Here is a 576,716-nt window from a genome sequence, read left to right as displayed (position 1 = left end):
CTTCTCCCTTTGCTAAATTAATTGTTTTTCAAAGATAGGTTCACATATCTTAAAATTTACCATTTTACTTAGCTACAATTCCCTTTGCCTCTGGTGTTCCTCCTAATAGTAAATTCATCCATAGACCTCCCCTCTGCTGTTTGACTGTAAATTCCCATTCTTCCCTGTTATTTTCAGAGCAGACAAAGCTCTCCTGACTATAAAATGCCTTTATTCTATATTCCTTACATCTATCATGATGAACCTGAACAAAGTCTCCCTTAACTTGCTTTATTTTTTTCTCTGATTTTAAAAAATTTTTTCACCTTTGTTAGTGCATATTATTTATATTTACGTTGCTTTAAGATTTTTAACTATTCCTGAGAATTGGCCATGCTGAGACTGGGAGGGTCCAACCAGAAGCCAGCTAGCCAGCCTCTCTGGTAAGCCGCACAAGCTGCGCAGGTTCCAGGAGGAGGAAAGTTAGATAGCACCTCCTGTGAGTCTATCAGCATGTGAGCTGAGACTCAAACACACCCCTGTGCCACCCCCAGCCACCCCCACCCCTTAAGCAACTGGTCGGTTTGGAGGACAGGCTGAATTGATAGCTACTACGGTACATAAAACAACTAAATGTTTGTATTGTTTGGTTGATTTTCCAGACCTGGGGTCAGCAGTCTGAGCATCTTTTGGGATGATGACAGTATGCAATATAGCAAATATGAGGGATTTCCTTCTATCTTGTCTTTGAAATCCAATATTGTTCTGTTTTGCTTTGTTCTGATTAATTGTTTTGCTTTACTTAATATTCTGTTTTGATTGGTTTTATTCTGTTTTGTTTTTGATTTGATTTTGCTATACTTGATGGAATAGACAACTATTGTGAAGATAGCAAGATATAGACTATGTTAGCTATTATTGTTTTCTTAGTATCTTGCTTTGACGCTCTGTACCAATTTAGCTGCTTTGTTTTGCTTTTATTTGTACTGTTTTGTTTTTGTTTTTTTTTTTTTTTTTTGGATTTTACTATCTTTAAAATAAAAATAAATAAATAAATAACTATTTTAAGATGAACAACTCACCAGGTATTAGAAGTCACAGTGTTATGTAACTGCTATGGTTTGTGTCTCAGTGTTCTCCCCCAAAGCCTTATATAGTCATGGGGAGGGGCAGGCTTTTGGAAAGAGCTGAATCTAAAGTTTGTGATTGATTCATGATCTAGTGGTGGGACTGGAGGCATGAGTGCTGAGTGCCACACCTGACCTAGGGCAGGTAGACTGCACACACTGAATGGGACAGAAAAAGGTTTGTTCTCTCTCTCTCTCTCTCTCTCTCTCTCTCTCTCTTTCTCTCTCTCTCACTCTACGTTCCTTCCTCCTTCCCATCTCATTGCTTCTGCTGTCTTCACCTCCATGAATGTTTGCCCCTCTGCCATGCCACCCTGCCTTAGAGCCAGACAGTTATGGATGGACTGAAACCTCTACAAACTGTGAGCTAAATAACTTAGCTCCTTTCACTTTGCGTGTTGGATATTTTGTCCCAGAAACAAGAGAACTAAGAAAGTAATTATTATCATTTTTTAATTCAGTACATAGAATTATACGTGTTTGTATGTATGGATATGAAGATACAATGTGTATGCCTATACATGTAATATTTCTATATCTAACTCTGTATATTGAAAACTCTACATTTCCATCAAAACTTCTAATTTAATCCTATAATACATAATTCATTCTAGGTATTTTGTTTTCTATATTCTTTTTGTCTCCTGGCTCACACACCTCATGACACCAATTTATGTTCTCAACGCTCCTGTCCACTGCTGTTAATCTGCCTTTCAAGCTCAGTGAGTTGTCACCCTCTTTTGGCTACCTTCCTTAAGTGACCAGAGTCCCACCAGGCCAATAATCTATTTCAAACTATTTGATTATAATTATATTTAATTACAATGATAAAAACATAGATTGTTCTTTAATAACCTAGACACTTGTTTCCTTTGCAGAGAATACTATGAACATAATGATACAGCAGACTCTGAAGGTGTGTTTTCCAACAAATTTAAAGGATTAACTAGGGTAAGTCTTGTCTGCCAAACAGTGTTTTCTCTAAGAAAAGCTAACTTTATGGGTTTAAATTCATGACTTGTACAATCATGAAGTGACAGGAGCAAACACACACTGTTCAATAGTTCCTGGAGTGACACAAAAGAGAAAGGTGGCAGATATTTTCTTTTGGATTTGTGCTTTATAGAAATAATAAAAACTGATCTTTCTAAGAATTATGTTTTCCCAAGGCTCAGAATTAGAATGGGCAAGACAGTGAATGGCCTCATAGGCCACTTAGCCTTAAAACTCAAGAATTTAAAAGTATGTAGGAATTTTTATTTACTGTTTTGCTTTCCCTTGATAGAGAAGACACCTGAATGGAATGACTTATGGGAGATCATCTTGGCTCTCGGATATCACTCCTTTCTCTCTTCTCTAGATGTATTCTGGCCTGAGTACGAGATGGTGCTTTAGATGGAATCCTTGCTGAGCTCATAGGTGTTTAACGTCAGCTTTCTATGAGATTGCTCTGGTTTGTATGCTGAATGTCTGCCAGAGGCTCATGTATTAAAGACTTGGTCCTCAGGGTGATAAAATTTAGAGATTTGGTCTAGAGTACAAGTATGTGTTTCCTTTATCTATAAAGGAATGCTTTTCTGGAAACAAATGGATTGGAAGAGTCCAAGTGAAGGACCGTATGAAACTTATTTCATACGGTTTTGAAGACACACTGTTTTGAAGACAAAATGGGCCTTTATAATAAAGTATATGTAATAGACCACTCCTCTGCTTGTGGGATTCTTCTCTCCCTGAAGAAAATTTGGGAGTTTCGCCGATTTCTTTTAGGAGTTAAAGGTGCCAAGCCAATGCTTGGCCTGGAGCCTCTCTGAAACATGGAGCACCTCTGACCCCCACTGGCTGCTGGCAGTACTATGTCTCTAGAACTGCCAGAACTCTGAGCGGCCTTTCCTGGGCTACCCTGACTGCTTTATTTTGGACCAGAGTGCACTACTGGCCAGCATTTTTAATTTTAATTTTTTCCCCACTGTTTCTTCCCTGGTGTAGTAGATATCCTTCCATCATGATATAGCATACAGAGTTCATTTTATTTGTGTTTGATTTTAAAAAAATGAGCCAAGAGACGATCTAGGGTTGTTTCATGTGTTGTTAGTTTTCATTTCTCTTTTTGTGGATCTCTTGGCAACAAACGCCCTTCTTCTGTGTTTGTAAGAAGTCATTCTGCTGCCTATTCTGTGTTGTCCCGTGTAGCACATACTGTCCAGCAGTCCCTGCTGTGCAGCAGAAGCACCAACCACAGCAGCAAAACAGACACAGGCCAACCCTTAAACTTCCACAGGAAGCCAGCATGGTTGATAAAACCTGGTCTACATCCCCTCACTTCTGATTCCATATATTCACTCTGTTGTTTCTATGCCACGTCTCACCGTGGTACCTTGATAAGCCGCATCATAAATTAAGACACAAGTAACACAAGCTTGGGGAGGCATTGTTTGGGGTGAGGAGAGGCCTGCTGGTGGGTTTCCTTTAGCTTATTTAGCAATGCTTACTAACTTCTGACCCTGCTCTAAAAACAAAATAATAATTTCATGTACAGCTATTCCCCAAAGGAATGTGTGTGTGTGTACATGTGCTGTATTTAGTACCCTATGTTAAATTAATTTCAATTTTATACTGAATTAAATCCAACTGCTAATCCTCTCTCTAAACGGAGATTTGTGTTGTTATTGCTAAGTTGGTCTTCTCTTTTTGTTTTTTTCTTTTTATTTTTGTTAGTCAATGTACACAGTACCAAATGCTTACATGCTTGGTAAGGATTCAGACCGTGTACATAATGCCTCTTGATTCTTTTTCCTTCTGGTTCTCTCCATTCCCTCCATCCTTGGTTCTCTTTCTTTTTGGAAAATATCTGTCTCCTTGTTTCTCATTATCTATCTTTTAACTTATATTTTGGCTTTCTCATATAAGAAAAATCATGTGCTATTTAAGCTTGTGTGTCTATTTATTTCACTTAGACTTAATAGTGGGTGCATTTTTCTCCAGATGACTTGTAGATTCTTCTTTATGGTCTTTTGCTACTTTATATCATAACCTGAAACTGACCTCTCTTTCCTCAGTAGAAATCTGCTTGCCTGCCTATACATGTCACTTTTGGATACAAAATTCAGAGTGCCTTCTCTAAACAGTTTTCTGTTTTCCTTTCTCATGACCAGCAGGGGGACCCCAGGGCGCTGCCCACACAGTGTGGGATCAGGCTACAATGTGGGTTGAAAGACTCCTCCCTCTAGAGAAGTGACATTTAACTCTTGGGTTTCCCAGCACACATACAAAGCCCTGGGGAGACGGAGCCCCCTCTGCTGAGACCACAGGTAAGACCGTTTTTATTTGACACTGATAAGAGCTTTGCAACCACATCCAGCCCTGGTAGGGAGAGACAAAGCACTTTAGTGCTCTTTTTGAGAATCATGAAAACCGAAGGAGAAAAGCACCAGAAATTCTGGCCCTGGGCCATTATTCATCCCTGACATCAGGAAACGCCAGAACTGCCAGAGGAACAGGAGAGAGCTGGGAGAGAAGGGCCGGCTCCAGCTCATTCTATTCTCTGGGGTGATAAACTTTACAAATGTCCTGTTCTTCAATACTGTTTTATCCTTCGTCATGTTTTTCTCCTGTTTTTCTTCCTGATTCTACAGATAATACCTAAGTCATAGAAAATAAACTTTTTGTCTTAATAAAATGTGTATTATAGTTATACAGATCATTCTGTGAGTTTAAATTGAGCACTGTCTATGATTAGAAAATTTCAGTTTCATAGTTTTTCACCATGTGACCATGACATTCTCCATCAATGTCTATGTGACTTTGCTAAACATTATCTTGAGGATCAGATTTATTTTTCAAGATTAGGAAAGACTGATCAAGCAGTGAAAACTGTTGGTATACCTGTCACCATCAGAGAATCATGTGCCACATAACCCAAGGTCTACAAAGAAATAAAAACACAGCCCCTGATACAAGAAATTGACTATCTACCTAGGAAGATGAGGCAGAATCCAAAACAAGCAATAAATAATATCAAGTGCTTTCTTTAATGATAGTTATGAGAATGACTACTGCGTATTGGGTACTTACTCTGTTCTAAGCATTTTAAGCTTTTTACATACTTCATTTTACTAAATTCCCACAATAACTTCATGAAGTTAAAACCATTGTTACTGTCTTGAAGATAAGAAAATTAACACAAAATTTAATTAATCTTCCAGGATTTGATTCCCAACTGTCTGTCGCCAAGACCTTCCCCTACATACCCAGTGATCTATGTAGCTTCCAAAGAGCACAAGGAGTTCCCACGTGGGCCATTTGCATGGTCAGAGGGCAGCCCTCATGGATAGGGATCTTGGATTGGGATGTGGTTCAGGCATGCAGAGACAAAGGTGAAAATGTTTTAGCTTTTCAGGCAGCACACAGCTGAGAGTAAACACGCACAGAGCAGCCGGGTTCCAGGATCAAACCTGTGGTCTGCTGCAGACTCCATGCAAATAGATAAGAGTGTGGGTCTGACAGAGGTCAGGTGAGAAAATTAGGTTAAAGTCAGATTATGGAAGGACTTCCTTGAAAAGCACCTTTAGAGACTGATGTCCAAGAAGGTGACCTCATCTTTGAGCCAGGATAAATGGTAAGTACATTACTTCAAGAATTCTGCCTGTGAGGTGACAATGTACATATTTGATCTGTGAGCAGGAAGTACCAACTAGAGATGAATTGTCACCCATGGAACCTGGCTGAACTCTACACCCTGGAATTTCACAGTATATTCCCTATTAGGATGTATTAGACACTAATGCACTTTGACCTAGTCATCTACCTCCAAAAAAATACTATATTAAGTCCTTTTCATATACCTTTTATCTTCACAAGTGAGCTTAGTAATCATCATCATCACTGTGTTATAGATGAGGCAACTGAGGCCCAGAGGCCAAATAAATTACTTAAGGATAGGGAAAGTAGAGGATTGAACTCGGGGCCTCACAAATGCTAAGCACATGCTTTAAGAATGAGATACTCCCAACACCCACGAAGGGCTTATTAAAAGAATTTTAAATGAGCCAATCAAAGCTCAAATTCAGATCAGGGTACCTACATTATTTACTAAAATATTTTGCAAACATCTACTGAGCCAGTTACATACACCAAGCACCATGCTAGATGTTGAATGCACAAAAATAAGTAACCTATACTCACAACTCCAGGGAGTTTGTGGTAACTATTCAGAAAAACTTAATGTAGATGGTAACTATATATGCCAATAATACCTTTTTCTCTAAATGCTTCAACATTTGTGGTTGGGATGAATCTTTACAAAATACTCATGACCACTTTTCAAAAGTAAAAAGCCAGTTCAAATGTAACATATTTCATCTCTCACTTTTTGCTTGAGGGTAGCTGAAAAAAGGCCAGCTTCTGCAAAGTGAGACCAAAAAGTGATGAGTGATGATTTCTACGGATTACTCAGGAGTGCTTCGTCACACTTTGCAAGCCCTGACTGATGCAAGCCTGCCACCTGCTGGAGCCCAGCGGGACTAACCCCAAATTCCAAGGGAGTAGCAGGTCATCTACATGAACTGTTTTGTCCTTCAACGGTTAAAGCATGTGATGACACACAGCAACTGCTTCTGGCCTCCCCCAGGTTTAATTGGAAAATCTTCATGAAATAGGACACTGAGGAAGTTTTCAAGAAAGGAAGTTACAAAAGGTTTACATGCAATGGAGCCAAATAGACCAGAGCATAAATCAGAACCTGGCCATCTATCTGAGATGTCCTTTGATCACATTACTCAACTCCTCTAAACTTATTTCCTTGTCTGTGAAATGAAAGGACAAGAAATAGAATAAATAAATAAATACATAAATAAAAAGAATACATGGATATATTTTTGTTGGTCAGGTCAGAAAAAATGTAAAGCACTTGCTGTACTTCACAGTACACAAAATATAAAAAGTTTGTTTAGATCATTTCATTTATTTCTGTAACAAACATCCTGAAGTCTTCCAAGCTAATATATGTGTATTGCACAACTATTTTGGTAGGGAGAACAACACATAACTTGTCCAAACCTCTGTCTCAGATTTATATAAGCCAAGACCTGTCTCATCATTTACTCAAGATCCAAGGTTAAAAAGAAAAAAAGTAAGTGTTACCTATGGGATATTATCAATAAAAAAGAGAAGCTATTCTACCTGTAGGGTGCATTGTAGGAGTTGTTTCCCATTTGTATATATATTTAAAATAATCTAAGATTTCAGAAACAAGGTTTTGGAAGATTACTTCCCAAGAATAATCTGATTACTTTCCGTGAGCCTAATAACAATGCTAAGAGTGACAACAGCCAAGACACACATGCCAGCTACCTTCCTTGCACTATTGTGTTTAATCTTTGTAACAACCATTAGGATAAATTTTTATTATTGTAGTAGTATTGAATATTAGTATTGCTCTACTTTGCAGGTAAAGCAAATAAGGCTTAACAAACTTACATGCAGCAGACACCAATGTTTGTGTACCCCATAGCCTCCTCCTCATTGGCCAAACTAAAATCTTCTCCAAGTGCTTGCTCATTCCTCCCTATGCGGCTCTGGCTTGCACACAGACCAGGGAAGTCCATCACAGAAACCCTCTTCTCCTAGCTGCATATTCACTTAAGCTGGAGCAAGTCACTAGTTGCTAGAGAAGATGGCTAGGAGCCTTCTGGGGAAGGATCACTAATAAAAGAGTCATAAAGGAAGAAAGTTTTCTTTGTCTCCCATCAGAGCAGCGACTCATGGGACTGAGGAACTGATGGTGATATAATATGTTGAAAATGGCAATGTAAAAATTTGGAAAGAACTTGAGTTTTATCCACTAAATTATCAAGATTAAATTTTTAAATATAATTTTCATCATATTTTCAAAGGTTAGAAAGTCATTTATGCATTGTTAAAAGCTCTGGCACCATATTCCCTGAATGATTAATAACTGGTCTCATCCTACAATACTTGTAAGTGAAATATATCAGACTTGCACATGTAAACATTGTATTGTCCCTCTAGTGTAAAAACTGAAAGAGTAAGTAAGATCTAAAATGTACAATAGATATTGTAAGAGCGATAGGGGAGAAGACTGCTGGGAAGGAAAAAGAAGAAAGAAAAGAATACATATATATGTGTGTATGCAGGTGTGTGTATAAGATAGATAATTACATACAAGTCTCTGTTGGTTTATCAAAAAGAATGTTTATTATTTCATTGTTTGATCATTTTTTCATACCTAAGCCTTGTAATCTTAGCAACTACTTTGACAATAACAATACGCAATATATTAACCTTTGTTAATCTCCCATTATTCTGCTTTAAAATTCTGTATCTTCATTTTTATTCTTTTTTCATTTTAAAAAAAGAACTGACCTATTCTTGTTTTCTTATTTTTTGAAGGTTTCCCTGACCTCATATGCTGGCTAAGTTGGTGTCATCTATGAAAAATAGACAAAATTTTGAGTTTTTCCACACAAAATATGTTCCTCACTACATACACATCAGCTGAAAAGATTGCAGGGTGCTCTGGGATGAAAAAAGACTAGATTAATGAGATAGATTATTTGGTATCCATAAAGGTACAATACTATGGAGACAGCAAGAAGAAAATTCTTTGTGGATTGACGTAGTACTCTAACATATATAGAAAAGAGAAAAAAATCTAAGCAGAACTGGAGACACGGTATTTTTATTGCTCAGAATAGGTCAGGTTATGCTGCAGTAACGCATTACCCACAAAATCTTAGTGGCACAACACAGCAAAAAACATTTATTTCTAGATCATGTTTTATGTTCAAAAGGCCGCTCCTAATTACTCATGGGTAACAGAGGCTCCAATGACTTATGCCTCTGTCATTTGTTTACACATGGTTTTCAGGGTCTTCTGCTGTGTCAGGAAAAGAGAATTATAGACTACCTTATGCTGGAAATGACAATATGTATCCCACCTGCTCACAACTGTTGTCCAGAATTTCCTACGTGGACCTCTCTAAAAGTGGGGTAAGGATTGTTCTCTAAGCCCATAAAGGAGATGAGAACCAGAGCAGTAGTTACTTCTGTCACAACTTCCATTTGAGTTTTCCAAAAGGCAGAGAAGGAAAGAATACCTCTCTCTCTCTCTCTCTCTCTCTCTCTCTCTCTCTCTCTCTCTCTCTCTCTCTTCTCTCTCTCTCTCTTTCTCTCTCTCTTTCTCTCTCTCTCTCTCTCTCTCTCTCTCTCTCTCTCTCTCTCTCTCTCTCTCTCTCTCTCTCTCGTAGAAAAACAAAGCCCAATACATGGGATATAGAGTGGGCCTACTTTATAACAACCCACTCTCAAAAACTCATGCCTTGAAACCAGCATTAACTTCTTCCAAGAGTGGAGCCTCTATAATCTAACCACCTTGCACTGGGCCCTTCTTACGGTTCAGTCACTTCAGTACTGCCTGGCTGGGGACCAAGCTTCTCACAAATGAACCTTTTAGAGACACACTCAAATATTACCAAACCATAGCACTCACTCTCATTTTCTAAGGTGTGCACTTATTTCTTCAGAGGTTAAATGTTAAGAAACTGAGTGCAAAAATAGATATGAGAATCCAAATGTCTTTTTTTTCTTAAATTTTATTTAAAGACAAAACAGAAAATGGGGAGAAAAACACATACATTCAGAGAAAAAAATAAACAGTAAGAAATCACTAGTTAATGTTTATATATGTCCTTTTACAAATAGTTGTTCAAGATACAAAAGTGGAACATATAAAGTGGGAATTCAAACAGTGAGACTGCAAACAGTCCTGTTCAACTATCCAACAAAAACTTAGAAATATGGTTATCAATCTATACATTTAAACATACATGCAGTTATCCATATCTTCAATTATGTTGAGACTGAATAAACACAAGCAGGCTAATATCACTCTGAACAAAGAATAATACCATTGCTGGGTTTCACATTATGACACTCCAGGATCAGCCCTGGTTATTTTAGTGTCTCTTTTTCTTCAAAATATCTGTTCATTTAATCATGTGTCATAAGATCAGTTCTCATAAACTGTTTATAGATTCTACACATGCATGAGTCTTAACATATATTTCTATCCTTTCTATATTAGAGGGAGAAACAAAACAAAGCAAGACAAAACAAAATGTATTCCTATAAACACATGAAATGAAAAAAACATATAAGACCATTGTACAAAGAGTTCTACCATGGTTCCTGTGTTGTCTCTTGTTATCTACAATAGAATTGTCTGTATCATCAGACATAGTATAATCGAATATATCAGTACATAGCAGTATTAATAAAAACACAACTTTGTATACAGTATAGAACATCAAAAATCAGCAGTTATCAAACCAGAATGTATATCCTAGAGTCTTGTCATCAGTCATATCAGTTTTGAATAAAATCTCTGCCTCATTTCTGTTATGCTCTTTTTTTTTGCCATCAGTTGTCTGCTTATCTTCTTCAATTTTCTGCTCCATTCATTGAGGCCTCTCTGCCACTGTTTCTGGAATCCTAGTACTTTTCTCTCTCTAGAATGCCCTGCAGTATTCTCTGTAGAGTTGGATTGGTGGTTGCGAATTTCCCAAGTTCCTCCTTGTCTTGGAAACATCTTGTTTCTCCATTAATTTCTAGAGACAGTTTAGCAGGTTATATCAATCTGGGATGGAGGTTATCTTCTTTCAGTGCTTGGAATATTTCACTCCAGGCTCTTCTTGACTTGATGGTTTGTGTTGAGAAGTCTGCTGTTATTCTGATGGGCCTACCTTTATAGGTGATCTGTTTCTTGTCTCTAACAGCTTTTAATATTCTGTTCTTTATTGAATTTCTGGGATCTTGATTATTATATGCCTGGGTGTAGCTCTGTTTTGGTTGTAGGTGGCTGGAGTTCTGTATGCCTCATATATCAGAATATCACTTCCTTTTCCTATGTTTGGGAAGTTTTCCTTAATTATTTCTGTGAATAACCTTTGTAGTTCCTTTGTTTGTACCCCAGCTTCTTCATTCACATTCTTTATTCTCAAGGTATAGATCCTCTTGTCATCTTCTAGCCTTTGTATTGCTACTGCTTGTTTCCTTGTTATTTTTTAAAAAGTTTTCCCTTTCATAATCCCACATTGCAAAACTATCCTCCAGTTTGGATAATCTATCCTTAGTTTCCTTCAAGCTGATTTGCCATCTTTCTACAGAGTTTTTAATTTCCTGGTGATCTCTTTGAATTTGCTTCGTGTATTCTATATTTTTTTATATTCTACATCAAATGGTTCTCTTCTTTGTTTGAGTTCCTCCCTTCTTCTGTCTGTGTCTGCTTGAGGGGTGCTTAGTATCTGTTTTGTTAATCTTCTTATATCTTGCTTTACTTGGCTAAATATTTCACTTTTGAATTCATCTATGAGGTCCCGAATATATCTCTTTATGTCCACTGGCACCGTGTCTGATACTGCATGTTTGCTGTTCTCATTCTCCTTTGTATTTACTTGTCCTGGGTCAATGTTCTCAGGGTTAGAACCTGGGAACTTTTTGCTGTTGTTTCCACTTCCCATATTTTTTGCTTCTTCCAGGAGGCCCCAGTTTCTTTCTTTGTTCGTTACAATTCTTCTGAGGCACGCTGGCTAGATGGCCCTTTCCACTGCCATGTGCTAGTGAGTTGCAGGCAGGGACAGCATATGTGGGTTCCTCCCCTCTGGATCAGTCAAGCTACTGTGACCTGCATTGTATTACTTTAAGTCACCTCCCCTCTGCGTCAGTCAACTGCGTCTACTGTGGCCTGTACTGTATTACTATGCGCCACCTCCCATCCATGTCAGTCAAACTTCTGATGCTTTACTGGGTTCGTGTGTGCCACAGCCTATGGATTTGATTTCAGATATCATATTGGGTCTCAGCCAGGTTGTGTGACCCAGTTCTAGCTCGCTCTACCAATCCTGTTCGGGAAGGGAAAAACTGATTGAAGTCACTGCTGCCCCTTGTACTTGCCAGTCCTGCCCAGTCCGAGAATGTCATCCACTGGAACCCCCCTTTCTATGGAATGGCTCCACTCCCATCACTCACCACAGGTCAATGTAGGCACCCTGCCAACTCAGCTCTCCATTCGGCTCGCTGACCCCCGAACTCAGTGTAACTGCGCATCCAGTGAGTCGAAGCGGCAGAACCTTGGGCAGCTCAGCAAGTCGTGGCAGGACCTCAGATGGTTGGCAAATTGCCCACTGCAGCGGGAACATTGAACCTTTAGCTATTCCAATAATAGCTCTGGGATTGTATGTTTGGTTGGTTCTTCTCACCTTAATTTCTTCTTGTGAAGAGAGAATTTATCTCCCTCTGTTTGGGGCTCCCCACTTTGTATTATATTGAATTCTAAGTTGGTTATCTCAGGGAGCCTCTGTAGCCAGTTGTTATCTATCCACCATCTTTGCTTCTCCCCCAATGAAAAACTTTATCATTCTGTTTTTATTTCAAGTGCAGTATATTAGTTTTCCTTTACTATAACAAAGTTCCTGAGACAGCCTAATTTTATAAAGAAAATAAAGTTTGTTTACTTCACAATTCTGGGAGTCCAAGCATGTGGTTCAGGTTCTGGTGGAGAACTCTCTTGCCTGCACTACCTCATAGTGGGTCACAATACTCAGAGTGCATGTGAGAAATGATCTTTCAAACAAGGAAACCAGAGAGAAGGTGAATGGTACCCAAGAATCCCTTCTGAAGCTACCAACCACATTCATGCTAAAGTTCTTGCACATCAATTTCTCAAAAGATCTCTAAAGCTTACAAAACAGGCACAAGTTTTCCAAACTCACTTTTATGTCTTGCTACCCTAAACTTACTCTAATCCACCTAACCTGGCTAGCACTCCCTTGCAATAGCTTTGCATGCTAGAATTTCATCAATTTGTGCAGACAGATCATCACTAACAGCATTCCTCCTACAGCTTCCATAGTGAGTCTGGAGTGGGAAGATATGGTCACAGGACTCTCTACATGAGTCAGCAATACTAATCTTCAGCCAATGGGAGAGGTGGTGATTCACCTAGACAGGGAAGGCTGGGCCTATAGCATATAGCATATTCATGCAATAGGGCTTCTCGCATTATGCACCCAAACAGGACAGTAGGATGGGTGACTTTCTGAAAGGTTAATTACTCAGGGAGCTCTGTTTTTACCAAGGCATCAGACAGTGTTTGAGTGAAAGATTTCTTACCATTACTTCTTTGCTTTGGGAAGATGAGGAGAAAGACCAGGAAGAGAAAAAGATCCATGGAAGCTCTTCAAGACACAGAAAGGAATGGGAAGATTAAAATCCCTTGCAACTATAAGATTCTGCAATTTTATAATTTTGATCTTCATGTTCCATGTTATTTAAATTCCTTTGGGTCCAAACTCCAACCCAAGCATATATCCCAAATCATATATCCAGTGGCTAAATTAGCCAAGTTGAGGAATACTGAAGGAAGCCCTGACTTCAAAGTATTTCCACTGCTGGTTTCTCATGGAGCTGGGAGCTCTTGCTTTTAGAATCCCATTACTGGGGAAATGAGTCACATATCCTGTTCTCATATGAATTCCGCTCATATGAATGGTCCACATACTCCAAGATAACACTACCAAATCGTATAATATTAAAATACCTCAAGTCTCTATATTGAATATATGATTTACATTTTTTTTCAGAGCCCCTATTGCATTCCTTCTTGGTGCTTCATTCCCAGAGTTGCAGATAAAAATGGGGCAGTACTGTGGGTATGGTAACTGACACCCTGAGCACCTGGAGAAGGAATAGGTTATGTCATCTAAAAGTGCAAGGCTACTTAGTTTCCGTGTAATCAATGAGAAACAGGAACTATGAAGAATGAGCAGACAATTGTCCCTCCTTCTGCCCTTCATCATGCTATTTTTTCCTGAAACCATCTGCAAAAATCAAACTTGCCCAGTGAAGATACATTGCTCTATATTCCTGTATAGTTCATTTGGCAAGCTGGAATCAACATAGTACATCATGCCACAGAACTTCACATCCTTCCTGAGCTCTCTTCAATCTGTCTTCATCATTCTTACCATCCTAGGCATGTACCTCCAAAACCAAGTACTATCATTGTAGTATTTCTCTTGGGCTTTCTAGAAAGTCCAAGCTAAAAATGGTTCCTCTAAGAATCTTTTAAAATATTTCCAAAAATACCATTCTTATTTCTGTCTAGATTTTAAACAAGTTGAAGAAAATAAAAACAAATACACACACATATGCCACTACCACATTTTTGTTGGTTTTGTTTTTACAAATAAAAGTGAGATTCTAAGTAATCTAAGTTTTAAAAAAAATCGTACATGCCTGCCTATTGAAGCCAAGGCTTCTATTCCCTATCTCAGTGTTAGATTGCAGACTTCACCATGTGCAAAGGAGCTTCAAAGATGAGATGAATAGAGTAAGGGGGAGAAGGCCATGTTTCATGAGGACAGAGTTGAACCGAATGTGAACCATTCTCCCTAAATTCCCTAGTTAGCAAAATCATTCCACTCTGTAGAGACTGAGTAAAGGGGCAGAGTAGTCTAGAGTTTTATCACAAAAGGGATCCCTGAAGAAGGAAGAATCCCTACTGAAAAGCTTTCATTCGCTGACCATTGGCAATGCTCCAACTCCTGCTAATCTGTGCATTTCTTGTAGGTATGTCTTGCTCTGATTTGCTGTTTTGCTACATTTTTTATCTCCTCATCTTCTATGACTAATTTCTTTATCCACCTCATGCCAACCAAACAAGAAACAGTCATTTTTCTTTAAATTCCCCAAAGAAACTACGAATACAAGGCCATTGAGTGTAGAAGACTTGCTAAAGCTGTTAATAGGCAGCTCAACCTAGGCAAATAAGGCTGAATAGAGAGAAGATTTAGGATTCCAACTGTGGTGGAAGATCATGCATTGCGCTAATCCTTTCTTTAAAATACAATTAGAAATGTTGGGGAAAAAGTATCAAATATCTATATAAAGGCACTGGGGACACATACAGGCCAAATTTAAAGGGAAAATAGCCAGGTCATGTATTCTGCAGTCATCCAAAATGTTTACAAATTGAAGAATGGGAAATACTGAATATTTTAAGTGGGCTGAAAAGCAGAGGTCAGGATTTGAAGCAACATTCAGAAGAATGGGGAATAACAGAGAAAAAGCCTAAAATTCTGAAGACATATTTTCCTATAGTTGTTAGATATCCTAAACTGCACAAAGTAAAACTTAAAAAAAAAAAAAAAAAAAAAAAAAGCCCAGCTAGAGCAATTTAATGACAATGAAAACTTATCTCAATGCAAAAAAATAAAAAGACCTGGGGGATGGAGCTCAGTGTGAGGAATCTACCTACTGGAAAAATAACACTCTGAATATTATATTTTACTTTGTGTCTAAGAAAACAGCAACTAGCAATTGCAAAACCTCAGCTCTGAATACCAGAGAGTGAACTAGAATAAATGTGAGCACTGGTAGAGAGCTTTCATTCAAAGAGTGTGGTTTCTGTTAAAGTTTTTCATCTAGCAATGAAGTGAATCTTAATTTCCCATTGAATTGCTGTTATGGCTGATACACTATGTCAACTTGAGAAGTTTAGTAGTTAAACTGAGAGTCTCAGCAGAGAGCCAGGATCCTTACTTTGTAAATATCTTCATCCTGAATAAAAGCAGGGCACAGAGATTTTTGTGAGCGCTACATCCGCCCTGGAGAGGGGGTGTGGCCTGTATACAATATAAGGGGGGGGGGCTGCTCTTCTCCCTTTTTATTCTGGCTGTTGCCATGAAGTGTTGCCCCAGTGCCGTGCAACCCTGCCTTGCAGCCAGCTGATTATGGACTGAAACCTCCAAAAACTCTAAGTTAAATAAACCTTTTCTTTCCTAATTTTGGTCATCAGGTATTTTGTATCAGCAATTAGAGAAAAGTAACCAACAATTACCTATATTCTTCTTGCCAATCTGATACCGAGTGAAAATTGTAACCATTTATGGTTGTTCTAATCTCCACTTGAGCAACCTGTAGTTGTTCAGAGTTATTGAAATCTGCCTTAATTCATTTCATTATATTCAAAGTTTTGATTTTGCAACTAGTTCTCTATGAAGAAACACTGGAAAAACAAGGCTGCTTAAATTTTCAAAATAATCACAAGACGTGAGAATTTAGTTCTGTAATATGTGATAATATTACAAAACATGCATCTAATGAGTCTTCATTATGGTGATATGAGGAAAAATAGTACATGGAAATTCATAACAAAAAAGTGTGTACACTTTACACTCTCTGAGCATGAGATGTTAGCTTGAGTAAGTTATAAACACAAGCAGCAGTCTGGCCCTATTTGAGCTTGGTTTCCTCCAGCTTAGACCCTTCCATGCCTTCTGTTTTCTCCCTATTTCTGGTGCTCACAATGGTGATCTATGTGGTGTCTTATGACCTGATCATTTCAAAAAGAGACTTTTCCTATTACTAATAATTGAATGCTACTTTCCAAGCTCATTAATTGTACAAGGAAACATACATGGAACTGAAAAACTAAAGAACCAGTTGAACCCATATCCACATTATGGGCAAATGAATTGTGTGTCCTTTAGAAAACAATTGATCTCTCTACCTTTATGTAGAATAGCTTAATGATGTATCTTCTCCAGTTTGTCATGCGCTACAACATGGAAGGCTTATATGACATGAGCTCAGCCAGTTAGAAAGAGATAATTACTGTGTGATTCCACCTATATAAGGAATTTAAAATGGTCTGATTCACAGAAATATCACTGAAGCTCTGCTCTAACCACAGGACCAGAATACTCAGAAAGTTCAAGTCTTATTCAGCCTCAGACTGGAAACAGTCTTTCTGTGGGTCTCTTGACACAGAAACCAACACCCTGAGAACACTGTGAACACGCCGATCCCTGAGGAGGCCCCTCTGTGCTGCTTGCCTGCAGCCTAATGCGTTCTCCACCCATGCATGCCCACATTACTGGCTGCTGCCCACATTATACCTTCCTGCCCTTGCACTTTGAAAGTTGCCTCCTTTTTGCCCATCAAATGGTGGCCATCAGTTTGAACAAAGCAATGAGTTTCTCTGTGATCCAACCTTTCTCTGTTGAACCTCTTCCAAGTTTGTCCTTCTTTGATCAGTCTCCTTCAGCTCTGGGACATTATCAAGCTTTCCCTATTTTATAGTTTCTTGTAGTTACTCTCTTATGACTGAATAATTTTGTGTGTTGAACTTTACTATGTTGTGCACTATTAGGGTTTCTTTTCTTTCTTTTCTTTTATTTCAGTGTTGGGAATTAAATCCAGGGTTTCACGTATGCAAGGCTAACACTACCACTGATCTACACCCCCAGACCCTTTCTTTTCCTTTTCTTTCCTCTTTTCTTTTCTTCTTCTCTTTTCTTTTTGAGACAGATGTCAGTAAATCCTCCAGACTGGTCTGGAATTTGCATTCTCTTACCTCAAATTCCCTAGTAGCTATGATTACAGGCATGCAAAAACACCCAGCCTGCTTTTATATAGGTTACTCTGATGGGAAAATATCATTATTGTTTAAATTTTAAATTTTTATTTCTAATTGATATTAAACTTTTTCTCCACTAATTAGTTTCTTCATTTATTCAATAAATATTTATTAAGTAGCTACAGTTGGCCACACTAAAGAGAAAATGCCATTTTTCTCACTTTCTCATTAGTGCCATTTTTCTTTCTGTACAAACTTTTTTGTTTTTACCTGTTTTTCTATTGGGTTGTTGATGTTTTTCTCATTAAAATATATTCTCATTAAATGTTAAGGATATTAATCTTTCAGCATACTTGCAGCAAATATCCTCCCAAAGTACACAGTACTTTGTGTTTATCTTATTCTTAGTATACAGAGTTTTAAAAATTCTTTGGCCTTATCCGTTGACACATACAATTTGAAAAATGAGAACTGTACCACATTCGGCCATTTCTATCAGGGGAAAGGGGCAATTCTGCATCTTGGGCATTTTGTGCCAGCCAAGATTTGGCCACACATTTAGAGAGTTGGGGTAAATTTGACCTAAGAACAGAAGCTCATTTACGAAATATGTCGAGCTCTCAAGCTCTGCCTCAGCGCATATCCTGTCTATACTTTTGAATCAATAGCCAATATATGATCACCTCTAATTCACCATTGTAACTCAGCATTGGGTTTTTCACTAAAAAAAAAAATTCTAATTCATATTCCTATTTTTACCTGGTAACATAGAATTTAATACACAGAATTATATGAACATTTGTTCATATATAGAATTTAATAAACTGAATTATATGAACATTTGTTCAAGCATTTACACAGGCTTGTTTTCCCCTGCAGAGTCTGTCTCTGCCAAAAGAGAACCCAAGGATCACCATGATGTTCTTCATTTTCATCAGTATTATTACTAGCTTAATATTAAACATCATTCTCTTATATCTTATCTAACAAACTGTGTATTTCCTAATGTGTGGCTTGTATCTCAAATTATAAGATTATAATTTATGTATTATAAAAGAATATTATAATAAAATGACTATTATCACTTGTCTATAGAAGTCAATTTCTATGTTGATTCATCTAACTGGGTAAAAGAAAGATTAAAATTGTTATTTAATTCACAGATTAATTCAAAGTTAGCTCTTGAAAACTATTTCTTTTTCTCTACACCTAGTAATGCAGAAAATTTCATGCATTGAGATCTCAGTTTCTTTTTCCCATTTCTCAATTTGAATTTCAGTGGAGTTTCCTTCCTTTGGGAAAAGAAGGGAAATGTCAGAATATGAGCTCCTGGAAACTCAAATGCTAAGAATTCCATCAAGCTAAATTTGCCCAATGGCTGATAGATTGCCTCATGTAAAACTCAGATATCACATATCTCACAAACAAATAGGACATAATACGCCAGAGACAGTCACCAATTCACTAACAGACACATAGTCTGTTTAGATGTGATATCAAAAAGATGGTCACTTCAGAGACCCTACATCAATCAAACCAGTTGTTAACATAGTATAAACCAAATAGTATATTCCATGAATTGACTAAAATGTTAATATTCTACTTTGAAAGCTTAAAATAAGATAAATCTGCTTGATCTATTTCCAGGGGAAAGAAAATACAAATCAAGAAAATTAAAAACATGGTGAAATCAAACAGAAAGGAAATTGCTGATATCACTCAGCATTTCGAAACTCTTAACTGGTACGCCCACATATGAAAAACATCTTTTTGGACAATGTGTGAAGAAAATCTCCAATCTTTTGACATCATTAAATTATTGGTATTATAATTGTACAGTGGGAATGCTGCCTCAACTAACTAAGCAAACTTTATTATTTTTTCTTATGAATAAATAAAATTATTTTCTCTCAGGATTGTTGGTTTAATTGTCAAATCTCTGAGCCCATTTGTAAAATGAGGAAGATTAGACAGACTCTTGCACAACATAGTTTATGAGTCTCTGAAAGTCTGGAACTTTTTTCAAAATATGTGACAAGAGGAATTCAGCGGTTAAAATTCTTCTGTAGGAGTCGGGGAGCACCCAAGGAGATGTAGCAAGAGAGACAACAGAAAGATTAAGATTGTTATTTAATTCACAGATTAATTCAGAGTTAGTGCTTGAAAACTATTTCTTTGCCTCTCTAGACATAGTCATGCAGAAAATTTCATGCTGCAATTTGAGATCTCACTTTCTTTTTTCCATTTCTCAATTTGAATTGTCTTACAAGAAGTAAGAGAAGCCTCAAGGAGCCTTATAGTGTTCTCATTCATTCATTAAGTGGAATGGTTTTATTCTGGGTTGTTTGATTTTATTGTCTGTGATGATATGAACAGCTATTTTGAAGAAAACAAGACATTATAATAGCTAGTGCTGCTTAATATCATCTTGCTTTGAAGTTTCACCAAGCTTTTGTTCTTCTGTCTCCATCGGTTTTATCATGTTGTATCTTATTGGATTTTATTATATGTGATAGTATAAACAAAATTTTTTACAGACAAGGAGATAATATAGTAACCATTGTTCATTCTCTGTTAGTTGGTTCTGAATACCCTGCAGTACTTTCATTCTCTTGAATGGTTTTATACTGTCTTTTTATGTTTGATACTATAGTATATCAAGGTATACTCAAATATTTCAAAGAAAGAAACACTATGGTAACTACTGGTATGTCAGATTGTCTTATGGTGAAACACTATGTTGCTTAAACTGTTCTGTTCTGACCTGTGTTGTTATATCTTCTTTTATCTTAATCTTTTTTTAAAAAATAAAATAAAAAAAGAGAAGCTTCAAGGAAGAGAAGATTTCAGTCAAGCCCCATGTCTCTATCTAAAGAATCAGGGTTGTGCTAAGTAGCAACTTCATTGACCCTTCAACTTCCTGCCTTGTATAGATTAGGGTTCTTTAGAAGAACAGAACCAGTGGCATATGTTGAATAGATAGAGATGTTTTATACAAGGAATTTTATTAGGAAGGCTTACAGGATGAAAGACAGGAGAGTCCATAGTGGACTGCATAATGAATCTAGTAGCTGCTCACCCTAAAAGCTAGAGCCTCAGTAAAAGAGGAATCAAGGAGACAGACCAAAGTCCTGGAAGCTCCCTGGAGAGTCACTTGTGTAAATCTGCTTTTCTAATACATTTGAATTTCCTTCTTCTCTCTCTTTTGTCTCATCCAGAATGCAAGCCTATTTGTTAGTGCTATCTACAACCAGAATGGGTCTTCCCCCTTCATCGTGCCAGTCTATGTGTTAATCATTCCTGGAACTGGCCTCCCCCATTCCAACTGCGCTCGGAGAACTGTGGAGTTTCCAGCAAGCAGGCGGGCACACACTATCCCCGGAGCCCAGCCTATTTGGGACTCTTGCACCATCTGGGTGCAGAGTAAGGGCTGGGTGGATCTGGGGTGCCTGCATCCGCCTCCCCGTGTGTCTGGAGGACTGTGGATTTCTCAGCAAGCGGGCAAGCATCACCAGTTCCAGAGGCCACGCGGCCTGCGGTAAGTGTCCAGTACACTCTGCCCCAAGCCCAGACTATTGGGGACCCTCGAGCCTTCCGGGTGCAGTGAAGTGGCTAAGTGGGCCCCAGGCACCTACATCCGCCACCCCATTCCAGCTGCACTCAGAGAACTGTGGAGTTTCCAGCAAGCAGGCAGGCGCACAGTGTCTCTGGAGCCCAGCTTATCTGGAACTACAGAGTTTTAAACAGGCAGAAGATGGCCACTGGTTCCAGAGGCCCAGTGGCCTGGAGGAACTGGGTGCTGGAGTCCCAGGAGCTGCGAACATAAAAGTGGATTTCTAACGGACCCTGAGGAAGCTTTCGAATAACACTTGACACACAGAAATATAGGAAAATGACAAAATGAAAGACCAAATTACAACCTCAAACCTCTAGCCCATCTCAAGAAACCCTAGGAGCAATGTATAATAAAAGAAAATATATGCCATACACCTCAAATATCGGACATAATAGCTACTGAAATAAACAAGCAACTCTAGGAAGCTTTAAAGGAATTCAAACTCAAAATAATCTCTGAGGTAAAAGAAGAAATGATAAAAGAAATGAAAGAGATTCTGAATATATCTAAAGAAAACAGTTTAAAAATTGGCGGAACTAAACAAAAGATAGAATCCCCAGATGAGCAATATAAGAAACAAACAGAATACATAAAGCAGATGCACAGAGATATACAGGAAATCAAAAACTCCACTGAAAGCTGTACAAACCACCTCAATGAAAGTGAAGATAGAATTTCAGACCTTGAAGACAGGATTGCAGCTAGTGAACAGGAAAGGAAAGATCTTTTAAAAATAACAAGGAATGAGGAAATAACAATTCAACAACTGCAAGATGATGCAAAGAAAAACAACATAAGATTGATAGGGATTAATGAAAAAGAAGAGGACAACATAAAGGATGTCAAGAGGATATTTAGAGAAGTAATAGCTGAAAATTTCCCAAGCATGAGATCAGAAACTGACATCAGGAAACCTATAGAACTCCAAATAGTCATAACCAAAATAAAACTACACCCAGACATATAATAATCACCATCCCAGAAATCCAACACAAGAATAGATTATTAAAAACTGTCAGAGAGAAAAGACAGATCACTCATAAAGGAAAACCTATCAGAATCACAGCAGACTTCTCAGCACAAACAATAAAGTCAAGAAGAGCATGGAGTGAAGTATTCCAGATCCTAAAGCAAAATGATTTCCAACCTAGACTGATGTACCCTGCAAAACTATCATTCAAAATCGATGGTGAAATACGATACTTCCATGACAAAGAACAGCTGAAGAACTTCATGAACACCAAGTCAACCCTGCAAAAAATATTGAGAGACAGTTTAGATACACAAAGGAAAAAACCACTAAGCAAATCAGATAATTAAACAGAACAGAAAGATAAGGATGCAACAGCAGAGAGATAACATGTCAACAATAAACCAGCATATAACAGTTATAACCATTAATGTAAATGGTCTCAATGCACCAATCAAAAGAAAGACTAGCAGAATGGATCAAGAAACAAAATCCAACCATATGCTGTTTACAGGAAACCCGTCTAACTCAAAGGATACTCACAGACTGAAAGTCAAAGGATGGAAAACAATACTTCACTCAACAAGAATCAAAAAAAATGCAGGAGTAGCCATTCTGTTTGCAGACAATGTGAACTTTAAACCAACAATGATCATAAAGGACAAAGAAGGTCACTACATACTCATTAGGGGAAAACTCCAAGAGAAAGAGATAACTATCTTAAATATATACGCACCAAACTCCAGAGTACCCAGTTATATAAAACAACTATTAACAGACATGAAAACTAAAATTATCAGTAACACAATTGTAACAGGAGACCTTAACATGCCATTGACACCAAGGGACAGATCAACCACAGAAAATGAGCAAAGAAATAACAGAACTGAATCACACCTGTAAACAAATGGACTTGATAGACGTATACAGAATGTTCCACCCAACAACATCAGAATGCACATTCTTCTCAGCAGTACACGGGTCATTTTCTAAAATAGACCATATATTAGCTCACAGAACATATTTAAACAAATGCAAAAGAGTTGAAATCATCCCTTGCATGTTATCAGATCATAGTGCTTTGAAATTAGAAATTAATGATAAAAGATACTGCAAAAATCCCACAAACACATGGAAACTGAATAACACACTATTGAGTAATCAGTGGTTCACAGAGGAAATTAAAGAAGAAATTAAATAATAACTACAAGAAAATGAAAATACAAATACAACTTACCGGAATCTGTGGGATACAATGAAAGCCATCCTTAGAGGAAAATTTATTGCACTGAGTTCCCACATCAGGAAAACAGAACGAATACAAATAAATAACCTGATGCTACACCTCAAACAGCTAGAAAAAGAAGAGCAAGTCAAGCCAAAGCCAAAAGAAGGGAGGAAATTATAAAAATCAGAGCAGAAATCAATGCAATGGAGACTAAGAAAACAATCCAAAGAATCAATGAATCAAAGAGTTGGTTCTTTGAAAGAATAAATAAAAGCGATAAGCCCCTATCCAACCTTATTTTAAAAAGGGAAGAAAAAGCTCAAATTCATGCAATAAGAAATGAAAAAGGTGAAATCACTACAGACTCTACAGAAATACAGAAGATCATCAACACCTATTTCAAAAACCTCTACTCTCAAAGGTTTGATAACACAGAAGAAATAGACAGATTCCTAGAAACATATGAAATACCAAAGCTAGATCAAGAGGATGTAAAACTGCTGAATAACCCAATCTCTATTAATGAAATTGAAAATGTAATTTAGTCCTTACCTACAAAGAAGAGCCCAGGCCCAGATGGATTCACTGCAGAATTCTACAAGAAATACAAAGACCTAATGCCGACACTCCTCAAACTATTCAATGATATTGAAAGGGAAGCAATCCTTCCTAAGTCAGTCCTGGAAGCAAATATTACTCTAGTACCAAATCCTGAGAAAGACCCAACTAAAAAAGAGAACTATAGACCAATCTCCCTAATGAACACAGATGCAAAAATCCTCAATAAAATATTGGCAAATAGGATGCAGCAAATCATCAAGAAGATTATACACCATGACCAAGTGGGATTCATCCCAGGAATGCAGGGATGGTTCAACATACATAAATCAATAAATGTAATCCACCATATCAATAAAGCCAAAAGTAAGAATTACATGATCATTTCTATAGATGCAGAAAAAGCCTTCAATACGGTCCAACATTCATTCATGATAAGAACTTTACAGAAAATTGGAATAGATGGTCTTTACCTCAATATAATAAAGGCTATTTATGACAAACCAACAGCCAGCATCATACTGAATGGCCAAAAATTGAAAGCCTTTACTTTAAAATCAGGCACAAGACAAGGATATCCTTTATCACCACTCCTATTTAATATAGTACTGGAAGTACTAGCCGAGCAATTAGACAAGAGAGAGAAATAAAAGGGGTAAAGATAGGAAAAGAAGAAGTTAAATTATTATTGTTTGCAGATGACATGATACTCTACATAGAAGACCCCCTAAACTCCATTGAAAGACTCTTAGATATAATAAATAAATTCAGTAATGTAGCTGAATACAATATCAATACTCAGAAATCAATAGCATTCCTATACACTAACAACAAAATCACAAAGAGGGAAATAAGAGAAACCACACTGTTCACACTAGTAAGCAAAAAAAAAAAAATGAAATATTTAGGAATTACTCTTACGAAAGAAGTGAAAGACCTATACAGGGAAAATAATAATACACTGAAAAAAGAAATTGAAGATGATCTCAGAAAATGGAAAGACATCCCTTGCTCATGGATAGGAAGAACAAACATTGTGAAGATGGCCATTCTCCCAAAACTCTTATACAGATTCAATGCAATCCCAATAAAAATACCATCAACATACCTTATAAATCTAGAGAAATCACTCCTAAAATTCATCTGGAACCAGAAGAGACTTAGAATAGCAAAGGCAATTTTAAGCAGCAAAGGCAAGACAGGAGGCATCACAATCCCTGACTTGAAGTTATACTACAAAGCAACAGTAGTAAAATCAACATGGTACTGGAATCAAAACAGAGCTGAAGATCAATGGAATGGATTAGAAAATACAACCACATTCAACCACCTTATCTTTGATAAAGGAGCCAAGCAGATTCACTGGAAGAATGACAGTCTCTTTAATAAATGGTGTTGGAAAAACTGGCTTTCCATTTGCCGAAAACTAAAGCTAGACCCATATCACTATGTACTAAATTAAAATCTAAATGGATCAAAGATTATTATTAAAACAGAAACAGGTGTGTGAATATTAAAACAAAAACACTAAATCTGTTGGAAGACAAATTGGATAGAAACCTTGAAGACATAGTGGTAGGTAGAGAATTCATGAACAGGACTCAAATCGCACGGGAAATACTTCCCAGAATCAATAACTGGGAACACCTCTTTTTAAAAAGTTTCTACATGTCAAAGGAAATCTCCAGCATAGTGAAAAGAAAACCCACAAACTGGGAAAAGATCTTAGGGAACTCCCCTTCCGTCAAGGGACTTTTGTCTAAAACATATAAAGAATTAAAAAAACTCAGACCCCCATAATTCAAAGATCCAATCCAAAAATGGGCATCTGAGATGAATATGCACTTCTCAGATGAAGAAATACAAATGGCAAATAAATACATGAAAAAATGTTCATCATCATTGGTCATTAGAGAAATGCAAATTAAAACAACACTGAGATTCCATCTCACTCTTGAAAGAATGGCCAGGATCAAGAAAACCAGCAACAACAAATGCTGGAGAGGCTGTGGGGAAAAAGGAACTCTCCTGCACTGTTGGTGGGAGTGTAGACTGGTACAACCTTTGTGGAGGTCAGTCTGGAGATTTCTCAAAAAGCAGGGATTGGAAGTCCCATTTGTTCCAGCTATTCCACTTCTAGGCGTATTCCCAGAAGAACTGAAAGCATCACACCACAGAGATATATGTGCACCTATGTTTATAGCAGCACAATTTGTAATCACCAGATCTTGGAAACAACCCAAGTGTCCATCAACTGAGGAATGGATAAAAAAGTTGTAGTATTTCTATACAATGGAATATTGCTCAGCTATAAAGAAGGATCACATTGAGATATTTATCAGTAAATGGGTGCAGCTTGAGACCATACTCATAAGTGAAATAAATCAATCTCACATGTGTGAATACCAAATAGTTTCCCTAATGTAAGTAATGATTCAAATGTATAAAAGTATGTGGTAATCATGATTCCCCATTATGTGGCCTTGAAGCCTTGTAAAGTTTTCACTTACTAATTGGAATGGCTTTATTCTGGGCTGCTTGATATGGAAATATTTGAAGCTATAGTATATGAAGTTATATTCAAATATTTCAAGGAAAAGGACAGACACTATAGTAACTACTATTAAGTCAGGTTATTTGGTGGTAAAGCACGAAGTTGCTGAAACTGTCATGCTTTGACCTGTATCGTTATGTTGTTATATCCTCTTTTATCTCAATCTCTTCCTTATTCATTAAAAAAATTATTTAGTTATTTTTTATGATTTTTAATTAAGGGGAAAATTAAAAAATAGCAGGATATATTATAGTAACTTTTTTTATTTCCTATTAACTTGATTTGAAGTCCTGTAATACTCCCACTATCTTGTTTTGACTGATTAGACTCTGTTCCGTTCCGTATGATAGTATCAAGTTTGAGGGTATAGGCAACTACTTTGAAGGCAATAAGATTCACTATGATGCCCATTCTGGTTTGACTATTATCTTCTTTGGAAGTCCTGTAATGTTTACAAGGTTTGGTTTCATTGGTCTTGTTCTCTACTGTTTTGTTCAACTTTATCATACCTAATGAGATAGACAGTTCTTTTTAAGGAAGCAAGAGGCATTATGCTAACCATTGTTGATAACCTTGTATTCTGTTTTTACATCATGTGCTATGTCTATCCTTGGTTTTGACTGACAGCTTTGTTTGACCATATTTGACTTTATTCTTTTCCAAAAAAAAGTAATAAGAACTAAGGAGTAATAAAACCCAAAATGTGTAAATTTTGTTGTAAAAAAGAGAGGAAAAAATAGTGCTCTAAAGGATACAACTGCAAGTGTGTTTAGGGGTGTTAAGTAGATGACCATATTAATGTTTTTGGTTGGATCATTGAACACAACTGTTTGCAGTCTCACTGTTTGAATGTCCACTTTCTATGCTTTGATACTGTGACTTGAGCAACTATCTCTAAGATGAAAATGTGTAATCTATTAACTGGTGATTTCTTACTTTTTTTTTTTTTAGTTCTGTATTACTTGTACCCTTACACCGCTTTGTTTTGTTTTGTTTTTTCTCTTTTTCCTTTTAAATAAAATTTTTTAAAAAAAACATTCCTGGAACTACCCCACAAACACACCCAGAAATATACTTTACTAATCTGCTAGTCATTTCTTAGTCTTATTAATTTGAAATATGACAATAAAAAATCAAGTCTACCCGCTTGTCAATTTACAACCAGATACATTATCTTATACCATATTTAATCTCCAGGTACAACAGCAAGTTCATAATTACACCTAACATGATACAACTATCTGGTGTATAAATGAACATGCAATTCTCTTCAGAATGGAAGGTCAAGTTTTTCTTTGAGTAATGCTTATCCTCCCAACAATCAATAGCTTCACTATAATGTAGTTGTATGCTGATACTAATCAGTGTTATCTTGAAACAGAATAACTGTTTTATATATGTTTATACATGCACAAAAATATTAATAATATAGGAAAGAAATAATTATTACAATTACCATCCTTAGTTCTATAACTGGTCATGTGCTTATAGCTGACATTCTATATTCTTTTGACTTTCAGTACCTGTCAGGATGACTCATATTTTAATTCCTAATGGTCTGAGTTATTTGTCATCCTTCCCAGATAGGGCTGTTGTAGTTTCCCATTGACCTTAATAATAGGGCATGGTAATACTAGGAGACACCCTAGGGATCTCCTATCCCCAGACATATTTCTCCTTACCTCCCTTCTGGGGTAACAACCAATTCCCCCTTGGTAATCTAGGTCAATCCTCTCTGCCAACATTATAACTCTCTTTTAAGCACGTTGACTCAGAGGCAAGAGGAGTTCGGAATGACCAGGACAAACACTAACTTCCAGTAGAATATAATTATTGTTATATTTCCTGGAAGAAGCCTTCCCCCTCCAGCACTAAGATTTCTAGGTTAACAGAGGATAAGGTTAAGGGAACAGGAAGCAAAATGTTGCTAGTTGATCACAAGAGGTAATGGAGGGCCAGGGATTTGGTTTAGCGATGTAAACACCTGCCTGGCAAGCACAAGGTTATAGGTTCAATCCCCAGTACCACAAAAAAAGAAAAAAAAAGCGGGGGAGGTAATGGAATGGTACCATTTCCATTTCTACCACATTGTGTCTTTGTCACTTTCTAGTTGCTAGGACAAAATACACTACACTCACAACCTAAAGCAGGAGAAGTTTATTTTGATTCAGAGTTTCAGCCAATGATTAGCCAACTCCAGGGCACAAATAGCCCAGTAGAACATAGTGGAGGAAAGCTGCTCATGTCATGGTGGCAGGGAAGCACAGTGAGCAAAGGAGGAGCCAGGGACAAGAATATATTCTTTCAGGTGGTGCCTGCATAACCATCTGTAAACTATGCCCTCGTCTTCTCTTCCTGTCAACTGATCACAGTGTATACTGTGTGAGGTCATAGGTACATGCTGGGGTAAAGAAGGCAGCACAGCAGGAATAGAAACCAGGAGCATTTGCACCACTTCTGCATGTAACATACTGTGCTTCCAGGACCTGCTCAGGCCCAATCCTGTATACACCACTTTGATTTGATTATTGTTGCTACGTGTGTCCAATTTCGTCACTGACTCAGTGCGTCAGATAGCACCCAGTTCATGATGGACATCTCAGATCACATGGCAACCTGGTGTCCATGAGCAAGTATTCAGCTCCCATTGAAGTTCAGTAGCAGTTTCTCAAAAGGATATATTGGCCTCTAAATGATGGCAGAGCCTTTCTCCAAAGCCCTAAAGGTCTTCACGGTATTTCACTTATGGGAGCTTTCCAGAGTCTCCAAACAGCAAACTTACCTGCCACCAACATCTCAAGTTCCATTGGATCTGTTGGATCACATGACTCAAGAGCCTGAATAGCAATTTGGACCTGTCACAGAGCCTTCTCTCATTGGCTCTTCTCTTGTTGAACTCCATTAAAAACTAGCTGCTTTCTGAATCAATGTGCTGGAAGAACATGCCCCAGTGGGTAGTATGTTGCCTCCAAAAAAGTAGACCCATTCTTCACCTTAGAAAGGATATTTCTGCATCTACCATGCTACTAAACTTTTAGAAATTTTACCAAGGTAGAGAACCATTAAATTTTAGTTGGATTTATTTCCCATCCTCTGATAATACTTTACCAACAAGTCTTGAGTAGTTGCTATATTTTGTTCACTTGGGTTAATCAACACAATGTAATAGACCACCATCCATGAAATGGACTAGTTCAGCAGAGAATGATGGTCAAGATCCCTGCACACTAAATTATGACACAGGGCTGGAGCGATAACATAACCCTGAAGTAGGACAGTGAAGGCATATTGCTGGCCTTACCAGCTGAAAGCAAATTTCTTCTTGTGGGCCTTATAGATACCCATGGAGCAAAAAGCATTTGCAAATCCACAACTACAGATAAGATAGCAAGAGATGTAACCATCTACTGAGCTCTTTTAGGCACCACATCCTTTATATGCAGTGATGTACCAGTAACTCAGAGAAAGAGGAAGCGAGAAAGACAGAAAAGGGAGGGAGAGAGGGAAAAGAAGAAAAAACAAAAGAAAAAGAATGGAACATACACTGGCTTGTAGCAATTTCCGTGGTGAATGCTCCCACACAGCCAATTCTAAGCTACCAAACCTGAGTTGGAACTGGCTTCTGCATGTCACCATTCTGTTACCTCCTTTCACCCTTCTAAGAGCTTTGGGGGAAGTATCATTCTTACCTGCTATATGCACCTCAGAAGGTATATTTAGAGAGAGTTAATAACTTGCCCATGTAGGCAGAGTAAAAATGGGGCAGAGCTCTATGAGAAGCAACAATATCTATGGCCCTAAAAACATTTAGCTATAATCTAACTCCATTTTTACCTTGAAAAGAGCTTTAAAAAAATTCAAGGTGGTAATAGCTATCAGCCATTATCCAATTTCCACCTCTGGCTAATTTCTGTTATAGATTCATTTTCCAAGGCCTTTTGAAGGCTTAGTTTAGACTTTTGAGTTTTCACTACTCAGTAGTAAAATTCTGTGTAAACTTCCATAAGGGCATTTTTCACATATTTGAAAAGATATTCTAGCCCCCTCACGCACAAAGGATAGGCTACCTCAATCAGGAACCTGAAAATCCATTATCTGAGAATCCAAACTTTCTGATTCCTGTCGAGATCTATTAAATCAAAACATGCCTCTTAAATTGATCCCCAGGTGATACGTGTGCCCATTAACATTTTGGAATCATTGATTTAGCTCACAATGATCAAACTGGGGCTCTCATCCAAGAATACCTCACACTATAAGTTGATCTTGCAGTTGGCAGAGTTTGGCACTGAAGCAACAACACATTTAGTGTTGTCATGCCTCCCTTTGTGATCACAAAACAACAATTCTACAAAGGGAGGCTTTTTGCTTCATTGGCAACTACTCTGTACAGTCGAATAGCCACGGGCTTCTCCTCCATTAACTCTCTTAGTAACCTCACATTTTACTTTTCTAACGGTGTAGGGAACTTTAGAGAGCCAAGTTCTGTTATACTCCTCTTAATGAGCTCTTCTCAAAAAAATAATTCAAAGAAAAGTATTCTTCTAAACACTCCAGAGATTTTCAAGCAGGGATGGGGCAGTGGGAAGGACTGAGATTCAAGGCTTGAGACCTCTGTGATGTGATCATTTAATTCAAACCACAGGACATCGTTTGAACTTGTCCCATCACTCAGAAGTTAAAAAGAGAAGCAGAAGCTATGTGATCATAGAACTTAAAAAAAAAACACTTTAAAATGTTCAGCAAATTTGCCATCTACATAGACATTTAAAAGCATATTGTGGTCTTATATGTTTTATCCATTGCATGTTTTTCTAGGAAATTGTTTTGCTGTCTTGCTATGACTTGGTATTCCCTATAACACAGAGAGGATAGATATATATGTAGAAATTCACACATGGTTTTTTTTTTTCTTTTTAATTATTTACGGGAACAGATTATATAATGTAAGATGTAATGAACAGATACTCTGAGGAAGAGACGCTAAGAAACCCGAGGCTAATTTAGTAGCATTATGATAGAAATTCTAGCAATACTAATGTTTGCTGATTAGAATGACATTGGACTGGTTTCTTGAGTTCAATTTCAGCATATGTAGAGATGGGGACAGCTATCACAAAGAGAATGAGAGATGCGATGGTAGTTACTATTGTCTTCCCTAATTTGGTACTTGAGGACCTAAAAAGTCTCCAATGATTTGATTAGTTCTATAATATACAATAAGTATATAAGGTGGGTGAAGATGGGGACAACTATTTGTAAGAAACTAGAGACAGTTAGATAGACAATGAAGATCTCCAGTGGGTTTGCTACGAAATCTGTATTTCTTTAAATTGTTTTTTAACTGCTATGTTCTGTTTTGATATGTTTAATCTTACCCTCTTTGAGAAGTAAAACAAATGTGTAGGACTGATAACCATATTACTGAGCTCTTGTTCGATCATAGAGCAGAACGGTTTGTAGTGTCACTATGAATGTCATTCTAAATGCTTTAATTCTATAACATGAACAGCTATTTCTAAGATGACAATGTGTAACTTATCAACCAGCAATTTCTTACCGTTTGTTTTTCTGTAAGTTTGTATTATTTCTACCCTTTTTTAAAATCTCCATGTATTCTTTTGTTTCCTTTTCTTTAAATAAAAAAAAAAGCATTGTGGGTTGGGCTTCTATTTTTGCTGAGGAAATTATCACAGTCTGGATGCAATGTGATACAAATCACTAAGGTTTACAGTTCAGATGGAAATGCATTTCAGAGAGAGAAAAAAATAAAAGATATCTATTTAGGATTTTAAACAGAATCGCCAAGATCATTCTGAGTTATGGATAGTCACGTTAATAGCAAAGCTCACCAGCAATTATGAACCTAAATACATCTAAGTATGATAACAGGATGAGAAACCCTATTACATATTTCCTCTATACAAGATAGGAGAGCAAACTTGCCTATTAGCAGCAAAAGCAGCATTTTTCAACAGAATAAAAGGATAAAATGAAGAGTATCTTGTTGGCCTAGGAATACAGTAGGCTTACTATGTTCCTATAGAAAACAGTCTTTCAGAGCCATTTCTTCAGGTTTCTGGTAAACAAGAATAGTATCTAAGGACTTGGAGATGCCAGAGGCCACCAGAGACAGCTCTCCTAGCCACCTGCAAAGTGAAAAGTCCTTGTGAATGGGGACCACCTGCCTATTCTGGTCATCACTATGTTCCCAGTGCAAAAACTGTTTCACACGTACTTACTAAATGTATCATACAATTGAATAAATAAAATTATAGCTTCATATTATCTTCAGCATGCTGGAAATACCTCATCAATATTCACCCAAATTTCTTCATGAAAATCAAATTATATAGTAGCCCCAAGACTAAAATAGAAAGAAAATACCCAGCAAAGAAAGGGGAATGTCTACACTAACTAGAAAGGGAATTGCTGAGGGTGGGAAGGAGAGGGAAAGGATAGCTGTAGAGCCAGAAAGTTTCCCTCATTAGTTCTCCATTCTGCCAAAAGTCTGATTTGTCCATTTGGGCCCATAGCATTTATCACTTTACAAAACTGACTGTTTCTGGCTACTGACTGTGCACACTGTTTTGGCACTATGAACATCAGATCTCTAATTGTTGATCTCTAATTCAACTCTTGCCTTCTGGAAAATTCAGAATTTAGTGTTGAATGTGATTAACAAAACAGTGCAAAATATTAGGAAGAGAGGTATCCAAATGCAGTTTATGATTAAGTGCCAAATAGGTTCATGACTGCTGAAATTGTCAAAGAAATCTTTATAAAGAAGACTGACTTTTTTGGCTAAGAGTTCTTAACACAAAGTAAGCGCTAAATATTTGCAAAGGTGAATGTTAAAAGATAGAATTTGTAAGGCTAAAGCAATATCAAAATGTCTTATGAATAGTGAATAGATGATTGATTGATAGATAATAGCATATGGCACATATTGTAGGGAAAGAATCCATGTTACCCTTTCAAGAAATAAAGAGTGGGTATAGTACAAATAAATAACTGAAAATTTGGAGTAACAAATGCATCAATATTCAGTTATGTTTTTCTAGGATTTTACACATTACTATAGCTCTCAGTAAAACAATATATAAATGCTTACATATACAAGCTATCCTTAGGAAAGGTCCAAAGATAAATTGTGTTAAATATAATAACAGTACAAATTTATTAATATAAGAATTATTTAGATGATATTTTACATCTTTTTTCACAATAAATCTGTATCTACCATGTATTTTATACCTCCAACACATAGCAAATTGGATATATGTCAAGCAGCTATTGTATTGGCCAGTGCAGAAGCTTTTAAATGACCACTAAAACAGATCCAATTAAAGTCTTAGGCCAACTTCATTCTCTTCCCTGTCTATAGGACATGGTGGAAGGACAGAAAAGGAAACTTGGGTATTTTAGTTACAATTAACACAAGCTACTATGCATTCCTGGTTGACTGGAGAATAGATTCTGTGCTTACATATTGTGGGAATAATTATGAAAAGGCCTAAATTATTTAATGCAATGCTATCATTTGTATCTAAAATGTTCCCAAAGGCTCATGTGTTAAATACCCATTCACCAGCCTATGGCACTACTGGGAGATGGCGACACCTAGTAAAAGAAAGAAAGAAGGGTCCCTATCCTGCACGAGATGAGCAGCTCTGTGTCATTATCTTCCTCTGTGCCACAATGTTTTGTGTCACTATGGTCTCCAAACCAACAGTGCTAATTAACAGTTATCTCTGAAACTGTTAACCAAAATAAACCTTTCCTCCTTATAGTTGTTTATCTTGAGCATTTTGTCATCATAATGGAAAGCCAATTCTGTCAATATTGATTAAAATTTTAATTGGAAATACATGTCATCAATCTCAACAGAAAGTTTTAAATGAAACAACTGTTCACCAAGTATTTTGAGTTCAAAAAGTACCAGTTAGCTATTAGCCTTAGTTTGACTCGATTTTAAAATTAAAAATTAGATTCACATGTAGTGCCACACACCTGTAATCCCAACACTTGAGAGACTGAGGCGAAAGAATAGCTGTGAGTTTAAGGTCAGCCTGGACTACGCTGTGAGACCTTGTCTCCAATAAACACAGAAAACAAAGAAATTCAAAAGTAAACAACATTAATTTCTAAAACTTATAGAGTCACTAATAATTTATAGAGGTAAGATTTGTGTTTGTTTTTTGATGTCTATCGAGGTATGACATACATACAGTAACATTCACCCTTTTGAGGCGTTTAGTATTGTTGGGAGCCATTGAAGCTGGAAATTGATCACATGTGCAAGGCTAAAGCATGACCATCCCAAAAACAGAGAGCAAGCACCCGGGGCAAGCCACATGAAGAAGCTGCTTCAGCCCAGAGAACACCAAGCCCCAAGACAATATGAACTGTGGGTTGCTAGGACAACAGGGTGTCATGTGGCATTAAGTTGCTAAAAGGTATAAATAACCGCCCCTGAAGTTAGGAGTCAGTAAATTTCCTCCCATCAGGAGAACAAAGGCTCCACCTGATCCCAGCTTTGTCTCTTCTTTATTTTCTCATCCTCTCTCACTGCTTTACCCCAAGAACCTCAAGGGCTGCTTGGGTTGCAGCACATTACCATGACAGTGACAAATGATTACAAGGCATATATCCATCACCTCAATCAAGCTGTAGATTTCTATCACTCCAAAATTTTTCGCATGTCCCCTGGCAGTCCATCTCTTCTCTCTAGAAAGCACTCATCTATTAGATCTTGATATTTTTTGTTAAGGATGTCTTGTAAATATACAGATTTTATGTCTGGTTTCTTTAACTTAATGTGTTAAAAATCGTGCATTAAAAAATTAAATAAAAATCATGCATTGATTGTATATATGTCAGTAGTTTGCTCCTTATTATTGCTAAGTAGTATTTCATCATAAATATTTGTTCCAGTTTGGTTTTTTTAAGAGAATAAAACAAAACAGAACAGAACAGAGCAAAGCAGATCAGAACAAAATGATGCAGGCAACACAGGATTTCAAAATAAGACAACAGGAAATCGATAGTGGCTACAATAATGTCTCTTGTTTTCTTCAGAACAGTTGTCTATATCTTCACACACAATGATTTCAAACAAAACAAAATGCTATAAAACCAATCAAAACAAAAGAATGAAATCATTATAGGCCTTTAAAACCAGACAATATGAAAATCAACAGTGGCTACCATAATGTCTCTTGTTCTCTTCAAAATATCTGTCCATAAGTTCACCCATATTGAAATCAAATAATAAAGAAAAGACTAAAACCAATCAAAACAAAGAATAAAAACATTATTGGGCTTCAAAACAAGATGATAGGGAATTGGCAATGACTACCATAATGTCTCAATTTTCTAAGTAGCTGTTGATACCACCACATGTAATAAAATCAATTCTTGTAAACTCTTCAGGAGAAGATCTAGGCATATATAAGCCTATACATGTACATCTATCCTTTCTGTATTAGAGGAAAAAACAAAACCAAATAAAATACAAGAAAAACAAGAAACAAAAGAGACAAATAAATAACAATAACAAAGAGACCAAAACAATAACAATATAGGCATTCAAAACAAGGTGATAGGAACATAACTAAGGTTGTTATTTTTCATAGTTATCTTCAAAAGAATTACTCACATTACCAGACATGAAGGTAAAAAAAATTGATCTAATCCTATGAATGCTATCTGTTTTCTTCCAATAACTAATAGAATTAGCAGTACAATCACCTTAGTTATCTTAAGTGTATACACACAAATTTATCTTTTTTCTTTTTCCTTCCTTCTTTTCTCCTTTTCCCTGAGTTGTTTTTGTCCTATGAGTAGTTGCTTACCCTTTCACATTATTTATTGAAGACTTTGTATCTTATTTATTCTTTCAGTTTCTTACACTAGGGAGACAATACAGTATTTACTCATGTGAGTTTGATTTATTTCACTTATAAGTATGATCTCAAGTCCCATCCACTTACCTATAAAAGCTTCAATGTGATCATTCTTTATAGCTGAGTATTGTATAAAAATACCATATCTTTTTTATCCATTCCTCAGTTGATGGGATTCAAGTTGTTTCCAAGAATTGGCTATTACAAATTGTGCTGCTATAAATATGGGTGCACATTTATCACTGTGCTATGATGTTTCCAATTCTTCTGGGAATACGCCAGAAGTGGAATAGCTGAGTCAAATGAGACTTTTAATCCCAGCTTTTTGAGGGACAATGGTTGCACCGTCTACACTCACACCAACAATGCAGAAGAGTTCCTTTTTCCCCACAGCCTCTGCAGCATTTGTTATTGGTGCTTTTTTTGATCCTGGCCATTCTTTCTGGAGTGAAATGGAATCTCAATGCTGTTTTAATTTGCATTTCTCTAATGACAAATGATGTTGAACCTTTTTCATGTATTTATTTGTCATTTACATTTCTTCAGCTGGATTTTTGGACTGGGTCTTTGAATTTTTTTTTTAATTCATTGTATGTTCTAGATTGAAGTCTAGATTTTGTCTGAGAAACAGTTGACTAAGACTTTTTCCCAATTTGTCAATTTTCTTTTCGCTGTGTTAGAGATTTCTTTTGACATGCAAAAGCTTTTTAATAAGACGAGATCCCAATTTTTGATTCTGGGAAATATTTCCTGTGCAGTTAGATTTTTGTTCACAAAATCTCTGCCTTCCACTATGTCTTCAAGATTTCTACCTACTTTGTTTTCCAGCATATTTAGTGTTTGTGTTTCAATATTTAGATATTTGATCCATTTTGACTTTAGTTTAGTACGTTGGTGATAAGCATGGATCTAGTTTTAGTTTTTGGCATACAGAGAGTCAGTTTTTCCAGCACCATTTATTAAAGAGGATATCTTTCTTCCAGTGAACTTTGTCAAATATAATGTGACTGAGTGTTTTTGAAGTTGTGATCTTATCTTCTAATCTATTCCATTGATCGTCAGGTCTGTTTTTATTCCAGTACCATACTGATTTTATCACAGTAGCTTTGTAGTATAACTTCAAGTAAGAGGTTGTGATGCCTCTTGTCTTGCCTTTGTTGCTCAGAATTCCCTTTGCTATTCTAGGTCTCTTCTGGTTTCAGATGAATTTTAGGAATGATTTCTCTAGATCTGTGAAGTACGTTAATGGTATTTTGATAGGAATTGCATTAAATTTGTAGAACAACTTTGGGAGAATGGCCATTTTCACAATGTGTGTTCTTCCTATCCATGAGCAAGGAATGTCTTTCCATTTTCTGAGATCCTCTTCTATTTCTTTTTTCAGAATATTGTAATTTTCACTGAATAGATCTTTTATTTTCTTCATTAGATTGATTCCTAAGTATTTCATTTTGGGGGGATGCTATTGTGAAGCGTGTGGTTTCTCTTACTTCTCTCTCAGTGAGTCTGTGGTTTGTATACAGGGTTACTATTGATTTTTATTTTTATATTTAATTATTTATTTTAGTTTTTGGTACTGGGGATCAAACTCATGACTTCATGTTTGCCAGGCAAACAGAAACTTATGCCACTGAGCTAAATCCCCATCCCCACTATTGATTTTTGAGCATTGACTTTGTATCCAGCTACATTACTGTATTTAGTTATTACATCTAGAAGTCTTTCAATGGAGTTTTGGGGGTCTTCCATGTAGAGTATCATGTCATCTGCAGGTAATGATAATTTAATTTCTTCCTTTCCTATCCTTATTCTTTTTATTTTGTTCTCTTGTCTAATTTCTCTGGCTAAAGTTTCCAGCACTATATTGAATAGGAGTGGTGATAACAGACATTCTTGTTCCTGATTTTAGAGTGAAAATTCTCAGGTTTTGACCATTTAATATGATGCTGGCTATTGGTTTTTCATAGGTGGCTTTTATCAAATTGAGGTAAAGAACATCTATTTCAATTTTCTGTAGGGTTCTTATCATGAATGAGTGTTGTACTTTATCAAAAGCTTTTTTGGCATCTATAGAAATGATCATGTGACTCTTATTTTTGGCTCTATTGATATGGTGAATTATGCTTATTGATTTGATATGCTGAAACATCCCTGCATTCCTGGGATGAATACCACTTGGTCGTAGTGTATAACCTTCTTGATGACTTGGGGAATTCTATTCACCAGTATGTTATTGGGGATTTCCGCATCTATGTTCATTAGGGAGATTGTTTGTCTTCTTTTTTGGTTGGGTCTTTCTCTGGTTTTGGTATTAGGGTAATACTTGCTTCCAGGCATGAGTTAGGGAGAACTGCTTCCCTTTCATATTCACTGGAGAGTTTGAGGAGAGTCAGCATTAAGTCTCTTTTAAATTTCTTGTAGAATTCAGCAGTGAATCCATCAGGACCTGGGCTTTTCTTTGTTGGTAAGGTTTTAATTACATTTTTCAACTTCATTAACTGAAATTGTGTTATTCAGCAGTTTTACATCTTCTTGACCCAGCTTTGGTAATTCATACATCTGTTCACTTTTTCTGTGTTATCAAACCTATGACAGTAAGTTTTTGAAGTAGATATTCATGATCTTCTGTATTACTACAGGGTCCATAGGGATTTTGCTCTTTTGATTCCTATTGCATGAATTTGAGATTTTTCTTTCTTTTTTTAAATAAGGTTGGCCTAGGGGCTTATCAATTTTATTATTTTTTTAAAGAACCAACTCTTTGATTCATTAATTCTTTATATTGTTTTCATGGTTTATTGTATTAATTTCTGCTCAGATTTTTATCATTTCCTCCCTTCTTTTGGATTTGGGTTTGCCTTGCTCTTCTTTTTCTAGTTGTTTGAAGTGTAGCAGGTTGTTTATTTGTGTTCATTCTATTTTCCTGATATGAGTATTCACTGCAATGAATTTCCCTCTGAAGACTACTTTCATTGTATCTCACAGGTTCCAATACGTTGTATTTGTATTTTTATTGGCTTGTAGATATTGCTTAATTTCTTCTTTTATTTTCTCTGTGACTCACTGATTGTTCAGAATTATATTACTTAATTCCTATCTATTTTTGGAATTTTTGCAGTTTCTTTTGTCACTAATTTATTGTTTCATTATCTATGATCATATATTAAGCATGGGATAATTTCAGTTGTTTTGCATTTACTTAAGACTATTCTGTGAACTAGTTTATGATGTATTTTAGAGAATATCCCATGTGAAGCTGAGAAGAATGTATATTCTGATGTTATTAGATACAACACTTTGTACACATCTATTCAAGTCCATTTGTTCACACATTTGATTCAGTTCTGTTATTTCTTTGCTGATTTCCTGACTAGTTGATCTATCTTTTTGTGTCAATAGGGTATTAAGATCTCCCATTATAATTGTGTTATTGTTTATTTGATTTTTCATTTCTGTTAATATTTGTTTTGTATAGCTCGCATATATATATTTAGGATTGTTATCTCTTCTTCTTGAAGTTTTCCCCTAAGTAGTGTATAATGACCTTCTGATCATTCTTGGTTTAAAGTTCATGTTGTCTGCAAAGAGAATAGCTATCCCTGCTTTTTTTTTTATTCTGTTGCATAAAGTATTATTTCCATCCTTTGACTTTCAGTCTATGAGTTTCCTTTTGGGTTAGATGGGTTTCTTGTATACAGCATATGGTTGGATAGTGTTTCTTGATCCATTCTGCCAGTCTGTTTCTTTTAATTATTGAATTGAGGCCATTTACATTAATAGTCATAACTGATATATATTGACTCAGTTTTGTCATGTTATTTTTCTGCTGTTGGTTCTTTACCTTTCCTATTTCTTTAATTGTTTGTCTTGCTTACTGGTTTTCCTGTTGGTTTTCTTGGAGTCAAAGTTATTCTTATGTCTATCTAGAATATTTTACAGTATTCTTTGCAGGGTTGGTTTGATAGTCATAAAGGTATTTAGCTATTCTTTGCCATGGAAGTATCTTATTTCTTCAATTTTGAAGAACAGTTTTGCAGGGTACATCAATCTGGTTGAAAGTCATGTTCCTTTAGGATTTGAAATACTTCACTCCATGCTCCTCTTGACTTGATTATGTTGAGATATTTGCTGTGATTCTGATGGGCTTCCTTTATAGGTAATCTGTCTCTTTTCTCTAACAGCTTTTAATATTCTGTTCTTATGTTGAATTTCTGGAATGTTGATTATTATATGACTGGGTGTAGATTTATTTTGATTATGGCTAAGTGCAGTGCTCTGTGCTTCACTTTCTGTATGTCAGTTTCCTTTCACATGTTTGGGAAATTTTCAGCTATTACTTCTGTGAATAGTCTTTTTATATCATTTGTGTCGTCACCTTTTTTGTTTACACCTATCTATCTTATATTGTCTTTCTTAGCATCATCTTGCAACTGCTGAATTGTTATTTCCTGATTTCATGTTATTTTTAAAAGACTTTTCCTTTCTTGTTTATTAGTTGCAGTCCTGTCTTCAAGATCTGAAAGTCTACCTTCACAGTCATTCAGGTGGTTTGGCCAGCTTTTGATGGAATTTTTGATTTTCTGGATATCTCATTGCATCTATTTCATGTATTCTATTGTTTTCTTATATTGTTTATTCAAGGTTTCCATCTTTTTGCAATGCTTTTCAACTGTTTTAACTATGTCTTTTTTAGATGAGTTTGGTGTTTCATTTCTTCTTTTACCTGGGAGATTATTTGTGATCTGAGTTACTTTTCAGCTTCATGGAGTTGTTTCTTTACTTCGTTTCAGAAGTTTCAGGTGTATGGTTTACACTTTTTCTATGTCTATGTCTTCTAAGCTTGTTTGGGATGGGCTGGAAGTTTGAGATTGCATTTTTCTCTTTTGTTTTGTTATTTTCCTGTATTCCCCTGGGGAAGCCAAATGCAAAGTCTCAGTTGCTTCCTGGGTTGTGGATGTCTATCCATACTACAGGGAGTTTCCCCAGTTGAGTGGGGGTCTTTAGACAGAACTTACCAGGTCCCTAGTGGCACTTAAAATCTCCTCAAATTGGGGAGTACACTGGGTACACCCCACATGGCACTCCAAGCTCCCCAGCTAGCTGAGGTTGCTGGGCAGAACACTACCAGGTTGTAAGTAATGTGCCATGGCTGAACAGTTAGATGGAGTATGCTGTGCAGGTCTACAGCACATGCCACATGGCACACCAAGCTCTCCCAGCTATTTCGGGATGCTGGGTGGGGCCCTACTGGGTTCTGAGTGAAGTCCCGAAGCTGCACAGCTATATGGAGTTCTGTGCAGGCCTTTGGCTCACGCCACTCAGCACAGGAGGTTCCCCTGCCATTCAGGGTGACTGGGTGGGACCCAACAAGAGCCCCAGTAACCTACTATAGGCCCCAGCTGTTTGAGAGTGCTCCGTGGGACCCTACTAGGTACTGAGCAAAGTATCAAGCTTGCATGGCTAGGTGAGTTGGCTGTGCAGGCCTTTGGCTAATGGCACTCAGCTTAAGCCATATTCGTTTCAACTTGTTAATCCACTCACCTGTTAATGAACATCTGAATTGTTTCCAATTTGGGATGATAATAAAGCTGCTGTAAACATTCATATACAATGAGTAGCATTTTGGTCTTTTTTACATCATATTCTGAGAGTGCATTGGTCCATAATGACTTGGAAATGTAAAATCCTGATGCAGACATGCATGATGGCGTATCTCTGTAATCCCAGAACTCAGGAGGCTGAAGCAGGAGGATCTCTGTGAGTCTGAGGCCAGCCTGTGCTACATAACTGAGTTCAAGGCCAGTTGCAGTATAAAGTGAGATCCTGTCTCAAATAAATAAATAATCTTTAACCAGAGATAGTCTTAAGCACTAGCCTAGGCAAATGTCACAACATAGGCAAAAATATCATCTTTCTGGCAGGAACATTTATTTCTCATTATAAATTCACAACATAGCATTCTAGAAAGGGAGTGGCTAATGGAGTATAGAAATGGAAGAGTATTCTAGGTAACTTGGGAAAAACAGCCGCAAGTTTGGCATTTCATCTGGAGAGAGGCACAACAGGTAGGGGGCAGAACTGCCAAATCTATGTGGCATAGGCAAAGGTGTGACTGGTTCAAGGAAACCAATGCAGCTGACTGTTGAGCAGAAGGACAGAGTAGTAAGAAATAAAATGGAGAGGAGGGAATGGGCCAGATTTTGCATGACTATACAGACTTAGTGCCCTTTATCCTCCTTCTTGGTCTTAGATAAAATTAATGTACCACAGGCCCTGAATATGGATGTGTGCTTTCCAGGGGGAGAGGGCGGACTGCAAGGGGCATGAAAGAGCTTTCAAAGTGATAGCAATATTCTACATTATGACTGTGGTGCTGGACACACACCCTATTTACAAAATCCTCTAGAAGATATAACCCAGTATTTTACACTGAACTTTGTTTGTATGGAAGCGTATCAATGTTTGCAGCCCAGGAAGTAGACTGAATGATAATAACTGTAAACTCTCACAAGAGTGTAGGAGGTGGAGTTCTCACACGGTAGATTAAGATGCTGAGGCTCAAAAAGTTTCATTGTTTGCTTGAAATCACACAGGAGACAAAAAACAAACTTACTTTCTGTCCTTTCCTTCTATTTTATTGCCTTTCTTAAACAAGAATCCAAGGCACTCCTTTTACAAACATGAAAATATGTACACATTCTAATTTGGCTTGGATAATGATGAATGCCACCAAAATGTAATAGTTTTGGAAAATTTGCATTTAAGAGATCCTCTTCTGTATTAATATTTGGATGTTTCTGTAACAGATTATTGCAAACTTGGTGGCTTCAAACAACAGGAATTTATTATTTCATAATTCTGAAGATCAAAAATTCAAAGTCACGGTTTGGGCAAAAATTCAAAGTCACAGAGTCTCATCGTCTCCAGAGATTTTAGGGATGATGAGTTTTTTTTTTTTTAATTTCTTCCTGCTTCTAAAGGCCACAGGTATTCACTGGTTGGTGACTGTGTCATTCCAACTTCTACATCCACATCCATATACCTCCCTCTTCTGCTGATTGTGTGTGTCTTGTAAGAACATTTGTCAGTGAATTCAGACCCAGTTGGATAACCCAAAATGATTTCAATTTAGCTTACTTTTTTCTGCCAAAACCCCTTTTCCAGGTAAAATCACATTCACAGGTACTGAGGATTAGAATGCCAGCATATCTTTTTGTGGATCATTCAACAAACCATTTAGGTTACTCCACATACTTCCCCAGGCAGTGAGCTGAGAGTGGTTGGTCAGCCTGACCTCAACTGTTCATCTTTCCCCATGATCCCTGTCCTGCACTGCCATCATTTCCATACTGCTATTCCGTCTTCTATTTGTTTAAGTCAGGGAGGGTAAATGCAGACTCTGTCATTCCAGCATGGCCAAGAGCAGAAGCCAAGCATCTAAGAATGTAAGCTCATTGAGTGTCAAGACGTCTCCTGTCTTGCTCACACCTACATGGTTAGTGCCTGCAGAAATGACTGGACAGTAATACTTCCAAAGCAACTGATGAATTCTTGACAAGATGAACAGAAGGGAAATTTGTCCGAACACTTTGTTCTTCACTTGTTTGGGGTTGAGTAGCAACAACTCCTTTTCCCAATGTCAGCTGGATGAATTTATCCATCTCTTTAACTGAGAAACTGCTACTATACTTAACAATTTCCTTTCCAACCTTTCAGCCCCTTAGTTTGAGTCTCATGGTTAATGTAAGAAAATGGTGCTAAGAAATTTAAGAGATTTACCTATGGAATCTATTTTGGATAATGCTTGATAAGATGCAAGTTCTGCTTGTGTTTTTAAATAAAAAGAAAACAGGGCATTTTTAAGGAAGAGGCTGATGCAGAAAGAAACGGGAGTACTGTCGGGTAAGAGAGTTATTAAGCAGTAGTATTGTTGAGTAAATGATAGTGTTATCCAGGGAGTGGTAGCATTGTCACAGAGAAGTGACAATTGAATTGAAGGTCCCCAATTTATTAATGGAAAATAAGTGATAGGAACTGACAAAATATGAAATAAGAGAAAAGAAACATCCACTACACTCCTGGTTATTGTACTATGTCTAGAATATAGAATTCAGTGTTTTGAATTTATTGTATCAGATTTTTATTACAAATGTATAATAAGATACTTTTTAATAGGCAAAAAACCCCACAGAGATTGATTTAAAAAAATTTAGAAACCCCCTACTCTAATTGTAATATTAACAATTTAGTATGTGTCTTTCTCAGAGTTCCTGTGAACTTATAGAAACATATTTATGTATATGGTAAGTGGTCATTGGTTTATGAATATGAAACAAATGAAATATATAACACATTTGCTTCATTTAATTGTAGATTAGTGACATCGCCCCCGGATGAACGTATGTGGATTTATTTAACTCAAAGCTTTTAGTCTAGAACATGAATTTATCTCCATTTACTCAGCTGCTCTTCAAATGATGTACATTTGGGTGATTTTTCAGGTTTCATCACACATAATGCTGCAATAAACATCGTTATGACTGCAGACTTTTAATTTTGTCATTACAAATACTTGAGCTTTGAAACATAACCTTTCAAATGCCATTTCTCTCCCCATCCTCCCTGTCAGTCCGAGATCAGAGCTGACGGGAGTCTGAAAATAGACACAAAGTGGGTAATTATTCCGCACAGCACATGGCCAGCAGCCTCCTGCTCCAATATTTACGTCCTATTCCATTGAGGTGGCACTCTCAGCTCACGTGACCCAAATGCAGTGCTTGCTCCACCGAGAGCACAGCTGAACGCAGTCTGCATTGGCAGCTCTGCACATGCTCCGTATGTCTCACTCACTCATTGAGATTTGTTGGTTTAAAGCGACATTCCAACTGCTGCAGCTCCGTGACTTGCAGCATTTTCCGGGCCCTGATCCAAAGCAGGTGATTCCCATGAGTACTTTTGGGGGGCGAGATGGGGGAGGTGGAAGTTTAGGATGTTTTGTTTATCTGTTTGGGAGTGGAGGCTGCATCATACTTATACACAAGTTCAGCTTATGAATGAGGCTGTTAAAGTAACTCTTTCCCTAGCAGGAAAAGTATTCACCTATTTTCATCATCTCCCTTGACAAGAACCTGCACCTCTAATGCGCTTATCATTCTCAAGCAGGGGGCTTAGAAGCAAGGCTGTATCTGACTGTTGTGTTGATTGCAACCTGTGAAAGGATGTTTTTCTTCTCTCTAGAGACCTGGATACTTCTTGTCATTCTCATGGTAAATGATGAGACAAGCTACCATGGATTTCAGCACCTCTTCTGTGTTTGATCAGCAGAAAGGTAAAAACATTGTTTTATTACATTGTTTGGCTCTTAGCATCATTAGTCCAACAGCAGGGATTTATACTTACAAGGAGAAGGAGGTGTGTGTGTGTGTGTGTGTGTGTGTGTGTGATGTGAAAAGAGGATTCCACCTAGAAAACAAATCTGTTCTGAATGTTCATTTTTGTCTATGGGCATATTACCCTGAATGCACCCAAGCTCATCTGAATACTTATTTCGTATTTGATAAACATCTGGATAAGAAAAACAAGCTTATGGTTTTCTGTCTTATTGAAGCTTGAGGCATTACTACCCACAAATTTTTAAAATCAGGTTTTTAAAAATTTCTGATGGTTCATTTTTATTCTTCTTTTTTGAAATATTTCAAAATATATTAGAGAAAGAAATATCAAAAGAATACATAATGTATCTCTTTTCAGGCTGTTAAACCAATATTTCACTGCGCTAGCTTCATAAGCATTTCTTGAGTCCCTTCAAAAATAGATGTTGTCTATGTATATGTTGGACAGATAATGTAGCTCGTCTGAGATTGTACATTGACTTATCACTATGTTGTTATTTGCAGTGACAGGGTACATCTTCCTTACCTACACTTTCCAGAATGAAGGGAGTTTTCTATATGGAAAGTCACTGTGAAATTAACTCATCTATAACAAGCGTGTATATAGATACACAGTCTATGCATATATACTTTTAGATGAAACTATGTCTTTTTTACGTGTGTACAGGAAATTTCCATTGTTTAAATGTAGTAAATATTTTAGGATTTTTAAAGTAGCTGATCTCTACACCTCTTTCTATAATCTCTGAATATTCTTCAAGACCCTCAGTTCCTTTGCTGATTTCACTTATTTTGGCTACAAAATGAAACGGTGCTTTGAGAAAGCCTCATCTTAAAAAATGCATGTCTTCTTCCTTTTTCCTTTTTGCTGCTCTAATCCATTGTGTTTACTACCCCTCAATCTATATCTTGTTTCATGGATGAATTATTTTAACTCAGTGAGTTTCTCAAATAATAGTTTATATAGTTAACAAATGTATTTTAGTATATAATGTCCTCCCTAGGTCTTAACTCATTTTGAATGGTGTGGCATGTCTCTGTGTGTGTGTGTGTGTCTGTGTGTGTGTGTGTGTGTGTGTGTGTGTGTGTGTGTGTGTGTGTGTATATACCTTCAGAACATGCTGGTTCACACTGCATTTAGACACAATCATCATAGAAAAAAGGATTATTACAGCTCTGCCCACCACTTCTCTTTCCTCTTTTGTACATTTTGTACCGTTGATGGCAATCAGCACAAGTAAAAATCTGCTTAGAAGCAAAGCACTTGTGCTGGCTAAAAAGTGACGTTATTGAGCCATGCAATCCACAGAGAAACACAATAGGTTTATTTTTGAAGACTAATTTGAGGGAGCTGGGACTGACTGCAGATGAACAAGCCCTTCATAATGATTTCCTCTGTTTCAGCATGAGAACTTGTAGCAGAAATAAGCTCAAAACATAGCTAAAATATCAATTTACAGCATTTTATTTTCTTACTATATTTTTCATATGAGCAATTTCCCCACTTATTAGGCCTGATTCTCCCCCGTAAAAATTAACCTCCTCACCATCTCTGTCTCTACTTCTCAATCTTTTCTATCTTTCTAGAGAGCTTACCCCACAGTAGAAGTGGCAGGGATTTCTAAATCTTACAAGCAGAGGTTCAGAACGGCAAGCTGTGTGACCTTGGTAAAAGACATAACCTCTCTAGGCCTTAGTTTCCTCAGAAATAAAATGAAGACAGTGATGCTTACGCAGCAGGGTTGTGAGAATCTAAATAATAGATGTCTCATTGCCTGACACAAAGTATCTTCAGATCATTGTTGCTGCAGCTGCTGTTGCTGATATGATTACTACTGTGTTAGTCACCTTTCTGTGGCTGGGACAAAACACTTGACACACACGATTTAATGGAGGAAAGGTTCGTTTTTGTTCACAGATTCACGGGTTTCTGTCTACTGTCAGTTGGCTGCATCACATTAATGTGAGGCAGAACATCATAGCAGAAGGGCCTGGTGGAGCAAAACTGCTTACCTCATGGCAGCTGGGAAGCAGATGGGAGGGAAAGAGCCGTGGAGGAAGGGCTGGGAACCACATACAGCCCCACAGTCATTCTCTGGTGACTCATTCCCTTCAGCTAGTGTCCACTGAGCTACAAACTCCTCAGTGGATTATTTCATTGAACAATGACCTCATGAGCCATCCACCTCTGCAGCCCCACCCCAGAACATTGCTGCACTCAGAATCAAGCTCTCACTACGTGAGTCTTCCAGGAGACTGCAAGTTTAAACTATAATAGCCAAGCTGAGTATGGTGCCACACACCTGTAATCTCAGCACTGGTGAGGCTGAAGGCAGGAGGATTGCTTCAACTATGAGACCAGTCTGGGCTACATAGTGAGTTCAGGGACAGACTGCCTCAAATAACCAAAAAGAAAAAAAACTGTATTATCCAACTGGAAGCTCCTCAGGCCAAAATAACTATTCACCTCTTAATTTCCAGCTTGAATATAGCAGTTTTCAGATCAAATGAGGGTTTATTTAGTACTGGGCAACTAGATTACATTAATTTTCTTTAGAACTCCAGGGTACCATTCCAAGCAAGCTCTAGAGTAGTAATTAACACTGTGATACATGAATAGTTCCATTACGCCATTCTTTCTCTTCCTTAAAATCAGGAAAGATCATTTTATGTTTAGATCATCAAATAGATTTCAAAGATTTAATTATCAAGTAAACTGCAGTGAAGTACTTTGGAAACGTTGAGTGTGGACCTTTATGGATGGTTTTCAATGCATTCTTACTGTTTGTGTTGGGTAAATTGGGAAGACCCAGTAAAGAACACAGCCAGACTGAATTTGGGGACTCTAAGGAGGGCTCGTGGAGTCAACCCAAAGGAGAGTCTGAGCAGAGTCCTTTATGACTAGGGAAGAGAGATCTAGGACTATGAACTTAGATGAGGTGATGCAAGGAGAGGGCGCTTGACACTGAAGGAACATGAATGGCTGACTGAGCAAGGCATGTTGTATCTTAGCAGAAAAGACAGTGTGTCTGGGCTCAGGTGGGGTGGGGCTGCAGGCTGTAGAACTAGGCTGTTGTTCTAGGAGCTCAGGAACTGATGGGGGGGGGGCTGAGGCACAAGGTCAGGCTATCAGCCTGGCAAATCAAAACCCTAGAGACATGTTCAGGTGCCGATGTTGACAGAAGAATATATAACATCTGGAAGAACCTTAGAAGTCAATTAATCCCCTGTTCTCAAGCTTAACTGTACACAGGAATCATCTGAAGAGATTTTAAAATGCAGATGCCTGGATCTTACCCATGGAAATTTCAATGTAATTGGTGTAAGACATGATCTGACAAATGCTGCCTACGATGTCCTGAAGTACAACAGCAAAGACTGAGAGTCAGTCATCCAATTCATCCTCCTAACATTGCAGATGGAAGAACTGAAGCATGGAGACATTTAAAGATGGGTCCCTTGTAATAAGGATCGCCCCCCACTCATAGTTAGCACAGAGCACTGGCTCTCCCTGGGTACTCTCTATCCAGACAAGACCACAGGAAAATTCCTGGTAATCGTAGGGTAACTGTGTACCAGCACTAGGTTCATGGTTGACCAGAGAACGGTGGAGCAGTATAATGCAGAGTGACCTTTAGGACTCCACCAAGATGAGTTTAGTAAGCTAGAATTCCTCCAACTGCATTTTCCTTATTTCTCTGTGGCTGAAGGTCAAGCTACTCATACACCAGGGTTGGGAAGACACACAGACATTTGTACCGGTCTTCTCTCAGCCCTCTTCCATTTGCATGGACTTCAATAAACTGATTGATCTCCTGAAACTTCCATCTCTTGTTCTGTGAAATGTGAATGCTACTGCATTGCTAAGGGCTTGAAGGTCAGGTTATCTGATAGACCCAAGGCTTTAGGGCCCTGCTTTTTAAATGAAGGAGGAGGAAGGTGGGTCTTCAGAACTCTCTGCTTCTATCTTGTGCATTTTGCTTTCTCCATGGCAACAGCTCTCTGATCTCCTGCCCTCTTCCTGGCTGTCTTCCTTCTCAAAGCCCACAGCAGGGAAAAGACCCATAGTAAAATCACTTACTACAGAACACAGAGGTTCCTGCTGAAGTTGATACATTACATAACTGGAGATATTTGCATTTTGAGCTTTGCTACTACTTGTGGGAAAAGATTTGCTGTACATGGAAGAGTCTCAGGCTACAGAAAAAAAAAAAAAAAAAAAAAAAAAAAAAAAAACAGGAGAAATAAGGGAGGGCCCTGGGGCCTTGCCCAGCCCTCCGTGTGGCTGAAAGCAAGAAGGACAGACTCTGCTCCAATTCTGGGAGAAAATGGTTTTGATGAGGCTGAACAGAGAATTTGCAGGCACTAGGGAAATTGTGTCCCTGTCACATTGTTTCTCTAAACCTGTTCAGCTTCAAAATCATGTTCTTTCTGCCACAGTATATATATATATATATATATATATATATATTTTTTTTTTTTTTTTTTTTTTGGCCAGTTATACAGTTTAATGAAAAAAATAAGACATCAGCAAAAACTGAAGTTAATGAAGCATTTCTTTTCATAAGCAAGCTGTTATACTGTACCATTGTATTTTATACTTTTAAAGCTCCCACACACAGATGTGCTAGTTTTAAATCCCAACTTCTCATCTAAAATGGGAACGCTAAACCAAAAGATTTGTATTTTGCTGAAAAAGCAGTTTAAATCACAATGTGACAACCAGATGCTTCCAAAGGAAGAATAAGCAGATTTTGAAAGGGATTTTGGGCAAAGATCAAAGGAAAGGTAGGAACAGGAGAAAGGAAGGAGACAGGACTGACAGGGGTTAGTTGATGATTCTAGGATCCAAAACTTGAAGTAGAGGCCTGGAATGAAATGCAGGAGTAGTGAGAATTCTGTGATTGGTTTTCAGATTCAGAGTTGAGATAGAGAGAGACTAGCTGCCAAATCACCAACCCACTGGTGTAGAATCAAATTGCCTATTGCTTCTGAGAAGATATTTAGACTCCCCTCCCTCATCCCGATTAAGAAAAAAAGAGAAGAAGGAAAAGAGATGAGGAACAAATCTTTTTCGAAGTTCTTACTCAAGCCTGCTAGAAGCCTGCCCCACCTTTTGGCCTCTTTCTTCGTTCTGCAACCTTTTTCTCCCATCAAGCAACTGAAAGAGATTGTGACCATTCAGTCCATTTTGCAGCTCCGCTGAGGTCCCCATTCCTGCCCACCTTAGACAGACACTGTCTCTAATAACCCGAGCATTGCAGTCCTGCCACTGACCCCAGCTCCTTGTACAAACATGTAGAGAAGGAAGTTCCTGAAAGATCTTATCCAAATAGTGACCAGTCATGGCTTTAAAGAGCCATGAAACTGCAAGTGATTTAGTAGGAGGGACTAGCAGGTGGTGTCAATGGTGACATTCCTTTGCATGTGTCCCAGGGGAGTATGCATCAAGAGGGAAGAGTGAGGAGTGGTATCCACTGGGAAAGAAGGGCTCACGTGGGCAACCACATCTTTTCAACCTATCCTGATATTGTTTCTTACATCGTCACCATATCAATTTCTGCAGGGTAACCCTCACCCCAGCCCTTGACACACAAGTCAGCTGGAGTACCAAATTGAACTTTTTCTACATCTGTATTCATTACATTTTCAGAATGAAACAACTGTGTTTGGTACATAATATACAAAATTTTTCCCTTTGATACAATCATTTTGGCACAAGAATGTTCTAATGGTGCCTAAAAGAAAACCATAAACTTACAGCTGTTTCTATTACGTGACAGATATGAAACAAATATCTCACCCATCCTCAAATGTAAGATAGGGTGAGAAAGTAAATCTAGACCTGGATTCAGCAAGGTCTACAGTTGATGTAAAAGGTAGGATGTGGAGGGGCTAGACACCATCTCACTGAAAGACCACTTCCAACAAGGAGTCACAGGCTGAGCTTACTTGTTCTCAGAAGCCACCTGGATGTTCGACACAGTGCCTACTGGTTCCAAGAATTCTCTTATACCATGAGTGATCTTTGTGTTAGATTTTCTGGTTCACCTTTCAAATTCACAATTGTTTTTCCCTAATACCAATAGAAGATAATAGTGAAAGGTAATTAATAAAACAAGTTTGTGTGCTTAATAAGAACTCTTCATTTGTTTTCTCTTTGTGAAAATTGAGAACTGATGAGGCTATTTTTATTTTATTAAATATAATGGGGGAGGACGTAATGAGAAGACGCTCCATTCTGCATAGGAAACATTTCCATTTCCATTGGACCCTCCAAACATTAACATTGCACCTGACATGTAATAGTATTCTAATTCTTTCTTAACTTTTTATTTGAAAACAACTCTAAACTTACGTAAATGTAAAACTGAGAATACTCTAGAGACTACTTGAATATCTTCTACCTACATTCATCTAATGTTAACATTTTGTTTTCTTTGCTTTATCACTTGCTGTTTCTGTTTCTGTCAGTCTCTGTTTCTTTGTTTCTGTGTGTGAATCTTTGTATGTGTGTGAATCTTTATCCAATGTACTGTCTGCATTCTAATTTTACCTTTTGACCCAATAATATCTTTTATAGCATTATCCCCAGTATGGAATCCAGTGTAAGATTATGTATTACATTTAATCATCATGTCTCTTTTGTCTTCTTTAGTCTGGAACATTTTCTACAGATTTTTCTACAGATTTTTATGATATTGACATTTTTAAAAATAATCATCTCTGTCTTTCATTAAGTACTGTGTTTTTCTTTTTTTAATTTATCTGATACTGGCTCCCAATTCAGTTTATATTATGTATCCCAGCCAGAGCACTCCATAGGTGGTGTTGTATCTGTCTCAAGTTATCTTAATGTTATTTAAAGCCTATATAATGACCCTCTGGGGATAGAAGTATTACAGTTAGATGTCAACTGGCTCTAACAGAATTACAGCTTTTTTCTAATTGTGAAATTGACATCACCTTCTTCAAAAAACCTCAAGAAATATAAGAATCAGTACAGTATAGAAAATGTTGCATTTCCTCACTCTGCAAAGGGTTATGAACTTCAAAGTCTCAGCCTCAGCCTGTTGCCAGCTCCTCAGCACCATGGTGGATCCGTGGAAACTCCTCCACACTGGTGCTGGGGAGTAGCTTCTTAAGATAAGCAGGAGATCAGACCAAGAACATTAAAAATTACTTATGAGTAAAAGAAGAGCAATCACTCTAGTTTATTAAGCAAGGCACTGTGCCAAACCCTTTATTTCTATTGCCATATTTAACCCTTGCCACACTCTGAGATAGATTCCATTTTGGTCCATCTGGGGTTACATGACTTGCCCAAGCCACATGGGATCAAGGACAAAGCTGCTATGTCAATTCAAGCTTCTCACCCTAGTCTCTTCTTACTCTCTACTCACAACAAAGTACACCTTCTGGGTTCTGACAGCCCATACCCTAAACCCCTTCTTGACATTTAGCAATAGAAGGAGAAGAGACGTGAGGCAGCTAAAGTCCTTAGCCTAATTCCTGTTCTCATGTGCTCAAGCTGGACCAACCATGGCTCCTTTTGGCTGGGCTTTCCTTTGCAAGGTGCTCTGTCAAGAGGCCTCAGCTCACTGTAGCAGTCCAACAGTTTTCAAGGTGGGGGTGAATCTGGTCTTCATGGCAGCCTGCCTTCGGAACAAAGAATGGCCTCAGCATCTAAGGAGGAGGAGGAAGAAGAGGCAAGATAAAAGTGAGATGCACTAGTGGGACTGGTGTGGGGATTTCAAGGTCTGGATTTAGCTTCCATTGCAGAAGCGTCTGAGAACAGCTTCCTTATCATCCTCCTATTCAGTTTATTTGTTCTGGTCAGCAACACACTGACGTTTCTCCACAAGAGAGTTCAGAGAGCTCTGATGCTGTAACAAGGACACATGAAAACAGCACTTGATAAAAAAGAAAAAAATATTTCAGCCTTGGCATCCTGCTCTTCCATTGTGACTCCATCAGCTTTACCCTGGAGACCACAGCTTTGATCTTTACTTTGCCACAACAAACAGGCACATCCTACTGAGCTTTAAAAGCTCACTTTTAAAAACTGTGATAAAAACATGAATTAACACTTTTATCCTTCTGACTATCTAGAATTATTTTAAAACATTGTCCTTGAGTTTGAACTCAATGAGGTTAACTTGACAAGGACCACTGAGCACAAAGAGAAACTGAAATGGGTTCATGAGTACCTAGGTGACCGCAGCAGAAACCAGTTTAAAGATGGGTCTTGGAAGTGCTTTGTCTTACCAGAGTAGTACTTATAGAATTGAAAGGAATCTTAGGAAATGTATAACTCAGTCTCCTCCATAGATGCAGAAATTGAAACATAAAGGACTCACACTGGTACAGTGCCATGGCCACTTTAAATTGAACGCTCAAATTCCATTGCTGCCTCTTAGCCACATTACTCAGTTGCTTAACATCTCTGCTCCTCTGTGTCTTCACCTTGTAAGTTAAGATGATGATATTACAAAGGATTGTTACAGAAAGCACCTGGAACCGTGCCTGATCTGCAGTAATTGTTCTATGAGTGCTGGTGTAGGTTACTGGGCGGTTATAAAGATTGTTAGGACAATACTCAGAGAATTGTTAACAAAGATTCAATGAAATAATACATGCAAAACCTTTAGGAAGGTGCCTGGTGCATGGTAATGACTTGGTAAATGCTAGTGATTCATATAAGTGACTTACCTAAGGTCATATAGACAACCCATCTTCTCAAGCCAGAAGTCCCCCACCCTTCAGGCTGTCTTCTCTTCAACAGTGAATGCACAACAAAGCATTTGTTTTCACTTGGAAGGGGCAGAATTTGTCCAAGCAGAAAAACCACACCAGAATCAAATTAGTTCCCCAGAGAATCTCAGAGACCTTGGAATGCTATTTCTTTTCCTTTCCTCTGTTCTTGATATTCTACCCTCTGAGTCTACATCTTTTAGATAAAAACTCTTCCCTTTGCTCAAAACCCTTCCCTTTGCCCCAGCTTAGCTGTTGGCTTCCACCTTCCTCATGGGTGCCACAGTTTCTAGGCTTTATACCACTGTAGTCATCTCTCTAGTGTGGAAGTCAAGCTTCTTTATTTTAATTATTATAGTTGCGTAATGTTGTACTATTTAGTAAAGAAAATCTCCTTTTAATTAGGTTTGATATTCTTTTTTTTTTTTTTTTTTGTCTTTTTCCTTTTTTATCAGTACCAGGGATCGAACTCACGACTGCCTGCTTGCAAGGCAGGCGCTTATGCCGCTGAGCTAAATCTCCAGCCCCCAGGTTTGAGATTCTTACTCTTTCTTTGTGTCTTCCTGCTATTTTTGCTTTTAGAATAAAAACACAATTACGTGCTTTCAAGGTATTAAAAAAATGTGCAGTGAATAAGCCAGTCACTCCCCTATCTCCAGTCATCCAAGCCCCTTTCCAGGATCAAAACAATATAACCAGCTCCCAAAGCATCCTTCTAAGGAGATTTTAAATATTAATAAGCAAATACTTAAAAATAGATTCATTTCTTTTTTGAAACCTACAGCTGACCATTTATTCTAATAAGAATTAATACTTTTCTGATTCCTCTGCCTCCAAAACTTTGACTGAAATGATATTAAACTTAGCTGAATCTAGCAATAATTAAAATTTGTTTAAACTAGGCTATAATTCCAGCACTCAAAGAGGCTGAGACAGGAGGATCACATGTTTGAGTCCTACCTGGGTAGCATAATGAAAAATTTTAAAATTCCCTAGTACAGCCAAAACAAATGCTTATACTATTTAGTCTTTCTGTCTAGGAACATGGTGTATACTTGCACAAATTCAACTTTTCTGTTATATTTCACAGGAAAGTACTGCAGTTCTCCTCACTTGCATTTATGAATACTTGGTGAAGTGAATTCCACATGTTGTACATGTTCATTGTAATGAGTTATTTTCTTCTTCATAGTATTTGATATAGATTATTTTTAAATTCTGATTAGCTTAATCTATTAATTCTACTAGTTCTATGGTTATTTTTCTTGTGCTGCCCAGTGGCCAGTGACTGTAAGTTCCCCTTATCCTCAGGTGATTTATCCTAAGACTCCAAATGAATGCCTGGAATTATGGATATTTTGAACCCTTTTTATACTATTTCTTTCTATCAATACCCATAATACAGTTTAATGTATAGATTAAGCATACCAACCGATTACCAATAGTAAACATGGGACAATTATAACAATATACTATAATAGAATTATATGCATCTGGTCTCCCTCTTCTATTCAAAATATTGCTATGCCTTCACCTTTAATATAAAGGTAGTACTTTGAAGCTTCTGTTTGGCATATCTGAGTTACCAGCATCAGTACTCTTGCTCTCTGGGGCTATTACTCAGTCAAGAAGTGGTCACTAGAACACAAGTGCTGTGATGCAGTGGCAATTGGCCTGATAACCAAGATGGTTACTAGGTTACTACTGGGAAGGTGGCATATATAACCTGGATACAGTAGACAAAGGGAAAGTCACATCCCTTATGGGACAAAATGGGACTACAAAAGATTTCATAATGTTACTTATAATGAAGTGCAATTTTAAAATTTATGAAGTGTTCATTTCTGGACTTTTCCATTTAGTATTTTCAGATAGTATTTGACCATATATGACTGAAACTGAAGACCAGGGGAATATATTTATTCTAGTTAGAGTGGAAGTACCATATAGTGGTTGAAAATCCTGACTGCAGGTCAGAAGAATTGGTTTTAAATCCTGCTCTTCCCCTTAATAGTTGTGGAACTTTGGGAAGACTTATTAAACCTTTCTGTGCTTCAGTTTCCTTGTACTATTTCATAAATTTAATGAAACAAAGAAAGGGTTTAATTAAGATGAAACTGTTAGGACAGTGCCTAGAACAAAAGTCACCTACTATATCAAAGTTAGCTATTTCTAAATTATGATTATTTTGCTCTTCCTTGTGATAAGTATATCCCATGTCTTTTTGCTTTTTGTCTTACCATATTAGTTTGATTTTTTGTTATTTCTTTCCTTCTCTATTGTTTCACTGTTAGCTGTGATGTTTTCAATTGGTCAGAAGTAATTACACTTAGTCACATCAAGAATGTAAAGTCAAGCATGATGGCGCATGCCTGTAATCCCACCACTTGACAGGCTGGTACAGAACGATTGCTGGAAGTTCAAATGCAGCCCAGACGACATAGTGAGTTCAAGGCCAGCCAGAAAAGATGTTATCTTCCTGTACTTGTACTTTCATGTTTAAGAAACATATATCAAATTTTATCAAATGCTCTCCTGTCTTTGGTCATCTAATCAACTATTTCCCGTTTGTTCTACTGATGTGACATATTTTATTAATTGATGACTTTACCAGTGTAGGCTAACCTTAGAAAATAAATGAGAAAATTTTCACTTTTTCTGTGCTTCAGTGTAAGAATATATGTTCCTTAGTTGTGTAACTTTCATCCCAACATTTTTTAATCCACTCATACCCCTAGTAGAATTTGTATGCCATTCTCACCCAGCTCTAACCCCACCCCAGCATGCCACCAGCTCATCACAGGTTTGCCTCCAACTTTGGGTAAATGTGTGAAGTTTTTCTTTCTGCAGTGAGTAGGAACTGTAGGATGAGAATGTCTGTCGGGTAGAACGCAGGGCAGCACGGTTTGTACAGCAGAGTAAAAGGACAGGGTGCAGGCTGCTGTAAGAGCGAGTGTAGAAATGTAAGATGTCCATCCAGCATGAAAGAAGGTTCACAGGTTCACTGGAATCTACAGGGACTTTGTCTGGAAGTGAACAGTGATTATAGACAACAGAGCCTGTGGGTCAGAAAGTAGCAGCCGGGACCTGACAGCCTGGAGTTTGTCTGGATTTCACCATTTACTAACTGAGGGCAAGTCACACACTCTATAGCTCTGTTTCCTCTCCATGAAATTGGATCACTATAGTCCCTACTTCATATGGTGAAAATTAAGAGAGCTGATTTATAGAAAGTGCCTAGTACAGTATCTGGCACATGGTGAGCACTAAGGGAGTGCTAGCTGCCATTATGACTGATATTCAGTGACATCATTAGGACTGTTATTCAGGCAGAGATTTTCAAGAGTATGACAATAACAACTGATGCTTTGATAGTGACTGGGATATGCTGTTCTGCAGATGTGATTGTATAGCTGTTTTTACTAGTTTTAGATTTCTTTGAGTCTACCAAGAATTCTAAAATTCAAAACTATGCAAAAAACATAAAAAGCTTTTTTTTTTAAAAAAAAAAACTTGAATGTGGATTGATCTGAGGATTCAACAAATAATATTACTGTATCCCCAAGATCATGCAAGAGCCACTGCAGAGAGAATGGTTGGGGGACCCCTGCTTCCCAACTCACAGTTTCAGTGAAAGGACTGTAGGTGGAGCCTCTTGTGAAGTATTAATAATGATTTAGTACATAAGTTCATCAATACAAATTAGCAAGGAAAGGGAGAATTATCCACCGATTGACTACATGGGTAAGAGGAAGAGCCTCAGCAAGAAACAAAACCATGTCTTCCTGTGAGCCAGGCTCCACCACGGGTATCAGGAAGAACCTCAGCAAGAAGCAGAACTACACCTTCCCATGAGCCAGCCAGTGCACAGACTGGGAAACCAGAAGAGCATTCCAAACTTCCCCTGCACTAAGCTCCTGGCTGACTTGGAAGACTTAGCAGGAGATGACAGCAACTGAGGTGAAAGGAATAACTAGATGCTTGTACTGTTTGGTTGACTTTGCAAGCCTGGGGCTGTGGTCTGGGCATCTGCTTGGAGGACGGCAGTGTGCACTGTGGCAACTGTGGGGGATTTCCTTCTGTCTTGTTTTTGAAATCCAATGTTTTGTTCCATTTCACTATTTTGTTTTATTCCTGTGTCTGGTAACCTGAGCAACTATTCTGAAGATAACAATATGCAATATCATAACCATTGTTAACTTCCTGTCATTTTATTTTAGATACCCATATAGCCGTTGTTGTTTCTTTCGTTGTCATTGTTGTTGTCATTTTGCTTTTGTTGTTGTTGTTTTTTTAGGTTTGTTTGCTTCTTGATTTATTTTTTTTCATTTTCTCTTTAAAATTAGATAAATAAATAAATATAAATTTCCACCAGGATATGTTTTTAATCATAAAAGCAATGAGATAAGTTTTAAAATGCAGTATCCATAAATTTTGACTAAATCTAAATGCTGAAAATGTATAAAAAAGTAACAAAATCAAACAATACATTTAAGTGGGAAATAGGTACAGGTAACTGGAGCACCTGTAACTGATTAAAAATGTTGGTGTTACTGCATGCTAAATTTGTAAATGAATTGATAAATACTTTGAGGTGATAAGATGTAAAGAACATCAGTAGATAATTCATACAATGGTCAAAAACATATGAGTAAACCTTTCTCTGGAACAGTAAATGAATTGGCTGATGAAAATAATACATTATTATCTCCTTTTACATAAATTTATAAATCAAAGCATCATTGAGAATAAGGTGAAATATGCATTCTCAAGCACTGTTGAGGACATGTGCTGGTCTAATCTTTCAATTTGGTAGAGTCAAATCCAGACTCCTTGATTCACTTCTGGGACTATATTTCAGTTCTTGGAAAGGAAATTATCAAAGATACTGTTATGCCTTGTATCTAGATGTTCCCCTAAAGCCTCATGCAGCCATAGGTGGGGCTTTTCAGAGGTGTTTGATTCTAGATGCTGGGATCAAGGATATGTGATTACTAAATTAGTCCACTGAGTGGTATGGCATAGTTCTGATCCTAATCACTAAGGGTGCCCTGCTCTGGATGTGAGAGCTTATCCTCCTTAAGAGTGGGTAACCTAGATAAAATATAAGGAACAGAAAAAGGACCTTCACACCAGAAAGCAACTATTTAATGCCTGACAATAAGTGAATAATTCAACCAGTTGTGCTTAGTCTAATTAATGAGATTTTTAAAAATTTTATTTAAAGAACAGAAAATGAGTAGAAATAATACATACTTTCAAAGAAAAAATAAACAGTAAGAAATCACTAGTTGATGATTACATATTGTCCTCTTACAAATAGTTGTTCAAGATACAAAAGTGAAACATATAAAGTGGGGATTCAAACAGTGAGACTGCAAACAGTTCTGTTCAACTATCCAACAAAAACTTAGTAATATGGTTATCAATCCTACACATTTAAACATACATGCAATTATCCATATTTGTTCATTTCATCATGCATTAGAAGATCAGTTCTCATAAATTGTGGATAGGTTCTATGCATGCATGAGTCTTAACACGTAATTCTATCCTTTCTATATTAGAGGGAAAAACAAAACAAAGCAAGACAAAATAAAATATATTCCTATAAACACATGAAACGAAAAAGACATATAAAACCACTGTACAAGGAGTTTCTACCATAGTTGCTGTGTTGTCTCTTGTTATCTTCAATAGAATTGGCTATATCATTAGACATAGTGTATTTGAATATAGAACTACATAACAATATTTAAAAAACACAACTTTGTAGGTAATGTAAAACTTCAAAAACAGGTAGTAATCAAACCAGAATGGGTATCATAGTGAATCTTGTCATCTTCAGTGTTGATACTATTAATCATAACAGTTTTGAGTAAAATATGTCAATACCAAACAGCAATCAAACAAACCAGATTTAACTAAGATCAGTCATGATAGAATAGTATAAATTATACAGGGTTCCAGATTAAGTTAATAGGAAATTAAAAATGATTACTGTAGTATATCCTGATAATTTTGGGATAGCTATCTGTGTCCTCAGATCTAGTGCAAGTAGACAAACTAGGACAGAATAAAATCTATCTAAGCAGAGCAGTGCAAGTAATATGGGTTTTAAATCCTGATACACTACTAACAATATCTTCTGCCATCTTTCTTAAGACTATTCCTCCCCTTTCACTTCCCCAGGATGCACTGAGCATTTTTAGGTCCCACCAGCACCTTCGGTTTTCAGTTTCAGGGGGCAACCTGCTATTTACCTAAGTGGTTCCGAACCTTCTCCCTCATGGATTTGATCTCTAGTTGTATTCCTTTACCTATTAAAGCCTGTCTTTCCAGTCTATCCACAAATACTGGTCTAGTTGCCCCTATTACTCTCTGCTTCCCTGTCACATAGAGCATTGTTTTCACATATTTGATTTTCGGTCCATATACACTTTTTCAGGTTAATTATATTTCCTATAAAGAGCATCTCAGTGGACCCTACCTCCTGATCTACTCTGCCTGTGTTTCTCCTTTTTTTTTTAGTGTATCAAGGCCATCTATATTAGAGATTATAACCAACCTTCTCTGCCTCATTTCTGTCATGCTCTTTTTCTGCCATTAGTTGTCTGCTTTTCTTCTTCATTCCACTTTCTGCTCCATTCATTGAGGCCTCTTTGCCACTGTTCCTGGCATCCTGGTACTTTTCTTTCTCTCTCTAGAATGTCCTCCAGAATTCTCTCTAGAGTTAGATTGGTGGTCACAAATTCCCCCAGTTCCTCTTTGTCGTGGAAGCATCTTGTTTCCCCATTACTTTCTAGAGACAGTTTTGCAAGGTACATCAATCTGGGCTGGAGATTATTTTCTTTCAGGACTTGGAATACTTTACTTCAAGCTCTTCTTGATTTGATGGTCTGTGTTGAGAAGTCTGCCATTTTGATGGGCTTTCCTTTATAGCTAATCTGTTTCTTGTCTCTGCTGGCTTTTAATGTTCTGTTCTTATATTGAATTTCTGGGATCTTGATTATTATATGCCCAGATATAGCTCTGTTTTGATTATAGGTGGCTGGAGTTCTGTATGCCTCATACATCTGAATATCTTTTCCTTTTCCTATGTTTGGGAAGTTTTCCTTAATTATTTCTGTGAATAGCCTTTGTAGTTCCTTTGTTTGTACCCCTGCTTCTTCATTCCTCCTTCATTTTCTTTATTCTTAAGTTATAGGTCCTCTTGTCATCTTTTAGCCTTTGTATTGTTACTGCCTGTTTCCTCATTTTTAAGAAATTTTTCCTTTCATGATCACACATTGCAAGCCTGTCTTACAGTTTGGATAATCTATCCTTAGTTTCTTTCAAGCAGTTTTGCCAGCTTTCAATGGAGTTTTTTGTTTCCTGGTAATCTCTTTGAACCTGCTTCATGTATTCTATGTTTTCTTTATATTCTTCATCAAACAATTCTCTTCTTTTTTTGTGCTTCTCCATTCTTCCATCTGTGTCTTCTTGAGAGGTACTTAGCATTTCTTTGATTACTCTACTTATATCTTGCTTTACTGAGTTAAATGTTTCACTTTTGAACTCATCTATGAGGTCCCGAATATATCTCTTTATGTCCACTGATGCCATGTCTGATATTGCATGTTTGCTGTCCTCAGTCTCTGTTGTATTTACCTCTCCTGGATCAATGTTCTCAGGGAGAGGTTGGGGACTGGGGACTTTTTCTTGTTACTTCCTCTTTTCATATTTTTTGTTTCTTCCATACAGGTGTATAGAGGAGGTCCCAGTCCTTTTCCTTATTGGTTGTGGTTCTTCTGAAGCACACTGGCTAGGTGATCCTGCCCACTCCAGTGTGCTATTGAGATGCAAACAGAGGCGGGGTATGCTGGCCCTTCCCCTCTGGGTCAGTCAACCTGCTGAGGCCTTCACTGCGTTAGTGTGTGCCGCTTGTAGGGAGCTGCTTTGGGGCAACTTACTGGGTTTGAGCCAGGGGCACGACCCAAGCCAAGCATACCCTACCAATCTTGTCTAAGAAGGGAACAACTGACTGAAGTCACTGCTGTTTCTTGCTCTTGCCAGACCTGCCCCCCAATTCCAAAATGTCGTCCCTTTGAAACGACAGCCTTTTCTGTGGAAGGGTTTTATTCCCAGCACTCACTGCAGGTTAATGCAGGTCCCTTGCCAGCTCCGTTCTCCACTAGGCTCGCCAACCTCTGACTTCAGTGCAACTGTGATTCCAGTGAGTCTAAGTGGTGGGAATTTGGACAGGTTGATGAGTTGCAGTCATGTAAGTTCAGGCACTGCAGCGAGAGCACCGAATCTTAGTTGTTCACCGGGACTGCATGTTTGACTGGTACTTTTACTTTAGTTTCTTCCTACATCAAGAGGATTCATCTCCCTCTGTCCGGGACTTCCCATGCTGTGTTATTTCAGCATCTAAGTTGACTGTCTCAGGGAGCCTTTGTGATCTGCTCTTATCTATCTGCCATCTTTACAGAAGCCTCCTATTAATGAGATTTTATGCCACATTTGACAACTAACATTTTCAAATCATGACCTGGGAAAACTTTTTATGATATAATATGAAGTGGAAAAGAGTAAGCTGGGCAAAGAAACATGTACCTTTTATCTCAGTACTCTGAGAGGCTGAGACAAGAGGATAACAAGTTCTAGGCTAGACCCAGAAAACTAGCAATTTAGAAAGAACCTGGCCCCCCTCCAAAAAAAAATAAAAAGTAAAATTGACTGGAAATGTAGATTGGTGTGAAGGTCCCGGGTTCAATCTTCAGTTGAAGAAAAAGAAAAACAAGAAGGCAGAGGCACAAAGACACACTACCCATATCCAGTAAATAAAAAGTTACTGACCCTGCTGGCTATCTGGTCACCTCCATTCTGAATGAGCCTCTTGCAAAGCCAGTTGTCACATACTCTTGTTGTCACCTTTTATCTGATCTCTTGTTGTAGAAGATGAATTACAGAGGAAGAAACAGGAAGAGAGCAAGAAAAGTAGGGATAGATTTGCCTAATAAGTGAGGAACACAATGATCTTAGTTTTAACTAAACTTACACAGGCTCTCAGATCATTTCAGATCTTTTCTTCAGGTTCGAATGATATAGAGGAATGAAATTCCCAACCTACTATATGTCCGGTATGAGTTCGTGTTCTCTAAAATCAAAGAACGAATTTTAGGAACAATAGAGCTTAAGAACAGGATATATGTATTGAGAGAAAGAAAGCTTCTGCCTGAGAGACACAGAAAGGGTCCCAAGAGGGTTGCCAAATATTCGTCTTTTTAGGGATTTTATTATAAAGTAAAATCAAGGGATGAGAGAAGTTTAAGGTGGGGAAAATTGGGAATTCACAAGCAGACGGACATAAGGTGTAACAGAACTATGGCTAACCAAGAAGATTAATTGGTCAGGTAAAATTGAGTAAATCAGGGACAAATGGAAAAGCAAGTCATGTACAAAGCAGGCGTTGTTGAGAGCAGCGACTCTTCCCATGGGGGTTAGGATGGTGATGCCTGACTTCCTCAGAGTGACAGAGAACTATTTAGAATATCAGTCCTTAGGATATGGGTGCATTTGTTTGATCCTTTGTCTTGAGGCCTAGCCCACAGTAGGAGGTGTCTGTCTCCCCCACAGTTGCAAGGTATGTAGACTTCTGCACTGGCTCCTTCAAGGACCTAGTCCTATCTCATTGTCTACAATATTTCTAACTAACTCAGATGCCTAATACTAACATTGCATTTCAATCTACAGAATTATTAATAAATGTAGGAAATTTGGGATTTTCATGACTATCCTGATCAACTAGCCCTGCTGTCATGGAACAACACTACCCCCAAGTGTGAGCCTCATCTATGAGGCAAATGTCCTAATCTTTCAGGATCCCATCTACTATAGGCAACAGCACCTTCCAAAACTTTCTGCTTCCTCTTCTCTGCCTCTTGACCTCCAAGCTATAGGGTGGTATAAGCCCTTTGTTTGCTCTCAGGAACTTGCTTCATCTATTCTACCACCTTTTAATTGAGTTGGTGTTCATTCTCAGCCATCTCCATCTTGGGTGCAGGATGAGGGTGGGGCCAGAGACAAGTCACATTCTCAGAGAGAAGGACAGAAAGAACAGAGACTGGTGGCAGACTACAGAGTCTGAAGCAACCACATACTTTGGACTTCCAAGCTCCCCTTCCTGCCAGCACTTCTCCCCCACTCCTACATTACATTATGCAAGCATTAGAGGTACAGGGGTTCCAGGAATGGAGAGCAGTGGGATAAAAATCCTTCCTGCCATGTAAGTCAAGTATATACCAGGCACCCACATATTTTAACAGTGATTATCTTTGAGTATATTCTTTCTTCTTATTTGTGTTTTGATTATTTCAGTAATATAAAAAAGTTATTATGAACAACATAAAATGACAGGTCAATTAAATCAAAATATCTAGAAATAGGACTCAGGCATTTAAAGAGTTTTTGGTGCAATAAAAGAGAGAATATAAAGTAAAAATAGCCTTTATTCCAAGGACATGTAAAGGAGTCCATGATCAAAGATGGTCTAGCCACTTCTGATTGGAATGTGGGGTATGGGATATACATATAACTTCTGACCAGGGGTGGCACTTAGGGTGGGCATTGATGACATGTGAGGAGCTGATTGGAGTTTTCTTCATGTGCAAACAGGAAGGGGAGTTGCAGTTAAGGCTGAGGAAGAGGCAGGAAGTGGTAGGCATTTCTACTTTGGCCTTCCGCCACGTTACACCACCACCATAACCATATAGTAATTTATACTAGGACAAGAACCTTTCATTCCTGTCTTTGTATTGTTAGGAAATGGGCAAAGTCTCTCTCTTATTAATTCCTGCTGAAAGGTGTGCCATATTGGGGTTCAGGAAGGTTGACAAGATGATGGTTGATACCCATGCAGACATGATGCCCATGCAGAAGCTGGTACCAGGTGGTTTAGCCAGGACAACGTTATCATTGGTGAATGCCCACATCTTAGGCCATAAAAACAAAGAGACAAGGTGCCATGAAGAGGCAGGCCACTATCATATTTAAGGATCCAGGAGAAATAGAAGGAAAGGTGTTTTTGATTTAAATATGCTGTTCCATCAGGGCCATAGTGAGGTAGAATTCTGAAAATAGGTGTGGGGTTAGGAGGAGTGAAGTTATAAGAGGTGATTATTCCCCCATCTGAAAGGGTGAAAGTTGAAAGTGTAGGTAGGTAGAGCTTGTCTCTGGTCCAGGAGTTGAGCTAGGAAGAATAAGAGGGGTGAGAAATTTAAGGCCTGATTGAATCATATTTGGGAAATTACAGAGTGGAGAAAGGGAGGGCCATGGCTATGTCACTATAAGGGAGATAAGAGCTTGGGCCCACAGGAATCTCATGTTTGACTAAACAGCTGAGGGTAGAGAGAACTAAGACAGTTGTCACATGGAACAACATGAAGATGATTTTATGCATCATCATTTTATGCATCAGTCTTTAGGAAAGACTGTCAAGAGTCCTGCTGTTAAAAAAAAAGATAATTAATAGAAAGTAAGGAGTTAGGAACCAAACTGGATAACAAAACATAACTTAGCCTTAGAATTGTGGCTGTGAGGACTTGGTGAGACAGAAATGAGTGGGTGATAGAAGGTGAGATGACCACTCAGAAGGTGAAGGGTCAGGGGAGTTAGAGTTAGGAAGGTACCACTTAGATTAAATGATGTGAAATCAGGATGGCAGTCCAGCAACCTTGACCACTGTTGGGGTTGCCAAGAAGACCAGGTAGGGACCACTCCACCTTTGTTGTAGTCCTTGGGATGATTTTCTGTACCAGGACCTTAGTAACATCATCAGCAGTCTCCCTGGCTGTGGGAAAGAATTTTATCTATCCTGAAAAGTATAAACAAAAGTGAGAGATATTTGAGAGGTTTGTGGCAGGGTATGTGTGTAAAATCTACCTACCAGTCCTGACCAGGGTTGTGTCTGCGAAATTGATGACTAGGAAAGGAAGGATAGTAGGAAAGGAAGGGTAGAATGTAAGGAATTAGGACCCAAACTGGATAACAAAACATTAATTAGCCTGAGAGTTGTGGCTGTGAGCCCTACTATGTGTCCCTGAGGAGAGGTTTTACTATAGAGACGATAGATGTAAGTTGCTGAGACCTTAGAGTGTCTGGGTCAGTCTGAATAAACATAAAGGAATGAAAGACACATTTTTAAGATCTATGACTGTAAAGTGAGTGGTAGAGGGAGAGATGTGAGAGATTATGGTATAAAGGTTTGGCACCACTGGGTGGGTTGGGGTAATGGCATTATTGATTACCCCAAGGTCTTGCACTAGACAATAAGACCCATCAGGCTTGAATACCAAGAGAATGGGAATATTATAAACTGAATGGGTAATTTTAAGAAAACTACTGTCTACAAGGCACTTAATTATAGGTTTAACTCCCTGTAAATGTTTGGGAGCTATGGGATATTGGGGAATGCAAGGAAAAATTGAAGGATCCCTGAGACAAATTAAAATAGGCATGGCATGGGTAGTGCAAGTTGGATTAGTGGTATCTCAAACTATGAGACTGACCAGAGAAGAAGGGAGGGGAAGGAGTGGTTTTGTGGCACACTGTGAGGGTGGTTGGAGGACAGAGGGCTGTGGGAAGAGAGAAAGTAAAGGAGAAGTTAAGCTTTTGAAGAAGATCTCTACCTAAAAGGGATGTGGGACATGTTGGAACTATCAGGAAACTATGGGTAGCAAAGAATCTGGAACTTGCACGGAATAGGCCCTGTCTGCAAAGGCTGCATAGGTTGACTGTCAACACCCACTACAGAAACTGTGGACTTAATACAATGGCTTAACAACTCAGGAAGAACACTATATATGGCCTCTATGTCCACAAGTACAGAGAATATTTTACCTGAGACCTCCAGTGGAACTAGGGTCTCTGAGAAGGATACCTTAATGGAGGGCTGTGGGCCCCAAACCCCATCAATCTTCAGCAGCAAGACTGAGTAGATCAGTCAGTGATGAATCCAGTGGTGATGACATCACCTATGAGGGCAAGGAGGTAGATAATGACTTACCCACTCTCTGGCAGCTAGGACAGTCACTCTTCCAATGGCCCTTGAAATTGCAATAGGGGCAAGGCCCCAAAGGAATGCCAGGGTTGGGACACTCTCTTGCCCAATATTCTCCTTTGTTATACTTGAAGCATGGTCCAGGAGGAGCTCAGGCATCTCTACCTTGTGTCAATTTACCTGTCTCAGAGCTCCAAGTGTCACTGCTAAAAGATTAGATGGATTTTCTTCCTTTGATTTTTTATCTGTTATTGAAAATATGAAAAACCATATTAAGAAGGTCTCCCCATGGGATTGAGGGCCAAATTTAGCTTTTTGTCTTGGGATCTGGCCCACAGTGGAAGGTATCTGTCTCTTCCACAGTCACAAGACATCTGGTTTTTATCTTGGGTAAGTGTACAGCTTTGAGGAGACATAGGCAAAGAATCAATTAAGTATGCAGGAGTCAAATAATACAATCAACAGGATATTTATGATTATAATTTTAGTAATGACTTCCCACAAGGAAGATAAGGATAAGGTCCAGGGAATTTTAGAAATTGATGTGTCATTCATTTGTCATACACGTATTTAGGTTTTACAATTGTATAAATATCTCCTGTGCTGTTAGAATGCCTAATGTCATCTGATTTTTGAAGGAAGGCCTGTTTTATTAATTTTACCTTTTAATTTAGGAGAAAGATCAGCTGTGGTGTCATTTAATGCCAGTTGAATGTAGTAATTATGGCCCCAATATACATCATATAACCTTTTTTGGAAAAGATCTGATGGATCCCAGCAAAAGGAATCTAAAAGGTTATAATTATCTCTTTATTTTAGTTGTTGCACACCCAGAAGATTGATAACAGTACAGTGCAATAGAGGCAGTAAGCTTAACATAGAACATTAAAGGGAAATATTATTTTTTATTAACCATGGGTATTTTAACATTTAAGCATTAAAGAAATTTGTGACATTGTTTGGACTGCTCACAATTTAAGCATCTCTAAGTATAACATATACATTACATAAATTTTTGTTTAAAAATTATCATTGGACTGCTGACCTCATGTTGGTCTGACCTGAATCTCCTGGCTGGAGCCCAAGAAAAAGGCAGATGTCTGGATCTGAAAGAAAACACTTGTCATCATAAACAATCCAAATTTTATATTTGAAGGCATGACTATACCATCAGATCAGCAAAAATAAATTGTCTTAGTCATATGAACTTTAGTTGAGGTCCCTTCCATAAGGCTATGGAGATTATTGGGGCCGCAGATTAATGAACAAGAGCTGGTTAAAGTTACCAGGTGGCCACTTTTTCATTCATTAATTGAAGTCCTGTTCAATGTCTCCTCACCCCAAGGGATTTTGTTTAACCAATTCTAGCATAACTTTGATTAGCTGGCAGCCTAGGTGGAAGCACTTTTTAAAAATCTGTAACCCAAATAAACCTTGATTAAATAATCTGGAAATGTAAAAGAGGAGGAAAAAATTGTTGAGCTCAAATAAAAAGAAACGGGTGTTTGCAGAGCAGGCAAATGGACAAGCAGACAAAAAATATGTAGACTGACAATCATCATAAAATCAGAGTGCACTCAAATATATTTGGCCAATTTGAACTATAATTAATAGATTAGTGTAAACCTTTTTGTAGATCAATTAATAGAGATCTCTTGAAATAAGAATACCAGAAAAGGAACCTAATTTATGGCTAATCTGAGATAGGTCAGAGGAGAAAAAAGGGATGTGGTTATTACCTAATCCCTCAGGGCCAGCCTGTTCCCAAAGCAGAAGTAGAGATCAAGCTGAAAAATCTGTGAAGTAGATGGCCACTGAGCAGCCTGCTGTCCTCAGGGGTGTGTGGGCAATTACCTGATGATTGGCTAGAAAACAGCAGCTCGTCACCATGCGGCAAGGAAACACAGGCTGTTGGTGGGTTACCGTGTGACCTGCAGCAGCCTAGCTGCTGCGGTAACACAGTGAGGGAGCCCAAGATGGTGACTGGTCATCATGTGACCCACAGCAGAATGGCTGCTGCTGATCACAGGAGGGGCCATAAGCGGCAGCCATTGACCTTGAGAACTGTCATAAAATGGCGGTGCCCTGTCATGAGAGCCACAAGATGGCAGCTGTCCTCAATGCGAGCTGCAGCATGTGGCCTGCTGGAAGGCTGGAACACCAGAGCACCAGAGACCATGTATGGTGAGCCAGTAGAGAAAATGGCTATGCCGGGAAAGCGCACAAAGAACCATCCAGCAGAACAGATGGCTCAGGTGTAGGGAATGAGAAGTTGGAGACTGGGGAGAGAAACTAAGGGAAGGATTAGAGGCCCCTGTGGGTGAGGAATGGGGAGAGGATGGTGCAGTGAACAAAGAAACCTCTGGCTGAGAAAGCTGTAGGATTTGGTATGAGGAATACAAGGGAGGAGCCCTAAAGACAGGAAATGCATCATCTAAGGAGTCTGGTGGGGAGAGAGGGAAAGTTCCTGGTGGAACAGAGTGAGCCACGAGTATTTAGGCCATTATATACGACAGAGTGAAAGGACACATCCTCAAAGTGAAAAAGGCCAAAAATGAAGGGTTTCTGCCAATTTGCCGCCATTGTAACAAAAGCATAAATGAAAGATCAGCTTTTTGGTTTTATAGCCTTTTAGAGGCCAAGAGCACCAAGGTTATGAACCAGGTACCCCTGAGGTGTGTTTTTCAGGGGACAGTGGTCCTCATGACTGAATTACAAGTGAGCTGAGAGAATAACTTCACCTCGGGACATAAGAGCTTTAGCTCCCAACCCCAAGGAACCTGGAAGCTGTCCTGGATTACACCTATCAAAAAAGGTCATCACCAGTTTTGAAAGTGTGACACAGAAAGTCCCAACACCCACTCTCTTCCGGCAGTCACTGAAGAGTGCAGGGAAGAGTCCCAGGGAACAAAAATAACAGTTTTGCCTCCTCAAGCTGTGCAGCCTAAGGAGCATGAAAACTGGTATCCCTGTTCTGGACAGCAGGATGGGTTCTCTGATGCAAACTTGCAAATTAGGAATGGAAACAGAAAACCTCAGATGGTAGCTCACCTGTGGGGAGTGAGGAAGGTTGCTGTTGCATGCAGATTAGCGGCAGAGGAAGAAAAAGGTGGTTTTTAGGCAGGGGAGCTGAAACTGGGAGGGATTCCCAGGAGCCATGCGAATCACGACACCATTATGAAAGAGTTTTCGGCATGATAAAAGAGAGACTATAAAGTAAAAATAGCCTTTATTCCAAGGTTGTGGAGAAGAGTCCATGAACAGAGATGGTATAGCACCTCTGATTGGAACATGGGGTATGAGATATACATATAATCTCTGACCAAGGGTGGCACTTAGAGCAGGCATTGATGATGCACGAGGAGCTGATTGGAGTTTTCTTCATGTGCAAACAGAAAAGGGAGTTGCAGTTAAGGCTGAGGAAGAATCAGGAAGTGGTAGGCATTTCCTCTTTGGCCTTCCGCCATGTTAGACCACATTTATACAAAGGCAAGAACCTTTCAGGCATCAATTATTGTTTTGTTTTTGCTTCAGTCTTAAGTTCGCAAGGGGATCCTAATGCACACTCGATCTTGAGATCTAGGAGTATAATCAACCCTCTCATTTTACAAAATACTCATCTAAACCCAGAGTCACTTGCAGTAACTAGACTGATATGTTTTGGTTTTCAAAAAAAGACTCATTTACATGAGACATTATTTCTGTTGTTACTTTTTTTAGATCTTGCAAAATTACATGCTCACAGCTCTAATGGTATGATTGAAACACACTTTATTTAAACCATATATTCAAAATACGGGAGGATTGAAGGGAGCTGCTCACTTATTTATATCAGCTCTCCTTATAGTGCTAGTGATATATCTTATAAAAAATTCTTTTTCCATTACTGTCCCTGAGTTTGTGTCCAAGTGTTAGGAAAAATTAGCTTTCTCTTTATTTTTCTCTACAGCCCCAAGTCGTTAAGTTGTCCAGGCTGAACTACAACATACAATTCTCCAGCCTCAGTTTCCTAGAATGCTGGCATTACAGGTGTATGCCACCAAACCTGGCTCCCTTTATTTCTCCATTTCTTATATCCACTCTCTTCAATTTTCCAACTGGGAGAGAATGCACTAATAAAATCAATAAGAACATATTTATTGGTTATCTACAATACACTACTCTCATTTATACTATCTAAAACTTAGTCTTGGTTTGGTGTTGTTCTATAATAAAAGCAAAACCATACAATGAAAGTAATTGTGAATTCTAGTGAAATCCCCTGAAGGATAATCATTTACAGTTGAATCTTACTTTATACTTTTTTAAAGCAACAAATCAAATGGGTACCCAAGAATAGCCCCAGTATCTGAATGGGGTATATGAGAAGCTATTTCATTTCAATTTTTAAAGCATTTTAGGAATCCATGATACAATAATCAAGGAACAACTGTCTATCTGTAATCATAGTCTGAAAGTATACTTCACTGGGTCAATGAGATTGTAGAGAACACTTAAAAAAGAGAGTATGCCCAATCTAGAAATGTATCACTGGTTAAAGTGAGTGAATCCACACAGTGGGCACAGCCATGGAAGGCCAACTGACAGAATGGAGCCACAGCAGGTCGCTAGGAACATGTAAAGCTCAAGGAGCACACAGTGATAGCCTTAGTCAATATCAGACACTTAGGCCAGACACATAAATTAAACTGTTTTCTTAAGACTATTTTTAGGAGCAGAAGTTACTAAGCATAGTTTTACAAGTGGGCACAGGACAGGATCACCAAGAAAATGCCTTTCAGTAGAGCCAAGAAAGAACTCCTTCTCCCAGTCTTTCTGATATAGGGAATGGAACTCCCAACCTACTATGTCTGCAAGCTCATATACTCTAAAATTGAAGAATGAATTTTAGGAACAATGGAGGTTAAAAGTAGAATATATTTATTGAGAGAAAGAAAGCTTCTGTCCGAGAGAGAGACAGAAGGGGTCCCGAGCAGGTTGCCAAGTACTCTATCTTTCCCAGGGACTTTTATAGAGCAAAATCATGGGGTGAGATGGGTTCAAGTTGGGGGAAAACTGGGAACTCACAAGGCAAATGGGCATAATGTGGGACATAACTATAGTTAGCCAGTAAGATTAATAGTTCAGGTAAAATTGATTAAATTGAGGACAAATGGGGAAGTGAGTCACGTAGAAAGCGGGCATTCTTAGAAAGCAGTGACTCTTCCTCTTAGGGGGTTGGAATGGTGAGTCCAGACTTCCTCAGGGTGATAAGGAGCTATTTAGAATATCAGTTCATAGGGTATGGATGCATTTTTTTGATCTTTTGCCTTAAGGCCTAGCCCACAACCAGAAGTGTCTATCTCCTCCATAGTTGTGAGGTATCTGGACTTCTGCACTGGCTCCAACAAGGACCCAGCCCTGTCTCAGTGCCTATAACATTTCAAAGTAACTCAACTGCCTGCAACATTTCCCATCCCAGTAGTCACTGCTCACAGAGTGACTAGTGATTCATTATTTCATTCTCCACAGATATTAGGTGCACACATAGAACATCATCCATGAAAAGAAACTTACAGGTCAGCCAACTCAGTATATGCATCACCCCACAAACATTCTGTGATATGTTTGCAGAACCTGCTGAAACCTGGGTAGTGATGTGAAGCACACAGTTCACAAGGTAATCCCTATTACTTTTGAACATCTCTGCTTATTCAAAAGCCTTCTTTATTCCAGTTTGCGCCCAGTAGAATTAGCCCTAGATCTACAGAAAATAATCCTAAACTATTGTTGCAACTTTTCCAACATCTGAAAGCAGGTTCATGTTTAACTGAATCTACCCTTCTCCAATTAGACAATTCCTTCTCTATTTTACTCACTTCTTACTCTTGAGAGTCCTCAACTAAAATGGTAAATACCTTACTCCAACACTTGCCAGTTCTAGAAAGTGACAGAAGTAGGTAGAGTCAGATAGTTGATTCAGAAAAAGTAAGAGAGATTGGAGGAAGGATGGCTGAGAGTAACACTTGATGTTCAAGTTCCAAAAGCCAACTAGGCTAGCGCCGTCTTTCATCAATAAGTGTAAGATTTATGCCTGATGATTTAACAAAGAAGTTTCAGGCACACTGTTTTAACATCAAAAATATTTCCACAAAAATTCAGTGGATAAGAAAACTTATTGAGTACAGCCTATATATTGAATCAGTTAATAAATACAATTACCACATTCCAAAAGTTGTACATATTTAAAAGCATTTTTAAGAATAATATTAAAATGAAAATGCATTCTTTGAGAGTCATATTTATTTAAGATCAACACAGTCATGCTTCCTGAAACAGAAAATTGAATTTCCAGGGCCTCCTCTATCGAAGAGATTTGGTAATCATGTCTTAGCATCCCCAGCTGAGAAGAGCATGCCAAAGAACACAGTGGGCTGGGGATGATGAGATTCAAGGACATACTGTGCAGCATGACAAATCTAGTTGTGAAGGAATGTCTGATTCTGTCCACATTTTTCCCTTGAAATAATAATTTTTCAAGACTTCCTCCCCAGAGGACAAAAATATCTTCTTTGTATCTCCACGACATGAAGGTTACTCTGACTGTTCATTCCCTCATTTGGCACATGGAGAAAGTCCGGAGCTGGGTTTTTTTTGTTGTTGTTTTTTTTTTAAATGTAGGACAGAAACTCTTTATCTTCTTCCCACATGACTAGCATTTCGTAAAACATGATTAAAGTCTTAGGCAATACTTCCTGAGAGCCAGAAGGAGAAAACATGAGACAGCAAAATGTTTCCGCTCACAAAATCACTACAGTGTGCTGCAGAAGGTCTCATTAAGGGAAAGAAGACAGAAGTGCCTATCTCTGTCAAAGCAGAAGTGTGTATAATGATATTAATTTGCACACTTGGAAAGTATACTTGATTCCAGGCACTGCTCTGAGAATTTCATGTGAATTAACTCACTTTGCTCCCAGAGCAGCCCTAGGTAGACAATATTCTTATCCTTCTTGACACAAGAAGAGAGAAGAATGAATAGAGAGATTGAAAATTTTGCCTAAGATTCATGTGGCTTAGCAGGCAAGTGATAGTGCCAGGACTCCAACTCTTGAGTGTTGGGTTCCAAAGTCTGTGGTCCTACCTTGTTTCTATATTGCCTCTATGTATGTATGTCATGTGTCACATGCTATATATGATAACAGTCACATGAGACTCACTTTATTTCAATGCCAGCCAACTGTATCCATGGTTGTAAATTTGTTCCCGAATTGGTAGACAGTTCCAGACTGGCTCTTAATTCTACCCAGCAAAATAGCCCCATTCTCCCTCAAGGCTCAGGTCAATGACCAGCGACTCTTTATCACCAGTGGGTGGCAATGTTGTCTGTCACTTGGAGTCATATGAGGGTGTGGTGAAAGCCTAGCATCTACTTTTGCCCCCTTGGGGATAGGTTATTATGTGTGGCCCCAAGAACAGAACTTTTTTGCTGTCCCCCGGGCATCCAGGATAATTCTGCAGGAAGAAAAGATTTAAATCAGAATGCCTAGTAACCTATTCAAATAAGCCATTCCACCCTGCATTGCCATGATATCTCTAGGTGTTCAATCATAGATTAAAAATTTGCCTGCTCACTGGGGTATGTTATGTGATTATTAGAGCAGGAATTGTACCACCTTTGTATCCATACCCTTATTAATTTCTGGTGGATACCAGAAAAAATGGTTGAATGAGGAAAGTTAAGCTCTTCCATTGCAAGGAACAATCCAAAACAGATCTTCAGAGTCCTTTGCAGTTACTCACAATCCAGATTTTGTGGGTCACCCTAGAGAGGGCTCAGTCAAGCAAAGATCCTCACAATACAATAAACCATAGGAACTCTCTCAAACACCTAGTTTGCACTCTTGAAACTGCAGCAAAGATCCTCACAATACAATAAACCATAGGAACTCTCTCAAACACCTAGTTTGCACTCTTGAAACTGCAGCACCCAATCTGTCCTGACACTGACCTGGCCATTCCACGAATGGTCACAGCTAAAGCAGAATAACCTTTAGGTAATCTCAATCAAATGGGCCAAGTAATCAAGGTAGTCAAGTACTTTCCCAAAAGAATACAGGGCAGAGGCACAATATGAAGCTCTGGAAAATGGGCCCATATTGGTGTAGAATCTAAGAAGCTCAGAGGACTCCAAATATTTCTGATAACCTCTCTTATATCTTAAAATTCCATTGCTAACACTAGGCCCTAGGAGTTATGTAGATAATTTATGACATATCAAGAAACTACTTTCTGGATAAACCATCAAAAGAGATGATTTCAAGAATGTCTGTACTTCTAATTTTCAGATAAAAAAATTAATGATCATTTAAAGTATGTATATACAAATTCATTATAGACAATTTGGAAAACAGAAATTTCAGAGAAAAAGAAACAAAAAAATTGTCTCTATTTACTTTTCTTTTTTTCCCCAGTACTATAGATTAAACCCAAGACTTTACGTATGTAAGGCAAACACTCTACCACTGAGCTACAACCTCAGTCCTTGATACTTATTGTTGCAACAAGGTACCACTTAGTCACCCAGGCTGGCTTTGAATTTGTCAAATGCCCCACTTGAGTAGCTGGGATTACAGGCATGTACTACCACTCCTGGGTTTTTGCTGTATATGTTCTTCTAATCATTTATGTTTCTGATATGTATATGTATATGTATTTCATACATAGATATATGCATTTATAACTTTTCAAAGAATATAATCTAGATCTTTTTACATTCCAATTTCTCCATCTTTTTCTTCTCTCTCTGTTTCTCTTTGTTTCTGTCTGTTTCTCTCTGTCTGTCTGTCTCTCTCTCTGTATCTGTTAAGTTTATTTGTATAGCTTTTATCAGAGAAGTGAGAGTCATTCAAAATAGGCTCCAAGGAAGAAAGATAAACCTATGGCAAATAAGTAATGGCTAGATGGCTAGACAGCTAGATATGAAGGAGAGAAGATGGAATTGAAGTGTTGTGTGTTTATGTAAAGACCTTTCAGATATACTGGCTTTGTGACCTCCAGTACAAAAATACTTTCCTGCCCCCATTTTAGATTCCATAAGTCATTCTTCTGTTTTTTTCTACATCACTCTGTGTATTTCTGAAGAAATTCTTTGTACTGTTTCCAAGGTTAGATGGAATTATTTGCATTGGCCACAGTTTAGGTGGGCTATTTCCAGAGAAACTCCTGCATTTCCTCTTTATTAATCAAGTTGGTTTGGTAGCATATCTCAGGCCAGCAGGATTTGTGAAGTCCATTCTGTTCTGCTTCCCAGACCTTCCTTCCCCCCGTACCTGACTCTGTCTCTGAGTTCCTTCTAAACATGATTCTGTGGTGATCTTCTAGACAAGAGTAGCCATCTTCAATAACAGAAAGATCATTACCACCCATGGTGATTTGAAACATTCACAAAGGTCTAGCCACATACTTGTCTGTCTGTCACTCTCACTCACTGCTATTTTTAACTGCTGAGGTCTCACAAAAAAAATTTAATCACAAAATGTCTGCCAAAAAGCCCTTTGAAAATCAATCCTGGGTACAACTTCAAAACTAATAAAATACTTAGAAAAAACTTAGCCAAGGGGATAATAATGTACATATAAACTAATAAATGGAAGTCTGTGTAACTTGAATTAGAAGACTTAATATTCTTAAGATGTCAGCACTACCCTGTAGATTCAATATACTCTTTACTAAGATCCCAATGCTTCTACAGAAATTTAAAAAATCATCCTAACCTTCATATGTTATCACAAGAGACTCAAATAGCCTAAAGAATTTCATAAAAGAAAAACAAATTTGGAAGGTCTCACTGATTTCAAAGCTTTCTACAGTAATCAAAACATGTAATACTGACATAAGGATAGACATAAAATATAAATAAATGGAATAGAACTCAGAGTTAGCACTTATGGTTAACTGACTTCCAACAAAGTCAAGACCATTCTGTGGGAAAGTGATTTTTTTCAGCTTATAATATTTAAGCAATTAGAGTCATATAGTAAAGAATGTAACTGGACTCTTACCTTATACTACATTTTTAAATTAACTAAAATGGATCAAAGGTCCAACTGTAGGATCTAAAACTATGAAGTTCTTAGATAAAGGCATAGGGGAAATCTTCATGACATTAGATTTGACAGTGATTTCCTAAATATGAGGCCAAAACCATGAACAACAAAAGAGAAAGAGGCTTTATAGATTGTATAAAGACACTGACTTTTGTGCATCAGAAAGAAGCAATCAAGACCACAGAAGTGAGAGAAAATATTTGCAATCATATATCTGATAAGGAATTAATATCCAAAATATATTAAGCATTACAATTCAACAAAAATCCTATTGAAATGGGAGCAAAAAAATTGAACATTTCTCCAAAGATACATACAGGGAAAGCTCAGCATCATTAATCATTAGGGAAATACAATTCAAAACCACAATTAGTTGCCAGTTCACACTCATTAGAATGGCTATCATTGAAAAACAAGACCCTGACACACACAATACGTAAGAGTTGATAAGGATGTGGAGAAACTGGAACTTTCATGCTTTCATGTTGATATGACTATAAAGTAGTACGGTTACCATGAAAAACAGTGTGATGGATCCTAAAAAAATATACAATTATCTCATAATTGATCAATTCGACTTCTGAGAATATACCTACCTGACAATTGAAAACAGAATCTCAAAAAGATTTGGATAACCATTTTCATGGCTGCATTATTCACAAAAGTTAAAAGGCAAAAACAGCACAAATGTCTCTCAACAGATGAAAAGATTAGTAAAAATTGGTGTATGCATACAATAGAGTATTATTCAACACTTTTGAAAGAAATATCTGACACATACTACAACATGAAACCTTTGAACATTCTGCTAAATGAAATATGCTAGTCATAAAAAGACACTTGCTGATTCCACATATATACAATATAGAGATAATCAAATTCACAGAAAGTAGATTGGTGCTAGAAAGAATGGTTATAAATTTTTGACAATAAAAAGAGTTCGAGAGCTCTTAAATTTTTGACAATAAAAAGAGTTTGAGATTGTCCAATAATATGAATGTACAAAATGCCATTGAACTATATGCTCAATGTTTAAAATGGGAAATTCCATGGTTTGTGTATTTTAACATAGTTTATTTTTAACTTTTCATTTATCTAAAGGCTACCATCATGACCTTACTGAGTAGTCTCTAGAGTAAACGTATCTGTTTCCTTCAACTATTTCTCATATGAGATGAGAAAATCCATTCATACTCTTCTCTGAATGTTCTTCATCTACCTGTAGCCCCATTTAATCCACGGCCCATAGACCGCAATAGACTACAAATTCAAAGGAACTATCACCTCTCTCAGTATGATTACCAGACTATCAATAATTCAGTGAGAGTTCTTACTATTTTATTAAAACATTGTTAATTCCTTGGAGCTATCTAAAACCCTAAATTCTTTTCTAATGTGCCACTGTTAAAACCATGTATTGATTAGAACTCTTTCAGTGACTGAAAAGAAAACCAAAGCATACATACATGATCATGCTAACTTGCTTAAGAAAAAAGGAAATTTCTTGGCACATGTAAATGTCCTAGAGATGGTGCTGGCAATATAGATATAGATAGATACAGATATAGATATTAATATAGATAGATAGATAGATAGATAGATAGATAAAGATGATAGATAGACAGAGATAGATGATAGATAGATTGATTGTTAGATACATAGATACATAGAGCTTGATTCAAAGTTTGGATGATGTAACAGTCCTCAACCATTTCCTTTTCTTAACCGAGCTCTCTTCCTCTCCTTGCTTGGTCTTTCTTCTTAGACAGGCCCTCCACACATATGGCATCACCAGGCTGAATGATGCAACAAAGTGAGAGCACTGTTCTGAGGAATTCCAGTGAAAGTGTGGACTCCACAGTTGGGTTACATCCCTAAATCAGTCTCTGTAGGAAGGATAATACAAAAGCTGAGTAGCTCTGTTCTAGGCCACAGCTTCTCGCCACTGACCATGACTTAGTCAATTCCACTGAATCAGATTATGGGTTGAAAAAGAAGCAAAGGTATTCACCCAATAACCAGGTTAAGTTTAACATCAAAGAGAGGGGAGAATTTGGTTGTCAAAAAGTTTTATGTTTCAACTTTCTTCAGTTAGTTCAACTTGGTATTTCATGGACTAAGATATCTTACCGTCTGCTTATTCTTATCAAGTGTGATCTTACTTGAATTCTTCTGGTAAGGTACCTTGAGTTTCCTTATTCTATCAGGTAATACAACTCCACAGTATGATGCATGTGCACTACGTATTTTATTGCATTCGGTCATGAACAGTTTATAGATATATATGTTATACAAGCACATTATATAACACAGAGATTAAAAACCTTTTAGTTTTATTGTCACTTTTGGCAGTTCCTTGATCCATCACAATTTCCCTTTCAAGAAAATATCACCAGGACCTTTGGATGTGCTCACATAACCAGATACCAAACCCATCTTTGTTCTTAGATCTGGGCCCTATTTCTTGTACCCAAAGGCATTGTGGGCTATTAACACAATGTCTAAGTCCTGAAAAGTTTTTGATAGAAAGTTAATATTCTATGCAGTGTTTCAGTTCTTTATTAGCCATTATCAGTAGGTGTATTAGTCAGGGTTTTATTAGAGAGAACAGATACAACACGAGATATACAAAAACAATATTGGCTTACGATGGTCAACAAGAGTCCGATGAGGAAGCGTGCAGAGGGTATCTATGCACTGGAGGCCGAAGGATTCAATCCAAGATCTGGAGTTCACCCTAGTGTCTTGTGCAAGTCTACACCAGTAGGCTAATGGATCTGTGACAGAAGGCTGAAGGCTCTGTGATGAAAGGCTGGAGAGTCTATTCTGGAAATCTGAAGAGTCTACATTGGAAGCCAGGAGATGAGGTCCAAACAAAGCTGAAGACTGGAGCTTCTCCCAAGAATGGAACGCATTCATCCTTCCTCCTTCCCTTTTATACCTCCAGATGATGACCCAACCTATAGTGGGTCTTCTTCTACATCCTTGGGTGTAGAATTGCTAAACCCATTTAGTTAAGCTTGTAAATGTCTCAAGTTGACATAATCAATCAACCACTACAGTGGGAGACCATTTTCTACACATGTCCCAGATTCCTAATGTTGTTGAGGTAAACCAAAAAGATTTTTTATAAAGGATCGGCAGGAGTAGCAAAATATATACAGTGCTTACTATGTGCTAAGCTTTGTTCTAAAAGCATATACAATTAAATACTAATTCTTTTCTCACAACAACCTCATTATTGTAGGTAGTTGTTATCATCATCATTGTCATCATCAGCATCATCTCCATCTCAAAGGCAAGGAAATTAATGCACAGAAAGGGAAACTGACCCATAATCACATAGCTGGTTAGTAAAGACAGGAATTGTACCCAGGTTATCTGGCTACTCCAGACAAATTAGGGAGCCTCAATCACATTACAAAACAGTGTGGCTGTGAACAAATCATTTGCAATAAGAAGTTCTTCCTTGTACGGGTTAACCAGCTAAAAATCATTAATGGTTTCTCAGAAATACTGCAATGGAGAAAACAAATCAAAGGATTAGCATCCTTGCCAACTAAAAATCAATTAGAGCTGAAAGGCTCTGTATAAGGTCAGCAGAAAAATACATCTTTTAAAAATTTTTCTACACAAATATTGTTTCTCCAACAATGACTATGCATGGAGGTGGGGGGTCCCACCTGGGAGAAGTTGGATAAGCAGAGGAGCTCAGCACAGCATCACACCAGTGTTTCCCCATGAGGAAAAGTTTGCTTGCCTGACCTTGCCTGACCTTCCCTAAACACACACCTAAAGTCATTTGACCACAGTTCTGACACCTTTGGCAGTACTATTCATTGGTTCAATAATGTTCCTAACTCGAGGAGCTGCATACAGCACTGTCTCTTCTGGAAATATTATCTCTTAAAATGCCAAGCAGTTGAAATGAAGGCTTTTTTTAAGGGACAATATACAGCAGTGACACAGAGTTCCAAAGACAAGCACCATTACTAAGTGGGAAGCCATTACTTAGCTTATCACTGATGAAGAATTGGGATAGGGGAACAATTATCAGAGAGACCTGTGAGGGCTGATTCTGCAGAGGAAGAACTGGTGGGGGAGAGACGACTTATACTAAACACTGTGTAGAAAGATTGCCCCATCTCCCTCTCTCTTCTGTCTCCCAATTTCCTGCCTGTGGCTCCCACGGAAAAGGCAGAAGACAACAGAAAGTGGGGATACAGTGAGCAAGGGCCAGCTTTTAGGATAGAAGCTCAGGAAAGGGTTCTCATTTCATCTGGAGGACAGAGAAAGAGGAGCACATGACCTCTCTCAAAAGTGGGTAAAGTTAAACTGAGTCAAGCTTCAGACAAAAAAGGGAAACCCAGAACCGAGATGAGGGCTTTATTTCTGTCTTTGATCTCACTGATTTTGAGAAATATGAAGGCCTAGAAAGAGAATCATAACATCAAAGAACACCTAGCTTCTCAGTCTCCTTTTGCACATACATTGGTGTCTCATTTGCCCACAATGGCCCATCTTTGTGCAGAAATGGTGAGGGAGCGTGTGATTGGGATAACACAGCCTTTTGCCTGGTTCACTAGAAAAGTTTAATGAATCACTGTTATGGATAAAGATTAGCTGTTATTCTTGGAGTGAATTCACTCAATAAACTAACAGTGTATCTCTTTGATTAATGAAGGGGACACATCTGAAGAAGTTGACCTGACCATGGTTTATCAGGCTGCATCTAACGGGGATGTCAATGCTTTGACTGCAGTGATTCGAGAGGACCCTTCCATCCTAGAATGCTGTGACAGTGAAGGTGACATATTTATGCATTTTTAACCCAAATTGTAATACTTTATCCCTTTAGGGACATGTTCTTTAAAATAATCAATACTAATACAATTATCTTTGCCTACTTTGATACTGGAGAGAAAGAGTAGCTTGCCTGTGGCTATGTATAGATACTTGCAGTGTTTCTTTACATGAAGGTGTTAGAGTAAACACATAATGCTTTCCCAATTTTCAACAGGTTTAATGCAATTTCTTAAAAGAGCAGCTTGGCATAGGGTAGAGACCATAATTTCTATCAAAGCCCTAGCAAGTCTATGGGGCAGGTGTAGAAAATACAAGATTATCCAAAATTTATATACAAATGCAAAAAAAAAAAGGTAGGAGAGTTAAAACAAATTTGAAAAAGAAGAATAAAGCAGAAGAAATTTGCGTAACAAATTTCAAGACTCATTACGTAGCTACAGAAGTCAAGACTATTTGGTTTTGACTAAATGGTAGATAACGGAAAGGAACAAAGAACCCAGTAAAAGACCCACACAAATATACCCAATTGACTTTGACAAAAGGGTAGATATAACTCAGTGAGTGAAGGGCAGTCTCTTCAAAAAGTGTTGCTGGGAGTGATAAGGTAGAGAGAGGGCAAAGAGGAAGAAGAGGAAGGAGAAAGTAAAGAAGAAAAATGACAAGAAACAAAGAAAACACACAACGCAAGTCTAACACATAACACAAAAATTACCTTCATGTCAATGGTACACTTAAATGTAAAACATAAAACTTTTACATTAAAACAGAAATAAACCTTTAGGATGTTAGGGTACACAAGCAATTCTTGGACTTAACATCAAAAGTGTTGTATATAAAAGGTAAATTTTATAAATCTAAATTCATCAAAAATTAAAACTACTGTCTTACTGTTGAGAGAATAGAAATAAGAGACTCAGAAGGGAGAAAATATTTGCAAAGCACATATTCTACAGAGACATATTCTTTTCAGTGTCCTTGCTCCATAGGCACAGAGAGATATGCTACTTCACCCTACTTACTAGCAGAATAAAATTCAATAGATTATTTAATTACTGTGCCTCGATTTCCTTGTCCATACAACAAGAATGATAATAACTCAAAGGATTTGGGATTTTTTAAATGAGAATTTGATGGATTAACCCATCTGGATTTATGCCTGAAGCTAACAGGCACTCAATAAGTATTAGCTATTTTTTGAAAAATATTACATATAGATAATAGCTACTGTTTGGTATTGTAATCTGAATATTGAATATTGTAATCCAAGTATTGTAATCCCTTCTTTGATCTTCCTAACAATTCAAAAACTTATATTTGTAATCCCATTGAAATGTTATTGGAATCCCGGCAAACAAATTCCAATCTACCACCTCCAATGCAACCCACAGAGAGAGTAAATACACCAAGACATATTCAAAGCTAAGGGCAGCCAAAGGGTCCTAAACCCAATCCAAGTGAAGATATATGGACAAAGGCCTTGATCCAAGACCTCTCCCAGAATTTATTAACTTGTGAAGAAGGGAGTGGCTGCGGATGAGTGACAGGGGAGATGGCAGGAACTACATGAGTAACTTGAGCTGGCTAGTCAGGTGGGAAGAAAAGCATCTTTGTAATATGCAAGGAGATATGCAGAAAGACCAGTCTCATAACTTGACTGGGATAACATATGAATGAAGGTAGGAAGCTGTTGCTTCAGTTTCTGATAGGTAAACTTTTCATAGCTTCTTACTTTGAGGCTCAAACCAGCTGACATTCCTGGAGCTATGTGGCTTTGCCATCGCACTATACTTCAATCTTTTACAGACAGCACTATGCAAGTAAACAGGATACTGTCAGGTTGGCCTCCAGGATCACATAACAGTACCTTGGCAGGCCTTATTTGCATAATCTAGAACTAAGTGAGGGGAGAAGGTAATAGCATGGCCCACTCTGTACATATCAGTATATGAAAATAAGCCTCAATTTAACTAATTTTGCAGCAATTGTTCTGCATTCAAGGGTATTCACTCAATTGTCTCCTACTCCTGTTTAGACTTTCATAACCATATTGTAATTACTTGAAACCATCCAGGACAAGACAATTAGTCTCAGAGTGACTCAGTTTCTTAGGCAAAGTCCACAGCTACTAAAAAAAAGGTGGCATTAGAAGTCAAAGATCCTGTTCTCTCAGCCAGAGTTCTTTCTGCTCTTTATCTCTAGGGGAGAGGTAGTAAATCTCTTAAACATTTCATTACATGAAAAGGTGAATCATTTAAGAACGCAAATGTTAATGCCATACCTGACCTAGTTGCTTTATTCTTTATTTTGTGTATTTAATTTATTTCAAGTAAAAAAATTCAAACATAAATTGCAGAAAACAACACATTAAAACTACTATAAATTCGCCATTCAGAATTAACAATTTTGACAACATGGATTTTTTTTTTCTTTTTTTTTAAGGAAAAAAGTTACAAAATAGTTGGGGGCCCTTTTTTTTTTTTTCTTTTCTGATTCTAATCTCTTTACATTTATTCCTCTAAAATAACTGGCCACTGTTTTAAAATGAATGTGTATCTTTCCTTTTCCCTGTTTTCTGCTCTAACATTACATGGGTTTATAATGATCCATTCTGTTATTTTTATTCATAAAATTTACATAAATATTATTGCTTTTTTCACTCAAAATTATGTTTTCAAGATTTATTCAAGTGAATACAAATTAATTTCCTTAATGCATTTTAAACTGATCTATGATATTTCCTGGTATCTTGAACAACTATTTGTAAAACGACAATATGTCAACATCAACTAGTGATTTCTTACTGTTCATTTTTTTCTCTCAACATATGTATTATTTCTACCTATTTTCTGTTTTGTTTAGTCTTTCTTTAAATAAAATTTTTTTAAAAATTTTAAAAAGATATTTCCTGGTGTAAATACAACATAATTTATGCATTTTCCTACTAGTGTTCATTTATGTCAATGTTATGGTTTGTTTCCAGATGTTCCCACAAAGCCTCATGCAGTCACAGGGTTTTTCTCTGTAGGTGGCTGAATCTAGCATGTGTGATTGATTCATGGTTCAATGCTGGGATTAAGGGTCCTGGAATTAAGGATGGGTGATTCTAGAGCAGTCCACTGGACTGGCACCACCCTGATCCCTATACCATATCAAGGACAGAAAGAGGTTTGTCTCCCACTCTCCCTTGTTACTTTGCTGTTTTCTTTTGCCATGAACTGTTGCCCCTCTACCATGTGCCACTCTGCCTTGGAGCCAGCCAATTATGGACTCAAACCTCTACAAGCTATATAAACTGTATAAACTAAGTAAACCTTTCCCCTTTAACTTTGAGTGTAGGCTATTTTGTCTCAGCAATGAAAAAAGTAACTAAGACATCCAGCTTGTTAGTGAATTTAATTCTTCACTGATTATTCTTGATTATATCTCTGTTCATCAATGTGAAAGTTTCTTTATGAAATATACTTAGAAATAGAATTTCTTGATCATAAGTTATGAACACCTTCAATTTTGTTAAATTTGTCAAGTTTACCTCCAAAATAGTTGTCTAATTTAAACTTAAGGGAACAGTAAGAGTTTCCAAATATTTGACAACACATGGCACTTTAAATTTTAATAATTACTAACTCAAAATGTATAAAGCAGTATGAAATGTCATATTAATATATAACTCCTACTTGTGAGATCATCTTTTATGTTTTTTGTGTGTATGCTTTCTCTTTTGTGGATTACTTGTATATACACATGATTTTTTTTTTCTCTTACATTATTTCTTTCTAGTTGGATCAGTCTTTAGTTTAGCTAATAGTTCTTTATTATATAAATTAAAATAATTTCTCCCACTATCTGGCCTTTTTATTTTGTTTTTATAGTAAAGAAACTTTAAATCTGAATATAAATTAATGTAATAAGGCATTTTTTTCAGTTTGTAGTCTTTACATATTTTGCCATAAGGCCTTACTAACCTTAAGGTTAAAAGGATATGCTTCTATATTTCTTTCTAAAATTATTAAATTTTGCCATTCATATTCTACCAGAACTTTGTTTGTGATGTGAAGTCTGAATCTAACATTGGCTTATCCTTTTGTTAGACCCAGTTGACCAACATCATTTATTAAATATCTTTTTTTCCCTGTATGTCACTATAGTAACATATGAATTCCTATACAGGTTCAACTATTTTGTGCTCTCTGTTCTGTTGATCTATTTATTGTTTTAATTTGCATAATTTTATAATAAATCTTATTGATGAATAATACAATTTCCCTCCCCTTTGTCTACTTTAAAATTATCTTGAAATGTCTTTGGCACCTATGAATAAACTTTAAGATTTTCCTTTTAATTTTACAAAAGCTTTATTTAAATTTTATTGGAATTGCACTGAATTTATTGATTCATTTTCAGGAAATTAATAGCCCTACTATACTGAGTCTAACTTTCATAAATACCCTAGATTTTTATATGTTTATATGTTTAATTCTTCTTTTATATGTTTAATTCTTCTTTTTTAATTCTTCTTTTATATGCTTTCCCTACATGTCTTGCTTTTCTTCTGCTAGGTTGATTCTTAAATATATTTCATTGCTATTTTTGTTACTTTTCCAAATAGCATTTCTCAGATCTTCTTATTCTCAGGAATCTCTCAGAGTGATAGCTTCCAGAGAAGGAGTAGAGTCAATGTGACTCTCAAATCAAAAGACTTAAACAAGTCTCAGCCAGCAAGAAGTTGTGTCTGATGTTTGGTTTCTCCACCCTAAGGAATGCAAAACACCTACATTCTACTTCGCTAGGTTGGCTTGTTCCAACAGCCCTGCAAAGTTAATCAAAATGTGTCACTTCATCATTATTTTTATTCAGGAAGAAAACCATTTAGAAAGCCAAATACTTTTGCCTATATTGATTCTAAAACAGAGAAATTTTAGTATCAATTATTACAAGGGCTCCTTTAGCAAGAATTTTTACAACCCAAGGTCATGCTACCACATAGCTTTCCTATCCACAACCCCCAATAAAAGCATGTTGGACCTGTTTGCCTGGCTGGAGTTGCTTTCCAGAGGTACTTCCGGATTCTGGATTTTTCAAGCCAAGTCAGAAGAAAACTTGTTAAGTACCAAGTTATGCTGACCCCATATGATATTTATCATCTGCCTAAAATGCTTTAATCAAATTGTTGCAAAATTGCAGAAGACTGAAAAAGTGCCATAAAAAATAGTTTATATATAAATGAGCAAAATCATCTTCATCTTTCTTCAATCTCATACAGCAGTTCAACAGCTGGATTTATTCTGCAAAAAAAAAAAAACAATAAATGAATAGACAAATAAAGTCTGCTCATAAATTTTATAAGTCAAATATTTTTAAAGGCTGCTGACATTTCTCATTCCAGGATGTACGCCCTTGATGCATGCAGTTTCTGGACGTCAAGTGGACACAGTGAAGCTGCTTCTGAAGATGGGCGCCAACATTAACATGCAGGATGCTTGTGGCCGCACGAGTTTATGCCTGGCAACCTACCTGGTACCAACTGGTGTCTGTTAAAAGGATAAAGAAGCAGGGGTGCTAAAGATGTTGTTCTGGAGGGGGCTCCCTCTTGAAGAAAGTGATCTTAATGGAGCTGGCGACTGGAAATAGAACCCAAGTGTTACAGCAATCATCGTCAACATTTATGTCAACACTTACATGATTTTATGAATTTAAATACTGGATCCTCCCAATGTTAACAGACAGGAGATATCACCTTTAGAGAAACATTCTTTTTTATCTTACCAACATCAAAATTTGGGACATTTCAGGTCCCTCCATAAAAGAACACCCTCCATAAATAACACAGCAGGAATGTTCTCCTTTTGAGATACAGTTAACATCTGAGGGGGAAGAGTAGTGAAAAGGATGCTCCAGGCTGCACAATGTGAGATACAGTGCGATCTAGGAAAGGGAAGGAGAGATTGAAGTACAGGAGGTACCAAGACTTAGTTCCAAGTCTGTATTCAAGTTAGAAACTATAGGATGCCAGACCCTACAAGGAATATGTCAGTTTGATGTTTCTTTAACCCTAGAGCAAACTTGGTTAAGACTCACTGAAAATCTCTGAGCCCTCTCTTCTCAAATGCTCCCCATGATACTTCTGGGAGGCTCTAGGCTGCCTTGAGTCCATGTCAAGCAAGTCCTAACTGCCATGTGGGAGATATCATTCTCCTTTCTCCCCAGGAAGGTACTCAGAAATCTTCATCGTGGCCCCCATATCCCTGTCATTGCTGACTCATGCATTTGTTATTGCTGTCACTGAGATGATAGATTCATCTTGTACCAGCCCCAGTGAGATGCTCTGCTAAAGCAAAAACCATCCCCTCTCTAAACTCACTACCCTTCCCTGCCACCATCCAGCAGAAAATGCAATGATATATTGCCCAATCCTCACAGAGATGTCTTTAGAGTTTAATTTTTCATTATGTATTTGTATGAACTCTTTCTCTAAGACTCAAAAATGTATATGAAAGGAGTTTTTCAAAGTGTGATGAACAGATTTCTTGTGTCAATATCCCTTAAGTCACTTGTTTCAAATGCATGTTCCTGGGATAAACCCAAGATCTCCTATTCAGACATTTAGAGAACAGAGGACAAAGGATGGAGGAGGTCTGTGGGTTAAACAAATTTCACTGACAATTTTTATGCTCTCTGGAGTTTGAAAACCACTGTTCTGTTGGTGCTAGCTGAGGTCCCGTATCTCAGACAGATGTGTGACTGTCTTCCCAGTCATCTCCTTTATAGTATATGCCCTGATAACTGCTCTTGTTGCAGACTTTTTTGATATCTAAGCTTAGGAAAAGAGAACATTTAGACCAATTTGTTAAGTAGATAGAAGCAGTTTCTCAAGTTCACTGCCATTAGCCTGTAGTATGTGGTGAGAATAAACTATTGCTTTCAAATTCCTAAAATTCTAAGTTTCAGATTTCTTTAGCTGGATCCATGCAAGGGATTTAGAAGAAGTGCTCTTCTACACCAAAGTGAATCACAAAGGACATTCTTGAACCCAAAAAGGTGACACCTTTACAGGCAGCTCTTTATGGGCAGGCATTCCAAGGAGCAGTGTATGGGAAGTAGCCGAGTGATACCATTTGGTGCTATAATAGTATTAGAGAGGCAGGAGTTAAGATTCTATTGGGCAGTAAGGCCAGTGGCCCCCAAATGGAGTCAGGAAACCCAGAATGGCATCTTCTGAGTCACAGCCCTACAGGAATCTTACAAAACTATCTTCGAGGTGTCCCTGGCTGTCTGAGACCTCCCAGAGCATGATCAGGCAGGCCCTTGGCTAAAGGGCATATGGACCCTACATGAATACTGCATAGATTGAACCCCCAAATATGTAGTCTCCTATAGGGTAGAGATTATATTGCTTAATACAACAGGCTGAACTCTCTTCCAAATCTCTTAAAAACTCCTACACAAAGAGCTCTCAGGGGTATCCTTCTCAGAAACCACTTCCAGGCTACTGGGAACTTTATTTCCTCACCTTTATACATTTTAAATAAAATTGCTTGCACCCTACCTCCTCCATCCTACAGATTCATTCTTGGTCACTGTGGGACAATACCCCACTACTTCATAACAGTGCCACATCCTTAACTATGACCAGCCTCTATGTGACCCGCTTCTGTTCAACTCTGCTGAGGCTCATGGGAAGGAGGTGTCCTGGAGACTGTACTGCAGAGTCCACCACTTCTTCCCAGCAGTGTTTGCATTCAAGCATTCAATCATAGCTGTAAATACAGTGTAGATTATGTGTGACCTTGGGCAAATGCTTCACTTCTTTGTGCTTCTTTCATTTGAAAAGTGTAGGAAAAACAATAACCTAAGTTGATCACAATAGAAGGAGAAATGCATCTGGAGTCAGCCAGCATGTAGTTAGTTTTGAAGAGCAACAAAAATTTAAAATATCTTCATTAGCTTCCTGATTTTTTTTCTGAAAAAAAGGAGAGAAACAGAGACATACACATGCAGACTCAGGAAATGTTGCAAAATTATTACTTTTTCAGTGTTTCAAATCTTTGCCCACCAAAAATCTGCTTTTCAAAAACTGTACATTTTGGGCAACTCTAAGATTTGTTCATTGTTCTTTTCTTTAGGGTCTTCTGTCTATTTTTCCTCCTTTTAATCTGAGAATATGATGACTTCAACATTAGGAACTAAAAACATGCTATATTAGTAAACTATGAATCAACACTGACAATTCCAGGAAAACATTTATGCCTACTTAACACTTAGATGTAATTAGTCAATTCTACAGAACCATACTCAATTTTATAGCCTATGATTTTTGATGTTGACAGATCTTTTCCAGACTTCAAAACTGAAAGGTTAGTTTTTCATTCTGTTCCTTCTTCTTCCTGTATTTATTAACATTTTTTTATTTTTAATGCTTCTGACATTATGTTGGGGGGAAATCTTTAGTCATCTTTTTCATCTTACTAGGAAATTTTGAGGCTTAATTATACATGAATAGAGAAAGGCAGGAAGCCTATTTCTGAACAGAAGAGAGAGTTCACACATTATTCATTATAATAACTGTTTCATTTATTGTTAGGCTATGTGTAATTTGGTTGAGTAACCCCAGAAGTTCTGGATAAATGTAGGAGGCTTCCTCCAAAGCTTGAGAATCAAATGTGAAAGCAGTATGAGGCAGAGAAGGAGGGCTAGGTAAAGATCACTTCTGACCTTTGAAATGGGAAAGATAGCAAGAAAGTGACCCAGCTACAAACATGGCCAGGGAAGGGACAATTGCAGGCTACAGTAATATCATGTCTCAATGTGACCAATGAATGGACAGCAGGTAGTAAGGGAATTCATAGGTAAGTAAAACACACCAATGAGGAGCCCTTGGAAGATGTTCACAAAACCTCCATGTTTATGGTGTCAGGTTGTTAACATCACACCCCTGCCATTGGAGTGAGGCTCAGGTTAGGCCTCTAGGCACTAAGATGGGAACTGACTAGAATAAGCAAGATGCTATCTTATGGCTGCTAGTAAAAGCACTTGGAAGTGAGGACCCAGGTAAAGCATCAGACACAGATAAACTGAGGTAAAGAATGGACGCTGAAACTCAGAGATGGTATAGGTGTCCACTTTTTAAGAATTTGATATTGACATCCAAGTCAAGCCAAGGACAGGCATGAGTTTAAGATAAGCCCATAGAATGAGGGGCTAAATCAGATTAGTCATCCCCTGTGGCTCTGGGAACTGTTACAAACTGAGCTTATCAAGGGAGTAAGAATGCTTCTGAAAAGAAGAAGTAGGAGGCAAAAGAGAGAGAGTCTGGGGTTTGTCTTCCAGAAAAGTTGAAAAATCTACACCTCAAGATTTTTATCCTGTCTTGAGGTGTCTCATTGGAATTGTGGTTAATTCCTTCAGGTCAAGTAACACATGCTTTTAGCCAAACCAAAGAAGGGGAACAGGACTAGGAAAAGTTTGTTGAGCTGTGTTATAGGAGTTTGTGTTCTATAATCATGGGGTTGCTCCTGCCTTTCAGGGTTGGCTTGAAGGCTGTGTGAGTCTGCTCAGAAATGGTGCCAAGCACAATATCCCAGATAAAAATGGCCGCCTTCCACTTCATGCTGCCACTGCCGAGCCCGATGTGAGGTAAGCAGCCAGGTCCTTACAACACACAAGTTGGGAGAGATCCAACTTATGTTAGGAAATCATCTAATATCCATTCCTCTGTAGCTGATAGAAACAAAAATCTATCCTTTTTTAAAAAATTTTTTTGAAGTTGTGGCAGACAGAGAAGAATACTTAAACTTTAATCTCATTCCTCTTCTGTTTAAATAAGACCTTGTTCTCTTAGAATTTGGTTTAAGAAAAAATGCTTTGGAATTCATGTACTCATTCAATTAGTCAATTAGTCAAAAACTAGTGAATTGGTTGAATTAGATATTTATTATTATTGAATTAGTATTTATTAAACTCTTATTATGGACCAACTTAGGTTCTAGTCCCAGAGAAGGGTTAAGTGACCCACTGGTAAAGCAAGAAATGAGATTTCTAATAATTATATGCACTTTGAAGAATATCAAATACAATTTAAAAAAAAAAAAAAACAATGACTGGGCAGAGAAGTTGCTGCCTAAACACAGAATCTACACAGCTAAGAACTGGGAGTAAGAAGTTAGAAGGAAAACCAGCCTGGGCTCCTGGAAGCCGTGTGAGAGGAGATACTCAAAGAAAGTAGTTGTATGAGGAGACTGAATTTTTGTAAGACAATTGAACAACCAAGAAAAAGGTTTTCTCAGACCAAGGGAAATTGCTTTGCATCTGTTTGACCTCTGTCTCCATTCTTTTGAAAGCCCCTCTCAGCCACTGGTAACAATTCCTACTATGAAATGGTAATATTGGGGCTCTTCCTTTGCTTCTGCTTGTACTGCATGTACCTTTGGCAGGAATGTGGTATTTCCCAGCACTACAGGGAGTTTTCTATGTGCCTTGCCCTCTACAACCATGTACAAAACTAAAACCTAGAGTTCTGCAGGGTTGTGGAAAAAAAGGACACAATCAGAATGAGAGATAACAAGATTTCTTCATTTCAGTCACTTTTACAGAAAAGTAAAAGGGCCTGGGAAATTTCAGGACTGTTCCCAAGGCTTGCCTCTTACTACCTTGGACTATTTCCAGAAATAACAGAAAACTAGAATTTACCCAAAACTCAACAAAGCAAGGAAATTTAGAGAAGCCCAGACAGTTAACAATCAATAAACATTGCGTATAAGGGAATGACTCCATCGTGATGAATTTTAAGTAAAAAGGGCAAAGAAAAAAGAAACAACAATGACTTTTCTAGACAACCATACAACTATTTAACCACAAAATTATATGCTGTTTTCCAAGAGTGGTCTTTAGAAAATAAGTTTAAAACTTACCTTTTAAGATAATTCTGCCTTGAGAGGTCGTGAGTTCAATCCCCAGTACCAAAATAAAGAGATTATTCTGCCTTGATTTACTGTATTTAACTGCCTTTCTCTGCCTCATTCAAAGAAGCCCATTTAACATCTGCTAGCTGATTCCAGAAGACAAAGTCCTAAATTATGGTAATAAAGGCCACTGTAACCAATAAAACCCAAAGCTTCGGTGTTTTAACAAAATGAAAATTTTCTTCTCAGACATATAACAATCCAATATGGCAAAGTGGCCCCTCCATTTGGCAATTCAGGGACATGAGCTTCTCCCATCTGTGGCTCCATTGTCCCCCAGGATCATAGAGGACCCTGCATTCATCCTGCAGATGAGGAAAGAAGAGTATCAAGGAACATCACTTATTTCTTAAAACCTTAACCTGCAAATGACACCATCACTTCTGGTCACATTCCACCAAAAACTAGTCATTGGAACATTGTAGTTCAGGTAATATAGTCATTCACAAGGAATCTAAGTCTCCCTTCCATGAAAGGGAGACATGGATTTTGATGAAAAGTTGGCTATCTCTGCCATCAGATACTCATGGCACCTGAGAAGTGAACTAAGCCTTATGGTCAAAATTATATTCAGGGTCAGTTAGGTCAGTCAATTAGATTCATGCTCTAAAATCATTGCAATAATAAATTGAAAACCAATCCACATTGTGTTTTATAATCATGGGGTTGCTCCATGATTTGTGGGCTTGAATACCTTCTTTTTATTATGCCCAGCAGTACCCCCTGGACACTCTAGGATCTCTGTTACATTGTAGTAATTGGGAGAAGAGCAGAGAGCAGGGGCCTCACCTTCTCTTAAAATTTTACCTAATGATGTAGCCATCACCTTTGGATGAATTGAAGCCAGAAAAATAAAAATCTGTCTGTGTGTGCTGATGATATGGTTATATTGTCCTGAATGGACATTTGATTCTAAAAGATAAAATCCTGCTTTAGTCAGTGATAATACTTGCTGCTTTAACTAACAAAACCCAAAAGTTGAAATTACTCCAAAACCAAAATTACTATTTCTAATAAATGTCCTGCAAATCAACTGAGTTAAACTCTAACAAGTCATGCAGCAAATCAATTAGCTTAATTACCTAAAGAACATCTAGAACTCAGATTGCCTTAAACAATTTCCTGTGAAATTAATAACTAAAAATTAAATATTTTATAGTTTTATTAAGAAATTTTACAGTCATGGCAGAGACTGCATTAAATAACGTCTGAATTAAATATTTAAAGCAGAAGGCAGGTGTGGAGGCACATACCTGTAATCCCAGCACTAGAGAGGCTGAGACAAGAGGATCATCAGGAGTTTAAGGCCAGTCTGGGCTACATAGTGAGACCTTGTCTCAAAAAAAAAAAAGTTGTTTTAAAGCAAAAACTAAGCAAGCCACATTCTGTCACAGAGCAGGACTTTAGTCATCCATTTGTTTGTGTATTAGCATAAACTTTGAATTGTTTTCTAAAAAACTAAAAAAGAACTGGTCTGGTTTATAGGTATTTCTTAACCCCATCACCATGGTGGGGAAGGCAGAGATCTTCTATTAGAATACTGGGATCCTATTTGACCACTCAGTTTTCCTAAGGCCTACAGTGACGATGGTGCCATTGAGTGACATCATGTCCTACCAAAATTCTAATTGTCTTCTATGTTCTTCCTCATTTAATCTTTACCACTGCTTTGTGCAATAAGTTAATTCTTAATATCAGTCTCATATCATCAACAACACTTCCTGAACATGGCCAATATATGGAGTGCTGTGTTCCTTATTTTATATATATATTTCTATCCTTACTTAACAAGTGAGAAAACTGAGGCACAAGATAACTAAGTAACTGCCTACTAACATCTGAACATAACCTGTCCAATGAGATTGCTGTGTTCTCAGATCCACTATTGTCAGTTTGGTCATATTTTATTAATAAGCCATTGACCTAGGTTGAGAGACCTTACAAGAAACAGCCTTACAAAATTTACTGGCTCATTGTCAGTAAGTTTTTTACTCATTATAGCATCTGAAATATCCGATACAAGCAACCACAGGAAAATTTTCTCCTCAAAGAGGAATTTCTGGGCTCCCAAAAAATTATTTTGCATTTACACGGACTCTGTGATTTATGATCACATTTGTCTCTTTATAATTTTAGAAAACTCAAAACCCAACTGAAATCCCAGCTCTGGCACGCATGTAGTGCTATCACATCTTTTTTATTCTACCCTTTTTTTCCCTTGTCTAGTTTCTTCACTTATTTTATCTTCTTCCATGTAACTAAAATCCTTCTTAGGTTAAGGTCAAGAATAACCAGAAGTCAGACTGACCTGGCCTCATCTTTTGCCAACTAGAAAGCAGGGAGAACGAAAGCCCTTACATTATAGGAATACAGACAGAAGGAAGCAAATATATATGTATAATAAGGAACACAGCTCCCCACATATTGACCGTGTTCAGGAAGTGTTGTTGATGATATGAGACTGATATTAACAATAATGATAATGGTGTGATAGAAAATAAATAGAAAGACATATGATAGATCAGTACTAAAGAATGAAATCCTGTTACTGCCACATCATCATCTTCCGTCTTGGCCTTCACCTTGGTGCACACAGATCCACATATGCAGGTCTTAGTGGCTGGCACACACATTCACTGCAAAGGATGTCAGGATGTGAGCAGTGCTCCTACTTGTGTTGCTGCAGGGAAATGAACTGCTGCCAGACTTCAGAACCCTAGGAACATTAAAATCAACCACTGTGCCCTCCATAAACTTCTTTGCCACCTTCATTTATGCTGATACATCCAAATTTTTGTCCTCATAATAAGCAGAAGGTACAGACCACAAGGTGTTTATATGGGTGTTAAAAATCTCTGAGCAAGCTCCCTTCCACTTAATGCTTACTGAAGATTATTCAGAGGGGAGCCTCAAATTCAAGCTGCTTATAAACAATCCAAGGAGACACTCTGGTTAGCCTTTGACCTTTGAGGAATTCTGATTCCTCCTGGAAACAACTCCCTACCAAGCTGATCAGTGCCAGTCTACTTTTGTAGCCAAACCCCAGTGCAGTGGGGATCGGAGCAGATGCAGGAATTAAATGGTTTATAATTATGAATATGAAGATGTGTTGAACTAACAAAAGCAAAGGAACACAGGTCTCATCTCACAGACCCCCCCACCTTTCCTGCTTTGAATGCTCTACTTCTCAGCAGGTCCAAGTTTTTTTCTTTTCAGATCCTCTGAGGTTTTTTTTTTTTTTTTTTTTGTTTTTTTTTTTTTTTTTTTTCCTCCCTTGGCTGAGACATTCAGAGGGCTCTTGTGTAAAAAGGGGCATGATCATTAAGACAAAGCTCCAAAGAGAACAGAGTTGTTTGTACAACACTGCACATGCTAGTGTTGGAAGGCAGGGAGCAATTTCCTCTGAAAGCAGCCCCAGGGCTCTCTGAAGGCCTTTTTCATGGTCTCCATAGTGACTGGCAGATTCCCTACCACCACCACAGTGCCAGAAGCTTTGGCTGTTTTCATCACTCGTCACTACAGCTAGAAGGAGGAAGGAAATCATTTCCTTGGGGTCCTGTTCTATAGTCGGTACCCCCGTCACCTGGCTGTTTCTCTAAGCATACTCGTATAGACAGCCAACTGTAGGAAGGGGAAACAGAGGGCTTGGAAACCATTTTCTCCACCCTTGATTGAGCTTTAGATGAACAAGGGAGATTCAAAAAAAAAAAAAAGAAGGCAGGCGCTTTTAAATATATTCATTATCATATAATAGCTATTGTAAGTACATTGTATACATTGACTCATATCAAGTCATAGCAAATCTTTAAGAATTGGGAATTAGAATTCTTTTCAATTTACAGATAAAAGAATACAAGCGTAATGTGTTTCATAGCTTGCCCAAGGTCCTGGCTGGTTGGCAGGGAATGGAGAATTTAATAAGCAGATTGGGCTGGCCCTGCCCTGTGCTCATAGACTTTTCCATGTCTGGACAGGTTCCTGCTGGGCATCCAGACTTGCTGTTCTGGTAGATGGCTGAGGTGGGCCTCATGGTGCTGCCCGTGAGACTCAAGAACAGGAGGGAGTTGAAATTGGTGCTAGTGGGGGTTGTGGACAGAAATACCCCTGACCACTAAAGCACAAAATGTGAGCTCTGAGAAAACAAGATGAAAATGACTGCAGGTTGCCTGGTAATGGTGACAGATGTGGACAAGCATCTTGCTTGTGCAACACAAAACAGCAAAAAAGGGCCAGACTGAAACCTCATCTGCTTCTAGGACATGCTGGATCCTTAGCCATTATGATATGACAGCATTAGCAAGCAATATAGGTCTATGGTTTGTTCTGTCATGAAACAAGAGAAACAGATAAACACAGAGACAGAAAGACAGAAACAGAGATTTCATCTATAAATCTGTGTCTAGTTTTGAAGGCTTACAGATAGGAATTAAATGGAATATAGCAACACAGATTGGCATAATTAGTCATGACAAGGAAGACACAATATCACAAGAATGCAACTGAAGAAATTCTAGTGAAAGACTATTTAGTACTAACCAACAACAGATGATAATTTAACTCTCTACTCCACATCTATGTTTCCCTAAAGAGCAAGAAAATGTCACCACTCGGTAGCCCAAATAGGGCATGGAAGGGAGCTGTTTTGGATCCTCTGAGAATTGTGGTGGTTGATGTGGCTATAAGAGAAGGGCCTAAGAGGAATGGGGGCCATAGGCAGAGGAAGGCAGTCACTGCCAGAAAGGAAGTTGCCTTTCTCACCTCCTCTCGCCTATACTCCAACTAGCCAAATCCAATACAAAGTCAAGGAATACAAGGGAGCCTGGTGGATGCCGCACTCAGAAGTCAGCCTCAGACCATGATACTGCAGAGCAGAGACTGTATTTGAGAGCAAATGGAGTAGCATCCAGGGTTAGGTTCAACCACAACCTTCAGAGACCTACGTAGCATGTGACAAGAGCCCTTGTTCTGCCCACCTCCATTTAATCTTATCAGAGGCCCAGTTCTCTCAGTGAGAACACTCTGCACTAGAGTTTGGTCTGTTCAGGGCTGTCAGAAAATCTAACTTTGCTGGACCCAGCTCACTGCCAGCCTTCCTCTCTCACTGTGCCCCACTAAAAGTGGCCTGGGATTTAGACACTGACCACTAATAACGGTGTGGGGACGAAACCCTGCCTGTATCCATAAAGCAGCCACGGGTAAAATATATGGGAAAATATATCCCATGGTGAAATAATTATAAAAAAACCAACAGCATTGTCTAAATTCAGTTGTTGTTATAATGCATTCCTACCAGACAGAATTGAGAAAGTATAAAAGAGATGTACTGCTTTCAGTTATGGAATCTGGTCCTTCTAAGTTTGTGTGCCAGAAACTTTCACCTGTTGTGCCTTCTGTCTTCCACACCACTGATGCTTGTCATTCCCTCTATCGTACACTTGAGGATACATAAGCTCAAAAAGATCCCATGGCAGTGAGGTCAGAATTACATCTCTGTAGCAGCCTAGATCCCCAAAAGTCAGTGCCTAGATTTAAATCACTGGCTTCCTTGCTATTTCAGCCTCACAGCTATGACCAGGATTCATCCTTACTTAAGTTCTTTGTGTCACTTGTACTAGTAAGGCAATGATTAATCTAGCTTTCTTTTCTTCTAATATAAGTACTAATTTAAAACAGTGCTTTAAGAGTGAAGTAAGCATAAAAATGGATTGGAGAAGTGACTAAACAATTTTTTCAAAGAATTCTTCCAAAAATTTTGAATTTCATTCACTACCTGCCCTGCATTATTTTTTTTTATCCTCTGGATGGATGTCCATTGAGTAACTCATCCATTATCTTTTTTAATGGTTGGAAACAATGTGGCTATTTACCAGAATCTCCTAAACAACTTCTCTAAACCAAAAAAGTAGGCTTCTCCAAGACCTATGTTAGAAACCTTGAATTTAGAGTCCAGATGTTTGCTGTTTTACAAATCTTTCCCAGTGATCTGAGATTGGGTCTGTGCTCAAACTGCTAAAGTTAAGAGTTCTAGAAATAAAATTTTCTGTGTTGCAGGCATGCTAAAGTACTCTGTGCAAATTAACTCATTTAACCTTCAACACTGGGCTATAAGAAGGGTATTTATTGTCTCCATGTCATAGATAAAGAAGCTTACGCACAGAGGGTTTCAGTAACTTGCCTCAGGTTACAAAGTTAAGTCAGTGGCAAGGCTGGAATGTGAACCTAGGTAGTTCAGCTACAGAGTCTGGGGCCTGACCATTGTGTCCAACTATCTCTCTCTCTCTCTGACAGAAACAGTACTGACGTCAGTCAACCAAGTGATGGACCCAAATAGAGTAACAGCCTATGACTGAGAATCGTTGATCACTGTTCCGCATCATCTTTTGCTCTTAAAGTTTTATAGTTTACAAAGAATGAGCAAAATTGTAAATGCAGACTATCTGCCAGTACTATCTATATTTAAAAAGCGTGAGATAGGTACTTGGAGAGAAGCAATCTGAAAATATTAAGATCACATGAAATGAATAAATAAGAAGCAAAGAATTATTTTGGTTCTTGAAGTATATGCACAAGATGAGCTGATGAATAAATTGAGCCTAAAGACTCTTTTTCTATCCCCTGACCACCTCAAGAAACATCAAAATGGTGAAGAGGCAAGACAAGACAAAGGAATTTTTCATTGGCACCTTCTTAATCATTATATTGATCTTTCTCTCAGGCACATGGAAAAGGCCCTCATCTTCACTTGGAGACCTTCAACTGACTATATTTCTTTTCTTTTTTAATTTTATTTAAGGAGAAAAAGAAAAAAATAGAAAAAGGGTACAAGTTATACAGAATTTCAGAAAAAATAAGCAGTAGGAAATCACTAGTTAATAAATTACATATTGTCATCTTAGAAATCATTGTTCAAGTTACAAAATTAATGCATATAAAGTGGACATCCAAACAGTGAGACCGCAAACAGTTCTGTTCAATAATCCAACAAAACTCAGTAATATGGTTATCTATCTTACACACTTAAATATACATGCAGTTATATCCTTTAGAGAACTTTCTTTTCCTCTCTTTTGTACAATGATAATTATACATTTTGGGCTTTATTACTCCCACAGTTCTTATTACTTTTTTTGAAGAGAGTAAAACCAAATGTGACATAGCAGAACAGGGTCAGTCAAGTCAAAAGGATGGACATATTGCATAATGTAAAAACAAAATATAAGGTGATCAACAATGGTTACCATATTGCCTCTTGCTATCTTAAAAAGAATTGCCTATATCATCAGTTATAATAAAATTGAACAAAACAGTAAAGAACAAAACCAATAAAACCAAAACATTGGAGACATTACAGGATTTCATAAGAAGATAATATTCAAACCAGAATGGGTATCATATTGAATCTTATTGTCTTCACAGTTGTTGCCTATACTTTCAAACTTGGTACTATCAAGCAAAACAGAATAGAGGAAAATCAGTCAAAACAAGATGATGAGAGCAATACAGGGTTTCAAATCAAGTTAATAGGAAATCAAAGTGGGTTACTATAATATATCCTGCTATATTTTATTTATTTTTCCCTTAATTAAAAAGATAAAAAACTAAATAATAAAAAAATGAGATAAAAGAGGGCATAACAACAAAACAGCACAGGTCAAAACATAACTATTTAAGTAAAACAGTGTTTCACCTCAAGATATCCCGACATAAAAGTAGTTGCCATAGTGTCTCTTTCCTTGAAATCTTTGAATATAACTTCGTATACTCTAGCATCAAATATATCAAGACAAGGTAAAACCATTCAAGAGAATGACAGAATTACAGGGTATTTAGAATCAACTAACATAAAATGAACAATGGTTTCTGTATAATCTCCTTGTCTATAGAAGTTTTTGTTTATATTATCACATATAATAAAACCCAATAAGATACAACATGTTAAGACCGATGGAGACAGAAGAACAAAAGCTTGATGGGACTTCAAAACAAGATGATATTAAATCAACACTAGCTATTATGATGTCTTGTTTTCTCCAAAATAGCTGCTATCCAGCCTTCTCTGCCTCATTTCTGTTGAGCTCTTTTTCTGTCATTAGTTGTCAGTTTGTCTTCTTCATTTCGCTTTCTGCTCCATTCATTGTGGCCTCTCTGCCACTGTTTTTGGAATCTTGGTATTTTTCTTTTAACTGACTATATTTCTAGTGTTGTGTTTTTATACCTAATATCAGGCCCCATGACTGTCCCGCTGAGCCATTTCTGTTTTTCCTTCCAGGCTCCTGACAGTCCTGCTGCAGCAGTCCAACCTCAGTGAAATTAATCACCAGGACAATGAGGTGAGTCTACCCTCTTGGCCATAAGCAGTCATTTTGCATAGGAGTGGTGGGGTTTGGGGGCCTCTCTGAACCATAGGGCTTCCTCTGAAAAGGAAGAAAGGGAGTACATTTTTTTGTGTTCCTTCCATGGAAGCGAAATCTGTGTCTCCACTGCTTATCTAGAGGCAGAAATGTATCCTCATTATGGGTGTGGGTAGCTTTTAATAGGAAGGACTTTGTTGCATTAAACTCTTAAGCATTAGTCATATGACTAAAATTTTGTAATTTCCCTCTGGACATTGAGAAATACATATTGCCTTCTCTTGTCTTCTTAAGTCCCCAAAACTTAAATGGCAAGTAATAGCTCCAGATGTATTCTCTCCAAGCAAAAGAGAACAGAAAATAAATAATTCTAGACTAACTGTTCCAAAGGCCACATTATTAATCCTGGTTATCAAAACTGCTGTGTCATTTGTGTTACAAAGGCAATATTGTGGATGCTTTCAAAAAAAGCTTGAGTTAGAACTCAAGCAAAGTTCTTACAGGACTGCCCAGGAGTAGCTTAGGTTCTGGCTATATCTATACAACTCTTTTAAAAAGCAGCTCTGGTTTTCATTAGCTCGTCTGATTTCTTTAACAAGCTTCTTAAAACCAACTTGAATACCGGGATTTTGATGGAATTTCTTTATAAATATGTGTTTGGTTTGGCTGTATGTTATCAAGAAGGACTGGTAATAGTAAAACAGTCTAGTAATACTGAAAACACATATATACAAGATACCGTACTACATTATCTTTGAGGAGGCCTGCTAGCCACAGCTAATCCGACAGAGATAAGCCCCTTAATAGCTTCCTTTTGGTCTGAATCACCACCACCACCCCCCTTCTGTTTTGAGCTTTTTGCTTGAAGGGCTCCTTCGGATAACAGTGACCACACAAAAAAGCCCCTATTTGCAGGCTGGGTCTGAGGTTGCACGCCTCCCCAGCTCAAGTCACACGCTGCTTTCACTCCCCTAATTTTCAGTGGTTTGAAGCCATACCCCAAAGGATAGAGGACTGCTCTGTTTTAAACTTCTGCTTTAAAAACAAGAACCAGCGATGAGACAGGCACGCTGATCACTGTCTGCCCATGGTATGAAAGCAGGGTGTTTATGTCAGCCAATTGCTAAGAAAGGTTCTGACCACTTCCCCCACCTCCAGTCCCTGCCTTCACCTCCTAAGTGAGTCTTATTTAGGAAAGTAGTAATTCAGTCATTCATACACTAATGCCAGATTACACTGTTAGACCTCCCACTCTGTCCACCCAGGTGAACCAACACCTCCCTAAAAGACCAGGGTCTCCTTCTTTTCTCCAGACTGAGAAGCCTCAGGTTGATAGAAACAATGAAATTAGACATCGATCTAAGAGTGGCAAATGCAACATCTTGCAGATAATGTGTGGCAAATATTTTAAAGCTCCTTTGGTTCTCCTCATGCAAAATAACCTCTGTGGAGGTTATTACATCAGTTTGTTATTACATCAGTTTTGTCGTTACATCAGTATTTGGGTCCATGGAATTTTACGTGCAAAAAGTAGTGGCTTCAAAAGGGGCACTTTCTATGCAGCGTCACAGTTCCTCTATGGCCAGCATCACAGCAGGTCTGAAATCCACCTGAAACTAACTGATAGTGCTTGCCCGTGTTGTCATACTACATTGGAGTTGTCATATATATTTAATATATAGTCATCCCTTGGTATACATGGGGCATGGGTACCAAGTCTCGCTTGAGATATCAAAAATCTAAAGATGCTCAAGTTTCTTATATAAAATGGCATAGTATTTCATGTAACCTAAGCATATCCTCCTAAGCACTTTAAATTAACTATGAATTACTTATAAAAATTAATGCAATGTGAGTGCTATGTAACTAGTTGTTATTGTTTAGGGAATACTGACAAGAAATGTCTGTACAACTTTAGTATCAACATAATTTTTCCCCTTAATATTTTCTATCAGCTACTGGTTGAATCTATAGGTGAAACCTATAGATATAGAAATCCCTGTATATGTGTGTATGTATTTTGTCACTGTTAATGTGCCCCAATCAGTATATATTTGCAAGGGCAACAGCTCTTTGCCATTGAAAGATAAGGACAATTGAAAGGACTAGAGGCGCAGTCAGTGGTGGAGTGCTTGCCTAAAACTAAGCCCTACATTTGATCCCCAGCACCAAAAATAATAATCATGACGATTCTAAAATGGAAAGAATTCAGGCCAAGCTTGTATGTTACTAGAGACTGCTCTCAGGGCCTTTGGACAGAGTTACATCTCTAATTCCTCCCCTCTCTTTTAAAAGTTTTGATGTAAGGTTTCACTAAGTTACTAAATTCCCTAGACTGGGCCTCAGACTTGCAGGTCTCCAGCCTTGACCTCCAAAGCACCAGGACTATTTATAGGTGTAGACCACCAAGCCCAATTCCAAGCTTCCATTTTCATTCATTACTTGGGTAGAATTTCTTTATTTAGCTTCTCTACCCCCGCTCACCTCTCAACCATTTTTAATGAGCTCCCAATTGTATATGAGGGGATGGCCTACATGTCCTTTAGCACATAAGTGGGTAAAGAAAATATGATACTTATGTACAACAGACCACTACTCAGCCATAAAGAAGGATTATCTTGAGGCATTCTTAGGTGTGTATGCACCTTGAGATCATAATGTTAAGTGAAATAAGTCAAGACACACAACTTTAAATATTTCGTGGTTTCTCTTATATGAGAAACCCCAATAAAAGTGAAGAGCAAAATGAAAGATAGATAAAAGAAAATAGGGAAATATTTTTCAAATGAGAAGGGGAACAAGATATGGAAGGAAGAAGAAGGGGAAAGAAGTGAAAAAGAGAACTAATGAAAAATGGAGGGCCAGGGGCATAGTTTAGCAGCACAGCACCTGCCTGACAGCTCAAGGTCCTGAATTCGATTCCTAGTACAAAAAAAAGACAGGTTAAGCGTTGGAGGGTGCAGGGAGGTCTGTAAGGGGTAGGAGATAAAAAAATAATTCATATGTGCCATGTACATGTACAAACCCCCACAATAAACATAATCATTACGCACTGAAAATTTGTATAAACAAAAAAATTTTAAATATCTTTAACACTGAATACTGTTGGCACTTCTTGATGGAGTCAATGGCTCTCAAACAAATGGAACTGAGAACTGGGAAAAGAGTGGTCTATGCACAATTTTAAAAAATAAAACCCCTTTGGGTTTAGATTTCTAATCCCACAGGCCCAGTTGAAAATGAAGAGGGCTCTTTAAAGTACATTGAAGTACTCAAAAGTAAAAATCCAGCTATTTAAGTAGAAGCAAAGCATTCCACTCTTTTTAGACCAGCATTCTCTTCTATATGGAACCAATTTTTTGAAATAGCCTCAAGAACATCCATGGAATGTTATATGACACTTGAAACCTGAAAACACACCATAATTTAAAAATTAAAATAGGGGACTGCTTGAGGGGATTTAACATTCACATTCCAATGCCCCACAAACTTCAATCCCTAGATTTAGCTCCATGTTCAGTGGGCCTTGGGAACTCCTTTAGAGCTCAGTTTCCTCTGCTATAAAATGAGAGGGACAGTTGCACTCCTCCTTGCCCTGAAGTGGGGCTTTGAATTCTACCACGACTCTATTCTCAGTGACCTTGCTTGAACATACTCTGTCTCTGTGACGTGATTTTGGATATCCTCTTCCCCTGCTTCTTCTTGCAGAGTCCATTTAACAATAGGTTGTACCTCTTGGTTACTCTCTAACACAACACTCTTTGTGTACTTAATCTAGAAAATCCTCCTACAACCTTGTGAACATGCATTATCTACCTTCTTTTACCAACAAGCAACTCCTATCAGAGCAAGGATCTTATTTATCTTACTTTTGGATTCTTAATAGCTGTTTGCCTGACGAAAGCAGAAGCTTAACAAATGCCTATTAAATGAATGTTTTAGCAAATGAGTGATCTAGTTAGCAGCAACTAGCCCATTTGGTGATGGTCCCCAGACCTGGAGAGAAATTGTGCCTTCTGGTTTCCTTCCAGGAGCCTATGCTCATTTCCACCCTCTCTGATTGTTTTGTAGGGAATGACACCACTCCACTGGGCAGCTTTCCACAACCAGCCTCAGCACACCCAGATGTTGTTGAAGAAGGGGGCAGATCCCACCCTTGTGGATAAGGACTTTAAAACAGCTCTCCACTGGGCAGTCCAGGTGAGATTAGCCAGTGGGCCTGACTCAGGTTTAAATGATGTAAAGCAGTATCAGTGATTGTCTGGACAGATCAAACAGGAAAGAGAGAATTCTTGCAAGTGCAAGTCCTGGTATTGAGGAAATTTCTATGTATAATGGAAGTGGTAAGATGCCTCCTTCCCTTCTCCCTTCCTTCCCTATCCAAGGGGCAACAACAAATCCATCACTTTGGAGCCACTATCTGCGTGTGTGTGTGTGTGTGTGTGTGTGTGTGTGTGTGTGTGTATCACACATACTTCTCTCTGTCTCAATGCTTGCTACTGTCTTACAATAACCTTCAAAGGATTACTAGAAAAATCCCTTTGAAATCTTTGGACCGCAACACTCTGATTTTCTTCTGTCCAAATCCTCAGCAGTGTCACTGCAAGTGATCTTGAAATCTATACTGGTATCAGGGACAGTGGCGTGGGCACCTGCCTCACAGGGAGCTGCTATCAGTACACAGGACCGAGACGTCAGAATAGGCCTGTGAAATCTAGACAGAGTCAAGAGAAGATGGAGTTGAGAATAAAGTGAAAGAATGGTGATAGTTAATGTGTACAGAAACACTTTCTGTTTTAAAGGGGAATGACTAACTAGAGTAACAGTTTAACAAAAGAGATGTGCAGCCCCTTGTTCAGATAGCAGGACTGTGCTTCCTTCTTTGCCGGCTCCGTCTTCGGATGGCTAAGCACAGGCAGCCCTGCTGTTTATTTCCATTGACCCAGAAAGGGTCCCTTTTGGGGCTGCCACTGGTGTCCTCACGAAACAAGTTTCTGCTGCCCACTATAGTTTCAGTCTACATTGTCATGTGCCAGGCACAGCAGAAGTAGGCACCTGGGACTTTTAGGATTGACATGTGCCTGAGGAAAGGGGAAACAGAAGTGTCTGGAAACTGCTCTGTTTTTGTCCCTTCCTGCTTGACTTCAGTTACTCTGCACCAGAGCTGGCCCTGGACAAAACTACAAGGAGAGTAAAACTTGTTTTTGTCATTTCCACCTGCCCGAGCACCCTGCTTGTACTTCCCGTATCCAATCACCTGCCCTGCTCCCCCTGACAATCTGTGTATATGTCCTACAGAGCAGGCCTTTGGCCAGTCAGAGGTCACCACTGTCACAGTGGTCCCAGAAGAGCCTGACCCAGCTCCCAAGAAGGACCCTATGTGTATTCTTCCTCAGCTAAGGTGAAGTGGCACCAGCCCAGCATCTTTTACACATTTACTTTTCACACCCTTACAGTCTGGCTGCCTCGTTCTGGGATGAGCCCTTTGAAAGGTTCTCCCAGGTAACTGTGACTGATGTGGCTTCTCTGCTCCCCTTTCCTTCACACTGCCCCAACTTAGAGCCTCTGCCTTAGATCTGGTGCTGCAGTGGAATCACCAGCGGGTTGTAAAGTGGCAGGCGCCCAGACCTCACTACGGTCCCCTGGAATCTGGCTCTTGAGGGATGGGACTGATGTTCTTATCCTCTAGAAGCAATTTTGCTCAAGCAGAAGAACAATGTGCTCAACTCAGAAGATCGAGTTTGTGCTGACAGATGTGAGTTTGATCTGAGGAGAATGCCAACACATTTTGTTCACCTTATCTCTCCATAAACCTTTGGGGGTTATGAATGAGATCATGTATATGACAGTGATTTAAAATGTGATGTGGAGTTGGAAGAGATAATCATTGTGTTGTGGCCCCTGACCCCCCATAAAAGCTTGTTTCACATACCGCGCCTTCATTTCAGTCTCACTACTAAATGATACAGCTTTTAACCTGCTAAGTTCATTAGATTCATCTAAAGAACGTGTAAGCTGTACTGATGCTTAAGACCCAACTCTTAGATTCTCATCAAGCTCCTTGCCTTGTGGTTAGCAGTGAAATTCAGAAATTCTGGGTTCTGACTGTTACAGTGGAAAGACTAAGGGTTAATTCCAAATATTGAAATCATTATTAAACTTGTCTTCTTTATCCTTCTTGTTCATGTATAACACATGACCAGCTTTATGTCCCTTTTAAAGTTTTTCCACATGAATGAATTTATTTCCCTTTGTCACTTACTCCTTTTGCTGAACTTCCTGCTTTTCTCTGAATCATACAATGAGATTCCACTTAAAGCTATAGTGCTCTGAAATAAGTAAGTCTTTGTATTCAAAACAGTAAAGATTTGAAACATCAGTTTCAGATTTAGTTTAATGTCTACTCTCACATCTCAGATTTCTTGATGGCTGGTGATCCCCTACAGTGGGTCCATTTCCGTCTTTCTCAGTCTTCCATGGAGAAGATAACTCTGCTCCCTGTGAGGTCAGATATAGCCAAGCAGTGTGGCTCACAAGGAGCAGAGTTATCTTCTCCACATGGCCATCTCCCACAATGGCATCCCGGGTCTTAAGGGGCCTGTTCTTACCTATTCATGAGGGCACCAGATTTTTAGGAATTTATACAGATATATCCCTACCTCATCTCTCTTTCACTAAATTGGGCAGAAGTTAGGTCCTGAATTATTCTCTTACTCTTCTTCAGCTCCCATGACTTAAATTGCCATCAAATTCATAAGTCTTAGATCAGTAACTTCAGCTCTGACCTCTCTTGCTCAAAACTTACATTTCCGGCTCTATTGAGCACCTCTCCACAATTTCTCACTGGTAAGTACTTTGAACTCAACATGGTCAAACTGAATCTATAGCCTTACCTTCTGATCATATCTCCAATCCTCCCAGTAAATCAAGCTGAAGACTTCTGAACAGACTGTGGGTATCCCTTCCTTTTATCATTCTGCACATCCGGTTGGTTACTAAGAACCTTCAGTTCTACTGTCTCAGTCTCTCTCATCCCTCCCTTCCTCTGTATCCCTATGCTCAGTAAGGGACCCATAAGAAAAGATGCAGTATACTCAGATGGAAATAACTGAAGATAGAATCATGTAGAGACTGTCTACACACAACCCAAGGGTTAGCAAGAACAGATTCCATTAGGCTATATAGGCCTAAAAAGGCACCAGAAGGAGAAATTGATTACTTTTAGTCTATTTCGTGTTGCCATAACAAAATACCAGAGACTGGATAATTTATAAAGAGAAGAGATTTTTTTCTTATAATTCTGGAGGCCCAGAAGCTCAAGGTTGAGAAGAACCTGCTTCTTTTTTTTTTTTTTTTTTTTTTTTTTTTTTGTCTTTTTCGGTACCAGGGATCGAACTCATGACTGCCTGCTTGCAAGGCAGGCACTTATGCCGCTGAGCTAAATCCCCAGATCCCGAAGAACCTGCTTCTAATGAGGGCCTTCAGGCTGTATGACCCCATAAAAGAAGGCCAAGAAAGCACACGAGAGGAAAGGGTACTGAACACATGCTTCTTAAGAATGCCACTACCATCATGACCAAACCATTCCTGGGATAAAAGACATTAATCTATTTATGAAGGCAGATCCCCTCATGAACCAGTCAACAAAAGTTCTACCACTCAACATGGTGACCCTGAGAATTAAGTTTCCAACACCTAAAGTGTGAGGGACACATTCAAACTGTAGCACTAAGACCAGCAAATCTATAGTATAGCTATAGGAGTACACCTGGACAGAAACTGCAGCCTTTGGTGGAATAACACTGTTTTTAGGTCTATAGATTGAACCCAGGACTTAGTACATGCTAGGCAAGTACTCTAGCATTAAGGTACATTCCCAAACCTCTTTAAAATTTTTATTTTGAATAGTGTCGCACTAAGTTGCCTAGGCTGGCCTCAAACTCACAATCCTCCTGCTTCAGGTTTTCCAAAAGCTAGGACTACAGGTATATAGCACCATATCGAGCTAGGTATTTATCCTTGGTTTTTGATAGTCTTTGGATTTTGACAAATGTATAATGATATATACCCACCACTATAGTATCATATGGCGCACTTTCACTGTCTTACGTACCCTCTGTGCTCACCTTGCTCTTCTTACTCTTCCTAACCTCCTTACCACGCCCGGGGACCACTGATCTTTTCATTGTTCCCTTAGGTTTCCTTTTTCAGAATGCCGTACATCTGAAATCTTAAAGGACCCTTTTCAAAGGGCTTCTTTCACTTAGTACAATATACATTTGTATTTTCTCTACATCTTTTCATGCTTAAAAGCTCATTTCTCTTTAGTGTTAAATAATATCCCATTATTTAAATGTACCACACATTTCATTTACCCACTTATCTACTGAAGGGCTTCTAGACTGCTTCTATGTTGTAATGATTATGAATAATGTTGCTGTAAACATCAATGTAGTGGTTTCTGTGTACGCATAAATTTTCAACTCCTTTGGGTAAGTACTAAGGTGCACAACTTCTGGACTTCATGGTAAGGACGTGCTTAATGTTCTTTTTCTTTTCTTTTTTTGGGGGGAGGGGGAGTACCTGAGATCAAACTCAAGGGAATTGAACTCACGACCTCGCTTTTGCAAGGCAAGCACTTATGCCACTGAACTAAATCCCCAGCCCCAGGATGTGTTTGATTTTGTAGGAAACTGACAAAATGTCTTCTGAAGTGGCTATACCCATTTTGTGTTCCCACTAGCAATGAATGAGAGTTCCTGTTATACTACATCCTTGCCCACTTTTGGTGTTGTCAGTGTTCTGGACTTTTCCCACTTTTACTGGTATGTAGAGGCAATTCATTGTTGTCTAATTTGCATTTCAGTAATGAGATATGATATGGAATTTTTTTCATATTTTTATTATGAAAAATATGTTAATCCATATGTTTATTATGTACCTTTTGTACATCTTCCTTAGTGAGGTGAATATCAAGATTTTTAGTCAAGTCTTGTTTTTTGTTTTATGGGAGAGGTTGTCTTTTTGAGACAGTGTTTCACTATGCAGTTCAGGCTGACCTTGGACTCACTTTGTAGCCTTGGCTGGCCTGGAACTCATGGCAACCCTCCTGCCTCAGCCTCCCAAATGCTGGGGTTATAGATGTATACCACCATGCCTGACTTTAGCCAGGTTTTAATTGCATTTTTTATTAGTAAGCTTTAAGATTTCTTTGCATGTTTTGAATAATATTTCTTTATATGTCTTTGTAAATATTTCTTTCCAATTTATGTTTTGCTTTTCATTTTTTTATACTGTCACACAGCAGAAGTTTTTAGTTTTAATGAAATGCAGCTTCTCGATTCTTTCTTTCATGGATCATGATTTTGGTGTAATATTTAAAGAGTCATCACCAAACCCAAGGTCATCTAGATTTTATTGTATGTAGTCTGGAAATTTTATAGTTTTGTGTGTTACATTTGGGTCTGTAATCTATTTTGATTCAACATTTATAAGAGTGATCTGTGTTTAGGTTCATTTGTTTGCATGCAGATTTCCACTTGTTCCAGCATCAGTCATTTCTTGAAATGACTGTCTTTTCTATATTCTACTGCCTTCACTCCTTTGTCAAAGATTACTCAACTTTCTCTGAGAGTCTGTTTCTGAACTATTTTTCTCATTGATCTATTTGCTTATTCTTTTACCAATATCATACTGTCTTGATGAGTGTAGTTTTATTTTTTTTTCAAATCCATTTAACTCAAAGATAAATAGAAAGAAAAAAAGAAGAAAAAAACTGTAACGAAATTTCAAAGCACATCAATCAAGGAATGTCTGTAGTTTTATAGTAAGTCATGAAGTCAAGTGTGTCAGTCCTCCAAATTTGTTCTTCTCTTTCAATTATTGTGTTAGTTACACTGTGATTTTTGCCTCTCCATGTAAATTTTAGAGTCAGTTTTTAAAGGCTCATAGAACAATTTCCTGGTATTTTTATTGGAAATATGTTGAATCTATAGACTAAATTTGGAAAAATTAACATTTGACAGTGTTGAATTTTCCTATATAAATGTGGAATATCTGTCCATTGGCTGAGTTTTTTTATTTCTTTCTATAGATCTGGTACATATTTTGTTAGACTTCTACTTAATATTTCATCTTTGGTAGTGCTAATATAAATGGTATTGTATTTTTGTTTTAGCCCATTTTCTATTACTATAGCAAAATATCTAACACTTAGTACTTTCTAAAGAAAAAAAATGGTTATTTAGCTCATAGTCTCGAAATCTAGCAGCATAGTACTAGCATCTGCTAAGCTTCTGGTGAGGGTCTCCTATTGCTTTGTAAGGACAGAAAACTAGAAAGCGAGTGACCATAATCAAAGAGAGAGGGAGGAGACAATAAAGTTGATCTACTGTACAACAATCCACTTTTAAAATAACTCACCCAGGACACACACAAAGATGGAGGATCAATAAGTAGCAGGGTAGAGAGCCTCTCTGAGAGAAACACCTCAGACAGTACAATTTAATGCCATGGAGAAGACCAGAGGAAGGGAGAGGGATTCTCACAACCCAGGAAGTAACTAAGGAAAAAGAAAAAGAAAAACATGGGCAAAAGCCTGGAGTCAGATGCACTCTCACCAGAGCCAGTCCCATAAGTGTGTGAGGCACAACTGCTGGAATCTAACGACTTGCAATCACACTGAAGTTGGGGATTGGTGAGTACGAGAAACTCAGAAGGAGGATGCACACACATCACAACAGAGAACAGAGCCAGTGTGGAGATCTGCACTGGCCCATAGTGAGTGCTTGGAATTTGGTCCTCCTGCAGGAGGGAGTGACCAGCAGGGTGATGTATTGGAATTGGGCAGGATGGGCTTGAACCCAGAACCATAGCAGCTTCAGTTGGCTGCTTCTGGCCCAGAGCAGATTTGTGGGAACTCCTTGGACTGGGTCCCACCGCTGGGTGGAATCCAATAACCAGGGAAGAAGTTATCCCTGAAGCTGTCCCAAACCAGTTCCATCCATGGGGCACCCACCAAATGTGGTGAAGGCACTAATGTGGTGAAGGCCCCTGGTGGTTGACTGGCTCAGAGGGGAGGGGCCAGCCTGCACTGCCCCTGTTTGTACCTCGATGACCAACAGCAAATTGGAGAGGGCAGCAATCCCTAGCCAGCATGCTTCAGAATAATCGTAACCAATACAGAAAGAGCCTGGGACCTCCACTATACACTTGTCTGGCAAAAACCAGAAACATGATAAGAGAAAGAAACAAAAACAAGTCTCCAACTGCCAACTCAAAAAGTATGGGACCAGGAGAGGTAAACACAGAAGAGATCGAGACAGCAGAACTGCAGTATTGGAAACAGCATCAGCTGACATGAAGAAATATGTTCATGACATTATAGAAGAACTCAAAACAGAAATACTAGTACAAGTAAAGCAAGATATAAGAAGATTAATAAAAGAAATGCTAAGTACCTCTCAAGAAGACACAGATGGAAGAATTGAGAAGTACAGAAAAAGGAGGGAAACTTCCAGTAAAGGATATTTTAAAAATTCAGAATACATGAATCAGATTCAAAGAGATTACCAAGAAATTAAAAATTCCATTGAAAGCTGGAATTTCAAGCCATTTCAAAATGGCTTGAAAGAATCTAAAAACAGACTGTCAAAACTTGAAGACAGGTTTGTAATGTGTGATCATAAAAGGATATATCTCCTAAAAATAACAAGGTACCAGGAAATAATAATACAAAAGCTAGAAATTACAAAAGGATCTATAACTTAAGAATAAAAAATGTTAGTGAAACAAATGTTAGTGAAATACAAAGTCTATTCACAGAAATAATTAAGGAAAACTTCCCAAGCATAAGAAAAGGAAATGATATTCTAATACATGAGGCATACAGAACTCCAGCCAGCTCTAAAACAGATCTACACCCAGACATATAATAATCAAGATCCCAGAAATTCATCATAAGAACAGAATATTAAAAGCTGTCAGAGAAAATAAACAGGTCATCTATCAAGGAAAACCCATCAAAATCACAACAGACTTCTTGACACAAATCATCAAATCAAGAAGAGCTTGGAGTGAAGTATTCCAAGCCCTGAAAGAAAATAATCTTCAACCCAGACTGATGTACCCTGTAAAACTATCTCTCAAAATTAATGGAGACACAAGATACTTCCACGACACAGAGGAACTGGGGAAGTCTGTGACCACCAATCCAGTCCTACAAAAAACACTGAAGGACATTCTAGAGAGAGAGAAAAAAACACCAGGGTTTAAGGAACAGTGGCAGAGAGGCCTCAATGAATAGGGCAGGCAGGGGAAAAGTAGACAACCAACCACAGAAAAATAGCATGACAAAGATGAAGCAGAGAAGGTTGCTATAATCTCTAACATAGAAGGCCTTGACACACTAACAAAAACAAGCACAGGCAGAGTGGATCAGGAGATAGGGTCCATCACGATGCTCTGTATAGGAAATGTGATCAACCTGAAAGAGGGTTTATAGACTGAAAGTCAAAGATGAGAAAATAATGCTCTATGTTACAGGGAACCAGAAAGAAATAGGGGTAGCTCGTTCAGCAGCTGCAGATAGGTTGGAAAAACATGACATTTTTGTGTGGTAGAGAACTACTCAGCTATAAGAAGGGAAAACCTTGATGCTTTTGTAGGTAAAGGAATACAACCTAAGATCAAGCTCAGGGGTGAAGAGGGTCAGAACCTCTTAGGTAAATTGCAGGTTGCCTCCCTAATCTAAAAACTAAAGGAGTTAGTGGGACCCAAAATGTACAATGCACCTTGTGAAAGTGAACTGTCTGAAAAAGGAAGGTGGAGGACATTGTTAATAGCATATCATGATTTTTTTTTTTTTTGTCTTTTTCCTTTTTATCGGTACCGGGATTGAACTCATGACTGCCTGCTTGCAAGGCAGGTGCTTATGCCACTGAGATAAACCTCCAGCCCTGTATATCATGATTTAAAATTCACATTGATCTCATTCCTCTGTTTAGTTTGGTTATATTCTGGTCTAGTCTGTCTACTTGTACTAGATTTGAGGGCACAGACAGCTATTCCAAAAGTAGCAGGATATACAATGGTAACTATCCTTAATTTCCTATTAACTTAAACTGAACCCTGTATTACTTACACTGTCTTATTGTGACTGATCTTATTTGAATCTGGTTTGTTGGATTACTGGCATGTCTTGACTGACTTTATTCAAGTCTGTTATGTTTGATAGTATCAAGTCTGAGAGTATAGGCAACTACTCTGAAGACAATAAGATTCACTAGGATAGCCATTCTGGTTTGACTGTTACCTGCCTTTGAAGTCCTATAATGTCTCCAATGTTTTGTTTTTATTGATATTGTTATGTACTGTTATGTTCAATTTTACTATACCAGATGATATAGACAATTCTATTGAAGATAACAAGAGACATCATAGTAACCATTGTAGATCACCTTATATTGCAGTTTTAATCATGTGCTATGCCCATCCTTTAGTTTTGAATGACCCCATTTTTTTTTCTCATTTGGTTTTGTTCTTTCCAAAATAAAATAAAAATAAATAAAATAACTCACTCATTCTTATGAAGACTACATAAATCCCTTCATAAATGTGGACCTCCCATGACCTCATTTCCATTACCTCTTTAAGGTTCCACTTCTCAGTATGATTGCATTTACACTATATTGAAAGTTAAACTCAACAATTGTTTAACAGAAACAAATCTCACCCAAGCCTTAGCAGTTTTTAATTTCAAGTTCTACTTATTTATTGCTGAGATATGGGAAAATCATTGACGTTAGTGTATCAATCCATGCCCTGTACACTTGCTGTAGTTGCTTCTTAGTTTTAAGGGTTTGAGAATTTCTTCTTGATGTCTTCTGTCTTTACACATATGCTACATGGACAACCATATTATCTACAAAAACTGTTATAGTTTTTCCTTCCCAGTCAGGATAATTTTTATTTCCTTTTCTTGTCTAATAGCATTAAGTAACACTTTGAGTACAATGTTGAAAAAGAATGCTAAAGGAGAATATCTCTGTCTTCTTCCTGTTTTAATTGGAAAGCTTCTAATTTTCATTTTTAAGTTTGATATTAACTGAAGATTTGCTATGAATGTTCTTTATCAATTTGAAGAAGTTCCTCTGTTCCTATTTTGCAAAGAAATTTTATCATGAATATGTGTTTTGTTAAATGATTCTTCTGTATCTGTTGTTATCATCATGTGATTGTTTTCTTCTTTAACTTGTTGATATGATGGATTATATTGATCTATTTTCAAATTTAGAAACAACCTTGCATCCCTGGATAAATCCTACTTGAGCATGTTGTATAATTCTTTTCATATATTTCTAGATTTTATTTTCTAATTTTTGTTGAGTATTTTTGCAGCTGTGTTTGTATAAGTTATTTTTCTGTAGTTTTCTCATAATTTCCTTATCGAGTATTAGTATTATGATGATATTAGTTCACAGAATGAATTAGAATATACTCCTTATGCTTCTATACTCTGAAAAATACTATAACAAGTAGTACAATTTCTTCTTCAAATGTTTGGTATGATTTACCAGGGGATCCATCTGGTCTTGATGCTTTTTGTTTTGGAGGGATATTAACTCAATTTGTTTAACAGATGTGAGTCTATTGCTATTTTCTGTTTCTTCTTGAGCATGAATTTTGGCAGATTGTGCGTTTCAAGAGGCTGGTCTGTTATAATTAGGTTATCAAACTGTGGTCATAGAGTACTTTGTATTTTTTCTTTAGTATCCTATTCATATTTTAGGGATCTAAAGTGATATTCCTTCCTCCATTTATGATATTAGTAATTTGTGTTTTCTTCCCTCTACCTCCATCTCTTTAATTTGTTAAACTAGAGGCTTATCATTTGTATTGATCTTTTAAGAAACCACTCGTTGGTTTCACCATTGTCCTCTATTGATTTATTTTCAATTTCATTGATTTCGAATTTTCATTTTTCTTTTCTCCTGCTTACTTTGGATTTCATTTGCTCTTCTTTTTGGAGTTTCAAAAATTCAGGAGCTTCAAGGACTGATTTTACTTCTTTCTCCTTTTCTAATAGATACATTCAGCATTAAAAATTTCCTTTAATAATTTATTTATAGTATCCCACAAATTTTGGTGTGTTTACATTTTTATTAAACTCAAAGTCTTTTCGAATTTTTCTTTATGTGTTGTTATGGCTTTTGACTGGTTGTACACCACCCCCTCCTCCTCCCCCTGCCAAAGCTTCAAGCAGTCATACTTGTAGCTTTTTCAGCGGTGGCTGGATCTAGAATGTGTGATACTGGGATTGACTAATGGTGCGATGCTAGGATCAAGGGCACCAGGATTAAGGGGGTGGATGCTACCTGAACTAAGTGCACTGGGTAAAATACAAGGGATAGAAAGAGCTGTGATCATCTCTTGTTGCTTTGCTACCTTCTGTCTGCCATGAACTGTCCTCTACAATTCCTGTCTGCTCTGTCACCCTGCCTTAGAGCCAGGCAATGATGGACTGAAAGGTCTACAAACTGTGAGCAGATTAAACCTTTCCTCCTTTAACTTTGGGTGTCAGGTATTTTGCCTCAGCAACAAGAAAAATAACTAAGATGTGTGTCTTCTTTAATATGTGTTACTACAAGTATACTGTTTAGCATTTACATATTTATGATTTTCTAATTATCTTTCATTTATTGATTTATAGTTTGATTCTACTGTGCCTTGAGAGCATATCTTATATAATGTCTATTTTATTGAATTTATTAAGGTGTGTTTTATGGCCTGAAATATGGTCTATCTTGAATGTTTCATGAGAATGTGTTAAGAGTGTGAATTTGGAAATGAAGATATAATTCAGAGGTGGTAGAGAATTTGCTTAGCATAAGCAGAATTTCCAGCACTGGGAAAAAAAAGAACGTATATTTGTGGAGCTGGGTTAATGGCATATGACTATAATCTCATTAACTCAGAAGACTAAGACAGGAGTGTCACAAATTTGAGGCTAGTCTGGGTAATTTACCAAAACCCTATCTCAAAAAAAAGGGGGGGCTAGTAAAGTTCTGTGGTAGAACACTTGCCTCACATGCCTGTTATTGTTTATATCTAAAATCTTCCCCAAATTTTTCACATGTGTGAAAGGTTGATTGGATCTTTAAGGTCCTATACTCAACAGTGGATTAATTATTTTCACTTAGTCTTTCTTTAGTGCTCTTCTTTATGTAGATCAGAATTTATGACCAATATGATTTTCCTTCTTTATAAGGCATTTCTTTTAACATTTATTACTGGGTACATTTACTAAAAGCAAAGTCTTATTGTTTGTGTGAGAAAGTATTTCTCTTTCACTCTTGAAGGATGATTTCATACAGTACAGACTTCTAGGTCAGTAAGGGATTTTTTTGTCTCATAACTGTAAGTATTACACTTCACTCTTTTCAACTCGCATGATTTCTGAAAACTCATGTAGTTCTTCGTTTTGCTCTTCATAGGAAGAGTTTTTTCTTGTTTGGCATCTTTTAAGTTTCTTTCTTTACCTTTGATATGCTGCAGTTTGAAAGTTACATGGCTGGATGTAGGTTTTTGACACTATCTTTATTAGTGTTTTCTAAGCTTTGATATCTAATATTAATTGAGGAAATTTCTCATTATTGTTACTTTAATACTTCTTCTATAGTGATTCCTGTCTTTCTTCTTCTGATAGCCTAAGTGCCTGAACATTAAACCTTTTGCAGTTGACCCACAGTGCTTCATCATTCTAATATGCTTTTTTCAGCCTTTTAATTTTGGAAATTTCTATATAGATATTCTTATGTTCAGAGAGGCTTTCTTCAACTATGTCTAGTGTACCACTCTATCAAAGGCAGTGTTTTCAATCTGTAGCATTTCTTTTTGATGTTTTCTTAGATTTTCTATCAATTTACTTAATTACCTACATGTGTTTGTGTGTTTTCTATTTTATCCATTAGAGTCCTTAGCAAATTAATTATAGTTAAATTCTCAACTTGATAATTCAAACAGCCCTGTCATATTGGTTCTGATGCTCTCTCTTCAAATTATGTGGACTTTTTAGCTTATGTTGTTTAGTTTATGTTACGTTGGGGGTTTGAGATCCTTTTAGTATGTCTTATCTTTTCTTATATGCCAGACATGATGTATTGAATAAAAGAAACTGATATAAAGAGGCTTTGGCAATATGATGGTAAGGTTGGGGACAAAGCAACATTTTAAATAATACCATTGTTGTCTGGGGATTTAGCTCAGCAGCATAAATGTCTGCCTTGCAAGTGCATGCTTGTGAGTTCAATCTCTGTTACCAAAAAAATTTTTTTAAAATATCATTGTTACCAGAAGGATGATGTAGTGTTGTTATACATTCTTTACTGAGTGGAACAACCAGTGAACAGGTAAAGGTAAGTTTGTTTGTTTGTTTTTTGGTACCAAGGATCAAACTCACAATCTCATGCTTACCAGGCAGGCGCTTATACCACTGACCTAAATCCCCAGCCCTGTAACTTTAATTTTAAATGAAGGAAGAAAAAGAAAGAGTTTAAAAAACAGAGCATAAAGAGATACGTCCTTCAAGCAGGATGATCGACTACAGAAATAAGAGGACAGCAGAACCGGAAGATGATAGTAGCAATGAATTCAATGGCCCTCATTTTTTGTATTCTCTCAGATCTGGTTGATCTGAGTTGCTCTGCATGTGCATCCTGGCCATGATTGACAGATCATACCGTGTTTCTCAGTCTCCATTCTGGATCTTCATTATTGGCAGGTTACATCCTGTTTTCTAGCTATCCTGCCATACTCTAATGACTAGGTCTAAGTCTTTATTAAGCATGTGCCCCTGGCAATGAACTTTACAAAAGATTCTCAGGGCTTTTTTCCCCTCTCCTTAGCTGAGACAGGATGACTACCTCTAGCAGAGTACTGGATTACAGTTGGTTATTTTCCTTTTCTAAGGTAGCTCAGGCTGTGATGAATCTTCAGATTAAGCTGTGGTTACCTAGTTTCTCTTGAATGTTCTAGTGTACTTCACAGTGGTTCCTCTTCCTTCCCCCTATCAAAAACACGTGAAAATCTTTTTCTGACATTTGTTGTAAAAACCCGATTAAGTTCATAGAGGCAAAACTCTGTCAATTATGAGCTCAAACAGACACAATCACACACACTATGTGTGGATCCCTCTAAAATTGTAACTCTCAGACTCCTCCATGTGATACCTTCTGCATTTTACCAACTACAGTGATTTATCTGTCCCAGCATGGGTCCCTAGAGAGGTTTCTGTTCTGAGATACATGATTTTTTATATCTTCCTGTCTCTCTCTAATCTTGGATTCAGCATTTTTTATTATAATCTCATTTATTTTATGGATCTAAAAAGAGTTGTAGGCATAATATTTTCAGCTTAACCAAGCCTTCCTTAATACTATGGAATTCTTATAACAATAAAAATTCTAGGCATCACTGCTGATCAGTAAAGAAAGAAAGCATCACTGTCCTCACATTTCACCAACACACACTCTTACTAGAAAATGAGTTTGTTTTGGATATTCCTCAGTAACACAGTTCTTTCAGCATACTCCCCAAGTGAAGAAAGAAAGAAAAAACTGCACTAAATATAAAATAGTCATTTCATTTTTGTTTATTAAGTAAAAGGAACACACACAGAGTTGATCTCTGTTAATTTTTAAACTGTGTCAAAATATAGTAGATATATTTTAACTCAAAATACAATCAGAATGTGAAGAGAATTATGAAGCTATATACCAGTGAACCTACCTTGTAAAGTGAAAGAATCTTTGAACTGGAAAGGACTGCATTGGTCATTTAGTCTAAAATTTGAGTTTCTAGGTGGGAAAATAGGGCTCAAGGAAGTTATCCTTTGCCCAGGTTTACCCAGCACTCACACAGGATATCAGGCCAAGGAACTCTCTGTGCTTGATAAGAGAATGACTCAAAACTACAAGTCCAGAGCAAACAGAGAGAGAAAATCAAGTTTACAAAACCAATCCCATTACTTTGAGAGCAGAGACACTGACCTGCTGTGTTAGTCAACTTTCTGTCTTTGTGGCAAAAACATATGAGACAGAGATAAACACACTGAATGGAGATTTAAAGATTTATTTTGGCTCACTTTCTCAGAGGCCTTTCTCAGGCCACAGCTGGCTGACTGCATTGTTTTCAGGCCTGTGGCCAAGCAGGAGCATGTGTCTGAGCAATGCTGGTCACTTAAAAATAGCCAGGGAGGAAAAAAGGAGAAGGGAAAGGGGCCCAAAAATCCCCCTAAGAAACTCCCTTCCTCATTACCTAATTTTCTTCTGCTGGGCTGCACCTCCTGAAGTTTCCACCACTTCCCAGTGATGCCACAGGATGGTGACCACGCCTTTGACACGTGACTTTGGGGGTCACTGCAGATCTAAACCATAACACCTGTTTGGGAAAATGGAGCCTTCAAAGGCTAAGTTAAAGCAGCCTTCATATGTCAGCTCCCTCTGCTCAGTTGTGGAGAGGAAGAGAATAAGCAAGAAAAGGAGAAAACAAGAGTCAGCCTAGAGCTAATATAATGAAAGAAAGAGAAAATATGATGAAAGGACAGCCATGAGGAGAAGAAAGAAAAGCCAAAAAGGTCAGGTAAAGTTTAATTCGGTTTGGTTTTGCCCATAGATTATAAAGGCTTGTTCTACACATGTTTTTTCATTGTTCAGCAAATAAAATACTTAGTGAGAGTTATTTTTTACTAGGCCGCATGTCAGCAGAAAGTTCCCAGTCATAATTTTAGCAAGAACTACACAATCTCCAACCATAGAGATTTCATCTTGCCAAACAACTAGAAGCAGAAGCCAGGCCTTCTATTCACACTGAGACAGCGAGTAGAGTTTATCCATATTAAGCACCAATAACTCCATGAAATAAAATATTTAAACAACATGCTCACCCCCTCCCACCAATTCTGTCTTCCACTTTCCCTCAGGAAGAGTGACCCCCACCCTTAAGCCTCTGAGATCCAGGCCAAGCAAAAAGCTTGGATCCAAAAGGAACCCTTGTCCCTCTTGTTAGCCCCAAACTTTCAATTCTCAAATGTTCACAGACTCATATATCCCCATCACAGTCTAACATGCCTAGCTCCGATCTCTTCAAGTCATAAACTATCCAGGTCTTCAAGAAAGATGTGTGACTAAAATACTAGTCTTTATTTTCTATAGTCACCATCACAGGACAAGCAATGCAAACATATCTTATCATTCAGGACAGGAAGGAAGACTGGGAATCCCATCAAAAGAAGCCACTATAACCCTCAAACATATTAATAAGTAAACAACTAGGGAGTACTACTCAGCCATAAATAAGGATAAACTTGAGACTTTTATAGGTAACTGGATGCAACTAGAAACCATACTCATAAATGAAATAATATGTGTAAACATTTATTGTCTCCCTAATGTGATAAGCTGAAAGAAATAATATATGTATATATATTTTTTCATAAATATATATATGAAACATAGTTAAATAGTTATACTACTAATTTCTTTTAGTTCATTGAAAAGAAAGATTTGTGCTAATATTGTTTGGACAATTAAATGCAGATATCTTGTATTCTGAGTACCTAATTTAAAGATAACAATATGCAATCTATTAGTCATTGTCACCCCCAATGATCTTGTTTTGAAATTTTATTTTTCTCTTTAAAAACAAAGTAAAATAAATTTTAAAAAATAAAAAACTATTAGTTGTAAGCCTCCCACTAGGCTCTCCTCATCTAGAATAAAGAGGGTGCACAATAACAATATTAGAATCTTCTTGTTTTTAAAATCATTCGGCGAATAACAAACTTATCATTGTTGTCATTCAGTCTTCTCCTTGGCAAGTCTTCTTCTGAGTCAGGCTTTCCCAACCATTCTCCTCCCCCATGAAGTATAAAGAAAAAACAACTAGAAGAGCGCAGACAGTTTCCAGCAGTTTCAAGAGCACATAAAGACATGGCCCATGGACAAAAATGAAGCACATAAAATACTATCAAAACAATTCCACATTCCTGAACTGACTGTTTAATGTAGAATTCTAGATCTCAGCAAGAACAGGATGTGTGCAATACTGTTGTTTCCCTATTCAATAACATTGCCACCAAATGTAAATGCATTCTCTATTTTTCCTTTAGGCCCATGTGGGCAGCATTTCCATTTCTTCCTTCCTGGTCTCTGTGACTCTCGCTGGTCTCCTACATCTGAGACTTCTCTTGGCTGACACCCAGTCCAGATTGGTAAGAGGAGGATACAGTTGCCAAGAGACCGTCATCCAGGCCCCTGGTTTACAATCCAGTGCTCTCTAGGGCTGAGCTACCTTAAACTCTCGTGAGGGTGCACCATGGCAACTTTCCTAGAAGAAGCTTTTAAAGTACCCTCTGTTTAACTCTGAAGAAGGTCCCAGATGATAAGGCACACGTCATGGCTACTGATGTTGCAGTTCTAAGCAGCCATTTTCTCTTTCGCTCCTCTGGTGTGAACAGGCCGGATTGAATAACCAGAGCAGATTATTGCTTTTATCAGCGATAGAAAGATGCGTGGTAAAACACAAGGCTCTGCAGAAACAGTCCTAGCTTGGCGGCTACTTAGCCCTGACACTGGGAAAGTTACCTAATTTTTCTTTGTCTTCATTCTCTATATTCTGCCATTTAGAGGTAATAACAGCACCTGCCTCCTGGGATTGCTGTCAGGGTTTAGTAAGCTGATGTTAAGAAAACTTTCAAAAGCTGCCAAGCACAGAGTATTCACTCAGTAGATAGAGCTATCACCATTATTATTTCTAGGAGGATCTCAAAAGAAAGAGAAAATATAAGGGATAGTATTAAAAGTGAAATCTGGGTTTAGAGGCAAAGGAATTGTCTGGAAAATTCAGAAGAAAAGACATTTTGAGTGAAAAGGGTAAAACAAAGCAGGGACGGGGTCTGTTTCCCTTATGCAGAGAAGCAGTCTAAGTATTCCAGCTCCCAAGACACCTGCTGCCTGGGACTAGCTGCTCAGCATCCCAGGAGAGGCAAACACAGGGGGCCTTTGTTCAGTTTACCACTTTGGAGCAGCTTCTTCCAAGGATCAGACAAGGGAGAAGAATAGAAGAGAGGAGGAAGAGGGGAGGAGAGAGGAGGGGTGTGATTTTGTTTTTTTCCAACTGTGCTTAGTGTTCCCTGGTCCTCAAAGAGAGGAAACTGTGACAGGGTGCTTTGCCCTTTGCATTACCCTAGCAACCTGAATTCCTTTACTCTTCCAGGAAATTGTAAACAAAATAAATCCACCGAGTTGGCGTTATTTTCTGTTTTCTTTCTCCAGTGTCTAGTGCTTTCAAAGAAAAGTGTCCCTTGCCCGTTTGAAATACGTTTCAGATTCCTTCAAAATATATTTAATAATATCAAGAGTGCGAATTGTAGAAAAGTTGCTAAAATGAACTGGATGTCCCAGTGTGCTGAGTAGCAGATGCCATAGAATATAAATGGCTGATCCAAGGTATTTTTAAATCCCTGTTAGATAAAGAAAGGATGAAGAAGGAAGGAGGTGTAAGAAGGAAGGTTAGAGGAAGAGATGTAAAATGTCTTTAGACAAGGACCAAAGTATGGACATGTGACAAGTGTCAGCATAGGAAACCAGGTGCTCAGAAGAAAGCCCTGTGCTTGGAGTAGACAGTGCCCTGTGGGCACCATCTGGAAGTTCTCTATTTGTTTTTTAAGTAAAGTCTGACAGGACAGTGGAGACCTCAGTCACACAGTTCTGCCTCCAAACTTCCCTGGACAGATTTTCAGCCCTCAGCTCCTTGACTCCTGCCCAGCCACCACTGCTGTCCTCTGTCCCTGGCAAGGCCTGGCACAGACATACTCTGAGAGAGTGAAGCTTGCATGTGTGTCCAGGTGCAAAGCAAGTCAGTCGGTCAGAATTCATGGTAAGAATCCTCATGGTTAGAGTGCCACTAATTAGTAAATAAAAATCACCATGACAGATCTAAAGAGACATGATAATGCATCATTGTGCCACTAGTCAGTATTTTAACCATAATGATTTTCTTACTGCTTTTTTTAAAATTTGTTTTTCTTTTTGCCGTAGTATGAATTGAACCCAGGGACTTCACACTCCCTAAGTTGCCCAGACTGGCTTTGAACTTAATATCCTCCTGCCTCAGCATCCCAGAATGCTTGAATTAAAAGTATATACCACCATGCCCAGCTAACTATAATCTCATGGGACTTTCTTAGCTTTAATATTATAGCCAGACATGGTGGTGCACACCTGTAGTCCCAATTACTTATAAAACAGAGACAAGAAGATCACTTGATCCCAAGGGTTCCTTACTTGCCTGGGTAACGTGGAAAGATTCTGCCTCAAAAAGTGAATAAATAAAAGTAACAATGCCAGTTTTCAACCTTCATAGGGAAAGATGAACAGACCTAATGAACAGGTTGCTGTCTAGATGTCTGTTCATCAAGCTACTAATTATAGAAGACAGTGTATCTCAGAACACTGAGATAAGTGGAAATTTGTTGGTAATATTAAATGAAACTTATGAGTGGACATTGATTTGAACTACTTTTCCATACTAGGGCCCAACAGATACTATAAATCAGAACAGAGTTACCTGGCCTTGAGTTCCAGCTACCCCAATCAAAATTCATTTGTTACTTGACCTTCAGAAAGATCAGGAGAGAGAAAGATAATAGCTAAATTTCCCAAACACCAGTGGGCTTTAATTCTTACATCGTTTCATTCTTACAAAAAAACTAACTTGAAGTAATCTGATGTCAGCCAGCCAGTTATTTTCTGTCATTCTGTGTCCTTGCCTTAAAAGAGAAGTAGCTTCAAAATGATCAATCTTGTTTTTGTTGTTTCTGCTTTTTTTCAGTCATTCTCTGCCTATACAACCAAACTCTTTTTGTCAGCCCATTGAAACACTTACTCGATTTTATAGAATGAAATCTGGCCTGATTTTAGAATAAAAAATAAAGCCAATCAATATCTTACCTAAATTGTTGCAATTTTGTCCTTTCAGAAATCATTTGTATGGAATATATTTTCTATTTTTTCTTTCCTTTTCCTCTCTCTCTGTCTCTCTCTTTTTATTTCATATATTTATCTTAACAGGAAGGAACATGGGATTGGTCATCATGGGCTTTCTCTGACTCTGTTTTTCAGAGTGGAAACAGAATTTTGTGTTCCATCATTCTGAGCCACCATCAGGGGCCGTCTATAATCAACTATGACGACGAGAGTGGAAAGACGTGTGCACACATCGCCGCAGCCGCGGGTTTCAGCAGCATTATTAATGAACTGGCAAGAGTCCCTGAGTGTAACCTGCAGGCTCTGGATGTGGATGACAGGTATCCATGGCAACTCAGAAAATTCTGGAAACTACCAAACATCTTCTCCAAATGTCAATCGTAAAATAAAGAGGCTGAAGGACTATATCCTTCTTACCGGAAATACATGTGTGTTGGTGGCAGTAAAAATCGCTGTATTCTAGTAAGAGGAGGGAAAATCATTGTTATGGAGAGAAACGCTGTGACTACTGTTCTGTCACATTTTCCACTTTTTTGCTAAATGTTTTCAGTGTTCTCTGAAGGCTTTCTGTAGATCAGCTTCCTGCTGCTCGCTCTTTCTGATCTTAATGGTAGGTTTTATTTTCTTCTTCATTCCTGGATTATGTCATGAGTCAACAAGTTCTTGTTATTCAGAGAGCATAAGTCAGGTTTTAGATTCAAAACAAAATGGGCTCGTAGAATTGCATGGGATCTTATCAGGTTTCTTTCAATCATTGAAAGTATATTGGCTGGAAAAAGAAGATGGGTCCTGAAGGGTGAAAAGATTTATCTCAGTGCCAGTTAGCAACTCAGTGGAGGTTTGCACCTGTGACTTTCAAATTTAGAATTTTTCACCTACAATGTCCTGCTTGCCTAACCTTTGTTTTTGTTAGGCACTGAGTCAAGGGAATTACAAGAAAAATATAAAAAGGCTATTGAAAATGAGTACAAGGTTTACATATTATGTTTAGTTTTGTACCCTCTTAAAGTGCAAAATTAGCCACTTGTTTATCATGATTTTAGATGTCCCAAGAAAGCATCTCCCCAAATATCTGGAATTATTTTAACACACACACAAAAATTAGGGATGCTACATGGGTATTAGAAGCTACAGGTGATTAGCATGGTGATTTTAATTACAACAAAGCTTTAAATCACTGAAATTACACTTTTTCCTAGGAGCAAATACTGATTCTAAGCAGGTCAGAAAGAAATATGTTAATACGAAAAGGAATACTTATACAGAAAAGAAAGGAACAAATTTCAGAAAGAAGGGCAGAAGGGAAATTTGCCTACTTCAAAATACCCCTAAAACCAGCTCTGAACAGAACAGTTTCCATGTTATACTAATGCATGTTTAGTAAAGACAATCCAGTTCCCTAGGCCTTAGCAAAGAAAGAAAAAAGAAGGGAAGGAAAGCGTACAAAGGAGCAGGTCCTGTGAGAGCTGAAAGTATAACCTCAAGGAGAGCCCAGTTCTCAGCCGGATGTGGCACCACATGCCTGTAACTCCAGCTACTGGGAGGCTGAAGCAAGAGGATCTGTAAATTTGAGGACAGCCTGGGCAACTTAGTGAGACCTTGTCTCAAAGTAAAATATGAGGTGGGATATGCATGTAGCTCGGTGGTAGAGCTCTTACCTGGCATCTTGTATGAGACCCTGAGTTCAATCCCTACTGAGGAGAAGAAGAGAAAGAAAAACAGAGTCCAGGTCTTGCTTGAAAGCTCAATTCAAGTGACCAGTAGGTCAGTCCTTTTGATGCCTCCATTTTGTTTCATGCTGAACACACAACCATGTCTCCACACTGAATCCAGAACTTCCTGTTGGTCATGTAATTTTTGAAAATTTTCATAGGCTTATGCATTTACAACCATTGTGACTCCACTTTCCTATTGAGAGATTTTCCTACAAAAGTGTTTACAGAAAGGAAAGAAAAAATATTTAAAAGATACAGGCAGAAAAATGGAGAAGTAGTCTTTCTACACATAAAAGCACGTCGTAAAGCTGTGATATTAAAAACATGGCGATACTTAGCTAAGATTAATGGCACAGAATACATGAGAAACAGCACGTATATTTTAAATGAGCCAAAATTCATCAGCCTATGAGGTCACAATTCATTCTTCTAAGCAACTCATCTATCTTCAGGGAGGACACTCGTTTATCAAGTTCTCCTCCCTATGTATTTCTGGGAATGCTCTGGAGAATGTTTACATGTTTCAAAATGCGTTCTTGGCTACTGACTTCACCCAGTGCTGCCTCTCTTGACGTCCAGAGATCATCACCTCAGCCCGCTGCTTGTCCCTGCTCAGTTTCTTCCAAATCCCTGAACTTCAGCTTCCTGTCTGAAGGCTAAGGTCAGTCTGCTATGTTTCCAGGACTATCCTGAAGCCTAGCAATAAGAAAGGAACTATAGAAACTTGAAATCGAGGGCTACAAATTTGTCACCAAAGTCTTCAGTGTATTAATCAGATGTCATCTATATGCTTCCCTCAATCCTCAAAGAAACAATTTAAGTCCTCCCACTCCAACTACTTCTAGGCTTCTTCCATGGTGATGGTAAGAGGAATTAAAACAATCACTCTTAGCAAGTCCTATAAGCAGAGGATTTCACACAGCTTCAAATTAGATTGCTGTGTGCTGGTAAGCCTGACCAGATCAATGTTCAGCTCTCCACTATTGACTTTATTGATAGTATTTCTCTAAATGAGAGGGCATAATCTACTGGTACCTCATATTGTAGAATAAATAAGATTGTCTGGAAACCTTTCTTGCATAAAATGAAACAAATCATGCCTGCTACCTTCAAACAGGGAGTATGATAGATTACAGAATAAAAATAACATATGGCTCTATTAGGTGTCATAAAATGGCTACCGATAGCATAATATAAAGAGCAGAAGGATGTCTGAATGGCAGAGGACATGATCTATGCATGGAGACTAGAGGAACACACTGTATACATTTATGCTGCCCAATTACTCAGCCCAAGACCCTTCATAAAAGTTCTCAACTGAGTTTTCTCAGTTTGCCCCAGCCTGCCTCCACACCTGCAGTTTCCTGGGTCTCTCCAGAGCACCCTTCTGCCCAGGGTTCAGGTCTTAGCAACAGGCTGAGGAGAGGCCTTCCCTGCCCTCCTTTACAGAAGAGAAGCCATTTTTTTCATGGAAAGCCCCGTTCACAGGAGTGTCGCCTTGCCCTTTGCCCCTCCCACCCCACCTTGCCCACCCTCCTAAAAAGTAACTGAGGGACACACTAGTGTGACCCATAGTACATTATCCAAAACACAGAAACCACACAATTAAAAGTGAACAGCTCCCAAAATTAATAATATGTAGCCACAGAGCAGCAGCAGTCTGAAAAGATTTCTTTGGAGTAAATGTCATCTGCAGAGATACAATTCTGTCTCCGCAGGGTGACGTTCTGTATGCTTCATCTAAGTCATAGCTTCTAAATTCCGTTTTAGATAAAAGTACATTGGAAACACTTCAAAACTCACTGGGACCCTCTGCTGAAATGCATACTCCAAATTTTCATTTCTACTCACAGAATTTTTGGACAAATCTAATATCACCCTAAATCATTTTTTTCATTGGTATAATTAAGAAAATTATATCACAAAAATATCCCTTTATTAACTTTTACTAAATCCCTAAAAGTGTGAGGCATTGTGCTAAGTGCTGGGGATGTTGTGGTAAAATGCTCCCCTTTCCTTCCCGCATAGAACATGTTACATATATCAGGGAAAGGGTAGATTGTTTATTATATTGAGTATTAGCATTATGTTACAACCCACATTTTAAAATCCTAGTGATTTTTATTGTCCATAATTTAATCTAATTTCTGGGTTTGGCTCCCCTCAGTAGACTGGTGGGAAATACCTTCTTCAGGCCACCCTACTTTTCCTCATTATGCTGTGCTTATGGAATTTTCTTTAAAAAACACTACAGCACTACAGTGAGAAGCACACAGAAGATGGCTCCTTCATCTTCTGTACTTGTCCCTTGAGGTCTGATGATACCCAACTGTTTCCATGTTTTAGTTGGGACATCATGACTTTGGGCTGCTGAGGTCTCCTTGCCTGGATACACAGCTGCCTCTTCTGCCAAGGAAGAAAAGTTCTGGTCTGCTGCTCTTGAATCTAGTCATGTTTATGCCCTTATTACCCTCATTGAACATCTACTTTGACTGCTGCAGGGGTCGGGGGAGTCTTAGGATTAGGCAAGCAATAACCCTCTGTGGGCTTAGTTCAATGTTTTTCCCTTGCCCTAGCACTGCTCTTAGTTTGGGATTTGGCTTTTAGAAATAGGAAGATTTTTTTTCTCATTTACCCTGTCACATTCTGTTCCCTGATATTTAGTGCAAAATCTACTATCCCATTTAATGAAGAAAAGAGGAAGAATATATATAATATATATATCATGTCACATATTATGCTATATATATAACATATATATGATATTATATAACATATATATTCTTTTCTTCATTAAATAATATAATATATAATATATTTTATATAATATATTATATAATACATAACATAGCATATTAAATATGACATATTATATATAACACATTACATATATGTTATATATATTATCTATATGTGTTATAGCCTGATTTACTGTTACATTAATAAGTGGCATTTTAAAAAGTTAGCCATGTATTGGGAAGATAGTTTGGTTTCATGCCTCAATGTACATAGCAAAACACACAGAGAGACACAAGCATGATTTTTCTTCAAATTTTTAATCCATGCAAATATGGAATAAAATATTAGTTTTTTATTTACATACAGTAAATTTTACTTCTTTGGTGTACAGGCCTGTGAGTTTTAGTACATGTGCTTCCGAGGCAAGCACAAGCCTGAGTTTTAACATGTAATCACCACAAAACAACTACTCCACTATCAACTCAGGTTGTCCCGCAGTCCAAGTCTCTCACATCCTAGGGACTGACAACCACTGACTGGCTCTCTCTATATAATTTTGCCTTTTCCAGAATGTTACATATATAGAAATAGAAAGACAGATTGAATACCCTGTAGCAAAAATGTTTAGGCTTTTTGATTTCTGAAACTTTTGGTGTTTGGAATTTTTTTTTCTTTTTTTTCTTGAGACAGAGTCTCACTGTATAGTTCAGGCTCCTCAAACTCACAGCAATCCTCCTGCTTCTGCCTCTCAAAACCATATATGTAATATGAAGTATTGAGATGAAACTCAAGTATAAATATAGAATTTGTTTATACTTATACACATGACCTAACAGTAATTTTATACTGTATTTCTAGTGTGTCTGAGTTTTGATGACAGCCTATCGTATGGGGTCAGATTAGGGATTTTCTATTGGTGGTGTTATGCTAGTGCTCAGAAAGTGTCAGATTTTAGAACATTTCCAATTTTACATTTCAGATTAGAAAAGCCTGACCTGTATACACGATGTAAACTTTGAAGACTGATTTATGTCACCTAACAGAATCCATTTGAACACTATCTATATTGTCACATACATCAGCAGTCTGTTCCTTTTCATCACTGAGTAGCATCCTACTGTATGGGTGAACCAAATTTTATTCATTTCCCCACTGAAGAACATTGGGATGTTTCCAGTTTGGGACAGTTGCGATAGTGCTGTATAAACACTTTAAGAATAGGTTTTTGTGTGAATGTAAGTTTTATTTCTTTAGTTACATATCTAGAAGTGGGATATCTGGGTCATATAGATAATATATATTTTTGAAAGGATCACCAAACCGTTTTCCAGAGAAGCCATTACCATTTTACATTCCCACTAGGAATGTGCAAAAGTTCCAGTTGCTAATGTCTTTACCAGCACCTCATATTATATACCTTTCCTTTGTTTTAATTTCATTAATAGGCATGTAGTGGTATATCCTTGTGGTTTTAATTTGAATTTCCCAAAGAACAAGCGATACTAAACAGCTCTTTACATGCTTATTTACCACAAATGCATCTTCTTTAATAATAGGTCTATTCTAATCTTTTGCTAAGTTTTAAAATGGGATTGTTTGGATATATGACTTATTAACATTTTCTTCTATTTTCTAGCTTTTCTTTTTATTGTCTTCAGGAAATATTGATTTTGTAATTGAATAAAAATTTGATAACATTGAGTATTTATTTACCTTCTCACTAATAAAGAATTTTCAGAGCATAACATTATGAAAGACAAAGATACAGAAAAATAATGATGATTTTTTAAAATTTTGTGTAAATTACTCAAATATTATAGATCAAGCAATAAATCGGAGAAAATATTTGCATAAGAATAACAATTATATATTTATATATAATTATAGGTTTGTATTTATATATTTTAATATATATCAATTTATATATTTTAATATATAAAAAATCCCACAAAATTACTAAGAAAACTGGACCAAGGGCATTACAGTCATTTCTCTTTTCTTTCTTTTTTTTGCAGGACTAGAGATTGAATGACCCAGAGCCTTAACACTGAGCTACATATCCAGCCCTATTTTATTTTTTATTTTGAGACAGAATCTCACTAAGTTCTTAGGCTGCCTCAGGCTCCCAGAGTTCTAGGTCTACAAGAATACACCATCATATCCAGCTAAGAGTTATTTCAGTGAAAAAATCCAAATGACTAAATAAGCATATTTTCAATGTATAGAATTGCAAAAGGAAACAACAGTAAAATATCATTTTACCTGCCAAATTGGCATCTTTTTAAAATTGGTGATGATGCTTGACAAAGGGAAGGAGTAAGGACTTAACTATCAGAAGTTGAGTCAGTCTTCCTGGAAGGCAGTTGGGTGCTATGTGTAAAGAACCTTAATACTGTTCATACTTTTGACCCGCCCCTTCCTCTTCTAGGAAATTCTCAGAGAGGCCAATGAAAGCGGAAAGCCAGAGAATACTTAGAGCTGGAGGAGAGGCTCCACTACGTACTCATCTTCATCCTTATGCTCTGTTTCATACATACTTTTTCCATACTATAAATAGCAACAAGATTTTCCTACTTCACCCCAGCTCTGTGTGGGAGCGCTTGCCAGCTAAGCACCTGTCCTGTTTATGTGCTTTCCCTGTGTGGTTCCTGCAGGACACCCCTGCACTGGGCTGCGGCTGCAGGGAAGGCAGAATGTGTCCAGTCACTGCTGGCGCTGGGCATGGACAGCAACCTGAGGGACATCAACGAGAGCACGCCTTTGGCCTATGCCCTGTACTGTGGGCACACAGCCTGCGTCAAACTCCTCTCCCAAGAGAGCAGGTGAGGATGCTGTGAGGCTTTCTGTGTTTCTTCCTCTTAAATGTGTGTAAAATTGGACAAATTTTCTAAATCACTGGTGTGTGAAACCGGAAAAAATATAATGTATTTACATAAGTAAATAATTATATAATTAATTATATGTGCTTACTTCTAACGTAGAGTGACATATGGAACAAAGTGATAACAAAAGCCTAAATCCTTCAGCTTCACATTCACTAGACTTGAACCTTTTCTTTGCTTCTTCTTGCTGTCCATGGTCTCTTCATCCTCTTTTGCCTGAATTGGCAGTTCTGAAACTTTTCATTCTAGGGAAACTTTTATACTCTCAAAAAATGTAAAAGACCCCAAAATTATTTTGGGAGTTACCTCATCAATACCTATGGCATTAAAAATTAAAACAGAACACAAGTGGTTCAGCTCAGTGGCACAAGCACCTGCCTGGCAAGCACAACATCATGAGTTTGATCCCTGGTACAAAAAAAAAAATTAACACAAAGAAATGATTAATAGAGTATTTAGTTACTCATTTAGAGTAATAATAAACCCATGAAATTTCCGTGTTACATAAATTCTATATTTTAATTAAAAATATAAATATTTTATTTAGTATTTCTACTTTACAAAACAAGAAATTTTTAATAAGAGCAGCATCGTGTAACATTTTTGGCAGATCTCTTTTCTATCTTATTAGGAGCTTGGTAGAAGGCAGTAGGATTCCCACATCAGCTTCTATATTCAATCTGATGTGATACAATGTTCAGTTGAAGGATATGATGACAGTCTGGTTCACCCAGATAGATAGTTAGAAAAGGGAGAAGTCTTTCAGGTAATTTTTTTCCTATAATGTGCCACAACCTAACGATTAATAGTTTCTTAGAGGTTAAATATAATGTGGTCTTTGTAACCATATTAGTGGATTCATTTATACTTTGTTCCATTATACTTTGTTCTATTATTATATCTTACATTTTAAATGGATCTTATACCTATGCATGATTTTATTCTTTGCACTGGTCAGTTGGAAAATACTAGTACTCTTAAGTTATATCTTTCAAATCACTCAGTTCAGGATACAATAGCAAAAAGTCATATTTGTTAACACCAGCACTGATCTCATCAGAAAAGCCTTTATGTATTGATATGCTATCAAGTGTACAGTATGAATATAAATTTTCCTAAAACCTAATTTTGCTTGAAAGTTCAGTTTTTGTCATTGGTAGCAATAACTGTCAGTTGTTTACATTGAAATGGCAGGCTCATTTTTTTCACTTTTAAAATATATTTTTGTACATATTTAAGACATATAACATGATGCTTTAATATACATATTCATAGTGAAATAACCCAGCCAAGTCACTTAATATATCCTTCACTTCACAGTTATTGCTTTTTGTGTATACTAAGAACACCTAAAGTCTATTTCTTAACATATTTGCATTACAAAATACAAAACATAATAATTTGGATCTTCACTGTTCCCCAAAGGCCCATATGATAAGGGTTTGGTCAGCTCCTGATGCTATGAGAAAGTGGCAGAACTTTTCGGAAATGGGCCTGGCCAAAGGAAGTTAGGTCACGGAGAGTTTTCACAAAGAGAATCCAGGGACTCCAGCCCCACCTCTTTCTCTTTGCTTCCCAGCTGTCCACAGGTGAAGTTTCCTCTGTCATGCACTCTTGCTGCAGGAGGCTCTGTGCTGTCACAGTTCCAAAGTGACAGGGCCATGGGGGCCAGGGATTTAGTCAGCACAAGCGCTTGCGTGGCAAGCACAAGGTTGTAAGTTGATCCCTGGTACCCACCGACCCCCCAAAAATGAGCAGCCAAAGTGACAGGGCCAAAAGGGACAATGGATGGAACCATGAGCCAAAATATATTTTCTTTTCTTATAAATTGTTTATCCTAGGTTTTCTTTCTATGAAAGAAAAATTACTAATGCAAATATTGTTATCCATAGACCTCATACTGTACTTTTGATCTCTAGATTTACTAATGCTACATAGTTGGAGTTTTGCACCCTGTGGCCTGCATCTCCCATTCCTCCTACTCTACCCTCACCTCTAGTAACCACAGTTGTCCTCTGCATTTCACAAAGTGTCTGCAAATACCCACCGCTGCATCACTGTTGTTAGACAGTAAGTCACAAAAATGGCATTCCATGAACAAAAGTACCTAGTGCAGCTGGCAACCCAACATGGTCAAGTGCTTTACTCAGGACAACCATCAAACCTCCATGTACAGTAGAATTGCTTATGAGTGTTTCTTATTTCATTACAAGATACACACTCAAGGGTCAGCACTTACCAAATTAATAACTTTTACTAGCTCTATAGGAAAATATTAAGTCAAATGCCTTTTTTAACTGCACATGTATTGATACACTGGTCCTAATTGGTGTTGAGGCTCTTGCAACTAACTGTATTCACCGCCTCTGTTACATCATCAGTGCAAAGGAAACACAGATAAGACAGATGACTTCTTGGTATTATTATGAATGTACTATTAACCCCATGAAACTCCTAGAAGAGCCGTGGGGATGCCTTCCTGAGGATTCAGTGAGCCACAATTTGAGAACCATTGACCTAAACCATACCCTGAAACAGGAGGAGAAAAATGTAGAAGATTCTGTAATAATAATAAGCATAGCCACATATTTTCATGAGAAAACTTGAAAGAATGTCAGAGATCCCCTACAGTTCTCTCTGGTAGTAATAAAACTCCAGAAGCTGGGTTAAATATTTCAAAAAGTTTACTGAAAGGTGAAAGAATAAACATAAAAATACGTTATGGGAACAAAGATTCAATTATGCACTGTGTGAACTGTCCAGAACACATTTGTTATATGCGTCCAAAATATGTGGTGATGTTTGTCAACAGATTATAATGTCGCTGTCTCAAGAATAATACTGCAGTAGACTCTTAACAGCATGCATATGGGTCAGCTTGCATCATTCATTCATACTGCAGAAAGACTGACTCAATTGTAACCTCAAAAATTAAAAATTAAAAAAAAAAAAAAACAGAATTGTCTAAGGAAGAAAAACAGAATAGTGCCAGGATCAGTGCCACAATCCCATAATACCAGCACTCGAGAGGCAGGAAGATCACTGCAAGTTTGAGGCCAGCCTGTGCTACCTAGTGATTCCAGGCCACCCTGAACACAGCAAAACTCTGTCAAAAAAAGGCAAAAAAGAATACTGCTTCAAGAAAGCTCTTGCCGTAAGTAGAGACAGCCAAACAGCTGAGTCTTTCAATTTTGCGTGTGTTGGCATTGTTCACTTGCCTTCTGCTACCACGCCCAACTTCTAGCATGCACATTTCTTTGGCTGGAACTCACACCAAGACTTCTGTCTCTGCTTTGTTTTGTATACTTTTTTTAAAAAGCATTTTTCAGCAGAAAATTTAGTACAAAGTGAAAGAGTAGACAAGACACAAACAGCATAAAATGAGCAAGGTTTCTGGCACGGATAAGGTCTGGACTCTGGCCTTCTGTCCAAATTTCCTGGAATCTCCACCGCCTCCTCCCCATGTCTGTAGCTGCTACCCTCTTTCTGTTAGGTGCAACCTGAACTCAAGCCCTTGCCCTTCTCTTTACTTAGAGCTCATATTCCTTTTGACTGCCATCAAGAAGAGAGCACAAAAACACTTTAATGTCAGCTTTTCTGTTAGTTAAAATAGGTTATGTGGGTCATACTTTAAAAGGATGGCTCCTGAAGGAGCAAGAAGAATCTGAAAAGCAACTGCCAAGTGAGCAGGGAACTACCCACTTTTGAAAGAGGACGATAAATGGTGCAAGTTCCCACATAGTAACTTTGACTTGCAGGACTTTGAGTAATCTATGGATAAGCCCAGACAACCCAACCAAGCAGATGAATGGGGGTTTGGTTCCTTGGTACTGATGTTTTCTCTACTTTCTGTCCTCACAGTCCATTCTTGTTCTTTATATTTCTGTAGAACAGAACCTGCTCCACCTCTTCCTCCCCAAAACAGTCGACCCCAGAAGAAGGAGGGACGGTTCAGTATGCTCAACCAAATCTTCTGCAAAAATAAGAAGGAAGAGCAGAAATCCCATCAGAAGGATCACAGCAAGGACCAACCCAGTGGGGAAGACACCTCAGAAGTTGATGACATCATCACCACCTTTGACAGCATCATGGATACCAACTGCCAGGGACAGCCTTGTGACCAGGTGGCTATGGTTGACCTTAAGAAGAGGACCTCAGAGAATTCAAAGTATCTCTTGCCAGAAAAGAAACTTCTGGCCTGTAAGGGGCTTCCACCCATCAGAACACAGAGCCTCCCACCCATTACAATGGGCAATAATTTCCTGACTGCTTCCCATGGCAGCATTTCCCAAGCTGCCCTAAGCCCAGGCACTCAGCATATGGCCCAGCGATCTCAGAAGAGTCGAAGTGAGCAAGATTTATTAAATAACAGGACTGGCTGCCAGATGTTGCTAGATAACCCCTGGAAGGGCGATTCTAATCAGGTGTTCTCCTACAAAGCTTGGACTATGCCTTCTTCTGAGAAGCTGCTAGACAGGCTTCTCACTGGCCGCCCAGGGCACCAGGAGCACGCTGGGCCACCACATCTTCCTCATCTGCACAATCCTCCACCCGGTAAAGTCTTCACTTTCCTCCTCTTCATTCCTGACAGTGTCTGTACGGGAGGTGTCACATGAACTTCTAGGTTAGAGACTGGAAGGCCAGTAACCTAGAGAGCAGGGCATGAATAAGACGTGTGATTAGGGCCACTTTTTTGTTGTGCTTCCTGGACTATCACTGAGCTTCAGTTTTCCAGGCCATGAAAACATTCTGTCTTTCCACTCAGAGTAAACAAGGTGAATGTGTGTTGAGGTACTTTTTCATCTTCCCAGCAAAGGTGTATGGTGTCTGCCAGCTTGAAAGAGAAATGCTATTTCCACTAAAAAGAATTGGTAACCAGGGACAAGGTAGCAAAATCACCTTCAAGGAATTGATTTGCTTGTGTGATTGTTTTAAAATCAGGCATTCAAGCCCTGCCCCTGACCTCCTGAACCAAAATCTTGGTGAGGGAGAAGGGAAAATGGCAATCCCTCTTTTGTGCATATAGGTAACACATGTGCTTATTTATGGTTTAGGGCTCAACACACACCAAAGGGTTACATGGCAATTTTCTTTCCCTGCTTCTTCTCATAGTACCAACTACCCCACATACAAAGCTACCAATGTCTTTTTTTATATCTTTCCAGAGATATTTCACATGTACATCTACATTTATGCATATTGAATATGTACACACCCCTTTTAAATAAATATATCACAATGAAGAATTTATATTTTACATACATATATATATACATACATTCTCTTCCTTATAAATACATGCATCACAATAAATATTTCTTTCAGTACTGGGAATTGAACTCAGGACCTACACATGCTAGGTAAGCACTCTATCACTGAGCTGTATACCCAGCCTACAATAAATAATTTGTTTGGATTTTTAAAAAATGATTCATATGTGATTCAGATGAATGCCAAAGACTAGGAACATCTGGGGCTGCAAAACAGCTTCTAAAACTGTCTGTCGCATAGTACCATGGCTTGCTTTTTAAATGAATTAATCACCAACGTCTAAAATACGACATTTGATAAAAATCTAGACATTCTAGCTTCTCTTGAGAAAGTTAAAAATCTGACAGCAATGAACCCACATTCTCACATGGCAATAATGGGCTGAAATGAGTAATCACTGTGCCCTTGAACGCCAGCTCTCCCACATCACTCTCTCACACACCAACTCAGTCCACACCACTCACTCTGCATCAAGCACTTCCATTGTTTTTCCTATAGGAAGGTAAAGAGAAAACACAATCTATTTCCTAGACCCATTCTGTCAAAATTAAAAAATGAAAGTCCAAGAGAGTAAAATCATTATTTCTTTTTGGTACTGGGGATTGAACTCATGACCTCACACTTGCCAGCAGGCACCTGTGCTGCTGAGCTAAATCCCTGGCCCAATACTTTTTTATTTTTAAAGTAGAAGAGGGGGCATGTGTCTTTCAGAATGAGGAGCGTCCTTCTTGTCCAATATGCAGGGTGGGGACTCTCTTCTCTCACTGATGTATTCTGATCCGTAAAGGCCAGGAGGTAGAATATGGTCCCCTCATTTTTACATATTTAAGCACGGGATAAATACAGATAAACACATTAAGTCCATTTCTAATCTGAGGGCGAACTCTACTCAAGGTTTACTTCTTCCTCAAAACACTGAAGGGTTTGACTGGTGGCTGGTAGTGTTTTGCACTTTTCCTGCACAAGGATAAAAAAGCAAACACATGGTTCTGCAAACTTCTGACACTTTAGTGCCCTAAAGACGTCCACCAGCCCTCTTTCTGAAGTTAGTATTGTCCAGGCCAATCTAATGCCTTCTTTATTCGAAAATTTGAAAGTCTTCCTCTGTTCTGTACACAGACTTGAGATGCCTCTTTTATATGAGTTAGGGTTGGGTTCAGCTACCTGTAGCGGAAACCCAAAGTCACAACTGATTAAACCACAGAAGTTTGCTATATTTAGTACAGAACCAGGCCCATTTTTGCCCACTGCATAGTACATCAATCATTGAAATAAGTTTTTCAATAGAAAGAGGCACAAGGCAGCTAATCATGGTGGAGGTGAAAGACCCAAATTTCCAATCTGTCTCACCAGGGATAGACAGTGTTTCGAGTATTTATGAGCTAAAGAAATACGCTAGTTTAGGGAATGGGGTGCTTTCCAGTTATAGGTTATGTAACCTAGAAAAATTCAGTGATTTTCTTAGTCTTATAGCCTGTTACAGATACCCAGAAAGTAAACTCAAAGTTCCTGGATGGAAGGTATCACCAAGGCAATGTGTTTGTGTCCCTAAACCTTGAAGTCTAATTTTTTGCTTTACCAATTATCTAGTGTGTAATTTTCTTATCCATTACATTATCCTTCCCAAAAATGAAAAGATTTCTCTGCCATATGAACTTTATTTTTACTCAATTTGATGCTTTGGTTTTAGAACTACTGGGGCTTCTGCACTGAGGCTTGCAAAGGCCCTATGAAGTTTTTGTTTGTCTAAGCAGGTGGAAACTTAACAGATTTCTACACTGAGCTTCCCTATTCCATGGAAATCTTAAGGTAGTAATGCAATTGGTCATTGTTAATCATACCACTGTGCCAATGATTTTAACTTGGAGAGTCCCACCCTACTCCAGAATCTTTGAGGTTTCTCCTTTCCTATTCCAGATTCAGTAGAAATAAAAGGGACTAACAGGGCTACCATGTGAATTGTGGGTGGCTGCTATCCAGTGCTTACATCAGCAACCCTGAATCTTTAGCTGTGATCATGATCACTGAACATCTATTGAGATCTGTTAGTGAGCTAGATGTAGAGCGATGGGGGATGAGGCACTTGCCCTAATGAGATGGAATTTGGAACACCTCAGCTTAATTCATTGCAATCAGCTTTCAGAGAAAATGGAACAGAAGTCGTCCTACTGGAATGGTTACTTTTCTGCTTGCTGTTGTTTCCTGCTAGCCTGTTTATTTTCAGACCATCACAAGAAAAGTAAGAAAGTGCACACTTCCCTTCTAAAAGGGAGAACGTCTTTATCCATAACTCTCTGGACATAGCTCTCTGTCCCAGCTAACAGTGTACTCTTCTGGTTGGATAAATCGGCATTTGTGGCCTCTTTGTTTAAAGCCACCAGTAGCTTTTCATCTTTCCAAGAAAAAAGCCAGATCTGCAAACTTAGCAAAGGTCTCATGGCACGGTCTAGCCTGCTTCCCCTTCTCAGCCTCTGTCCCCACCTTCTCAAGCCCCTTCCACAGTTCCACGAATAACTCAGTTCCTTGAAATCTGCCACCTTTCCCCTGTATGACATCTTTGTCTATGTTTTTGGTTTTTGTCTGCTGTGTGAACAACAGATTCCTACAATCTTTAAAAGCCAGCTGAAAACTCTCTTTCTACATAAGGGATACCCTAATCCCTACCGAGGTATGGCTTTTTCTTATTATTCCTAATATAACTCATTCTGCCTTCGTGAGCACATTCCTTTCAGCTGCACTACCAGAGGATTTGTAATCCACATTTTATGGTTAAAGCCCTTACCCATAAAAAAGGTCACAGATCTATCTAAGAAATAGCAAAGCAAACATACAAACAAGGTCTATGTGATACAAGAACATCTTTACCCTGGCGGGCCCTCCATTCCCCTGTGATGCCCTAATATACTTTATCACACCTGTATTGGTTAGTGTGAAGGAGGAGAAATTTAATTGGTCTCATGATTTCAGGAGATTCAGTCCATAGTCATCTGGTTCCAAGGCAGAACACTAGTACAGCACGGAAACAGCGCCAGCGAGAAAAGGGTGAAGGACCATATATGGACCCCAAAGTCACACCTCCACGGCCTGTGAAAACACATCCAAGATGCACCCTAGGTAGCTCCCAAACCAATCAAGTTGACAATCCACTTTAATCATCACAAGGGCACTACTCACAGGGCTTCAAAATTACAAGTTTACCATCATTTATTTCAGTAAATTGTAAGGCTCTGCAAGCCCTTTCCCATATCCTCCTCTTTGTACCTTCTAGGGCCTGAAATTCAATAAGTTATCAATAGATAATCACTAATTTTATTAATTTACTATATTAATCCTTTATTCACTTTTGCTTCCTTCATGTAACTGTGAAAACCTTTCCTGCCCTTTATTGCAGAACAGTGATCTTCAGTTCTGTCCCCACAGGCTGGACTTTTCCTAGAAGTACCTGCAGCACCAGGAAGAGAGCTTTGGGCTATACCTGGCTCCATATGGTTTTTTAAAATGGGCAAAACACCAGCATGGAATAAGGTTGAATTCTCTTCCCTTCCCCTGAATCCCTGACCGGGCTCTTCTCTGACAATTTCTCTCATTCTAATAATATTGCTTTAACCCCTAGAGAGGCTCAAGATTTTAGGATCAGATTTTAGGACCGTATAGGATTTTAGGATTGTGTAGATTTCAGGATCAGACTGATCTTGCCTAGGTCTAAGCTGTGTCACTTCCCATCATGTTACCTTGAGTACATTTTAGAAGATTTTCAAATTGCAGAGTCCTATCTTGAAAGATGTGCCTGCATCAGTTGGCCCAGTTCCCCACAATAGTACATGCTCAATAAACATTATCCATAATTAACAGTATCTCAATTCTAAGTCTTACAAATTTCTGCTGTCCGTTAATGTATATAATTAAGGCCTGAGCTGATCTGAATTCTAATGTGATTCAATCCAAGAGTATTTTATTAGTAATGAATAATGAAGTTATTTGATTTTCAAAATTAAAGCAATAAAATATGACATATTCAGAACCAGACATTTAGTTTGATCTCCATCAAATGACACTGCTTAGGTGGCTAATTATGTACAGTCTACCATTGGGATTACAAAATGGAAGAGAGATTTTGGTTGATACTTTTGCCACCGTATGCTAATAACTGCTTTTCCCAAAACTCTACAACCACTGTGTCAGGTTTCTTCTTACTAGATCACTAGGGAAAAGATCAGCTTTGTTTGTTGTTTTGTTTTGCTTCACTTTACTTTGTTTTTGTGTAGGCTTTGCTTGTTTGTTTGTTTGTTTGTTTGGGGAGTGCTAATGTTGACTGAGTCCTTTACTTCGCAAGCTAAATGTTTTACATTTGTCCTCCAATTTAATCTTCAGGACAAGTGGAAAAGACAATTATTTTCATCACTTAATATAAAGGAAATGGAGATTTAAAGATGTTATGTCACTTGCCCTCAGTCATGTAGTTAAAACATAGGGAAGCAGGGAACTGATTTTAATCCTGTCTGATCTCAGAGCTCATTATGTTACTTTGTCGACTTTTAAAATATCTAACTTTTTGTACTCCTATTTTCAGATATCTAGAATATCCATTTCTTGTTATCAGTAATGTGCTAGATGTTTAATACTGACTTCAAAGAGAAAAATCAGTGTTTATTTCTATGGTATAAATACGTCCATCATGGTGAAGTTCAAAACCTCAATGTGGGCTGGAGATGTAGTTCAGTAGTAGAGTGCTCACCTAGCATGTAACAGATCCCAGGTTCAAACTTCAGTCCCAGAAATTTTTTAAAGGTTAAAAAAAAAATGATAAAAGGTAACCATTAGCTCTGCAGAGTAGGTTCAAATGTTTACACACAGCTCTAACACACCATTGCCTACCACCAAAGTTAAAGAAGAGCAATTTCCCTAGTGGTTAATTCAGCAGTCTTCTAGTCAGTGATTCACAATCCAACTGCACATTTGAGTTATCTGGAAGCTGATAATACTCTCACACCTCACCTCCAGAGATAGTCCGATTTAATTGTGGTGTACCCAGGACAGCAATAATTTCATTTAATTATTGAAATTTTATTTCATTTAAATTCAGATCATTCCTATACTTGGAGACCAAGTAGTCAGCACTGAGAAACACTGCTCTAGGAAAAGGATAGTCCTGCTCATCATTCAGTCATCAAAGATGGGATAAACTATGCCAAATCTATGTTACTATTAATCTTTCCAACTTTTAAGTTTTATAGAGTGACCAACTTTTCTCATTTATAAATTTTTATTTCAACTTCTACATTTAAGAAGTGATTTCTGGGGCCATTCCATTTAAACAGAGTAGCATGTAATAAAAATGCACTAATGTGTGGCTATTGTTATTCTTTTCATTGTTCTTAACACCTTAAATTTAGTGATCTCTAACAACTTTATTATTCTCTTGTCCTTTGAACTTTATAATTTGCACTTGGATGAATCTTCAATGATTGATGCAAACATGTTTGTTCCCAGGACAAAATCTTCAGCATCTCTCTCCAAATAGATCCAAAATCAGAGACCTTCCTTTCACACGGAACAACCTTGCTCCCCTCCCAGACCAAAAATGTAAGTAGTATGACTCTTCCCGAGCTTCCTCTGCAACTAATAACATGCCTGGACACAACTAAGTCTTTTCATTTTATTACCATTTTTAAAAGAACATTAAGTGCCGACAATTGCAGGAAAATAGAGGCAATCTTTAAAACTCCATTAAACTTAGTAATGCTTTTTTTTAATTACAAAAAGAATAATCATTTCACTTAAGAATGTTGGTGTTTGAAGTATAAAAACTAACAAGTTTGTTTTGCTACATATTACTTATCGTCTTTAAGAAGTTTTATAAATATTCATAAGATGGGCTTCTTGACATTGGTGTATACTACTGTGTTGGACATACAGAAATGTGTAACATCTCTGTAGTGTAGTCTATGCATTCCTAAACAGATGGGATGCTGTCCATCAGGATTACTGGATTTATTTGGTATTATTAGTTTATTTTATATTCTATGCCTAAAAGACATGACAACCTTCAGAATATAAAACATATTCTATTAGGTCAGTGATGTTCAAACTTGAATTGCCTAAAAACTCACCTGGAATGCTTCCTATAAAGTAGATTCCTAGGCCCAACATCCAGAGATTGTAAGTTTATATATCCTAAATATTATACTCTGAGACAAGTTTATTATTCTCATTGTACAGATGGAAAAAAACTGACTTCAGAAAGTATACATGGCTTCCCCAGTATCTCTAGGTGATAAGTAGCAGAACCAGGACCAAAACTATAAGATACAAATCAACTGTCATGAAGTGTTGAAAGCAACACTTTCCAGTTTTCCTTCCTTCTCTTCCTATTCCACCCTGCTTATCACACACACACACACACACACACACAGAGCACCCCTCTACATCCTAATTCTAATTGTAGGCTAGATTACTTAAATTCCTTAACCTCATGGTGGTCATATCATAGTGTCAGTCCGATAAACTGTTGGGAAGGTTCAGTAGCACATCTACATATGTAAAACACTTGACTCACTGTTTGCACAGAACAAATATCTACTATGACTTTTCTCCCCCAGACTAGCGTTTAGAGGGGACCAACTAAAAATCCTAGAACTCTAGGCAAAACAGTGAACTATGGGGTCTTTGTGCAACCACGTCTTTTTATAGATGAGTAAACTACAAATGGAATAATTCTTTCCAAGACACAGAGGTAAAAAGAGAACCTCTACCCTTCCTTGATGGAAGATGCTTTTTGCCTTTACTGACTTGTGCAAAATGAGCATTTGGGATGGCATCTATTTTTAGCACTGCGTGAAACTCAGGTCTCAAACCATCTCTAAGTAAAACTTGTAGCTACAAAACCATCTAATTAAGGAGAGAGTCCTCAGACTTGAAGGGGCAGCTTCGAGAAGCAAAATAGAGGTTTTCTTTGGCGAAGCCCAGACATGTTGCTTTTCACAATATTCAGGAGAGAAGACAAAAATATCTGGTTACCTTGGAGAAAAAGAATGCTTAACTCTTCTTAAAAGAACCTGAGAACCTTTGAAGGTGCACATAAAGGCCCTGTACAAATGTCTTAGGGTAGGTTTGGAGCCGTGCACTGACTTAACCATCCGCAGCTGCTCCACCAGGCATACAGAACCCCATCACAGCATGAGCCAAATTGGCTTAGTCTTGTATTTGTGCACATTTAAAATCTCTGACCACATGTCGTGAGTTGAATACATCCACATACACAGCTTTCTTTACTCTGTGGTCCTGCTCTCAGCAACATAAGCTTTGTCCTTAAAAAAGAACTCTGTTTTTCTACACAGTTCCTCAGGCGCTCCAGAGACAACAAGCTCTTGAACTTATCCATTTTGTTCTTTCTCCCCAGTTCTATCTGGAGAGCCTCTACGAACAAACCGAGTGCTTCCTGCGATTCCCAGTCAACGGGGACACAGCACAGCAGCCGAGGATAGTGTGCTCTCCACTGATCCCACCAGTAATGTGAATTATCTGCGCGCTGCTAACTGCAGAAATATGGGTGTCGTCTATGTTCAGGTCTCAGAGGGCGAGCCTGCTCTGGTTTGTAAGAACAAAAACTAATTTAGAAAGCTGCATCCTATAAGCCATTCACAATTTTATAATTCAAAATTCTTTATTCCAAATAAAGATACTGCCTCATAAGCACTTAGGATACAGTATTTTAGTGTGCATATATTGTAAATCTATGATTTTATGTGACCTCTACATGCTAAAATGTTCAAGAATATATGTATTATTATCTGGGAAACATGTTTGGTTGGCTTTGTGGCATGTTTACTGTTTTATCTGTTTGCTGAATTATTTTATTTTTTTAATGTATGCTTTGATGAATAAAAAGGTTTTTAAAAGGACATTCCAGACTTGTTCTTCACATGTAGTGTAATTCTACCTTGGATGACAACACTTAATCAACACTAAAGTAATGAATTCTTATAATCAGTGTATGTTTTATAAAAGTACAATCCTCAGCAAAATATTTTCTAACATTGTCAATTCCTGGCAACAGTGCAAACCCCTTGACCAAGCTTATGTCTCTGCTTTGTTATTTGATCATTTCCACCAACTGTTATTTTCAGATATGATTGACTATTTCAATAGTGTGCGGGTCATATAAGTTGGCAATGTCTACATCCTGACCTAACAGAATTAAATAGGCATTTCTCACATGTCTCTCAAATTATGTATTTAATAAGTGGTTTTTTCTTCTGTTTCAAAATAATGGTTTCTGCCTACTTGAGATTTTTCCAAACCTAAGATTGAGCAAAGTTTTGAAAGACTCCTACTAAGACGTTGCATGCATGCTGTGTGGATTGATTGGAGCTATAGGTCTATCTGCGTAAAGATTCCGGCTCTGCCACACAAGGTGATAGTCACTCCTTGGGCACTCATCACATAAGATGATGGTCACTCACTGGGCCTACTGGGAAACACCTGGACTTCCAGTACTCTGGGAGGAGGCAGGATCACAAGTCTGAGCTCTTGGCAACTCAGCAACTAAGCAATTTAGTGAGACCCTGTCTAAAACTTTAAAAAACAAACAACCAAAAAAAAAAAAAAAAAAAGCCTTTTAAAACCAGGTTACTTTTCTCTGGTTGCTGGGACAAAATACCCAGCATCCAAAATTAAGGAAGAAAAGGTTTTCTTTGCTTACAGTATTTGGAAATTTTAGTCCATAATCAGTGACTGCAAGGCAGAGTTTCATGGCCCTGGGACAACACTTTACGGCAGCAGCCAGAGCAAAAAGGATGGAAGAGCAAGCCTCCTTTCCTCCCTTAGAGTGTACACCTGCCGCCACCTCCCCTTCAGGACAGGTGTAGTAGCACTAAAAAATCTCTGTGTCCTCCTCTTGCACAGGATGAGAATACTTACAAAGTAAAGATCTTGTCTCCTGCTGAGTCTCTCAGTCAAACTTTTTCTTTTATTTAGAGAAAAAAAGCAAAACAAAAAAAAAGGGTAGAAATACAGAATTTCAAAAAATAACAGTAAGAAATCACTAGTTAATAAATTACATATTGTTATCTTAGAAATAGTTGTTCAAGTTACAAAATCAAACAGCAGCAGCACAAATCAGTTAAACTTTTAAATTTCTCAAACTGACACAATATATTAACCATGACACCAGGAATGTAGTTCAATGCAGAAGCACTGAATTCAATCTCCAAGACTTCAAAGGAAAAACACAAAAAAGTATGGCGGTCATTTCATGTTAGTTCTATGTTTGCATATTATTTTGTAAGTATCTTAAGTATAATAATATTTACTTATATTAGTATTATCTGTTTAGAGAAATAAGACTGAAATAAACTAAGCAGAAGCACCTCTGGAGCCAACATACCAGAGAGTCAATCGTTTTAAAAAATATTTAAGGCAGTGTCCCTGTGTAGTAGAGGCTGGCTTTGAACTCAGGATCCTCTTGACTCATCCTCTCAAGTACTGGGATGACACATATATACCACATGACTTCAGTAACTTCAGTTTTTTCCAAAAGGAGGGAAGAAGGTAGAAAGAGTTTGAAATAGAGGAAGAGTAGGAAGCATAGAGGTTATAACTCTATTTTGACAATGGTAGTTTTTTGAATCAGAGATTGTAAAAGAGAAAGCCAGCTGACCAATCTCCCTGTTATACTGAGCAGTAGGTAAAAAGAGGGCAACTCCTGACACAAATGTAAGAGCTCTCAGGACAGCTTCTGAAGGGTTCTCTTTTTGTTATGTTTGTGGGCTCTTTTTGTTTTTTAAGAATCGTTCTTTATAGCCATCAAACTGTTAAGGTGTTCAGTGTGTCACTAGGCTGTCTCTGAATCCATGTTTATTTAGATGCCTTCCCCTAAACCACCTAGATTCATCAGGATAAGTTACCTCTATCTTGGTGTGAACTCCAAAATCTCATAATTTGCTTCTCAGCTATAATATAGGCTCCACACTAGCTGTCAGAATTGGCTAAGGTAGATTCCATCTTGACACATGCTTTCTTGATGACCAAAGCAGTGGAAATGAGATATGAGTCTTATCCTTTTCTCTCATATTTAATTCGCAAAATCAAATCATGTGGACACGGCTAACTTCAAAGCAAGACTGGGGTAGAGAAATGTAATCCTTCTAAGTGTCCAGAAAGGAGAAAATTAGAATATTTATGAGTTACCAGAGATTACCAAACTAACAAAATTCTGACTGATCACTGAAGGACACTGATATGCACCTTCACTAAATGAATAACCACTTAGCAAAATATTCAATATTTTTTTTAAAAAATTATACAGTTTTGGAAAATGTTACCGTTATGTAAAAATACCTGTACTTTTTTATATACACACAGACAAACAAAGAATCGTCCAATCTTGGGCTTTGACATCAAACTTTGTTGTATTTTCTTAACTATGAAGAAATAACATGCTACTCAATATGACTTCTTTAATAGAATAGCTGCCCTTTCATCATCAGGCAAGGTTATACATTGGGCAAATCCATTCTTGGACAATATTTTGCTGATCAAATCAGATATTAATCACTATAATTTGGATTTGAAATGGTCCTAAAGGCAGACATGTTGAAGTATTAGCCCATAACTTCATGCTTTGGGGACATGGTAGAACTTTTAAGAGGTGAGGCCTTATGAGGGTCTTCTACCCAATGGGTGTGCCCTTTAATGGATAGTGAACCCCGATCCTTCCTCTCTCTCTCTCTAACATCCTGGTCATGACATGAGTGGCTTTATTTACTTTGCACTCCTTGCCATAATTCACTGCCTCGCCATAGAACCAAAAGCAATGGGGTCAGCTGGCCATGGACTGGCCAAACCTCCAAAACTGCGAGTTAAAATGAACTTCTTCATAAATTATCTCAATATTGTGTTACACCAGGTAGCGCCTAACTTCAAAGAATATCAAAGTCTTTTCTTGTAAAGTGGCTTTTTTGTTTACTCATGTATCTTCCTTCCCAGATAAGAATATATCAATTTGTTTACACCTAAAAATCATAACTTTACATTCATTATTTTGAGTTATGTTAATTTACAAAATAAGCCTCTTCACCCTCTTCCATTTACAGGCAAGTAATTCAAAGGAGAAAGAGAAATAATTTGCCCAAAATCATTCAGCAAGCAGTACAGTTCAAATTAGATTAGAAGTACAGTTGTTCTAATCCCATAATCTACATTCAGAATGCCCATCAATCTTCCACTCCAGAAAATTCACTTGCATTTCATAGTATGGTATACCTTCAGCAATGCCACTTTTCTGTTTATATTATTACACATCTGTACAGGCAAAATACAGCTGCTATTACTATTTGTGAGAAGTACCTGCAAATCCAGTACTTTGTCAAAACCATTTAGAGTTCTTAGAAGTGAAAATTATTTTTCCCCATTTTTCCTCGTTCCCTTTGGTTATCACCTGGTTTAAGGTGTTCTTTCTTCCAGTAAGTGCAAATTCAATATTCTCTTATTCCTAGAACTAAGCCAGTAATTTCTATAACTCCATTTATTATCCCTTCCAACTATACCAGAGGATATAGCTTGACACTTTGCATGACTTTAGAAAACCCCATCAAGGGACTGATTAGAAATATAGTGCCTTCCAGAAAGACAAATATAACCATTAATTTCACTTTTGCCTCTACCCTTTGAAATTGACCGGTGCATGTATCTAATAAAAGGTTTCCTGGCACTTAAAAGACAACCTTTCAAAAGACAACTCTTTGAAATACACCGTATGTTTAGGCTAGGTAACTAAGAAAAAACATATTGGATCTTAGCGTAAATATAGTATCCAAGTCAAAAATCTCAATTAATAAAGCAACATGATAGCAGCTCTCAAAGGTAGCAGGTAGACTCTTATCATCTCCAAAGGAGAATGATAGATTAATAGGAAGACATTCTATCAGAACTACATATTTCCTAGACATTAACATAGAGATATTAATACTGGTAAATAAAGACTGTCAAAACTATAATTGTTCAAAGTAAATGGCTTTCATTCTAATCTTTGTCCTCACCTAACCCTGTTTTTGTAGATTGACTGAGTTCCTCAGAAATCCAATCCAGGAAGTCAGTAAGTAAACTGTGTGAAAAGCTGAAGAGTTTCCAGTCAGGATGTTACACTAGCACAATTGTCACTAGAACAATAAAGATAATGTTCACATTGATACATGAAAAACAGGAAATAATGTGTTGATCATTAAATTTCTAGTAAAAATTTTATCAGCAATAAATCACCTTTTGCAAGTTGCTAGTGGTCTATAGACTAGAAACAATATGCACAAAAGAAAGATATCCAGTTCCCCTAGGAAAATGAAGTCGACTCTACCTCGTTGACATAAAGACAGAAAGTTGAATTTTTGGGCCTTGAGGTCTGCTGTAAAAAGAGAAGATAAGGTGAAGGACAAGATAGATTATCACTGGTTCTACATGGGCAGTAAGTCCAAGAACAACTGAACCCAGGTACAAAACATAAACATGTTTGATCCACTAAAAATGAACCTGGACTAGAGATACAATAAAATGATATTTTAAAAATGAAGGAAGCAGACTATAGTCTTTGCTTCTTCTCCATGTGGCTTAAAAATACTTCAAAAAGGTTCTTATGGAAGGCAATTACACTTATCGAATGCTTAGATTCTGATAATAAAAGACAGTTTATTAGGAAGCAAAGCCACATCTCAGAGTCCAGAGAACCATAATGCATAAGCTAAGGCTGGGCCTCACCCTCAGGAGAAGGGTCTCCATGTCCCTTGATCAGTACTTTGGACGCTGCCCACAGATGGGGACATGGCCACTGAGTCTTCTCCACTTCACTTTTGCTCAGGAGGTAGATTCAGTCATATCTATCATTGAGATAGCCAGTTCCAAGTATTTTACTTCTCCATTAGGTTAAAAAAAAAAACAGAAGTTCAAGATCCAAACGGTAGCCTTTGGATCCATTACTGCTGAACCAGTTTTTTAAAGTAGTTGAAAACAGTTTTTCAAGCTGCTAAACTAGCTGAGAAAAGCAGAGATTCTGAAAGCACATAAGAGAAAAACAAAAAGGCAGAGATAAATCCAAAGAGCATTATACTTTACACTTAAAAGGAAGCCACTAGATTTTTCTCAGAGACACATGATGCATAAATTCAAGAAAATCAAAATACTAAGGCAATACTCTGTGTGTCTTAAGTGGTTCACTCTATCTAGGATATCTCAGTGTTCTCTGAGTAAATGATTTTGGAAATAGATGAAGAAAAATAAGAGTAAAGCAAATTGAAAAGATCTAAGGCATCTCTTCTCCCTAGAATCCTTCTCCCTTCAGTCTTCATTATAGGGCATGCAGTGAGTATGTTTCTGTAAAAACACTTGAAGTTTTCCTGTAGTCTGACAGCCTGAACAAAGATGCAAACTTCCATTAAGCCCCTGGTATTAATCTAATAAAAGCTTGTGAAAAGTACAAGGTTTTATTGTGGGGAGTGTACTGTTAAACACAATATTCAAAATTTTATGAACTTGTTTAATCATTGGTTTCTTCAAAACAGCTAGGCATTTTTCCACTTTTCCTTTTTGTCTGTTTAGAACCAGGATATTAAGTGGACATAAGTTTTTTTAAAAATCTGTCAGAATTGTAAGGTTTTTAAGTTAAATAATATTTTTACTGTTTTTTTTTTTTTTTTTTTTTTTTTTTTTGGTACCAGAAATAAAACTTAGGACCTCATACTTGCCAGGCAGGCACTGTGCCACTGAGCTATACCCCTAAATAGTAGTTTTAAGAGCTACCCCTTTAACCAGGTATGATGGCACACCCTTGTAATGGCAACACTCCAAAGGCTAAGGCAGGAGGATCACTATGAGTTCAGGACTTTAAGCTACATAGTGAGTTCAAGATCAGCCTGAACTATATAATTAGTGAGACCCTGTCTCAAAACAAAAAGACAAAAGCAAAAAACATAATATTTGATAACACTATCACTAGAGAACATATTCTTGAGGGGAACACAACAGGTTTAGGTTGTATCAAATTAAATTGTAACATTTCATAGTACATAATTTAATCCAAGTAATAATCAAACCTGTGTAATATAAGCATGTATTACTCAGTGCTGAGCCCAAAATGGGATTTCCCCTGAGAGCTCATCATGAACCAAACATACCTTAATGAGTGTTCATAAATGACTACTATTTTTTCTGGTTATCTTCAGAACAGCAGTTTTAACAGCAACAGATCAGTTTAATCAGTTTTTCTGTTCAAGATAAGACACCTGATCTTAATTCAGGTTTTAGTGGCTTCATGTCTCATCTTGTTACCAGTTCCACATCCTATTAACACTCAGGAAATGAAAGCCTGCCCTTCCCCCAAGCTCCCCTTGCAGCTAAGAAATAAACACAGAAGCCCATAGAGTCCAACTCAAGCAGGAAATGAATATGACACTATCTTTCCTGTAGCAAGCTCTTCCAGAATTTAAGGTTTGAGAAGATCCCCAAAGGCTCAGTGTTCAAATTTCACCCCCATTGTGAGCTAGTAAGAGGGTGGAAACTTCATCACACTGTGATGTTTACAGGGCCAGTGGAGGCGTTTAGAATTCAAATCACTAGGGCGGAGGCTTCATATTGAATACAGGTGGCTTTTTAAGAAAAGGAAGATAGAGCAAAGGGGAAGCAGACACAAGTGCACGCACATGCACATCCCTGTCCCTTGCCATGTGATGCCACATGCTGCCCCAGGACTCTGCCTCTGAGGCTATCCCCAGATGGCCCTATCCCTTTGGATTTGACTGCCAAAACCAACCACTTTTCTTTAAAACTTACTCTATGGCATTGTATAATTGCCAATATAAAAAGGATTAAGGGGGATAAACAAGAACTATATGATCAGACAAAATACAGATTTTTGTGTGTGCATGTGAGTATGTATGTGTGTGTACAGAAATGGATGCACATGGGTCTGAATTACTGGGTTAGTTCTAGAACCATCACTACTTATTAGAAAGGAGGAAATTTGTTTCCTCCTTACTAAAACTCAGACATTACTCAATAGGCAGGATGGCCTCACAGGAGTTTAATTCTAATGTGGTTTTTTTGAATTTTTGTTTTTCAATTTTTTTATTTTATGGAAAAAAGTAAAACAATATTTCATAACAAAATAATAGAAGAAGAAGAAAAATAGTTAATACATTACATGCCGTTATCGTTAAAGTAGTTGCTCACAGTACAACATGGGCATAAAAATTCAATTGATATTAGCACAAACCTGTGACCATCTGGAAATTATCTGTTTCTTCTATTTATTCTTTGGACTTGGCTTAGCTTGTTCTGGACCCTCTGCCCCCAAAATGATTGTAATGTATTCATTCACTTATTTATTTTTCAACAAATATATATTGACTGTCTGCACTATGGCAGTTTCTGTAGGAATAAGAATACACATATTAGAAAGAACATAAAAAACTTATGAAGTTAAACTGATGTGGATTTTCCTAAGTGTACTATAGAAAAAATCATTTCACTGTATGTTCCCTTTTTAGGCTCTTCATTTTTTTTTTTTTTTAATTATTATTTGAGGCCAGTAAATTACCTTAAAGGCAAAAATATTAAGTCTCAAAATTATTTCTCTGCTTTCATTCTTCCATTTGCAGTTATGGAGTACCAGAATTACAATCTCAGAGACTTAAAGAAGTAAAAACTACTGTAGACAGGCACAAACACAAATAAAAATAAAAATGACAATCCAAAATGTTAACATTGTACCTCTTCAAGACTCTGAAGTTCAGAACAAGATTATTTTGTAGTCAGAGAATGAGAAAATCTGCATTGGTTTTTTCAATGGTACCTTATTGGGAAAAAAGAAATCTTAGTATATTGACAAAGCTGCTCCAGATTTGTGTTTACATCAGTACTGTTTTTGTTTTTTAAAATGATACTTCATGTAGAACTGACCTTTCCTTCAACAGTTAGTCTACAGGAAAAATTTCATTCTTATGGATGCAGGAGCAGAGCATAAGGCCCTGGTGCTCCAGAGCCTCTGTTTTGATGGATTACTCATTACTTTCTCTTCAAGCCTTCCAACGAAACAGCTTCCCAAATGCAAAACACACTGATTCTCTTGTTCTCAAATTACTTAACCCCTTATCGGTCATGTGGCTGTGCTCTGAACTCCAGAAGGGGGCAAAAGAAGGACCCAGGCCTGCAAGAGTGTCAGCTTTCAACACAGTCCCTTGGGATGGAAAACTGACGGATCCAGGTATATGCAGACATGAAGACCTGGGGAACAGGATGAGAACAGTATTTTTTTTACTGTGATTTGGTCATTTGTGAAGTTGATACCTAGTCAAGAAGCACAAAACATCACAGAGAAGCTTCTCTGGTCGCTATCTTCAACATTTGAAAGTTGACTTTACAGACCACATTACAACCAGAATTGATTCAATAGAAGCAATACCTGGCTATGATTTTGTTGTTATTATTACTTTAAAATATCACCCACATAAGCATATGAATAATTGCCTTTTTTTTCAATTAAACTTAATCTGAATAATTTGTCTTCTTGAAAACTTTGTAAGAGAAAAATGAATATAGCAGAAAAATGGCCATTTAGACCCAGAAGACACACATTTTTAGAAACTGCCAGCATTGCTAGTGTCCTTTTGATGCAAAGGGAAATACTTCTCACTTTAAAACACCATAAAAAGTGGAGTGATGGGGCTGGGGTACAGCCCAGGGTTAGAGCATTTGCCTAGCATGTGCAAGACTTTGGACACAATTCCCAGCATCATGAGGAAAAACAAACGAAGTGGCAAACCTCAAAAGAAACATTAGTCTTTAATGAATGTTCTCCCTTGTTCTCATTTACAGTTGCTATCAGTTGCTAATTCTTCTTTCTCTAATTAAAGATCCATTAAGCAAAACATATGAAGTATGCACACTTACAAATAAAACAAGGGAAGCCTGCTCTCATAAAGCTCCTCATTGAAATGCCAACTGCAGTTCTTCAGATTGCATTTAAACAAATAAGACAATTACAAAAACTGTCAATTAGGTTTTTTTTTTTTTTTTACTTTGTTTCACACAATCTCAGAGATTTCCTAAATCTTGATTTCCAATTACTAGGATTGCTGCTACATATCAGTAACCCTGACTCCTATGAGCTGTATTTTCTATGACAATGATAAAATGTAAGGGAAGAACTAGGAAACCAAAAGAAATGCTTTACTTAATTTACTTAATGTGAACAAAGAGATTTCATTAAGAGGAACTTTTCAGAAGGCATTTGATGGAGGAAAGGAACTGGAGGCCACAGGGTGGGACTTAATGAAAGGGACTTTTACAGCCAGAGGGTGTGTGATGGAGGAAAGAAAAGTACAAATCAGGAACAGAAACAGACATCTGAACCTGCAGCAAAGAAGAGAACAGGAAAGAAAAAGAGAAACAGATGGAAATGGGTGGAGGGTCTTGAACATTCGGAAATAATATTTTTAGTTGAAGTCATACATAAGGGAAAGCAATAACAATAGCAGCTGTTATATAAAATTTTATAGGAGGACTTTGGCTTGGGCAGAACTCTAAACCCAAGAGATCAAACCAAAATGGAACCACACTAACCTTCCACACTATCAAGCCCAAAAGCAAGTCGTTTATATGACTTTTCAAGAAATCAGCAGAGAGGAGTATTAGCCAGTTTTAGCTGACATGATAAGGCTGCTTTAACCTTTACAAGGAAAGTAACCAATCTGCTTTTGGTTTTCAGTTTCAGTTTTCCTCATCCCTTTTCTGCCTAAGAAATCAACTCATCTGCTTGGCTCATCAGAACACTCATTCTATACTGTGATTAAAACTGCAGAACTACATTGTGCAAATACAGAATCACAAATAAGAGCCAGTTAAGATCCTTCAACGGGTTTTGTATTAATTTTATTTTTTGACACAGCAGATTTGTGTGTGTGTGCTAGACATGGCCAAAGCATTTCACATTCATTACAAATAGTTAATGTTTCTCAGATCTGGGAGCTATTACAATAGTTATTACTTACCCTGGTTCCCCAATTATCATCATGGCTGAGGTCAATAATGATTCTATTAAAAGATTATTTTTATCAGTTTGCATTAAAAGCAAAATATTAGGAATAAGCTTTAAGACTTTTTGTCATCTAGAAGTGTGAAGGACAATCTCAACAGGACAACAGAGTGGCTATTGGTTTTGCCTATAGAACTTGCTGACAAGCATCCTGAACTAATGAGGAAGTGCACATTCCTAAAACTAGAAGAGACTATTTTGGGGGGATTTTTGTTTGTTGATTGATTGGTTGATCCTGGGAATCAAACTCAGGACCTTGCTCTTACCAAGCAGTTGCTGTGCCACTGAGCCATATCCCTACGTAGCATAGGCTGGCCTCAAATTCACAGTGATCCTCCTGCCTCAGCCTCCCTAGTGCTGAGATTACAGGCATGTACCACCACATCCTGCCTTAGAAGAGACTTTTAGTCCAGAGTTGGCACAAGGATAATTTCTTGGTACAATTAGCCTGAAGCTGTGCAGGGAAATCCTGTGACTAGGAAGACATCTTTGTGTTCAGACCTTCTTCAGTCTCCCAGTTGCAGAGAGGTCAGTGAGAGGTTGGATTACTAAACTCTAGCTATGCTTAAGAGATTTTTCAAGGCCATATTGCATATGGTCCTCGCTAGGTGGTTTTGGTCCAAATATTCACGACACCTAACACTCACAACTTCAAATAATTGCCCCTTTATTTGATTTTCCCCACCCACTCCCTTTTGCTACTGGGGGCCATAACAGTTGGGGACATAAGAACAGATGAGGTGTTCATTGAAACCAGTAGGGTCTTTGGTGCTCCATCAACCATAGAATGTTTGCCAAACCCCACTGATAGCTGTCACTCTCTTCCCATCTCCCACTCATCATAATAGATACAGTAATTGGTTTGTCAGTGGCAAGGGAAAGGCAATTTCATGATATTAAATGGAGAGTTCAAAAGAAAATAAAGGAGATGACTGGAGTGTGGCTATTGCCTACTTTTCTGCTCCCCTACTTTCTTTTTTCTTGAAAGGTCATCTTGGATTCATCCCTGCCGCGGGGCTGAAGAGAAAATCCCAGGAATGCAGTCACCAATCAATGGAAAGACTCACATTTTTTAAACCTTCAGGTCTAAACTTTGGACAGGTTAAGACCAAAATGCTCTCTGAAAGTAAAGAGAGATAATCCTGTCTTTAAAAAGGGCAACCTTCAATTCTGTGTGGAGCCTCATAAGCTTGACTATTGGTCAAGAACTGCAGTAATTTAGGCAGGCAGGTCCCCAGACTAATGAAAATAGAAAGAAGAAGCCATCATCCTGTGTGCCCTGCAGCAGCCATGAGACAACTAGCGTTTCAAGCATCTGCAGTTCCTTGAGTCTGTTTTAAGGGAGCCTAACCTACACCCCAAGAGAAAAGTGTGAAGGATCACCTGAATGATTCTCCTTGAATAAAGTGCAATTATCTCCATTTTGGCTAAAACTGGTCCTACCTCCTGTACTGGTACGTACACAGCTGGCTATGCCATTTCTTTCTCCCTTTAGTTGGCTGTAAGCCATGTAAATAGGGCTGGCTGAGGTACTGATGTATAATCTTTGAAACGAGACCTACAGTAACAGTTTCCCTGCCCTGTGACTCCAAAAATATGGTGTGTGGGGCAGCGTGCTCTAGGGCTGTCAACTAGGTTCAAGCCTTGAGATAAGAGGCTATGACTTCCCAGGGCAAAAATACTTGCACATCAGAATTGAAGAACCATTCCCGAAACATTAAATGCTACCTGAATTGTGTTATGCAAATTGTTCTTTCTGTATATACTTCTCTCTGCATATTACAGAGGTACCTTCAGGCCTCTAGTATAGCCCAGCTCACAGTGCTCACATATCTCCAGCCACTCTCCCCCCATAGTCACTCATCCCCAAGCCACTCCCTTATTCATGAATTAATAAAATCTGGGTTAGGCCCTGAGTCAAGGCCTTTGTTCCAATGAACCTTTGTCCAAGTTAGACTCAGTACACCTCAACCTCCCATAATCACAAATATGTGTCTTTATTCTCACCATGGGTTGACTGGAAGTGGCAGACTGGAATTAACTTGCCAGAATGCCAATAATGTTTCTATGGGATTACAAATAAAAACTTCCCAAACTGAGATGAGGATGGGAAAGGGATCTCTGTAGGAAATAATAATTTATTTCAGCATCTTCAATGATTAGATACCAATGCTATAAAAATCACAGAACTTTAGAACTGAAAGAAGATGCTGTGAAAGTCCACTTTATAAAACTGTAGGAAACCAAGTGGATGGCTCTCCTTGAATGCAGGACTATTATCTCCACATTATTTAAACTGGTACCTGTCTCTGTGTACTGATATGTACAGGACTGGCTCTGCTACTTCCTTCTCCTTTCAATTGGCTCTAAGCAATGCTAATAAGGCTAACTAAGGTACTGATATGTAATCTTTAAGGCCAATTGACAATGTCCTGTTTCCTCACATCTGTTGTTCTCTGTAAAACACAAGCACAGCAGGACAGCAGAGCCATACAGCTCCAGGAATGTCAACTGGGTATGAGTCTCAAAATAAGGAGCTATGACTTTCCAGTAAACAACAGTTTACATATCAGGAACTGAAACAACAGCCTCTTACATTCATTCATATGCTATCCCATTCGAGTTTACAGACTGGTCTATCTGCATATTGCAAAGGTGCTTGTTCCCACGTAGCCAGCTCAACTCACCTTGCTCACATAATTCCCATCATCCTCACTGCCACTCATCCTTGAACTACTCCCTTCCTCACAAGATAATAAATTCTGCTGAGCATGGTGGCTCATGCCTGTAATCCCAGCACTCGGGAAGCTGAGGCAGGAAGATCCTTTATGAGTTCAAGACCAGCCTAGGCTACAAAGTGAGTTCAAGGCCAGACCCTGCATAGTGAGGAAAAGATTAAAGAAAAGATAATAAATTCTGGGAGAGGCTTTGGATCAAGGCCTTTGTCTATATATCCTCACTTGGATCAGACTTGGACCCATTGGCTGTCCATAATTTTATATATGTCTTAATAGTTTTACTCCTGCTATGGGTTGCATTGGAGGTGGTAGATTGTAATTAATTTGCTAAAATTCCAAAAACATTCCTATGGGGTTACATATATAACTTTCTGGATTGTGTGGTAGACCAGAAAAGGCATTACAATATTTGGGTTATAATATACAATTATTTAGATTACAATAAAAATGAATATGTTGAGCTAGAAAATTTTTAAATACCTCAGAAGCTGTGAAAGCCTATTTTTACACATAGTATTTTGTGTCTGTATATATGTGGTACATACATAGGAAAGGAGACTACAGAATCAAGATGCATGTCTTTTTATATAAACATTCCGAAGTATACACATGAACCACTTCTTGAAGAAGACAGTCGTAGCAGAATGTGGACATGAAAGCAGTTTTAATCTTGCAACACTCAGTAGTAAAGTAAATTTGTGGATCATTTTGCCAAGCTGCAGATAAAATCTCAGGCAATTCTCATAGCTTCTCCAGATTCCAGAACATTTTGTTACTTTAAAAAATCAGAACAGTGTGGGGCTGGGGGTGGAGCTCAATGGAATACTTGCCTAGCATCCACAAGGACCTTGTTTAATTGCCACCGAAGGGAAAACAATTCCAGTTTAACATCAACACCCCCAACTTTATCCCCATCAAACTCCTAACTTGAGTCTGTTTCACGGTTAGAAGCCTGCATCCAAAGACTGTCACTGGCCTCCTCTATCTTCTATTATTAGCCTCCTAGGATTCCAACTCCTGAGCAACTGTTTCAGCTACCTCATGATCCCTGGAGAGGGACTGAGAACGAGGGTACAGCATAGTTGCCTCTTTTCCCCATGGGCCTTCATACAGATCATTCCACTCGGATTCCTTGCTGGAAAAAGTCCTCTCCCCTAACCGGCAGTTTATGTCTCATGCCAGCCCTGAGGTTCTGACTGTGCACCCTTCTACTGGGGCCTTTCTACACTCTAGGGAGTTTTCCTAGGTAACATCCAGTTTGGCATGACACTGGGCCACAGAAAGCATGCCTCTTACAGCTTGCTCCTGAGACACCTTCTTTACTCACAAGTGGGTTTTTCTTCTCTTGTGGCTTGAGGTTGGAGAAAGCACCTTGCTCCATCACGTTTCCATGGAGAACAGAAAGAAAGGCCCAGGACTGCAGCTATCTCCCGGGCATTCTCTCCACTGGTGACTCTTTCCACCTTCTCAGCCTCATTCACAGTTCATATGAAACCTAGAAGAGAGAAAAGGCTAGGTCTGTCAAAATCTCTAGTACCTCTAGCATCTCAGTGTAGGATGAAAGAACATGGATACTTACTCTTTTGTTCTTGACCACATTTAAGAACTGCCCAGCATTGGAGGCTTGGAGAATTAAAATCTCTAAAGCACCATTTGTTTTCAATTATTGCCAGAGTTTCCCATTAAAAAAAAAAAAAAAAACCCTCTGGTTCACGCTCTACTTAAGAAACATGAGAGTATTTTTATTTCATTCCAATTCAAATATTTATAGGGGAAAAATTGCTAAGTCTACCTGATACCATTGGGCAAGTTTTTAGTTTAAAAAGTAATGAGATCTAACAAAATAAACAAAATAAAAGTAATATTTTTATTTGGCTCAGGAAGTTAATACTGTTTATTCAGCTTTTACTTCCTGATTTTGCTCAGATTCTGACTACAGCGTTAACTTATTGACACCTTTTCCCTTAAGTTTGAATGGTGGTTTAAGGAAGCATTAAATGGTACAGTTTCCTCTCTGTGAAGACGGAAATGGAGGAATTTAATCCAGGGGTCTTTGCTGTTCCTGTTAGGTGTCTGAAAACTGTTCTATGACAAGTGTGGACAAAGTCACTTTTTACAGCAATTGTAAAGACACATCTATAGCCTTTGCCAAACAGGCTCAAAATATCAGACATGTAAATATGTTTTCTCCAAGAAACCATGGAAAATTCCATTAATTCACAAATAATGACTTCACTGTGCCTCACAATGACTGCCTTTTACCCAGTACGTATTAGCAATTACATGCCTAAAAGTAGGCCAAAAGTGTTAGTGTAGTATTCATCTAATAATTACAGATGGGAAACAAGTCATGAAGCTCAACAAGTTTAAAAACAATTCTTAAACAAGTGTGTTGTTAAATGGTGTTTTTTGAACGTTAACATTTCCAGGGATATGATAGATATATATGCTCAGCATGCATGAAGGAGAACCAGGAAACTCATCGTCCTGGGATCAGGGTTACACAATGGCAGTGCATCAGTCCCTAGTCCTGCAGAGCTTTCAGGCACCAGTCCCAAGAACTGTGATCTCAGTTTTAATCACCAAAGAAATAAAAGGGGAAAATGAAAGTGGTTGTATCTAAATATCACTTCAATGAAAGAAATAAGGAAGTGGTTTAGCTTCTTTCTCTCCCTTGGAAAACAACATGACCCATAGTAAGTGCTTGATGAATATTATTCTTGATGAAAGGAATATGAGAACAAAATTTTTAGTGTTCTCAGCACAGGCTACATCATTGAACTACTTCTGCTCATAAGCATGGGTTGCAGTCACAAACCTTTGTTTAGTAACTGTTTGTGCCAGCTCTGTACAGGGCGTTGGAAATGGTACAGGTCACCAGACCAGTCCTTGAGAGGCTTCCACCAATGAAGGAAACAAGTAAGTAGAATGGCATGAATGACAGAGTTTAACAAGACTTGCTGAGTATGCTGTGTTTACCCCAGGAGCACCTAAAAGCCAGGAGAGGCTTTAAGGAAGATTCATATCTTTAAGCTGGAATCTAGGAGGCAAGTGTGAATTAACCAGGAAGAGGAGAAAAGAAAAACTTCAGAAACTGTACATACAGAAGCTGAAATGAAAAGGGGTACTCCAAATGCTACAAATACTTCCATTTTGGCTGAACAGTCCGGATGAGAGTGGTGGAAGAAGAGAAAACACAGAGAAGCAAGCATAGAGTACAAAATGTAGATCCTTCAAGACCAACTTGTGAAATCTGCAGATTGTCCTGAAACTCACCCTCCAAGTGTTTGTGTAAATGAGGAGAGGGAGGCATGCTCAGATGAAAATTTTTCTCTCTTTCTTTCTCTCTTTTTTTCTTTTCTTTTCTTTCTTTCTTTCTTTCTTTTTTTGACAAGGTCTCATTATGTAGGTCAGGTCTTATTAGGTAGCCCAGGCTGGCCTTAAACTCACTATGTAGCCAGGCTGGCCTCAAACTCATGAAGATCCTCCTGCCTTAACCTCCCAAGTGCTGGAGTTACAGGTGTACGCCACCGCGCCCACCCAGATGAAAATGTTTAAGGGCACATTTGAAGAATGGAAATGGAGTCAAGAAGATTAGTTAGGAAGTTGGGGAATTAATTGGATGGTAGTAACTTGAAATAATTCAAAAGTAAGTGGATCTGGAGATATTTAAAAGATAAAATTAATCGATCTTTTTGTGAGGTGATACTGGATATTGAACCCAGGACCTTCACACTGAGCTATATTGCTAGATATTTTATTTTGAGACAGTCTTCATTGGTGGGCTTGGACTCACAATGCTACCCAGCCTTCCAGAGGGCTTGGATCACAGGCATGAGCTACCATGCCTGGCTAAATAGGTAGGTCTCAGAGACTGACTAAAGGGGAAGTGTAAAGGACAGTGTTAGGATGCTGATTTCAGCAACTGGAGAGATTGTGGTACCCTTCCCTGAGACAGGGACTATAGCTAGGCTGCAGGCATAAAGATGGAAATTATGAGCTCAATTTAGGATATGCCCATCCTAAAATGCTAATAGGATTTCTATGTGGAGACAATAAATAAACTTGAATTTTCTACAGCTTCTACAATAAACATATTAATAGAAAAAGAGAATACATAGGATTCTGAGAAGTGGTGGTGAAAAATAGCTGTCACTAAGTCCCAAGAAGACAATTTTAAAACCCTGGTCACCAGTATCAGATGCTATTTAGAGCTCAAGTCAGAGAGAAGAGGGGGCAGAGGTGGTGATTAAAATGAAAAACCAATTTGTTAGTAATTTTGGCAGGATCAGTGCCAGAGGAATGTTGTAACAGAAGCTGAATTTCAAGGAGAATTTCAGAGTAGAGGGTAAGGAAGTGTCAATGGTGAGTATAGACACCTGTTTCAATAAACTTGACTATAATTGTTTCAATAAACTTGACTATAATCAAAACGAATAAAACAAGGCAGTGAGTAGGAAGGGATTAGAAGCAAGGTAAGCTCCTACTTTATGAAAGGAAGAAACCTAGGTTTGTTTAAATGCTGGTGGGGAAGGAATCAGTAGCAAATGAACCAAAAGGAGAGAGAAAGAATCTAAAATGAAGCAAAGTCTACCGGGCTTTAAAGAAAGACTTGGGGCTTTGGACTTGGCCCTAGTAATGAGAAATATCCTCAAGTATGAGGAAAAGGAAGGGAAATAATAGACACCTCCACAGATAAGCTGGTGGCAAGAATCTGAGAAAGTTCCTATTTGATGACTTTTATTATCTCTTACGAAGTAAAAGAAAAATTCCACCAACACAGTCAGTTACGAGCTGGGGATGTGGCTCAGAGGTAGAGTTCTTGCCTTGTATGTGCAAGGCCTTGCATTTGATACCCAGTACCACCAAAACAAAAAGATCAATTTTTTTTAAAAAGTATACAGCCAAGTAAAAGTTCACAACTTTTCTCTGATTACAGTTTCATTTATAAGCAAAATCAAAACCTGTCGTTAAATCATTTCTGTTCTTCTTTCAACAGGTAGGTCTTAAATCCCAGCCAACAGCTATGGTCCCAAAAGGGGCCTAAGTCAAGGTCCAGGAGCAGCATGGGGACCACAGGATGCATTGATGAACTCTGGGTGCCACCTTGGATCCTAAGTTGGATGGCTGTGGGCCCAGTGAGCCTTCACTCACTGGAATGTTGGCAAAGGACATGAAAGGTAGGCTTTTGAAGCCCAGAGGTTCTTACGGCCCTAGGAGAGAGTAGTAAAGAAATAGATGACAGCCTAAAAGTAGAAATCTAAAAAGATTGATCCAGTGTAGTCCACACTTGGCTACTACAGTCAGCCTCCTGAAAGCCACACTGCAGGTGTTCCAGAACTACAACATGCTAACATGTTCTCGCTCTCTTTCCTTCCTTTCTTCCCTTTATGTTTGTTTCTTATGGTACTGAGAAGTGAGCCAAAGCCTTCATATCCCAGACTTTGTTTTTCTTTTTCTTTCTTTCTCTCTCTCTTTTTTTTTTTTTTTTTCTTTTTCCCTTTTGAGTCATGATCTTGCTAGGATCTTAAGTTGCCCAGGCTTTACTAAAACTTACAAACCTCCTGCCTCAGTCCTCAGCCTCCCAGAGTTCTGGGATTAAGGCACATACTACTGTGCCCAGCTTTGATTCTATATCTGTTTTATGATTATTTTTACCAGTATCTATATCCACTGACTTTAGGACATTAATAATCTGTGGAGCCCACATGATTATTATCTTTTGGGAACATGATAAGCAATGAAAGATGGAGAAGAGATGACTTTATCCTTTTAACTAAATTTCTATTTATGGGACTTTAAATTTTTTAATATTAGTGATAATCTGCATTAATAATCTACAAAACCCAAGTGATTATTTCTTATTACTTACTTGGCCTCCCAACATATTCCTGAAAGCTGAAGATGCCTCCCAGACTCCCAGGATTCCCTCTGTGGTTCCACCCAGAGAGGCAAAAAGTTCAACCTCATAAAAAGCCCAAAACAATATGGATGCCTGTGAATGCATGGGAGACCCACACCTCAATACAGAGTATGTACAGGAGAGTGCTCAGGGGAAAGTAGTTTTCAAGAACATGGTTTTGGATTTCCTTGCTATTCTCAGCTACCTGTTTTCCATACTCACCATATAACAAAATGGTGGCTAAGTTATTTTCCAAAAAGTCCAGGCTTTTGTACAGCACAAGCAGGCAGCTTCCTTAACTGTCACCCCCACAACACACTTTCTAAGCTATTGCACAAAAAAGAAAGGCATAGATCCACTTCAGGAAAATTTACAAAGATTTAATAACTTCCACAGTGATTATTTCAAAGCTAAGTAATAGTCTGATTTTGCCAACCACTGAAAATAGGGAAAAGTGTGGAGGAGGGAAGGCAGGAAAAGGAAACACCCTGGTAGAGAGGAAAAACAGGAAGCAGAATTATTAAGAGAAGGGGACAGAAAATTTAAAAAATTAATAGAGCCATAAATGGAAATTTAGTTAAAAGTATAAAGTCATCTCTTCTCTACCCTTCATTGCCTGTCATATTCCCAAAGAATAAAATATGATCTACACCACACTTAGAAATATAGTTGTTGGAGATTTTTATGTTATAAATAATAATCATGATAATTATCACAAATAGAAATCCAGTGAGCCAAAGGCAACAGTTAGATCTTCATGTCAGGCTAAAAGAAACGGTTCTTTGAGGATTTCCAGCTCACACTCGTTACTGGCACGACTCCCTGCTTCTGTGAGCCTGGAAATCTCTCTTCTTTGGCTCCCCTTAGCCCTGGCCTGTGCTGTGTTCTGAAACTCCCTCCCTCCTCCGTTCTCTCTGCCCCAGCCTCCCATCTCCCTCAACTCATAAAATAAAAGCTAATCCAGTTCTTCCTAAGCTGAGACTTGCTTGGACATCTCAGTCAAGAGACTATGACACGCTTTGTTTGTTTTGTTTTTGTTTTTAGACAGGGTCTCCCCATGTAACCCAGGGCTGACCTTGAACTCACTATGGAGCCCAGGCTGGTTTCAAGCTCACCGGGATTCTTCTGCCTCAGCCTCCTGAGTGCCAGGATTCCAGCTGTGTGTCACCATGCCTGGCCCTTCTCACATTTCTTAGTCAAAGTAATGGAAACTTTCTTTTCTTCTGTCAGGAATAGCCATCATTGTGATTCTTCTGCCTGGAGACTATCTAACCAGGGCCAGAAGATGGGGATGGGGCTGCTGAACTTTACATCACTTGGAAAACAGATTGTTTTTTGTAGGAGAAATTGAAGAGGTTTATTGAATTCATGGAAATTAGGAGGAGAGTACTTTAATTTCATTTTGAAAACTAGTAGCTGCTATCCACAATGAAGCCTCAGAGCCTCTCACTCAAAGGCTTCTTCTCTACCTTATTGGTAAAGGCAACAAGGGCTTCGTAGGGTTGTTGCCAACAGCTATAGAAAATGCTGTGTTGGTGTTACTTTTTTTTGTTTGTTTTTTTTTTATTTTACGAAGTAATAAAACAAACTTTAACAATCAAACGATGAGAATCACAATAGTGTTTCATAATCTTCAAAGTAGTTGCTTAGAAAACAAGACATAAAAAGATTTTTACAAAAAAAAGAAACAAATAATAACATACATCTTTCTTTTCAACGATCTACTTTATTAGAAGTTTCACTTCAGATGTTGCCAGGTCAGGAAAGGGAGAAGATGACAGGGCACGGAACAGATGGACCTGTAGTCTTGAATCAGTACCCTGGGGACTTGCACTTGGATGATAAGGACAAAGGACGATACAGTGGCTGCGATTCCCTCAGGTCAGTCCCACCTCAGAAGTCAGGGTCTGCAGAAATGGAGCTTTCAACAGAACTGGTCTGATTTTTTCAACAAATCAATAAAGTGGGAAAAGAAGGAAGAGAAATTGGAGACCAAGTAGTTACACGCAATGTGTGTCCCTTGAGGAGCAGATTCTGGTTTGAATAAACCCATTGTAAAAAAAAAAAAAAAAAAAAAAAAACAAAAACCTTACTTTACCGTGTTAATGATACAGCATATAATATGGTTCTGTGGGGAAACATCCCCATTTTTAATAATGCACACATGAGTATTTAGAGGGGAACTACCACTATATATGGATTTACTTTGAAATATCTGGCTAAAAATAACAGAAGTAGTGCTGGGTACAGTGGCAGATGGCTGTCCTCCTAGCTATTCTAGAGACAAAGGAAGTAGGATCACAAGTTTGAAAACAGCCTGGAGAACTTAGTTAGACACTGTCTCAAAACAAAACAAGCAAAAGAAGTAAATATAAAGTAACTATGGTGAGGCTTAGCAATTATTTAAGTAACTGGATAAATGAATATTAATTATACTCTTCTCTATGTTTTTTTCTTTACTTGACAATGTGACAAAGCAAAATAAAGTCGAGAACAACATAGGAAATTGAGAAAACAGAAATTCCCATGCAGATCAGTTACTCTCCAAGACTGTAAAAATAAATTAAATCCAGATCTTATTGTTTAGGAGATACCAGTGTCAAGTAACAGGCAGACAATAGAACACTGTAACAGGTCCATAGAGCCCAGAGACGGGTGCTATAGTGACAGATGAAGTGAGAATTGGGGACTGATGTTGGTTCAGGCAGGATTTCCTGAAGGAAATGGCCCCTGGGCTGAGGCTTGATCCTCGGGAAGGCTTTTTTTGGTAGAGGAGTGACAGGATCCAGCTTCTTCCTGCTGCCAGGTTGCTCTCCAGGTAGGTGGGGGTTTACGAAAATGGGGTGGTCAGAGAGGGAGAGCTGTCACAGATGGTTTTCTAAGCCATCTGTAGCCATCTTGTAATATGTTCCTGCAGTACTGTGAACTCTGATAGAGGGAGAATAAATTTTTCTGAGGGTCACTGGATGGGATCCCAGAAAGCCATTTCTCAGAAAAGCCAAAACTGAATCACAGGAAGGCAAAAATGGTTTCACAGATCATCAGGTGGCCCCAAAGGTCGAAGTAGGGCTGGGATTATCCCTGAAAATCTCAATGGCATTCTAGTGCTCAGCTTTCCTAACCCTGAGGCCCTGGCCTTGAGCTTTAGACCTCTGTCCTACTTTTAGGGATGGGTTCCAAAGTAAGTCTCTAACCCTGTTTGGGGTTCCAGAATCTAAATACTTCTAAATTACACTTAATCCTCCCTCAATTTAACTAATCCACTCCCTGTGGGTATACTGACCTAAATAAGGCAGGCAAGAGCTGTAACCAGGGCCACTCTGGATCAGGAGGCTACATGTAACCACACAAGTCCAGGCAGTGGTGCCCACAGCCCTGCCATGATCCAGGATTGCTTCCAAAAGAAGGAAGAGCCAAGTGCTGGGGTAGCTGCTAATGTGCTTGGTCTAAGAGAAAAAGAGGCTCTCGGTTATTCAGAAGCTCTTTCTACCATACCCTTACTAGGACGGTCGGAATAAGACCAAAGAGTAGAGGTTTGGAAGGAATTTTGCTCTAATCCTGTCTCCCTTACCACCCAGTACCCTAGTACCCTTTTCTTCACAGTGTGTGCTAAAAGGATTCATTGATGAGAATGCTGCTGTTACCTTTCAAGAGAGGCCATACCTGTGATTACTCTGCAGATTGAAACACCGTCACTAGAGACTGATGAGGAGGAAAACAAAATAATAATTTCATTTCACACATAGATCTTTATACACTATGAAAAGAAATTTCCAGATTTTGTGTCCCCCTCCAATGTTGGGATGTGTATCTAAAGAAGTACCTCCATGCCACCTGAGGGACAATGTAGTCACATCTTAGATTAGGGCTAGGTTTTGAAGGTAGGAACTCAGTTGTAAGAAGGTGTACACTCAATTATAAAAACCCTTTAATTTCCCACAAATAGTATATATAGTCAGACAATCAGACTTTCTCCCAACATTTGAACCTAGTTTCATGTTCTCAGCTGAGCAACAAGTAAAAATAGCAGGTTTATAAAGAGAGGCTGCATTGTATTTTTAAAAGAAAGCAAAGACAGTGTGCCTTGCAGCAGTAGAGTTGGACTCAGAGACATCTGCATCCTGAGCAGCCTAACCCTGACCCTAACCCACTGAAGGTCCCACCCCTGCTGCACACCCTCACTGACATGGGAGCCCTGAAGAATCTCAGCAGACAGAATCACTGTGCTGACTTGCCTTTTTTTTTTTTTTTCACCTTTCACTGCTTCGTCTCTTTTTTTTTTTTTTACCTTTCACTGCTTCCAGTACACACAAATCTGATTTTTCAAAAATGAAATATGCTGATGATATAATTTCTACACAGAAGTTTATAGAGCTTCCCTTTTTTGTTCTATTTTATAAGGTCTCACTAGGATTTCTGCAACTGCCTTATGACTGAAAATTAAAAATAGACTCTTTGCTTTCCAGGAGCAGAGTGCAAAGTTAAAAGAGAAGAATCTAGAATGCTAAACCATTAGAAAACAATACCGGATGATCTGCAAACAGATGGTGACTTCCTTTGTAATGAGAGGTGCTAGACCTGTCCCTAGAGAAGAGAAATCACTCCAGGCCAGTGGAGTCAGCAAGGACTTTGTAGAGTAGGTGGGCCCAGGCCAGGAGGCAAAGTCAGACCAGGATGGCCACCACTTACTAGTTGTATAACTTTCCAAATCTGTTTCATTTATGTTAAATGGGAATGATAATAGTACATATCTCCCAAGGCAGTTATGAGGATTAAATAAGACAATGTCCATAAGTGCCTGATGCACAGTCAGCAATCAATGAATGTTACTGTTGTTACTATGAGCAGGCTTTGAAAGATGTGAAGAATGGGGCAGGGGGGCTTTGAGGCCATCTGGAGCAAAGATAAGGTGAAAGATGTATAGTGGTGATGAAACTGATACAGCTTCTGATACTGGTTCTTTCTTTCTTTCTTTCTTTCTTTCTTTCTTTCTTTCTTTCTTTCTTTTTCTTCTTTTCCATACTGGGAATTGAGCTCAGGAGCTTACGCTTGCCAGGCAGGCGCTGTGCTACTGACTTACATCCCCAGCCCCCGAGACTGATCCTATTTCTTTGTGATTTGAAGCAATCACTTCTCAACCTTTTGGCTAAGATCAAGTGTAACTTGATGACTTGAGGCAAGTAGATGCAATGCTTCAGTTTCCTCAACCATCAGGTAAAGATGATAATAGCAATTATCACATAGGAGAGCATTATGGATTAGATGAGATAATATATTTGGAGCATAGTACAGTATCTTAGAAGGCATACAGACTTACTTTAAGTAGTACCTTTTAAAAGTCTTAGATATTATAATTCAAAAAATAATCTCAAATAACATGCAAAATCAAATCAGTACGAATACTGGTAGATAAGAAATATATGATAAATGACAGTAATTGTTATATTATGAAATAAGATTGCCCTTTCTTACCTTGACAGAGTATAGAACAATTTTAGAAGCAAGCCATCATCTGCCAGGGCAGTATTTTGAAAAGTAATATTTTCAAAATAAATGCCAAAATAATATCTAAATTTCTTACAGAACTGTTTCAAGTATTTGAAGCATCATCAAGTAATTTTAGCACCATCTATTTAGATCAGAAAAATTATGTGGCTCAATTACAGTTTTTCCGTAGAAATTTAAGTGATTGCAGGTGGATTTCTAATGCTTTCCTCAACTATTTAATTGTCAAAAATATGCCTTAAACTAATCAATTTAGATTTACTGTTAAAATTAACATATGCTTTACATTTTTACCCAAATAAAACCTCTATGAGAATATTCTGAGTCACTGAGAGTTTATTGTATTATATGACTCAAACTCAGATATATAAAAGTAAAAGAACTTTATTTTGAGCGTCTTACAAATTGCAATTGAGAAACATAGATTCAAATGGCTCTGAATCCATGTTCCAAAGAAGGCCAAGTGAGGCTCGTGGTGCACACCTGTGATCCCAACATGTGGGAGGCTGTGGTGGGAGTACTACCAGAAGTTGAAGGCCATGCTGGGCCCCATAGTGAGTTCAAGGTTAGCCTAGACTAAAGAGCTATGCTGTTGCAAAACGAAAACAAAAACCAAAAAACCACTCCCAACAACAACAAAGCAAGTGAGTAAAGTGGAAGCTTGCATGGAGTAAGCAGTGCTGGCTTATTACAAAGCAAGTAAAATTTCTCTGTAGGAAACTTTTATCAACATTTTGAGGAAAAATAATGGATAATGAATGATAGAAAATAAAGAAAAGGATTGCAAATAGAATAGTAATATCTGTAAAAAAAAAAAAAAAAAAAAAAAAAAAAAAACAAGAGTCCAATAACTGATGTGCACCTAAACGTAATTATCTGGTTGTCCCAGATGTTGCAATAGAAGGGTGAGGGTGACCAAAGTTCACATTGTAGGTGGCACCTGGAGACCTGTAAGTCCTGACCTGTCTGTGGTTTCCCAGCTCCATCTTAAAAACCTCTTCATCCAATGTAACATTCATCATAATTTTCCTTTTATTTTTACAGTGTTTCTTCTGCCTGTGTTGGATTTGAGTTTGTATTTCTTTGCTTTGCTTCCTTTTTTTTTCCCATTATGTTTTGCTCACCATTTCGTCTTATAATTTCCTATAAAAATGAATTTATAGATCTTCTTCATTCATCCCCATTAGCATCTCCATGGCCTCCTAAGCAGAGATGTTCATTCTAAAGTGTTTCTGCAGAGACCTGTGGGTAGTCAGGGGCCATAAAATGAGCCCCAAGAGCCCCAACCTTTGCTATCCAGCCTTAGGGCACATTTCCCTTGAGCACCTGCTCAGACCTGGTCCCGGAGCGCACACCAGCTTCTGGAGACCTGAAAGGAAATCCCCACCATGAAGCCATGAAGCAGCTGCCAGGAGCTTCATGCTACAAGACATCATGGCATGCAGGGGCATCTTCCTGTGTTAAGCTAGTTTTTACTTTTCAAAAATCTATTTATACTCAGTGTTAAATGTTTACCAAAGGCCCTTACATCCCATCAGATCAACTTGACCTAGGACTCTATCCTCTTACCACAAGAACCCTATTGTGTGGCAAATATGCTAACACTGCTCAAATTCCAGAGTAAAATGACAAGAAATAAAGGAATAACCTTGAAGCAAAACCCACATGCATGAGATTTTATTTTAAAATACACAGATCCTATCCTTAATTTTCTCCAACTCATATCCAAGAATTTTCAGGTTGGAGATGGCTTTTCCATTTGGTTTTTCTACCTTCAGCTGATTATTTACAAACTGAAGTCATAATTCTCATAGCTTGTCAATAAAAACCTGAGTGTAACTCTTCATGCAAGAAATAAAAATAAAACAAATTTAAGTAGAAGGCAAAATGGTACCAAAAATGCATTAAAAAATTAGACTTTCTCAACTTGTTATTTGCTTGAAAGTGCAGAAAATCTCACAGTCCTGTTTGTCCCCAAAACATTTCTCTGGAAATCCTCTTGCATAACAGCCAAGGATATATATTTAGCCTGGCATGGTAAGGAAACGCACATAATCATTTCACATGTAACAGTGAAGCTGAGAGCTATTATTTCTGCCAGATGCATATAAAGCTATTTCCAAAGAAAAGCATTGATTTATTTGGGGTCTTGCCAGTAGCAGTTTAAAGAAAAATAACAGTTTATTCTTCTAGGTAAAAATGATAGATTTAGTGATAGGAACTGAGGAGATTTTCTATAAAGCAATGAATTAATGAAGTTATCCCTTAGGATTCTTTACACTGTCCCTGTCACTGTTGAGAGTTAACTGTTGGTGGGAAAGGAGGAGGTACAAGTCACATTCGGGAATTGTTGCTATGCAACCATTTCTGATAAATCGCCTGATGTCAGAAGCACATATAAGGACATGGATCTCCATGGCTCCTGCGATTGTGGGGGAGGGGTGCTGGCTGCAAAACCAGAGTCTCTTACATGCCGGCAAGTCTGCTTCACTGAACCACATCCCTGACCTTGCTCCAAGAACTTGTGATTTCTTTTCTCTTTCTGTGCATTTATTTTCATACCAACTTTTACTTTTGTAACTTTACATCCTCTTCTCTCAAGAGTGCCCAAAATTGGATTCACTCAAAATCCTGCTCTACCATTGTACAAGAACGAATAATTTTTAATTACAATTGATTGCCAGGTCTCAATTGCTCATTTCCTTGATGGCACATTTTTCATTTTAAAAACAGGTGTTATAACTTTTCCTTAATTCAACCAAAATATGGAATAAAAGTCTAGAGAAAAGTGTGTGTGCGTGTGTGTGTGTGTGTGTGTGTGTGTGTACTGATAAGGTTAGAAAAGAGTGATGGTAGGGCTTCAAAGTCAGGGTTTGCTGCTTCTACGAGAAAGTAGACCATCACCTAGTTTTTTCCCATTAAAATATTGAAATGCTCTAAATTTTCAATACATGTGTGGCTTTTCAAAATTATAAGCACACACTGAAGTTTCAAAGAAACCACTACCAGCACCACCCTCCCCAAGGAGAACTGGCTGCTGGAAGACAGGGACTATTAGACAGAGCTTAACACGGGAGCTCCTCTGGGGATAAAAATGAGCATGTGGTTCAATATTGTGTGCTGTATTTTTCTGGAGGACTCTCCAAAGAATTTTTCTGATGTCAGTTCCAGGAATGATTGTGCTTGTTTTGGGGCCACTGCCCTTTCTATCTTATCAACTGTGTGAACCGTCTCAGCAGCCACGGTTGCTATTTCAAGCTGATTATTAGTAAGCCCAAAGTTAAATCTGCAGTTGGGTCATGTGTAGTAATTATGGTGCTGTCATATTCCTGGATCCATTTTATATTGTCTTTTATCCATTATGTAATAATTATGATTTGTATTATGTTGTTGCATTTTATATATCCTTTCTCAAGAGAGAATTGAAAATATGAATTCACAAAAAGGAATTCTAGTTATAGTTTTAGCATAGGTATATGGATATTCAGCAAAGAAAAAGCATTACTTCCCACCTCAAAATAAAAGTTTCTGGGGGTAGATTTGCAGTATGAAGCACCCTTGTTTTCCTTCCCTCTTCCCTTCCTCACAGTTACGCCTCCATTAGTTTACCAAAGGTAGCAAAAGAGTCCTTCACATCACCTAGCACTCTGTCACTTAGCCTGGAGACCATCAATAACGGTAATTGCGTTGACCTATCTTTGCCATGCCCAGACTCTGCCCCACCCCATCGGTCCCTCCCTAAGAAGGTCCAGATTCTCTAAGAGCACTTCCTAACCCAGCTGTCCGAGAGTTTCAGGCCCACGTACTCAGCGGCCTGACAGAAAGTATGAAGGCAGCCCGGTCCTGTGAACGGCATGACGGATAATTAAGGCAGGAAAGAGATCTGACTAGGGAAAGAGGTAGATCCTCTTCAAGACTTTAGCTGTCCTTGTGGGCACACTAGACCTTCTAGAGGAAGCAGGCAAGGACTGATCTGCCAGGGCAGGCTGAGGCAGAAAAAGCAACTGCCTAGCAGAGAAAAGTCTCTGGGGTAAACTTTGGTCATGATAGTTTTCCGTGGGACAGACAGCTATCTCAAATTTCTCATTTCTCAATATTTCAGATTCGTCAGAACAATAGAGTTTTACCATTACACCAGAATTTCCAGTTATAATGTCTCCCCCAGGCCGCCCTCCTCCAAGTTCCCTGATCATGGAAGTATTCAGTACCCAGACTTCCCTCTTATTGCTTCCCCCACAGCTTCACTCTGCTAGAAACCCTCTTGTTGATATCACTAGTCCTTTTTCTTTATTTCAGCCAGAGATATCTTCCTCAGGCTTTTTCTTCTATTCTAAAAAAGAAGGAATAAGATGGTTGAGATTGTGAATGTACAACATTGATCTTAGGGCTTTAATTTTGCCCACAAGTTCTGATTAGTACTATTGAGCTGCATGATCTAAGAAAGAAAAGTTAACATTCAAAAAGAGTCAGCTGTAAGGAAACACTAAGTGGAGATGTTAGGTAGAAATATACTACATTTATTTGATAGAATGCAAGCTCCAAGAATAAACATTCCCCAGAACCTGGCCCACAGTACATACTCAGTAGAGATTTGTTGCTGTGTTGATCGTTGGTACAAATGTTTGTACTCATGATTTAAACTGAATGTCTTAAGCCTTTTAGGCTGCTCTCACAAAATACCATAGATTGGATGTCTCATGGTTCTGGAGACTGGGAAATCCAAGATCAAGACACCATAAGATTCAGTGTCTAGTGAGGGCCTGCTTCCCATTTCATTGAAATGGCACCTTCTTACTATTTCATTACATGATAAAAGGGTCAAGGCAGTTAGCCCTTTGGTACATCTTTTACAAGGCCACTAATCTCATCCATGAAGACTCTGTCCCATAACCTAATCACTTCTCCAAAAGCCCTACCTCCTTAATATCATTATCTTGAGGTTTAGGCTTTTTACATAGGAGAATGGGAGGAGGAGAAAAATACAAACATTTACATCTTAGCATTGAACAAAGTCTCACAGAATCTCCATCTCTCATGTCCCTAGAAGAAAGACCAAGTTAGTTTTCAGTTTTTAAAGGAAGGGAGGAAAGAGGAATGAAGAAAAGATCTCTTACTATTTAGGTTTCCTCACTGAAGGATATATCTTCATCACTATTTACACAACTGTGCTTAGTGAAAACAGTACACTCCACATCTGAGGCTTCAGTTTTTAAACCATGACCATGGCAAACACTATCTGTTACCTTCCTTCATTCCCTCACATTTTCCCTTGCCAACCCCAGTTTTGCTCATGTATCAAATGACAGTGTGTTTCAGAAACATTCCATCTAGAGATGAATCCTGATACGCCTAGGCCAATCATGATATTTTATTTCCCTTACCATGGTGAGAAGAGGTATGTGAACAGTCCAAAGCAGAAGTCTGCCTGGGGATTTTTGGGCAAGTTTTCATCACATCATGTTACAATGGGATATGAGTAAAAGACAGGTCTGCTAATGAACTATCACAGCTATACTGGGAATCTGAGAGGCTAAACTTGAAAATGAGCTGAAGATGCTCAAAGAGAAAAATCAAAATTTCCGGCCTCTTTAATTATATTTTTGAGTTATTGAGTTAATCAATTCCCAAACACCCTTTCTTCTAAAACTGTGATGAAAGACAATGCAAATTTCTAAATTTAAGCTACATTCAGTTATATGTTCCATTAGTTGAACCAAAAACATACTCATTGGTACAAATGACCAAAAGCAGGAAAAACAAACAAACAAACACAAAGGAAATGCAAAACAATGCAATATTAAATACTCACTCTAGTGAGAAGAGCTAAGAGGCATCTTGAAAACAGTTAAGGTCCCCAATAAGGCCAAGTAGCATTAACTGGAATTTTATAAATGCAACTCTGAAGTTATACATGTATTATCCAGTCATTTCATTTAAATTATTTTATATTCATGACTTTTTGTAGCTAGTTGTACTCTAAAACAGAAGTCAATAAACAGAGGTTCAGATAATAAATGCTTCATGCTTCTGATTATTGGATATAGAATGAAAAATGGAATTTCTGGGTCATTTGGTGATACTATGATTAGATTTTTGAAGGACTGCAATACTGCTTACCACAGTAGCTGTACAATTTTACATTCCTTGCTAACACTTTCTAATTTTTTTTGGTTAGATTCATCCTAATGACTGTGAAGTAGCATGTCATTGTGTTTTTTATTTTTTTCTCTATGATTATTTGTTATGCTTTTCTTCATGTGTTTTAGAGCATTTGTATTTCCTTCAGGGAAATGTCCATTCAATTCTTTTACTCATATTTTAATAGGTTTGTTGTCATTGTTGATTTGTAAGAATTTTTATATAGCCTGAATATCAATCCTTTATCACATATACTATTTGCAAATATTTTCTCCTATTTTGTGGGTTACCTTTCACTCTTTTGATAGTGTCTTTTAATACACAAATGTTTTTAATTTTAATGACATTCATTTTTAGCTATTTTTTCTGTTTCTTATGACCACATGCAAATACATAATTACCTCATTTTAAAAGTTAATACTCGGGGGTGGGGATTTAGCTCAGTGGCATAAGCGCCTGCCTTGCAAGCAGGCAGTCGTGAGTTCGATCCCCGGTACCGATAAAAAGGAAAAAGACTAATAAATAAATAAATAAATAAAAGTTAATACTCATAGTACAAAGGTCACACAAAAACAAGTGCCATTTACTTGACAAACCATAATCTGCAAGAGCTTGTGCTACAGCCTAGAAAATGGAGTTGATATAACTGCTTTCTTGTTTCCAAAACTTCTAGCTAATTTCTCAGCCTGCTTCTAACTCACTACACCTGGAGCTCAAGAAATTAAAATATGCAAGCCACATATATTATTATATATGTGAATAGTCTGTGCACGATTTCATCTCATTTGTTCCAAAAATCAAGGACTTACTTCAAAAGTAGTTACCATTCCACATTTGATTTTAGAAAACCAATACCGCCCAAGTGTTTAAATACCCTTAAGAGCTTTGATTTAAATGATTTTATGCTTTTTATGGCATTATGGCATAGGATTTCAAGATTAGCACCTTTGTAGTCTTCCATCCAACCTCCTTCCTCTCCCAGAAATCTTACACAGACGGCCTTCATGTAAGTCTCCCACAGCCTCCAGAGGCAGCCACTTTTAATGCCTACAGGTTTAAATTGCTAGAAAGTCCTGATATCGCTCTATTCCAAGGACAGTTTTCAATTCTTTTTTAAAACTGAGCATTTAGTGTTGCATAAAGGGTGTGCTATGGTTTCAACATATCCTCCAAATGGTTGTGTATTGGAAATTTTATCCTCAAATTCATCTGTATCTAGCAGTAGAACCTTTTAGAAATAGGAGTTATTTAGGATTATTAATTTTTAAAACTAATTATTTATGATTAGATGAGATCATGAGGATAGGCCCTCATGAAGGTGGGCCCCCATTATGCCATTAGTGGATTTATAAGAAAAGACCCCCAAGAGAGCACGTTTGCTCTATCTCATTAGGTGATGCTCTCTGCCCTAATATAATAAAGCAAGAAGGCCATCATCAAATGCCAGTGTCATTCTCTTAGACCTCCCAGTCAACAGAACCATGAGGTAAATAAATCTCTATTCTCTACAAACTGTTCCACCTTGCTATTCAGTTAAAACAACGAAAATAGACTAGGATTGAAGTATATCATAATAATGTTCTAGTTCTAAAATAGGATGGTGGCTCCACATATTTTATTATGTTCTATAATTTGCCTTAATGCTTCATAAATTATTTTTGTATTTTATAATAAATACATTTAAAATGAAGGAATTCATTGTCATTGTTTCCATTAGAAGTATGGTTATACAAAACAAATCGTTGTAAACTTTCTCAGGGGCTTGAGGGATTAAAAGAAAACATCTCCAAGACTACAACCCTGACTCAAGGCCCACTATTAATTCTCCCAAACAATCCAACAACCTTCCTACAGTCATCCTTGTCTCCCTCAGTCCATCCTCCACACTACAGACTGATCTATTTAAAAGACATCTCTGATTAGATCACCCTTCTGCTTAAAATATTACAGTGGTCTCTTATCATTCTCAGAATAGAAGACAAAATTGCAACCTCAACCCACAAAGTCCTGGACTGGTTACATCCTCAGCCTCATCATCTGCTTCTCCATAACTCTCCTCCCAACATTTCCTCAGACTGGCCATTCCCATGCAGGTGCTGGTCCTGCTGCCTGAATGCTCTTGTCTCTCTGTCTGAAGGTGTTGCATCTACCACATACTCCACTCGCTGACCAGAACTATATATTTTCACTTCTCTTGGGTAAATAGCTAACAGTAAGATGGCTGCATTATATGCTACTTTAAAAGAATCATCAAATTGGCTCCCAAAGCACCTGTATGATTTTGCAGGCCCACTAAGAGTATATGAAAGTTCCAGTTGCTTCCAGTTCTTGCTAGCAATGGATGTTGACAGCTCTGTTATGTTATTAAGTTCTACCAAAATCTACCAATGATGAGAAACTCCTTTAAACTAATTTCAGTGAGAGCTCTCTGGTCTGTTACTTCTCATTCTCCACCCTTCACGGTAATTAGCTCTCACCAAGCTGCTATGAAGGCACATGGGGGATTTAACATGCTTAACCACAGAGATTGTTTTTCAGATTGAACTGATAAAAGTACAATTGTTTCAAAGTGTTACCATACAGTCTCTGCTGAGTAGTCTTACCTTGACCACAACTTCTCTGTTGAAATAAAAGTCAAGAGTGTGAAGATCACATGTGTGGAAATGTCACAAAGGGCATAGACACAGAGGGTACAAAGACTTCCGGCAACGGAAACATTTTTCAAGGTTGGTTGACATATCTTCCAGATCAACTGCTAGTTTAAGTCTGCAGAAGACTGCCAGTGAATTATTTTTTTCCATCAACACAAAAAGTCTACATGTTGGTAGTTTACTTACTTACCTATGAAAATTGTATTTTACAATATTGGGCTTAAGGGTGATAATATCACACCAATTAGAAGGCTGACTTGCAAGTTGCAAAAAGGTTTTACAGTTTGCTTTTTATTTCATCAGAATACCCCAGTGAGAACGTTTCTGACTGATAGAATAATAGAAGGCTGACTCTGGCGCTACCCTTTGCTAAGGTAACATTAATGACTCACCAGAAGCTATAAATAGAATGCAGCGTGAACTTCTGTCCACAATTACACCACTAATCCCACAAAGAGAGATATTACTAACAGCTGAGCATACCTACTCACCACCATTACAACCAAAGAGGGTGTGGACACAGGAGTCACAGCCTTGTAGGAAATGTGCTATGAAGTTAAGATTTACCAAGATCTCATTATGTGTTTCTTGATGTCATTTATAGGCTGTGAAGTAGTTGTATTGTTTTCCTTAAGGATCACCAATGTGTGTGCCAGCCAAGTTTGTCAAATGCTCTCTCAATAAAACCACAAACAACAGCCATCTTGAGTTAGTTATTTATCTTCTTTGCCTTTATTTCTTTTCCTCTTCTTCCCAGCATATAGAAAAATGTATCAGACAGTGCATATGCTTAGGAGAACTCCATAAACATTTACTGGATGGGCAAACAGATGGATGGATGGGTATGTTAACTATGATTCTATGTAATACTGTGGAAATTGTAATTACTTTATATAAGACCAATATAGTCAAGTAAAGTTCTTACATAAAAAAAATGAAGAGCAGAGCTAAGGTTTTAGATATCACTGTAGGACACAAAGTGCTCTTTTGATCTCACCATCCTGTTTCATTTGGACATCTAGGTAGTTTTTCTCATCTCTAAAGGCTTGACCATGCTCTTACATAGTTAAAGTTGTTCATATGATTTCTTCCCTGACAAATCTATCCCAGTGAATTAGCTCTGAGCTATTCAAATGTTGCAAAAAGTAGTTTATCTCTTCTGGTAAAAATTAAAAATATCAGAGGAATGTGAATTGGTAGTCATGCAATCCTAAGCATCCAGAATGATATTTTGTTCACTTGTTTTTTTGAGACAGAATTGCACTATGCAAGCTGGTTTTGAACTCAGAGGGTAGCCCAGGCTGGCCTCAGACTCTCAGCAGTCCTCCTACCTCAGCCTCCCAAATGCTGGGATTACAGAGGTGCACCACCATATCCAGATCCCAAAATGATTCTTAAAACTGTTTCAGTAGGCTCTAGGGCTGGTCTTCCTTGTTAATGTTCTGGTGACTCTAGAACATTTCTTTAAAAATGAGTTACATTTATCTCTTCAACTATGGAAGTATAGATGGAGTAAAACATTATGCTCAGCAACTTATTTTTAGAATTAGTCTCATTTAAACCCAAAGAACAGCAATTTTTATGATAACTCTGGTAATCCTAACCAACTCCAGAGATCATTTTGGTTATTTTCATAAAAGTAGATATGCATTTTACAGAAATGAAAACAAAAGGTTTCCAAAGTGAGCCAAAAGCACATTTGACGATAGACTTTTTATAGAATCCTGGTTATATTTCTTTGTGAAAATTTACTGCCATAATAGCATATTAAAACAGCATGTAGATGTGCCCATGTGTAACTACACTGCTCCAGTCAGGAGGAACTGGTCTCAGGCCCATTCTGATCTCTCACAGTCCTGGTTAGAACAAAGCAAAGATGATGACCTCAGAATTCTGGCTTCCAAACTCAGAGCTTCCTTGGGCCATATAAACTACAGGCTCACCTGCTTGCTAACAAAGCTTTTAAAAATTTCCCAAATTTTCTCAGAAAAACTGAGTTCGCTGCAGATTCTAAAGGATATTAGACAAAGACTCAGGCTTGCCCAGACACAACCTCCGGGCTCTGAGCTTCCAACAACAAAATCACCTGGGAACATTTTGTTTGTTTTAGGTTCTTTTTTAACTTAGATAAAATAAGTATGACTTAAGGTAACCATCAGTAAAGTACACAATTGTAAACTGTACAATTTAGTGGCACTCATACATTCATAATGTTTCACAATCATTACCTCTACTGTCAAGACATTTCATTACTCAAAAGGCCAATTCTTACTCATTAAGAAGTCACACCTGGAAAGCACTATAACCAGTACATAGTCAAAGGCCCCTTAACCAAGAATTGCAATTCTGTGGAGGTGAAAATGTTTTTCAAAATTCTCAGGTGTCTCACTCCCAGGTATTTACTCAAGTAAAATGAAAACATGTCCGCACAATGAATTACACATGAATGATTATAATGACTTCATTCATGTTCACCCAAGCCTGGGAATAACCCAAGTCTCTGAGTCATATATATATAAGCAAATCATGCAACAGCCATATAATGGAATAGTACTCAGCAAGTGCAAGGAATAAACACACAACAATCAAGGTGAGTCTCCAGTGTATTGTACAAAAGTATGGAATCCACTTTTCATGCTATTTCCATTCATAAAGTATTCTGAAAATGAAAAACTAGACAGATTAGTGCTTGCCAGGATTGAGGGTAGAGGGTAGGTTTTGAGTACAGAAGGATAAATAGCACAAGGGAATTTTTTTATTGTAGTGGTGACAAGCATTTGTTAACATGGAACTTGACTGCAAAAACAGTAAACATTACTAATTTAAATTTTAATTAAATATAACAATTTTTTATAATATTAAACGTGTATTTCTGGATGAGTAACTTATTTGGGGAACCAATATATAGATACCATTGGACAATAGTTATTCCATAAGTCAGTCAGGTTACACTTTGGACACTTGGAACATGTCCACTAGCCTTACTATTTCTCTGGTTATTCTCACAGCATTTGGATAGTCCCCACAAACTTGATGTACAAAGTTGAGCTGTGCTGTAGTGTAGTACTTGAGTATCGCATTACAGTTCACAGATCACACGCCCTGGGTTGCACAATGCTTTCGTTTTAGTGTTTGTCAAACTGAAATCACCACCAAGTGCAGTGACTTCAGAACTTTGTTGAAAAATGAGTTATTCCTTGTCTCTTGACTAATCTTAATCAGTTTAACACAGACGTCGTTTTCTTTAAGGGGATAGATGGGTGAAGACAACTGATTTTTAAGATTAACTCTAAATCAAAACAAAGACTCCTGGCAGTTTTACATGATAAATCTGGTGATCCTAACCAACTTCAATGTATTTATTTCGGTTATTTTCATAGAATTCGATGCCTATTTTACAGAAAAGAAAGCAAGTATCTTTGGCTAGGATCCCAAGTGAATCAAAAGCATACTAGACAAGAGAGCGGTAGAATACTGGGCCCTTTTATTTGTAAAGATTTACAGCTATGGAAAACATGAAAATAATGTGTAGATTTTATGGATATAATCAGCCTCATTAACTATGAATGTAACCTTGTAAACAATCTCACTTTAAAAAAAAGAAAAAAGAAAAAGAGGTGTACCCTGCTCTGGCTGATCATCCAGTTTCAAAACAACACAAATCATCCAGTTTCAAAACATTGTGGCTAAAACTCAAATAGAAATCCCAGGGTATAAGAAGAAAGGAAACAAGTTGGCAATGTTTACATTACAAGATAAAGACAGTTTCACCTGCAGAAAACAGAAAACAAAACAAACATCTCTGTCTGAAGTCAAGGAGGACCTGTTTGACATTTTTCATCCACTGTGTTTTCTAATTTGCAATTCTCTTTGCTTGCTGTACTCTCAAAATGATTTCTGTTAATACTAATACTTTGCTTCCTCAGCACTTTGCAAACAATAGCTACAACTCCTTCTCTGAGACTTTCTGTTCACTTTGGGTTTTTTTTTTTTTTTTTTTTTTTTTTTAGTTGCATGTGCCATAAAGGAAATGGAGCTTGAGTGTTTCCTTTCCACTCAAAGCTGGCACTTTTTTGGGGTAGGTGGGGGAGTAGCTGAGGGCTTGCAGCTTGTTCTCAACAGCTTAAAATAGCAGCCTTTCTACAAGCCTCTCTTGAAGACTTTGTGCTGTAAATTATTTATAAATATTATCAAAACCTTCAGGAAGCAAGTTGGGCAAGTTCTACCAATGCCAGATGGATGATTCAGCAAACTGCAGATGTTGTTTGCTCCATACCCTTGTCTCTCTTGCCCCACACCCCCAAATACATCCAACAACTAAGTGCAGAAGAAGCTTGTCATTTCACAGGTTCCTAGCAAAAGTTCCTCTCTCCAGAGAAATGCACAAGAGAAAAAAGTAACTGAACACTTTCTCAAGCTTGAAATAGTGCCAGTGGACCTCCAACTTGCCTACTCAAATGCTGCTAGGTGAGAAGGTTTCTGTACTACCCCAGTGACCCAGATCATAGCCAGATACTCTACTTAATAATGCATATCTATGATTTAAAATAAAGTGTTGTTTTAATGGTGGGGGATTTGCACAAATTTAACAATAGTAAATAATGACTCTTTAGGAATGTTGATGTTTATCATGTGAATCAATTCTTTGAGTGGTAGGTGACTCACAGTATTATGAACTGGCTTAGAGAAAGATACCTCTTGGCTCATATGACCAGAAAGGATGGGGGTAAGTTGATTCAAGAACTGAGACTACCAATACCCTCATCCTCTCTGGCTTTTGTTCCACTCCCTGGGAATAGGGTTGGAGGACTCATATTTCAGTTTCACCAAGAAAAAGGAAAGAACTAATGTAGCAAACGTGTGTGCACACCACAACTGTCATATTAAGAAGATTCAGGCCGCAATATTAGAGTAAGGGAGTCAAAAGGAAAATTTCCCAAAACAAAGATAAAAGCACAAACTGGTCCCTCGGGGACTGTTTTGTGCTAAGAGATTATTTTTATTTTGAGACTTCAAGTATTTTCAGTCATAGGGCCTCCGAATTCCAAAAATACAATGTTGTCGATTTCAGAAACACAGATGTATGTGTCATGTAGGCCTCAGAGTTGATGTTTTGGGAAGAAATTCCCCACCAAAATACTGTCTTTGTTCTCTGATAAGACATTTAAGTGGTCAGTGAAATGCTCCAGACCGTGTGAGAAGCAAGGCAATGAGAAAGAATTCAGAACACTGGTAGAAAAAATTGACAAGAATGTTAGCATCTGGGAAGAGGGAAAAAGAAAGAAAGAAAAAAATAGAAGCATAGGCATGAGTCTGATGATCATATTAAAAATTCCTAGTGAGAAGGCCAAGGAATCTGAAAACTAGGAGATGTAATATTAAATTTCATGTTGCTTGTGTTGTTACAGAATAAATTCTATGGTAGAGATAAGTTATAAAACATTTTTTTCTTTCTGGCCTCAAAACTTGAATAAATTTCTCAAATTCCACTGTAGTTAGGCATAGTCATTTCCCTACTTCTATCATTCCTACATCATTTTAACACTCTCCCTTCTCCAGCAGGCTGGTGACAAAGGAGCAAATGGAGGAGGCCAGGACTCTTGGCCTACAAATAACTATAAGAATCAGGCTTCTTCTAACCCCAACTGACATGGTACAAGAAATAATCTTGATGCAGTAAGTCCCCAACTTACAAATGAGTTCCATTCTGAGAAAATGTTTTAAGTTCGATTAGTTCGTAAGACAAAGTGAGTCTTATGTAACTTTGACACAAATATACAATGTAAAGCATAAAAAAACCAAGCACAACATCCTGTCCTATCCATGAACATTCCAAACTTGAATGCTCATAAGTCAGAGTCTTACTATACTGTTAACTTACGTAGTAGGGCTTGTTTGTTATGGCAATTATATCCTAACAAGTATAAACTTCTTCACCCCATCTCCTCTCAAATATGCTGCGAAAATTCTATCCTATTAGAGTTCTGTGGCAATCAAAAGAAGGTATAGTTCGACATCTGGGTTAACATGTGGAACAGAAACCACATTTACAAAAGGGCAACATGTTTCACAATATAAACCCATTTGCAAAAGCAGATGTTCAGAGCGTGAAGTGACTGTGACCGTAAGTTTCTAGGGATTTTGCAGAAGTAGAAGAGTAGGTTTTGACGTCTATAGTACATTGTATTTGGAAGGTTTCAAAGAACTTTTTCTAGATCTGAGGGGGCCAACAATCCCCCAAAAACTTATGAATTGCATTGTTTTTTTATGTGGTTAAGGGTACTGAGAGTGAAAACAGTTTTTGACTAACCTGTCAAGCGTACAGATTTAAAAATTCTCAGGGCTGCCCCATTGTTATACCATATTTAAGTTGTTTGGATGCTTTCACAACTATTTTACTCTGAAAATGATACTAGGAAATCTCTGGTTGACAGCTGAATGAGTCCGTTAATCACAAAAAAAGTAGCTATTTGGCGGATGGCTGGCTGTAAATGAGATTCCCTTAGGCTTTGTCTCTCATGGGAAGTTGTCATTTGCCTTTAAAGCATCAATGAAATATTTATTATGGCATTTTTTTTTTTTTAGTCACTCTGAGCCTTCCCCCACTAACCTCTAAACTCAGGGAGGACAAGGAATGAGTCTGTCTTGTCCTCCACAATCTACTTGGCATACATTACAGTGCCTGTTACACACTCTATGAACAGTGTGTAACTCTATGAACCTTCCTTTGGTTTTTGAGACAGAATCTTACTACATAGCCCAGCCATCCTCCTAACTCAGCTTCCCAAGTACGGGAATTACAGGCGCAAAAATGCCACCATCTCCCAGCTTCATGGAGAGTTATTAAAACGGATGAGATAATCCTCAAATTGTCCCCCATTGTCCTCAGAAAATTCACCTCCAAATACAGTTTTGGTCAATCAAATTTATTTTACCTATGTGGTCACTTGAAGGTATATTTTCTTTATTCATACAATATATGACATTTATCAAATGTGAATTTTTTTCCTACATGATTTTTTTATAGCAGCAATAGCTATGTTGAATTTTTTATGGATAACAACTGTTTCTTTCTAGAAAAAATCTGACTCCTTTTTCAGCATGTTATAGCTTAGATTAAATTAGAATCTAAAAGTACTTCTCTTCCTTCTGGCCAAGCAGTGACAATGTTAAGTGAAAGGCTTCTGGCTGGACCTTGGCTGACCTGCCCACCAGAACCTTTCTTATCAGAGTTTCAGGAATGACCACTTTTGTTTTTTAGGAAAAACATATTGAAAGAGTTCGGTCAGACTCTTTTTCTGATTTATTTGTATAAATCTGGCAGCTCCTTTTCTAACAGCACAATTTAGACTCATACTTTTCCCCAACGATTAGAATCCCAGATCTCCCTCAGTCATGAGAATTTAAAGGTCCAAACTCTCATCTTAGTATCACTTAATAGTTCTATCAAGTTTATATTAATATATACTTAACCTCATTTCTTTTCTTTACGTATAAGCTCACTAGAGTTGGATTCAGTAAATACCTGCTGATTTTCTTTTCTCCATTTTGAGAGTGAGTCCTTAAGATCATCATTGCTCCCAAGATGTTTTGATAGAAAGGATAAAGAATAAATTCTACCCTGACCTCTCCATTCTATAGAAGAGACTACTAACACCTAAAGCATTGCCTGAAACCAGATAGTTTGTTAGCAGTAAATTATTTTTCCTCTAATTTTACTTCAATATTATATGTTGATTTTTTGTTACTACAACAGCTTCATTTGTAGCAGATTACTCTGAGTTCATCATGATACACTTCACTCTAAGAGAACTTATTATAATGGTTAGTTTTACTAAATCTTTGGTAATAGCTCAAATATGCCATTTAGAATTTTTTTCTTTTGAGAAGAAGTCTCACTATGCATTTCAGGGTGGACTTGATCTCAGCCACCATATAGAATGTTTAAACATCCAAGCCATTGTATGCAATTTTATCCCGGGCTAGAGTATTGTGTCCTACTTAGTGAGCCCCTTTCATTCACCTATACTCAGTTCAAAGACCATCTTCTGTTCTTAGCCTTCTTAGTGTAAAGCTCCAGCTTCTTTGTTATCACCATAACTCATTATACTGTATTTATTTATTTTGAGACAAGGTTTCACTGTGCAGTTCAAGCTGGCCTTGAAGTCACTTCGCAGTACAAACTGGTCTTAAACTTGGAGTGATCCTCCCGAGTTCTGGGATTGCAGGCATGTGCCATCATATCCAGCCATATACTAAATTTATACTCCATGAAGCTGAATGCTTTTTAGCCAGGATCTTGATATCTATGCGCATGTCTTAGTTACTTTTTACTCATTTTATTTTGTGAGACAAAATACTTGATGACCAAGTTAGGGAAGGAAAGGTTTATTTCTTACAGTTCTTAGAGGTTTCAGTCCATACTCAGTTGGCTCCAAGGCAAGGTGGCATGGCGGGGCCGCAGTTCATGGCAGCTGCAAACAGTAAGGTGGAAATTGGCAAGAGAGAGAGACACACCTTCCCACTGTTACACTATATCCTGGCTCCCCCCAACCCTGGGTGGGTGAAACATTCACTCCACCAACCCAAACACTAGACAATGAACCAATCATAAATGCTAGATTTGATCCCATCCATAATTCCATGAGGCTTAGGGCCACTGACATAAACTATGACAGTGTATCCCCAGAAACCAACACTGGTCCCCTACCCAACTTAAAATCATTGAAAGAATAAGTAAAAAAATGAATAAGTAAACTTTTTAAACTCTGATGAAACTATTTACTTCTTGACAAGTATATAAATGAAAGAGAAAAATTAAAGATGGTTCACATATTCTGTCAGTAGGGTTCTGTTACTCTTAAATGGCCTGAATGTCTAATGTTAGCAGCGCATTGCTGGCATAGATACCTAGTAAGTGCCCCCTGCATCCAGCTTTCATTACATATACACAGTTCTTTTAGTGGAATGATGAATGGAAGGTTGACATTTGGGGTTTTGTCAAATATTGTGGAGGAAAATGAGCTCCTTTTTCCTTTGAGTGATTAACCAGACTATTGGGCAGAGGTGCTGAGTAGGTGAGTAGGTGACACCACCCAAGTGGAAAGAGTGTCTTGGTGTCCAATGCAAACAAGAAGATGTACTTCTTCATGGTTGGAATTAAATTCTGAAGTAATCCTTGATAAAATATTCAGTACCTAGTTAGCCCTCAGTAGGTATCAGCTTGTTAATATCTCTCAATAACTAGTGGTTTTATGCAGCCTTACTGCGAGGAAAGTTATAAAGCTACTTCAAAGCACAGAGAGGGAAAAAAATGTCACAGTCAATTAGCCATGTCTGCCTTGTGCACAAAATAGAGAAACAGAACTTCTTTTCCTGGATCTAAAATCAATTGTCTTAACTAAATCATACTTGGAACAACTTACTGAGTTAGTGAAGCTCATATAAGAAATATAACCTCATTTAAAACAATAAAAAGAACATATACCTATAGTACTACAGTTTTAAGCAAATCTGATAATATAGCTATAAAAATGGGAATATAGAAATTCTGTAAGTGTAAGATTTAATACAGAGAATTAACTTTGTATATAAACTGTATATAACTATATATAAATGTAAATTTTTTAAATATACATAAAATACTATATTTTTACTTTGTATCTGATCATTGCATATAAATATAATTTATCATGTATCCTGTCTTGTAACCAAAAATTAATGACTTACTTTTTTACCGGTAAGACAACATCTATTGAATGTTTCCAAAGAGGATCTTTTTGAAGTGATAGTAAATGACCATTAAAAATAAAAATAATAATGAATTCTCAAATAATAAACCAATAGCCAAACCATCATTAATAGGTAAGAGTTATAGTCATTAACATAATCAAAAATACATGAATGATTTCTTTCAAAATTACTACTTAACATTTCCAGAATTCATGCAGCTTTCAATAAGCAGCAGTAGCTCTGAACTCATTTTGCACTTTTGCCTAACATCCCCTCAGTCCACTTTCTTCTCTAGCCTCTACTAAGCTCTGTTTCCTATATGTGGAAGGTGGCAGCACCTTTTTTTATCCACATCCTGTAGTGCATGACCCCTGGAGTTTCTATGACCCTGACATCCAGTGAGATGTCTGCAGGAACCTGCCTGGCACACATGCACACAGCTGGAGCACCAAAGGCAAGGGCCCGAGGCCCATGCAGTGTTTGGGCTCAGTTTTAGTTTGTGCCATCTTTATTCTGAAATTCTTAATACTTTTTGAGGAAGGACCTGTAATATAATTTTGTACAGCTATCTTGCTAATTACATAGTGAGTTCCAAAGATACTAAATGTGAGATGTGAGTCCTAGACCAAAGTTGGCACAGATTCCAGTGGGTCACTACTCTTTTCTTTCCCTTGAATGCTCAGTTCTGAGATAACTGGCTCACAGTAGTTGCCTATCACCAAATCCCCTGCCTTGAGTGGTGAAAGCAGAACATCGGTATTGGCTTTCCCACCTTTACTGTTTTACTCTTCTGACCTCACTCCCCTGGTATGGAATCACTTCTCAAGACACACACCAGCTTTGGGACAGATTTCGGTTTTTGGAAGGAGCCTCAGATAAAACAACATTTTTCAAGTATCTTTTTTGTGCCACCAGTCTAGATTGCAGGGATTCAGAAGCAAACAAGGTGAGATTTCCTATTGTCATAGAATTCATATTCTAGGTAACAAAGGTACTAAATAAGGGAGAACAAACAAATGAGATCATTACAGACTATAGTAAATGCCAAATGCCATATTCAGTACCTAGTTAGCTCTCAATAGATGACAAACAAGGTGTTCTGAGAGCAGGAGGGGTAGGGATATGTATAATAGATATAAAATTTGAATAATGAAGCATATGTGCCAAGCAGCTAGGATAAAAGAGATAGAAAGTGCAAAGGTGGAAATGATTTTGGGTGTGTTCTAGTCACAAAAAAGAAAGCAAAGAAGTGGAGGCACAAAGAATGGGGAGAAGAAAAATGGTACAAAATGCTACAAGGACAGGAAAGGATCATACAGGGCCATATTAAGGAGTTTGTGTTTTTATTCTAAATGCTATGGAAAGTCACTAAAGGGTTTTTAAAAAGGGAAAGCATTCTGATTTTGGTTTTTAAAATATTACCCTGAGAAAAGAACTGATTGGAGATGAGCCATTGAGGAAGCTATTGCAAGAATCAGTGTCTTATCTTATCTGCTCCAGCATCACTAAGCATGGCCTTTATTTTGGACAACATCTCTGCAGTTACCTGAGAGACTATTTCTCATTTGAATTTTTCAGGAGCCTCATTCAATTGCTTCATTGTTACCACTTCAGTGGGAGACCAAGTGGAAGGCTTTGGAATTGTCCCACTTCATTGCCTGCTGGATTTAACTTTGGCGAACTGGATGTCTGGAGTTGCATCTTATTTAAGTGTTTTCTCATTTTCTTTTCTTTTTTTAGTTGCAAGAGTCACAGTGAGAGGTTCTGGGGGCTCAGAGAAAAGTAGGAGCAGAGGATGAAAAGAAAGGGAAATTACATCAAGTCAGATGTATTAGAGTTCCTTGCTAGTGAGCCAAGGTCTGATCTTGGCCGAGATGAATAAGCTCCTACTTAACCTAGCACCATGCTACCAGCTTCTCTCTCCCTACTACCGAGGCTGTGGCCACTGACATGTCACCCACAGAGGAAGAAGAAGAGAAAAGAGCAGGGCTGAAGCAAAGGGAATGGAAACCAGAGGCAAGGTAGATGATCACTGACCACCACAAATTGGGAGCTCAGTCCTCAGCTCTTTGGACAACTCCTGGCCAGCACCCAAGGCTACAGAAACCATGCTGCCCACAGCCCTGAGGCATCTTCTTTCTGCCATTCCCTGTCAGATACCAACCTGACTCCAGCCCTCCCACAGTGTCACCGTCTGTTAGCCTTCTCTTGATTGCAGAAGTGGAGAGAACAGGAAACAAAGATTGCTTTAGATGTTGCATTTTTTTACACATGTTTGACAATTGATAATACCTAAGAAACAGAAATAAGAAATCTAATTATTTGAAAAGTTTAATGTTACTCAACTACAAAACTTTTAGCAGTCCAGAGAAAGTTCTTCAGTTGTTAAACATGAAGTATCCATAAATCTGTAAATGTTCCATATACCAGCAATATTATGCAATATAATTAAAAGAAACAAATCCACCTATAATACAAAAATATTTCACATGCTAGAAATAATTGCATCAGGAAATGGGTAGGCCTACATGAAAACAACAGCAAATTTGTAAAACTTTAAAAGTAAAATTGTAATAAATGAAATATCCTGTGTTCCCAAAACAGAATTAATTTATAGGTTTAATCTAAATCTAACTTAAAATATTTGTATGTGTAGGAACTTGACATAATGATGTTAAAAATAAACTGAAAATATAAACATTCAAGAATTTCTAAGAAATGCTTGAAAGAGAAAGATTAGTGGTATTCAAACAGTATAAAGCTAGAATAATTAAAACAGTGTGGTGATACAAACAGGAAATCTCAAAAACAGATCTTAGAATGTTGAATATAAAAATTTAGTTACAAATGGTGCATTATAAAGTAACATAGGAGACAATTTCTAAGCAAAAGTAATAGAGGTGTCATAAAATATATTTGATCATACTGAAATTTTAAGCTTTTATACAGCAAAAAACATAAAGATTAAAAGTTAATTTTAAACTATGTATTTATGCCATGCATGAGGTTAATATTCTTATATGTGAAAGGAGCCAACAAATCCCTAACAAGAAAACTAATTCCACGAGGTTGTGAGTTCATCCCCAGTACCGCAAAAAAAAAAAAAAAAAAAAAAAAAAAAAGACTAACCCTAATTGAAGGGGTCCGTGTCCATTTAAAAGAAAAAAAGCCAAAGAGAAGCCTAGTTTATGACTTGATCATTTAATCTCTCCAATCATTTGATCTGTTGAAATTTTAATATTGTCACTTCTCAAAAAAGAATAAGAAAAATCCACAGTAAATTAATTCGAATGTATTTGAGTATGTAAGAGTATTTGAAAACATAAATGCCCTAGATAAATGAAAATTGTTTTCATAATTAGACTTCTCCCTGCCTGGAAGGATTGTCATTATCATCAGTGGGATAAGTTTCCTATCATTAAAGGAAGGACAGTGGGCACACAAAACCACAGAAGTAGCAGCTAATCCTACTCCTTTACACTGGAATCTCCTGAGGTCCTGACTGACCCCTCTCCCCTCACTCCTCTAGGACCTCAGGAATGTACTTGGATCTGAGACTCATTATTTAACTTTAGCCTGGCTGGGTTTTCCCCATTTGAAACCTACTTCCTTCATATGACCTGAATAGACTTTTATGTAAACAAGCACTACACTTGAACCTCAAAAGAATATATTGCCCTGTTAATCATGTTTGTCTGGTTAGAGTAAATAACAGTCTGTGAATACCCAAATCCTTATCCTCCCAAAGCTTAATTATGCACTTTTTCTTTAGTTAACAAATGTTAAGATAAACAAAAATTATACTAGCAGTTATGTATGATTTTTAATCAAATGCTATCTCTTCCTCAACCCAGAAAAGCAAACATAAGTAGCCCTGGTTTGAAAAGGGTCAAGAATCCTCACACAAAGTCCAAAGACCTTCTCCTATTAAAATTAGGCATTTGAAAATTAATCCATGAGTAAGGAAGCTTTTATAACCTAAAAAAGGGGCATATGTCTAAAATTTTAGAGAATCAGGATCTCAATAACATTCTGTGTCACCTTGGAAGTGTCTGGACCTTGGATTCTCCAAATATAAAATAAGGACTAGATGACTGTGGGAGCCAAAAAAGCTACAGTCTCCTGAGGAATGAAACTCCTTGCCTTTGTCTTTGCCTGACCTCCCCTTCAACTCCATTCACTGAGATATGCGAAGCTGGCTTTTTTTTTTTTTTGTCTTTTTCCTTTTTATCGGTACCAGGGACTGAACTCACGACTGCCTGCTTGCAAAGCAGGCGCTTATGCCACTGAGCTAAATCTCCAGCCCAAAGCTGGCTATTTTGAAACAGAGGTTCCCATAACTGGCCAAGGAATATGACCAAGTCTGGCCAAGGACTAATGAGTCTCAAAAATAGCAAAGCAGCAACACACAGGTAAGAATAGCCCCTCTGCTGATGGCTGGAAAGGGAGCTCAAGCAGAAATCTGTGAAATTCCAGGGTCAAGATATGAGATAACATCTCAGCTAAGGCCTTAGGACTCAATAAGAATTATACCTTCCTAGGAGTAAAGGTGCCAGACTTGCATCCATTGAACTATCCATTACATTGCTAATTGGAGGTCTTTGTGCCTGGTATAAAATTGCTCTGTTTCTCTTTACAGCCAATACCTACAAAGTTTCTTTTTCTGAGCACTCTGCTGTGGCCCCCACCCATCTCCCTGATTGATATCAATAAAAGCTGTAAACTTTTGGATTATTGCATCACCTTGTGTTCCACAGAGAACATTGGATTATCCCAGAGCTCCTCAACTGCAGATCTTTCTTTCTCTTTTATTTTGGATCCATGTACCATATTTCTAGAAGAATTAGACTGATAATCTCCACAGGGTTTTTGGTAGATAACTTCTAAGATAATTTCTAGTGGAGTAATTCATGACTATACTGTGGCACACTGCCATTTAGTTCTTGTTTTAATTCTTACAGTCCTCAGCTTCAACCAAGTATAAATGAAATTCAAACTTTCTCTACTTCATCCTGAGCACTTTAGAGGAGAAAGGCCATTCTTGGAACTAAGGAGGTCCTAGCCCTAGTATCCATTCTTTTGCATAGATGCTAAATTTTTCTGGTTGGCTTTCCTTAGCAGAAGCCAACCCTAATGTCCTGCATAGGGTGCTTGAGCTGCCACAACAAAATAAAACACATTGGTCAATTTAGTAACAGAATTATGCTTCGTCACCATTTTGGAGTCTGTAAATCTACAAGCAGGGTGCCAGTATAGTCAGTTTCAAATGAGAACTGTCTCTGTGGTTTGCATGTGATCTCTGTCTTACTATGCCCTCACATGATCATTCTGTGGTACATGTGCACTGGAAGGATGAGGGAAGAAAGCTTTGATATTATTAAAAGGACTCTAAGTCAATCAGAGCAGGCCCTCCTTTTATGGCTTAATTTAGCCTTAATTACTTCAGTAGATGTCTCATCTCCAAAATCTATAAACATAGCCACATTTCAATATATGAATGGCAAGTTGGGGACAAACACTCCCTCTCCAGAATGAGTAATTTTTGCTCAAAAGCCCAAGATAACTTCCAGTACATCTGTCTGGTACTTCTCTAGCAATTGGCAGGTGGCACACTGGTGCCACTGGTAAGAGGATATGGTTAAACATGAGTGAGGGAATTGGGCCTTGGACAATGGGAATGGGTGCATAAAGAAGCTGAGTAAAGGAAGGGCCTAGAGTTTAGGCCTTCTCTGTCCCTTCAACCTCTGGCATGGAAATTTCCTACACTTGCAATTGAACATTTGGGTTGTTATGAGGTATACTTGTCAAAAAATAGAAGGATAATATATTTTATTGACTTTTTAAATAATTTTTAAGTATTTAAAACACAACAGGTGGGCCTCACTTATATCATCTCCTGCTACTCTACAGGTGTGAGGAACAGTCCTCCTGAGAGCTTATTCCAGCTCCCTCTGGTATTCTTTCTCAATCCATTTTTGATGAATTAGCCACTGTTAAATAGATGTTAAATTTTAAGAAGATAATGTTAGTTTGATTCTACCTGAAACCAAGTTGTTGCCTAAGAGTCAGACGTAGTACTATAGGCCAATGCCAAAGAACCAAAGGCTAGGGGCTGGGGATTTAGCTCAGCGGCATAAGCACCTGTCTTGCTAGCAGGCGGTCGTGAGTTCGATCCCTGGTACCGATAAAAATGAAAAAGACAAAAAAAAAAAAAAAAAAAAAAAAAGAACCAAAGGCTAGGCCAAGTAAGCAGCAACTTCTCATACCAAACAAATTAAAGAGGTAAGATCTTGCAACAGACTCAAAAGCCAGCAAGTAGTCATTTCCTAAGGGTTCTAAAAACTAGCAATAAAACTACCAGCCATAAACCACTTAAAATCATCCCAAAAAATTAAACTAAAAAAATAGAAAATGAAAAGATACAGAAGCAAGATGCAACCCCAGGCTTCCAGTTCACCAAGGGAAACCCAGGGGCCAATGAAGCGGGACAAATCGAAAGCTGCCAAACACCTGGACTCTCTGAAGTGTTAACAGAGGAAGTAATGAAGCAGATAATTTCTGAGACAACTACAGAGATGATGACCATAGTGCAAAACATGGCTAATGATTCTAGAGCAGATACAGATTAAAAAAATAAAAAAATTAAGAGAATCTTAGGAAAATGACACAAACTATGAATATCCAACATAAGAAAAAGTTGGAATCCCTGAAACAGATTCAAACAGATGTTCAGATTAAAATTTCCATTGAAAATATAGACAGCAGAATAAACCAGTGTTAGGGAAGAATATCAGATATAGAAAACAGGATTGCAATTAGTTGTAGAAACCAGTCCCAAACAGGGTGGGGGGATTAAAGATAATACAAAGAAATAAAACTAAAAGAGGGGCCAGGGAGCTTTTGCTCTAGTGGACAAAGTGTCCTGAGCATTTGGGACACCTTGTTTTTATTTATTAGACTCAGGAGCAAGCAGTTAGGGTAGGAGAAAACTCATCTGCCTCCTGTTATCTACTGTATACAGGTAAACAACCAGATATTAGCTGTGTTGACTCTTCTCTGGAATTTGCAATATACGTGCATGCCTGCATGTTGCCAAATCACAGCTTGTTGTTTATCTCCTTTGTGCCTGCAGAAAAAGTCAATTAGGACTTGTTCCTCATTATCTAATCTCCTACAGTTAACATTCATGAAAAGAAAAGTTTCTTAAAATAGCAAGGGACCATGAAAAGTTAATCCAACAGCTGCTAGATGATGCAAAGAAGAGTAACCTAAGATTGATTGGAGTCAATAAAAAACAGGAGATAAAACAAACAACACTAAAAGAGAAAAAAACCTGATCACAGAAGTAATGGCAGAAAACTTCCCAAACAGGGAATTTGACATGGATAAATGAAGTATATAGAGCTCCAATTAGCCATGATCAAAAAATGCATACCAAAGCCTTATAATAGTAAACATTCTAGAAATTCAACATAAGATAAAATATTAAAAACTGTTAGAGAAAAGAAACAAATCACCTATAAAAGAAAGCCCATCAGAATCACAGCTGATTTTGCAACACAAACTCTCGTTAAGCAGAGCTTAGAGTGAAGTATTTCAAATCCTAAAAGAAAACAAAGTCCAACCCAGATTGATGTACACCATCAAACTATGTTTTAAAATGGATGGAGAGGAGAATTGGCCATGGTGGAACCCAGGCAGCTGCAGAAGAGGCAACTCGCCCGCCCTCTTGGTAAGTGCCTCCCTCCTGCACAAGTGAGAAGATCCAGTTGGCAGCTGCTGAGAGTCGGCCATGGTGTAATCCAGGTGGCTGCAGAAGAGAATAGCTCACCCGCCTTGGTAAGCGCTTCCCTCCAGCACGATCCAGGAGGAGACCCAGTCAGCAGCTCCCATGAGCCTACCAGTGCCAGGGCTGGAAATCAAACATCCAAAACCCCAATTACATCCATTAGAAACTGGGGAAGAGGTCTGGACATGACTTGAGAGGATGACCGTATGCAGTATAGCAAATATGGGGGAATTCCTTCCATATTTGAAGACATAGAATTCCTTCTATTTGAAGACAATTTTTTTCACTGTTTTGTTTCATTATGATTAATTGTATTATGCTATTCAATATTCTCTTTCGAATAGTTCTGTTTTTGATTTGATTTTGCTATACCTACCTGACTGGACAACTATTATGAAGATAATGAGATATACTATGATACGTATTGCTGTTATCCCAATATTCTGCTGTGGAGTTCTGTACCAATTTCACTTCATTGTCTCAGTTGATTTTGTTCTGTCTTGTTCTGTTGTATTTTTATTACCTTCAAAATAAAAAAATAAAGTGGATGGAGAAACAAGACACTTCTCTAATAAAGAACACCTGAAGAAATTCATGATCACTAAACCAGCACCCCAAAATGTTCTGAGGGGAGAAGCAACAACAGGAAAATAAAGGATAAGTCAATACATATCAGTTGTAACCATCAATGTAAATAGTCTCAATTCACCCATCAAAAGAAACAGACTGCCAGAATGGATCAAGAACCAAGATCCAATAATATGCTTAAAATGAGAAATACCTTTTATTGACTCCAATCAATCTTAGGTTACTCTTCTTTGCATCATCTAGCAGCTGTTGGATTGACTTTTCATGGTCCCTTGCTATTTTAAGAAACTTTTCTTTTCTTTTTAATTTAAAAAAAGAAATTCACACACTGAAATTTAAATGAGGGAAAACAATACTGCATGCAGCAGAAACCAAAAAAAAAAAAAAAAAGCAGAGGTAGGTATTCTATTTGCAGGGAAAACAGATTTCAAAGACTAGGTGACAAAGAAGGTCACTATATCTTTGAGAAAGGAACAATCCAAGAGGAAATAATAATAATTCTAACTGTATTTGTACCAAATACCAGTGTACCCAAACTTATAAAACAAATGTTATCCGACATGAAAAATCAGCTAAGCCCTAATATAATTGTAATGGGAGACCTCACTACTCTATTGTCACAAATAGACCAAATAGACAAAAAAAAAATCAAAACAATATCAGAACTAAACCAACTTTTGAACAAACGAATTTAGTAGATGTCTACAGAGTATTCTACTCCACAACATTGGAATATATATTCTTCTCAGTTGTACATGTGACTTCCCTAAAATAGACCACATACTAGTTCATAAAACATGCTTAAGTAAATGAAAAAGATCTGAAATTATCTCAGGCCTGTTACCAAACCATAATGCAATGAAATTGGAAATCAATGGCCAAAGAAACCACAAGAACTTCATAAACGCAAAAATTATATAGCACCTTCCTGAAAAATCAGTGGGTCACGGATGAAGTTAAAGAAGAAAGCAAACAGTTTTTACAACTAAATGATAATTCCATACAACATACTGAAATTTATGGGATGCAATGAAAGCAGTCCTATGAGGGCATTTATAGTGGGGGATTTTCATATCAGAAGGAGTGCACTCAAACAAACAGTCTAATGTTGAACCTCAAACTTCTAGAAAAAGAAGAGCAAGTCAAGCCCAAAGCTCTTTACTCACAACCTTGTGCTTGCCAGGTAGGCACTTACGCTGCTGAGCTAAATCCCCAGCTCAAGCTCTTGTAAGGGAGGAAATTACAAAGATCAGAACAGAAATTAATGCAAAAGAGACTAAGAAAACAATATGAAGAATCAATGAATCAAAGAGTTGCTTCTTTGAAAGATTACATAAAGTAGACAATCTCATCAAAAAGTGAAAGAAAAGACTCAAATCCATGGAATTAGGAATGAAAAGGGTGAAAGCATAACAAATCCTGAAGAAATTCAGGTGATCATCAATCCTACTTTAAGAACCTGTATTGTAATTAGATGGAAAACCCAGAAGAAATAGATTCCTAGAAACCTGAATCAAGAAATATAAAACTTCTAATGAACCAGTGTCAGTCAATGAAATTGAAGATATAATTAAAAACCTACCAACAATGAAAAGTTCAGATACTGATAAATTCACTGCTAAATTCTACAAGAAATTTAGAGAAGATCTAATGCCACTACTCCTCACACTCTTTAATGAAAAAGAAAAGGAGTAATACTTTCAAATTCACTCCTGGAAGCAAGCATTACCCTGATATAAAAACCAGAGAAACATACAACCAAAAAAGGGGAACTATAGGCCAACCTGCCAAGTTAACATAGAGGCAAAAATCCTCAATAAGAGTTGGGCAGAATATAGCAAATCATCAAGATTATACACCATGACCAAATAGGATTCATTCCAGTGATGTAGCAATAGTTTAACATATGCAAATCAATAAATATAATGCAACATATTAACACAGCCAGAGTCAAACCATATGAACATCTCAATAGATGCAGAAAAGGCATTTGACAAAGTCTAACACCCATGCATGATAAAAAAAAAAACCTACAGAAAATTGGAATAAATGGTCTTTATCTCAGTATGATAAAAGCACTCTATGACAAACCAATAACCAACATCATACTAAATGAACAAAAACTGAAAGATTTCACTCTAAAATCAGGAATAAGATAAGGATGTTCACCATCACCACTCTTATTCAATGTAGTTCTGGATACATTAGCCAGAGCAATTAGACAAGAGAGATTTTTAAAAAGGAATAAGGATAGGAAAGGAAAGGAAGAAGTTAAATTATCATTATTTGCATGTATGATACTCTACATGAAAGGCCCCAAAATCTCCACCAAAAGACTTCTAAATTTAATTTTTTTTTTTTTGTCTTTTTCCTTTTTATTGGTACCGGGGATCGAATTCACGACTGCCTGCTTGCAAGGCAGGTGCTTATGCCGCTGAGCTAAATCCCCAGCCCCAAGACTTCTAAATTTAATAATTAGATTCAGTCACATAACTAGATACAAAGTCAACACTTAAAAATCAATAGCGTTCCTGTATACAAATAAACTAACTGAAAGAAATTAGGGAAACAACACCTTTCATAACCACAATCAAGAGAAAAATGAAAGAAAAAAAGACCTAAGAATCAATCTAATGAAGGAAATAAAAGACCTTTACATTGAAAATTACAGTGCTCTGAAAAAAAGAGATCAAAGAGGATATCAGAAAGTGGAAAGATATCCCTTGTTTTTGAGTAGGAAGAACCAATATAGTAAAATGCCATACTCCCAAAATTGTTATTCAGATTTAATGCAATCTGGATCAAAATTCCAGTAGCATATCTCATAGAAATAAAGAAAATGGTTTTAAAATTCATTTGGACCAGAAAAAACAAAATTGAAAAAAAAAAGGACAAAAATATGTCAAGAACAATTGGATACCTGTGTTTGAAGTGAGAGGGAGTATTTTTAAGGGATACTAATGGCAATGTGCCTTTTACTATAATTAAAATTTTTTAAACATTCACTATATTTTTCAACCACACTTTCTACATCATGGTCCTTATATAATGGTCTCATCTAATCTTTACTCCAGCTTGCAATGTGCCAAATAGTGTTCTAAGCACTTTACATGTACTAACTCACTGAATCCTTTACTATTCTGTAAAATAACAGCATTACACATTTTATAGATGAGGAGACAGAAACAGAGCTTAGCTAAAGTAGCCAATGACATTCAGCTAATAGCAGAAGAGAAGGGATTCAAACTGTACAGTTTGGCTATAAAATCTCCAACCATTATGATATTTCCTCTTTAAACACAGGAAGAGTTAATATTTATTAAGCACAGGTTGTATACAAGACCCTATACAACTGCTAATACTATAATATTAGTATTATTATTTCTCCATTTTAAAAGTGGCTAAACTAGTTTTGAAAGATTGAGAGATCCACCCAAAGGTACAGCACTAGTGAGCCAGGTTAGTAGAGACAAGCGCAGGTAATCTGACTCTAAAACGCATGCTCTTAACCAGACCAACGGGGTTTATTCAATCGCCTTTCATTGAAGAAGAATTTTGTTGGTGGTGAGGCAAGGCTGAGGGGCAGATGGTGGCACTTCCCACAGAACAAATTCAGCTGTGTTTAGTGAAGAAACTGGCTATTTTGAGTAATCCGGTAATTTGAGGAAATAATGGATTAAGATTAAAGGTTGTATTTCCCCATGGGAACTGTACTTACATTTTAGTTCCTGTGGCTTGAAATAAAATCCCAGAGTGAATTATTACCATCACCATTATCACTATAACTTTAAGCATGTCTTCAGTCCCAGGAAATTGATGAGCTATTTGAAACAGGTGCTCTTGGAAGCAACCTAACTTCTCAGATCTGTTTCATTCTATTCCAACATGACCCCAAATTTCAGCTAATACTGTATAGTACATTCTGCCATTGAAAAGGAAGTTTGACTATGAGAAAATTTTTCCATAATAATACAATGCCAGGTGTGGCGGTGCATACCTGTAATCCCAGCACTTGGGAGGCTGAGGCAGGAAAATCGCTGTGAGTTAAAGGCCACCTCATCGACACAGCAAGTTCAGTCAGCCTGAACTGCATAGCAAGACCCTGCCTCAAAAACAAACAAAAACATAACACAGTTCTCTTACTTTAGGACATTGTTCAAATCCTTATCAAAAGGGTTGAAAGTTAGAAATATGATGAAGTGCAGGATGTGCAGAAAATATACCATGCCACCTACAAAGATCCATTTTACAAGTTCCATTGGTGTCAAAGGGTCATGAAGTAACAAAATGGATCAGAAAACCTCACTCTTCTACCCTTATTCTGGTGACAGAGCAGTCTGCCATGATGTCATCAATGTTGTTACTATAGTGGAGGAGTTGATGGGTTCCCACAGGACGTCTCGGCTCAACACTGCACAGGCTGTCTTCCATTCCGTTTGGCTATTGCATCTCTTTGGTGATCCTGTCTTTGAAATGGTGTTTGATTATAACAAAGAGCCTGCCAAGAATAGATTAAAAAATAAACTCATAAGGACCAGGGATTTAGCTCAGTGGCACAAGCACCTGCCTGGCAAGTGCAGGGTCATGAATTCGATCCCTGGTACTGCCAAAAAAAACAAACAAACAAAAATATAAACTCATAGTCAAAGCAAAAAGAGCTTTAGCTCATTAAGAGAAGACAGCTGCCCACACAAGTGATTTCCCAGGAAGGATCCTATATCTCAAAACAAAAACTATACCACACCTTTCCCCACTCCCAGATTCCTCACTTGTTAACATTCCAATTTGCCTACTTGAACTTCTTTATATGAAAACTTTACTGTGTTAGTACAGAGGTTCTCAAATATAGCTTGTATTAGAATCACGTGGAAGGCTTTTCAAACAATTGTTGGGTCTTACCTGAGAATTTCTGATTTTAGTAGGTCTGGATTTAGGCTCAAGAATTTGCATTTGTATTAAGGTCCCAAGTAACACTGATACTGCCAATCACAGCACACTCTAAGAAACACTGAGCTCAAATTTTCCTTCAAGCTCAACACACCAGGAGGCAAAACATACTGCTGTCAGTAATATGGAATCAGCAAGCCTCAGCTGCACCTCAAAAGTACCTGAAGTTGGGCCAGGATTTAGCATAATGGCATAAGCACCTGCCTTGCAAGCGCATGATCGTGAGCTCAATCCCTGGTTCCCTCCCCCCCAAAAAAGTACCTGAAGCTGACAATCTTTCCCCAGATATCTTTAATACATTTCTTGCAAGGGGTAATATTCCATCTGCCCATTTTGTCACTAGATTGAAAATAACCACAATTTAAGGCCTAGATACATATTTTCCAAAGTTAAATGGTTAGGGTCACATGTGTACAATTCTTTTGATTTTCATTTTCCTTTTTCTACAGTCAGATAGGAGAAAGTAAGTAGCAAGTTGAGATCAGTAATAAGATAAAAGAGCTGAAATAAACATGGCTGTTTCCTTTTTCCCCTCCCCCTGCTGTGGCTCCTCCATTCACTTACCAAAACCTAGCCTAAAAAGAGGGCTGGATGCATTGGCCAAGACAAAAGAGATGGAGAATCCTGATTCCATTTAACACCTGAGCCCTTTTGATGCCAAGGATGTAGAGCTCAGAAACAGGTGGGTGATCAAGAGAAGTCTAGAGGGGCAGTACATGGAGGGTACCTCAGTTCCCAGAGATGCCTGAATCTGACTGAAGGTGTGAGAATCTTACACCAAATAGCTCAAGATCAGCTGTTGCTAGACAATGACCCTGCAACCTAAAGTTATTGCAATATAACTCCCCAAGTGATTAAGGTGAGGCATTTAACTTCCTGGAATCTCAAGTTTCCGTATACATAAGGTGAGGAAAACATGTTAATTTACCTACTGGGCAGCTATTGTGAGACCAACTAATGTATTTTTGAAAAACTGTAAAATAAAATAAACAAATATACTGTAGTTTTATTAATTGGATTAGAAAAAACACATTTTTAACTTCATAAAATTTCTAGGCATCTAACTGCCTCCTTATAAATACCCAGGGATTCTAGAGTTCACAATTCTGTAACTATAACTCTAAAACATGTACATAAAATTCAGTCTTCGGCATAACAAATAGTCCATAAATATTTGTTGACTAAATGATGATTAATCAATAGATTAAATGTGGGCATTTTCAAAATCAAATACAGTACTAATAAAATCACAAGCTGTTATTCTAAATAAATAACTTTGTGACCATTTTTCAAGTTGAATTAATTACCACAGTCTACAACAATGCTGCATTAAGCATATTAAATATGCAAAATAAGTTATATACTTCTAGATTAATCAATTAACTGGGTAGGTCTGAGGAAGTAAGTAGAAGAAAAAAAGGGACAATCATATTCATAAGATCCAGTGCTCTTTGCTAAGCTATAATCAGAAAGAATATAGTCCTCTGTAGGAGACACCTGCGCAGCTCTCCTTGAATGCAGAACAATTGCTTCAGTGTTAGTTAAACCACTGTGTCTATGTACTGATATGTACAGAGCTGGCTATGCTGTTTCCTTTTCCCTTCAATTGGCTTTAAGCAATGCAAATAAGGCTAGCTCAAGTACTGGTATGTAATCTTTGAAGCCAGCCAACAGTTTCCTGTATCCTTGCACCATGTTCCCTATAAACAATTGAGCACAGCAGGATAGCAGAGCCATGTAGCTCCAAGAATGTCAATGGGGTTCAAGCCACAAGAGGCTATGTCTTCCCAAGGCACAAAAGTTTACATATCAGAAACTGAAGCAACAGCCTCCTAAATCATTCAGATGCCAGCTCAATTGAATTATACAAATTGGTCTTTGTGCATACCTTTCTCCCTGCATATTGCAGAGGTGCTTGCTCTCCAATTGGCCAGCTCAACTCACCTTGCTCACATAATTCCCGCCAACCCACAGTCACACATCTTTGAGCCACTCCCTTCTTCACAAGATAATAAATTCTGGGTGAGACCTTGGATCAAGGCCTTTGTTGCATGTATCTGGACCTGACTTGGGACCTCTTGGCTGCCCCTAATTTAGTGTCTTTATTCTCACCGTGGAGGTGGTAGATTGGAACTAACTTGCCAGGATTACAATAAATTTTCAATGGAATTACAAATATAAAATTTCTTGAGTTGTAGGGAAGACAAGAAAAAGGATTACACTATTTAGATTATAATATACAATATTTGGTTTACAGTAGTCCTCAACTCCCTAACTTGGTCTACCTTTTCTTGTTTCTCAAAGCAGTTATCATCTTACAAAATACTATATAATTGACTTATGTATGATGTTTATTATTTATTTTCTGTCTTCTACCTCTAGTATACAAGTACTACAGAGGACCACGAATTTTGTATATACTGTTCATTGATATATCCCAGTTTTTAAGCATCTGGCAGATAGTAAGAGCTAAATAACTATTTAAAAAATGATTAAGTTAGTGGACTAATGAATAACTTTCTACTCTCTGATGTATCATCTCATTGCTACCTAATATGCATAAGCCCCTTAGCTAAATCCCCAGCCCAAGATTATGTACTTCTATGATTAAAGTTACATTAATGGTTTAATAAAAACTAACTTCATATATTCTTTTTTATTTTTTATTTAAGAGAAAAAGAGTCACAGAAAAGAAAAACAAAAAGCAAGAGACAAACAACAATAAACCAAAAATAATAACAGTATAGTTTTTTTAAAACAATATGATAGGAATTTAACAATGGTTGTAATATTGCATATTGTTACCTTCAAAAAGGTTGCTTAGATTACCAGATATAGACATGTAAAACTGATCTAATTATGTGAGTATTAACTGTGATTTTCCAAAAACTAATACAATTAGTGTTATAGTCATTTTAGCTATCTTATGTATGCATACACAAATTTATGTCTTTTTTCTTTTCCCTTCCTTCTTTCCTCTTTTCCTCCATCCCAGTTATCACCATGACCCAATGCAGCTTCTGAGATTCTTGGGGTTCAGGACCATGAGAGAATGAGAAAAATCAAGAAAAGACAAAGCTGGGGTCAGGTGGAGCCCTTATCCTCCTGATGGAAGGAAAGGAACTGCTCCACAAATGCAGCATGTTAATATACCAGAAAGATGATATCAATTTTAGCCCCTCTGCCAACCAACCCATTGCTTGGATTGTCTAGGAGCTTGGTGTTTTTCTGGGCTAAAGCAACTTCTTCACATGGCTGACATGGGCACCTATTGTTTTCTGGTAGGGTCATGTCTGGTTCATGCCCTAAGTCAATTTCCAGCTTCCATTGCTCCCACAAGTTATTTTTCTTCTTTAGCAGTTTCTTATCCTTACACTGTATTTATTATAGATTTTTGGATCATATTTGCTCTTTCAGTTTCTTACACTAGACAGACAATACAGTCTTTACGCATGTGAATTTGATTTATTTCACTTATGAGTATGGTTGCAAGTCACATCTGTTTACTTATAAAAGCCTCAATGCAATCGTTCTTTATAGCTGAGTAGTACTCTATTATATAAAAATATCACATCTTTTTTGCCCATTCCTTGATTGATGGCTATTTAGGTTGTTTCCAAGATTTGGCTATAACAAATTGTGCTGCTATAAACATGGGTGCACATATATTACTATGGTATGATGTTTTCAAGTCTTCTGGGAAAATGCCCAGAAACTGGATAGCTGGGTCAAATTGAACCTCTAATCCTAGCTTCTTGAGGAGGCTCCACACTGATTTCCCCAGTGGTTGCACCAGCATACCCTCCCACCAACAGTGGTAAAGTGTTCCTTTTTCCCACAGCCCCTCCAACATTTTTTACTGGTTGATTTCTTGATCTTGGCCATTCTTTCTGGGGTGAGATAGAATCTTGGTGTTTTTTTAATTTGCATTTCTCAAATGACCAATGGTGCTGAACATTTTTTCAGATATTTATTTGCCATTTGCATTTCTTCATCTGAGAAGTGTACATTCATCTCACTCACTAAAGTCAAATGGATCAAAGATCTAAATATTAACGTAAACACTAACTCTGCTGGAAGATAAATTAGGTAGAAATCTTGAAGACATAAGGGTAGGCAGACAGTTCATGAACAACAAACTGCATGGGAAATTCTTCCCAGAATCAACAACTAGAATCTCGTCTTATTAAGAAGTTTTTGCATAACAAAATAAATCTCTAACAGAGTGAAAAGAAAACACAAGAATTGGGAAAATATGTTAGCCAACTGTCTCTCGGACAAAGAACTTCTATCTATAACATATAAAGAATTTTTAAAAATCAGGCCCTTAAAATAAAGAGTAACAAAACACCAATTATATTATTTTTACTAGTGTAGTCTGTGAAATCTCACACCTAAGCAACTGCTTGTTGAGCCTGAGCTTTCCTTACAGGGTAGGAAATTGAGGCATAGAGAGTACTGGATTGCTACTTTGCTCACCCTTTGGAAAACTAGGATTTAATTTCAGCTCTTCCACCACTCAATCCAAGGTTGATTTGTTGTTGTTGTTTCATTTATTCAAGGCCAGAGGTTGAGCCCAGGACCTTGCACATGTATGCACTCCATCCCTAAACTGTATCTCCAGCCCACAGTCCAGAGGTCTTTTATACATCCTCAATCTTTGAATAGGAGGTTCTTGGTACTAGGCCAAGGTTTGAATGCAGAATTCATCTTAACCACTGACCCATCTAACTCTTAGAATTCATATTTCTATGGTGACATAACAATGTTTTTAAGATTTCCACAATTTTTTCCTGTGGTTTCATACTTGCTAATTCAAGAGTCTACTGGATTACAAGGCCCAAGAAAAATGTCATCTAAAAACCACACAGATTTTAGGTGACTACAAGTTTAAGCTAAATTCTGAGTTTTATTATTGTTGTTTTGTTTTTTCTGTTCTGTTTTTGTTGGGATGGGTATTGAACTCAGGACCTCAGGCATACTAAGCAAGCATTTTACTACTGAACTACATCCCCAGTCTAGTGTGGTTTCTGAAAAATCAAAACCAATATTATGTATGTCCAACAAGAAAATATGAAATCTAGGTCATAGAAAGTATTGTCACTGCATTAGTCAGAATGCAGTTATAACACTACAGTGAGTTCAAGGCACCATTATTTTGATGAGGTTTATACAAGATGGTGTTACCTCAAAGTGGGTAATCAGTCTGAACATCAATCTGGAAATTATATCAGATGAACAAGAATAGATCAGATGAACAAGATAAACTATGAATTTTAATTTGGTTGTTGTGTTAAGATAGGGTCTCACTATGTAGCTCAGACTAGTCTTAAACTCACTATGTAGCGTTAGCTGGCCTTGAACTCCCCGCAATCCTCCTGCCTCAGGCTCCTGAGTGCTGGGAATTCAGGTGTGTGCCACTACTCCTGGCATATGAATTCTAATTTTAAAGAATATGAGTGTTGGGATGGGCAGATAGCTAAGAATTTTGCTATAGAAAAGGCATTACATATAATCTTTCTTAGTCTGCTTCAGCTGGTATAACAAAATACTATACACTGGGTAGCCTGAAAAAACAAATTTATTTCCTATAGTCTGGAGTCTGAAAAGTCCAACATCACAGTGACAGCCAATATGGTTCCTTATATGGGTGTCTTTATGATTTACAGACAGCTATATTTTGTTATTATATCTTTACATAGTCTTTCTTAGTTCTCTCTCTCTCTCTCTCTCTCTCTCTCTCCCCCTTTCTCTTTCCTCTTTCTGTAAGGTCACTAATGCTAATGGATCTGTAATGGATCTGTCCCCACCTTTATGACTTCATAAATCAGTTATGTTTATTTTCAGGCAGTAATTTTGTCAATTTAACTGGCTTAGGAACCATTCAGAAGAATTAAAGTACACTTTTGGGTGTGTCTGAGTAGCTCACAGAGGCATGACCTTGGGTACTATATCTGGCCCCTAGTCCCTTTCTCTGTAGCACTGTTCCCCTGTTATGCTTCTCATCCACAATGAACTAAACATCTTAGCTTCATCACATCTTCCGCAATAATGTTTCTGCCTTGGCACCAGCTTACCATGGATTGAATACCCTGAAACCATGAGCCAAATGAAACCTCTCCTTCGTTAAATTGTAGGTATAGGGTTGTGTCCCAGTGACAGGAAAACTGATTAATATACCTTTTTTTTACTTTACTTGCCTCTCCCAAAGTCATAATACAGTCACATTGGGGATTAAGGCTTCAACAAATGAAGGAAAGTGGATAAAATTTAATTCATAGCTTTTTCTATATTCTCTAAAGTAATGCATTGAGAAACACTTTGTGACTCAATGTAAGAAAACATTCTAGCTGAATCCATTCAACAACATAATCAACTTCCTATCCCTTGATGTTGTGGTTTCTCTTTTTTAAGGTTATGAAAGGAGGAAATTCCAACAATGAGTGGAAGTCAGGATCACTCCAGCAAAAATTTTACCAACTCTTTTAATGTTGCTGTTCTAGTAGAATCACCTCAGATTGTCTTTATCCTGAAAGACTGGACTCATATGTGGTTATTCTGGCATGAGAATAAAGACTAGTAAAAGGCTTAAAACAACACAGTTCAAACAATTTTGGGTTAATTAAAATTTCACAATTCTCGCTTTTGCAAAGAGCAGTAAGATGTCTATGATTCTGATCTGGACTGTGTTTCTGTTTGTGATTTAGTGTGGGGTTAGGAGGAAGTGGTTTAAGTAAATTTTTAATCAGCATCCCAAATATGGCTGGTTATCAGCTTCTTAAGAAACCTCCAAAAAGGATAAGCCTTACTTCATGAATAAGATTAGAAGTTTCTAATATGGAACATCATTTTGAACCTAGTCTTCACCAAATTTTAGGTAGAAAAAGCCAAGAAAAAGAAAGTGGTTAGATAAGAAAAATAATAATATTCTTTCACTATTTTTCTCCCAGAAATTACATGGCCTTCTACTAAGACTGCCAGATGTAGCTAATTTGTAATAGAAACTTTTAGTTTTACATGAACCAGAAATACTTGGCAACCAACATCGTTTATTGATCTTAAACTCTGTTTTACTATGAACTGAACTATGACCTATGATTAACACAAAATATTTCATATTTTCATAAATATTTTCAGTAAAGAGAAAATACTAAAATGTAATATAAAAAATGAGTTAGTGGTAATCCGTGCCCTACAATTTAGTAAAACAAATCATTAAGCAAAAAAGGATATCAAAAGCTATATTTATGACAAGTAGAGAATAAAGTAAAAATAAAATATAAATTAAAAGTAATGCCTATTTTATGGTTTGTATCTAGATGTCTCCCCAAAGCCTCATGTGCTCACAGCTGAAGCTTTTTGGAGCTGTTTGGATCATGAATGTGTGATACAGGGATTAAGGATAGGTGGTATTAAGTTAGTCTACTGATTGGAATTAGCAAGTTTCTTCATGGGATGACTCAAAAAGGCTGGTAGCCTGGATGGGACAAAAGGGAAAGGCAGGCTGGCTACTAGCTATTTACTGCAGCCTTCTGCCTACCCTATTTTGCTATGGACTGCTTCTCTTTTGTGATGCCCCTCTACAATGCCACCCTGCCTTGGAGTCAGTTGACTATGGACTGAAACATCTACACATTATGAGCTGACCTAAACCTTTCCTCCTTCAACTTGTGGGTGTTGGGTATTGTGTTTTAGCATTGAGTAAAGTAACTAACACAACCTCTAATATACATCACTCAGGATCCAACAATATAAAACATAGTTGATACTGATCAATTTTAATCTCTCTTCAGTCTGTGGTCCCTTGGCCCTGTTGTGTTGGACCTCTGGCAGCATAATACATAATGGTAGGAACATGTGGCAGAGAAAGCTTATTCACCGGGACTTCCGGGAGAACATGGCGGACAGATAACAGCAACTACCGGAGGCTCTCTGAAAGACTCAGCTCAGAAGCCAGGAATGGTGCGGACTAAGGAGACATAAGCAGGTGGAGATATGCTCTGCTGACTCAGGAACGAACTGGGCTGAGAGAAGCCAACTTGGAATGCAGTCCTGGTGCTAAAACAGGAACAGAAAAGACTCAGTGTGGAGGCTGAACCCCGCGCCATTGTAAGCCGCGATTTGGGTTTCCCGCCGCGCGGCGGCTGGCTGCCTCTACAGCGGCTCAGCAAGGAGAGAGACGCGCAGAAGCTCTGAGAACGGCAATCTGTGAACGGGAGGGAGAAGTGCACTGACTTGTGGTGAGGTGAGTGAGAGAAACTGACACTCTACCACAGTTTGACTCCAGCAGAGGACTTTCTGGGCCCGAGCAGTCCTGCGGGAGCAGGGCGCGGTGGCGACTCCAGCCACACATCCCCCTCTCGGGCGGGATTGGTGAAAAGTGCCTGGCCTGCGTGACGCTGCCAGCGGACCTGGTAGACTGTCCCAACCCAGATCCCAGAGCCTGACAGTGGCCGGGAGGGGAGACGCGTAGGCTGCCTGGTCTGTAACTCTCTGGTGCGCAGCGGTGAGCGGGAACAACTAACTGGCGCAATTCGATCAGGCTGTGGCTGACTGGGAGAGAAGCTGGGCCCCTTAAATAAGCTTGCATATATAAGGAACAGAGAAGAAGAGGCAGCATGGGAAGAGGCAGCAACAAGAAAGGCTCCTCGGCCCCCAATTCTGAGAAACAGGCAATAGCAGACACCGCACCAATACACATAAGGCGCCATATAGAGAGCCTCATAGACCAATTCAGGAATGAAGTTATCAATAACCTGAAGCTAGAAGTATGCAGAATAGTTAGAGAAATGCTAACTACCACCCAAGAAAAAACAGGTGGTAGAATGGAAGAACAGAAAAAAGGGGGAGAATTGTTTGATGGAGAAAACAGAGAAAGCATAGAATACGTGAAGCAGGTTCAAAGGGACTACCAAGATACTAAGAAGTCTATAGAAGACTGGCATAACAGCTTGAAAGAAACTAAGGACAGACTATCTGAACTGGAGGGCAGACTTGTAATATGGGAGAATGAAATGAAAAACTTCTTAAAAATAACAAAGAAACAAACAGCAATAATACAAAGACAAGAAGATGATAAGAGGATCCATAACTTAAGGATTAAGAACATAAAAGAAGAAGTAGGGACACAAACAAGTGAACTACAAAAGCTACTCACAGAAATAATCCAGGAGAATTTTCCTAATTTAGCAAAAGGTAAAGATACTCAGATGTATGAGGCATACAGGACCCCAGCTACCTACAACCCTAACAGAGCAACACCCAGGCATATAATAATAAAAATTCCAGAAATTCAATACAAAAACAGAATATTAAAAGCTGTAAGAGACAAGAAACAGACCACTTACAAGGGAACACCCATCAGAATTACAGCAGATTTCTCTGCACAAACCATCAAATCACGAAGAGCGTGGGGGGAAATAATTCAAGCTTTGAAAGATAATAATCTCCAGCCAAGATTGAGATATCCTGCACAACTGTCCCTGGAAATTGATGGAAAAACAAGGTGCTTCCAGGATAAAGAGGAACTGGGGGAATTTGCAACCACCAATTCAACTCTACAGAGAGTATTGCAGGATATTCTAAAAAAAGAAAAATACAAAGAATCCAGAAATAATGGCAGAGAGGCCACAACAAATGGAGCAGAGAACAAAATGAAGAAGACAAACTGACAGCTACTGACAGAAAAAGAGCTCAACAGAAATGAGGCAGAGAAGATTGGATGATAGGAACAGCTATTTTGAAGAAAAATGACATCTTAATAGGTAATACTGATTTAGTATCATCTTGTTTTGAAGTCTCATCTAGCTTTTGTCCTTCTGTCTTCAATGGTCTAAATAGGCTGTATTTTATTGGATTTTATTATGTACGATAGTATAAGCAAAAACCTTTTAAAGACAAGGAGATTATACAGAAACCATTGTTCATTTTCTGTTAGTCGATTCTAAATACTCTGTAATGCTGTCATTCTCTTGAATGGTTTTACATTGTTTTGATATACTTAATGCTACAGTATACGAAGTTGTACTCAAGGATTTCAAAGAAAGAAACAATATGGTAACTACTTTTAGGTTAGGATTATCTGGTGGTGAAACACTATTCTGCTTAAATGGTTATGTTTTGATCTGCGCTGTTTCATTGTTATGCCCTCTTTTACCTCAATCTCCACTCCATTATTTACTTTTTTATCTTTATCCTTTTAATTAAAGGAAAAAAAATAGCAGGATATATTATAGTAACCCACTTTGACTTTTCATTACCTTGATTTAAAGCCCTGTATTACTCTCACCATCTGGTTTTTAAGTGATGTTCCCCTATTCTGTTTTGCTGGATAGTATCAGGTTCGAAAGTTTAGGCATCAGCTGTGAAGATAATGAGATTCATTATAACGCCCATTCTCGTTGACTTTTATCTACTTTTGAACACCTACAATGTCTCCAATGTTTTGGTTTTGTCGGTTTTATTCTTTACTGTTTTGTTCAATTGTATTATAACTAACGATATAGGCAATTCTATTAGAGATAGCGGGAGGCATTATGGTAACCATTGTTGATCACCTTGTATTATGTTTTTACATTATCTATTATGTCCACCCATTTGACTTGACCGATTCTGTTCTGTTATGTCACATTTGGTTTTACTCTCTTCCAAAAAAGTAATAAGAACCGTGGGAGCAATGAAACCCAAAATGTGTAATAGTCATGGTACAAAAGAGAGGAAAAGAAAGTGCTCCAAGCTATATTACTGCATGTATATTTAAGTGTATAAGATAGAAAATGATATCACAGAGTTTTATTGGATCAATGAACACAACTGTTTGCAGTATCATTGATGGAATGTCCACTTTACAAGCTTTAATTTTGTGACTTGAACAATTATTTCTAAGATGACAATATGTAATCCATTAACTAGTGATTTCCTACTGTTCATTTTTTTTCTGTAAATCTGTATAACTTGTACCCTTTCCCTGCTTTTTTTTCTTTTCTCCTTAAATAAAATTTAAAAAGAAAAAAAAAAAAAAAGCTTATTCACCATATGTCAGCAGAGAAACAAAAGAGAAAAACAAGGAGCCCTATTTCCCTCTCAAGTGCATGCTCCTAAGGATCTAATACCCAAATGAAATATCCATCCACCTCTGAAAGGTCCCACCACTTCCAATAGTGCTGTAGGCTGGGGACCATGCCTTCAACACATGGCCTTTGGGGGACATTCAAGGTCAACACTATCTAGGTGACCTAGGTGATAAAGAGAAGATACTAGGTCTCAAGTACAGTCACAGAGACAGCAGACTGTCCCTGCTTTCTGCCTACTAAGTATCTGTGGTTTAGCAGCTGGTTACAAAATTGCCAGTATCCTCCTTAACACTCCCCAACTTCCACAATCAACTCTCTAACCCACCATCCTCTGGTAGATAGTCACACACAAAGCTAAGTTCTTTGGTTAATATTATCTCCTTGCCCAGCACTTTAGAGGTTTGAAAGTTCTTTCTTGTCTCTTGCCTCATTTGACCTTCACATAGTCTTTGCAAAGACGCCAAAGACAGTCTTTGTCAGTCCCATTTTAGCAACTAGAAAAGTAAAATTTAAAGTGAGTGTGAGATTTGCCAAACACTGCATAAGCATAAAATTACTGAGCAGGATTCAGGAATGTTCTAATGGTGATTTAATAATCTATCTACCTCCTCACCACTCTAATGCCTAAAAGAGATGCATATATATATATATATATATATATATATATATATATATATATATATTCTAGGCATAAGATCATTTCAACCAAAGTGTAAAATTGTGAAAAATTCCTCACCTTCCTCTCAGGGCCTTTTGAACATTAAGTTCAAAGATGGCCAAGGAAAGAGAAAACAGATCTGCCCTCCAGTTAATTACCTAAAAAATATTTATTTTCATATCTTAATCCTAACAGATAACCAAATCCTATTTAACCTGAGTATTTGCTCTAATCTTTATCTTTTACCTTTATTCAAACCAACATTCCATATTTGATTCTGCGTAACGATTCTTTTCTTCCCTTAATATTCAAGGAAGGAAACTTATGTGCTTATGGAAAATGGAAAACAAGGAAAACATCAAGTAGAAAGAACTGCAGAGCTGAGCTCAAAACTGAGTTTGCATTAACAGTAAAAAAAAGGATTTTAAGTTTTTGTTTGAAGTAATGTGTTAACAGTGTGGGTAGTATTTGGCAAGCAGCTCTGGCTGAGGACAGCTAAATCTTGCAGTTTTGTTTTCAAATTGGCTAAGAACTAAAGATGTGGTCAGAATGAAACTATCAGTCTTGGTCTCTGGGTCATCCATACTCATAAACTGCATAGTAGAAAGACCTTGGATTTCAGTGCCTCACAGACTTGACCTAGAATCCCATTTTTGACATTTACCAGTTTTGTGGCCTAGAGCAAGCTCCCTCTCTGAGCTTTGGTTTCAGCGATAATCTGAGATAGCAGTACTAACTCCAGATAGGTGAGAGGATAAAATTATCTAGTTTAGGGCTGGGGTTGTGGCTCAGTGGTAGAGCACTTCCCTAGACCTGAATTCAATCCCCAGTATTGTAGTAGTAATTATTATTATTATTATTATTATTATTATTATTATTATATTTTAAAGCTAATTCATCTATGTAAAACACTTTCATATACATTACCTTATTCAGATATCATAAAAACTTGTTGAGATTGCATCCTCATTTTGCAGATGAAGAAACAAGAGATCCAGAAAAGATAATTTGTCTAAAGTGGTAGAGTTAATAAGTGACAGAGCCACATTCTTTTCTCTTTTCTTGTTCAAAAACCCTCTCAGATCCATCACCCCAAAAATAAAGAATAACTAATTGTGTAAGATACAAAAAATAAGTCTGTCATGGACATGAGCACTAGTAATTTTAACAATCACAAGTTCAAATACAGCTTAGGCAACTTAGTGACTTAGCAAGACCATGCGTCAAAATAATTAATAATAATGATAATAATAATAATTGGCTGGATCTGTAGCTCAGTACAAAACCCCTGGTTTTAATACTTGATACAACCCTGACCAGTTGCTTCCACTAAAGCCCAGCAGAACAGAACAGAAATCAATCGAGTAGCATTGCTCCCTGTTGTGGATCAAAAATGGGTGGTCACCATTTAACACCAGCTGAACTAAATCAGCATGGTGCTGAGGGTAGATGGCCCACTTGTGGATTTTGCCAGCATGAAAAGGAGACATGGAGAGAAAGAGAATGACATTGTGGATTCTCCTAAGTGTTGTTGTTTGGAGCCATCAGTTCCCCTAGAGAAGCTTGTCACGCTTCCCTGATATAATAAGCCATTAGCATCAGAGGCGCTCAGGATCTTGTCACTGAGAATGGCTGTGGTTCACTTCGGGGAAGCTCTGGTCCTTATGTTGAGCATTGCATCCTGGTTCCAGAGGGGAAGATGTGTGCTGTTTAATTGCCAGGAGATCTGGTTTCCTGATACGCACTTGACTGTTCTCATCATCAGAGGATCTCAGCACCTCTTTATCGCTGAGGATAGCTGTGATACTTTCAGGGGAGCCCTAGTCCTTATTTTGAGCATTGCTTCTTGGCTCTAGTGTAGAATCCTCAACCTCCTGGCACAGATACTTCATATCACTGGCATAGACTTTCTGGCTTTCACCACTGATCTTCAGGACTTTTCAGTGCAGATCTGTAAAACAGACTTGCATGAGTCATTGTTGTGGGCTCTAGGCCTCCAGCTGGACTCGTGGGAGGCATTGCCACAGTCTCTAGGTCTTCCGCTAGACTCTGGAAGAGCATTGCTGTGGGGTCCAGGCCCTTGGCTACATTTTCAAGGTCTTTAGTGTTGTGGACAGATTTCCTGCACTTTCTTGTATTTACATCATAAAATAATATTATAAATTCTGTGTCCTGTATATAATTGTTAGTCTTGAAATCACTGACTACAACACTCCTCTTGGTCAGAGCTTTGTGCCCTCCCACATACTGTAGTTATGAAAGTTTCTAACCCACAAACCAATCAAGCCATCTGAAGGCATGAAAAACAGCTTTTAATTCTCTACACTGATATAATCCCTTTCCTTCTAGAATGTTGGTTTTACAAAAGTGATCATATAATTTCTTCCAGGGCAGTTTTAATGATGTGCCCAGTTTTCTTACATAAGAAAGGCTTGAGAAGAATGTTGGAATTCATTAGTTGCCTCAAAGAAGATAAATATTTGGGTTGGCACAATGTCAACTGCTAATCTTCAAGTTCAAGCTGACTATTCTACTTAGAATAAGCATAAATGAGTTTGAACCAACAAATTTAGAATCTGAAACATTCTGGTCAAAGTCTTTAAACATTGGCTTTCTTACTGGTGAAAATTCCAACCAACATGAAAAACACCTTGCACAGAGGCAATACTGTTTTTCCTCAAAGAGTGATGCCAGGGCATGCTGAGAGTTTTCAGGGTCATGCAATGGGAGCTCCTTCTTCCCTTGTGCTCCAAAATTGTAAGATTTTTTTTCCCCCTATTTTCTGATCTTTTTACCCGTGTGACCATGAAGTTGAGTTGATCTTCTCCTCTCTTTTCACAAGCCAAGCCCCACAAGCCATACATCAGCTGTAGGACAGCCAAGAGTAGATGCAGCTTCTCCTTCCAGGAACAGACTCTGAAATTACCATACCCTTTAGCTCTTCTACTGCTGATATCTGTATCTATAGATTCTAGTGGAGATTTCATTAAGCTAATAAAAGGGTAGTCAGGAAAATGAGCTTGTAACAGCAAGAGAAATTGCTTAATCATAGGGAAAACTGTAAAAACAAAATTAAAAGTTTGTAAAGAAAATTCTTAGAAAACATTTAAAGAAAATAGAACAAAATATTAACACCTTAGGTGATAAGAGTGTGTAAGGCAGACAAGTGGATAATAATCATATCTACTTGATAATATTGTTGTAAAAGTTAATCATTAAGACATAAATCATTAGCTAGGTCCAGTGCCACTTGCCTGTAATCCCAGTTACTTGGGAGGCTAAAACAAGAAGATCACAGATGCAGTCTGAGTAATTTAGCAAGATCCTGTCTCAAAATAAAATTTAAATAAGGCATGAAATGCAGCTCAGTGGTACAGTGATTGCCTAGAATGTAAAATTCCCTGGGTTTGATCCCAGTACCCCAAAAGGGAAGGGGAAGGGGAGGGAGGAAGAGAAGGGAAGGAAAGGGAGGAGCGGAGTAATATTCTACTTTTGGATAATGTGGAGGGGAGAGGAGAAGGAGGGGAAGGAGGGGAAATTCTAATTTTGGATAAGAGATTATTTCTATGACACCACCAAGGAAAGCATTTGTAGCTGGGCGGGGCCAATAAAGCCTCAGTAAAGAAAAGCCTGGTTTAGAAAACAATAAAACTAGAATCTAGTCCCTATGGGCAAATTCCTAGCCATGTCGCCTTGAGCAACTTTAGAAGCTTTATCTTTCTCCATAAGAAAAATAGGAATGACAATTTTCACCTTGGCTCTTTGAGAAGACAAATGGAGCCAAACAACAAAGAATAGTAGAGATACACAATACAAGAAAAGGTAGCAGTTAAAATTGTACTTGTTATATGGGAATTGAAAAGTGTCTCTGATCAGTTAAAGAAAATCACTTTTTTAAAATTTGAAATCAAAATCACGGTCTAATGATTTAGAATAAATTTCTGCATTTGTGTTGAACTGTATACATCTGAAGACAGATACTATGAGGTATAAAATCCTGCCCAGTGTCTCTTGTCTGACCTCCTGCCATTTGACTCCTACCATTTGATATAAACACACAAGAGCTATGATTCAATCATTTCTTCTACCTTCACATTTGTTAAAAAAGAAAAAAAAAAGGGAGTATGTGTTTTAAAATTCATTCTGGTTTTGTTTGGGTTTTTCTGAGACAAAATCTCAGTGCAGGCTAGCTAGCCTTGAACTCACCTATGTAGTCCAGGCTGACCTCAAAGTCACAATGATCTTCCTGCTTCAGCCTTTCCCATACTGAGATTACAGGCAGGCGCCACCATACCCAGCTGAGGGAGCGGGGGAATATCCATAATAAGGATGCTAAGAGGTAAGAAGGCAAAGGAGGAGGAAATGTCGTGACCAAGGTCTGAGGATCCCCGAGGCTGAAAAAAAGGAATTTAACCACACCTGTAACATAAGGAGGCAGGTTCACTGACTCCCATCAGGGAAAAAGAATTTTCAAGACAACTCAGTAAAGAGGCATGAAAAGGGTTTATTAAAAGTAGATACAGGAAGCACTCAAGAGAGGAGTGTGGGTGCTCACAGAAAGGAGGCACTACACAGTGGGAACTGGGGATTTTTCATGTGCCTTAGGAGGTGGAAATCTGTGAAATTCCATAGTTTTAGCCCTAGTCTTAGTTTCAGTCTCAGTCTTAGTTTTTTTGGGGGGATAACTATTTTTGGTGAGCTATTCCTATGGGAAATGCCAAACGGGTGGTTTTCAAGTAAAAGGGAATGGATAGACCCATTTGTAAGGCAAAGGGAGTTGCCCAGGTTTGCTGTGCGACCTGGAGGAGACAGAAAAAAAAAAAAAAGTAAATAAACCCAGCTTGTATTATAAAGCTGCAGTTTCTCTTTAAAATATAATTTTTAAAATTTTGATTTCCTTGTTTTCCTTGTCTCCTTTCTACCCAACTCTATTTCTTCTGTCCTATCTCAGAAATGTACAAAGGAATGATCAAAGGGAGGGGTGAGTGCAGCAGCACATATGGACATCTGTGACCCTCATATAACTCCACAGATAGAACCATAGCTGAGGCCCGGCATGGTATTGCACACTTGCAGCCCCAGCACTCAGAAGGCTGAGGCAGCAGAAGGGCCATGAGTTCAAGACCAGCTTGGGCTACATGGCAGAGACACTCTATGTTTAAAAAAAATAAATAAAGTCATAGCTAACTAGAGAAATTGTCTAGAAGCTTTCTTTAGTTTTTTCTTTTACTTATACAATATGCTATTTTTCATGGGAAACTTTCTACACGATCTCTGACATGCAATTCCCAACTAAGACAACTCTTAAGAAAATAACTAGTTTCAGGCTTTATCCCCACATACTTGAAAGCAAGTTTCAGAATCTAGATTCTAGATAGTCGTTTGCTTCTTCTCATTGTCTACATAGCAGAAATAAGATTAATGATGCAGCCCATCTTTATTCTAATTTGGACTTTGTTGCTTATAATGGTTTTGTCAAATGGGAGAAGAGATCTACATTTGCCAAGAGACAAAAACTTGATGTGGGTGTTCAAGATATTCTAGTTAAATATTTGTTCCACAATCTCTCTCTCTCTCACCCAGTTCTCCCCCATTGCTTTAGGAAACAAACATCAGAGAAACAATATCAGTGTCATAGGATTAGTGAGAGAGGAGTTAGGATTCTATTGGGCAGTAAGGACAATGGCCCCAAAAAATGCAATCATAAAGCCCAGATGGAGCCTGCAGAGTCAGGATCCTCCAGGGATCTCAAAGAAACATCTGCCAGGTGTCCTTGGCTATCTGGGACATCCCCAGAGTGGAGCTCATTCAAGCAGGCAATTGTCTCTAGGCCACATGGGCCCTACATGGGCACAGTGTGAACACTGCATAGATTGGACCCCAAAGATATGTGGTCTCCTATAGGGTAGAAGTTATATTGCTTACACAACCAGAACTATCTTTTTTGGTCTTTTTCGTTTTTATCGGTACCAGGGATCGAACTCACGACTGCCTGCTTGCAAGGCAGACGCTTATGCTGAGCTAAATCCCCAGCCCCCAGAACTCTCTTCTAAATCTCTTTAAAAAGTTCTAGACACAGAGGACTCGTAAGTATCCTACACAAAATTCCCCCCAGGCTGATGGAAACTTTACTTTCTTGACTTGGTATCTTTGAAATACATTTTCTTGCATTATTCTTCCTCCATCCTAGGTTTTATTTTTCCTCACTGTGAAACATGCCCCCAATGTTCTGGCAAGACTAGTAGAAAATAAACATATCAAAGTCAGCTAGGTGTGTTGGCCCATGGCTGTAATTTCTCAGTAGGCTTCATCATGCTTTGTCCTTCCATGTTCTTGCTGCTTCCTCTTGCTGTTCCATCTGCCTGAAATGACCCCTTTCCCTTTTCTCCAGTGCTAAGCTCCTATATTGTTCAAAAACCTGTTCCTGGGTTATACCACCTCTAGGATACATCTTTAAATGTCTCCAGGTAAAGGTAATTGTCCCCATTTCTGACTTACTGTGATACTTGGTTCACATGACTAATATAGCATCACACTGTGTGTGTGTTTAGAAAGAGTAATCTTAAGAACAGAGAATTTTTCTAGCCTAATATTTTACCTGGATTATTTATCTATTTTGTGTTGTTATAACAGAATACCAGATGCTAGATATTTGATAAAGAAAGGTTATTGAGCTCATAATTTTAAAGACCAAAAGTCAAAGATTGGATGGCCTCACCTGTTTGACCTCTGGTAAGGGCTCCCTGGCTGCATCACAACCTGATAGAGATGCTGAAAGGAAGATGGTTATGTGCAGAGGAGGCCCCAAGCATGGGACAACAACCTTCTCTGATGAGATGAGCGTTAATTCATTTACCTTACACCAAGACCTGCTTCTTAAAGGTTCCACCATCTATCAAGATGTTTAGCCTGGCAACCCAGCTATCAGCACAAATTGTCCCTTAGGTATCTTAGGGAGACACACACAAACCATAGTACCTGATTCCCAACATTCTATTTTTGCTCTATGGCTTGAAAATTCAAAACTCCTCAATTCTTCCTCTATCTAAGATGATAGGTCATTCATTTGGAATCTTGCGTATTTTTTGCTATGAGTTCCTCAGTCTTTAAAGGACACTTCTAGAAGGAATTGGCTACTTAGATGAATGGTGAGCAAATTAGGTGAGGAAAATGAGCAAGACATTGATAGGCACAGGAACAGCACAAGCTGTCTTTTCTTGGCATGGAAGCAGGAAACAGCATATTGAATGCCGGCCCAGAGACCATTAGCAAATAAGCAGTATAAGATCCTGGAGCTGGAGGTTAAGCCAGAAGATAAGGCAGGGGTAGCAGTAAGGTAGTAGAGGACTGTTAGGACATAAAAAAAAAAAAAAAAGAAAGGAATGAAACTTTGGATAACGGGAAAGCATTGACAGAATGTCAAGGAGAGTAATATGGTCAGATTTATAATATTATGCACGATAAATGTGAGGGATTTTTGTTGAAGGTTTTGTTTTTGGTTATTTAAAGCTCCTAAAAAAACTTTGACTTAGAACATTTTAATATATTTTACAATTTTTGAACCAGAATCTGGGCAAGGTCCAGCTAGACAATTCTTCTGCCTTATATGGGTTGTTTTGTTTTGTTTTGTTTTGTTTCTTTGTAGGAGCAGTCATTTGACTGCTGAGCTAATCTCTAGTCCTTTATATTTTTTTTTGAGACATGATTTTGCTAAGTTAATCAGGTAGGACTTGAACTTGGTATCCTCTTCCCTCAGTCTCCCAAGTGCAGCCTACATAGTATTGATTCAGGTCACTTGGCCATATTTACCTTGTCCTAATCTGGTCTGAAAGTTCCAAGACAGCTTTACTGAAATATCTGGTGCCTGGGCAGGGATATCAGTAAAGCAAAATCAGCAGTGCCAGTCTTCTCCAAGTAGTCTAAGTCCTTTCCAGGCAGTCTAACATGTGAGTTGGACTTATATGGTGGTTCAGGACTCCCAGAGACTAAAGTGAAAGTATCTTTTAAAGACGTTATCACCAGCCAGGCATGGTGATACATGCCTGTAATTCTAGCACTTGGGAGGCAAAGGCAGGAGGATTGCCAGAAGCATAAGGTCACCCTGAACTATATAGTGAGTTCAAGTCCAGCTTGAAGTGCATAGCAAGACTTTTTCTCAAAAAATAATAATAACAACAAGCCCATCCCCCAAAATAGGTTAGACTCCAAATCTAGCATGGTAGTACTGCAATGCCAGTACTTTGAGAGGCTGAGGCAGGAAGATCATGGGGTTAAGCCCAGCCTGGACAACTTAGAAACTTAGCAATAACCTGTCTCAAAATTTAAAAAAAGAAAAAGAAAATTCTAAAGCGCTGGGGAATATAGTTCATTGCAAAGGGCTTCATTTCAATTCTTAGTGCTGAAAAAAAAAATTTAGGCCTCCAACTGGCAAAGAGTCCTTCTGGCTGTACTCCTTTGAGCAATATAATACTTAGGCTTGCCAGACTCAAAAGTGGAAGTCAACCTCATTCTTTCATAAAATGTTGAAGGACTGACCAACTTTAATCCACAACAGGGTGTGAAGATGTGTAACTGGAGATAAAAATAAGCAACAGCATTCTCACAATGTCATCTTACTACAGTACTTGTGTATCCCAAATATTCTCTTAATACCTTCCCCATAGCTCTATGACATTATTGTAATTTTTCTTTCAGGTATCAATATTGCTAGACTTTTGTGCCCCCATAAACAACATACACATCTCCCTCAGATCTACATCTAAGGGCCAACATATAGTCAATGCTTAATAAATGTTTACTGAGTAAACAAATTCAATAAATTGGATAGGTTGGGATGGCCTTAAGTTTTGGGACTTCAGAACACCAACGCAGCCATCTGTTTATTCATTATAAATGTATGTGTTCCTTATGCATGCTTCCATGAAGAAGATTTGACCTCTGCATAAGTGTGCATAATGAACATTGACATATTCAGATTTTATCAATTTTTAAATTAGAATCATAAAACTATGGTGTTAGAAATCAGAATATTGTTCACTCGTGGTCTTCTGGTGGTTGGAAGGCAGCAGGAAGGGCCTTTGGATATAGGCGCATGTTGTGTTTCTAGTTATATTTGTGTCTCCTTTATGAAAAGTTTTTCAAGGTGTATGTTTGTAGTATATTCACTGTTCTTAGTACATATTATTCTCTGGTAAAAATTTTGAAACACTAGTCATAATGCTTCTTATTTTTGTTGCTATGAAATTTTTTCATTTTCTATCTTGGAAATTTAATTACAACTTCATTTAAATTCATATTTCACCTTAAATTCACTTTGTTGAGTAGATCATAATATAGTTTAATTGGCTTCATTTTGAGATACATTTAGTTCTCATTATATCTGTGAATTAGATTGTTACCTTAAAAAGATTTTAAGACATAAATTGTTTCCAACTCACCATTAATACTCAATTTAAAAATAAAACTCGATTTCTAAAGTTTCTAAACTAATGTTAATAATAAAAGATATAAAACTAGGAGATTAAATTTAATAGGAGTAGGAACTAGAATAGAGGAGCAGGATAACCAATAAAGAACATGAAGGGGCTTTATTCTACTAAGGAAAAAAAAGGGTGGCAGAATACATACATTCTAAGTTGGAGAAGAAGCAAGAACGCTCTCAAATGGTAGTCTCAATTTCTCCAGAGAATAATGAATTATGATTCTGTACTAGCAATGAATGTTGGGATGGCACCAACAGTTCAAGGAAAAGGGAAATAGGAAATAGGTTGATAAAGTAAACTTGGCTGAAGGTCAAGGAACTTAAAGTTTCTATTAAGAGTGCATTTAAAATGGTTGCTAAAAGAATCCTCCTTGCTTAGGAAGACAAGGCAGGAAACAACTGATAAGTTATGAGAACAGAGACTGGAGGTTATTTGAAGACACTGTAGATTCAGTGGGAATAAGCACAAAAGGGAGATGAAAGGGTAGGTGGGCAGCAGGCATGGTGGTGCACACCTTAATCCCAACACTAGAATGACTGAGGCAGGAGGATCACAAGTTCGGACGGAGCCAGCAGGCTACACAGTAAGTTCAACCCCAGCTTGGGCTAAATATCAAGACCCTGCCTCAGAGCTGGGGATTTAGCTTAGTGGCATAAGTGTCTGCCTTGCAAGCAGGCAGTCGTGAGTTTGATCCCCGGCACCCATAAAAAAAAAAAAGAAAAAGCAAAAAAAAAAAAAAAAAAAGACCCTGCCTCAAAAAATTAAGACCTAAATACAAAAGATAGGTAGGTGGCTATAGGTACAAAGAGGGAAGCCCAATTCATTTTGGAGATGGAGTAACTGCTTTCAACGACTAACCTGAATGTGTGGGTTGTTTCTACAAAGCTGATGATTACTAAAAATGAAAAGATGAGAAGCTGTGAGGTCAGCTCACTGAGTCATCAACATGAATGCTGTAATCATTAGACAGATGCAGGATATGTGCCTAGTTTCAGGACTAATACACAAGTGGGAACAGACAAGGAAGTAAATGGATATCCTAGTCAGGAACAGATTTAGGCAACCAGAAAGGCAGGTATCTGTCTCCAACATGTATCATTGTTGTTCTATAGCTTTTTTTCCCCTTAGCTTTGTTCATTTCCTCCCAAGTAACTTCTGTGTCTTCCTGTTGCCCTCTTACTTGCACAGGTTCCCCACTCTCTGCTTTTAATAAATCTAAAAATCCCAAGTGATCCCAGACATAAAAGGAGATTTCCTGTTATGCCACTTTCCCCGCTTATCTTTGTATTTAACAAGGCTTTCTCTCTCCACCCCTTGCCTGTGCCCCATGGGAATTGTTATTTATTATAAAAATCATACCTTGTTAACAAGATGCTACAAAAGGAGAGGGTGCTTTTACATTGTTGGTGGGAAAGCAAACTAGGTCTGAACAACCATTATGGAGAGTCTTCAAAAAACTTCAAAATAGAAATCTCAGGCCAGATGTGGTGGCCCATGTCTGTAATCTCAGTACTTGGGAGGCTGAGGCAGGGCTATTCCAAGTTTAAGGCCAGCGTGGGTTACATAGTGAGTTCAAGGTCAGCCAGAACTACATAGAGAAACCAACACTCTCAAAAAAAAAAAAAAAAAAGAAAGAAATAAAAGAAAAAAGGCTGAGGGTGGTGGCACACACTTGTTGGGAGGCTAAGGCAGAAGGATCATAGTGACTTTGTGACCACCTGGGCTACATAATGAATTAAAAAACAGCCTGAGCCACATAGTGAAACCCTGTCTCACATACTAAAAAGAAAGAAATCCCATATGACCCAGCTACTCCTCTTGTAGGTATTATCAACACTTAAAGTCATATTACAGTGATATATGTGTATCTATATTCATAGCAGCATAATTTATAATAGCTAAATCTTAGAAATGGGCTATATGCCTGATGAATGGATGAATGGTATTTATACACAGTGGTGTACTATTCTTCTAGAAAGGATAAACTTGAGGCATTCAGAAGTAAATGGGTGCACCTTGACATCAAAACATTAAGTGAAATAAATCAGACAAATGAACTTAAATACCAGATAGTTTCCTTTACATGAGAAATCCAAAATGTAAATAAAGAACAAACTGAAAGATAAATTTCTTTTTGAAATGGTAAAGAGAATAAGAGATGGGAAGGAGCATGGAGGGAAAGAAAAGAGGATAAGAAGAAGAAAAAAAAATTGAGGGGAAAGAAAGGAAGTAAGAGTTTTTACAAGTGGAAAGAGGACCAAGAGGTAGAGGGAGCAGGAAGGGCTGGGAGGGGTAGAGGATAAAAAAAATTAAGACATGTTATGTACATATTACCAACACAAGATAAATGTAATAATTATGTACTATGAACACATACTAATAAAAATAAATGCCCTAATAGATGGCAAAACTAGAATACAATCTGGTTTCATCATATAGGTTAGATACAGGGTGACAAGGAGTAGAAAGTGCTGCACACATCATCAACTGGAGAACTGTTATCAGATAGGGTAGGGACCAGCAGCAACGTACTCCAGGAGGTTATTTGTCTCAGTCAATGAATTAGTCAGGACAACTGATGTACGAGAAAAAAAACATTATTCATTTTAGAGCAGAAATAAGAAGGCACTCAGGTGCTTTGAAGAAAAAAGAGAAAATACATCCTGAAAGCAGAAAGAATCAAGGCAAGAACAAAAGTTCTGGGGAACTATAGCCCCAACCTGCAATAGCCTGGAAGTCAACTGCTGTCCTTCAGTTAATGTCCCCTAGTATCCAGGTGGTCTCACTTGTCCTTGTGCTCAAGGATTGGTATCAGGTGCTAGGTCCGCGTGTTTTCCCATCAAAACATTGGTAGCCAGCATAGGCACGGCTTGATTCCGTCGCGGTCGGGTGCTGCTATTTTGTGGCCAGTAAGTCTCCTCGGTTCGAGCCCCGCTGCCCAGCCACATTTTTATGCCCTAAGCCTTGTACTACAGGACCATCCTCACATTTCTCCCGGATGACTAATAGGTCCACGTTGCTGTATCTTTTTAAAAATATCTGATCAGCAACTAAGAGATCATAACTTGATCTGTTTTATACCCCCTCACATGAATCAACATTACTAAGAAACTAGTCTTATTTTCTGAGTAAAAATTGTTCATTAAGATATTATTGTGGGTTGGGGCTATAGTTCACCCGAAGAGACCTGCTCTGCAAGTCCAAGGCTTTCGGTTTGGTTATTAGCTCAGGTAAACAAAACCAAAAAACTGCTCTTGCCCTCCTATAGTTTGCCATTCTTTTCTCCCAAAAGATTGTTTCTTTATAGTCACACACACTCTTATCTTTTAAGCTTTTCATTTTGCTTTGGAAAAAAATACATGCCAACGTGGGCCTTTAGATTCACTTTCCAGACAGTGTGGAGGGGGTCGGGTAAGTGAAGGTGAATGACAATGAAACTGGTTCCCATTCGGTATTTTTATCACAGATTCTGAGGTACAAACCGCAAGAAACACTAGTTTCTTGGCAAGTCACCAGCTCTGGGTTCACTGATAAATCACACCCAAACACATTTACTAACAAGAAAAAAGTACACCGCAGCAAGGTTCTTTTACATAACACTTGGACCAAAGCCGCCACCACAAACTGTGGTAATCTCCGGCGCAGTCACGGCCACTGAGCCCTTCACTGTCCCCAAGGGGCTCCCACGCCTCCAGGTCCCCAAGCAAAGTACAGCAGTCCCTCGAGGAAGGCCTCGAGGGAGGGAGAACGCGCCTTGGTGAGACTGGAGGGCACAGGCGCTGGCAGCAACCCGGCTCCAGTTTTTGACCCCGTTAAGTCCCCGGGAAAATGGAACGTTCCGCTCTTTCTGCCCGCAGAGGAGAGGTGGGGGAACCCTTCGTTTTCGTCTAGGAGAGACAACGCGGGCGCAGCCACCGGAATCCGGGATGCCGGGAGCCGCGTTACGGGAATCGCAGTCGCCCCCGAATCCCGCCCCCTTGGCGTTGGCGGTCTCTAGACCAATAGCCGGCTGCGCCGGGACCAGCAGGGACCAATCAGTGCACAGGCCCCGGGCCCGAAGGCGGGGCTCCCGGGGGCACCGGGGAGGAGGGGTTAAGGGGCGCCGCGCTCGTCAGGAGAGGAGGGCCGAGCGCGGTGGCCGCGGGGAAGGAGCTGCGCGCGGACGTAGGCTCCGGCGAGCGGCCGCGGGGCCCACGGAGCTGTCAGGCGCCGCCCGGGCTCTGCTGAGCTGGGGGTCGCGCCCGCCTGGCCGTCGGGTCCGGCTTGGCCAGGCGTCCAGGGGGTCGAGCGCGGGGCAGACGCAGAGGATCGAGGTTCCGGAGCCAGAGGTGAGACGGGCCGGTTGGAGGCAAGGCCGTGTAGCGTGAGGGTGTGGGTTCTGCCGGGACGAACCGGCCAGCGAGCTCTCCAGGGGCGTTCTTTGCGGTAGAGGTGAGCCCCCGACGCTCCCCGAACTTGTCAGTCCCAGCCTGTAAATTCTGACATTCCTACCTCTCCGGTTCCCACTTACGAATACGACTTTCCCAACTTTTGTCACCTCGATTTCTCAACCCCAGGTATGACCTTAACCCCGACCACGCGCACAAGCTGGCGCACACCCTCGTGAGCCTCCGCCCAGAACAGCCCGGGAGAACGTACCTCTTTGGTTGCCAGATCCACGTAGTCCCTGTTCCCCTTAAATGTCACTGGCTCCGCACTTGGCTCTTGGCTCCCCTCTCCGAGCTTGATTTCCCTTCCCCAGAGCCATCTTCTCCTCCTTAAACTGTAACTTTTCAGCATCGTTGAAAGTTCACAGTGCTTATTAAATATTACTAACGTGTTTTCAGTTGGTCTGTTCTAGACCTAACAGTTCCATATACCACTGTATCCTAAGGAAAACAGATCCGTCTTTAAATTTTCACCCCTTCCCCTAAGCTTAAAGGTTATTACAAATAGCCCTGTTGTGGTTTCTCCGTGGCGGAACAGGATTTGATTTTACAACTCCAAACCCGGGGATGAGGGTGGCGTGGCCGGGAGGGGGTTAGGGTGAAAGTAAGACTTGCCACGTTTTTTCTTCTTCCTAAAAAAATTCACTTGGGTTTAATTTGTGTAGTATTGGTCATTTCAGCAATTAGAATACCATAAAATAATTACTAGAAATTGAGGTTGAATCTTCTAAAAAGATTAGTTTTAGTGCTGTAAACAAATCCTTTAGACTGTGTGTGACTGCCAACTTCAAATTGGAAAAACTTTTAATTTGAAATTACTGACTCAGATCATCATTTGTGCTGTTTGCCATTATCTTGGTTTCCTAAATGTATGTTAATAGCTATTCGGAAATATTTTGAACTATAAGCTGGAATACACAGTTAGAAAACTAATTTTGTATTCAAGTCAAATTTTGCTTTCCAAACGTTTCCTTTTGGAGATAATTTCGAACGCTTGATTTTAATCACAGTGAAAGAACAAATTACAAAGAATGTCGAAGGAGAATAAACTTTATGGTAAAATATTTCCCTCCTCTCAAGCCCATATGATTGACCATACTGTAGTTATTTTTCTTATAAATAATTTTAGAGTTTATAAACTACTGATGCCATGTTCTTAGGTAAAATTAAAATTTTCGTCTAAGGAAATTTGGCATTTCAGTGAAAATTTTATATTGATATGTATAGTATATACTTATGTAGTAGATGGTGCAGTGTCCAATATGGAGCAGGAAACAGGCATGGGGACCCCCTATACCCTATGCGGGGAACCTAAATCTTTCAGATTGCAAATCTTGTGTTCACATCGTGTTGTATTGACATATTTCTCTTAGAAAATCCAGTGCTGCAGTTTGGTTTGGGAATTTAAGTGCTACCCATAACTCCTGCGCAGTAACAAGGAGGATTTTTCCCTCCAGAAACTGTTTCAGAACTTCTCATTTTAATGGGAGTCAGAACTTCTTGGCCCTTAAACATTTGCAGCTTGGCTCCTAGAGAAGCATGGAATGTTCTCACAGTCTTTTGCATTTCTTTGATTGCAAAGGCAGTGTTATCAGAGTTAGATTTCTTTTGAGCTTTATTGTTTTTACTCCACAAAAACTTAAGCACTTAACACCTTCTATAGGAAATCAGATGCCTAAATTGTCATAAGGACTTTCAAAGTTTTAAAAATTGGGTGATTAGGTTGACAAACTTATGTGAAATATTACTTGTACTTAATTAAGTACAAAATGATACAGAGAATGCCAAACAGTAGATAAGTTAAAGAGTGATCATATATGAAGATTGGAATAATAAAGGACTTAACAGAGATCAGCCTCAAAATCTGGGTAACATTTGGATAAAGAGAAAAATGAAGGGAGCCTGTTCATAATACAGCATTGACAGTGTAATATACAGTGGAAAATAGTAGAACATAGTAAGATGATTTGCATGTGGAAAGGTCCAACATATACTAATGATAATAGTCGATACATACTTAATGCTTATTTTGTTTCAGTGTTTTGAATGTTTTGGTCATAATAATGTGTTTAATCCTTATAACCTCATGAGATAGAGCTTATTGTCCTCTTTTTAAACAGAATGTAGGCACAGAAAGTTTAGTTTGCCTAGTTAATAAGTAGATCCTAACTTTGCTTTTAGATAGCCTGGCTTCAAAATCTGAAATCTTAACTATAATACATAACTGCGTTTTCATATAGCATGCTTGAGTAGCAATGAATGGAATAATGTGATCATATCAGAAAGTCTTTTAAAACAGCAACTCTTTTTCTCTCTTCTTTTTTTTTTTTTTTAATTAACTCGGGTTGGGAATTTAGCCAGTAGTGCTTGAAACCCTGGGTTCAACTTTCAGCACAGCAAACACAAACAAAAAACACTCTTACCTGTCTATAAGGTCCTCAAAAAATGTTAAGTTCTGAGCATACCAAGGCATGTAAAATAATTAGTGTACACTATTATAAATCCTTTTTGGGAACTATAGAAAAGTGTACCAAGAACAAAGATGAGTGGGGGTAAATTCCATAGATGTTTGACCTGTATTATAGGCAATCAGAGCAGAGTAGTATCAGGAAGGCATTGACACAGCATGTATTATATGTTAAAGCCTAAACTCTGAAAAAACAAAGTATTTTAGAGGAAGTCTAGGGTTTTTTTTTTGTTGTTGTTACTTGAGCTCAGACTCTAGATCAGTGATAGTGAACCTTGTAAAGTTTTTATTAATAACAAACAGTGGGCTGTAGTGTGGTTACCATAAGTTGGCCACCACTGCTCTAGATGATACTTTAAAGGTAAGACGAATTGTGAATGGCATACTAAGGCCAAGAAAATGGAGATCTTAAATATTTGCTTTGTAATTGGAAGACTCGAAAAATCATTTTAGTATGATTAGAATAAAAATCAGGTTGTGTAGAATTATTGTGGAAGTATAATGAGGGAGTAGTAGCTTGACTTGAAATTTTCCTACCTCAGCCTCCCAAATGCTAAGATTACAGACATGTGCTATCATGCCCAGCAGAATTTTTAAAAACTTACTTATGTATGTATATATTTGCAGAGCTGGGGATTGAACACAGGGCTTCTGAGCTATATCCCAGCCTTTTCTTTTGAGAACAGAAAGACTTAGATACTGTAGAAGATTAATTGGAGGGGCTGGGGATTTAGCTCAGCAGCATAAGCACCTGCCTTGCAAGCAGGCAGTCGTGAGTTCGATCCCCGGTACTGATAAAAATGAAAAAGACAAAAAAAAAAAAAGATTAATTGGATAAGGAGGTCACACTGAAGCCAATTTTGTATTTATTTATTTATTTATTTACCTCACCGTGTAGCGCAAGCTGGCTTTGAATGCATAGCAATCCTCTTGCCTCAGTCTCTCCAGAGCTGGGATTATAAGCATGTACCACCAGCTGAAGCCATTTTTAGTTTTTAGTTTTTAAATATCTGAAATATTTGACATTCATTATTCCAAGGTTTTGAGGAAGAATGACACTTTTGCTTAGTGTTTCAGAATGATTCATTTACCAGTAATGTTCCAAATGCTTAGGAAAGAAGAAAGAGACTGGAAGGAAGAAAGCTGATTAAGTAGTAAGGTAATCAGTGCCCAAATTAGATTCTTTGTGATAGTGGATAAGTGGGAAAGATACTGTGGGAAAAGTCTAGGTAATGCGTATAACTGGGAAAAGCTAAAATATAATGGATAGATAAGAGAATAATGGACTTATAAACAGGCAATTTAAGTTAGAGACAATATGCTAGAAGATAATGTATAACTAGAATTAAAAGAAAGACCAAGCCAGAATTCTTGAAATTATGTTGTTTGAAGTTGATAGTTGAAGAAAAGTAGAAGCTACATACTTTATCTTTGGGAACATTCATAGCTAGGAGATAAAAGCTAACACAATTCAGTAAAGGAGACAGAAGATGGATAAAGGAATCAGCTATATTATGTGATTACATAGACTCAAGGAGCTGTTAGAAATTCAGAACTAGAGTAGTCAACGCAGAAAGCTTCAGAAACACTTGTGACACAAGTGTCACAAAGCTTCAGACTACTTGTTTTTATTCTGTGACCACTGAATGTATTTTAGTGAGATTGAGTGAGAAATAAATTAACTGATTGATGACGAATAAGAGAACTATATGTGTTACTGTATGTCTTAGGGTAGATTTTTCTTTCTGTCTTTTTTTTCTTGGTTTTTGAGACAGTTGTCTCCCAGTGTGGTTCAAGCTGGCCTTAAGTCATTATATAGGCCAAGCTGGCCTGAGACTTGCAGTGAACTTTATTGCCTCTCCCTGTCAAGAGCTAGAATTATAGGCATGTGCCACCGTGCCCTGCAGATTATTATTTTAAAGCTACTTGTACACATACATAGAGCAGGAACTTCATTCCTTTCAACACAATAAATCTGTTGCCCCATTAAAATCTGAATGTTTGGCCTCGAGATTTTTAGTAATCAGTTTTACCCTTTTCTCTAAAGGAGCTTGGTTTAATCATTTCTTCTGAGTAGTCTGTTTTCTGGTAGCGTCTTCTGCACTAAGTCGCTGAGTTGCCAGGCTGGGGCTAGAACTTGCAGTCTTTTTGCCTCAGCTTCTCAGAGTGCTGGAATTGCAGGTGTACACCAGAACACTTAGCTCATGTTCTTTTTTTTGTTTGGGTGTTCTCTCACATATACCTTCTGACCCCTTCCACTAGCAAGGTAAACTCACCAGAGCTGTGTTTCAGATAGCACCGCCCAGGTTGGTAAACTGGCATGCTGGGACTTTGTCATTGATAATCTTTAGTGGGCAGAGTCAAATTGTGAATAGCTCAAGTACATGCCACCTTCTCAGTTTAGAGGACTCTTAACCTAATTTTATGGCTGGATACTCCTGAGCCCTGTTGGATTTAGGTATTCTCTATATTCTTGCAGTACTTTGTGTAGTTTTACTTTCCTAAAATTCTAAGGGTAGGCACTCTTTGACTTCAATTATGTTTGTCACGTTTCATGTCTTGAGCAGATGAGAACCTAGGTGTTTATCAAACTATTCTTGAAGCTTTTTCGTTAGCCAAAATAGTCAGAGATAATTAGTGGAAGAATGTCTCTAAGCACTTAAATACATTTCATGTTTTCTTCCAGCATGCTTACAAGTTTGCATTTGCAATTAGTTTCTTAATCTTGAGGGAGTTAGAGAAAAAGAGAGATATGAATTAAAGCACTTTATTTCTTTGTTCATAAAGCTGATTGTCCCCATAGTATTTAATGAGCAATTCATTTCCATAGTGATGTGAGATGCCTTTTAAAATATATCTGATACTAAATCATTTTTCTTACTTTCTCATCACTGAAACAATACCCAGCACACATAACTTTAGGGAGAAGAGATTTACTTCAGCTCTTGTTTCAGTGTATAGTTAGTTCCAAGGCAGGATGGCATGGCAAAGCTGTTCATATGGCAGCAAGGAAGCAAGAGAATGAATGAAAGCGCTGAGACAAGATACATACCTTTTTGGTCTTCCCCATAGTGACCCACCTCCTCCAGTCAGCCCTTACCTTTTAACAGCAAGTCAACTATGATTCCCTCATCATTTAGTCACCTCTCCAAACCCCTACCTCTAATTATTGCACAATGCTTTGAAAGGACCTCAGTGTATCAACCACAGCATTGTGACCCTGGCTCCCAACCTGCAAAAGACTCATATGCATCTCTTTATGCTAAAGGCATTAAGTGGAGGGCCAGAGGTTTAGCATAGCAGCCTAGTGCCTGCTGGCAAGTGTGAGGTCCTGAGTTCAGTTCTGGTACCCTACCCATCCCTCAAGAAAGGCATTAGGTCCATCATGAGTCACCAGAGTTTTCCAGTTGGAGCACTGCTGAAAAATCCAAGTCCATAGTCTTCTCTGAGACTTAAGGTAAGCTCTTGAGCTATGAGCCCCTATAAATATCAAAAAGAAGTTAAAGCACTGCCTATGTACTGTGGCATGGGGTGAACATTCCAAAAGTGAGAAATAGGAGGATAGAAACCAGTGCAACCAAAGCAAGACCAAAGCCCAGGAGGATAAACATTAAATCCTGTTTCTCTGGGTCTGGCATCTGGGGTGAGCTGTGGTGAGATGCGAACTCCAAAAGTCTTGGATGATTCCACCGCTGTAGCATTGTTGGGATTGTAGTCCTTATTCCTTCTCTCTTGCATGGGCTTTGCTCACTCCTTGTGCCTTTCCTCAGTTGTTCCACATTCCTGGCTTCTCCAACTTTCTGGCATCATCACTGCATTTTTGGTTAACTTTCATAGCATCACATACTCCCTCTCGGGCAACATTGCCTGACCTCAGGCCTTCATCTGAAATCTGGGTAGACAGATACCTTGCTGATCCCAGATTGTTGTATTCTGCATGCTTATAAAACCAGCACCAGGTAGATAAAGCCAAGGTCTGCTTGAGCTGTAACCAGACCTGTTGTCATGGCTCCAGAAGCCCTGAGAGTGCCTGGAGGGCTGAGTTGTGTGAACCAAATCCTGAGGAGTCAGTGTCCTAAAACAATGCTGTTTTTGAGTAGTGTGCCTTGGAACTCTCTTCTCAGAGAAATTTCAAGCAGTATGAAGGGTGGGGTCTTGTTAGTCCCTATGGTGTCTGAAGCTGTCTTTTTCTATTGTCCTGTTGTAAAGTATAGTATTTGGCTTTTACTTTGTTTGTTTTGTTGGTATTTTTTGAGGTTGAGTCTCTATGTAGTTGAGACTGGATTTAAAATCCTAGTGTGGCCTAGAATTTAAGGTGGTCCTCCGTCTGCCTTAAGCCTTCAGAGGGCTAGGATGACAGACATGGGCCACAATGCCTGGCGCTAAGTGCAGAACTTCTTTTCTGCCACCCACCTCAACTCCAAGGCACACGTTAGTAAAAGGGCTTTCTTTCTGGCCAACCTGGAAACTTTTTAAATCTGCCTTTTGCTCCTGGCTTTCAGTATAAACCTGGCAGTAAGCAATGTACATGCCACAGACTGAGTATTAGGCTGCCTTGAAATTTCCTCCACCAGATTAGTCCATTACCCTTAATCTCAGTCCCCTGCAAAGTCTCAGGACATGAGCAAAATGTAGACATACTTTTTTTGCCAGAGTATCACACACATGGCCTGGAGTCAAACTCCCCAGGGAGGTTTTCCCAACTGAAACTTCCTGAACCTGGTCTTCACTATCTCCCTTTTTATAGGCATTGTGGTTTTCTGATCTCCAACCAGAAGCTCCTATCAAACTGTGCTTTTAGTGTCATAGGACTGCTGCTACATCAGGAATGTTAACCTTTCCAAATTCCTCCTGCAAACCAGTTCCAAAGACTTCTGAACCACGTGGTCAGATAGTCACAGCAGTGACTACTTCACTGAAAATCTGTCTTAGCTACTATCTTGTCACTGAAACATAATACTCAGCATTCACAATTTAAAGGAAGAAAGGTTTATTTTGGCTCACGGTGTGTAGAAGTTTCTGTCAGTTGTTCATTGTCTCCAAGGCAGAACAGTGTGGTAGAGGGGGAAGGAGGAGGAGAAGCTGCTCATGTCATCATTGTGGGAAAGCAAAGAAAATCAAGGCAGGACCTGAGACTACCCTTCTGGGTCATGATTCACCTATTCCAACCAGATCCTGCCTCTTAACGGCAAATTGACTATAATAATGCCCCCATAATTCAGTCACCTCCCAAAAGCCCCACCTATGATTACATGAGACTTAGGGGCTATCTAGATATAAACTGTAATGTACAGTTACTCATTCATGTGTGCAGATATGGTCTCATATGTTTCCCAGGCTGACCTTGAACTCCTGTGTCCAAGCAGTCCTCTTGCCTCAGCTTCCCCCTAGCTGGAATGACACACTCAGCTTATAAATTCATACACACACACACACACACACACATTTGAGTTGTTTGAATTACAGTAGTCCCTCTTTATCCACAGGGGTATGTTCCAAGATGTTTCAAGGATTTCTGAAACTGTAAATATTATCAAACCCTATATTTTTCCTATCCATACATACCTGTGATGAAGTTTAATTTATAAATTAGGCCTAGTTAAAAAATCAGCACCAGTAATTAATAGTAAAAAAATTGTAGCAATATGCCATACTAAAAGTTATTTCAAACTTGAGAATTGTCTCTGGAATTTTCCATTTAACATTTTCAGACCTTTGTTGACTGCACATAACTGAGACTATTGAAACCATGGATAAGAGAGAACTTCAATATTTACTGTAATGCTTATGCTTTTAGGCTAAATACTTAGATTGGGAGGATATTATGGCAGGCAGTTTTCACATTTTGATTTTGTTTGCAAGCCTTTTTAAAATTTTCTAACAAAAGCAATAGTTTGACAAAGGTTTTGTTATGTAATTCTTATTTAATTTGGTAACAGTGTTTAGTAACACTATCTGAAACAACCAAAAAATAGGGAAAAAAATTAAACTGGGCATCAGGTGATAAAAGACAATGATCTTGAAAGATAAGAAACAAATGAGGTGAATGAGGTGAATTGTCTTGAAAGTTTTCAAGCCATGAGACAGGAAAGAAACTCCAGACAGGCTAGTGGATATTCCTGAGTTGAAGGAGATAACTGACCACCAAAGTGGCTAGAGCGCACAGAACAGGTTTCTGGAAAGAGGATGCAGAAAGACAACTCTGAAAAGGTTCAGAGGTCATGTTCAAGTATCCAGATGAATACTGATCAAGATGTACATAAGAAACAGATAAAGGGCCAGAAACAATCTCCTGAAAGGAGAGATTTAAGAGGACCTGTCATTCCCAGAGTTTGCTTTAGTGCCTGTTCTTACCAGCCAGATTATAAAATACCTTGTTGGTAGGATATTAGAAACACTTGTATTATAGTTTTGATGAAAACTGTAAACTAATATTCAGTAGCTCACCAAGTCCAGGCACAAAAAATAGGAAAACTATACTAAAGGGCATAGCAATCAAATTCCTTAGTTGCTCAATTGAGAAACAAATGTTATACTAATCCAGAGGAGGAAATAAATAGACCTTTCATACAAAGGAATAGAGAAAAGGATAATAGCATAGTTGGATGGGATGGTACACACTTGTAATCCCAGCACCAGGAGATTGAGGGAGGAGGATTGGGAATTCCAGGACAGGCTCAATTGCATGGTGAGTTCAAGGCCAGCCTGGACTACATAGTAAGACTATCTCAAAAAATAAAAGGATGATAGCTGATGTTTTAAAAAATATAGCACATTGGCTTCAGGACTTGTAAAGCTACTGTATCAAAATGGTGTTGTAGTTACAAAAGAAAAATAGATGAATGGAACAAATAGAACATGACTTGGCCCATCTCATATTCATGAAGTATTAGAAAATAGCCACCCCCTCGTGTTTGTTTTTGCCTGCTTTTGTGTCACGGTAGTATGTTGGTAATTCCAACGGAGGCCTGTCCCCACAAAGCCTGAAATAATTGCATTTTACACAGAAATGTACTCACTCCTGGAATTAAGAGTGGTAAAATAAAGCTTAATATGTGGACATCTGTTTTTGATAAGGTATAGAGGCAGTGTACTTCAGAAGAATAGTATTTCTTAGTATCATCTTGTTTTGAAGTCTCATCTAGCTTTTGTTCTTCTGTCTCCAATGGTGTAAATAGGTTGTATCTTATTGGATTTTATTATGTACGATAGTATAAGCAAAAACCTTTTAAAGACAAGGAGATTATACAGAAAGCATTGTTCATTTTCTGTTAGTCGATTCTAAATACTCTGTAATGCTGTCATTCTCTTAAATGGTTTTACATTGTTTTGATATACTTAATGCTACAGTATACGAAGTTGTACTCAAGGACTTCAAGGAAAGAGTCAATATGATAACTACTTTTAGGTCGGAATTATCTGGTGGTGAAACACTATTCTGCTTAAATGGTTATGTTTTGATCTGCGCTGTTTTGCTGTTATGCCCTCTTTTATCTCAATCTCCACTCCATTATTTACTTTTTTATTTTTTTATCCGTTTAATTAAAGGGAAAAAAATAGCAGGATATATTATAGTAACCCACTTTGACTTTCTATTATCTCGATTTGAAGCCCTGTATTACTCTCACCATCTTGTTTTTGTCTGATGTTCCCCTATTCTGTTTTGCTGGATAGTATCAGGTTCGAAAGTTTAGGCATCAGCTGTGAAGATAATGAGATTCATTATAACGCCCATTCTCGTTGACTTTTATCTACTTTTGAAGACCTACAATGTCTCCAATGGTTTGGTTTTGTCGGTTTTGTTCTTTACTGTTTTGTTCAATTGTATTATAACTAATGATATAGGCAATTCTATTAGAGATAGCGGGAGGCATTATGGTAACCATTGTTGATCACCTTGTATTATGTTTTTACATTATCTATTATGTCCACCCTTTTGACTTGACCGATTCTGTTCTGTTATGTCACATTTGGTTTTACTCTCTTCCAAAAAAGCAATAAGAACCGTGGGAGCAATGAAACCCAAAATGTGTAATAGTCATTGTACAAAAGAGAGGAAAAGAAAGTGCTCTAAACTATATAACTGCATGTGTATTTAAGTGTATAAGATAGAAAATGATATCACAGAGTTTTATTGGATCATTGAACAGAACTGTTTGCAGTATCATGGTTGGAATGTCCACTCTACAAGCTTTAATTTTGTGACTTGAACAATTAATTCTAAGATGGCAATATGTAATCCATTAACTAGTGATTTCCTACTGTTCATTTTTTTTCCTCTGTAAATCTGTATAACTTGTACCATTTCACTGTTTTTTTTTTCTTCTTTTCTCCTTAAATAAAATAAAATAAAATTAAATTAAAAAATAAAAAAAAAAGAAGAATAGTATTTCCAAAACATAGTGCTGATGCAATTGGTAATTTGTATATGCAAAATGAACTTGAATTCCTACTTCATACCATATATAAATAATAATTTGAAAATTATTTGAAGATAATTTGGAAAATGATTTGGAAAAATAAGAATTAAAGCTATGCAATTGGTTAAGTAGAAAAGTTTTATGACGTAGGCCAAAGATTTCTTAGATATAATGCCAGAAGCACAATTGATGGTCTTCAAAAAACAATGTTAAGGCAATGAAGAGCTACCATGCCTGTAGTGCCAGCACTGTAGGAGGCTGAGACAGTACTGCAGGTTCAAGCCCAGGCTAGGCAATTTAGCAATTTAGTGAGACCCTGTTGTTAAATAAAAAAGGGATGGGGATGTAGATCAGTGTGAAAGTACTGAGTTTAATCCAAACTACCATACACACGTACTATTGAAGAGATAAGCCTTAGATTGGGAGGATATTATGGCTGAATCAGTTTCCTAATAAAGGGCTTACATCCCGAAAATACTTTAAATCATTAAAAATTTAATAGTGGGAAAACAAGAAACTCAAATTAAAAGATAACCAAATATTTGCCCAGACTTATTGCCAAAGAGATCATATAACTAAACTAAAGGTACACTTCCCAACTGGGAGTGATGGTACACACCTGTAATCCCAGCACTAGGGAGGCTAAGTCAGGAGGACTACACAGAAATTTAGGGGCCAGCCTGAGCTGCAAAGTGAGACTCAGTCTCAAAAATAAAAAATAAAAAATGGACACGTACCAAAGGACCTAGACATTCATACAAAGACCTAGCATTAAATTATATTATACTCATGTACTCCTATGTCATGTACATATTCAGAAAAAAGCACCTTTTCATCCAGATATATCAAATGCTGACTATACTAAGTATGATTGTAGATGCAAGGAATATAATGAAACAAAACAGACAAAATTTCTGCATCATTTGCTTATGTTCTGTTTTGGTAATACAAACAGTGTATTAGTTTCCAATGACTGCTTTAACAAAGTACCATAAACTGGCTAACCCAAAACAACAGAAATTTATTCCCTCCAGGAAGGCTAGAAGAAAGAATCTTTCATGGTCTCTTCCTAGTTTTGTGGTAATAGCCAGAAGTCCTTAAGATTCTTTAGCTTGCAGCTGTACTGCTCCAATCTGCCTCTTTTGTCACATGCCCCGTTGGTGGATTTGTTCTTATTAGGGCATACTGTACTAAGGGCTCTAATTTGTGAGCCCCAAGGGTATTTTATCTGTGATGGCCCTGTTTCTAAGTTGGATCACATTTTAGGGTGTTGGGAGTTAAGATTTTAATATATCATGGGATGGAGGTTCAATTCAATGTATAACAAAAGAAAACTAAGTGAATAGTAACAGAGGTTAGCAAACCAACCTGTGTACCAACTCCAGCTTGCAGTCTATTTGAATAAGTTAACAGACCTTTCCATTTGTTTGAATGTTTAATATTGAATATTGTCTCTGGCTGCTTTTGCACTTCAGTAGCAGAATTGACTAGTTGCAACAGAGAATTTACAACTGGCCCTTCATGTAAAATATTTGTCAGCCTACTAGAGATAATCTTAAGTACTACAGGGGAAAAACACAGGAAAGCAGAGGAGGTCAGCAATGTAGAGCAGCTCAGGAAGAGCTGCACGAGAAAGGGAAATTGAGCAAAGTACGCAAGGATTAATCTGTGTGTTTACTTGTATGTCCAGTGTGTAATGTTAAGTGAAAAAAGCTAGTAACAGAACACTTACATTTTTGTCATCGTATCTTTGTAAAGTATTATTTAAACAAGATAGAATATATGCACAGAACATTTTGCAAGAGTATCCCCTTAACACCAACATGCCCATAGACAGTAGTTATCTCTAGGTGAGATTATAGGGAACTTTCACTTGATGTGAGATTTTCACATGACAGATTTTCTTGAAGATTTAAAAATAGTCACAAATTCAGTTCCTTCTGTTATTAAATTATATTAAAGTCTTATTGTACAGGAAAAAATATTAGAGGATTCAAATCTTTCATTTATTTATTTATTTTGGTACTGAGAATCAGACTCACAACCTTATACTTGCTAGGCAAGAGCTGTGCCATTGAGCTATATCACCAGTGAGGATTCAGTTCTTAAGTTTTAAGTTACTATACTTCAAAAAGGAGCCAAAGTTACCTTATGCTGGAGTATAACCTATGACTGAGCAAATCTTAAAATTTTTATATCTATGTGCATAGAATAGTTTGATAGTTGAAGAATTAGCAGCTTTAACACATTGCTAGTAGAAGATAGAAGGTATGATTCTGTTAAAATACTGCTTTTATTACATTTAACAGAATGTCCCTTGATAGCATTACATAGACATTGGGGAAATAGAATTAGGCATAGCTAAATCTTAGTATTTGCAAGCGTGGTATCAAAGCATAATCCTAGGTGACTGTGGTTCTAGCTATTGAGGCTGAAACAGGAGGATCACTTGAGCCTAGTAGTTTGTTGCCAGCTTGGGCAACATAGTGAAAAAAACCCTATCTGAAAACCACAAAGTCACCTTAGAACAAGGCTGTCTGAATAATCTAACCAACTGTTTATGGAATTGTTGTATTCTTAAGTTCAGGAGATCTCTAAAACAGTATACTTTGTGCAAATCCGAAAGTCTGATATTAGGGATTTTAAAGGTAGATATATAAAATATTATTAAAAGTCAGCTTTTTGAACAAGGCTTTTATGTCTTTAGAGCAAGACCCAATCAAAAGAACATGACATTTGGAGATAAAAAACTGAGTTTCAAATCCCTGCTGCATTACTTACTAATACTATGATTTGGGTAAGTACCTTGTGTGAATTTTTTCTCTTTTATGAAAATAATTTCTGCCCTGTCTACCTGCTTCTTCTCTAGGATATTAGAGAACCAAGTGAAATAATTTACATAAATGTATTTTGTATGCATAAAGCAGTATCCAAGTATTGGTTATAATGAGTTCAAAATTGGTATTAGTGGGAGAAAAGAGAGGGTGGATTGTTGAGAATTTTGTAAATAATTTTTTTCATGATTGGTTAACTAAGTTTGGCCAACTTTTGCAAAAAAAAAAATTTTTTTTAAATTAGCAGTATAGCCGGGGATTTAGTTAAGTGGCATAAACGCCTGCCTGGCAAGCACAAGGTCATGAGTTCAATCCCTGGTACCAATAAATAAACAAGCAGTAAAAACTAACAGAATTTTCTTCCTGTTCTGATGCCTCAGCTTACTCACTAAACATGTTTACTTTCTTTTTTTTTCAGTTAGAATTCATATACTCTTCTACAAATATAGCAATAATCTTACTGTAATAATGAAAGTTATATTGATACTCTTCCTCATAATCAGTGTAAATCTCTGATGTATTTTTCATTCTTTTCTTGGGTTAAATTAAAAAGAAAATGGACATAAATTGAAAAATCACAATCATAAGCAGTAACAGTAATTTTAAGGGGTACAGCTGTTAAATATTTGTCAGCTTTCTCTGTACTGCCTTTTTTCCAACATGGGAAAGCCCATGGAAATAAGAGTGAACAACCATAACAGTTATCTTGTATTTGTTATTTTTAAAGTCATAAACTTTGATATTTTAACATTAATAGTAGCAAATTATGTGTGATATCTTATAACTCCTGTCAACACTGTTATGTTGTTCCACCATAACTGAGGACTGCTATAACAAGAATCACTCAGTTTTGAGATAAAACTTTCCTGTGACTGCTAGTCATGCTTTAAGTTTGCATAGAAAATTCTGTAAGAAATGAGAGAGTGGGCACTATTGAGTTTAAAATTGAGAGTCTATTGCCACTAGATTGAAAGGAAATGGAAAATAACAAAAAATAACAATTCTGTCCATTTTTAAAGAGAGAAGCTCCTATACTATGTTAACTTCAGGGCATATATTATTTTATGAAGGATCCTGTGTTCTGTATCTCTTAGCACATGTCTGTTACTTTTCTCTTGTTGGTGAGACAAAATACCCAACACCCAAAGTTAAGGGAGGACAGGTTTATTTAGCTCAGTTTGTGGAGGTTTCAGTCCATAACCATCTGGCTCCAAGGCAGAGTGGCACATGGCAGAGGGCAGCAGTTCATAGTGGCAGAAAACAGCGCAAGCAACAAAAGCAAAAAGGAAGGAACATGGAGAGAAGACTCTTTTATCCCTTGTATTGTGTATAGGCCACATTCACTTAATAGCATCGACTCCCATGAGCCCAGCATTGGACCATGAGTCGTTCACAGACTCCAGAAGCCCACCTCCATGACTGCATGTGGCTTTGGGGGGACATCCAGACTCAAACCATAACAGCACTAAACTATCAGATGCCTCAGATAGATGCTTTTTCCTCACATCTTAATGACAGTCTCAGAAACATTACTTTCTATTAATACGTGAAGCCCCTTTGCCTGTTTTACTTATGTCTCATGGCACTGTTCATTTAAAACTGACTGCTTTGAAGTAATCATAAATATTTTCATGGACTTTTTGTTTTTGAGTTTTGTCATAAGAATAGCACAGCAGCCAGGCACGGTGGCTCATGCCTGTAATTCCAGCACCTTGGGAATTTGAGGCAGGCAGATCACAAGAGCAAATCCAGACTGGACAACCTAGGTACTTAGGCCTGTCTCAAAATAAAAAGGGCTGAAGATACATGGCAGTGTGAAGGACTTAGTTTCAATCCCAAGGAATTGGAAATCTCTGAGACTTGTGAAGATACATGGTGAATATTCAGGAAAGCATGACATATTATACCCGTGTTCTCAGACACTGTATTTTCTTTGTTTTGATGAGCAGTTAAACAGCAGTAGATTCTTCTAGTGTAGGGCTGTTTGCTATTCCAATGCTGTATATGTTTTGTGTTTCTACCTTGCTGGCAGTCAAATCCAGGACCTCGCGCATATGCACATTCATGTTGGCCAGTGCTCTTCCATTGAGCTACATCTTGACTCCTCATATGAAGGTAAAGTTGGGGTGTAAGGAATGAAACAGGTAGAGGAAAATGATTCCTGTGGTTTAGGTCTTTTATAGATCTATTCCCAAGACAGTCTTAATGCTCATTATCAAATAATTTTATACAGGATGACTGCTATAGATTAGGAAGTATATAAAGTCAAGTTAGGATATGTATTTAATGAAGCACCAATCTAGAAGTTTTATTTAAGGAAAAAGTTTACAAAAGTTTTTTCTCTTGTTTGTTCCTTTTTGTGTGCTACTGAGTATTGAATCCAGGGTTTATCAGTCATGCCACATGTGGTCTACACATCTCCTCCACCTTTCCTAAATGTTTACTTTGATAAGAGACCTTGCTATGGTGCCCAGGTTGGCTCTGAACTTCTGATCCTCCTGCCTCAGCCTCCCAAGTAGGTAGGATACAAATGCATACCACTGTACCTGGCCATGTTAACTTTTTAAAATTTAAAATGTATGTATTTTTTGGCATAAATACTAAAGTCACATTGGTACCCCACTGAACGGGGATAATTGAGTATATGGTAGAGTAACCCATCCTTCATTTATTGTTGTCTTTTCTTTTTTTTGGTTTTTGTTTTCTTGCTATGTGTATGCTATGTTTGGGTATGCTATAATTTTTACCAACAGTAACACACTATTAGGAACTTGTAGATTATTACAGTTTTTTACTATTGCAAACAATGCTGCAGTGAAAAACTTTGTATATGTGTTATTTTGTTCATAACTATTAGGATAAAACAGCTAGAAGTAGAACCACGAAGTTCAAATGTATGTATTTTAGTTTTTACTGATATTGCAGTATACCTTCTCTGACTACACACTTTGGGTAGGTATATTTGTTTTCCTTTTAAAAGGAGGTCTGATTTTGAGTGTAGTTTTGAGTGTACAATTTGCTAGGAAGCCTGTTAAATATACAATGTAATCTGTGAATGTGTAATGGTGTCTTTATTTGCTTAGTCTCACAACAGTATTGATAACTTTTTCTGAGTTTTGTATTTTTGTATATTGGACTAGTTTTGATTTGTTTTTGTTTTTGATTTGATTTGTTTTGTTCAGTATTGTATATTGGACTAGTTTTGATTTGTTTTTGTTCACTTTCTTATTAAATATATCTTACATACTTAAAATCAGAACCTCTCAGTGTTTATGGCTCAGTGAGTTTTTAACATTGTCCAGGTCAAGTTATAGAACATGCCCAGGGCCTAGAATATACTCCCTCTGTCCTCTTCTCTCTAACAAACAAACAAACAAAAAACAAAAACAAAAAAATCTTGCTATTGTAACTTTTATCACCAAAGGTAATTTTGCTTATTTAATGAATTTCGCATGAAGGAAATCATGTAGAGTATACTTCAGTGTGTCTGGTTTCTTCTGTTACATTATGGGAGGTTCATTCATGTTTCATGTACTTGTAAGTTCTTATTCATTGCTCTGACTCAGTTACTTGAGTATGCCATTTTTTTCTAGTATTTATGGATATTTGGCTGTTTTCCTTTTCCACTTTTTAGTTTTTTGTGCTGAATTGGGGCCTACATGCATGCTAATCATGCGCTGTACTGTTGACTACATGTCTAGTTTGTAGCATACATTATTGTATATGACTTTTGAAAAAGTTAAACACTAATTTCTTTTGGCTGCGCAGTTTTTGTTCCATTATAATTGAGGTCTAACATAAATACATAAATTTACTTATTGTTCATGTTCAGTCTGATGGGAAACCCATGGGTCTCTTGCAGCTCTGTATGTCTCGTGACCAAATCCTGCAGTTTTCCCTAAACTCCTCTCAGTGGTATTGGAAGGTAGAAATGTTACCTCCGCAAATAAAAAGAACAGGTTTGCCTGTAGCCTCCAAAGATCAAGATAATGCCTTCCTCCAAAGTAAAGGGTGAAAATCCTTCCTGCTCCTTTTTATGATGCAGGTTGCTTAAACTCATCACTTAACAGAATACAGTCAGCACAAGAAAGTGCTGGTACTTTGCTGCTCCTGTTAAGAGTAATAGTCTTGTTTCTTTACTCACAAGTTTTATCTTTTGCCAGTAACCATGAAAAGTGGCATGTTAATTTATTAGCTAATAGGATAAAATCTCAGATCTTTGCAATTCTTTTTGTTGTTGTGTTATGTTGTTTTTTTGTTTTGATTTTTTGAGATAGTCTTGATCTAGAGTTCAGGCCAGCACTGAATTCACAGTATAGGCCAAGCTGACCTCTAGCCCATGGCAGTCCTCCCCGCCGCAGCCTCTCAGGTCCTCCCCCCAGCTGCCTTTGCTGTTCTTGACACAATTCAGTGAATATTAACAAATGTGTAAAGTTTACAATATCACCACAATCAGGTCAGAGTATTTCCATCACATTAAAAAGTTCTTTTGGGTTTTTTGTCTGTTTCAGCTCTAGGAAACCTGTAATCTCCTTTCTGTCCCTTTAGCTTTGCCATTTCTAAGATTTCTTGTAAAATAAAATACATAATACATAGCTTGGTGTGTCTGGCTTTTTGAGACAGCATTTCATTATGCAGTTCAGGCTGGCCTTAAACTCACTTTGTAGCCCAGGCTGGTCTCCAACTCACAACAGTCCTTCACCTTAGCCTCCTGAATGCTGGGATTACAGACTTGTGCCACCAAGCCCAGTTTATTGGTTGATATTTTTGATAAAAGCCATTCTGGAATGAGACAGAATCTCAGTGTTGTTTTAATTTGCGTCTCTCAAATGACCAGTGATGTTGAACATTTTTTCATGTATTTATTAGCCATTTGTCTTTGGTTACTTTTCTCTCCTTGCTGAGACAAAATACCAGACACCCAAAATTAAGGAAGAAAAGTTTTATTTAGCTCACGGTTTGTGGAGGTTTTTAGTTCATAATCAGCTGCCCATATGGCAGGGTGGCAATAGTTAAAGGGCATAAGATAGCAAAGTAACAAGAAAAAGTAGCAAGGGAACATTCCTCTTCTCGTATTGCAAGGAGGCTGCCACATACCCCACCCCAGGGCTAGTGCAGCAATCACAATATTTCCATGCCCTCTGCAGGGGGAGGATGTTTACAAAGTAAAGACCCTGGCTCCCTTCTGAGTTGCTTAGGTAAACTTCTAAATTTCTCAAGTTGACACAAAATGTATCAACCATGACAAGGTTCTATTCTTCATCTGAGAAGTATGTTGGATGCCCATTTTTGGATTGGGTCTTTAAATTTGAGGAGTCTGATTTTTTTCCAGTTTTTTGTATGTTCTAGATAAAGTCCTTTGCCTGAGGTACAACTGGCTATAATTTTTTCTCACTCTGTGGGTTATCTTTTCATAATGTTGGTGATTTCTTTTGTTATGCAAAAACTTTTTAATAAGCTAAGATCCCATTTATTGATTCTTTAAGAGTATTCACCTTGCAGTCTGAGTTTTGTTCATGAGGTCTTTGCCTATACATATGTCTTCAAGATTTCTACCTATTTTCCAGTAAATTTAGTGTTTTTGTTTTAACATTTAGATCTTTGATTTGTTTTGACTTCAGTTCAGTGCATGATGATAGACCTGGGTCTAGTTTTAGTTGTTGGCATGTGGAAAGCCAGTTTTTCCAGAACCATGTATCGAAGAGACTTTTTTCCAGTGAACTTTATGTCTCATTTTGAGTGAAGTATCTTTTTATATATTTTAATTACTTGTGTTTCCTTGTCAATAAACTCAAAATCTTTTCCCCATGTTTTCTATTAGGTGTTATAAGCTTTTAGTAAGTTGTAGGCATTCTTCATATATTAGGGCATATTTTTGGTAATGCAGTGAGTTACAAATGTATTCGCCAAGTGTTTTTTTTTTTTTTTTTTCTGGTCAAGTGTATTCTGATATTTTCAGCAGATGTTGCCAGGCAGAAATTTGTCTGTCTGAAGCTCTCAATCTCAGTTATTTATTAATGTATAGAAAGATTTTTTTTTTCGTCTTTTTCTTTTTTTATCGGTACCGGAGATTGAACTCACGACTGCCTGCTTGCAAGGCAGGCATTTGTGCTGCTGAGTTAAATCCCCAGCCCAGAAAGATTTTTTTAATGAAGTTTAAAGTACAAAATTTGTTTCCTATAAGATTCATATGGCCAAAAATTTAGTGGAAATTACAAGATATTCTGAAAACTCAATTGTTGCATTCTTGTAAGAATTTTGCCACCTTTTAGAAAACACAAGATTGTTTTTGGTTATGTGTAAGAGAAAAATATTAAAAATAATATTATGCATATCTGTTGCAGAAATATACTTCCAAGATGATGCTGAAGGTCTGGCTTGTGCAAGTTTTGGTTGTTTTCCTCATCACTGAATGTATAGGTAAGGCTCACTGAATACTTTGCAACTCCACAAATGAATTCATAGAATTTTGTAGACTTACATATTAAGCTATGTTTAATATAGTTATGCTCATTTTTCCTAGTGTCCTAACTCAGAGAATAAATATGACTTAAAATTATTTTAATAAATAAATAAAAATAAGCTTAATTTTTAAATATACTTTGACTTCTGAGTCATTCAGTAACTAAATTCTGTTTAATTATACTATAGTAGCATTAAGATGGGGAAAGGGAAAAAAGTTTTTTTAAATAAAAGAATAAGGAAAATCTGTTAGCTCTTAATATTTTTCTACTAGTTTCTAAAAAAGTATCCCTTAGCAGTATGGTTGTGTTAATAGAATGAAGAGATAACTAAAGCAATACTGTGCCAACTTGTAGATGCCCATCTAGTCGTCTCAGGCTCACAGTGAGATCAGTGCAGAAGTTACAAATACATATTTAGAAATTCTCAACAATTTGAGATCATGATAGCCAAACATATGATCAGTGGATTTAGCAAACAAAAAAGTATAAATCTGTGACAAATTCAAGGGATCTTCAATAACTCTGATCTAATCCTGAGCTTCCATCACAGTTTGAAAAACACTGCTTTAAATCAGCCCCACTGCATAAAATGTGATTTCTTTTTTCATGCTTTAAGAGACAGTCTGTTTGTTTGTTTGTATTATTGGGTTTTTGTTTTGTTTTTTGAGACAGGTTCTCACTATATAGTATAAGCTGGCCTTGAACTTACTGTGTCAATCCTTCTGCTTCAGCCTCCCAAGTGCTGGGACTATAGGTGTGTGCCACCATGCCTGGAACTAAGTGTTTATATTGAAATACTATATTATTTAGAATTTTTTTTTTTTTTTTTTTTTGTGGGGAGGATGCTCAGTACTGAGCCAAGGGACTCATGGGTATTGTCAGGCAAGCACTTTGCTACTGAACTATACCACTAGACAACCTTCCTTACTTTGTTTTTTTAATTATGGAGATTGAAATCATGCCTTCACTCTGAGCTACATTCATGGCCCTTTTTTAGATTTGTGACTAGGTCTAGCTAAATCACCATATTACTCAGGCTGGGTTCAAACTTGGGATCCTTCTACCTTTGTCACCCAAGATGCTGGCATTATAGACGTAGCCTACCATACCTAGCTATCTTTTTAGTAACCCAAGTTTTCATCTTACAGGTTTTTTTTGTTTTGTTTTTAGACAAGGTCTCATTATAGCCCAGGCTGAATTCAAACTTACAGCAGTGCTTTTGCCTCAGCTTCCTAAGTGCTCACCTTACAGGTGTGCACCACCACACTCCAACCCATTTAGTTCCAGAGTAGGCCTGTTTTCTCTTCTCACTGTTCAGCTTTTCAAGTATGGAAGGACTATTTTCCTATTTTGTAGACCCTTCTACCGAAACTAAACTTAGTTATTCTAACTAATCATTTTTTATAGCCTTTGACTTCTAATGTCTGCATTCTGATTGCCTGCCTGCCTGCCTGCCAACCATCCATCCATCCTTCCAGTTAGATTCTAGTGATTGAACCCTGATTGCCTTTCTGATGCTTTTCTTGGTTCCCTGTATATCACATTTAAAATATGATACAATCCCAGCTCTTTCTTTTAATAGGTGTTGTAGTTTGGCTAGTGATGTAAATTGTGCCTCAGTTTTCTTAGCTATAAAGGGGGGATGAGAATTCTTTCTTCTTGTGGTCATTGTGAAGATTAAGCGAATTAGTAACAACAGAACCTAGCTCACAGTAAGCATTATAAAAAAGTGTAATTCTTAAGGTTATTGAATAAAATTGTTACTGATTATTAAAATATTGTTACTAGGATTATTGAATAAAATATACTTTACAAAAAAGATAAATATACAAGAACTGGAAAGAGTAAAATAGCTCTGTTACTTTAATCTGAGCATCATTTTTATAAAGTAACAAGCTTCCTGGTATTTAGGATATAACAATTTCACTGGGCGTGGTGGTACATACCTGTAATCTCAGCACTCCAGAACTGAGGCAGAAAGATCACTGCCCATTCAAGGCCAGCCTGAGCTACAAAGGGACATCAAGGCCAGCCTAAACTGCATAGTGAAACCCTATTTCAAAAAGACCAAAAAAAAAAAAAGAAAGAAAGAGAGAAACAGATATGGCAGTTTTACATTAAGCCTAATGGTTAGTGAAAATTCTCAAGTTATTTCCATTGTTTTGAGCCAGTTCTAACTATATGTCAACCTAAATAAGAGGTGTTTCTTCTGTCATAAATTTCACTTTATTTACGTTAGATTTTTATTCTTACCATTAGATTTTAAATCTTACCGTTTTCATCCAGTGTTGTAATCTTTAATAGTCTTGTCTTCTACTAAATTGATAAGTGTACATCTCTGTCTTCTGCCAAGTTGTTGATTAGAATGTTGAAAATAACAGGACTGTGTTAGAGTTATGTATACTCTAAAACTTCACGGTTTAAAATGGTAGTAATTATTTCATGGGTTATATGAGTGAAAACAGGCGAAGAGCTGAACTCTTCTGTGTTTCCATGTATTTGTATGTCTGATATTGATATTGACTGAATGCTCAGGGCTTTGTGGGAGCCTTTGGCCAGAGTACCATATGTGACCTCTTCAGGTAGCCTTGGGTTCTCTATAATATATGGCTGCATTCCAAAAACGAATACTCAACAGAACCAGAGAGCTAGTCAGAGGCTGTAGTCTTTCAATAATCTAATTTTGGAAACTGTATAACACCCTGCATTGGAAAGGGCAGATATAAGCATTCACACAAATCTAAGACAGGAGCAGTATACTCCTATGTTTTTGTGGAAGGAATGTCACTGATACTGTAGGAAAAATGTGGGATCGGGTAAACATATGGGTGTGACTTTCTTTGAAGAATGCAGTCTACTTCAAGGAGTGAGAGCAGGCACATCAATATATTCTACTAAAAACTGCTCTTTCATTGACTTTTTAGATCATTTTTTATTATAAATACATTTATAATGTGAAAAATATATAATAAAAAATTATAATATGAAAAATAGCCATTTCATATAACAATATAGCCATTTCACTATAGCAATTTCATAATGTTCATTATAGTGTATCCTAATCTACACTTTTGTCCACATGAATATTCAAAATAAATTTATTAAATAATTAAAAGATTTTGTGAAACTTGATCATCTAGGTAACCCTAAAATGGGAATACTTTGGCCTGGGATACTTAATGATCCCATTTCACTTTGAAAACTGGAATATTTACCCACTTCTAGTATTTCTCTTACTCTGTGTGATTAAAAATTAATAGTATGAGTCTCTGATTATATTTTAAATTGTTTACTTTAGAAAAAGTGAAGCAGAAATGATTTTGTCAAGAAGTAAAGCAAAGTCTGGGAATTGTGTGATTGTTGTCGTGTCTCAGGGTGCTTTAGAGACCCTCCACCAGATAAAGCTCCATACTCAGAAGTCCAAAGTAATAGGATTTAAAGTAGACATGTATAAATAATGGCAAGGTGGTATAATAGAGCACATTTTATATTTTGAAACAAAGAAAAACACATTCCAACTCTGATCTTAATAAGATGTGTAACAGGTCCCAGGATTTCGTTTGACAGTGCTGAACAACATTAATCTCAAAGTCTGCTTTTCCTCCTTCTGGCTGACTTTGAAAGATCACAATAGGAAAATACAGTAATTATTTAATTTTTCAAGGTAGCTTTATTCTTTGTGTGTCTAGCTTGAGACCAAATTGAGAATTGAGTTTAGCTCATAACTGAAGTTGACTCTAATGTTGTCCAGCTTTCGTTGTCAGTAATATGAAAGGTTGAAATAAATGATTTCCCAGGTTTTTTTCAGTTCCATAAGCCGTGATACCTTTACTATTAATTGCAAGAGCCATTCATCCCTTGTCTTAGTTACTTTTCTCATTGCTGGGACAAAAAGTCCATTACCCACAAGTTAAAGGAGGAAAGATTTATTTTAGCTCACAGTTTGTAGAGGTTTTAGTCCATAGTCGGCTGTCTCCAAGGCAGGGTAGCATGGCAAAAGGACATGGCACAGGAAAAACAGTCCATGACAGGGCAGGCAAGAAGCAATGAGTCTTCCTTCTGTCATTTTTTATTCTATCCAAAGTAGGTAGGTCTTCATTCTTCATAAATCTGTCATCCACACCCAGAACTATGCTATACCAATCAGTGGACTAATCCAGTGTCACCACCATGATCCAGTTAACACACAGTCATAGACCAGACACTTAGCAAAAGCGTCACCTATGAGTGCATGAGACCTTGGGGGTAACATCCAGATATAAGCCATAACACCTCTAATAGAACCTTCTAGAGCCTATCAGTGTGACTACCATTTATTAGAGGTCTGCTGGGTACTAGGCATTTACAATGTTTTTTACACAACTACCTTTTAATCTCAAAAAGATCAATATAGCCAATTTCAAGTTTATTTTCCATACAAGAAAACTGAAACCAACAAAGTGGATAATACTCAAGAACTGATTGGCCAGCAGCATTGTTTGGGGAAATCTAGCTTAACTATGTGGACTCAGACTAGAGAAAGAGAATAAAATCATGCCAAATAGTTGGGACTTTTTGATAATTATTGTAAACCCAAATATCTAGTTTAGTCACCCACGTATTGTAATCTTCTTTATAGTTTTCCTCACAATCCAAAAGATTGTATTTATAATCTCATTGAGACATCATTGGAATCCTAGCAAGTTAATTTTAATCTACCACCACCAATGTAACCCATAGCAAGAATAAAAACACCAAGACATATTCCAAGTTAAGGGCAGCCAAGGGGTCCTGAGTCCAACCTTTGTCAGGATGTGTAGACAAAGGCCTGTATCTTAGGCCTTTCCAAGCATTTATTATCTTGTGAAGAAACGGGGGTGGCTCAGGGATGAGTGATAGTGAAGATGTTGGGAATTACTGAGTAACTTGAGCTGGCTGGCCAGGTGTAAGAATGGCATCTCTGATATTTTGTAGAGATAAAGATATGCAGAAGAATCAGTTTACATAACCCAATTAAGGTGGCAGTGGAATTGTTTTGGGGGCTATTCGTTTTGTTCAGTCCTGTATTGTAGAGAACACTATGCGAGGAAACAGGACTGTCTGATGGCTATAGACTTTACACGTTAGCACCTCCGCTAGCCTTATTTGTAATGTTCAGAGCCAATTAAAGAGAGAAGGAAATACCCTAGCCAGCCTTTTACATATCAGTATAAGGAAATGAGTCTCCAAGTAATCAAAGTCAGCAGTTGTTCTGAATTTAAAGGGAGTCACTGGTGTTGTCTCCCACAGATAATAATATGTAACTACTAAATAGTAAATGGCATAATCATTTAGAACCATAACTATGGTAATAGTTGTATAGGGCAAACTGGATGGATGGAAGTCCAGCTAAGAATGTGTGATGGTAATCAAAGTCAGCAATTGTTCTGGATTTAAAGGGAGTCACTGGTGTTGTCTCCCACAGATAAATAATATGTAACTACTAAATAGTAAATGGCATAATCATTTAGAACCATAACTATGGTAATAGTTGTATAGGGCAAACTGGATGGATGGAAATCCAGCTAAGAATGTGTGATGGCCTGAGCTTCTGCATTCCAAGTAGTACTAGAGACAAGAGGTTGATAAAAATACTAAGAATATAGAATCTAGAATAGATGATACTTCTGTAAGGTGTAATGCAAAAATCGTTCAGTCTACTGAGGCACCAGCAAATGCTGAGTTTCCAGCTAGTGGGGGACATACTGTTTATCCTGGGCTGCTCACGGTTTCAACTTTTCAGAAGTTGAGGGTGAGTGGGAATGGTAGAGGAGAAGTCAGAAGTTTGTAGCCTTGGATCATGGAAATGTGATATGTGGGCTCCAGTGAGTGTACTGTCATTAACTTGGTATTTGGTCTGTGTAACCGAATGAGAGTGGTGCTGTTAGCAGAGGTAGAGAAATAAGAATATGTTTAAAAAGAGAACGTAATGCATATAGTGTTAGAAATATTTACTTTGAAATACCTGTGGGGTGGAGCCAGTATTACCTTCATCTCAAGACCAGACAAGAAACAAAAAAGAGACTGGGTGTGGTGGCACATGACTGTAATCTCAACATTCAGGAGGCTGAAGCAGGAGGATTGCCTCATTTTGAGGCCAGCTACATAATAAGTTCAAGGCCAGCCCAAGTTACAAAGCAAGAGTCTGTCTCAATAATATAATATAATATATAATATAATAATAATAATAATAATTTATTATTATTCAATAATTCAGTCCTTTTTTTTGCAGGGTAGTGCTGGGGTTCAAACTCGGTCTCACTGGGTGCTGGACTACCAGTGGGTTATAGTACATACTAACTCAGTCTGTTTTCATGTTTTCAAAAATGTTGTTCTTTGCAGGTGAACTTGTGGATACATGTGGTGTTATCAGCCCTGAATCTCCAGTTATACAGAGTGGTTCTAATTTCACAGCATTTTGTGTGTTGAAGGAAAAATGTATGAGTGTTTATGAAGTAAATGCTTCTCACATTATCTGGAAAGTAAACCGTGTTCTTATTCCTGAAGAACAGTACACTGTCATCAATGCAACAACATCCAGTGTCACCTTTACAAATACAGGTTTATTAAATGTTCAGCTTATATGCAATATTCTTGCATATGGACAGATTGAGATGAATGTCTATGGAGTCAGAATCCAAACAGGCTGTAAGTTTTGGTTCTTATCTTACTTCAGGCTTTGTCATGACTGTTATATTTCTAGTGATATCTACTAGCCTATATGAAATGCAGTAATTGGTGGGCTCAGTGACATTTAGACTTACATTTTTAAAAATAAACTTAGAGGAAGGACCTACATTTGCATTATTAGTGTACAGAAATCCTAAAGAATAACACAATTTTTATATCTTTCCTCAAAGTTAAGCATTTGTCAGTTTTCTAGAAAAGTATTGTGACACAGATCCCCCCAAAGACACTGATTTAAAATCTGTGAATATACTCATATATTTCGTACCCCTTAATTGCTAGGAAAATACACACATAAATTAACTACCTGGAGAAGATGAAGTTGTACTAAAGGAAGTTGTTAAAGGTCAGAGTAAAGAATGTAAACTATAATTCTACTGTGTTACCAAATTTGTGCATCACCCAAACTTTTATGATTTCAGCATTGGCTTTTCTTCCAAAAGAGTTTGGACCTTTAAACCCACTATTTAGGAGGCTGAGGCAGGACGATCGTACTGCATTCAGGGCCAGCCAAGCTAGCTACATAATGAGTTTAATGTCAACCTGAACTGCATAGAAGACTCTTAACTCAAAAAAAAAAAAAAAAGTAGTTTGGGAAAGCAACATATAAATGAATTATTTTGTGTCTATTTAATCGCCTTTTAGTAACATATGTAAATATTAGGTTTTAAAATATACTTAGAAGTTGTTACTTTTATCCAATTATGAATGAAAGCTGACTTTTATGTAGAAAATTTATGTGAAACAAACTAAACGGTTATGATAGAAAATATATAATTACTGCCTGAAAAGTTTAGGAGTCTTGAATAGAAATTAACTTTTTAGCCACCAGTCTTTCATTGGATATAGTTTTGTTTGGGATTTGTCTTTTTCTATCTAATTTAGATATGTTTTAGGTGGTATATAAGTTGGGTAATATTTGTGAATATAGATGTTTTTGAAAATAGCTAACTCTTTTCTTTTAGTTCCTCCAGAAAAACCTAAAAATTTGAATTGCGTTGTGAAGGAAGGGAAAAAGATGCTGTGTCAGTGGGATCCTGGGAGGGAAACACACTTGGAAACAAATTACACTTTAAAGTCTGAGTGGTAAGTTATTTTTCAGTTTCTTCTGTGTTAGATCTATTAAGTTAGATAGTTTTGCTAGAATTTTTATTTTTTCCAGACAATAATACTGAATAAAAATTTTTAAACATTTTAAAATTTTATTTTGGAACATCTCAAATAGATAGATCTGTGGAAGTAGAAAGAATTACATAATAAAACCATCACACCCATCATCACCTTCAACAGCGATCAGCTCAGGGACAGTCTTTGTATGTACTCTATCTCTTGTCTTAAAGAAAATCTCATAATATATTCCATTCATAAACATCTCCGTTCCTATCTGTAAAAGATGAGGGCCTTTAAAAATCATAACTCATTCCATTGTTAAAGCCAAATTATTTTTAAATACTGTATTATTAGAGCTTTAATTAGTACAATATAAATTTTTCCCAGTTTAAATTGAGATCCATTTGAGATCTGCATTGCAGATTTATATTTCTTATAAGTGTCTCTGTCTGTCTGTCTGTCTGTCTGTCTGTCTCTCTCTCTCTCTCTCTCTCTCTCTCTCTTTCTCTCTGTCTGTCTCCCCGGGATTTGTTTTTTTTTTGTTTTTGGGAGGTTTTGAGACAGATTCTTGCTATGTAGTTCAGGCTGGCCTTGAACTACTCATTATGTAGCCTAGGTTGGCCTCAGATTCATACTGATCCTTCTGCCTCAGCTTCCCAAATTCTGGAATTACAGTTATGCAACACCGTGTCCAGCTTTTTATTATGGTTTTTTTGAGACAGTGTGTCATTGTATAATTCAAACTTGGCCTTGGACTCCTTATATTGCACAGGGGGACCTTGAACTCTTAGTGATCTTCCTGCCTTGGCCTCCCAAGTACTGGGATTACATGTGCTAACATGTCCAACTTGATTTCTTGTACATCTCTTAAATTCTAAATCTCCATGCTGCTCTCTTTTTTCACCCTGCTGGAATTCAGTTTTAATGTAACTTCTAGAACAGTTTGGGTTTGATCCCCCCCCAAATACTTTATACAAGTGGTATGTATTTTTGACAGGAATCACTGCATAATATTTTATCTTTTCTGATAGCAAAACTCAGCAATGATTTCAGGTCAGCCTTACTCATTTTTTATAAAGTTTCCTGTCAGTGTTTTTTTTTTTTTTTTCTTTCTTATTTGCAGTATCAGGGATTGAACTCAGGGTCTTGAACCTGGTAGAGAAATACTTTACCACTGGATTATATCCTCACCCTTTTTGTTCATTTTGAAAGAAGGTCTACTAAGTTGTCCAGGCTGGAGCCAAACTTGTCATCCTTCTGCCTCAGCCTTCTGAGGAGTTGGAATTATAGGCATGCATTACTGTACCCAATTTAGTACTTTTTCAAACCTAAAAATGTTGAAAGAATTTTACAGTGAGTGCTCATACATCTGCATCTCCTAGATTCTACAGTTAACATTTCATTGTATTTACTTTATCACTTTTCTATGCATCCTTCTCCGTATTTCTCTTTTAAATGCATTTCGAGTTATAGATACTAGTATATTTTTTATCTTTTAGCACTTCAGTATTTGGATGGGTAAATCAAATTCAATGTTTAGTTTCTTTTTAGGTAAATTTACATACGGTGAAAAGATTGTGCTTCAGTATATTATTGAGCAAGGTTGTCAAGTGTGTATAGCCGTATCTCAACCCTAACACAGCGAACATTACTAATGCCTCTAGAAGGTTCTCTTGCACTCCTTTACTCAGACTAGCACTCTGTCAACCGATACAGGCAGCTACATCTCTGATTTTCTTCATAGATTATTTTTTGCTTATTATAGAAGAATTGGGGCAAACCTATGGCACATGTGTTACATGTTTTTCTTTTACAACCAAAGCTGTTACTATAGAGCTCTTTTTCCTAAACTAAAACCTCAGTATTCAAATTTAATCATAGCATTGGTACTTTTTGATAAATAAGTGGATTTTGGGTTATAGTTTGGCACTTGGTCACTGAAAGATCGCCATCACTCTTATAGAATGCCATAGAAATGTGATTATACAGCATATACTCTTTTATGAACTTGTTACAACTTAGTACAGTTGAACCATATTGCTTAGCAGTAGTTTTTCCCCAGAAGGGGAAGCAGTCATTAGTGATCATTTATGAGTTACAAAATTATGGGGTTGGTTTGTTTGTTTGTTTGTCTAAAGCCAAAATACTTAAAAACTTTTCTTCATCAGTAGTGGATTACCCTTAGGAACAGTTCAGATAGGAAAGGCGAAATGAGTGTAATCTTTCCCTTTTACTACCACTTGTTTTGTTTGTTTTGTTTGTGGTACTAAGGATTGAACCAAAGAGCATCACACTGTGCCATATCCAGCCCTTTCTTTATTTTTTAGACAAGGTTTCCCTAAATCAGTGGTGGCTAACTTACAGCACATGTGCAGCAGCCAGCTGTTTGTTATCATTGAAAGCTCTCAAGGTTTGCCGTTATGACCCCAACTTGTTTAGGCTGGCCTTGAACTTGTAGTCCTCCTGCTTCAGTCGGCCTGAGTTCTGAGATTATATCCATGTGCCTCTGCACTGGACTTACCAGTTTTATAATGTTCTTTGTCAGCTAAAGAGGAAGATGATGAAGGATTACCTTCTTCATTATGAATTCATATTTAAACAGTTGATGTGTTTCAGTATGTTTTGGTTATTATTTTTACCATTGCTTATACTGTATCATATTTGATTAGTGGGAAATTGGATCATGCGTCCTTTTGACACAATTGATTTCTTTGGGCTTTTTTTTTCTTTCTTTTTTTTTTTTTTTTTTTTTTTTTTTTTAAATATAGGATCTCACTATGTAGAGCATGCTGGCCTTGAACTTGCTTATGTAGTCCAGCCTGGCCTCAAACTTGAAGCTTCCAGCTTACTAGATTTCTGTGTGACGTCATTTTCCAGGTTCATCTGTCTCCTTACTGTACATTTCTCACCCAAACCTGGGATTAACCATTTCTCAAGGATCTCTGGTTTTTGTCAGTTGAAACACATTTTAGAGATCTGGGTGCCAAAACAACTCATCATTACTAGATTGTCCTTGTTTCTGGGCTTTTTCAGTGGAAAGAGCTAGGAAATATTTGTGAATTAAATTAAAATACATCATGAACTCATACTGGTATTTTTGGTTTAAAAACAGGCCCACATGTTTTTTACTAACTTTCATACAACAGCTACATCTCCTTTCCTCTGCACTGAAAACCCTCATTCCCAACATCACCAGCTAATTTTTCATTTACTATATCCCTTAATAAACACAACTTCAGAATAACAATGCCATTATTAGTACCAGCAATGTGGTTCTTAAAAACAGTTTTAGAATTGTTCTCTGCAAAAGATGAGTGTTACTTGAAATACTTCCTTTGAGTGGTTGAACCACAAACTCAGTACATAAATTCACGTTTTACTTTGGTTTTGCTTTTTAAAAATTCTTAGTAATTATCTAAAATAGTAAATTATCCCTTCCTTCCCTTTTCTGGATGTTACCTTTTTTTTGGCTTTAGTTTTGAAAACATCTGTATGCAAATGTTTTAATTGAAGCATAATGTATATGCCTGTGAATAAATAGAGTAATATTACTTGAAACGATGTATGGTGATAGCAATCACAAAGTGGTTGCCTGAGTTGGACTAAAAAGAGTCTGAAATTTTCTGGCTTGATCTGCTCTCCTCTACTAGTATGTTGTGCTCAAAGCAAGCATATTGCACTGTTACATAAGGTTCAGCTTCACCCACCTCAAGCTCCTTTGTCAGGATGCTTAACCTTGTACATGAAGGGTTTTAAAGAAGGACATTGCAGTGAGTGTAATGGTACAGTAGGGAGTCTATTTCAGGAAAGGAGAAAAACAGTATAGTAGTTCCCTTTTGGCTGTGGTTTCAGATATTGAATAAAAAATTCCAGAAATAACTTCTGAGTTTTAAATTGTATACAGTTCTGAGTAACTTGATGTAATCTCAGACTGTTCCCCTCCTTTCTGCCCACCATTTGACTCACCCCATTGTCTAGCATATCCGTGCTGTGTACACTGCCTGCCTCTCAGTCACTTGGTTGCTGCTGTTTGGAAGTAGTGATGCTGACAATTTGAATATGTCAAAAGAAGCTCTACAATGTTTCCTTTAAGTGAAAAGATTTAAAGTTTTCTGATAAGGAAAGAAAACAAAATACTTTTGGGGCTGTGACAATCTGCAGTAAGGAACAAATTTTTTACCTATAAAATTGTTAAAGAAATTTGTGCTACTTTTGCTTTCACATCTCAGACCACAAAAGTTACAGCCACAGTAATGAAAGCTCAGTTAAGATCAAAAAGGAATTAAGTTTGTGCATGGATCACATGAACAAAAAAACATATTCTGATCGATGGCAACATGTTACTCCATAAGGAAACTTAAGCAAGTGACCCCAGGTCATTCACTAGTAAGGGATGCTTGTGCAGATTCAGGATTACATTGGGCTGCATCTACCTATGAAGAAGCTGCCTCATTTCTAGCAGCATTGAAGTTGACCAAGGAGAAGCGATACTATCTGGAAGAAGATCCCCATTGGAGCCTACATTCATTAAAGGTACAAAGGAGCCACAGGGTAAACATAGAAGGACAGATTAACTCTGTACAGTGTGATCACCCTTCAGGGAATATGATAAAGCCTAAGTGTAGTAGAAAAATGATGAACCTATATGTTTTCATCAAAAACAAAAATTACCTGCCTTCTTTCTGGCAGCATAATCAGAAAATGTTTGTGACAGTTATTATTTATAGAATGTTTGCCTCAATTCTTTGTCCCAGAAGTAAAAACAACAACAACAAAAATTCTTAGAAGAGGAAAGGTTGGAATTCAGAATCATATTAATATAAGCAGTGCATCTGGCTGTTTTGAATCTGTTACAAAAATGAAAGTAAGGTGGTATTTTTGTCTACAAACATAATTTCATTGCGTTAGTCGTAGACCAGAGAATCCTTTGGTTTGTCAAGTCCACAAATGCCCATCTGGTATTTGATTGCATCTAATTAGTAATTGATACAGATTAATTTATACATAATTCAGTGTTGGAAGTCATTCACTATTACTAATGCAATATATAATGTTCATCAAAACTGCAGTGGATGAATTGAAAACAAGAAACTGTAAATGCCTGCTGGAAGAATTTATAGAGTGAAACTGAATGCTGTTAGTTTCCCAGGGAAGTTGGAAAATCATTCATGCAAGATAGTTTGGTGCAAGGTTTGCCAGCATGCGTGAAGAGGAAGTAGAACAATGTCCTAAAGGATGTTGAGAAATATTAACAAATGAGTAATTGGTAGAACTCATTGAGTCCTCTATAGAGAAAGAAGATAAAGAGGAAGAAACTGAAACAGATCCAGCAATGTGGACCTTGCAGAAATTTTCCAGTGTTTTGAATTGCAGTCATTAACAAAATTATTAACAAAAATATTACATACTCTTCTGGGGGAGTATATTCCCGTATGATCACCTAAGAATTACAACCTCTTTAGCAACACTTTGGTGAGTAAAACAGAAAGGACAACTTCTGATTAAAATATTCTTCCCAAAAAAGCAACTGTCAGAGGTCTCCTTCCATGACTATCATCTCTCCAGACGTTATCCTGGCGTGATGCTCTGTGTTCACCTGAAACAGATGGTCCTCCTTCTCATGTAGTCTTTGGAAGATCTCGGTGACATCAGAACAGTCTCACTGTGCCTGTGTCACTGACCTCATTCATCTCCTTACATAGACACTGTATCATCTCACATCCTGCCAAGCAAAAAGATGACTATAGAACAAAAAAAATTTCGAGAAAGACCACATTCATATAACTTTTATTACAGCATTTTATTAGAATTGTTCCATTTTTATTATTGCTGATCTCATACTGTACCTAACATATGCATTAAATTTTATCATAGGTATACATGTAGGAAAAACGTATGGAAAGTTTCATACCAGATGAGGTGTCAGGCATTCCCTGGGGATCTTGGAACAGTTCTCTGTGGATAAATTGGGAGTACTGTAGTAGGATGACAAAGAAATAGATCCGTGGGCTAGAGCATGAAATTCTGAAGTACGGTATTTTTAGATTCAAAACATGAAAATAATTTTTAGATACAGCTCAAACTCAATTTTAAGCAAAGGTTAATTTTAAGAAATACTGTTTTTAGTGATCAATTTACTACAAACTTTGTTACAACAAGCTTGAGTCTCATCAAATTCTTTTCAAGTTACTTTTCATTCACACCTTTTTCAAATCTAGTTTTAACAAATTTTTCCATTTTTGTATTTAGGGCAACAGAGAAGTTTGATGATTGTAAAGCAAAACCTGACACCCCCACCTCATGCCTTGTTGACTATTCTCCTGTGTATTTTGTCAACATTGAAGTCTGGGTAGAAGCACAAAATGCCCTTGGGAAGGTTTCTTCAGATCATATCAACTTTGATCCTGTAGATAAAGGTATTTATTATCCTGAATTTAAGAGTTTATTACAGTGGTTTATAAATGCTTTTCAGATTTTAGTTAATGTAGAAAAAGGATTTAATTAGCTTAATGATTCTTGTCATTTAATCAACAATATTAAATATAATTTGGATAAAGAAAAATAGCTGTAATGTAACCACACTGTCAGCTGTTTTCACTCTGAATGTTACCTTCTGGTATCTGTCCAATTCTCAAACATTTTATTCCACTGCAATCATATTATACTTGTTCCATTTTTATTCTCTTTTTAAAAATTTAATTTATTACCAGGCATGGTGGTGCATGGAAACTCAGGAAAACTAAGGTTGTTTTTTTTTTTGGGGGGGGGGCAGCCTTTCCATTGTAATAACATAGCATCATTTCTAAAGAAATTAGTTGATTTGGTAAGAATAAATGACTGCAGTACTGTAAAATGAAAAAAATAAAAGGCATATATATGTAACTTTGTTTATAAAGCTATAGAAGTGAAAGATGATCAAAATTATGATTTATTTTATTTTTCAGTGAAGCCCAATCCACCTCGTAATTTATCAGTGAGCAACTCAGAGGAGCTATCCAGTATCTTAAAACTAACATGGATCAATCCAAGTATTATGAATGTTATGAGACTGAAATATGACATTCATTATAAGACCAAAGATGCTTCAACTTGGAGCCAGGTAAATTAGAAGTTACTGTTTAATCAAAAAATCTGTGTTGATGTTCTAACCTAAAGGCCTCAGTCATTTTTTAAAGGTCTTAAATTCCTGGCTATATAAAACCTATTGATACCTGTTCTGAATCTTTATTTCAACTAAGGGCAAACCAGAAGACATTCAGATATAAAATACTATGTATATAGCAACTACAGGGAAACACAGAAGTGGTGCAGGGTGACAAGGAAAATGATTCTTGATGAAGAGATGAAAGCAATACAAAGAATAAAAAAAGCAAATTAAGTAGAGGTACAAAAATAGAGACCATACAGATAAAGGTAGGGCAAGCCAAATGCAGCCTAGTTGTTATTTTAAATAAAGTTTTATTGAAACATAGCCACACTCATTTGTTTACATGTTGTCTATTTTTGTGCTATGAGACAGTGAATAATTGCAACAGAGACTGTTTGGCCCATATCTGAAATACTTACTATCTAGCCTTTTATAAAAAGTATGATAACTTTTGAGGTAAGGGATTGGTGGGGAATTTGTAAGACTGAAAAGGAAAGGAGTGACATACCCAAGCACAGTACTATAAGCAAAAGAAATACCTTGGAACTTTTTAAGAAGTTATCACCATTGCTCTGAACATACTTATGCTATTCCTTGTTACGAATACAGTGATTACTAACTGTCTTGTTTACTTTTCTCTCGTTGCTGGCACAAAGTATTGGACACCCAAAAGGAAGAAGGAAAGTTTTATTTAGCTCACTGTGGAGGTTTCAGTCTGTGATCAGCTGGCTCCAAGGCAGGGTGGCATAACATAAGGACCACACTTCAAGGCAGCAGCCAGAACAAACCTCTTTTCCTCTTACATTATATGCAGGTCACATTATATTAAAGCAGGGAGAACAAACCTCTTTTTCTCTCTTATATTATATGCAGGTCACCCTCTCCCCTTCAGGGCAGACATAGGACTCACAAAATCTCTATGCCCTCTTCATGCATAGAAATTTTCAAAGTAAGAATATTCACAAAGTAAGGATACTGGCTCTCTGCTGAGTCTCTTAGTTAAACTTCTAAACATTTCAAGTTGACACAGTGTATCAACCATAACACTAACAGTATGTTGTTTATGTTTGTTTACTTATTTATTGCTCTGTTGCAATAATAGAAATTGAGCCTTTGACCTTCTACTTCTGAGTTCCCCATCCCACTTTCTAAAGGACTCAGTATAATCAAAAAAGGTAACCATTCAATTAATGACTTGTGTAGTACAGAAAAGATATATGTCTAAAATTCAAGATTTTAATAATATAGAGTTTAATTCAGTGGTACAAAACACCTCATATCTGTTTTGCATCCAGATTGAAATCTTAGAGTAGTAGAATTAGAGTTTAATCTCTGGTTTGTTTTTGTTGCTGTCGTTGTTTCTGAAAGGTAAATTTACACAGGTAGCTGTTAGTTTTCTTGATGGGTAGACACATGCTTCCTGTTGCCTGTTCAGATCTACACTGTCCTTCCCCACACTACTGTTTGTAATGTCACACTGACCCTTATGGATTCATTTGTGAGTTCCTATTATATCTAATTTCCCCTAAGTTAATGAGAGGAGGGACAGCAGCAGGAGAGAAGAGGGATGGAAGAGAAGTGATAGCAGCATGTTTATTTCACTGCTGCTTTCCTGGACCTGGCTGAGTCTTACATCCTAAGTTTCTGCCTAACAAGGTAGCCCTCTTGAACTCTTTAAAGTTCTGCTACCAGCTTTCTTCCTCTTAGACCTCAAGGTGGTAACAGCTTTGGGTCCTAGAGCCCTGACTATATTGAGGAGTCCTACACTGTTGCCTGTAGTCATTTTACTAAGCCATCCTAAAATTAACTCTCAAACCTATTAATTTTACTCATCTTGACTGCACTTTGACTTGAATTTATTTCTTTCCAGAGATTTAGTTTATTAATCTTGTTCCATTAAATTAGCTTATAAAATTATACAATTTAGAAGTTCTTATTTAATTGGGATTTTTTGTTGTTGTTGCATGTTTGCTTTATTTTTAGATTCCTCCTGAAGATACAGCAACAACCCGAACTTCATTCACCGTCCAGGACCTCAAACCTTTCACAGAGTATGTGTTTAGGATTCGCTGTATGAAGGCAGATGGCAAGGGCTTCTGGAGTGACTGGAGCAGAGACGCAAGTGGGATCACATACGAAGCCAGTAAGTGAATAAGCTACAGAGCTGGGAAGGAGTGGAATTCTGGCTGTGAGTGTGCCTGGTTTTAATCATATGGACCTTGTTGCTTCTTTGATAATCAAATGCATTACTGATAGTATAAATATATTTGCTTTCTAATTAAATAATCATGGAAGCGTGTCTTGGATGCCATCCAAAAAAGTGGAATTAACTTTTGGTAAGGTAAACATTTTATTCAAGAATGGCCCAGAGATTCATGACTTGAATAATTAAAGTCACACTAATTAACAAAATATACTTTAACTCCTTAAGGTATTTGTGTTACAACTTTTATTCATTTTTTCCAGCAGCACTTGATAAAGTCTCTGATAAAGAAATAATCTTGGATTTGGTTAGTTGGTTAATTTTCTTTTTCTCCCATAGATAATATAACATGAATAGAATAGAATAGACACAAAAGGGTACATAATCTAAAGTAAGATTCTTTCCACAAAGCATTTGTTACTAGATTTTTTCTTTCAAATTTTATTTTTGTGTATTTTATTAGTTTATATTAATTTTATGAAGATGGGTTTTATTGTGGCACTTTGTCCTATATGTGTATTAACATTTTGGTCATATCTACCCTTGTGTCACCCTGCCCGCCACCCCGCCCCATGATCCCTCTTATCTTGTCCAGTAGTGGCCCTTCTACTTTCATAACCATACTAATGCATTACGTCCTCAGAAAGAATCCTGTGGCATACGGATGCTAACTTTTGAACCTTTTCCTAGTCTCAGTCCCACCTGTAATACTCAATGGCAATAGCCTTAGCTCAAAAGCCTCTTCTGCCACCCATTATCCCTTCACTCCAGCTCTACCAGAGGGTTAGGCCATTACAAATTGAGAATGCCAAAGGAAGAAAAATATCCTTCTCTCCTAAGAATTTTCTATCCCTTATACATGCCTGGAAGTATATGAGAAACCAATGTATATATAAAATGAAAAATAAAAGAACAGAAAAAAGTTATTGTAATCCAGCTTGACAAACATCTAAAAGTGTACCTTGATTTATTATAACTGTCATATGTGCTTTATATGGTTATTTTTGCCTGTTAATCTGGCTGTTAATTTGTATTTATAATTAATTTGATATGGTCATAAATAAATGAATCTGGTGCTGGCATAAAAAAATGAAAAAGCTGGATGGGAGAGAGAAGAATTGAGATTTGTCACGTACATATTCTGGTTCCCCACAATGTAGTGCAAATAAAAATTGAAAAGCAGACATCTTGCTAAAAAAGTATCTTAGTCCAGAACTTATATCAGGTAAACCAAATAGAAGTAAGCATGCAACATGAACAACTGGAGTAAAGCCTGCAGCGAGTGGTGGAAGGTTACCCAGTGTTACTGAATGACTGACTCCTCGTCAGCAGTTTCGCTTTGTGATTCGTTACCCATGGTCCAAAACTATGAAGTAAAAATTCATCGGATGCTGAGGTAAAAAGATTACCATAAATTTGAGGCCAACCTGGGCTGGTGAGTTCAAGGCCAATCTGAAGTGTGTAGTGAGACTACATCTCCAAAGTATTTCAAAAAATAATAGTAATAAAATAAAACTATTGTAACTTACATCATTAAGCTGCTATGATCCTTACTGAAAGAAGACCCAGGTATATTTTCTTGAGATAGGAAAATGCTGCCATAAAGATTTAGATAAAACAACATACCATAGTGATAAATGCACACCCATATTTATAGTGTCACAGTTTGTAATAGCTAAATCTTGGAAATAGCCCAAATGCCCATCAGCTGATGAATGAATAAGAAGATGTGGGTTGGAATTTAGGGTGCTGAGCAAGAAAGCAACCCACCCTCCTTCCTGGTAAGTGGCCGTAGTGCAAGCCAGGAGCAGCACGCAAGAAGCGGGCAAGCCAGGAAGAGAACCAGTCAGCGTCTTCTGAGATCCAGCCATGTTGGAAGTTAGGGCGCTGAGCAAGAAAGCAACACGTCTCCCTTCCTAGTAAGCGGCCATGGTGTGAGTGAGTGGCAGGCAAGCCAGGAAGAGAACCAGTCAGCATCTCCCGTGAGCCTACCAGGGTGCCGGTTGAGAATCAAACATCCCATTCCATCTCCCACCCCCAACCCTGTTAGCAACTGGGGGCAGAGTTCTGAGCATCTCTTGGGAGGATGACCATATGCAATGTAGCAAATATTGGGGATTTCCTTCTGTCTTCTGTTTGAAGGCAAATATTGTTTTCATTATTCTGCTTTGTTGTGATTATTTTGCTCTATTCAACATCCTATTTTGATAGGTTTTATAATGTTCTGTTTTGGGTTTGATTTTGCTATAGCTGATTGAATGGACAAGTACTATGAAGATAATGAGACATACCTTCATACCTGTTGTTATCCCAGTATCCTGCTGTGAAGTTCTATAGCAATTTCACTGCATTGTATTGATTGGCTTTATTCTGTCTTGTTCTGTTGTGTTTTACTACCTTCAAAATAAAAAAATAGAAGAGGAAAATGTGGTTTTTTTATACGATGGAGTCATAAAAGAAGTATGTCATGAAGAAGTATAAGCTTGAGACTTTTTAGCTAAATGAATGGGCCTTGAGACCACACTCTCCAGTGAAATAAATTAGACACATGTATAAATATCACATCGTTTCTCTGGTGTGAGAAACTGAGAGTATAAATAAGGAACAAAATGTACAGTAGATATTATGAAATAAGAAAAAACTGTTCGGAGACCAGAGAACATGGCGGACAGACAACAGCAACTACCAGAGGCTCTCTGAAAGGTTCGGCTCAGAGGCCAGAAATAATGCGGACTAGGGAGACACGAATCAGTAGAGATATGCTCTGCTGACTCAGGAACGAACTGGGCTGAGAGAATCCAACTTGGAATACAGTCCTGGCGCTAAAATAGGAACAGAAAAATCTCGGTGTGGAGGCTCGACTCCGCGCCATCGGAAACCGGTTTGGATTTCCCGCCGTGCGGCGGCCGGCTATCTCCACAGCGGCTCAGCAAGGAGAGACGCGCCGAGCTCTGGGAGCGCCGAGCTCTGGGAACGGGAGAACGGAGTCGAAAAAAAAAAGGACGGACAGAGGTGTACACGAAAACTGACTGGTGGCGAGGTGAGTGAGAATCTGACCCCCCACCACAGTTTGACTCTAGCGGAGATCTCTCTGGGCGCCATTCCCCTCTCGGACGGGATTGGAGAAAAGTGCCTGGCCTGAGTGACGCTGCTGGCGGACTCTCTAGGCTAGACTAGCTTAACCCAGATCCCAGAGCCGGACGATGGCCCGGAGGAGCGACTGACTTCCGCGTAGGCTGCCTCCTCCGACTCCCTGGTGCGCAGCGGTGGGCGGGAACAACTAGCCAGCGCAATTTGATCAGGCTGTGGCTGACAGGCAGGGAAGCCGGGCCTCCTTTGTAAGATTGCATTTTATAAGGAACAAAAAATATGGGGAAGGGAAGCAACAAAAAAAGCTCCTCGGCCCCCAATCCTGAGAAACAGGCAATAATGGACGCCGCACCAGTATACATTAAGCACCATATTGAGAGCCTCATAGACCAATTCAGGAATGAAGTTATCAATGATCTGAAGCTAGAAGTATGCAGAATAGTTAGAGAAATGCTAAACACCACCCAGGAAAAAACAGATGGTGGAATGGAAGAACAGAAAAAGAGGGGAGAATTGCTTGATGGAGAAAACAGAGAAAGCATTGAGTATGTGAAGCAGGTTCAAAGGGACTATCAAGAAACTAATAAGTCTATACAAGACTGGCATAACAGCTTGAAAGAAACTAAGGACAGACTATCTGAACTGGAGGGCAGACTTGAAATATGGGAGAATGAAATGAAAAACTTCTTAAAAATAACAAAGAAACAAACAGCAATAATACAAAGACAAGAAGATGATAAGAGGAGCCACCACTTAAGGATTAAGAACATAGAAGAAGAAGTAGGGACACAAACAAATGAATTACAAAAGCTACTCACAGAAATAATCCAGGAGAATTTTCCTAATTTAGCAAAAGGTAAAGATACTCAGCTGTATGAGGCATACAGGACCCCAGCTACCTACAACCCTAACAGAGAAACACCCAGGCATATAATAATAAAAATCCCAGAAATTCAATACAAGAACAGAATATTAAAAGCTGTAAGAGACAAGAAACAGATCACTTACAAAGGAACACCCATCAGAATTACAGCAGATTTCTCTTCACAAACCATCAAATCACGAAGAGCATGGGGGGAAATAATTCAAGCTTTGAAAGATAATAATCTCCAGCCAAGATTGAGATATCCTGCACAACTGTCCCTGGAAATTGATGGAAAAACGAGGTGCTTCCAGGATAAAGAGGAACTGGGGGAATTTGCAACCACCAATTCAACTCTACAGAAAGTATTGCAGGATATTCTAAAAAAAGAAAAATACAAAGAACCCAGAAATAGTGGCAGGGAGGCCACAACGAATGGAGCAGAGAACAAAATGAAGAAGACAAACTGACAGCTACTGACAGAAAAAGAGCTCAACAGAAATGAGACAGAGAAGATTGGATGATAGGAACAGCTATTTTTGAGAAAATGACATCTTAATAGGTAATGCTGATTCAGTACCATCTTGTTTTGAAGTCTCATCTAGCTTTTGTTCTTCTGTCTCCAATGGTCTAACCAGGTTGTATCTTATTGGATTTTGTTATGTACGTTAGTATAAGCAAAAACCTTTTAAAGACAAGGAGATTATACAGAGACCATTGTTCATTTTCTGTTAGTCAATTCCAAATACTCTATAATGCTGTCATTCTCTTAAATGGTTTTACATTGTTTTGATATACTTAATGCTACAGTATATGAAGTTGTACTCAAGGACTTCAGGGAGGGAGTCAATATGGTAACTATTTTTAAGTCGGAAATATCTGGTGGTGAAACACTATTCTGCTTAAAAGGTTATGTTTTGATCTGCCCTGTTTCGCTGTTATGCCCTCTTTTTCTTTTTCTCAATCTCCACTCCATTATATACTTTTTTATTGTTATCCATTTAATTAAAGGGAAAAATATAGCAGGATATAATATAGTAACCCACTTTGACTTTCTATTTTCTCGATTTGAAGCCCTGTATTACTCTCACCATCTTGTTTTTGACTGAGGTTCCTCTATTCTGTTTTGCTGAATAGTATCAGGTTCGAAAGTTTAGGCATCAGCTGAGAAGATAATGAGATTCATTATAACGCCCATTCTCGTTGACTTCTATCTACTTTTGAAGACCTACAATATCTCCAATGTTTTGGTTTTGTCGGTTTTATCCTTTACGGTTTTGTTCAATAGTATTACAACTAACGATATAGGCAATTCTATTAGAAATAGCGGGAGGCATTAGGGTAACCATTGTTGATCACCTTGTATTATGTTTTTATATTATCTATTATATCCACCCTTTTGACTTGACCGATTCTGTTCTGTCATGTCACATTTGGTTTTACTCTCTTCCAAAAAAGCAATAAGAACAGTGGGAGCAATGAAACCCAAAATGTGTAATAGTCACTGTACAAAAGAGAGGAAAAGAAAATGCTCTAAACTATATAACTGCATGTATATTTAAATGTATAAGACAGAAAATGATATCACAGAGTTCTAATGGATCATTGAACAGAACTGTTTGCAGTATCATTGCTGGAAGGTCCACTCTACAAACTTTAATTCTGTGACTTGAACAATTATTTCTAAGATGGCAATATGTAATCTATTAACTAGTGATTTCCTACTGCGCATTTTTTTTCTTCTGTAAATCTGTATAACTTGTACCCTTCACTGTTTTTTTTTCTTTTCTTTTCTCCTTAAATAAAAATTAAAAAAAAAAAAAAAAAAAGAAAAAAAGAAAAAACTGTTCAAATGGAAAGGGGAACTAGGGAGGGGGAAAGGATGGAAAGGAAAAGAGAAAAATGGAAACAGCTTTCCTAAATAAGGCGAGAAAGAAGGGTTGAAGGGAAGGTGGGGGAATGGGAAAAAGTTATGTACAGGTACAAATTCCCTATGATGAAAAAAATAAGAGAATAATTTACAGGGTGTTACTGTATTGTTAAGAACAAGTTTGTGCTTTTTTTAGGACCATCGAAAGCACCAAGTTTCTGGTATAAGATACTCTCCCATACTCAAGACTCTAGATCTGCACAGCTCATATGGAAGGTGAAAAAATCACAGATTTACATTCTTTTACATAAATATATTTAAATGGTATATATGAGTACGGGTTTTTAACACTTAGATTTTTATTCATGATAAATCAGCCAAGCAGTTGACAACCATATTTAATAAATGGAAACACAAATCTTTAGGATAAAGGTCAGGGTCATAATCTGTAGATAATCTCCTAAGTCTTTCAGCACAGTTCCACAGGAACATAAATTCTGTATGATGAAGAGCCCTGTGCTGTACTGTACTGAATTTACCAATGCATTTCATAGAAAATAATTGATAGAGGTTTGGAGTAATCAAAATGTGTGCTGATAAATCATACTTGTACATGAGTAGATCGTACTAAGAAAAATAGGGAGAATAGTACTCATAAACAAACAGCATAGGCAAACATAGTTATAAGTGCAGAACCACAAGGTGGCAGTGGTGCTCCTTACCCTCATTTATCTGTGGTCATACCTTTCCTCTTCCTTTAGGGAATACTGTATTACTTTAGCACTGAGTTTGCCAGTCTCTTGCACTTAAATATTTAGGGGTTTAACATGATGGCAAAACTTACTCAAGGTTTATAAAAAACTTTAAACTTTTATTTCAGGCCCTGCCAAATATTTAGGGGTTTAACATGATGGCAAAACTTACTCAAGATTTATAAAAAACTTTAAACTTTTATTTCAGGCCCTGCCTCCTTCCGAAGCCAATGGGAAAATCTTGGATTATGAAGTGACTCTAACAAGATGGAAATCATGTTCACAAAATTACACAGTTAGTGACACAAACTTCACAGTAAATCTCACAAATGATCGCTATATAGCAACACTAGCAGCAAGAAATCTGGTTGACAAATCAGATACATCTATTTTAACTATCCCTGCCTGTGACTTTCAAGGTATGTGTCTTTGAGGTGATCCTGATTCATGGCCAAAGAATAAAGATGATGAGATGTGGACAAGAATACCATTAAAAATACAAATAGTCTAGGCTAATCTTCAGTATCAGTGATGATGATATTTTTAGAAATCAGCAGGCAGTTTTCATTAAATATGCAAATACTTTTATCCCTGGGTGGCTCCCTTAAACTTTACAGTAAGCTACTTAATTCATTCAAGCACTTTCTGAGTAGTTATCTGGTTTTTTAAATGTTTCAAAGTTTTGAGAACTTTATATGCATGTGATTCAAATATATTTGAGCTTTGTATTTGTAGCTTTCAAAGAGGACAAAATAGTTCTAAAATGAAAACTTGTGAAGAATTTGGAGAAAGCAAAAATTTAATTTTAAAATTAAATTGACTACCATACATGTAATTTGTAAAGTACTTTTCTAAGTTACCTGTATGTCAAACATCTATAATCCCAGCACTCTGGAGGGCAGAAACAGGAGTATGGCAAATTTTGTCCAGCTTGAGCCATTTAGCAGCTTAGTGAGAGCTCCTATCTCTAAATAAAATTTTTTAAAGAAAAAAAAGAAACAAAATTTCAAAACAATAGGATAACTAATGGTTAATACATTGTGTATTGTTATCTTTAATTACTCAGAGTGTAAGATATCAACATTTAATTGTCTAAATACTAGTGCAAACCTTTTCAATGAACTAAAAGAAACTAGAAGTATAACTATCTTATCTTTATACATAAATACATTTTTTATTTTGCTTTTCCTTTTTTTTTCTCCATTTCCCCCATACTAGTTTCTCTTTCCTTTTGGAAGTTTCTTCCAATTTTATAGTATCTATTGTATATTTTGGATCTTACTACTTTTTTAGCTTCTCACTAGGGAGACGATAACAATGTTTACACAAGTGCATTTGATTTATCTCACTTATGTGTATGGTCCTGAGTTGCATCCATTTACCTATAAAAGTCTCCAGTTTATCCTTTTGATCACTGAGTAGTACTCCATTGTATAAAAAGACATTTTTATATATCTATTCCTTGGTTGATGGGTATTTGGTTGTTTCTAGGATTCAGCTATTACAAATTGTGCTGCAGTAAACTTGGGTGCACATATATTGTTGTGGTATGCTGTTTTAATTCTCCTGGGAAAACACCCACAAGGGTAACAGCTGGGTCAAATGGGACCTCTAGTCCCAGTTTTTTGAGGAATCGCCACACTGATTTCCATAATGGTTATATCAACCAAGGGTGGAGAAGGGTTCCTATTTCCCCACAGCCCTGCCAGCATTTGTTACCGGTTGATTTCTTGATGATAGCCATTCTTTCTGGGGTGAGGTAGAATCTCAGTGTTGTTTTTAATTTGTATCTCTTTAGTGACCAGGGATGTTGAACATTTTTTTCATGTATTTATTTGCTGTTTGTATTTCTTCATCTGAGAAGCATGTATTCATGTCACGTGCCCATTTTTGGATTGGACCTCTAAATTTGGGAAGTCTTATTTTTTTTAGTTCTTTATATGTTCTCAGAAGTAATCCTTTGTCTGATGAACAACTGGCAAACATTTTTTTCCCATATCTTGAGTTGTCTTTTCATTCTGTTGGTGATTTGTCTTGCTGTGAAAAGCTTTTTAATAGATGAGAGCTCAGTTGTTGATTCTTTACAATAGTTCTTATACAGTTGGAGTTTTATTCATAAAGTCTGCATACACCAATATCTTCAAGAGTTTATTCTGTCTTCCAGAAAATTTAATGTTTCTGTTTTAATATTTAGATCTTTGATCCTTTTCAAATTTAGTTTAGTGAGTGTATGGTGAAAGATATGGGCTCATTTTTAACCTTTGGCCTGTGCAGAACCAGTTTTTCCACCAACATTTATTAAAGAGGCTTTCTTCCAGTGGATGTTTGATACTTTTTTCAAAGATAAGGTGGCTGAGTATGTCTGGAGTTGTTTGTGTATCTTCCAGTTTGTTCCATTGATCTTTGGGTCTGTTTCCAGCACCACACCGTTTTTATTACAGTGCCTTTGTAATATAATTTCAAGTCAGGGATTGCGATGCCCTCTGCTTTGCCTTTGTTGCCCAGAATTGCCTTTGCCAGTCTAGGTCTCTTCTGGTTTCAAATGCATTTAGGGTTGTTTTCTGTACTTTGATATGATATACTATTGGAGTTTTGATTGGAATTGCATTAAATCTGTTAACAGATTGGGAAGTATGGCCATTTTCACTATATTGTTTCTTCCTACCCAAGAGCAGGGGAAATCTTTCCATTTTCTAATATCTTCTTCAATCTCCTTTTTCAGAGTAGTATGGTTTTCAATGTAGTTCTATTACATCCTTCGTTAGATTCATTCCTAGGTATTTCATTTTTTGGAATGCTATTGTGAAAGATGTTGTTTCCCCTAATTTCTCTGTCAGTGTTTTTGTTATTTGTATACAGGAAGGCTATTGATTTTTGAGTGTTGACTTTATATTGAGCTAGGTTACTGAATTTGCTTATTAAATCTAGCAGTTTCAAAATAAAATTTTAGAAAGCTGGGGCTGGGAGTAGGAGCTGGGAATATAACTCAGAGTGAAGGCCCCAGGTTTCATCCCCAGTATAAAAAAAAATAAATAAATAAAAGTACTATGTTGGCATCTTGTTTTAAAGCTACTCACCCTGTAACGGACCTCAAAGCGTATCCCAAAGATAACGTGCTCTGGGTGGAATGGACTCCTCCAAATAAAGCTGTAAGGAAATACATACTTGAGTGGTGTGTGTTGTCGGATAAATCACCCTGTGTTCCAGACTGGCAGCAAGAAAGTGGTACCATCCATCGCACCTATTTAAGAGGTAAACCTGCCAAATGCACTTAAATTGATACTCATTTCCTTTTTTTTCCCAGTACCAGGGATGGAACTCACAACCGTGCTCCTGGAAGCAGGCGCTTCTGCCACTGAGCTAAATCCCCAGCCCCAAATACTCATTTTCTAACCCAATTTAGACAGATTTTTTTTTTTTGCTAATTCTTTTCTGGTTTGTAGGCATTGTGGTCAAAAGAACTAATTTATTATAACCCCACTAATTCTAGATATGTGATTCTCAGCAAGTCACTCTATCCTTTCTGAACTGCATTGTCTCTTTATGGACAGGGTAGAGTTAGTTTTGTCTTTAAGACCCCAATATAGTTCTATCACCAGAGGAACACTTGGAAGACAGTGAAGAAACATAAAAAGAATTCACTTTGCTATTGATTGATTGTGTATATTCCCTGTACCTTGACCCTCTCATCCTTCAAATGAAGATAGTTCCCTAGAGCATCTAGATGACTTGTTCGGCTTTTTGCCACCACTGAGCAGAGAAAGCTGAACCCAATTTGCAAGAATAGACAAAAGATAGGAAGTAGTGATATTGTAAAAAATGGGTAATTCTATGCAGTCAGCTACTTACATGTCTACTTAATAATTCCAGAGCTTTAAAGAAAGAAGAAAAACATTTAGCATATATATGCTTTTTCTTTTTAGTAAAGAACCACCACTAGAACTCAGCTGTAAATTACATGATTATTTAGAGAAGAGCCCTAAGCAGAGAGATACCTGCCATAAAGTTCTGAGCTTTATTCATAAAATAGGCTGTTTGGCTTTTAATAAGATATTACTTAACGTACAGTTTTAATATGCTTTGGTTGTCTAGTTTCTCAGCCTTGTCACATAAAACCACGAAGGAGCCAGGGAGGAGCCAGGCTGACAGGAGCCAGACAGCATCAGCTAGATGAGGCACTGAGGCTGCGGCAGTGCCTGTGAAAACAAGCGCTACAGCTACAGTCGAAAATTGTTCATTTCCTAATAAGAAATGAAGTAGTAGAATTACTGTTCTAAGAAGGCAGAGGCACATATAGTTAAGGAAATAGAGGTTCTGTTGAAATAATAAAGTAGTAAGAAGCAGCTTTTCTGAGATGGACAGAAAGTGTGTTTTATAAAAGGAAGAAAATGTTACTGTTTGCATGCTGAAAGAATAGTTGATTTTGATAATTTGGAAGATGTTAATAAAAGAATTACTGCAGGTAAGATAATTTTCTTTGGCTGTGGGGGAAACAGTACTAATTCGTCTTTTGTTCCAGTTTTGACAAGCCAGGGCCATTGGTGCATTTCCCTGCATGTTACTAATGGCATTTTGCTCACAGAGCTCTCAGAGAGTTAGATATTAATAAGAGTTGTCAAGTTCTAAATAAAACCAGAATAATTTGAGATCTTGTTTTGTGTGTAAATCCTGAATATAGATGCAGTCACTTCTTGTATTAACAATATAAGTATTTTTACCTACTATATTAGTGAAATAACATTTGCTTTTATAAAGTTTCACTGTTAAGTTTTAGTCCAGTACACAAAAGGCAATACTAACTTAGAAAACTGCAGTTTTAAAAGATAACATCATCAAATTGTACAATAAATGTAAATAATGGAATTAGTTTAATTTTTCAACAAGAAAAAAATGCTTATTCTGTTCTATTATTTGTGCTTTAGGGAAGCTAATGGAAAGCAAATGTTACTTGATAACAGTTACTCCAGTATATGGTGATGGACCAGGAAGCCCCGAATCTACCAAGGCATACCTTAAACAGGCTCGTAAGTCCAAGCATTTTTTTCTTTCAAGAATGTAGTTTGGCATTAAAAGTATTTTATGACTTTGAAATAAGAATGCATTTCATGTTCAAATGATTTTGTTCTAAGGAAATTACTAAATCGTGCTGCTTTTCAGTTAGAAAATATGTTTATTCTGTTGCAGCCCCTTCCAAAGGACCTACTGTTCGGACAAAAAAAGTGGGGAAAAATGAAGCTGTCCTAGAGTGGGATCAGCTTCCTGTTGATGTTCAAAATGGATTTATCAGAAATTATACCATATTTTATAGAACCATCATTGGAAATGAAACTGGTAATAAAATCAGCAGTTATTAATCAGTTTTTTCTTAAAGTTTTTAAGTACTTAATTCTCATCTTAGTATGTTATAAATCTCATTATAGTGTGTTTTATTCTCAGCACACAGCTGTAAATATTTCTTATAGTTTTGTAAATGGCTGTACTAAAGAAGTACTGTGCTGTGCTTACAGAAAAATATTATGTCTGAGTTGTAAAGGTTGTTTTCCAAGAAAAATGTTTGATTCCTTTTTAATACTTGCACCATGCCAGATACAGGACAGATGAAACAAAAACATTGAATAAAGCACAAGGTGTTTTTCGTTTCTTCCAGCTGTGAATGTAGATTCTTCCCACACAGAATATACATTGTCCTCTTTGACTAGTGACACATTGTACATGGTACGAATGACCGCATACACAGATGAGGGTGGAAAGGATGGTCCAGAATTCACTTTTACTACACCGAAGTTTGGTAAGAAATAATAAAATTTGACTTTTATTGCTTGTTTTGTATTTAATCAGACTAGAAATGGACTCAGTATTCTCCTTTTAAAATGCACCTTTAAGGGTTAGGAGTATGGCTCAGAGGTAGAGACGACTTAGCATGCACAAGACTGGGCTCAATCCCCACCACCACTAGGGATTTTTTTTTTTTTTTTAACCAAAAAACAGTGCACCATTGGATTCATAGAAACACAGTGATCATAAATTGTGACGTTTAAGGCATTGCTCATCTGGGTGCATGTTTTCTCACCTTTTTGCTGTTTTATTACCATTTTGACTGAATGATCTGACAGGATTCATCTTCCCTAGGTTGGGTATAGTTGCCTTCCTGCTTGTCTCCTGTTGTTTCTTCTTTTATAGACAGGTTACCCAAAAAACTAGTTCATCACAGAACTTCCACCTCTACCTCCTGCTCGTCTTTACCTGGATGAAATCAGGCTTCCAACTACATCACTCTTAGAAGACGTTAGTCATCACAGCCAGCACATGCTGTTTCATTTTCACTTTTTTGTTGTTGTTGTTGTTGTTATCTTTAGCATATTGTCCTTTTCTTTGTTTTTCTAGTAGCATTTTCCTCAGCCTCCTCTTTTGCTGGAATATCCTCATATTTTCCTTTTCTGCTCAACTTTTACAGGGTTTGTATTCCCCCACACTGTGTTATCCAGCCCAGTTTCTCTGGCCTATTTGTACTCTCTGTTCCTTGCTACAACCATCCAACTCTTTGCCAAAACCAGAAATATTTAGATGTGATTGTAGTAATTTCATATCTGTTTTTTTCACATAACCCAAGTATTACGTCCTATTGGTTGTACATAATTACTGTGCATGCCCACCCTTTCATAATTATAGGCCCCTCGTTCTCTCTACCTTTTCCTGTCTTTCCTGAGTGCGTTGCCCGGTGTTGTCCTCACCTTCTCTGACTTGCTTTTCCTGTGACCTCTTTAAAGAAGACCTATATGTGTTTTTTCTTGGTTCTGCTATTTCAATCATTATAGAAATTACTTTATCTTCTTGTGACTGTATTTGTAACTCTCGCCCCTAAATAATAAGAACAATAGGTAGTAATCTCTATGTTCTTTATTGGTGAATGATTGCCAAAGGAAAAAATGTGTGGATGAGTGATTATTTAAATAGATAATAAAAGGCACTGAGCATCCCTATTAGGCCTGTTAGGGTCTCTGGGCTTAGATTTGTCCCATCTGCTGACATAGTATTAGAATAAATGTATGACAGTAGTACTTGACATAAAAAGTTAGAAATAATAAAACTTTAAAAATATTTTCCCTAATTGAAATATAGGCAAATTTTACAGTTTCAAATGCAAGGAGGAAGAAAACTCAGTTCCAATCTCTTACTCAAAAATAATCTAATATTTTTGGGTTTTTTCTATGTATACATTTTTTCAAAAATCAGATCATGGTTAGTTTTTTTTTAATCTTTTTCCTTGGTACATGTTTACCATACAAAATGATCAAATTCATCATATGGAATTTGCATCTCTATATAATATGGATAAATTTGAGGCTGTATTTCGGTAAATGGCTGCATCTCATAACCATAACTTTAAGTGAAATAAATAAGACACACAAGTTTAAGTGTCATATTGTTTCTCTTGTGTGAGAAACTCAAAGACTATATAAGGAACAAAATAGAAGATAGTCATTGGGAATTAGGAGGAACAGATTCAAATATAAAGAGGAACAAGGATGGGGATGAGAAAGAAGGAAGAGAAAGATTTAAAAGAGAGAACGCAAGAGAAAAATGGACACAGTATTATTTTATAATTTTTTTTAAGCTTACCTCTGACTTCCATTTTGGGTTCTTCACATGAAATGGGTCTTACCCTAAAGAATCTTACAGCTTTGTTGAAGGAATATAGGCAAAAGTAAAAAGACAAATGGAGAACTAGTTGGGCTGTCTCCATAGTAAACAGATGGAGGAAGGTGTGTGTCAGAACCTTAAAGTTAGAATGTAGACAAATAGAGAAAGAAAAAATACAGAGTGGCACAAATAAAGGCCCAGTGCATAAAAACATAAATGCAGAAGTTCAACAACAAGAAAAGATAGCTTCTGCCTAAATTATATTTGGCATCCTTATTTGCAGTCCTGAACATTCAAGAGTTAATATTTAACTCATATTCTCAGTCATTGTTCTGATTCTTGATTTCTACTGAGCTTTCTGGGATGTAGAGTTACTTACAATGAAAAATACGTGACTGCAATATTTCATACATTTGTCCTTTAGAAAACAAATCAAAAGCTTGCCCGAGGGGCTTTGGATAAACTGCCTCAGCTTCTGGAATCAAAAGTGCTAGAAAAGTTGGATGAATGGAAGAGTTAACTAGAAAAGTATCTGCAGCATTAGTCATCCCAATTAATGATTCACTTGATTAGTAAGTCCTTTTTTAAATGCAACTAGGTTAGGATCAGATATATTTTATGCTTATTACATGTCAGGTTACTATGTAAGGATAAAAGAGTGGGATCTGATTTATCAAGAAGAGAAGAGAAAAATTGAAGTCTGAAAAGGCTAAAAAAATAAAATTAGATGGTATTGTTTATTTTTCCTCTGTGTCCATGCCAACAGTTATTTCTCATTACAATCTCTTTCTTTTAGCTCAAGGAGAAATAGAAGCCATAGTCGTACCTGTTTGCTTAGCATTCCTGTTGACAACTCTTCTAGGTGTATTGTTCTGCTTTAATAAGCGAGACCTGTAAGTACTCATATTCATACTTTTTGCATTTTTCGTAACTTACAGAGCTGTTATTTATACCCAATAAAATTTATTTTAAGTTTACAGTTTGAATTTTGTAAACTTATATGTGAATGTATGCCACCATAATCAAAATATAGACCATTTCTTTCACTTAGAAAGTTCCCTTGTTGCTTTTTCTGTCATCAATCCTCTTCTTTAACACTTAACCCTAGGTAGTTACAATCTTCCTGTAACTGTACTTTTGTCTTATCTAGAATTTCATATATATGGAATCAAATAGCATGTAGTATTTTGTGTATATTTTTTACTTAGCATAATATTTTTGAGATTCATTGTATTAGCTGCTTATTCTAATTTTTATCACTAATAGTATTCTATAGAATGGGTATGTCAAAGTGTATTCATCAGTTAATCAATTTTAGGTGTTTTTTTAATTTCCTCTGTTATGTATATGTTGCTATGAACATTCACATACAAAACTTTTTATGGGCATATGTTTCATTTATCCTGAATAAATACCTAGGATTCGGAATGCTGGGTCATGTGGTAAGTGAATGTTTAACTTCATAAGAAACTGCCAAACTTCCTGAGTGGCTGTGTTTCATATTATCACCAATACTTGATACTATTATATTAAGAGTTTTTCATTTTTGTAATTTTTTTTCTACAAGTGAGTGTGTAGAGCTCATTATAGTTTGAGTTTCCATTTCCCTAATTAGATCTTTTCATGTGTCACTTACATGTTTTCTTTGTGCTATGTCTATTGAAATCTTTTGCCCATTTTCCAGTTGAGTTGTTTGTTTTATTACTATGAGAGCTTTAAGTCTGTTCTGTATTCTGGCTACAGAATTTTTGTCAACTATATTTTGCAAATTTTTGTCCTAATTCGTGCATTGTCAATTTGTTGTTTTAACTGTGATTTTAGAAAAGCAGAAGTTTTAACTTGGAAGTCCACTTACCAGTATTTTCCCCTTGTAGTTCCTGCATGTTGTATCCCGTTCAAGATATTGGTACCCAATGCAGTGTCAGAAATATTTTCTCCTGTTTTATTCTAGAGGTTCAGTAGGAAGGGTTTTTTTGGTGATTTTATTGTTTTGAGACAGGATCTTGCTGTTCACGTTGCTGTTCAGGTTCATGTTGACCCTGAACTCACTGTGTAGCCCAGTCTATCCTCAAACTTGCAGTGATCTTCCTGTCTCAGCCACCTGAGTGCACCACCACATCAGCTTACAAGATAAAGTTTTTGTTTGGCTTTGGGTAGAATAGGTATTTGTTCTTTTGGTTAATTGGTTTGGTTTTTAAGATTCGTAAATGAGCTGTTTAGAAATGGGGACTGTTCACTGTTTATTACATGCAGTTTACGTGTGCCATGTTTTTTCTCACTTCAGAATTAAAAAGCACATCTGGCCTAATGTTCCAGACCCTTCAAAGAGTCATATCGCCCAATGGTCACCTCACACGCCCCCAAGGGTAAGGTCAGCTGCTTCTGAGTTGTTTATAATGTACAGGCATTGCAGGGTATATTTACAGAGTTCATCCAAAAGGTTCAGGATGAATCAAAAAGTAATTGAAAACAAAATAATACATACGTGAAAATTATAGTCAAAATTAAAAACAATACCTATTGTGGGGACAATCATCATAGTGTATTTGTCTGATACTCCAAATTCTATTTAGTAAACATCATGACTATTTCAGTTTGCAAACTGAAATTTTCAAGTGGTAAAACTACTATCTAATGGTAACTACTATACAAATATTTTGAATTGAGTTGGTGATTAAAATGTGGTTTAACAGTTTACCATTTTAGCAATTAAAGTGATTTTGGAAAACTTACACTGAACACTTAAACTTAAAGCCTCAAAGGGGGAAATTGCTTGCATTTATTATCCTCAAATTATCTTTAAATTTTATCTTTAAATTTAAAATGTATTACATATTTTCAAATTCTGTAAAATTTCAGTCATTCAAATTTGGTTTTTCTTAATGTTTCTTTGTATTTTAGCCAGTTAATCATATGCTGCCTAGTAGAGGCATGAAATAGTAAGTACTGTTTGTGTTTATTGGAGACAGGATGTCCCTGCATAGCTCAGAGTGGCCTCCAACTCATGGCAATCTTCCTCATTTATCCTCCCAGGTGCTGGGATTACAGGTGTGCACCACCATGCCCACCTTTAAAACTATTTGTAGATCCTTAGTTTATTCAAAATGTAACACCAGCATTTGATTTGGAAATTACAGACTGATTTCAAAAGATTCTTTAGCCCATTCTACATCACATTATATACAAGTCAGGTAATTGACAGTAAGATTTAGTGACATTTCCACACCACTAAAAGTTTCAGAGAGGCATTAATTAACTCTGAGAGTTTCTAAATTAACATATGTCATAGTTTATAATCCATTTTTTCTTTTCCCTAGCACAACTTTAATTCAAAAGATCAAATATATTCAGATGGCAATTTCACTGATGTAAGTGTTGTGGAAATAGAAGCAAATGACAAAAAGACTTTTCCAGAAGATCTGAAATCCCTGGACCTATTCAAGAAGGAAAAAGTTAGTACTGAAGGACATAGCAGTGGCATTGGGGGGTCTTCCTGCATGTCATCTTCTAGGCCAAGCATTTCTAGCGGTGATGAAAATGAGTCTGCACAAAACACTTCGAGCACAGTCCAGTATTCTACAGTGGTGCACAGCGGCTACAGGCACCAGGTTCCATCAGTTCAAGTTTTCTCTAGGTCAGAGTCCACTCAGCCCTTGTTAGATTCCGAAGAGCGGCCAGAAGATCTACAGCTGGTAGATAATGTAGACAGCGGTGATGGCCTTTTGCCCCAGCAACAGTACTTCAAACAGAACTGCAGTCAACCTAAAAGCAGTCCAGATATTTCACATTTTGAAAGTTCAAAGCAAGTTTCATCAAGCAATGAAGAAGATTTTCTGAGACTTAAACAGCAGCAGATTTCAGATCCTGTTTCACAGTCCTATGGAGCCGAGCAAATGAAAATGTTTCAGGGAGTTTCTACAACAGATGCATTTGGCTTTGAGACTGAGACACAGGCAGAGAAATTGGAAACACTTGGAATGGAGGCTGCACTTGATGAAGGAATGCCTAAAAGTTACTTACCACAGACTGTGAGACGAGGTGGTTATATGCCTCAGTGAAAAGACTAGTCTTCTACTTCAACAGTACCTATGAAGCTAAACATGTTTTATCTGTGATCTCAGAAAAAAATCATCTTCGCTCCCTGAAGATGATTATTTGCCCTTATAGGTAAAATCTCATTTGGGCTATTTCCATTCCAGAATATCTGGGATTGCACTTTAAGCACTACAGAAACTGACTTTATCCTCTGAATACTGAATAATTTTGTGTTCTTTCCGGACATTTGCACTGAAGAAAATCAACTTGTCTGAAATTATAAAGTAAAACTTGTGTTTTCCTACATAGAAAACAGAAGTTATTTAAATAAGGAGCAGTGGTATACCCTACTTAACACAGCTGTACTGTTTTTTGATTAGAATAATTATCAAAAAGTATGTTAGGGATGGTTAATTTAAAAAAATAAAAGTAGGGCTGGGGATTTAGCTCAGCGGCATAAGCACCTGCCTTGCAAGCAGGCAGTTGTGAGTTCGATCCCTGGTACCGATAAAAAGGAAAAAGACAAAAAAAAAATAAATAAATAAAAGTAGCAAGGCCTGGATGCTCTACTTCAGCTGCCCGCATAAAATTTAAGAAGCCTATACACCTTAACTACCTGAGGCTAGGTTTTAAGATCTGACAAAAAGAAATGGTGAAGACAGGTTCATTTATAGTAAAAATTCATCAATTTCCTTCTGTTGGTAATGATGCTGCCACTTGTTACTGAGAAAAGCAAATCAGAGCTTTAACTTGGCAGATTATATTCATTTTTTAATATGTAATTTTTAAGATTTCACTAATTTTTTAAAATTTACTTTTCATTATTGATAACTTTGAAGCTCCATCTCACAAATTCAGCAGTGCCCTGCTGGGAACTAGCTGTGGACGCTATGAACTATCCTAAGCATTCTAAAAATTGCCCTTTTTAAAGTCTTAATATTTCTCTTATATAAACATCACTGACCCTTGTTCAGAATTCAGAAGATTTGGTTGAAAAACACTTTATACCAATATGTCATCAGCCTAAAATGTATTTTAATTGAATATACTTTAAGAATGCCAAGGTTTAATTTTTTTCTTTTTTTACTTAGGTATTTGTAGCAATCTTAGAGGACAGTATTCACCAAAACAAAAGCAAGAACTCTTACAATACACATATAGATACAAATATCACAACTAGCAAATATCCTTACACCTAATTAAGAGATAGGGGTTTTGTTTGTTTTTATTGTTTTTTCCTGGGGTAGGTTTGCTTTTGGTTTGTTTTTCTTTGAAACAAGCTCTTACTCTGTTGCCTCAGCTTGCCTTGAACTCCAGGGGTCAAGTAGTCTCCCTGCCCATCCACTGAGACCACAGGTGTGTGCTAACACAGCCAGTTATTTTAAACCTGTTCTTCCATTTGTTTTCTTCAGGGGAGAGGTGACCCAGAAGTCTTTTTTAGCACTAAAATTACTAAGACATTTATGCTATCCCCTATGACATATGACATGGATGAAAGATGTTGCATAAAAAAAATTGTCCTACATCATTAGTGATTGACTACTACCATCAAGTGAATTCAGAGGAAAAAGATTTTTCTCATATATTTTGAGTTTCAGAAACAGGCAGACTTAAAAGTACTTCTAGGTTATTAAAGAAAAAAGGCTAAGAAAAATTGGTATGCATTTGCAGTTGAAATATTCTACTTTTTGCTTAGAATATTGTTCAGATTAGACTTCCTGTTATAGTTTATCATTTGAATTCTTTCTTGCATTTACATAGTGCCTAATACTTTCCTGAGTTCTTTCACATATATGATCTTTGTGAGATGGTAGATGCTTTTTTCTAATAGATCCTGTTTCCTGCTTTCGGCAAAACCAACATTAGATTGGTCAAATGACAGGATTAGAACTAGATGAGGAAACTAAGGCCTAGTAGAGAGGTCAAGTAGGGGTAGAAAACCCCAGTCTCACACTACAAGATTAAAGCATCGCCACTGACCACATTGGTCATGAAAGACTAGTCCAGATCAGGACTGGATTTGTCTTGCTGTGTATGTATATGTCCATCAGGAACTTGTACCTGTTAAATTTTTATTTTCTCCAAGTAGTGATGCAATGGTGTTTAGCTTAACCTTCCTCATAAAAAATAGTGTTGAGAAGAATGGTATAGTGTGATGTGTGTACGTTTTGGGGGCAGTTTTAAAATGTGAACTCACAGTATGAGACTGTTCAATGAGGAAATGACCCCATGTAAGTGAATTTGCATGTTGAAACTCCTAGAGAATATGGGACAGTGAGCAGTGCCCCCAGCCTTAGAGCACTTTAGCTATATTAAATGGTTATATGATTATGGTGCAAAAATTCACTTAGGAATTACGTATTTGAGCACTTAATATGTGTATTTTTGCCCTAAAAAAAAAAAAAAAAAAAAAAAACTTGTTTTAACTACAGTTACTTTCTTAGAGCATGTTTTAGAGTAATGTGTTTTGATGCATGTACATTGTATTTTGTATGCTTAGAAATCAATCTGATTTACATAAAAATTAGTCAATAAAGTTAGTGCATTTATTACTCTTTAAATTATTAGTATCTAAAAAATGTGGTTTAAAATAGTGCTAGCACATTAGAAAACAGGCTTTTTGTGACCAAACCTAGTTCACTGCTTTTGATGCAGTTTCCCCCATTAGAATTGGGGAGCAGCAGAAGATCCAACGTATGTTGCATGTGTTACTGTTGTTACTTGATTATCAATTACTGGTGTCTTTGGTATACTGACCTTATTTCATGAAAACATAATGCTGAATAACTGTTAGAAAACTGTAGAACTTTGTGCTTGCTTTTATTAAGATCTAAATTTTTAATCTTTTTGTTTTAGCATGAATCAGTCAGTACTTAGGAACATATCCAACATTTGAGTAGAAGCAGGGAGAAAAATGCAAACTCATGTATTTGTGTCTGTTTTCTACCTATTTTCTACCTGTTTTCTACCTATTAATTTCAGCCTTATTGATAAGGGATTTTACCACATGGAGTCATCCAATAACCGTAGCTAGCTCTTATTGTGAAGCTAAAAGTGAAAGGAGTTGATGTGTACTTAAAAGACATCTTTTATCAAACCTCATTGTATAAAGCATCAAAGTATAAGTATAAAGCATCAAAAATAGTTCTAGGAATAAATACAAGGCAGACAAATACAATGTTTACAGGTGTCTTTTTTCCTGCCATAGGTAAAACCATGACATAAAATGTAAAACTATAACAATTATGTAGAATTACCAAGATTTCTATTTCAGAAGTTTTGGTGAGATGAATAAAATATCAAAGTAATTTACCTAAAAACTCAAATTGTTTTAAAATTATTGAAATAGCTTTCTATTGCAGTATGCACTTAAACTATGTTACCCAATTAAGACTACTTTTTAGAAAGATTATTTTTACTTTGCTGAGAATTAGAAGCCATAAAATGGTGCAGTATTCAAAGTTAGCTTCAAATTAGGCATTATCAGGTTTTAAAGATAGATCTAGCAAACATACAGCTCAGTTTTTGGCAGCCATTCCTTTTCACTGTTAATAAACAGTTCATGTGTAAATCAAAATTTTCTAAAACCAAATGTAGTACTTTTTAATTAGTCTTTTTCTATCACATATGCTACCAGTATATGCATATAATACTCTACTGTACATTGCATTAAAGATAAAAAGTGGCAGCTCAGGTCGAGCTCTGTTCTTGACTCCTATATCTCTAGTGACTTTTTTCAGTCAGTAACTCCGTCAAACAGGTTAATTTCATTATCCCATTATTATAGTTGATGGATCATGATGAAAATACAGTTAAGGCCGATGATGATAATTTTATCCCTTGAACATAAGCTTTGTCTGGTAACTACATATTTCAGTGCTGTTACATTAATACTGAGGTGTGAAAGTCAGATACAAAGGTGAATTTTTGAAAATATAGTATTAATGTGTATGTAGTATATGTTTGCTAGCGTGACATGCAGAGATTAGCATTAGATAGATCTGTGTATCCCAGCTATGCCTCACTCGTAAGTGCAATCCTCTCCTGTTCACTTGCTGTTTTACTCCACCTCACCTGACTTCATTTGGAAGACTGTATTATATGTATTTTTGCCTTTGCAGTGATTTGCATGTGCTGACTATATCCACAGCTATATTTTTATGTTGACACAACTCTAATGTTATCATAAATGTTTTATTATATATTAGTTCTAATTTTTGAAATAACTTTAAGAAATAAATTCTAGTTCAAGATTTTCTTTGTGTGATCACCATTTGACTACCACTATGTCTGATGTTTGAGGTGTGGTATTTATAGGTACTGCTGTTGACTAAATAAGAGTGTTAGTGTTCAGAAGAAAACCAATATAATGCCTTTGCTTTTACACAGACTACAGATTCATTTGCCAATTTTTCCCACATTCCTTGGATTCTGGAATTCCAACACCTTAACACCAAGTGAGGTTTTTTTTCATTTTTTTTTTTTTTTTTTTACCCCTACTAAGTTGCCAGGGGACCAGGCACAGAGGTGCTGTGCCATCTTGTGGCCTGTTGTTGAGTAACTGCTGTTGTGATCATTTTCATAGGAAGGCCTAAAGCACCATCGAGCTATTTCTCAAGGTCCCTGAGTAGGAGTAGATAAAACCAGCATAGTCAACAACTAGCTCTTCACGCCTTCACATTATGATTTCATCTAAACACATTAAATCAGCAGATCCACAAACCAGCCAAAAGCAAATGTAATCCCTTCAAATTTCTAGTTTTTAGAAATATTTTCTTGACTTGGGCTATGTATTCATCATTTTAAAGTCACGTTGACTGTAGTTCTTACAAGCTCAGCCTAAGCTCCGCATATAGTCAGTCCTCTTGTCATGATTCTAATTTATATGATGAATATAGTCCTTATGGTTATCACTGAGTCTAATCCTTTGGTTTAAGTTAATGGAGTGGACAGAAGAAAAAAAGAAAAGGAGATCTGGGGCAGAAAAACATAACAGTCAAAGCAGGCAGTCCAGTCCTTGTTGCGGCTTGTTTGAGTCCTTAACTGACCTAGAGGAATTGTAGAAAATGGCTTAGCTTCTCAACAGCTTAAACCTATCTCTGGATTTTTTTTTTTTACTTTTTTTTTTTGTTTGTTTTATCGGTACTGGGGATCGAACTCATGACCACCTGCTTGCAAGGCAGGTGCTTATACCGCTGAGCTAAATCCCCAGCCCCCCTATCTCCAGATTTAAAAGGCAACATTTATTTTTAAATCATGGCTATTGTCTTCCAGGTGCTAAAGGTATTCTTCCTAATGCTAGGGATCAAACCCAGAATGTCATGCATGCTAGACAAGCACTCTACCACTGAGCTATAGCCTCAGCCCCTAAAGGTTTCACACAGATAAGTTACTGCTCACTGTTAGAGACCTGTAGATGTTCCCACCTTGTTCTTTTACAATTACTGTTTTGTGACTTATATCATTTTACAGAAAGTAAAACAAGATTTGTCATTGAGCTTTGGGGAGAACTATCCCATGTACACTTCCATGGCTTTTTATTTACAAGTTTGTACATTTGTATGCAATTGAATTCGTACGTGGGTAATGTGGGATATATAGTGGGAATCCCCACCAAAATAGATGCGAAGGAAGAAAACCCGAGATTTCTGAGTTAACTGGCTCAAGAGGCATTCCTTACTAGTCAAACACCCAAATTGTATCCCTCAGCCTTGGTTCACACACTGGATGAGACACACTGGGTGCTTTTCACCATGCCTACTGTACCAAAATTACTAGTCTAAACTGTAACTAGTAAGTACACGTCTAGATCACATCCTGGTGGGAAATTGTTTTTGCAGTTGTGGCTTCAGCCAGAAATAAAGCTTGACTGGTGAGTGGTAGCTTTTAAATGAATTAATACAAATTACACTAGAATTGACTCTATAAGTTTCAAAGAGAGAAATTGTGATTTGAAATAACCTGCTGGGCATGGTGGTGCATGCCTGTAATCCTGGTAGCGAGCTGGCCCTAAGGAAAGGTGAGCTGTGCCTCTTCCCGAGCATGGCTGCTGAGCCCTCCACAGGCCTGCACTGTTGTAACCTGGCCGACCACCGCTGGTGAGAGGACCTTTCCTGAGTGCTCTGACCACATTTCTGACCCAGATGCTTCTGCCTCCGCATGAGCCTCCACACAGGACCCCGTTCCCAGCAAAACAGAGGGTCTGCTCCACCACCTCCCACACGGGCAGCCCGCCAGTCCAGTGCCCCAGCCACACTGCAGCGTGTGCTTTCTGCCTGGGCTCTGTTATACCTCTATCCAGCACCACAACTCTTGGTGAATTTCCAGAATGTATTAAATGTCTTCTAACCTTGTTCGCTGTTTTCCATCCTAAACCATCCCCGCCTAGCTGGAAAAGTATTTACCTATTCACTAAGAACCCACTGCTTCTTGTGGTTCCTGTCCCGCTGTCTGATACACAGCATGATAATTGTTAGGGTATTCTGGAACAATAGAGAAGCAAAAAGTATAAAATGAACAGGTTTATTGACGAGGTGGAGGGCAATCTCCTTTGACTAGATACAGAGAGGCAGAGGGATAGTGACCTCTGATCACTGGCGCATGTCGCAGATTTGATGATGTGTGAGGATCCGATTGGAATTCTCTGTGTGCAAACAGGAAGGGGAGTTGCAGTTAGGGCTGAAGAAGCAGGAAGTGGTAGGCGTTCCGCTTTGGCCTTCCGCCACTTCAGACCACCGCCATAACTGTACAGTAATTTATACCAGGGCAAGAATTTATACCAGGGCAAGAATCAAGAATCATTCCCGTCTTTGTATTGTTGGGAAAAGGACTGTCTCTTACTACTTCTTGCTGGGCAGGAACATCATGTTGGGGTTTAGGAGTTTCACGGGATGACAGTTGATTCCACGTGTTTCAGCCAGGACAATTTTATCATTGGTGAACTTGCACGTCCTAGACTGGAGAAATAAAAAGACAAAAGTGCTATGAGGAGGCAGACCACTATTGTATTTAAAGGACCACAGGAGACCTAGAAGGAAAGGTGTCTTTGATTCAAATGTGTCATTCCATCAGGGCCGTGGCGAGGTAGAATCTGAAAAATAAGTATAGGGTTGGGAAGGGTGAAGTTATGAGAGGTAATGATTCCCCCATTTACAGGGTAAAAGTTAAAAGTGTAGGTAGGACTTGTCCTTGGTCTAGGAGTTGAGCTGGAAAGAATAAAAAGCATGAGAAATGTAAGGCCTGACAGTCGAATCATGTTTAGGAAATTATAGAGTAGGGTTGGGGAGGGCTATGGCTGTGTCACTAAAAGTGACATGGGATCTTAGACCTACAGGAGTCTCATGTTTAGCTAAACAGCTGAGAGAACTAAGATAGTTGTAGTGAAAAAATTAACTAATAGAATGTAAGGGATCAGGAACCAAATAGAAAACAGAACATGACCTAGCCTGAAAGTTGTGGCTGTGGAGCCTTGGTGAGATGGAGATGGGAGATAGGAGATGAGATGACCACTCAGGATATTTAGAGACAGGGGAGTTAGGGTTAGGAGGGCACTGCTTAGCTTGAGTGATGTGGAACCAGGATGGCAGTCCAGCAACATTGACCACCATTGAAACTCAGGAAGACCAGGTAGGGGTCACTCCATTTTAGTTGTAGTCCTGTTGAGAGATTTGAGAAATAAAGGCTGGACAATTATCTGACTGGATACTCTGAGGTAGACCAAACCTTGGGATGATTTTTTGTAATGGGACTTTAGTAACTATATCAACAGTCTCCCTGGTTGTGAGAAAGGCTTTTATCTATCTTGAAAAAGTACAAAGGAGAGAAGATATCTGAGAGTTTTGTGGCAGGGTATGTGTGTAAAATTTACCTGTTAGTCCTGACCATGGGTGTGTCCGTGAAATTGATGAGTAGGAAAGGAACGGGGTGGTGTGTGTCTCTGAGGAGAGGTTCTAATATAGAGATGACAGATGTAAGTTGTTGAGACCTGAGAGTGTCTGGGTCAGTCTACATAAATGCAAAGGAATCCTGACACTCAGGGTGAAGGGAGGATGGTAAAAAAGGCATCTTTATGGCCTAGGACTATGAAGTGAGTGGTGGAGAGAGGGATATGAAAGAACATAGTACAAGTGTTTGGAACTATTAAGTGAATTGGGGTGACAGCATCATTGATTACCCAAGGTCTTGTACCAGACAATAGTACCCTAATAGGCTTGAGTATCCGGAAAATGGGAGTATTGTAGGGTGAATGGGTAGGTTTAAAAAAACCATTGTCTAAAAGATGCTTGATTAGGTTTTAGTCCCCATAAATGTTTGGGAGCTATAGGATATTGGGGACATAAGGAAAAACTGAGGTATCCCTGAGATGAATTAAAACAGGCATAGATAGCATTGATGGGGTTGGAGATGTTTTAAACTATGGGATCCACCAGAGAAGAAGAGGGAATGGCTTTTTGGTGCATTGTGATGATGTCTGGAGGGTGACAGCTGTAGGGAAGGAGAAGGTAAAGGGGAAGTTCAGCTTTTGGAGAAGGTCCCTACCTAAAAGGGGTGTGGACATGTTAGAATTACCAGAAAGCTATGGGTGAAGAAGAGAGTTCGGAACCCATTGAATGGGCTCTGTTTGTACAGGCTGTGTAGGTTGGCTGTCAACACCCACTACAGAGACTGAGGATTTAGTATAATGGCCTGAAAACTCAGGAAGAGCACTATACATGGCCTCTGTGTCTACAGAGAATGTCTCCCCTGAGACCTCCAGTGAGACTTGAGGCTCTGAAAAGGATACCTTAATGGGCCCCCATCAGTCTTCAGCAGCAAGTCCTAATAGATCAACCAGTGATGAATCCAGTGGTGACAAGATCTCCTGTGAGGGCAAGGAGTTAGAGGACAGCTTACATGATCTCGAGGCAAGGACAGCCACTCTTCCAGTGGCCCTTGAGATTGCAGAAGGGGCATTCTCTTGCCCAGCGTCCTTATTGTGGCACTTGAAGCATGGACCAGGAAGGGCTCAGCAGCTCCAGCTTGTCTCTGTTTACCTGTCTTAGAGCTCCAAGTGTCACTGCTGAAAGATCAGACTGTTATTTTGTAAATTTTTATCTCTGTTGTTGAAAACATGAAAAAGCATATTAAGAATATCTCCCTGTGGGGTTTGAGGGCCATGTTTAGCCTTTTGTCTTGGGATCTGGAAACCACACCCCGAAAGGCACTCACCTGTGATGAGTGAGGAGGGTTGGTGTTGCATGGGATTAGCGGCCACAAATAAACAGTCGCTTAGGAAAAAAAAGTGGTTCATAGGCAAGGAGCTCAAACTGGGAGTAACTTCCAGGAGCTAGTGCTCTGCCCTCTGCGTCTCAAAGCACCATAATGTTAGAGTATTCCGGCACAATAGAGAAGCAAAAAGTACAAAATGAACAGGTTTATTGAGTTGAGGACATGGAAAGGAGCACACAACCCGTGGTAGCTGGGCTGTCTGCTTCAACCAGATACAGAGAGGCAGAGAGTTACACGACTCTGATTGAAGGATTCATGACATATGAGCAACCAATTGGAATTCTCTGTGCATGCGAACAGGAAGGGGAGTTGCAATTAGGGCTGAAGAAGAAGCAGGAAGTGGTAGGTGTTCCTGCTTTGGCCTTCCGCCACATTAGACCATCACCATAATTGTACAGTACTTTATACTAGGACAAGAACCTTTCAGTAATGAAGGTGTCATGGAAAACAATAGCAAGGCCTAAGTCCATAGATGCCATATTAATGTACTTTTCTATTATCTTTTTTTTTTTTGTCTTTTTCTTTTTTAACGGTACCGGGGATCGAACTCACGACTGCCTGGTTGAAAGGCAGGCGCTTATGCCGCTGAGCTAAATCCCCAGCCCCTATTATCTTAAAAATACATGCATATCATTTCAACAATGTAACCTTTTACTATTTTGCTTTTTAAAATGACCTTTAGCAAACTTGTCTATACTAAAACCTAGTGTCACACACACATTAAAAATTTGTTCTCTTACTTTAAATCTTCTTATGCCAATTCCTCTTGGTGATCTTTACATGCTTCTCCAGATTAAAAACTAACATTAGTGAGGTCTTTTTGATGAATATCTTTCACAAGCAGAACTTTTCAAAGTAATTAAGAGAGAACCTCTAATATGAGATATAAGCACTCAACTTTATCAAGGCATTCCTTCTGGGGGAAAGTTTTGAGGAAATGATTTTATACTCAGGCAGAAAAGATATGTTTATTTGGCATGCATTCCTGGAAAAAAAAAAAAAAAGAATTTTCTGCAAACTTCTGTAGTGATAGGCAAGCAAGTTGAGCCAAGGGGCCAGAAAGTACCAACTTTTCAAACTAGTATTGCCTTTATTTTCTGAGTCAAACTGAATTATTCATTATCATGAGAATTAATTTGTTTTTTTTGAGACAGGGTCTTGCTATATAGAGTAGGCTGGGCTTGAACTTGCTTATGTATCCCACATTGGCCTGGAACTCATGGCAATCCTCCTGCCTCAGCCTCCTGCTGGGATTAGAGGTATACACCACCATGCCCAGTGAGATTTAAACTTTAGGAGTAGCCAAAACAATACTTGGTGAACTCTGAGAAACACCCAGATATTACCTGTGCTGCATCGAGCCCTTTGCCAAAGAGGTAATTTCTTCAAGTTACCAAGGACTCAGTTGTCATGTTTTCATCAGTCTCAGCAGGGATGCAAATGGGTTTATCTGTAATCCAGGATGAAACACTTTTTCTACTCTCAGAGCAGAAATAAGAACATGCAAGATAATATCCAACATAAGTTTCTGATCTCAATGGAGGCAGATTCAAAAAAGACATCTAATCACATTTTTACAGATGCCTCCGGACGTCCAATAGTTTATGACTTTTTCACTTTATAATGGTGTAAAAGCACTTGGTAAAAACCATATTCTGAATTTGATCCTTTCCCAAGCTAGTGATCATGTGCTATATTACCTTTCAAGATTCTAGGCAGTGGCTCAAACTGCCACTCCCAGTCAGCCACATGAGCCCAAAGGGGACTTGGCTGACCTGCTACAGTGCACTGTGTTGCTAAGCCAGGGTGTTTTCTAGGTCAGCTGTCAAAGTACTTTTGACATCCAGTAATTTCAATTTACAATGAGTTCATCAGGATGTGGGCATCTGTGTGCAACTTCAGTAACATAGAACTTTTCTGTCTTCAGGAAAGTCACAGAGCATAAGCCAATTCCCTTTCCAGACAAGGATTTGTGCAGAACTGCAGGTGTCAGGCTTTCTCCTAATTCTGTGAGAAGCAAACGTTTGTGGTCTGCAGAGGTCTGAGGGCCTCCCAACAGTGTTCTACTGCACAAAGGTAATAGTAAGAATGCAGTGGGGGGGCTGATGAAGCCAGCTTTGAGGGTGAGATGAGAGGTGCATGGCATACAGCATGGGGGCGCTCAGTGCCCTCCCCACACTGGCGCGAGCTCGATGGTACCCTGGTCCTGGCCCTGTTTGGTGAAGGTACAGCTGGCAGTGGGCTGGGCATTCTATCATCACAGGAGATTGGGATTCCAGGTTGTCACACTGCTCAACTCTGAGACTATCTTGGCACTTGAAAAATAAAGGAACAGGAGATGAACCATGGGATAGGAAACCATTCAGGAGTGCTTCTTTGACTTAGGTGAAGTACAAAGTCTGAAGGGAACAGAGGCCAAGAGAAAAATAGTACAGCAAAGACAGCTCCTCAAGACATTTCCAAAGCCATGTGTGACTAGTGAGGTGAAGGCTCCAGAAAAAGAAGGGAGGGAATGAGCCACAGAGACAAAGGAGTGGTAACCCTGCTTCCAAGGCTGTGGATATGAAGTCCAAAGAGAGACGCTGTGCAGACCGACTGAGGCTCGGGCTCATGAGCCAGGCCCTGCCTCCTTCCCAAGGACACAGGGCTGCATCCTGGGAGACCTGGGCCCCCTAACAGGTCCTGGCTATGACTACGTGTTTCTACAAGAGCTGGAAAGAGCAGGGCCACAGGAAGTGGGGTTCATACGTGCCACTACCCTGGTAACCCTGGCCAGGGCATCTTCACTCAAGCACTGATGGCAGAGAGCTGAGAAAAATCTCACTCCTTCAAGAACTGTCACTCAATGTCCCTCATTCCTCCTTCCTTTATCCCAACCATCTTGCTTCCCCAAGATACTGCCTTGGGACGCAGGCCTCCTGTGAGGCTCTGGATCTGCCCCCCACTCTGCCTGGACCGGTCCCTCCCCAGATAGATGGTTTCAGGGAAGCAGTACTGTGAGGGGTGGGGCAATGTGGACTCATCCCACACACTCCTCAGGTTCTCAAAACCAGCTGACTCGCACTCTGGAGTTCAACCCTGCACAATTACAGAAAGTTCCACCCAGAAATCAAAAACAATACAGATTTACAATTTGAAAAAATGAGGGCTTTGGAAGCCAACAGAACTCATACAAATTTCCTGGTGCTGTTCCTGTGGTAACAGATGAAAGCTCAGCAGGCACTCATTAAGCATTTACTACATGCTGAGCACTGTGCAATGAAACCTAATTATCATTCCACTTAATTCCCCTCTGTCATTTTGATGACATCCTTTCCCTCCATTTTACAGATAAAGAAACTGAGGCCTAAGGACTCATTCAAGACCACAGATGTAAGTAGCAAAGCTGAAGCTCATGAAAAGAGATAGCCCCAAACACACTTGCTCCAAACAATTATGGTCTACCTTAAAAATAGTAAGGCACCAAGCGCTGTGGAAATCTGTGTAGAGATTCCTCAAAAAAAGTAGGTAAAATTCCATTTGACCCAGCCATTTCCCTCCTGGGTATCTTCCCAAGAGTATAAAAACACAGGCTCTCTGGTTCCGGTCACTACCGGAAGTCCAGCACCCTGCACCTCTGCCAGCTTCCGTGAGCTTTGCTGCCCAACACCTCCTCTTAGTGGCTTCCCTTAGACCACTGGAGACCTACGTGGCCACAGAGAGCTAAAAGTGCCCAGAGGCTACAGAAGCCCAGTCCCTATCAGGACACATTCTGTGAGGAGCCTTCACTCACCTGCAGGGCCCAGGGATCTGACAGGAGCCATTCTGCAGGCTGGAGTCTGAAATCCCACCTGCCCTCAGCTTCCCCCACTCTCTTTCTAGTTTCACTTGGGGATGAACCCTTAATATTAGCTACACCTGCATCTTCCTCAGGCTTTACTTCTGGGGAGTGTAACCTAAGGCATCATCTCGACCCCACTTTTGTGCAAATACAGCCTTCATAATTGTGCCCTTGTGGATATAGTTCTCTATCTGGGGCAGGAAGGTGTACCCAGGTGATGCTTGGAAGTAGAACTCATGTAGCCCCAGTTTACTAAATTCTCAAAGGACCTATCAGGACCACAGGCATGTGCCATGCTCCTAAAGGGTCATCAGGATGCCCTATTTCCACTTCACATTACTAGCTAGTGGGCCACCAGCTCCCTCAGAAATGCAGATGAAACTGCAGCTAGATTGTACCAGCTTGGCTGCCTTCCTGTTCCTCTGCCCCAAAACAAGCCAAAGCCTGACACCAATCATTCCACCTGTAACCACCTTGTTGGAGACCACTATGAAGTGGCTCTGAGCAGGATTTAAAATTAACTACTTGGCTTTCTATGTTTATCTGTGAGTCTGTCCTAGGTCCAGGGCCTTTGCCTGGTGATGGGAGCTGATTTACAGTAAGCGAACCTCTATGAGTCACTGGTCCTGGCTGAGGCCTATAGTGGCCTGTGAGGACAGAGATACCTCAAAGGGCAAGATAAGGCCACAGCTGAGGACACCTGGCTCAAACATCAATTTAATACATAGAGATTGCAGCTGCAGGCATCTCACTCCTGCAATTTCACTCCTATTAAATATCATCATGGAGATAAGATGGTTCTCCTAAATTGGTATAATTTACTACTTGGAGATGTTTTTGAAGTGATTCCCAAAGTCCTGCTCATTTCCTGTACTTTCCTCAGTTTCCCCACTCTTTGTTTGGACCTAATAAATATGGGCAGTGCAGAGAAGTCTTTATCTTAGCCCTCAGAAGCTCAAACTCAGCTAAAGGGTTTGATCCTCCTAGAGCCCTAAAATCATAGTAGTTGTCTCATTTATTTAGACCTTTGTCATACAATCATTTGGGAGATTGGGGATCTACATCAGGAACTGATAACTGGCCCCTGGAACAGAGACCTAAAGTCCTTGGACTAGGAATTTTAGCCTGAATGAGTAAGTCCATCCAGAGTGGAAAAGTTTGGATATGGAGGAGGCCTTGACAGGACAAAAATCTTCACCAGGGATGTCTGGGGAGAAGAGAGGGAAGAAGGGTGAGTCTTCCCACTGTGAAAACTGTTATGCTGGGAGTAAAATATGGGGCAAAAATTCTCAGCTGAGGATCAAAGGTATTTACAACTGCCCCCAAAGCCTGCTTAAATGCTCAGGGAGGGGCTTATGTGCCAAAGACTTAACAAAAATGTTAAAAGAGGTAACCAAATATAATCCATGGTTCCCTCAGACAGGTACTATAAAAAATTGATATTTGGGAAAGAGTTGGAAAAACATCTTAAAAAGGTACCTAGGACAGGACAAATCATTCCCTCCCCCCACAGACATTCTCAACTAGGAATCTGTTTTGTTCAATTTTAAGTCCATTAAAGAGCTCACCGTCAATAGTCTCTGATTTGGACACAGAAGAAAGAGAGCTCCTTACTGAGGTACTTGCCACCAAAACAAAATCCCTAGAGGGACCACCCCAGCAGGGGCCAGAGCCTTTACAAAGAATAGTATCTCTATCCAAGAATTTACAGGTGCTTCAGGAAGAGGCAGCAGCAAAGGGAGAGAATAATATGCTCCCTGCTTGCTTCCCAGTTGGAATTGAAAGAGAGGCTAATGATCATGAGTATCTTGTTCATATACCTTTTGAAATATAACTGCTAAAAAAAATCTTAAAAGTGTGGTTAACAATGGAATCCAAAGTCCATTTACTGAGGAGCTTTTACAAAATATTTTGGATACATATCAACTGATACCTTATGATAGCAAACATTTGGCACAGACATACCTGTCTCCTGATCAATTTCTTCATTTTGATGTAAAGCTAAAAACTCTTGTTTCAGAGCAGGCTCATAGTAACAGAGCAGGTCCCAATCCACATCCAGCAATAAATGAGGAAATGCTCTCTGGGACAGGAATGTATGTGCCACTTGTCAATCAGGATTGTAAACAGGCTTTAAATCCTATAAAATCAACTAATGATTTAACAACATATATTCAAGCATGTCATGATATTGGAACTGAGTCCTATAAAACAACTATGATGGCTCAGGTTATGGCTGGCCTTGCAAATGCAAAAAAAAAAAAAAGTAATACAAAACGTTTTAAATGTGGAAAAATGGGACATACTAGAAAAAATTGCAGAGTTTTGTTAGGTTTAATAGGACAGACACTGCAGCTGCAGCACATCAAGAAAAAAGTATCTCTGGTGAGGAGGACTCAGGTTCTGCAACTGGACTCTATCTGAAATGCCAAAAAGGGAGGCACTGGGCCAAATACGGTCATTCTAAATTTCATAAGGATGGTACACCTTTGCCAAAAAAATGAGATGAGGGCCTTTCCTCAGGCTGGCATAACAACAGAGGAGGTACAGCCTGTGAGTCAAAATCTAGTCAGTTTTATGCAGTGCAAATTTGCCAGCAAATTCAAGAACAGCATCAAAAGTGGCTCCCGAGAGAGCTATTAACTCACTCACCAGGGAAAATTTTTAAAGTGCAAAATTAGATCTTCCTGTAGCTTGCACAGTCACTCTCATTGGAGGTAACCAGCTTACCCTCATTCCCACAGGAATTTGGGGTTTCCCACTGAAGGACCAGTTGGTCCTATACTGAGAAAAGCTAAATTTAAAATGATCTAAATTTAAAATGAATAACTATTGTTCCTAGTGTGACTAATGGTGATTGTCAGGAAGAGATACAAGTTTTTGCATGTGCTATGGATCTCTGGTTTTTTGAACAGGGAGACTATGTGGCATAGTTGATTTTGTTCCCTATAGAAAAGAAGTTGTTAAGTACAGGCAGCTCAGGAGGGAGCATGATCCTCAGAGCAAGACTACAAAAAGGGAAATTTATTTTACACAGAGAGTGACTAAAAACAGGTCTATGTGTTTTATAAAAATAATAGAAACTACTTTGAAGGTCTGATAGACAATGGTGTGGATGTGTCTATAATTGTATTAGAACAAAGACTTGCCACATGGCCAACACAAAAGGGCTCCTATGTCCTTTATCAGACTGGAAACCCCTCATTATGTGTTACAAAGTGCCTCACCTTTGCCTTATGGGGGACCAGACCAACAAAAAGGTTTCTTTTTACCTTACATGGCACCTATTCCAGTTAACTTATGGGGAAGAGATTTGTTACAAAAGTGGAATTTAATGCTGACAAGTGATTCTGATTTTAAAACTGAACAAACAAATTCCAATTTGGGAACTGAACAGACAGATTCAGATCCTAAAGTTAAACAAATGATGATTAAAATGGGATATTAGAAAGGACTAGGAAAAACCTTACAGGGAAAGAGCCTGTTAAGAGTACACCTAAAAATGACAGACATGGTATCAGATATCAGCAGGTTTTTTGACAAGGGCCATTGATGCTTCTCCCTCCACAAACAGCTCTGCCTTTACAATGGAAAATTAAGGAGCCTGTTTGGGTAGATTGATGGCCCCTTAAAAAAGAGAAGCTGACTCAATTACACAAATTAGTTAAAGAACAATTACAGTGAGGACATTTAGAAAGCTCAGTTAGTCCTTGGAATACTCCTGCCTTTGTTATTCCAAGAAAGTCAGGCAAATGGAGGTTGTTACAAGATTTAAGAGCTGTAAATGCTTGTTTGCTTCCTTTGGGGGTGCTGCAACCAGGACTGCCAAATTCAACTGCAGTTCCCAAAGACAGGCCTCCCATCATAATTGATTTAAAAGATTGCTTTTTTAACATTCCTGTTTTTCCCACAGATAGACCATATTTTGCCTTTCTATGCTTAACCTTTAAAAGATCAATACAGCTAATAATGTGAAAGCGAAGCTATGCTTGTGTCTTAACAGGCACAAGATCCAAGAAAAATAGACAGCTTTGATGGAAGACACAACCAATGCTGAAGACAGCCTTATATGATGGCTCCACCAACATGAGCCTCCAGAGACCTATCAGTCAGCCAGAGAACCCGTCTCCGGCTCCCCAGAGAGACCAGGAGAGAGGATGAGTGATCCAGTGGAACAACATCCAAGCAACAGTTTGTGAAGTTATAAATATAGTCACCAGAAGGGGAATTCCAACAACTCCCAGAACTCTTTTGGTTGCCTTAATGGATCTGCTGGCACTATCTGTATGTAGGAGTAGAGTAGTGGATTTATGTCCCTAATCAATTACTGAGACCCATTACTTGGGCAGATTCTCCACCTGAGATTTATCATGAACTGGACATGACTAGTCCTAAATTAAGTGCCAGACAAGGCCACTTATTTCTGCATAACTCCTTTGCCTTATAACAAATCTATGCATCCTTGGGAGGATATAAAGAAACATTTGCAAGGAGCTATCCATCAAAATGTTACTATGGATATCAATGCTCTCCAGAAGGAGGTGTTGTCAGTGTTCCAACAAACTCAAAAATGTGATGAACAAATTCAAGGTTGGGGCAAATTTTCTGATGCCTTAGATTAATTAAATCCATTCAACTATCTGAAGGCATACTTGTGGCTTTATGTTGGTATACTTGAAGTAATCTGTGAATTTCTACTTATTCTGTTCACAGTCTGTTGAAGAGGAGTCAAGACGGGTTGACTCCTAGACAACATTCAACCATGACTTATCCTGGTCCAGCTTTTGTTACAAAAACAAAAGGAAAGAGCCAGGGATTTAGTTCAGAGGCCTAAGTGCCTGCTTGGCAAGCGCAAGGTTCTAAGTTGGATCTCCAGTACCAAAAAAAAAAAAAAAAAAAAAGAGATGTTGGATACCACTATAATGTGGCTCTGAGCAGGATTTAAAATTAACTAATTGGCTTTCTATGTTTATCTGTGAGTCTGTCCTAGGTCTAGGCCCTTTGCCTGGTGATGGGAGCTGATTTACAGTAAGTGAACCTCTATGAGTCACTCACTGGTCCTAGCTGAGGCCTATAGTGGCCTGTGAGGACAGAGATACTTCAAAGGGCAAGATAAGGCCACAGCTGAGGACACCTGGCTCAAACATCAATTTAATACATAGAGACTGCAGCTGCAGGCATCTCATTCCTGTAGTCTCACTCCTACCATAAATGTCATCATGGAGATAAGATGGTTCTCCTAAATTGGCATAATTTACTACTTGGAGACATTTTTGAAGTGATTCCCAAAGTCTTGCTCATTTCCTGTACTTTCCTCAGTTTCCCCACTCTTTGTTTGGACCTAATAAATATGGGCAGTACAGAGAAGTCTTTGTCTTTGCCCTCAGAGTCTCAAACTCAGCTAAAGGGTGTGATTCTCCTAGAGCCCTAAAATCACACCACTTGTCTTATTTAAGCCTTTGTCATACACTCATTTGGGAGATTGGGGATCTAGGTCAGGACCCAATACCACCTGCCTTCAAGAGAGTAGAACTCCCCTTCTTGTTCCACCTTCCATTTAGGATGATATTGGCCTCCACAATGGTTTCCACTGAAATTCCAATTGGCTTTCTCGTTACAATACTCAACCAGAGACAGTCCGTCCTCTGGTTCTACTATAGGGGCAGAATCCAGGGCTGGGAAGTTTTCAGAGACCTACATAAATATACCTGACCTGAAGAAAAAGAGTTATTGTCAGTTCAGCAAGAAAAGACAGCTACAAAATTGAAATGGAAGAATGTCTATTAAGTGAAATATAAAACAACAGTGACAGCATCAGTCTAAAATTTATAAAAATATTATTGCATTGCGAGCAACTTACAAAATAGGTTAGAATAAATGGATTTTTTTCACTTTACAAAATTTCTATAGATATAGGTTGATAGCTGAGAAATCAAAAAACAGTTATAGTCAAATAATTTCAAAAACAAAGGATAGGGCTGGGGATTTAGCTCTGCAGTATAAGCACTTCCCTGGCAAGAGCAAGGTTGTGAGCTCAATCCCCAGCAAACACACACACACACAAGAATAAAAACCCTTCCAAAACTATTATGGCCAAAAGATAGAAACATGGAAATTTGCATCTATTCAACAGCATGTGGAGCCCATAGGGCCTTGAACTCTTAGAGCACCAGCTTTTCATACATGCTGCTCCATCCCCTGTCATAAACCAATGTGCCCCACCTCATCAAAGTTCTGACAGACCAGCCAGCTCCCAGAATTGTGCTACAGTCCAGCAAGTTACAGGAGAAGAGACATTGTCAGGGAGGGCTGACGGGGTATTTGTGCAGGTGAGGTCCCCAAAGAAAAGAAGACATGCAGAGCCAACAGCAGCAGGAGCTGCATCTTTATTGTTTAGCTGGTATGTAATGGCTGTTATGAAGCTTACATTCTTGTGTACTGTTGTCACCATGTTGCACATGTATGCACGCCATCATGTATGGGAGACAATTTGAGTGACTTCCCTTGAGTGCAAAACAATTGCTGTGACTTTATTTCAACACTTATTTCCTAATATGTGACATACAGAGCTGACTATGGCATTTCTTTCTCTCTTCAATTTGCTCTAAGCATTGCAAATAAGGCTAGCCAAGGTGCTGGTGTGTAACCTCTAAAGCCATCAGATAGTCTCCTGTTTCCTTGCATAGCACTCTCTATAAAAGATATGAGTACAGTGGGATGGCAGAGCCAGTCAGCTCCAGGAATGTCAACTGGGTATGAGCCTCGAAATAAAGAGGCTATGGAGTCCCCAGGGCATAAATTTTACATATCAGAAACTGAAGCAATAGCCTCCAAAAACAGTTCAGTTGCTACCTTAACTAAATTATGCCAATTGATCCTTCTGCATATCATTATCCCTGCATGTTTCAAAGATGGTTTTGTTTTGTTTTGTTTTTTGCTACCTAGATAGGCAGCTCAAGTTATTCATGTAGTTCTGGCCATTCTCACTGTCACTCATCCTTAAGCCACTCCCTTCTTCACAAGATAATAAATTGTGGGAGAGGCTTGGATCAGGCCTTTGTCCACACATCCTCACGGGGATTGGATTTAGGCCTCCTTGGTTGCCCTTAACTTTAAATATAGCCCCTCCTTGGTAAGTGGCTGTGGTGTGGCAGACTGTGGCCCTTGCAGGGGGAGAACCACCAGAGTCTCCTGAGATCCATGCCATGTTGGAACTTAGGACCCTGGGAAGCCAAGCAAGCAGCTCCCCTCCTGGTAAGTGGCTGCAGTGTGGCAGACTGTGGCCTCTCCAGGGTGGAACCACCCTTGTCTTCTGAGATCCACACCATGTTGGAACTTACAAAGCTGGAAAACCAAGCAACCAGCCTGCCTCCCTGCTAAGCAATAGTGAACCTACTGGTGCATGGCCTAGAGTCAAACATCCCACTACCCCCCTTTTCCTGTCCCCCCATTAGCAAATGGGAACCAGAAATCTGAGCATCTCCTAGGAGGTTGACCATAGCAAATAAGGGGGATTTCCTTCTACCATCTCTTTGAAGATAAATATTTTTATTAGTTTTGCTCTATTCTGATTAATGGTACTGCTCTATTCAATATTGTTTTCAGAAGTTCTATAATGTTCTGTATTTCATTTTATTTTGATATACGTGATTAAAAGAACAACTATTGTAAAGATAATGAAATATACTGTGATACCTATTACTGTTATCCTAGTAACCTGCTATGAAGTTCTGTACCAATTTCACTGTACGATCTTAGTTGGCTTTATTCTGTCTTGTTCTATTTTACTACTTTCAAAATAAAATTAAAAAAGAAAAAACCTTTAAATATATTTTGGTGCATTTACTCTTGCTGTGGGTTGCATCGGAGGTGGTAGATTAAAATGAACTTGCCAAGATTCCAATAACATCTCAGTGGAATTATAAATATAACTTATTAGATTTTGAGGAAAACTAACAAATGGATTACAATACTTGGGCTTCTATACTCTAAATTTGGGGTTACAATAGTTATGATTCTGTAAGTGTATTCTGGCTGTGTGCCTGTGCCAACAGCAGGGTCATGTCCTCATGGATCCTCAGATGCCCTGGGCTTTGAAGTGATCTGCTGTGGCTTCCCACAGACATTTAGCTGGTTTGATCTGAGTGGACAGCTACAGCTGCAAAATAAACACCAAGATGGACACAATAGGCTTTGCCAACTTTGGTCTGTTGAGAAAGTGGATGTCCTGTGACATCAGTGCTCCTCTGAAGAACAAGTCCTTTTAGAAGACAGGTCAGAGCAAACCCAAAAGTCTGGCTCCCTTGTCTTCCTGGCTGAATGATGGAAACACGTGAAAATGGACATTAGCCACATGGGGAGCAAGATGACAGTCGAGTTTGGTACTGTTGAAGGAAAAGAAAGAAAGGTTACCCAGATGATCCTCTGGGATTTGACTAAGTATATCGAAGGGACTGCTGGGGTCACAAAAACCACTATGAAGTAGAAAGGGCCTGACTTCATGGGAGATGGGTAGACCTAGGGATTAAGCCTGCAAGAAAACGGGGACCAAAGACCACAACTACATCTCCACTGCTATCAGGAAAGTCATTCCCTAAGGGCAGAGTCACTGGGCACAAGCTGGTTGAGGGCTTGGGAGCAGCATGCCACCTCACACAAGGTAATGCCAGCACAAGTGTGTAACTCAACTCAATGGGAACTTAGGCAGCCAAGCAACCAAGCAATTCACCTGCCTTCCTGGTAAGCGCCACTGGTGTGAGCCAGAAAGAGAACCAGTCAGCATCTCCCAGGAGCTCACCAGTGCTCAGGCTAAGAATCAAACATCCCATCCATCCATCCCTTAGCAACTAGGGGCAGAGTTCTGAGCATCTCTTGGGAGGATGACTGTATGCAATATAGCAAATGTGGGAGATTTCCTTCTATCTTCTGTTTAAAAGCAAATGTTGTTTTTACTGTTTTGCTTTGTTCTGATTGTTTTGCTCTATTCAATATTCTGTTTTGATAGGTTTTATAATGTTCTGTTTTTGGTTTGATTTTGCTATACCTGAATGAATGGACAACTATTGTGAGGATAATAAGATATACTACGGTACCTATTATTGTTATCCCAGTATCCTGCTGTGAAGTTCTGTAGCAATTTCACTGCATTGTATTGATTGGCTTTGTTCTGTCTTGTTCTGTTGTATTTTACTGCCTTCAAAGTAAAATTAAAAAATAAAATAAAGTAAAATAAAATGAGGGAATGGGACTAGGCACTGCACAGAAGAGCCACACCACCCCTACTGCCCAGGATGCCTAGGTCTGGCATTGCAGCCTTACTTCCTGAAAACCCTCAGATCTACACAGCCAGTCCACCTAATCACTGCCAGGTTCCATCAGCTACCAGTCATGAGCTAGGAGGCAGAGAAGGAAGGTGAGTATGGGAACCTTAGAAAAGAAAGCTCTGTTTGGGAGTTCTGAGGGGCCCTGCAGGTAAGCAAGGGCCCACACCCTAGTTCCAAGATTAATGGTATGGCTAGGGCGAGTGAGGGCATCGGTGTACAAATGCCTCCAAGCCTTTCCCATCCATACTTCTTCCCTGCTGCCCCTCATTTGCCACCTCTAAGGTGGGAAGGAAGATCAGTGGGAAATGTGGGACTGCTTGATGACCACCCATATTCAGCTCCATAACGATGGCTCTGTCCCACTGAGGACTCGTCCCAATTTGCATACTGGTTCTGATTTCTAGGCACAACACAAACAATCAGGCCCATTAGGTGCCCAGCTCTACACTTGTTAATTAAGGAAGTCCTGACCTTGACATATGACTCAGCTCTCACAGGGATGGTGATAGTTTCGGGGCACCACTTGTCTGCAGCTTAGCTATGGAACCCTCCCACAAGCTCATCCTTGCGCTGAGACAGCCAAGATAGCAGCAGGCCTAGAGTTTTCATTCCACTGTTGTTAAAATTACTTTTTATAGACATTTTTGTACTGAGAGTTTTGCTGTTTTAAGTTGTTTTATTTGTGCAGGGGAAGGGTTCACGAAAGCCTGGGCTCTAGAGTCATCAGAGAAGTCCAGTGGAAAACGTGGCTGCAGGTCTGAAAGAAAATGCCTCTCGGTAGAGTGTTACCCTTTAAAGGATATGATCTCTAGATCCATCCCTGCGCTGTCTCAAATTTATTGGCTCAAGGCCTGTGTCTTATCAACAGGAAATCAACGTTCAGTAAACCTCTTATTTTTCCTGAAACTCAGATTTTTTCCTGGAGGACAACAAAGCCTGACCTACAATGTGCCTGAAGAGCCTTCCCTTCACCCCAAACAGCACCCTTTTCAGCACAGGCTGACACACAGAAACAATATGCAACTCCCAAATATGTATTAGTCATCTCAAAAGGTCAATGGAATTTGTGAGTGGGCTGTGAGTGCTTTTCTGATTGTTTCCTATGAACGGAGATCGAAAGGCAGGAACTCTGCAATGAGACACACCTAGTTGTGGTTCTGACTTTCCCAGCGCTCTAGGCTTTTCTGTAACTGGAGCTATTACAGATTGCTGAGCCTGTGTGTTCCTGCATGTTTGTTAATCTTTTGAAAGTTCACTGGGGTCTGGCTCCACCTTCCCTGGCTCCCTTCTCAGGGGAGCCTGCCAGATGGGCCAAGGTTCTCATGGGCCCAGGCATCAAGGGTGGCCCCAGTTCTTTCCTGAGCCTGCAGCTGCTGCAGCCTAGCTGTATGGGTGAGGGGCCTGTCTGCACAATGTGTGCTCCACCTGGGTTGGCTTTGTGACTCACACCAGATTGGGGGCCTGTTCCTGCAGAGCAGCTGGCCCTGTGGTTTGCTGTCTCCAGCGCTGAGGAACTGGGCTGTGAATGTAGGCCAGAACTTAGAGTGAGCAATAAGATATGTTGATTGATTTCTGGGCTCACATCCTTGTCCTGATCTCACACAGGGCTGGTCCACAGCTCATGAACACTGAGAAGCAGACAAACCCATCTCAGGAGAATGCTCACAAATAGAGACTGAGGCTTTAGTTGTGTTCTTAATGATGTGCTTCAGACCTCGGACCAAACCTAGCCCCAGCAGGCAGAGCAAGATGGGACTATAGAACTGAGATGCGGGGCTGGGGATTTAGCTCAGCGGCATAAGCGCCTGCCTTAAAAGCAGGCAGTCGTGAGTTTGATCCCTGGTACCGGTAAAAATGAAAAAGACAAAAAAAAAAGAACTGAGATGCAACATCCCTGGCTTTGTAGGGGAAGGAAGGGGCCCCAAGCCATGCATCAAAGTCATCCTGTAGAATCTGGAAGAGGCCTGGGTGATTCTCTAAAGGAAGTGGCCCTGCCAATGCCTTAATTTTAGCCTATGTTGAACTTCCAACCTGCAAAACTATAAAATAATATAATTCTTCTTATTTAAATTGATGGTGATGTGTTAGGGAAGTAGTAAAACACTTTTAGGGTCCTTACCTCTTTGTTTACAGTGTATAATCCAGTAATGTAAAAGAAACCACCCATTACCATGCTAAGGAGTCAGAGAGGAGGAGGAAGCAGGCAAGATGGAACTATATCTGTGCACAGAAACAGCCCTGGACGTAACATGGGGTGGGAAACAGATCTTAGACAAGGAGACTGCTGATGATGGAAGACTCAAGCCTAAAATGACAAAAGCCTGCACTGTTGTGGAATCTGTGGGATGGACTTGAAAGAACTGATGAAGAAAGAGATTTTACACTGAAGAGTGTAAGGACTGGTGACCCACCAGATGCCTGAAGACAGGAAGAGAGGAGCTTCAGTGACTCCAAATGTCCTACTTAGGTAACAAGGAGAATGGGAGATGAAACATGGAGAGGAGGGGCAGGTTGCGTGGGAGGTGCACATTAAGAGCTTGTCTTGAGTCTTGAGTCTTGAGTACCTTCACTTCTAGTAAAGAATGCAGAGGCTGGACTCCATGGGAAGCTGAGGGTGGAGCTGGAGGTCATTTAGGAAACCAAAATGTCAATGCCACCAAAGCCTAAATGTGGAAGGTAGAGAACTTGTGGAATAAGCTATCCACCAGGGGCTCTCAGGTTCAAGGCCTTGTCAATAACTAATACTTACATGAGACAATTAAGGCAACATCAAGTTTGTAGCAGTGAACAGCTGATTATACAGGACAAAAGATTCCTGACATGCTGGTAATCCCATAAAGTCAGTGTAGCTTTTGCTGGGGTACAGTTACATAAGAAGTCACAATATCTATAAATCATGAACCCCAATTCACTTTTGGAAACAACCCAAAGACACAGGGGAAAGGCGAGAAAAGAAAATTTCATACAAAAATGTATATTGCAATTATTCTATATTAATGGAAAATGTTAACAATCATATCAATTCATGTCTTGAAAACCACAATATGCAAGCACAGAGAGAAGAGCTATGTGGCCATTTAAGATGCTCCATGCTATGTTCATGCATGAATTTTATATATGAAATAGTATATGCAAATAACAAATTCAATACACGACTTGCAAATAGGTGAAAATATGTATCAATACACACACAGATTACACTACAAATAGATAAGAATATTAATTTAATGGACCTTGAAGGCAGAAATCAGTCAACAACTGTGACACTGCTGATGTGGGCATACTTGGGGATCATTCTTACTGGTGAGAGTTACTCTGCACATTGCAAAAATTACTAGCACTGCTGGTCTCTAACCACTAGATGGAAGTAGTGCCCCCCTACGCTCAGGAATCCAAACCACATTCAGAAATCCAATGTGTGTGAGTTGCAGATTGAAAGGCCAAGTCACCCCAGTTGAGAACCACTGGTGTAGGTGATAGGCAGGGGCCAACTTGCCACCTCAGCTGTAGGCAGGGAACAGGAAGTGATGAGAACTGGGGCAAGCTAGAATGTGTGTGCCTAAGGCAGGCATCCTTATTTAGCTAGAGATCAAGAATGACTCATCCTGATTTGCTTTTAATTAGCAGCTACTTAAAAGTTAAAACATAATACAGTCTTGAGCCTCACATGTATAAGACACAGAAAGTGTCTACGAACTTGCAAAGGACTTCTGGGGGAGCAGCAGTCTCTATTTCATCCTCTCAATTCTGCCTTAGTTGGGGAAAACGGCCATTTGTTGATGTGATGAATAATGCGGTTGGCTAGGGTCCAATTAAGCTTTATGTGTGGACACTAACATTTGAATTTAATGTGCTTTTACATCACAAAATATTCTTTGATTTTGTTTCCAGCCATTTAAAAAATACCAGACTATTAGCTCACCGCCCTACAAAAACAGGGGCAGGATTTGGCTGGAGGCTGCAGTGCCCACAGCAGTGGTAACTGAGGGCCTTACCAGGGAGGAAGACAGGCAGGACCTGGTGGCTGGGCCTCAAGGGATGGGTTGCCAACACACAGGTTGGACCTTGAGGAAAAAGCAGTGAGACCGGAGGCTTGTCCTTTCTCTCGTGTCCATCTTCAGCCTCTTCCAAAACCCCTCACCATGTGTTCATACTGCTGTCTCCAGAAAGCTGGGGTTGTGTTTTTGTTTTTTAATCCAGACTGTTTTCTAGGTCATTTTTAAACATTTTTTCTGTTATTGTGAAAGAAAGGCCACTATGAGGCCACTAACTTAGCTGTTGACATGGTTCCCAAGCCCTAGAAAACTCTAATGGAAATTTTATCTGCTTTTCATTAGTTTGTTAAAACACATCATATTTCTTTCCACATTAGGTGTCTTTGACAGAAAACAGACCATGTAGACAGCCTTCTCTGGCGAGAGGCATTCCAGGACACTGGGAGTGGGACTTCGTGAGTTGATCCAGAAGAAAACATCACCGGTGGCTTCTGCGCTTGACGCCTTATGGCCCTGGAGAGCTCAGTGTGTGGCCCTGGATATGACCTCAGACCGGTTCCTAGGAGACCACTTGGGGCACATTTGTGACAATGTAGAGACCTAAAGCATCTTCGCCACTCAAAAGCAGCAAAAATAAATATGGCAGATGGGGAGTGGGAGGGGAGTGAAAAGAAACAAATGAGAGAAGAAACAGGAAAAGTTGAGAAATCCTGGGAGTAGTGGGGAAATAGCAGCAACAGCAGACCAGAGGCAAGAAGTAAGACAAAGGAGGAAGAAACAGAGAAGGGCCAGAGTGGCATCTGCTAACTGACCAACAGATGACTAAGCCAGCTTCACTGACTAAGCAGAGAGCCAGGAAGGGAGGCAGAGAGTCACACTGTCCTCTCTGAAACCCACTCATGGGAGCCATCTGGGACCCTACTCTATACCCAGCCATCAGATGCTTAAATTTTAGGTTCTGCTGGTGGGAGACAGACACAAGTGGTAGGACTCACCCAAGGCCCTTTCCTCTTCACCTGCCTCCCACTGAATTGGAGATTCGCTCAGCTGGAGTTGGTCAGGAGGTCAAAGAGATACTGTAGCGGGGGCGGGTGGAGGGGAGCATGTAACCTTTGCTTCCCTCTCAATCCCAGACCAAGACAAGAGTCAAGGCTAGAATCGTCTCAACAAGTTCACAAATCCAAAGTGAAGAGTGGACATGGGCCCCTGGGAACCCCGGGGACAGGAGGCTCACAAGTGCCCAAGCCACAATTATAGGACTGGGAGCCAATAGCAGGGCAACCATGGGATCTGCAATATCACTTAATAGGAGAGGGGTCCTTTCTACTCCTGGACTAGGAAGCAAAAAGATGGATAAAAGACTGACCTAGAGTCCCAATGGTCCCATTCCCCAGTGTCCTGCCTTGGGTTTCCCTTGTTCCCTGATTTATCAGCAGTCACTGTTCTATAAACCAGGGGTGATGGCGCCTGGCAGGGGCTATAGTCACTTGAGACCTAATGAGGAGGGAGAGAGCTTTGGGAGAAGAGTCACATCTTCTATGTCCACAGTAAGTACACAGTTGAGGAGGAAGTGACCAGACACAGGCAGGGGTACAGGCACATATACAAGACCAGCAACATAACCACAACTGGACAAATACTTGATCCCAGAGGACACTAATAAGTGCCCAGTCCTGGCTCATGGATGCTGCTGCATTGAACACTCTTAGAATTCGTCCCAGGGAAAACCAGTCCCAACTGTGACTGAGTTACAAAGCCAGAGGAACTCAGAAATCACCAAGCTGGGTGACCATTGCTTTGAAATAATTTTAGCTATGTTAGAATTTTAGTAATAAGAAGGTAAAGTGAGGCTTTTGCATACATGATTTTGTGACTATGAAGCTCGTGTGTATGTAACCTTCCAACTATTAACTTCTTAAACTCTTCCAGAAAAAAATTCCACCAGCTTTCTTGATTAGAAATGCTTGGTTCATAGTATCTAGGGCCCTTCACCCCTGACTTTATCCACCTTAATGTCACCAGATTTCCAGTAATCTCCCACACTGTGGTAATGGTAGGAGCCAAGTAACAGCCATGTAGCTCCCAGGACCTCAGCAAGTGAATCTTGCAATCAGTACTTTCCCCAAAGTTCACATTGTAAGCTTCTTCTTAAAAAGCAGAAGTCCTTGTGATGAAGCAGCAAAGTTGCTGAACACTGCCCATTGCCAGCCCCTACTCAGCTGCTGAGAAGAGGCCTTTTGTGGGTATATTCAATACACATTCTGGGGCTGTGAGCCAGTATGAGGGGTCGGTGGTCATACAAAAGTCACTTCCAGGTCTTGTGCCTTTCTGCTCTAGCACAAGGGTAGCAAGAGCTGGGAAATGGCCTGCAGATGGGACAGACTTACTGCCCAGCCTGGAGTCCACACTCAGTGCACTACTGAAACCTTCTCTCATTCCTTGGTTTATTAGCAGTCAGTGCCCTACAAAGTAGGGGTAAAGGGCTAGAAGTGTAGCTCAGTAGTAGAGCTTCTACCTAAATGCATGACACTCTGGTTCATTCTGCAGCACTGGAAAAATAAATAAATACATAAATAAATAAATAAACACCCTGGGGTGTTGCTGCAGGCTCCAGAGATTTAGCAAAGACAATGAGGAGCCTCAGGCACACCTTTCAGAAAGTCCACTGTGCTTCCTGGCCCCTCTGCTGATGAGCAAAAGATTTCAGGACTGCTTGGCAGGTAAGGGCAAAGCTGAGGTTCTCACCAGACCACCAGGTTCCAACCAAAGAACTGTCCTCGGGCACAGCCCCTCCTGGAACTCTGAGGGTGTCCCCAGCGAAGGCAGTGAACATCGTTTGCCCCATTCCTGGGGAAGACCAGCTAGGTCAGGGATACTTTGAGCTCAGAACCTAGATCCTTCCTTCAGAGTCAATATGTTAGGAAACCTCAGCAAGAACTGATAATCTGAACAAAAGAAAAGAACTGGCTTTTCCCTTCCAAAGCATTCAGGCTCAATGTCCTGCTTTCTCTCTAGTACACTCTTGTGTCTGTGAAAGCCAGGCCCAGCAAGCTGCTCATGGTGAGAGGGATGTTGCTTAACTCAGGCAGCATGGGGAAGGAGATGAAAAGGCACTTCTTGCTAAGTCTTGCTAATTTTTGTAGCGAAGAGTCATCCACACTGAACTTTTGAGCGTTTAGACTTCTCTCTTGGTATGATCTGGAACTTCTTCAAGCTTAAGAAACTCTCTGGTTGTCACTGAATTTTTTAAATATGGATTTGGTGCTCTGTCCCCACAGAGATGGTCTGGTCCTGAACTTTGACCAGGAGAGGGCAGTTCCTCTTTGGCTTCTGAGCAGATATCTTTGGCCATTTCCCAGTACTGGTGATGAGATTTTCTGGAAGGAATCTCAGTTAGATTCAGAGGCCCCTCAAAACTCTTCCCTGAGGAATAGTCCGATCTATAGGGAGAAGTCACATACTCATTTTTTTCTGCTCCCAAAATGTTTTCCTGACTTTTTCCGGCTTCCTCTGTGAAAGCCTCTTCCAGAACACTCCCAAAATTCACCACCAACTTGTCAATGAGGTCACTAGGACATGGTTTTAGGGTTTTGTCTTCTGTGCTTACAGAGTTATCAAACTTCTTCAGATTTACTTTATCCTGGTGGAGAGGGAAGAGGACACCCCAATGGTCATTTATTTGTACTTTTTGGTTTTTGGTGTTTTGTTTGACTTTGTTTTTTTCTTTTCTTTTCTTTTCTTTCTTTCTTTTTTTTTTTTTTTTTGTCTTTTTTGAGACAGGGTCTTGCTATGTAGATTAGGCTGTCCTTGAATCCTGGCACCCAGGAAGCTGAGGTGGGAGGATCACCAGGAATTTGAGGCCAGCCTGTGCTACATAGTGAGTTCAGGACCAGGCAGAACCTTGTAGCAAAACCATATCTTAAAACAAAAACACAACAACAAAAAGAAAAAAAAAAAAAAAGGAAGGAAGCAAAGACAAGAAAGAGAAAAATCACAACCATAATGGCAAACCTGTCCAACACCACAGAAATCAAAGGTGATTCCATGGCAGAGGCATTGTGTGTCATGTGTGTGTTCCTGGGCCTAACTCAGTGCTTGATATATAGTAGGGTGACTTTTCAGTGCTTATTGCAGAGGGCCAACCTACAGATTATTCAAAAAGCATTTTAATTATGAGACAGTATTTCTTTTATTCTCTAAATTTATTCTCTAAATGATTTCATTTATTCTCTAAATGGCTTTTACCAATTAAAAAAGTGAAGAGAGCAATACAAAACTCATGAGGGAAGAGGAGGAAATAAAATTCGTTGTAACAAAACACTCAACTTTTTTTTAAAGGGACTTCTGAACTGAAGTAAAGACTGACATTTAAAATTCCCACATTAACCAGACATGGTGGCACATGCCTGTAATCCCAGCACTTGAGAGGCTGAGGTAAGAGGATTGCTGAGTTTGAGGCCAGCCTGGGATAAAAATGAGTTCAAGGTCATCTGAACTACATAGTGAGACCCTGTCTCAAACACACACACACACACACACACACACACACACACACACACACACACACAAAGTTCCCACGGTTAAAAAAAAAAGGTGGAAACAATCTTTCCTTAACAAGGATTTCAATATAGAATTTAATACAGTATTTGACTGGGGTTATTTAGACTTAAACAAGAAATGATATCTTAGAAACTTCACAACAGTTTTCAACTTAAAAACTTATGAAAAAAAGGTTTCTACTTAACGATAATGTGCCACTTACATGAACTTTGACTTCAACTTCCTTGATTAGAAAACAATTCAAAGCAGCCTTTAGACAGCCTAGGGACACCTCAGGATCCCAAGAGGTTTCTAAGTTAATTCTCGCTCCAGCTGCTTTTGAAGTGGCCTCAGATCTTGCAGCCAAACCTTGTTCTCTGACACACGGTCAGGTTAGTAAAGGGAGGGCTAGTGTCTCTCTTCTGCAGCATGCTTTAGGGAACCAGTCCAATGCTAGGAACACTGAGTCTTCCTGAGCTTGGTAAAATCCTTCTCTCTGTTCAAAGCCTGAGATGACAGGTACTCTCGAGAGGCTGAGTCCATGTGACCTCCCTGCCTGTTCCCCGGGACTTTTATAAGTTTGAGTTCTTTTCATGCAAACCCAGAGGAAAGCTCAGCCCACAGCTCTTCTTTGTTTCCATCTACCTGGTCTTCCTCCCACATGCCCATCAACATAAAGATTTCCTGAATAAAAACAGCGGTAGTTTACCTTGAAATTAGTTCCAAGCCATGTGGCTATACTACTTTCAGCAGGATTGGGGACATCAGGACAACACAGGGGAGCCAACTTGCTACTAAGAGATAAAAATTTAAGACAGGTGTTGAGTCTGGGAAGCATTTTACATGTACTGCATGTCTAAATCAGTGAAGTCTGCTAGAGGGAATTGTATGGCTCCCTATAAAACAAGGGCAAACCCCTGACAGACAGGGAAATGAAGCAGTTTAGGAGTTAAAATTGCAAGTTATCTAAAGGATGGGGTGGGAGGCAAGCCCTCTCCATGCACTGATACTTGAGTGTTGATTCTGTATCCTGCTACAGAATTTGGTTATTAATCCTGGTTTTTAATTTGGTTATTAGTCATTTTTTGTGACTTCATATAGAGGATCATGTCATCTGCAAATAATAATAATCCTAATAATTTTCTTCCTTTCCAATCTATGTTCCTTTGATTTCTTTTTCAGGTCTAATTGCGCTGGCAGTATTTCAAGAACTATACTGAATAGATGTAGTGATAATGGCAGCCTTCTCCTGATTTTAGAACAAAAGCTTTCAGTTTTTCTTCTTGTAATATGATGTTAACCATTGATTCGTCACAAAGGGCTTTTATCAGATTTAGATAAGGTACTTCTAAACCTATTTAGAGTCTTTTAATGATGAATGGATATTGGATTTTGTCAAGTGCTTTTTCTGAATTTATTGAGATGTGCATGTGGTATTTGTCCTTTTTTCCTCTTTTGTGATATATTACATTTATTAACTTATGTTCATTGAATCATTTCTGTGTCCCTAGGATAAAGCCTATCCAGTTATGATATATGATCTTTTTTAATATTTTGATGCATTGTTTTCCAGGATCTTATTGCATACTTTTGCATCTAAGTTCCTTAAAAAGTGTGGCTTGCAGTTCTGGTTGAGTCCTTTTCTGGTTTTAGAATCAGGTTAATGCTTGTTTCTAGGAATGACTTGGGAGTACTGCTTCCTTTCTGATTTCATTAAAGAGATTAAGAGGTACTGGTGTCAGATCTTTCCTAAAGTTCTAAAGAATCTGGCAGAAAATACATTGTGCCTGAGCTTATCTTGGTAAAGTTTTAAATTACTTCTTCAGTTTCATTCACTGATACTTCATTACTCAGGGTTTTTATATCTTCTTGGTCATGGTTTGATAGTTTTCATATATCTAGCAATCTATCCATTTCTTCTGAATTTTTCATTTAATTTAAGCACAGGTTCTCAAAGTAGTTACTAGTGATTTGGATGTTGGCAGAATCTGTTGTGATTTCACGTTTTGTCATTCTAGTTGTATTAGGTCTTTATTTGGTACAACTGGCTAAATGTTTGTCTATTTTATTTTTTCAAAGAACAAACTCTGATCTATTATTTATATTGTTTTTTAGTTTCAATTACATTAATTTCTGCTCTGAAATTTATAACTTCCTTCCTTGCACTAGCTTTGTGTTTGGATTGTGCTTATTTTTCTAGGACCCTGAGGTGTATCATTAGGTTATTTATTTGAGCTCACTCTGTTTCTGTGAACTATAAGCATCCCCCTTAGGACTGCTTTCACTGTGTCCCATAGCTTTATGTATGTTTTAATGGCATTATCATTTGATTGTAGGAACTGTTGAATTTCTCTCTTAATTTCTTCTGAGACCCACTGATTATTCAAGAGATATTATTTAATTTCCACATGTTTGCATAATTTCTGTGGTTTCTTTTGCCATTCATTTCTAGTTTCATTGTACTCTGATCTGATAATACACATGAGATAATTTTGATTCTTTTGCATTTACTTAAACATAATTTATGGGCTAGTGTTTGGTCAGTTTTGAAGAAAGTGCCATGTGCTGCTGAGAACAACGTGTATTCTGTTGTTGATGAAACATTTTGTAGATACCGATTAAGTCCATTAGTTTAAAGGTTTGGTTCAACTTTGATATTTCTTGGTTAATTATTTACCTAGTTGACCTGTCCATTTGTGACAGTGGGATATTGAATCCAGGCTAAAATTCTGAATGTAAAATTTACTCTTACCACTTCTGTTTAATATAGTACTTGAAACTTCAGCCAGAGCAGCCACACAAAAGAAAGAAAGAAAAGGAATATATATAGGAGAGGAAGAAGTCAAACTATCTTGATTTGCAGATGAAATGATCTTCTACATAAAAGGCCCAAAACTCCACCAAAGACTCCTAGTGAACAATTCAGCAAAGTAACAGGATACAAAATACACAAAAATTATTAGTATTCCTGCATACCAACAGTGAAGCTATTGGTCTAGGTTTGTGCTACGTTTGCTATAATTTTGATAGGCTTGCCTTTATAAATAACTTATTTTTCTCGAATAGTTTTAGTAGTCACTATTTTTGTTGAATGTGTGCAATTTTAACTATAATGTTTTGTGGAGAAGGTCTTTTCCATTTGTGGCTATTTGGGGCTGCATATATGTCTTACACTATAATACTGAGTTCTTTCCTAGATTTGGAAAGTTGTCTTCTATGATTTGGATAAATTTTTTCTTCTTTTTGAGTCATCTAATTTTTCTCTTATTTTTGTAATTCTGATTTCTTTCTGAGTCATCCAGCTGATACTGGATCCAATTTGTTGTCTTGTCATATTAGGGTGTCACTGAGTTTATGATTTACTATATCTACATTGTCTTTAGTTTTTGATATTCTATCCTAATATTGGTCAACTTTGCTGGTCATGCTTTCTATTGAATTTTTCGTATCTTGTACTAGTGATTTCTTTCCATAATTTATTCTTCAGCAAAGTTGTATTGTCTTAGCTCAGTTAGTTTCTTCTTTTAACTCTTTCAATCATAGTTTATGAGTTTAAAGCAATATATGATTGTTTTAATATGTTTTACTTATGAGCATAACTACTTGGATTTCCACATCAAGTCACTTGTTCACATTTTTATTCTGCTTTTCTGTTGGGCTGCTTTTTTATTGTTGTTGGTTGTTAGGCATTCCTCTCAAAGCCTAGATATTCTGATTTAAGCATCATACTTTATCATCTCTGTTATGGTTGCAGATAAGTGGAGAAATGGGTGTTGTTACACTGCCCAGGCTCACCTTAAACTCTTGAGCAAAAGTAAACCTGCTGCCTCAGCTACTTGAGTAGCTGGGGACACAGATGTGCTTTGGTTTCCTGGTACGTTGTGAATATCTTACTCCATTCTGAGATGCAGCTCAGTGGTAAAACACTTGCCTGGCACACATGAAGCTTGAGATTTAATATTTACCACCACACACATATCTGTCAATTTGTTCATGATTTGCCTCATTGATCATTTTATTTTTCAAGTTACAACTTTTGCTGTTTTAAGTTTTCCTCCACAGTTATGTCTAAAAGACACCTACATTATCTTCTATAGAGCTTTGCCTTCTACATTTAGCCCTTAGTCATTTGAATCTATTTCATTTTTTGTTTTAAGTCATGGGGCTTTTAAGAGGTGGCTGGCTTTAGGGTGTGTGATGCTGGAATTAAGGACGCCCTAGCCTGGGTGTGAGTGATGCCTGGCCTAAATTTAAGAGACAAAAAGAGAACTGTTGCTGTTGCTTGTCCTGTTGCTTTTGTTGCTGCTGCTCATCTTCTGCAGCCTCCTGAGTGTTTGTTTGTTTGTTTGTTTGCCTGCCTGCCTGTCTCCCTGTTTTAAAATCTCAGTAGCTTTGTAGTATAATTTAAAGTCGGTGTTGTGATGCCTTCTTCTTTGCCTTTGGTGCCCAAAATTGCTTTTCTACTTTAGATTTCTATTCTTCTTGTTTATAAATTAACTTTAGGAATGTTTTCTCCAGTTTTGTGAGGTACACTATTGGTACTTTGATCAGGATTGCATTAAATCTGTACAATAGTTTTAGAATGGTTATTTAGTATGGTCATTTCCACTATATTGGTTTTTTACTACCCAAGAACAAGGGACAGTTTCCACTTTCTGACATTCTGTTTGATCTCCTTTTTCAGAGCTCTGTAGTTTTCCACTTAAAAAAAAATCTTTCACTTCGTTAGACTGATTCCTAAGTATTTCGTTTTTATTGATCCTACTGTGAAAATTTTTTTTCCTAATTTCTGTCAGTTAGCTTGCTATTTGTGTATAGGAATGCTATTTATTTTTGAGTTGTTGACTTTGTATTTAGCTACACTACTGAATTGGTTATTAAATCTTTGGTTGAGTTTTTGGGATCTTCTATGCAGATCCCATGTCATGTCATTTACATTAATGACAATTTAACTTCTTCCTTTCCTATCCTTATTTCTTTCTTTTGTCTAATTTTTCTGGCTAATGTTTTCAGAACTATATTGTATTGGGGTGATGGTAGTGGACATCCGTGTCTTATTCCTGATTTTAGAGTGACAGCTTTCAGTTTTTGTCCAGTTAGCAAGATACTAGTTGTTAGCTTGTCATAGGTGACTTTTATCAGATCGAGATAAAGACCATTTATTCCAATTTTCTATAGAGTTTTTATTATGAATGGATGTTAGACTTCATTGAATGCTTTTCTGCATCTATTGAAATGATCACGTGGTCCTTGTCCTAGTTCTGTTAATGTGGGATATTACAATTATTGATTTGCATAATAACATGGTCTTTAATAATCTCAATAAATGTGTACCAGATTAATACAGGAATAAACACTCTCATCATGGTAGAATATCCTCTTATGCCAAATGTTCATGATGCCCTCTTTCCCTTTCTGTCCATAATTTTTAAGGCACTTACTACTATTGACAAAAACTCACTTTTGTCTTTTGAAATCAAAGACCACTGTGAGAACGATGAGCATAAGAAAACCTCCTCCAATGAGACAAGTTGTAGGAATAATCTCAAAGAGACCTTCAGGGAAAGGAGAACAAAAATCATCATAAGTTCAGTTCCCATTTTCTTGACAAAAATCAAACATTAACCTTTTTTTCTAGTAGCTTTAGCAACATTTTTTACTAGATTCTTCCAATTAAATTCAATTTCTTTCAATTAAAATAAACTCTGAAGTTCCTGGCTCCCCATCTAGTTGTCTTTTTCCTACCTAACAAAAGAGATACTTTATATTGATAGACACTGTGTCCTACAGGGCCATTTTCCAGCTTTGCACATTTAGTGAATACTTACTTAGCATTTAGTGGTTGCCAACACTGTTCTTAGTAATAAAATAAACAGGAATAAGCAAGAAATACCAGGTTCTTATTCACAGAAAGCTTATGTTGTGGTAGATTCAGATCATAAGCCACGCAAGAATATTTTGGATAAAAGACTAATAAAAGAGTAACTAGGATAAGGTGGTAAGGAGATTAGCAACTTTAGATTGGCTAGTCAAGGAAGAAGTGAAATTTCAATTGATCTGGTACTTCCATTCTGAATTCCATGCCTCAGCTGACGCAGGAGGATTACCACAACTCTGAGCTAACCTGGACTATGAAGGAGGCTCTGTTTCAACCCCACCCCTACCCCATTAAAAAGGAAAGGAAGAGAAGGAGAAGGCCTAGAAGAAGGGGGAGAGGAGGAAGGAGAAGGAAGAGGAGGAGGAAAAGAGGAGAGAAGGAGAGGTGCAGGAGGAGAGGAAAAGGAACAAGAAGGGAGAGAGGAAGAGGAAGAGGAAGAAGAAAGCAGGAAGAAGAGGAGGAGGAAAGAAGAAGAAAAAGAAAAAGGAGGAGGAGAAATAGAAGTGTGAATTTAATAACAAGAAAGAGGCTCCCATGGAAAGAGAAAAGCACTCCAGGCAGATGCAAAGCCTTGAAGCAGGAACACATCAGAGAACACAAAGGCAGGTGTTGGTAGCAAATGAGTTTGGTAAGGCACAGATGATGAACACAGAAAGTCATGGGTAAGAGTTTATTTAAAATACAATGGCAATTGCTGGTGGGTCTTAAACAGGGAACTTAGGCCTTAAATCTATTGCGTTTGTGAAAAGAAGAGATGGCAGAGAATCAAAAATGGAAGTGAGGTGATTTACAATCTATGGATTTCTTAGATCTATAATTCAGGGACTTCTAGGATTTGCCTTCAATTTGATCCTCACAGCAAATCCTATGAGCTGAAACCATTTGTTTCTACTGTTGTGAAAGTATAACATGATTCTCCAAAGGATTTTAAACAGCAACATCAAAAAGAGGTTCAAGAAGACAGTATTAATCCTGAAGATAGAATGTTTTCTCTGTAAAAACACATCCTTTACTCACATTTTCCAAAGTCATAAGCTACTTTATTCCTTAAGAATGTAAAGAATCTAATACTTTTAAGACTTTCTAAGTAATTCTCGGCTTGTACTAATAACTGCAAAACTTGAAAAGTTTGCTTGTTCCTTTAAACAATTTTACTATGCCCTTAAAAATCGCATCTATGCTACTCAGTGATTTGGCAAATTAAGTTGCCCTAGTTGTTCCATTTCCTTCTTTCTTCCTCTTTCTTCTTCCTCACTGCATCTCTCTCCCTCTCCTTACATCTGCCTTGACCAGCCATCATTCAAAGTTATTATATTTTACATTGTTCATTGCACCTCATATGTTCTTCTTGCTCACTATTTTTAAAGTAAAAGCTGGTAAGCTGAACATATTGTATAACTTTTTGCTCAAGAATTTCCACCAAATAATGACAAGACCTAAGTCTCTTCTGTGGGTCAGCAGTCCTTCATCAGCCAAGATTTTCTCCCCAGAGCCTTATTGTTTGGAATTTCTGACATTAAAAAACTGGTGATTGTGAACTTGGGCAGCCCTGTCATGGGAACCGGTTTGGTGCTGAGATTGAAGTTTATATTTATTAAACTGATCTCTCATCCTAAAGGTTATTTGGGGATGGCCATGGGGAAGAAGCAAAATGATTCAAAATGATTGAATTTCTAAATTCAGTTTTGTTTGTTTGCTCCCCTCTTCGTACTCTCTACTGGGGCTTTCCAGGAAAGTAAACAAGCTAGAAGCAGAAGTCTGTTCTCACTTAGGTGCGGCGTCTCCTTTGACTTCCCCTATCTTCGAATAATGTCATTTCTGACTGGCCTGAGGTAAGAGCCATGAAAACCTACACAACTCTTGAAGGAAATACTCACTTATTGATAATGTCTTGAAGTTTATCCTGGGCCCACTGGTCCCTCCAGCTCTGGTGCTGGCCATGACTCGAACAGTGTAGGAGGTCTTTCGTGTTAGAGACTCCAGGTCATAATGTAGGATGCTAGAATCGACTGTCTTGGCTAAAGGTAAAATGCAGAAGTCAAACATCACACCCAAGACAGATTGAAAACTACTTTAGTAGTTCCAAAATGAACTTTGATCTGTACTTCCAATTAGTCACCTTTCTTTAGCCCCCATCAATGACCTGTTCAATATCAGCCCATCAAGATGAATCAAAGTCTTACATATGAAAGCTAAAACTATTAAAAAAATCTTAGAAGTCAATGTAAGGCAAATCTTCATGATCTTAAATTTCATAAATTTGGTACCAAAAGCATAAACCAAAAATAAAATATAGATGAGCTGAATTAGAATTAAAAGCTTTTGTTCATCAAAAGACAATATCAAGAAAGTAAAGATGAGTCACAAAATTGAAAAAAAATTAGAAATCACATATTTGATGAGGAATTTATAGCCTTAATAAAGAACCATAATTCAACAACAACAACAAAAATAACCCAATTTTAAAAATGGGCAAAGAAATTAAAAAGACAGTCTTTCAAAGAAGATATATAAATAACCAAAAATCATATGAACAGAGATACTCAGAAATATTAGGGAAATATAAACCAGTGAGATACCAGTTTGTGTCCACTAGGCTAACCAATTATAGTTTCTTTTTAGACAGAAAATAAATGCTGGAATAGATGCAGACAAAAGGACCCCTCTTATATTGAGCTGGGAATGGAAAAAGGGGTAATTATTGTGCAAAACAGTCTGGTGGTTTCTCAATAAGTTCAAGAAGAATTACAAATAATCCAACATTTCTACTTTTAGGTTCATACTCCCAAACAGGAGTTAGGTATTCAAATAGATATTTGTACTTCAATATTCATAAAAGCAATATTCATAGGTGCCATAAGATTGAAAAACAATTCAAAGGTTTGTCAAATAATGAATGAATGAACAATATACGGAAAAACATATGATGGAATATTTGGTCATAAAAAGGAGGTAAGTACTAATTCATATTATAACTCAGATGAGCTTTGAAATCCATGCATATAATTTCATTCATTTATTTATGCTTATTTATCTATTTACGTTTGTTTATTTTGCAATTCTAGGGATTGAACCCAGGAACTCAGAATGGCAGACAACTACTCTCCACTGAGCTAACCCCTGTTCTGATTATATTTACATAAAAATATCTCGAGTAGGCAATCCATAGGGACACAAAGCCATTTGGTGGCTATGAAAAAAAGAGAAGGATGCAGAGTAACTGACTAAAGGTTACAGAGCTTCTGTTTAGGGTGGGACAGAAAATTTCTAGAAAGCAGAAAAGATTACATATCATTGTGAATGTTCTTATTACCACTAAATTATATATTTTCAAATATCTCAAACAGTGAATTTTATGCTGTGTCTTTTACTACATAAAAGACAAAATTTAGTCTAAACAGGAAATCAAGTACTGCTCAGAATTTAGGGTGAACTCAAGAAAAAAGAATGTTCTGCAAATGGACAGTAGAAATCATAGCAGAAAGCCAGGCATGCTGGCCCACTCAGCAGGCTGACATAGGAGGATCACTATGAGCTCAAGGCCAGCCTGAACTACATAACAAGACCCTGTCTCAAAAAAAAAAATACAAACAGAGAGAGAGAGAGAGAGAGAGAGAGAGAGAGAGAGAGAGAAAGAGAGAGAGAGAGAGAGAGAAAGAGAAAGAGAGAGAGAGAGAGAGAGAGAGACAGAGACAGAGAGAGAGACAGAGACAGAGAGAGAAAGAGAGAGAGAGAGAGAGAGAGAGAGAGAGAAATAATGGTAAACAGCCCTGCATTAAGGTAAGTGCCATCAAACAATGTCTTCCTCCAATCCCAACTTGACTCATTAAACCAGGTATACTTCTCTCAAGAATAATGGTTGATATTTCTTGGGGAGATCAACTCATGCAGGTTCTGACTAGGACAAATTATACCAACTGCTATAGAATTCTTAGATACTGTCACTTCACTCCAACTTAACACCCCTAAATCCAAGAGATGATATTTTTTTAAAAAATGAAAAAAAAAACAGTGATAAAGAATTTCAAAACAAAATAATAAGATTAACAATGGTTAATATACTGTTTATTGTTATCTTCAAAGTCTTTGTTCAGATTACTTGAACCTATACTCAGAGAGGCTCAAAGAAGCTAGTAATCTATCCAGCTTTGCAGGTAACATTACCTCCATGGGAACCACACTAACGACAAATCCATCTATATCATCTCTCTTTTTTTCATATTAGCCATGAGCATACTTACAGAATTCTTTTCCACCTTCAGCTTGGTAAAATATGGTGTAGTTGCTGATGAAACCATTTCTCTTCTCCTTGGGAATCTCTTCCCATGTGATGGTGGCTGTCTTCACACCAATGTTTTCTACCTTGGCTAGAGGACCTTTTGATGGGACTTGAGAAGACAAGGAGATAAATGATTAACACTGAGTCAGCCCCGCAGATTCTCCTTCGCAAAGGCTCTGCTAGTTCTCAGACCAAAACTACAATCTGGAGGTTAGACATAGGGTGGAATAGGAAAATGATGAGATAATTTGTTAGAAAAGATATTTTTCTGCAACCATGCATCTTAAGAAACAAGTGGCGTCAAAGGCTAGAAAAAATACTTTCTTACAGATGTTTTACTCTAGTTTGGCACTCAGATCTTTCATATATACATCTCTATCTCTATTGTCTAATAGTTGGAGGCTGTGTTTCCATGAACTATCTTTTCTTAGTAGAAGATATTTTTCAATGTTAAATATGGAAGATGTTGACTTCCAAATAGATAAAAACAAAATTTGGGCACTTATTAGAAAAACCTTTGCTTATTATTACATAATTAAAATGATTTTTAATATGTTCAGCTTATGATGAGCTATGGATTCCCTGAGTTGGTCCTAATTAAATGTTATTTCTGGTTGCATCTCCATTTACACTAAGTTTCTCTGAGGCTTTGGGTAAGTTATCTCATTGTTCTCAGCCTCAACTATCTATGAAATAAGGACTTGATATTTAATGCCTTCCCTAGCTTTGAAATTCAGTGACTCTATAACCTGACCCCAACTGTGTTGAACACACATAGCTTGCTACAAGATACTTGCTTCATTACATGATGAAGGTGCAGAAAAATGGGGCCTAAAGCAACTATTACTGAGTTATAGGCTCTCAGCTTTATCTAAATGTTGGAAAGAGTCCAGTGTTTCTTCTTCACCTCCCCACAGGGCTTTGTTCATACATACTGCCTTCTTTAGCATAGGCCTGGATGGAATATGGTTCTCCTACTCGGTCTTGTAAAACTGGATACACAGAGATATTATAGCATAAGAAGGGTGTTAATTTATCTGTAAGAGAAGCATAAATACAGAGCATGTAAGAGTGGAACAAATGCTAGGTCCCAAGTTATGGTCTAAGACTCATAAAAGAGATTGCATTTTCTAGTTTCCTCATCTGAAAATTAAGAATGTTGGGTTGAATGGTCTCAAATGTCTATTTTTATTCTAAGATTTTTCTCATTAAATCTTAGAAATAAAATCTGTGCCACTTCAATAAAATTACACAGCCATCCATGAAAAGATCAGTAGGCGAGCCAATCCTTCCTCAATCACTGAATTACTCATATGACTTTGGGACACTTCAGGACAAAACTTAAATCCTTCTGGCAATAACAGATCATCCTAGAGAACTCAGATACAATCAAGTATAGCTCTGCTACCTGCCTGCATCCCTGTATCAGTCACCTGGGACAGGGGCTCAGCTCTTAAACAAGCAACCAGGATGCAAGGGAGCAGTAGCCTCAGTAGGACTGATGGGATCTATACTCCAGTGTTATTACTGGGATAATTGAGGTATCTTAGAAGGGCTCTCTGATGGTGAGTGATAAGATGTTGTTTTCTACCTGGCCTGGGACCCACATTTTTCTATGCCAGCTCTACTAAATTCCAAGCATGACACTTAATTGAGCTTACACAACCTTTTCAAGCACTATTAACCACATTTATCCTTTGAAATAAAAGTTAAGGATTTAAAAAACTAAAGGTGAAACCAAATATTTCAGAAAGAGAACACAAAGATTCTATGCTAGCTACCTCGATGGATTGTCCAGTTCTTGACCTGAGACACAGATTCCCAGGAAAAGGCAGAGAGCTCTGAGTCCAAATCTGGGAACCATTCAACCACCCATGTGTCCACATCTTGACAGGAACGTGGCCACTCCACCACCAGCTGGTCCTGAACAAGGCAGGCCTTCACAGCCTTGATGCACTGAAATGCTGAAAGAAGAGAACAGGACTGCTTCACGGATACCCACCTCACCCAAAATGAACCAACCACACCTGCATTTATTCAGTGTCTGAGTTGTGAAAGTCAGAGCTCAGGCTCTCCTCTGACAGTGCTATTTCCACTCTTCTTACTGTATCCCTTTTTCTTACTCTAGCTTACTCAATATTTTTATAATTAAGTGCCTTTAAAAATTTTTTTCAGGTGAAGGGAAAGAACCAGGTCTCACAAGGAGGTGATCCCCACCTGTAAACTAGCACCATGTGTGAACCGCTGCTGGTGTGGGGACAACCAGACCCAAGCCTCTCTCTGTCAGTCAGCGCCATTCATGGACTGTGGGGAGAGAGAACCAGGCCTCACCAGGAGGTGATCCTCACCTGGAAACTGTATTATATTCATTGTTGGGTTGGGTTTTCTTTTCTTTTCTTTTGTTTGATTATGTTAAATTTGATGGCATGAGTAGCCATTTAAAAGATAGCAAGACACATTATGGTAGCTATTTTGGATTTACTATTGGCTTATTTTGAAGTCCTTTATTGCATTCATTGGTTTGTTTTTATTGTTTCTATTTTAGTGTGTTCTGTTCAGTTTTTACTATGTCTGAAAGTATCTGCAGCTATTTTGAAGGCAATAAAAGGCATTATGGTAATTATTGTTGATTTTGTAATGTTTTGAAGTCCTATATCAGTTATACTAGTTTATTTTGTTTTATTTTCCTTGATTTTATCCTCTTTAAAATAAAATTTTTAAATAAAATTTAAAAATTGTTTTCAGTGCTAGGGATCAAGCTAAGTAAGGCCATATGTATGTTAAAGCCATAGTTTTATCCTCAGTCCTAGATGCCTTCTTTTTTTTAGAAAAATAATTATCTGCAACTGTGAAGCAATTTTTTTTTTCTCTCTCTCTCTTTTTTTTTTTCATGGTGCTGGGATCGAACTCATGATTTTGCATTTGCCAAGCAGGCACTTAGAGTGCTGAGCTAAACCCCCAGCCCTCCTAGATGCCTTTTAATCTGCCTTTGCCTCCTCAAGATTCAACTGTTTCCAGAAACCAATTTCACTCAAGAGTTACTGACTAAAAAGATATATCTACAGATGCTTTTGCAAATCAAAAAAATATAAATCTGAGGAATAATGAATCTAGCAGATTCTCATCCTTGTAAGGCACAGTTTAGGGGTCTGTTTCCCAAGCTGGGCCTGTATGAGACACTCCAAGCTACATGAAAAATGAAATTGATACAGGACTTCAGAACAAGACAACAGGCAATCAACAATGGCCACCACCTTCAGAAAGACATTTCCCCCTAGAAGCCACACTGCATACCACCTTCCTCTGAACAGGTGATCAGAACACTGGCCCCAGACCTGCAAGGTTAGTGAAATACCAAAATACCACAAGCATCAAATTCCATTTCATCTCCATAGCTATCATTGCAGCCTGTGTTTCTCTAAGTCAGCTGATTGCTTATGGGGGGATTGGCTCTTCTTGTTTGCCAGCCTGTGTGCTGGAAGGGGCTTGGATCTTGCAGTTCCCCTGCTGCTGGTGGCCCAAACATGGTACTGGTTTGCACAGAGGGTTTGCATCTTGGTGAGTTTTTGTTCTCTTCCCCCACAGTCCAACAGCTTGATTTTAAAATGCCACTATGCTCACCACTATACCACCAATGCACATAAACTTATTTTCGACTTGTAACTACCAGAACTATAAGTCAATACAGTTCTGTTACTTTAAACCACTGGTTTGTGGTACTTTGTTACAGCAATCACAGGACAAAATATCATGTTTGTCTGAGCCTCTTTCCCTAGCCTAGCCTGCTCCATCTACTTTCTTTTCTGATCTCCCTGGAGCCACTTTCCTAATGACTTGCTAGTAAATCCTCACCTTGAGTGAGTTCTGCTTCCACACTTCTTCTCCTCACCGATCTGGGAGCTCTGAGCAGCAGGAGGAGCTAGATCTAAGCAGCTACATGTACTACAGAGTGAAGAGACTGTGAGGGGTGGGGGATGGGTTCCACAGAGCCATGAGTCAAACATGAATGAGGAAGGAGCTGATTTCATTACAGATGCTCAAAGAGAAGTTTCCAAATCATCATTCCACTGAATATAAACTAATTGTCACCTCCTTCCATCATTTAGCAAGAACTTTTTGAGTAATTATTCCAATTATACCACATTCTCAGGAAACACATCCTTCCTGGGAAAGGAGAGGTCCCTTGACTGCTAACGCTACTAATTTCTTTTGACTTGCATGAAGACAGTCATTCGGGTCTATCAAAAAAACAACTATTCTCAGGGACTACTCTCCTGTTGCCAGCTATCCTGACTGAATTCTACCCTGACACAGCCCTTATTTCTGCCTCAGCCCCTCACCACACAAGTAGCTATGCTTCTTCCACCCTGCCTCAGACCACTTGGAAGCTGTCTACTGACTAAGGTCTCACAAAACATAGGATTTTCAGTTAAAAGGAACCTGAAGGTTCATCTATGCCAATCTCTTATAAAAAAAAAATTGAGAATATGGAGGCCCACAGAGGTAAATAATAAGCTCAGTATCACACAGCATGTGTGACAAATTCTAAATCATTGCATTAACCCAGGTCCAAAATTCTGGGTAAACTATTGTACCAATTTGGCTCACATACACCGGGGCTGGAATCTCACCTCAGAGATTGGGAAAACTTCTGAGCTTTTCTGCATCACTTTGTTGTCTAAAAATAAGCGGGTCTAATAACATGTACATGATGAGTCATTTCAAGGCTACAATAAAATAAACTATGTTATCTTTGCACAATGTATGAAATATACTAATGCATAATATATGGTGATTATACTTAATGATAGCTACTTATAAATTATCATTTTAACTTCACTCTAGTTGCCTCTACTTTACTAAACAAAATTCAGAAAACAGTACTTTTTATTTGTTAGAATAAGGGTCTGTAAACTTCCTCTGTAATGAGGAAGTTAGGGTAAATATTTCAGACTTTGCAGGCTAGATAGTCTCTTTCACAAGTACTCAACTCTGCCATCATTGCACAAAGGAAGCCACAGATAATATATAAACAAACAGATGTGACTTTGTGCCAATAAAACTTCATTTACAAAAACAACTGTCAGAAAAGATGTGGCCCAGAAGCTACAATTGGCCAATATCTGGTCTAGGATCATTATAACTGCTGCCTCTGACACAAGGTCAGAAAAAAATTAGGTGAATTTAGCATAATTTTAATTTTTTAGGATTTTTAAACTTAATAATCTACATCTAACAAATTTAATCAGAGATTTTACTAGAATGACAATACAATGGCGCTACAGTTCATAAGTACTTTTGTTTGTGAACAATTTGGTTCACAAAAAGAAATGTTTGGCAAAATTTTGCTTTTGCTTGCAACCCTGCATTGGGTGACAAACATGACTGTGGAGCTGTCTTTCTTGCATGAATATGAACATGGCCATCTTTTCCAGAATTGTGGAATAAATTAAGTTCACGAACTAAGGTACCACTATAGTAGTAATTAGCATCAGGCAGACCGTTTTACATACAGAATCTCATTTAATCTCTGTCTTACATGTAGTTTAGAATTTGGTCAGGTAACTTGCTGATGGTTAATAATATCTTGTAAAACAGCAACTATCTGAAGGCAGGTTATTGAACTACAAGGTCTGTACTTCACCACAACCCTTTTTTTTTGGTGGTGGTTTTGGTGTGATACTAAGGATTGGATCCAGATCCTATACTCTAAGATACATCTGCAGTCCCTTTTAAAATTTTTAAAACTTTGAAACAGAGTCTCACTAAATTGCCCAGGCTGCCTGAATTTGTAATCCTCTTACCTCAGCCTCCCAGAGTGTTGAGACTCAGATTACAAGCATACAGCACTTTATCTTCCCCTATTCCTAATGCCCGCTAGTCTGGGACCACACAAGGAAACTAAGGTGACTATATAGCAGTAACTTGATTAATAAAAGACATTATTCTAGAAATATATACCTTTGTCAGAAACTTCATCACTAGAGTATTGGACAGACAGGAACTATGATGTCAGGAACTAAAGATCACAAGAAATACTACTAAGTGATAACTATTAAAATAATATCAACTTAGCTCAAATGCAAAACATGAATATCTAAAATGATAGTAGAAGTGAATTAACTTCAAGGGAAAGAGAAGACATGGAGGACAGGCTGTGAAGTCTAGAGATGGTAATATCACTGCCTGAACTAAATTATGGCTAAGCAAATAAAAAAGCAGCAAATTAGATAGCATATTGTTTGTCTATGGTATGTTTTGAAAAAGCATTACTGAACATCTGCTCTATGCCAACTGTTCTATACTATTCTAGGTGTTGGAGATTAGATTTTTAAAAGGAGGAAAAAAGAAAAAATAACAGACAAAATTCCCTCTCCTCATGGGAAAGGCATCCTATTGAAGGAGAAAAAGGCAATAAAATAAATGAGAAAATATATGGAACAAAAGAAGGTACTAAGTTTGATAGAGAAAAATAAATCAGGGGAAGAAAATCTATCATTTGCAATTCTTGAAAAAGAATCAAAGAAGGTATTATATTCCAAACAGAGTATGAAATACGAATTTGTCTGATACTAGTAAGATGTTCCAAACTACTTATCAAAAGTGTAACGAACATCTGGGTGTGATATAGTACATGCTTGTAATCCAAGCACTCAAGAAGCTGAGGCAGAAAGATCACTGTGAGGTTGAGGCCAATCTAGGCTACATAGTAAATTCAGCCTGGGTAACATAGTAAGCTGTATAGCAAGACCCTGTCTCCAAAAAAAAAAAAGGTATAATGAGCAACATATTGGTAGTTAAATGGGAAGAAAACAGTGAATGAGCATTAAGTCACAGCTGGGACCAAGGTTAATCCCTGCATATGCACACCTGTGTGATGTACGCACACCATCTATAGGAAAGAATCAAGAGAGGTTTGGTCACTGAGGACCCAAAATTTCAAGTATAGATCTGTCCACCTTTTTTTTTTTTTTTTTTTTTTTTTGCCTTTTGAAACAGAGTTTCACTATGCAGTTCAGGCTGGTCTTGAACTCACTTTGTAGCCCTGGTTGACTTCAAACTTGGCAACAATCCTGCTCAGTCTTCCAAATGCCGGGATTATAGGCATGCACCACCATGCCTGGCCCAAATGTGATCCTTTTTATGTGGCTTGGTGTAGCTTTCATTCACACTGACTGGAACAAATATATATGATTTTGTATCCTAAGAATATATAAAGTCTCTAATATTTATTACAAGTTATGTTCTAAAGCAACTTCATTTCAAAGGCTTGTTAATATCAACAGATTCTGTTTTCCCCACCACAACCTAAAAAGTCTTCACTTTCTTTTCATTTTGAACTTAAGAGAAATAATTATCCTTAAGAGGACAAGGACTGATTCTTAATGAATTTTACAAGACTAGGCATCCAAGTAAGAAGTTTATGCTCCACTTACACTTCTCATGAACACCCGGAATCCTCAGGGTAGCTGCTATAGAGTTCCCAAGAGAATTATAAGAAGTCACAGACACCGTGTAAGTTTCGCTTCCAAGATGCAGTTCAAGTGTCTGGTTAGTGGTCCTCATCTCTGTGACATTAGTGTTGTTTTCTGGAGAGTACTGTATGTTGTATCCAAGTGTTTTCTCCAGGACTGGTGCTCCTTTTGCCTTCTGGACCCAAAGGAAATAAAATTTATTTACAACACCAAAAAAACAAAACAAAAAAAACCAGGGCATTCACACAGTGATAAATGGAGGGATGGAGAGTGACAGTAGGTTACCTTAGCTATTAGATGCTAAACTACAACCATGTATTTATCTTTCAGGGATCAATAACATACTCATGCTGTTGATATTAACCCTTCACATGCCAGAAGGAGGATATACTAAACGGTATCTTGGTATCAATCCTTAACGTAAGTTCAATCATGAAGCTAAACTAGGAGAATCCCTAAACCAGTGTAAACAAGCCACTTTCTTCTGGCTGTACCTTTCACTCTAGCATATATGGGCAGAAGAGTAAAGCTAGAAAGCCAAGAGATTTCCTCTAAGACAACCTTAATTCTAATCTGATCTTTGGTCATCTCTTGCCTGGAAGCCTTGAAAACTGGAAAGTTTCTCTTATGTTTCACACCTCCCCTTCTAAGGAGACAGCCCACCTCCCTGGACCAGGCCTCAGCCAGGCATCCAGCTAAGAGGACTAAAACATTCAGGCTGCCCTAGTAGCCCCAAAGCCCTGGTGAGAAGCCTAATGTGGAATCCCAGGGGCTCCAAGCCAAATTCTTATTTTCAGCCTTGAACTTGGACCTACTAACCAGATGCTTTGTATAGGAGTCAGTGTGCTAAATTTTCTTGTAATTATAAGGCTTCCCATTTTTTCACTTTCTTTCACTGATTAAAAACAGATGGAGCAGAATGACTGAGACTCAATGTATGACTCAAGCAGGGTACTACAAGTTACTTTTGCCCTTTGTCTTGCCAGTTTACAGTCTACAGCCAAAAAGACCATTTAGAATCATCCTAATGACTATGTCCTTTACTCACAAGACAACCTATTCTCTTCTTAAAATAACAGTTTTACTAAGATATAATCCGATCCTAAAAAATTCAGTTTGAAAGTGTACAATTCAGTGGTTTTGAAGGATATTCACAGACACATTCCACCACTACCACTATCTAATTTTAGATACATACTTTATTAGCCAACTCAGATTCCCAGAAAACTTTCCTCCTAAGGTGAAAAGAAGAATTTCCAGGTGAGACAGACAGAATGGGCCTCTGAAGTCCATCTCAAGTACTTCACAGGCTGGTCTACTTCATCCTTACCCCCTCATAGCTTAGCTAACGTGGGTATGTGTCATTATTTACTTTTAATGTTGACAGAGTTATCTGTTTCTAGACTTGATAAATGAGAACGAAATCACAGTATCTGTGATTGATTTTTAAAGATTTCCCAACACCCATGCTATGCTGTCCTTTGTCTGTGGCCTCTGGAACCGGAGAGTATCCCACAGCCCTGGAGATCTGGGGAAGAAGGGCAGAGGTAGAGGGTGCTCCAGCCTAAAGTAACTGGGTTTGGGATGTCATTTGGCAAAGCAGAGTGATTCCTCCATTTGTAAGGAGGTTTTAACTTGACTGAACTTTAGCAAGCATGATATAACATAATGAGAATTTCCTGAGAAATCTGGGGATATATGAAAGAGGTTTGACATCTCACTCTTCTCTACGTTTCTCCCCCAGCCCTCAGCTTTCCATCTTCTACCTCCAATTTCTCGTATTTTTTTTCTGTATTTGTCCTTTTCCTTTCCTGTTTAATTACCTCCCTACTTTTTCTGTTCCTTCCTCACTTTGTTCTCTTATTACCTCTTTTTTTTTTCCTCTTCCCTGTGTTACTTACCTGTCTTCTCCTTGTTCTTCACTTCCAGGATTCCTCACTAGAAAAGACCACTTTTCCCTCTTCTGCCTGTACTTCATCATGTTACTACTCAAAGGGACACATGTTAGCAATGACCAAGACACGCCGGAAATGACCTGAGACATAGGCAGTGCTCAGAATCCTACCTCGCACGCCAGTGGAGGCCAGCTAGGAATGGCTTCCTCCAGATGGCTAAAATGTTTCTTACATTTATACTTTGTAACTGCCCCCAATATTGATGTTTCAGACAAAAAGGAAGTGTCCTTGGGGGTCTCTATGCATTCCAACCATCTATAAGGTGACCTTTGTGGCTTTCCCAAGCTGTTCAACCATAGTGACATTAGATGTATCATAAGGCCCTCTAGGGAAGGAAATTCAGGAGGTTAAGTTTCAAAAATCATAATATTAAGACAGGTAAGAGAGTAAGGATTTTTGGGGGCTGGGGATTTAGCTCAGCAGCATAAGCAGCTGCCTTGCAAGCTGGCAATCGTGAGTTCAAACCCCGGTACCGATAAAAAAGGAAAAAGACACACACACACACAAAAAAAAAAAAAGAAAGTAAGAATTCTTTAAAAAGGAAATAAATAAGTAAATAACCCAAAAGGAGGCCACCTTCCATAGCAAGCGCACTGGTCTACTTCCGTTCACGTCCACTGGTTTCAAGATGCGCCACAGATCCAGGATATGTGGAACTGAAAGGAGTAAGAGTGAAATGTTAACCCAGAGAAAAAGACATAGGGAAGTTAGCTGGGCTACCTACCTGTTCAGAAAATGTACCTGGGAAAGATATGTTTGAGGAGCCAGCAAGAGGATAGGAGAATGGAGTGGTGGTAGCCTTGTAATGACAAATGAAGTCTTCGTTTGTGGTTAAAGCACTGGAATCAACCAAAGTTAAAAAGAACACTAATCTTGGGTCTGGCGGTTTAATGTAAGGTTTTTAAAAAAGTACAGATCTCATGTAGTACCGAAATCTGGAGAAAAATGTGAATAATATGTCCTCCAAGATATAATACATAATACATTAAAGTTGGGAATGACACAGATTACTGACAATATATGTATATATATAATATATACATATAAAATTTATATTATGTCTACTTCCAAAAAGGATAAAGTTACAATGTTATAGATGTAAAAATTAAATAGGAAAGGATCAGGGAAATAATTTTCACTAGGTCCCTTTCTGAGCTCTAAATCTAATGCTTATCTTGCTATATCTCTCATGGCCTGATGAAAGGGAAACATAAACATTCATAAAAGTAGGGAATTATTTTCTGGCTATGAAGGCTGAATTCATAAATGGATTTTTATCACATGAATCCTCTCAAAAAGGATACAGAGTAACATAGAGACTAATGTGTATAGTGCCAGGTGAGCAAAAGTATAGGAATACCACATATGTAAGTTTCTTCTATAACATGCAAGAGCATAACTGAGACTTAACCACATTCAGTAAAAAACACCACATAGTTTAGGGTTCTGATGGTCTGACCATACAGGGATAAAATTTATGAAAACAAAGAATTTATTTTTCATTTTTCCCTAGACTATTTCTCTCAACTATGTCTCAAGAAAGTTTTGGCAAGGCGTGAATCCCTGACAACTTATAGTTCAATGCTCTGACATTCACCTGAAATGTCAAAATGCTGCTTAAAACATGACTCATATCCTTTAGCCAAGACAGAAAAGCAAAGCACTCTAAAAACCCGTCCCAGAGGGTAGCAGCCTGGGATTTACAGAAGACAGGAAAAGCCTTCAGCTGAAATGCTGAAATTGTTGTTCTCTAGATCCCTTTCTGAGGAAGTCACATGGCTAGGGACGCTATAATTAAGTCTACAAAGAATGGGTCCATCGCTAAGATGAAGATCTGAACCATGTTAGTACTGAGAGCTTATCTTTAGGGAACTTTTTTAATTTTAAGTGACTGGGTATCTTTTAATGAAATTTACTGAGATCCAGTAAAAACAACCTTAAAATGCAGAGAAGTATGCCAAAGGGCAATTAAGTCAATAACTTTTTACACTATTTTTGCATAAATCAGTGTGGCTAACAAGCTCTAATTGTTCAAGCCAAGGTCTCCCAAAGAGATCCATTGTAATTTCATTTAAACTACTTGATTGGAGTGGCTTAGACTTCACATATGACTTCATCTAAATTCCACTAAGGTGTGGTCCTAAAAGCTCTGCCAGGAGTTTTCTGATTTCCCAGTCTTCACTGAATCAGAAGACAGAACAGCCAGTACTCAACTTTCTCAGAAAGGGAACAATAGGCTAGTTTCAGCCTATTTATGAATAAGCAGAAACAAGAGTTCCCCTCACAGACAGCCTTAGCAGGAGGCTACAAAATCATAAGATCTTCAAAGCAATCTCCAGAACTCTGTTGCAGAATCTTGTTCCAGTCATGTAGAAAGTCAAACTCAAAGATAATGAGAGTAAGAAAAAAAGTTTTAAGATACAGTAATCATTAAAATCCAGTCCTAAGTCTTGAGGATAAATGTAGGTAAAATTAAACTGGTAATTAATCATTCTAGGCACTTAATTAGAAATGTGAGTATAGTTCTTATACTTATCTCAAAGTAGTTTTAGTACATGGCAATAGTTAGTTTAATTAGGCATTTTCTACTTTGAGGCCATTATCAACTATAATATGATTCAGTCTTCGCAATATAAACTTCCCAAAAGATGCAGCTTTTAAGTACATAAGCTGCCTGACTAGCATGGAAATCTTCTAAAATTATTGTAGATAACTTTCCTTTGACCTATTTGAAAAAAACACAAAATTATACTTTCCAAGTCAGCCAAAATATCTATGGATACAAAGGTGTCAATCGTCTGAGCTGATATAGTAACAATCTCATGATCTTTTGTATATACCCACAAAGATCATTAATCAGACACATACTGGTAAACTTGCCACAGACCAAAAACTAAAAACAATAATAATAATAATAATAGCTATCTCTTTTCAAGTATCACTATACTAAGCAATTTATTTCATTTATCTTATTTAATCTCCATAGTCCTATAAATAAATATAGTAATTCCCAGCCCTTGAAACATAGAGAAATTAAGCAAATGCCAAATGTCATAAGTAATAAAGTCAGGATTTAAGAAATACTTAGCTTACTTTTTAAAAAATTTTACTTTTAAATAATAAAGGCAGGATTTTAATCAAATTTTATATATATATATGAAGATATTTAAATGATTGTATATGGGTAAGTAGCCCTACTCATATGTTGAAATCCAAAAGAAAATAGGCAGTACTTCATATTTAACTTAGAATCTTTCAAATAATAGAAAGTTTTGAGGTGGTATGCATTAAACGATTAGCATTTCTTTGTGAAATATGGAAAACAGTTCATGAGTTTTGTTAAGGGAGTTAGGGTGTGATTCTTTTCACTTGTTTGTTTTTTCTTGAGACAAGGTCTCAATAGGTGGTCCAGACTGGCTTTGAGTGCACTATGTAGCCGAGGATGGCCTCAAAGTTTCACCAATCCTCTTGCCTTAGTCTTGCAAATGCTAGGATTCAAGGTACATGTCACCATACCCAGTTTAGGGTATATTTTTATCAGCTCCCTCTAGGATCTTGAAAAACTGAAGAAAAACAAAAGCCATACTTCTGTTGGGGTGATTTTGATAAATAAGTATTGATTTAATTGAATTAGGAAATGGCACAGAGTACCAGATTCTAGTATTTTTGCTAATTAATTTTCCCCAGTCTAACTGAATCAATCAGATTAAAGAGTAAATCTTGTTTCTGACAGAAAAACTAATCGAAGAAGTTGACATCAAAGAGTAGCTAGAAGGTGAAGAGCTAACTATGCTACAGATTCTGAGCCATAATAGTTCCAGAAAAGAAGAGTGGTGGTGAGTGACAGGGCAAAGAGCTGGACAAAATATTGTCACACTTGAGATTTACTGTATCACCACAGTCCTTGCTGAAGCGTAGCAGAGAAGACAATTTGCTCAGGGTTTCTTTTAATATTTTTTAAAGGACACAGCTAAAACATAGACAACACTAGTCATTCCAATGACTATAACCAGTGGACATTTTTCCTGTGAAAAGTTTATATTACTATGCATTTTATATAGCCCTTACATATGTCAGGCACAATCCTAAGCACTTTAATACATAATAATTTTGGATTCTCTGTGACCTTTTCCCACATGACTACACCATGGCACAGAAGTCTTCATAGGCTGTCTAGCCCAATTCCCTATCTAATACCCAAATCCCTGTTCTGAAATTGTAACCACCAAAGAGAAGTTCAAACTAAGCACAACATCTCCAGTAGTGAATACCGAAGCACCAGATTGATTCTAGAATCTGACAATAAGGGTGAACATGCCAAACATCAGTTAATATGAACCTGGTATCATGAGGAAATCAAGCAGAGGCCAGATCAATAAACTGTTTGATCAGGAGTTGACCCCAGATGTTAGTATCTGAGACCAGCATGGCACTTGCTTAAGTATAGTCTCTTCTCTTTCCTTCTCTTGCTATCTTTAAAGATTGGCTTTGTTTTGTTTAGTTTTTCTTCTTTCTTTCATTAGTTATATGTTTATATTTTTAGTAGTAACTTCAGGGTTTAAACATGTCTTGAGCTTATCAGAACATTCCATGATACGCTCCTATTTCACATGGAGTGTTAAGAACCTCAGAAGAGTATTAAAGAGAAGATCCTTTACTTAGGAACAAAGCTGCTACAGTTAACAAACCCCAATCAGAGGATCACAGTTCCTTCCTGAGCATCAGTTGGCCCCATGAATGCCTGTGGAGAGGCAACATACAGATTCTCCTGGCCCTGGGATTGCAGGATTTCATCGTTCCTAAACTTGGAACACAGAAAAATCCATCAGGTATAACTGAGACACCCCCATCCCACAGAAAACAGACAAGGAATTAACAAGAAGCTGCTTGCCTTCATCCTCAGTCATTCCCGTTTTCTCTTGACTCCAGTCACTCCAAATTCTTGACAATTTGTCTCTACAACGCAGAGCAATGCCATATTCAGTAGAAGCCTTCAGTCCTGTGAGATTGTAGATATTGCCAGCAGTGAAGTTGACTTCCATCTATAAGACAGAAATAATCTTGAGCTGAAACACAAACAGCACATTGTATTTTTCCATTTTCCCTCTTCACATCTCAAAGCTTTTTTCTTTTCAAGAACTAATAACAGTGTATCTTGTTTTGTTTTGCCCTGTTTTGTTTTGTTTGAGACCTAGAGTCTTGCTCTGTAGTCCAGGATGGCCTTGAACTCACTTGGTAACCTAGGCTGACCTCAAACTTGTAGCAATTCTCCTGCCTCAACTGTGCTGGGATTACAAGTGCTGGGCTTACAAGCATGCACCACCATGCCTGGCTACTCAAATTTTAAATTATAGCTGCTGTTTTCAGGCCCAGTCTCATAGGAACCAAAAGAAGCTGTTCCGTCATTCAAACAATTTGCCTCTAAAGTTCCTTTAATCCTGACTTCCAGTTTGGTCTACATACTGTTAGCCTCACAGAGCCCAGAATCAACTGATTCTTTTTAGATTTAAAACTTCTTCTTCAAGAGAGACTATTAAAGAAAAGGAAGGAGATTGTGCTTGGGGGAGGAAAGGAAAAGATGATACTGGGGAAGAGGGGAGAAAGAATGGTTAAAGAATGTAATGGACTTACAGGAAGATGGCAAAACAGTACAGCAGGGAAAACAGGCTCTCTGAGAGAAACAGTCCAGATGCTGGAATCATGGGGAAGACAAGAAGGAAGGAAGTGGGTTCCCTCGAACCAGGAAGAACCTAAAGTGAGAACTGAAGTGCAGAGAGGGTAAAAAAGAAAAACTTAAACAAAGAAGAAGGTGGTAGCTGGCAGGGCCTTCACCTGGAGCCAGACCTACCATGCAAGAAGAGCTGTTAAAACCTGGGGACACATGGTCACAGTGATGGTAAGCCCAAACGCCTCTGCAAAGAGATGCAGTGGTGGAGGGGAGCAGTGGACATGGACAACTGCACTGGCTGGTGGTGAGTGTACAGAACTCAGTCCTCCTGCAGGAGAAGGTGATTGGCCGGGAGCCATTTTGGAGTCAGACAGAATAAGCCCAAAACCAGAATTGCAGCCAACTTTCTTCAGCCACTCTTAGCTCGAGGCAGACTGGTGAAAATTGCTTGGACTGAATCCTGTGTCTGTGTGCATTCCAACAGCCATCACTGAGGTTTCCCTAAATTTATTCCAACCAGTTCTGCCCACTGTCTGTACTCTATGTGTTGGAGGCTCCCTGCTGTTAACCAGCTCAAGAGGGAGGTGGCAGCCTGCTCTGCCCCTGCTTGCACTCTACCAGCCATGGGCAAGCCAAAGCAGGATGAGAAAAGCAGCAGATAGCCCTACACCAGTGCAGCCAATGGTCACCATCAGATATCCCTAGCCAGCATGGACTAGAAAAAGCAAACAGTCTTGCTTTAGAGAAATTGTAGCCAACACAGGAAGTGCTGGGGACCCCACTACCCACTTGTCTGTAAAAAACCAGGTATATGACAAAAGGAAAAAGCAACAGGCCTCCAGTCCAAGCAGTTCTGGTCCAGGAGATGTAAACACAGAAGAGATCAGGAATCGCACACCTGAAGTTTATTAAGCAATGGCAACTGAAGTAAAGAAACAACTTCATGAGGCTATAAAAGAAATTAGAACAGAAATACTATCTCAGGTAAAAGAAGAAATGAAAAATATAATAAAACAATTGCTAAGCACCTCCAATGAAGACAAAGATGGAAGAATAGAGGAGCATAGGAAAATGAGGGAAATCTTGAATGAAGAATATAAAAAAGACTTAGGATACATAAAACAGATTCAGATAGGTTACTAGGAAATTAAAAACTCCATTGAAAGCTGGCAAAACTGCTTGAAAGAAACTAAAGATAAACTTTCAAATTTGAAGATAAGTTTGCAGCTTGCAATCGTAAAAGGAAAGATTTCTTAAAAATAACAAGGAATCAGGAAGTAACAATTCAAAGGCTACAAGATGACATGAAGAAGCATAATTTAAGAATAATACATGTGAGTGAAAAAGCAGGGGTCACCACAAATGCAATACAAAGGCTATTTACAGAAATAATTACAGAAAACTTCCCAAGCATAGGAAAAGGAAATGATATTCAGAAAAGTGAGGCATACAGAACTCCAGCCAGCCATAACCAAAATAAATCTACACCCAGACATATAATAATCAAGATCCTAGAAATTCAATACAAGAAACAGATCACTTATAAAGGAAAACCCCTCAGACTCATGACAGATTTCTCAACACAAATCATCAAATCAAGAAAAGCTTGGAGTGAAGTATTCCAAGCACTGAAAGAAAATAACCTCCAATCCAGATTGATGTACTCTGCAAAACTATCTTTCAAAATTAATGGAGAAATAAGATCCTTCCATGGCAAAGAGGAACTGGGGGAGTTCATGATCCCCAAGACAACCCTACAAAAAATACTGAAGGACATTCTAGAGAGAGAAAAAAAAGACCATGGTTTCAGGAACAGTGGCAGAGGGGGCTCACTGAGCAGGGCAGACAATGGAATGAAGGGGAAAAGTAGGCAACCAAGGGTAGAGCATGGCAGAGAAGGTTGGCAAAAATCACTAATATAGATGGCCTCAATTCACCAATAAAAAGAAATACAGGCAGAGTAGATCAGGAGACAGGGTCCATCAATATGCTTTATACAAGAAACACATTTAACCCAAAAGGGGTTTATAGACTGAAAGTCGAAGGTGAGAAAAAATACTCTATGTGACAGGGAGTCAGAAAAAAGTGAGGCTAGCTTGCCCATTCACTGCAGACTGGTTAGAAAGCCATGATACTCTTATACAATAGAAAACAACTCAGCTATAAAGAAAGGTAACCTTGAAGCTCTTGGATACAACTTTAGATCATGCTCCGGGGTAAAAAGGTTCAGAGTCACATAGGTGAATAGCGAGTTGCCTGCCCAGTATAAAAACTAAAGGAGTTAGTGGGATACAAAATGTACAACACATCTTGTGAAAGTGAAAGGGGAAGAATTCTCTAATAAGGGAAGACAGTGGCCACTGTTAATCTGTTATCGTGATTTGAAACCCATATTGTTTTCATTGTTCTGTTTAATTTGGTTTTACTTTGTTTCAGTTTGTCTAATCATATTATATTTGATGACATGGACAGCTATCTCAAAGATAGCAAAACATATTATGGTAACCATTTTTGATTTCCTATTAGCTTGATTTGAAGCCCTGTATTGCTTTCATTGTTTTGGTTTGACTGATTTTATTCTATTGTGTTTTGTTTGATTGCATCATGTCCGATGATCAATAGGCAACTACTTTGAAGACAATAAGATGCATTATAATACCCATTGTGGTTCTACTTTATCTTTCTTTGAAGTCCTATGCTGTTTCCATTGTTTTGTTTTTATTGGTTTTATTCTGTACTATTTGGTTTGATTTTATTATGCCTGATGGTATGGGCAATTCTTTTGAAGACAACAAGAGGCCATTGTAGATCTCCTTGTATTTTTTTTAAGTCACGTACCATGCTCATCCTTTTGTTTTGATTGACTCTATTCTGTTTTGTTTCACTTGGTTTTATTCTTTTCAAAATAAAAAAATTTTAAAAAGAATGTCATATATATCTATAAAGTCAGAATGCAACCCAGTGGTCTGTATAACTAATAAGCACTTTAAAAAATATTCCCTGATTTCAACAGAGGCTCAGGAATACTACCAAAACACTAAGTAGCTCCATCAGGCTTGTTTCTAACAATCTATGCTCTGTGGCAAATCCTAACTCATCACAAGTATTTGTTTTAAGAGATGAGTCAGAAGTTTGGGGCAAAGCCTAGAGCAATCTCAAACTAGTCTGGACTATAACTTGTGGTAGGAAAGACAATGAGCTTGTGCTATGCTGTGGATGGTGCTGGGTTTCCCAAACTACGAATTACTGTGTTAAATGTTTTGGTGTCAGGTTCTGGAAGAACAGTTTCAGAGCTGGCTTAGAAAGGAAGCTGGGAGCAGAGGAGGCCAACATCATCTTTCTTAACACAGGACGAATGAAACTTAACTAAATTTTCCTTTCAGAAAGAGTGCTACACTATGAGCAGACACAATATATATAATGTCCACGGATTTCCACAAGAATAAGAATCTTGTGATAGCCTCCCAGACAAGAAGAAAAAGGCAGGCTAAATGAGTAGCATGGTAAGTAGGTATATTCAAAGAAGCCTGGATAGAGAATCACAAAGAGGAGGTTGAGTTGAGTGTGGTCTACACACCTGTAATCCCAGCTCTTGGGAGGCTGTCAATCAATGCTACACAGTGAATTCAAGGCCAGTCTGTAATATATAGGTGAGATCCTCTTTTTAAAAAATCAGAAAAACAAACAAAAAACAAAAGAAGGGGAGGTTGATGTTGCTGATGGTCCTTGATCTACCACAGAGCTCTGATGTAGTTACATCTTTTATTAATGACTAGAGTTATGAAATTTGAAGCCGTTAACAAGTTAGAATGTAAAATGTTAACTATATTTTGCATATCAGAACAAAGATTCTAAGTAGCTAAGACAATGGATAAGACCAACATGAAGATATTAACTATGAATAAAATACTTCAATTTAGGTTAAAAGTCAATACATTTTAAAACAGTAAAGATGTGCAGGCTGGGAATACAGCACAGTGGCATAAGTGCCTGCCTGGCAAGCTCAAGGTCCTGAGTTCAATTCCCAGTTTAAAAAAAAAAAATGTGCTTTTCTAGCAAGTCTTTCAAGTGGAAAATGCTTTAAAGATTGAATTGGTTTGCAATTACAAGAATTATGATATAATTTCAGGCCACACAGAAAAAGGAAACTATCTTTTGGACTCTGAGGTTAAGAAAAGCTTAACCTAAACGAAAAGGTCTGTCATCTCATTAAGTCAGGTAAATGCAAATTAAAGCCATGATTCCACTGTGTTCAGACCACAGAATATTACAGAACAATGAAAACTGTATAAATTATGAAATATTTTTTTACTAATGTACATTAACTATACAAAACATTGTGTTACATGGTGACATTTTCATACATGCATATACTGCATGTGTACCACATCCATTCCCATTATCTTCCCTTGTCCTCGTCTCTCCTTGTCCCCTCCCCTTATCTATGAGTCTCTCTTCTATTTTAGCATGAAAGAATTTTAGAAGTACAATATTAAAAGAATAAAGCAAACATAAGAAATATAGAATTGTGGATTCCACTTATATATTCTTCATATAGTTCCGGCCACTCCATCCTAGAAAATCAAGGAATGACAGCATAATTTCTTAAATTACATGTACATTTCCTTTAACTTGAAAGGTAAAAACATAGTAAAAGCAAAGAAATGATTACCATGAAACTCTAAAGGGAAGAGACATCAAGAAAGGGTGGCAAAGGGCTCAGGCACACTAGGAATGTTGTATTTTTAACTCTGCTGGTTTATACATGAGTACTTAATAATTTTTCAAAGGCAATGTGTGTTTTATTTAGTTTTCTAAATGTGTGTCACACTTTGCAATTTTATAAAAGATGGAGGAAATTTTTTACAAAGGAATTGGCCAAACCATAAAATCCCTGGAAGCTAACATAACTAAACACAAACTAGGGTAGGATGCAAACACAAATTTCTCATTAGTTAATATGTCACTGTGCTCAGAATGTAAAATGGCTATGGTAGAATACTTTTCCAGTCTGAGGGGTACAAGTAGGAAACTTTGAAATACTCACTACTGTTTTCTTCTATTCTCAATGTAGAAAGTAAAATAGGTAACTCCAATTCAACAAAAGTTGCCGATGAATCTCTTTCTAGGATCCACTGTTAGAAATATTATAATGGCATAACTTACCCAATGGGTACAATTGATTGTCTTGAATCGAAGTATATATTTAGATGATGAATTGGGTTTCCACTTTATTTCAAGCATTTTTTTGACACCCAAAATTGGTTTCACACTTAAAATCTCAGGTGGTATAGATTTCACTGAAAATAAAAAATAACATAATTCTCATATTTGCAAAAATGACCAGAAGCCACTAATAACATCCACCTAAAATCATAAGCCTAGAAAGGAAATGATAGTTTATATTTTGTTGCCTGCTATGTGCAGACGGCATTAGCAATGTAATAAGAAAAGAATGCTACGTCCTATTCTTAGTTATTTCTAAACAAAGGAATTCTGGTGAAAAGACAATTAATTATCCCTGTGAGTTTTCAGCAAATCAGTCTTGTACTAATGGATATCTTTTTTTTTTTTTTTTTTTTTTGAGACAAAGTCTCACTATGTAGTGCGAGCTAACTTTGAATTCATTGTGCAGCCCAAGCTGGCATCAAACTCACAGTGATCCTCCTGCCTTTGCTGCCCAAGTGTTGGGATGAGAGGCATGCACCATCATGCCTGGCTGATGGATCATCATGCCAAGCAGAAGGGTCATAAAAAATGACTAATATACAACAACAATATTAATACAATTATAAACAAACACAGGCTTTAAAGAGAGAGGAAAAGTCAGACAACAAAATGGGTTGTTCCCTTTATCCACTCTCCTTTCCACTGAGCCTCTTAACTGACTCCCAGGATGTGAGTATATTCACTTTGAAAGCATGTCTCATTTTCCTTGCACACTGCAAATGTTCTAGCCCCAAAACTCTCTCCTTGAAAATACATACTTTTATGGTTATGAAAGTAGCAGTCTTGCTTACTTTTCTCTTGTTGCTGGGACAAAATAAAGGATACCCAAAATTAAGGAAGGAAAGGTTTATTTAGCTCACAGTTTGTGGACTTTTCAGTCCATAATCAGCTGATTCCAAGGCAGGGTAGCATAGCACAGAAACAACACTTTAAGCTAGCAGAAGAGAGCAAAAACAACAAAAGCAAAAAAGAGGGAGAAGCAAGCTTCTTCCTCCCTTCTGTTGTAAGCAGGCTCCCCACCCCTGGGTAAGTTTAGCCCTGACACCATCCCTGGATGGGTTTAGCACTCACAACATCCCTGGGTGGGTGGAGCACTCATACCATGCCTGTTCTGTCCTCTTGCACAGGCTCAGGATGTTTACAAAGTGAGGGTCCTGCTGAGTCACACTTCTAAACTTCTCAAGTTGATACAGGAATATCCTAGAGCAGTAAAGGCATGTTCTCTACATCTCAGGATGTCCAAACTGCTGAGTTACTTAGAACATTCATAATATTTCACTTTATGGATGAGTAAGACTTATTTGACCACTTTTTTTACTATTGCACATTCACAGTATCTTCAGTATTTCACTTAAAAGAGAGAAGCTAGTCTTAATCAGCCTACAATTAACACCATACACATAGCAAGAATTAAATATGTTTTAAATGAATGAATAAATAGATAATAGTTGAATCTTTTCCTGAATCACTGATGGGTTCCTTAGATTTCTTACAACAGCCCACCTGGGTAAAAGGACATAAACATTTTTAGGGTTACTGGCACACAGGGCCATTTTGCTTTCTGAAAAGGCTACAAAAATGTCAATTAACAGTGTGTGAATACCTGACTTGCCACTTTCTTGCTAGCTAGAATAGAATAATATCATTTTAATCTTTGTAACTGGAGAGCAAAAAATCCCTACTTAGGCCACAGAATTAAAAATATCAAGTAAAAATATTCAAAAGCTCTTGGTGGCTACTCTGAAAATAATGTGCATTCATTATGCCTCAACAAAGAGGGTTATAAGTCCATATGGCTACTCTACAGATAAACTTTAGACATATTAAGTATTTACATAAGATTATGTATATCACAGGGCATTTGATAAGTTATTTTTTAGGAAAATCATTTTGCTGACTCCTAACTCCTAACATTTATGGCATCCATTTCACAGGAGAGACTTAGAGAAGTTAATTATATTTATAACAATAAGCCATACTAATTTTCATTTGTTCTGAGCACAAGGTGAAAAGTCCCTATCCTTGCTTTAATACACTAGACTGCCTCCTGTCAGAGTAAATACAAATTCCTCTTAAGTCTCCACATAACATAGAAGTTAATAACTTTTCCCTGATGAAAATGGTTCTTAGAAGGACTCATCAAGATCTCAGGTATACCAAGAGACATTAACAAACCTCATTTATTGTCTAACCTATCCAATGGCAAGTTAATGAGATTGTTTTGCCTAATTTGAATGTCACATAGGAAAAGTGACAAGGAGAGCTCATGAGACTTTCAGGTAGACCATAAATCCACAGAAGCCCGAGATTATGAAAGCAGGCACCTTACATACTATAGAAAACTGAATGAGATTCTCTGAGAAATTAAAACATTCAAAAGCAGCTGTGTATGTATATAACTTGGGCAAGATGCACACTCAGAAAAGACTTGAGATCTTTTATTTCAGATGGATTGCTAGGCTCAGAGAAGTCCAGCTAATCTATGAAAGATAGTCTGAGCACAGAGCCAGTCTGGAAAGACTAGAAGATGTGGCTATTCTTTCAATGCCCAGTTTTCAACAATAACAAAAAGAAAATAAAATAAAAAACCACGAAACAGAAAAATATAGCCCACTCAAAGAAACAAAATAAATCATCATTTTTGTGGAAGTCCAGATATCAACTTATTAAATAGTTTAAAAGAACTGTCTTAAATACGTTCAAGGCAAGCAGCCTGGGCTCCACAAGGGTACCACCGCCTGCCTGGTGACCAGGAAAACAGCCCTGGTTAGTTACAGACAAGGGCATTTCCCTGGCCTTACGATCAACTCATGTAAGTTAGCAGTATGGCCAAGATCAGCCACATTCTCAGCAGTAATCCTTCTTCAGACTTGGTGGAATTACTCAATACAGATTCCAGGTTTGACTGGAGAACTGACACCAAACTGGGGGCACCAGAGAAAATTTTTCTGTTTTTATTTTAAAAATCTTTCTCCTTTATTCTTTCTCTCCTGTCCTCTTCCCTAGCTTCAAAAAATTTGAATAATCAACCTTAGTCCTTCAGCTTTGCTTCTACTATATTTCTCTACAGCTATTGCTCTGTTTTTGTCCTGTATCCCTCTGACACTCTCCTTTCCCACAGGATAAAATCATCCGACCAAGAGAAAACCCACTACATACAATTTCCTGGTCTATGTCTAGAGGTTGCTTTATAACTACAGAGCTTGCTGTTGGAGGCTGTTATATAACTGTAGATACCAAATCACCACAGATTATTAGTTTCTAGACTATGCTTGATGATATTGTTATTACTAATGGTACTACTTTAGTGAAGATGCCATATTTGTTGCAATCAGTTGTTTATCACTGTAAAATAATACTGTGATAATCTGGGGTCACAACCATCCCCACAGCCTGGAACCAAAGGAGTGGGTGCTATGCCAAAGAGACAGCAATGCATCATCTCTAATAAAGTGGGAAAATAGGATCCTGGGGCTGACACAAAGATTAACAGCCAGTTATGCCTAGAAGACATGTAGGAGAAATAGGCATCTCCTAGGGAAGCTTTAATATCAGTGATAAAGATAGCTAACATAAGAAAAATATAAAAAATGATGAGACATAGAAGAAAGTGCAATCTGACACTTCCAGCCCACCATAGACAAAAGCAGGGGACAATGATATAAAAGAAAATAGAACCCATCCACTCGAATTCACTGGAATGACAGTAGAAAAAATTTTAAAAGCATATACGTGAGGCTACTGAGGGTATCAAATCAGAAATAATCTCAGAGGTTAAAAAAAGAGATGATGACCATAATGAAAGACTTGCTTAGCAAATCTATAGTAGACATTGGAAAAAAATAGAGAAGCACAGAAAAAAATGAATGCTCAACATACAAAAGAAATGGAATCCACAAAACATGTTCATATAGATATCCAGGAAATTATAAATTCCACCAAAATTTTGTAAAACCACATGAAGGAATGTGATGATAGAATACTTGGAAGACAGTACCAGGGTTAGTGATAATGAAAAGAAAGATTTCTTGAAAATAGCAAGGACTATGAAAAAACAGTCCAACAACTGCAAGACAATGCAAAGAAGAACATAAGACTGATTGGAGTCATTGAAGATGCAGGAGTGGCACAAATGCCATAAACACAAGTTCAGCTGAATAGCTGAAAACTTCCCAAGCATGGAAAAAGAATTTGACATACAGAATTCCAATTAGTCACGACCAAAAGAAAGTTATAGCAAGGCATGTAATAATCAAGATTCCGGAAATTCAGCACAAAAACAGAATAGTAAAAGCAGACTTCTTAACACAAAACTTGAATCAAGAAGAGCTTGGAGTGAAGTACTTCAAGCTGTAAAAGAAAAATACTTCCAAGCCAAATTGATGTACCCTATAAAATTATCTATCAGAATTAATGGGTAAATACAATATTTCCATGAAAAAAAACTAAAGAAATTCATGACAACCAACTCACCTCCACAAAGAGTTCTAAAAGATATTTTAGAAAGTGAAAAAAACCCCACAAGTCCAAGGAATATCAACATAAAGCAGCCACCAGGCAGGGCAGGCAAGCAACTAAACAAAGGGGAAAGAAAGGGAATCATCAACAGGAAAATTATATGACAAACACAAGTCACTACATATCAGTTCAAACCATCAATGTAAATAGTTTCAATTCACCAATCAAAAGGAAGAGACTGGTAAAATGGATAAAGAAACAACGCCCTACAATATGCTACATTCAAGAAACACATTTAACTAAAAAAGAAATTCACAGACTGAAAAGTCAATACTGGAACAATACTTCATGTAATAGGAACCTGGAAAAAATCAGGGACTGCTATTCTATTCATGGACAATGTGAATGTCAAGTCAAGACTGATCAAAAGAGATAAAGAAGGACACTACATACTTGCTAAGGGAAAACTCCAAGAAAAAGAGATAATAGTCTTAAGTATATATGCATCAAATACAAAGGCAATCACTTGTAAAACAAATATTAATGGACATGAAAAATCAAATAAACACTACCACAATTATAAAGGGGGATCTTAATATTGTTTTCTCACAATTAGATAGGTCAATTTAGACAAAAAAATCAACAAATAAATATCAGAATTAAACTAAACCTACAAACAAATGGACTTCATAGATGTCTACAGAGTGTTCTGTCCCATAACATCAGACTACACATCTTTCTCAGCTGCATATGGGACAGTCTCCAAAACAGTCCACATTCTAGCCCACACAACATGCTTAAGTAAATGAAAAAGAACTGAAATTATCCTGTGCATATTATCAGACCATAGTGCTACGAAATTAGCAATCAATGACAAAAGAAACCACAAAAAGTCCATAAACACATGAAAATTAAATAATTTCCTACTGAACAACCAATAGATCATGGAAGAAATTAAACAGTGTCAACAATTTAAAGAACATTTCAATATAACATATCAGAACTTATGGGATGCAAGGAAAGCAGTCCAAGATGGAAAATTAATACCAGTGAACTCTCACTTTGAGAAAACAGAATGAACTCAAACAGCCTAATGTTGAACCTCAACCTTTTAGAAAATAAGGTCAAAACTCATACAAGGAAGGAAATTATAAAGGTCAGCAGAAATTAATGCAGTTGAGACTAAGATGTTTTTCTATTGTTTATAGCAAAAAATAAATGAACAAAAGAATTGTTTTTCTGAAATATTAAATATAACTGACAAACCTTTAGCCAACCTTAACAAAAAAGGAAAGAAAAGACTCAAGTTCATACAACTAGAAATGAAAATGGTGAAATCACAAGACTTTGTGGAAATCCAGATCATCAGTACCTATTTTGAGAAACTCATACAAGGAAGGAAATTATAAAGGTCAGCAGAAATTAATGCAGTTGAGACTAAGATGTTTTTCTATTGTTTATAGCAAAAAATAAATGAACAAAAGAATTGTTTTTCTGAAATATTAAATATAACTGACAAACCTTTAGCCAACCTTAACAAAAAAGGAAAGAAAAGACTCAAGTTCATACAACTAGAAATGAAAATGGTGAAATCACAAGACTTTGTGGAAATCCAGATCATCAGTACCTATTTTGAGAAACTTTAAAAAGGCAGAAACACAAAAGAAGTGGACAGATTTCTAAATGCATATGTGTTGCCAAATTTGAATCATGAAAATATAAAAATTCTAAATAAACCAGTATCAGTCAGTGGAATTGAAAATATAATTAAAAATCAATGAAAAAAACTCCCAGCCCTGATGAATTCACTGTTGAATTCTACAAGACATTTAAGATCTAATGCCATTACTTTAATGAAACTGAAGAGGTAACAGTTCTCCCATAGTCATACCTGGAGGCAAGTATTACCTTTATACCAAAGCAAGAAGGACCCAAATGAAATAGAGAACTTCAGGCAAGTCTTCCTAATGAACACTGAAGCAAAAACCCTTTAAAAAGATACTAAACTGAAGCAAATCATCAACAAAATTATACAACATGACCAGGGGGGCAGGAATGATTCAATTTATGCGAACTTGTAAATGTAATATTAACAGAGCCAAGGACAAAAACCATATGATCATTTCAACAGATGCAGAAAAAGCAACATCTAGTCATGATTTTTAAAAACCCTACAGAAAACTGGAATAGGTGATCTTTATCTCAATCTGATAAAACTATATAACAAACCAACATACTAAATGGATGAAAACTGAAAACTTTCACACTAAAATCAGGAACAAGACAAGGATGTCCACTATTACCACTCTTATTCAATATACTCCTGAATACATAAGCTAGAACAATTAGACAAGAGAAAGAAATAAAAGGAATAAAGATAGCAAAGTAAGAATTTAAATTATCATTATTCACAGGTGACATTCTACTCTGCAAGACCCCAAAAAATTTCACTGAAAGACTTGTACATTTGATAACCAGATTCAGTCATATAGCTGAATACAAAGTCAGTACTCAAAAATCAGTAGCATTCCTCTACATAAGTATCAAACTTTCTGAAAGAAAAATAATGGAAAGCACAACTTTCACGATAGCATAGAGAAAAATGAAGTACTTACAAATCAATCTAACAAAGGAAGTAAAAGGTTTCTATCCTGAAAACTACAGTACTCTAAAAATGAGATCAAAGAGAATATAAAAAAATGGAAAGATATCACTTGCTTGTAAGTAGGAAGAACCAATATAGTAAAAATGGCCATACTCTCAAAGTTGTTCTACAGATTTATTGCAATCCCAATCAAAATGCCATTAGCATACCTCATAGAACTAGAGAAAACATTCCTAAAATTCATTTGAAACTAGAACAGATCTAGAAAAACAAAAACAATTATACGTAACAAAGGTAAAAGCAGAGATCACCACAATCCCTTACTTGAAATTAGACTACAGAGTTTCTGTGATAAAAACAGCACAATAGGGCCAGGAATTTAGCTCAGTAGCAAAGTGTCTGTCTGGCAAACACTAGGTCATGAGTTTGATTCCCAGTACCAAAAAAAAAGTACTATGATATTAGCAAAACACAACCTGAGGATCAATGGAACAGCTTAGAAGAGGCAGAAACAACTTCAAATACACTCACTCATCACGTTTACTGGAAGAAAGAAAGCCTCTTTAATAAACATTGCTTAAAAAACTGATTTCTGTATGTCAAAAATTCAAACTAAACCTACATATATTACCATGAACTAAACAAAAATCAAAATGAATCAATGCTCAAAATGTTAAAATAAAACACTAAATCTTCTGGAAGACAAAATAGGCAGAACTCTAGAACACATAGGTTTAGGCAAAGATTTCACAAACCAAACTGTGACTACATGGGAAATATTACAAAGAATCAACAGTGGGATCTCACTTTACTAAAAAACTTTCTGCACATTAAAAAAAAAAATCACCAACAGAATAAAAAGACAACCTACAAAGTGCGAAAAAAGCCTTAGTCAGTTGTCCTTCAGACAAAGGACTTCTATCTAGAACATATAAAAAACTGAAAAAAAAATCAGACTCCACAAATTTAAAGACCCTATTCAAAAATGGGTATCTGGCATGGAAATACACTTCTCAGAAGAAGTACAAATAACAAATAAATATATGAAAAAATGTTCAACATCATTGCTCATTTGAAATATGCAAATTAAAACAATGCTGAGATTCCATCTCACTCAAGAAAGAATGGCTATCTTCAAGAAGTAAACCAACAACAAATGCTGATTGGGCTTTGGGATACAAAGAACATTTCTCCACTGTTGGTAAGAGTGTAGACTGGTGCCATTGTAGAAATTTTGAGATTCCTCAAAAAACTAGGACTAGAGGTTCCATATAACCCAGCTATTCCTCTTCTTTGTGTCTTCCTAAAATAATTAAAAGCATCATACCACAGTGATATATCTATATATTTATAGTTCACAGTTTTTTTATTTATTTTATAGGATATTTAATTTAATTTATAGGATATATTTATAGTTCACAGTTTTTAATAGCTAAATCTTGTAAACAAACCAAATGCCCATTAACTGATGAACGGATAAAAAAATGTGGGTTTTTTCCTACAATGGAGTACTATTCAGCCATAAAGAAGAGACATTTATAGCTAAATGGATGGACCTTGAGTCCATACTTTCCAGTGAAATAATTCTGACACATATGTGTAAATATGTATCTCTCTGGTGTGAGAAATTTAATGTATAAATAAGAACCAAAATGTATGATAAATTTTGTGAAATAAAAAGTAATTGTTTAAAGGGAAAGGGGAATTAGGAATAGGGCAGAAGGGACAAGAAAAATGAAAAAGGATAACATGTAAATAAAGTTTTATAGATATAGAGAGAGGAGTTAAAGAGGAGAGGGAAATGGGGGAAAAAGAAGAACTAATTAAATATGCTCAAAGAACTAAAGGAATTCATGGACAAAGAACTAGAAGAAATAAGTTATATATGAATAAAATGAGGATATCAGCAAAGAGGTAAGGATTATAAAAAGGAAACAGAAATTCTGAAGCTGAAAACTGTAACAACTCACATTTTTAAAGTTCACTAGAAGGGTTCAACATAAATCTGATCAAAACTTCTTTTTTATCAGCAAACTTGGCAGAGGGACAGATGACATTACTTAATCTAAAGAGTAGAATAATAATGAAGAAAAGTAAACCGAGCTGAAGGCACTGGTGAGATATGATCAAGCAGAACAATTTATTACACTCTCTGAAGGAAAAGAAAGATACCATCCAAAGACACAATGGTCCAAAACTTCCCCAATTTAACCACATATACCAATCCACAAATCTAAGAATCAAAAAAAAAAAAAAAATCTAAGAATCCTCATGAACTCCAAATAGGATAAATCCAAAAAGATCCACAGCAACTAAATCATGGACAAAGTATCACGAAAGCAGCAACAGTGGAGCAATTTTATACAAGGGTTCTTCCATAAGACTATCAACCAATTTTTCAGAAATCTTAAGAGTCCAGAAGATAGTGACAAGAGATGTTTAAATTGCTGGGCAAAAAATTAATTGATAATTCAGAATCTTTTAAAATTGTTCTTCAAAAATGAGAGGAAAATTAAGACATCCCCAGATAAACAAAAGCTGAAGGAGCTTACCACCAGTAGATCTGTTCTACAAGAAATGTTAAAGGTGAGGTGAGGGATTAAGCTCAGTGGTGTAAGTGCTTGCTTGGCAATCTCAAGGTCATGAGTTTGAGCCCTTAGCAGCAAAAAACAAAAACAAAAAAAGTGCTAAACGGTCCTTCAGGTTGAAATAAGAAGATGCCAGACAGAAATTTGATCTGGATCAAGACATAAATATCTCTGGTACAGATAAATACGTTGACAAATATGGAACCTACTATTATTATAATTTTTACTGATAACCTCTGTTTTATTTTACGCAGGATTTAAAAGACTGATGAATAAAAATAATTATAGATTTATGCTAGTGGGCATACAATTTATACACACAATTTGTGTTATCAATGTCATTAACTTGGGGGGGAGCAGTTGGATGAGTAAAGGTATGCATGCAACTGAAGTTAATTTGATAGTGATTCGAATTAGTTATAACTTTAGCTGTTGTATGGAATCCTCAGTAATTATAAGGTATAGAATGTATAAAAAAGGAAGCAAAAAGGAAATAAAAGCATGCCAAATTGCACATACACACAAAAAATCAAACACAAAAGAAGTCAATAATGGAGGAAATGGACTGAGTGGCTGTAAAACACAGGAAACAATAAAACAGTAAAAGTCCCCTGCTTAATAATTACTTTTAATATAAAGAGATTAAACTCTCCCACCAACAGGCACAGATTGACAGATGGGTTATTTTAAATGGTTCAATTTTAGATCTAAACACACAAGTAAATTGAAAGTTAAAGGATAGAAAAAGATATCACATGCAAATAGTAACAAAACAAACAGAGGTAGGTATGATTATCATGCAAAATTGAATAAATAAACAACTGATACACAACAAATACCACAATTTTATTTAGTTAGTCAGATACCACTAACTATCTTAAGACAAAGGCTAGGCTGAAGTATTCCCCAGAATTAATCATTAGAAAAAAGTTTAAGCAAATTACCAGGATAAACCCAAAAGACTGGGAAAGGGACATGTTTCAATTAGAAACCAAACCATTTTCAAATATTCATGAGCATTGTTATAATCCCACACAGCAGAATTCAAATAATAAGAAAACATTTTACTTTAAAAATATTTACCAAATGTTCTTCTTTCCTAAAAGGAGTCCAGAAGATGTTAGTGCTTTAAACTATTTTACTAGCTCTAAAAATAAATTATAAAAAAAGTTTCTTCAGATATTATAATTATAGTGTTTTACTGTAGATCAAAATTCTTCCTCACTCTAAGTTTGAAGCAGTAACAGTTACAGAATATTTAATAGACACATCTGTTTCAAAGAGGTATTAGGTTGTTTTATTTTCAGTTTTTGATACACCTAAATTTATTTTTAAAGATTTTTAATTACTAAATATATACTCATAAAATATTAAAGATATTTAAAATATATATGACAAAATATTTTAAAGAAAAAATAATCTTATCCCCTTCCAGGTTCATTATAAGGTAATGCTAATGTAAGTGTCTGGTACACCTTACAAAGTTAGTTCTATAAAGAAATGTTTTAAAAAGAAACTCGAAAAAAAAAAAAAAAGAAAAATCTCAGAAAGAAAAACTCAGACTTAGATAGCTTCATTGGTGAGCTCTATTACAAGTTTAAAACTACACCAATCCTTCACCAATTCTTTCAAATAGAAGATAAGACCTTTACAGCTTACACTATGTGGCCAGCATTACTCCAATACCAAAAACAAAGTTACTACAGAAAACAACAGACCAAGATCCATTATGAGTAAGGAGCAAAACTCCTTAATAGAAAAAAGCAATCCAAAATTCAGCTACATATCAAAAGAACTATACACTACAATTGAGACTTATTCCAAGAATATAAATGTTCACGAAAATCATTCAATGTAACATACCATTTTGATATAATAAAGGAAAAAACTATATGACAATTCTAATAGACACAGAAAAGGCATTTGACACTTCTTTGTAGTTAAAATAAAGTTCAATAAACTATATACAGAATAATATTTTCTCAGATTATAAATGGTTTCAACAAAAATCCATACCAATATCATATTTAATAGTGAAATACTAGGTGCTTTTTGCCATTAGATTACAAACAAGAAAAAAGGTACCTATTTGATATCGCACTATATGTTCTAGACATGATAACTAGGCAAGAAAGAAAAATAAAAGGCATTCAGATTGAAAATGAGAAATAAAACTATTTGCAGATGACACAGTCTTGTATACAGAAAATTCTAAGGAATAAACCAAAAACTATAGAACCAATAAAGTTATAATTATAATATCAATATATGAAAATAAGTTTTATTTGTATATAATAATAATGAACAAATTGAAAATAAATTTTAAAAAGCATTTCTACTTTTTAAAAGACATATAAAATTTAATATTCTATAAATGCAGCACTATAAAGGAAAACAATGGCTTATATTACTGAAACAATTGAAAACTTCACATAGATTCTGTTATATAGATATAGGAGTTAAAATATATAAACAAAACAAAATTCCTATTGAATCAAAGACAATTGTAAAAAATTAAAAAACCAAACCAAAACAAAAACTAGTATATTTATTCATACTTGGGTTAATACAAGTATGTTCAAGCACATACATAAAGGTAGAATCGTAAAAAAACTACTATGCTGACATATCATGAACTGTAAAAAAAAGGCAAATAAGATGTTAAAATTTTTATGTTAAAGAACAGACATTAATAATCTACAAAGAATTCAAACCAAGAAAAAGGACAAGCTCCCTAAAACTGTAAAAGGGACCCAAACATATGGATAAATTAACTCTCCAAAGGCCAAACAGAAATGGAAAATAAACATGGAAAAACATCCTTCACTAAGCTTTTTCTGTAACAAAATTTGCATATATCTTAAATAGTAATTTTAAATTCTGAGTGTTTGACATATTGCCAAAGGATTGTAAGTAGACCCAATCTTTGAAATAAGTGATATATAGTAAGATTCTTAAAAACTTACATAAATTTCCTCTAGCAATTTCACTTTTTAAAAAACATCTCTGGGAACAAAATATGTGATACGTTTTTGGGGTTTTGTTTTTTTTTTTTTTGATGGTACCAAGAATTGAACCCAGAGCCTCTGCACTGAGTTACTTTCCTAAACCTATTCCACCCATTTAAATTTTGAGACAGGCTCTCACTAAGTCACTACATTGCCAAATCTAGGCTCTACCTAGAGATCCTTCTGCTTCAGCTTCTCAAGAGTGCTGGGATTACAGGCATGCACCACCATGCTTGGCAGATGTGATTTTTTAAAGATATTGGTCAAATCACTATTGATATTGCATAATAAATAATTGGTACACAACAGGATTTTTTGGGGTTTTTTTTGGGACAGGGTCTCATTCTGTAACTTAGCCTCAAACTCCTGATGATCCTTAGGAGTGTCAACCTCCTGAGAGCTGGGATTATTTCCACTCCCTAGTGCAAATTATTTTATGGTACATCCATGAAAAATAATCTGCAGCTATGTAAAATGCAAAATATTTAATAGAAGAAAATGTTTATAGTATTTAAAGCAGACCATAAAACAATGATAGTAGGGCTGTATTTTCATATAAATGTATAGCTATGAATAGAAAACTAAGTAAAAGCATAAACACTTAGGTTTATGTCTGCGGTTGGGTTTAAAGACAATGTGTGTATGTAGATGAGCATCTCTGGGCTACCAGCTTTCCAGAAATAACATATCATTTCTTTCTATAAAGAATATGAAATGATTTTGTTTAAAATCAGTTACTATTAGTTTTAAAAATTAAACATAACAGGGCCAGGGATTTAGCTCAGTGGTGTAAGTGCCTGCCTGGCACGCGCAAAGTAGTGAGTTTGATGCCTGGTACAAAAAAAAAAAAAAAAAACTAAACATAACAAAACCATCAGCTCAATATACTTTTAGCATTTGCTTTTCTTAGGGAAGAAGGAAGATGAAGACCAGTTCCTACCAGGAAGCAAGGATAGATAAGTGAACTCCTGTCACAAGTTCTTCTGACCTAAATGTGCTTTCCATCAAATTTTACATATGAACAGTCTGTTTTTAAGGAAAATTTAAGTCCAGTAAAATATCACTATTAGCATTGGAAGTTGCTCTAATTTTTTTCTTTCAATACTTTTTAAAAAGCTCCACGTACTAGACAGAAAATTTTCATAACTCAAACATTAATTCCTCTGGAGACAACCATACAATCATTTAAAATGGAATGTATAGATGAGATTGAGGGTTATAAGGCCTATATATGACTTTTTTGGGAAAAAAACAATATGCAGACAATTCACTTGTAATATTAAAGAAAACTAGTTTCCTTACCAAACATATTTATCCTATCTCTGGACCTCTTAGCCATGATCACACTCAGTGAACTTGTCAGATAAAGCTGGAGAATAGTACATTCTTTCACTTAGCTGTGTCTGCTTGGACTCCTCTCATAGCAAAAGTCGCTCCAGGCAAATCTGACCACCTAGTAATTATCTTTCCATTCTCCAGGATCTCTTCAAAGTATTTCTTATTCCCAATAAGGAAGGTAACAGCTTCATAATGGCAGTCAGGAGACAGGAGAAGGAAACAAACATTTGCTAATGTTTTCATGAGTGTCCTCCAGAATATTTCATTTCCAGGAGCTCAAGAACTCCATGCAGATTTTTTTTAAAATTTTATTTAAAGAAAGACTAAACAAATCAGAAAATGGGTAGAAATAATACATACGTTCAGAGAAAAAATAAACATTAAGAAATCACTAGTTGATGTTTACATACTGTCCTTTTACAAACTGCCTGTTTTGAAGTTTTATACTATATACAAAGTTGTGTTTTTATTAATACTGTTAAGTACTGATATATTCAATTATATACTATGTCTGATGATATAGCCAATTCTATTGAAGATAACAAGACAACACAGGAAGTATGGCAGAATTCCTTGTACAATGGTCTTATATGTCTTTTTTCATTTCATGTGTTTATAGGAATATGTTTTGTTTTGTCTTGATTTGTTTCATGTCTCCCTCTAATATAGAAATAGAAAGGATAGAAATACATGTTAAGACTCATGCATGTATAGAACCTACAAACAGTTTATGAGAACTGATCTTATGACACGTGATGAAATGAACAAATACTTTGAAGAAAAAGAAAGATTAAAGTTCCCAGTGCTGATTCTGGAGTGTCATAATGTGACACCCAGCAATAGTATTATTCTTTGTTCAGAGTGATATTAGCCTGATTGGGTTTGTTCAATTTCAATGTAATTGAAGTTATGGATAACTGCATGTATGTTTAAGTGTATAGGATTGATAACCATATTTCTAAATTTTTGTTGGATAGTTGAGCAGAACTGGTTGCAGTCTCACTGTTTGAATCCCCATTTTATATGCTCCACTTTTATTTGTAAGAGGACAATCTGTAATCATCAACTAGTGATTTTTAACTATTTATTTTTTTTCTTTGAAAGTATGCATTATTTCTACCCGTTTTCTGTTTTGTTTAGTCTTTAAATAATTTTTTAAAAGACAAAAAATAAGTAATACTATAAATTATGTGTCCTATATGTAATTGTTTTCCTTATAACCCCTGCCTACAACATATATAATGGAGTATTACTCTGCCATAAAGAAGAATAAATTTCAAGCACTTATAGTTAAATAGATGTAAGATGTAAGTAAAATAAATTGGACTCATAAGTGACATTGTATTGTCTCCCTGGTGTGATAAAGTGAAAGACTAAATAAGGACCAGAATGTACCACGGATATTGTGAAATGGGAAGAACTTGTTCAAAAGAAAAAAATAACTAGGATGGGGAAAAGGGGACATGAAGGGAAAAGGGAAAAAACCATTTTAAAAGGGATAAATGGAAACAAATGTCTGGGAGGAGAGAAAATTGGGAAATAAAGGAATAATCAAAATATATCATATATGGATACAAATTCCCTGTGGTGAATATGATCATTATTTATATCTAAAATGCATCAATGAATTTAATACTAAAAACAATGTCTATCAAAATTACTGCTGCATTCTCTGTAGAAATTTGACAAGCTGATCCTAAAATTTTTATGGGAATGTGAGGGACTCAATAACCCAAATAATCTTGAAAAAGAATAAGCTTAAATGACTCATTTTCCCAATTTTAAAATTTATTTAAAGTGATAAAGATTTTACTGACACAAAGACAAATATAGATCAATGGAATAGAATTTAAATACCAGAAAAATACCTTACAGTTAGGTAAATTGATTTCTAATAAGGCACCAAGACAGTTCAGTAAGATGGGGTAAAGGGAGGACAGCAACTGTCTTTTCAACAAATGATTCCGGGATAAATGAATATCCACATGCAAAGAACAAGGGGAGAATGGAGAAGGGGATGTAAAAAGGATTATGTATTAGGTGCATGTGCCAACTTTCCATGATGAATGTAATCATTATGCAGTGTAAATATGTACTAAAAAATAAAAATTTGAAAAGAAAAAGGAGTCCTTTTATTTCTTTGAATACAATTTATGTTACAAACTGCAAGAAGTTCCCTCCCTCCCTCCTTTCCTTGCTTCCTTCCTTCCTTCCACCTCTGCCTCCTTGTTCCCTCCATTTTCTTTGTTTCTTCCTTCTTTTCTTCTCCTGCCTTCCTCTTCCTGTCTTTTCCTCCCACTTTTCCTCTTTTTTCCTTCTTTGTTTGATAAGAATACATATCTGTAACATATATCTACTATTCCTTTGAGCTTAGTTCACAGATGTCTTTTGTTTTAAAATTAATTATTCCGTAAACAATATATAAGAAAATCAATGAATACTCACTTATCTCACTTAAACGCCAACGTGTAACGTCAGATTTAATTATCCCATCCACGTTTTGAGCAGTCACTCCAATGCTACAAGTATCTGGAGGTGTTATCATTTGATGCAAAAAAGAACATGAAGCACCCGTAGAACTGCTGGATTTACATGAATAACTTTTCTTTCTGCTTTGAAGAAAAAAAATGATTCATCATGAATTCAGTATAGTAATTGAAATATAGTTAATACATTAAACAGTATTTGTTAGTTTTATTCAGAGGTTTTTTTTGAGAATTTTATAGTCCAGGATTTGGTTTCCTGCTTCCTTCCTGCCTGAGATGCTATGAGCCCTGGAGACTTTGTGAAGGCCCTGTAAGCCCATTATAAGCAATACGACAATACATTTCTTGCTGACAAGAAAATAATGGATTCGCCTCTGAAAATCTGGAATATGGCCTTGAGAATTTATTCTTTTAAAAAAATCAGAGGATTTTAAAAATAAAGTATGATAGAAATAATAAGATTTAATATGGTATTTAATATATCTATGATTATTGATATGCACAGATGCTAATATTGTATTATTGGTGAAAAAGACAGAGTGCATATCATGTACCAAATGATCAGTTTTATCAGTGCATATATTCATGTAGCTACTCATACAGGTATCTGGAAAATCTTTATATAAACATTAAAGTTGTTACCTTAGATTAGTGAACCTTTTAGAGCTCAAGTGACTAAATTGTAACCCAAAACTCATTTATTGCAAAGTACCAACACTGAAATTAAGCATAAATACTGAGGTTTTAGTTTAGGAGGAAAAACTACTCATACATTAACATCTTTTGTCTTACAAGAAAAACACAGTACTGTGTATGCCATAGGTTTGCTACCACTGCCTTAGATGATGCTTTTTTACTTTGTTTCAGGTTGAATTTTTAAATCACATATACATTTCAGAAAACTCACTGAAACATATAGCTAGCTAGCTAGAGACAGGCAGACAGACAGATAGACAGGCTTACACTATGAAGTTTCTATAAATCAGAAATAACCAGATAGGTGAATACAGCTATATCCTACATGTTCCTGGGGATTGTGAAGCAGGTAGAACCAGAACTAAAAAGAAGGTCCAAATGTTAGGGCTCCACGTTTGCTGGAAGTGGGTGGCTAGCGGGGCCAGAGCTTAGACATATGGAATCATCAAATCTTGAAGCTAGAAAGAAACTCAAGAATTTCCAGTGGTTATTACACAATGCAAAAATGGCCCTGGATGGCAAGTTTTCCCTCTTCATTTATCTCTGGGACATATTCTAAAAAGCTAGTCTGGATTTAATCCTGAAGCTCTCAAAAAATAGATATACAAGTTTTAGTCAAAGTTTATCTGCCTTCTAGTCTTCAAGCAGATCTGGAGATTAATTCCTCTTCTCTCTCTACTCAAGAAAGGTACTGACTGGTTTTTATAGCATGGGGCAAACTGACTAATTTTATAACACTGATAAGGTCACTGACAGAACTAGGAAAACTTAACAGTTTAACGGAGTTTTAAGTGAGAACAAATATTAAAAATATAGCCACAGCCACAGTCCCCAGAGGACTAGTTCTCATGATTTCTCTCCAGAACATCTTGCAAGCTAGCTACTATTCTCAGATAACCTTGTTCTACACCCAAACCTGGCCTGCTCATCTCCCTAAAAATAATGAAAATTGCCTTTAACTGTCTGTTCCATTAAAGGAAACAGTTATATATGGCTATAAAAGAGCAGTTTTGACTGTTCAATAACAATGGCTATCAAAACAACAGTGAATAGTCTCTATAGCTGGATATTCCAATTAGATAAACCATTTGCCTAGAGGCCATCTTAAATACTGTCTTTGCTTTCACTAGTGTAAAAGGTCTTATTACTTACGATTCCTATTATAAGAAATCTCTATTAATTGACCTACAAAAAGTTCTGCCTAGCCTATTTATAGTTACGAACTTACAAACTTTTAAAAAAAACTTTATTATAATTCTACTCGGCTAAATGCATCTGAGTGCACTTCAGTTTTATAAATAAATTATCTTATGCGTATTTGTCTTGTCTGCAATTTGTAACTATTTACCACACTTAGAGCTGTTTTGTTTAGCTCAACATTTTTTTTTCTTTTTTGCCTTTTTGGATTTCTAAAACATTTATAACTTAAATTGGTCTATAGATGTCATTATAAAGTATAAGGACATACTTCCACCCAGGTTGCCATCTGATCAAAATGATGTTAAGATTGGTTTTATAAACATAATACATACTATTGTCTATGTAAAATAATTTGAGAGTCTTTCACTGGTTAAAAATAATGTATAAACTGTTATGATCTGATTCTCATACATTATCACAAATTGATCAACACCAGGGATAGAACTAATTAGTCTGGGAGATCACAAGTCATTTAGGTTGAGTTACTAAGCCTTTAGCATTCTTAATTTCTAAAGCAGTCATGGACAAACTATAGCTCCCAAGACAAATATAACCCCTTGTACTCTTGTACAAATCACAGGCTAAAAAATGTTATGTTGTTAAATTGTCAAAAATAGATAAGTACTCAGTACTCTATGAAGCTAAGGTCAGAGAATCTCCAACTCAAGCCCAGTCTTGGACATTTTAGGCTATTTCAAAATAAAATACTTTAAAGATTGTGAGGCTGCAAATGTAGTTCAGTGTAAAGGCTCTAGGTTCAGTCCTCAGTATTGCAAATAAACAAAAGAAGAATACTTTGTGGAATATGAAAATTATATGAAACTAAAATTTAGTGCCCATAAAATAGACTAGAAAATAGTCATGTATATTGACTGCAAATTGACTACAGCAGCTTTTATACTGCATAAGTAGTGCTAAATGGTTTTGACGTATTCAATCTTCTAAATCTAGAATATTTGCTATCTGGCTCTTTATAGAAAGTTTAATAAACCCTGTTTGAAAACATGTCTTTGACACAATTAGTCATTTTCATACCATACTATTAAAGCAATAGTTTTTTCTTTTTCCTTTTCTTTTAATATATAAGACTTTCCAGCATAAGATCTTTTGTTTAAAAAAAAAGAAAACTCGGAACCATGGGTCTATTTTTAAAATGGAAAAGACAAAACTCATTTTACAGTGATTCCCAATATAATCCTCCTTATTTCTAGGAGAACAAAAAGGAAGAAATGTGTTTCATGAGTTATTTAACATACTCTGCATATACTGAAACATCTAGTTTTTGGCTAGAGTTATAATCTGAAGGTTGGTTTTTTTTTTTTTTTTTTTTTTTTGAGACAGTGTCTCCTATACAGTTTAGGCTAGGCTTGAACTTAATATATAGCCCAGGCTATCCTCCTGCATCTACCTCTCAAGTGATGGAATTACCAGTGTGTGCCACCATACCTGGAAAAAATTATAAGATTTTTATTCTAGTAGAAATAGAATAAAAAGGATGCTTAAGGTAATGATGAAAATTTGTGAATCATTGTCCTGGTGAAATATTGTGTAATAGGGTTCACATGATAAGTTAGAGGCAGAATGAGGTAAGAATGAACAGGTGTATAACAAATTCCAAAAAGATTAGGGGCATAGTTGAATACAATAAATACACAGCCTTTTCCATTGCGCTTATCACTAATAACTACTCGGTCAATAGCGAGCTCTAGGTAGAGGTCATCGTGTGGCTCTATGTCCCCTCTTTGCAGCTGCAGAGTCTGTCAGCATGGCTACAAGTAGCTAAGATGTTACTGTAGCCAATGGATGTACATAGTACCACCCAGAAGTTATAACTGAGAAAATGTTTTACTTCATGTGTAACTTGACTCTTCAATGAATCAGGACCTACCTCTTCCCATCATTCCCACTTATACTTACCAACTTACATTAACAGTGTACTCGGTACAACTGGTTTCCTTCTCTGGATTCCAAGTGCAGGTTAAAGTCATACTATTGTATAAGACACATGAAATGTTCTCAGGTTTAGTGGGAAGAGCTAAAAGAAAAATCACACAAACAATTTTTGTACCCAATATATACCACCAGCATTGAGTATTTTAATGAAAATAGACTGAGCAATGTTAAATTTGTGGTTAGCTGCTGAGTATAATAGGTTTTCCTAATCAGATTCCTGAAAAGAATCTAACTCTATCTCTTCAATTATTCCCTTTGAAGAATTAGATTTCTGCTTATTGAAAAATACACTTTTGGCCATGCACAGACCACTGCTGGCTTAGGGAGAGCCAGACTCAAGCTTTTTCTGAGTCAGCACCATTCGCAGGCCGCAGAGGGAGAGAACCAGGCCTCATAGGTTCTGTGTAATCCTGTGTTATTTATTTTAATCTCAGTGTTACAAACACTGAGAAGTAGTTCACAGTCTATACCAGATGACCATGGGGTTTATAACACACACACGAACACACACTCAAGAATCAAGAACAAGAACAGTTTTAGACTAAAGAAAATATTTTGTTTTACTTTTTGGCAACAGCATACTTTTAAGACAAAAGCATATTTGAGAAAAGGAAACAACTAGGCGCTGGTGATTTAGCTCAGTGGTATAAGCGCCTGCCTTGCAAGTTGCAGAGTCATGAGTTTGATTCCCAGTTCCAAAAAAAAAAGAAAGAAAGAAAAGAAGACAGCTAATTGTTACTCTTACACATCAAAGTTTTTCAGAAATTGGTACTGAATTGAAAGGAAGGCACTTCACACTGAGGAGTTTAGAAGGCAATGATTCATTACATTAGTAGGCTGGTAGAACTGACTGAGTGTGAAACAGAAACTTACATACATTTTGTAAACAGGAAATACAAAAACCGATAGCAGGTTATCATATAACTGGTTATATGAATTACATCACATACTGTCAGCAGAACTAATTAAGGGGAATTGTTTATTATGAACTATGTATGAAAAGCAGCTGGACACAAGACACTCAAGGTTGACTAGGGTTAGCAATCTAGTTATGTGACAGATGGGATGAGCTCATCTTGTCCGAATATAGTAACAGGCTACTAACTCATTTTTTCAATTTCTTGCTATAAAATTTCCATTAAAAAAGCAAAGCTCTAGTGACTCCTAAGAAGGAAGTGAGAAGTAGAAAAAAAAAAAGGTCCATCACTTACAGTAAGTAAACTGGGGAGAATAGGAGAAAGAAATGAATGGAAGACAAAGAGATTAGATATCAGGGTTCTTGACAAAGCATTGCGAATATGCAGATGACTCTGATAAGCCATCTGAATTGGTAACCTATTTCACCAGGCATATCTTGTAGAAACTTTGTAGGCCTTTAAGGTAGAGAAGTTCCACATGCCACTCAGCACTAACTTACTAATTCCAGCAGTGCGTAGCCTGGGAATTCCAGATGAATTCCAATACAGGTAGGTATAGCATACAGGGATTCAGAAATTTCCCTGTGCCTCAGGGTGAAGGTGGGGTAGATTTAGGCAACACGCATAGGATCAGGCTGAAGAGGTTTTTGTGCACAGAAGGAATTAAAACCATGATCAAACAATGTGGGCATGAACTTCAAGAGTAGTTTGTGGCAGTATGATGCTGCAAAATCTAGGTAGAGACAGCTGTCTCAAAGGAGATAGCAGAAAAGAGACTGAACCATACCAGATGGCACAGAAAAGACCAGAGGGCAACATATGAACTTGTTCCTGTGGACCCAGAAGCCCTTCCCAAGACACTGAATTCACAGAAACCCTGCTTGTAGACAGAGAGACCATCTTAAGGAGGAGCAGGGGAAGGTCAAAAACTCTGGAACAGTGAGCTACTACCCTAAAGAGGCAGAAAAAGACAATAAGCCATAAAAAAATAAGATAATGTTTTAAAATGTCAGAACTGCCTTTCTAATGAAAAAAGGAAACATATCAGTTAGTACAATCATGCAAATAAAGGTGTTCAGTTGAGACTTATTCAGTTGAAAACCAATAGTTCAGACCTGCTTTTATTTGTTCAACAACTCACATGTATCTTTTCAACACTTAATGTCAAATTTTTCTTTTACAAAATATACAGGGACAATGCTTTATTATAGTGTGACAGAGTAATAAAATTAATGGGAATCCACGGATTACTTCATGACTGCACACATTTACAGACTAGTCAAAGATAGTCACTATATTTTTATGGTTTATATGATATGCTCCCCAGGGTGGTGGTTCCTTAATTCCCTCCTCTTCTCCCTGTACTATAGGCTCAGGCACAAATGTAGCATGTCCTGCTTCCATTTTCCCATAAATTAATTGGGGTGGGAATTGGGGTGGAAAGAAAATGGTCAAATTGAAAAAAGTATTCTCAGAAAAACTGCATTCTAGAGGGTTTTTTCCCCTTAAGTAGTGCTCAAATACAAAATAAGATCTCCAAAGTTTAAAGTCTTCAGTTAGCATTCTGACAATCTAAAATCTGGCAAAGTAGCACTTAGTGGATAAATGGAAACAGAAATGTATTTCTCCAAAATTTCTAGTATGATAACTAAGCTGTTTTTTCAACAAGCCCCATGTTACAGAATTGGATTTGCACCTAATTTTAGAAATGTATTCCATAACTATTCCTCACTTCTTTTTGCTCTTTACTGTTTCTTTTACCATACATCTATTGCCTACATTTAGTTTGTCTTCTTTCTTCAACTGTATGTTCCAGATGATTAATATAGAAAGAGATATTTGGACTGTGAGTGTGACCATCATCTCATATTCCCAGGTAAAAAAGGAATGGCAGCCTGGCTACTTCAGGTGAGGATTTCCATACTCTCAAAGATTTAGCAGTTTAGAGTGAGTTCACACTTTTCAGGTGCCACTTTACAGTTCCTTACTCTGGGAAAATACAACTGATAAGATTATATCCAAAAGATGAGAAGTATAAAACAAAAGAGGCCTTTATTCTGAGAACACGAAGAGAGAAAACCAAAACACCCCTGACTGCTGGAGTCCAGCTTTCTCTCTGGTGGACACGTGGCGTGGGGGGTATATAAGTAGCCTCAGTTTGGGGTGGAACCTAAGGGGGCAGTATGGATGCACAGGTAGTCCATTGGTCTTTGTTTGGCGCCACAGGTAAATTCCTAGGGGCGGGGAAGATGGAGTCACAGGTAAATTTCTAGGGGTGGGGGAGATAGGAGCTCCTTGGTTCCACCTCTAAGGCTTAACCGGCTACAGTGTCCTGTCTGGGCCAAAACTCTTTCAACAACATTTTCTTTAAAAAGAAAGAGGGTTGAAAGTCCTTTTGGTGAACAGAAATCACTGTGGCTCTTCAATATGGACAATTTTAACAACACATTAAAGGAGGAAAACTTCAATAGTGTGCAGTTCAATGATTTGACTTATTTTTTTGCATTATAAGAATCACAGAAATCTCATCCATTGTATTTTAACTTCTTTTGGACTACACTTTTCTGTGGAAATGACACTTTACCTTGAAAAGTAACTGAAAGGTAAAACAATATTTTCTCTGAATAAAAATTATTTTCACAGTGGAAACGTCAGTATTTTACCACTAATATATGAGCAGTGATAAATGCCAATTTCAAGGTACATGAAAAGATTTTAGCACATGCAATTTAATACAGAAAGATTTCTGCCTGTTGGGCCAACAGGTTTTTGGTGGTACAAATTAGAATGAATAATCTTTTATGGAAAGCCACCTCTCTGCACCTGCCACCACTATCAGAAGGTTTGCTTCCTGTGTGCAACCACTTGAAAGAGACAACTTTCAGACCTTAAAGACAGGATCGCAGGCAGAGATTACAAAAGGAAATATCTCTTAAAAATAACAAAGAACCAGGAAATAACAATTCAACAGCTGCAAGAGGATGAAAAGAATAACAATTTAAGAGTGAAGAAGCAGGGGTCAACACAAATGATATTAAAATAATAGCAGGACATTTTCCAACATGGAAAAAAGACACATAAGCGAGGCATAGAGGACTCCAATTAGCTGTAACCAAAATAAATCTACACCCAAACATATGATAATCAAGATTCCAGAAATTCAGCACAAGAACAGAATATTACAAGCTGTTAGAGAAAAGAAGCAGATCACCTATAAAGGAAAACCAATCAGAATCACAGCAGACTTGTCAACACAAACCATCACATCAAGAAGTGTTTGCAGTGAAGATTTCAAATCCTGAAAGAAAACCTCTAACCCAGATTGATGTTCCTTGTAAAACTATCTTTCAAAACTGATGGAAAAATAAGATACTTTAAAGATAAAGAACAACTGAAGAATTCATGACCACCAAACCAACCCTATCAAGAGTGCTGAAGGATATTACAGAGAAAGATAAAGATGACCATGATTCCAGAACAGCAACAGAGGAGGATCGCCAAACAGGACAGACAACTAAATGAAGAGGAAAAGTGGAAGGCCAAGAGCAGGAGGGTAGCATGGGACAGATGAACCAATGCATGCTAGGTATAACCATTAATGTAGATGGCCTCAATTCACCAATAAAAGCAAACACAAGGAGAGTGGATCAATAAATAAGATACATTAACATGCTTTATACAAGAAACACATTTAACTTAAAAAGATTCATAGACTGAAAATCAAACAGTTGTTCCATGCAACAAGGGACCAGAAAAAAACAAGAGTAACTTGCCCATCAACCACAGAATGGATAAGAAAGATATAGTATTTTCATACAATGGGAAGCTACCCAGCTATAAAGTAGAATAATCTTGAGGTCTTACAGGTAAATGGATGCAACTGGAGATCATGCTCATGGTTGAAATGGTTTAGACTCATATAGTTGAACACAAAGTTATCTCACTAGCGTAAAAACTGAAGGAGTTAGCGGAGTCCAAAAAGCACAACAGATATTATGAAAATAATAGGGGAAGAAACACCTAAAAAAAGAGAAAGTGATGTCCACTGTTAATTTCCTATGTTTTGTTTGGAATTCTTCTACCATGTTGTGGTTTGTTTAAATATCCCCCACAAAGCTTCATGCAGTCATAGAGGTACCTGAGCTCAGTATTTGTGATTGGCTCATTGTCTAGCACTGGGATTGGCAGTGCAAGTATTATACCTGCCTGGGGGTAGATTGCTGGCATGCCATAGAAGGGAGGGAAGACAGCAAGCTTTTCTTTTTTGCCCTTTTTAACCTGTTGATCTTGATGCTTGCAGCTGCCATGAGCAGTTGCCCTTCAGCCACACCACTTTATTTTGGAGCCAGCTGAGTATGGACTGAAACCTCCAAAAATGGTAAGCTACATAAACTTTTCCTTCCTTCATTTTGGGCATCAGCTATTTTTGTCTCAACCAGAAAAAGTAACCAAAACATTATTTCCATAATTGTGTTAGGTTTGGTTTATTCTGTTTTGTTAAGATTTTACTGTGTCTGATGGTATGGGCAGCTATTTTGAAGACAATGGGATGTATTATGGTAACCATTGTTGACTTCCTATTATCTTGTTTTGAAGTCATATAACACTTTCATTCTTTTGATTGGTTTTAGTCTGTTCTATATTGTTTGGTTTTATTATGTGTGAAGATATGGACAGCTATTTTGAAGAAAATAAGAGACATTATGGTAGCCATTGTTGATTTCCTTTATCTTGTTTTAAAGTTCACTAATGCTTTCATTCGTTTGTTTTGATTGGTTTTGTTCTGTTTTATTTTGATTTCATTGTGTGTGGTGGTATGGATAGCTATTTTGAAGAAAATGAGAGACATTTTGGCAGCTATTGTTGATTTCCTGTTGTTCTGTCTTGAAGTCCTGTATTGCTTGCATTGTTCTGTTCTGATTTGCTTTATTGTTTTTATTCTCTTTAAAATAAAAAAAATTTATATGCACAGATGTTAATTGTTTACAAATTGATTTACAAGTACTTAAAGCATGGTCCCCAGTGAGGCCAAGAAACTTTTCAGTTAAGTTATTTCTATAATAATTCTACAGTTTCTCTTCCTTTAAAAAAATACAGTTTTGAAGAAAATATTTTACTTATCTTGATGCTTTGCCAATAAATGGTGTAAAAAATATATGCTCAGGTAACAGTTCATATATTTACCCCAAATTGTAATCAATTAGCTTATTAGTAAGACTGACTGATTATTGCTTTACTATTTAAGTATGCCACTGATAAATTCACTTGTACTTCTGTATTTAGAAATCATACTTTATTTGCCTTAGTTGAATTATTTAGCATATGATACACATTTCTGTGTAATATATGAAAGTAAAATTTCACAGCTGCAGTTTAAGTGATACTCATACCATACCCTGATTAGTCTTTTATAGCACTTAACCATTTGTGTATTAAGATTTTTGGCTTAAAGGTATAAGAAGTATAAAACAGTTTTGTGGGTTTGTACAAGCATGAGCCTCTTTATTGACATTAAGATTTCTTTATGTCATTATAAAGCCTATTTACCCCTTATCATTCAATGTTCCTTTTCCATTTCCACTAGCATTTTCATATTTAAGTATGTGAACCTGAGCTTGCCTTTATTTATTTCTTTGTAAACAGATTATTTATGTGAGATTTTATGAAAACACTAGTGTTTTCGCCTACCATATAAAACTGGTTAAGATGCCAGCAATGCATGTGTGACTATCTTTATTCACAGATGAAATCAAAGACTTTTTAAAAGCCAAAATATAACATTTAGTGCTATGAAATTTTGGAGGATTTTGAGTTTTGTATGTGTGCACAAATATAGTGAGATTTCTTTTATTCACAAGAGACACAATATTTCAGCATTTACTGATAAAAATTACTTTTAAAAATTCTTTAATTATAATGTTGCATCTTTGTGACTTTAAAAGATAAATAAAGGACTCAGATAGACAACTAGAAATTGGCTTGGAAACAATTTTGGTCTCACGGTTATCATTGTTCATGGATGTCTAAGCTGTTTGCAGATTTAGGAATAGCACAGTATTCTCTGATCTTTGATTATAGTCTCATTTAGTTCCATTTCTTGCTGCATCAGAGTGTTCATTACCACATGTGTATTTCTACAGCAGTGAAGCAACAAGGTGCTGCAGGGCAGTGTATATTAACAGTAGATGGAAATTGTGCCTTTAGTGTTAATGATGCGCCTTTGTTTGAATGTTATATTGTAGGGCATGAGTTTTTTGGTTTTTGTTTATTTATTTATTTATTTAGCCTCTTTAACTGTTGAATACCAGGAAGTAAGAATGGAACCTACTTCTGCAAAGATACATTTGTCTTAAATATCTAATTACAGGCCCTAATAGAAACCAGAAGGGAAGAATTATCAACAGGTGTGGAAAAAGATAACCATCAGTTAGTTGTACAAGGAATTGCTTTAGAGTATTTAAGAGGCTAGAAATAGTCTTTATTGTATTTTAACATCACACTTTTTTCAATAACTTTTTTGTTATGCTAACATGAGATAGAAATCAACTGTGTTGGAAAAATTTACCTCAAATCATTTATTTTTTAAATTTTTATTCTACTAACACACATTTGCTGTATCATCTTGGGGAGTTGGTACTCATATATAATACAATTCGTTTTTCTAATCATCTCCCCTCTGCCTCCCTCGTTTACATTTCTTTTCCCCTTTTCATTCTTATATTGATATTGTTAAACTTGGTTCATGTTTATGGCACATAATGTCCATGTTAACTGAGGTTGTTAGGACCTTGTACCTGGAATATCTTTATCTATTTCTCCATTCCCTTTCCTTAACCACTCACCCTTGAGATCCATTCTCTCGTCTCATTCTACCCCTTCTGTTCTTTGTTTCTCTTAGTTTGTACTTTGCCTTACTCAGATGAGAGATACCATACAGTATTTAATTTTTTAGTATGATTAATCCCAGGCCATTTGGAGAACGAAAATGCATTCCTTTTATGCACCTGTCTCCAGTAAGGATGGCAAAGACTTTTTACAATTTGAGTGTAAGGCACTTATACCTCTTTTACATTTAATGGGTGGTTTGGAGTCATGCTAAATGATTCCATCAAAATGTTAGGAAACACTTTAGGCACTTTAGGCACTGGGACATATTGGAGTCTTAAAATTTTAAATGTGAATTACTTTAAAGACAGTATTTTTGTAATTTTTTTCATCAAGAATATTTTGGTAAACAGAAGTCTTTTTGAAAAAACTGGTGTGGGGCTGGGGTTTTAGCTCAGCGGCATAACTGCCTGCCTTCCAAGCATGTGGTTGTGCATTTGATCCCTGGTACCAATAAAAAAAAAAAAGAAAAGAAAAAGCAAAGGTTGTGATATTGCCTAACATAATGCTGTGGTAGCATTTAAAAAATAGTATTTGTGAACTGTTCCCTAGGAGATTGTACATCCTTCTTCTATTAACATATATAAAATTGTAATTATGCTCAGCTTAATGCTAAAATTATGTCTATAAGTGGTGTGGGCTTTTATTAAGCACTAAGACATGTGACTATAATATAAATGTGTATACTAAAAATATGTGAAAATGGCTGAATATGTAAAAAAAACTATATATATATATACATATATATATATATATATATATATATATATAGTTTATATAAATTTCAATGAGATGCTGCTGTTGCCACTTAACATACAAATGTTCTCATGGATTTTAATCCTAGTGGTCAGTTCTTGATACTGTTATATAGCAGATAAAAGAAGTAAGACTGGTTAGTATTACTAAATTTTATTGTTGTGGCCAGAGATAATTTCAGAATGAAATTTTAATATCCTAAAAAACAAAAAAAAGCATTCAATTTCTATGCACATCTGACTAATACTGTAAATATATGTCAACTCTATCAGAGGCCTTATCTTTAACAAGAAGGCAAGACAAAGGGGCCCCAGAATAACTGGCATTATCACTGCTTAGATTTGTAGTTTTTATGATTATTAAGAGGTCTAAATATGTGTGTTTGCATATACATTCATATATTTGGTCTACAAAATGAGTGTTGTCCACACAGATAAAGGAAACTTTGAGAATGTCAAATAGGAGGAAGTGCTACATGCCTCTATGTTGAATCAGCATTTATAGCTCTTTCTAGAAAAGCTGCTCTCTCCAGATCATTCACATGAGTCCTATCCCTGCAGCACCCATCAGTCAGTGGTTCAAAGACTTTGTTTTTGCTAAAAACCATGACAAAACTGGTAACCCCCAAGTCTAAAAGCTTAACAAGACCAAAATTAACTGTACCTGAACAAAATAATGGTACTTATTAAAAATTAAAAGTTGTACCATTAACACATTATATATAGGGCCCATATAACTTTGAAACCTTCCTTTGAGAGTCCTTGGGCAGAAATCATGACATTAACAGAATCAATACTTTACAACTACTCTGGATAGTATGCAAATCTCATGAGAAGGAAAACTAACGGTCCACCAATGCCTCAAGAGGAATAACTCATACATTGGTCAACTCTATGACCAAGAAGATGGCAGTATGTGTGTATGTCATGTGTATGTATAGTAGTATGCAATGTGTATGATGTGGGGGAATGTGGTCATAATGTGCAGTGTTTGTATGCCATGTGTGTAGTTTGTGTAGTATGTGTGTCATATATGTGTTGGTGTGCATATATATACTAGATAGATAGATAAATACAGATATATAGATATTTAAATCTGTTTTTAGTCCTATAGCCAAGTTCTCTACATACATTTGTACAATGGTAGCTTGCCTCCCAACCTCCATTCACTAATAGCCATCACACTAACTCTTGGTAGGATTTCAAAGTTTGTCCTTGGCTGAAAAACAGGGAAATAAGAAGCCTTCTGTTTTCCCAGAATATTTTTGACCTCATACTATTCTCTTTGTGATCTTTTACAGTCCCATTTCATTTTGCTTCTTTCTTCGTCCTAATTCCACATTGCATTAGCTAAATCCAAGGCCAGCCACCAAAATATCAATGCAGATATATATAGATAGATCCAAATCTACCCCTATAGAGTCTCTGAATATACTGTAGTTTTTTCCTTGAATACTTATCCTGAACTCCTTCAGAAACTTTAGTTAATCCCAGAAACTAAAAAGATCTCTGCAAAAGAAACTGTGCAGTATAGATAACATTAAAAAAAGACAAATAAATGGAAGTATGTCTCATGTTCATGGATTAGAGTAATTTATATTTTCAAAGTGTCTGTGCTACCCAACTTGGATAAAGCTGGAGAAACTATGTTAAGTGAAATAAACCAGATACAGAAAGATAAATGCCACATGATCTTAGCCAGATTCAGAATCTAAATAACTTGATCTCAGAGTGTTAAGCCAGATTCATAATCTGAAAAATTTGATCTCAGAGTGTTAAGTGTAGACCAGTGGTTACCAGAAGCTTGGACAGAGGAGAGAAACAGTAGAAAGATATGATCAAGAGACACAATTATTCTAGTTAAACAATCAGAGTAGGGAAACACAGGAGAACAGAAAATAGAAAGGTAATTGCCAGTGGCTGAGGGAAGGAGTTTTAGATGGGGAGAAAGGAAAGAAATGATGGATGACTACTGATAAGAGTTTATTTTTTGGATGATAAAAATGTTCTAAACTGATTGTAGTGGTTGCTGCATTAATTCCATGAGCATACTAAGAACAACTCAATTGTATTCTTTAATAAATGAATTGTATGACATGTGAATTTTCTATCAACAAAAGCTATGATTTTTTTAAAAGACATTTTGGTTAACATATATTAAAAACCACAAGCCAGAAAGAATCACATACCTGGTTTCCAAAACCAAAAATGTCAGAGGTATCAAAAGAAAAGAAAGTGACTCTAAAAATGATTTTCACCAAGCCTAGATTGTTTTTACAGGGCTACATTTGTTCTGCCATTGCTGCCTGCCATACTGCAAAGGAAACCAACAGTCTTTGGGAAGACACTTGGTACTGGTGTAATAGGAGAGTAGATACAATGAATGCTCATTAGTATTTTCATGGCTTATCAATATCTCTTCCTCCTGGACTTACTGGAGGATATTATTTTCCTTGATGTGCCTTGACCATTCACATGTAAGAAGCAGCACCTAAATGCTGGTGTATGATGTCCTCTCTATCTTCCTAGTGCTCAGCCAGCATGGATTTTTCTCTGGTTTTAAATTTTTTAACACAAGATACTATGAAAATAATGGATCGCAGATGTATGGGGCTATTGTATAGATGTTAGGCCCATAGTTTTGAGTTGGAACACTGTAGACATATTTAGTGGCCTCATATGCTTTTATGTCCTTAGAATTTATAGCAAATAATGTGAATATTATAAATGTGTGTGTGGCAGGGGGAGGCACGGCGCAGGGAGCTGTGTTATATGAATCTACAACAATAATGCAAAACTATGGAAATATGTCCTTACCCTTACACTGTAACAGTGATCTTGACCTTTGGAGGTCATGTTTCCCTTTGAAAACACAATAGCCCATCTTACCAAATTTACATATGTAAAAGTATATATGCTGGCATGCATGCATGCATGCACACACATGCACACAGGTGCACACACACACACACACACACACTCAGGGTGTTCATAAATACCCTGTTGTCTCTCTGTCAAGGTTCACGCTCCAGATGTATCTTTGCTTAAAGTTAAAAATTATTGTCCAACAAAGGCAGTAAGAACCATATCACCTGTAAAAGTGCCTCACCTAACCTACCTGTCAGGCCAAGTTTGCAGAGTAAGGGGAATATCCACAGTGCCAAGATCCACATTGTTTCTGAATTAACATGCAAGACTGGAAACAGAGCTGAAAGTATAATCATCAAGAGATAGATTATTTCTTGTTTCTTTTCAACAACTCTATTCCATCAACAGTTTTTGGGGATTTGAATGACAGATGGTTTTTTTCTGTCCTGTCCTGTCCTGTCCTGTCCTATCCTATCCTATTGGCTGGTATTACAGATTCTTTCATAATTACTCCATCAACCCCAATCAACATTTTAAAGGTGTGCCATAACAATATGTTTTCACTTTGTCCATACTATAACTCCACTATGTAACATGAAACGTACAACCAAAACCATGAATATGCTTCAGGAAAACAAAGGAACTCTGAGCCTATAAGGATCTGAGACTTTCCTTAGGCCTTTGTCTCAGCTCCCAAGCATACCAACTAAATTAATTGTTTTGTTTCCAAAAGTACCACATTATTTCACATCTTCATGCTTTGTACATGTTTATAATGTCCCTTTCTCCTTGTAATATTCTAATATATAGATTACTTTTTAATACATGGTCCCCATCTTAGATCTTCTTCTCAAAAGCAGCCTATAGAAACTAGAATTTATCACTCAACGCAGGAAAAAGAAATTCTAAACTTTCCCCGCCTTCCTTTGTCTTGAAGCTAGCCCTGAAGAATTTCTCTAACCTAGTATTATCTGATTTTAGGTCTTAAAACTCTCCTCATTCATACCCAGGAAAAACAAATGGTACACCCACAGGTCTTTTTGGGTTTCCTCACCCAGTCTATTAGCAATGATGCCCATGCAATGAAGTCTCTATAAAAAACCTATAGGACAGGATTCCAGGAGCTTCCAGATTCTTAAACATGTGGAAGTTCCTGGAGGTGGCAGAAACATCACACCTTTTCCCTGGGTCTTATCCTATGTATCCCTTTATGTGTATCCTGTATAAAATTCTCAGAGATACCATATAAATAGTTGAAAACTAATAGTTTATAAGAGGCAGTAATAGGATTCAAACCATGGCTTCCTAATTCCAAAATGTAGATTCTCCACTAAAACCATTTCATAGCTTAGTGATTTATTCTCTCTCTCAGCTCTTCTGCCAGTAAAAACCAGTACCCACAAGGCTTTTCCTCTGATTCTCCTAAATCTACTTTTCTCTAGGCTAAAGTTTCCTGAAAGATAAGTCTCCCCAATCCCTTTCTTCTAACTTTCATGACTCAATCCCGAAACTAACATTTAAATATGTAACTAGTTAAAAGAGTAGATTCCCTGTACCTGGCAGCAATTACTCTAAGGAGTAATTCAACACAGGTTCTGACTCAAAATTTCACTTAAGATGACAGAATACAAATCTCACTTAGTAGAAAAATGAGGATTTGGGTGCTACTCTTCTAAATGAGATAGCACTTACCTTCATGTACTACATGGTGTCCCACAAATGCCCTACTGGTTCAAAAGATCTGCGTCAAGGCAATTTTATTCCTTCCAACACGTCAGGACAGAGAGGATATTCTGTACTTTATCCTCACAAAGATAGGTGTTTCCTCCCTGGTTGTCCTGAAGGCTTTTCATTGGCTTTTAAGCCCAGCCCAATTCAGAGTGGCACTCACTCTTTGCTGGGAAATGAACTGCGTTCTTGCAACTGAAACAAACAAATAATCATCTATATCTATCACTCAACTTAAAAAAAAAGTACCATTAAATAATTAAAAGAAATGACTAAATTTTAATGTCTGTTCAGCAAGTCTATGTGATAATGGATGAAATGCTGATAGTATCTTCAACTTGAAAAAGGAAATATGCAGTCATGTAATTATCTTTAAACAAATAAAGAGCCAAAGGAAAGAAAATAATGGTAGCTACCTCTAAAAAGACATTTATGATTATTTATATCTAAAGGAAAATTCATTGAACTAAGAGGTAAAAACCCTAGCTTAGCTGCTAATAATAATAACAAAATGTAGAACTCTTATGATTCAGAGATAATAAGAACCTTAAATTATCTCATTTAATTCTATGACAGTGAAGTAACTTATTTGTCCATTAGAGCCCTTAAATGTTAATCATAGTTGCTTTAAACCACAGTCTGATAATTTCAAGATCCTTGCCATGTTGGTCTGGTTGTGATACTTGCTGTTTTAAACTGCAAGCATGCTTTGAAATATTTTGTTGAAAAGCCAATGTAATTTACTACGTAAAACGAAATGTTACATAGGCCTTTAGTGATATAGTAGTGTGTTGTGACTGGGCTGGAAGGGTAAGCCTTCTATAGCTCTAGGATTAGGTCTTTTAGTGAGACTGTGCCCATGAACTGTGAACTTTACAAATGATTCTGTTTTTTTCCGTTGTCTTTTTATACTCCCTTGGGAGGGTGTACAAAATTGTTAGAGAGATTGTACTTGGGTATTTCCTTTCTCCTATTAGGTTAAGCTCTGGTGAAACAGTTTCTTGAATGCAGGCCTTGCTAACAATAGAATGTTTTTATGTATTTTAAATAGTTATACTTCTCCATGGCAGAAGACTGAAGGAATTTTTTCCAATCAGGGCTGTGAAACTTTGTGGTACTCCTAGAGGTAAAATTTCCAACTGACCCTCTTATGTCTGGGTTTCTTTAGAGTCTGTTTATTCATGATTTTTTCAGTTACAAAAGATTGCAAAAACTATAATACTCAAAGCAGCCTCAGGAATCATCTAATTTAATTCTTTGTTTATAGAAATAGGCTACCTTGATTCAGTAATTAGCTCTACTACTTAACTTTGGAGGGTATCTCCAGCCCCAAAAATGGAAGTTCTAAGAAGAAATTTAAAAAATACCAGAAATCAAAAACACTGTCACACTTAGATCTTTCACCATGTACCAAACTAAAATTGGAATGGATCAAAGATCTTAATATTAAAACAGAAACATTAAATCTACAGGAAGATAGAGTAGGTAAAACTCTTGAAGATATTGGTGTAGGCAAAGACTTTATAAACAAAGCCCTGATTACATAGGGAATATCACAAAGAATCAACAACTGGGAACTCAACCTATTGAAAAGCTTTTGCACAGCCAAAGAAACCACCAATAGAGTGAAGAAACAATCCAGAACATGGGAGAAAATGTTGACCAGCTGCACTTCAAAGGATTACTACCAAGAACTTATAAAGAACCCCTCCCCCCAAAAAAAATCAGCCCTCCCAGACTTAAAGATCCAATCCAAAAATGGCATCGGAGATAAACACTTCTCAGATGAAGAAATACGAGTAGCAAATAAATATGCAAAAAAAATGAGAGATGCAAACTAACACAACACTGAGATTCTACCTCACCCCAGAAAGAATGGCTAGTATCAACAAATCAAACAATAACAAATGCGGGAGGGGTTGCAGGGAAAAGGAACTCTACTCTTAGTGGGAGTGCAGACTGGTACAACCACTGTGGAAATCAGTGTGGAGATTCTTTAAAAAACTAGGACTAAAGGTCCCATTTGACCCAGCTGTTCCCTTCTGGCTATCTTCTCAAAAGAATTAAAAACTCTAGAGAAATGCAAATTAAAACCACACTGAGATTCCATCTCACCCCTGAAAGAATGGCCAGGATCAAGAAAACTACCAACAATAAATGCTGGAGAGGCTGTGGAGAAAAAGGAACCCTCCTGCATTGTTGGTGGGAGTGTAGACTGGTGCAACCATTGTGGAGGTCAGTCTGGAGATTTCTCAAAAAGCTGGGATTGGAAGTCCCATTTGTTCCAGCTATTCCACTTCTAGGCATATTCCCAGAAGAACTGAAAACATCAGACCACAGTGATATATGTACACCCATGTTGACAACAGCACAATTTGTAATAGCCAGATCTTGGAAACAAACTAAGTATCCACCAACTGAGAATGGATAAAAAAAGATGTATTTTTACACAATGGAGTACTACTCAGCTATAAAGAATGATCACATTGAGATATTTATAAATAAATGGACACAGCTTGAGACCATACTCATAAGCGAAACAAATCAAACTCACATATATAAATACCGAATAGTTTCCCTAGTGTAAGAAATGGTAAGAATACATAAAAGTATATGGTAATCATGACTCCCCATTATATTGCTTTGAAGCCTTAGAATGTTTTCATTCATTAATTGAAATGGTTTTATTATGGGTTGTTTAATTTTATTGTCTATGATGGTATGAACAGCTATTTTGAAGAAACAAAACATAATAGCTAGTGATGATTTAATATCATCTTGTTTTGAAGTCCCACCAAGCTTTTGTTCTTCTGCCTCTATCGGTTTTATCATATTGTATCTTACTGGATTTTATTATATGTGATAGTATAAACAAAATTTTTATAGACAAGGAGATAATATAGTAACCATTGTTCATTTTCTGTTACTTGGTTCTGAATACCCTGTAATACTTTCATTCTCTTGAATGGTTTTACACTGTCTTGTTATGTTTAACAGTATATATAGTATATGAAGCTATAGTATAGTATATACTATAGTATAGTATATACAGTATATATAGTATATGAGGCTATAATATATGAAGGTATACTCAAATATTTCAAGGAAAGAGACACTATGGTAGCTACTGTTCTGTCGGATTGTCTTGTGGTGAAACACTATGTTGCTCAAATTGTTCTGACCTGTGTTATGTCTTCTTTTATCTTATTCTTTTTAAAAAATAAAATAAAAAAGAATTAAAAACATCACACTATAGTGATTTATGTGCACCCATGTTGATAGCAGCACAATTTGTAATAGCCAGATCTTGGAAATAACCTAAATTTCCATCCACTGAGGAATGGATAAAAAAGACGTAGTATTTTTATACAATGGAGTTCCCCTCAGCCATTATGAAGGGCAAACTGGAGACTTTTATAAGTAAATAGATGCAACTTGAGTTACTGAAATAAGATACATGTGTAAAGATCATATTGTTTCATTAGTGTGAGAGGCTTTAAAGTATGTATATAAAAATAGTTAAGATAGTTTTACTGGGACTGGGGATTTAGGTCAGTGGCATAAGGGCCTGCTTTGCAAGCGCATGGTTGTGAGTTCAATCCCTGGTACTGATAAAAAAAAGATAAGTTTTACTACTGATTTCTCTGAGTTCACTGAAGAAAAAGATTTGTGCTGGTATTGCTTGGACAACTGAACGAGGATGTTTTGTGCTGTGGGTGAATGATTTGGGGATGACGACGCACACTTTATGCACCATTGTTGCCCCCTGACTGATGTGCTTTGAAATTGTTATTTTTCTTCTTTTTCTACTTGAAATAAAATGCATTTGGAAAAAAATATTCACAAAACAAAGAATCTAGTTTCTAGTACCTGAACTTTTATTTTCTGTGATTTTTTTTAAATTGACATGAGGATTCTCTATCTTTGTCTAATACTCTGCCCAGATTCTTTGTTGTATGTCTTATTAAAATGAATCCATTCTCTACATGAGTAGTCTCTTCCTGGACCCAGCTACACAAGGGGTTTGGTAGTAGGCACTGGATCTGGTAGGAAGTAAGGTTAGTAACTTTCTCCCTCTTCCTATTTTAATAATCATAGCAATTACACAGCAATTTGTAAATTAACAGCCAAAAACCTTAAAAATGTAAAAATAAGTGGCAGAGGATCTCCAGAAAGATTCTGAGGCATGGCTCCTGGGCACCCCTCCCCAAACCCAATACCAGCTCTCGCCCACAGTGCCCTCACAGTTGGCCTGGCCAAGCCATGATTACGATGATTCTCATCTTCAACAACCATAGAAAGCAGTGGCAAATCATCAGGAAGACTTTGCATTTGGTATCTAAGACAGATGAAAATGTTTTTTATTTTCTAGGAGGAGGATTAGTAATTGGACAACAAACTGATTTATAGACATTATGCAACACTATATTTTGTCTTCTGTGTCTTCAGAAAGTGAACTTGGCATTTTAGATGTAATTCAAGTATTCGTGGAAACATTAGATAAATGTTCTGAAAATATCTGTGAACTGGATTCAATTTTCTATGTAAACAAGGTTCACAGTATTCTTGCAGAAATGGTGATGAGAAGAATGGTATGGAGACATACCATGGATGAATGAAATTATTTCACAAATTGATACACAAATAAACTGAAGAAATCTGAGGCTGGCTTAGTAGGAGCTCCAGCCCATGTTGTATCAGCTGTAAAGAATATTAACATTGGTAACATCAGTATAAAAGGGCCAAACCTGTCCTCTTTTAAATAAAACATTACAAAGGCCACTCTCAGGTAAAATCCAAGAGAAAAAGCTATCTAAATTGTTTACTAAAAATGAGAGGAGTGTCTTGACATTTGCTCTTGGATTTAAGTTAAGCTATTATATAGAAGTTGTATAAAAATCAGTATGAAAGTTTAATGTTGCTTTTCTTGATCGGTGATTTTAAAGAAATTGTATCATTTTGGTGTGATTTTGTTGTTATTCTTTCCTAAACTGCATTTCTATGCCCACGTAAAGCATGCCTGTATGCATTGGCTATCATTGTATTTTGAAAGTGAGGTATTTCTTTAATTACGTATAACTCAAAATGTTGGTATTCTGTATGGATCACAAGTACAATATTCCTTAGTTCTTTCTGCTATTTTTCACAACTGTTATTTAAGGAACCAAGTATCAATTGCATGAAAACATTAAGACCTTTTCCTCTTAATTTAAATAAATTCCAAGGTAACTAGATTTCTAAAGCACTTTCTGTTTGCCTGATACCTACCTTAGCAATAATTCTTTTACAACCCTTTGACTCAAAAAAGTAAATAGAGATATATTTTATCACTGTTTAAAAAAGAATCAAAGACAACCTTTCTCATTCAAGTTACCTACATGAACCATAAAACACAGAAAATATGTGACTATTAACTTTTGCCAAGAACAAAACATTATTACTACCATTTTAGGTGTACAGAAGCTTATTTCATATCATATACAATAAAACTATATATAATGAAGGTCTGGGGACATAGGATTTAAGTCTCCCACAAAACACCCCAAAAAGATAAGCAGAAAGGGCAGTTAGAATTACAGAATTCTGAATAATTCCAATATTCCTTTTGTTGTTGTTCATTTCTAGGTTTTTGAGCAGCTTCTCACTATGTAGTACAGGCTGGCCTTAACTCACTTATGTAACCATGCTGGCCGCAAACTCAACACAGATTCTCCTGTCTCAGCCTCCTATGTGCTAGAATTACAGACATGCAATACCATGCCTGACAATTACAATATTCTTGAAATACATCTGTGATCATATGAACAGATGCCCTGATAGACAATACTCCTTTTGATGAGTAAATTCTGATTTCTTTTCAAACAAATCTTTAAACTGGATAGTTATTCCTTCTGTAGTTCTCACCTGCAACTTCATACCTTCAAGAAGCAATAATCTCAATTTCAGGGTTTGGGAACTTAATAAGTTAATCACAGAATGCAGTTGTCATTCTCTGAACTTAGAAAACTGCAGTAAAATGCCAAAACTTCTGTGCATATAATTCCACTTTGTAAGAACAATGATGCAAATAAGGTATTTCAGAGGAATTTTCTAAAATCCTTTCCTTGAAATATAAGATATCCACTTAAATTGTTTTCCCACAAGCATACAAACGGACTCTATTATATTATTATGCCAAACACTAATGTAGCATCACTCTCTGGAAATTCCACAAACCTTTCAAAATTTTGCCTCTTCATTTACTCTGTAAGTATCTTTCTTTGAGTGAAGGAATAATGGTAAATTCATTCCTGGAAATTAACATACCCTAATACCAAACTAGACAAGGGCTCAGTCACAACAATGAAAACTACAGATCAATCTCCTTAACGAACAAATGAACAAATTCTCAACAAGATACTGATAAACAGAATGCAAAAAAATCATTAAAAAGAATACATATCATGACCACGTTGGCTTTATCCCTAGGATGTAATGATGGTTCAACGTATGTAAATCAATAAACTTAACACATCACATAAATAGAAGCAAAGATAAAAATCACATGATTATCTCAACAGATGCAGAGAAAGCCTTTGACAAAATCCAACATCCATTTATGATAAAAACTCAAGAAAATAGGTATATAAGAACTTTACCCTAAACTGACAATAGTCATTTATGATAAACCTACTGCCAAAATCTTACTAAATGAGGAGAAAAAGCTATCCCTCTAAAATCAAAAACAAGACAAGAATGTCTACTCTCACCACTTCTGTTCAATATAGTACTTCTGTTCATCCTTTGCTCTCCAGCATTGGTTCTACTGTACTTGTCTTCATTTATCTTTCTGTTTTGTCCCATACTCCTCTTAACTTCACCACCAAGAATAAAATCACTCTACTAACGGAAAACTCAGTGCATACAACTTCCTGGTGTATGCTGTATTTTGTTCTGTAACTGTAGAATTTGCTCCTATGATTAAAGGTATCAAATTGATAGTCACCACAATTTGTCAGTAGACAGGCTGTGCTTGATGCTCCTTTTATTGCTAACTGTACTATTTTAGCCAGGATGTCATACCAGTTGTAATCAGTTATTTTCTCTTATATGAAAACACTGTGATTGTCGTAAAAATCACCATAGTCCAGTACCAAAGGACTGAGTTCTGAGACAAATAGAAAGCAACTCTGCATCCTTAATAAATTGGGAAGAGAGGTTCTAGGAATAGACACAAAGATCAAGAACCACCTACATCTAGGACATTTCTGAGGAGTAGAAATTTCCTAGGGAAGCCTTGATACTAGTGATAAAGCTATCTATAATAAGAAATCTATCAGCATTAACACATGAAATAAAAATGGAAAATGACAAGACATAGAAGCAAAATGTCTCCAACCCATCCAGAAAAGTCCTGAGCACCAGACAGAGGAAATTGCAAGCCACAAACTGGAACTATCTGAAATAAGGGCAGAAGTGGGGGTGGGGGGGTGGATACAGCTATAGACAAAACAATTTCTCCAGGCCAAAAAAAAAAAAAAAAAGATTAAAATGAAAGGCATTATAGTAGACACAAATAGAAAAAAATAAAGGATCTTAGGAAAACAGTGGAAACCATGAATGCTCAACATAGGAAAGAAACTGAATCCATAAAACAGATATAAACAGAAATTCAGAAGATTAAAAATTCCATTGAAAGCATATGCAACAGATTAAACAAAGGGAAGGATAGAACAGTTCTAGAAGACAGGACAGTGACTAGTGACCACAAAAAGAAATATCTTTAAAATAGCAAGAGACTATGAAAAAAATCCAAAAGCTATAGGATATAGCAAAGAAGAACACCATAAGATTAATCCAGAACCAATGAGAAAGCCAGAGGTAGTACAAATGCCATAAGAAACTTCTTCATAGAAGTAATGACAGAAAATGTCCAAACAAGGATAAAAATTTGACATACAAATAAGTGAAGCATATAGAACTCCAAATAGCCATAGTCAAAATAAATCTGTATCAGGTTATATAATAATCAAGATTCCAGAAATTCAGTGTAAGAACAGAATATTAAAAGCAGAGAAAATAAACAAATCACCTGTAAAGGAAAGCCCATCAGAATCACAGATTTTTCAACACAACCCTCAAATCAAGGAGAGCTTGGAATGAGGCATTTCAAGGCCTAACATAAACTCCAACCCAAATTGATGTACCCAAAAATTATCTTTTAAAATTAGCGGAGAAATAAGATTCTTCCATGACAAACAATAGCTGAAGAAATGACAACCAAACCAGCTCTCCAAAATGCTCTGAAGAATATTTTAAAAGAGATAATAAAGATCACAATTCCAAGAGCACCAATAGAAAGAAACTATCAAACAAGACAAGCAATTAAGCAGAGGGAAAAGACAGAAAACCAACAAGAAAATAATATGAGAAGGATAAGCCAATAATAAAAGTTATAACCATCAATGTAAATGATCTCAATTCACTAATCAAAAGAAACAGACTGGCAAGATGGATCAAGAAGCAAGATCCAACAACATACTGCATCCAAAAGAACACATTTAACTCAAAAAGAGATTCATAAACTGAAAATCAAAGGTTGGAAAACAATAGTGCATGTGGCAGGAACTGAGAAAAAAGTAGCTATTCAATTTACAACTGAATCTCAAGCATTTGTTTTGCACTAAGCTCTACAAATATGTAGCCAGTCCTGAGTCTGGTTCTTACTGAGGAGTGCATAAGAAAATCTTACGCAAATACATTTGCCAGCCATACCTAGATTTCATTATTGCAATTTGTATTACTTTATCTCTATGAGAGATGCATTTTCTGTAATGCTTTGCTTCCTTCCATGGCCACATCCCACCTCCTGTTCTGTCTTCTGGCACAAAGGATGAAAGTTGCGCCCATGGCTGTGATTAGACTGCAACATTAAGAATCAAGGGGATTTTGACACTATTAGCCAGCAATAATTTGTGTTCTCACACCCAGTTCTTGCACTAATATAAGTCCCTTCTGATGAAAGGCTTATATTATCATCAGACTGTGATACACATTTACTATTATTAAATCTAGAAGTGCTACTAAGGGGAGACTTCACAGACTAAATTGGCCCCAACCAGTGCTATCATTTGGGTCTTAAGTTTCCCCAAACATTTGGTAAAGACTTGTTCTGTGGTAAAGCTTTTAGAGGTCTTTTCCTTCCCCTAGTTTCCACCTCTAAAAGCTTTATCTCTTTAGCTGGAGGGGAGATACCTTTAATTCTCCTCGCCTCTTTTACTGTCTTTGAGGTGAGCAGCTTTGTTCTGTCACAGGCCTAAATGCAACGAAGTCAATAAATCATGAGCTGGAACCCCCAAAACTATAAGCCAAAATATGTATTTTCTCTTTTTAAGCCAATCAGGCAATAACAACAGAAAGTTCAGTAACATGAACAGAATTTAAGAAAGAGGAAACGTGGCTCCACAAAGTGAAAGCATTCTGTATAAAGCAGAGGGACTGTATCCTAAAACACAGTGGAGAGTGAGGTTTTCGGGAATAGAAGGGTTTTTTACTTTGTTTTATTTTGGTTTTTGCCAAGCTAAAACATAAAGCTCATCCTGTGTTATCCTAAAAAGGTCTTCCTCTGCCTCACATGTTAGAAGACTGAGTCTTATTAATCCAGTGACCATTTGGAAGCATTGTGAGTCTCAAAGCAAGATACAATAATGTCTCAATAACATTTTTTGGAAGGATAATGTATTGGAAAGAACCATTTTACAAATTATACCCTCAAAGTAAGAGAACACAATGTTCTCTTCTCTCTTTTCTTGATAAACACTAAAAAATTCATCTTCTTTTGAATCCCTCATTTAATAAATACCAAATAAGTCATGCTGATAACAGTTCTGATGTAGTAGTACATAAAGGTACCCCCCCAATGGGCACTAAGCTAAGTGCATTTCTGGAAAGGGCTCCATAACTCTCAGGAGAGGTTTCCCTTAATGTAATGCTATGCTTTGCCACATCAAAATTAAAGAATTTATTTTTTTCAACTTCATCTCTGAATGACTCAGCAGATGCCACCTACCTATCTTTTCAGTGAAGGATGATAGAATCAAAGCCAAAGTTTACTAAGACCAAAACCCTTACTAGGCAAAAGATTTTCCATGGTGAATACCCACTACTTCTAACACTAACCTGTTGTGAAGCTAAGACAAGGGATAGATCACACAGTGTAACTGAAACCCCCTGTGGATTATTCCTTGGAAGTCTGCAGGATTTGTGGAGTGGAAGGGGACAAAGATTTAATTTAATACAAAGTAAATTCTGTCACAAAGTGGACCATGCAAGTTGACCTAAAACATTCACCATTTATTTTATAGGTCCAGACAAACAGATAAAAAGAAAGTTGTAAGTCTAATAATTAGTGTGGAAGAAGAGAATCCAAACACAGCTTTATCATGAGTGGTATGTTTACTGTATTTGATGTCAACAATTCAGCCTTTGCCAAGTAGAGCTAAATCCCAGAGAACATACTCAAGCTGCAAGTTAACAAAGAATTTTGAAAGAGTTAAAAAGTTGACACAAACAGCCATTATATATTGCCATACAGATAAATTAAAAAGCTGAAATATTTATGCAAAGAAAAGATATTCTGAAGACACTAAAGATAGACATTAATCAAATTGGGGTGAACTGGAAGACTTATATGTACTTTTATCTTGTTCTTATAGCATGTATATGTTACTGGTTTCAAACCTAGGATCTTGTATATGCTAGGCAAGTGCTCTAACATGAAGACTTCTGTTATATTTTTGTAATAAAACCTTTACTTTTGTTTTGCTTTTTGTTTTTTGAGACAGGGTCTTAATATGTAGTTAAGACTATCCTCGAACTTACTATGTAGCCCAGCCTGGCCTCAAACTCATGGTGATCCTCCTGCCTCAGCCTTCCAAATTCTAGGATTGCAGGCATGCATCACCATGCCTGGTTATAATTACCTTTACCTTTAATTTCTTATATTTGTGTTTATAAGACTATTTAATGCTTATTCGATGCTATAGAAAATTGAATTTGGACTTGTACATGAATACAAAACAAATATAAGAGAATGTCATTTTCATCTTAATAACAGCCAAATAATATATAAAACTTTTTTCAACCTATCGAAGAGCTGAGGTTGCAAGGTAACCAATAAAATTAATTCTAAAGAAGTGCCTTCAGGAGTGATGCAACATACAGTTTCTCTTTTAGCAAGCATAGAAACCATAAAGCTGATTAAATAGGTGAAACTTGTAATTGTAAAGCAAATATGTCTGTTTCAAATAGTAGGCAGACTGTCTTTATCAAAAACTCTACTTATAAGGGTCATCCAACAAGTCCTCACAAGAATGATTAGAGCGATTAGAGCAGGGAAGGAAACCTAACTTTTCTCAGCACAACCTCAGTTTCCAGTGCGACAGAGAAGCAGGATGTAATTAGGTGGTAAGGCAGAGACCAAGGTCCTGGCAGTCTCAGAATAGGCACATTTCTGTAGAAGGAATAAAAGCAAAACCCATCTACTGAAAGTAAGTAGAAAATGTTCTTAAGTTTCCCCTGGGGGAAAGTAAAAGCAAAAACTCTCTACTCTTGGGAAAACTATGATTCCTCACTGATTTCCAGAAGTTTGTTACTACTAAGAGAAACAAAACTCACTATCCCAAGACCAACTAAAAACCCAAGGCAGAATATTCTTATCGTTCTATAACCCTCTCCCTAAATAGGGGTCAAATATATGACAACAAACAGAATGTAGCAGAAGCAAAACTATACCAGTTTTAGAACTAAAATTCATTAAATTTCCACATTTTCATTATTGGGAGCTTTGAGATAACATGTAAGAAACAGGGGTATCTGCTAGAGAGCTACCATAGATAGCACATGTGGACAGAGTAGTAGTGGCCCTAATATTACAGAGAATCAAAGGGCCAGCCAACCAGAACCAAGATTTCATTTTAAGTTCTAGTTAAGTTATTCTAGCCAGTCCCCAACAATTGGATCATCCTAGTTGATGTACCAAATACATGACTAAAGAAGCCATCTTGGACATTTTACTTAAAGAGACATCACAGAACAGTGACAAGCCATCCTTTTGTGTCTTTCCATTAATTCATATCCCATTCATATTTTTTCTATCACTATAACAAAATATCTGTGGCAACTAACTTTATAAAGAGTAAAGATTTATTTGGCTTGCTCACAGTTTTAGAAGTTCAAAGTCCAAAATTGATCGGTTCAATTGGTTTGGCCTCTGATGAAGTAGCAGATGGTAGCACATTTATAGTGCTATAATAGAAGAATGAAAATAGTCTGGTATTCATTTTGAGTTGTCTTTTAATTCACTGCTCTCTCAATACCAGGCAGCTCAGCTCTCCCCAGCTCAGCTGAGCTCCTAGCACTATTCAAGTCAAACAGAACACAGTAAAGCAATTTGAGCAGTTATGACTGATTCAGATCTAAAATGTCCCCTAAAGGTCCCACATTTAGGGTGGGGTATGATCAAAAGTGTCAGATGATTGGGGTCATGACTAGCAAGGGTATATTCTAATCCCTGGCTCCTCTTTTCTGTTCTACTTCCTGGCCAACATGTGATGAAGTTTTCCTCCACCATGCCATTCTGCCATGCTGTTTCTGCACTGGAGTCAGTCACCATGGACTGAATTCACTAAAACTGTGACTTAGAAGTAAATTTATCCCCTTTTAAACTGTAGGTGTCAGGTACAGTGAGTCCCTGATTTATAAACACTCAAATTGTGAGCTTTCACAGACTCGCTTTGTTGGACTTTCAAACAAATCAGACTTATGAACATTTTTCCAGAACAGAACTCATTCATAAGTTGGGGACTTATGAACAAACCTATGAATATTTCCCCAAAATAGAACTCATTTGTAAGTCAGAGACTCACTGAATTTATAACCAGAAACAGTAAAGTGTCTAAACCAAGGGCAAAGTTCTCAGGGCTACACTTTATTGTTACCCTTAATAGTGGAAGTCTGTTCTTTTTGGTAACCAAGAATCAAACTCAGGACCTTGTACTTGCCAGGCAGACATTTATGCCACTGAGCCATATCCTTGGCCCCAATCTCACATATTCTGATAAACAAAAGAAGCCAGAAACAGAAGATAGACTCTATGATCCCATTTATATAAAGTTCAAAAGCAAGTAAATCCAATTTATTGTAAAAATAATCAAGGCAAGAGTTCAAAGCAAGGAAAGAGGGACCTGTCTAAGTGATAAAAATGTTCTACATCTTGATTTGGGTGATGGGTAGAGGGAGTACATGTAGATAAAAATTTAAACTAGATTCTGAAGACATACATTTTATATGTAAGTTTATCATATTTTTCTTTTTAAATTTTACTTGTATGGTCCTGGGGTTGAACTCAGAATGTCATATATGCTAAGCATGCACTGTGCCACTGAGCTCCATCCCAATGCCTGTAATTTTTTTTTGGGGGGGGGTACTGGGAATTGAACTCAGGACCTCACACTTGCCAGGTAGACACTGTGCAACTGAGCTATATCCCCAGCCTCAACCTCTGTAAATTTTACTTCAAACAAACTAACAAAAACTTTCTCAAGATCACACAATTAGTAATGGAATTGAAACTTTGATCAATCTAAGTTGCTTCACTAGAGTTTCCTAATGAATTATACTGTATATGCAGATGAGGAAACTGTAAAGAACCTTTTTCTAAAGTGAACAGCATCATTCTCTGAATATATTTAATCATAGTGTTCATATTATGATAAATTTTAGATGCATTCTAAATTCTACTTAGTCTTAACTTGGAGATACAGTGGTAGTAATTTTGTTTGTAGATTTAAAATAAATTATTGCAACTAAATTTTCTTTCTCAAATGTCTTCTAATCCAATTAAAATATCTCAGCTGAAGAACAAACATGTTAAGATTAAACTATCAGAAAATACATTGCAACATCTACCCAGCAAGAACACATTGGGAAATAACTTTTACTGATTAGCATCCAGATTATCACGAAATAAATCTCCAGTGATAAAATATTAAGACCAATGACACACACAACTGATAAAAGAAGTACATAGATGCCAAAATGGTAAATTACCAAGCATCAATCATACATGTGATAAAGGGCAAAAATGTATTTTTGCCAGAGATTCAAACATTGCAGCTGGCAATGAGGTCACTCACTTGTTTCTCTATAATCAGTTAACAGTAACTAATGCACTAATAACAAGGTCTGAGAACTGTCATTCAGCTCTGATATGTGTATTATTCTACAGGCCTGCCTCTAAAGAAAATATATGTGAATGAATGCAATGGACTTGTTTATCAAATGGGAAATAAAGAGAAAAATCTAGTTATTGTCTTCCTTTTACATGTAAGTAGGTCTCAAGGTCTAAAGGTGAGTACTGGTAAGCTAGACACTACATAAATTGGCAAATAAAGTTGTCATGGTTTATGTTTGTGTCCCCCAGGCCTCATGAGTTGCATTGTTCATTCGTGATGGTTCATTGTTGTATAGTGCTTGGATTGATGGTGTCAGTGCTCCACCCACATAGGGGTGGAACCAGGATGTGATGTAATGGCAGGAAGAAGGTGTGTTTTTCTCTTTGCTGGTTCGAGTTTGCTGTTGGCGGCAGCCATGAACTGCAGCCCAGCCATGCCTGCCTGTCTTGGAGACAACTGAGTATGGACTGAAACCTCCAAAAACTGTAAGAAATAAACCTTTCCTTTCCCAACTTTGGGCTTCAGGTATTTTGTCTCAGCGACGAGCATAAAGTAACTAAGACAAAAGTCAATGCTAAAACTACTCCAGGGCTGAGGTCTTAGTTCAGTGGTGCACCACCTGCCTGGAAATGTGAGATCCTGAGTTTGATTCCAGGTACAAAAACAAACAAACAAACAAACAAAAATTCCAATTGGTTGCTTATTAAGAAGCATCAAGTTGATATTATATGTGCTTCTCTTTCTATACATAAAATTTATTCAATTAAACTTTTTATTTCTATTGAGAATTTTTAAATCTTCCACATGAAAATAAGGAAGAAAAGTTAAAATAGATATATCTAGCACTTTGGGATAAACCTCTATCTCCAGAAGGGTAGAGAAAGCTGTGAATGGTTGCAAACACCTGTAACTCAAGTCTCAGAGGATGAGGCAGAAGGATTACAACCTCAGCATGGGCAATTTATAACTTAGACTCTCAGAATTTTACAAAGACTGAGAATGTAGCTCAGTACAAAAAGTCCTGGGATAAATCACCACTAACATCAAAAGAGAGAAAGAGCAAGCTATTTTTGTTCCTGAAAGATGAAAAAAGAATCCCACAGAAATACGACTAAATCTAGAAAACACTAACAGAGAAAAAAAAATCTTTTAAGGCGTCCCCCACATAAAATTAAATTACAGATTTTAATTATTGTTATTTAAATCATAACAAAATATTCCAGAAACAATTGAAATCAAATAATAAATGCTGGCAAGGCTGGGTTGAAAAAAGAACCATTCTGTATAGTTGGTGGAAATGTAAGCTAGTACAACCATTATGGAAATCAATATATAAATTCTTCAAAAAACTAAACCTAGCTCAAGAGCTGAAAGCGCACTCCGTGATCTCCATCCTGCAGTGCACACTTGGCATGCCGCTTGGAGCCTGGTAGGGCCCCACCAAGCATCCCTTATCACCAGAGGACCCACAGAAAGGTCCCTCTGGACCTAGCTGGCCCACGCCCAGCAACCCCTAAGTGGCGTGGAGCTGCCTGCGCTCCATCTTGCGAGCAGAAAGTGCACACAGTGATATCCATACCACGGTGTGGTCTTGGTACGTCACTCAGAGCCTAGTAGGGTCCCACCAAGCATCACCCATCACCGGAGGACTCTCAGGAAGCTCTGTTCAGGCCTAGTTGGGCCGAGCCCAGCAACCCTTAGTGGCCTGGAGCCACCTGCGCTCTGCTTTGCAACGTGAAAGGGCAGTCGGCGATTTCCATCCTGTGGTGTCTCACTGCCTTGCTTGGAGCCTGGTAGGGCCCTGCCTAGCATCACCCCATAGCTAGAGGACCCACAAGAAGGTCCCTCGTGGCCTAGTTGGGCCCTGCCCCGTAAACTGAGTGGCCCTGAGCCACTGGTGCTCCACTTGGCAATGTCGAAAGTGTGTATAATGATTTCCATCCAGTCTTACAGCCACAGCACATTGCTCTGAATCTAGTAGTTCCCCACTCAGTGTCCCTCATCACTGGAAGACCCCCCAGGGAAGGTCCCTTTGGGCCTAGTTGGGCCCTGCCCAGAGACCCCAAGTGGCTGGGAGCTACCTGGAAAGTCATGTCTAATGACTTCCACTCAACTGGGGAAACTCCCTGCAGTAGGGATAGATATTCTCAACCCAAGAAACAACTAAGACCTTGCCTTCAGCTTCCCTAAGGGAATATAGGAAAATGACAAAACCAAAGGGCAAAATGCAATCTCAAACCTCCAGCCCATCCCAAGCAAGCCTAGGAGACATAGACACAGAACAAAATGTAAGCCATACATCTGAAACTCCTGAAATGATGGCAGCTGAAATAAAGAAACAACTTTGGGAAGCTATCAAAGAACTCAGATCAGAAATAATCTGCCAGGTAAAAGAAATGATGAATGTAATGAAAGAACTGAACACATATGAAGAAGACATAGTGAAAAAATTAAAGGAACACTGCAAAAAGATAGAAACCTTGAATGAACAATATAAGAAATGAACAGAATGCATGAAACAGATTCAAAGAGCTATCGAGATATCAAAAATTCCATCGAAAGTTGACAAAACTTCCTCAATGAAAGTGAAGATAGACTCTCAGACCTCAAAGACAAGATTTCAGCTGGTGAACAGGAAAGGAAAGATCTTTTAAAAATAACAAGGAATCAGGAAATAACAATTCAACAGCTGCAAGATGATGCAAAGAAAAACAACATAAGAGTGATAGGGATAAACAAAAAAGGTGACCCCACAAATGAGATCAACAAACTTTACAACAGCTGAAAATTTCCCAAACATGAGACTGGAAACTGGATCAGTGAAGCATATAGAACTCCAAATAGCCATAACCAAAATAAATATACAGCCAGATATATAATACTCAATATCCTACAAATTCAATAGAAGAACAGAATATTACACGCTGTTAGAAAAAAGAGACAGATCACCTACAAAGGAAAGCCTGTAAGAATCACCGAAGACTTCTCAACACAAACAATGAAGTCAAGAAGAGCATAGAGTGAAGTATTTCAGGTGAAAACAATTTCCAACCCAGACTGATGTACCCTGAAAAACTGTTCCTCAAAACTGATGGAGAATTAAGATACTTTCACGACAAAGAACAGCTGAAGAACTTCATTACCACTAAACCAATGCTGCAAAGAATATTGAAAGACATTCTAGATAGACATAGTAAAAAATCACTGTGCAAGGCGAACAATTAAACAGAGGGAAAAGGTAAAGAACAGCAGAAACATGCCAAAAATAAACATACATGTATATATATATCAGTTATAACTATTAATATAAATGACCTCAATTCACCAATTGAAAGAAACAGACTGGCAGAATGGATCAAGAAACAACATCCAATTATAGGCTGTATACAGGAAACTCATCTAACCCAAAAAGAAACTCATAGGCTGAAAGTCAAAGAATGGAAAACAATACTTCAAGCAATGGGATTAAAAAAAATCAGGGATAGCTATTCTGTTTGCAGACAATGTGAACTTCAAACCAAGAATGATCAAAAGAGATAAAAAAAAAAGGTCACTACATACTAGTTAGGGGAAAACTTCAAGAGGAAGAGATAACAATCTTAATATATATGCACCAAATTTAGGAACACTCAGTTATAAAAAACAAATATTAAAAGAAATGAAAAATCAAATAAACAACACAATTACAACAGGAGACCTTAACAGTGCATTGAAACAAAGAGACATCAACTAGACAGAAAATCAGCAAAGAAATAACAGAAATGAATCACACCTGTGAACAAATGGACTTGATAGACATATACAGACATATACATCAGAATATACATTCTTAGAAGTACATAGGACATTCTCTAAAATAGACCATATACTAGCCCACAGAACATACTTAAGTAAATGCAAAAGAACTGAAATTATCTCATGCATATTATCTGATCATAGTGCCAGGAATAGAAATTAATGGCAAAAGAAACTGCAAAAACTCCACAAACATATGGAAATTAAATAATACACTCCTGAGCAATCAGTGGGTCACAGAGGAAATTAAAAAAGAAATTAAACAATATCTACAAGCAAACAAAAATACAAATACAACTTACCAAAACCTATGGGGTGCAATGAAAACAGTCCTCCGAGGAAAGTTATTGTGGTGAATTCCCACATCAGGAAAACAAAATGAACACAAATAAACAACCTGATGTTACATCTCAAATATCTAGAAAAAGAAGAGCAAGTCAAGCCCAAAGCCAAAAGAATGGAGGAAATTATAAAGAACAAAGTGGCAATCAATGCAACAGAGACTAAGAAAACAATACAAAGAATCAATAAATCAAAGAGCTGGTTCTTTGAAAGAATAAATAAAATTGATAAGCCCCTAGCCAAACTTATTTTAAAAAAGGGAAGAAAAACTCAAAATTCAGGCAATAAGGAATGAAAAGGGTTAAATCACTAAAGGCCCTGTGGAAATACAGAGAATCATCAATACCTACTTTGAAAACCTTTATAGTTTTGATAACATAGAAGAAATGGAGAGATTCCTAGAAATATATGAATTAACAAAGCTGTATCAAGATGTAAAGCTGCTGAATAATCCAATTTCAATTAATGAAATTGAAAATGTAATTAAAAACTTACCAACAAAGAAAACCAAGGTACTGATGGATTCACTGAGGAATTCTGCAAGAAATTCAAGGAAGACTTAATGCCAACACTCCTCAAGCTTTTCAATGAAATTGAAAGGAAAGCAATCTCCCTAACTCATTCCTGGAAGTATTAGTCTAATACCAAAACCACAGAAAGACCCAACTAAAAAAAGAGAGAACTATAGGCTAATCTCCCTAATGAACATAGATGCAAAAATTCTCAATAAAATACTGGGAAACAAAATGCAGCAAATCATCAAGATTATAACACAACCAAGTAGCATTCATCCTCAGAATGCAGGGATGATTCAATATATGTAAATCAGTAACATGATCATTTATACAGATATAGAAAAAGCTTTTGATAAAGCCCATCACTCATTCATGATAAGAACCCAATAGAAAATTGAATAGATGGTCTTTACCTCAATACGATAAAAGCCATCTATGACAAACCAACAGCCAGCATCATATTAAATGGCCCAAAACTGAGAGTAAAATCAGGAACAAGACAAGGATGTTCATAATCACTACTGATATTCAATATAAATCCTCTAAAATCAGAAACAAGACAAGGATGTCCATTATCACCACTCCTATTCAATACAGTGCTGGAAATACTAGCCAGAGCAACTAGACAAGACAGAGAAATAAAAGGAGTAAGGATAGGAAAAGAAGTTAAAATTATTATTTGCAGATGATATGACACTCTACATAGAAGACCCCCAAAACTCCATTGAAAGACTCCTAGGTATAATAAATTAATTCGATAATGTAGCTGGATACAAAGTCAAAACTCAGGAATCAATAGCATTCCTACACACCAAAAACAAACTCACTGAGACAGAAATAAACCACACACTTCACAACAGAATCCCAAAAATGAAAGACTTAGGTATCAATCTAATAAAAGAAGTAAAAGAATTATTCAGGGAAAAGTATAATACCCTGAGAAAAGAAATTGAAGAACTCAGAAAACACACAAAGAATTTTTAAAAAATCAGACCCCCCAGGACTTCCGGGAAAACATGGCAGATAGGTAACAGCAGCTACAGAGGCTCTCTGCAATAGGCAGCTTAGATTCCAGGAATGGTACGGTGTGGGGAGTCCTAAGCAGGGAGAAGATATACCCTGCCGACCCAGGAATGAACTAAGCTGAGAGAAACCAATTGGAAATGCAAATCCTGGTGCTACAACTGGAACAGTTAAAGCCTCAGTGCCAAAGCTGGAACCTGCACCTCTGATGACCCTGGCTTAAATTTCCTGCCACCGCTGCTGCATCTGAATCGGCACAGCAGGGATACAGATGTGAAAGCTCTGAGAGTATGAACCAAATTAACAGCAGAGCTGGTGGGGAGCCCTGGCAGGGAGAGGAACGGGGACCCTTCCTTAGAGTAGGAGACTCCAACAGAGGACATTCTGGGACCAGGCAGACTAGCCAGAGCAGGATGCTGCAGTGACTTCAAAGTCACATATTCCCTTCTCAAGCGGGATTGGTGGGGAGCACTTGACCTGGGTGACTCTGTGGACTAAGACCCAGTAGGCTAGCCCAAACCAGGTCCCTGTGTCTGGCAGTGCACCCTAATGCAGTGAAGCCTTCAGTAGGTTGAATGACCTTGGAGGGGCGGGTCCAGCATAGGCTGCCCATGTCTGTGTCTCCCTAGTACACTGGAGTGGGCGGGAACACCTAGCTGATGCGATTCAAACAAATTGTAACCCACAAAGAAAGAAACTGGGTCTCCTATATACGCTTGTATGGAAGGAACAAAAAGTATGGGAAGAGGGAGCAACAAGAAAGGGTCCTCAGTCCCCAATCCTGAGAACACTGATCCAGGAAAGGTAAATGCAAAGGCGAATGAGGACAGAAAACATGCAATATCAGGCATGGCACCAATAGACTTAAAGCCCTATCTCTAGGACCTCATAGATGAGTTCAAAAGTGAAGTATTTAACCAAGTAAAGCAAGATATAAGTAGAATAAAGAAATGCTAAGCACCTCCCAAGAAAAAACAGATGCTGGAATGGAAGAACACAAAAAAAGGAGAGAATTGTTTGATGGAGATAATAGAGAAAACATAGAATACATGAAGCAGTTTAAAGAGATTACCAAGAAACTGAAAACTCTATTGAAAGCTGGCATAACAGCCTTAAAGAAATTAAGGATAGATTATCTGAACCGGAGGACAGATTTGAAATGTGGGAGCATGAAAGGAAAAACTTCTTAAAAATAACAAGGAAATAAGCAGTAACAATACAAAGGCTAGAAGATGATAAGAGGATCTATAACTTAAGAATTAAGAATGTAATGGAAGAAGCAGGGATACAAACAAATGAACTGCAAAGGCTATTCACAGAAATAATCAAAAAGAACTTTCCTAATATGGGACAAGGTAAAGATACTTAGATCTATAAGGCATACAGGACCCCAGCCACCTACAACCCAAAAAGAACTACACCCAAAATAATCAAAATTCCAGAAATCCAATATAAGAACAGAATATTAAAAGCTGTCAGAGACAAGAAACAGATCACTTAACAGGGAACATCCATCAGAATTAAAGCAGACTTCTCAGCACAAACTATCAAATCCCAAAGAGCATGGGGCAAAATAATTCAAGCTTTGAAAGACAATAATCTCCAGCCAAGATTGATATATATCCTGCACAACTATCCCTAGAAATTAATGGAGAAACAAGGTGCTTCCAGGATAAAGAGGAAGTAGGGGAATTTGCAACCACCAATTCAACTCTAGAGAGAATACTGCAGGATATTCTAAAAAAGGAAAATACCAAGATTCCAGAAACAGTGGCAGAGAGGACACAATGGATGGAGCAGAAAGCGAAATAAAGAAGACAAACTGACAACTAATGACAGAAATAGAGCTCAACAAAAATGAGGCAGACAAGTTTGGATGGTAGGAACAGCTATTTTGGAGAAAAAAAGACATCATAATAGCTAGTGCTGATTTAATATCTTGTTTGGAAGTCCCATCAAGCTTTTGTTCTTTTGTCTCCATCAGTCTTAACATGTTGTATCTTACTGGATTTTATTATGTGATAATATAAACAAAAACTTTTATTAGACAAGGATATAATACAGAAACCATTGTTCATTTTCTGTTAGTTGGTTCTAAATACCCTGTAATACTGTCATTCTCTTGAATGGTTTTACATTGTCTTGATATGTTTGATGCTACAGTATATGAAGTTATACTCAAAGATTTCAAAGAAAGAGACACCATAGTAACTACTTTTATGTTGGGATATCTTGTGGTGAAACACTATTTTGCTTAAATGGTTATGTTCTGACCTGTGCTGTTTTTGTTATGTCCTCTTTTATCTGTCTCCTTTTTTAATTACTTATTTACTTTTATCTTTTAATTAAGGGGAAAAATAAAAATAGGATATATCATAGTAACCCACTTTGATTTCCTATTAACTTGATTTGAAACTGTATTGCTCTCGCCATCTTGTTTTGACTGATTTTACTCTATTGTGTTTTGCTTGATAGTACCAAGTTTGAAAGTATGGGCAACAACTGTGAAGACAGTAATATTATTATGACACCCATTCTGGTTGACTATTATCTTCTTTTGAAGTCCTGTAATGCCTCCAATGTTTTGGTTTTATTGGTTTTGTCCTTTACTGTTTTGTTCAATTTTACTATAACTGATGATATAGGCAATTCTTTTTAAGATAGCAAGAGGCATTATGGTAACCACTGTTTATCACCTTGTATTCTGTTTTTACATTATGTACTATGTGCATCCTTTTCATTTGACTGACTCTGTTTTGCTATGTCACATTTGATTTTATTCTCTTCAAAAAAAGTAATAAGAACTGTGGGAGTAATAAAACCCAAAATATATAATTGTCATTGTAAAAAAGAGAGGAAAAGAAAGCGCTCTAAAGGATATAACTGCATGTATATTTAAGCATAGAAGATAACCATATTACTGAGTTTTTGTTGGATCATTGAACAGAACTGTTTGCAGTGTTTGTCCACTTTACATGCTTTCATTTTGCAATTTGAACAACTATTTCTAAGATGATAATATGTAATCTATTAACTAGTGATTTCGTACTGTTTCCTTTTTTTTTGAAATTTTGTATAACTTATACCCTTTTTGTTTTTTTCTTTTTCTTCTTAAATAATATTTTTTAAAAAATCAGACCCCAAAATTCAAAGACTCAAAAATGCTCTCAAAAATGAGCATCTGACATGAATACACCAGTTCTCAGTGAATCAATACAAATGACAAATAAATACATGGAAAAATGTTCAGCTTCATTGGTCATTAGAGAAATGCAAATTAAAACAACACTGAGAGTCCATCTCACTCCAGAAAGAATAGCCAGGATCAAGAAAACTACCAACAACAAATGCTGAAGAGGCTGTGGGGAAAAAGGAACTCTCCTGCATTGTTAGTGGGAGTATAGACTGATACAACCACTGTGGAGGTCATTCTGGAGATTTCTCAAAAAGCTAGGATTGGAATCCCATTTGACCCAGCTATTCCACTTCTGGGCATATTTCCAAAAGAACTGAAAATATCACACCACAGTGATATATGTGCACCCATGTTTATAGCATCACAATTTGTAATAGCCAGATCTTGGAAACAACCCAAATGCTCATCAACTGAGGAATGAATAAAAAAGATGTGGCACTTTTATACATTGGTGTACTACTCTGCTATAAAGAATGGTCACATTAAGATTTTTATAGGTAAATGGATGCAACTTGAGACCATACTCATAAGTGAAATAAATCAAACTCACATGTGTAAATACCATATAGTCTCCCTAGTGTAGGAAACAGTAAGAGTACATAAGATACAAAATCCTCAATAAATACTGTGAAATGGTAAGAATCTGCTCAAAGGGGAAGAAATAATATCTCAGGGAAAAGGAAAAAGATGTAATCTTGCCTTGCAGCATCACAGCATCATGTACACTGAGGCCTCAACTGTAACTGGAGGCCACATACCAAAACCAGCTTTCATGGCAAAATATTAAGCCTCAGAAAAGCCCTATCCACAATTTAATTATGAAATGATTTCCCCCCAAAAAATATATTGTTCTTCACAGTTTCACTCCACAGTTGGCTGGTTTCTAGCAGTACAGCGTGGGAGAGGGGCATGGCAGAGAAGAAACAGTTAATGGCAGGGTAGACAGACAAAAGTAGCAGCACCAATTCTATACCTTACCCCCTTTCTGTAGTTGTTGCTTAGAAATTGAAGCAATAAAGACCAAAAAAGAAATCAAATTGGAGAGCTGGTTATTTAAAAGAATAATTAAGACAAAGCATTAGGCAATCTTACCAAAAAAAGAGACACAGATCATGAAATTAGAAATGAAAAGGTGAAATCCCAAGACAGTCATTGTCAAGATTATTAGCAACTGTTTCACAAACCTATATGCAATAAACTGAAGAATTCAAGAAATAGATTTCTACATATTTATGAATTACAAAAAGCAAATCAAGACGATTTAAAACTTAAGGGTCATATAGCTCAGCAGCACTACACCTAACTGGCAAGCACAAGCTTCTGATTTTGATTCCCAGTACCAAATAAATAAATAAATAAATAAATAACCTGAATAATCCAGTAGCAAGTAGTGAAATTGAGCAGTAATTTTAAAAAACTAATCAACTAAGAAAAAGCACACAACCTGATAGATTCACTGCCAAATTCTGTAAGGGGAAGATCTAATGCCAATACCCATTAAACTCTTTAATGAAATTAAAAGGGAAGGAAAACTCCTAAAGTCATTCTTAGAAGCTAGGATTACCTTGTTCTAAAATCAGACAAAGATCCATCAGAAAAAAGAACTACAGGCCAATCTCTCAAATGAAGACAGATGCAAAAATCCTCAACACGATACTGGCAAACAGAATGCAACAAAGCATCAAAAGATCATATACCACGACCAAGTAAGCTTCATCCCAGGAATGCATGAATTAATATATGCAAATCAATAAATGCAATCCATCACAAACAGAAGTGCAAAATCAGATTTCAATAGATCCAAGAAAAAGCCTTTGACAAAATTCAACATCTATTCATATAAAAACCCTGAAGAAAACAAGTATAGAGGATCTTATCCTAATCTAATAAAAAACCAAATTACGATAAAAAACATCATATTAAATAGGGGAAACTGAAAGCTTTCCCTCTAAAATCAGGAACTGCTGAGGAAAGCTTGACATAGTACAGACCAGGCAATAATTAATATTAATAAATTGGCACAAAAATAGTCTGTCCTAGACTTACATGATTTGCAGCAACAGCCCCAACTTAAGGACAGATTAACCTTTAAGTCAATGGCCAGAGCTGAGGCTAACAGTCTGTAAAGATCTGGGACCTCAAAACAAGATAGCATGATAGCTGAGGACCTTGATTCGTGCAAATTCTGTCTAGCTCAGTAGCTGCAGTTAGCAGACAGTCAGGTACTAGTCAACCCTCACCTGTTCCTGTGTGCTTTTCCAAAAATGCACTGTTTCTCAATTCTTGAACCTTCACTGCATTAGCAGTTTACTGCTACTGCTTCCTGCAGCTCACCAGCTCACCCCTCAATCAAGTTGTATACCTAATAAAATCCAAAGACACCATGCCTCATGATTCTACCCTGTCATTGAGCTTTGACCATCCTGGCACCCCTTCTAACTAAAATATATGTTTTGCCTGTATTTTATTCTACTGTTGTACTGCTGAGCAGGAAACTGGTGGTCCTAGACCAGGGACCTGATGAGGAACAAGACAAAGATATCCACTCCTCTTCAACATAGTTCTCAAATATTTGCTAGGTCAATTACACAAGAGAAAGAAATAAAAGGGATATACATAGCCAAGCATAAAGTGTAAGTGTCATTACTTTCAGATTATATGATCCTCTACCTACAAGACAAAAAATACCACCAAGATACCTAGAATTAATACCAAAATTCATCATTATAGCAGGGTAAAAATCAACACACAAGAACCAATAGCTTTTCTGTTAATAAACTCATTAAGAAAGAATTTAGGAAAACAATACCATTCACAATAGTATCAATAAAAATCAATACTTAGAAATTAACCTCATCAATGATAATTATATCATTCAGAAAAAAGGAGAATGAATCAGAAAATGGAAAGATAACCCACGTTCCTGAATAAGCAGAACCAATATACTAGTCAAAATGGCGATACTGCCAAAACTGATGTATAGATTAATACAATGCCAATCAAACTACCAAGGGCATTGCTCACAGATCTAAAGAAAACAAAAATTAATATGGAACCACAAAAGTCCCAGAACAGCAAAAGAAACACAGGCTAACAATCCTAGCAAAGCAGAGGGTATCTGAAGTTTTATTACAAAGCTACAATGACAAAAGCAGCATGGTGGGGCTAAGAATTTAGCTTAAGTGCTTGTATGGTAAGAGCAAAGTCATGAGTTCAATCTCTGGCACCAAAAAAAAAAAAAAAAAAAAAAGTAGCATGGTACTGGCCCCAAAATAGACATGTGCCTCAAAGGAACAGAATAAAAGAAACAGAAACAACTTGAGGTACATTAAGTTACTTTAACAAAGGATCCAAAAATATGCACAAGAGGAAAGAGAGCCCTTTAATAAATGGTACAGTAAAATGTAGACAGCTACATGCAGAAGACTGAGTACAGACCAATATATCTCACCAGGTACTAAACTAAAATCAAAATGAATCCAAGATTTAAATGATAGGACAAAATAGGTAAAACTCTTGAAGACAGGCATAGGGAAGCACTTTCTGAATAAACCCTCCAATAACACAAGAAATAATACTGAGAATCAACAAATGGGATCATATCAAATATAAAAGCATCTGCACAGTAACCGACTGAAAAAATAATCTACAGAATGAGAAAAAATTCTTTCTAGCTACTCCTCAGGCAAAGTACTAATATCTATCATATGTAAAGAACTCAAAAAAATTAGACCCTTCAAAATAAAAGATCCCGGTAGAAAATGGACAACTGAAATAAACAGATGCTTCTCAAAAAAGTACAAATGCCCAATGAATACATTTAAAAACACTGACTACATCTCACCATTGTAGAAATGTAAATTAAAACAACACAGAGATACCATCTTACTCAAGTATGATATCAAGAAATCAAATAATGACAAGTGCTGGAGAGGCTGTGGAGGGAACCCTGCTACACTGTCAGTGAGAATATAAAATAGTACAATCACTAGTTCTCAAAAAGCTGACACTAGAAATTCCATTTGACCCAGTTCTCCTTCTAGTTACTTCCAAGAATGAAAAGTCATCATATTACAATGATGCTGCACATCTATGCTTGCAGCAGCAAAATTTATGAGAGCTAAAAAGGCGGGGAGGAGACCATCTTTTGATGGAGAGCACAGAACGGGAGGAGTGAGAGACAGGATGAAGAAAAAGAATTAAGTCTACATGTACCAACTTCCCACGAGGAATGTAATCACTATGTACTGCAAATATGTACTACTAACAACAAAAAAGTAAAATAATTGCTAAGGGGCTGAAGAATTTACTTCAGCTGCCAGCTCTCAAGCTTGCTTCAAGATCTCATTTGTTCATTTTTCAGCGTCTCTCTACACACCTTGTCATTTCTGTCCTCTCTTAATCTGTAGTTCTGTATGGGTTTGCTAATCTGTTGGATAACGATAAATCAACAATTTTTAATATAAAACGAATCATACGTTATACAACAGGATTAGGAACTGCAATTTTAAATTCTAATTCTCTGCAAAGAAATCCGAGACTTGTGGTGCCAGTTACTCCCGCCGCCCCGCCCCCCTGCCACTCACCTGGTGCGATCAGCCTGAGCTCCTGGCTGAATGAACTCTTTTGCAGCATCTCAGTCCTCCAGATCCTACCTCTCCAAATTCCTGCTGCAACCCAGGAACCCAGAAAGACTCCTGCTGCCAGTCTGTGAGTGCGGAAGGACCACAGGGTCAGGGTCACGCCTGAGCACCGCCTCCGCAAAACTCAGCACCGCCTCCGAGAGCCTCAGCTTCTCAGGATTGCAGCTCCAAAGGCTGCCCAAGCTTGGCAGTTTTCTGGCTAGCTCCTCACAGCCAGGGCCTTGGGAGAGACTCCATTCTGGACTAATTTGTACTAAGAAAAGAAAGTTGTGAAGACATGGTTTGGTCTAATGCAGGGTTCATGTGAAGTTGGACACAGCATAGAACAGCTATTGGCAAGTTGCTGAAGTTTTAAAACGAGCTTCTTAAAATGCCCGAAAAGAATAAACAGCTATACTTTTCAATACATTTAAAAATCAAGGTCTCAGCAAACAGTGAAAAGTTGCTCTCACCCAAATAAGGGTAACAGACAGGCAACTACCCAGTCAAGTGAAACTATAGGAAAGGGGAATGGGTAAGCTCCCCATTACTGCTCCTCTAATATAGAAATGCAGCCAGTGCTTAAAAAGTCAGGAAATCCACTTCTAAATCACTTCCAAGGCATAGGTTGAGCAGGTAGGTTACCCATCATATGGATCAGATCTATTCCCACCTGTTCCCTATTACACTACTATCATTCTGACAGTCCTGTTATGTACTATTGGTTCTTTTCACTTCACACTCTGGATTGCATAATTTGGGCCATTCTTTTGCGTCTACCACAATGCAAGGATTCAGGAAGAAAAAATAACCTTTATCAGAAAATTAACCTTGAGGGGAGTTTGAATAGAACTAGAGAAAAGGACACTAGACTAAAAGATGAAAAGATACCAAAATGGGACAGATTGATGAATTTGACTAAAGTGAACTCGATGAGTTACATTAAATATACATACAACCTGTAAAATGAAGTCTTAAAATGTCTAAAGCAAGGCCAACATGGGAAAAATGCCCAGTGTGAAATACTGGTTTCTTAGGTTAAATTTCATGAATTAAGGAAGTATTAATGTCAGAAAATATACTAATAAATATTTGAGTTAAAAATAACTCAAATATTAAAATCGTTTTTTAAACAGCTGGGCATGGTGCACACCCCTGTAAACTCAGTTACCCAGGGAGCTGAGGCAGGAACAAGTTCAAGGCCAATCTGGGTGATTTGGCGAGACCCTGAAAGGGCTAGGAATGTAGCTCAGAGGGATAGTGCTCCTGGGCTTAATCCCCAGTATAGGAGGAAAAGAAAATATCGTACTAAAACATACGCACAAATGGCATGATAAAAGAGAACTGACTCAACAGTTCTGGTAATCTACACACACACACGCAAGTCAAAAACAGAAAAGATAATGAAGAATATATTAACTGGCCCATTATCCAGTGAATATTTACATAAGCAAATATAAACACTGGCTACTCTCTTTTAAAATCAACCTATAGATAAAACAAAAGAGACTGTATGGTCCAGAATACAAATGTTAACTTTGGAAAAATAAATGCATGACTTACAAATGTTACAATGCAAAAGAAAAATGGAAAAAAAGGTATTTTAATATCCTCTCACGAGGTATCCTTCTAAAGTGAGTTAAAGAAAGGTTAAGTTAAATCCTTACCTACTAAACAAAAATTTAATATATCTTTAAATATGGCAGACAAAAATATATGTGTACATGATGGAAACAGGAATGGTTAAAGGTAGTTGATTATAGGATGTTGGGTAACAATTTGGAAAAGGGACAAAACATTTTCTATTATAAACATTTCTAGGATTTTGTTTTCTAATGTTAGATATATGTTACTTCAATAATTTTTAAAGACAACATTCAAATCTATATCTAGAAATGGGAAAATAACCGAACATAAAGATATTTTCAGTTCGTCTATAATAGTGTTTGGGTTATTCAGGATTTTTCTTTCCATCTTTGTATTTTCAGCAATGCATTTGATTGTACTTTCACATATCAAATAAAATAAAAATCTTAAAAAGCAATCAGCTGAGTAAGGAGCTTTGAATAAAAAGCAATGAACTATGAATGCTCTTTGTAAACAATACAAATTTAAAACAATTAAAGCATGCAAATATTATAAATAACAATGTAAACATTTTTAGTCTTTTTCAGACTCATCACAAGGTGAAATATTTCCCAGACTTACTGAGCTTTCCCTTTCTGAGCTGTCTACACATCCATACCTAAAGAACCACATACTAATAAATCAACTGCAGTCACAGCAATGTTTGTCTTTTCAGTTTTTATATATACACACATACATTCATATTCCCTTTAACCTGTTTACATTTTCCTTTGTGATTCTGTCTTTGGAACTTAAAAACCAACCTTTATCTCTAATTTGAAAGTTTTAATAATGTATTTTATAGTAGGAACTTTTTATAGTTCACATGGAATTAGTATTAAGTATAACGGGATAGGCATTTAACCAATTGTTCTAACACTGTCAAATATCCTTTCCTTTTGCATATGTGACATTTATTAACTAAATTCATATACCATGATAATACATCAGTGACCTGTTACTGGAGACTGTTAAGAGTAATAGTAGCAAACTGGTAATTTTTGTCTCGACAATACACTTGTTTCACGTCAATGTTTGAGGTTGTTTGTTTAACAATTTATATTCTGGGCACAATAAGTTTAAGATATACAGTGGTGAATGAAAAAGATAGAATTCTCTCAATGACTGCAAAATATGAATCAAAATTATGGCAAGAATGAATAGCATTTTTTGAAGTTTAAGACTGATTTTCATTACCACATCTGTGTGGCAATATGTTATACATTAGTATTTATTTTTTGTAGCAAGTATGTTACACATTAATATTTAGTGTAGCAAGTATGTCATACATCAATATTTACTTTGTGTAAGATTTTTTTTTTTTTTGGTATCAGCAGTCAAACTCATGACCTCACACTTGCCAGGCTGGTGCTATGCTGCTAAGCTATATCTCTAGCCCTGTGTGAGACTTTTATTCATTGTATTCATTTCACAAGATGAAATGCATTCAGAACTGTGATATGTAACAAAAAAATCAAACATGCACCTAAAAAACTTAGGAGAAAATGTGTTTCATCTTTTATTTCCAAGGAAAGTGCATATTATAAAAAAAGAAAAAGGAAAAGGAAAAAAAGAAAACATTTGTCATGCCATTGAGTACAGAGCTCACATGTTGCAAACATTTAACTATTTGCAGCACACATTTGGTAATCTGAAATCAAAATCACTTTGACAGGCTTCAGTCTTCTACTGTTTCATAAAAAAATCACATTATAGTGTTATCACATTATAATGACACACTGTTATTTAAAGGCTCAAGTAAAATTGACACCCAATAATTTTTAAACAAATATTTATCATCTTAACTATTTTTATAAAATAAACATACTAAGACAGCACTTAGACATGTAACTTGTCTCAATTGCCTGAATATTCTAGAAATAAGACATTTAGAATGCTTTAGCACTTCCAGTGAATGACATTTGTATCAGTAACTGCAACATTGAAACTCTAAGCACTAATCAAAAAGAATTTTTTTTAACAGGTGGGACAACAGAATGACAGGCAATACGAGAATGTCAGGTTTCACATTTCTGTTTAAAATTTAAAAATCAAAACTATTGTCTTCTCAGCATCAAAACTGTACCACAGACTTGAACCTTTTTTTTTTTTTTTTAAGCTTTAATCCCATGACTCTTCATCAACTGGATTGGGAGCTTGTGAAGAAAACCCTGCTGTATTCAAAGTGTTCTTGCCCTGGTAATTCTTTAAAAAAGAAAGAAAATTTTAGTTTATGACAGCTTTAAAATTACATTTCCCAGGATGAAAACAGGAACTCAAGCTTTCTACCTCCTCTGCCCCAAATATATAGACCTTCTTTCTCACTAAATCTGAATCACTTGATAAAAGGCTTCTATCAAACTGAAAGTCTAAACTGCACAAAATAATTCACAATTTTTAAGCCATTAGTTTTGCAAATGGAAAAACTTAATGTTACACTTCAACAAATATGCACAAACATTTAATTAGTATGCTCATTGCATAAAAACATAAGACTTGCAGTCCTACAGCTCTAGTATTTTTATCTTAATGTGGTCAAGTTTTTTTAAATTAAAATCCTGAAAAAAGTTCAAAAGATCCCAAATTAGAATTTAAAATTGCCAATAAATTCAGTAAAGGAAGATGCTTAAATCGAACAAGGTTAATTCCTTGCCTTTAAAAACCCAAAAATATATATGCACATAAAATTTTATAATTTACCTTCTAGGCATGAAAATAATGGTTTAATTACTGAATGTTATAATTAACAATATCAAGCACAATATTTTAACTTGAAGTCAAGTTCTGAATTTTTCCTCTTACTAACCTTTCTAGTATCAACTGATGCAAACACATTTCCTCTTGTACTACCACTGAAGCCAGGAACATATGTACTAAAGGCAATTTCTTCCAACCACGAAGGAACATCTTGTTGAGCCTATAAAAAAAATTCATGTACAATATGAAGTCTTAAAAAGATTGGAAAAATTTGTTTCAACAATAAAGAAAAAACACTAACCATTTGATTTTACAATTTTCTTCTTTCTTTCAGTACCAGGGATCAAATGCACAACTACGTGCTTTCCAAGGCAGGCATTTATACCACTGAGCTAAATCTCCAGCTGGCTGGGATTGCCTAGCATGCACAAGGCCCTGGACTGATTTCTAGCACCACCACCACAAAAAAAAAAAAAAAAAAAAAAAAAACCCAAAGCAAACAAACAAAAAAACCCTAAAACTTACATCTGACAACACTTTCACTAGAGGCTGTGCTAAATGATTATCTGATTCAGGATCAAAAAAAGAAATAGCTCTTCCAGTATTGCCACAACGCCCAGTACGCCCAATTCGATGAACATATTCATCAATGGTAGAAGGAAGATCAAAATTGATAACATGTTGGACATTTTCAATGTCTAGCCCTCTGGCAGCTACTGAAGTAGCAACAAGAACAGGGCATTTTCCACTGCGAAAATCTCCAAGAGCTTGTTCTCTCTCTCTCTGTTCCCGGTCACTTGAAAGAAAAGAAAGCTTGTATTAGAACTTTTCAAAAACAAAAATCACTGAGGTTTAATATACAAATTTTAAATAATAAAACAGTGTAGTATATACCAGGTACTACACTAATTCCTTCTAAGCCACAATTTTATTTTCACCATACTAAATTGGGACAATTAACCCTATTTACAGATGTAAGATAATAGCTAGTTTATAGATATCAGACAAAACAAAGGTCAAATCTCACTTCTTAATAATCCCTTTGATTTCTAGGCTTAACAAAAAAATATGGAAGTATTTTGTTAGAATATTTTTTCTTAAAAGAGAGTTTTTAAAGTACAATTTCAGAGTTCTACATACGCGGTGACATTTTAGATACAACAGCAAAGTACCAATACAGTTAGGTTGATGTGGCATTTTTAAGCACTTGCTACCACCAAAAAACCAAAACAAAAAAGATCAAGCATTAGAAAGATTAGAGTCAACAGAGGAAATACTTAAATAACCTAGAGATCTGAAAGTGAAATCTCTTAAAAACATTCCCATTCCTCATAATGAGAACCCTAAGGCAGACTTCAACTCAACCATGCTCACCATTTGATTCCTATAAAAACTAAGAATGAAGATGAAGAATAAAACTGTTAAACCCTCTTAGGTGGCACTGCACTTTCTGGGGCAAGGAGAGAAAAATAATAAAAAGGTAATAGTTGAGACCTTGAGAGAGTTCTCAATCCTAGGATTATATCATACTAGTTATGGACATGTGCTGCCAAATGATGGAGATATGTTTTGAGAAATATGTTATTAGGTTATTTCATCGTTTTATAAACATTATAAAGTATACTTACACTCTATCACCTATATAAACTTACACAAACTATCACCTACACATGACATCACTAGATGTATTTTAATGGGCCACTATCATATATGACATCAGTCACTGATCAACACACTGTGTGGTACATGACTATATAGATACTAACTTTCCTTAATAGCAAATGAAAGTCATTTTCCTACTAGGAATATACTGATTTCCTTACCCATGAATACTTGTAGTAGATACTTTTTCTTGACAAAGAAAGGTTGCGATAAAATCTGCTTTTTTCTTGGTTTCAACAAAGACCATAGTTCTTTCATCACCTACAAAATTAATGGCATGATTAACATTTAAAAAATGAAATTAGAAAAAAGAAAAAGGGGTATATGTGAGTAACTGTTTCATCCACCACTGTATTAACAGCAACCAGAACCTGGCCTGCTACATAGGATGGAGTCAAATGTTTCTTAAATGGATGAATGCCAAAGATAATGAAATAACAATTATTTTCCTAGTTTAGGGATTTAAAAAGATAGCTTGTCTTGTCTCCCCTCCAACTCGGGAAATGAAGACTTAGGGAAAGTAACTGATGACTACTGACTCTTAGTAGTTACAAATGTCTTTCAGTCTCATTCTTTTCTTTCAGTTTCTATTAAATGTTTTTGCTATCTCTACTTCAAAAAATAATCCCATCTTTCATTCTGCCTTTGTTGTGTGAGATGTTTATAATGGGGCATCTGACCCAAAGCTGCTAATCTCTATAATCCATGTTACAACACTATCTTTTAATTCATAGTCTTTCTTCCCCAAGATATGTATCTAATCCAGAATCTTAACCATTAAGAAATATATACTTGCTACATTACTATTCACAACCAATCTCTCCCATCCCATTTATTCATATATTTGATAAATATGTAATATCCACTAGACTCTCATCACTATTCTAGGTGTTAGAAAATAAAAAGCCCCTGTTCTCATGGTGGGAAGGCGAATAAATATTATGCATTAAGTCTTAAAAAGAAAAACCAGAAGGATCAAGATCCAGTGAAGACTACAAAGAGTAGTCAGATGATATCTGAATAAAGATAAAGAACTGTACAGATACTGGGAAAAGAGCAGAGGCAAAGTGAAGAACAAGAATATAGGAAATATTTTTTTTGTCTTTTTCCTTTTTATCAGTATCAGGGATCGAACTCACGACTGCCTGCTTGCAAGGCAGGCGCTTATGCCGCTGAGCTAAATCCCCAGCCCCTGAACATAGGAAATATTAAGTTTCTTCATGCTTAAAATAAGATCTAAACAATATTTTCTGGGTAAACTGCAAGTACAAAAACAACGAGGCAGAAGTGTGCCTGTGGTACTGTAAGGAAGAGTAATGACCAAGTATAGTGAGTAGGGTCAGCAAGACAGAAGAGTATTAAGATGAAGTCAACTGAAGTCAACAGATGAACTGAGACCTTATCATATAGAGCCTTGAAAGCATCAATATACTTATTTTTACTCCAAGATGGGAAGCTATAGAATTTTGAACAATGGAGCAACATGATTTTTGCAGTTATTTAAGTCTAGAAAAAGATGGTAGCTGATGGTAGAAACAGAGATCAGTGTAATCAGAGAGAATGGTAGCTGATGGTAGAAACAGAGATCAGTGTAATCAGAGACAAAAAAAGTCAAGAATGACTCCAAGATGATGTACCTCAGTACAAAGAATGTAAACTAGTATTAACTCATATTTGCCTTAGGCAGCCAAGCTGAAAAATCAAAAAAGCAACTTATTCCCATTGAAATATATGTTAAATTTTTTAAACATGATCACTTTATTTAAAGTAACAAGCTTGTTTTATCAAAAACTATCATCAGTTTTGAAGTTATTCAACAAGTAGCTAATGCCAAAATTAATAAGACAGAGCCAGATACATAGCACTGCTATGCAGCTTAAGGCATGATCTCAGTTTTCTTGGTTCCTGTTGTTAATTCCAACTGGCAATCAAAATATAACTCTGCTGCTCTCTTTCTCTAATTTTTTTCTCACTCCTAATTTTCTATTTGTTCTAGTTCAGACAAAAAGTTATTTCCTATTAGTGGCAGCAATGAATGCATAGTTTTATGATGAGATCATTTGGTGCTCTCTGTAAATGGAGAGTAAATCAGTTTCTGTAAAATAATTTTTCTCTGTTAAGAACAGATTATCTATTTTGTTTGTATTTATCCACTGTGAATTAAAATCAAGAATCTAAAAAGAATTACAGCTAATGTGCAGCTAACGTTTTAATTTTTTGTATTTCTATATTCACTTAGCCTGCAGCTAAATTAGTAATTTAAGCTATAAGTTCTTTATGTGTTTAATTCAAAAAAGGTTATCACTGTGAAATTGTTAATACACTATGAGATTACTAACTCATTACATTATATTGTCTCTTTAAAAAGCACTATGATTGCTTTATAGAGACTAATAAAATAAAAAATGTTACCAAGAAAAATATTCCTAGTCCCAGAAAATCAAGTTTAACTGTAATAATTTAACTACATTACAATTTTGAAAAAACTTATTCGAGAAGCTAAATCAAAACACTTGGAGCTCAGTGCTGCTTGCCCTTGGCTCACTCTCTATATTAAGAGAAAAAGAAAAGAGAACATTTTAAGGACGCAGGTTAAAAGAATTAAATGAAGTCTTTGGCAAATGAGACTAATTTATTAACTTTGGTTTTAAGCAAACACATCCTTTCTCCTCTTCATCATTGTTAAGTATCATACAAATACCTTATTTTATTGGATTTTGTTTCCCTCATGTACATGCATACTAGTCAAAGCTTAAACTATACTGTTTAAGAACAGCATGTAAATCTGTATTCAACTAAAATGAGTCATTATTCCATGACATTTAAGTTTTGAAGAATGTCATCTTGAAAATATTTTTCAAAACTTCCATTTAACTTAAAACAGCAGACAATGCTTGAGTATGACATCTCTCAAGAGATGCACCCAGTTTCCTTTACAAAACAGATGTTACCAGGAGCTAGGGATTTAGCTTAGTGGCATAAGAGGTTGTGAGTTTGATCTCTATTACCAAAAAAAAAAAAAAAAAAAAACACAACAAAATTACTCTGGAATTTAGCAAATAAATATAACACATTTTAAAAATAACAGGTGTTACCATGGTTAACAGTCATAATTAACATAAGTGGCAGCAACTATAGTATGAAAAGTGACAAAAGAGTACAAACTATAAGGTGGTTTTGTTTTTCAAGGAAAACGTTTTAATCTTAAAGTGATGACTCTCAAACATTTTGATCTATATCGCCTTTAAACTCAAAATATTAGTGACAATCTCAGATTTTTTATCACTTACAACTCTTACATTATATACCATATTAAAAATTAAAAACAAGAAAATGTAAATATTTGATCAGTGTGTATTGAATAATTTTAGTGTAATTATGAAATGTGTTTTTTACTTTGCAGACTCCTTTAGAGGGGTTAGGGACTCTGGAAAGATTTGTTTTGTTCTACAGTGTCAGTATGTTCCAAAATACTGAAAATGTTGAAAGAAAGATAAAATTTGGAAAATGAATTTATTTTGAATTAAACATTTGAGTATGAAGTTATGAAATATGTTAGTGTTAGCATAACTCATTTGATTTGCATGGGATTATTTGCATAATATCTTTGTTTACAATATGAATGCAAAACAAAAAATGATCAAGAACATAAATTAAGAAATCCTCTAAAACTACTTATGAAATTTTTGAGAGCTCAATAAGAGTACAGAGATTGCTTTACCTCATAAAAGTTATTACACATTTTGTAATTGCCATTGTACAAAAGAGAGGAAAAGAAAGTGCTCTAAAGGATATAACTGCATATATATTTAAGTGTATAAGATAGACAACCATATTACTGAGTTTTGTTGGATTATTGAACAAAACTGCAGTCTCACTGTTTGAAAGTCCACTTTATATGCTTTAATTTTGTAACTTGAACAACTATTTCTAAGATGAGAATATGTAATCTATTTGTTTTTTTGAAATTCTGTATTACTTGTACCTTTTTTGTTTTTTTCTTTTTCTCTTTAAATACAATAAAAAAGAATTATTCTTCTGCATATGTTGTCCATAAAATATGTAATCTATTAGTGATTCCCTACTGTTTATTCTTTCTGAAATTCTGTATAACTTGTACCCTTTTTCTGTTTTTTTTTCTCCTTAAATAATATTAAAAAAATTTTTTAAAAAGTTACTACACATTTGATGTGTTACTAACCTAAAAACTGGCAAATCAGGAGACACACTAAGGTTCCTTAAGAGCATAGATAAAATGTTCATATATTTTAAATATGTGTATTTCATGGGAAGATACTAGAGATTTGTAAATTCCCTCACTCTCTGTATGTTTTCAAACTTCAAGAAACACTGATTAAACCCTTAGGAAATAATTCTACAAAATTTTCCTATATTTATTTGAGCCCTAAAGTTATAGGGCCAGATAGAACAAGATAGTAGTACCTATCATAATTTCATGTATTATTTGACATGTTTGATACAATCTTGGTTTTTTCCTAATTTGAATCTAGCATCTTCTACATCAGTGAGTGAATCTCAACTAGGAATGTAGATTAGACTTACACATGGAATTCTGTGAAAATATAGATGTCTGAACCCTATTCTATACTTATTAGATTTACTTGTCATTCTTGGTATGAAAATTATGTCTACCCATTTTCATAAATCTCATGTACCTACTGGAAACTAGCCTTAATTATCATGATTAGAGACATTCTATTATTACCTTTATTTTGCCTTTCATAGAAAAAAATTCTTTATCAGTAGCATTATTATTACTATCATCAAACATTCCACATTTAACAATTCCTAGTAACTAGAGTAATTTCTATCTATAGTTTTCATTTTCTTTTGATGATTTGCCAAAGGCAGTACTATAAGCTAAAGATATGTTAAGACACCGGACTTGTGAAAAAGAACTGTATCTGGCAAATTATTGATACTTCAAAGAACAGACTCTTGGGTACGAGGTTCTATATTGACATTGCTTTGTCAACTTTCAGATCATACTACTGGACTAAAGCAAGGTTTCTAGGAATAATCCAGAAGTAGAGGCAATCAAAATAAATTACTAACAGATTCAAAGAAACAGAATTATATAAGAACTAAATGAGCTCCCAGAGGAGATCTTATTGTTGTACTGCTCCAAATATTGTTAATATTTTAAAGTTCTATTTTCTGGATAGATCGGGAAGCCTTTGTTTTCCTAGGCCATTATAACAGATTTAGAATGTTTCTGTAAACAAAACTGAAACATTTCATAGTAGTATCTGATCTCACTTCTGACATTTGAGCCAACCCAAATTCAAAACTCTGGGAAAGTTTCCTACTTTTCATGGCTAATGTAGTGTAGCCATCTGCATCAGTTCATTAAGAATCTCTTTTCTGTCTTTTAACAGAATTTAACTGGACAAATAGATTGATAAAGTTTTGACTGGAATTCATATTTGAAAATGGCACAGGAGGTAGGACCAGATACCTTTAATGAACAAAGATTGGCTTTCCTTATAAAATCAACACCTAACTAGGCTGTCCCAAATAAACTGGTCTAGTATTTGCTTTATATCGCCTAGTTTGGAGAGCCGGAGGAAAGTCACACTTCTTGAAAGGACAGGAACATTAAGACCATTACAAAAAGAAATTTACTCAAATATCCAGGTATCTAGAAGTGAAAAATGGTAGTTTGTTACTTAATTTCCTATCCCTCAAAAAGCAAAGCAATTCTTTCTTTATGCGTGTGGTGCTGGGGATCAAACCTGAGACCTTGCACATGCTAAACACATATTCTATCACTGACCTACATTCCCAGCTCCAAAAACAGAGGCTTTTTAAAAGTTCAATCCAAAATTCCTTATGAAAACTCTCAGACAAGAATTTGTAATTCAATAGTATATGACTTTACATTTGCAAGACAAACTGAAGGAGGTTTATAATGTTAATGAACAGTCTTGTCACGGTGAGACTACGTAAGATAAATACTGTAAGACCAAATTTCTTTGTGACCAAAGATAAGCCTCTGAGATTATGATGATCACGAGGTGCGCATAGGCTGTCAGGAAAAAATGTGGAAGACTTTGAAATGAGTAAAAAAGATTACTGCCTAGCACACCCTTTGGGGGATTTTCCTATGCCTTTTATAGTTTTGTTTAATCTATAACTCACTGCAACTGATAGAAATGCAAATTGTCAATAAAAATGCAAATGGATTTTTCCTTCAATAATTAATTGTTTTGTAGATATTGAACACTTTTAAATGTCTTTGTAAAATAATTTTAGGATCCCTAATAATTTATATATACATATGTTCTTTACTCCCTGTACTCAAAAGGGAGTACAGGGAGTAAAGAACATATGTTCTTTACTGAATAGGAGGATCGCACAAGTCTGAGGCCAACATGGGCTCCAGTGAGTTCAAGGTGAGTCTAAACAACTACAGAGTGAGAATTTGTATCAAAAAACAGATTAAAAAAAAGAAAAATTTTCTTCTGAACTTTTAACATCTTACTCATTCCTTTGATAATTAAAGAGGTCATAAAATCTTCATTTCCAATGATTTAAAAATTAAAATTTTAAGGTAGATGGATATACTTCTGGAATAATGAAACCAATGCACTTTTTAAAAAAGGCAACAGGTACAAACTTAGCAAAATTAAGTGAAAGATCTGAAAAGGAGATTAGCTGTAAACAAACAATATAAAATCTGATGGTATACACAAGAACAATGAATACTAAACTACATAAAATTTACATTTAAATAATTCAGAAATATATCAACGGTGGCCATATATAGTGATTTTTTTCTTAGCACTTCTGAAAACTACTCCTTGAATTATTCCCAAAGTACACTTGATTCCACAGATTATGTATTGAAAATCTTAAGCTAACTATACTAAAAATATTTTCTAACTTCAACAAAACCATGTATAGTACTGATCTCTTCTGTACTTGAACTTTAGCTAATACCCTTAACCTTTTTCATTTTCAGTTTGTTCAGCCCTACAATAATGACAAAACCTACCTTACAAGGTATTCTGAGAAATAAGTGAACAAATGTAAACCAATTTGAATGGCATATAGCTCTCAGTTATTTTCATATGCTATTACTATACGTAACAAACACTGATGAAGTTATTCACCTCAAACTCACAATGAATATTTAGTTTATATCATAAAGTTTTTTTATAAAATAAAAACTGAAGACTAGAAAGCCTTTTAGTACTTTCTAAATCACCTTTCCTTCCACATTTTGTTGTTGTTGTTCATTATTAGAACCAATTTCCTGCCTTTTTGGTCTCTTGTCTGAACACTGACATTAAAAAAGAAACAGAATTACTAAAATGGGTTACTGTAGATGAGATAAACTACAGCACACAAATACACCTAGTCTGTGAGGTAACAAAAAGGTAACAAAAGTGACCATGTAAGACTATATTTCCAATCTCAAGTTATATCCAACAAAATATTACTTTTTTTAAAAATGAAAATAATTTAGGAGATAAATAAAAACAGTTCTCAAAGATTTTGCAAAGGACAGAACTAGACCTCAAGTTTCTCCCAGCTCTGAAATTCTTTGAACCAGAAAGATAAGAATTTGCTGTTGAGACAGTGAATTATAAAGATATACTAATATTAAGCCTTTCTACCTTTTTAAAATAAAAATTATGTATACTGCTACAACATTTTTTAGTGAAAGTATCAAACTAAATCACAACTCTTTCCCATATTCAATCTGTATGACAGATTATATATACAATTTACACAGATCATTGAATCAATATCTTTTCTAAGAGCTTTAGAAAAGAGGAAACAAAAAAAACTTATTAAAAGCTATACCAAAAAATTCATTTTTAAAAATTAGACATTTAAAAAAAGTAGGCATTTAAAAAAATTTTAAATTATGATGTAAGATAATTATATGAACATAAGATACCTGTATTTTGTAAGATTTCAACAAGTTTTTCTCTTTTTGAATACTGGCCAACTTGGAGAATGGTCTGCTGAACATCTCTACATGCTCCACCTACTTGTCCAACAGCAACGAACAAATAATTTGACTTTAAAAATTCCCCAGCCAACCTTGAGAGACAAAAAGACAATTCCTTAGCTTACACTTCTTCATTCATGCTCATGATATTCACTTAAGTTCTACACATGTTACTTGCATATTAATTAGGCAGAAGATAATGAGTGATGATAAAATACAGCAATTACAATTATCTTCCCTCTTTTGGGTTGGGGAGGTTAACAGGAATCAAACTCAGGACCCTTGCACTTACCAGGCAGGCACTTATGCCACTGAGCCATATCTCTGACCCTTATTTTCAAGGAAAAAGATACTGTTGATATTTTGCAAAATATATAATTACTAGTAAACAAAAGTCAAATTATAGATACAATAATTCCTAGTGGATTTACTGTCTATGAATAACTATATAAATTTACAAAAAGTATAAACTAAATATCAAGTACATCAACCAGGAATTTTTCAATGATTAAAAAAATGTAGCAGGCACAAACCAGCTTAGAGACGCCCCTTCTTAGCAGAGCAAGCAGGCCTTCACTGAAGGAGCAGAAACCACACCCAGCAGAAACCACACACTACACAATCATGCAGGCCCAAACCTTATGAGCAGCACCCCTCCAAGTACCACAGGCAGGCTCACCACACCCTTAATAAAAAGGACACTATCAATTACCAACTCTAAACTGGTTCTACCAGTTTTTTGCTTCTCCATGGTAGGGGTCAGTATAGATAAGGACTATTCAACCAACCTGATTATAGACAAGGACAATGCCCAGAAAGAGAAGGGAACAACCAGAACCAATAACTACAGACATTAAGTCCAATAGCACACTAGACCTGTCCTGCGTCCAGCAGAGTCCAGAGACCTGATCGCATTCCCATCTACTAAGAGGACCAAGGACATGCCTTGGCTTGCATAGTAACCACAATGTTGGGGAGAACAGAGAAGCACCTCTGGTGCAAGGAGGGAAGAACAAAAACCTATAGGCCCTCAAGTCAGGCATAGAAAAACAGGATTGGATGGGTAAGATGGCAGGATGCAAAGAAACCACTCACTCAAAAATGCATGAAAATTTTTGTCTGCAGCTTTCTTGATTTGCTATTTTTGTTGTTTTTATCTTTTTCTTATTGTATTTTTTGGGTACTGGGGTTTTTCCTTCCTTTTTGTTTTCCTCTTTTTCTTTTTCTCCTTCAACTTTTTCTCTTATCTTTCCCTTATTTCCTGCTATTTATCTCTTTTTCTTGATCCTTCTTTCTTCCTGCAACCTTTCTCTAACAGTATTGATTACCTTTTTACTACTCAATAGGACCCCCTCACACATATTTCTCTCACGCACTTCTCATAGTCCATTGATTAATTTTTAAATTTTGTTTTTTTAATTCTCCAGTTCCCCGTGTACTCTACCTTTACTAGTGTAACTACTGAATTTTATCAATCTCTAGATTGCTGGATAACATTTATACTATTGCTTTTGAACTCTGTTCTACTGTTAGTAGAGGTAAAGCTGTTTTACTTAGTAGGCATGTACTGTAAATCAACAGGTTGGTATTTGGTTTGTCTTTGTGTTCACCCTATAATTATAGATCTCTTTGCCATGGTTAAGGGTGGTATATTATTGGTCCTTAGAGTCTGTTAATAATGTTTGTATTTGATACTATAATTATGATGATGTTATATTCAAAGTATCCTAGCTATTATCATTAATTGGTTTTCTTACGATACCAGTATTAGGACTGCATTGGGGTCATTAATAGTCCTGTGAACCACGTCTGGAAAAATGAGTGCTGGACCAAATATACTGCAAACTCAGTTCCCAAGTAAACTGCAGTGGCAGGATCCTGGAACAGAGGCAAAGGCCAATACTTAGCCATACCCAAAAGACCAAAAAGGAGACATTAACTAAAGAGGACTCCATACAGGAAACAAAGCTTCCCATTAGATCAATCCAAAAGCCTCAAAACAAATAAAAACCAGAAACATGAAAAGAAAGGTCAACAAAATCCTCCAAAAACTCCGAAGTCTCCCAAAGCTGATCTATAGGCATGAAAGGGGAGAAAACCAAAAGTCAAAAATTATTGCAAATGATATCAGAGGATAGAACAAAACAGATCAAATAAGGCATTTGGCAAGCTCACAGAAGATGTAGATAATAAGATATTAGACAAAAACTGAGTAGGGAATCTACAGAAGACACAAAAAGTTAGATGAGTCCAACAAAATGATACAAACATGCATGATCAGCACAGAAAAGAATTAAAATCCATAAAAAGCTCCATAAAAGTAGAAATTCAAAAGATTAAAAATTCTATCAAAATATGGGCAGCAGAAGTGACTGATGTGAGGACAGTGTGTAGAACTAGAACACAGGGCTATTGTCAGTGACCAAATGAGAGCTGCCATAAAAACAAGAGAACATGAAAAATGGATCTAATAGCTCTTAGCTAAAGCAAACAAGATACAGTGGTTCACAAGTTTAATTCATTCCATGATTCATACATTTGTGATACATGGAGAAGATGGCTGTGGTTATGTTCATCACCTGCAACAAAGTTCGCAAACAAAAGCAAAATTTTGCCAAAGTCTTGTTTGTGAACTGAATTATTATCAGACAGAAGCATTTATGATCCAAGGTATTACTGAAGATCAAGATTAACTGGAATAGTGAAAATCAGAGAATAGCATAAAAATTTTGTTTACTGAAATGATACAAGAAAACTTCCCAAGTGAGGGAAAATTTAATATACATACAAGTGAGAACACCAAACACTCACAACCAGAAAAGAACTTCTCTAAGACAAAATTCCAGAAATCCAATACAAGAACAAAATCTTAAAAGCAGTTAGAGAAAACTAAAGAATCGCTTATAAAGGAAAACCCCTTAGACTTCTCAATGAAAACTTTAAAGGCCAGCTGTTTGGAGAAAAGCGTTTCAAGTCCTAAAAGAAAACAATTTCCAATCCAGACTGATATATCCTAAAAACTGTCTTTTGAAATTGATAAGAGAAAAAGATATTTTCATAATAAAGTGCACCTAAGAAATTCAGGAGCACAAAACCAGCACTCTAAAAACTTCTCAAGGATATCCTAAACACAATGAAGTTAACAGTGACAAAAAATCTAATAGTATGAATACATCAGGTAAGGCAGTGAAGTAGAAGGGAAAAACAGAAAATCAGCAATAGGAAAATAAAACAATGACAGAAATAAGTCAACGTCTATTAGTAAAACCCTCAATGTGAATGGTCTCAATTCTCCAATCAAAACAGATAGAAAGCATCAAGAAAGAAAATCCAGTGGTATGCTGTATACAAGAAACACATTCAACCCAAAAAGAAAACTCATATAGACTAAAAATCAAATGATGAAAAAAAATTACATGCAATGAGAGCCCCCCCAAAAGCAGGTATAGCTATCCTGTATTAATACAAGGTGGACTTCAAGCCAAAATGATCAATAGAGGCAAAGAAGGTCACTACATACTGTTTAAGGGAACAATCCAATAGGAAGAGGTAACAATTATTAACATATATTCACTCAAGGAGGGCACACTCAACTACACAAAACAAGAAATACTGGATATGAAAGAACAGATAAACATCAACAAAATAATAGTGAGATATCAATATCCCCACTATCACAAATAGATCATAGTGTACCATAGAACAACAGAATACATATTCTTTTTGAGCAGCAAGTGGAACTTTCCCCCAAATAGATCACGTTAGCCAATAAAGCAAGCGTAAATGTAAAACAATTAAAATTGTATAATGTATATTACCACTTACAGCATAATAAAATTAGAAAAAATGATAAATAAAAAATGAATTATCCAAATGTATGGAAACTAAACAATACATTCTTAAGTAAGTGGTGGGTTACAGAAGAAATAAAAGACAGAAATGACAATTTCTACAATTAAACAGTAATGGCAGTACAACATCCTAGAACTTTGGTGACCAAATGTAAATAGTCCTAAGAGGGAAGTTTATAGCAAGAAAAGGCCCATATCACAAAAACAGAATGAGTCAAATAAACAGCCTGAGCATGCATACCATGCTTAGAAAGACAAGAACAATCAATCTCAAAGCTAGTACAACAAGGAAATTATGAAAAACCAGAGGAGAAATAAATGAAACAGACAAAAAAATTAAAAACCAAGTAAGTAAGAATTGGTTTTTCTTTCTTGGGTACTAGGAATTGAACTCAGAACATTGTGCTTGCCAGGCAGGTACTTTGTCACTGAGCTAAATCCCCAGCCCCCAAAGAGTTGGTTTTTCAAAGAAATAGACAAATCCTTAGACAATCTGATTTTTTTAAAAGTACAGGCAGAAATCAACACAATTAAAAATGAGACAGATGAAATTACAACATACACTGGCAAAATAAAAAGATTATTAACAACTTTGCAAACCTGTACACCAGGAAATTGAAGATTTTGAAAAAAATGAATATATTTCTAGATACATATGAATTCCCACAGTGAACCAAGAATTTAAAAACTCTGGATAACCCAATATCAGACAATAAAAAAAGCAAGAATTAAAAATCTACCAACTAAGAAAAGACCCAGTTTAGATTCTACAAAAATGTCAGGGAAGTTCTAACACCAATACTCAAGACATTTTAATGAAATTAAAAGGAAAGGAGTACTCCCAGAGTCATTCTTGGAAGCTGTCATTAAAAGGATCCAACCAAAACAGTAAACTACAGGCCAATCTCTCCAATGAACACATGCAAAAATTCTCAACAAGACACTGGCAAACAATCCAACAAATCATCAAAAGATTAACACCACAACCAAAGAGGTTTCATCCTAGGAATGCAAGGATGGTTCAACATATGCAAATTAATAAATGTAATATGTCACATAAATAGAAGCAAAGAAAAAAATGATCATCTCAACAGATGCAGAAAACACCTTTGACAAAATCCAACAGCCAATCATGATTAAAAACCTGAAAAATCAAGCATAGAAAGATTGTATCTCAGTCTGATAAAAACCATATATGCCAAATCTACTGCCAACATATTAAAACAATGCTTTCCCTCTAAAATCAGGAACAAGATAAAGATGTCTACTATCACCACTCTACTTCAAAGTAGTCATTGAAATATTAGAAAGAACAATTAGGCATGAAAAAGGAATAGATATGTACAAGAAAGGAAGTCAAATTATGACTTGAAGATTATATGACCTGCTACAAAGAACACCCCAAAAAGTCCACTGAAATACAGAATAACCAAATTCAGTAATGCAGCAGGATATAAAATCAACACATGAAAATCAATAGCATCCCTGCATACTAATGAACCTGCTGAGAAAGAATTAGGGGGAAAACATTCAAAATAGCACTAAAAAATTTTAAATACTCTGGAATTAATGTAAAGACATGAAAAATTTCTAAATGAAAACTATAACACTTCAAAAGGAAATCAAAAAAGACATTAGAAATGGAAAGCTATCTCATGCTCCAGTATAGGTAAAAGAACTGATATAGTCAAAATGGCTATACTTCTAAAATTGATACACAGGTTTGATGCAATCTCAATGAAAATATCAACAGCATTTTTCATAGAACTGGAGAAAACAATCCTAAAATTCGTAGAGAGCCAGAAATGACCAGAATGGCAAAAGCGATGCTGGGTAACAAAAGTAAAGCAGTTCTCTGGTGTCACTTGATTCTGTCTTCAGCCTTGTCCAGTTCACTGAGTGAAGGTACAACCAGTCAGAGTAGACACTTCTTCAGTGTCTGGGAAAGGGAACCAACTTATTGAGTGCCAGAATAGAGCTTCAAAAACTTTAACAGTAACTTTAACGTAAGACAAATGTAACAGTAAAACTTTTAACTGAAATAAAGATAAATGCCCTTCATGAACACTTTTTCATTCAGAAGAATGGAAGTAGAAAAACATGATCAGGGTTCCAATTAAACATGGTGGGGCTGATTTCTTCTTTGTATTCTCTGTCTTCCAAAAACCTACCATGGAGCATCACTGCAAGTTCAAAGTCAGCCCAGGCTACATAGTGAATTCAAGACCAGACTGAACTACATGGCAAGACTCTGACTCAAAACATTCAAAAAAAAAAAAAAAAAAACCCTACCAAAATGATAACCAATGAACATTTGTAAAGAAAAGAAAGTATAAATTTTAATAATAATGGGAATGAGAGAGAAGTAGCACTGGGAGATGTAGCTTTGTCATATAACTTTAAAACATTTACTGAATAGTATATCAAGCACACATGGTACTGAAAACACAAAGATGAATATGATGTCTCCTCCCCAAGAGCTTGCATTAAGTAGTTTAGATATATATAAAAAAAAAATCAATCGTTAAATGTTAAAGTACTGAACATTTACTAAGAAACATTTACTGAGAACTAAGAACATTTACTGAGAAATGTGCACTGCTTTATAAATATGGTTTAGCTACGGGATGTACCCCACAAATTTCATGTGTTCTGGAAGGGGATTGGATCATGTGGGGGGAATGTATACTCCTCAGTTAAAGGAGATGTTAAGAGATGGTCGTGGAAGGAGGAGGTGTCACTGGGGGTATACTTTGCCCTTCTTTCTCTGCTTTCTAATTGCCATAGATTGAGCAGCTTTCCTCTCCTATGCCCTTCCACTATGTCATATTTGCTTTGGAGCCAGATGGACTGAATTCCACGAACTAAGACAAATTAAACCTCCCCTCCTTTAAATTTAAGGTGCCCAGCACTGTGCCCCAGTAATTGAAAAGTGACTAATACACCAACACCTTACCAGGAATTGGATAAAATGAAGTCTAAATAGAAGGGTCTTCAAGTTTGAAACTTGAGCTAATGAAGTAGTAAGCAAGAAGATACACATGAAAAGGACTTAAGGCGAGAAATAAGAAACTGGTGGATTTGAAAGATAACTACCAACCTGAGTATTTCTTAAGAATAGACAGTTAAAATGCAAGGAATTACCATGACTCAAGAATTCTGACTTCAAAAGAGCATGAACCATCAATTCAAAAAAAGGATGACTGGAAATATAAAGTAAAAGAAAAAAGCAATTTCAATTTTGGACATCAACATGAGTTACTGGTATTCATCTGAGAGGAAAATCTTTCTCAAAGCATTAAATATGTAACTTGCAGGAGTACAGAGAATAACCTTGAGAACGCAGTACAGAGGAGCAGGCCAAGGAAATAGATGCTACAATGGCACACGGAATATGCAGAATAAGAAAAAGACTGGGCAAAACAGTGAGTAACTGGTAACATTTAAGAAGTAGTATGTCAGCCACTGAGAATGTAAATAATTCTAAAATATTGTATCACATATCTCCAAGGCTAATAAATATTGCTCATAAAAAAGATCCCCAACAAATAATACTGACTGGCTATAATACTGACTATACACATTGGTCATTTTGGGAGGCCAATATCCAAATTCTTTCCTATTTTAGGTAAATCCAAAGAGACAGACAGGAATATTACCTGCTAATTAAGTAAATAAATTATCTACTGAATAGTACCAAAGATAATGGTACCAAAGGTAATGGTACCAGATGGTACCAAACATAATGTACATACACCATTTCAAATTTAAGATACAATTCATTAAGAAATTATTTTATATACCATTAAGAAAAAATGCCAGGCTGACCCAATGCTTTGATTTAGATTTCCTCCAAAAAATAACTTTTTATTTCACAGATTTTTTATCATAATAGGAAATAAAGCAAAGTAACAGTCAGAACCATTATTCCAGGATTTTCAGTGTGTATGATATACTAGCATATGATCCACATGACATTCTACCAGCCAAGGGACCAATAATACAGCCAATAAATAAACCTGTAACTCTAGAATCCACAGGTCATGTCATACACTAAATACCACCTAAAAGGTGCCAAGCTGAAAAAACAGTGGAATAGTCTACGGAAAGAATAGCTCATGGGCCAGTTCAGAGGCAACGTTTTATGAGGAAAAGGGTACTGTCCAATACACCAGTAAATCTTTGAATCAAAAGGGATGAAAAAATGGTGTATCTACAATCAATCACCTATGACCCACTTGGGAATCTATGCTTCCCACTCTTCTTTCTCTCACAAATCCACATTTTGCAGAAATGTAGTTCTTGGCTCCCTAACGGAATAGTTTTAATAAAAAAAAAAACAGCAAGAATCTTACCAAATTATAACCCAATACTGTTACTTAGATACTTCAGGATCTCCTGTGCCAAGAAGGGGACAAGAGGGCTAGGCTAAGAAGAAGAGTTGCCATCCTATCAGGGGTAAGCCATGCTTACTTCTGAATTCATGTAATATACAGCATAATCCTCAAATATTTATTAATAACTGGTACCCCTCCCAAATTCTATGTATTTAGGTCTGAAATTAGGGCATAATAAAAATAACTTCATTTAGTAAGCACTTTTAAAGCCCAGATAGGTGCTATGCTACAAGACACACATGAAACAGAGTGTGATACTACTGAAAAGCCAGAAACAAGGATAAGAAACAACAAAAAATGTGGTAAGCTTTTTAGGAATAAACCTACTTTTTAAATTACCTGTGAAAAAAATCTTTAAAAACTGTCAAACCTCTAAAAAACAAGACTATTTACATTGATTTTATTGCCACAGAATATTTATGTACATAATTAAATTATTTTTAAGAAGAAAAAAATTTACCTTTGAATTTCCTCTGGAAAAGTTGCACTGAACAAAAGAGTTTGACGTTGTTCCTTTGTTGGCATTCCTGGGCAAGAAATTAACTTCTTCATTTCTGGCCCAAAACCCATATCCAACATCCTATCTGCTTCATCCAAAACTAAATATCTCACTTGCTTGAGTCCAATCTATAATATTTTCAAAGAACAGAACAGAATATGCACATCACTTTATATTAAATGATAAAACTCTCCACAATTTCAATTGCTAAAATATTTAGAAACAAAGACTAGAAACCAATGCATAAAATGATAAAAAATTGTCTGATCATCATAGATAATAAATAATGCCATTAGTGTTTATATGTATTCTCAATTTTTTCTAATATAGAAAACATTTTCTAAATTAAGACTAAAAAAAAAAGCGGGGCATAGTTGCACACGCCTGTAATCCCAGCACTCTGGATAAGGCAAGAGGACTGCCACAAGTTCAAGGCCAGCCTGAATTATACAGTGAAATCCTGTCTCAAAAAAGCCTGAAGAAAAAAAATATAGATTAATATTATAAAATGTAACCTGCAGCAATTATTTCAGGGCTCTATCAGCCTCATTAACATGCTAACCACTAGACATATGCAGCTATTAAATACTTGAAATATAGGTATTGTGGCTGTGGAATTAATTTCTAGTTTTATAATTATAAAATTTAAACACCCATATGACTAATTGTTACTTGTATTCAACAGCACAAACATAAACTATATTATCAGACTTTATGAAATAAAACTCAACATTACATATTCAAATTTTTAAAATTTGGTTAACTTTTTTCTAGTCCCTACAAATCCTTAATAAAATCTCCATTCTCTAATTACTCAGGAACAGCTAGGAGATTCTTTCACCTTTGAATGAACATCCTTTAAAGAACATGTCTGCAAAAAGACAAGTGACTTTGGTACTACCTTGAAGATGGTTAGCAAGAATGTAAGAGATGGATTTCTCCAAATACTTTGTTTTTCCCCACAATCCTAAGGACTGAGCTCAGGGTCTTTGCACAAAGCTATATCCCTAGCCTTTTCATTATGTTTTAAATTTTGAGACAGGATCTTGCTAAGTCACTAAATTGCCCAGAATAGGCTTGAATTTGCAATCCTCCCACCTCTGCCTCCCATCCTGCTGAGCTTACAGGCATATGCTACCATGCCCAGCTTGTAGATACTTTTGATATTATCAGAAAAGTGCCTTTATACAGAGAGAGCATGTTTTTTTTGTTTTGTTTCGTTTTTTTGAGACGGCGTCTCGCTATGCAGTTCAGGCTGGCCTTGAGCTCACTTTGTAGCCCAGGCTGGTCTTGAACTCACAAAGATCCTCCCATCTCAGCTTCCCGAGTGCTGGGATTACAGGCACGAGCCATCACGCCCAGCTAGAAAGCAAGTTTTAAGTAACTCCCTTTTTAAAAGAGCACTTGAAAACCAGATAGTGTTTATTAAAGTGAATTAAAAGTACTGATAATTTGGTATGTGAATTATTTATTAGTTATGATTCTGGGTTTTGAACCCAAGGCCTTCATACTTAACTACATCCTCAGTCCTTCTTTTTAGACTGGGTCTCAAGAAGTCTATAAATTGCCCAGGTTGGGCTCAAACTTGTAATCCTCCTTTTTCAAGAGTGCTAGGATTCAACATGTTGTAGCTTACTATATTTCACTATACGTGATAGTATAAACAAAATTCTTTATAGGCAAAGAGATAATATAGAAACCGTTGTTTGTTTTCTATTAGCTGGTTCTAAATACCCTGTAATTTTTGCATTCTCTTGAATGGCTTCACATTGTCTTGATATGCTTGATGCTATAGCATACAAAGTTACACTCAAATAATTCAAGGAAAGAGGCACTATGGCAACTACTATTATGTTAGATTATCTGGTGGCGAAACAATGATACTTAAATTGTTCGGTTCTGACCTGCATTGTTCTGTTACAATGTCCTCTTTTAGCTCAATCTCCCCCCCCCTTTTTTAAAAATTAATCTATTTTCTCTCATTTTTTAAATTAAGGGAAAACTAAATTTAAAAATAACAGGACATATTATAGTAACTTTTTTGTTTTCCTATTAACCTGATCTGAATCCCAGTATTGCTCTCCCCATCTTGTTCTGATTATTCTATATTCTATTTTGTTTGATAATATCAAGTTTGAGGGCATAGGCAACCACTTTGAAGGCAATAAGATATACTATGATGCCCATTACGGTTTGACTATTATCCTTTTTTTCCAAGTCCTGTAAGGTCGCCAGTGTAGGTTTTATTGGTCTTGTTCTGTACTGTTTTGATCAATTCTATTATACCTGATGATATAGGCAACTCAATTTAAAAATAGCAAGAGGCACAATGGTAACCACTTTTGATCACCTGGTATTCTATTTTTGCATCATGTACTATGCCCACACTTCTGTTCTGACTCTGTTTTGCTTAGTCGTGTTTGGTTTTATTCTCTTCAAAAAAAAGTAATAAGAATGTGAGAGTTATAAAACCCAAAAAGTCTAATTGTTATTGTAAAAAAGAGAGGAAAGGAAGGTGGACTAAGGGATATAACCATAGGTATGTTCGAGTGTGTAGGATGGAAAACCATATTACTGAGCTTTTGTTGGATCACTGAATGGAACTGTCTCCAATATCACTGTATGAATGTCCACTTTATATGCTTTAATTTTGTAATTTGGACAACTGTTTCTGGGAAGACAATATGTAACCTATTAACTGGTGATTTCTGACTGTATTTTTTTTCTTGAAATTCTATATTACTTGTACCCTTTTACTGCTTTGTTTATGCCCTTTCTTTTTGTTCTTTAAATAATAAAAAATAAAAATAAAAAAATAAAAAAAAAGAGTGCTAGGATTACAGGTACATGTCACCAGATCCAGTAGTATGTGAATTCTTAAGTAAATGCACAGCACTAGAATCTCTTCTGGAAGATTACCAAATTATCAAGATTGGTTAATACCACTCACATACTTAAAAAGAATGCAAAATTATTGATGTCACTCACAAAAGGTTTCTTGCAAGAAAATATTTCACCAAGACAAATATGAAACTAGATAAATATATTTATTTCATTTTTTACTAGGGTAACAAGAGTATAGGATATGTACTCTGGAATCAGACCTAGGTTCCTTTTCTTTTTATTCAACCATTTATTGATATGTATTACTTGCACAATTAGTGGGTTTCACTAAAGCATTTCCATATATATATGCTATGTTGATTATGTCCACCCCTTTAACTTCTACCCACCTCACACCCTTTTCTCCCTTTATTTACAGCCCCCTCAATTCTTAAGTTTTCCTATTTCTTTCAAAAAATGTCAATTTTAACTCCATCATGTAGTAGAACTAAGTAAGGGATTTTAAATAGAAGAAACAGTTTCAGAGTTTGTATAAAATGGATAATACTATGTTCTATATGATTACCTTAAGAATTACATGAAAACTAATTGAAATAATCTGATGGACCCTAAAATATAAATGGTACTCAAGTCAACATACTTTACATTACTCCCCTATAAAAAATTATCAGTCTCATAACTTTGTTATCCCTCTAAGACCTACCTTTTCTTTTCCTATGATATCCATCAATCTCCCAGGAGTAGCACATAATATGTTACAGCCTTGTACTATTTGTCGGATTGAATGCCCCAACTGTGTTCCTCCATATATGACAACAGCTCTTACACAGGTCCTATTGATAAGAAAAATGTTGCTTTCTAGTTATTTGAAAATTAGACATTTTTTTATAACAGAGCAGAAATCCACACAAGAGCACAGTCAACTACCTAAGAAACAAAATTTTGCCTAGGAATAAGCTGAAAGGTTAATGCTAAAAACTAAATAACAAAAGGAAAAATACTTTGCCACCTATCCGATAAAGTGTTCTTCAATAACAACGAGAAACAATACTATGTTCCCTACACAAATTAAAAAAAAAAACACAACACAAAGAAATGAACAATAAAAATACAAAACCTTTGAAATATTTTTAAAGTTCAGTATTACTTTAAAAAGGATGACAAATGAAAACACTGCAGACCATGGTATGATAATACCATGTTAACTGGGTGTGGGTTAATTAGCACCTAAGAGTAAATTGATACAAACTAAAAATTTTAGCCCATAAACAAAAATTCGTCCTTTTCCCCACTAAATCGCATCTAGAAATTAGTTGTTCGGGTTATATCCCCACAAATGGTCAGAGATGAATATACAGTACCATTCATTGTCACTGTTATTTTCAATGTAAGACGTCTGAAAGCTAGGTTTCTATAAGTAAAGATTTAAATTGCAGTAATACACATTTCAAGGCATACAGTATATTCATGCAAAGGGCTACAACTCTTAAGTTAAACGTTATCTCCCACATACACTGCTAAATTTTGAAAAACCAAGTTTTTCGGATGCCAAAAGATCATTTCCTGGAGGATTACTCCTGTACTGGCTATTTCAGTGATGAGGTAGGTCAGTTACTGTTAACAGTAACAGAAGAGGACAATCATAGAACAAAGAGAATAGTCAAAGAGCATAGGAAAAGTATGTTTTACTAAATAAGTTCATTGCTTTAAATGACTTGTTATTTACTACTGTGAGGATTAAATTTCTTAAATTTATTTACATCTATTTCCCAACTCTTTAAGTCCTAGAAACTCATTCAGAAAATATTTACTGTTGTAAGCTACTAGCTTTTAAGATAATTTGATAGACAGCAAAAGATAACTAAAAACTATCAACTGCTGCCAAAGGTGGTGGGTAAACTGGACTTCTCATACAGTGCTGGCAGAAATATACATTAGTGCAAGCTCTAAAAGTTCATGGTTTGGGGCTGCGGATTTAGCTCAGCGGCATAAGCGCCTGCCTTGCAAGCATGTGGTCCTGAGTTCGAACCCTGATACCAGGAAAAAAAAAAAAGCTCATGGTTTTTTTTGCCAGGGATATAGCTCAGCAGCATACGTGCCTGCCTGACAAGCACAAGGTTCTAAATTCAGTTCTCCATTAAAAAAAAAAAAAGTAGCTGTGGCACACACTTGTAATTCCAGCACTCTAGGGAGGATGAGGCAGGAGGATTGTTACAAATTTGAGACCAGCCTGGGGTGAGCTCAAGACCATCCTGAACTGCACAGGGAGACCCTGTCTCAAAAAAAAAATCATGCTTTTTAATATTAAAACTTATTTTAAAAATCTACTTCAGAGAGATTCTTAAACCAGAAAAATAGCTGCCATGGTTGCACCACAGCACACACCAATAGTCCTATTAACTAGGGACGCTGAGGAAAGATGACTGCTTGAGCCCAAGAGTTTAAGGTCAAACTGGGCAGCAGAACAAGACCTTGTCTCACTGAAAAACAAAACAAAACAAAAAAACCTTTATGTATGCAAGATATTCATCATGGTCCTACTTAAAACAGGCCTTAGTTTAACAGAAGCTAAATGTCTTGAAATAAATAAAATTTGTGAAACCCTGAGTTTATTCACCATTACTACAAAAAAATATAATGTATACACGCAATTTTTAAATCATTAAAAAATTAGTTACACAAAAGTATAATGCATTAGTTATTAGTTATACAAAAGTAGTTTTCTATATTATATAGTATATAAAAATTTATTCAGATACTCCACGTTTAACTTTTAAACATGCACTAAAAACTATCAAAAATGTACCAACATTTCACTATTGTCTAATTATCTACTTTGTATATTTTAATAAGCACATTTCTTTTGAAAATACAAAGAAATTCTGTCAACAAAATTAACAAAAATTGCTTCAATCAAGTAATGCTAAAAATTACATGAGTTCATTATTACTGAGCTCTTCCCAAAATAAGAAAATAATCTCTAAGAAAAACTGTTTCAAATGGAATTCCAAACGTACTTACTTACCCATAAGAAAATTTTCTGGCTTCCAAATAAATCTGATTGATCAATTCTCGAGTTGGTGCTACAATAATACACTCTGGTTCCTGTAGCTCTTTAAACCGACTGGCAGTTATTCCATCACGCATCATGTGAGCCAAAATTGGCAAGAGAAAAGCCGCCTACAAGTTAAATTGTCTAACTTACTAATTCATAGTGTAATCACTTTTGTCCCTATGAAAGCTATTCTTCATGACCTTAAAGCCTTTAAGATTTTTCTTCTGTCTTGCTGGTATATTTATGTTGAGAAATTAAAACAATTTTTACTTCAACAAGTTAACATTTAAGTCTTTAAAATATTTGATAAAATTACTCTATCAAAATATTTTTCAGTTTTCTAACAAAACAGGCATGCCCATGTATTCGAAGTAGATCAACAACATTAACTTTATAGAGGAAAATCTAGCTATAATTTGAATTACTATAAATGAGTCCTTAGGAAGTAAAAATTATTACAAAGAAAAATGATCTATAGCTACAACAAAATTTGGAAATTATTTGGATTAACATATCACCCTACTGATTTTAGGCCAAGCAAGAGAAATTCTGTGCTATGCTTTTCTCACTTAGGCAAATAAGACTCTTATTAAATCTAACTTCAGAACGTTTAAGTCACTCATCAGCTGTTATGTTATAAAATTTATCTATTTTCCCTTCAATTATCACATGGAGACTGATTAAGACTAAAATGGCATGAACTGGGACTACTACCTAGAAACAAGTCTCATAGCATCTTATTTAACAAACCCCAAATTTAATCTTAAAACTAATGTCACATTATCATATTTCCCTTTGAATTAGCATAACCTGAGGCATTTTTATGACTCAGGATCTTGTACAATTCATATAGATATTTCTCATTCTTCATCTTTATGCTCTAAAGTTTTACTGGCTATATTATGTAAGATTTTTCCCTTTCTCAACATTTTTAACCTCTGATGTTTTGATTTTCAATTATTTTGTTTTACATACTGCTGTGTAACAGAAAGAGTTGAATAAACTCAGAAACAAGTTAATCATTCATGAAACACAATACTATCCTAGAAATAGTTTTTTTTTTAAATCCTTAACAGCACACAAATCCCAAGAAAACCAAAAACTAGGAGTGCCTTATAGTTTAGCTATAGAATGGACTTGAATATTTATGGCAGTTAACTGAAATTATCTGTTAAGACTTCTATCCAACAAAAGAGTCAAGCTATATAAGAAAAAACAAAAACAACGGTTTAATTATATGGCAGAGTAGAGATTACTCAAAAAAAACTAGGATTAGAAGTCCCATTTGACTCAGCAATTCCCTTTCTGGGTATCTTCCCACAAGAATTAAAAATATCACACCACAACAATGTATGTGTACCTATGTTTACAGCCACACAATTTGTAATAGCTAAACCTTGGAAACAACCCAAATGCCTATCAAATGAGGAATGGATAAAAAAGATGTGGTTTTTTTTTTATATAGAGTACTACTCAGCTATAAAGATAAATATTTTGTAGGTAAATTGATGCAACTACAAAACATACAAGTGAAATAAATCAGATTAGCCATGTTGTCTCCCCATTGTAATAAATTGAAAGAGTAAATAATATGCTAAATCTACAACAGACATTATGAAAGGGAAAGAAACTGCTTAAAGGGAAAGAATGACTGGAATGGGTAAAAAGAGAAAGAAGGAAGGGAACACACATATATACACATACATACATACGTATCTACACACACACACACACACACACACACACACACGCACACACACACGCGATAGCTGAGATAAAGATACTACTATTCCTATTAGTTCATGGAAATAAAATGTGATTATATATTGTTTGATCTGTTTTATATGCCTACATTTTACAATCTGAGCAATAATTCGAAGATAACTATATGTAATATAGTAACCATTGTTAATTTCCTTATCTTGTTTTGAAATCCTATGTCATTTTTATTGTTTTGTTTTTACTGTTTTAACTGCTTTAAAATAAAAAGTGTTAAAATATGTGGCAGAATACATTTTTAAAAATTACTTACAGTCTTCCCTGATCCTGTTTGAGCACAAGCCATCAAATCTCGTCCTGCTAGTATAATAGGAATACTGTATTTTTGCACAGGAGTAAGTTTAGTATAGCCAGCTTTAGCAATGTTGCTATTAAGTGTCTGACAGAGATTAGCTTCCTCAAAACTCTAAAAATAGGAAAATGATTAAATTCCATATATTGTATGTACATCACTTTATAAACATATTTCATCTGAACTAGTTCCAAATTTTGTTAATTACACTAAAATTAGCAATATACCCCAGTCAAAAATAAATATCCAAAGTCTTGTTTATTATGACTTGATAGAAGTATTTACAATAGACAGTGGTTCTAAAAACACTTTTATCTCCTCAAATCCTATGAGATATTAAAAACTCTAGTCAGGAACAAAGGCTTATGATAATTATTAAGACGAGACAAAACTCCCCTAACTCTCCTTAGAAAATACACCAAGACTCATTTTTCTCACATATTTAGGATGTAAACACATTGAATCTCTGGGAAAAATGTGCTTTTTTAGCAAATCTAAATTAAATTCCCATTTTAGTATTTGGAATTGGAATAAAGTTTAGCACGTACATATTTCCAAAGACTAAAATTTCCTTTCAAATACTAAAAATGAACTTTTGTGTTGATATCAACTTAAGTAAACATACCAAGTATTTTTTTTTTTTTTTTTTTTTTTTTTTTTTTTTTTTGTCTTTTTCCTTTTTATCGGTACCGTGGATCGAACTCAGGACTGCCTGCTTGCAAGGCAGGCGCTTATGCCGCTGAGCTAAACCCCCAGCCCCCATACCAAGTATTTTTAAATTAAAGTTTGTTACATATCAATACAGAAATAATGTTCTGACCAGAATTGCTGGTGGTGCATCATGTCCAGATACTTCCACAAGAATAGTGTCATACTTGTCAAAGTTTATGCCTGTCTGATAATGTGCAAAGATGGAGTCTTCATCCTCTGGTGGAGGTGGTGGTATGTAGGTCACTTTTGGCCCTTGGAATTTAAATTAAAAAAAACTAAAAACAATTTATGCTTACACATAGTAGGAGAAAAACTAAAAGAGATATTGACAAAATCAAGTTTTAATTATAGAACACTACATTGCTTAACTGCTCAAACTTTTAAAATCTAAAAACATAATTAACTCTGCCTTTAAATATTTTGCATTTTTAATGAACTCAATATACATTCATCTAGATCGCAAGGTCAATGTACCTTGAATATCACCACTTTCTCCTTCAGCTTCTGACTTCAAAGAATCTTAAAGGAGATCAAACAGAAATTTTTTTAATTGAGAGGTAAAAGAAACTTCAATTTTTTCTAAAACTCAAATGCTTTATCTAAAGTAAAACTTACTCTTTCCAGAGCCTGTTATTACTTCTTCATTTAAACCTTTGTAACCACCTATTGAAGAAATTCATAGTGACAGTCAAGACACAGAGTTATATGTTTCATTATTTTCAATGGCAGTCTTCAAAAAGGAAAACTATCAAAATGGATAGGCATCTTTAAGCAAGTAATACTTGAGATAAGTTAAAACAAGATAAACAGAATCTTAGGGACTTGGGGTACACAGCTCTGTGGTAAAGCATTTGTTTAGTAAGTGCAAGGCCCTGGGTTCGATTCCTAGTACTACAAACAGAAAGAATGAATGAAAGAGAGAGAGAGAGAGAGAGAGAAGGAAAGGAAGGAAGGAAGGAAGGAAGGAAGGAAGGAAGGAAGAAAAAGAAAATGAAAGGAGAAAATAAAAGAGGAAGAAAGAAAGAAAGAAAAAGAAAAAGGCGGAGAGAGGGAGGGAGGGAAGGAGGAGAAAAGTTATATATTTTAAGTTTTCTTAGTACAAAAATGCTGATTTATGGCAAATGAGACTTTTCCATAAGACTATATTTTTCTTAGACTGTTATATCTTTTTGTCTAGTAAAGGGATTTATTTTCTAAAATAACAGTCTGGGCTGGGAATCCCATTGGTTTTAGGTCAATGATTTATTAGGAAGACTCACAAGACTCATGATATAGTCATATCCGTGGCTACGATACAATGCAGTGGACGATCAGGGAGCAAAACCACCAAAAAAAACAAGAACAAGGGGAAAAACCATAGAAAAAAAGTAGGTGCAATCTCCCAAGTCTTGTCCCCTTGGAGTTAAAAGAGTTGTGGTAATATAAGTCAAATGTTATCTACATCAGAGAGTTAGTACCCAGAGTTTTCATTATGGACTAATAACATAGGCATCTGCTGTCTGGCACATACCATAACAAACTTCTAGACTCCCAAGAGGAAACGAAGTGTTCAGTATACACCACAGTGTTTGTACAATTTAGGCACAATTAATTTCTCAATTATAACAGTGGGAACCCATCCTAAATCTAAGTCCTCAGATACTAGTTGTGATGGTTAATTTTAAGTGTCAATTTGATTTTAAAGGACACAGATAACCATCAACATTATTTCTAGTTACATCCTTGGGAATATTTCCAGAAAATATTAACATTTCAGCCAGTAAACAATTAGGAAGATTCTCCGCTCACCAAAAGTGAGCAAGAACATTCAATCTGCTTTAAGGCCCAGACAGAACAAAAAGGCAGAGAAAAAATAAATTCTCTCTTTTTCCTGGAGCTGGCCACCCTTCTTCTCCTTGTCTTGAAAATTAAAATTCTAGATTCTTAACCAGACACAGTGGCAAATACCTATAATATAAGCAATCAAGAGGCTAATAATCCTACAGCTAGATTTTTAGGTAACAAAAGATCATTCTGACACTTAGGTACTATTACTATACTAGATATAAAAGGTAATCAGGCACAACTTTTTTACATGTGAGCTCTCAATAATTTCCATGTCAATTATGTCCACAGGTCTTGAAATCTTTTAAACTGTTAGTATTTTGGGAAGCTGACTTAACTAGCTTACAACTTTATTTTATTGTGATACTGGGGATCAAATTAAGGGCCTTGAAAAAGATAGATGAGTGCTGTATTACTGTACTATACCTCCAGCCCTAAGGTTTAGGTATTCTTTAAAAATTTTTTTCTGTATTAAAGCACACAAAAACCTGGAAAAAGAGGTGTTGTTACTGCCCTCAGAATAACAATAATTACTAAGAATCTCTGAAGACATCTAACAAGCTTTACTAGAAAGCATTTTAACTCATACAATATTTAAATATTTAAAGAATCACATATGTTAAACTTTACTGGTAGACCAAATCAAATAATTGTCCTAACCCTATAAGAAAAGCATATTCCACAATAATTTGTATATACAAATATATCTCAACATTTAACATCTGCACAGCATCTCATTTTATAGTTGTATTAAATGGTTGTTTGCTAGTGCATTTTGGGTGCTTTCAGTTTTTATTTAAATGAAGACTCAACACTCTTGTGCTTGTATTTACCAAAACATTTATGGTATGTACTTCCTGATAAAAGTGCTGAATTGAAAAGGAAATAACTTGGGAGATTTCTGATGATCTTTCCAACTATTTAAATTTACACTACCCAGAGATTATAAAAGGAGTAACAGCTATCTAACTTCAAAATTAAGCTGTTTACAATGACTTTAGCCTCTGACAGGTAAACCAATTAAGAACTTGCCTCGTCCACGTCCACTGCCACTTCTGCTGTGGTAAGGATCACCGTTACCTGTGACATTGTTTGCAAAATATTTAGAAAAAACACTAATATGCTTCAAGCACATAAACTATATAGCTATTTTTATCAATATAATTATTTAGCATCCTTAGTTTCTTCACTGTTTTTTCTAATTTAAATCTTCCCTGAACATTTTTCATGAATACCTGTGTTGTTTTTCTTTTCAAATTCATTTTCTCCTAACTCAGAAACTTTCCTTTGAACCAGCACAGGCTTCATTTTCCTTCTTTCACTTAAAAGAGTAATTCACACCTCAAATAAATTGGTAGAAAACATGGAAGAAGTAATTTTCAATGCACAACTTTTATAGGGAACACAAAACTGTCCATGTATTTTTGCATACAGATCTAAAAAGCAACTAAGTAATTAGCTTTAATACATGTATATTAATTACTAATCCTAGTGCTAAACACATACATGAATAATATTCATTATTTAGTCTTATTTCTCACCTGTACCACTCACTGCTGTTCTTCTAGACCCAAAAAGGCCAGCAGGGCGCTGTGCTCCCTCAGCTTGGTCATATTCATTATCTTTATTTGGAGAAAATTAGATTATGTGAACTTTAAGAAGCTTTTCATTATCCAGTAAATAAAATAAATCAAGTAACAGTATCAGAAACTAAAAGATGTTGGGTACAATGGTTTTAGTAATCTAAAACTTATTTATAAAATCAGCCGTATTACCAAGGCTCTGTGACACTTAACAACATACAATACTGAAAACTGAGTCACACAAACCTCTGAAAAATGCTCATATATTCCAACTTAACAGATATATAATTTGTATGCCTAAAAACATTTTATACAATGTGAATGATTCATTTGTAGCAACTTCATGTGTATCTTCACAACTTTATGTGACAGGTTTTTTAAAAATCATTTTCTTCTGAACAAGTCAACTACACCATTTGCAATGTACTACTAACTTGATCTTCCTATGCCAAATCCTCCACGGCAACCTCGGAAACTACCTCTTCCACCTCCTCTTCTAGATGGACCTGAAGCTTCTGCATCATTTCCATCTTGATAGCCTATAATATTAAAAATGCAGACAAGAACACACAACAGAAACAACGAAGACATTTTGGGGACATCTTAACCAAATTTAATTAGCATTCTGCACAACTCCTTGGCTGTAAGTAAATACTGTAGAAGGAATTCACACTGCCATCGACTTGAACCACCAGTGATCATGACTGTCCCACTGGACAATTTATACTACCAGTGGTACAAACAGATATGATCACTTTTATTGATCCTTTTACTAATAAAAATAAGTAAAATAAATGGACTGAATCAATCCAGTTAATTGCTTGAATCTGAGTATATTACTACTTATATATAACCCTATTCACATCAATTTAAAACTTACAATAGTCAACAAATTCACTGCAGTAAATTTTAAAAATGTATATTCATGAATCAGTTATTTAAAAATTTTAATATGCGTATCTTACAAGTACTCCATTGCTGGTGTATATAGTACACATTTATAATTGCTATACCCCAAATTAGCTATATTTTAATTTTTTAGACACTGTAATGTTTTCCTTAAGGAACTGTAATATGCTATCTGATCTACTAAATCAACACCTTTCTTTACGTTACTGGAATCCCAGACCCCCTGAGAAGCAATATAAGTCACTCAGTGGGACTGTCATGAATGTAAGACTGGTAGTTCAAGCCAGCAATAAATGAACGAATTCAAATCCAAGTTGCCCAGCAATGAGATTTGTCTTCATCATTAATATCATGGCCCAATCATGAACATGTTAACAGACAGTTACCAAAAGGAAAAGCCATAATTGATACACAAATGTTCTACTTTACGAATGTTAATAGATATGTCTATGATTAGAAAAACTGCTTGTTTTGAAAACCAGAACTAAAAATGAGTAAAAACAAAGTGTCCCTTGACTAAAACCCTGAAATGACACAAACTCTTATTTACTGGATTTGTACAATTTACAGAAGATTTGTATTCTAGGCTTGTATTTGCTGTCTACAGAAAACAGTAAACAGCTGAATCATAACAGGTAGGCATATATAAAGTCTCATTTTCTATTAGAAGCAATTCATTTTTGATTCAATTGAAAATCAAAACCAACTTAAATAAAACATTCCACCTAAAGCAAAACTAAGTCAAGTCTAAATTTAAGTGCCAAATAGACTAAACATGTTTACTTTACGCATTTGCAACTATAGTACTGGCATCTAAAAAGAAGGATCAATAAAAGCAAAAGCCCTATATGTACTACTTGACAGTAAATAAGGCCTGTTTTCTAAATGAGATAAAATCAATTAAAGGTAAATTTATGACTATGTTTATTATAAATTATGCCTGAAGGTTTTTTGCCTAGCCATAACCCAAAGTGTATATAAATTTTCACAGGAACATTAGTGTTGGTAGCCAAAGTGAAAACAACCCAAATATATCCCATCAGTTGAAGAATAATCAAAATGTGGTATATCTCTATCCATACAATGAAATGTAATTCAGCCATAAAAAAAGAATGAAGTAATAGGTATGGCACACACCTATATTCTCAGCCATCTGTGAGACTAAATCAGGAAGGCTTGAAGTTCAACCCTAGCCTGGACAACTCAGCAATTTAACAAGACTGTCTCAAAATTTCACAAAAGGCCTAGGGGAATACAGCTTATTGTGAAAGCCCTGGTTTCTAAGGCGAAGACAGTATCTTTATAGACACCAAAGAGCACTTGAATGGGACCAAAAAGAGAAAAGCATTAACCATGAAGACAGTAAATTTTGCTTAAATGGCTTATTTCTACTTATCAATAGACTCCCAATATAAATGTCATCTAGGAACTATATATACTATCTTGCAACTTTTTGCACATTTTAAATCCTTTAAAATAAAACTATAAAAATAAAGATATCCAACTGAAAAATGTCCAAAAACCAATCTGGGTAACATTACAAGGCAGGGGATATCACAATCCCAGACCTCAAGTTTTACTACAAAAATATAATGTTAAAAACAGCATGGTACTTGCAAAAAAACCCAGACTTGTGGATAAGTAGAACACAACAGAAGATAGAGATACAACTCCAGACATACTCACCTATCATGTCTTTGACAAAGGGGCTAAATACCTTCACTGGTATTTAACAAATAGTATTGGGTATATTGGCCTTCGTCATGCTGAAGGTTGAACCTAGCCCTCTCCCATTGTGCACTAAACTAAAATCAAAACAGGTCAAAGGTCTAAACATTAGAACAAAAACAATCTGCTGGAAAACAAAATAGCTAAAACACTTAAAGACACAGGTACAGTTTAGTTCCTGAACAAAACTCCAGGAGGATAAGAAATAATACCAACAAGCAACAAATGAGAGCACATCAAATTAAAAAGCTTTTTCAGGCAGATGTGGTATGCATGCCAGTAATCCCAGCAACTCAGGAGGCTGAGGCAAGAGGATTGCTGTGAGTTCAAGACCAGCCTGGGCTACACAAGAGAGTTCAAGGCCAGCTTTCATTTCATAATGGGACTGTCCCTCAAAATAAAAATAAAAAAATAAAAACCTTCTGCAGCACAGCAAAGAAAAGACAATCTACGGAATGGGACGAGAGAAATCTATAGAATGGGAAAAATTTTATCTGAGCTACTACTCAGACTATCTAGACTATATAAAGAATTCAGAATTATTAGACCCCACCCACCCACATTTAAAGACCTAATTAGAAAATGAGCATCTGTGATGAATAAACACTTCTTGGATGAGCAACTATAATGGTCAATATATACACCAAAAAATGCTTAACATCACTGGCCATTTGAGAAATGCAATTTAAAACTGAGATTCCGTCTCAGAAAGAAAGGCTATAAATGCAGGAAATCAAATAGTAACAAATGTTGAGGAGGCTGCAAGGAGAAAAGGAACCCTTCTTTATTGTTTGTAAGAGTGTAAACTGACACAACCACTATGGAAATCATTATGGAGATTCCTTAAATACTAGAAATAGTCCATTTGACCCACCTATTTCCTTACCAGATTTAAAGACATCATTATACTGTAATACATCTATATCCATGTTTATAGCAATATAATTCGTAATAGCTAAGTCTTGAAAACAGCCTAAACATCCATCAACAGGTGAATGGATAATGAAAATGTGGTATTTATACACAATAGAGTAATGTTTCACCACAACAAAGAACAAACGAGTTATCTATAGGAAAATGAATGAACCATGAAACCATGTTAAGTGATGTAAATCGGACACATGTTTATTTCACGGTTTTATGGGAACCACAACATACAAACAAAGTGAAAAATAAAAAACAGACACTAGGAAGCAGGAAGTAATGAAATTAGTAAGAAGGGAACTGAAAGATGGAAAGATGAAGGGGCAGGAAAAGAGATTAAAGGGGATGCTTGTAAAGTATTGTGTACATGCACTAAGTCCCTACACGTACATAAGCCCCTTATGTACAACAATCATGTATTTTTAAATATATATTTTATAATGCGTATATAACATGTAACATATTATAATATTTATACATAATTCTATAATATACATATGTGAAAGAAAAGGTCTAAGAAGGGCAGGGAGAAGAAAGGAGGTTTTTAAAAAGGAATTGAGAAACGTCATCTACCAACTTCCTATGTTAACTATAACTGCAATGTACTACAAACATGAACCACTTTTAAAATACCACATATAATTCCTTTTATGTTAAGTACATAAACATACACAAAATTAATTCAAAGTGTCAGAAATCATAAGAGGGTAAATCTTCAGAAGTGAAGTTGGTGTCAGTGAAAATAGGCATGAAGGGGGCTTTTGATGTGCTGATAATTTTCATTTCTTGGTCCAGGTGTGTTCAGTGTGTGAAAAACCACTGCATTATACATTTATGATATGTACAACTATGTTATGCCATATTGCAACATAAATTTTTATACACACATATCTACTGAGTGATCAGTTTGTTCTAGCTTCCTAATCTCAAATGCGTATACCTACAAAAACTGGAAATCAGGAATACCCTATAAAAAGGCTGTGTCCCTACTAACCATCCTATACTACTAGTCTGTAAGTCAGAACAAAGAACAGAGAGTTGCAAATACCTTTTGACTGCCTCACTTAAACATGAATGGATTTAAATTTAATAGGAAGATATTTTCTATTCTCCAGACAATAATTAGGGATTTTAAAATGTGGGCAATGTTTTCTGAATATTGTGCTAAAAACTGGTTGTTAGAAAAAGAAAAGCAGCTGAGTGCATGCTGCACCCCTATTATCTCAAGACTCAGGAGGCTGAGGAAGATCAAAAGTTCAAGGCCAGCCTGCACAGGTCAACAAGATTCTGTCTCAAAATAAAATATAAAACAAAAAAAGAAAAAGAAAAAAAAAAAGCAATGCTAAAAGTGAACCTGTTTTCATAAACATTCTTTACTACTTTGTGAAATTACAGTAAGATTTGTGATACTGTAAAATCCAAACTGAAGTACTAGCTAGCTTCCTGAGGGAAGGCCAACTGTTCAATAGCTACTAATGTGGACAAAAAGGGCATCTCTAACTGCAGCAAAAACGCTTCCAGGTATATCTACCAAGTTGTTTCAAATATTATCATTTTATCACAGATTTGCACATCTCTAGTAATTCAGTAGTAATTTCATTATGTTGTTTGTGGAACATGTTTCCAGATATAATGGAGAAATACCTATGACAATTTTTACATCCTCTCACTTCAAATTCACAAGCTAGAATGAGCAGAGTATAGTGAAATACTTCTAAAGATAAAAAATAATGTAAAATTCCTTGTTTTACCCAAGTTTCTGATTATTTATTTATAGATGAACGCCTCTCTCGTTTATCTACATAGTGACTAACAAACATTTACAGTATCTTTTTTTCTATAACTTAAAGCACCTTCTTGAGGTAGTGGGGGAGGGGATTAAACATTCAGGAACATTAGGAAGACATTGAATATTTAGCCAGGTATTAAAAAGCAGAAAATAAATGCCCAAATATTTTTCTTTAAAATACTTTCAAAATTTTCATAATTAGAATTTTTATTTTAGCTCTTTCAAAGGCTATTTTATTAGTTTACAATCTCTATCTTAATTACAAATTGTTCCAAAACATGACCCTTACCGCCTCTCCTGGAAAACCCTCTGTTCCGTGTTTGATTATCTTCACAGTCATTATTAGATTCTTAAATAAAATTTAACAAGTGAGTAGCATCCAAAGAATAAACTTTAAAGACATAATATCTACAGAATAGAACTGTCACAAAATAAACTGGCCAAAATTAAAATAAATATTTTAATAAACTATAAACTTTTTCATTCTTGACATTTAACAAATCAGAGTTGATTCTACATACAAACTATCTACTATATCTAAAATACTGTATGTTAAGTATAACATTGAGAATCCACTATTTTGCCAAGTGCTAACACAGGCAACAGAAGCCAAAAAATAAGAATTTTATAAATGTCTCTCTGACCAAGGTTTCAGAAATATCTGAACTATTAAGCGATCAAATGGTTCTCAAATGTGATCCACAGATCACTAAAAATACATGACTATTCTTTTTATAACACCATATATTTTTGTTATTTTCCTTAACTCTAAGATCTCAGAGTTTCTTAAATATGTATGCAAATTTTTATTCATCTGAATAAAACAATTTGAGGGTATCTTGACTTTTAAAGTACATTACCAGGGTTTCTAAAGTGATACGAGGATAACTCTTCACTAAAGGCTGTCTTATTATATGAAAAGGCTTTCTTATTATATGAAAAAGAATTCCCCAGCCCTCACTCTCAGACTATCTCCTGAAAGTGCAAGAAGTGAGTAACGAAATTTAAAAGTTCTATGCTAATATAACTTTAAGCTTACCAGAAGATTCCAGCAAAACCAATTTGGGAAATTCAGAGAGAGATGATTTCAAGAGATCTTTGTACATATCATTAATGTTAATATCTGAGACCTTATGTTAATAGTAATGACATTAAGTGACCAAACGGCTTCTAGGCCACATGCCAAATTTCTACATTAACACTATCAGTCTACTTAACAATGATCCACAGAGATCTAGTTGCAGGCCCCTTTTTGAACCATAGCAGACAAGAAGTCATCTAAAACAAAACTTTCTTGAGAGCAAGATTTAATTTAAGACAGCTGGGCAGGAAAGAATGTTAGAAAGCAGAAAAGAATTCTAGAAGGTTTCCCCTGAAATGAGGACAGTTAACTATCATCTATTTCCTTCAAGGAAAAAAATTCTATTAATTTGAAACCTAACAAGAAAAAGTAGTCTTATATTATCTTTGGCCAATTATTCCCCTAAAACCTATAGTTACTCTAACTACTCTGGGAAGTAAAACAGAATAGTTACATTAGAAGCTGAGTAAAAGATACATGAAAACTCCTGTACTGCTCTTGCAATTGTTAATCAAAGTATTTCAAAACAAAGTTATTGTATGGGAAAAAAAGATATAATCTCAATAGAGCTAGAAATTAAAGCCAAGCACAAAGAGTAACAAGATAATGATCAAAAGATCAGGTAAGGTCCCTTAATTATACAACATAAAAATAATAACACATATATAATGCAGTGTGTGTATGGTATTACTCTAGGTGTATTATTTTTGTGGACAGGTCTCCCTATGTTGCTTAGCCTGCGGTCTAACTACTGCCCTTATTGATCCTCTTGCACCAGCCTTGTGAGTAGCTAGAATACAAGCATGTCACTGCATTCATTTTACTTTTATTTTGGTTTTTGGTTTTGTTTCAGTGCTGAGGATCAAATCCAGACTCTTATTCTCAGTTCTGTATTAACCTTTTAAATCTGGGCATAAGACTTCATTTTATAAATAGGGAAAATGAAATACAAAAAGTTAATAAAGACCTTCAACATAATACAACTGCCAAGAGGAGGATCTAAGTCTCAAACTTAGGGCATCCAATTCTAAAACCTGAACTCCTTATCATTACATTGCACTAGCTCAAGGAAAAAGAGAAATGGGGAAAAAAATTGCAAATATAATTTTATGCGTAAACAAAAGTTTCTATCATGATCTCAAAACAACATCAGGGGCTTGTCAACAATTGTGAAAATGGAAGAATTTGACCTATATATTGTTTTTTCTTTCAGGGAAACCAAGAATAAAAATAAAGTCAAAAGCAAGCACATTCAGGAGAAAAGTTTTCACGAAACTTTCTGTGACAAATTTTCGCATTCATATGCTATCTCTCCTGTCATCTCTAGAAAAGCCACCTGCTACTATGGTTTAGATCCAAATGGCCCCTAACCACATAAAGTCTGGTGCATTCTGAAATGAGGCTTCTGGAAGTGACAAGCTCATGAGGTAAATATAATTATCATATTAGTCTACTGATGAGTTCACAGCTGAATATGTGAGAAGATAAGGTGTTGTTAGGAGGTGAGGTACAGTAGGAAGAGACAGGTCACTGGGGTGACCTCAAAGGGTATATCTCCCTGAACATGGGTTCTCGCTTTGGTCTCTGCATCTTGGCTGACTTGAGGAGGTTTCCTGTGTCATTCCCTTCCTTCATTCTATTTCTGCTTTGCAACCAGCTGACTATGCATGAATGAATCTCTGAAACCATGAACCAAAATAAGCCTCTTTTCCTTTAAATTGCAGATGTCTATTGTTTTATCTCAGCAATGAGAAAGTGACTAATACATCTGGGATATGTGGAAGGTCTTTAGATAAGTGAAAATGGTTTGGATATTAAATGAGTTCAATGCAGTGAGAATTAGAACAGAAATTGTTAAATAGAAATGGGAAAGAATGGGTTGGGGGTCTAGCTCAGCTGTGTAAGTGCCTGCCTGGCAAGCATGAGGACCTGAGTTTGATCCCTGGTATAAAAAAAAAAAAAAGAAAGAAAGAAAGAAAGAAAGAAAGAAAAAGAAACGGAAAAGAATAAAAAGGGTGGCTGATTTTTGTCTCATAAATACTGACTCTAAGCCAGGGATATAGCTCAGTGGCACAGTGCTTACCTAACAAGTACAAGGTCCCAAGTTCAATTCCCAGTAGCAAAAATAAATACCAATTCTAGCTGGGTGTGGTATCACGTACCCGTAATCCCAGCACTTGAGAAACTGAAAAATTATTGCAAATTCAAGCTCAGCCTGGGCTACACAGTGAGTTTGAGGCCAGCCTAAACTATGTAACAGGGATCCTATCTCAAAAAAACAAGACAAAAAAAATTTCTAACTAGTTCTATATTATGTATGTTTTCATTTGAGTGAGAAAGGAAAAAAAGAGAAAAATCAGATTGGCAATAGTTTGGAGAAAACATCTTATATGACACATTAAGATTCAACCTTATTTCAAAATAGTTTGCAGGTGATCAGGTCTAGTTTTGATTTCAACTTGGAAAACTGTATAAAATCAAGCTTAAAATATGTGTATGTATACACTGCTAAGGGTCAAACCTAAAGCCTTTTATATGCTAGATAAGCAATCTACTACTGAGCTGTATCTCCTCTCAAGACTCAAAACATTTGAAGAGAGACAGACGACATTTGTGAAGGACTTAACAAAGGTATCTAGTGTTGTGTTCTGTTCTTATGTGAATTCTCACTTAGTCTGCTTGAAACCTATAAAATGGATGGCCTCCGTTTTACAGAATAGGTGACTGTGGCCTAGAAAAACTAAACAATATGCTCTACCTTCATTCAATTAGAAGGAAGCAGGGCAGGGACATAAATGTCTGGAACTCCAACACATACTGCATTATAAAGATTCCACAGGTCAACAGTTACCAAATAAAGGAAGTATCAAATCACCAGGGATTTTATAACAAGTTTCAAGTCCTTGGCAATGTTTATTATTATAGTCTAGCATCTCCTGATGACATTATTCTATTTTCATCATTCTCTGCATTGATTCAAAACAGAACGTTAGTACATATGACAGAAATACTTCTAGTTGCAGCAGTGATACACATTATGAAGAATATTTCTTGCCAAGAGTGATGGCACATATGTATAATCCAAGCACTCAAGAGACTAAGACAAGATGATCAAAAGTTCAGTGACAGCCCGGACTACCCAATCACAAAAATCCAAATTGGAAAAAAACAAAAAAAGAAGAATCATCATTGTCTTTGAATGGAAATGGTCCTGAACTGTGTTTATATATGTAGTATCATTTTAATTCTCAATTTGTCCTTTCTTCTACCTATTCCTTTTCTAAACGTAGTCCAGCATTCATATTTTCACTTCACAGGTTATTGAGCTAGGTGCCAAGAAACCACATTAGGATGGCTGAATTCAACTACTAACCAGAAAATATCCCTAGGGCCTCAGATACAGTCACTTTATATTGGGTTTAAGTAAATGAGACCTGCGCCTAACTAAAATAATATAATAACTCTTCAGAATGTGCTCTTGACATTGCATTTTTAAAAGTTACTATAAAAACACTGAACTTACCTTTCAAGAACCCACAGTTATCACCTTCTTCAAACTTATTTGAAAAACCTGCATAAAAATATAAAATGAAACTTGCACACTTTAAAAAAAATACCATTTACCTCTGTATTTAAAAAAATCAGGGCCAAGTAGTTATGATATTTAAAAGGAAATAAATGATATGCAAGTGTATATATATTGAATGAAAACTCAGGTTTTGCTAAGATCAGCTTTCTGTCAATTTTTTAGCCTCATTCTCTTTAAGTTAAAAACAACTTTCTTAGCTGAGCATGGTAGCTCACAACTATAATCCCAGCACTCGGGAGGCTGAGGCAGGAGGATCGTTGCAAGTTCGAGACCAGCCTGGGCTATAACGTGAGCTCAAGGCCAGCCTGAACTGCATAGTGAGACCCTGGCTCAAAAAGACAAAAAAAAAAACAAAAACAAAAAACTTTCTTCTCAGCCAGTATTATTTTTCCTCAAATGAGCTATACTCCTATATATGTGTATGGAAAAATCAGAAATACATGTTAGTATAATCACTATATATTTTCTATTAAAAATATCAAAAATTTGAAATTTTACAAATTAATCCCCAATCACTTCATCTTCCAAAGAACAATGTAAATTAAATTACAATACAATGTAAGTTAAATTAGAATTATAACTATATATTAGCAATTAATTCAAGAAAGTTAAATTTTAATTATAATGTGTGATAATTTTTCCCTTCTCAGTAATATGGAAATCCTTAGTAATCCTTAGTAATCATTCATAAGATTTTAAAAACTTAAAATGTTGATTCTCAAACTGAGCAAGTTGGTTCATACTTATATTCCCAGAACTAGGGAGGCTGAGAGAGGAGGATCTCAAATTTGGAGGCTTGCCTAGCCTATGTAGCAAGATCCTGGCTCAAAATTAAAGCTGAGTCTTATCTTGAGTACAAAGATACATAGGGAGCCAGATATGAAGACACATGCCTATAGTACCAGTAGGAAGGCTGAGGCAGTAGGACTGCTTGAGCCCATGAGTTCAAGACCTGCATGAGCAACACAGTAAAACTTCCACCTTAAAAAAACCATCTCAGGAGATGTGAGCTTAATGTGTTACATCTATGCCTCTTTAACACAAAAGCTAACTGACTTATTTGACAGTGTTCAATTTGTACACAAAATAAGTGCATGTGTATGTATGCATACATACAATCTCAAGGGACTTAACACCTCAAGTTTAACAAAATCTAAGCTCTTTTCTAGCAATAAAATTTCACAAAAATTTAATGCTCACTTAGCATATGTGCGTACTGTAAAAGCATGTATCCTACAGCCTTACTACATTAATAAAAAATTCTTGGGCAGATACAGTATTTCAAAATACATAATATAATCCCTAAAGAATATGTTCCCACAAAACCTAAGTTTTGAATTATTTCATACATTTCAATATTTGCTTTGAGGCTGCTTAAGAACTACATTCTACTATCCTCCACACATTGCTGCATCCACCTCATTTGCTCCTCAAGAGTCAGTTACTCTCCGAAACACTTGGCAAAGTCTTCTACCTAAACATTATTAACTTTGCCAAAATTTTGATTTAAAAATGTTTATGAATTTTTTAAGTTCTTAAGAAAATAATATAATTTCAAACATTACTAGTTCTTTGCTTAACTAAAGACATGTACTAAAATTCACATGGAAGAGTAACACAAATCTCATGGAAGGAGAAAGGCAGTCTTGAGTAAAGAAAGAAATAACTGGGGATCATATGTAGGGTGACTCAATCTGAAGATGCTCTACCAAGGAACATGACTGCTTCAAAAACAAATCAGAATCGAGCAAATAAAAAGCAAGCCCACCCAGAGGAATATAGCCTGCTGAAACTATGACTACAAAAGTGAAAGCATTCCTAGGTAATCTTCATAAATTCTTGACAAAAGTTCACATTTTCCATGTATACTAACAGGAAATATGAACCCAAAGAATAAAAAAGCTTAGGGCCAACTCAAGTTTTGATTATTAAGATACCATAAACAAGTAATTACCTTTGTTTCTAAAACCCTTTCCCACTACAAATCTACCCACTGTGGGAGTATGTTCTCTTTTGTTAAGAGTCTCTAGTATCTGAAAAAGTTCAGATAAATTCTTTAACATACAGTATCACCTGCACCTTCAAAAACTAATAAGTCTTTTGGGTAAGGAGACTTTCAAAAATGGGAATCGAAGAGTACAAAGTTAATGAATAACAGACTTGCAACTTTAATAAAATCCTTAAATTATGTTAACAAAGTAAAAAACATAAATCTACTACTGGTAAAATACAGGTTTCTACTTCTTACTATTTTAGTAGAGGTATTCAACCAGAAAACTTACTTCATTATTTTTGGTAAGTTGAACTCTTTCCTTGACAAACTCAGCTGTTATACTCTGTCCCTGTCTGAAAATCATTGCTACAGGAAACTTTATATTCTTGTCCCATTTTTCAACTGTTTTATTATGTACTTATTTTTCCAGTAAACTTCTTTTGGCCTTTCTACTTAAAAAAATTAAAATCAGGGATGAAAGAAAAGAAACTACGAATACTACTCCTTTCACACTTTCTCTCTTCTCTTCCATACTATCTGCCCACATTACTCTTCATACTTCTATTTTCCATTACATAATTCTAAACACCCAACATTTTAATTCATACTAAATTAACTTTAGCAAGACCTCACCTCAAAACAGAACATAACAAAAAAACTTAAAAGATAGACATACAATATATGATTAGAAAAAAAGGAGTAACAGAGACATCCAAAACAGCATAAATTGACTAAATTAAAATCATCACTGCAAAAAAATTAAAGCATTCCCTCTGATCCCTATAAATTGTTTTACCTGTATCTGTATTACCCTATTATAGGGGACCTGTGAAACTACTAATACTGCACACAAAATTGCCCAACTATAAAACAAATTTGCCCAACTCTGAATATTTTCATCAGAGCTTAAATATAAATGTGACTCAAGAAATTAAAGATGCTTATCTGTACTTCACAGAACATGAAAAGCTAATTAACATTATGCTACATTTTAAATAAGTTAACTTCAAAATCATATTCTTAGCTATAAAGTTCTATTCAGAATAAACAACAGCAATTGAAACAATGTTAAAGGACTCAAAGAAGTTATATTCACATGTTTATCGATTTCTGAGATTATATAAAGTATAACACTTTAAAGTACTGACCTTTGACAAAGAATACTGATTTAATGTATCTCAACATATGGAAATAATGTGTGGCAAAATTTATCTCAGTGGTGATTCTCTTATTGAAAAAGGTTTTATTCAATTTAGAAGGGTACAAAAACTATTGTAGCCTCCCCTAAAATACGATTTATAACAGCTTTTCCAATGCTGGACACAACACCTAACACTCACAACATAAAGAAGAGAATGCTTAATTTAGATCACAATTTTGAGGAATTTAACATGTGGTTTGCGGTTCAAAGGCAGAAATGACTTTACTATTCATATCTAAAATGTCCTCCCAAAGTGTCATGCTCTTAAAAAGGTTGGGTACTAATATAAATGAGTTTATAGCTGAATGTGCTGTTAGGAGGTGGGGCCTGATTGGAAAAGACAGGTCACTGAAGCCTGTAAGAGTGTATCGCCCTCCCAAGTTCTCCCCTTCACTCTTTGCTTTCTGGTAACCATGCAGTGAACAGTTTTCTCCTACTGCAGGTAACATGTACCTGGTAACATGTGCATTTGCCTTGGAATCAAATGACCACAGACTAGAACCACGAGCCAAAATAACCTCTCCTCCTTTACACTGTAGGTGTCAGGCACTGCATTTCAGTTACTCAGGAAAATAATAAAAATAGGTATTGATACCACAGAAGTAGGTTCCTTGCTGTGATGGTGTTTGACCATAGATTTAGAAGCCTTTGGAACTGCTTTGCAGAAAAAAATCTGGAAATATTTGGAAATTCTGGCTTCTAGAACGCTGTATGCCAAATGTGATGAGTAACTCTGGTCACAGCTCAGAACACCAGGTATGCAGACAGTAAAGCCTGTAGAAGGCCAAATGGACACCGTATGCCAAATGTGATGATTCTGATCACATCTCAGAAGGCCAGGTACGCAGACCGTAAAGCCTACAGAAGACCAAGTGGACAGCTCTCCTTGAATGCAGAACTATTATCTCTGCATTATTTAAATGGAGCCTTGTCTCCATGTACTGATACTGTAGAGACCTGGCTATGCTATTTTCCCCTTCTTTTAATTGGCTCTAAGTGATACAAATAAGGCTACTTAAGGTACTGAGATAAGTAAACTTTTGTCTGTTTGTTTTGGTACCACGGTTTAAACTCAATACTTTATGTTTGTCAGGAGGGCACTTAAACCTCTGAGCTAAACCCTGAGCTCTTGATAAGTAATCTTTAAGGCTGACCTACAATTTCCTGTTCCCTTATATTCTGTTCCCTGTAAAATGGTTAAAGGCAGCAGGATGTCAGAGCCCAACTGGGTATGAGGCCTCAAAATAAGAGGCTATCACTTCCCAGGTACAGCAACTGAAGCAATGGCCTCCTAAATTCACCGACACGCTATCCCAAATGAGTTATGTACACTGGTCTTTCTGCCTATCTTTCTCTCTGCATACTACAGAAATGCTTACTCTCTACCTGGCCTGCTCAACTCACCCCACTCAATTCCCACTATCCTCACTATCAATCATCCTCGAACCATCCCTTCTTTACAAGATAATAAATTCTGGGACAGGCCATGGATCAAGGCCTTTTGTCCACATTTATCCTCATTTGGATTGTATTTAGGACCCCTTGGCTGCCCATAACTTTGAATATATCTTAGTGTCTTTACTCTCGCTGTGGGTTGCACTGGAGATAGCAAGTTGTAATTAACTTGTTCAAATTCCACTAACGTTTCAATGGGATTACAAATATATAACTTTCCAGATTGTAAAGAGGATTGGAAAAAGGATTGGAATATTTAGATTACAATATACAATATTTGGATTACAATGTTTAATATTGGATTACAATAAAGCTGGAAACAAGGATTCCACTAGAAGTTGGACTAGAGGGCATGTGCATTACACTCTGGTAAAAAAAAAAAAACTCATCTAATTTTGCCCATGGCCTGAGACTGCACAGAATATTGAGATTAAGGACAGTGGAATAATTAATCTGGAGGAAAATTTCAAAAGAGCCCAATATCCAGGCTACAACATGGACAATACTAAACTGCTTTCAGGCAGATCTACAGTGAAAATGAAGAGCACAAAACAGATGAGAAAGGTCTGCAGTTTCATCAGAAAGGAAACCTGCAAAGTTAGGGCAAAGGAGAATGTGGTTATTGAAAAGATTAGCATTAAAAAGAAGCCAAATACTCTGCATCAGGAAAATGGGGAAGATGGTTTTAAACAATCTAGGAACCAGCAAGACTCCATCCTTCCTAGACTCAATGGTACAAAACTGTAAAGCTTTCACTTCAGAAGAAAGCCCTTGAGATTCCTGCTCTAGAAGGGCCACTTAAGAAATAAATATACAATAAATCATTTAAGAATGCTTAGCTATCCAGAACACTGATGTCCAACAGTTCCTGGCTACAACTCAAGCTGACAGCAGTTGGCATTGTTTGTGTGGTGCTGGTTCTACAGACACACAGAATGCAAAAGTTACAGGGAGGCTTGAGGGGTTAAGCACTGTGCTCTTAAGAAGTTCTTATGTAAAGCTGTGAGAGTGAAGCTGTAAGTGTAGTAAAGACTCAGCTGGAAGATTCAAGAACATGGAATGTCTGCTGAGGAAATCTGTGAGAAGTGAGCAGAGCTCCTTGAGAGAGAGGACATGAGGGTTCCAACAAGCAGTGATGAAGAGGTGGGGTCGCCCAAGCCTTTTGAAGCTCACAACCTGCCCAAGGTGCTAGACATTGAAGTAGAAGATTTCGTATTTTTCCTGATGGATTTTGGTCTTGCTTTGCTCCCATTCCTTTTTATCTCCCTACTCCACTCTTTTGGAATGGGAATGCTTTCCCTGTATGTTGAAAGTATTTAACTCTTTCAGTTTTAGAGGAACTCACAGCTGACAGTGTGCCTTGAGTCTCAGAAAAGACTTTGCAATTGGACTTTTCAGCAATGCTGGGACTTAATATTAAGACTCTTAGTGAGAGACTAAATGCATTTTTCATCAAGAAATGGACATGAGACTTTCGGGGACAAAAGGTAAAGTGTTAGATAATATCCCCCAAAAGTCTTATGTTTGGAAGATGAATGGATTATGGGGGCAGTATAATTCACTAGTGAGTTTATGGCTCAATGTGCTATTAGGAGGTAAGGCCTGGTCAGAAGAGGTAAGTCGCTGGAGGCATGAACTATAAGAGTTTACTTTCCTACCTAGTTCTTCCTTTTGCTAATCCCAGAACACCATGTAGTAAGCATTTTCCTACACCATGTACTTCTACCATGCCTTTTCTGCCCTGGTGCCAGTTGACTATTGACTGAAACCATGACCCAAAATAAACACCTCTTTGAGGTACTACATACAGTGTATCATCAATTTGGGAAAGTGAGACAAATATGATAGAAGTGCATGGCAGAACAAAGCTGGTTAGTTCATGGTGACCATAAACACTATCTGAAGGGAATCAGCAAAGACCATATATGCTACTTAAGGCCATAACTCCACGACCCACCCAGACATACCCAGAAGCATGCTGTTTTAGTTACTTCCTTGTTGCTGGGATGAAATACCTAACACCTACAAGTTAAGAGTTGGAAAGATTTATTTTAGCAGTTTGTAGAGGTTTCAGCCCACAGTTGGTTGGCTGTAAGGCAGCACGACAAAAGGACACAGCAGAAGATAAACAGTCAATGGCATAGGATCAATGAGACTTACTCTTTCTCTTTTTATTCTATCCAGGCTATAAGTTTATTTGTTGGTGCCATTCATACCCAGGGTAGATCATTCCTCTTTAGTATATCCATCATCCATACCCAGAACTATGCTATACCAATCAGCAAACTAATCCAGTATCATACACATAATCTAATCACTTCTACAAGCCGTATCTATCAGTTCATGAGGATTTTGGGGAAGGACATCTAGATATAAACCATAATACAAGTTTACTAATTTTTTAATCCAATGAAATTGACATAGCAGAGACTAGTAGTCATAATCTACTTCTTGTCAACCTCACATGAAAGCACATCATGTGCTTAAATACACTTAAAATACACTTAATTTCCAAATAAAACTTAGTTAAGTTTAATAATAAGGAATAATCCCTTCCTAAAGTCTCAGTCTCAGCATTTTTCACACATCCAACACTCTTCTAAGACTGAAGACAGGCTCTTAACTACGAACCTCTAAAAATCAAAAACAAAATACAACAGAATGAACATGATCGAAGGAATAGAGAAATAGAAAAGAATCACACCAAAGCAATACTGAAACCCAGCAGGCCAAACATTACGTTCTATAGCTCCATATCTGGCACCTAGGGTACATGGTTATAAAACCTGAGTTCCAGTGGGCTTGTGGCCACCTCTATGGCTTTGCTAGCTGCAATCCACCCAGTCTCTCTCTTTCTCTCAGGCTGGATCTACTCAGTCTGAAGCCTTCCTTGACAAAATTCCTCATTACTGGCATATTCAACTTCCTCAAATTTCCACTGGCTTCATTATCACAGTTCAACACACTGCCCTCCTGGGGGCTCCTTGTCTAACCTCCAAATTCTTCCTCTAAACTTGGTAAAAGCTTGTGTTTTGCATGCTAGTAAAACCAGTATCACATAAAAGACCAGGGACTGCATCCAGAACCCGCTGGACCTTTGCTACAACAACCTCTAAATTCCTGGACAGCAGAGCAGAGTGAACTGAATTCTAAGGAACCAATTCCCTAAACAGCTCCATTCTAGCAGGAGTTCCAGGGACTCTCTTCCCAAATGAAAAGTTTACACTTTTGTAACTCTGAGATTATGATAGGTGGGGTTGTGCTCAAGGTGTCCTTTTTCTTGTCCTTGTGAAAAACACTTTTATTTCTTTTTTAATGGCACTGATTTCATCAGCAGACACACCTCCTTAGGCCCAAACTTTACACACAATTCTAAGTCAATTTTAAGTTTTTAAAATTTTTTCTTCTCTGCCTTTAGGCCCTGACTCTCACTATAAATCTTGCTAATAACAACCAGTAGTATCCATGCCACATCCTGAATGTTGAGATGTCTTAGAATTTCCTCTGCCAGATTCATTAGCCTACTACTCTTAATCTTAGTTTGCTGCAAATTCTTGGGACACAGGCAGTGTGTATACAAATTTTCTGTCAGGGTGTAACATATTACGTGTCTAGTCCAATTGCCAATGGAGTGCTTGTTCCCAACTGAAACCTTCTGTACCCGTCCTTTAGTGTTTGCATTTCTGTTAGCATCTTCTGAGTTCTGACTAGAGTCACAAAATAGGGCTCTGTTTATAGGATTCTAGATCTTGAATAGCCAGTGTTTACAAAATTTTCCAACTTCCTATAAACCCAGTTCCAAAGGCTTTCTAAACCACATAGTTACATATAGTGACAGTAATTACTCCACTTGTTTGGAACCAATTTTGCCTATTAATTAACTTTCCTGTTGTTGAATAGAATACCCAACACCCAAAGTTTAAAAAAGGAAATGTTTAATTTGACTCAGGAATTCAGTACATGGTCAGCTGGCTTTATAGCAGGAATGACATGGCAGAAGGACATGGTGGAGCAGATATTTAGATCATAGTGGCTGGAAAGTAGGGCAGGAAGACTACACCAAAAATAAAGAGGCAAGACTATCTATAATATATAGTACTGAAGCTCATGCCTCCGTGACTTATCTAGATACACTGAAGCCATGTGCTTTACTAATCTTCTACATATTTCTTATTCCAATGAAGCTGAAATATTTAGATTAACAGAAAATTTAAAAATGTATCTAAATAGTAAATATTCTAAGTATATTAAGATATTACTTCTGTTGATAGTAATAGCCAACAAAATCTATAGTTATATCTCTTAGCAAACTCAGCTTTCAGTTTTTTAACCAAACTAGCAATAATCCTACTTAATATGCAGCTTTAAAAACAAAATATATTTGAAAAGTAAATTATGTAAATAGCAGGAAAATGTCCAAATATAACATTCAAATTTATGCTCATTGTTATCTAAGATTTCCAAATGGCTAATGTGATACATACATCAACCTTCATACCCCTATAAAAATAAAAATAATTGGAACAGTGAAAAACATCTCTAAAAAAATAAATTTAAGGGTGTTATATGTATTTAAAACTACCAAGTAGCCCTAGGCAAAGAGATCACCTAAAAGAAATGGTCATATAGATTTTAAACAGACTTAGAAGTTCTAACAATATTATTGTGTTATAATAAAAAAGTAGAATATTTTCAGCATTTTAATTAAGTCTAAAAAAGGGACTGCAGGAAGATATATTGCTGTCATTATCTAACAACCTCCTGTAGTTGCTGTGTAAATATCATGTGCTAACCAACTGCATGACTGAAGCACATAGCAATTCTTAAAAGTGACCTTTAAAAACTTAAGCCTGTGAAAATAATCTTGTAAACACAGCATCAATGAGCTAAAAGGAATGCTTTCCATGCTCCCTTTCCTAAGAAATATAAAAATTGAAAAAGAGGTCTTTTCATCCCAATCTCTAAGCTTTTACAAACATGTTCCCAAGTCAACTGTTAAAAATCAGTAATCATAAATTTAAAAACAGTGAAAGATCTGTCCAAACAATCTATTCAACAAATTTGTCTGCCCATCCATCCAGTATGTCTGTTCAGTCAACTTAACTATGTCACAGTTGTCCAAAGAAGTAAAAACCAAAAAGACATTGATTTGAAAAAATGATGAACTTATTGTCTCAACAAGATCTACTATACAGGAGTTATAAAAGACTGAGTTTGGTGGTGTTCACCTTAATCTCACCATTCTAGGAGGTTAAAGCAGAAGTTTGAGCCCAATCAGGCAATTTAGCAAGACCTTGTCTGCTAGCCTGTGCAACTCAGTAATTTAGTGAAAACCTCTCTCAACATACAAAGTTTTTAAAAAGTGGATGGAGAGTATCTTAGTGCAAAGGACCTGTATTAAATCCTTAAGACCATGATGAGTGAATGAATTTTTAAAACACTAGGGATATAGCTCATTGTAAAGGCCCTAGGCTCAATCCTCACTTTAGGGTATGAGGAACAGGCTTAGCTTAGCTTTGACCAAAAGCCTCTACTCTTCTATTCCATCGCTCGACAATTAGGGTTAAGACTAAAATTCATACCTCTATTTCCCAAACTCCTCCCAGAGGCAAAGTGGCTTCTCATGAAATGATCTTGTTGAGATGATCCATCATCCATTTCTAAAATAAGTAACATTTTTAAGCACGTTGAAGAGAAGTATTTAGGTAGTATGCAAACTTTAATCCTTTTCAACATGCCACATACAGCAAAGGAGAAATTTTATATAGAAATAAACAGCATAGTAAAAAATGGGATATAAAGATGAATAGGTGGTCTCCAAAAGAAAATAGTTACTATATCTCACTAAAACCTAAAGAACTATAAATCAAAAGAGACAATAATTTTTACCACATGATTAACTAGAAAAGTATTAAAGTTTGCTAATGCTAAGAACAGTAAAGGATATAAGTAAAATAAACACAAATCACACACTGTAGACTATAAATTGGATCAATCGATCTTAATTTAAAAGGCATATAGTTTTTAAAAGTAATCAATATGAATTTTCATTCTATACAAACTCTCAAAGTTACACATATACATAAAGGTGTTCTTATATGCACTGTCTACAAAAACAAAAACTGATCAAAGGAGAATAAAGTCTAATAATCCACAGAATCCTGCTCACTCAAATTTCATAGAAATAAACAGTATTCAACATTCTAGAACTTTCAACAACAAAATGTTGGTAAAATCTTCCATATAAATTCAACAAAATTCAATTCAGTATCACTTACACAAAACTCTGATTACAATGCAATCAAATCAGAAGTTACTAAATTTAAATTCTACTTACATTTAGAAATGTATTTTTAAAATACTTCCATGTAAACCGCAATTCAGAGGAAAAACTCAAAATGCAAATTTAAAACATCATAACTATCCAGGCATAGTGGCACATGCCTGTAATCCCAGCATTTGAGAAGCTGAGACAAGAGGATCCCAGTGAGTTGAAAGCCAGTTTGGAATACATAGTGAGTTCAAAGCCAGGCCAAACTACATACATAAATAACATGTCAGAATTATACGATAAATACTACTTATCAGCATTTAAATTTTTACACTAAACTCAATGAGCTAAAAAATAATTATTTTTAGTTTATTGGTACAATTTAGGTACATACAATGATCACATTCATCATAGAAATTTTGTACCTGTGCATAATATACCTTGATTTTTCCCTTCCATTCCCCTCTTCTCACACTTAAAAGCTTTGATTCCATTTTATCCTTCTTTTCTCATTTTTTTTGATTTCCTTCCTTTCCCCCACCTCTTTCCCTAGTTCCTCTTTCCTTTTGAATAATTTCTTTCCATTTCACCATATCTCTTATACAATTTGATTTTCTTATTTATCCTCAGTTTCTCCCACCAGTGAGACAGTACAGTATTACATGTATGTCTGATTTATTTCACTTAAGAGTATGGTTTCAAGATCCATCCATTTAGCAATAAATGTCTCAAGTTTATCCTTCTTTATGGCAGAGTAGAACTCAATTATTAACTCACCAAAACTGACTCAAAAAACACTATTTTAAAAATTGTTCTACCAAAAAAATTGTTCCAAAGGAACTGGATCAGACGGTATACATCTACGCCAGATTTATAGACAGTTTAATGTGAGTTCTAACAAACTCTCAAAGCACAAATTATTCCATGTCTTGTAAATCTTCTAGGAAATAAAAAATTATTTACCAATTCATTCTACAAGACTAATATAACCTGGATAACAAAAGAAAATTATCACCCTATTACTAATAGACACAAAATTTCAAAATATTAGCAAACCAATCTCAATTCAAAAAATAAAATATTGAGTTTATCCCAGTATGGAAAGATATTTTAATATCAGAACACCTAAAAAGGTATTTCATAACATTAACAGATTAAAAAGAAAAATTATTTCATTATGTCCACTGATAATCATAAGACATAGCTCAATATCATTCATGACTTAAAAACATATACAGTGCCATTCTGTAACCTACAGGCTCCACACTAACCATAGAACAAAAATATTAGTAAAAACACCGCATACATGCCATGTATAAACTTTCCTTTTCATTATTCCGTAAGCAAAACAGAATATTTACATGGCACTTAAATTGTGTTAGGTATTACAAGTAATCCTGAGATGACTTACATATACATGAGAATGTGTATAGATTATATGCAAACACAGTACTATGAAATTTCATATAAGTAACTTAAGCATCCTTAAATTTTGTTACAGAGGTCTAGAACCAATACCCTGTGCATATAGAAAACTAGGAAAATAAAAATTGTCATAGATGTTCATAATACTAACAGAAAACAAATCAAATGTATATAAAATGGTTATCTTCAACAGAATAAAAATATATAATCCATTCATACACCAGAGTATAACTATAAATGCACTATAAGCATCATTATTACAAACAATATTACCTGAAAAACAATATTACCTGAAAAAAATTCAGATTGTACAATGTAAATGTGCCATTTTGGTTAAAAAATGTCAAATTCAACAGACTGAAGATTTTTACACATGTAATAACATTTTTAAAATAGAAAAGAATATATGTGATAATACACACATATGGTCCCAACTACTTGGGTAGTTGAGGCAAGAGGATCACTTGAGCCCAAATTATTTATTTTTATAATAATGGAGACTAAACCCAAGTTTCTCACATGTTTTGTTGCTGCTGTTGTTCAAATTTGCAACTATCCTGCCTTAACCTCCAAAGTGCTTGGATTACAGGATGCACAGTCATATGTGGCAAGCGTAGACTTTGAGACTAGTCTCAGCCACATAGTGAAAACCCAATCCAAAAATGGGCATCTGAGATGAATACACAGTTCTCAGGTGAGGAAATACAAATGGCAAATAAATACATGAAAAAATGCTCATCATCATTAGTCATTAGAGAAATGCAAATTAAAACAACACTGAGATTCCATCTCACTCCTGAAAGAATGGCCAGGATCAAGAAAACTACCAACAACAAATGCTGGAGAGGCTGTGGGAAAAAAGGAATGCTCCTGCATTGTTGGTAGGAGTGCAGACTGGTGCATCCACTGTGGAGGTCAGTCTGGAGATTCCTCAAAAAGCTGGGATTGGAGGTCCCATTCAACCCAGTTATTCCACTTCTGGGCATATTTCCAGAAGAACTGAAAATATCACACCACAGTGATATATGTGTACCCATGTTTATAGCAGCACAATTTGTAATAGCCAGATCTTGGAAACAACCTAAGTGTCCATCAACTGAGGAATGGATAAAAAAGTTGTATTTTTATACAATGGAGTACTACTCAGCTATAAAGAATGATCACAATGAGATATTTACTAATAAATGGGTGCAACTTGAGACCATACTCAGAAGCGAAACAAATCAAACACACATGTATAAACACCGTATAATCTCCCTTGTGTAAGAAATAGTTAAAGAGTACATGAGAGTTTATGGTAATCATGATTCCCCATTACATTGTTTTAAAGCCTTATAATGATCACATTAGTTAGTTGTAATAGGTTTATCCTTGTTTGTTTGATTTTATTAACTGTGATGGTATGAACAGCTAATTTGAGGGGAACAAGTCATTATAATAGCCAGTACTGGTATAATATCATCTTACTGTAAAGTGCTACCATGCTTCTGATCTTGTTTCCACTGGCTCTATTATGTTGTACCTTATTGGATTGTATTATGTGTGAAAGTATAAACAGATTTTCTATGGAAAATAAGATAATATAGTAGCCATTGTTTGTTTTCTGTTATTTGGTTCTTAATGCCCTGTAATACTCTCATTCTCTTGAATATTTTCATACTATTTTGTTATGTTTGATACTACTGTAAATGAAGTTATACTGAACTATTTCAACGGAAGAGACATTGTAGTAGTTACTGTTAATTACAGGTTGTTTTCTTAGTGAAATACTGTGTTGCTTACATTGTTTTGTTCTGATCTGCTTTGTTATGTCCTGTTTTGTCTTAATCTCTTAAAAATAAAAAATTTTTTTAAAAATCTAACTTCTCACAGCTGGGGACTGGAAGGTGCGCATCCAGCTGAGCTGAGGCCGGCCCTGCTGCCGACTCTCCTTCCTGGGACCCATACTGCCACCACTGGGGACGGGAAGGTGCGCATCCAGCTGAGCAGAGGCCGGCCCTGCTGCTGCCTCTCCCGCCCGGTGCCCATACTACCACCGGTGCCCATACTACCACCGCTGGGGACTGGAAGGTGCGCATCCAGCTGAGCGGAGGCCAGCCCTGCTGCCACATCTCCTGCCCAGGGCCCAACTACCACCGCTGGGGACCGGAAGGTGAGCATCCAGCCGAGCGGAGGCAACTCCAGTCTGGTCCTGAAACTGTGCAAATTGAGGAAGCTTTAGGTCTACCTGAGAGGAGCCTGGCAAGCCTCTTTTAATCCAGGGGCTCCGCTGCCCAAGGAGGGAGCTACTACAAGAGGAGTCCCAAGAGCCCAGGACATAAGAGTCAAATTACAACACAACCAGGGGAAACTCTGAAACAACACTTGAAACAAAGTAATATAGGAAAATGACAAAACGAAAGACCAAAATGCAATCTCAAACATCCAACCCATCCCAAGAAAGCCTAGAAGCCATGTACATAGAAGAAAATACATGCCATATACCTGAAATACCTGAAACAATAGTAACAGAAATAAAGAAGCAGCTTGGGAAGTTTTGAAGGAATTCAAACTAGAAATAATGTAAAAGAAGAAATAATAAAAGAAATGAAGGAGATGCTGAACTATCTGAAGAAGGCACAGCTAAAAAATTGGAGGAACTAAACAAAAGGATAGAATCTCTGGATGAACAATATAAGAAACACACAGAATATATAAAACAGATGCAAAGAGATATACAGGAAATCAAAAGCAACATTGAAAGTTGTAAAAACCACCTGAATGAATGCAAAGATAGAATTTCGGACCTTGAAGACAAGATTGCAGCCAGTGAACAGGAAAGGAAAGATCTTTTAAAAATAACAAGAAATCAAGAAATAACAATACAACACCTGCAAGATGACGCAAAGAAAAACAAAATAAGGTTGATAGGGATAAATGAAAAAGAAGGAGACAATACAAAGGATGTCAAGAGGATATTTAGAGAAGTAATTGCCGAAAACTTCCCAAACATGAAATTGGAAACTGATATCAGGATCAATGAGGTATATAGAACTCCAAATAGCCATAACCAAAATAAAACTACACCCAGACATATAACAATCACCATTCCAGAAATCGAACAAAAGAATAGAATATTAAAAGCTGTCAGATAAAAGACAGATCACCTATAAAGGAAAACCTATCAGAATTACAGCAGACTTCTCAACACAAACAATAAAGGCAAGAAGAGCATGGAGTGAAGTATTTCAGACCCTAAAGGAAAATGATTTCCAACCTAGACTGATGTACCCTGCAAAATGTCCTTCAAAATTGATGGAGAAATAAGATACTTCCAAGACAAAGAACAGCTGAAGAAATTCATGATCACCAAGCCAATCCTGCAAAGAATACTGAAAGACAGTCTAGACACACTTAGGAAAAGACCACTTAACAAAGCAGACAATTAAATAGAGCAGAAAGATAGAGATGCAACAGCAGAAATACAGCATGTCACTAAAAAACCAATATATAACACTTATAACCATTAACGTAAATGGTCTCAATGCACTAATTAAAAGAAATAGACTGGCAGAATGGATCAAGAAACGGAATCCAACCATATGCTGTCTACAAGATACCCATCTAACCCAAAAGGATACTCACAGACTGAAAGTCAAGGCATGGAAAACAATACTTCACGCAACAGGAACCAAAAAAAAAGCAGAGGTAGCTATTCTGTTTGCAGACAATGTGAACTTCAAACCAATAATGATCAGAAGAGACAAAGCAGGTCACTACACACTGGTTACGGGAAAACTTCAAGAGGAAGATATAAGTATCTTAAATATATATGCACCAAATTCCAAAGCACCCAGTTATATAAAACAAGTAATATCAGAATGAAAAACCAAGTTAGCAGTAATACAATTAGGAGATTTTAACACACCATTGACACCAATGGACAGATCAACAGGACAGAAAATCAGCAAAGAGATAAATGAACTGAATCTCACCTGTGAACAAATGGAATTGATAGACATATACAGAGTATTCCACCCAACAACAACAGAATATGCATTTTTCTCAGCAGTACATGGGTCATTCTCTAAAACAGACCATATATTAACTCATAGAACATATTTAAAGAAATGCAAATGAGCTGAAATCATCCCCTGCATGTTATCAGATCATAGCGCTATGGAATTAGTAATTAATGATAAAAGATACTGCAAAAATCTCATAAACACATGGAAACTGAATAACACACTCTTGAGTAATCAGTGGGTCACAGAGGAAATTAAACAATACCTACAAACAAATGAAAACACAAATACAACTTACCAGAATCTGTGGGATGCAATGAAAGCTGTCTTCAGAGGGAAATTTATTGCACTGAGTTCCCACACCAGGAAAACAGAACAAATACAAATAAATAACTTGATGCTACACCTCAAACAGCTAGAAAAAGAAGAGCAAGTCAAGCCCAAAGCCAAAAGAAGAGAGGAAATTATAAAAATCAGAGCAGAAATCAATGCAATAGAGACTAAGAAAACAATACAAAGAATCAATGAATCAAAGAGTTGGTTCTTTGAAAGAATAAATAAAATAGATAAGCCCCTAGCCAACCTTATTAAAAAAGGGAAGAAAAAGCTCAAATTCATGCAATAAGGAATGAAAAAGGTGAAATCACTACAGACCCAATAGAAATACAGAAGATCATCAACACCTATATCAAAAACCTCTACTCTCAAAGGTGAAATAACACAGAAGAAATAGACAGATTTCTAGAAGCATATGAAGTACCAAAGCTAGGTCAAGAAGAAGTAAAACTGCTGAATAACCCAATTTCTATTCATGAAATCGAAAATGTAATTAAGTCATTACCTACAAAGAAGAGCCCAGGCCCAGATGGATTCACTGCAGAATTCTACAAGAAATACAAAGAGGACCTAATGCCGACACTCCTCAAACTCTTCAATGAAATTGAAAGGGAAGCAATCCTTCCTAAGTCATTCCTGGAAGCAAATATTACTCTAGTACCAAAACCTGAGAAAGACCCAACTGAAAAAGAGAACCACAGACCAATCTCCCTAATGAACACAGATGCAAAGATCATCAATAAAATATTGGCAAATAGGACGCAGCAAGTCATCAAGAAGATTACACACCATGACCAAGTGGGATTCATTCCAGGTATGCAGGGATGGTTCAATATACGTAAATCAATAAATGTAATCCACCATATCAAGAGTCAAAAGAAAGAATCACATGACCATTTCTATAGATGCAGAAAAAGCTTTTGATAAGGTACAACATTCATTTATGATAAGAACCTTACAGAAAATTGGAATAGATGGTCTTTACCTCAACATAATAAAGGCCATCTATGACAAACCAACAGCCAGTATCATACTAAGTGGCCAAAAATTGAAGGCCTTTACTTTAAAATCAGGCACAAGACAAGGATGTCCCCTGTCACCGCTCGTATTTAATATAGTACTGGAAATACTAGCCAGAGCAATTAGACATGAAAGAAAAATAAAAGGCATAAAGATAGGAAAAGAAGAAGTTAAATTATCACTATTTGCAGATGATATGATACTCTACATAGAAGACCCCCAAAACTCCATTGAAAGACTCCTAGATATAATAAATAAATTCAGCAATGTGGCTGGATACAAAATCAATACTCAAAAATCAATAGCATTCTTATATACTAACAACAAAATCACAGAGAGAGAAATAAGAGAAGCCACACCCTTCACACTAGCAACCAAGAAAATGAAATATTTAGGAATTACTCTCACGAAAGAAGTGAAAGACCTATACAGGGAAAATTATAATACATTGAAAAATGAAATTGAAGATGATCTCAGGAAATGGAAAGACATTCCTTGATCATGGATAGGAAGAATAAATATTGTGAAAATGGCCATTCTCCCAAAACTGTTATACAGGTTCAATGCAATCCCAATAAAAATACCATCAACATACCTCATAGATCTCGAGAAATCAATCCTAAAATTCATCTGGAACCAGAAGAGACCTAGAATAGCAAGGACAGTTCTAAGCAGCAAAAGCAAGGCAGGAGGCATCACAATCCCTGACTTGAAGTTATACTACAAAGCAACTGTAGTAAAATCAACATGGTACTGGAATCAAAACAGAGCCGAAGACCAATGGAATAGATTAGAAGATACAACCACAACCACAAACACACTCAACCACCTCATCTTTGATAAAGGGGCCAAACAGGTTCACTGGAAGAATGACAGTCTCTTTAATAAATGGTGTTGGAAAAACTGGCTCTCCATATGCCGAAAACTAAAACTAGACCCATGCCTGTCACCATATACTAAAATAAAATCTAAATGGATCAAAGATATAAATATTAAAACAGAAACACTAAAGACAAATTGGGTAAAAACCTTGAAGACATAGGGGTAGGTAGAGAATTCATGAACAAGACTCAAACCGCACGGGAAATACTTCCCAGAGTCAATAACTGGGATCACATCTTATTAAAAAGTTTCTGCACATCGAAAGAAATCTCTAACATAATGAAAAGAAAACACACAAACTGGGAAAAAATCCTAGTGAACTGTCCCTCAGACCAAGGACTTCTGTCTAAAATATACAAAGAATTAAAAAAAATTAGACCCCCAAAATTCAAAGACCCCATCCAAAAATGGGCATTGGAGATGAATAAACAATTTTCAGATGAAGAAATACAAACGGCAAATAAATATATGAAAAAATGTTCAGCATCACTAGTCATTAGAGAAATGCAAATTAAAACCACACTGAGATTTCATCTCACTCCTGAAAGAATGGCCAAGATCAAGAAAACCACCAATAACAAATGCTGGAGAGGCTGTGGGGAAAAAGGAACTCTCCTGCACTGTTGGTGGGAGTGTAGACTGGTGCAACCATTGTGGAGGTCAGTCTGGAGATTTCTCAGTAAGCTGGGACTGGAAGCACCATTTGACCCAGCTATTCCACTCCTAGGCATATTCTCAGAAGAACTGAAAGCATCATACCACAGTGATATATGTGCACCCATGTTTATAGCAGCACAATTTGTAATAGCCAGATCTTGGAAACAACCTAAGTGTCCATCAACTGAGGAATGGATAAAAAAGTTGTGGTATTTTTATACAATGGAGTACTACTCAGCTATAAAGAATGATCACATTGAGACATTTATAAATAAATGGACGCAGCTCGAGACCATACTTATAAGTGAAATAAATCTCACCTGTATAAATACCGAATAGTTTCCCTAGTGTAAGAAACAATAAGAATACATCAAAGTACGTGGTAATCATGATTCCCAGTCACACTGGTTTGAAGCCATATAATGTTTTCACTCATTACTTGGAATGGTTTTAATTTGGGTGTTTTTATTTTATTGTCTGTGATACTACAAATAACTATTTTGAAGAGAATAAGAGCATAATAGCCAGCACTGATTTAATATCATCCTGTTTTGAAGCCCCATCAAGTTTTTGTTCATTTGTTTCCATTGGTTCTAACATGTGGTACCTTATTATATCTTAATGTATGCGATAGCATAAGTAAGTTTTTTATAGACAAAGAGATAATACAGAAATTGATGTTTGGTTCTAAAACCAAACATTGATGCTGGCTGGTTCTAAATACCCTGCAATAATTTCATTCTCTTGAACGGTCTCACACTGTCTTGATAAATTTGATGCTATAGTATACGAAGTTAGACTCAAATATTTCAAGGAAAGTCACTATGGTAACTACCATTAATGTCAAGCTATCTGGGGGTGAAACACAATGATGGTTAAATTTTTCGATTCTGACCGGTGTTGTTATATTGATACGTTCTTTTTTTTTTTTAATCTCAGTCTCCCTTTTTCTTTCCTTTTTTTAAAAAAAAATTAATTTATTTCTTAGTATCTTTTAACTAAGGGAAAACTAAATTAAAAATAATGCGATAGATTACAGTAACTTTTTTTGTTTCCCTATTAACCTGATTTGAACCCCTGTAGTGTTCTCCGTATCTTGTTTTGACTGATTTTATTATATTCTGTTTCGCTTAATAGTATCCAGTTTGAGGGTATAGGCAACCATTTGGAAGGCAACCAGATATTCTATGATGCCCGTTATTATTTGACTATTATCTTCTTTGGAATCCTGTAAGCTCTCCAATGCGGTTTTATTGGTCTTATGTACAGTTTTGTTCAATTCTTTTATACTAGCTGATATAGGCTACTCTTTTTAGGATAACAAGAGGCCTAATGGTAACCATTGTTGATCACCTAGTAATCCCCCTTTATTTTTTTTACTATTTTTTTTTTCATTTTATGCTATGTCCATCCTCCTGATCTAAATGACTCTGTTTCGCTTTGTCACATTGGGTTTTTCTTTGGTCCGTCTTGTTTTGTTTTTTGGTTTTTGGCCTTTTTTTCAATCTTTTTTCTTTTCCTCTTCAAAGAAAAAGTTAAAAAAAAACTGTGGAAGTAATGGAAACTAAAATGCGCGATTGTTAGTATAAAAAAGAGAGGAAGGAAAGTGATCTCAAGGATATAACTGCAAGTTTATTTAAATGTGTAGGAAAGAGAACCATATTGCTGAGTTTTTCTTGAATCATTGAACAGAACTGACTGCAATCTCACTGTATTAATCTCCACTTTGTATGCTTTAATTTTGTAATCTGGACAACTGTTTGTAAGTTGACAATGTGTGATCTGTTAACTGGTGAATTCTTACTGTATGTTTTTTCTCTTGAAATTCTGTGTTGCTTCTAACCTTTTACTGTCTTGCTTCGTTTAGTTTTGTTTTTCTCTTTAAATAAAAAAATATCTAACTTCTCTAACATTTAAGGGATTCCCCCACTTTATCACTAAGTAACCTAGATTTTATCAAAGAGAAAAAAGGAGAGAACATTACCAATGCCAAGACTCAGAATTAACAATTCTGCAAACATTCTTCTACTGTTTTCCAAGCTCTCTCCAGATATACATAATAAAAAAGTCATGAAACATATGGCTCAAATTTTAAAGCTACATAGGATAACACAGTATTCACTAGCTACATGTGGTTCTTTAAATTCAAAATTAATTGAAATTAAATAGAATTAAAATTTTAGTGCCTCAACTGCATTAGTTACATTTCAAGTGCTCAACGGGCAAATACAGCTTATGACTAATCATATCAAAAAGCACAGCAAGAAAATATTTCCTTCCTGACAGAAAGAACATCATTCTTTTAAGATGGGTAGTTCCCAAGATGTCAAATGAAGAAACCAGTAGAAAAGGTAATAAAAGTGTTCATTCATATGCAGAAAGCATACTTCAGTATAATGGTTCTCAAAGCATAAGAAAATAATTTAGATATAAGAAATGACAAGTCAATAGTTGTTTTAGAGCCAATAAAGACTAAAATATCCTTTACTCATAAATTGAAGTATATCTGCACTTGTCTCATTTTTCGTGTTGCTGAGACAAAATACCCAACAATGAAAGTTAAAATGAGGAAAGGTTTAATTTGGCTCAGTTTGTAGTGGTTTCAATCCATCATCAGTTGGCTCCAAGGGAGGGTAGCATGGAAGTGGGGTATCACAAAGCGACAAAAGACAAGCAGCCCCACCAAAAGCAACAGCAGCAGCAACAGCTCTCTTTTTGTCTCTCATATTCCATTCAGGTCAAGTAACACTCACCCACAATGGCTGCATCTTTAATCCCAGCATCTCACACCCTAGAACAAGCCACCTCTGCAAAGTTCCATGATTTAAAACAAAAAATGAAATAGATTAAGATGATTAAAGGCTAAATGAAGACAGTAAAGCTCTACAAAAATTAACATAGTGGCTTTTTGTGTTGGTTTCTATGAGGTGATAGGTCCCAAAAACAAGGTGTAGCAGATGGAAAGAAAAAAAACGAGACAGACAGACAGACAGAGAGACAGACAGAGAGCCAGAGACAGAGAGAGAGAAACAGACAGACAAAGTTATGAGACTAAAGGGGCCACAGTCTCTAGTTTTCTCAGGTTATTCATCAGTCTTTTCTTTACAAAAAAGCAGAAGCAGGAAATGGGAGGGGTAAAGCACAGATAAGTGAACCCACTTAACTGTTTAACTATCCCAGGGACCATCTTTGGCTATTTCTAGCCTTCGTATTTACTGTTCTTTTGGACAAATCTTAGCAAAGCATCTCATGCTGTCTCAGCAGCATTCCACTGGGACTAAGGTTCTGTTTTCATTTCCTTTACTCTATGCTTTAACAACACTTCCTCCAGAACAACATGTGGCCTAGCAGACCTCAAACACCTTGGAGTTACCAGAAGTAAAGTTAATTTAAAACCTATCTTTTCCCACACTTTTAGACATAAATGTGGGGGAAGACTTAAAACTACAAAAGCATTAACCTCAAAAATAAAATGATCAGTGAGATAAATCATGAACAAATTGAAAGACACCAGTGTGTGTCTGTGTCTGTGTCTGTAATTATTAAACCTAGGGCTTCATGCATGCTAGGAAAGTGCTCTACCACATCTCAGGATGGAATAAGATACTCACAATGTACCTGGGCACTAAAAGCACATCTGTGGTACCAGTGAATCAAGTAGCTGAGGCAGTAAGTTTACTTTTGCCCAAGAGTTCAAGATGAGCCTGAGAATGTAGCAACACTCATTTTTCCACCTATCCTCAAACAATAACAGAAATGAAAATATATGATGCTTAAGTCAGAAAAGATAGCCTAAAATCTAGGCTACCAGAGGAATGCCTGACAATCAATAAAAAATAAGTCCAACAGAAAAGTAGAAAAAAAAATGTGAACAACTTGAAATAGAAATCCAAATAGTTATGCTAATAAGTAATACATATTAAAACTATCACATTTTGCTTTACACCCACAAACTATCATTGAAAGAGCTAAAAGAAGAAACAAACTAATGTACTAAAATAGTACAACTTTGGCAAAGATTTATAAATTATGGGGCCAGGGATCTAGCTCAGTGGCACAGCACTTGCCTGGCAAGCATGAGGTCATGAGTTTGATGTCTGCTACTGAAGAAAAAAAAATAATCGTAAGTTATGAAATCACTACATAACACAAAGAAAAATTCAATAAAAGAGCATGGCTAGCAGATTTAAGCATTATTAAGTCAGAATATCAAAAACTGAACACAATGTGGATGTAGATCATAAACTCACTGATATCCTAAAAGATAACAAGTTGGATCCAACATCAACTAGATTACTCAAAAAGAAATCAGAATTACAAAAATAAGAGAAAAATTAGAAGATGACTCAAAGGAAGAAGAAATTTGTACAATGAAATCTTAGAAGAAACTTCAAATCTAAAAAAGAACTCAATGTTCTAACACAAAAGGCATATAGAACCCCAAATGGCCATAAGCAGAAAAGGCTCTCCCTTCAAAATATCATAATCAAAATTCCACAAATTCAAGGAAAAGAGAGACCACTAAAAGCTATTAGAGAAAAGTTATCTATAAAGGCAAGCCTATCAAAATTATAGCAGATGTAGCACAAACCAGAAGAGCTTAACTGTTACTATACAGGAATACTACTGATTTTTGTATCCTGCTATTTTAATGAATTTGTTTACGAGGAGTCTTTTGGTGGAGTTTTTGGGGCTTCTATGTAGAATATCATTTCATCTGCAAATAAAGATAAACTAACTTCTTCCTTTCCCGTATATATGCCTTTTTGTCTTTCTGTTGCCTGGCTGTTCTGGCTGAAAGTTTCAAGTACTATATTAAACAGGAGTGGTAAGAGTAAATTTTAAATTCAGAATTTTAGCCTGGACTCAATATCCCACTGTGACAAATGGATAGGTCAACCAAACAAATAATCAACAAAGAAATATCAAAGTTGGATTTCTGGGAGAACATGGCAGACAGATAGCAGCAGCTACAGAGGCTCTCTGAGAGACCCAGCTTAGAATCCAGGAATGGTGTGCAGTAAGGAATCCTAAGCAAGAGGAGATATACCCTGCTAACCCAAGAACAAACTGGGCTGAGAGAAACCAACTGGGAATGCAATCCTGGTGCTATAACAGGAACAGATAAAGCCTCAGCATGGAAGCTGGAGCCTGCACCATTGGAAGCCGCGATTTGGGTTTCCTGCCGCCGCTGCTGCATCTGAATCGGCTCATCAGGGAGAGAGATGCACAAAAGCTCTGAGAACGGGAATTGGTGAATGGAGTTGAGAGTAGGACGGGCGGGGAGCCATGCATCGACCTGCAAGGAGTGAGGGAAACTGGGACTCTTTCACATCTAGAAGGCTCCAAAAGAGGACATTCTGGGACCAGGCAGACTTGCTGCAACAGGGTGCTGTAGTGACTTCAGTCACATATCCCCCTCTCAAGCGGGATTGGTGAGCAGTGCCTAGCCTATGTGACGCTGCTGGCTGAGACCCAGTAGGCTAGCACAACCCAGGTCGCAGCGCCAGGAGGTGCACCCTAGCAGTGAAGCCTTCGGTAGGTTGACCTGGAGGAGCAGGCCCGGCATAGGCTGCCTGGTCCGTAACTCCCTGGTGTACTGCAGTGGCCAGGAACACCTAGCTGGCGCAATTCAGACTGTGGCCAACAGGAAAGGAAGCTGGGCCTCCTATATACATTTGTATATAAGGAACAAAGAATAGGGGAAGAGGGAGCAGCAAGAAAGGCTCCTCGGCCCCCAATCCTGAGAAACAGGCAATAGCAGACACGGCATCAATAGACACAAAGCACTATCTCCAGAGCTTCATAGACGAGTTCAGAAATGAAGTTATTAATGATCCAAAGCAAGACATAAGCAGAATAGTTAGAAAAACGCTAAGCACCACCCAAGAAAAAAACAGATGGTGGAATGGAAAAACAGAAAAAAAGGGGAGAATTGTTTGATGGAGAAAATAGAGAAAACATAGGGTGAAGCAGGTTCAAAGAGATTACCAAGAAACTAAAAACTCTATCAAAAACTGGCATAAGACCTTGAAAGAAACTAAGGACAGATTATCTGAACTGGAGGGCAGATTTATAATATGGGAGCATGAAATGAAAAACTTCTTAAAAATAACAAAGAAACAAACAGCAATAATACAAAGGCTAGAAGATGATAAGAGAATCTATAATTGAAGAATTAAGAACATAAAAGAAGAGGTAGGGACACAAACAAATGAACTACAAAAGCTACTCACAGAAATAATCCAGGAGAATTTCCCTAATTTACCAAAAGGTAAAGATACTCAGAGGTACGAAGCATACAGGACCCCAGACACCTACACCGAAACAGAGCTACACCCAGGTATGTAATAATCAAAATACCAGAAATCCAATATAAGAACAGAATATTAAAAGCCATCAGAGACAAGAAACAGATCACTTACAAGGGAACACCCATCAGAATTATAGCAGACTTCTCGGCACAAACCATCAAATCACGAAGAGCGTGGGGGGAAATAATTCAAGCTTTAAAAGATAATAACCTCCAGCCAAGACTGATATATCCTGCGCAACTATCCCTGAAATTGATGGAAAAACAAGGTGCTTCCAGGATAAAGAGGAACTAGGGGAATTTGGAACCATCAATTCAACTCTACAGAGAATACTGCAGGATATTCTAAAAAAGAAAAATATGAAGATTCCAGAAATAGTGGCAGAGAGGCCACAATGAATGGAGCAGAAAACAAAATGAAGACAAAGTGACAACTAATGACAGAAAAAGAGCTCAACAGAAATGAGGCAGAGAAGATTGGATGATAGGAACAGCTATTTTGGAGAAAACGACGTCATAATAGGTAATGCTGATTTAAATCATCTTGCTTTGAAGTCCCATCAAGCTTTTGTTCTTCTGTCTCCATAGGTCTTAACATGTTGTATCTTATTGGATTTTATTATATGTGATAATATAAACAAAAACTTTTATAGACAAGGAGATTATACACAAACTACTGTTCATTTTCTGTTAGTTGATTCTAAATACCCTGTAATACTGTCATTCTCTTGAATGGTTTTACATTGTTTTGATATGTTTGATGCTACAGTATATGAAGTTATACGCAAAAATTTCAAGGAAAGAGACAATATGGTAACTACTTATGTCGGGATTATCTTGTGGTGAAACACTATTTTGCTTAAATGGTTATGTTTTGACCTGTGCTGTTTTGTTGCTATGCCCTCTTTTATCTCAATCTCCACTGTATTACTTTTTTATTTTTATCCTTTTAATTAACGGAAAAATAAAAAGTAGCAGGATATATTATAGTAACCCACTTTGATTTTCTATTAACTTGATTTGCAGCCCTGTATTGCTCTCACCATCTTGTTTTGACTGATGTTCCTCTATTCTGTTTTGCTTGATAGTACCAGGTTTGAAAGTTTAGGCAACCGCTGTGAAGATAGTGGGATTCATTATGACGCCCATTCTGGTTGACTATTATCTACTTTTGAAGACCTGTAATGTCTCCAATGCTTTGGTTTTGTTGGTTTCGTTCTTTACTGTTTTGTTCAATTTTATTATAACTGATGATATAGGCAATTCTATTTCAGATAGTGCGAGGCATTATGGTAACCATTGTTGATCACCTTGCATTATGTTTTTACATTATCTATTATGTCCACCCTTTTGATTTGACCAACTCGGTTATGTTATGTCACATTTGGTTTTACTCTCTTCCAAAAAGGTAATAAGAACTGTGGGAGTAATAAAACCCAAAATGTGTAATAGTCTTTGTACAAAAGAGAGGAAAAGAAAGTGCTCTAAACGATATAACTGCATGTATATTTAAATATATAAGATAGACAATGATATTACTGAGTTTTGTTGGATCATTGAACATAACTGTTTGCAGTCTCGCTGTTTGAATGTCCACTTTATATTCTTTAATTTTGTAACTTGAACAAATATTTCTAAGATGACAATACGTAATCCATTAGTGATTTCCTACTGTTTTTTTCTGAAATTCTGTAAAATTTGTACTCTTTTTCTGCTTTTTTTCCTCCTTAAATAAAATTTTTAAAAAATCAAAGTTGAACCAAACCTTTAAATAAACTTAGTAGATATCTAAAGTGTTTCATCCAACAACAAAATACACATTCTTCTCAGAAGCACATGAGATTTTGTTCAAAATCAACCAAATACTATCCCATAAATTGTAAGTTAAGTATATGCAAAAAAAATAAAGTAAATGCAAAAAATCAAAATTAGCTCAAGTGTACTATCAAATCACAGCGCAATAATACTAGAAATGAATGGCAAAAAAAACCACAGAAATTTTGCAGGCATGTGGAAATGAAACAATACCTCTTAGATAATCAATGGGTCTCAGAAGAAATTAATAAAGAAATTCCACAATTCCTGTATCAAACAATAATGCCAGTGCAACATACCTAAACCTATGAGATATAGTGAAAGTAGTCCTAAAAGGGATGTTTACATTTGTGAATGCTGTATCAGAGAAGCAGAGCAACCTCAAATAATCATCATGCCCCTCAGGGTCTGTAATTATTCCTAGAAAAACAAGCACAATCCAAACACAAAGCTAGAACAAGAAAGGAAATTATAAGTTTCAAAGCAAAAATTAATGAAATTGAGACCAAAAAATATAATCAATGGGTCAAAGCATTTATTCTTTGAAAAAATGAAAGATACTTTAGCAAATCTTACCAAAACAAAGACCTAAATCCACGCAATTAGTAATGACAAAATGTGAAGTCACAACAGATTCTGCCAAAATCCAAATCACTAGTAACTACTTTGAGAACCCATGCTCAAATAAAATGAAAAATTCAGAAGAAATGGACATTCCTAGATATATGAGCACTATCAAAGCTTGACCATCCTGAATGATCCAATAGCAATGAATGAAACTGAAAAAGTAATTTCAAAAATTGCCACACATTATCCAATGAATTCTTTAAGAACTTTAGGAAAAAAATCTTAACACTAGTATTTTTCAATCTCTCCAATAAAATCAGAAAGGAAGCGGTACTCCCAAAGTCATTCCTGGAAGCAAGCAATAACCTGATTCTAAACAGAAAAAGACTCAACCAAAAAAGAGAACTACAGGCCAAGCTGTTTAATCAACACAGGTGCAAAAAATTATCAGTAAGATACTGGCAAACAGAATGCAGCAAAGTATTGAAAGCAGTATACATTATAGTCAAGTAGACTTCCTCCCAGGGATAGTTCAACACACACAAATCAAGAAATGTAATATATCACATTAAGAAGGACAAACATCACATGATCATCTTAACAAATATAGAAAAAGCACTAGACAAAATAAAATATCCATTCATGATAAAATCCCTCAGGAAAATAGGTTTAAAAGGACCTTATCTCAGTCTGATAAAAGGCATTTGTGATAAACCAATGGTAACATTTTAAAAGAAGAAAAACTGAAAACTTTTCACTCTAAAATCAGCAACAAGACTGTCAGCTATCACCACATCTATTCAAAATAGTTTCCAAAACACTACTACAGCTATTAGAACCGAAAAAAGAAAAGAGATATGCAGGAAAAGAAATTTTTATTTATTTTTAATATTTGCAGATGATATGACCCAAGACTCCAAAAATTTCAAATGACTCCTAGGATTAATAACCAAGTTCAGTAATGTAGCAGGATACAATAACTTTCCTGTATACTAAGACTAAACTCAGACAGATTAGTGCAACAATACCTTTCAAAGTAGTATCAAGTAAAATGAAACATTTAAGAATCAACCTAATTAAGAAGTAAAAGACTCCTACAATGAAAATTATAATACTTAAAAAGGAGATCAAAGTAGGTATCAGAAAATAGAAAGATGCCTTCTGTTCCTGAAAAGGCAGAAAACAATACAGTCAAAATGGCTATTTATTTCCAAAACTGTTATACAGGTTTAATGCAGTGCCCACCAAAATACCAATAACATTCTTCACAGAACTAAAAAAAAAAACCCAAAATTCACATAGTATGAGAATAGCAAAAGCAATTCTTTCAACAACAAAAGAAGGGGCATCAAAATCCCAGACTAAAGTTTTACTACAAAACTAACAAGAATAGCATAGCACTGGCACAAAATCAGACTTGTTAATCAATGGAACAGAATAGAGGATGTAGAAATGACTCTGGACACACTTAGCTACCTAATCTTTGACAAAGGGGCCAGTTACTTTTTTTAAAATTTTATTTAAAGAGAAAAAAACAAAATAGAAAAAGGGTACAAGTAATACAAAATTTCAAAAAATAAATAGTAAGAAATCACTAGGTAATGGACTACATATTGTCCTCTTAGAAATAGTTGTTCAAATTACAAAATTAAAGCATACAAAGTGGACATTCAAACAGTGAAACGGCAAACAGTTCTGTTCACTGATCCAACAAAAACTCAGTAATATGGTTATCTATCTTATACACTTAAATATACATGCAGTTATATTGTTTAGAGCACTTTCTTTTCCTCTCTTTTTTATAATAACAATTACACATTTTGGGTTTTATTACTCCCACAGTTCTTACTACCTTTTTTAAGAGAATAAAACCAAATGTGACATAACAGAGTCAGTCAAATCAAAAGGATGGACATAGTACATGATATAAAAACAGAATGCAAGGTGATCAACAATGGTTACTGGGACTTCTGGAAGAACATGGTGGATAGATAGCAGCAGCTACGGAGGCTCTCTGAGATACCCCACTTAAAATCCAGGAATGGTGCCGTACAAAGAGTCCTAAGCAAAGGGAGATACACCCTGCCAACCCAGAAATGAACTAAGCTAAGAGAAACCAACTGGAAATCCAATCCTGGTGCTATAACAGAAACAGATAAAATCTCAGCACAGAAGCTAGAACCCGCGCCACTGGAAGCTGTGATTTGAATTTCCTGCTGCCGCTGCTGCTTCCAAATCTGCAGGGCAGAGAGAGAGACGCGCGAAAAATCTGAGAGCAGGGATCTGCAAACGGAGTTGAGAGCAGGACCAGCAGGGAGCCCTGCATCAACCTGCGGTGAGTGAGTAGAACGGGGACCGTTCACAGAGTAGGAGGCTCCAGCAAAGGGCATTCTGGGACTGGGAAGAATGCTGGAACAAGGCGCTGCAGTGACATTAGGCGCATATTCCCCTCTCAAGTGGGATTGGTGGGTAGTGCCTGGCCTGCCTGACACCACTGACTAAGACCCAGTAGGCTAGCCCAAACCAGGTCCCAGCACCTAGAGGTGCATCCTAGTGGTGAAGCCTTCGGTAGGTTGACCTGGAAGGGCAGGCCCAGCAGAGGCTGCCCAGGTCTGTGTCTCCCTAGTACACTGCAGTGGGCAGGAACACATAGCCCGTGCAATTCAAACAAAATGTAACCAAAAAAGAGAAAAAAATTGGGCCTCCTACTTTTGCTTGTATGGAAGGAACAAAAAGTATGGGAAGAGGAAGCAACAAGAAAGGGTCCTCGGTCCCCAATCCTGAGAACACTGATCCAGGAAAGGGAAACGCAAAGGAAGACAGAAAACATGCAATATCAGACACGGCACCAATAGACATAAAGCGGTATCTCCAGAGCCTCATACACGAGTTTTAAAATGAAGTATTTAATGAAATAAAGCAACATATAAGTAAAATAGTTAGAGAAATGCTAAGTACCTCACAAGAAAAAACAGATGCTGGAATGCAAGAACAGAAAACAAGGGGAGAATTGTTTGATGGAGAAAATAGAGAAAACATAGAATACGTGAAGCAGGTTCACAGAGATTACCAGGAAACTAAAAATTCTATCAAAAGCTGGCATAACAGCTTGCAAGAAACTAAGGATAGATTATCTGAATTGAAGGGCAGATTTGTAATATGGGAGCATGAAATGAAAAACTTCTTAAAAATAACAAGAAAACAAACAGCAATAATACAAAGGCTAGAAGAGGATCTATAACTTAAGAATTAAGAACATAAAAGAAGAAGTAGGGACACAAACAAATGGACTACAAAAGCTATTCACAGAAATAATCCAAGGGAATTTCCCTAATTTAGCAAAAGATAAAGGTACTCAGATGTATGAGGCATACAGGACCCCAGCCACCTACAACCCAAACAGAGCTACACCCAGGCATATAATAATCAAAATACCAGAAATCAAATATAAGAACAGAATATTAAAGGTCATCAGAGACAAGAAACAGATCACTTACAAGGGAACACCATCAGAATTACAGCAGACTTCTCGGCACAAACCATCAAATCACGAAGAGCATGGTGGGAAGTAATTCAAGCCTTGAAAGATAACCTCCAGCCAAGATTGATATATCCTGCACAACTGGCCCTAGAAATTCATGGAAAAACAAGGTGCTTCCAGGATAAAGAGGAACTAGGGGACTTTGCAACCATTAATTCAATGCTACAGAGAATACTGCAGGATATTCTAAAACAGGAAAATTCCAAGACTTCAGAAACAGTGGCAGAGAGGCCACAATGAATGGAGCAGAAAGTGAAATGAAGAAGACAAACTGACAACAAACGACAGAAAAAGAGCTCACCAGAAATGAGGCAGACAAGATTGGATGGTAGGAACAGCTATTTTGGAGAAAATAAGACATCATAATAGCTAGTGCTGATTTACTATCACCTTGCTTTTAAAGTCCCATCAAGCTTTTATTCTTCTGTCTCCATCAGTCTTAACAGGTTGTATCTTAATGGATTTTATTTTATGTGATAATATAAGCAAAACTTTTATAGACAAAGAGATTATACAGAAACCACTGTTCATTTTCTGATAGTTGGTTCTAAACACCCTGTAATACTGTCATTCTCTTGAATGGTTTTACATTGTCTTGATATGTTTGGTGCTACAGTATACGAAGTTATATTCAAAGATTTCAAGGAAAAAGACACTATGGTAACTACTCTTATGTCAGGATATCTTGTGGTGAAACACTATTTTGCTTAAATGGTTATGCTTTGACCTGCGCTGTTTTGTTATGCCCTCTTTTATCTCAGTCTCCTTTTTTTTAAATTATTTTTTATTTTTAACTTTTTAATTAAGGGAAAAATAAAAAATATAGCAGGATACATTATAGTAACCCACTTTGATTTCCTATTGACTTGATTTGAAACCCTGTATAGCCCTCACCATCTTGCTTTGACTGATTTTCCTCTATTCTGCTTTGCTTGATAGTACCAAGTTGAAAGTATAGGCAACAACTGTGACGACAGTAAGATTCATTATGACACCCATTCTGGTTGACTACTATCTTCTTTTAAAGTCCTGTAATGTCTCCAATGTTTTGGTTTTATTCTTTACTGTTTTGTTCAATTTTATTATAACTGATGATATAGGCAATTCTTTTTAAGATAGCAAGAGGCAATATGGTAACCATTTGTCTTAGTTACTTTATACTTCTCGCTGTGACAACATACCTGATGCCCAAGCTGGGAAAGGAAAGGTTTATTTCTTACAGTTTTTGGAGGTTTCAGTCCACACTCAGTTGGCTCCAAGACAGGCAGGCATGGCTGGGCTGCAGTTCATGGCAGCCGCCCACAGCAAACTCAAACCAGCAAAGAGAGAAACACACCTTCTTCCTGCCATTACATCACATCCTGGTTCCACCCCTATGTGGGTGGAGCACTGACACCATCAATCCAAGCACTATACAATGAACCATCACAAATGAACAATGCAAACTCATGAGGCCTGGGGGACCCAAACATAAACCATGACACCATTGATGATCACCTAGTATTTTGTTTTTACATTATCTATTATGTCCATCCTTTTGATTTGACTGACTCTGTTCTGTTATGTCACATTTGGTTTTACTCTCTTCAAAAAAAAGTAGTAAGAACTGTGGGAGTAATAAAACCCAAAATGTATAATTGTCATTGTACAAAAGAAAGGAAAAGAAAGTGCTCTAAAGAATATAACTGCAGCGGCTGGGGATTTATCTCAGCAGCATAAGCGCCTTCCTTGCAAGTGTGCAGTCGTGAGTTTGATCCCTGGTACTGATAAAAACAAAAAAGACAAAAAAAAAGAATATAACTGCATATATATTTAAGTGTATATGATAGATAACCATATTACTGAGTTTTGTTGGATCATTGAACAAAACTGTTTCCAGTCTCACTGTTTGAAAGTCCACTTTATATGCTTTAATTTTGTAACTTGAACAACTATTTCTAAGATAACAATATGTAATCTATTAACTAGTGATTTCCTGTTTATTTTTTCTGAAATTCTGTATAACTTGTACCCTTTTTGTCTTTTTTTTCTCCTTAAATAAAACAATGGTTACCATAATGCCTCATGCTATCTTAAAAAGAATTTTGCCTATATCATCAGTTATAATAAAGCTGAACAAAATAGTATGGAACAAAACCAATAAAACGGAAACATTGAAGACATTATAGGACTTCAAAAGAAGGTAACAGTCAAACCAGAATGGGCATCACAGTGAATCTTATTGTCTTCAAAGTGGTTGCCTATACCCTCAAACTTGATACTATCAAGCAAAACAGAATAGACTAAAATCAGTCAAAACAAGATGGTGAAAGCAATACAGGGCTTCAAATCAAGTTAACAGGAAATCAAAATGGCTACTGTAACATATCCTGCTATTTTTTATTTTTCCCCTTAATTAAAAATAAATAAATAAATAAGATTGAGACAAAAGAGAACATAACAACCCAACAGCACAGGTCAGAACAAAAAAATTTAAGCAACATAGTGTTTTACCACAAGATAACCCGACGTAACAGCAGTTACCATAGTGTTTCTTTCCTTGAAATATTTGAGTATAACTTCGTATACTATTGCATCAAACATATCAAGACAATGTAAAACCATTCAAGAGAATGAAAGTATTAGACGGTATTTAAAACCAACAGAAAACGAACAATGGTTTCTATATTACATCCTTGTCTATAAAAGTTTTTGTTTATACTATCACATATAATAAAATCCAAAAAGATAAAATATCTACTTTAACTGGAAAAAATATAGCCTTTTTAACAAATGGTGCTGGGAAACTAGCTATCTATATGCCAAAGGTTAAACATTTTGTCAGCTCCTCTAGACAAAGAACTAACATCTAGAACATACAAAAAACTAAAAAAAAATTTGATCCTCTAATTTAAAGACTCACTAAAAAATGGGCATCTGAAATGAACACACTTCTCAGATGAAGAAATATTAAGTGGCTAAGAAACACATGAAAAAAAAATGCTCAAAATCACTGGTCAGTCAAAAAAGGCTAAAACAACACTGATTCCATCCTATCCCAGAAAGAATAGAATCAAGAAATAATCTGATATTTTGTACATGACTATTTTATAAACATTTCTTAAGTTTTTAGGATACTATTTCACTTGTATGTTTTGAAAATTTTATAATTATGTATTCTATTGAGAGAGCTTTTAATTTACTGCAAAAGGTACTTGGTAGGCTATAAAATCTAACAATAAGCCAGTGGAATATGTGAGACTATATAGTGATCTAAAAACTTTGTCAATGGTGGTAAAAATCTGGAAACCAAGACTTCAAATAATTTTGTTTCTTCTTTTCTGCCTCTAATTTTTTGTTGTAATAAGCATATTAATTCGTTAGGATACATTCATTAGCCTTCTACATTCTGATTTCATTAGCTTGAATTTCCAGAGGTCTAGTGCTAAGAAAAGTTCCAGTTTAGTGTTAGCGTGTGGCTCAGTGGTACTTGACTATCATGTGTGAGGCCCTGGATTTAATCACTCATTTCTCTTATTCTTCGGATCCTTCCTAAATTAATTCTGACCCCCAATGACAGTCACCATATCCTGATGTTATTTAACTGAATGCCATCTTTGGAACCTGCTTCAATAACATCACAATCCAATATCCTATTCTCTGTCAGAAACCTTCACAATGCCTTAGCAACCTAAAAGCTGTTGTTTTAACTTCTAAATTGGGTAAAAGTTTTATAGGAACTCACTAAATCAAATAAGACAGTCTGTAACACTATACTTTCTCTTCTTTCCTCTACCCTAACTAGTAATACCATATCCCAAAATATCTCCATTAGAATGAATTCTCATTAGGATAATTTTTTAATACCTTTATATCTGTCATAGGCTTGGGATATAGCTCTGTGGTAGAGCACTATCCTAACCCACATAAAAATCTTGGTTTGATTCCCAGACTATCACCACTCCTACCACAACCAGCAGCAGCATCATACATAAGTCTGCTCCTCATTTGCTAGATGAAACTCTTAAATCTAAATGAGTTTCAGCCAAGCATGGTGATATACACCTGTAAACCCAGCACTTGGAAGGCTGAGGCAGGAGGATCATTGTGAGGTTTTTTTTCTTTTTTTTTCTTCTTCTTCTTTTTTTTTTTTTTTTTGGTACTGGTATGGGGATCGAACTCACAACTGCACACTTGCCAGGCAGGCGCTTATGCCACTGAGCTAAATCCCCAGCCCCGATCACTGTGAGTTTTGAGGCCAGCCTGGGCTACATAAGCAGTCTAAGACCAGCCTGCAATACAGTGAAACCCTGTTTAAAAAAAATTAAAATTAAGTGAGTTTCACCTTTTACCCTGACATATACCTGATGAAGCTGAAATCCTGTCTCCATCTGTTCCAGAAGAATATTTATCCTGTAAAAGAAAAAGAAAATCAATTTTTTACATTTACTTATCAAAATGTGTCATCTCCCAAAGAGGAAAAAATTACAGTAATTCCCTCTTTCCCATGGGGATATATAAGACACTACTGAATATCCAAAACCATGACTTACACATGTATACATATATACATATATGTGTGTGTATATATATATATACACACACACACTGTTATTTCCTATACATAGCTGTAACAGTTTAATTTATAAATTAGGGACAGTAAGAGATTAACTATAATGAATAAGATACAAAAGTTACACTTCATATTTAATAAATTAAGTAAATAGTTTTCTCAAAAATATCTAATTGTACTGTATCCTTCTTGTGAGGAGTGAGATGATGCAATGTCTCTGTAATAAGACAAAGTGAATGACACACACACTGTATTGTAGCATTAGGTTACTACCAAACTTCGGACAATGTCAGGAAAATCAGTCACATTACATAATTCTGTGTCACCAACCTATGACAATGTCAAACAGCTATCATTTACAGCATGAATAACAAGAAAGGAGATGACTCACATTTGGTGGGACACAGCAAGATGGCAAAATTCTTATTATATCACTTGAAATAGCATGCTAATATTTTTAGGTTTTTTCCCCCCAAATCCATTTTATTTCAAGGATAAAAAGAAAAAACAAAGAATAAAAAATAAAATAAAATTTCAAAACTCATCAATCAAGCAACAGTACATACATTGTACTGTACACTGTCATCCCAAATCATTCACCCAGAGCACAAGACATCTTCATTCAACTGTCTGAACAGGAACAAATCTTTTTCTTCAGTGAACTCAGAGAAATCAGTAGTTATCTTAACTATTTTTATATGAATACACATACACACATTTTTTTTTAGCTTCTCACACTAATGAAACAATACGGTATTTACACATGTGTCTTATCTCACTAAGAGTGTGTTCTCAAGTTGCATCCATTTACTTATAAGTCTCTAGTTTATCCTTTTTGATGGCTCAGTAGTACTCCATTGCATAATATCACATCTTTTTTATCCATTCCTCAGTCGATGCGCATTTAGGTTGTTTCCAAGATCTAACTATTACAAATCGTGCTGCTATAAATATAGGTGCCCATATATCACTAGGTGTGATGTTTTTAATCCTTCTGGGAAAATACCCAGAAGGGGAACAGCTGGGTCCAATGGGACCTCTAGTCCTAGTTTTTTGAGGAATCTCCATACTGATTTCCAGTGATTGCACCAGTCTGAATTCCCACCAACAGTAGAGAAGTTCCTTTTTCCCACAACCCCTCCAGCACTTATTATTGCTTGATTTCTTGATAGTGGCCATTCTTTCTGAAGTGAAGTGGAATCTCAGTCCTGTTTTAATTTATAGCATACAATTTAAAACTTACAAATTATTTCTGAAATTTTCCATTTAATAGTTTTGGGCCATAGTTGACTTACAGATAACTGAAACCATGGAAATCAAAATCATGGATAAGGGAAGACTACTATATAACAATTGAGCTTAGTTCAAGACAAATCAATGGCAGACAATACAGTTTTCTAAATCAATGGATATTCTTTTAATCATTCCAAGACACATTCACTTTAGCATTGCACATATAACTTATTTAATACAGCACTTAAAATAGTAGAGCCATGCAGCAAATTCTGTGAGCCACTCATTTCTGTAGTTTTACTGGAGCTTGGCCATCCTCATTCACTTATTTAAGTTTATGGCTACTCTTTTTACACTGCAACAGCAAAACTGTGAGTTGAGATTGTAAGGCCTGCTAAGTCTACATTATTTACTATTTGGCACTTTATGTAAAAGACTTTCTAACACCTGACTTAAAAATTTAGTCATTTAAATCACCCACATATTTGAAAAGTATTACCAAATATTACATAAATAAAATCTGGGTCATCATGCCTCTTCACAATAGCCTACCCTCATGATGTAAAGCAGTAATGATGAAACTATGGCACATGTGCCGCAGCTGGGTGTTTGTATCATCAAAAGCTCGAAAAGGTTCACCCCATTACTATTGTATACTTCTTTTCCTACTTTTCTTTTCCTACCTTAGTAAAACTTTGCTACTAATAAAAAATAATAAATAAAATTGAACAAAAATAACTACTGGGAGCCACTGAAGCTGGAAATTCACCACACCTGAGGGAGCCTGCGAGCCAGCCAGTTTAAAAAACAAAAACCGCCTAGGGCAAGTCACAAAAACAAGGACTTTTGGCTTCACAATTCAGGCCTTTGGGTTGCCATACATGCAGATTACTAAGCAATGGGGTGTCATGTGACCTTAAATTGTTGAATAAATAAATGCCCCTACAGTGAGGGGGCAATCCCTTTGCTCCCATCAGGAGAAGGTTTCCACCTGATGCCAGCTTTTTGTCTCTTCTTTATTTTTCTTATCCTCCCACCGGGCTTCCCCCTGGAAAACCTGTGGAGCTGTGCAAGTCACAGCAAGTAATCTGTAGATAAATCAATACCTGTGAATATACCATATTTTCAGAATTCACTATTTTACAAAATACTCATCAATGCTATACAGATGAGTAGAACACAATGAAATTAGTGGGTTATAGTTTCTATTACAAAGAAATTTTACCCATGCACAGCGATGCATGCCTGTGATTACAGAACTTAGGTGGTCAAGGAAAAATGACTGTGAATTTGAGGCTGTTTCCACTGTTTATATAAAGTGAAACTAATGTATTTTTTTTTAAAAAAGGAATTCATTCTAAATTTAAGAAAATTCACTTGTACACTGAAAACCATATAACCATTCTGCTATAGCACTACAAATGTCAACTTCAGGTCAGAATAGTTAATTTTAACTAAACATCTCTGAGCAGCAGTTGAAGAGTGTCCTCAATTTTCTCACACCTATTCCATTTCCCCTACTTTCATCTCAAAAAAGTATCTGCTATTAATGCACATGCAGGGCTGGGGATTTAGATCAGTGACCTGAGTGTCTGCCTGGCAAGAGCAAGGTCATGAGTTCAATCCACGGTACCGGGAAGAAAAAAAAAAAAGTCCAGTTTAATGCATATGCATTACCATGGCAGTGGTATGACTAGACTTTGAAAATTTTACTTTTATTATAAAATCATAGCTGAATGTCAAGTTAACTTTAGAAACTCCGAACATTTTTTGGAACCTCTCTGGATTAAAGACAATTGTCAGTTTTCTCAAATCTAAATCTACTGGTTTCTTTACATAATTAACCATGCTTTATTTCTTCTCACATAAACACCTTCTAAGGAAAAACCTAGCTAGTCTGAAATCATGGAAATGAAAATCAAAACTCAGTAATTAAAAATGAAAGGTGACCTAAAATATCTTAGCCAACTCACTACTTAGAACAGTCACAATCTTCCTTCAAATAAATTCATTTAAGTCCCAAAGCTGCAAGGAGTGTGCAGCAAGATGAGCGACTTTTAGTAATATTTACTTTCTAAAATTTCTTTCACAAAAGACACAGAATGACTTTTTAAGCCACTGTACTCTTTGGAGGGTTGAAAGTCACTCAAAACATTCTTTGACCTGTCATAAAAGGCAAAAAGACCTTTATGGGCAAATAGCACCCTTGAAAAGGCTTGGGTTTTTGGTAATTGCAACAGAAGAATAAAAGGCCTAATTTATTACTACCTGACATTAAAACAATGGTCCGATCTTCCCTAAAGTGAAATCTGAAGACATTTTGGTTTTTAATAGCCAAAGTCTCATTGAGTGAACAGAGCCAAAAAAGGTGGGCTTTAAATGTGGTTAAACTGATAAATGATAATGGTGTGTTATTTAACACTCCACATACAATGAACTCACAAGTTACAAGGAAAATTTTGAAATAAGACATCAAAAAATTTTTTATAATTTGTTCCATAAGAAGTCCTTACAGAAGTATAGATATGGAAAGAGATTACAAATAAATTAAATGGGGTAACATGATCAGTAAATAGTGCTAAAGACTTTTCTTAGTATTGTTCTAATTTCTGCAAATTTTTCATAAATTATTTTCAAATAAGATTTGTTAAGGAAAAAAATTCTTATCTTTTTTGCTACTCCAAAAACATAGATAATCACCTTCACTTCCAGTTACTGAACTATTTCTCCTCTGCCTCTCTTTAAATAAGAGATTATCTACAGTTGCTACCTCTGATTTCTCATATCCTTTATTTCTATAAAGTTACTCTGATCTCACTTCTAGCCTCACCTCTGCAATGGAAATGCCTTAGTTTTGATTTTCACTAATAGGAGATTGAATATAGGCCTTCAAGTCCCCAGCTCTCTTTACCTGAGTGTTTCTAATTTCTTAGGCTGGGCTTGAACTTGCAATCCTCCTGCCTCCTGCTTCCAAAGTACTAGAACTACAGGTATGCACCAATAATTCCAGTTTATAATGCTTTTTCAATAAGGAAATTATGTAATAAAATTACAGCTTCTATGTTTCAACAGAGTCCTCTTAGCAGCTTTTGAAATGAGTATTTTTATTTTCTCCTTGTGCCATTAGCCATTTCCTCTTTAATTCCTTTCTCAGGTGCTCCCCCTCTGCTAGACCTCAAAATGTTTCAAGGCTCAGAGTAAGACCTTCGAAGTCTATTATCGTCTTACTGTACCTGGTATTACCCAATGTTATAACTTAAGTCCCACTAACATGTACATTATTCTCAAATTTCTATCTGTGGGTCTGATACCTCTCATAAGCAAAAAATTTATGTATCCTATTAAATGGCTTCCTCATCTGTATATCTTCATAGGTATTTAAAATTGAACACAGCAAACACAGAACTATTTTTTTCTCCCAAAATTGTGCTTCCTCTGTAGATTACCCATTTCAGCCAATTTAATGTTGTTCACCAAACATTAATTTAGTTGTTTAGGTTATAAAACCTACTCAGCACACTTGATTTCTCTTCATTAACCATACCCATTCTTTTCAGTTCTATCAACTTTGTGTGCCTACCTCCCTCTCTTCTTTACCCCTTTCCTTCTCTGACTTCAGTTTCTACCAATGTCTTATGCTTTAATTGTACTGCATTCCAGCCACCCACAGATATCAAGTCCTAATCCCTGAAATGCATAAAAATTATTTTATTTGAAAAAGGTGAGATACTATATACTTAAGATTTTGCAAAATTCCAGAAATCCAATATAAGAACAGAACATTAAAAGCTGTCAGAGACAAGAAACAGATCACTTACAAGGGAACACCCATCAGAATTACAGCAGACTTCTCGGCACAAACCATCAAATCACAAAGAGCGTGGGGGGAAATAATTTAAGCTTTGAAAGATAATAACCTCCAGCTAAGATTGATATATCCTGCACAACTTTCCCTAGAAATTGATGGAGAAACAAGGTGCTTCCAAGAGAAAGAGGAACTAGGGGAATTTGCAACCACTAATTCAACTCTACAAAGAATACTGCAGGATAGTCTAAAAAAGGAAAATACCAAGATGCCAGAAATAGTGGCAGAGAGGCCATAATAAATGGAGCAGAAAACGAAATGGAGAAGACAAACTGACAACAAACGACAGAAAAAGAGCTCAACAGAAATGAGGCAGTTCTCTTCGGAAGGTAGGAACAGCAATTTTGGAGAAAACAAAGACATCGTAATAGCTAGTGCTGATTTAGTATCATCTTGTTTAGAAGTCCCATCAAACGTGTATTTTTCTGTCTCCATTGGTCTTAAAAGGTTGTATCTTATTGGATTTTATTATATATGATAATATAAGCAACTTTTATAGACAAGGAGTTCATATAGAAACCATCGTTCATTTTCTGTGAATTAGTTCTGAATTCCCTGTAATAATATCATCCTCTTGAATGGTTTTATAGTGTCTTTATATGTTTGGCGCTACAGTATAAGAAGTTATACTCAAAGATTTCAAGGAAAGAGACACTATGGTAACTATTTCTATGTCAGGATATCTTGTGGTGAAACACTATTTTGCTTAAATGGTTATGATTTGACCTGCGCTGTTCTGTTATGTGCTCTTTCATCTCAATCTCCCCTTTTTTAAATTATTTACTTTTCTCTTATTTCTTTAAGGGAAAATAAATAAAAAATAGCAGGATACATTATAGTAACCTACTTTGATTTCCTATTAACTTGATTTGAAATCCTGTATTGTCCTCACCATCTTGTTTTGACTGATTTTCCTCTATTCTGCTTCGCTTGATAGTACCAAGTTCAAAAGTATAGGTATAACTGTGAAGACAATAAGAATCATTATGACGCCCATTCCGGTTGACTATTATTTTCTTTTAAAATCCTGTAATGTCTCCAATGCTTTGGTTTTACTCTTTACTGTTTAGTTCAATTTTATTATAACTGTCAATTCTTCTTGGAATAGCAAGAGGCAGTATGGTAACCATTGTTGATCACCTTATATTTTGTTTTTACATTATCTATCATGTCCATCCTTTTGATTTGACTGTATGTTGCACTTGGTTTTACTCTCTTCAAAAAAAGTGGTAAGAACTGTGGGAGTAATAAAACCCAAAATGTGTAATTGTCATTGTACAAAAGAAAAGAAAAGAAAGTGTTCTAAAAGTTATAACTGCATATATGTTTGGGTGTGTAAGATAGATAACCATGTTGCTGAGTGTCTTTTGGATCACTGAGCAGGATTGTTTGCACTCTCACTGTTCGAAAGTCCACTTTATATGCTTCAAATTTGTAACTTGAACAACTATTTCTAAGATGAGAATATGTAATTTATTAACTAGTGATTTCTGTTTATTTTTTAAATTTTGTATTACTTGTACCCTTTTTCTGTTTTTTTTCCTTATTCTCCTTAAATAAAAAAAAGAAAAAATATATACTTAAGATTTTGGGGATGAGATTACTCTGGATTACCTGGGTGGATACTAAATGTCATCTGAAGAGTCATGAGAGAGATGTAGCAAGACATGGTGATATAATCTCATGCCTACTTGTGGAACTGAGGCAAAAAGATTACAAATTCCACCCCAGTCTGGGTAACTTAGAGAGATCCCATTTCAAAAAAAAAAAATTAAAAATAAAAAGGGCTGGGAATGCAGCTCAGTGGTAGTATTGCTTAGTATGTGAGAGGCTCTGAGTTCAATCTCCATTATCCAAAAAAAAGTGTGGGGGACAAAGGGAGATAACACAGACACACAGAGAAACTATTTGATAAACAGGAAAGAGATGTAACCACAAGCCAAGAACTGCTTATAGTTATCAGCTCCTAGAAGTAAGGATTCTCTGTTAGAGCCTGATACCCTGATTTCTGACTTTTGGCTTCTACAGAAGCAATGGCTTCTGCTGCTTTAAGATACCCACTTTGTGGTAATTTGTTACAGCAGTCTAACATATTTGCCTACCTCCTGATGTCCTAATATCCCAAGTTTGTTCATTCCTCAAAACCTTTAGGGTTAGGGTTAGGACTCCTCCATGTCTCTAGCTCATAAGTCATTGTCTCAGGAAAACCTTCTTTCTCCATTTGCTCCAAAGTCGCCCAACACACATATTTCCCTACTTTTTTATAGCACTTTTTACCATTTGTCATTATTATCTGGTTTTTGAACGTACACCTGTTTCCCCAAGTAAAATACAATGTCTTTGATAGTACATACTTTATTAGGTTCAACACTAATTTCAGCAAGTAGGACTCATAATCTTATTTCAATGTACACAGTTCTTGTCACTCTGCATATTTTATATTTTTATGTATAATAAAGATTTCCACAAAAGCATCACTTAGAAAGTATCAGGACTGACAAACTGGAAATTTCATTTTATTTTTGTAGTACCTGGAATCGAACTCACAACCTCACACTTGCCAGACAGGTGCTTAGGCGGCTAAACTAAATCCCCAGCCCAGAAATTTTGAAAGAAAAACCTTTTAGAGTCAGTGTCAAGTAAATAACATTTCTATTAAAATAGTCCCTTAGAATACATTATCTTCTAAAGTACACTTTATTTTTTTTTAAGTCAGAAGTGAAATCCCAAAAGCCACTCTACTGCCTTTTCTTCAGAAGTAAAATACAGAAATGCCATTCATGAAAAAAAGAATGTATGATTTGTGATGTATCAAGATGATAGCACCACTGAATCAGTCCAATAATCTTAAGAGCTCTCCTGGCATAAAACCAATTTTCAGAATTCAAAACATCACCCAGAACCAAATTATTTTTAGTTCTCCCTAGAAGAGTTCTTGAGGGCCTGCTTGGCAAACTCCAAGTCCTGAGTTTGATCCTCAGTACCAAAAAATAAAAATAAAAAAAGTCCTTGAGACATTTTTGTACATACTTGCTTTCACCTGTAGTTCCTAAATCATTGAGATTTAAATGACATTGTTAATGTTACATCTGTTTTAGCTTTTAATTATCAAATTACCACAAATAATCTATTTTGAGGATCATTCTGCCTCTCATTCCCCTTAAAAGTTAGTAACAATCATATGGAGATAAACTATACATTTACAATTTTCCCACCAGTTCAATTTTCAATGTAGATTTTTAAAAAGCCATAGCACTTAATAACTATACATTTTGGCACAGAGCCTGCCTGGCAAATGCAAAACGTTAGATTCAATTCCCAGCACCCAAAAAACACATTACCTTCTCAAACACAGGAACGTAGGAAGACACGTGAGGTTTGACAATTTCTGCTTCCCAGTCTTCATCTCCCATGGTGGCTTTCAAGTTCTACCTGTATTTTAAAAACATGCACTTTTGGTCTTGATTATATCAGAATCTTTAACGTAGCTCAGTTATAAAGCACACAAAACATAAGGCCATGGTTTTAGTCCCCATTACCAAAAAAAAAAAGTATAAATTATCATCTATTCAACTAAGTGCTAATTCTCCTACAAGGTTTATTTTTTTCAAAAAGGAGAACTAAGTCTTCGCACCGAGGCATGGCATTTATATCCATCCATCCTTTTTATCTTCGAAAGATTGCTGAACTACTTAATCATTCTAGCAATCACCACGTCCGGAGGACGATTATGCTTTCCCCTCAAAGTTGTTTCTCCTTGAAAGGATCTCCCAAAGGGCTCGATAGATATTAAAGGAGGAGGGGGTATTAGATAATATTCAAGGTTTTTCTTTCTATATGCTTTTTCCCTTTACTTCCTTTCAAAGGCAGACGCGATATTCGTTTTACATGTTTGGATGGAAAGAGGGCAGTTCAAAGGAAAGAGATTGGAGACTGACAGGGTAAAGAATTAAGCGGCTCAAAGCCCACCACCCAATAAAGTGTTTGTATGTGAACGGTACAAAAAGGTTCTACGACCTTTTTTCCTCAGAGAAGAGGCCCACGCAGGCACTGCGCAGAAGATTCCTTCACTCCTTGCCTTCAGGCCTCAAATCCGGCCTTCAGTCACCTAGTCAGCAGCGGAGTTTTAGAATCCTGGTTGGAAGAAGGAGGGCCCCCAAAGATGTCTTCAAACCTCATCCAGCCCATTCTCTCTCCATTTGGTCCAAACTCCGACTTCCAACAGGCCTGAGAGCCCTCGGGCAAACGCCACCTACCCCACTCACCTCTCCACTCGGAGCTCGTGCCGAGTCCTCGCAGGCAGGCGCGCAAACCGCGCTTAAACGGCTGCACGTGCGGACGCTGACTGCGTCAGACACGCTACTCCAACAGCAAATAGTATACGGCCGCGATGAGCACCGCCGACCAATCAGCCCTCAGGCGGTGGGTGATGTCCCGCCCCTCCACCTCAACACGGCGTTTCCTGCCTGCCAAAGCCAGAGGCTGCAATGAGTGGATCTACCAGCCTTCTTGCTGGGAGGCTCGTCTGCGCCTGCGTGTATGAGTCCGGCAGTGGGCCTGCCCCAGACTTTTCTCCATACTATCAGGTGGCATCTTAAATCAGAAGAGGATGTAGTTTTATATGTGCCAGCAAAGCAAGTCATCTTTGGTCAGCTCCCTTTTTCTAACACACAGACACACACACACTCACAAACAGACACGGGAAGGACTTTTGTTTTTCTCCCTTTTTATCTGGTCGTTGGCCCTTCGGATTCTTAATTTCTGAGGCCTCACTTCACACCGGGTAATATAAAGCAACTGAGGCAAGTGGATCTGATTCCCTATTCCTCCCAATATAGAAAGGATGAGGGTGAGACTTTGGGTGGTACCCCAAGAGGTTGTAAAGAAACACTGTCATATAAAGTTGAGTGTTCACCTCTGTGAGAAGAAAACAATTCGCACATCCCTAGGGGGCCCTGGTTAGTCAACAGGTGAGGGTTGCTTTAATATTTAATGCTGTCAATGCTTAGATATTCTGTTTCTTCCTACCTCCAAAAAAAAAAAAAAAATCATTTTTTGAGACCCTGCCTCAAAAAGAACCAAAAAAAGTCATTTTGCATTCTCTGATTCTTTGAGGAAATTCCTCGGTATCTTACTCAGGAACATAAATCTCTGTACAGTCCAACACTGGGACATGAAGGATAAGATACTTAGGCTGCTTGGTTGAAACTCTTTGTCTCTAGAACCACCATCACTGTTTCAGCACGAAGAGTGTTAAGGTTTATCTAGTTAGCTCTAAATTTTGTCATAGTAGACTCAACATCTGTTTTCAAAAGATTGTATGTAACAAAGATCTAATCAGAATATATTTTAACATAACATTTAAAATTTTGGCCAATTTTCAAAATGAACAAGTTTCTAAACACTTAGCAATTCATTATTGGAGGGAACAGATTCTTATTGCTCTCAGGTATTGCAATGAAATGGCTTTTTATGGTTCTTTACATATATATTTTCCCCATATACGTGTATATATGTATATGTGAAAGCAATTCCTGGTTAAGAAAAAGTAAATTCAGATAAGAACTGAAATTCAGTATTAGTCCAGGGATACAACTCAGCAGCAGCACAGTGTCTGCCTGGCAAGCATGAGTTTGATTCCCAGTACCAAAAAGAAAAAAAGAAATTCAATATTGAAAAAAAGATAAAGTTCAAAAGTAATCAAAAATCAAAGAATAAAAAAAGTTCAGTAAACATTAATTTTTAATAGACTTTAAATGAGTAGCTACTATGGGCCAGATACTATACTAGGCACTAGAAATAAAATAATGCCATGTTTCAAGGAATAGTCTAGTGAAAAAAGGGCAGTAGCAACTGGAATTTAAAACTTTAAGTCTCCTGTCTCAAAAAATTCATTAGAAAACTGAGAGGGAAAACCTTCTGTCATACAGTTCCTTCAAATTCTTCAGATCTCATGTAGTAAGGTAGGGCAACAATTTTCTCAGTGTGTTTCAAAGTGAAATTTATAGTTAAGACCCTGGGCTGGGGATTTAGCTCAATGACATAAGTACCTGCCTGGCAAGTGCAAGTTTGTAAGTTCAATCCCAGGTACAAAAAAAAAAAAAAAAAATATATATATATATATATATATATATATATAGAGAGAGAGAGAGAGAGAGAGAGAGAGAGAGAGAGACAGATAAAGTTAAGACCCTTCTCACTTCACAAAAAGACACTAAATTCTCTGAGTAAATATGAAAAGGACTAATATTTGGATTTTCAACATTATCTCCATGTTATTTGAGTAACGATTTCATTCATTGATGTGGATTATTCCTAGCACCATGTCAAGTCCTAAAATTTTCTTTTCTAGGATGTAGTTTAGTGGTAGCGTGCTTGCCTACATGCATGAGACCCTGGGTTCCATTGCTAGCACCACACGTACACACACAAATTTTATTTCACCAGTGGTCCCAAAGTGAATCACCTCAAATCGAAAAGACTATGTTTTCATTTTTAGGTGCCATCAATATTTGAGACTCTTGTCACCTTGTATTGTACATGTAATTATATGTTAAGGAGAAATTACAAAATCTTTAGATTATAGCCATGTGAAATAAACATAAAATGAAGAGAGGATATGATATCTTCAAGACACATTATAGACTAAGGATATAACTTAGTGATGCCATGCACACATACGAGGTGAGTTCAATCCCCAGCACTGCCAAAAAAACAAAATACCATTATGCTACTAACACATCAGAGGAAGAGAGAAAATAGAGGAAATACACCTAACAGGATTCAGAGAAGCAAAACTTCTATGTTTTTTCAATATTGAATAAGGCAACATTTACCAAACTGTGGTGTATAATACCTTAAAAAATTTTAGGCAAGTCGTAGATGATTTTTATTTTGATAGTTATTTTAGTGTTTAATTTTTAAATTTAGTATGTATTAGAAAACACACAAAATATGACTTCAGAAATCTAATTGCTTATAATGAGGCCAAAGTAAATAATTTTTAAATGTTTATTCAAATAAAGAATAAGTATATATGTAATAATGGTAAAAATCATGATGATGGTTTCAAATGATTTAAGTGTAGGAAACATTGGTAAAAATAAAAAGACTGAATCTGAGGCCTGGTCACTAGTGAGAACTCTTCTATTGCAAATAAATATATTTCATCATCACCTGTTTTAATTCCATGCTCATTCATCAACTTCCTGATTAATAATTCAACTTCTCAACCAAAGGGATATCAGGAGGGAAATAAAACATAAATGCATTACTTCTTCCCCATTATGATTCAATACATTGAGATTCTGGTTTAGAAGTCAGTGTTGCTTGACCTTACCTATTATTCTTCAGAGGGCCTACTGGTAATTAACCAACCCTCCACAATGACAACACATTCAGGGACCCCTAAACATTGTTAAAAATGTATTTAATAATAATGGAATATATTTAATGAGAGCTGAAAGGCAGTGAAGGATAAAGTCAAATAGTAGTTCTGGATACCCTGGACCCAGGTTAGATTAAATTGTCTTTTGTGTGCATTGCCACAGAAAAATCATTCATCAGTGAATTATGGAATTTGGTGACCATTCACTGGGTAAAACATATACACCAGACCCCAACCCTTTCCATTTCCACTAAATGTTACGTACTTCTAAAAATAAAGCTGGGGAAAAAAGTACTTTAAGTAGAGCAACAGTGACCTGATTTGGCCGGGGGGAGGAGGAGGATTCCCTATCTGCCAAAGAAGCCCACCATGTCCAATGCTTTAGCAACAAGCATGCTAGCACACAGATAGTACTATCTGCGAAAAACAAGGCAAAAAGCAACCAAGCTTTGAAGAACTACCATAGCACGAAGAGCTCACTGAAATGCGCTTTCACTGACAAAATTTTGGACAACTTGAACATGAAAGTAAACAGTGATAGTAACATGTCACAACCTGTTGAATAAAATAAGAACCCCTAAGACATATGGTTGATAAGCAAATAGAAAGGAAAATCTCTTTCAGCAGAATGCTAATAAATTTGGAATAGACACTTTTTATTAGATTTTATAACTAGTACAATAGTATGTGATTCTAGATTACTAAAACTAGCAGCTGAAAGTTTAATGGGGAAAATGATATTGAAAAAGTCTTAAAATGTGTCCACATTAGTCATTTTCTTTGTCAATGGGCCAAAATACCCAATACCCACCCTAAACAGAAAAGATTTACTTTGCCTCAAGATCCAGAAGTTTCAGTCCATGTTTATTGGGCTTAAACACATAAGCGACAGGGCAGAAAAGCAGGATGGAGGAGAGTTGCTCATATTATGGCAACAGAGAGAGAAGGAGGGAGCCAGGGAGAGAAATACACCCTTCCAGGTCATATTCCCAGTGAGTAGCCTCCTGTGACCAGGCTCCCCTCCAAATAGCAGTCAGCTATAGAGCTTCTACGGTCTAATCTTCTTCAGAAGCCTATGAATTCGTGAGTCTCTTGGAATGCATCTATACATAAACTAACACCCGTAATTTTTTTTATCAGTTATAAAGGAAAAGCAGGAGATGTGGAAGGAAGAAAGCTGGCAAAAACTATCCGCCAATAAGTGATCAGAATTAACAACATTATTCTGGTTATCTATTACTATGTAACTACTCCAAATGTGGTGGCTTAAAGCAATCTACTATTTCATGATTCTATAGATTGAGGGTCCTCAGTTAGGGTTTCTCATGCAGTTGCATTCAAATGTTGGCTGAGAATTCATCTGAGAATTTGTTTGAACATCTAAGATGGGTTTTTTTCCTCAGATATCTTGTGTCTGGAATAGCTAGAACAGTCGAGTACTGACCAAACAATTCTCTCTTTTCTGATTTGGATTTCCTTACAACGTGTGGGTGGCCTCATTCAGACTTTGTATAATGGTTGCCTACCCCAGGGTGTGTATTCCAACTGAAGAAACATTCCAAGAGACTAGTACAGAAACTCCAAGTCTCCTTCAAACTAAGAAATACAGTAAGTCCTCAACTTATGACCATTCAAGTTGTAAATTTTTATAGATATTAAAAGACCTTACACTATCAATATTCATAGAGGTGAAAAAATTTCAGAAGTAGCTCATATGTCTGCTTGACATTGTTGCCATTGTGCTACTGTGTGTTTACTGTAAAATATGGTAGTGTACAAAAGTATAGTACTCAATCAGAGCCCAGTATTCCTAGAAGCAAGAAAAAAAAGCATTGGTGATGGAGAGAAGACTGTTAGGAAGCACAAATCAATATGCACTGTATATTTGCATCAAAGATGTTATAAGACTCATTTCATTGGACTTACAAACATTCTTCCAGGACAGACACATCTGGCACAATTGGTCATAAGAAAGTAGTAAGACCAGTTCAGACTCAAGGAAAGGTTACTACATAGTGCCATGAAAACTGGTGACCTGGTTCACTGAGAACAGCTGTTGATGACGTACAGTGTGTATTACTTTACTTCTTTAGCATTCACAAATCCCTCTTAAATCCCAATAGCCTGTGTATTTGCTCTTTTAATGGTGTCCTAATGTTCCTATACGATTTCTTCATTCTACTTTATACTTCTTTCTCCTCTGCATAGACTATCTTTGTGCTCATTAATTCTTTTAACTGTTTGATTTATTCTGTTATTAATGCCTTATTAATTCATTTCTAATTTCACTTTACATATTTTTAAACCAAGATTTGTGTTTGCTTTTAAAATTGATTTCATTTTTAATTTCCCATTAACATATGAATCATATCTCTGTGTTATTTTGAAGCTTATTGAGTTTCCTTAAAAGCATGGTTTTGAATTCTCTGAGCCTTGACCTATACTGATTACTAGCTGGATAGTTTCTGACAATTTATCTTGACAATTAGATAAAATCATGATTCCCTGAAAGTTCCTGATGCTTGTTGATTCTTTGAGTATTGAAGGACTAGGTTTTTATTCCAGTTTTAGAAATCGGACTTTTGCCTGTACCTGGCTTTTCAGAACTTAAGTAGGCTACTTATTTTCTCTGAGCCTGTGGTCACCTTTTACTCTTTAGGCACTAGTTGTTTGCTTTGGTGTAGTGCTAGGTTTCAGCACTAGAGGGGAGCCCAAGCTCAGATTTGGCCCAAATCTCCAGTGTTGCTTAGCATGAATTAGGAAACCTACAAAGGATAATTTGTCAATCCAGTCCAGTCCCAAATAACTCATCCGTAGTCACAAGCCTGTAATGGGAAACTGTGGAATTCTACCCATATTTGGGGGAGAATAACTATGAAGAGATCAGCTTCTGCAAACTTTTATGCCACATCTAAGTCAGAACACTGCAATGCTGTCATACCCTAAGCCCATGGCTAGTGAGGCCCAGCAGAATACCAATGTAGGACCAAGGTCCACACTGCTATGGACTGCCGACTGCTGAGATGGACTCATAGCTCATGACTGCTTCAACCAGCCACAGATGATGATAGCTGGAATAGAATTTCTATAGACTGGTGCCACATGTCTTCTAGCACTGGAGCTATTCCAGAGTCTCTGTCTGCAGGCAGCACTGGAAATGGGAACTGCTAGGATCTGCCTGGTCAGTATCATATGTCAACAGCCCAGAATCAAATTCCAAGATGATGTCCTATGCTTGTTATTCTGCCTTACCCTTATAAACAGTCTTGTTCCACACTATGTTGTCTGAGGTTTGGGTAGTGTTTGATAAAGGCAGTCCTTTGGCCGCCAAGGCTGACACTAAATGGAGTCACATGAGTTTCACATGCATGGGGCCTGCACAGTCCCAAGGGCACACCCCAGTCCATGCCACAGCTAGTAGTGATGCAAGCAGGAATAAGTTTGACCCACCACAGTACAGAACTGTCCCTGGTACACAGCAGGACTAGAGCTCTATTTGCAAATACATACTGTGGGGAAAAACTGTGCTGCTGGAGGATGGGTGAAAGGTGGTAAAGAGTCTCTTGGCCACAAATGTTAATGTTCAGCTTCACTGCATCTGAGTTTCATGACTGCAGGGACCTACAGTTGGAGGGAAAAGAAGAGGTGGCAGGCCTATTCCATGGCTGGTAATGATGTAAATCAAAAATCACACTGGCATGTAGATCTCTGCCTAATGCAGGAGCAGATTAATAGCTTCACCTTTGTTTTTTGTCTGGTGCTGGATCTCACCAAAGCTGTCCTGGCACTAAAATCTGAGGTAAAATCTTGTGCTAGCTTTCAAGCTTTGCTCCCTAGACTTGCTCTCCCTGCTACTGCCTGAGGATGATGAAGGGTGTTAGAATTACTGAATCCAAATCTCTTTACTTGCCAGTTTAAAAGACTGGATGACTTTAGGACAAATTTTTGGAGAAAGATGAAGTTTTTTTGTTTTTTGTTTTGTTTTTTGGAAAGTCACTAAGCCAAGAAAGGAACAAACTATTGCCAATAAAGATCATCTTAACTCTGTTTCCATTTCAAACTCCTTTAATCTCTAAATAGGAGGAAAGGAAAGAGGCTTACTGCAGCAATCTGAACAGCATGTTGTGAAACCCAGCAGCTGATGTGAACATAAGCATGATGTGTTATAGAATACTTCTATAAAATTGTGATGCCCCTTTAATCTTTGAAAATACTTCAGTTACTTTTGTCTTATCACCACCAATCTGAAAAAGAGGAAAATAGATACTAGGGAGACATTAGTTATCAATCTTGTACTTCCAACTGTAGAGCAACAATCCTTAAACCACTAACAGGGCTCCAATGATATGAGAAGATTATATGCTTAAGCTGGCAGAGGCCTAGCTAATGCAACTTGTTGTAGTCAGGGGTTGTACACAGAGAACAATTCAGATCATGACATGGAGTTTATAATATTTTTATAATGTCACCGGAAGTTAACACAGGAAAATGCAGGAAATCTACCTGCAACACCAAAGACATAGATTATTTAGTCAAGAGCCTAAACCCATGGCAGTGTCCCAGTGTCTGGACTCATGGCTAGTTGCCATGAGTCCAGATAAAAACCCAGAGCTCAGGACAATGCCTCCCACAAGTCAAACTGGGGGTCCAGAGCCCACAAGAAGAGACTCGTGCCAGTTTCTTTTATGGATCCGTGCCGGGAAGACCCAAGGGTCAGCAGTGGAAGTCAGAAAGTCTATGCCAGCAGGATGAAGGAGCTGTGCTAGTGGGATGAGGGTTCTATGCTGGAGCCAAGAAGTCACACTCACAACAAAGACCAAGGCTGTCCTGAAAGGCATCACAGCTGTCCTCAGTGACACGGAGGCCCCGAGCTCCTCCTCCAACAAGCACAGTTGGGTACGTGCCAGGAAGCAGTGTGACAAGTTCATCCTGGAGACCAAGCAGCACATGCTTCCCCTCCAGAGCCAGGAAGCAATGCTCAATGTGAGGACTAAAGCTTCCTCAGGAGAACCAACACTCAGACAGCAACTCGTAGGAGAACCCACAATGCCTCCTTAACGCCTCAACCCTCTCACACCTCCCTTCTTCTCCACCTATTTATCCTGGCAACCCTCCTCAGGGGGAGCATCTTCACTCAGTGCATCCTGATGTAATCCATCTGGCGTTAAGTTGACCACCAGTTCTCAAACCATGACACAACTGTATATAATGTAGAGGTGGTGAGGATAATTTCTCTCTGAACTGTTATACAGCCACAGTAGCAGTATTCTTGCTGTGGACGTGAGATCCTGGGGGCTCTGCCTGGCACTTGGGTTAACGGTAGCAGGCCTGGTACTGACCGGCAAGTTAAAGTCCTAGGCTTAATTCCTTCTCTCTTCTCTGAGTGGAGGCATCTATCTGCAAACTGCTTGGAGTTCTAGGAAACATGATGTAGGCAACTTTCCTTTCTTCTTTTTTTAGTGTTCCTTGTTTTATAGTAAAAGCAGGCACTATCTTCCACATTGATGGTTCCTAATTGATGGTTATTTTGAATAGCTGTTCAAGCTGATGAGATGGTGGGGAAGTTGAAAATTGGAGCTGCCATCTTGCTCTACCTCCCTGAAAAGGAATTTTACAGTGTACAACATTTCAACACACTGAATAGCTTTTATATCACAAAAGAAAGATCTTCAAAAAGAATTTGTTTGTGATATATTACATTGGGAAGTACAAAACACTACTAAAAACGTTCCACTGCTACAATAGAATGTAAATGTGACCTAACTAGTTGTCCATGGTACTGGAAAGGACTGGGAGGGAGAGAGAAAGAGACAGAGAGAGAAAGACAGACAGACAGACAGACAGAGAGAGAGAAATTAAAATGAATTCAGAAAATTTTACTAAAAAATAAACTCAATTTTTTTAAAAAAAATTTTTAAACAGTGGGAAAGTTAGAGACTAAAGGGGATATTAGAAATAAAACCTAATGCAGTGAATGGGTCTTATTTGGATTTTGACTCAAGCCACACATGAAAAGAACTTTAGTATAATTCAAGAACTTTATAAACTGATTACCAAATGGTTAAAGAAATATTAATATTTTTAGAAGGATCAAGAAAAGATGGTGGATAGATAACAGCAGCTACAGAGGCTCTCTGAGATAGCCAGCTTAGATTCCAGGAAAGGTGCAATGTGGGGAGTCCTAAGCAGAGGGAGATGTTCCCTGCTGATCCAGGAACGAACTAGGCTGAGAGAAAACAATTGGAAGTACAGTCCTGGTGCTATGATTGGAACAGCTAAAGTCTAGGTGCCACTGCTAGAACTCGTGGATTGAACTCGCTGCCACTGCCATGCCTGAATTGGTGCAGCCAGGATAGCCTGCTAGTTTCAACTCACTGGACACGTGAACACCTCGAGAATGGGAATTGGCGAACCAAATTGAGAGCAGAGCTGGCAGGGAACCCTGCATTGACCTGCAGTGAGTGAGAGGAATAAAGACCTTTCCATAGACAAAGAGGCTCCAACAGAGGACTTTCTGGGACCCGGCAGACTGGATGGAACAGAGCACTTCAGTGATTTCAGTCACATATTCCCGTCTCAAGCGGGATTGGTGGGGAGCACTTGACCTGGGTGATGCCATGGACTGAGGCCCAATAGGCTAGCTCAAATCAAGACCCTGTGACTGGCAGTGCATCCTAACGCAGTGAAGCCTTCAGTAGGTTGACCTGGAGGGGCAGGCCTAGCATAGGCTACACGGGTCTGTACCTCCTAGTACACTGCAGTGGGTGAGACCACCTAGTCAATGCACTTGAGACAAACTGAAACTGACAAAGAAAGAAACTGGGCCTCCTATATATGCCAGTATAGAAGGAACAAAAAAATATGAGAAGAGGAGGCAACAAGAAAGGGTCCTCAGACTCCAATTCTGAGAACACTGATCCAGGAAAGGTAAATGCAAAGGAGAATGAGGACAGAAAACTGCAATATCAGACATGGCACCAATGGACATAAAGCGATATCTTCAGGACCTCATAGACAAGTTCAAAAGTGAAGTATTTAACCAAGTAAAGCAAAATATAAATAGAATAATTAAAGAAATGCTAAACACCGCTCTAGAAAAAACAGATGGTAGAATGGAAGAACAAAAAAAGGGGAAGAATTGTTTGATGGAGAAAATAGAGAAAACATAGAATACATGAAGCAGGTTCAAAGAGATTACCAGGAAACTAAAAACTCTATTGAAAGCTGGCATAATAGCTTGAAAAAAACTAAGGATAGATTATCTGAACTGGAGGACAGGTCTGTAACATGGGAACATGAAAGGAAAAACTGCTTAAAATAACAAGGAAACAAGCAGTAACAATACAAAGATGACAAGAGGATCTACAACTTAAGAATAAAGAATGTGAATGAAGAAACAGGGGTACAAACAAAGAAACTGCAAAGGCTATCCACAGAAATAATCAAGGAAAGCTTCCCAAACATAAGAAAAGGAAAAGATGCTCAGATATATGAGGCATGCAGAACTCCAGCCACCTACAATCAAAACAGAACTACATCCAGGCATATCATAATCAAGATTCCAGAAATCCAATATAAGAACAGAATATTAAAAGCTGTCAGAGACAGGAAAGAGATCTCTTACAAGAGAACACCCATCAGAATTACAGCAGACTTCTTGGCACAAACCATCAAATCTCGAAGAATGTGGGGCAAAATAATCCAAGCTTTGAAAGACAGTAACATCCAGCCAAGATTGATATATCCTGCACAATTGCCCCTAGAAATTAATGGAGAAACAAGGTGCTTCCAAGATAAAGAGGAACTGGGGGAATTCACAACCACTTATCCGACTCTACAGAGAATACTGCAGGACATTCTAAAGAGAGAGAAAAGTACCAAGATTCCAGAACCAGTGGCAGAGAGGCCACAATGAATGGAGCAGAAAGTGAAATGAAAAAGACAGACAACTAATGACAGAAAAAGAGCACAACAGAAATGAGGCAAAGAAAGTTGGATATAATTTCTAATATAGATGGCCTAGATATACTAACTTAAGGGAAAGAAGAGAGAATCACAGGCAGAGTGGATCAAGAAGTAGCGTTCACCAAGAGGCTCTTTGGTGCAGTGACTCTATTACCAAAGAGTAATAGGGTAACTAGTAGACCAGGAGTGAGAAAGTTCAGAAACACTTACGTAAATAGCAGGTTGCCCCCCAATACAAAACCATGAGTGTTGGGGAGACCCAAAAATATACAGTGCATTATGGGGGAATAAAGGGGAGGAATAGTCTTCAAGAAAAAAACAGCAGAAGATATAGCTAATAGTGTATCAAGAATTAAAACCCTTATTACTCGCACCATTCTGCTTGGTTGGAACTTGTTCCTTCATAGTTTGTGTTGCAAGCACTGGATCTGAGGGCACAGACAGCTGTCCTGAAGATATCAGGACATAGCACAGTGGTAATCTTTAATTTCCTATTAACTCAATCAGGATCCCTGTATGACTTACACTGTTGTATCATGACTGATCTTAGTTAAATCTGACTTGTTTGATTGCTGCTTATTATTAACAGATTTTTTTTCAAAACTGTTAGGTTGCTGGTATCAAGTTGAGGAGTATAGACAACTATACTGAAAATGACTATGATTCACCACAGTATCCATTCTGATTTGATTATTTCCTGTTTTTGTAGCTCTACACTATCTACAAAGTTGTATTTCTGTTAATTCTGTTATATACTGATATGTTCAATTATACTTTACCTAGTGATATAGCCAATTCTGTTGATGATAACAAGAAACAGCACAGTGACTATGGTAGAACTCCTTATACACCAGTTTTATATGTCTTTTTAGTTTTATGTGTCTATAGGAAAATGTTTAGTTCTGTCCTGCTTTGTTCTGTTTCTCCCTCTAATATAGAAAGGATAGAAATACATGTTAAGACACATGCTTGCGTAAAACCTATAAACAGTTAATGAGAACTGATCTTATGACACATGATGAAATGAACAAATACTTTGAGGGAAAGAAAGGGGCACTGCAGTACCCAGTGCTGATTCTGGAGTGTCATAATGTGAAATCCAGCAATATTATTAATCTTTGTTCAGAAGTGTTTTAATCTAATAAGTTTTGTTAGGTCTCAACATAAATGAAGATATGGATGTGTACATTTCTAAGTGTATAGGATTGATAGCCATATTACTTAGTTTTCGTTGGATAATTGAACAGAATTGTTTGCAGTCTCCCTGCTTGAATTCCCATTTTTATGTTCCACTTTTGTATCTTGAACACCTATTTTTTGGGGGGATAATATGTATACATCAACTAGTGATTTATCACTGTTTATTTCTTTTCTTTGAAAGTATGTACTATTTCTGCCTGTTTTCTATTTTGGTTTGTCTTTCTTTAAATAATAATAAAAAAGAAACTGAAAAAAAGAAATATTAATATTTTTAAATATGAAAGTGGGTGGTTATGGATTTTTTAAGTCTTTGTTGTTAGAAATATCCATTGGAGTATGGGTATAGACAGAATAAGACAGGGGTCTTTGTTATTTTTACAAATGGCAGATACATGGAGGTTCATCATAATATATATATAAAACTTTCTGCACAGAAAGATACAAAATCATGCTATCTTTCCTGGCATTCCCTAGCTTTCTTTTTACCTCTAGGACTAACTAATTCCTTTGCAACTTTTTGTTTCAGAATCTACCTTATTGTTAAATGCTGGGATTTCTAAGGATTTGTTCTCATTTTGGGGACCATCTTTTGTTTTTCTTGAGTATTCATATCATGTAATATATGAATGAATTAGCCAAAATATTTTAAAATTAGTTTGAGAGAAGAAAAGGGAGGTAAAATTTATTGGCTCAAACATCTGGGAAGATACAGAATCAAGATCATAGTTACAGCAAGCAAGATTTACTCTTAGACTTTGTACCACTAGGATTCTGACTCTCTATGATGCAAGTAGATATGTCTTTGTTCTGTAGATAGTTCTCCCTATGAGACAGGAGAGATAATGAACACTGTCAACTCAGATTTACATTAACTTAGCTTAGCCATCCAATGACAAGTGAGAAACTTCAGAAAGAGAGGGTCCCCCCCCCCCCGCCACTGTTCTACATATCAATTCTAGGGAATAACTGATTGTCACCCATTCCTATTCAAGTAATCTTAGCTATCCACCTCTGAACAATCACTGTTTCTATGAGAAGATGATACAGGATGTTCATATACGACTAGGTCAGACTAAGGTAGTAGTGTTTATTATCAGAAGAAAGAAAAATGTTTGCTGTGCAAATAGCACTAGTTATCCCAGTTTATCCCTAAACCAAGGGTTTATTGCTGTTATCATTCTGTGTTGATAACTCAAATGTAAAGCTCTCCTGAATTCCGGACCTGCCCAAAAGCCCATTGTATATTTTCAATCAGGTGTTTTACCAATACTCTGCATTCAGCATTTCTAATGCTAAATTCATCCTCTCAACCTATCCCCACAACCTCTTTATTCTTGATTTTGGGATATAGCATTCATGCGCATGTCCAAACCTGGAAATACTATTCCTTACTGCTTAATATCCGCCACTCCTCAAGTTCATTTAGCAAGATCTGTCAAGTCTATACTAACATCTCTATTCTTTGATATGCTAATTTATCTCTTCAGTCACTAATACAGGTTAGAGGCCACATTTATCCCTTATCTAGACTAAGCTGCTATTCTTTTTGGGGGGAGGAGGTCCTATAATTTTTATTATTTTCTTCAAGTCAAATGTTAAAATACATAAAGTACTTTCAATTTAAATATTCCATATTTTATTGAGAACTAATATATAATGATTAAGTTCTGAAGAAAAAATGTTTGGGGAGGTTTATTAAGCAGTATTTCATTGTTTCTAGTATGGTTTAAATATACACATACTAACTTGTATCTTTTTAACAGTGAGATAGTGTCATGGTTTATGTCTGTGTCCCCCAGGCCTCATGAGTTTGCATTGTGCATTTGTTATTTGTTCATTGTCTAGTGCTTGTATTGATGGTGTCAGTGCTCCACCCACAAATGGGTGGAGCCAGGATGTGATGTAATGGCAGGAAGAAGGTGTGTCTTGCTCTTTGCTGATTCCTCCTTTCTGTTTGCAGCCACCATGAACTGCGGCCCAGCCATACCCGCCTGCCTTGGAGCCAACTGAGTGTGGACTGAAACCTCCAAAAACTGTAAGAAATAAACCTTTCCTTTCCCAAGTTGGGCTTCAGGTATTTTGTCTCAGGAACAAGTAAAAAGTAACTAACACAGAATTTGGTACCAAGGAGTGGGGGCGTTTGCTGTGAATATACCGGACCATGTTTTTCAAGAGGCTTTGGAAATGGCTTGTGGGCAGAGTTTGGAAAGGTTCGGACATGTTGCCTGGATGCACAGAGCTGGAGCAGCTTAGGCTGTTCTGTAGAGGAGATTCTGGTCAGAGCTCCAGAGACTAGAAGGCTGATAGAAAGCCTCTTGGTAAAGACCAGGCTTGGGAGGTTTCTGCTGGGAAGAAGGACTGCATTGGTTGTTGGACTCCACATGATGTGCGTTATGGCTTGGCAGAAAGTTTGTCGGCATTTTGCTCCTGCGCAGAGACTTTGCCTGAGACTGAGACAAAGGGCAATAGACTGATTAATCTTGAAAATGAAATTAAAAAGCAATCGAACATTGATGTTGTGGCATGACTATTGTTGGGGGCTTTCAGCCAGCTTTATGTTTTAAATCTAGAGTAAAGAGCCCAGCAGGATAATTTATAATGCTGTGAGTTTGGCCAGAAGGAAAATTCCAGGAAGGCTATGGATTGTAAAGACAGAGTTGAGATTTTGATTGTTGATGGGAAACAGAGAGATAAGAAAGATGGCCCCGGGGCATCCCAAGAAGTGGGTCCCCACCCTTTGCAGCCTCACGGCAAAGGTAAAAGAATTTGTTCAGAGGAGAAGGCTGCAGAGTACAATGCTCCAGAATGGTGACAGAGACCATATGAGGTTCCAGAATGGCGGCAATGTAGAGAAGCTTTTTCTCACAATCAGGCAAACAGAGCCCTGCGACCCAGGAAACTGACCCCTACAGCCAGGAGAGAGAAAAGCCTGGCTAATGCTTCAGCTGGCAGCAGACCTTGATGGCATCCACAAGGTGCTGATTTTAGGTACAAGGAAAATGCACGAATTCTGAGGGTAAGACGGCTTCCACCTTGATTGCAAAGGGCCTGGGAGGCCAAGCAGTGTGCCCCTGGGAGGGCAATTTGTGAAGATGTAAAGGTGAAGCCAAAGGTGCAGTAGAGACCCCAGAAGTTTGGAAAAGCCAAGAACGTGGATGATCCAAGGAAAGCTGCAAAAAGCGAGCAGAGAGGATTTAAGAGAAAAGCTGCAGGAGCTGAAAGTGCCATCAGGGTGGAATCACCCAAGCCTTTTGGAGCTTGCAACCAGATTGCTTCAAATGCTGAGCATGGAACGCTAGGACTTAATGTTTGTCCTGCTGGATGTTGGACTTGCTTTGCTTCCAATACTTTATATTCCCCTGTTTGTAACTTTTGGAATGGTAATGTTTATCTTGTGCCTTTGTATTTCAGAAATATTTAACCTTGTTTCATTTGTACAGGGACTTACAGTTAACAGTTTGCCATAGATCTTGGAGGAGACTTGGGACTTAGACTGTTCAGCAATGCTGAAACTTAGGACTTTGGCAACTCTTGGAGGTGGACTAAATGTCTTTTGTATAAATGATGTACATGAGTCCTGGGGGCTAGGGGAGGAATGTCATGGTTTATGTCTGTATTCCCCAGGCCTCATGAGTTTGCATTGTGCATTTGTGCATTTGCATTGTCTAGTGCTTGGATTGATGGTGTTAGTGCTACAACCACCTAGGGGTAGAGCCAGGATGTGATGTCATGTCAGGAAGAAGATGTGCCTTGCTCTTTTCTAGTTTCTGCTTGCTGTTGGTGGCCGCCATGAACTGTGGGCCAGCCATGCCTGCCTGCCTTGGAGCCAACTGATAATGGATTGAAACCTCCAAAACCTGTAAGAAATAAACCTTTCCTTTCCCAACTTGGGCTTCAGGTATTTTGTCTCAGCCATGAGTAAAAAAATAACTAAGACGAGTGGCAAACAGAGGTTGCAGGGAATTGTTGCAAGCTTTTAGCTGAAGGTTGTGGTACAATAGCTATCTTGTGGTGATCATAATTGTGTGTAGCAAAGTTGTCAGCAGGTTCCCAGGGCTTTCAGTTGGATGAAATCATATGATTTAGCTGAGTTCAGTGGCTGAGAACAGAATGACTGTACCTTTACTGAACAAAGTGTCTACAGTTTGATCAGGCTTTCTGCTTCCATGGTAGGGGTTTTCCATGATCCTTCCTTTATGTGGGTTGTTTCAGGGCTGGATATTGCCCTTTCCCTTGAGGATTGGTCAGATTGTCTTAATTCTCTATATATACTATTGCTTAGTTTTGGATAGTGCCCTGGACAGTTTTGGTTGATTTAGGAGACTCTGGTTCCTATTAAAATCCTCAGGCAAGCAGGGTTACTCTTTTTCTGTTGTTCTGCAAAGCTGTCAAGGCAGCAGGGTCAGACTGCATCCTGCATTTGCTTTGCAGAGTCCAGGTTGTGCTCAGGACACAGTGTCCCCCCCAGCCCCACTGGTCTACTAGATGCCTAGTGGTTGATATCTCAGTCACTTCCCAAAGCCTTTGCCTTGCTTCTTTGGAACTATTCTGTGCAAGCCGCTCAGTGTGGGTCTAGACCTTGTGCTGGCTCTTACACAGACTTCAGTGATTTCTTTCTACAGCTCTCTCCTCTTTAGAATGCCATTTACATTTTCCTGCTACAAGAGGAGAACTTCCCCATGGCAGGTCAACCCTCAGGCCATCAGCAACAGGAAAAGAATAAAAACATAGTGGCAATTTCCCTCATTCTCTTCACACAGCAGAAGTCACTGCCTGTTCCGCTGTGGGCATAGGTCATTTGTTGGGGCTTTAGGTCCCTCTGCCTCTCTTAAGGCTGCTGGACAACTTTGCAACCAGTGAGGAAAAAACGCACAAAAGTGGGGTGGGGATGACTCTTTAGCCTCAGATACAACCCCCCACCCCCGAGCAGAAGTCCACACTTCTCTGGATACAAACAAGGATTGGGGTCCAGAATTTATTCTTTCAGTGATTACTGGAATTTATTTTCCCTAGACAAAGCTGGAAGACACAGAAGGAGAAACCCAACATGTAACAGCCCACTATGGACGGTTGTTCTTTGGATTCCAGTCCCCATTTACCTGGTACTGCATGCTTGCAGCATTTTGAAGTACAGCACATGCTTTTTGTCTGTGTCTGGTTGCAGTTGTAATTTGTGTGGGAGAGAAGTTATCTGGGGCTTCCCATCTTTCCCTAGCCAAGTTCTATGTCTACTAAATTAATTGAAAAAGAACGTATTTGCATTGTTACCTATGACAGAGTTCCCCTTCTCTTTAGTGGCAGAATACTTTTGGATTGTATGAATTATATGGCCTGGTTTTTATCCATTGCAACAGTAAGGTATATATATTGCTTCTGCATCTTGTGTGTTATGGAAAGTGTTGCTGTGAACATGGGAGTACAGATGGTTTCACTCCTGGTTTCTGTTGTTTTGGAGAAGAACCCAGAAAGGTTAGTGAAGTAGACCAGTCACAGAAGGACAAATACTACACAATTTTCTTTATCTGAGATGCTTAAAATATAGCAACCTTTCAAGGGGGCAGTAGAATGGTGATTTCCAGGGTCTGAGGATGAGGGGAATGTGAGTTGTTGGGCATTTGGTATCAAAGGTGTATGAATTCTGTACTTCTGTTTACAACAATGTGCCTACAGGCAACAAAATTGTAATAATGTGCTTAGAAATTTTGTAGAAGTGCAGATTTCACATTGTCTATCATAATGAAAAGCAGCGTTAGGCAGTTTTGACTGACAACAAAAGATTTAAGGCTATAAAACTGAAGGATTGATTCACTGAATAAATATCAAAATCTATAATCAGGCAATTTCCAAGAAATGAAAGCTAGAATTATTTCACAACCAAGGCATTTAATGAGTATCTCATAAAATGTGTGCATATAAGTGCACATGAGAGATGTGTATATGTATTTTACTACAATCCTAGTATATTTAGATGTTGTAACTTTCCTATAAAACTAAAGTTGCCTGGTTTGTAATTTTCTTTATTGTTCTATAATTTTGTGAGTGGAGGTATTATTGGTAATAAACCAGGAAACAGTCATGGTTTTTGATGCAGCCTTCCTTGCTATTTCCTTTAGGTGTTTCATTTCTTGACTTAAAGTAACTGAATAGTAGAAGAAAGAACACTGGGTGGCAGACGGGGCCACAATGAAGTACAGGAGGAGGTGTCCCTGTGAAGTCAGCATCAGCGCCAGATCACCCTACGGGCCCCTCTTGGTATGAAATCCGCTTGAATTAGTGATAGTTTTCACTCATGTGGGAGCCTGCCAGACCTCACCTGGTGCCTGCCCAACATGGTGCTGGACCCTAACATGACAGTGTGTCCCTGTAATATTGATTTCTGTGTTCTTCTTCTGAGCTCCAGTTGACCTTTTTGCTTTTTGTGCATGTGCCAGCATCTCCCCCATCAGCTGTCAGTAGGTCTTTCTGCCCACCTCTTCAAACACCATCCGCTGTCAAACCTAATAAAAGCCCCATGGCTTCTTTGTCTGCCTCAGAGGGATCTTGCACTCTTTGGCAGCTCTCCCATGCCCACTGATAAGGCCTTTTCTCTTTTCTGCCTTTGTTTCTCTGCTGAACCAAAAAGCCCCAACAATTAACATGCTCAGTTCTGGAAAAATAACAAGTCTCATCCAGTGCAGGTGAATGCAGTCAAGAACATTGTTTTCATTGCACAGCATTAGTGTTTAAGGAGTGTGAGCAAGGCAGAAGAATATGGTGCATTATATAGTATCTCTCCCTCCTCTTGATATAGAAATAGAAACAAAAGGGCCAGGGATTTAGCTCAGTGGCATGAGTACCTGCCTGGCAAGCATGAGGTTGTGCGTTCCATCTCCAGTACCAAAAATAAATATAATAAAAAAGCAAGAAAGAAAAGAAATAGAAATTCAGTGAACGTGTATCTTAGTGTCCTTCTTCACTTACCAACATTTCTCCAAAAACAATCTCTGATGTCATATGTTGTTTCTTGAATGCATCTCGTATTCTTTTAACTAACAGGTATGAGGAGGGAGGGTAGCACAAGGCTCCCACCCCTCACCCCAGGTTGGGTGTAGTGAACAGCTTGTGGATAGTTCTCAGGGCAGGTCTTAATGGAGAAATGCATTCTTGGCAGGGCCAGCAGAGCTTGTTGGGACAGAGTGCAGAATGGGACTGCCCAAAGGGAATCAGGCTTCAGGAAAGGAGCAAGGTTTATACTGGTCACAGGTCTCCTTCTAAGGCTACATGCTCAGCCTCTGAAGTCACCTCCAGAAGCCAGGGGAACTTCCTGAGAGCCCTGGGTGAGGGCCAGTGGACCGCTCCCTTGGGAGGTAGGATCCCCTGGCATTTTCATCTCCAGAGCACATACACGGGACAGCAAGAGCCAGATGCTGTCTTAGTGTACCCTTGGATGCTTCCTGGGGCAGTGGTAGAGCACTTGGAGTCAGTTTGAAGGGAGGTGCTCCATCCATTTGCAAAAATGGTTGGGGTCCTTGAGTGCATCCTCCCTAGTGCAGACTGAAGGAAATGTAGCCTTCATCCTTGCAAGACAAACACATCCTTGACCACTCATGGAAACAGCTGATGTTTTATCCCTCCCTAGATACTATGTTCCCTTCTCCAGAAATAATATGGTTGGATCATAAGCTTGCAGCCTTATCGTATTGGCTTTTTTCACTTAGTAATGGACCTGTTTTTTGGTAGTCATGGAGTTTTCAGTTCCTCGGTGCCTCCTTATCTTGATCTGCCTTGCCCCAGCTCAGCATGTAACACTTCATTTGTAGTAGTCACGAAGTAATGAGTGTGAAGAGGTATAGAAATAAATGAAGTAGCTCATGCAACATATGGTCATTTCTTTCATTTTTATTCATAGAAAGAATGAACTCTAAGACACCAAGAAAGGTGATGTGAAACATTGTCTGAAAATCTAGGAAAACAGTGGTGTGGTTTCTTGGGTAAATGCATTTTGAAGTTTCTAGAGGAAATAAAACTACATTTTCGATTTGAATGGGTTAGAATGCTCTTTATGTTCTTGAGTTTCTTTAAAAAATTCATTTACAATGGGGACCGTTTTGCCGTATTTCTGTCTATGTACTAGAGTTAGTCATATACAACCAGAAGTAATGTTTGTTTTGTAATCTTACATGCAATAAGATTATCCATTATGATCATTTAACAGCATGGGGATTTGCTTGTTTGATTGTTTGTTTTTTAATGGTGGGGATCAAACTTCTGACCTCTTGCTTTCCAGGCAGGAACTTATGCCACTGAGCTAAATCCACAGCCCTGGTCTGGGATTTAGCTCAGCAGTGTAAGTTCCTTCCTGGCAAGTGTGAGGTCATGAGTTTGATCCCCAATAGCAAAAAAAAAATCAGTACACTTGAAAATCACTTCTTTCATCATTTTTAATTTGATTTTACATTTCCTATGTGGGTGGGGGTGTAGGGAACCATTGGCTCAGTTGTGATCATGTGACATTCAGTGTCAAGTACTACTGGTATTGCAAGACATCACCTTTATAAAGTTAAAATTTATTAGAAATGTTTGTTTGTCTTGCAAAACACTTGCACAACAAGTTACTCACAATCTAAGCATTTTTAACTCAGAGTGTTCACAAGCATCTCCAGTATCAGGTTTTTCTTTTCTTCTTCTTCCTCTTTTTATTCTTCTTACCCGTTCTCCTTCTCCTTCTCTTTCTTTGTTTCCACCCCTTTTGCTTCCCCTGCTTCTTCTTTGCTTTGCCAGTTTCTTAAGTACACCCTATGTGCGCCTTATTGTAGAGCTTTTTTAAAAAATTGTTCACATACAGACTTGATAAAAATGTAGTTTATAGAAAACCATCTGCAAAACTGAAATGAAAGTAATACATGTATAATACTATACATATATTAAACTGATAAATTGTTAGCAATCATTTTAATTTAATCCATCATTTGACAATGAAATATTAGGTGGTTTAATTTTCTTTCATCTGGTACTTATTTTAGAGGTGCAGATTGGCACAAAACAAAGGACTTTAACACCACAGTAAAAGTAATAAAGTTAATTAACTGTTAATTAGCACATGAACTATTGCATTAAAGAAAGAGAAAGTACGGAAGTAACCAGATCGGCAGAGCTTGGATTCCTCTTCTAAATAACTATAAAACACTTGCTTACAATGCTGGCATATATGCAAATGTAAGTATATCTTCCAAGCCATCACTGCCAAATCTGAGTTCAGTTTCTAACTCTTGTTTTCCTGCTTTCACAGAGAGCCCTTTTAAGACCTCCAAAACTCTCATTAAGATCGTTTCAAATGTATCTCCTCCTACACTGTCCTTTGCTTATCACTGTTAAGCTGTAGAAAAAACCCGGTCTCCATCCCAAGAATTTTTGAGTCTTCCAACCTTGTCCTGGAGGAGCAGAGAAGGGCACTCAGCTAGGGATGAATCATTCAAGGTAGTTCAAGCTATGAACGGGGCGCAGCCTCCCGCCTCTCCCTGAAATCTTGCTGTATGTTCTGTCCCACCCTGGGCAGTTGTGCTAGTTATCATCCCGGAGAATCAAGTGGTGCTGCTGCCCCTGGTGGTGATGGAAGTTTAAGTGTATAAAGAGTTCAAAAAGCCATTTGTTGTTCTTCCTTTCCTGTGTACAGAAGATTGCACCCAGGGGCATCTATCACTGAACTACATCCCCCATTCCTTTTTCTTTTTATTTAAATTTCCCAGAGGAGCCTGAACTTGTGATCCTCGAGGCTCAGCCTCCTTAGTGCTCAGATTACAGGTAGGTGCACAGCACATCTCATATAAAGGGCTTATTTTGGCTCACTGTTGTGGAGGTTATAGTCTGTGACTGCTTGACCCCAGTGCTTTTGGGCCAGTGGTGAAGCAGCACATGATGGGAGGGTGTGACAGGAGAATCACAAGTTCAAGGCCAGCCTGAGGGACTTCATGACTTAGTGGAACCCTGTCTCAAACTTGAAAATATAAGAAGGCTGGGAATGTAGTTCAGTGGGAAGCCCCTTAGTTCAATGCACAGTACCTCAATCCATCAATTAAACAATCATTTAAAAAGACTTCAGGAGGAATATTTTAGTGACAGAAGGCTTCTGTCTTTTGATTGTCCCAGTGCCAATATCCTGATTATGGTATTATGCTGTAGTTGTTGAAAATGTCACCACTTGTGTATGCCACATGCAAAAGGATCCGGCAGTTTCTATTTCTTACAACTCGATGTGAACTTACAATAGCCTTAAAATAAGAGTGATACCTGAAAGAATGCTCATTGTTCACCTTTTGGGCTCTAGAAGCTATCAACTGGGCAAGTCTGCAAACACTGACATTTTGGCTGCCACCAGTTCCTCATACATCTGGCCTGCAAAATGACCAGTTGTCTCAAGTTTATGTCTTTAGCAGCACCCTGGCAAACAGCCATTCTTTTTTTCTTTCTTTCTTTTCCGTTGATACCAGGGATCAAACTCAGGACCTATGTGCTTGTCAGGCAGGTGCTTACACTGCTGAGCTAAATCCCCGGCCCAAAGAGCTATTATTTCTAAGGCCAACACACCTTGCTTTTCCATTCTGCTAACACAGAACTGCTGACCCAGTGTCACATATATCAGAGCCGCCCAAGTTAGCACAACAGATAGTTTCCCCTGAGTTGTAACAGATGAAAAGTATTAAGGTATAGTTTAAATTTCTCTTAGAGTAATGCAGGTTAAATATCTTTTAATATCTTAAGATTGTACTTTTTCTGTGAACTTGCTTATGTGCTTTGCTTGTGTAAGAATGGTATCAGACTAATTTTAGAACACATGCTGCTTGGAGAAGTTCTGAAAACTTAGAAAGCTTGTGCTGTTCTCTACAGATATACATACTGAATCAGAATAGTTCTTGTGATCTCTGAACTTTTGAGTTCTCTCCAAATTGAAGCAGAGGCAGCAGTTATCAGGAACAACGAGTTAAGAGAAATACGTACTAAATCAGACAGCCAGTATTTGGGTTCAGTAATATGTTTCTAAGATGCTCACAGATTTGGAAACTGCCAAGCAAATTGGCTGAAACCAAGCAATGCCAATCAGTGAGAGAATACGATGAGGCCCCTGCTAAACCAAAGTGGCCATTCTTTCTGACCTTGCAGCAATCCATGAGGCTTTAAAAGGACTCTGCATTTCAGGAAATCACAGAAGCTTGTTTTACTCATTTGGCTCCAGATTAAAATTTGAACTATACTGAAATTAGGTATTTGGGTGACTGGGACTAGCTATTTAGTCCTAGCCAACTGGTAAGCTCAACCAAATACAGTGGAGCCAGGATCGGAACTCCTCTGGTGCAAAACTACATAGGAAGTACTTCAAGGATCAACAACTGGGATTTCATCTTATTACAAAGTTTTTTATTCAAAGCAAAATAAGTCACCCACAGAGTGAAAAGAAAACTCACATATTGGGAAAAACTAGCCAATTGTTCCTCAGACAAAGGACTTGTATCTGAAACATATAAAGAACTGAAAAACATCAGGCCCTGGGATTCTGCCTTTCCCCAGAAACAATGGCTGTCATTAAAAATCATTGAATAATCAATACTGACGGGGTTGTGAAGCAAAATATCCTTTGCCAGCCTTCGTAGGCATGGAGACAGGTGCAAGCACTGTGGAAATCAGTGTGGTGGCTCCTCCAAAAACTAGGACTAGAGGTCCCATTCAACCAAGTTATTGCCTTTCTGGGTGTTTTCCCAGAAGAGTTGAAAACACCATACCACAATGATATATGTTCATCCATGTTATAGCAGCACAATTTGTAATAGATCTTTGAAACTACTCAAATGCCCATCAACTGCAAAAAGGATAAAAACGATGTAATATATTTTCTATTTTTTTTTCATAGTGAGGATCGAGCTCACGACCTCATGTTTGCCAAGCAGGCAATTGTGCTGCTGAGCTAAATACCTGGCCCTAGGGTACAGCATTGTAATGCAAGATAGTATTCCTTAGCTATAAAGGTGGATCAATGCAAGGCTTTTATAGGTAAATGATGCAACTAGAGTTTATGCTTACAAGTGAAATAAAACAGACCAATATGGGTAAATAGCGTGTTGTCTCCCTAGTGTAAGAAACTGAAAGAGTAAATAAGATCCAAAAGGTAAAATACATATTCTGAAAGAGAATGAAACTGCCAAAGAGGAAAGAAAAGGGACAGGGAAAAGGAGAAAAGAAGCAAGGAAAAAGTTATATATATATGTAGACACACACAGATACCTAAGACAGTTCTACTACTAATGCTCATAGTGCATCAAAAGGAACATTAACTGCTTATATTTGAGTAGTTCTGCGTTTGGTAATCACAGCAACTATTTTGAAGACCACAATATACAATATAATAAACATTGTTAATTTCCTATCTTGTTTTGAAGTTCTGTATTTTTTCTGGGTTTTTTAAATTCTCTTAAAAATGGTTGAAAGTATTTGTCAGTATTGTCATTAAAATTCAGGTTAGCTGCCCCATTTATAATAAAGCAGGCAGGAGCTTGTTTTTATGTATATTTCCTACCTGTTCTTCTGATAACTTAGAGCAAGTTCTGTTTTGCAGCACTTGTAGAAAACTGTCATGATCACACATAAATGTCCTGATCATAAATGTCCTGAGGGAATTAAAATATTATAAGTGGGATTAGTGGCATATGCCTTTAATCCAAGCTGTTTAGGAGGTAGAGGTGGAAGATCAAAAAGTTTGAGGCCTGTTTCAGCAATGTAGCCAGAGCCTGTCTCAAAATGAACAAATTAAGCTGGAGCCAGCTGCGGTGGCACACACCTGTAATCCCAGCTGAGGCAGAAGGAGCCCTGCTTCAAACCCACCCTAGGCAATTTGGCAAGACCCTGTCTCCAAATACAACAGTGCTAAGAGTGTAGCCCCCTTTGAAGGCCCAAGGTGAAGTCCCCAGTACTGCAGAAAAATGAAACAGAATGATGGCATAGGCATGAAGAAGGGAAGTGCAAAGGCACTCCTGGATTTGATCTTGCACTGCCAAGAAGTACTGTTCTTTGTACTGGAGAGTCATTTTCAGATCAAAATAGAATGTACAACCCAGCTGCTATTAACTCAAATTTTTCTGCTGTCTGAAATAATTAGGAAATATTCTGCTGCTTGCTTTTTCAAGATCTTTTTTATAGACTTCTCATATATAATATATTGTTTTATTTTAACCTAACAGAATTAAAACATGCTTTGGAAAGTAAGCTTCTAAAACTACAAACCGAGAATAAAAAACTTGAGAAAGGAGCTGGACAGTATGGAAAATTCAGACAATATTAAGACCATGCAACAAAGCCGACAGACAGAGATGGAGCTTGCTACAGTTATTCAACATGTGTTCCAGGTAACATTTGTATAAATCAGGAAAGGAGGGATAAAGACCTTTTAAAAACACCACTGATAATAATACCTTACCACAGTTTATGTTAGGCTGTGGTCATAAGCTAATTCAGTACAAGGACTGAGTACGTAGCTGCATTGGAGAGCAGTTACCTAGCATTGGTGAAGCCCCGAATTCAGTCCCAGCATTCCAAAAATCATAATTGTCTACTGATATTTGCTGTACTTACATATATAATATTCATGTACAGACAGCTTTTAGGGGCTCATTTTTCATCGTGCTTAATCATTAGGATTTAGAACTGGCACATTTTCTATAGCTCTGGAGGCAGGTTGGTGTACAGCTTTAGTCTCCAAGTGTGAGGGCAGAGCGGACCTGCTACGAAGGTAACTGCTGTCACTGGGAATTTAGCTCAAGTTGTGCCCAAGGACATAGGGTTGATCCCAACCCCATCACAAAGAGAGAAATATTAGCATGATGTCTGTCCAAGAAAACTCTAGTATGTTGCCATGAAAATTTTCACCTGAGACATTAATGGAAAGACAGAAAGACAGACAGACAGAAGGAAAGAGAAAGAAATAGAAAGACAGATAAGGAAAGAAAGAAACAAACAAAAAAAAAGAGATAGAGAAAGAAGGCTGACTGAGCTGGCTGTGGAGGCCCATGTTTGTCCACACAAAGGGCTAGGATGCAGCTCAGTGTGATGGCCATGGGTTCCACACTTGGGCCCAGGGATGAAAGAAGCAAAAACTGTCTGTGGAAATTGATGAGGTATTTGCAAACGTCATAAACATACCTTTACCCTGCTGAAGCCTCTTTTAAGTAGAAATGAAGACAAAAGTGTATCACGCGCTGGGAATACAGGCAAGTGTCACAGCACCTGCCTGGCTAGCATGAGGTCCTGAATTGAATTCTTGGGACAGAAAAAAAAATTGTGTATCACTCTTTTCTGTGAATACAAGCTACTGCACTTTTCTAGTAAATGTTAAAAAAAGTTAGATAGGGTTAGTGAAGGGATTATTTAACAAAAATCTTGTTAAAATTTTAAAGTGCTTATATTTTAAAGTTGTTAAATTTTGAGTTGTTTTTTGTTTTTATTTTAAACTATGGAACGTCATTTTGGGATGTAAAGTCAACTGGGCAGCAGATCCAGCACTCAAGGAAACTATTCTGTAGCTTGAAAAGGATCTCACCACAATCTAACAAGAATTCCACTGGGCCAGGTGTTGCCATGTGTGCCTTTGATCTCAGCACTCAGGAGGCTGAAACAAGAGGATTGCCACATGCTGAAGACCAGCAAAGATTTGCACCTTGTAGTTTTTGGATTGTTGTCTCTGATATGTCATTTAAACAAGTTTCAAGTGAAATGAATTTGCGATGTTTGGGGAACTCTCCTAATCTGTAATTGCTTTTTAGCTTCAGTTAACACTCTGATGTAGAATCGGTCATTTTAAATAACAGTAAAGTGACTGTGTACTCTTAAAAAGGGAATGTCTTAGTCATAGAAATGATACCTGGTCTGATATTTGAGGAGCAGGAGCAGTTTTGGACATTCACAAGGTCCCAGCATTTAATTGTAATACTTGTGTGCATTTCTGTATTTGTCAGTCAGGATGCAGAGAAGTCTCCAGAGTGTCACCAGTTGGTATAATTCGTAGTGGGGTTATCAGTAACCGTCTTCTGTTCTCTCTGTGTGTGTTTCTCCCCTCACATATACTTCTGTGCATGAACAGACATAATGCTGGCTACACCCTGGCAATGCTGATGTACAGTGACATCCATGCCCATTTTCAGTTCTGTTTGGAGACAAGATCTTGCCAACTTACCAAGGCTGGCTTCAGGCTTGGAACACTCCTGAACAACTGGGATTACAAGCATGTACTGCCATGTCCAGTGCAGCTCTTTATTAATTAGGAGCTATTGATCATATTTATGGTCAGTGTGATGTTTTCAGTATTCTTATTGGAATAAAGTGAAACTTTAAAAGATGTGCTCATTGGATAATAGCTCGTGAAATCTGTTCTTTAGATTAATAACAAGTAGAGATTTCCCTAAGCTCAAATAATGGGCTTTTCTTTGAAATATTTATACCTTGTTTTCTTTGAGCAATCATAATGTATGCATAGTTTTATTCTTTTTGTCAGTTACTGTTTTGAGGTAGAGTCTCACTGTGTCCTTCAGGGCATTCTTGAACTCACTGTGTAGCCCAGGCTGTCCTAGGACTTTCTGCAGTCCTCCTGCCTCAGCCTCCTGAGGGGAGTAACGCTATAGGCATGCACCACACCTGACCTGCTATTGTCTATATCAATTGTTATAAAGTAACTTACTTTTCGAGTGCAAATTATTTTGAAAAATGCTTTTCGGTTCCAGTAATCCACACAGGAACTGTTTGTTTGTTGTAGTACTGGGCATTGAACCCAGGGACATGGTGCTAAGCTCTCTTGAGCCCTTTTTTTTTTTTTTTTAATTTGTTATTTGGAGATAGGGTCTCATCAAGTTGCTGAGTTGCCTAGGCTGGGCTGAAACTTGATCCTCCTGCCTCAGTCCCCTAGAAAACTGGCATTCTAGCAATGCCTTACCACAGTCACGTGACACTGTATTAGTTAATTTCAACCTGTGAACCACCTGAAAAAGTGTGCCTTTATCTGGGACCTTAGTGGTCTTTGACTTGCCTGTTAGCCAGCTCTGAGATAGGAAGTAAGTAGGCTTTGCCTGACATGTTGCTGAATAGGGACCTCACAGCTCACTGTTTTATGACATATAGTTCCGTGTGGGTTTGGGGTTCAGCCGCCCACTCTAGGACTCCATTTGAGGGAGCAGCCACTCAGCAGAAGGCAGGGGCCCCTTAGATCAAGTCAAGTGCATTCCACAAGCAGAATGTAATCCTCTGCTTGGGAAAGGCAGCCATAGCCCCAACCCCACATCACAGAGGCCTTGGGTTTTCTCCCAGCAAGCGAATGATGCATTTCAGAGTCAGGAAAAAGAAATGGGAATTTACTACAAATGACTTGATCTACCTCAGTCAACTTTGCTCCATAAAACAGACACCCAAGACTAGGGAGGTGCCGGCAGTCCTAGTGACTGCTTCAGCCATGAAGATCAAGTCTGGCCTGGGATACACTTGAGACCTAATGTCAGGCTTATAACCACATCCACAAAAAACACTCCTCCAAGAAGTAAGCCAACAGCGCAGCCTCTCCTGGTGTTATTTCAAGCTTCAAGAGCTCTCTCTCTCTCTGTCTCTCTGGCTCTCTCCCTCTCTGTCTCTCTGTCTCTCTCTTTCCCTCTATCTCTCTGTCTCTCACTCTCCCTCTTTGTTTCTGTCTCTCTCTCTCTTGCTCTCTCTCCCTCTCTGTCTCTCTCTCTCTCTCTCTCCCTCCTTCCCTCCCTACTCCTGTTGCACGGGATCTCCTTGTGTAACCAGCCTAGAACTCACAGGGATCCTCATGCCTCCGCCTCCCACGTGCTGCAGTTACAGGTGTGCTTCACCACACTCAGATTGTCTTGTTCTTCAGTTGTTCTTCGCGTCAGTATCGGGGACTGCTATCCTGGCTCATATGTTGTTTTAGTATATGAAGTTTGACCACAACAATGCCATGCCACTATGTTCACATGTTACCTGTGCTTGCTTTCGTGCTATGATAAAATAGAGTAATTGAATGAAGTAGCTTAACAGTGACCCTAAGACCACTGCACTGCACTTTTCCATAGGATAAGGTGTTGTGAAAGACAGGTTACCGAGCCCCGTGGGGAGCTGGCTTCTGTTTGAGGGATGGCAAAGAAATACCAGCATGGCCCTCTCTCAAGGGCTCAGGGGCTTTGCATGGGATTTGAAGAGGGGATTGTTGCTACCTTGAGTCAGGGTGGCTTTGTGAACTGTAACTGTCATGCTGTTGTGCCCATGTGTGTTTATCTGGAAGCATGAGTATATTAATACACCATAAAGTTAATAACAATGTATCATTTCATGTGAACTTTGTCTCAGAGCATATTTAAATCAAAAAAATTATTGTATGATTTCTTTTGACAATGACCAATGTGAACATGATACAGCAATGTGTTTTTGAATTTTAGTTGGGATGTCTCCCATAAGGCGATGGAGGTCATTGGAGCCTCTGATCAATGAACAAGAACTGGATAAATGTTACCAAGTAGGCACTTTCTGAATCATCAACTCCACTGAAGTCCTATCCAATAATGCCCCCCATCCTACAGGATTTTAATTATCTTAACAATTTCTTAGCGACTTATGAAAAATCCAGACACCACATTTAGCATACTATTTTTAAACGACGAGAGACTGTTGCATCATGAAACATAAATGACAGTATTGTCAAATTTGTATAACCAATTATAGCATCATTTTGATGACCTGGCAACTCAGGTGGAAGCAGGGTTTTAGACATATAACCCATATTATATTTTGAACCAGTGATCCAAATATGGGAAAGGAAATAATTGTTGAACACAAGTAAAAAACAATTGTTCATGGATATGACAAACAAATAAATATAGACAATCTGTACAGGACATAGAAACATACACAATTTTTTTGTTTAGGTATTTGTTTTTTAGTACCAGGGCTGGAACTCATAACCTCATGACCATATGCTTGCCAGACAGGCAATTATGTTGCTGAGATAAATACACAGTCCAGAACATACACAGTTTAACAGACAAGCACAATCAGTGTGCACTCAAATATATTTGGCCAATTTGATTTCTCATAACATTTATAAGTTGTACAATTGTAAATAGACTAGTGAGAACCTTTTTGCAAGCAATTAACAGAGATCTCTTGAAATAACAAACAAAAGGAACACACCTTTTTATAACTGTGAAAGAAAAGATAGTAGTAAAGCAAAGACAGCTATTAGGAGGTCATAGGAGTTTACCCTGAAATGAAGCTCTTTGACAGAATGACACGGGTTGGTAGCTAAGGCCCTCAGTGCTGTGAGATACGGGAAAAGGCAAAGAGAGAAAAAAGGACGTAAACTGGACCAAGTCCTCAGTACCTGTCACCTCACAGATAGGAGGGAGAGGTTGGCTGAGTGACACTTTGAAGCAGCCTGGGGTGGAGATAGCAGCAGCCATGCAGAGCTGGCAGGTGGTGGCAAGCAGGAGGGGACACAGAGGCTGCGAGGGGTCAGAAGGCAGTGGAGGCTGGAGGAGTGAGTTGGGGTGTGATGGGCAGGTGGGGAAATGGCCAGAGCAGGAGGAGACACAAGGTGATGGCGAGGGGCGGAGAAGATGGCAACAGAGAAAAGCAGGAAGTTTCTTGGGGATATGGCAGAGGTCGATGGTGTGGAGCAGGCCAAAGAGCTGGGGCCACCCCATATGCTGAAGGAGGGAGGGACACTCCCTGAGAGCAAAACAGGCCCCTACTTGGGCTTGCCACTGTGATTGCAGAAGTCATCCAGTTTGCAGAGGGTGGCCTAGTGTATGTCGCCCCCCTCTGGCCAGTGGTGGCCATTATGAATACTGTGGCCAGCTGTCTGGCAGGAAATGTGTGTTTTGGGGAGTGGGAAGAAGTATTTCCCATTGTGACCAAATGAGAGGTGAGCTGGATGGAGGCTCCAAAAACTGAGCCACAATCCCTTAGAGTCATCACCCTTCTCAGGCTTGTGGGAGAGAGAAATACTCTGTAGACTCCAACACCTGCACCTGCCAGTTGTCACTTAGGGAAAAAGGGGTGTGGGTCCTGAAGGATGTGGGGGAAATCCTGACATGAGCCCATGAGTTACAAGACAGGCACCCCAAAGCACGAGGTGCCTGCCCTGTGAGAACGAGGTGGTTTGGTATTGGATGGAGGCTAGCAATGGCAGCCGCAGAGATGAGAGAAAGAGGAAAAACAGGGAAGAGAAAAAGCAGAGAGGGGGCTCATCGATGGGGGGCTCAAACGGGGACTTGTCCCAGGAGCCACCCTGCCTGTCAGTCTGAGTTATGGCACCAAAAATGATAGATTTTTCCTCTCACTGCACAAAACAAGAGCAAAGGAAAAGAAAATGGGGAAAGGCCTTTATTGCAGGTACAGGAGGGCTGCAGGAGAGTGCATCGTCCCCTCAGCTCAAACAGAGAAGCCCTGGGCTTTTCTTTAGTTTGACAGGTGGAGTTGAAGGGGTGGGCAGAGAGACTTTGAGACAGCTGACTTGGGGATGTTGGCTTGTGCAAGAGAAGCAGGGAGTTCAATTTTCAGGTTTGCAAGAAGAATGTGGGAGTCAGTCAGCGTTGAAGGGAGGCGCTGTCCAGGGCCATATTGGCCAGGCTCCCTGCTGAGCCTGGCAGAGCTTCACACAGGCAGAACCAGCACATAGCACATCTCAGTTGTTTTTATGTTCTCCCCTTCCATCTCAGTCCCCTTGAGTTCATGGAGCACTGAGCTGCATACATCCTCATAGCTTTGGATTGATCTTTAAATTCACTCATTGTTGCCAGCTGTGGTGGTGCACACCTGTAATCCCAGACTTGGGAGGCCGAGACAGGAGAATCTCCATGAGTTGAAGGCCAGCTGGGGCTAGAAAAGCAAGTTCAAGGACAGCCTGCATTACATAGCAAGACATTGTCTCAAACAGACCAAAAAAAAAAAAAAAAAAAAAAAGCTGAAAGAAAAAAGAAAATTAACTTACTACAGGGTTTCATTACATTGTGGTTGGATTTGGGGGTTGCTTTTTTCAAAGATGCTATACGATAGGTTGAGTCCAGGGATAATGTGTCTCTGCCTTGAGAACAAGATTCAACTCTCTGCAGAGCCCCAAAGATTGGGTGTTAAATCACTGCTACACTGTTTTTGGATTTTGGGCTTTGCTATTGTTTTTTTTTTTTTTTAATTTTATCAAGGAGAAAAAGAAAAAGAAAACAAAAAGGATACAAGTAATACAGAATTTCAAAAAAATAAACAGTAGGAAATCACTAGTTAATAGATTACACATTGTCATCTTAGAAATAGTTGTTCAAGTTACAAAATTAAAACATATAAAGTGGACATTCAAACAGTGAGACTGCAAACAGTTCTGTTCAATGATCCAACAAAAACTCAGTAATATGGTTATCTATCTTATATGCTTAAATATACATAGTTATATCCTTCAGAGCACTTTCTTTTCCTCTCTTATTTACAATGACAGTTACACATTTTGGGCTTTGCTGTTGTTTTAATTGTGTTTTAATGCAAGGTCTCACTATGCACTGCAGGCTGGCCTTGAACTCACTATGTAGCCCACACTGGTCTTGTATGTGCAGTGATCCTCCTACCTCAGCCTGCTGAGTGCTGGGATCATAGGTGTCCATCACCACACCCATACAGTGGTTCTTACAAGTCCAAGTAAAGCATCCCACACTGAGACAAACTGAAATACCTGAAATACGGTAGCAGATAGTGGAGGAAGCACTCAAGAGAAAAGTCATTTTGGAGTGGAGATTTCTTGAGGCTAGAAAACCCAACGACAAACTGGGAAAAAACAAAGAGCCGTTTCTCCAAGAAATAAGCACTGAAGTAATGCAACACCATAAGACAAGCCCGTGGGAAGACCATGGGAAGCTCATGGGGCCAGAACCCGCAGAGAGAGTGGCAGGGCACCACAAGGGACAGGGAAGGGGCACTGCCCTGCGCTCCCAGGCCTGGAAGATGGCGAGGGAGGGGCCACAGCTTTGTGTACCACTTCCAATGGGCCCAATAGCTCATAAGGTCTGCAACACACTGCTCACCCCTGACTCAGCCTTTACTCCTGCCCTCAGGACCACAAGAAAGTGAAGTCACCCCAAAAATAACAGGTGAGGGGAGCACGTGCCTGAACCAGCTGGGGCTTCAAGGGGCCACCAGCCCGTCTGTTGCCGACTCACTGCAATGCATGCCCACCATGGTGTTGAGTCAGACTCAAGAGACCAAGATGTCACTGACATCGATCGTTTGTTGAGCTGCGCTGATGTTGGCCAAAAGGTGATGGACCCATCCTGGGACACATTCCATAAGCACCAGCGCCATGGCCAGAGAGCTGAGCAAAGAAGCCAGGCTGTTCTTAGGGACATTTTGAAGAGAAGAAACATAAGCCACCCACACTGAAGCTACATTAGCTATTACGAAACGTGCCGCAGTACACATGGGTATGCACATATCATTAATTTATTTATTTGTTATTCTAGCAGTGGGGATCTAATTGACAGCCTTGTGCTTAGCAGGCAAGTGCTTAAACCACTGAGCTAAATCCTCAGGCCTGCACGTATCACTGTTATGATATGTTTTTCGGGGGAGGATACCTAGAAGAAGAATAGTTGAATCTTATGGAATTTCTATTTTCAGGGGTTTTTATTTTGTGTTTTGTTTTTTAGTTTGAGACAGAGTCTGCTTGTGCAGTTCAGGCTGGCCTTGAGCTTACTTTGTAGCCCAGGCTGGTCTCAAACTTGCAGTGATCCTCCTGCTTCAGCCTCCCGAGTGCTGGGATGACCCAACAGCTGTTGACCCCCACAATGAATCCTCATGAGTTGATGTGAGAACTCCTATTTCACAGATTCCTAAACTCCCACCAGTTACTTCACTTACTCTCCCCTAGCTAACAAGTGGCAAGGGGTGCAGACCTGCTTAGCCTTTTAGTTCCAAGCGGAGTCCTACTGAGACACTTTCCTGTCAGCTTCAGCACTGCTTCCCTTAAGAATTCTCCCTTCCTGCTCCTGGTTCCAGCAGATGCTCCGCTGTGCTTCCCCCACCCTCCCACTCTGCCACCTCCTTTTGCACACAGGCCAGTGCCCCCTTGAGGTCCTTCAGCGAGCTGACTTGTGTGCCTTGAATGGGACAGTCCCAGGGAAGTTACCTGGGTCTCACATTGTGGGCTTGCTGACCACCTTGGAATCTGAAGATGGTCCAGACAGGAACAAGACTAAAACATCCCAAACCAAGATCCTCTCCCGAATGGGGCTGGCAGTTGAGATCAGGAAAGTCTGAGGCTCCAGCCTCAGAACACTTGGGGTGGGCCCTGCCATCTGATCACATTGTGCTCATCTCTGCACCTCAGTCTGTTTTGCTGTAATGAGAACAAGATATTTTCAGTTAACATGCCCACAGCATAGGTCCTCTGTATTTTCTCCTTCCCCTTCACTTCCTGACTTTCTTTGTTCCTCTCCTTGGCACTTTGATGACATGGGCTAGGCTTGATTCTACTTTCTTTCTCATCCCTCCAATGCATCTCCTCCCAGAGGTCCCTTCTTTTCCCTCAGGGTTATCAGAGCAGTATGTTCTGTTTAATTAAACTGGTATATTTTTTATCTGTTTGCACCCCTGTACTTCCAGCACTCTGGGAGACTGAGGCAGGGAGATAGCACATTTGAGCCCAGCCTGAGCATCACAGTGACTAAATGAGGCCCAATCTCACAGTGAAAGAATTTAAAAGAGGCCCGGAGATGGAGCTCAGTACAAAGGTGCTGGGTTCAAACTCCAATTCTGTCCTCCAAAGGCAGGGGTATTTGGGGTGATCTTGAAGGTTGGTTTTATTTTTTCAGTGGGACCTCCCAGAACATTGGCTGTACTGAAATCCTGGTCACACTCAAGAAATCAAGGGTATGGAGGAAGTGTGTACGACAGGAAGAGAGAACCTTTTCGACCTTTCAGTGGGACAAACAGCCTGCTGCCGCATGTGTTCATCACCGATGTAAGTCATTCTCTCAAATGAGTTTGACCACAGAAACCTTTGCTGGAAAAATGCATCCTATGGCTTGTGGAAGGCAGAACCTCCTCTGGAGGGGGTAGTTTATGCCAAGAGCAGGATTTTAGAGAAGACCCCTGTGTCCTCCACCTGGGTGGATCTGGTGGCCCTAGCGGCTTTGGTCTTCCAGTCAGTGCTGCAGAAGCCAAGCTTGGGTGGGGGTGCCTCCCGTGCCTGTGGGCAGCTGCTCCGGGAGCATACTGGGGAGTGGAAAGCTGCCAGGGGACTCAGCAGGAAAACACATTGGCTCTCAAGCTCAGACTAAAAGAATTATTTTTCTTCTCACCAAAATAGTTGTTTTCTAAGTTATAGAAGCAATGCTATCTTATCATAGCAGTTCACAGTATAAACAATGCAGATATATTAAATCTGAAAAATATTGGCATGGTCTCATGCATGTATGGTCAGTCACACTTGATGTGGAATATTCGTTAGGGTTCATATCCTCATCTACAGCACTTTCCCTGACTTTCATTTTATAGTGTTTTATATATAGATGTCAATATAGAATCCTGTATAGATCTAATATATAGTCATAGCTTTTCTATGTATCTATCAGATATAATATGCTAAGCTTACATATCATCTACCTATAATATTTAAGATGTATAGGTTATCTGTATTTTTAGACACAAAGCTACATAGTTGTAAATATATAGGTTTATAGATTCTATAGATTTGTATCTGTGTAGGTGTATATTACATCAACAGAAATGTGTTATCTATAGTTAGATATCTATCTTAATTCTGATCTCTCATGAAATAACCATATAGAATATATGTTGATAAATCTATGTAAAGTATTACTGAGGAATATAATTCTATGCCTCAATAATATGTTTATGCACCTTACTATATCCCTTATTTTTAAATGTGCTTGTATTATGCATACTTGCATTTTAAGCAACCATCTTTTATTTCTATTGAATAGACACCCTCTGATTTCTAAACAAGATATTGAATGTTAGAACCTTGCACCACATATGAATAGTCCATAATTTACTCACATCTTTTCTGAACAATACACATCTACGTTGCTCCTTTCTCTTTTTAAACAGTTACTGCAAATGGTATTACAGTTGATGTAACGATGAGCACAGACCTTTCTGCACTGGTATTGTTATTTCACTTTTGTATATGGTGTGTCCTTTAGACTGTGGTTCATTTTTAGGCTGCAGTGTCCAGTTACTCCAGTCCCGCATGTCGAAGCCAGTAGCATTCTTCCACTGGGTTGCCTTTGCACTTTTGTTAAAAATCAATCTATGAGTGTGTGTGTGTGTGTGTGTGTGTGTGTGTGTGTGTGTGTGTGTGCGTGTGCTCTTCTGGGTCTTCTATTCTGTTGTATGACATCTGTGTCGCTAGTACTGTCAATAGCACACTGTCTGCACTATGGTGGCACACACAAGATTTTAAATGTTTTAGAATTTTAAAAAGCAGAAACACAGGGCTGTGGGTGTATAGCTAACTGGGAGAACACTTGCCTAGCATGTACCAGACCCTGTGTGAATGACCAGCACTGCAAAAATAAATGAAGATGTAATGAATATCTTTAAAATTGTATTTTAAAATAATTGTAAGCTCATAAGAAGTTACAAAAATTATACCGAAATCCTGTTACCTACTCAGCCAGGAATAACATCTTACGTAAAGACAGCGATAGGTTCTGCTCATATGAGAGTCTGCCAGGCTCAGTATGCCACCTGCCCAACACGGCACTGACACCTAAAACAACAGCAAGTCTCTTTACACTAACTCCCGTGTTCATCTTTTGGTCCCAAGACAATAAATTTTCTGTGACCCTTCTGTGCATGTGCTGAAGGTCCTCCAAACCACTCACAGCACTGTCCACTCAGTCTCCACCCACTGTACCAAAGGTCTTCAAGTCCTTTCCCAACATAGTGACATGTCCACTCATGTAGTTTCCACTCCTATCCCATACTCTCCCTGACTTTTTGAGTGTCCTTGAAATTTCCACCAGTCCTTTTGCACCAACAATAAAGGTATTTTATCTCTATTTATGTCTCTCAGCTATGCAAAAGAGGTAACATTATGTTGTGATAACTCAGATCATTTGAGGCCTGCAGCTTCTGGGTGCTACCCTAATTTGCTCTCCCCAGCCAATCAGCCAACCTTCTTATTCCTCTCATCTCTGCCTTTGGGTTTGTCTGCCTCCGTCCAACACTGATCCAATCTGCTCCCCACAGGTGAGTCTCTCCTTTTACTCTCCCTCTCTCTAAATATTGTGGGTCCCTTGTCAGGACACCCCTCCATCCTCTGGATGACAACTGAAGGGGTGAATGGGGCATCTCTGTCACACCCCCAACTAGGGTGATAACCCTCCTTAGGGGTTGTGAGTGGCTTTGGCCTTCAGATCCCCTCTAATTTGAACACTATGGGAAATACTCCTTCCCACCCACAAAAACACACTCTACTCAGTTGTCTTTTAAAGAACAAAAACACGCTTGGTCTCAGAGAGAACTCTAAACCAAAATGACTAATCTCTTATTGCCCAACAGCTTGGATACAATATAAACTGAACAATAACAGCTTCTGGCCAGAACAGTGCACTTTCAATTTTAGCATTCTCTGCAACCTAGACAGCATTTGCTTTCACAACAGCAAGTGGTTGGAGACACCTTACCTGCCAGCCTGTGTTGCTTTTAGGATGCATCCCTCTCATTCAGACATGAGAGTTGGCCCCAGCACTTCTGACTCACCCTACACCACTAAACCCTCCTGATAATCCTAACAATCCCATTGATGATGTCATTTCTGCTTTGCCTCCTGCCTTTCACTGCACCCACAGGTTCCTCCCTCTAAACCTCTCCAACAGCCTCACCACCCCATCTCCTTCTCATTCTGGCATCCTCACCACTTCATCCTCCTCCTCTTCCTCCTGTCCTCCATCACCATTTTCTCCTCTAGACACACTTATTCTATCTCTTCAGTCCATTGCCTCCACCACTTTCTCCTCCCCTACTCCTCCATTGCCATTTTTCCTACGGAAAACCACACCAAATCTAACTCCCACACCTCCAGCCATCTTCTCTCCAACCACCACTGTCTTCTGGCTGACTGTCACCCCTCAAACCCCTAAAGGGCTAGTCCTTGTTCAAGTCCCTTTTACTCTGTCCAAGCTGTGCCAGATCTCCCATAGACGTGGCTCCTTCTCTACACATCCCCACAAATACATAAAAGAGCTCCAATCTGAGATTAATTCCTATGATTTACATGATAAAGTTCTCTACATTGTTCTTACAGCTACCCTTTCTCCTTAAACAAACACCTCAACTATGGAAAGGGGCCCCAAATGAGGCTGACTATAGACACCAAACTAATCTTAACCATCCTGCTGGGGACACTGCAGTACCAAATGCAGACCCCAATTGGGATTACCAAGGAGAACATGGCTCACAACATATGAATGACCATCTTCATTATTGTAGGCCTAAACCAAATTTCTCACAAAGTAACTAGCTTATATAATTTTATAATCAAAACCACACTCAACACACTGAGGAAAACCCTGTGGAATTTCTTTCTTATCTTACAGTTACTCTAACTAAATGCACTAATTTTAACCCCTAATCTGCTGAGGGAATAACCTTTAACCCCCTTTTATTATCAACCTACACGTGACATCCAAACTACAAAAAAAAAAAAAAAAAAATTTGGCCCACTAATGGCAGCAAAGAGATCTTCTCAATCTGACCTTTCATGTCTTCAATAATAGATAGGAGCAACCACAACAAGATCATCTTGAGAAGACTAATATTGTATGCCCACTTTTGGATGCAGCACTCAAGGCTTCTGGGAAAGATAAATAAAAACAAAATGGTGTCACCAGAACAACCTCTACACCATGCTTCATGCACAGGAAAGAAGGATGCTGGGCATGAGCCCTTCCAGAACTCATGGCCACCACCAAGACCTTGCCTCCTCTGCAACCAGGAGGGTCACTGGAACTACAACTGCCCTGTCTTCCAGAGAACAGGTAAGTCATCTAACTCCCTACCCTCACAGGGGATCTCATCGCCACCAACACTAGACTCTTCCTTAGCTGTTCTACTCAGTCTCACCACTGAAGAGGATTGACAGGTATTGATGGGTCCATGGCACCCATCAAGGTATCTCTCAGAACCCCAACTTTCACTGCATATCTTAGGTAAGACACTCTCCTTTTCTTATTGACACAGGGGCTGGTTACAATATTCTTCCTGACTTTGGTTCCTCTATCCAATCCATAATCTCTGCTGTAGGTGTTGAGGGAAAACCTGAACAACCCATCCAAACAGGACCCATCCCCTCCTGATTCCAAACCTTTCTTCACCCATAATTTACTTACAATTTCAAACTTACCAGCACCCCTATTAGGCAGAGATATCCTCCAAAAGTTCAACTTCTGTTTCACTTCCTCCCTTCTCACGGCTTTCTCTTTTTTGACTCCACCACCCTGTGCTGTCAATACCACACAACTTCTTCCCCCTCCCGTATCAATCCTATAGATTGGGATACCACCAGCCCATGCCGCTACATGCTTTTGATGCCACTCCTGTGCTAATTCATCTCAGAGACCCTTCAAACATTCTGTGCAATCCCCAATATCCAGTAGCCCCCAGACATCCACAGGGATTCAAACCGATGATCTCACACCTATTAACCAATAGCTTTCTTAAGCAAAAACACACAGTCAGGCATTCTTCATTCCCAGGGTCTCAGGAAGTCACTAGATTGCAAGGCTGGCCATGAACTTTCAATCCTCTACCTCAGCTACTGTCACACTGAGGGTAGAATGGGAACTTGGTTGCTTTGGTGATCTCCTGGAAGGTGTTACCAGAAGGAGGAACTCACCTCTGGGTATATCTGGGTAGATCCTGGTGGGTTGGTCTAGGGGTGTGTGGCCCCGGCCTTGTCTTCTGTTGTGATTTTCCACATCTCTGCTTCCCAGTCACTTGAACCAAGCACCTTTGCTCTGTTGCACCCCTTTGCCATGATGGTTTTATTTGTGAGCCAGCCAGTCTTGGACTAAGTCCTCAGAAACTGAGGTCCCAATAAAATGTTTCCTTCATTAAACTGTGGGGGTCAGTACTGTGTCTCAGTGTCTTGGTTACATGTTTCTTGTTGCTGGGACAAAACACACCCAACACCTTGAAATGAAGGAAAGAAAGGTTTATTTATCTGTTTGTGGAGGTTTCTGTCCATACTCACCTAAATCCAAGGCAAGGAGGGTAGCAGGGCACCAGGCAGCAGTCACCAAAAGCAGCCAGAGTAAAAGCCAGGAAACAAGACTCTTTTCCTCCCCTATACTCCACCCCCACTCTAGGTTGGGTGTAGCACTCACACCCTCTCCATGCCCTGCTCTTACACAGGCTCAGAATATTTAAAAATATGCTGGCTCCCTGCAGGGTCTCTGAGGTAACCTTCTAAACTTAAACTGACACAGTGTATCAACCATAACACACAGAGGTGGGAAAGCTAATTATTCAGCCTCCCTAAGTGCCACAGGTGTATGCCACCATGCCCTGTTGGTTTGGGGTTTTTTTCCACATGACTTGGTCAGGGATGGAGATCAAATTTAGGGTCTTGAGCACTGTTGGCCAAGTGCTCTACTCGTGAACTACCTCTCCACCCCTGCTTCAAAGTTTCTGTGTACTTCTCTGTTTATGTCCATGGAGGATTGCTTCCAGTACACACACATCCATCCTGCCAAAACTATCCGACTGCAGATGCTCTCTTCCCTTCTACAAAATGATGCACTGTGTGCTGCCCCCATACACTTTCAATCCTCACTAGATTATTATAATGCCTGAACCAATGCAAATGCTAGGGAAGTAGTTGTTATTCTGCATTTTAGGAGGCTAAAAAGGAAAAGAAATTTGGTCACAGTCAGTTCAGGCACACTTTTTCCCCAAATGTTTACAGTCTGGTTAGAGTTGCATCCACATGTTTTGAACCCCAGACATGAAGGGGCTACTATATGTAGAAAAACTGGTGAGTGAGGAGCACCATTGTCTTGTTTTCCAAGACTTTGAAATGGTTTAAAAAAAACACAAAGCCTGAAGCAGCCCACTCAGAGATGGGTGTGGAGGAGTGCAGGAGAAAGAATTACAAAGAACTCGTGCATCTGGGGACAGCTCCAGCCCATCTCACAAGACCAGGCAGGACAGCCATCCACCTCCATCAAGCCTCACCTTGCCCCTGCTGCTCTGAATACCCTGGAACCTCTGAGGCTGTCTGTCCTGAGGGTTGGAGGAGGTTGCAGGTGAAGCAGAGAGGGTGGAGCACAGACCTCAGCTAACAGAGATGTGAGAGGAAAATTAGATGGAGAGCTGCTCCCAAGCCCTGCAGAGCTTCAGATCCAGAAAGCACCTGTCTGGGACTTGGATTGTTCCCCCCAAGGACGCTCGACCTTTGTAATTTTTGTTGTCCCCTTATCCCTCTGAGTAGCATAGGTGTTCCCGGGCCCTTCTTGTCTGTCACGGCAGTTTTGCCCCCACCATCACCTGTCCCAGCCCTCATGCCCTGGCTGAGATGCTTTCTTCTGGCCCCCGCCACAAGCCCCCAGTGGTTGGCTGACTAGCACCATGCACAAACATACCACACTCAGCCCCAGCTGCCACTGCCCAGGCTACCCACGCCCAGTATTGTCAACGCCATTGTCATCCTTCTGTCTTCTCAGACCTAACTCCTTAGGGCCATCTCTGAATCCTCTACCATTCTTCAACAAAGGAGCTGCTCTTCAATATCCCAAGCTGAATCTCAGCCTTTGTCTCTGGGGTGTCCCCTCCTCCCCTGCTCCCCTAGCCCTCTCCATGTGCAGTCAGAGCATGTGTAAAGCCTGGGGCACCACTGGTCCCTCCTATGCCTTGCACCTCTCGGTTCCCCTACTCCTGCTTCCCCTGCAAGCTCTTTTGGCCATGCTGCCTTTGGACCCCTCACTCTCCTGGATCTTCTACTGTCACCTCACTCAGTCCCATGGCCCTGACCTTCTGGGCTACTGCTACCCGAGTTATACCACCTGGCTCCTTATCTCTGGTGACTGAACCTCGCCCACCTGGGTGTCTCCCAATGTCACCTTCTGCCAGGGCCTCCTTGGTCACTTTGTTTAAAATGTCCTCTTTCCCTCCCATGGACACTGCTGTTTGCTCCTTACCATCTGTCAGTGCCACGTGTCTGGAGCTCAGCTTGTCTGGGGGCCTTGGGGCTCACTGTTAGCACTGTTGGACCGACAGACAGGTAGGTGCTTGCACTGCTCCACACAGAGGGTGCTCCCTCCAGGCCTGCATGTGGAAAACCTGCAGATTGTATGAGCCAGCAGCCCCTTCCTCTAGCCTGTACCTGTGTGTCCTGTAGGCTGCTTCTCTGTTCTGCCTGGGTAGTCTCATGCCTCCACACAGAAGGGGGCCTTCCTGGGCGTGGCTGAGCCATGGAGCTGCCAGTCTCCCTTGCCTTCTTGGATTACTGCACTTAGCAGGGTGCAGGCACTGTACAGGGCTCATGAGGATGAAGAAAAAGAGGAGCTATATTGCAATACAAAGATTATATATTATAATCCAAATGCCATATACTGTAATCCAAATATCATATATTATAATCCAAATACTATAATTCCTTTTGCATTCCTCTTCACAATCCGGAAAGATATATTTTGGTTCCACTGAAACCTAATTGGAATCTCAGCAAGTTAACACCCATCTACCACCTCCAATGCAACTCTTGGTGAGAGTAAAGACACTAAGCCTGAGTCTAAGTTCTGGGCAGCCAAGGAATCCCAAGTCTGATCCAAGTGAGGATACACAGACAAAGGCCTTGATGTAAGGTCTCTCCCACAGTGTATTATCTCATGAAGAAACCAGTGGTCCAAGAATGACTCACAGTGAGGATGGCATGAACTACATGAGGAATTTTGTTTTACATGCCTAGCCAGGTGGGGAGAAAAGCATCTGTGCAATATGCAAGGAGAATGATATGCAGAAAGACCAGTCTGCATAACACAATCAGAGTAGCAGTTGAACACTTTTAGGAGGCCATTGCTTCATTCTCTGATATGTAAACCTTTTTACCCTAGGAGGTCTTGGACTTTTATTTAGAGGCTCATACAGAGTGGACATTGCTGGAGCTGACTGGTTCTGCCATCCCACTGTGTTCAACTCTTTCACAGGGAACACAGTGTGTGGAAAATGTCACTTGGCCTTAAAGTTTACATATCAGTATCTTGGCTGCCCTTATTTGCATAGCTTAGAGCCAGGTGAAGGATGATGGACATACTATAGTCAACTCTGTACATATCAGGGCATGGCAACAAGACTCAGTTGAACTGATGCGGAAGCAATTGTTCTGCATTCAAGCGGAGCTGCTCAAATTGGCTCCTACAGGGGTGTCTAGACAGCCCCAGATCCGCCCTTACCAAGGCAACAACTTCCCCTCCTCAAAAACAGGCAGGTATCAGGATTGGCAAAGACTTTTCAGGAGCATGGAGACTGCCCCAGGGACCATGTCATCCTGCCATACCTGCACCACCCGGCACCATGAACTGGAATCAGAAGAACCAAGCCTGGAAACAAGGCCAGGAGAAAACACTGCAGACACTCAGGTGGCTGAGCCGTGGGAAGTGCGGATAGGAGGGCGCGTTCTTTCATAATTCACACTCTACTCAGTTTCAGATTGCATCCCATGAAAGTATATTCCTCCATGAAAGTAACTTCCTTCAGTGCTCTCTAGAGGCACTAACCTCTGTTTGTTCAGTACTTGCAGTGGATGTGGGAGATGGCAGGGGCCTGGCACACCACAGTGGAGCAGGAGTTTTCTGCCTCTTTTCTGCAGAGACTAAGGAAGCAGAGCCCCTGGAAGCCTCCAAAGCCAGGCATCCCAGGCCCTGCTCCCCAGAAGCCAGCCCCCTCCCCATCTGGATCCATGTGCTTACCTGCGTCCACATCTGCTATTCTCTGCCACTTGGATGGTGGGGGCCAGGGCTTTGGCTGGGGATGTGACCTGAGAGAGAGGGCCTGACTGTTGCAGCCCCCTCCCTGCCACCCCAGCTGACCACGGGCCTCGGTCGGGTGGGCTCAGCTCTGTCACCACAATGTTCTTCTTCTGGTCTAACCTGTTTCAGCCTCAGAGTTTGGGATCACTGAGAACTACAGCTCTGACCAAGTGGAGATCTCCTATGGCCTGTGTGGCCATCGGATGCTGATTCACATGAATGCTTTCCTCTGGGGACACAGGGGTTACTGTCACTGGCATCAGGCATGGGAGGATCGTGTTGGGTAGTGTGGGGCGTGTGTGTGTCATGGTACCTTCATATAGTCTGGAGAAAATCTTGCACAGGTTTCCCAAAACCATCAGAAACAGCTTGTCAGGGACATACTTTAGACTGCACGTGGACAATGAGCTTCTGGCGGGTCAGAGCATCTCCTACCCCAGTCCTCTTGTCTGGTCCTTCTTCCTAGAATTTGATCTGTGCTGCCTCTGATTCGACCCTGTCGTGCCCAGAATCTGCCCTGTCCTTGGCACAGTTTAGGCCCTTGCTTCTGATGTCCCTGAGCTCCAGACCACATCCCTGTTGGGGCTCTGCCTCTCAAACCAGGGGCAGGCAGGTCCAACTCTCTTTTGGTTAGTAAACAATTTCTCATAACCTATGCTTCTATCAAATGCAACAGGAATGAATTAGTAGAAAACAATCAGAACTTGGCCATCCCAGCTGTGTACAGTTGTCATGCTAATGGCCAGGCAACCCCTCTATGCCTGCTGTGACTCTTGGGGAGCAGCTGACCTGGAGGGTGAACAGCTGACCCAGAGGGTGAACAGCTGACCCAGAGGGTGAGCCATCCTCCAAAGCACAAACAAGGATGTCACCTCGTCCACACTGTGCCCTCCTCCTGTCCTCCTTCACTGCCCCTCTGGGATGGCTTCCTGTCCTCTGCCCTTTTATGATCCAGAATCTGGCATTTTTGCTTCCCCCTGCAACCTATCTGGTCTCTTACTTGCTTTCACTTTGCCCTCACCACTTACACTTGGAACAAGCAGCTCCCTCTCTGTCACTCTGCTCCTACCTACATCAGCTGTCCCCTGTGACTGACATGAATGCTTTCTGATATCTGTGACTCTGCTGGAATAGATGGTCACCTTGGGGGAGGCCTTGTTGCACCATGCCCCTCTTCCTGCACCAGACCTCAGCCCAGCTCACTGTGCATGATCCTCCCAGGACCCCTGGTGCTGGCTCCTGCAGCCACTTCCCTGTAGACCCTTGTGCCTTGCTCCAGCTACTTGAGACACTGCTCCTCTTCAGGGCCATTTCCCTGCCAAATCTCTCAACATCTGGGGTCTGTCCTTCATGGAGCACCCCACTAGAACTAGATCCTTCCTTTGTGGGTATTCGGTAGCTTTTTATTCTACAGACTTCTCTGTGAGTCCCCCGGCAGGGTGATCCTGATCTCCCCATCCCATTTTGGATTATAAACTCCCTGCAGGCAGGAGCAGTGCCTCCCCACCATCACTCACATCACCTTGCCCACAACATAGCTTAGCAGGAACTAGGTGCTTCAGAAACTATTTTCATGTTAATTATTTTCTGTGTTACTAGAGAAGCCACACAGGCTGTCACCTTGCTAAGCAAGCAGTCTTGCCACCATTTTATAAACATCTGGACATTAAATAACTCACTTCTATACACTCACTGGGTCATAGAGGCAATAAGGGAAAAAGGTAAACAATTCCTGGAATCCAGTGATACTGCCAGTACAAAGTACCAGAGCTGATTGGAACGCAACCAAACCAGTGCTAAGAGGGAAGTTCATTGTGAATGCTCACATTAGAAAGGAAGAGTGAGGTAAGAACAATCAAAAACCTACTGATGCACGTTGAGACACTAGAAAAACAAGAACAGTCCAAACCCAAACTTAGCACCATAAAGAAAATCAGAGCACAAATTAACAAAATTGAGACTAAAAAAAATCAACAAATCAATGAGCTTGTTCTTTAAAATAAACAAAATAGACAAGTCCTTAGTCAATCTTTCCCCAAAACAGAAAACTTAAATCAATGTAATTACAAATAAGTCAGGCAAAAATGCAAAGAAGGCTACTAATATCCAGATCATTAAAAACTACTATCAAAATTTGTACTGCAACAAATTGGAGAGAGTCTTGAAAAATTACACAGATGCCTAGACACATATGAATTATCAAAAGGTAGGTAAGAAAATACAGTGGTACCTCGGTTCATGAATTTAATTCTTGGTCTCAAATAGAATTGAATCAGAACCAAATCAACTTCAGTGGTGAGATTCAATGTGTGGCCAATAGGGGAAACCTCCTTAGGTTCTGGCCCAATTGGGTTTGAGACCTGAATCACAGAAAGCATTCAGTTCATGAACTGATGTACCTCTATACAAGAACATTGAACAATCCAATAACTGGTTATGAAGTTGAGACAGATATTAAAAACCTAACAAGAAAGAAAAGTCCAGGACCTGATGGATTCCCTACTGAATTTCACAGGACTTTCAGGGAGGTTGTAATAGTACTACTCCTCACAATCTTTAAAAAAAATTGTAAAGGAAGGAGTACTTCTAAATTCATTCCTAGGCATGCAGTGATTTCCATCCAAAGGAGCAGCCTTGGTACATTGCTGAGAGTCTGGTAGGACTCCGCCCAGAATCACCCATCAGCAGAGGGCCCCAGGAAGTAGACAGGGCTTGGTTAGGGCCCTCTTGGCCTGGTTAGGCCCCATCCAGAAACCCTCAAGAAGCCTGGAGCCACCTGTTCTCCGTCTACGAGCTGAAAGCACATGCAGCAATTTCCATCTTACAGCAGCAGCAGCACGTCCTACGTCCCTCAGATCCTGGTAGGGCCCTGCCCAGTGTCCCCCATTAGTGGAAGACCTCTAGAAAAGTACCCTCTGGCTAGTTGGGTCCTGCCCAGCCATTTCGAGTTCCTGGGAGCCACCTGGTAAGGTCTGTCTAAAAACCGGCCCTCAACTGGGGAAACTCTTTGCAGTAGGGATAGATATTCTCAACCCAAAAAATGACAGACACCTTGCCTACACCTACTTTGAGAAACTCTTCTCTCATAGGTTTCATAACACAGAAGAAATGGACAGATTCCTAGAAACACAGGAACTACCAAACCTAGATCAAGAAGGTATAAAACTGCTGAATAATGCAATTACATTTAATGAAACTGAAAATGTAATTAAAACCTTACCAACAAAGAAAAGCCCAGCTTCTGATGGATTCCCTTCAAGAATCCATCTACAAGAAATTCAAGGAATTCTACAAGAAATTCAAGGCAGACTTAATGCTGACAATCCTCAGACTATTCCATGAAATTGAAAGGGAAGCAATTGTCCCTAACTCATTCTTGGAAGCAAGTATTACTCTAGTACCAAAACCAGACAAAGACCCAACCACAAAAGAGAACTTCACGCCAATCTCCTTCATGAACACAGATGCAAAAATTCTCAATAAAATACTGGCAAACAGAAGGCAGCAAATCATCAAGAAGATTATATACCCGCAACCAAGTGGGACTCATCCAAGGAATACGGGGCGGGGGGGGGTGTTCAACATATGCAAATCAATAAATGTAATCCACTGTAGTAATAGATCCAAAACTAAGAATCACACGATCATTTCTATAGATGCAGAAAAAGCTTTTCATAAGGTCCAACACTCATTCATGATAAGAACCACACAAAAAATCAGAATAGATGGTCTTTACCTCCAGACGATACAAGCCATCTATGACAAACCAACAGCCACCATCATATTAAATGGCCAAACACTGAAAGCTTTTACTCTAAAATCAGGAACAAGACAATGATGTCCATTATCACTACTCAAATTCAATAGAGTGCTGGAAATACTAGCCAGAGCAATTAGACAAGAGAGAGAAACAAAAAGTAAGGATAGGAAAAGAAGAAGTTAAATCATCATTCCTTTCAGACAACATGGTAGTCTCCATAGAAGATCCCCAAAACACCATTGCAAGACTCCTAGCTATAAAAACTAAATACAGCCATGTAGATAGATAAAGTCAACACTCAAAAATCAATAGCATTCCTATACACAAACAATAAAGTCACTGAGAGAGAAGTAAAAGAAGCCACACCTTCACAATAACATCCAAACAAATGAAATACTTAGAGGAGTCAACCTATTAAAAGAAGAAAAATATTTATTCAGGGAAAAGTATAATACCCTGATTAAAGTTGAAAAGGATCTCAGAAAATGGAAACACATTCCTTGTTCATGAATACGTAGAACAAACATTGTAAAAATGGCCGTTCTCCCAAAATTGTTAAACAGATTTAATGCAATCCCAATCAAAATGCTACTAGCACATCTCACAGGTCTACAGAAATCATTCTTAAAATTCATGTAGAACCAGAAAAGACCTAGAATAGCAAAGGTAATTATGGGTAACAAAGGCAAGGCAGAAGGCATCACAGTCCCTGACTTGAAGTTATATTACAAAGCTGCTATCATAAAGTCAGCATGATACTTCAATAAAAATAGATCAACAGAATAGGTTAGAAGATACATCTACAACTACAGACACACTCAGCCACCTTACCTTTGACAAAGGGACCAAACGCGTTCACTGGAACAAAGACGCCTCGTTAATAACTGATGCTAGAAAAACTGGCTCTCGGTATGCGGTAAACTAAAACTAGACCCTTGCCTATCACCATGTACTAAACCAAAGTCAAAATGGTTCAAAGATCTAAATATTAAAACAGAAACACTAAATCTTCTAGAAGACAGAGTAGGTAGCAATCTTGAAGGTAGTGAAGAGAATTCATGAGCAAAAATCAAACAGCATGGGAAGTACTTCCCAGAATCAGTAACTGAGATCTCATCTTATTAAAAGGTTTTTGCATGTCAAAAGAAATCTCAAACAAAATAAAAAAGAACTCATAAATGTTAAAGAAAAATCTTAGCCAACTGTCCCTCAGACAAAGGACTTCTGTCTAGAGCATAAGGAATTTAAAAATCAGACCCCCAAAATACAAAGGCCCAATCCAAAAATGGGCATCTGAGATGAATACACACTTCTCAGATGAAGAAATACAAATGGCAAATACAGACATGAAGAAATGTTCAGCATCATTGGTCATTAGAGAAGTGCAAATTAAAACCACACTGAGAGTCCATCTCATTCCAGAAAGAATGGCTAGGATCAAGAAAACTACCAACAACAAATCCTGGAGAGGCTGTGTGGAAAAGGAACTCTCCTGCACTGTTGGTGGGAGTGTAGACTGATACAACTCTGTGGAGGTCAGATTGGAGGTTTTTCCAAAAGCTAGGATTGAAAGTCCCATTTGAAGCAGCTATTCCACTTCTGGGCATATTGAAGAAGAACTGAAAACATGATATCACAGTGATATATTTGCACCCATGTTCATAGCAGCACAATTTGTAATAGCCAGATCTTGGAAACAACCTGAATGCCCATCAACTGAGCAACAGATAAAAAGATGAGATACTTTTTTACAGTGGAATCCTACACAGCTGTAAAGAATGATCACATTGAGATTTTTATAGGTCAACAGATGCAACTGGAGACCATACTCATAAATGAAATAAATCAAAATCACATATATAAATACTATATTGTCTCCCTAGTGTAAGAAACGGTAAGGTACAAAATTCTCAACAAATTCTGTGAAAGGTTAAGAATCTGCTCAAAAAGAAAAACAATATCATCTCAGGGAAAATGAGGGGGAAAAAGGAAAGAAAAACACAATATATATAAATTTGTATAAACCCACTTAAGATAACTAAGATGATTGTGCTGCAAATTCTATTAGTTCTGGGGATAAAATAGTTAACATTCATAGGATTGGATCAATTTTGGTTGTTTGACAATCACTATGTAAAATAGTTCTGTTCCCACCACCTTGTTTCGAAGGACTATATCGTCATTGTTTTAGGTATTTTGCTATTGTTCTTTATTTGTCTTTTTTCTTGTTTTTCTAGTATTTTATTGTTTTGCTTTTCCCTTTAATGCAGATTGTTTTCTTCTGATCTGCTTTGTTCTGTTTCGTTTTACTGTCTTTAAATTTCTAAAAAATTTCAAACATTCATTCCTAGAACCTGCCATTATTCTGATACAAAACAAGATAAACCTCCACACAACAACAACAAAATGAAAACTACAGACCAATCTCTTTAATGAATATAGATGCAAAATTCATCAGACAGATCCAGGCAACACGGTGTGTAATTATCAAAATGATCACATACCTTAATCAAGTTTGCATCCAGGGATAGAAGGATGTTTTGACCTGTGCAAAACAATAAATGTAATACACTACATAAAGAGATATGAGGGAAAATATCACACAATCGTCTCAATAGATGCAGAAAAAGCTTTTGACAAAATCCAACCATTCATATTACAAATGCTGAAGAAAATAGCTATAAAAGGACATTATCTCAATCTGATAAAAGCCATGAGGACAAGCCAACAGCCAGAATCATACTAAATAGAGAGCAACAAATGAGGGAAAGTTCCACCAAAAGTCTCCAAGCAAAGTCAAAATATAGCAGCAAAATATACAAAAGTCAGTAGTGTTCTTGTAGACCAGTAATGAACCAATTGAGAAATGAATTAGGAAAACAATCCTCTATTCACAATAACATAAATAAAACCTAAATACTTAGGACTGACCTAACCAAGGAAATGAAAGACCTCTACAGTGAAAAGTACAGTACTCTGAACAAAAGGGATTGAAGGGGATACCAGGAAATGGACAGATATCCCACGCCTGGGTAAGCAGGGGTGATGTCATCAAAATGGCCGTACATACAACCACTTAATGCAACCTCAGTGAAAATACCAACAGAACTCCTCACAGCACTAGAGAAAACAATCCTCAAAGTCATGTGGAATCAGAAGACACCTAGAAAAGAAAATCCTGGGCAACAAAGACCAAAGCAAGAGACCTCAGCATGCCAGATTTCAAAGTATATTACAAAGCTACATGGATAGAAAGAGGATGGTAGTGGCATTAGAACAGATCTGTGAATCATTGGAACAGAATAGAAAATGTAGAAATGACCCCAGAGGGCCTTGGCACTCAGGAAGCAGGAGGATCCCCACAAGTTCAAGGCCAGCCTGGCCTACATAGTCAGGTCAAGGCCAGCCTGAACTGCATAGTGAGAGCCTGTGTCAAAAAAACAAACACACACAAACAAAAATAAAAATACAAAACAACTCCAGACACCTTCAGCCATCTGATGTTTGACAAAGAGGACAAAAACATTCTGGAGGAAGATAGAGTCTTTAGCAAATGGTTCTAGGAAAACTGGCTTTCCATGTGCAGAACATTGAGCCTAGACTTGTGTACATCACCCGGCACTAAACTACAATCAAAACACATCCAGTACATAAGTGTTAAAGCAGAATCACTTAACATGCTAGAGGACAAAATATGTACAACTCTTGAAGTCAGGGTTGTAGGCAAGGACTTGAACAGAACCTAATGACATGAGAAATAACATCAAGAATTCACAAATGGGATCACATCAAATTAAAAAGCTTCTTCACACCCAAACAAACAACCAACAGAGCGCAGAGATAGCCTACAGGATGGTGAAAAATTCTGCCACCTATATTTCCAATTGATGACCAATATCTGGCATATGTAAACTAGGAAAGAAATTAGATCTCCCAAAATCACAGATCAAACATGAGCAACTAACAGGAATAGAAACGTCCCTGAAGAAAGAAAGAAACCCAATGTATACATAAATTAAAGAGCAAAAGAAAAGATAGATGATAGGAAACAGGAATAGAGACCTTTTGCAAATGAGAAGAGGGCCAATAAACGCAGGGAGGGGAAGGCGAGAGGAGCAGGGAGGCAAAGAGAATCAAGATGTGTCCCGCACAGGTACCATCCAACCATGGTCCATGCAATCAGTATGTATAAAAACACGCATTACTTCTTTTTAAGGTATCTGTATTTTGCTTCCAACCTGTCGAGGACCTGAGTGGCACCTGTGCTTTCATTCTTAAAGATCTTTTCACTGGTACTCCTGAGGAAAGAGCAAGTTTATCAACCAAATCGTCATAAGCCTGGCTGCCAGGATTAGCATTTACCCTTGTATAGACTTAGGCTACTTTTAGGCCCCATCCCCTCGGATGAAGCAGGTAAGGAAGGAGGCTGTCCTGAAGGGTCTGTGCCAATTACCTCAACTCTCAAGCTAAGGAGACCACAAGGTACCACAGCGCTCAGTCTGAGCTACCGCCTCTGCTCACGCCAGGTCACTGCATGTCCTGTGGGCACATCAGTTACTGATGCTTCCACCGCAGCCAGGCCTGCCCTTCTCCTTTCCAGTGCATGCCCATTCCTTGCTCACATGTTGCAAAGATACATCACACAAGCAGGCCATAGCATTTGTCTCCTAGCTGGCAACCAAAACAGAACGCTTACATTCAAATTCTCTATGCCAAACATCAGACCTTACTTTGTATTAATTTAAACTACCTTGTTATAATAGAGTTCAGATTTCATTGGTACCTTTTGCTTCACTGTTAAAATTGGCAGGCTAAAGGCCCAGGTGCTAAAGATCAACCCAGGGCGGTGCCAGGGGGAGGGATACAACCTGGAGGAGGTGTGGCCTAGTGAGAGATTTTGACTTCTTTCCATGAGTGGGATGGTTTCTCTCTGCCAGATAGGCCCACCATGCTGTGCTGTTTTCCAAGGGCCAAAGCAGTAAGAACAACAGTGTAATGAACCCTGGACTGGAACCTTGCAAACTGAGCTAGTGGATATCATTATTGTATAACATCATTACCCTACACATTTGCTATATTAGAAAAAACCTAATAGGGTAACCAATACACATTTCTAAAGTTAAACAGAAAAAGAGTTGAGAAGGGAACCAAATTGATACAAAACAAAACGAAACCAAAAAAACCACAGGCAATAATGGAGGAAATGAACAAAACTAATAAAGACATAAGATGTGAGAAGCACAGGTCACAGTAAATAAAAATCAGTGGAATAAAATACGAAAGTCAAAGTCAGAGATTGAAGAATGGTGACAAAGTAGGGTCCAACTCTATGCTGTCACTGTGCAGGTTAGATTCTAAACTAAGAATAAGTGGAAAGTGAAAGGACAGAAAATACTGAAGAACACACCATTGAACAATTCTAGTAGGAGAATTCTATCCTGAAAATTGAATCCTAAATATATTAAGCAGCAAGCAGAGCAATAAAAAAGAACTGAAATAAAACTCTAAAGTGGTTAGACCTCAGAGATATCTACTGTGCACCATTCAGGAGCCCTAACACAGTGTTTTGTCCCAATTTTACATGAAACATTCCCTAAGTCCCATATGTGAGGTCATGCTCAGGATATTGTGAAAATCCCAATGCATACAAAGTATCTTCTCTGACCACAGGGAATGAAAGTGGGGTGCAGTCCCAAGAAGTTCCCCAGTGTTTGAAAGCTTTGACTTCACAGGAAGTACCTTCTCTAAGCAGGTAGAATGACAGATGTTTCTAACCAAGGAACAAGAGGAAAACAAAAGAACTCTGCTGAAACTAAGTAACACACCTAGAAAGGGTGGGCTCCTGGGCTCCTGGGCTCCTGGGCTCCTGGGCTCCTGGGCTCCTGGGCTCCTGGGCTCCTGGGCTCCTGGGCTCCTGGGCTCCTGGGCTCCTGGGCTCCTGGGCTCCTGGGCTCCTGGGCTCCTGGGCTCCTGGGCTCCTGGGCTCCTGGGCTCCTGGGCTCCTGGGCTCCTGGGCTCCTGGGCTCCTGGGCTCCTGGGCTCCTGGGCTCCTGGGCTCCTGGGCTCCTGGGCTCCTGGGCTCCTGGGCTCCTGGGCTCCTGGGCTCCTGGGCTCCTGGGCTCCTGGGCTCCTGGGCTCCTGGGCTCCTGGGCTCCTGGGCTCCTGGGCTCCTGGGCTCCTGGGCTCCTGGGCTCCTGGGCTCCTGGGCTCCTGGGCTCCTGGGCTCCTGGGCTCCTGGGCTCCTGGGCTCCTGGGCTCCTGGGCTCCTGGGCTCCTGGGCTCCTGGGCTCCTGGGCTCCTGGGCTCCTGGGCTCCTGGGCTCCTGGGCTCCTGGGCTCCTGGGCTCCTGGGCTCCTGGGCTCCTGGGCTCCTGGGCTCCTGGGCTCCTGGGCTCCTGGGCTCCTGGGCTCCTGGGCTCCTGGGCTCCTGGGCTCCTGGGCTCCTGGGCTCCTGGGCTCCTGGGCTCCTGGGCTCCTGGGCTCCTGGGCTCCTGGGCTCCTGGGCTCCTGGGCTCCTGGGCTCCTGGGCTCCTGGGCTCCTGGGCTCCTGGGCTCCTGGGCTCCTGGGCTCCTGGGCTCCTGGGCTCCTGGGCTCCTGGGCTCCTGGGCTCCTGGGCTCCTGGGCTCCTGGGCTCCTGGGCTCCTGGGCTCCTGGGCTCCTGGGCTCCTGGGCTCCTGGGCTCCTGGGCTCCTGGGCTCCTGGGCTCCTGGGCTCCTGGGCTCCTGGGCTCCTGGGCTCCTGGGCTCCTGGGCTCCTGGGCTCCTGGGCTCCTGGGCTCCTGGGCTCCTGGGCTCCTGGGCTCCTGGGCTCCTGGGCTCCTGGGCTCCTGGGCTCCTGGGCTCCTGGGCTCCTGGGCTCCTGGGCTCCTGGGCTCCTGGGCTCCTGGGCTCCTGGGCTCCTGGGCTCCTGGGCTCCTGGGCTCCTGGGCTCCTGGGCTCCTGGGCTCCTGGGCTCCTGGGCTCCTGGGCTCCTGGGCTCCTGGGCTCCTGGGCTCCTGGGCTCCTGGGCTCCTGGGCTCCTGGGCTCCTGGGCTCCTGGGCTCCTGGGCTCCTGGGCTCCTGGGCTCCTGGGCTCCTGGGCTCCTGGGCTCCTGGGCTCCTGGGCTCCTGGGCTCCTGGGCTGTCATTGTCAGCGTCAGTGATGGTAGGAGCCAAGGTGCCCAGGAGCCCAGGAGACCAGGAGCCCAGGAGCCCAGGAGCCCAGAAACCCAGGAGCCCAGGAGCCCAGGAGCCCAGGAGCCCAGGAGCCCAGGAGCCCAGGAGCCCAGGAGCCCAGGAGCCCAGGCATGACTTTGTACTTGGCAAGTCTACACTGCAGAGGAAAGTCTTCGTGTTCCCTTGTACCACTAGACTGTGCTTTCTTGGCTTGTGCCTCAGAGGTGAGGAGTGTTCCCTGGGCTGAATCACATAGTCAGAGGTGGCTGGATCCTAGTAGCTGCCCTTCCCTGGTGAGGATGGAGACAGCCAGTGCTGGTTTGTCTGGGCATTAGCATTTGGAGGAAACTTAGATATTTGTACATAGCTTGTTTATATTTACATCTCTTTTCCCTACTTTGTCAATTTATTCAATAATTTTAATTATATCGATATGGACTCACGAGTTTTTGTGGTATTGATTTGGTGGCTCACTGAGCAGCATTGTGTGCAGAGGCCTTGAAGGCCAGCTTCCTCCTAACTTTGCCCCCTTGAGAAGCAGGAAGGCCAAGGTTAGAGGCCGGCTTGGGTGGGTGGTTTGAGGCAGCCTTGCTTCTCACATCCCTGGGTTCCCCAAGGCCCTGTCTCCTCACATTGAAGACATGCTCAGTACCCTAACTGAGGCTATAAGTTCTGGGTGCACCCATAGCTTCCCTTGGCTTGGCCCCTTGTTGAACCGGAAGCTGTCACCATCACTAAGCCTGAGCTCTAGCCAGGCTTTACCTTGGATAAGGGCTGAGCTTTACCTTGGAGAAAGGCCATCTGCTGTTCCAGACTTGGGTCAGAGCACTGGGCATGTAGGTGGCTGTGGCAGAGGCAGCTGCGATTGAAGTTCCAGAAGGGAAAAGAGCCTGGGTGACATTAGAAGCTGCCTGGGAGCTGTCCAAGATGCCTGAGGTCGTGTTTGTGAGACAGGATCCCCAAAGGCTGCCTGTGCTGGGCTACAGGAGGCTGGCTGACCTGAAACAGGAGGTGGGGCCAGGCCTAGAGCTGGAGCTGCCAGGGCCCAGAAACGGAGACCATGGGTAGAGGTGGCTGCTCTGTGCTGCTGCACATCAGCGGCCCCCAGGGTGGGCAGGGTGCTAGAGGAACACTAAGAGCGCCGTTTATGTGGGGGCGCACCAACGCTCAAGCTCTGTCCTAGCCAGGAAGAGGCTGCCCTCTTGCTGCCCCTGGTCCGTGCCACATTCAGCTGTGCAGATGGGAAGGAGTTCCCACTGGTGCCAGGGGGAGGCGCCGGAAAAAGAGAATTGTGTGGGGCTGCCACATATGCGGAGGTCAGCCCAAAGGTGGGCCACACCTGGGGACCAGAGCCCATGGCTATGGCTATGCTGCCACTGGGCGGTGCCACAGTCATCTGCACAGATGGGAAGGAGTTCCCACTGGTGCCAGCCGGAGCCCCCTGGGAAAGAAAATCAGGTGGAGGTGTGGTATCCATAGGCTCTACACCAGTGTCAGTCCCTGACTGGGGAGCAGAGGATGTGCCTGTGGCTGTACTGCCACTCGGTGGTGCCATAGTCATCTGTGCAGATGAAAAGGAGTTCCCACTGGTGCCAGTGGGTGCACCCTGGGGAAGAGGATCAGGTGGAGGTGTGGTATCCATTGGTTCTACACCAGTGTCAGTCCCTGTCTGGGGAGCAGAGGATGTGCCTGTGGCTGTGCTGCCCCTGGGTGGTGCCATAGACATCTGTACAGATGGAAAGGAGTTCCCACTGGTGCCAGCAGGAGCCCCCTGGGGAAGAGGATCAGCTGGAGGTGTGGTATCCATAGGTTCTACTCCGGTGTCAGTCCCTGTCTGGGGAGCAGAGGATGTGCCTGTGGCTGTGCTGCCACTGGGTGGTGCCACAGTCACCTGTGCAGAGGGGAAGTAGTTCACATTGGTGCCAGTGGGAGGCCCAGGAATAAGAGAATTGTGTGGGGGTGTGATATATATAGGTGTTGCCCCAAAGCTGTGCCCCATCTGGGGCCCAGAGCCCATGGCTATAGCTGTACTGCCACTGGGCGGTGCCACACTAATCTGTGTAGATGGGACGGAGTTCCCACTGGTGCCAGTGGGAGGCCCCGGAGGAGGAGCATTGTGTGGGGGTGTGACGTATATATAGGACGGCCCAAAGCTGGGCACCACCTGGGGACCAGAGCCCATGGCTATAGCTGTACTGCCACTGGGCGGTGCCACAGTCATCTGTGGAGATGGGAAGAAGTTCCCACTGGTGCCAGTGGGAGGCCCCGGAGGAGGAGCATTGTGTGGGGGTGTGACGTATATAGAGGACGGCCCAAAGCTGGGCACCACCTGGGGACCAGAGCCCATGGCTATAGCTGTACTGCCACTGGGCGGTGCCACAGTCATCTGTGTAGATGGGAAGGAGTTCCCACTGGTGTTAGTGGGAGGCCCTGGAAGAGGAGCATTGTGTGGAGGTATGACGAATATGGAGGACGGCCCAAAGCTAGGCATCACCTGGGGACCAGAGCCCATGGCTATGACTGTACTGCCACTGGGCGGTGCCACAGTCATCTGTGCAGATGGAAAGGAGTTCCCACTGGTGCCATTGGGAGGCACCGGAAGAAAAGAATTGTGTGGGGCTGTCACATATGTAGAGGTCGGCCCAAAGCTGGGCACCACCTGGGGACCAGATCCCATGGCTATGGCTGTACTGCCACTGGGCGGTGCCACAGTCATCTGTGTAGATGGAAAGGAGTTCCCACTGGTGCCAGGGGGAGGTGCCGGAAGAAGAGAATTGTGTGGGGCTGTCACATATGTAGAGGTCGGCCCAAAGCTGGGCACCACCTGGGGACCAGATCCCATGGCTATAGCTGTACTGCCACTGGGCAGTGCCACAGTCATCTGTGTAGATGGGAAGGAGTTCCCACTGGTGTGAGCGGGAGCCCCCTGGGAAAGAGGATCAGGTGGGGGTGTGGTATCCATAGGTTCTACACCGGTGTCAGCCCCTGACTGGGGAGCAGAGGATGTGCCTGTGGCTGTGCTGCCACTGGATGGTGCCACAGTCATCTGTGCAGATGGGAAGGAGCTCCCATTGGTGCCAGCGCGTGTACCCCGGGGAAGAGGATCAGGTGGGGGTGTCGTATCCATATGTTCTACACCAGTGTCAGTTCCTGACTGGGGACCGGAGCCCATGGCTATGGCTGTGCTGCCAAGGGGCAGTGTCACAGTTGGCTGTGCAGAAGGGAGGGAGCTGCCACTGGTGTCAGGGGCTAGAGGCCCAGAAAGGAGAGGATCAGGTGGAGGTGTGATGTCCATTGGAAGCTCTATTCTGTTAGTGTCTGTGTGTACAGCAGAGGCTGTAGCTGTGGCTGGAGATGTCAGTGTCTTCCCAGAGCCCAGGAAGGGCTTCTCCTTTCTGTTCTTACTCTTCCCTGCAGGCACAGTGGATGGAGGTCCAGTCCCTGGGGCAGCCATGGGAGCAGAGCCCAAAGGCTCCATGCATTTGTTATCTTTGGGGGCCTTCTTTCTGTTCTTACCTTTCCCTGCTGGAATGGTGTCTGGAGAAGCAGTCCCTGGGGCAGCCAGGGGAGCAGAGCCTAAAGGCTCCCTGCTTGTCTTCTCTTTGGGGGCCTTCTTTCTGTTCTTACCTTTCCCTGCTGGAATGGTGTCTGGAGGAGCAGTCCCTGGGGCAGCCAGGGGAGCAGGAGAGAAAAGCCCTGAGAGGTCAAAGACCTCAGGGGACTTGTCCCTTTTGTTCTTAACCTTCCCCACTGGATTGGTGTCTGGAAGATCAGTCTCTGAGGAAGCCAGGGGAGCACAGCAGAAAAGCCCTGAGAGGTCAAAGACCTCAGGGGACTTGTCCCTTTTGATCTTAACCTTCCCCACTGGATTGGTGTGTGGAACATCAGGCCCTGGGGCAGCCAGGGGAGCAGAGCAGGAAGGCTCTGTGGGGTCAAAGACCTCAGGGGCCTTCTCCCTTTTGTTCTTACCCTTCCCTGTTGGAATGGTGTCTGGAGGAGCAGTCCCTGGGGCAGCCAGGGGAGCAGAGCAGGAAAGTTGTGTGGGGTCCAAGACCTCAGGGGCCTTCTCCCTTTGTTTCTTACTCTTCCGTGTTGGAATAGTGTCTGGAGGAGCAGTCCCTGGGGCAGCCAGGGGAGCAGAGCAGGAAAGCTGTGTGGGGTCCAAGACCTCAGGGGCCTTCTCCCTTTGGTTCTTACTCTTCCGTGTTGGAATGGTGTCTGGAGGAGCAGTCCCTGGGGCAGCCAGGGGAGCAGAGCAGAAAAGCTGTGTGTGGTCAAAGACCTCAGGGGCCTTCTCCCTTTTGTTCTTTCTCTTCCCTGTTGGAATGGTGTCTGGAGGAGCTGTCCCTGGGGCAGCCAGGGGAGCAGAGCAGAAAAGCTGTGTGGGGTCAAAGACCTCAGGGGCCTTCTCCCTTTTTTTCTTACCTGTCATAACCTTCCCTGTTGGAATGGTGTCTGGAGGAGCTGTCCCTGGAGTAGCCAGGGGAGCAGAGCAGAAAAGCTGTGTGTGGTCAAAGACCTCAGGGGCCTTCTCCCTTTTCTTCTTACCCTTCCCTGTTGGAATGGTGTGTGGAGGCGCTGTCCCTGGGACAGCCAGGGGAGAAGAGCAGGAAGGCTCTGTGGCATCAAAGATCTTAGGGGCCCTTTCTATTCTTAGGGCCCTCTTTCTGTTCTTACCTTTCCCTGCAGGGATGATGGGTGGATCAGTGCCTGGCAGAGGCTGGGAAGCAGAGCAGGAAGGCTGAGGCACTGGTGAGGGTGGAGTCCTGCTGCTTTCTGTGGTTACTCTCCCCCGCAGAGATCAAGGGTTCAGGAGCAGTACCTGGGGCAGGCAGGGGAGGAGGGCAGACAGGCTGTGTGGTGCTGCTGATGTCTAGGGCCTGCAACTTACCCATCAGCCTGGCATTCAGAAGTTGGAATGCTGCCTCCTTCTCCTGATCTATGTGCTCCGCGGTGATCTTATAGCTTAGTTCCGGAGGTGGTGGCAGCCTGAGGGGTGGCCCTTGGCGACGCCTCAGGAGAGGGATCTTTCTTCTTCCTAGGCCAGCACCCTCTGGTGTCATCTCGTGTTCCTTTCTGGTTTCTTCGTGTCTGGATGGTGTGTCTGCCACCACCTCGTTCCCGGTCTTGAGGGGAACTTGGGGGGCCGAACACGGTTGCTGGAGGCTGTCCTGCCTGGCCGCCTTCAGATCTTTGGTGGAGCCCGGGGGCGGCCTGATGTGCGAGGGGGCTGCAGCCCTCCTGCGCTGTCCCGGCAGCCCCCCGGTGGAGCTGTAGGAGCTGCTGATGGCATCTCGCTTGGTGGAGCTCACACAGGAGGGCTGGGGGGAGGGGGCAGCTGGAGCTCTGGCGCTCTGCCTGCGGTGGTCTGTGCTCAGAGGCCCAGGCCTGGGGACATAAGGCACCTGGCCTCGCCGGCCTACCACGGGCCTGAAGGCGGACGGGGGCCTCGCAGCCTCCTGGGCGGCCCTCCTCTGCTGAGCCTCCTGCTTCAAGAGCCAAATGCCCGAGCAGTCCCTGCGGGAGGACCTATGGTTGCTGCTGCGGCGTGTCTGAAAATCGTCTGCGGGAAGCACTGGCCTCCCCAGAAGAGAGCCTACCTGTTGGCCCATGGGCCCCAAGGGCCGCAAGGGCCTCAAGGGCCTCAAGGGCCTCAAGGGCCAGAAGGGCCTGCAGGTAGGGGAACAGTGCTCCGGGCACTCTTGCCCAGAGCACTGAGGTCAAGCCCGGGATGCCTGATGCCTGATGCCAGACGTCAGGACCGGATCCGCGGGCACACTGGCTAAGCAGGATGCGCCCACCCAGGGCTCTGGGCAGGTGCAGAGAGGGGCCCTCAAAGGTGGGCCCTTGGGGCAAGTTCCTGCCCCCGCGGGCAGGGAGCAGGGCTGCGGGGCAAAGCTAGCCCCGCGGCACTGCTCCCCGGAACTATTGGGGAATGGGGGTACCTCTATTCCAGACCTTGGCAGAGCGCACTGCTTGAAGCAGCCAACTGCTCTGCCGCCTGAACCGCAATGCTTTGTTGCTGGGACGCGGCTTCGCAGCTCGAGACCAAAAACCGCCCCGCAGGCGGATGCTCAAGCCCGCGTGCCCGCGTGCACAAACGGTCAAAAGCCGCGCTGCGCGTTTGCAACATTTTGTAACTTGCCCGGGAGGGCGGTCCCTCTGCCTCTCTGCAGCAAGATGGGGACAGGAGCCCGCGACCCTGAGGGATTGCCATTGCTTGCAAACAGGCTGCAGGTTTCCCGCCCTCCTTCCCGGGCTGAGGGGGACAGCTAAGGGGAAATGAGCTGCTGCAGTCCCTTGAGGGCCCTGATGCAGAGCCCTGGGGATGTCACATGTGGGCCCTGATCCTAGGAGGATGGACTAGGGGAGCAGGGTTCCTGCCTGAGCCCCGCCTGGGACACTTGAAAGCTTTGGCATCAGGCTTTTGCATCTTCCTGCTCTTGCCCTGTGTGTGAACTGAGGAGGAGAGTAACCAGCCTCTGGTATCCAAACAGGCAGCATTCCTTTCCTCCTCTTTGATTCCTGAAGTTACACCCTGCCTGTTCCTGCCTTTTACCCTCAACCTGAAGAAAATCCCTTCGTGTGTTTCTGTAGCAAGCCTTCTAGTAACAGATTCTCTTGAGGTTTTCTCCCCTCCTTTAACCTTCCTATTTATTTATTTTCATTTGGGCCCCAGAACTTACATCACACACACACACACAGTGCCTGGGGGGCCTTTTCTTTCGGCCCTGCAAGGTGTTCTCTCAGTCTCTTGTGGCTGGTGTGTTTTCCATGGGAAGTTTTAAATTGGCATTTCCTTGTATTGGACCTGTTATTTTCTCTGAGTATTTTCTAGAATTGTCTTTATGCTTGTGTATTGAGTTGAGCGTGTCTTGGGTGAGACTTTTCCCAGCATCTTAGATGTGTTTTCCATGAATTGTGACCTATCTCCCACTTTTTCCTGTATCTCTCTTGTTCCTCAACTCCTGCTTTACCCATGAGAATGGTAAGATGTTAAAAATTTTTAGGTTGCTTTGCATGTCTCTGAGACTCTTAATTTTTTTGTTCTTTTTTCTTTCTCTTTGTTTTTAGACTGGCATTTTAATGCCCCGCAGAGTCTTGGACTCTTGTTCTTTTACTGATGGAAGCTTATTTATTTCCATTAAATGAATTCCATTGATGTCATATTCCATTCATGTCAAGGGTATTTGCCTTCCTCTCTCCCTCTCTCTCTCTGTCTCTGTCTCTGTCTCTCTCTGTCTCTGTCTCTCTCTGTCTCTCTCTCTGTCTCTCTCTGTCTCTCTGTCTCTCTCTCTCTCTCTCTCTCTCTCTCTCTCTCTCTCTCTGAGAATTGTTGTTTCTAGTGTTGTAGGGGGAAATGAGCCACCAGTAACCAGGAGCTCAGGAGAAGAAAGGAAATTTAGTGGTCTCCAGGGGAGTAATCTTCAAAGTCTGAGGTGGTGACTGAAGAGGGCTTGTCTTTTTGATAAGAGTGGCAAACACAGGTTGCAGGAAGAGTTGCAAGCTTTTAGCTGGAGGTTGTGGTACAATGGCTACCTTGTGGTGAACATAGTTGTGTGTAGCAAAGTTGTCAGCACGTTCCCAAGGCTTTCAGTTGGGTGAAATCATATGATTTAGCTGAGTTCAGTGGCTGAGAACAGAATGACTGTACCTTTACTGAACAAAGTGTCTACAGTTTGATCAGGCTTTCTGCTTCCATGGTAGGGGTTTTCCATGATCCTTCCTTTATGTGGGTTGTTTCAGGGCTGGATATTGCCCTTTCCCTTGAGGATTGGTCAGGTTGTTTTAATTTTCTATATGTACTATTGCTTAGTTTTGGATAGTGCCCTGGACAGTTTGCTGGTTGATTTAGGAGACTCTGGTTCCTATTAAAATCCTCAGGCAAGCAATGGTTATTCTTGTTCTGTTGTTCTGCAAAGCTGTCAAGGCAGCAGGGTCAGACTGCATCCTGCATTTGTTTTGCAGGGTCCAGGTTGTGCTCAGGCCACAGTGCCCCACCCCCAGCCCCGTTGGTCTACTAGATGCCTGGTGGTTGATATCTCAGGCACTTCCCAAAGCCTTTGCCTTGCTTCTTTGGAACTATTCTGTGCAAGCCGCTCAGTGTGAGTCTAGACCTTATGCTGGCTCTTATACAGACTTCAGTGATTTCTTTCTGCAGCTCTCTCCTCTTTAAAATGCCATTTACATTTTCCTGCTACAAGAGCAGAACTTCCCCATGATAGGTCAACCCTCAGGCCATCAGCAACAGGAAAAGAGTAAAAACATAGTGGCAATTTCCCTCATTCTCTTCACACAGCAGAAGTCACTGCCTGTTCCTTTGTGGGCACAGGTCATTTGTTGGGGCTTTAGGTCCCTCTGCCTCTCCTGAGGCTGCTGGACAACTTTGCAACTGGTGAGGAAAAAAACCCACAAAGGTGGGGTGGGGATGACTCTTTAAGCCTCAGGTACAACCCTCCACCCCCGAGCGGAAGTCCAAACTTCTCTGGATACAAACAAGGATTGGGGTCCAGAATTTATTCTTTCAGTGATTACTGGAATTTATTTTCCCTAGACAAAGCTGGAAGACACAGAAGGAGAAATCCAACATGTAATAGCCCATTATGGGCTGTTGTTCTCCTTTGGATTCCAGTCCCCATTTACCTGGTACTGCATGCTTGCAGCATTTTGAAGTACAGCACATGCTTTCTGTCTGTGTCTGGTTGCAGTGTCTGGGAGAGAAGTTATCTGGGGCTTCCCATCTTTCCCTAGCAAAGTTCTATGTCTACTAAATTAATTGAAAAGGAACGTATTTGCATTGTTACCTATGACAGAGTTCCCCTTCTCTTTAGTGACAGAATACTTTTGGATTGTATGAATCAGCTTTAGCCTCCAAGTTTGAGGGCACAGTGGACCTGGGTGAGAGTGGCAGCTAAGAAGATAACTGCTGCCACTGGAAATTTAGCTCAAGTGGGTGCTCAAGGACATGGGGTTGATCCCAACGCCATCACAAAGAGAGAAATATCAGCATGATGTCTGGTCCAAGTAAACTCTACTAAATGTTGCCATAAAATGTTTCCCCTGAGACATTAATGGAAAGAAACAAAGACAGACAGACAGAAAGAAAGAAAGAAAGAAAGAAAGAAAGAAAGAAAGAAAGAAAAGAAAAGAAAGAAAGAAAGAGAGAGAAAGGAAGGAAAGAAGGAAGGAAGGAAGGAAGGAAGGAAGGAAGGAAGGAAGGAAGGAAGAAAAAGAGAGAAAGAAGGCTGACTGAGCTGGCTGTGGAGGCCCATGTTTGTCCACACAAAGGGCTAGGATGCAGCTCAGTGTGATGGCCATGGGCCCAGGGATGAAAGAAGCAAAAACTGTCCGTGGAAATGGATGAGGTATTTGCAAACATCATAAACATACCTTTACCCTGCTGAAGCCTCTTAGAAGTAGAAATGAAGACAAAAGTGTATCACACACTGGGAATACAGGCAAGTGTCCCAGCACCTGTCTGGCTAGCATGAGGTCCTGAGTTGAATTCTTCAGACAGAAAAATAAAATTGTGTATCACTCGTTTCTGTGAATACAGAGCTACTGTACTTTTCTAGTAAATGTTTACAAAATTAGATAAGGTTAGTGAAGGGATTATTTAACAAAAATCTAGTTAGAATGTTAAAAGTTTTTATATTTTAAAGTTGTTATATTTTGAGTTGTGTTTTAGTATTTATTCTAAATTATAAAATGTCATTTTGGGGTGTAAAGTCAACTGCGCAGCAGATCCAGCACTCAAGGAAACTGTTCTGCAGCTTGAAAAGGCTCTCACCACAATCTTACAAGGATTCCACTGGGCCAGGTGTTGCCATGTGTGCCTTTGATCTCAGCACTCAGAAGGCTGAAACAAGAGGATTGCCACATGCTGAAGACCAGCAAAGATTTGCACCTTGTAGTTTTTGGATTGTTGTCTCTGATATGTCATTTAAACAAGTTTCAAGTGAAATGAATTTGCGATGTTTGGGGAACTCTCCTAATCTGTAATTGCTTTTTAGCTTCAGTTAACACTCTAACATAGAATCGGTCATTTTAAAGTACAGTAAAGTAACTGTGTACTTTTAAAAGGAGAATGTCTGAGTCATAGAAATGACACTTGGTCTGATATCTGAGGAGCAGGTACAGTTTTGGACATTCACAAAGTCCCAGCATTTAATTCTAATACTTGTATGTATTCCTGCATTTATCAGTGAGGATGCAGAGAAGTCTCCAGAGTGTCAGCAGCTGGTATAATTCGTAGTGGGGTTATGAGTAACTGTCTTCTGTTCTCTCTGTGTCTGTTTCTCCCCTCACACATACTTCTGCACACGCACATACATAATGCTGCCTACACCCTGGCAATGCTGATGTACAGTGACATCCATGCCCATTTTCAGTTCTGTTTGGAGACAAGGTCTTGCCAGCTTACCAAGGCTGGCTTCAGACTTGGAACCCTCCTGAACAACTGGGATTACAAGCATGTACTGCCATGTCCAGTACAGCTCTTTATTAATTAGGAGGTATTGATTATATTCATGGACAGTGTGATGTTTTTAGTATTCTTATTGGAATAAACTGAAACTTGAAAAGATGTGCTTATTGGATAGTAGCTCATGAAATCTTTGTTTTTGTTTTGTTTTGTTTTGTTTTTATTTAAGGAGAAAAGAAAAAAAGTGAAAGGGTACAAGTTATACAGATTTACAGAAGAAAAAAATGAACAGTAGGAAATCACTAGTTAATGGATTACATATTGCCATCTTAAAAATAATTGTTCAAGTCACAAAATTAAAGCTTGTAGAGTGGACATTCCAACAATGATACTGCAAACAGTTCTGTTCAATGATCCAATAAAACTCTGTGATATCATTTTCTATCTTATACACTTAAATATACATGCGGTTATATAGTTTAGAGCACTTTCTTTTCCTCTCTTTTGTACAATGACTATTACACATTTTGGGTTTCATTGCTCCCACGGTTCTTATTGCTTTTTTGGAAGAGAGTAAAACCAAATGAGACATAACAGGACAGAATCGGTCAAGTCGAAAGGGTGGACATAATAGATAATATAAAAACATAATACAAGGTGATCATCAATGGTTACCATAATGCCTCCCGCTATCTCTAATAGAATTGCCTATATCATTAGTTATAATATAATTGAACAAAATAGTAAAGAACAAAACCGACAAAACCAAAACATTGGAGACATTGTAGGTCTTCAAAAGTAGATAAAAGTCAACGAGAATGGGCGTTATAATGAATCTCATTATCTTCTCAGCTGATGCCTAAACTTTCGAACCTGATACTATCCATCAAAACAGAATAGGGGAACATCAGTCAAAAACAAGATGGTGAGAGTAATACAGGGCTTCAAATCGAGATAATAGAAAGTCAAAGTGGGTTACTATATTATGAAATCTTTTCTTTAGATTAATAACAAATAGAGATTTCCCTAAGCTCAAATAGTAGGCTTTTCTTTGAAATATTTATACCTTGTTTTCTTTTAGCAATCATAATGTATGCATAGTTTTATTCTTTTTGTCAGTTACTGTTTTGAGGTAGAGTCTCACTGTGTCCTGCAGGGCATTCTTGAACTCACTATGTAGCCCAGGCTGTCCTAGGACTTCCTGCAGTCCTCCTGCCTCAGGCTCCTGAGTAGTAAGGTTACAGGCATGCACCACCACACCTGACCTGTTGTTGTCTATATCAATTGGTATAAAGTAACTTAATTTTTGCGTGCAACCTCAGGCTGGGCTACGTACCTCCTATAGCATCACCCACTGTGCTCTGGCCTGGCTTCTGGCCAGCATTGGGGATTGGATCACTGGCCAAGCAGAGGAAGGGCGAGGCCAAGGAAGGTGGTGGCACACCGGGGACACAGGCTGAGTGTGGGCAGAGGAATGGAACAGGCGGGTGCGTGCACTAGGCCCAAGTCGGTCCTGGTGTGCACCCTGCCACCTAGCGAGCAGTGGGTATGGATGGCGCATCCCATGCCATGTAAGCAGACACAGTGAAGATGAGGACAGACAGACTGAGCACTGATGGTGAATCACTGAGTGACCTGATAGCAGTTTCGGGGCTGACTCTACCTGTGGGAAGTGAAGACAGAATTTCTGTTTTTGCTTCAGAAGCATTTACCATCCTCATCCTGTGGAACAGTCATCTGCAACGAGCCTGCACTGGGAATTCCGTGAGGCAGAGTCAGTGCCAGCGCTCTCCTGGCAGGATCCCTGAAACTTCCAGTCGGATGTAATTGGGACTGTGTCTTTCACTGAACACTTTCTTATGCCTCCTGTGTGACTGTGTTTTGCTTACTTTTTATTTTTATGGGTATGTGACCACAGTATCTAATACTATACATCAGAGGTAGTTGGTGGATACGCATGATAGATTTTTCCTCGATGTGGTAGAAAAACTAGAGTAAAGAAAGGAAAAAACAACAAGGCCTTTATTGCTGGCATGGGAGGGCTGCAGTGGGGTGCAAGATCCCTTCAGGGCAGACAAAGAAACCTGGAGCTTTTATTCAGTTTGAGAGGTATGGAGTTCGAAGGGGTGGGCAGAGTGACATTTTGACAGTTATTTGAGGGATTGCTGATGTGTGCACAAAAAGTGAGAAGTTCAATTTTTGGGTTTTCAAGAAGAACCTAGAAGTCAGTTTTGAAGTGAGGTACAGTCCAGTGCCATGTTGGGCAGGCAGTGCTCCACAGAAGTGGAATCCATTATTCCCATCTTTTGGGTGTTAGAGGCAGCGACTCTTAAACTGCTTCCTGCTAAGTGGGGTGACATGATGGGAACTGAAGTAGTCACTGTGATGACAGGTTGGACCCATGTAGAATCCGGTACCAGGGGTCCCCTCAGGACAAGGAATTACCTCATTATAAAGGCCCACAACTTGGATTGAAGAAATCTTAAGAAAAGTTTAAACAGACAAGGAGCTATAATCAAAAAATAACAAGTAGTATGAGAGGTCCTGCCAGGGGAAGAAGCTAGGAGGAAAGTGTTCCCTTTTCTGTAAGAGCAGCAGTCAGAGTTTTTTGCATATATCATTGTAATTTTTTTTTGTCTTTTTCCTTTTTATCGGTACTGGGGATCGAACTCATGACTGCCTGCTTGCAAGGCAGGGGCTTATGCCAGTGAGCTAAATCCCCAGCCCCCTAATGTATTTTTAATTACCCATAACAGTTGTTAATTACTGGGATAGTTGGACACTGCCTGAAGAGGTTAAACTTGGAGCCCTTTTTATATTTAACTTATGACACATTTTTATATCCTTTGATTATATTTTTTGCTGGATGTTTAAGACCAAGTTAAATTGAGAGCTGTGTTAATTAAAACTAACCTCTTTCTATCTATCAAGGTCAGGTAAAGTCTCCTCAGGATTTGTCTTGGAACCATGTGTGGAGCCTCTTCGTTCTTGACCGTGTCAGCCATCAAGATGGTCAAGCAATGAACCATTGCTTGACCAAGTTGGTTTCTGTGAAAACTTGGGAGAGTTTTGTCCTGGTGATTCTCCTTAGGCACACTGTATATTGTGTCATGTGCCTGCACCAGCTGGGGCTTCAAAGAGCTGTCAGCCTATCTGTTGCCGACTCACTGCAATGCATGCCCACCACGGTGTTGAGTCAGACTCGGGAGACCAAGATGTCACTAAAATCGATGGTTTTTTGAGCTGCGATGATGTTGGCCAAAAGGTGATGGGCCCATCCTGGGACACATTCCATAAGCACCAGCGCCATGGCCAGAGAGCTGAGCAAAGAAGCCAGGCTGCTTATAGAGACATTTTGAGAAGAAGAAACATGAGCCACTCACACTAAAGCTGCATTAGCTATTGCGAAAAGTGCTGCTGTACACATGGGTATGCACGTATTATTAAGTCATTTATTTATTATTCTGGCAGTGGGGATCTAATTGACAGCCTTGTGCTTAGTAGGCAAGTGCTTGAACCAAGAGCTAAATCCTCAGGCCTGCACATATCACTGTGTTATGATATGTTTTTTGGGGGGAGGATACCTAGAAGAAGAATAGTTGAATCTTATGGAATTTCTATTTTCAGGGGTTTTTATTTTGTGTTTCTTTAGTTTGACACAGGGTCTTCTTGTGCAGTTCAGGCTGGTCTTGAGCTTACTTTGTAGCCCAGGCTGGTCTCAAACTTGCAGTGGTCCTCCTGCTTCAGCCTCCCAAGTGCTGGGATGATGCAATAGCTGTTGACCCCCACATTGAATCCTCATGAGTTGATGTGAGAACTCCTATTTCACAGATTCCTAAACTCCCAGCAGTTACCTCACCTGCTGTCCCCTAACAACTGGCAAGGGGTTCAGACCTGCTTAGCCTTTTAGTTCCAAGTGGAGTCCTACTGAGACACTTTCCTTGTCAGCTTCAGCACTGCCACCTTTAAGAATTCAGCCTTCCAGCCCCTGGTTCCAGCAGATGCTCCGCTGTGCTTCTCCCACTCTCCCACTCTCCCACCTCCTTTTGCACACAGGCCAGTGCCCCCCTGAGGTCCTTCAGCGAGCTGACTTGTGTGCTGTGAATGGGACAGTCCCAGGGAAGTTACATGGGTCTCACATTGTGGGCTTGCTGACCACCTTGGAAGCTGAAGATGGTCCAGACAGGAACAAGACTAAAACATCCCAAACCAAGATCCTCTCCTGATTGGGGCTGGCAGTTGAGATCAAGAAAGTCTGAAGCTCCAGCCTCAGGACACTTGGGGTGGGCCCTGCCATCTAATCACATTGCGCTCATCTCTGCACCTCAGTCTGTTTTGCTGTAATGAGAATGAGATATTTTCAGTTAACATGCCCACAGCATAGGTCCTCTGTATTTTCTCCTTCCCCTTCACTTCCCGAATCTCTTTGCTGCTCTCCTTGGCACTTGGATGACATGGGCTAGGCTTGACTCTACGTTCTTTCTCATCCCTCAAATCCATCCCCTCTCAGAGGTACCTTTTTTCCTTCAGGGATATCAGAACAGTATTTCCTTAACTAGTATCCTTAAACTAGTATCTTTTCTATTTGTTTGCACCCCTGAAATTCCAGCACTCTGGGAGACTGAGGCAGGGAGATAGCACATTTGAGCACAGCCTGAGCATCATAGTGACTACATGAGGCCCAATCTGACAGTGAGAGAATTTGAAAGAGGACTAGAGATACAGCTCAGTACAAAGGTGCTGGGTTCAAACTCCAATTCCTTCCTCCAAAGCCAGGGACAGTTGGGATGATCTTCAAGTTTAGTTTTCTTTATTCAGTGGGACCTCCCAGAACATTGGCTATACTGAAATCCTGGTCAAACTCAAGAAATCAAGGGTATGGAGGAATGTGTAGGACAGGCAGAGAGAACCTTTTAGAGCTTTCCGTGGCACAAACAGCCTGCTGCCACATGTGTTCATCACCGATGTAAGTCATTCTCTCAAATGTATTTGACCACAGAAACCTTTGCTAGAAAAATGCATCCTATGGCTTGTGGAAGGCAGAACTCCCTCTGGAGGGAGTAGTTTATGCCAAGACCAGGATTTTAGAGAAGACCCCTGTGTCCTCCACCTGGGTAGATCTGGTGGCCCTAGCGGCTTTGGTCTTCCAGCCAGTGCTGCACAAGCCGAGCTTGGGTGGGGTGCCTCCCGTGCCTGTGGACAGCTGCTCCGGGAGCATACTGGGGAGTGGAAAGCTGCCAGGACACTCAGCAGGAAAACACATTGGCTCTCAAGCTCAGAATAAAAGAATTATTTTTCTTCTCACCAAAATAGTTGTTTTCTAAGTTATAGAAGTAATGCTATCTTGTCATAGCAGTTCACAGTATAAACAATGCAGATATATTAAATCTAAAAAATATTGTCATGGTCTCGTGCAACCATGGTCAGTCACATTTGATGTGGAATGTTCTTTAGAGTTCATATCCTCATCTACAGCTCTTTCTGTGACCTTCATTTTATAGCATTTTATATGTAGATGTTAATATAGAATCCTGTATAGATCTAATATATAGTCATAGCTTTTCTATGTATCTATCAGATATAATATGCTAAGCTTACATATTATCTACCTATAATATTTAAGATGTATAGGTTATCTGTATTTTTAGTCACAAATCTACTTAGTTGTAAATATGTAGGTTTATAGATTCTATAGATTTGTATCTGTGTAGGTGTATATTACATCAACAGAGATGTGTTATCTATAGTTAGATATCTATCTTATTTCTGATCTCTTATGAAATAACCATATAGAATATATGTTGATAAATCTATGTAAAGTATTACTGAGGAATATAATTCTATGCCTCAATAATATGTTTATGCACCTTACTATATCCCTTATTTTTAAATGTGCTTGTATTATGCATACTTGCATTTTAAGCAACCATCTTTTATGTCTATTGAATAGACACCCTCTGATTTCTAAACAAGATATTGAATGTTAGAACCTTGCACCACATATGAATAGTCCATAATTTACTCACATCTTTCCTGAACAATACACATCTACGTTGCTCCTTTCTCTTTTTAAACAGTTACTGCAAATGGTATTGCAGGTGATGTAACGATGAGCACAGACCTTTCTGCACTGGAATTGTTATTTCACTTTTGTATATGGTGCGTCCTTTAGACTGTGGTTCATTTTTAGGCTGCAGTGTCCAGTTACTCCAGTCCCCCACGTCGAAGCCAGTAGCATTCTTCCACTGGGTTGCCTTTGCACTTTTGGTAAAAATCAGTCTGTGTGTGTGTGTGTGTGTGTGTGTGTGTGTGTGTGTGTGTCTGTGTGCTCTTCTGGGTCCTGTATTCTGTTGTATGATTTCTGTGTCACTAGTACTGTCAATAGCACACTATCTGCACTATGGTGGCACACACAAGATTTTAAAAGTTTTAGAATTGTAAAAAGCAGAAAAACATTGCTGGGGGTGTATAGCTAATTGGGAGAAGACTTGCCTAGCATGTACCAGACCCTGTTTGAATCCCCAGCACTGCAAAAATAAATAAATGAAGATGTAATGAATATCTTTAAACACTGTATTTTAAAATAATTATAAGCTCATAAGAAGTTACAAAAATTATACCAAAATCCTATTACCTATTCAGCCAGGAGTAACACCTTATGTAAAGACAGCGATAGGTTCTGCTCATATGAGACTCTGCCAGGCTCAGTATGCCGCCTGCCCAATATGGCACTGACACCTGAAACAACAGCAAGTCTCTCTTACACTAACTCCCATGTTCATCTTTTGGTCCCAACACAATAAATTTTCTGTGACCCTTCTGTGCATGTCCTGAAGGTCTTCCAAACCACTCATGGCACTGTCCACTCAGATGGTCTCCACCCACTGTACCAAAGGTCCTCAAGTCCTCTCCCAACATAGTGACATGTCCACTCATGTAGTTTCCACCACTATCCCAAACTCTCCCTGACTTTTTTGAGTGTCCTTGAAATCTCCACCAGTCCTTTTGCACCAACAATAAAGGTTTTTTATCTCTATGTCTCTCAGCTGTGCAAAAGAGCTAACATTTGGTTGTGATGACTCAGATCATTTGAGGCCTGCAGCTCCTGGGGGCTACCCCAGTTTGATCTCCCCAGCCAATGAGCCAACCTTCTTATTCCTCTCATCTCTGCCTTTGCCCTTGTCTGCCTCCATCCAACACTGATCCAATCTGCTCCCCACAGGTGAGTCTCTCCTTTTACTCTCCCTCTCTCTCAAAATTTGTGGGTCCCTTGTCAGGACACCCCTCCATCCTCTGGATGACAACCAAAGGGGTGTATGGGGCACCTCTTTCTCTGTCACACCCCCAACTAGTGTGATAATCCTCCTTAGGGGTTGTGAGTGGCTTTGGCCTTCAGATCACCTCTAATTTGATCAATATGGGAAATACTCCTTCCCACCCACAAAAACACACATGACTCAGGTGTCTCTTAAAGAAGTTAAACACTCTTGGTCTCAGAGACAACTCTAAACCAAAATGACTAAACTCTTATTGCCCGACAGCTTGGAATCAATATAAACTGAACAATAACAGCTTCTGGCCAGAACAGTGCACTTTCAATTTTAGCATTCTTTGCTTCTTAGACAGCATTTGCTTTCACAACAGATAGTGGTTGGAGACAACTTACCTGGAAGCCTGTGTTGCTTTTAGGTGCATTCCTCTCATTCAGACATGAAAGTTGGCCCCAGCACTTCTGACTCACCCTACACCACTAAACCCTCCTGATAATCCTAACAATCCTATTGATGATGCCATTTCTGCTTTCCCTCCTGCCTTTCACTGCACCCACAGGTTCCTCCCTCGGAACCTCTCCAACAGCCTCATCACCCCATCTCCTTCTTACTCTGTGATCCACACCACTTCATCCTCTTCCTCTTCCTGTCCTCCATCACCATTGTCTCCTCTAGACCCACTTACTCTATCTCTTCAGTCCATTGCCTCCACCACTTTCTCCTCCCCTACTCCTCCATTGCTATTTTTCCTCCAGAAAACCACACCAAATCTCATTCCCACACCTCCCACCATCTTCTCTCCAACCGCTGTCTTCTGGCCGACTGTCACCCCTCAAACCCTAAAGGGCTAGGCCTTGTTCATGTCCCTTTTACTCTGTCCAAGCTGTGCCAGATCTCCCATAGGCAAGGCTCCTTCTCCACACATCCCCACAACTACATAAAAGAGCTCCAATTTAGGATTAATTCCTATGATTTACATTTTAAAGTTCCCTACAGTGTTCTATCAGCTACGCTTTCTCCTTAAAAAAATACCTCAACTATGGAAAGGGGCCCCAAATGAGGCAGACTATAGACACCAAACTAATATTAACCATCTTGCTGGCTACACTGCAGCACCAAATGCAGACTCCAATTGGGATTACCAAGGAGAACATGGCTCACAACATATGAACGACCATCTGCATTATTGGAGGCCTAAACCAAATTTCTCACAAAGTAACTAGCTTATATAATTTTATAATCAAAACCACACTCAACACACTGAGGAAACCCTGTGGAATTTCTTTCTTATCTTGCAATTACTCTAACCAGATGCAATAATTTTAACCACCAATCTGCTGAGGGAATAACCCTCAACACCCATTTTATTACCAACCTACACACGACATCCAAACTACAAAAAAAAAAAAAATTTGGCCTCCTAATGCCCACAAAGAGATCTTCTCAATCTGACCTTTCATGTCTTTAATAATAGATAGGAGCAACCACAACAAGATCATATTGAGAAGACTAATATTGTAGGTTTGGGTGCAGCACTCAAGGCTTCTGGGAAAGATAAACCAAAACAAAATGGTGCCACCCGAGCAACCTCTAAACCATGCTTCATGCGCAGGAAAGAAGGATGCTGGGCATGAACCCGTCCCAATTCATGGCCACTACCAAGACCTTGTGTCCTCTGCAACCAGGAGGGTCACTGGAACTACAACTGCTCTGTCTGCCAGAGAGACCAGGTAGGTCATCAAACTCCCTACCCTCATGGGAGATTCATCGCCACCACCACTGGACTCTTCCTTAGCTGTTTACTCAGTCTCACCACTGAAGAGGATTAATGGGGATTGATGGGTCCATCAAGGTATCTCTGAGAACTCCAACTTTCACTGAATATCTTAGGTAAGACAATCTCCTTCCTTATTGAAACAGGGGCTGGTTACAGTATTCTTCCTGAGTTTCTTTGATTCCTGTACCCAATCCATGATCTCTGCTGTAGGTGTTGAGGGAAAACCTGAACAACCCCTCCAAACAGGACCCATCTCCTCCTGATTCCAAACCTTTCTTCACCCATAATTTACTTACAATTTCAAACTGACCAGCACCCCTATTAGGCAGAGATATCCTCCAAAAGTTCGGCTTCTGTTTCACTTCCTCCCTTCTCAAGGCTCTCACTTTTTTGACTCAACCACCCTGTGCTGTCAATACCACACAACTTCTTCCCCCTCCCTTATCAATCCTATACTTTGGGATACCACCAGGCCATGCCGCTATGTGCTATTGATACCACTCCTGTGCTAATTCATCTCAGAGACCCTTCAAACTTTCTGTGCATTCCCCAATATCCAATAGCCCCCAAGCCTCCACAGGGACTCAAACCAATGATCTCACACCTATTACCCAATAGCTTTCTTAAGCCAAAACACACAGTCTGCATTCTTCATTCCCAAGCTGCCATCTGGCAGAAAAGAGGCCTGATCAGTACTCAAGGAACCCCCATCACTAATGCACCCCTTATTCTGAAACTACTAGAGGCAGCACAACTCTCACAACAGGTAGCAGTCATTGCCTGCAGGGGACACCAAACATCCTCAGATCCTGTTTTTCAGGGTAATATCTTTGCTGGCACACAGGCCAAGCTGAATGCACCATAGCCATGTATCCTTCTCATCTTCTCTCCCTTATCCCAAATATCCTGCCACCACCTCAATATTCACCTGCACAGCTACAATTAATCCATAAATCTACGTATAGATGGATTTTCCCAGGACCAAAACTTCTCCTTTCAGACCAACAGGCCTTTAACATCATCGCCTGCCCACACAACTGCTTTTCTGTAGGTACCTAGACTCTATCTATATAGACTTCGAACTCTGATCACTACCCACCCCTCTTTTAAAACCCTCTTGTGCCAAGCCATGCACAATTTCCATCTCTGTGCCAAGACCTCTCCTCGGGGATATTTACTTCCTTCCTCTTTCCCAATTCACCAACTTTTGGACACACTCCTGGCAAAGACTGGAAGATAGATTTTACACACATGCCTCATCATAAGACCTCCAAATATCTTCTTACCTTTGGCTGCACTTTTTGGGGTGGATAGAAGCCTTCCCAATGTCTGAGAGACTGCAGACATAGTTTCTAAAATTCATATACAAGAGAGTATCTGCCATTTGGCTTACCTCAAACTACCCAATCAGACAACAGATCACCTTTTCTCATTCAGATTACTTGATAGTTATCCTTAAAACTAAACATCACTCGGAATCTACACATATCATATCATCCACAATCCTCATGAAAAGCAGAAAAATCAAACAGTCTTTTAAAGACACACCTCACAAAACTTACCCTAGAACTACATCTACCTTGGCCTGAACCTTTTCCCTTAGCCCTAATCTGTCTTCAGAGTGGCCACTTCCTTCAGTGTCCACTTTTCTGAGTCCTTTGGAGCTCACGTATGAGTAGCCTCTTCCTGCTTCACAACCTGTCCCGGGGAATCTTCCCTGTTTTGCTAATTGTACCCCAATCCTCTCCTTTTTTAGACATCTTTTATGACAATATGCCAATCTGTGTCTCCCTGTACCAAAAGATAAACCAAAACCAGAATGTTCTATAACTCCTGGAGACTTAATATATCTCAAATCCTCTAAAACCACAAGACTTCAACCAGAGTGTATGGGACCTTACCTGGTCAACCTCATGACACCAAGAGTGGGTAAGTTTGCCAGTCTTCCAACAGTGGTCAAGACTGCCAATCTCTCATCTTGGATTCACATCACCATGTTAAGTGCTGCCCTGACTGTGCTAACCCCAAACCTCCATCCCCAGACTTCTCATCACACCTTCTGTCTCCCACCCGTCTTCAGCTCACGTGAATCTAAATCACAGTGTTCTGTGACTCAGTACCCTCCTTGCTGTTTTTCTACCACTGGTCTTCATATTTGCTGAGGCACTTTGGACAGTCTCCCTAGCGACACCAAGATGACCATCCCTTCTGTTCCGTGCTAGATTCTTGCATAACCACTCTCAATTGTCTAAAATTATCATGATGGCATGGTTATTAGCCTTCATATTCCCCTCCTTCCTAATCTTTATACAAATTTCACAGACTTTCTCATGGACCCTTCCCTTCCCTTTCCAAACCACTAGGGACAATTTTCCAATTCACAAGAGTATTAGAAATATAAACTCTTGATTTATGCAAAATGGCCTCCCTCTTATTGTGAACTATGCTAGGAGATAAAGGAACATACCTCACCATGGCTGGAGTTCTCACTGACTAAAAAGCTCCTGCTCTGACCCCAAACATTTTTAGTGCTCCACATGGGACTGCAAGACTATTTGGGTCAAGGGCCCAAGTCCTACAAATGTTTGGAAATAACAGGATCCTTGGATCAACTTTTCTTGACACTTTGTTCTGCAACACACTAGGTTCCTATAACCCTATTAGTTTACAGATCAGGCAATCCTCTTGGCTGACAGAACATACCTGGAGGATCAGACTCTGTAGCACAGGAACAGACCAGGGAGTTAACTTGAATATAAAAACAATCCCCAAACAAGATACCCATTTTTAACATTCTCACCTTTAGCTTACCCCTGCCCCTTCCCTCACTATACTTTACACCTCCACTATTCCTCAATCACTAAATCACACATATGCCCTTATGTGGTCTTCCCTTCACACAGACTGGACCCCATGCTGGTTCTGTCTCCCACTCAACCAAAACCTGTGGCTTGCCCCAGGTGTTCTTTGTTCTTGGGATGGTCATGCCCCAGCCCTACACATGTGATCCATTTCCAACTTCAACAGCTTGCCAACACCCTGTAAATGTGTACAGCTGCCCCTGCTAGGTCAAACCTAGGAGGGACCGGGGATGCAGCAGGACATAGCATCTGTGCACCAGGGTGTTTGCATAGCATGTGTGAATCCTGGGCTCCTTCCTGACTACCTGAAAGGAAGATTACCAAGTGCTGAGAAGGTGCTGGCCACACAGCCATATCAATCCCAGGCTGACCCTTTCTCCTCATGCACTCAGACCTGGGAGAGTTCAGGGTGGGATCTTCCTGAGGCTGCATAGGAGAATCTATGCAAGTGAACTGCAGTCCCCTTGGCCTCTGTGCAAGGCATCTCGTGTTCCATTCATGCCTTCTGGGTGCTGGGCACATGGCAACTGGGTAGCTGCACATCTGCAGATGTACTAGGAAAGCTGCTTGTCAGTTATTGTGATGGTGGGGTCGGGAGGTAGTCAGTGATGTGACACATGCCAACCAGGGGTTGTTTGCATACATTGGGGCTCCTGAGCCAGGCAGGACAAGGGGCTGGCCGAGGAAGGCCCCTGGTGGAATTAACTGCTGGATCCACGTTCTTTGAGAGAGTTTGCTTTCCAGGCAGAGACAGAGAGGGGAGACCCAGAGGAAGGAGGATGGCAACAGCACAGACAGGGAGGCCAGTGTGATGTGTGGTGCATGTCTGTGTGGCTGGTGGGGTGAAGGGAGAAAGACATGGTGCACAGGAGATACTGGAACATCGAGTCCTGGGAATCAGGGCAATTCTGAGAGATGACGCATGAGAGATGAGAATGCAGGCTGCTACGTGACTTTGAATACAAGGGGCAAGACAGGATGCACAGAGACCTAAGAAGAGGCTTCTGGGGTCATCCAGGTGAGAGGTGGTGGAACTGGCCTAGGATAAGCAGAGGGGCAGGTCTTGGAGAGGTCACGGAATCTGAAGGGGACCCAGGCCACCTGGGATCGTCATGGCAAAAAGCCTGAGTGTTCACCTTGCTCTTTCCTATCTTAGGTGCATTCTGATTGCAGGAAGCTACACCAAACTTCCTCACTTTATCTTTGCACTGAAAACCCAGACCAATCCAGTGGCCAGCAATGTCCCCTCTAGCTTGCACATGGAATCAGATAGTGTCCCCAGGTTCAGTTTAGGGTCTCTTCCCTCCTCAGGTTCGATGGGTGGTGGGGGTCCATGGCATCAGCAGGGGTGCTGGTGCTCTGGTGGGGTAGAGTTAGGGTGGAGGTCCTTGGAAAACCCAGAACCAGTGTGTGTGTTGAATGGACGTCTGTGGGGCTGGCAGATGATTTTACTCACAGGCATGGTGCCTCAAGATTGGTGGGCCACTCTCTCTCCAGAGGGGATTTGTGGAGTCCCTGGGTGGGGTGCACAGGCTGGCTATCTGCTCTCTTGGCATGGGGCTGGCTTCCCTTGCCCTCAGTGAGCTGGCAAGAATGCTGCAGGAATGCAGCATCCCTGTGTTTGGAGGAGGAGTGATAGAGGGAAGGGGCTGGTGCACCAAGAGTCTGTCCCCGGAGCCCAGCCACCATGCTGTGTGTCCTGTACTGGGTCTATTTGACATGTGCTCTCACACTGGCTGCTCTCCAGGATGGCAAAAATCGTGTGGATCCGCTGTATGGCTCTGCTCCCTGCTTTGAGTGAATCATATGTTAGGTGTGATCTACAGGGACTGCCTTTTCTGATTTGGGGTGTAAGAGTATCTGCAGCTCAGTGACTCCTCTCTGAGCAGCTCTAATGTGACTCTTCTAGGCAGTGAGGTGGGATCTCTGTTTTGGTTATTTTTATTCATCAGTTCACTAATCTTTTCTTCTGGCTTATTCTTTCTTTTCTGTTTGTTTTTTGAGGCAGAGTTTTGCTCTGTAATTCAAACTGGCCTTGAGCTCACTATGTACCCAAGGCTGGCCTTGAACTCACAGCAATCCTCCTGCCTGAACCTCCCGAGTGTTAGGAAAGACATGCATGTGCCACCACTACAGCTTTGGCCATATCCTTTCTCTAAAATTATACATATTTCTTCGGACTTGATTCTCAGATCTAGCATTTCAATTTGGTTCTTCCTTACAGTTTTCACTTTCTGCTTTGATTCTCAAGATCTTTCTTTTATTATTATATCTTTGAGCATATTTATAATAAATATTTATCAATGGTCTAGTTTGTTTCAGTATCTGAGCAATGTATATATATTGGGACCCTGTCTCCAAAAAAACAAAAACAAACTTATGGTTCATAGAAAACAAATGTTTTCAAGCGTTTAAAAGGTTTTTTTTTGTGTGTGTTAGCAGGGATCAAACTCATAACCTTGCACTTGCCATGCAGGCACTGTGCTACTGAGCTATATCCCTGGCCTAAAAGTTGAAATACTAAAAAATAAATTTAAAAAAAAGTTTTTTAAATTAACTCAAAACCCTTTAAAGCCATGTGATGTGG

The 576,716-nt window shown here is 38.0% G+C and overlaps 4 protein-coding genes, 2 long non-coding RNA genes and 1 pseudogene across 33 annotated transcripts; 3 read left to right on the top strand and 4 right to left on the bottom strand.

The window, feature by feature from the left end:
• Window positions 1–45,149: 45,149 nt before the first annotated feature.
• Window positions 45,150–146,312, top strand: Ankrd55 (ankyrin repeat domain 55). Of its 7 annotated transcripts, XR_010050484.1 has the most exons (14): window positions 45,150–45,311; window positions 45,613–45,703; window positions 82,333–82,455; window positions 87,838–87,968; window positions 91,975–92,084; window positions 101,679–101,739; window positions 105,832–105,960; window positions 122,927–123,028; window positions 125,940–126,124; window positions 132,913–133,080; window positions 137,030–137,694; window positions 141,010–141,079; window positions 141,832–141,936; window positions 143,902–143,929. XR_010050484.1 is itself a non-coding variant. In XM_063258179.1 (13 exons), exons 2-13 carry the CDS (start codon window positions 45,646–45,648, stop codon window positions 146,020–146,022), a joined length of 2,037 nt encoding a protein of 678 aa, XP_063114249.1. In that variant the 5' UTR covers window positions 45,150–45,311; window positions 45,613–45,645; the 3' UTR covers window positions 146,023–146,312. The 7 variants fall into 7 exon arrangements, 5 of the variants coding, with proteins under 5 accessions (XP_063114249.1, XP_063114250.1, XP_063114252.1 ...); XR_010050485.1 differs by lacking the exon at window positions 141,010–141,079 and having other exon boundaries at window positions 141,803–141,936; XM_063258179.1 differs by lacking the exons at window positions 141,010–141,079; window positions 141,832–141,936 and adding an exon at window positions 145,811–146,312 and having other exon boundaries at window positions 143,902–143,994.
• A 40,884-nt stretch (window positions 146,313–187,196) lies between these two features.
• Window positions 187,197–228,634, bottom strand: LOC134478096 (uncharacterized). The gene is made up of 3 exons (XR_010050483.1): window positions 228,328–228,634; window positions 191,318–191,445; window positions 187,197–187,895 (listed from the first exon to the last, which is right to left on the bottom strand). It is a non-coding gene; the product is annotated as an uncharacterized LOC134478096 (long non-coding RNA).
• Window positions 227,453–287,969, top strand: Il6st (interleukin 6 cytokine family signal transducer). 8 transcript variants are annotated; one of them, XM_023565243.2, is made up of 17 exons: window positions 227,601–228,017; window positions 248,182–248,257; window positions 254,662–254,967; window positions 255,972–256,092; window positions 262,366–262,532; window positions 263,061–263,215; window positions 265,247–265,406; window positions 271,485–271,564; window positions 272,249–272,459; window positions 275,110–275,292; window positions 276,963–277,064; window positions 277,225–277,371; window positions 277,688–277,828; window positions 280,478–280,574; window positions 281,101–281,123; window positions 281,966–282,047; window positions 282,999–283,084. In XM_023565243.2, the coding sequence occupies exons 1-17, from the start codon at window positions 227,616–227,618 to the stop codon at window positions 283,051–283,053; spliced, it is 2,508 nt and encodes an 835-aa protein (XP_023421011.1). In that variant the 5' UTR covers window positions 227,601–227,615; the 3' UTR covers window positions 283,054–283,084. The 8 variants fall into 8 exon arrangements, with proteins under 8 accessions (XP_063114237.1, XP_023421011.1, XP_063114235.1 ...); XM_063258166.1 differs by lacking the exon at window positions 281,101–281,123 and adding an exon at window positions 241,711–241,800 and having other exon boundaries at window positions 227,829–228,017; window positions 282,999–287,969; XM_063258167.1 differs by lacking the exon at window positions 281,101–281,123 and having other exon boundaries at window positions 227,453–228,017; window positions 282,999–287,969.
• Window positions 287,970–290,205: 2,236 nt separating this feature from the next.
• Il31ra (interleukin 31 receptor A) lies at window positions 290,206–406,455 on the bottom strand. 11 transcript variants are annotated; one of them, XR_010050482.1, is made up of 16 exons: window positions 406,300–406,454; window positions 377,152–377,241; window positions 365,441–365,558; window positions 361,587–361,753; window positions 345,082–345,215; window positions 339,139–339,289; window positions 334,824–334,903; window positions 332,254–332,467; window positions 326,599–326,781; window positions 325,753–325,854; window positions 324,780–324,926; window positions 322,416–322,556; window positions 294,330–294,433; window positions 292,609–293,968; window positions 290,557–290,672; window positions 290,207–290,359 (listed from the first exon to the last, which is right to left on the bottom strand). XR_010050482.1 is itself a non-coding variant. In XM_063258175.1 (16 exons), exons 1-16 carry the CDS (start codon window positions 406,346–406,348, stop codon window positions 305,079–305,081), a joined length of 1,965 nt encoding a protein of 654 aa, XP_063114245.1. In that variant the 5' UTR covers window positions 406,349–406,454; the 3' UTR covers window positions 304,631–305,078. The 11 variants fall into 11 exon arrangements, 9 of the variants coding, with proteins under 9 accessions (XP_063114248.1, XP_063114245.1, XP_013008355.1 ...); XM_063258175.1 differs by lacking the exons at window positions 290,207–290,359; window positions 290,557–290,672; window positions 292,609–293,968; window positions 294,330–294,433 and adding exons at window positions 304,631–305,187; window positions 305,896–305,996; window positions 315,370–315,454; window positions 320,122–320,215; XM_063258173.1 differs by lacking the exons at window positions 290,207–290,359; window positions 290,557–290,672; window positions 292,609–293,968; window positions 294,330–294,433 and adding exons at window positions 308,601–313,761; window positions 315,370–315,454; window positions 320,122–320,215; window positions 378,594–378,824 and having other exon boundaries at window positions 406,300–406,455.
• LOC134478174 (AP-3 complex subunit sigma-1-like) lies at window positions 382,902–383,395 on the top strand (annotated as a pseudogene).
• Window positions 406,456–408,899: 2,444 nt separating the features above from the next.
• Window positions 408,900–496,587, bottom strand: Ddx4 (DEAD-box helicase 4). 5 transcript variants are annotated; one of them, XM_063258160.1, is made up of 21 exons: window positions 496,555–496,587; window positions 495,631–495,721; window positions 486,983–487,031; window positions 461,391–461,468; window positions 451,094–451,141; window positions 446,779–446,838; window positions 441,574–441,678; window positions 441,098–441,178; window positions 440,589–440,636; window positions 438,348–438,395; window positions 438,207–438,251; window positions 437,842–437,984; window positions 436,983–437,135; window positions 434,921–435,075; window positions 432,599–432,728; window positions 429,013–429,179; window positions 420,251–420,396; window positions 412,482–412,581; window positions 411,184–411,454; window positions 410,768–410,878; window positions 409,295–410,166 (listed from the first exon to the last, which is right to left on the bottom strand). In XM_063258160.1, the coding sequence occupies exons 2-21, from the start codon at window positions 495,700–495,702 to the stop codon at window positions 410,083–410,085; spliced, it is 2,094 nt and encodes a 697-aa protein (XP_063114230.1). In that variant the 5' UTR covers window positions 495,703–495,721; window positions 496,555–496,587; the 3' UTR covers window positions 409,295–410,082. The 5 variants fall into 5 exon arrangements, with proteins under 5 accessions (XP_063114231.1, XP_063114230.1, XP_063114229.1 ...); XM_063258159.1 differs by lacking the exon at window positions 496,555–496,587 and adding an exon at window positions 496,307–496,511 and having other exon boundaries at window positions 409,296–410,166; XM_063258161.1 differs by lacking the exons at window positions 440,589–440,636; window positions 496,555–496,587 and adding an exon at window positions 496,307–496,511 and having other exon boundaries at window positions 408,900–410,166.
• A 31,733-nt stretch (window positions 496,588–528,320) lies between these two features.
• LOC134477995 (uncharacterized) lies at window positions 528,321–539,403 on the bottom strand. Its single transcript, XR_010050332.1, has 5 exons — window positions 539,054–539,403; window positions 538,092–538,194; window positions 536,752–537,047; window positions 531,013–531,222; window positions 528,321–528,722 (listed from the first exon to the last, which is right to left on the bottom strand). It is a non-coding gene; the product is annotated as an uncharacterized LOC134477995 (long non-coding RNA).
• Window positions 539,404–576,716: the final 37,313 nt, after the last annotated feature.

Source organism: Cavia porcellus, unplaced genomic scaffold, assembly GCF_034190915.1.
Source record: "Cavia porcellus strain 051 isolate PalLab524CR breed Dunkin Hartley unplaced genomic scaffold, mCavPor4.1 scaffold_11, whole genome shotgun sequence".
Taxonomy (NCBI): domain Eukaryota; kingdom Metazoa; phylum Chordata; class Mammalia; order Rodentia; family Caviidae; genus Cavia; species Cavia porcellus.
Note: the sequence above shows the minus strand (reverse complement) of the source record. Positions and strands in the feature narration are given on the sequence as shown.

Excerpts from the sequence above, each read along its gene's own strand:
- Ankrd55 (XM_063258179.1), top strand. The coding sequence starts at position 45,646 with ATGATGAGACAAGCTACCATGGATTTCAGCACCTCTTCTGTGTTTGAT. Across the intron at positions 92,085-101,678 it reads ACTGCCGAGCCCGATGTGAG|GCTCCTGACAGTCCTGCTGC; the intron begins GTAAGCAGCCAG and ends TTTTCCTTCCAG. Across the intron at positions 101,740-105,831 it reads TTAATCACCAGGACAATGAG|GGAATGACACCACTCCACTG; the intron begins GTGAGTCTACCC and ends ATTGTTTTGTAG.
- Il6st (XM_063258167.1), top strand. The coding sequence starts at position 227,616 with ATGCCGGGAGCCGCGTTACGGGAATCGCAGTCGCCCCCGAATCCCGCC. Across the intron at positions 254,968-255,971 it reads AGTCAGAATCCAAACAGGCT|TTCCTCCAGAAAAACCTAAA; the intron begins GTAAGTTTTGGT and ends CTTTTCTTTTAG. Across the intron at positions 263,216-265,246 it reads ATGCTTCAACTTGGAGCCAG|ATTCCTCCTGAAGATACAGC; the intron begins GTAAATTAGAAG and ends CTTTATTTTTAG.
- Il31ra (XM_013152897.2), bottom strand. The coding sequence starts at position 406,348 with ATGCTGCAAAAGAGTTCATTCAGCCAGGAGCTCAGGCTGATCGCACCA. Across the intron at positions 325,855-326,598 it reads GAACTGGACAATCCATCGAG|ATAAATTAACACCCTTCTTA; the intron begins GTAGCTAGCATA and ends CTTCTCTTACAG. Across the intron at positions 320,216-322,415 it reads CTTCAAGACATTATCAATAA|GTCTCTTTGAGATTATTCCT; the intron begins GTGAGTATTTCC and ends CTTTCCCTGAAG.
- Ddx4 (XM_063258160.1), bottom strand. The coding sequence starts at position 495,702 with ATGGGAGATGAAGACTGGGAAGCAGAAATTGTCAAACCTCACGTGTCT. Across the intron at positions 438,252-438,347 it reads AATAACAGGCTCTGGAAAGA|ATTCTTTGAAGTCAGAAGCT; the intron begins GTAAGTTTTACT and ends ATCTCCTTTAAG. Across the intron at positions 411,455-412,481 it reads TCTACTACAAGTATTCATGG|TGACCGGGAACAGAGAGAGA; the intron begins GTAAGGAAATCA and ends TTTTCTTTCAAG.